Below are 576716 nucleotides of genomic sequence, written 5' to 3' on the forward strand. Positions count from 1 at the left end.
AATAAATGGAGAATACTCATTCATTGCACCCAGAAAAATGGAATTGATTTGGTTGATAATGATGATGATGATGATGATTTTTTCTTTTAATATTGTAGTTATGGAAAGGTTTTCTTGATGAATATTAGGGGATTATTTACTGTAAATTTTTTGAGAGAATTTATATGTTGCTAACATGTAACTGAAATACCCAACTCACTGAACAGGTGTCTGCAACATGTTGTGGAGAACTACCTGCTAAACACTTCAGTGCAATGAAAATTTTTGTTAAAAATGAGTTGGTCCACGATATGATTACACATGGCACCAGTAAATGAAAATAGGTTAACATATTTACTTACTTTGTCTCAAAGTCTTGTGTGACAGAAATTGAAAAGTGCCTGAAACAAGCTGTTTTAGAATGAATGTAATTTCTCCAATAAAGATTCTCAACAAATCTTACAACTGAAAATTTTTAAAAATTTGGGGTATTTGGTAACTCTTGGTTGTGAACTGAATTTATGAGTGGTGATGTGTGTTTTGACTGTAATCTTTAAGGTGTGGTGAGAGATAAAGTGAATTTTAGTTTGTTGAGAGTGTATATTTGAAGTCTTAATATTCCAAATGGAATAGATTATCAGAAAGTTATTCATTTAAAACTTCTAAGGGCAGTGCTTCCTTTCGGTCATTTTGCTCGAACCTTTTCGTTGCAGTATAGACAGAAGCAGCAAGCTTTAAAGCACATAGGCAGTTACAAGTACAGGGACCATTTTTATGCATTAATCCTGACTCAGATTCTGAAATTACAAATAATTTGCATTGTCACTCACAGAAGCTTGTTTGTCGTCTCCTCCGCTGTATGACAGGGTGATTAAGGAGCACCGGTAAGTAATTGCGCGAGGGCAGACGGTGAGACCAAGGTCAAAGATGTTATCCTACCTGTTTAGAGCAGAATTTACTGTGGTTGGAATAAAAAACGAAGATTAAAAGTAATAGTAACAAATATTCCACATTTTCAGATCCCAGTTTGATGATGTAATTTTGGTTTATACACTAACCTTTTTACTGAACCCTGTTGCCCGTTGCTACATACTTCATTTTGCTAGTTGTCTGGAGCAGTGGACTAGGTCGAGTTATTATTTTTTTTTTATTTTTACGGCCTGTGCCTCTGGAGACCACACACTAGGCTACTGCAGCTGAAGAGTCAGGAACAGGGTCTGCCTTGTATGTGGGAGCCACTCATGAAAGTCTAATGTTGTCCTGGCTCATTAACATAGCTGACAGTGGGAAATCTTTTCTTCCTGCCTTGCACCGTGCCTGTTATGCTTTGTGCTTTGTGTATTGGTTGACAGTGATAATGCGGGTCATCTGGTACAGTCATCATTTGCTCTTGTTGTTCTCGAAATGTGACAGCTTAGGTAATTTTTCTGTTTCAGCAATGCTGTCTGCTGAGACTTTGGCCTTCCTCAGAATGCGTAGGGAAGTAACCTGAAATGTACATCTTAGTGGAGGGTATATAGCTTATGATCAGACTGCAACACTGAAGTTGTTAAGGGAATACTTTTATTTTGAAGATATTTTTATAAATACAGATACATTACCTTTATGTTGAAAATGTAATGTGCTATTTCAACCACATAAACTAGGAGAAATTATGTTAACACAATTTAACCATTAATATACAAAGTTAGCAACTTTCATTCTGGCATTACATTTCCTTAATTTGAACTTAATAGTTCGATTATAATATTAACAATAATACACATTTTATTGCTCCCTCTAATAAAATAGAGTACAGTATAATTTACCAAACTTCAAGGTCCAAAATGATTGCAATACTTCACTTCTTATTCGGTATAAGACTCACTGATTAACATCAAAACTTTTTGAATGCAACTAAAATGTTCTGGTTGACTACAATCCTTTATCCTGTTCATGGGAGTCATCCTTGATTTCATCCAGGATGTAGCCTCTTAGAACTAAACTGAAAAATATTGTTATTGTTCTCATAGTGATGTTTAATGTTTCTCATAATAATTGAAACCAGTAGAATTAGTGCAATTACTACATCAAAAATGAAGAAAATTGCAGCAGTTATAAATACTTGAAGGGAGAGAGGTATTCAAGCTAAACCTTTGTGTGTGTGTGTGTGTGTGTGTGTGTGTGTGTGTGTGTGTGTGTGTGTGTGTGATGCCTATCATCATGTTTATCTCAGACATTTAAGTTGTAGAACTATGTTAATTATCTAACTGTTTACAGAGACTTTATTCATAAGGGTTTAATTTGCATAATCTCAGTTTCTGAGAGGATTCTTGTAATCAATTTTTTAGGTGATTTTTGTTATACTAGTAGTGTGGTCACAAACTTCTTTCATATCAAGAGCTAAGAGAGCTGGACTGTTCGCAAATCCACAACAACTGGGGTTTTAAGCTAATTTGGTATTTAGTTAAATTTTCCTTTTTCCCAAATTTTCATGATACGTTTTGACTGAAGGCCATGATGAAAAGCAGTTGGGATAATTTGTTGTCTTGTCTGAGTTTGGTCCTCGTTTTGAAAGAAGTTTTCTATTCTTCCTCCTGAACTTCACTTTGAAATTTGTGCTAGCTAAAGTTAGTTTGACAGTTTTTATTAATTCTGCGACACAAACAGTATGGTCCAAGGACCATAAATGGTCCAAGACCATAAATATAATTTCAGGCAGTGAGAAGAATATTATCTTTTATTCCAAAGATCGAACTGATTTTCTTTCGATAATACCAATCCACTGTTTCATACATTTACTCGAGTTCTGTTAATAGTTGCAGATTTCTACATAATTGATGCCACAGTTCCCTTAGATTTTCAGTGAATATACTCTTAATGTTCCTTGGTTGGCTGCACCTTCAGTATTTCAGATATGTTATTTGAGACTTAGGAAAAAGGGGCATAATAAATAGTGGATTAAAAACAGTTATGGCATGCTGTTTTTCATGTTTTTGTTTCGGTAACACTGGTTAAAATTTGCACTGCAAATGCAGCCCACACCTACCACAGTAGTACAATTTTATATGCCAACTAGCTCTGAAGATGATGAAGAGACTGAAGGAACATATGATGAGAGGAAAGAAATTATTCAGGTATTTAAAGAAGATGAAAATTTAATAGTGATGGGAGGCTGGAATTTAATAGCAGGAAATGGAAGAGAAGGAAAAATAGTGGGTGGATATGGACTGGGGAAAGGAATGTAAGTGGAAGCTATCTGGTAGAATTTAGCACAGAGCATAATTTAATCTTTGCGAACATTTGGTTTTAGACTCATAGAAGAAGGTTGTATATGTGGAAGAGATCTGGCAACCTCAGAACATTTCAGATTGATTATATAATGGTAAGACAGTGATTTAGGAACCAGATTTTAAATGTTAAGACATTTCCAGGGGCAGGTTTGGACTCTGACCGCAAGTTATTTGTTATGAACTGTAGATTAAAACTGAAGAAATTGGAAAAAGGTAGGAAATTGAGGAGATGGGACCTGGATAAGTTGAAAGAACCAGAGGTTGTTGAGAGTTTCAAAGGGAGCATTAGGCAATGGATGACGAGAACAGGGGAAAGGAACACAGTAAAAGATGAAGGGGTAGCTTTAAGAGATGAAATAGTGAAGCCAGCAGAGGATGAAATACGTAAAAAGACACGGCCTAGTAGAAATTCTTAGATAACACATGAGATAGTGAATTTAATTGATGAAAGGGGAAAATTTTAAAAATGCAGCAAATGAACCAGGCAGGATTTAGAAGCACATTTGACTAGGGGAAAGATAGATACAACCTACAGGAAAATTATAGGGGCCTTTGGGGAAAAGAGAAGCAGCTGTATGAATATCTAGAGCTAAGATGATAAACCAGCCCTAAGCAAATAAGGGGAAGCTGAAAGGTGGAAGGAGTATTTAGAGAGTCTATACAAGAGAGATGAACTTGAATGCAGTATTAGAAAAGTGGATGTAGATGTAGATGAAGATGTAGATGAACATGAGATGGGAGACATGACACTGCGAGAGGAATTTGACAAAGCTCTGAAAGATCTAAGTCAAAACAAGGCCCCAGGGGTAGATGATATTCTGTCATAATTACTGATTGGTTTGGAAGAGCTAGCCATGACAAAACATCTTCCATTTGGTGTGCAAGATGTACAAGACTGGCAAAATACCCTCAGACTTCAAGAAGAATGTAGTAATTGCAATTCCAAAGGAAGCAGTTCATAGGTCATGGTTACAAAATACTAACTCGAATTCTTAACAGAAGAAGAAGAAGAATGGAAAAACTGGTAGAAGCCGACCTTGGGGAAGATTGGTTTGGACTACAGAGAAATGTAGGAACATGCGAGGTAATACTAACCCTACAACTTATCTTAGAAGATTGGGTAAGAAAGACAGATCTACGTTTACAGCAATTGTAGACTTGGAGAAAGCTTTTGACAATGTCGATTGGAATAAGCTCTTTGAAATTCTGAAGGTAGAAAGGGTTAAAATACAGGGAATGAAGGGCTATTTACATCTTGCACAGAAACCAGAGAGCAGTTATAGAAGTCGAGGGGTGTAAAAGGGAAACAGTGGTTCAGAAGGGAGAGAGACAAGGTTGTAGTCTGTCCCTGATGTTATTCAGTCTGGACATTCAACAAGCGGTAAAGAAAACCAAAGAAAAATTTGGAGTAGGAATAAAGTTCAGGAAGAAGAAACAAAAACTTTAAGGTTTGCCAGTGACATTGTAATTCTGTCAGAGACAGCAAAGAACTTGGAAGAGCAGTTGAACAGATTGGACAGTGTCTTGCAAGGAGGATATGAGATGAATACCAATAAAAGCTAAACAACGATAACATAATGTAGTCAAACTAAATCAGATGATGCGAAGGGAATCAGATTAGGAAATGAGACACTTAAAGTAGTAAATGAGTTTTGCTATTTGGGCAGCAAAATAACTGGTGATAAAATATAGCATGGTAATGGGAAGAAAAGCATTTCTGAAGAAGAGACATTTGTTAACACTGAATATAGATTTAAGTATTAGGAAGTTTTTCCTCGAGCATTTGTCTGGAGTGTAGCCATGTATGGAAGTGAAACATGGGCAGTAAACAATTTAGACAATAAGAGAATAGAAGCTTTTGAAATGTGTTACGGATGAGTCAATAACATAACTGATGATGAGATACTGAATATAAGTGGGGAGACAAGAAATTTGTGGCGCAACTTGACCAAAAGAAGGGATCGATTGATGGGACACATTCTAAGACACCAAAGATCACCTGTTTAGTATTAGAGGGAAGTTTGGGGGAGGGCAGGTGGTGGGGGTAAAAGTCATAGAGAGAGACAGAGATTCAGAAGGATGTAGATTGCAGTAGCTTTTTGGAGATGAAGAGGCTCACACAGGATAGAGTAACGGTGCATCAAACCAGTCTTCGGACTGAAGATCACAACAGCAACACCATTTTCATAATTCCAATGGTCCCTCTTGTTCTCATTCTCTTTGTGCTCCACTGACAACCTATTCCTCATCTTTTTCACATTCATTCCCATGATACATGCAATGTCTTTGGCTGTCTGAGATATACAATGTGGTTATAATTAAACTTTCACTGCCTGAGTGGGCCCCACGGGAGAAGAGTGGTCGTAAGGCAATGAAACTTTGAGGAAACATTTATGAGGACATGCAGAAGAGAAATAATTAATAAACCACTGAAAAAAACATATTTTAATTCCCACATGAGAGTGTAACATTTGTTAATTACATACCAAGTTTACACTCCAGGTTATAAACGTTGATCAATGTGAGAACTATCTGCATCCACGACAGCCTGGAACCTCGCTAGTGATACCTTTTCATAATTGTTTGCACTGCTTTTTGAATGGTGGACCTCGGAATGTTTTGCTGTTGTGACACAACTGTGCGCTGCTTGAAGATCACACATTGCGTCCAGCATTTTCAGACACGGCAACAGTAACTTCTTCACTACCATGAAAAACAGTCGAAAGTTGCAAATTTTACTTTTTTTCATTCACTCAATGACTAGTTCCGGGCTGAGAACCATTTTCAAATAATTGTAACATTGTCAAAAATGGTGTTTCCAAAGACTATGTCAAAAATGTGCAATGAACAGTTACAGGCTGAACATAATTCATATGAAGTTAGTTATCCATATGGTGAATAGTTTTCTGTTCACACTGGCTCAAGTAGTGAAAGTTTAACTGTAAGCACAATGTAAGACTAATAGTTCCGTAATCCTCGATTCTTTTGCATTTGAGTTCGTTCTTACGGAGACCGTGACTTGCGGCACAATTAGCCGTCAGCCTCTCCCGTGAGTAGTTCCTAAATCGCTGGTTGATTTGAACTTCTGAATCGTGCTCTCCAACCCCGGTACTGAAAGATGACCCGTCCATATTCCTTTAATGCATTGATATGCATGAAGAGCAGCAGCACTGTTGCTGTTGTTTAGTAAAACAGCTTTATGAGTAAAACCCTGCTCCTCTTGTCCAGACCCATATTGACTGGCTGCAAGTGTAATGCACACTGATGCTTGTATTTTAACCCTACATTGCCACACCGGTACTAGTGCCTAATAGCAAGTCACAGCTCTAACACTACTAACAATGCAAATCCTGGAGAACATAGTCTGAACATAGTTCATATGCAGTTAGTTACCCACATGGTAAATAGTTTTCCATCTACAATGACTCAAGTAGTGAAAGTTTAATTGGAAGCAACCTGTAAGACCAATAGTTCTGTAATCCTTAACCCTTAACCCTTTTTGCATTTGGGTTCTTCCCTGTAGGGACCATGACTATATTAAGAAAATACTTTCACTATATTTGTCAACTGAACCTTTCAGTTGTGAGTGATTTTAGCCTCTTTACTGCATCACTTCTGCCTGTTGTTCAATATTTATGATACAATACGATACAATACTGCAGTGCCTGTGCTATTCTGATTACTGTGAAAAGTTCCTTTGGACATGCGTGCGTGTCCAAAGGAACAGGCACTGCGGTGACCACAGCTGTTACAAAACACGTCAAATGAATTTGTAATTATGAACGAGGACTGTCATCAGCTGTAGAATGGAATGATGACAGTGAAAATTTGTGCAGGATCAGAACTCAAATCCAGATTTCCCCCTTATCATGAGCAGTCCCTTTACCATTTGGCTATCTGTCCATGACTCACTGCCAGACCCATACTTCCATTTGTCATCAACCATGCATCTATGACCAGAAGTCGTACGTCCATTATGTATATTCCCGTACAGATCAGTGTTGTACTTGGAAGTCGCTCGCCTGGTATCAGCGGATAAATATGATACTGCAGTGCCTGTGTTATTCTGATTATGATGGAAAGTTCCTTAGAACATGCATGCATTGATGTGTTCCATAACAACTGTGGTTGCCACAGTGCCTGTTCCTTTGGACGTGGATTCATTCCTTCAAAAACTCAACATAAAAAAACCTCAACAGAATAAATCTCAGTTTTTAGTATACCCCAGAGTGAACAATCCATCATAGTGATATGTGGAGATCATGGAGGCTATTCAGTAGCACACCATCTGCCAATCCATTCATCAAAATTTTCATTCACTACTACTTCATGGAGGAAAGGGGGGGGGGGGAGGTGCATCTCCCTTTCATATTAACTTTTCCTCAACTGGCTGCATATTTTTAAGAAGTGGACTATTTTTCTATTTTTCAGTTCTACTTGAAGCATATGCTGGTAATTTACAGAACTGGCAGTAGCATGAAAAAACAAATAAATAAATGAATAAGGCTCTATTAGCCTACCACTGAAAAACTCTGCTCATAAGCTTGTGACAGTGTTTGGCCTACCTGAACAAGGAAAATATGCCTACAGATTCAGTCTTTCAAATGTTAAATATATCCTGCAAGTACCATGTGAAGATGGAGGTTGGATGATTCGAAAATATTCCACAAACAAATTGCGAACATCACTGTAATTATGGTCATGTTTCTATAATGTTTACAAAACGAATACTTACGGTTCTGGTGTTAACTTTCTATTCATTGTTTTTCAGATAACAACAAGTAACCTAACCGCAAACTGTTCGGGTCAACTGACTTATGGGTATGACACAGCAGTCTAGTTCACAACTGACTACTACTACACTATGCAAAACAAAGTCTAAGGACTACAACTGACTTATGACCCATATTGTATGATTTGAAAGATTTGTCCTATGGAACACTGTTCTCTTCCCTTCATGAGTCATTCAGTGCTAACAGTTATCAATCAACACCTCTAAATCTCAGAACTTTGTCGGAATGACATTACTGAATATGTTACCGGGATAAGCACAAGTTGCAAATTTTGATACCAGAAGATGCAAGCTAGTAAGAACAAGAATCTCTTGCAAACTGAACATAGTCACTATTTTTAATAAATTGGTCCACATTGCTAAGTTACCACCACTGAATATTTAAAAAGTAAAACAGCACGATTTACAGTAAGATGACCAATTTTACATTATAAAAACAATTATACAGCATTTACAGTACTGACCTTCGGTTATGTGATTGTAACTGTACTTCTTGTATTGTCAATATTATTACTGTTTATCAGTGGTAAAGCTTATTTTATTGTAAACAGTCAATAGCGAATAAAGATTGAATCTCATGCCAATGTAGGAGGCATTTGTGAAAACATTGGCAGAGTTTGTGCACTCTGGGTTTGTGGTCAGCAATATTTCCTCCAGTTTGCCGCCGGCAATGTGCTGAGACACTCTGGTGGAGGAAGTGTTTACCTTGATAAACAGGAATAGGATAGGAATTCTGAACTGAAAAACATGTGATAAGTGGAGTGAGGGAAAAATGAGAGTTGAGTAAGAAGAGTTAGTTTTTATTTCTTATAAAGTTGTGGAACTTACATAAAATAGTATGTTTTATACTAAAGCAAACCTCCTCACTAAAAATTGTGCAAAATGAATTACTTCACAGTTCTGGAGTAGATTTCTGTAAACACTTAGATAAAGTTTTAATTCCTGTTTCATATGATCAGTTTGTCATCATATCCATTTGGAATCACCAGGAGCTGAATATGAAAGATGACAAGAAGGATCTCATAATGCAATTACGGTAAGGTTTTGCCATGAAAATTAATAAATTATTATTAAAGTGTGTTGATGGTATAATCACTGCTAATCTAAGAAGTTAGACATAATATTAAGCTAAAAAAATAAATAATTAAGAAACAAGCCATCATATTCCAATAATTTAAACTGTTGACCCATCTTTTATTACATAAAATATGTTAATTTGATTTTTTACATAAACCTAAAGAAAAATAGCAGTCAAATATGCATTTTAGCAGTTTTCTTACAACTTGAATGAAACAATATTACATTTAAAGCACAAAGAACTGATGTCTGCAGTCTCTTAACATAAAATAGAACAAAAGCATTTACATTTACAAATGATAATGATTATTACATTTTTTACCTCTTATGTTACTCTTAATGTAAACACAACATTATCAATTATAATTTATGACAAGTTATAAAGCCTCTATCGTTTAGGTTGTGAGGTTTGTGGTCAGTTCATGCAGCTATCCATCAACCCCCATCATTTTCTTAACCTTTCCTGGCTCCTAGGCAGTCCCTGGTAAACAACATACTACATTGTATTTACAACCATGCCAGTACCACATGTAAACATGGATTTATGGGTTTTAAAAACTTAACTGTTCTTTCCCTGTAATTTTGTAGAACATGTTACATACTTCATGCCAAGTGTGGCACTATTTTGCCTAAGTGTCCTAGGTCAGCAATATTTCCTGCAGTTTGCCACCGTCAATGTGCTGAGACACTCTGGTGGAGGAAGTGTTTACCTTCTGGCACAGAGAGCTGAGAGAGGACTGTAAGCAGAGCCACAAGTGTTGACAATGCACGTCGGCTACTAGCAGAAGTTTGGCCATAAGTCGATGTGAGGTGTGTTTGTGTGAGGTCACCCGCATGCACGGCAGTTATGGGCTGCAAGCTGAACAGTCTTGAGGTGCTGAAACCTGTGACTAAGGAGATCAGTTGCAGTGTGCCAGTGTTGTCTGCAGGCCACACATGTGGAATAATACTATGTCTGTGATGTGTATTTAGCTAGCATATTTACTTAACATGTATTGTAATCTGCTGTTTGCTAAAACTGCTGTTGTCTGACAACTACCCACACACAGTGGGTCACTAGGCTATGTTAATAACTGATATGAGGTGGCCACCCACAGTGTATTATGGTATCTGATTGGATTCTGACGATACTGCTGGTTATTTATTTAAGCAGAAGGGCTGACTGGACCACATCTCGTTACCTTAGAAAAAATCTGAGGAAGAACCAGAAGTTGAATTTGGTTGTTTCAACACAGAGTGGTGACGCTAACCATTTGGCCATAGGGGCAGTCAATGGAATGTATCTAACAAATAAGAAGAAGAGATTGGCCTAGGCCAAATCCAACCAGTCAGTAGACTGATGACATAAAAAAAGAATAGGTGCCCATATCTGGTACTATTATTACTCACCACAATAGCGAAGTGCTTCAAGAACCCACTTCTTTGACACTGGTTGGTGTGTTGGCCTCTGATCAAATCCACCTCATGAATTAATAACACTGTCAGCCTGGATGTGATTTTTAGGTGATTTTCCAAATTCGTCTAGGTAAATATCAGGCTGGTGCCCATGTTCTGCCACAGATACACAATGCACAAACGCTTTGAAAAATTATGTTGTATATGACTGTGCAATGAACACTAGATGCAGTCAAAGAGGGTACATGGATCGCTCTGCTGGAACGGAGCTGCTGGTAGCTTGAAAATCCCTTTAAGAGTGTTGATACCATCATAATAATAGTATATATATGGGTGTTATCGGTTTTCTGTGAAATAGGCGAAGTGCCATATTGGTCCTGAGCTTCACTGGCTGGAAAAGGGGACTGAACAGGATGAAGGATCTGGTAAGATTATTCTTTGTGTATGTGGAATACAAATGTGTAAAATGGTGAAAAGAATAATGTATTGTTAACACAATGGAATACACATCACTATGTACTAGTTCATTCTTGTTGTTTGAGACCACCTCCTGTTGCATGCATTAGTTCTAATAGTTCAACATTACTGGCTGTGATGTAAACATTAACTTGGAGGCTCTGGTCACGCATTTCAGTCATTTGAACTACATGTTATTTAGTGGCAAAAAGACCCAAGGAATGCTTAGAACTGGTAGCTGGAACATTTTCTGTGCTTCATACTGGGAGGTGCACCTTACAGAAATATTCAGTTTGAACTACTATTGTTGAGCTGTTGCTTTAACAAAACCATTTTTACAGTGCATCTGAGGAATAATTACTGGGGAAAGTCTCAGGAGCTAATTGTATGAGCTGTAAAGAACAACAAGTGAGTTTATTTTGATATTGTATAATTTCTATAGAGTAAATAAAGAAAATTCCTAACTCACATGCTCAGTTTATTGTGGATTTGTGACGTGTATTGTTGCCTGCCTAGGAGATCGATGAGCATCAAGCCTGTTTCAACTTATTGAATCAGTTGCAGATCATCTTTTCTCTCTCTTTTCTTTTTTCTTTCTTTTTCATATTGTTTGTAATATAATCACATCTTAATAGGGGATACAGAATAAATTATGCCACTGTACCAGAAGGAGGCCACGTAACCTACCAGTATGGCAGAAGAATTGAAAAGAACCAAGAGGTGCCAGTGGTGGTCTGTAGCCTGCTTTTGCTTCTAAACACAATGTTGAATTTTGCCAGGCAGTGAAACTGCAGTGAGAATATTACCAATCCTTTCATGAAGTATTTTGCAATCATTAGCCATAGTCTCAATATAATTATAATAATAGCAATGAAATTCTGATACAGAAGATTGCAAGATAGAGAGAGAATGATAATCAGCAGTGACAGTTTTCAGTGACACAATTTGTGTGAACATGCCGTGGGGCTAATGGTAATGATAGGGTGGATGCTGTGAATTTTGTATACATCTCTGTGTTGCCGCAGCCCTTTAGACGACTATTGTTCTTATTGTTCTCAGTCACACAGCTTCAGTATCACTAGCAGCCCCCATGCTTTGCAGACTATGTTGCAAAATGTAAGTGCGCTAATCTCATCATACAAAGTAGAATAGCAAGTGCACCAATAGCTATTTGTCATAAACTGTCAGAATTATTTTATAAATCACTGTGAAATGAACATGAGTTGCAACACCCATATCTCCATCCCACTTCAGATCCTGACCCCACAGCTGTTAACGCAGTTGCAAACCCAGGTACTTGGAAACTACTGCATATTGTAACATTTCATTAATTTCATTATTTCATGACAGGAAAAAAGTGGCAGCAATATATAGTTTTCTGAATTTTTTTATGTTCTTTACAAACTTTCACAGTGTCAGCCAGTCACTGCCTTTAGTCTTAAGATGACCAATAGCATAGTGAAATGCTCATGTGTTTGTGTTTTAAAGATATATACAAAAAATAACATGAATCATTTAATCTACTAGACAATATGTCATTGTCCCAAAGTAATGTATCGAACAGAATGAAACACCTAGGAGCTCTGTCATTTGGGGAACAGTACATCTGCCGCACATCTCGGGCTCGCGAGGTTCACCTTGCAGAAATGCACAGCGCACCAGTGCCAGCATGCTGTCAGTATTGTTGGGCTATTGTTCTGAAGTGGCTGTTACTATGAGCTATTGTCTCAGTGGGCGAAACTCTCCACCCCACAGAGCCGAAGTCTGCATTTCATGGTGTGTGGCCATCTCGTGAAGGCACGGTGGCCATCTCGTGCTATAGGCCGGCAGCTTCGGGCGGTCGCCGGTGGCGGCGCTGGCTGCGTGGCCGGCAGCTCTTGACGAGGCGCACGTGGTAGAAGCGACGCGAGCCGTCCTGGCAGAGCAGCTCGACGCGTCTCCTGCGGGTCGCACCTTCGACACATTGCTGCCTCTCTCTTTGGGCCGGGACTGCCTGCGACTGCTGTTGCTGCTGTTTGCGGCGGCGGCCGTGGGAGGGTGCACGGTCTGCACACACCACTTCGTGTACAGGATACGGTGATGAACACAGCCCGTCAGAGATGAACCGCTTGGACCGCAATGACGGGCATGCCTCCTCGACAGCACCTGCAAACACAAAAACATATGTCTATAACTCTTGGAACCAAATAACCTGTACGAAAAACCTTCAGACTTTGAGATGAATGTAATAATTCCCATTCCAAAGAAATCAGATGCTGACAACCGTGAATATTAATGCACTGTCAGTTTTATATGTCATGAAAAATGCTGACACGAATTATTTACAGAAGAATGAAGAAACAGGTAGAAATGGGTCATGGAGAAGAATAATGGATGCTACCAGGCTCCACCACTAGTAATTTCGTTTCCCGTTCCATTCCCAAACAGGGAAAGGGAAAAACTATTGTTTGATGCCTCCTAAATGAGACCTAATTTTTTGCATCTTACGCAACATGTGCGTTGGCGGCAGTAGAATCGTTCTGCAGTTGGCCAAAATGCTAATTCTCTAAATTTGCTCAATCGTGCTCAAAAAGAACATCACTTTCCTCCATCGATTCCCATTTGAGTTCATGAAGGATCGCCATAATACCTGCGTGCTGATTGAACATACTGGCAACAAATCTAGCAGCACACTTCTGAATTGCTTTGATGCGTTCCTTCAATCTGACATAGATGGCATACCAAACACTTAAAGAGTACTCAAGAAGGTGTCGCATAGTGTTCAATACATTGTTTCCTTTATAGGTGAAGTACACCTTCGCTAAATTCTCCCACTGAACTGAAGTCGAGCATTCACCTTCCCTACTACCAATCTGGCGCACATTCCATTTCATATCGCTTTGCAATGTTACACTTAGATTCTTTCTTTCTTAGGGTCTTTGTCCTACTTTAACGCAGTGTCTGCCATGTTACTCTCGATTTGACAGTGTTAGTTGCAGAGGGTGGATTGATACTCTTCCTGCTGCCCCCCTCCCCCCTCCCCCGACGACGGAATTAGCATACCCCTGCTGTCTTTGTCTAGTGTAAGACATGGAATAGTGCGAACGGTTTCAAACGTCTGTGAGTCGTGGAACTGAGGTGGAACATGGGGACCAGCCCAGTATTCATCTAGTGGGATGTGGAAAACCCCCTAAAAACCACATCTATGCTGGCCGGCAAACTGGCCCTCGTCATTAATCTGCCGGGTAGATTCGATCTGGGGCCGGCTCGCATACCCGAGTCCAGGAAGCAGCGCATTAGCACTCTCGGCTACCCTGGCAGGTTAGTGTTACACCTAGATATTTAATCAATATGAATTGTGTCAAGCAGCACCCTGCTAATACTATATTTGAATGTTATAACACTCCGTTTCCTACTCATCCACATTAACTGACAATTTTATATTTAGTGCAAGCAGCCATTCATCACACAAACTAGAAATTTTGTCTAAGTCACTTGTGCCATCCTAAAGTTAGGCAAACAGCCGCACGTTGTCGCTCACACTGTCCATCAAATCTTTTATGTTTATAGTGAACTAGCTTAGTATTGCTTCTTTCGCGTAGACTGTATGGCCTGCACAGAGTGTTTTTCCTTTTTTTCTTTTTTTGTCTAAATTTTACGCTGTTCACAAACTGCATCAGCTTCTAAACTTTTCACGTTGATTGTGGCTATAGAAGTATGGTATTTTCCGGAGGCACTTCTGGGTTGCATTCAAAAAGTATTGATATAATCAATCAACCTCAGATAGAATAAGAAGCGAAATATTGCAGTCAGTTTCGACCTGAAAGACTGGTAAATAATGTACCCTTATTCTTATTAATTGAAACCAAAAAGAGGCATATTACTGTTAATAATATAATTGAACTATAAAGTTCCAGTTAACGAAATGTAAAGCCAATATGAAAGGACCAAAAATCGATTCTGGTCGCTGGACTACAAGGTTTTTGTTAATCATTCAGTTTGCCTTCTTGTGGTGGTATTTCCATAGAAACTCCCAGTCTCTAATGCATCTTTCTTTATATCCAACTGAGAAACGACTAGTTTGCTTTGAAACTCTTTGCAATATACCGAAATATTTCGTTAAAAATTTTGATCTCCTTTTTCATCCCCTCAGGGACTGAATATCGAAAAAGAGTGAGACACGTATTTTTTTTTTTTAATTTCTAACAGAGAAGCCAAACACAAATCTTCATAGATTAAGGTTTAAAAATGCTTTCATAATGAAAACAAAACATTTCATCCCGTATTTCACCCTGTTAAGGGCTGCATTCCCAAAAACACTGAATCACATATTATTTATTTGTAACTGAGAAATCAAACACAAATATTCAGAGATATAGCATTGAAACACTTACAGTAGTTCTTTAAGAATGATTTCGTTTTTTAAAAAATTCACCCCCATAGTCCGCAGCTCGTGGTCTCGCGGTAGCCTTCTCGTTTCCAGAGCAAGAGGTCCCGGGTTCAATTCGCGGCGGGGTCAAGGACTTTCATTTGCCTCGAGATGACTGGGTGTCGTTGTGTCGTCCTGATAATCATTCATCCCCATTACGGTCGGAGGAAGGCAATGGCAAACCACCTCCGCTAGGACCTTGCCTAGTATGGCGGTGTGGGTATCCCGCATCGTCCCCTACGCTCTGTCAAGGAGTATGGGACCTCATCATCCCCCCGTAGGGGTTAAATTTCCAAAATATGTTGAAACACGTATGTCTTTATTTCTGACAGAGGAACCAAATATCAATTTTCGTAGGTCTAGCTTCAAAGTTGCCTTAATACGGCCATATTATCAAAAAACCTGTCATCCCGTATTTCACAACCTTAGGGGTGGAATTTCGGAAAGTCCCTTCTTAAACTTAGCCGAGTGGTCTAAGGCGCTGCAGTCATGGACTGTGCGGCTGGTCCAGGCGGAGGTTCGAGTTCTCCCTCGGGCATGGGTGTGTGTGTTTGTCCTTAGGGTAATTTAGGTCAAGTAGTGTGTAAGTTTAGGGACTGATGACCTTAGCAGTTAAGTCCCATAAGATCTCACACACATTTGAACATTTTAGGCCGCTGTGCTCGAGCGGTTCTAGGTGCTTCAGTCTGGAACCGAGCGACCGCTACGGTCGCACGTTCGAATCCTGCCTCGGGTATGGATGTGTGTGGTGTCCTTAGGTTAGTTACGTATAAGTAGTTCTAAGTCTAGGTGACTGATGACCTAAGATGTTAAGCCCCATAGTGCTCAGAGCCATTTGAACCCTTCTTAAACGACGGCTGCAGTATAATATCAGTATCCTCCCCAAATTTCGAGTTAGGCGGGACATTGCCTTTTATACACAAATCAAAACAAGTTTTGTATCACCTCGGTTCCGAGAGTTCCGGAATCTGTACAGAAAACTGGAATAGAAATCAACATAAACACCATTTCCGCCTTTTTTATTGCTTATGAAACCCACACATTGCATGTTGTACCACCATACAGCGAAACCTTCGAGGTGCTGGTCCAGATTGCTGTACGCACCGGTACCTCTAATACCCAGTAGCACGTCCTCTTGCATTGATGCATGCCTGTATTCGTGATGGCATACTGTCCACAAGTTCATCAAGGCACTGTTGGTCCAGATTGTATCCCTCTACAACGGTGATTCGGCGTAGATCCCTCAGAGTTGGTGGTGGGCCACGTCGTCCATAAACAGCCCTTTTCAATCTATCACAGGCATGTTCGGTAGGGTTCATGTCTGGAGCACATGCTAGCCATTATAGTCGAGCGATGTCGTTATCCTGAAGGAAGTCATTCATAAGATGTGCACGATAGGGGCGCGAATTGTCGTTCATGAAGACGAATGCCTCGCTAATATGCTGCCGATATTGTTGCACTATCGGTCGGAGCATGGCATTCACGTATTGTACAGCCTCTACGGCACCTTCCATGACCACCAGCGGAATACATCGGTCCCACAAAATGCCACCCCAAAACACATAAGGAACATCCATCTTGCTGGACAGTGTTTAAGGCGTTCAGCCTGACCGGGTTGCCTCCAAACGCGTCTCCGACATATGCGACACTCATCGGTGAGGAGAAAGCGATGCCAGTCCTGAGCGGTCCATTCGACAAGTTGTTGGGTCCATCTGTACCGCGCTGTATGGTGTCGTGGTTGCAAAGATGGATCTCGCCATGGACGTCGGGAGTGAAGTTGCGCATCATGCAGCCTACTGCACACAGTTTGAGCCGTAACACGAAGTCCTGTGGCTGCACGAAAAGCGTTATTCAACATGGTGGCGTTGCTGACAGATTTCCTCCGTATGTAGCGGTCATCCACTGTAGTAGTAGCCTTTGGGCGGCCTGAGCGAGGCATGTCTTCGACAGTTCCTGTCTCTCTGTATCTCCTCCATGTCCGAACAACATCGCTTTGGTTCACTACGAGACGCCTGGACACTTCCCTTGTTGAGAGCCCTTCCTGGCCCAAAGTTAACAACGCGGATGCGATCGTCTAGGCATGGTTGAACTACTGACAACACGAGCCGTGTACCTCCTTCCTGGTGGAATGACTGGAACTGATCGGCTATTGGACGCCCTCCATCTAACAGGCGCTGCTCATGCATGGTTGCTTACATCTTTGGGCGGGTTTAGTGACATCTCTGAACAGTCAAAGGAACGTGTCTGTGATACAATATCCACAGCCAACGTCTATCTTCAGGAGTTCTTGGAACCAAGGTGATTCAAAACTTTTTTTGATGTGTGTATATAAATATAAGGGCAGTCCTATCATACTTCTCTGGGGAACTCCTCAAGATCCTTGCTTCTGATGAACACTCACTGTCAAGGACAACGTACTGGGTTCTGTTACTCAAAAGTCTTCGAGCAACTCACATACCATGAAAAACCAAGACGTTAGGACACATATTAGTATATAAGCTGAAGATATTCTAACCTACATTCATAGTCTTTGTAGTTTTAGAGAAAGCATTCGGCGGTGTTGACTGGAATATACTCATTGAAATTTTGAAGGCAGCACTGATAAATACGGGAAGCGAAAGGTTATTTACAATTTGTACAGAATGCACAGTGCGTTTATAAAAGTTGAAGGGGAGCAATGGCTGAGAAGGGAGTTAGACAGCGTTTGTGGCCTCTCCCCAGTGTTACTGAACCTGTACATTGAACAAGAACTGAATGAAACCACGGAGAAATTTGGTAAGGGGATCGAAGTTGCGGTTTGCGGCGACGTTGTAATTCTGTCATAGACGCCAAAGGACTTCAAAGAGCAGCTGAATTTAATGGATAGTGTCATGTAAAGCGCTTATATGAACATCAGCAAAACTAAAACAAGGATAATGGAATGTAGCCGAATTAAATCTGGTGATGCTGAAGAAATTAATCGGGAAATGAGGCAGTAAACTTAGTAGATGAGTTTTGCTATTTGGGCAACGAAATAAGTGATGATGTAAGAAGTGCAGAAAACATCAAAAGCAGAATGGAACAAGAGAAAGCTTCTGAAAAAGAGAAATTTGTTTACACTGAACGCAAATTTAAGTGCCAAGAAGTGTTTGCTAAAGATATTTACATAGATGATATACAGTTCAGACAAGAAGGGAGACTTTTAAACTGCGGTGCTACAAAAGAGAGGTGAAGGTTAAGACGAATAATCGAGTAGCTAATGAGGAGGTACTGAATCTAATTGGGAAAAGAAGTTTATGGTCAACTTGACTAAAAAAAGGTCAACTTGGGTGGTGGGTTTGGGGAGTAAAAGGACTAAACTGTTGGGTTTTCAGTCCCTTTTTCCGAGGTCACACAGGTGTCTCGGATGAAAACCATACTCAAAAAAAAAAAAAAAAAATTGGTCGACAAAATGTGGTGGGATGAAAATTGAAGGGGGAGACCAGTAAGGAGATTCTGTGAGAAATAGCCCGCAGAAGTTGTGCAGGTATGAAGAGATTTGCACAGGACTAGTTAGCAAGTAGAGCCGCATCAAACCTCTCTCCAGGCTGAAGACCACAGCAGCAACAACAAGACCAGGTTAGGACGTTCAGGCTCTTTTTTACATCTACATATGCCCTCCGTAAGCTACCTTTGGTGTGTTGTGGAGGGTACTTGGTCTACCACTTGTGGCGAAACAAGCGCTGTATCGTTTGAGAGCGAGTGTGGCGGGACTCACCCCAGTTCTCTGCTAGTAGCGCCACGTCACCATAACGCGTCTGTGCATAGCACTCAATTATTGCACCATAATTAAGAATGAAATTAAAAGGAAGTTGCTTTTTTCAAACTTTGTCAACAAATACTTTAGTGTAATAATGTTTAAACTGTCAAGTATCAGATTGATTAGTTCAATATTTTACCTACATACAACGTTTTAAGAAAAAAATAAAGGCGCTAAATAATAAAGCTAGGAAGCCAGAAATTGGTCATAATGTGCAGATGTATGTCAAAATATTTTGGTTATAAAACACTGAAGGCGCTAAATATTAGACTTAGAAATGTGAAAATTTGTATGACGCTTAAGTTCAACATAAAAATAATAAATAACTACGTGACCCCATTAAGCTAGCTCTAACAGTTTTCGAGTAATGTATTGAAAACTAAATTTGGAACAAGAATGTCCTTATTTGTAGTAGATTAAGTATCTGTTATATTAATGCTAGAAAGTTTTGGTTACAACACGTGATGAAACCTATTAAATAATACAGCTATAACAAGTTTTATGACCTTGATAATAACAACCAGATTAGATTAGATTAATAGTTCAGAGGTCATGTTCTACTGTCAGTTCCGTTATAAAAATTTTAGAAGGCAAAAATTTTAATTCAGGCGAACTACAACTTTTTATGTGGTTTTAACCAACTTACCTACATGCGTACAAAAATTACGAAGACTCTAATTTGATTCATGACATTGTTATTAAATATTGTGTGTCCGAGAAAGTGGCCGTTTAGAGACCGCTACCTTGTGCATAAGGCGGATGACAGCATCTGTTCCCTTGGCCGTCCGCTGCGCCATATATACAGCCCGAGAGGAAAAACTAGGCTTCACTTCGCACCCAGCCACCGCAAGATCAGCGTCAGTCAAACGCCGGAGTGCGCGCTGCCTCAGATGACGTCAGAGACAGGCTGTTACAAAACGCTTATTTTCAGTAATAATAGAAAGTGAACTCGCCAGGACTGTACACCGCCCTGGATCGCTTAGATTTCGCAAAAGTAACTGTTAGTGTGCCGCCTGTAATGTTAACAAATCCGCATGGCAAATGGTGACAATTATTTTCCACTTTTGTGGCGAGCATTTATTTTGATTATCGGAAGTCAGAGCGAAAGACAATTTAGTAGGAACTTACCGTAGAGGTCGCCTCTGAAATGCTCATAGTGCTGTTTAGGATAGAGACTTACTGTCAGTATGAACGTAATGATTATTACAATGTTGTGCGTGTGAAATTTCACCAAATATATGTATCGATTAGAACTCAAAAAGTAACATTTATAATCATAGCCTTGATCCCGCCGAAGAGGTAGAGAATAGAAACATTTCTTTCAGTGGGCTGGACAAGAATGTGGACTTGCAGACTGGGAACTATGGTCAGTAAGTTCTCCATCGCTTTCTGGCTGGCCACAGAAATAGTTGCCAGACTTTCGTAAAAGACGGCGAACAATATTTACAACAATTCCAAGCCGGCCGGAGTGGCCGTGCGGTTCTGGGCGCTACAGTCTGGAACCGAGCGACCGCTACGGTCGCAGGTTCGAATCCTGCCTTTGGGCATGTATGTGTGTGATGTCCTTAGGTTAGTTAGGTTTAATTAGTTCTAAGTTCTAGGCGACTGATGACCTCGGAAGTTAAGTCGCCTAGTGCTCAGAGCCATTTGAACCATTTGAACAATTCCAATTTCCTCCTACGAATAATGATTTATTAATAATTTAATCCGCCGCCCCACACACTGTCACTTTCCCCTTCTCCTGTTCCACTCGTGATGGTCCGCAGGAAAAACGATTGCTAGTAAACATCGGTTTGAGCGTCAATCTAATTCTACCTTCACGGCTTCTGCGATATATGTACACTGAGGTGACAAAAGTTATGGGATAGCGATATGCACATATACAGATGTCGGCAGTATCTTGTAGGCCTACACAAGGCGTAAAAGGGCAGTGCATTGGTGGAGCTGTCATTTGTACTCATACGGTTATGGTCACATGACGGGAGTGGTAGTTTCAGCTAGACCCACAGAGCATTCTATTTCAGAAATAATTAGCGTATTCAATATTCCGAAAACTACGGTGTGCAGAGGATACCAACTTTTAGCCATAACCTCTCCCCACGGACAGCGCAATGACCTACGGCTTTCACTTAACGATCGAGAGTGGCGGCGTTAGCGTAGAGTTGTCAGTGCTAACAGACAAGCAACAGACAAGCCGCAGAAGTCAATGTGGAACGTACACATCCGTTAAGACAGTGCGACGAAATTTGGCTTTAATGGGCTATGGCAGCAGACGATCGACGCGAGTGCCTTTGCTAACAGCACGATATCACCTGCAGCGCCTCTCCTGGATCCACGACCATATGGGTTGGACACTAGACGACTGGCAAACCGTGGCCTGGCCGCATGGAGACGAAATGAGCGTTTGGCGTCACTGGCCGGGAGGCCCCTTGCGGGGCAGGTCCGGCCGCCTTGGTGCAGGTCTTATTACATTCGACACCACATCGGGCGACCTGCGCGCCGGATGGAGATGAAATGATGATGAAGACAACACAACACCCAGTCACTGAGCGGAGAAAATCCCCGACCCAGCCGGGAATCGAATCCAGGCCCGTAGGACTGCAATCCGTCATGCTGACCACTCAGCTATCAGGGCGGACGCCTGGTTGCATGAGTGATTGAATTCGTCGCTGGCGAAGAAATTGTGCCGATTTAAATCCGTCGACGTTTGCTAAAGGTGTACAGAGGCGGTGCAATAGACTTGAGGAAAGTGAGGTGATGGATACCACGGCATTTTCAAGGTAGTGAAACGGCTGTGCATGACAAGCCACAGCCCAGTCGATCCTCACAATGAAGAGCGTCTTGATCAACTCATCCGTGCTCACCAGTGGATAACGACCAGAGAATTGTGCGCAAAGCCGAATGTCGGCTCTACTGCACCGGAACAATGCTGGAACATCTTTGTCTGTGCGAGATGTGTTCTGCAGATGTTTACAGAAGAGCAAAAGCCCATCGAATGGAAATTTGTCGGGGCCTGCTGGACCGATATGAAGTTGAAGGTGGCAGTTTTCCGAATAGCATCGTCACCGGAGATGAGACGTGGTGTCACCACTAGATGCCGGAATCCAAAAGACAGTCCACAGAACGGCTACATGCGAACCCTCAGTCAAACAAGCAATTCAAGACACAGCTGTCTGCAGGCAAAGTGATGTGCACAGTCATCTAGGATAGCCAGGGTGTGGTTCTTTTGGATGTTCTGGAGCCTGGAGAAACTGTCAGATCAGCACACTCAAGACGACACTAACTAGGCTGAAAGCTCAAATTTCCATTGTGAGGCCAGAGAAGAAGACTTACACTACTGGCCATTAAAATTGCTACACCAAGAAGAAATGCAGATGATAAACGGGTATTGATTGGACAAATATATTATACTAGAACTGATATATGATTACATATTCACGCAATTTGGGTGCATAGATCCTGAGAAATCAGTACCCAGAACAACCACCTCTGGCCGTAATAACGCCCTTGATACTCCTGGGCATTGAGTCAAACAGAGCTTGGATGGTGTGTACAGGTACAACTGCCCATGCAGCTTCAACACGATACTACAGTTCATCAAGAGTAGTGGCTGGTGTATTGTGACGAGCCAGTCGCTCGGCCACTATTGACCAGACGTTTTCAATTGGTGAGAGACCTGGAGAATGTGCCGGCCAGAGCAGCAGTCGAACATTTTCTGTAAAAAGAAAGGCCCGTAAAGGACCTGCAACATGCCGTCGTGCATTATCCTGCTGAAATGTAGGGTTTCGCACGAATCGAATGAAGGGTAGAGCCACGGGTCGTAACACATCTGAAATGTAACGTCCACTGTTCAAAGTGCCGTCACTGCGAACAAGAGGTGACCGAGACGTGTAACCAATGGCAGCTCATACCATGACGCCGGGTGATACGCCAGTATGGCGATGACGAATACACGCTTCCAATGTGCGTTCACCGCGATGTCGCCAAACACGGATGCGACCATCATGACACCGTAAACAGAACCTGGATTCATCCGAAAAAATGACGTTTTCCCATTCGTGCACCCAGGTTCGTCGTTGAGTACACTATCGCAGGCGCTCCTGTCTGTGATGCAGCGTCAAGGGTAACCGCAGCTATGGTCTCCGAGCTGATAGTCCATGCTGCTGCAAACCTCGTCGAACTGTTCGTGCAGATGGTTGTTGTCTTGCAAACGTCCCCATCTGTTGACTCAGGGATCGAGACGTGGCTGCACGATCCGTTACAGCCATGCGGATTAGATGCCTGTCATCTCGACTGCTAGTGATACGAGGCCGTTGGGATCCAGCACGGCGTTCCGTATTACCGAACCCACCGATTCCATATTCTGCTAACAGTCATTAAAATTGCTACACCACGAAGATGACGTGTTACAGACGCGAAATTTAACCGACAGGAAGAAGATGCTGTGATACGCAAATGATTAGCATTTCAGAGCATTCATACAAGGTAGGTGTCGCCACCGACGTGCTGACATGGGGAACGTTTCCAACCGATTTCTCATACACAAACAGCAGCTGACCGGCGTTGCCTGGTGAAACGTTGTTGTGATGCCTAGTGTAAGGAGGAGAAATGCGTACCATCACGTTTCCGACTTCGATAAAGGTCGGATTGTAGCCTATCGCGATTGCGGTTTATCGTATAGCGACATTGTTGCTAGCGTTGGTCGAGATCCAATGACTGTTAGCAGAATATGGAATCGATGGGTTCGGGAGGGTAATACGGAACGCCGTGCTGGATCCCAACGGCCTCGTATCACTAGCAGTAGAGACGACAGCCATCTTATCCGCATGGCTGTAACGGATCGTGCAGCCACGTCTCGATCCCTGAGGCAACAAATGGGGACGTTTGCAAGACAACAACCATCTGCACGAACAGTTCGACGAGGTTTGCAGCAGCATGGTCTGTCAGCTCGGAGACCACGGCTACGGTTACCCTTGACGCTGCATCACAGACAGGAGCGCCTGCGATGGTGTACTCAACGACGAACCTGGGTGCACGAATGGCAAAACGTCATTTTTTCGGATGAATCCAGGTTCTGTTTACAGCATCATGATGGTCGCATCCGTGTTTGGTGACATCATGATGAACGCACATTGGAAGCGTGTATTCGTCATCGCCATACTGGCGTATCACCCAGCGTGATGGTATGGGGTGCCATTGGTTACACGCCTCGGTCACCTCTTGTTCGCAGTGACGGCACTTTGAACAGTGGACGTTACATTTCAGATGTATTGCGACCCGTGGCTCTATCCTTCATTTGATCCCTGCGAAACCCTACATTTCAGCAGGATAACGCACGACCGCATGTTGCAGGTCCTGTACGGGCCTTTCTGGATAGAGAAAATGTTCGACTGCTCACCTGGCCAGCACATTCTCTAGATCTCTCACTAATTGAAAACGTCTGGTCAATGGTCGCCGAGCAACTGGTTGGTCACAATAAGCCAGTCGCTACTCTTGATGAACTGTGGTATCGTGTTGATGCTGCGTGGGCAGCTGTACCTGTACACGCCATCCAAGCTCTGTTTGACTCAATGCCCAGGCGTATCAAGGCCGTTATTAAGGCCAGAGGTGGTTGTTCTGGGTACTGATTTCTCAGGATCTATGCACCCAAATTTTGTGAAAATGTAATCACACGTCAGTTCTAGTATAATATATTTGTGCGATGAATAGCATCTTATCATCTGCATTTCTTCTTGGTGTAGCAATTTTAATGGCCAGTAGTGTATGAAGTAGGCAGATTTTAACCTCTTAGGGTTGAGCGGATACGACGACACCTCTGTGCTACGATACGAGTGCCGCATAGCGGCTTCTGCTATTACAGAGACGACGAATGCATGTGAGTGAGCTTCCCTGTCTCTTAACGGACGTGGCGAGTACTATACACTCGGTCCTCAGTTATCGGAATAACGAGAGAAGTTGTACGAATGTATGAGAGGACGGGAGCAATGTTCTGTTACATACACGAGAAAATTCGCGGTGACCTTGGAAAGCAAGTTTCGTTGTATTTATTTAAAGTTGTGCAGACGTACGTCAATTACCCTTCAATGACTGTCATTTAGCACACTATTCAAAGACAAGCATAATGTGCAACATAAGATACTCTGAAAACCTACAGCACCACATTTGCAAACAACTTGATATTAACGGAATCACTACCCTAATGGCATAAAATGCCAGTAAACAGTAATAATAATTTGTAGACAACTAATGACTACCTGCAAAAAAAAAAAAAAAAAAAAGAATTCCAACACAGCAGCTATAAGCATATATGATACGCCACCCTGTTCACAAGTTATTTTTTGATGTTATAGGCCGGCCGAAGTGGCCGTGCGGTTAAAGGCGCTGCAGTCTGGAACCGCAAGACCGCTACGGTCGCAGGTTCGAATCCTGCCACGGGCATGGATGTTTGTGATGTCCTTAGGTTAGTTAGGTTTAACTAGTTCTAAGTTCTAGGGGACTAATGACCTCAGCAGTTGAGTCCCATAGTGCTCAGAGCCATTTGAACCATTTGAACCATTTGATGTTATAATCTATGCCTAAAATTTCCAATAAAGATTTTGCTTATTTTTAGGTTTCGCATAAACCTGCGATTTCAGTCCACAGATTCCGAATTGTATCCCCATTATGATATTTTCATCCTCAGGATGCCACGAAGCCACTCCTTCTTGGACTGAAATTACCGGTTTCTCACGCTCCATATTTCGTGTGCGAGAGCGCCGGTCGATTGGAACTAAGAGACTGAACAAAACTTCACCCACTGTCGTCGGAAGTCTTTACGTTCGGCACACAAGATCGGCTATAGTGTGAGCGCGCACGTAGGGGCGTACTGGTTTGAAATAATCGGCCATCTCCGGCCGATGTCGGTCGTCGGCGGAATCCACCGATGTCGGAGCCACTGTGACCGCAGCCTTAGCGAGGTAGGGCGGCTGGCGTGCCTCTACGATACAGACAGCTTCACCGTAGGAGAGGCCAGACTCACACATTGGCCCCGAACAAAGAACCACTCGGTACTTGCAGCGGCAACTGGATGATTGACTGCGCTGGCTTCACTGTGCTGTGCTACGAACGGCTGAATTCAAGGATTTTTTTGTGTGGAGGGGGGGCGGGGGGGGATGGGGGACATCAGCCTTTTGACTGGTTTGATGAGACACGCCACCAGTTCCTCTCCTCATGACCTTTTACCCAACGTTTTGAGTTATCTGTTGGATGTGTTCTAATCTCTGTCTTCGTCTACAGTTTTTACCCTCTACGGCTCACTCTGGTACAGTGGTTCCCAACTTTTCTGACACTATTACCCGCGAGTGCAATCAGATAGAGGCGTCTTGTGACGGTCCAGGCGGCTCTCCCCCCCGTCGGAGGTTCAAGTCCTCCCTCGGGCATGGGTGTGTGTGTCGTCCTTAGCGTAAGTTAGTTTAAGTTAGATTAAATAGTGTGTAAGCTTAGGGACCGATGACATCAGGAGTTTGGTCCCATGAGACCTTACCTCAAATTTTTTTTGCAATCAAATATTGGCTAGTGCCCACCCCCCTCCCCACAACATCAACAATATTAGTACCTAACTGAACTTCAGAATGAAAAAGAATTTTCTTCGAGTGATTTTTTTTAAATAATGAAAGATAAACGATGTTTGGTTTTCCTAGATGTCTTATTGAACCCGAAAGAATGGCTCAATGCGACAATTTATACCGCTTAATTCTGGCAACGTTTTATTTATATTTATAAAAGGATGAAGTAATTCTCAGTGCATCGCGAGTGTTACCTACACCTCCTCCTCAGAAAAGGAAGGTAACTATCGACATTGATACAAAACGTGCTTCCTCTGCACCGCTCCTGTCCCTTGTGCCACCTGCTTCACTCACACTCCGCAATGCCATTTTAAAATCGACCAAGTCAAAGGATGTACACTTTAACTACTGCTTGTGTACCCCTGAAATGGTAGAAATTAGAAGAATTTTGGTTGCCTGTGCTTTGCGTCTAACTACTCCCACAGTGAAACGTAGAAGCCATTCCATAATTACTCCTGTGTTGTGACCTCAATTAGATCGTTTATTGTAGCGAAGTGAATAATGGTTCAAATGGCTCTGAGTACTATGGGACTTTACATCTGAGGTCATCAGTCCCCTAGAACTTAGAACTACTTAAACCTAACTAAACTAAGGACATCACACACACAGCCATGTCCGAGGCAGGATTCGAACCTGCGACCGTATATATACAACTCGGAGAAGGCACTTTCATGAGGTATGTAAGAATAGCGATTTTACAAAGAATGCTCTACGGCATCAGGCCCTTACCTAGCTTGCATTTATTCTGAATCTCTAGTCCAGCACAAAGTCCCAAGCGACTGGAAAAAAAAGAAGAAATACGCAGGTTACTCCAGTATACAAGAAGGGAAGAAGAACGGACCCGCAAAATGACAGAACAATATCCGTAAATTCGGTTTGCTGCAGAATCATTCAGCATATTGTCGATTTGAATACAGTTCACTTTCTTAAGACTGTGAATCATATGTCCACGAATCAGCATGGTTTTAGAATGCATCGCTCGTGCGAAACTCAGCTTGCTCTTTTCTCACTTGATATACTGAGAACTATGGATGAAGGGCAACAGGCGGATTCCATTTTCATAGATTTCCGGAAAGCATTTGACACTGTACCCCACTGCAGGCTGCTAACGACGGTACGAGAACATGGAACAAGCTCACAGATATCTGAGTGGTTCGAAGAATGTTTTAAGTAACAGTACCGAGTATTTTGTCCTCGACGGCGAGTGTTCATCAGAGACAAAGGTTTCGTCAGGAGTGCCCCAGGGAAATGTGATAGGCCCGCTGTTGTTATTATAGGCTATACATAAATGATTTGGCGGACGGGGTTGGTAGCAATCTGCGGTTGCTTGCTGATGATGCCTTGGTGTGCGGTAAGGTGTCGAAGTTGTAGGAAGATACAAGGCGACTTAGATAAAATTTCCAGTTGGTATGATCAATGGCACCTAGCCCTAAATGTGGAAAAATGCAAGTTAATGCTGATGATAGGAAGATCAGACCCGTAATGTTCGGATACAGCATTACTAGGCGTAACGTTGAGACATGAGGTGGGACGAGCATGTGAGAAATGTAGTAGGGAAGGCAAACGGTCTACTCTGGTCTACTGGGAGAATCCTGGGAAAAAGCGGTTCACCTGTAAAGGAGACCGCATACAGGACGCTGGTGCGACCAGTTCTTGAGTACTGCTCGAGTGTTCGGGATCCGTACCAGGTCGGATCGATCAAGACATCGAAGCTGTTCAAAGGCGGCTTACTAGGTTTGTTACCAGTAGGTTCGAACAACACGTAAGTGCTATGGAGATACTTCAGAACTCAAATGGGAACCCCTGGAGGGAAGGCGACGTTCTTCTCGAGAAACACTACTGCGAAAATTTAGAGAACCGGCATTTGAAGCTGACTGTAGAACGATTCTACTGCCGGCAACATACATTGCGCGTAAGGACCACAAAGATAAGATACGAAAAATTGGGTCCATACGGAGGCATATAGACAGTCGTTTTCCCCTCGCCCTATTTGGGCGTGGAACAGGGAAGGAAATGGCAGGTAATGGTACAGGGCACCCTCCGGCACGCAGCCAACGGTGGCTTGCGGAGTATCTTTGAAGATGTATATATATGATCGATTTTACTGTCACAGATGGATACAAATTGTATGTGCAGTAGGTGGACTATGTGACGAACAATAAAGATGACTTTCATACATTCGTTTCACAAGCTTTAAACTCTAGCACATTGTCTCAACCGTTAATGCTACTATTTGAAATAAAAAATGTAATTACTGCTAACTTCTGTAATCCGTACTACAGTTTTACGAGATAGTGATAATAATAATAATCTTCTGAAAACAGTTTCGAGACCCAGACATTACGAACCCGTTTTTTAGCTCTTAGAATATTTCATTTTACCCCTCAGGGGGTAATTACCTCCAGTTTGGGAACCATTGCTCTAGTTCTGTGGAAGTTGTTCTCTGATTTCTTAATACCCTGTCCCTTCCTCTTATCAGTATTCTCCACTCGCTCCTCTCTTTGCCAGTTCTGCGGGGCCTCCTCATTCGTAACATCATCAGTCCGAAACTTCCTGGCAGATTAAAACTGTGTGACCGACCGAGACTCTAACTCGGGACCTTTGCCTTTCGCGGGCAAGTGCTCTACCAACTGAGCTACCGAAGCACGACTCACGGCTGGTACTCACAGCTTTACTTCTGCCAGTACCTCGTCTCCTACCTTCCAAACTTTACAGAAGCTCTCCTGGAAGGTAGGAGACGAGGTACTGGCAGAAGTAAAGCTGTGAGTACCGGCTGTGAGTCGTGCTTCGGTAGCTCAGTTGGTAGAGCACTTCCCCGCGAAAGGCAAAGGTCTCGAGTCCAAGTCTCGGTCGGTCACACAGTTTTAATCTGCCAGGAAGTTTCATATCAGCGCACACTCCGCTGCAGAGTGAAATTCTCATTCTGGAATCATCAGTCCGCCTACTTTTTGGTATGCTTCTACAATACCACATCTCAAACACTTCGATTCTCGATAATATTCTTGTCGGGTCTGCAGCCGAATCATAACGCCATCTTGACACAATATTCCAACGGTCCAGCTGGCCGCCATCTTCAGGTGAGAGTGCTGGTACACGATGTCGCCGGAACTGACTTCTCAGCGCAAGCGGCGGCCCCTAATACAGGCCGCAGAAGGGCCAAACCGCGTGCGCGAGGAGGTGCCGTAACTGCCCTCTAGCGCAAGTAAACATACCGCGCTGCCAGTGGCGGAAACAGGCGAAATCGAGATGTCGCTGTCAAAAATTAAAAATTATTCCGACGATCGAAACACAGACCGTTGTTTTTTAATGTGTGATAACACCGGGTTCCAAGTCTTACTTAAAAGGTAACCCTTGCCTCTATTAATAAGATTATCAGATTCTTTTAAAAAACAGCCCCAATAGCGAGATGCAGGGGCAACCATTTGTGTCTCGTCATACGGCATTCTATGTCCCTCGGTGAGACAGTGCTCCGCCACTGCAGATTTCTCAGGGTGAAGCAACAGTGTGTACCGCTGGTGCTCAACACATCGGTCCTGAATGGTCCGGATTGTCTGACCAATATAAGCCTTCCCACAGTGGCAAGGGACCTTTTGCACACCGGGCTTCCTCAAACCCAAGTCATCCTTAACAGAGCCAAGAAGCGCTCTAATCTTGGCTGGCGGACGAAAAATACTTTTGATATGATATCTTTTTAGAATTCTTCCTATCTTCGAGGAAATGCTCCCAGCAAAAGGTAGAAAAGTCTCCGATTTGCAGGTATCTTCTGGTGGTTCAGGCGAAGGTCCAAACTGGAAAGTACGACGGATCTGTTTATCTGTATAACCATTCTGCTTGAACACGACCTTGAGATGGTCCAATTCTTGTGTCAAGCTATCTCCGTCTGAAATGGCATAAGCTCTTCTCGCCAACGTCCGCAGGACCCCCGTACGCTGGGACGATGGATGACCAGAGAAGTTTCGGCGAGATCGTGTACCAGCACTCTCACCTGAAGTTGGCGGCCAGTTGGCCCGCTGAAATATTGTGCCAAGATGACGTTATGATTCGGCTGCACACCCGAGAAGAATATTATCAATTATTACGCCGGGAAAGCCTCCGTAATCACACTTCGATTCTCTTCTTCTCCAGTTTTGCCACAGTCTACGATTCACGTCCACACGATTCTGTACGACGAATGTACAATTTCAGAAACTTCTCATACAAATTAAGACAGATATTTGATCCTAATAGACTTCTTTGGTAGTTTCGGATTTCGTGAAGGGAGTGTTATTGTGCTGCTACAGCTTACAGTTTTTGTCAATGTTCTAGTTGAGGCTATTCGCGTGCGATGCTTTTGTCCATAGGAAGGTAGTAACGCCAGAAGACTGTAGTGAGGCGCAGGAAGACAGGCAGTGGACTTCCAGTTGACCTTGAGCGTAAAAAAACGTAACGTACTGCACCACGGAGTTCAAATGGCTCTGAGCACTATGGGACTTAACTGCTGAGGTCATAAGTCCCCTAGAACTTAGAACTACTTAAACCTAACTAACCTAAGGACTACACGCACATCCATGTCCGAGGCAGGATTCGAACCTGCGACCGTATCGGTCGCGCGGCTCCAGACTGTAGCGCCTAGAACCGCTCGGCCACTCCGGCCGGCGCCACGGAGTCCGCAGACATTTATCGAAGAGGGGGAAAGATTCGAAAATTGTCGTTTTGGTGTAGCTGATTTGATGAGTTCGAGAACGTTTTGTGACCTACGAACTAAATCCGAAAAAATTTTGGGAAATTTGTGGTAACGTCTTATGGGACCAAACTGCTGAGGTCATCGGTCCCTAAGCCTACACAGTATGTAATCTAACTTAAACTGACTTACGCTATGGACAACACACACACACACACACACACACACACACACACACACACACACACACATGCCCGAGGGAGGACTCGAACCTCCGACAGGGGGAGCCGCAAGGACTGTAATAAGGTTGCTCAGACCGCGCGGCTACCCAGCGCTGCCCTTAATCCGACAGGAAGTACATAAGACCACTGTAGCTCAAACTTTGACAGTTGTCCATTCAGTATGTATCTCAAGATAAGTCTGCTTTCATGTGTAGAAGTTAAGCATATGTCATTAACATCTGCGAATTATTTCTTCATCATTACTGAATCCAGCGAGACAGGAAATAAAGCTCGAAAATTTTTACAGAATGTGTTTTTCTTCAAATGTCAATAACGGTTATTGAAAACAAAAAAAATCTGAAATAGGAAACAAGATCTGATCAATTGTTGAAATCCTGTCGGATATGCTGCTACGGTCGTAGGTTAGGTTCGAATCCTGCCTCGGGCATGGATGTGTGTGGTGTCCTTAGTTAGGTTTAAGTGGTTCTAAGTCTAGGGGACTGATGACCTCAGATGTAAAGTCCCATAGCACTTAGAGCCATGTGAACCATTTGAACCTGTCGGATACTAGCAAAAATAGCTGACAGAAAATTTCCGTGTTTGATATTCCTTCAAATGGAGAAAGAGGACATAAACTAAAAAAAGTAATTCTCAGTTTTGATAGCATCTATTTCCATTTGCAAAACATCATATCTGATCACACTAATGGTGTTATTTAATTGTTTGTATGACTTCTATTTATTAATGTTCACCGTCATAACAAAAGTTTGAACGCTACATTATTGGCGACAAATCACTGGAAACAGTAACTACCGTAAAATACCTAGTGCAGTGACCACACAAAAATAGTAAAAGCAGATTCCAGCCTGAGATTCATTGGCAAAATCTCAAGGAAATGAATTTCATCCACTAAAAAAGTGGCTTACAAAACACTCGTTTGACCGATTCTTGAGTACTGCTCACCATTCTGGGACCCCTACCAGGGTGCATTTATACAGGGCGATTCCGTGAAGATGTCACATGCCAATTAAGGCATAGGCCCCTCAGGTCCATCTTTAGTCCTGCACTTCTTGCATTATCATTTAAGTATTGGTTCAAGTAATGATCTCGAGTGTAACTGTTATTAGTATAAGTCTGGTACAATTTTTGCTTTCTATGATTATTAGTTTGTGCATTATTGGTAACTGCTGCCACCCACAACTTAGAGTGTCCTATGTCCACTTGTATCCTGTGTGCTATGCAAAGGGAAATATTAATGAAATTAACTTCAATACCTAACATTCAATTTTATTACATATTTCCAAATTCATGTGCCTAATTGGGCTGGCGACAGTTTATTGTTTCATTCGTACATGAATTTTACTACTTTCGTTAACCCCAAAGTTAAAGCCTGTTTAATTTTACCGTTAATTCCAATATATTCAGAATTACAGTCCTGTTCCTTTATCCATTAGTCAAACGCGCTGTCAAATTTCCAAAATCCTCTCAGAGGGTAACATTAGTTTGTGTCACAGCAGACTAGTGTTATAATTGGAGGCAAAACTGTAGCTTCTCTGATGCCAGGAAGTCGCTGGGTCCTTTTAGCGAGTGGCAAAAACATACACACATCAAAAACAGTTTTGCATTACCTCGGTTCCGAGAGTTCCGGAACCTGTCGAGAAAATTGGAATAGAGATCAACATAAACATAATTTCCGCCCTTTTTATTGCTCATGAAAAACAAACATTGCCTATTGTACCAACATACAGAGGTGTGTACATGCCGGCCGAAGTGGCCATGCGGTTCTAGGCGCTGCAGTCTGGAACCGCGAGACCGCTACGGTCGCAGGTTCGAATCCTGCCTCGGGCATGGATGTGTGTGATGTTCTTCGGTTAGTTAGGTTTAACTAGTTCTAAGTTCTAGGGGACTAATGACCTCAGAAGCTGAGTCCCATAGTGCTCAGAGCCATTTGAACATTTGAACTGCTGTACACACCTGTACCTCTAATACCCAGTAGCATGTCCTCTTGCATCGATGCATGCCTGTATTCGTCGTGGCATACTATCCACAAGTTCATCAGGGCATTGTTGGTCCAGATTGTCCCATTCCTCAACGACGATTCGATGTAGATCCCACAGAGTGGTTAATGGATCACGTCGTCCATAAACAGTACTTTTCAATCTATACCAGTCATGGTGGATAGGGTTCATGTCTGGAGAACATGCTGGCCACTCTAGTCGAGCGATGTCGTTATCCTGAAGGAAGTCATTCACAAGATGTGCACGATGGGGGTGCGAATTGTCGTCCATGAAGAATGCCTCGCCAATATGCTGCTGATATGGTTGCACTATCGATCTGAGGATAGCATTCTTATCGTAGAACCTTTACGGCGCCTTCCATGACCACCAGTGGCGTACGTCGGCCCCACATAATGCCACCCAAAACAGTAGGGAACCTCCAGCTTGCTGCAGTCGCTGGACAGTATGTCTAAGGCGTTCAGCCTGACCGGGTTGCCTCCAAACACGTCTCCGGCGATTATCTGATTGAAGGCGTACGCGACACTCATCGGTGAATAGAACGCCAATTCTGAGCGGTCCATTCGGCAAGTTGCTTAGCCCATTTGTACCACTCTGCATGGTGTTGTGGTTCCAAAGATGGACCTCGCCATGGACGTCTGGAGTGAATTTGCGCATCATGCAACCTATTGTGCACAGTTTGAGTCATAACACGACGTCCTGTGGCTGCACAAAAAGCATTATTCAACATGGTGGCGTTCCTGTCAGGGTTCCTCCGAGCCATAATCCGTAGGTAGCGGTCATCCACTGCAGTAGTAGCCCTCGGGCGGCCCGAACGAGGCATGTCAGCGAGAGTTCCTATCTCTCTGTATCTCCTCCATGTCCGAACAACATCACTTTGGTTCACTCTGAGACGCCTGGATATTTCCCTTGTTGAGAACCCTTCCTGGCACAAAGTAACGATGCGGACGCGATGGAACCGCGGTACTGACCGTCTAGACATGGTTGAACTACAGACAACACGAGCTGTGTACCTCCTTCCTGGTGGAATGACTGGAGCTGATCGGCTGTCGGACTCCCTCCGCCTGATAGGCGCTGCTCAGGCATGGTTGTTTACATCTTTGGACGGGTTTAGAGACATCTCTGAACAGTCAAAGGGAATGCGTCTGTGATACAATATCCACAGTCACGTCTATTTTCAGGAGTTCTTGGAACCAAGGTGATGCAAAACCTTTTTTGATGTGTGTATATTTCATGGGACCAACTGCCTGGAAATTGGAAATGGTCAGCTTGGAAAGATTAGATCTTTCTGTAAATAAGTGACTATGGTCCCGTCTAGATAGACGTTTTTTGCCGAAACATGGCCATGCGTACGGTGAGACTGACGCCTCCCTAGTCTAAAATCTTCTTTTTTCACGCAAGAGAGATTTTCAGTCACTGATTGCCTCCTCTCAGAATATGCAAAGAGAGGATTTCTCCCCCAGCATGGGAACCCCCGTGCTGTGTCTGCATTGGCTACCAGACCAACAGAACAGTCAAGAGGGGAGACTCAATGAGTAGAGGACAGTTCGATTGGATTGTACAATGTGCAGGCGGTCTTTTTTTTTTTTTTTTAATTCGCCTCTCGTGCCAAGACTTGGTGCAAACACGCGCTGTTGTGCCTGTGGGTCAAATTGGTTTGGCCAAAACAGCGCAAGGCTGCATCTCACACTGAACAGACCGCGTAGCTTGCAAATTTTCGTGGACTCGTCAGAACATTACAGCTGTGGCGGCATGCCACTTCTCGCGCACAGCATGCCGTTTTCTGCTGCCGCCCGAATCGAGGTGAAAGGATAAAATACTGCTGCATCGGCGTATGGTTTTTAAATGTTATTCACAGCTCCCTGTTCTCCGTGAACCATAGTTTTTGGTGTAGTTGATTCCATTTGAATAGGGTTGGGCCTCACAGTGGATCCATGTAAATAAAGTCAGAATGCGTTGTAAAAGGGATTAATTGACGAGAGAATTTGTGCAGTTTCAACCCCGATGAATGTTTTGCCAATCAAGCACCATCCCTGTTCTGACTGTAATTTTTTTGTAAGATTTGTCAGCTCATTTTAAGTATAAAAGGATTATTAAAAATTTGTCGTTTGTCTGTAAACTTCAACACGTCATTGTTCTCATTCATACTCCCTCAGCTATTCACTGTTTTTATTTTATTGTGGTGCTACAAGGATACAACAGAAATTCAAAACTAAATCAGTTAATTTGGTTATTAATTTGAGTTCTGAAAGTGACCACAGTCATAGACAACAAAAGTGTCACCAGTAAATTCACTGATTTCATATACAAAAATTAAGGGTGTAGCTCATGATCTGAAGGTTAGTGAGAAGATAAACCTTTTCTTTATGTAAAGATAATAACATTTATCATGGCTTGAACATATGATTAAAGCAAGTGACGGCTTGCACTATTATTGTATGATTATACAATTGCAGAACAGTCACTGGAAGCAGCGACAGCCATTGTATAATTGGAAATATGCATATGGAGCGACTGGAAGTCGAACAACGGCATAAAACTAATCGCAGGTAAAACCTGATGCCGGACTGAGGTTCATTGGAAGAACCCTCAAGAGTTGCACTCCACCGGAAAAGGCAGTAGCTTGCAAAACCCCCATTCGAACAATACCTGAATATTGCTCGTCAGCTGGGAACCACACCAGACGGGAGTCATTCAAGAACTAGAGAAGATCCAAAGGAAAACAGGACATTTGGCCACAGCTATTTTTAGTGGGCCCGAAAGCGTCGCGGAGATAATCAACTAACTCCGGCGGCAGACGTTACAAGAGAGGCGTCGTGCGTTACGGTGTGATTTTTGTTCAGATTCCAAGAGCATATGTTCCTAGGAGAGTCAACCAATCTATTGCTTTCTCGGAAGTATAGATCATGAAAGTAAAATAAGAAGGTGCCTAATATCGTATAGCTTCCCCGTGCGCACACAGAAGTGCCGCAACACGACGTGGCATGGACTCGACTAATGTCTGAAATAGTGCTGGAGGGAACAGACACCATGAATCATGCAGGGCTGTCCATAAATCCGTAAGAGTATGAGGGGGTGGAGATCTCTTCTGAACAACACGTTGCAAGGCATCCAAGATATGCTCAATAATGTTCATGTCTGCGGAGTTTGGCGGCCAGCGGAAGGGTTTAAACCGGAAGAGTGTTACTGGAGTCACTACGTAGCAACTCTGGACGTATGGGGTGTCGCATTGTCCTGCTGGAAAATGCACACTGACCATCAACGTTCTACCACCGCACTTTTCATCTTGCGGTCTCATGAAAACTTTAATTGTAGATATGTTATTAACTGACGTTTAATTATAACAAACTGTGTTGTGTCTAGACAAGACAGCCTAGACACAATGAGAGGAAGCCGAAAGGCACGCGCTTAAACTCACGCAGACTGGCGTGAGGTCTGAAACAGGATACGTAATGAATGCTATAAAGAAAAGTAAGTAGCTTCTGGAATACTTAACTTTAATCCATAATTGTATAACATCGCTCTTGTACAGATATAATCTCCATTTCAATATACTTGGTGATGGCGCCTTGCTAGGTCGTAGCAAATGACTTAGCTGAAGGCTATGCTAACTATCGTCTCGGCAAATGAGAGCGTGATTGTCAGTGAACCATGGCTAGCAACGTCGGCTGTACAACTGGGGCGAGTGCTAGGAAGTCTCTCTAGACCTGCCGTGTGGTGGCGCTCGGTCTGCGATCACTGACAGTGGCGACACGCGGGTCCGACTTATACTACCGGCCGATTTAAAAGCTACCACCTAGCAAGTGTGGTGTCTGGCGGTGACACCACAAACTGTACCAAGAATATTGCATTTCTTATGGATCCTCGGTCTACTGTTGCCTTGAAACGTCGTACTTCCACAACACGCAAGTTACAATAATTCTTTAACGACCTATATGACGTTCCCCGTCATTTTATCGCAACAAATCACAAAATTAACGACGGGACTTTTGAGAGATCCTTAACTTTCTGATGCTTAGAACGGGAAGATTATATACACATAGGGTTCAACTCGAAGCCAAAATGGCGTCTCGCGCTTCTGTACTGAAGAGAGACGGCACGAGTGCCATTTGATTGGTCAACGTTCAGAATATTTGTCATGCAAGATATTGCTCTACACCATAGACCGTGGGTAACATAGACTGCGCATGACTTCGTTACACTGAAACCAACATGTAAGTCATGTGACTCGGGACACGAAGCCTAGTATCGCATTACGCATTTATAGTGCACAATTTATGACATTTTTTTTTACAGATTAAATGTTGTGCTGTTGTGCTTCTAGCTAGAAGCTGAAATAAAGACCTTCACATATGCTCTCATAAGTCTTTTTTTTTTTGTATCCTACAGATTAGGTAAAGTGACGAAAATTACAGTTGTTGAGCCGTGTGGCTGGATCAGCGATATTCCCGCCGTCATCACTGCGGTGGTGTGCGCAGAGCGCGCGGTGGCGCCACATACTGGACCGATCGGTTAGCGAGGGCTAAGCTCTAGCAAGTAGCGTGGAATTTTGCTTTGGGACGCCTCGCAGTAACGTCGTATTTCCAAGTCTGGCGACCCGGGTGATGAGCCGTAGGAAATATCGCCGGCGTGGAAGCAGTCACGTTACTGGGAAGCCGTTGGAGTATCTCGCTTGCTATATGTCTCCGGGCAGCGGGATCTGCGGCGGCTGGCATCGTCGAACAAGCAAGAGGGTAAGGGCCATGCTTGTGAGGTAAATTGTGGCCGGAATCGACTACTGGTTTCCGTGCTGTTGACTTCATTTCCTTGGCCGGCAGTTGCTACTCCTACTGCGTCTGCCCTCGAAAGTGTTTAATTTCAACTTGCTTACAAGGGAACCTCCCCATCGCACCCCCCTCAGATTTAGTTATAAGTTGGCACAGTGGATAGGCCTTGAAAAACTGAACACAGATCGATCGAGAAAACAGGAAGAAATTGTGTGGAACTATGAAAAAATAAGCAAAATATACAAACTGGGTCGTTCATGTGCAATATGGCAATATTAAGGGCAGCGTGAGACTAGGAGAGCCGTGGTCCCGTGGTTAGCGTGATCAGCTGCGGATCTAGAGGTCTTTGGTTCAAATCTTCCCTCGACCGAAAATTTTAATTTTTTATTTTCAGTTTACGTGACAAACCCTTATGTTTTCATCACTTTTTTTGGAGTGATTATTACATCCACAAGAAAACCTAAATCGGGCAAGGTAGAAGAATCTTTTTACCCATTCGCCAAGTGTACTAGTTAGGTGGGACGACAACATATTCCTGTTATGTGACGCACATGCTGTCACCAGTGTCGTATAGAATATATCAGACGTGTTTTCCTGTGGAGGAATCGGTTGACCTATGACCTTGCGATCAAATGTTTTCGGTTCCCATTGGAGAGAAACGTCCTTTCGTCAACTAATCGCACGGTTTTGCGGTGCTGTCGCAAAACACAGACACTAAACTTATTACAGTGAACAGAGACGTCAATGAACGAACGGACAGATCATAACTTTGCGAAAATAAAGAAAGCAAAATTTTCAGCCGAGGGCAGATTCGAACTAAAGACCTCTCGTTCCACAGCTGTTCACGCTAACCACGGGACCACGGCGCTCCTCGGCTCACATTGCCCATAATATTGCCTATCTTAGGCATGGACGACCCAGTTTGTATATTTTGCTTATTTTTTCATAGTTCCACACAACTTCTTCCTGTTTTCTCGATTGATCTGTGTTCAGTTTTTCAAGGCCTATCCACTGTGCCAACTTATAACTAAATCTGAGGGGGGTTCGATGGGGATGTTCCCTTGTTAGTATGCAATACTCCAGTGACAGCTGTATGTGATGCGATTATTAACACTTACTAGGACCTGGAGTGCTGATACATTCTGCTCGTAGATTCTTACTGTCATTGTTTAACCGTCATTGAACACAGTTTGGCTGGTCCTTGTCTAAGTGCCACCTGGTTATTATAAGTTAAGCTGGCCAACTGATATAGATATACATGGATAAAATTGTCCCTGGATATATTCTGCCGTCAATTGCAATAACATTACTGTTACGTTTCTATCTGAAGTAACAATGTGTCTTAGAGACACGTGTCTACTTCTAAAGGATAAGTTTCATAAATTCTTACGAGTTACTAAAAAATGTGTGTGAAATCTTATGGGACTTAACTGCTAAGGTCATCAGTCCCTAAGCTTACACACTACTTAACCTAAATTATCCTAAGGACAAACACACACACCCATGCCCGAAGGAGGACTCGAACCTCCGCCGGGACCAGCCGCACTGTCCATGACTGCAGTGCCCAAGACCGCTCGGCTAATCCACACGGCGTTAAGAGTTACCGAGAGGCCAGTTGTTTCTGTGTGTTTAAATAGTTTGAAACTGATTCTATTAATGAAAATACAAGAATTCTTTCAATGACAGCATATGGATATTGTAATTCTGATTTAATCACAAATTTAAGTGTGGCGATCCATGCCGAGCCTGTATTGGAAACAGCTGAGCGAGCGGGTGTCCTCTTCTTGGCGTAGTTTGCTGAATCCCACGAAGTTGCTTGGTCACATGAAATTTTATGTTTTATATCCTACATTGTAGGGTGCCTGACGTTTAAGTAACGTGGTTGTGTGCCATGGTATCTGATTTGTTGTTGCCTGTACTGTGAATTACTTTGGTAATAACAAAGAACCTGACATTATGTACGTAAACGAATTTCCTTTCTTACAAAAGCTTACAAAAGCTTACTAAAGCGTTTCACATATTTGTTGTTGTTGTGGTCTTCAGTCCTGAGACTGGTTTGATGCAGCTCTCCATGCTACTCTATCCTGTGCAAGCTCTTTCATCTCCCAGTACCTACTGCAACCTACATCCTTCTGAATCTGCTTAGTGTATTCATTTCTTGGTCTCCCTCTACGATTTTTACCCTCCACGCTGCCCTCCAATACTAAATTGGTCATCCCTTGATGCCTCAGAACATGTCCTACCAACCGATCCCTTCTTCTGGTCAAGTTGTGCCACAAACTTCTCTTCTCCCCAATCCTATTCAATACTTCCTCATTAGTTATGTGATCTACCCATCTAATCTTCAGCATTCTTCTGTAGCACCACATTTCGAAAGCTTCTATTCTCTTCTTGTCCAAACTATTTATCGTCCATGTTTCACTTCCATACATGGCTACACTCCATACAAATACTTTCAGAATTGACTTCCTGACACTTAAATCTATACTCGATGTTAACAAATTTCTCTTCTTCAGAAACTCTTTCCTTGTCATTGCCAGTCTACATTTTATATCCTCTCTACTTTGACCATCATCAGTTATTTTGCTCCCCAAATAGCAAAACTCCTTTACTACTTTAAGTGTCTCATTTCCTAATCTAATTCCCTCAGCATCACCCGACTTAATTAGATTACATTCCATTATCCTTGTTTTGCTTTTGTTGATGTTCGTCTTATATCCTCCTTTCAAGACACTGTCCATTCCATTGAACTGCTCTTCCAAGTCCTTTGCTGTCTCTGACAGAATTACAATGTCATCGGCGAACCTCAAAGTTTTTATTTCTTCTCCATGAATTTTAATACTTACTCCAAATTTTTCTTTTGTTTCCTTTACTGCTTGCTCAATATACAGATTGAACAACATCGGGGAGAGGCTACAACCCTGTCTTACTCCCTTCCCAACCACTGCTTCCCTTTCATGTCCCTCGACTCTTATAACTGCCATCTGGTTTCTGTACAAATTGTAAATAACCTTTCGCTCCCTGTATTTTACCCCAGCCACCTTTAGAATTTGAAAGAGAGTATTCCAGTCAACATTGTCAAAAGCTTTCTCTAAGTCTACAAATGCTAGAAACGTAGGTTTGCCTTTCCTTAATCTTTCTTCTAAGATTAGTCGTAAGGTGTTTATATTCTTGTGTAATCGTTAGAAATTATTTTGTCTTCCACTCCTGTGGAAGCGGCGAAATACTAGAATTCATAGTGCAAAAATAAAAAGTATACACTGAAGAACAGTTATTCTGTCGCCTGTTAAAAGAACTGTCAATACGTTTCAACTTGACCACATGTAAGACAATAACCACTGCTTTATCAGGAATTTCGGAGAAATTAGGTTAACTGCACTACTACATATGTAAGAGTTGTACTACAGTAAGTTAAATTGTCAAAATGAATACTTGGTTTCAGCTATAAATGAGAGAAACTGCAACTATCAGCTCAACTTCGCACAGCACGTAACGACGGGAACCCGGGTTTCTGCTCAGTCACGTGACTGAGATGTTGTTTTCAAGCGTTAACACGGCACGGCAGAGGTAGCGACATGCGCGGTCTACGTTATACAGGGTGAGTCACTAACTGTTGCCACCTAGGTTAACTCCGAAAGTATGATAGTAGCTGAAATGTTTGAGAGACAAATGCTGCATGGGACAACGGGGGACATAATATGACGTTGGTTTTCTGTTGCTAGGAGGTCCAAAAAAGTGGTTCAAATGGTTCTGAGCAGTAGGGGACTTGACAGCTGAGGTCATCAGTCACTTAGAACTACCTAAACCTAACTAACTTAAGGACATCACACACATCCATGCCCGAGGCAGGATTCGAACCTGCGACCGTAGCGGTCGCACGGTTCCAGACTGAAGCGCCTAGAACCGCTCGGCCACACTGCTGCTAGGAGGGGACGCGTCATAGATATGGTCAACTTTGTTTTTTAAACGGGATGCTATAGTTTGGTACTTATTTTCTGATAGCGGCTATTGAGATGAATCCAATGAGGTGTAAGGTCTTTCAAAGGTGGCATGAACGTCCATTTACAGAAGGTGTTCGAAGTGATGACCATTGGTATCAGTGCAGTGCTGCAGTCCTCTTATCGTGGATTGAGTGGTATTCCTTATCACATCGACACTTACCGAAGCACATGCTGTGATAATTCTCTCTCGTATATCGTGCAAATAGCAAATATTCGCCGAATACGGCGTATCCATCTAACGTGCCATTGACATGTCAACACCATTCGACGGTTTCGCAATACAACACTAATAGGAACGGTAAGACCAGTGTAGTCGAGTCAAGCGAATGAGAATGATGTATTCCTCCGAAGAACAAGTCGATATGCTTCTCATTTAGGGAGAATGCCAACGAAATTCAGTGAGAGCTAGAGACTCATACGCTGAAAGATATCCTCGAAGTACTAACCGTACACGTCGTATATTTAAATAGATGATAAATTGAGAACAACTGGATCTTTAACGCATCGGAAACATATTCGGCAAAGGAAAGTTACTAACGACGAAACGGAAATTCGTACTCTGGTCTCTGTGGTTCGAGATCCTTGTTAGTTCGCGTCAAATCGCAAGGGAAACTGGAATGGGCCAGAGTAGTATTGTTCGTGTTCTGCGTCGCCATAAATATCATCCATACCATATCAGTCTCCACCAAGAATTAACTAATACGGATTGTATGCGTCGCACTGAATTCTGCCAACGGGCTCAACTTCAGATTCAGAGGGATGACACATTTATTAATTTGATTTTATTTACTGACGAGGCTGCATTCATGAACCATGGAGATGTTAATTTGCATAACATGCATTATTGGGCAACTGAAAAATCCGTGTTGGCTGGGGCAAGTTGCACACCAATAACCGTGGTCGGTGAATGTATGGTGTGGGATTCTGGAGGGCAGAAATATAGGCCCCTATTTCATCGAAGGAAATCATAATGGTAGGAAGGACACCACATTCCTCCAAGTAACATTAGGTCTGTTAATGGAAGAAATACCTTTAGGAACAAGGAACAGAATGTGAAATCAACACGATGGGTGCCCGGCACAATTTTCGCTGATGGCTAGAAATGAGTTGCGGAGACAATTCCCAAATCGTTGGATTGGACGCGGAGGAGATCTGTCGTGGCCGGCTCGTTCGCCAGACTTGACGCCTCTGGATTTTTTCTTGTTGGGATTCGTAAAAGACATTGTTTATAAAGACGTTTCAACTGCACCTGATGATATGCGAGAGAGAATTGTCAATGACTGTGCTTCGATAAGTACCGATGTGATAAGTAATACCACTCAGTCCATGATAAGATTGCAGCACTGCATTGATACCAATGGTTATCACTTCGAACACCTTCTGTAAACGGAAGTTTATGCCACCTCTGTGACAGTCGTTGACCTTCAAAGACCTTACTGTTATACATCATTGGCGTCTCGATAGCCGCTATCAGAAAATAAGTGCCAAACTATAGCATCCCGTTAAACAAACAAAAAAAAACCCTTCATATCTCTGAAGCGACCCCACCTAGCAACAAAACACTGTCATATTATGGCCCCCGTTGTCACATGCAACTTTTGTCCCACAAACGTTTTAGCTCCTATCTTACTTTCGGAGTTATTCTTGGTGGCAATAGTTAGTGAGTCACCCTGTATATGGTCTGTTCTCTGGAAAGAACCCCCCCCCCCCCCCCCCAACGTGCTTTTTCCACGATATGACGTCAGAAACTTGGCACACTCAACTTTCGAACGGACGGCCCGTGTGCCGAAGACTTAATGACAAAGCCCGTTTTACACTAGCGATTTCCTGGTCAAAATCGACTACTCGTGCCTGTGCGTAAATCAGGAATCACCCACGGCGCAAGTGTGCCTATGACGTCAATGCTGTGCAGATTGTGCCGAATGTGGAGTTCTGCATTTCTGAGCATGCTGCACGCTGCGTGCAGCGGCGTCCGCTGCCGTCGGAAGTTACAGCCTGTTCTAGAGGACCTCACCCGTATTATAGAAATGGATTTCGTATCTTCTTAATCTTCATTATGTTGTCTGCTTTGTTTTCGTGGCACACTGAAAGACAAGGTCCTGGAATTTTTTCCACTACTGTCCTGCTACAAGAGTAAGGAAATAACTGAAAGCAAATAGTATTTACGTCTTACAGAGAAAAAACCTCAACCACGCATAAATAAAACCGTATACAGATAAACGTGTTTTGCGAAAACTATTTCAACAGTGAAAAAGTCAGAATTCATTGGAAGAGAAAAGTAATTTTCGTTGTTATTTGGCACTTAGCAAAAAAACAGGAAACAACCTGTAAGGCAAAATGGCACTATTTACTGCGTTCTACGCACTGTCCGATGTGTTTCGAAGTATACATTTTTTCGAGCGAATAAATGTATATATTCTGTAATGTTTGGATGACGCTTTTCCTATTCTTTCCGTTTTCAGGAGTGCAAACAATTAACGACACGACCATTGACAAGGACTTCCACTATGAATTCTTCTTTGATCATTAATAAACTATATTGGCAGTGCTTGTTTCTACATTTTGTTACTTTGTTTCGATTTTTCCGTAAAAAAACAATAGCCCCTCATGACCTCACTTTCATCTCTCAGATGTCAAACTGCAGAGCAGACAGTTCACACAACACCGGCTAGTTTGGCGCTGACGTGTGAATGACCACTCAAAACAGACGACACTCGCTAGGGGAGGCGACTTCCTTGCGATCGCAGATTCACTTCAAACTTTGTACACCTTAGTATGCCATTAAGACATGATAATGTGCTAGTAGTAAGGTGCACTACTCTGGCAATTGAGAGAAAATCGCAAGAACAGTTTCACGTGTCTATTATGTAGCTTCAGGGGCTGTGCTCAGGTGCCGGACGTTAGAGTGCATGGTTGTGAAGTAATATAAAGCGACGGTTCGACTCTCGCTCAGACTTAATTTCTAATCTATATTTTTTTCATCACTGGTCACATTTAATGTAGTGTCACCGCCAGACACCACACTTGCTAGGTGGTGGCTTTTAAATCGGCCGCGGTCCGCTAGTATACGACGGACCCGCGTGTCGCCACTGTCAGTGATTGCAGACCGAGCGCCGCCTCACGGCAGGTCTAGAGAGACTTACTAGCACTCGCCCCAGTTGTACGGACGACTTAGCTAGCGATGAAACACTGACGAAGCCTCGTTTATTTGCAGAGAAGATAGTTAGAATAGCCTTCAGCTAAGTCAATGGCTACGACCTAGCAAGGCGCCATAGCAATTGATAGTTATCGTATGAAGCATGTCTCATCAAGAACGATGTATACAAATGATGGATTAAAGTTAAGTATTCCAGAAGCTACGTACTTTTCTTTATAGCATTCATTAAGTATCCTGTTTCAGACCTCACGCCATCCTGCGTGAGCTTATAGCGTGCATTTCGGCCTTCTCTAGCAATGTAACAAGTGGTCGACCTCCATCGCGTCGGGGTACCCGACGCGCGAAGACGCCATGTAGCAAGTGTGGTGTCTGGCGGTGACACCACATTTAATATATGCGACATTTGAGAGGTAACGTATTCAAAGAAACCACGTACATTTGCATGAAGTTTTAGTGAAGTTCACGGTATTTGGCTGCTTACTACTTCTAATTACATTTAATTATTAGAACAAACATATTTCTAACTATCGACAAGTAAACGAAGAAAAGCATAGAGTTTTACTGAAAATGTGTGCCTATCGTGTCGCAATTTGTGAAATTCCTTATACATGCAATATGATGCGGCACCCGGAACTATTTTGCACCTCGACGCTTCGAGCTGCAGACAAAAAAGGCAGACCGCATTTGGCAGTTAACCTGCGTAGCGGTGAGACGTTGCTAATGTAGCAAGAACGAATAACGTAGGTGGAAATTTTTTTTAATATCACAGAATTTAAGCCTGCACTACAAAAATGAAGGCTTGAGCGGGACTCGAACCGTCGCCCCACACGCGGTCGTCTTACGCAGCTCGAACGCTAACCACTTCTTTTTTGTTCTTTGCATTTGTTCGGGGCGGACGTCCCAGACACCCGTTGACGTTCACTGTTGATCATTTGCTCAGTTTCTATATTACAGAGGGCAGCTAACCCTCCAACCGAACACGCTGAGTCACCGTGCTGGCATCCCGCAACCACTACCACCTGACCACCACGTAGTCTAACATCCGGCGCCTACGCACAGGTACAGTGCGACAATTATTGAACTATATGAAATAAAATCGTCATAACTTCTGAACGGTTTGCGTTAGTTCGTTCAAACTGCACGGTTGGCCACGGGGGATGATGTGAATTAGTATGCACGCGCAATGGTTTGATTTACCGACGAAGCCCAGTTTGAGTCGGATGGATTCGTCAGTAAGCAAAATTGGCGGGGACTGAGAATCTGGGTTTCGCAATGGAGAAGTCTCTTCACCCTCAACGGGTGACTGTGTGGTGTGCAATGTCCAGGCACGGATTAATTGGTGCGATATTTCTTGATGGCACGGCGACTACCGAACCGTATGTGAAGGTTTTGGAAGATGTTTTCATCTCCATTGTCCAAAGTGACCATGATTTCAACAAGATGTGGTTCATGGAAGACGGGGCTTGACCCCATCGAAGCAGGAGAGTGATGTCCTGGAGAAGCACTCTGGGCATCGCATTTTGGCTCTGGGGCCCCCAAGAGGCCACTGCCATGGGCCTCGATTGGGCAGCATGTTCTCCGCATCTGAACACATGCGACTTTTTGTGTGGGGCTGTATTATCGACAACGTGTACATCAATTACGCCAAACCATTGCTGAACTGAAAGCCATTCAGATCATCGACAGCATCGATGTTCCGACGCTTCAACGGGTCATGCAGAATTTCGCCATTCGTCTGCGCCACATCATCGCCAATGATAGGCGTGTCGAACGTGTCATAACGTATATCTGAATATCTGTAGTGACGTTTACATGTTGAAGAAAGAGTGTGCACGCCGTAGTTTGTAAGTAATTTACGTTTTTTTCATGTAATTCAATATTTGTCGCCCAACACATCAGTTGTACACTATTTGAACAAAAGTATCCGGACACCTGGCTGAAAATGACTTACAAGTTCGTGGCGCCCTCCATCGGTAATGTTGGAATTCAATACGATGTTGGCCTACCGTTAGCCTTGACGATAGCTTCTACTCTCGCAGGCATACGTTCAGTGAGGTGCTGGAAGGTTTCTTGGGGAATGGCAGCCCATTCTTCACGGGGTGCTGCACTGAGGAGAGGCATCGATGTCGGTCGCTGAGGCCTGGCACGAATTCGGCGTTCCAAAAAATTCCGAAGGTATTCTATAGGATTCAGGTGAGGACTCTGTGCAGGCCAGTCTGCTACAGGGATGCTATTGTCGTGTAACCACTCCGCCACAGGCTGTGCATTATATACAGGTGCTCGATCGTGTTCAAAGATGCAATCGCCATCCCCGAATTGCTCTTCAGCAGTAGGGAGCAAGAAGGTACGTAAAACATCAATGTTGGTCTGTGCTGCGATAGTGCCACGCAAAACATCAAGGGGTGCAAGCCCCCTCCATGAAAAACACGACCACACCATAACACCACCGCCTCCGAATTTTACTGTTGGCACGACACACGCTGGCAGATGACGTTCACCGGGCATTAGCCATACCAACAACCTGCCGTCGGATCGCCACATTGTGTACCGTGATTCATCACTCCACTCAATGTTTTTCCACTGTTCAATCGTCCAATGTTTACGCTTCTTACACCGTGCGAGGCGGCGTTTGGCATTTAACGGTGCGATGTGTGGCTTATGGGCAGCCGTTCGACCATGAAATCCAAGTTTTGTCACATCCCGCCTAACTGTCATAGTAGTTGCAGTGGATCCTGATGCAGTTTGGAATACCTGTGTGATGGTCTGGATAGATGTCTGCCTATTACACATTACGATCATCTTCAACTGTGGGCCGTCTCTGTCAGACAACAGACGAGGTCGGCCTGTACGCTTTTGCGCTGTACGTGTCCCTTCATGTTTCCACTTCACTGTCATATCGGAAGCAGTGGACCTGGGGATGTTTAGGAATGTGGAAATATCGCGTACATACGTATGACACAAGTGACACCCAGTCACTTGACCACGTTCGAAGTCCGTGAGTTCCGCGGAGATTCCCATTGTACTCTCTTACGATGTCTAATGACTACTGAGATCGCTGATATGGAGTACCTGGCAGTAGGTGGGGGTGTCCGCATACTTTTGATCCAATAGTGTATAATAGACGCATGAAACTTCTGCGAAATTGCCAGAGTAATGGACCTTACTTCTTGCACATTATGTTGTTTTAATGGCCTGCTATAGATGTTTGAAGCAAATCCGTGATTCCCCGTTGTCAGTACAGGAATAAAACACCAGGGGCGCTGCTGCGGAAGCACTTGTTATGAGTAGTCAATTGAGAAAAGAAAGTCGATCGCGTGAAAGGGGCTCAAGTCAGCGTGGCAGCCTGGTCTCGCGATGCTCCTCTATGCCAGAGGCGAAGTCGGTGTCGTGAGCAGAGAGCAGCGCTCGGGGACAGGGAAGCCACAGCAGCGGCAACACGGCGAGAAAAACGGCTCAGGTTGAGCGGGGCGCGCCGCCTCTGCCGCTGCCGGCTTTCTTGTGCCGCCTGCAGCCCGGAGGCTGCAGCCATTGTCCGCGGCGGCCACATCAAAAAACGCCAACTCGCCGGACGTGACTCGCCGGACACCGCCGGCGGCCGCTCTGCTAACACCGCCTGTCGCCCGCACGACGACGTGTAAACACCCGCAAAACAGTCGGAAACTCCTGGATACCGTCGCACTGAAACGTCCCTTTCGTCCGCGGTTCGGACCACCTGTTGCGTCCCGCGAATTTACCCTTGCTACCACAGCCGGAAATCGAACTCTCTGGGTTGTCTAAGCACGCCAGACGTGCTGTTCTGGTGGCTACTGCGCGTCCAGAGACAACGTGATGCGTCTCACGTAGAGTTGTAAACCTGCCGCATGCTACCGTAACAGAGGGTAGACTGCTGTAGTTGTTCTAGCGGCTTCGGTCACTTAAGATCATAACCGCATTGCCTATACGCAAGGTGTGTTGCATACCTATCGGCCGTTACATCATTTCGATCGATTTGTTTGTATAAACGATCAGCATCTTATTATATTCCCCTAGAAACTGGAAGTGGTGAACCGTCGGCAACCTGAGTATGGCTATATATTGCTATGTAACCTTCAGAACATCTTTGTTCTACATAGTTACGCTCCTGTTACTTAAAAATAAATAATATTTGTAGCAAATTTTCGAAATTCGTTGATTTGTGCCCGCCGGAGTGGCAGAGCGGTTCTAGGCACTACAGTCTGGAACCGCGCGACAGCTACGGTCGCAGGTTCGAATCTTGCCTCGAGCGTGGATGTGTGTGATGTCCTTAGGTTAGTGAGGTTTAAGTAGTTCTAAGATCTATGGGACTGATGACCTCAGATGTTAAGTCTCACAGTGCTCAGAGCCATTTGAACCATTTCATTGATTTGTAAAGTGAAACAGAGGAATGTTGTACTAGAAATTTTAAAAAAAATACATATTTGTTATACAGGGTGTGTCGGAAAGAATAATTCGATTTGACACGCCTATATAAGAAAACAAGTGTCTGGTGCAGCTGTTAGATCGGTTTCTACTGCTACAGTGGCAGGTTATCAAGATTTAAGTGAGTTTGAACGTGGTGTTATAGTCGGTGCACGAGCGTTGGATCACAGCATCTCCGAGGTAGCGATGAAATGGGGATTTTCCTGTACGACTAATTCAAGAGTGTACCGTGAATATCAGCAATCCGGTAAAACATCAAATTTCCGACATTGCTGCGGCAAGAAAAGATCCTGTAACGACGACCGAAGATAATCGTTCAACGTGACGGAAGTACAACCCTTCTGCAAATTGCTGCAGATTTCAATGCTGGGCCATCAAGTGTCACCAAGTACGAAACATTCAACTAAACATCATCGATATGGGCTTTCGAAGACGAAGGCCCACACAAAGCTTACGTCTTGCCTGGACCCGTCAACACAGCACAGACATTGGACTGTTGATTACTGGAAACATGATCGGATGAGTCTCGTTTCAAATTGTACAGAGACAACCTCATGAATCTATGGAGCCTGCATATCAGCAGGAGACTGTTCAAGCTGGCAAGCTGGTGGAGACTCTGTAACGGTGTGAGGCGTGTGCAGGTGGAGTGATTTGGGATCCCTGATACGTCTAGATATGACTCTGACAGGTGACACGTACTTAAGCATCCTGTCTGATCATCTGCATCCATTCATGTCCATTGTGCCTTCCGACGGACTTGGGCAATTCCAGCAAGACAATGCGACACGCCACACGTCCAGAAATCGAAGTAGTGAAGAACAAAAAAAAAAGGTCTGAGCGTTTGTTCCAAGAATGACGATGGTCATAGATATTTTCCGTATAGCAATTCTTTGTAGGTGATGACACAACTTCATCCTTATCAGTTCTTCACAGTTGATAACTCGTAGCGAAGTTTTTGATGGTAAATAAAGTTGACATTCGTGAAAGTTTATCGCACAAGTGTTTGCTCCAGAAGGCAAGCAGAACAACGTCGTAATGTAATATAGTTATCAGATACGAGATTCAACTAAGTGTCGAAAGCCAATAAGGCTTCTCCCACTTCTCAGAACTAAATACGACCCCGAAAGTCGATAGACATCCCCGACGTTCAGAAGTGGGAGTGTACGCATCACAGTGACGTCATGGAGAACTGTCATCGAGGTGACTCTAGCGCCGCCTACCGAGCAGACGGCGTTTTTGTTGTGGCCAGCGGGTAGCCATTCACCACCCAAGGACTCTGGCCTTCCCCAACGGGAGGCCTGTTGGGTCTGTAGCACCACCTGTTTTACGCTTCAGCGTCAAGACTGCAGCTTTGCGCACTCCCCTTATCTATAGCACGTGTCTACATCTCTGTATAACTACAGCAAGCTTGGTAAGTAACGACCAGGACGTTTTCTAAATCTTCTAATCTGTTTAAATGTACATCTACATTGATCTCTACAAAAAGTCTACCCATTCCAGTTAGTCCTGATCAGCTTAATATCAGCTTTGTCAGTTCAGGGAAATACACTGGCAACGATGAGACAGTAACTAATAACGTCAGTGAACCAGCCTTAGTTTCCTTACTGGGTGCAGACTTAGAAAACAAGCACCACAGTACAGCGAGTTTGAATGGAAATCTGTCTCCCCTATCGATACAGTAGATGTAGTAGCAAAACTCAGCAACTCAGAAACTGAAGACTATTATAGCCTCTTCAGTGTTATTGTAAAACAAGTTATACAAATAATACGCCAACCCCTGTGCTACTTTATAAACTAGTTGTTTGAGGAAAGTGCCTTTCGTGACTGAAGTTAACTATAATTTTACCTGTGCATAAAAGGTAGTAGGGAAACACCAGAAAATTACAGATTCATTACTGTAGTCCCGATATTACCTACAAGCACTGACATGACAATGAAAAAGCAACTACTGCTACAGTCTGGAACCGCGCGACCGCTGCGGTCGCAGGTTCGAATCCTGCCTCGGGCATGGATGTGTGTGATGTCCTTAGGTTAGTTAGGTTTAAGTAGTTCCAAGCTGTAGGGAACTGATGACCTCAGAAGTTAAGTCCCATAGTGCTCAGAACCAAAAAGCAACTACATTAGTATTTTAAGCACAATCACGTCTTATGTCCAATATGGGATTCGTGAAGGTCAGGCCACGGTTAAAGCAGTGCAGGATATTGTTTTATCTGTCTTAGAGGGATTTCGACATAATGCCACAATGGCTGATCTACAAACGATTTTGAGGTAATTTCGCTTAATGTTCTTGTAAATAAACATAAACAGTATGGGACAACCGATAGATGTTGGTATTACGTCTGTGGTACAAATAAAAAGTCAGGTTTTCTGTACATCATAAGAGGAGTGCCTCGGGGATCGGTGCTCGGACCATTTTTGTTCATTGTTTATGTTAATAACTTGCCTAGCCATATTAGTTACCTCCCATAACGACAAAAATGCTTTGGAAAAATGAATAAACTTATTATGGCTAGGCATGTTGCTGATTTAAGGCAAATGAACTAAAATTAAACAGTAGCAGAACCGAGAATATAGTATTCTCTCTAAAAGATAATGGCTGCCATGTCAGAAACTCTGTCAAGTTTCTCTCACAAAACTCGACACAAAACTGAACTAGAACACGCACATACGCACACGCACACACACACGCGCACACGCACTGCTTGAGCCAGAAGAATCTTTACTTAGTAAAAAAAAGGCTATTAGATTCTTGTATTGTCTAAGAGCCAACACACCACGCAAAATGTATTTCATTGACAACAAAAAAAATCACTGTCAAAAGTCTATACGTATTTCACATCCTTATGCACACCAAGAACAATCGGGATAAACATGACACAAGATCGAACGTTCACTCTTGCTGAACTAGGAACAGAAACTCTTTGTATGTTTTCTGGACTAGGCTTACAAATATCGAAAAAAAAGACTTTCTCCACGCAAGAACGTCTCTTCTTAACAAATTACCAAGTGGAATAAGGAAGTTAAATACAAATAAGTTCAGAAAGTTTATAGAATCCAGCCTGAAAGAAACAAGCTTTCTATATTGCTTATGAATCTGTAAATAGGGAGCCGGCCGTGGTGGCAGAGCGGTTCTAGGCGCTTTAGTCTGGAACCGCGCGACCGCTACGGTCGCAGGATCGAATCCTGCTTCGGGCATGGATGTGTGTGACGTCCTTAGGTTAGTTAGGTTTAAGTAAAGTTCTAGGGGACTGATATCCTCAGATGTTAAGTCCCATAGTGCTCAGAGCCATTTGAACCATTTTTGTAAATAGCGACGTAAGTGATCTAGCAATTTAATTATAACGGATTTCTGCTCTCCTTATTACCCATTAATTTAATTTCAAACAGATTACATCCTTATTTTTCTCAAAAATGTGCGGAACAACTTTCTGTAAGTAGTGTAACCAAATTTAACCTAGCGTAGTTACAAAATTGTCCTATTTAATACTGACCAGTACAACTTGCATCTACACTCCTGGAAATTGAAATTGAACACCGTGAATTCATTGTCCCAGGAAGGGGAAACTTTATTGACACATTCCTGGGGTCAGATACATCACATGATCACACTGACAGAGCCACAGGCACATAGACACAGGCAACAGAGCATGCACAATGTCGGCACTAGTACAGTGTATATCCACCTTTCGCAGCAATGCAGGCTGCTATTCTCCCATGGAGACGATCGTAGGGATGCTGGATGTAGTCCTGTGGAACGGCTTGCCATGCCATTTCCACCTGGCGCCTCAGTTGGACCAGCGTTCATGCTGGACGTGCAGACGGCGTGAGACTACGCTTCATCCAGTCCCAAACATGCTCAATGGGGGACAGATACGGAGATCTTGCTGGCCAGGGTAGTTGACTTACACCTTCTAGAGCACGTTGGGTGGCATGGGATACATGCGGACGTGCATTGTCCTGTTGGAACAGCAAGTTCCCTTGCCGGTCTAGGAATGGTAGAACGATGGGTTCGATGACGGTTTGGATGTACCATGCACTATTCAGTGTCCCCTCGACGATCACCAGTGGTGTACGGCCAGTGTAGCAGATCGCTCCCCACACCATGATGCCGGGTGTTGGCCCTGTGTGCCTCGGTCGTATGCAGTCCTGATTGTGGCGCTCACCTGTACGGCGCCAAACACGCATACGACCATCATTGGCACCAAGGCAGAAGCGACTCTCGTCGCTGAAGACGACACGTCTCCATTCGTCCCTCCATTCACGCCTGTCGCGACACCATTGGAGGCGGGCTGCACGATGTTGGGGCGTGAGCGGAAGACGGCCTAACGGTGTGCGGGACCGTAGCCCAGCTTCATGGAGACGGTTGCGAATGGTCCTCGCCGATACCCCAGGAGCAACAGTGTCCCTAATTTGCTGGGAAGTGTCGGTGCGGTCCCCTACGGCACTGCGTAGGATCCTACGATCTTGGCGTGCATCCGTGCGTCGCTGCGGTCCGGTCCCAGGTCGACGGGCACGTGCACCTTCCGCCGACCACTGGCGACAACATCGATGTACTGTGGAGACCTCACGCCCCACGTGTTGAGCAATTCGGCGGTACGTCCACCCGGCCTCCCGCATGCCCACTATACGCCCTCGCTCAAAGTCCGTCAACTGCACATACGGTTCACGTCCACGCTGTCGCGGCATGCTACCAGTGTTAAAGACTGCGATGGATCTCCGTATGCCACGGCAAACTGGCTGACACTGACGGCGGCGGTGCACAAATGCTGCGCAGCTAGCGCCATTCGTCGGCCAACACCGCGGTTCCTGGTGTGTCCGCTGTGCCGTGCGTGTGATCATTGCTTGTACAGCCCTCTCGCAGTGTCCGGAGCAAGTATGGTGGGTCTGACACACCGGTGTCAATGTGTTCTTTTTTCCATTTCCAGGAGTGTAGTTGTGATTACGCCTCATGCAGCTTGAAAGTTAATGAATGTACGAATGAATGGATACTCCGCAAGCCACCTTACGGTATGTGGTGGAGGGTACTGCTGGTGCCACTAACTGATGCCCTGTCCCCTGTTCCATTTGCGAAGGCGCGTGGGAAGAGCGATTGGCGACGGAGCTCTGTCAGAGCTCTAATTTTCTCGTTTGGCCATTCTGCAAACAAACGTGGTAGGAATTAATACGCTTCCCGATCCTTCACCTAACGTGCGCTCTCGGAATTACAACAGTAAACTTCTCCCAGGTGTTCAAGGCCTCCATTGTAGCGTTCGGCGCTGGAGCTTGTTGGGCATCTCCGAAATGTTCAAAATGGTTCAAATGGCTCTGAGCACTATGGGACTTAACTTCTGAGGTCATCAGTCCCCTGGAACTTAGAACTACTTAAACCTAACTAAACTAAGGACATCACACACATCCATGCCCGAGGCAGGATTCGAACCTGCCACCGTAGCAATCGCGCAGTTTCAGACTGTAGCGGCTAGAACCGCTCGGCCACCCCGGCAGGCCATCTCCAAAATGTTCTCGCGCTTACTAAACGATTCTAGCACGAAAGGCGCCACTGTCGTTCTATCTGCTTTATCTCTTCTACTTAGCCAGTGAAGCTTCCAGAAACGGAGGAAACGAAAGGTTGAGAGGATATGTCACGTTATTTCAGTGACGGCAAAATCGAGTCAAATTTACGAAAAACTTGGCAGTATGAGCCCACTTATCATATGACATAACACCCACTCTGACCTGGGCTCACGCACTGATTCGATCGAGAAGGATGTCAAAAGTCGTTACATCGGCAAGAGACCTCACACCTATTGTAACGGGTCCTTGATACTCCAGAAACTGCCTCGAGGACGGAGTTGAAGCCTGAACTGGTTGCACACACGTTCTATCGTGAACAGATCTTACTGGCAACAGGAGTACTTCGAAATCATGCAGGCAGTTTTACGGCAAGTGAAAGTGAGAGAGAGGTATTGAGTGAGAGGGATTTACGTGCGTTTGATAAATCTCTTCCCTCGAAAAATTCCCTCCTCCGTGCCTCCGCTGTTACCACAGAGGACGTGACACTGATCTCATTTGTAGTGAGACTGCAGAACACGCGAGGTGTCTAGCTGCTTCCACCGCCCCGGGTGGAATGCGTCAGTTCTGAATAACTTTCACAAACCTGCAGTCTTCTATAGTAGTTGTACCCTGCACAGAAAAGAGCACGTTCGTCGTGAATCTGTTATCCTGATGCTGTAATAGATTCATAGCCAGAAACAGGTATCGTATAGATAATTCAGTTTTCAGTAAGTCTGTTTCTACGGGTTGCCACTCGCTTTTTATTAGCAGAAGACGAGAAACTGCACAATTATATTCCGCTTTATGAATCAGAAATAATTTCCATTCTTCACACTTCATGGATAATAAACAAAACAATGCACTGTGTATTTGGGTAATTACTATAAAACTGTTGTTACTTACATGTCCAAATAACCAGAGATTCCTAGTTAATTTCTTAACCGATACCGACCAAGGCAGATAACATGTTTCTCCTCTGAGATTGTCGAAACAGCTCTGATCCTACAGCCGAACCACTTCGTCAGCCATCCAACTTAAGCGCGGTCCGAAGATCTCCGAAGTGCTTCGCATGCCTTTTCGTTTATTATTCTGCTGCTAACGGAATGATAGCCGGCTATCGAGAGATGCTTTTATACGAAATAAAAGTAAACTCAAAGTTTAGTCTTTCTAATATTAGTAACACAAGTTAATCATTTTAGCGGGCAAAATCCGAAATCAGCAGCCAATCACAGAGGAGAACCACTATTTAGACGGTCTTTCTGACGATACCTGTACCGAACAAACCATCTGCCACCGGTACCTCAAACCACATTGCGTCATCTTACCCCTGCTGCCTTCTCAACTGTGATGACTGGGTGTTGTGTGATGTCCTTAGGTTAGTTAGGTTGAAGTAGTTCTAAGTTCCAGGGGACTGATGACCATAGATGTTAAGTCCCACAGTGCTCAGAGCCATTTTTTTTGCCTTCTCAGCTGCTCTAAGAAGAGCTTCTGGTAGCTGAATATGATGGCTGTGAAGCCAAAAATATTATAGTTTGTGTGGCTGTTGAAAACTGGCAGCACAGTACTGTTAGATGAGAAATAACACATGAGGGTGTAAGAGGGCGTGCTGAAAAGTAATACTTCCGAACTTTTTACGTGAATACTCTTAGGGCTGCTTAATAAAACAAACGTTTTATCAACATTCAACATCTTTATTCTTTACGTTACACGTTTACTGTTCAACATATAGTCACCATGATGACAAACACATTTCTTCCAACGAGAGACCAGTTTGTTCTGGTTTCGCAGGATAGAGCGGATCTGGTTATGGTTGTGGAGGGGGCCGTAATCAGTTACTGTCAGTTGCACAAAACACAAAAACTTTTAATTTCCTAAGAACGACTTAATTACACATTGCCTTAAAAGGATCATGTTAAAACAATACGGCTGAAGGCCTAGTTAAGAAAACTTGCTATACCTCCTGGGCTAAAGGCCCAAAACCACACCAAAAACAAGCTATAACAATTGCTTTAAAGAATACACGTGGCTGAAGGCCTTATTAAAAAAATAATTCACTTAAATGCTCGGCTGAAGGCCACACACAAGACATTGAACAACTCAGGGCTTAGGGCCTGGATAACAAGAATTTCAGATAGAGAAAATCTTTAACAAAATTAGTTTTAAACAAATCAATTTTCAAAATTTTAATTTAAGACGGCTGAAGGCCTTTTCATAAAAGCATTTCACGTTAAAGCTCGGCTGAAGGCCACACTCTGGACATTGAACAACTCAGGGCTTAAGGCCTGGATAACAAGAATTTCAGATAGAAAAAACTTTCAAAATTCAGTTCTTAAAGAAATCAATCTCCAAATTTTAAGTCAGCTGGAGGCCTTATTTTAAAATTAAAACAGACTAAATTAATAGACGGCTGAAGGCCACGTACAGTACATCAGACTAAAATGAAAGCCAACAGAACAGTGGTGCAGTGGTACTCAGAAGTGTTCCAAGGGTCGGCCTGAAGAGGTAGCTCTAATGTAAGGTGGGGTGAGACAGGCAGCCATGAGTAAGGTTAAATAATCAGATGGCGACCCGACCCAAGGACGGGTGAAGGGCCGACCAACAACGTAATCAATTCGCTTCCACGCGACCAACGGTACGACAACGGAAAATCGCTTCCCACGCCCGGGTTCCCGGGTTCGATTCCCGGCGGGGTCAGGGATTTTCTCTGCCTCGTGATGACTGGGTGTTGTGTGCTGTCCTTAGGTTAGTTAGGTTTAAGTAGTTCTAAGTTCTAGGGGACTGATGACCATAGATGTTAAGTCCCATAGTGCTCAGAGCCATTTGAACTATTTGAACAATGGAAAATATCAGCCGAGGACAAAGATAGCAGCACCACTACGTCTTCAAAATTGGCGTTTAAAAATAGCCAAGGCACAATAACCACTCTTAAGAAAAAAATATGAACGTACAACTAAAAGGCTGTCGAAATACACGCCGTGCTGGACAGCATCAACACGCCGAGGGAAATACACACTGCCGGTAACTGGGGCATTAACGGCCACAAGGCAGAAAATACCTCTGGTGCACTTCACTGATAAGTAACTACCAATTTAATAGTTAAAGACCATACCGGAAGACGGCTACAAAATTTCGCCAACACACCATACCGTTGGTGCTAGCCGGAACGGCCCAGGAAGCAACAATCGGCAATGAACGATGTCACAGCAGTTGAGGTTTCATAACAGGTTAACTGATCACTCAACTTCAGTGTCCAGTTTCGGTGGGCAACGAACTTTGTAGCTATCGCAGTTGGCGCCTCACAATCCGACCGCGCGTGCACGCGCCTTGCGCCGCGGGGAGTTCCTCGCTGCTATGTCCCAACCGACCGACTGCCACACACACCATCACATGGAAATACAGGGCTATTACAAATGATTGAAGCGATTTCATAAATTCACTGTAGCTCCATTCATTGACATATGGTCACGACACACTACAGATACGTAGAAAAACTCATAAAGTTTTGTTCGGCTGAAGCCGCACTTCAGGTTTCTGCCGCTAGAGCGCTCGAGAGCGCAGTGAGACAAAATGGCGACAGGAGCCGAGAAAGCGTATGTCGTTCTTGAAATGCACTCACATCAGTCAGTCATAACAATGCAACGACACTTCAGGACGAAGTTCAACAAAGATCCACCAACTGCTAACTCCATTCGGCGATGGTACGCGCAGTTTAAAGCATCTGGATGCCTCTGTAAGGGGAAATCAACGGGTCGGCCTGCAATGAGCGAAAAAAAGGTTGAATGCGTTCGGGCAAGTTTCACTCGTAGCCCGCGGAAGTCGACGAATAAAGCAAGCAGGGAGCTAAACGTACCACAGCCGACGGTTTGGAAAAATCTTACGGAAAAGGCTAAAGCAGAAGCCTTACCGTTTACAATTGCTACAAGCCCTGACACCCGATGACAAAGTCAAACGCTTTGAATTTTCGGCGCGGTTGCAACAGCTCGTGGAAGAGGATGCGCTCAGTGCGAAACTTGTTTTCAGTGATGAAGCGACATTTTTTCTTAATGGTGAAGTGAACAGACACAATGTGCCAATCTGGGCGGTAGAGAATCCTCACGCATTCGTGCAGCAAATTCGCAATTCACCAAAAGTTAACGTGTTTTGTGCAATCTCACAGTTTAAAGTTTACGGCCCCTTTTTCTTCTGGACATGCTGGAAAATTGGCTCATGCCACAACTGGAGACCGACAGCGCCGACTTCATCTTTCAACAGGATGGTGCTCCACCACACTTCCACCATGATGTTCGGCATTTCTTAAACAGGAGATTGGAAAACCGATGGATCGGTCGTGGTGGAGATCGTGATCAGCAATTCATGTCATGGCCTCCACGCTCTCCCGACTTAACCCCATGCGATTTATTTCTGTGGAGTTATGTGAAAGATTCAGTGTTTAAACCTCCTCTACCAAGAAACGTGCCAGAACTGCGAGCTCGCATCAACGATGCTTTCGAACTCATTGATGGGGACATGCTGCGCCGAGTGTGGGAGGAACCTGATTATCGGCTTGATGTCTGCCGAATCACTAAAGGGGCACATATCGAACATTTGTGAATGCCTAAAAAAACTTTTTGAGTTTTTGTATGTGTGTGCAAAGCATTGTGAAAATATCTCAAATAATAAAGTTATTGTAGAGCTGTGAAATCGCTTCAATCATTTGTAATAACCCTGTACAGAGGTCATACCAAAGATGGTACAGAAGTACTAGTATCGATAAACGCTGTTGCTGCCACTGACGAAGGCAAGTAAGCAACTCGTTATGGTAGTAAGAGAAATAAGACGCCACTCGATTGCGACAAAATGCCAAAGAGCAAACGGCATCAAAGCGAGCCGGCCACGGCTCACCGTTCCTGTAGAACGTTTGATTGTGTTGATGGAGACACAACCTCACCTCTGCTTGCACCGCTTCATCACTACCGAATGAAATTCTCCAAGGCGTTCTTTAAGTTTCGGAAAGGCATAAAAATCAGTTGGGACTAAGTCTGGACTATATGGAGGATGATCGACGACAGCGAATCCGAGGCGTCAGCTTGTTGCCTATGCCGCTACGCTCGTGTGTGGTGTGACATTGTTACGTTAAAGGAGAGGGTGCTCGATGTGTGGACGAAATCTTCGAATTAAAACTCGATTATGGCCTCTAGCGGCAGAGGGCTACAAATATACAGGGTGAGTCACTAACTATTGCCACTCCGAAAGTATGGCAGCAGCTGAAAAGTTTGTGGGACAAAAGTTACATGGGACAACTGGGACCATAATATGCCGTTGGGTTTTTGTTGCTAGGTGGGGTCGCTTCAGAGACATTAAGGTCAACTTTGTTTTTTGAAATGGGGTGATACAGTTTGGTACGTATTTTCTGATAGAGGCTATCGAGACGAAGCCCATGATGTGTAACAGTGAAGTTTTTGAAAGTCAACAAAGGTCACAAAGGTGGCATGGACGTCCATTTACAGAAAGTGTTCGAAGTGATAACTATGGTATCAATGCAGTGCTGCAATCTTCTTATCTTGGATTGGTTGGTTTGGTTTGGTTGTTTCGGGGAAGGAGACCAGACAGCGAAGTCATCGGTCTCATCGGATTAGGGAAGGACGGGGAAGGAAGTCGGCCGTGCCCTTTGAAAGGAACCATCCCGGCATTTGCCTGGAGCGATTTAGGGAAATCACGCAAAACCTAAATCAGGATGGCCGGACGCAGGATTGAACCGTCGTCCTCCCGAATGCGAGTCCAGTGTCTAACCACTGCGCCACCTCGCTCGGTATATCTTGGATTGAGTGGTATTCCTTATTACATCTAGGTGGTACTAGTTAGTGACTCACCCTGTATAAAGAGTAGAGATGTAGAATGTTAATAAAGTTTGTTTTATTCAAAAATCTTGACGAATTTTCACATAAAAAATTCGGAGGCATTAGTTTTCTGCATGCCCTTATATATGGAAGAGCCAGAGAAATTGGTACACCTGCCTAATGACATGTAGGGCCCTCGCTGGCACGCAATACGACGTGGCGTGGACTCGACTAACGTCTCAAATAGTGCTGGAGGGAACTGACACCATGAATCCTGCAGGGCTGTCCATAAATCCGTAAGAGTACGAGGGGGTGGAGATATCTTCTGAGCAGCACGTTGCAAGGTATCCTAGATATGCTCAATAACCTTCACGATTGGGGAGTTTGCTTGCCAGCGAAAGTGTTGCTGGAGGCTCTCTGTAACAATTCTGGGCGTGTGGGGTGTCGCGTTGTCCTGCTGGAATTGTCTAAGTCCATCGGGACGCACAATGGACATGAGTGGATGCGGGTGATCAGAAAGGATGCTTACGTACGTGTCACCCATCAGAGTCGAATCTAGACGTATCAGGGATCCCATATCACTCCAATAGTACGCGCCCCACACCATTACAGAGTCTCCACCGGCTTGAACAGTCCCCTGCTGACCCGCAGGGTCCATGGATTCATGAGGTTGTCTCCATACCCGTACGCGTCCATCCGCTTGGTACAATTTAAAACGAGAGTTCTCCGACCAGGCAACATCTTTGCAGTCATCAACAATCCAATGTCGGAGTGGACGGGCCCAGGCATGGAGTAAAACTTTATGTTGTGCAGTCATCAAGGGTTCACGACATTCGGTTTCGGAAGCCCGTATCGACGATGTTTCGTTGAACGGTTGGCACGCTGACACTTGTTGGTGGTCAAGCACTGAATTCTGCAGCAATTTGCGGAAGGGTTGCGCTTCTGTCACGTTGAACGATTCTATTCAGTCGTAGTAGGTCCCGTTCTTGCAGGATCTTTTTCCGGCCGCAACGATGTTGGAGATCTGATGTTTTACCGGATTCCTGATGCTCACGATTCAGTCGTGAACTGGTCGGACGGGAAAATCCCCACTTCACCACTACCTCGGAGATGGTGTCCCATAGCTCGTTCGCCGACTATAACAACACGCTCAAACTCATTTAAATCTTGATAACCTGCCATTGTAGCAGAAGTAACGGATCTAACGGCGGCAGACTCTTGTGTCTTTTATAGGCGTTCGCAACTTCAGCGCCGTATTCTGTCTGTTTACGTTATCTCTGTATTTGAATACGCATGGCTATACCAGTTCCTTGTCGCTTCAGTGTGTGATGTCCCTGACGTACCGTTATACTGTAAGAGTTCGCTCAGTCACTACCGGTCGTGATCGTACATGATGGCTATCCATACTGTGAGGCCCGAAGGAAAATCGCTGCGCCTCTCCAAAGAGGAATGGGACCTCTCCCCAGGTCACCGCCATAATTACAGGCGATGGTCATGAGGGGTGGTGCAGAACTGCGTCTCATCGCTGAACACAATTCGATGCCATTCGTCAGCAGTCCGTGCTTCGCATTCACGGCACCACTCGAAACGCAGCCGTTTGTGTTGTGGTGTTAACGGCAGCCTATACATTGGACTGTAATTCCCTGCTAGTCGCCGACCAGTGGTGGGGGATGACACACAGTTTTGCAGGGAGTCCATTACTTTTTCTCGGGTGGCAGGCTGAGATATGTAGCGTTTATCTGTGCTCGGTGCACAAGAGACACCTTGTGGTGGTCAGACGTGGTCGGCCGAAACTTTCACGTCTGCCCTCACGTGCCATGCCGTCCAACATCGGACCACTGCCACTTCTGAATCCCCCCCCCCCCTCTCCCCCCCCCCCCCAAACCTGAATATTGCACGTTTCGAACAGTCTTCCAAATGGATACCCGCAATGAGGCCATTTCAGAACTCTGTAACGAGCTGATAACGCTGCCTCACACACGTACCCGGCATTTCAGCCTCATTCACAGTGGTCACTCAACTTCTGACGCTGTTCACCACTAAACACGAATAAAATTAATGCACTTTTATGGGCATTCTACCTTTCACAGAGAACTGTAATTCGAACCCTGTACATATCCGACGATGGTGTGTGCCTGTATGAAATTACACACTGACATCTGACCATGTCATCCGTACATCCAATCCTAATTCTCCACGACTTTCGTATGAGAGCTCACGCCGGCTGGAACTGGCGATGAATGCTTGTGTGCGATGCATTTGTTCAAAAATCAAATGGCTCTGAGCACTATGGGACTTAATTTCTGAGGTCATCAGTCCCCTAGAACTAAGAACTACTTAAACCTAAGTAACCTAAGGACATCACACACATCCATGCCCGAGGCAGGATTCGAACCTGCGACCGTAACGGTCGCGTGGTTCCAGACTGTAGTGCCTAGAACCGCTCGGCCACTGCGGCCGGCGATGCATTTGTTATGCACGCTATTTCGGCCATATCATTCCTGACTACCAAGTGTCATGGCTACCTGCTGATAAGCTTAGAGATTATCATACCCCGTGTTTGCTGTATCGTCTTCTCAATCATTGTACTCCCTCCCGTCTTCAACCCTTACACTGTTACCTGAATAACACAACGGATATGCTCGTTCTCAACCATTTTTGAACGTGGCTGTCTTTCACCGACCGTATACAAGATTCAGTGGAGACACAGTACAGGCAACCGGTTGCAAATAGTTTAATATATTCACCTAAGTTTCGACAATTCCAATATGTCTTCATCAGAATGAAAATTTAAAAGCCGTAAAGTTACAGCGCGAGGAGGCAATAGTCAAAGTTTACAGCAGACATGCACAAGTCAAAAAATTTTAATTTTACATCTCTTCCTGATCGTGCTCACTAGTGTTTTTTTTCTTGTGTACTGTTTCGTTTGAAGCTATTCTCCAATGCCCATTTACTTGACATTGTTTATTGATGCATGTCCTAATTATTCTTTTTCTGTCTTTAGTAGTTTGTCAATTCTGCTGTATCAGTTGTTTTGAAGATAGTTTCAGCTGCGTAAGCTATTTCCGGTTGTGTAACTGTTTTATAATGTTTTAATTTTGCGTCTATGAATAGGTTTTTTGTTGTTGTATGTGTTATTGTAATGTGATTTGATTTTTTTCAGTTTTTTAAATTCTATTTTGCCATGATGGTTCGTCATTCAGACTGTATAGAACGATTTCATCCAAAATTTTAAATTGATCAATTTTGATTTCTTGTCTCGTATTGTAATTTTAATTTAATTTTATCCGTATTTCGCAGTTTCGAATGTGACTTTATTTAATAGACCGGAGGTATGAATTTAAAAAATGGAGCGACATGTGCGAAAACGATGGAGAAAAGAATGTTTGCTGGTGCTAAAACGTTAAAAACGCTTTTCTTGGATTATGTGTTAAGTTTACACTGTTCATCTTTTCCACTATTTCGCACATCTTTTCCGCGCTTGACATGCGAAATTCATAACCAAACACTAAATCTTTTTGTGACAGGAATACGCATTTCAACTCGTTCAAGAGAAAAAATAAAGCATGTTTTAAGACAAATTACACCTGATGATGAACTCACAGGGTCCGAAATGCATCGTGTTCTTAATCAAACACGAAAAATTGTGACAGAACGCGATTTTTAATTCATACCTCTATTGTAATTTTGTTTGCAAGCGGTGGGTCAGTTAGCGATATTCTGAGGCCAATTTTCTGTGCTATTCCTAGTACTGATTTAACTTCTTGACTGGTTACTTGAACTTGGTTGGCTAAGAAAGCAAGATCATCAGGAAATCCCAAGCAGTTCAGACTTACATAATTTTTCGCACTTCCAATTTTTATGTTCTTTGGGTTATCCTTGTAACGTTCTCTCGTTATATATTTCAGTGCACAGTTGAACAGTGATAATGACAGTGATAGTCACCTAGTCTTAAGCCTGTCTTTATAAGGAATGGTTCAGAAATTTCTCCTCGAAACTTCACTTTACATTTGGTGTTGGTTAGTTTAATTAGTTTTAGGTGGACTCCCATATTCCTTAAAATTTTTAATACTGACGATCTGTGTAGACTGTAGACAGTCATATGTCTCCTTAAAATCTAGAAATGTTTTGTCAGTGGTTTGTTGCGTTTCCTGTAGTAATTTTAAACTAATGATCTGCACTGCACAGCTTCTCCATGGTATGAAACCCCTGATATTCCCCTAATTCCTGTTGAATTTGGTTCTTGATTCTTCCACATAGGATCTGGGATAACATCCCTTCTGTGCAGTCTAGGAGCGAGATTTCACTGTAGTTGTCGGGATAGGTCTTATCCCTCCTCATGTATAATGGGTGTATGATGGTCATGGTACAGTGTTCAGGGACTCATCTGTTATCCAGATTTTTGTTAGAGCCATGGGTAAGGAGGTCTTGACTGTGTGACTTGAATATCTCCACATTTCAACAAAAACCTGATCCTCTGCACACGCTTTGTAATTTCTTTTTTGTTTTTTGAGGACTCAATCTACAGTCTGGAAAGTTGGGGGGGTCTGACTTGTTAAGTTTGGTCTTTATTGGGGTACTTACGACTGAATACAAATACTTAGCAGATGTTACTCACTGCCTCTTGAAAATGTCTTAAAAAATTGTCTTCATCTCAGGGTAGCACTTCTGCCCTACGTTCTCAGTTACTTGCATATATTGCAATTTCTATTTTCCACTATAGTTTTTTACGCTCTACATCGATCCTCTAGTACCACGTAAGTTGTTCCCCGATATTTTAACGGATGTCCTACCATACTATCCCTTCTCCTTGTCAGTGATTTCCACATATTCCTTTCCTCTCCGATTCTGCGCAGAACCTCCTTATTCCTTATCTTATCAGCCCACCTACTTTTCAACATTCTTCTGTAGCACCACATCTCCAACGGTTCGACTCTCTTCTGTTCCGGTTTTTGAACAGTCCATGTTTCACTACCTTACAATGCTGTACTCCAATCGTACGTTCTAAGAAATTAAGGCAAATGTCTGATACCCGTAGACTTCTCTTTGCCTTCTTTGTTTCGTCCGACATGAGTTATTTTGCTTCCAAGGAAGTAGAACTCCTTAATTTCGTCTACTTCGCGACCATCAATTTTGACGTCAACTTTATTGCTAATACGTTCTCCTACCCCTGTTACTTTCGTGTTTGTTCGGTTTACTGTTAATTGGTAGTGTGTGACTTTTAGACTGTTAACTCCATTCCTCTGGTCCTACAATTCTTCATTTTCACTGAGAATAGTAATATCATCTGCGAATCTTATTATTGATAGCCTTTCACCCTGAATTTTTGATCTCGCCCCTGTATATTTGTTTTATTTCGGCGATTGCTTCTTCAGTTTATAGACTCACCATAAGAGACGAAATATTATAACCCTGTCTTATACCCATTTTAACCCGAGCCGGCCGGAGTGGCCGTGCGGTTCTAGGCGCTTCAGTTTGGGACCGCGTGACCGCTACGGTCGCAGGTTCGAATCCTGCCTCGGGCATGGATGTGTGTGATGTCCTTAGGTTAGTTAGATTTAAGTAGTTCTAAGTTTTAGGGGACTAATGACTACAGCAATTGAGTCCCATAGTGCTCAGAGCCATTTGAACCAAAGTGAACGTCGTCTGACAAATCTTGTTTTCTTTACCATCTGTCGTTATAATCAAACAAATGAGCAGCGCCCCAGACGAAGTGGCATAGCCTATCCACATACAAAGACGCGCATTATAGGACGCCAGTGCCCTTGCGGCAGTGTTAACACCAGTTCGCGTCAGATAACCTAAGTTAAGCTAACACTCGGATGGGTGACCGTCCAAGTGTGCCGAGCGCTGTTGGCAGGCGGGATGCACTCAGCCCTTGTGAGGTCAGCTGGGGGCCTGCTTGACTGAGAAATAGCGGCTGCGGTGGCGAAAACTGACAGCGGCCGGGAGAGCTGTGTGCTGACCACATGCCCCTCCATATCCGCATCGAGTGACGTCTCTCGTGTGAGGATGACACGGCGGTCGGTCGGCACGGTTGGTCTTTCCTAGGCCTGTTCGGACGGGGAGTTTTATAATAGGGAGCGTTGAAACTACAGGAGCACTGTTTTTTCCTCGAAATCGTTACATTTTTAGTACAACGAAAAACCAATCCAAAGTTGCTAATTTTAGCTTTTTTTATTCACTCGATGACTTCGGGCCGGGGCCTATTTTCAAATCATCGTAACATAGTAAAAAATGGTACAGGGTGGCGCAGGGAAACGGGAAATTTCGAAATAATGTCAGTTCCATGATTAAATTCATAAAACTAGTAATTTATTAACGAAAGTGAGTGTGTTCAGTATGCCATTATTCAGTATGTCTTTACAATAAAAATGTCCAAAAGTGTCTCTTTACGTTTTAAAGATGACATCGGAAAGATGTGCTCCTATTCGGCGTTCACACTCTAACAGCCTGTTATGAAAACTCTGGAATGCGCGGTGTAGCAAATCTTGGGGAATGGCAGTGATTTCGTTTTCAATGTTCTCCTTCAGTTCATGGATTGTTGCAGGACGCGTACGGTACACCTTGCCTTTAAGATAACCCCACAGGAAGAAGTCGCACACACTAAGATCAGGGGATCTCACAGGCCATGCAATGTCACCGTTACGTGAAATAATGCGTCTTCCAAACAATTGACGAACTTTTGCCATCGATTGTAGAGCAGTGTGTGACGTGGCTCCGCCCTGCTGAAACCACATGTTTTCGACGTTAAGATTAAGCTCGTACAGTCTCGGTGTAAAAAATGTTTGAAGCATTACAACATATCGAGCGGATGTTACTGTCACTGCATTACCATCCTCAAGTTCAAAAAAATAAGGGTCGATAACTCCATGACATGATACAGCACACCATATTGTGACCTTGGCGCTATGTAGTGGTCGCTGGTGAAACTCACAAGGATTGTACTGTGCCCAATAACAAAAATTCTGTTTGTTCACGAATCCGTTCAGGTGGAAATCGGCTTCGTCTGATATCCATAAGTTACCAAGGAAAATCGCGTCCGCGTTGATTTTAGCCAATATCTGGCTACTAAACTCCATACGTGACGCTGGGTCTCGTTCATGTAAGTGTTGCACAATCTACAACTTATAAGGATGGAAGTCTAATTCGTGCAGTATTCTTTGTAAGCTTCGTCGCTTAATCCCTAGCGAAGATGCATGCTGTCGAACGGAGCGGCGAGGACTTCTCTCTATTACAGCTCTAGTAGCTGCAATGTCTCTGGGGTACGTCCCGTTGGAATGCCACATGGAGGTTTCTTTTTCAAGGCAGATCCTGTTTCTTCAAAAATACGCACCCACGTTGTAATCGCATGCGCAGATGGGACACGTCCATGACGTCCAAGCTGGTAATGCTGTCGAAATGTTCTCTGCGCGGCAGTCGCACTATCACGGTCTCACAGCTACTGCACGTTCCGCACCAGTCCAATTCTCCATGATTACTATATGGCAATGCGTTCACATCAATTGTGCAAAGTTTCGAACATCTGCCGGCGCTACAGTGCTGCCAACTGTAACTTTCAAAATTTCCCGTTCCCCTGCGCCACCCTGTATTTCCGATGATGTGTAAACCATGTCAAAAATGTGCAACGAAGAGTTACAGCGCCCACAGATCTGTTGAGTCAACGGATGAAGAAAAAAAGTAATATTCGCAACTTTGGACTGGTTTTTCGTTGTACTTGTTAACGGAAGTTGTCGACCCACAACTATTCCAGCATGCTGCGAGTTCGCATTAAATTTTTGTCTGGTTTTGGTCACCAGTGTATTTGATTCGTTGAGGAAACAGGAGCATTGCCCCTCTCTCCAACATGTATGAAAAGTTTCATGCGAGTGCTGCGTAAAAGCGGTACCCGGCGTGCTTTGAAATGGAACGCTCACACTTTCACGGAGCACCGCACTGCGGTCGTCGAAGAGAACAGAACGTCGATTGGAGAACAAGATCCGAGTGTTATCGATATGACGGAACTTGCTAACGAGATCACGAATTATCATGCTACCTCTTTTCCAGACCGACGGTGAAAGTAACTTGTCTCGAGGCGTCTGTATTCGCGAAGTCGGAATCGCTGACACCTTTGTTTAATGCTGCCTTTTCGGGATTGCAAAGACGGGGACTAAAACGACAGTCTAACACACTGGTCGTCAACATTTTCGCTCGAGAGGCCGCAGATGTACTGATTTTATTACTAGCTGGTTATGACCTCCGAGTAGACGAGCACACTAAGGGGGGCGAAAAGTTCGCCGCGAGCTCGAAAGTACTGATCGTTAAACGTCGGCATCATTCGGAAAACTTCATGTCGACTGTTCTGTTTCAGTCTGCAGCCATTATTAGCGAACACAAAAATACAGGGTGTACAAAAAATAATCATGTGATTTGGCACTTCTATATTTCTGAAACTATACTACACGCCATTAAAATTGCCACACCACGAAGATGACGTGCTACAGACGCGAAATTTAACCGACAGGAAGAAGATGCTGTGATATGCAAATGATTAGCTTTTCAGAGCATTCACACAAGGTTGCCGCCGGTGGCGACACCTACAACGTGCCGACATGAGGAAAGTTGCCAACCGCTTTCACATACACAAACAGCAGTTGACCGGCGTTGGCTGGTGAAACGTTGTTGTGATGCCTCGCATAAGAAGGAGAAATGCGTAACATCACGTTTCCGACTTTGATAATGGTCGGATTGTAGCTTATCGCGGTTGCAGTTTATCGTTTTGCGACATTGCTGCTCGCATTGGTCGAGATCCAATGACTGTTAGCAGAATATGGAATCGGTGGGTTGAGGAGGGTAATACGGAACGCCGTGCTGGATCCCAACGGCCTCGTATCACTAGCAGTCGAGATGACTGTAACGGATCGTGCAGCCACGTCTGGAACCCTGAGCTAGCAGATGGGTACGGTTGGAAGACAACAACCATCGGCACGAACAGTTCGACGACGTTTGCAGCAGCATGGACTAACAGCTCGGAGACCATGGCTGCGGTTACCCTTGACGCTGCATCACAGACAGGAGCGCCTGCGATGGTGTACTCAGCGACGAACCTGGGTGCACGAATGGCAAAACGTCATTTTTTCGGATGAATCCAGGTTCTGTTTACAGCATCGTGATAGTCGTATCCGTGTTTGGCGACATCGCGATGAACGCACATTGGAAGCGTGTATTTGTCATCGCCATACTGGCGTATCACCCGGTGTTACACTTCTCGGTCACCTCTTGTTCGCACTGACGGCACTTTGAACAGTGGACGTTACATTTCATATGTGTTGCGACCCGTGGCTCTACCCTTTATTCGATCTCTGCGAAACCCTACATTTCAGCAGGATAATGCACTACCGCATGTTGCAGGTTCTGTACGGGCCTTTCTGGATACAGAAAATGTTCGATTGCTGCTCTGGCCAGCACATTCTCCAGATCTCTCACCAACTGAAAACGTCTGGTCAATGGTGGCCGAGCAACTGGCTCGTCAGAATATGCCAGTCACTACTCTTGATGAACTGTGGTATCGTGTTGAAGCTGGATGGGCAGCTGTATCTGTACACGCCATCCAAGCTCTGTTTGACTCAATGCCGAGTCGTGTCAACGCCGTTCTTACGGCCAGAGGTGGTTGTTCGGGGTATTGATTTCTATGCACCCAAATTGCGGGGAACTGTAATCACATGTCAGTTCTAGTATAATATATTTGTCCAATGAATACCCGTTTATCATCTGCATTTCTTCTTGGTGTAGCAATTTTAACAGTAGTGTAATAGATACACACAATGAATTTTGTTTTTTGATGAACGGGAAACTCAAAGTTTTTTTCGTACCTTTTCATAGTTGGTCAATACGCCCCCGCTTGAGATGCACAGCACACGTCAATGCTGTATTCACGTTATTCCCACACAGCAGCGAGTATGTCTTAACAGCTTCCACAGCTGCTATTATGCGATGTCTCAGTTCATCCACTGTTGTTGGTAACGGAGGCACATAAACCGTCTTTTTTATAAACCTCCACAAGAAATTATCACATACAGTCAGGTCCGGTGGCTTTGGAGGCCAGTAATGTAAAGGCTGAATCGTTTGGTCCAGTGCGACCGATCTATCGTTCAGTAATCCAAAATGGTACAAATGGCTCTGAGCACTATGGGACTTAACATCTATGGTCATCAGTCCCCTAGAACTTAGAACTACTTAAACCTAACTAACCTAAGGACATCACACAACACCCAGCCATCACGAGGCAGAGAAAATCCCTGACCCCGCCGGGAATCGAACCCGGGAACCCGGGCGTGGGAAGCGAGAACGGTACCGCACGACCACGAGATGCGGGCTCGTTCAGTAATCCTCTTATTTTAAAAAATCCCGCACTTCCAGATGCCAGTGTGGAGGTGCCCCATCCTGTTGGTAAATGAAGTCGTTCGAATCAGCCTCCAACTGTGGGAAAAGAAATTTCTCAAGCATATCGAGATATGTGCTTCCTGTAACAGTGTTCTCGGCAAAGAAAAATGGACCCTACACCTTCTCCCGTGAAACTGTACAAAACACATTCTCACATTATGACGGTTCACCATTCCACTTACATGGAATGTTGCCTCGTCACTAAACGCTAAGCGTGGGTGAAAACTGTCATAGAAATAATTCAAAAGCCAAGATCGCTTAAATAATGTTTACTGGATGACAGGTTTCAGCACACTAAAGGTGCCATCATCGGATCTGGATGTAGCTTTACATTTAAAAACTATTTGGATACAACGATACATGAGGCAGACCAGCTGATATAAAATCATTGTGACAAAAAATAAAAAACATCTGCTCTCATGGTCATTCTATTCCATCAGACCATGAGAGCAGTTGTTTTTTATTTTTTGTGACAATGATTTTATATCAGCTGGTCTGCCTCATGTATCGTTATATCCAAATGGCTTTGAAATGTTAATCTACATTCAGATCCGATGATGGCACCTTTGGTGTGTTGAAACCGGTCATCCAGTAAACACTATTTAAGCGATCTTGGCTTCTGACTTATTTCTAAAACAGTCTTCGCCCCACAACACACTATGTGTTCACTGCAGAAAACTGTCATCCCCCATCTTGCCAAGGACGAAATTACAGAACTCTACACGTTGTTGTTTGTCACCTTCACGAAGAGCTTGCAGTAGCTGAGTTTTGTATGGTTTTGTGAGTAAACGTCGACGCAACTCTTGCCAGACGGACATCGGGGGCATGTTGAACTGTCGAGCTGCCCTGCGTACGGATTTCTGCGGACTCCTTGTGAAACTATGGCGGATGAGTTCGACGTTTGTGTCAGACACTCGGGGACGTCCCGGCGATTTGCTTTTACACAAACAACTGTTTCTCGGAAATGTTCGTGCCATCATCTAATGCTCTGTGCTGTAAGAGGATTCACGCCATACCTAGTACGAAAGTCACGCTCAACAGTTATTGCTGATCCGCGCTGCGCAAAAGGTAGAATGCAAAACGCTTTCTGTTGTCCCGACACCATTTTTACTAGCACTGAAGTGGGCGCACACTGCTATTTTGCGGGAAACTCGAGATTTTGCTCTTTCCAACACCCTGCAGGAATCCCGTCTTTTCGGTTTGCTTTGCTGTTTGCTTACAGATGACACACTGCAATACGCCCATTCCATTCGTCAACAAGTGTTTAAAGATAACTATTTGCTGATATTGAGCACTATCAAAGAATAAACCGAAACACGAGGAAACCAGTTGTGACCGACTACCTCAGTACTCTACTTGATTCTTTTTCTTCTTTTGCTTGAATCGGATAAGAGCGCGTGAGTTACGATTTCAGCGGTTAATTTCATGTAATCTGGATTGTTATCGTTTTCTTTGTTCTCCGAGATACAATGGCTTAGAAGGACGGGAGCTTAGGTTGCAGAGCGGAAGTTCTGAATTTAAAAAAAAAAGGGTTTTATTCTGTCAATAGTACAAATATACTGACTGGATGCGTCGAGCCAAAGGTCTTTCGCGAGCAAAAAATTCCGCAATTTTAAAATGTGGCAAGATAACTGCGGACTGTGGAAAGCTGAGACACAATGTTGAGCAATCCTTCCTTACATACTTTCGAATTCTAACGTAAGTGTGCTAGTCGTTATGGGTAAATTCTTCATACGTTTGTCGTCGTCATAAAAGGTGGATGTTGCTAACACTGAACACAGTGAAAAGCATGATAAGTCGAAAAATAAGGAACTCGAGACTTCATCTTCTGCCAGTTCCTTCAGTACATTAGCAACGAACAGTTAAAATCAATTGAAAAAATAGCGAGACTCCCCACGAAACGCCATTGATATACACCCACAGAAATTTTGGGAAATCGGCGCCGATGGTTGCGTGTCAAAATTTATACCATGGGAATGGATCGACATGAGGCACGCACGCCTCTAACGCCGCGGTGGCCGGCCTACTTTCCGCTCGGTCCTTGAAGTAAGCGGCCAAATTCAGTAACGTCAATTAAAATGAAGCTCGTTAAAATACTACTGTTTCTTAAGTATTAGACTGGTGCATAAGTTTGTAGCGTTTTTGTTCTGTATGTTGGTATTCCGGTTGTTATGGGTTTATTTATCGATTGTCATTTTTATTTGTCTTTCACTGTCGCTATTTCAGTTTACGTGTTGTCATATTGTCATTTGGTGAAAGTGAGTGGAGCTGTGGATACTAGAAAATGGAGTGTCAAGTGGAGAAATGGGAACATTTCCGACCTATTCTTCTGAGTTCAGTAGAGGGAAGACAGCAGCGGAGGTGGGCAGAAACATTTGCGCCGTGTGTTGGGATAATGCCAGTGGACAGAGCCCGGCAAGTAAATGGTTTCGCAAGCTGCGACATCGTCGCGAAAAAACACAGTGACCTGTATATGTAATAAGTTTCTTTAATTTACGTCTATGGTCACAACCTTTTTTGTTTAACAGGCTACCGGTTTCGGTCTCTAATGACCATCATCAGATCTGTTTCATAAAAACAAAGTCATAATGTACTGCAGCCATAGTGGCATCGTCAAATGCTAAATGCGGAATCAGTAAAACTGACAACATGGCTCGTGCATGTGATGTGATTTATATGCATTTGACGATGCTGGTGCTGATTCCGCATTTAACATTTGACGATGCCACTATGGCTGCAGTACATTAGGACTTTGTTTTTATGAAACAGACCTGATGATGGTCATTAAAGACCGAAACCGGTAATCTGTTAAACAAAAAAGATTGTGACCATAGACGTAAATTAAAGAAACTTATTAAATAAATGATTTCCTCGTTTTAAGTAGCATTGTTTTGGCATTAGTGACTCCACATTCAGGAAGACCTGATGAAGATGGTCTAAATCATTAATCCACAATGATCTTCGTCGCTGTATTCGAGAACAGTCGTATGTGTTGAACTGTAACCATTCCACCATCATGCGACATTTATATGCAGTGGGGAATGTTTAAAAATGTGCATGGGTACCGCGTGCTCCGAGCCAAAATCACAAAAATATGCGGGTGGCTACATGTGTTTCTATGCTCGCTCGTCATCAGTTGGCTCGTGAACGACGCCGGCCATTCCTTATCCTGTTGTCATTACTGGCAACGAGAAATTATGTCCTTATGCTAACAACAGGCAAAGAAAGGAATGGTTGAGCACAAACAAAGCAGTAATTCCCCGCACAAAGACTTGCGCGCATCCACAAAAGACAATGTTATGCATGCGGTGGAACTGCGACGGTGTGATGTACTACTGATTGCTTACGCGAGGAGTAACAATCACTGCTGACAATTATTGTCAACAACTGAAATGTCTTACAGACGCTGTACAAGGACAACTACCAGTAAGACTGCATGAAGTGATGTTACTCCGCGATATCGCCTGCCCGCATTCTGCTAGAGTGACAAAAAACACTATACAGGAGCTGCGTTGCGAAGTCATTCCACACCCGCCTTATTCACCTGATCTTGCGCCCTCAGATTTTCACCTTCTCCCTCCCTACCGAACAAGGAACTTCTTTTTCGGATGAAAATGCGCTCCGAACATGACTCAACGAGTTATTCGTCTAAAAACCACTTGATTTGTACAGTCGCGGAATCAATAAGTTACCCCAGCGTTGGCCGACTGCTATAAATAGGGAAGGAGAATACATAACTAATGACTAATCTCTCTGTTGCGTGTATCTGTTGTGTTTATTATAGTTACGGAAAAACGCTACGAACTTATGCACCAAACCAATACTTTTGCTTGTTGCTGGACAGGAAATCTACACTCTTAACAAGCTCTTAATAGTTGATATTTTAGGATTCGGCTGTTAGTTGCGACAGGCATATTACTATGAAATGCTGCTGAGAATCGCGGGCGGCAAGTATACCTGACTTGCAGTTTGACGAACACTGCTCTAAAGTGTACAGTCGCGATATGCATGCTCGTTTTTACAATTGAACGAAAACAGCCCTTGGACACTATTATTACTGCTAGGAGTGTTGAAACCCGGTTAATTCGTTAAAAATAGTGACCGAGGGCTGTTTTCTTTCAATTGTAACTATTCACGGTCTCTGAACGTGCAGCCATGTATAAAAATTTTGTGATGCTCGTTTTTGTTATAAACTGCGACAAATGGACAGTAAGGCTGTCTTCACACGGGAAGAGGCAGCTGACGTGGACGTCGGCGCGGTCCGGAAATACAGCCTCACGAGATACAGCGTCCACATCACACGGGACGTGCTGGTGAACGTGATTTGCGAATGCAGTATTCTGCAGCGTTCGCTGTCGACTGCATCTGCCTTACAAACCATATAGTTTATTATAAAAGCGGACGCTCGTAATGTTACTGCATTTGCTGTTGTTGTCTTCAGTCCTGAGACTGGTTTGATGCAGCTCTCCATGCTACCCTATCCTGCGCAAGCTTCTTCATCTCCCAGTACCTACTGCAACCTACATCATTCTGAATCTGCTTACTGTATTCATCTCTTGGTCTCCCTCTACGATTTTTACCCTCCACGCTGCCCTCCAATACTAAATTGGTGATCCTCTGATGCCTCAGAATACATCCTACCAACGGATCCCTTCTTCTAGTCAAGTTGTGCCACAAACTCCTCTTATCCCCAATTCTATTCAATACCTCCTCATTAGTTATGTGATCTACCCATCTAATCTTCAGAATTCTTCTGTAGCACCACATTTCCTTCTATTCTCTTCTTGTCCAAACTATTTATCGTCCATATTTCACTTCCATACATGGCTACACTCCATATAAATACTTTCGGAAACGACTTCCTTACACTTAAATCTATACTCGATGTTAACAAATTTCTCTTCTTCAGAAACGCATTCCTTGCCATTGCCAGTCTACATTTTCTATCCTCTCTACTTCGACCATCATCAGTTATTTTGCTCCCCAAGTAGCAAAACTCCTTTACTACTTTAAGTGTCTCATTTCCTAATCTAATTCCCTCAGCATCACCCGACTTAATTCGACTACATTCCATTATCCTCGTTTTGCTTATGTTGATGTTCATCTTACATTCTCCTTTCAAGACACTGTCCATTCCGTCCAACTGCTCTTCCAAGTCCTTTGCTGTCTCTGACAGAATTACAATGTCATCGGCGAACCTCAAAGTTTTTACTTCTTCTCCATGAATTTTAATACCTACTCCGAATTTTTCTTTCGTTTCCTTTACTGCTTGCTCAATATACAGACTGAATAACATCGGGGACAGGCTACAACCCTGTCTCACTCCCTTCCCAACCGCTGCCTTCCTTTCATGCCCCTCGACTCTTATAACTGCCATCTGGTTTCTGTACAAATTGTAAATAGCCTTTTGCTCCCTGTATTTTACCCCTGCCATCTTTAGAATTTGAAAGAGAATATTCCAGTCAACATTGTCGAAAGCTTTCTCTAAGTCTACAAATGCTAGAAACGTAGGTTTGCCTTTCCTTAATCTATTTTCTAAGATAAGTATTGCCTCACGTATTCCAATATTTCTGCGGAATCCAAACTGATCTTCCCCGAGGTCGGCTTCTACCAGTTTTTCCATTCGTCTGTAAAGAATTCGCGTTAGTATTTTGCAGCTGTGACTTATTAAACTGATAGTTCGGTAATTTTCACATCTGTCAACACCTGCTTTCTTTGGGATTGGAATTATTATATGCTTCTTGAAGTCTGAGCATTAGCTCTATTAAAAGCATTAGCTCTATTAAAATGCATATTTCGACCCTTCTCCATATGGTACTTACGTTGTTCTGTCTGTAGTATACAGGGTGACCCAATTATCTTTTGACCAGCCAAAATAACTGTTTGGCCAGATGCAAATTACAAAATGTTTCAAGCACATGTTCTTTAGCCGTCAGGGGGCATCAATCAGCACGATTGCCTTCGTTGTAGCTTTGTTTCGTTGTAGCTTTGTTTTGAAAAAGCTGGGTCATACAAAGACTGCGCGATAACGAATTGATTTTCTGGCTATAATTTTTCTATGAGACAATGCCTCATGCAGACATACTTTTTAATGAGCTTCAGAAGAAGATAACCGAAGCGAGCAAAGCAACGTAAGACAACCAGAACTTTGAAGCTGTAATGCAAAACATCAGAGATGATATTGATTCCATACTTAACGAGATTAGTTTCGCAAATGGCGAAACGATGCCTGGCAACTTATTTGATGTAAATCAGTTTGACAAATACATCACAGATTTTCCAGACAAATACCTTGAAATTAGGCATGTATACATTTCTGGAAAAAAGAAAGTTGGAGGCTGAGCTTCAAGTCTTCTATGCTAGGCCTGAGTCGAGAGCACTTGGTGGCGCAGTTGCATTTCTTTCGCTGATTATGGAGGATGAACTTCGCGACACATTCGAAGAGACTGTTTAAGTTCTAAACTGCGAATCACGACAGCTATCTCGACATCAGAAGCTGAGCGGTGCTTTTCAATGGTCAAGAGAATTAAAACGTTCCTAGGAAATACTATGAAAGAACAACAACTGAGGGATGCCATCCTGAGAAATGTTATTCGTGTGTAAAATTGACGAAGGGGCGACGAATCGATTTACAATATAAATCCTACCAATTATTTTGAAGCTGTCTTCCTAAAGTCATGGCGTTGCTACTTTTGGTGAGTACAATGCCTTTAGTTTTAAATGTTTGTAATTTGATAAAATTTGCTTCGCAAAATACAGATTACAAATTCGAAAAAAGGAAGGTGCTGTTGTAATAAGTGTTTATTTCTGTTTCCCTATACGTTTTGTTTGATATAATATCTTATGAAATATATGAATTATCGACAAAATTACGTAATACATTCGATGCTACCAAACAAAGTTTTTTTTTGGCACCGCCAATGGAATGCCTCAGCGGCCGCTACTGGAGTATGTATAAGAATCGGCGCACACACAGATCTGTGCTAAACGTAAAACGACAAAATATCCCTTCAGTTTGCACAGCAGAAGTTATTGCAGGCATTCGTCGAATGCACATTAGCCCAAAAGGCGCATTAAGTGGGAGGAGTTGCTAGTGGATATTGAAAAGCCTTAATTTGAAGCCATATCGTGTGACGGTTGTGCCGCAGTTACCGGAGTATGATAGCCAGAAACGTGTATATTACTGGAATTACTGCACGTGGCTTCAGAGAAACACCAATGATGGTTTATTACACCGTTTCCATTACATCATGGGTGATGAGTGAATTCACAGGAAACGAAGTACTGAGCAAGGAGAACCCAAAGGTTGTGTGTCAGCAAATACTCCATGATAACTGAAAATCAGCGCTTGGTGTGGTATAACAGGAACGCGCGTCATTGGACCGATATTTTTTGACGCTACCATCAACACGGTTGCGTATTTGGAAATTTTTGATACATTCTGGCCGGCCGGTGTGGCCGTGCGGTTCTTGGCGCTTCAGTCTGGAACCGCGTGACCGCTACGGTCGCAGGTTCGAATCCTGCCTCGAGCTTGGCTGTGTGTGATGTCCTTAGGTTAGTTAGGTTTAAGTAGTTCTAAGTTCTAGGGGACTGCTGACCTCAGATGTTAAGTCCCATAGTGCTCAGAGCCATTTGAACCATTTGGTGGCCAAAGGAAGTGTTTAAACTCAGAAAAGTGTTCCCGTAGCAACTTTGGACATGTGAGGTGTCGCATTGTCCTGCTGGAATTGCCCAAGTCCGTCGGAATGCGCAGTGAATATAATGGATGACGCTGATCAGACAGGATGCTTACGTACGTGTCACCTGCCAGAGTCGTATCTAGACGTTTCAGAGGTTTCATATCACTCCAACTGCACACGCCCCACACCATTACAGAGCCTCCACCAGCTTGAACAGTCCCCTGCTGACATGCAGGGTCCATTGATTCATGAGCTTGTTTCCATAACTGTATACATTCATCTGCTGGATACAATTTGAAACAAGGGTCATCCGACCAGGCAACACGTTTCCAGTCATCAACGGTCCAATGTCGTTGCTGACGGGCCCAGCCGAAGCGTAAAGCTTTGTGTCGTGCACTCATAAAGGGTACACGAGTGGACCTTCGGCTCCGAAAGCCCATGTCGACGATGTTTCGTTGAATGGTTCGCACGCTGACTCTTGTTGATGGCCCAGCATTGAAACCTGCAGTAATTTGCGGAAGCGTTGCACATCCGTCACGTTGAACGGTTCTCTTCAGATGTCGTTCGTCCCGTTTTTGGGGGATCTTTTTCCGGCCGCAGCGATGTCGGAGATTTGATGTTTTACCGGACTGGTGATGTTCACTCGTGAAATGATCGTACGGGAAAATCTCCATTTCAGTGCTGTGTCCCATCGCTCGTGCGCCAACTGTAACACCACGTTGAAACTCACTTAAATCTTGATAATCTGCCATTGTAGCAGCAGCAACCGATCTAACAACTGCGCCCGACACTTGTCTTATGTCGGCGTTGCCGACCGCAACGCCGTATTCTGCCTGTTTACATGTCTCTATATTTGAATAACCATGCGTATACACTTTCTTTGGGTGCAGTCTCTCAGGTCGCTAGCGTTTATTGTTACTATCTTGGTAATGCATAATGGTGGGTTAGGAGATTACATCTTTGTGCAGTTGTTCTTTCCGGAAGCTTGCGCGGTTTCCTTTGTCAGTAGCCGCTTGACTATGCGGTGGACCTACACTATTACTGCTTCTTTCTTACTTCTTTCGCACCTGGGAATTTGCGTCATGGATTCAGTAGCCAGGTCTACGTCTACTTTTCATATTACGGACCCTGACTTTGAGGACAGTGTTTTGAAATGGTTCGAAAACAGGTTAGAAAGCGATGTTGGATCAGATAGTGACTACGAAATTGAAAGTGACCGTTATACAGAATAGGAACAGTGTGAAAGTGAAGACTAATTTATTTTTCTACCTGTTAATTCCTTGAATGAAACAAGTGATCGAAGTGATGATGACAGAAGTGTGGAGACTGAATCTTTAGCTAAAGGTTCTGCCATAAATACGTTAGGTCGAAACAAATATCGTTGGTTGCCTTACAACGATGGTCAATGACATTATTTTTCCGCATGTTGGGGTGAATGCGTTTGTCTTTCACAATTCCTACAAAGACAATACTCAGGTGGAGCACTTTAATTGTTGAAGAAGCTTGTACAGTCGTTGGTGACACCACAGATAAAAAGCGAGACAACAAGTATCACATACCCCGAACCGAGCGAGGTGGCGCAGTGGTTAGTACACTGGACTCGCATTCGGGAGGACGACGATTCAGCTCGCGTTCGGCTATCCTGATATAGGTTTTCCATGATTTCCCTAAATCGCTGCAGGCAAATTCCGGGATGGTTCTTTTGAAAGGGCACGGCCGATTTCCTTCCCCATCCTCGCCTAATCCGATGAGACCGATGACCTCGCTGTTTGGTCTCCTCCCCCAAACATCCTAACCGAACATACCTCTTGTTCCTTCACCTTGTTTCGAGTACGGCCGGAAAAAGGCAAAACATGCTCCACCTGTGACCCAAAAATGGAGAGAAAGACATCTTATATTTGCTATTGTTGCAAGAAGACAATCAGACTGGAAATATGTACAAAAACATCCAGTGAGTGCAAAGAAAACCTCTGAGAAGGAAATGAAGCACCTAAAAAGTATTAGTGTAATTTTCATGTTTTAAATGTTTTGTGGGATTATTTAAGTTTCTATTATTACTAGAATAATAAACAATAAAAATGCAGAAGAAAGCAAAATTTGGAGCACAGTCTGTTTGAGTTTTCATAGCATTAACATTGTCGTGTCATATTACGTGCATTTTGTACAGTTTAAATGCTTTTTTTCGTAAAAAAAATTAACTTTAAAACTTATTTGAATACACTTTTGTGCAGTATTGATGCAGCCTTATACATAAAATGTGAACTGTTTCACTGAAATTTGCAATTTTTATGGTTATTTCAAAATAGCGGGCACTCAGACGGCACCTGGGATAGTGGGCGACAAAAGAAAAATTGCGAATCTAAGGACTAACTTCGTATTTACTTTCTTTTCCGTACTCTAAACTCTCTCTCTCTCTCACACACACACACACGCACACACTCACGCATTCAGTTTCTGTTCTCTACACTGCAAAACATCCTATTCGACCAAGAGTGGAATATTTCAAGACCATTTTGCTTTTGAACGAAATACGAAATAGTTTATTTATGTTACATAGTTCCAATTTGCGACCTCAGTGGTGTCGAGCGAGAGCTCATTGGAGGATAGGGTTGGAGGTCTGTTATGTTTTCTGATAGAAGCTGGTTCTGCCTCGGTGCCAGAGATGGCCGTGTGTTGGTTAGGAGGTCAGTTGAGGGTCTGCAACCAACTTGTCTGTGTGCCACACGGTACCTGCACGTGGAGCTCTGGTCTAGGGTGCTATTTCGTATGACAGCAGGAGCACCCTAATGGTTATTCTACGCACGCTGACTGCGAGTTTGTTCGCCAGTCTAGTGATTCAACCTGTTCTGCAATTCATGAACAGCATCCTTGGGGGTGGTTTCTAACATACCGCTGATATAACCTAAGGTGCTCTACAGAGTGTCGACGTACTCCATCACCACATGTGTCTCCAACCGAGCACGCACGGGACGTCTGCACGCTGACTGCGAGTTTGTTCGCCAGTCTAGTGATTCAACCTGTTCTGCAATTCATGAACAGCATCCTTGGGGGTGGTTTCTAACAGGATAACGCTCGACCACATACCGCTGATGTAACCTAAGGCGCTCTACAGAGTGTCGACGTACTCCATCACCACATGTGTCTCCAACCGAGCACGCACGGGACGTCTTCAGACGGCGGTATTGACCGTCCCTGTAATGACCGACCAAGTGCGACAGCCATGGAACTCCTTCCCACGAATTGACATCCAGCACCTGTACAACATCATGCATGCACGTCTGCGGGCTTGCATTCAGTTCTGGCTGTTACACTGATTATTAATGTACCAACATTTCACATTTGATATGGCTTATTTCGCTCTTTGCGAGGTTAATGACTTAAATACACTACTGGCCATTAAAATTGCTACACTACGAAGATGACGTGCTACAGACGCGAAATTTAACCGACAGGAAGAAGATGCTATGATATGCAAATGATTAGCTTTTCAGACCATTCACACAAGTTGGCGCCGGTAGCGACACCTACAACTTGCTGACATGAGGAAAATTTCCAACCGATTTCTCATACACAAACAGCAGTTGACCGGCGTTGCCTGGTGAAATGTTGTAGTGATGCCTCTTGTAAGGAGGAGAAATGCGTACCATCACGTTTCCGGCTTTGATAAAGGTCAGATTGTAGGCTATCGCGATTGCGGTTTATGGTATCGCGACATTGCTGCTAGCGTTGGTCGAGATCCAACGACTGTTAGCAAATTATGGAATCGGTGGGTTCAGGAGGGTAATACGGAACGCCGTGCTGGATCCCAACGGCCTCGTATCACTAGCAGTGGAGATGACAGGCATCTTATCCGCATGGCTGTAACGGATCGTGCAGCCACGTCTCGCTCCCTGAGTCAACAGATGGGGACGTTTGCAAGACAACAACCATCTGCAAGAACAGTTCGACGACGTTTGCAGGCCCGTATCTCGTGGTCGTGCGGTAGCGTTCTCGCTTCCCACGCCCGGGTTCCTGGGTTCGATTCCCGGCGGGGTCAGGGATTTCCTCTGCCTCGTGATGGCTGCGAGTTGTGTGATGTCCCTAGGTTAGTTAGGTTTAAGTAGTTCTAAGTTCTAGGGGACTGATGACCATAGATGTTAAGTCCCATAGTGCTCAGAGCCATTTGAACCATTTTTTGACGTTTGCAGCAGCATGGACTATCAACTCGGAGACCATGGCCGCGGTTACCCTTGACGCTGCATCACAGACAGGAGCGCCTGCGATGGTGCACTCAACGAAGAACCTGGGTGCACGAATGGCAAAACGTCATTTTTTCGGATGAATCCAGGTTCTGTTTACAGCATCATGATGGTCGCATCCGTGTTTGGCGACATCGCGGTGAACTCACATTGGAAGCGTGTGTTCGTCATCGCCATACTGGCGTATCACCCGGCGTGATGGTATGGGGTGCCATTGGTTACACGTCTCGGTCACCTCTTGTTCGCATTGACGGCACTTTGAACAGTGGACGTTTTGTTTCAGATGTGTTACGACCCGTGGCTCTACCCTTCATTCGATCCCTGCGCAACCCTACATTTCAGCAGGGTAATGCACGACCGCATGTTGCAGGTCCTGTACGGGTCTTTCTGGATACAGAAAATGTTCGACTGCTGCCCTGGCCAGCACATTCTCCAGATCTCTCACCAATTGAGAAAGTCTCGTCAATGGTGGCCGAGCAACTGGCTCGTCACAATACGCCAGCCACTACTCTTGATGAACTGTGGTATCGTGTTGAAGCTGCATGGCCAGCTGTAGCTGTACACGCCATCCAAGCTCAGTTTGACTCAATGCCCAGGCGTATCAAGGCCGTTATTACGGCCAGACGTGGTCGTTCTGGGTAGTGATTTCTCAGGATCTATGCACCCAAATTTTGTGATAATGTAATCACATGTGAGTTCTAGTATAATATATCTGTCCAAAGAATACCCGTTTATCATCTGCATTTCTTGTTGGTGTAGCAATTTTAATGGCCAGTAGTGCATGTTACGTAAGCAAATGTTTTCCCGGAATTTCGTTGCTCTATGTTTTGGCTTTGCGACTATTTTCTCCGGCACGTGGTTGTGCCAGAAGGGCAGAACTGAGACAGCCAGAGAGCGGGGCGGCGGCGGACAGCCTCGCAAAAGGCGGCAGACGGGCGCGCCCGGCGAGTCGCGCAGGCCGCCGTCCGCAGACAACAAAGGCGTCGCCACGGGCGGCACGCACCGGCGCGGCGCGGCGCGAGCCTCGGCGGGACTGGGGCAGCGGGCGCGCGTTGCGCGAGGTCAGTGCGCGCGGCGCCGCCGGCCTTGGGCGCACACGTGGCGCCCGCCGGCTCGCCCACACGCGCCCTCCTCCTGCGACGCTAACCGGCCGCGGCGGGAGCCGTGCCGGGAGCGACAGCCTGCCAGTAAGAAAAGCGGCGGGCGCGTCCCGCACGGATCTTTATTCGGACCGCGGGTTTCTTCCCCGCGTACGGCAGACCCACCGCCCTTCGGCGCGCACGCGTCGCGCCGTTCCCACGTGCCCACACACACACACGCGCTCCTCGGCTCCTGCCCTTCTGCAACACTAACCGGCTACCCTGGGAGCTGGACCGGAGGCGAAACCCTGTCAAAAAATAAAATTACCAATCGTGTCCCACAGTCACAAGTATTCGGACCGCAGTTTTCTTACCTGCAGACGGATCAGCCTGGCCCGCTCAGTTTCGTTTTTTCCTGATGACGACATCCTCCTGAATCGACGTTTCGAGTCTTCAGGATCTTGTGGTGTCCACTATTGAATGCTCACTCTACAGTGGACACCAGAACATCCTGAAGTACCGGATGATCAAAAAGTCAGTATAAATTTGAAAACTCAATAAATCACGAAATAATGTAGATAGAGAGGTACAAATTGACACACATGCTTGGAATGTCATGGGGTTTTATTAGAACCAAAAAAATACAAAAGTTCAAAAAATGTCCGACTGATCAGAATAGAAAAGCAACTGGAATCACTCAATAGAGGAAAGTCCACTGGACCTGACGGGATACCAATTCGCTTCTACACAGAGTACGCGAAAGAACTTGCCCCCCTTCTAACAGCCGTGTACCGCAACTCTCTACAGGAACGGAGGGTTCCAAATGATTGGAAAAGAGCACAGGTAGTCCCAGTCTTCAAGAAGGGTCGTCGAGCAGATGCGCAAAACTATAGACCTATATCTCTGACGTCGATCTCTTGTAGAATTTTAGAACATGTTTTTTGCTCGAGTATCATCTCGTTTTTGGAAACCCAGAATCTACTATGTAGGAATCAACATGGATTCCGGAAACAGCGATCGTGTGAGACCCAACTCGCTTTATTTGTTCATGAGACCCAGAAAATATTAGATACAGGCTCCCAGGTAGACGCTATTTTTCTTGACTTCCGGAAGGCGTTCGATACAGTTCCGCACTGTCGCCTGATAAACAAAGTAAGAGCCTACGGAATATCAGACCAGCTGTGTGGCTGGATTGAAGAGTTTTTAGCAAACAGAACACAGCATGTTGTTATCAATGGAGAGACATCTACAGACGTTAAAGTAACCTCTGGCGTGCCCCAGGGGAGTGTTATGGGACCATTACTTTTCACAATATATATAAATGACCTAGTAGATAGTGTCGGAAGTTCCATGCGGCTTTTCGCGGATGATGCTGTAGTATACAGAGAAGTTGCAGCATTAGAAAATTGTAGCGAAATCCAGGAAGATCTGCAGCGGATAGCCACTTGGTGCAGGGAGTGGCAACTGACCCTTAACATAGACAAATGTAATGTATTGCGAATACATAGAAAGAAGGATCCTTTATTGTATGATTATATGATAGCGGAACAAACACTGGTAGCAGTTACTTCTGTAAAATATCTGGGAGTATGCGTGCGGAACGATTTGAAGTGGAATGATCATATAAAATTAATTGTTGGTAAGGCGGGTACCAGGTTGAGATTCATTGGGAGAGTGCTTAGAAAATGTAGTCCATCAACAAAGGAGATGGCTTACAAAACACTCGTTCGACCTATACTTGAGTATTGCTCATCAGTGTGGGATCCGTACCAGATCGGTTTGACGGAGGAGATAGAGAAGATCCAAAGGAGAGCGGCGCGTTTCGTCACAGGGTATTTGGTAACCGTGATAGCGTTACGGAGATGTTTAATAAACTCAAGTGGCAGACTCTGCAAGAGAGGCGCTCTGCATCGCGGTGTAGCTTGCTGTCCAGGTTTCGAGAGGGTGTGTTTCTGGATGAGGTATCGAATATATTGCTTCCCCCTACTTATACCTCCCGAGGAGATCACGAATGTAAAATTAGCGAGATTAGAGCGCGCACGGAGGCTTTCAGACAGTCGTTCTTCCCGCGAACCATACGCGACTGGAACAGGAAAGGGAGGTAATGACAGTGGCACGTAAAGTGCCCTCCGCCACACACCGTTGGGAGGCTTGCAGAGTATAAATGTAGATGTAGATGTAGAAATAGCAATGATTAGCATAACAAAGTAAGACAAAGCAAAGTTGATGTTCTTTACAGGAAATGCTCAATATGTCCATCATCATTCCTCAGCAATAACTGTAGCCGAGGAATAATGTTGTGAACAGCACTGTAAAGCTTGTCCGGAGTTATGGTGAGGCATTCGCGTCAGATGTTGTCTTTCAGCATCCCTAGAGATGTCGGTCGATCACGATACACTTGCGATTTCAGGTAACCCCATAGCCAATAATCGCACGGACTGAGATCTGGGGACCTGGGAGGCCAAGCATGACGAAAGTGGCGGCTGAGCACACGATCATCACCAAACGACGCGCGCAAGAGATCTTTCACGCGTCTAGCAATACTTTTTTTTGTTCTAATAAAACCCCATGTCATTCCATGCATGTGTGTTAATTTTTACCGCTCTATCTACATTATTCCGTGGTTTATTAAGTTTTCAAATTTATACTGACTTTTTGATCACCCAGTAGTAGTCCCAGCACGGAGATTCGAATGAGTGACTGTTTATTTATTTATTTTTATTTATTGATTTATTTAACCTGGCAAGATTAGCGCCATCAGGCCCTCTCTTACATCTAACCAGACATTCTACTTATTTTACATTCATATGTTTTCGTAGGCATGTTAAACTACATTTAGTTCAAAAAGTGAAATAAACAATTACAAAGGCACACTTAGAGAAAAAATACATACATAAAGAGTTTATATTCGTAGATAAGTACTGTTATAATTAGATATTATGAAAGAGACAGATTGTAGATAGGAGTGCTAGCAGCAGGGAGTATGGAAGAGATTGATGGTGAAGGGAGGAGAAGAATAGAGACATGGTGAAAAAGGAAATATAAAGGAAAAGAAGATTTCGTGGCTAACAGAGATAGATGAACAGGAAGAAGAGAAAGGAGCAAGATAGGAGACACTAGCTTTGCTATTTGACAGAGGAGAGGATTCGTCTTGTACATTAACTTTGTGGAAAACGTTATGAGAATGATAGTAGGAAATGCTTCAGCTTCTTCTTAAAAGTATCAGGTGACTGAATTTTGCGCAAGGTAAGGGGCAGTTTGTTCAAGAGGCGGACAGAGGCAACTGAGAAGGAGTTTGCAAAAGTTTTTGTTTTGTGAGTGGGCACAATTAGGATAACAAATAAGAGTGACCTAGTGTTTCGATTATGATGACTTGACAGGTTTTTAATCTCTGAAGCAAGGTACTGGGGTGCTTGCGCGACGAGGAGTCGGTGGAGTAGACATAGAGTGTGGTAGTCACGCAGTTTCTCCGGCCGCAGCCACCCTAGCTGGGAGTATGAAGCACTAACATGATCATATCGGCGAATGTTGCAGGTGTAACGCACACAGGCATTCATGGTTAGCTCTAGCCGTCTTTTGTTTTCACTACTCGTGCCTTGTTGAACCACATCACAATAGTGGAGGTTCGGTAGAACGAGTGCTTGCACGAGCTGGCGTTTCAAGTCCTGTGGAAATATGTTCCGAAACTTTTTGAGAGCATAGAGAAAGCGGACGTCTTCTGGCACACTGCGACTGTATTCTCCGCCCAGTTGAGATGCTCATCCAAAATTACACGCAAGTTCTTAACTGTTTTCTGATATGGTATTGGATTACCGTCGAGCAAGATAGGAGGCAGTCGTTCGCGGAAATCTGAACTTATTAATTTCTGATGGGCTATTAATATTACTTGTGTCTTTTTTGCATTTAGTTTAAGCCCCAGGTTTTTCGCCCATGTCACTACTGAAGACAGATCATCATTTATCTGAGCGATTGCAGTGTTTACATCTTCAGGTCTGACGCTCAGGTAGAGCTGAAAGTCGTCGGCATAGAAATGATTTTACCTCTGGAATATTTTACTCAAGAACGTGCCATCATCATTGAAGCATACAGCAGCGCTGCACGTCCACGGGAATAATTACAGCTGTATCTCCCCTTGCTTTCAGCCGTCGACAATACCAGTACAGCAAGGCCTTCGTGGCTCACGTTACGAGACCAGAGCCGTCAATCATCCAGACTGTTGCCCCTGCGACTACTGAAAATGCTGCTGCTCTCTTCAGGAACCAAATGATAGTTTGGCCTCTCAAGAGATACCTCTCCGTTCTGGTTGCACCTACAGTACGGCTATTTGTATCACTGATACACGCAAGCCTCCCCACCAAAGCCGAGGTCCATATTGCATAGGATGGGGGGTGGGGACACAGTGATGTACCTAGAAACAAATACTTTACTGAAATATAAAAGGTGGACCATGTGGCCTATTCTACACCATATTTTAGATCTAAGTTACGATGCTATGCTGATTCTATTTATATGTTTTGACGATGCCATTATGGCCGTATCACTTTAGGACATGGTTTAAGAAAGATCTGAGGATGGTCATTACAGACTGAAACCGGTCATCGTCTAAAGAATTCATATTGTGATCAGAGACTCGAATAAAAAGCATTTTAAATATAAAAATGTTGCAATCCAGAAAATCTTGTCAATACTATATTTAACGATGTGTGTTACATTATTACTCCACTACACAGCAGTAAGTGAATGGTTCAAATGGCTCTAAGCTCTATGGGACTTAACATCTGAGGTCATCAGTCCCCTAGACTTAGAACTACTGAAACCTAACTAACCTGAGAGGACATCACACACATCCATGCCCGAGGCAGGATTCGAGCCTGCGACCGTAGCAGCACCGCTGTTTCGGACTGAAACGCCTAGAACCGCTCTGCCACAGCGGCCGGCAATCAGTATGTGAAATCATATTAAGAACAACTCGTATCAAATTAGTAGTTACAAGTAAACACCTTTTGAAACAGAAACTATTGAACACTAAGACAAGTTTCCATTATCAAGACAGATAAAAATGACGAGTCATAAAAAAAAACGCAGTTAATTTGCGAATATCACATGTTCTTTATTTTAAACATAGCTGCGTAACAGCAACGGTTCCATGTAATTAGATTAAAAACAGCCGACCCGTTGCAAAGGATAAAGTAGTCTTTACCTAGGTTTCGATAAGTTTAAACCTATCTTCTTCAGAAGTCGGCCTGAGGAAAATGAACATCGTGATTTATATGAAAGGTATACTCATAAGTCAAGATTAGAGTTTAACATATATTAAGAGAATCTTGTGTTACAGAATATGAGAAGGATTTCTTGTACTTACAGTATTATATTAACATGGAGGAATACGTCATGATGGCACTGACCATGAGTTAGAGCAGCTCTTCAACACTTTCAATGGTTTACATGAAAAAATCTCCTTCACAAAAGAACTTCAAAATGATAAACGTGAGCTTAATTTTCTAGATTTAACAATTTCTATACAAGATAATACCTTTCATTTCAATATCTTCCGCAAGGAAACATATTCAGATAATGTCATTCCTGCTGACTCAACTCATCCTAAAGCGCACAAACTGGCGTTTTTTCATTCCGCCATTCACCGAATGGTAACTACGCCTTTATCACCTGCGGATCAACAAAAGGAATTGAATGTCATCAAAACGATTGCTGTTAATAATGGATACAACCAGAATATGATCGATCAATTGATTAATAAGAAAATTTCCCAAAATTGTTCGACTTTGAGTAATAACCTCCCCACAGATACCACAGAAACCAAAAAATTTATTTCCATCCCTTTCTTGGGTAACATTTCGTATAGGATTAAACGTATTCTAAATAAAAAATATAACTGTAACGTCTCCTTTTCTACAGACAATAGTTTAAAAAGAAATCTCATACATTCAGTAGAAATTGCTAACGATTGGTTTTCTAATTCAGGTGTATACAAACTAACCTGTAATAACTGCCCCTCATATTATATTGGTCAAACAGGCAGAGCTGTTAAAACGCGATATAAAGAACATCTATTAGGTAAAAAAAGGAGCTAATGTTCACAACTCTACTTTTGCTGAACACCTCTTGATAGCCGGCCATACGCCTAAACAGTTAGAAGACACGGTTATCCTACACAGACAAGTTAAAGGACGGAGACTAGATCTGTGGGAAGAGTAATTTATTTTTAAACATCTAGTGCTCAAAGACGGTAATATACTCAACGATCAGTTGAACCTTGCCTGTAGACAATTTTTTGAAGGCTTTAAACCCGTACTATTTAATTCATAACATTAATGTTGATAACCTCAGTTGTCTATTTCCTCAGGAAGCTATAATGCATTTTTATATCTCTAAGCTCACTACCTTTTATGCAATGTGATTTACTCATGATGTATGGCTGCCACTACACTGGCCCTCATGTAATTCTCGCTTATCCTAAAACCTCGGATCCCAGTGAATATATACACTCCTGGAAATGGAAAAAAAGAACGCATTGACACCGGTGTGTCAGACCCACCATACTTGCTCCGGACACTGCGAGAGGGCTGTACAAGCAATGATCACACGCACGGCACAGCGGACACACCAGGAACCGCGGTGTTGGCCGTCGAATGGCGCTAGCTGCGCAGCATTTGTGCACCGCTGCCGTCAGTGTCAGCCAGTTTGCCGTGGCATACGGAGTTCCATCGCAGTCTTTAACACTGGTAGCATGCCGCGACAACGTGGATGTGAACCGTATGTGCAGTTGACGGACTTTGAGCGAGGGCGTATAGTGGGCATGCGGGAGGCCGGGTGGACGTACCGCCGAACTGCTCAACACGTGGGGCGTGAGGTCTCCACAGTACATCGATGTTGTCGCCAGTGGTCGGCGGAAGGTGCACGTGCCCGTCGACCTGGCACCGGACCGCAGCGACGCACGGATGCACGCCAAGACCGTAGGATCCTACGCAGTGCCGTAGGGGACCGCACCGCCACTTCCCAGCAAATTAGGGACACTGTTGCTCCTGGGGTATCGGCGAGGACCATTCGCAACCGTCTCCATGAAGCTGGGCTACGGTCCCGCACACCGTTAGGCCGTCTTCCGCTCACGCCCCAACATCGTGCAGCCCGCCTCCAGTGGTGTCGCGACAGGCGTGAATGGAGGGACGAATGGAGACGTGTCGTCTTCAGCGATGAGAGTCGCTTCTGCCTTGGTGCCAATGATGGTCGTATGCGTGTTTGGCGCCGTGCAGGTGAGCGCCACAATCAGGACTGCATACGACCGAGGCACACAGGGCCAACACCCGGCATCATGGTGTGGGGAGCGATCTCCTACACTGGCCGTACACCACTGGTGATCGTCGAGGGGACACTGAATAGTGCACGGTACATCCAAACCGTCATCGAACCCATCGTTCTACCATTCCTAGACCGGCAAGGGAACTTGCCGTTCCAACAGGACAATGCACGTCCGCATGTATCCCGTGCCACCCAACGTGCTCTAGAAGGTATAAGTCAACTACCCTGGCCAGCAAGATCTCCGGATCTGTCCCCCATTGAGCATGTTTGGGACTGGATGAAGCGTCGTCTCACGCGGTCTGCACGTCCAGCACGAACGCTGGTCCAACTGAGGCGCCAGGTGCAAATGGGATGGCAAGCCGTTCCACAGGACTACATCCAGCATCTCTACGATCGTCTCCATGGGAGAATAGCAGCCTGCATTGCTGCGAAAGGTGGATATACACTGTACTAGTGCCGACATTGTGCATGCTCTGTTGCCTGTGTCTATGTGCCTGTGGTTCTGTCAGTGTGATCATGTGATGTATCTGACCCCAGGAATGTGTCAATAAAGTTTCCCCTTCCTGCGACAATGAATTCACGGTGTTCTTATTTCAATTTCCAGGAGTGTATTAATTAGATTGTGGACCAGCTTTCATAATTTACGTTTTAAGATGCCATTACTGTTTATTCTTAAAGTTTTGACTTATATACGTTCTATGTGCTTCACTAATATGGTAATATTATTTTATTTTGGCTGTATATGCCACTGCATGTAACTCATGGCGTATGCGCCACCTACCTTTTTGAAATACGTTTCTACGTTATTGTTTCTAAGGCTCCCACATTGTCATAATGGGAATGTTAAATTGCTTTCCTTTTATTTACTGTCACTCTATCTAAGGACGCAATTAATATTTATATTTTACATGTTGCTTCAGTACTCCAATCGGCACATAGTACGCGACCTGAGCGCCACCTGCTCTGGTCGCAGCGCTACCACGCAGGCCGATTTTACTCAGTTGCTTATGCGCTCTCCAACTTCCATGTACTTAATTTTATTTATCTGACAAACCCTACTCTTAGGGCTATATGTGATTTTGACTAATGGAGCTATGGAGATGTTTGTAAAAATGGCAATGACGTATTACTCCATGTTAATATAATACTGTAAGTACGAGAAATCCTTCTCATATTCTGTAACACAAGATTCTCCTAATATATGTTAAACTCTAATCTTGACTTATGAGTATACCTTTCATATAAATGACGATGTTCATTTTCCTCAGGCCGACTTCTGAAGAAGATAGGTTTAAACTTATCGAAACCTAGGTAAAGACTACTTTATCCTTTGCAACGGGTCGGCTGTTTTTAATCTAATCACATGTTCTGTTGTAAGAAACTTCCTTTCGTTTCAATGTACAAGATGGTGCACAACGAAGTATGGTTTATTTGCCACACGTTATGTAACTAGTTTTAGAAAATGTACGCAGTTTTGTTCTACACAAAATTCTGTAACATCTTTAATATATTACACAACACTAAAATGTGAAGATCTGTCAATACTTACAAACGCTGCGTAAAATACTGCCTCATGTGTCACAACAACAAAAGCAGTGGAAATATGTTAATGTGGTGTCTGTTGTTTCTCACATTTCAGAAAGAGTAGACAGAAAAATGGTTCAAATGGTTCTGAGCACTATGGGACTTAACTTCCAAGGTCATCAGTCCCCTAGAACTTAGAACTACTAAAAGCTAACTAACCTAAGGACATCACACACATCCATGCCCGAGGCAGGTTCAAATGGTTCAAATGGCTCTGAGCACTATGGGACTTAACATCTTAGGTCATCAGTCCCCTAGAACTTAGAACTACTTAAACCTAACTAGCCTAAGGACAGCACACAACACCCAGCCATCACGAGGCAGAGAAAATCCCTGACCCCGCCGGGAATCGAACCCGGGAACCCGGGCGTGGGAAGCGAGATCGCTACCGCACGACCACGAGATGCGGGCCCCGAGGCAGGATTCGAACCTGCGACCGTAGCGGTCGCGCGGTCCCAGACTGTAGCGCCTAGAACCGCTCACCCACCTCGGCCGGCAAAGAATAGACACAACTTACGGTATATAAACAGTGCAACGACCGAAGATTCATTCGTTCATTACGGTTGCGCACCACGGCGTATCTCGTGCGGGAATCTGGAATGGCGAGTGAGGGGTTCGTGGGTAGGTGAAGCTACGCTAGTAGTGGGTAGTAGCTTGAGAATTTGGGCCCTGTAGGAAGCGTGATCGGATGGCCGAGGCGGTTACGGTGACCGTTCGCGTAAGCGGGAGATGGGGATTCGAGTACCAGTCCGGTACAAATACTCAGCTGTTACTATTGATGACTGGGTGTTGTGTGATGTCCTTAGATTAGTTAGGTTTAAGTAGTTCTAAGTTCTAGGGGACTGATGACCATAGCTGTTAAGTCCCATAGTGCTCAGAGCCATTTGAACCATTTGTTACTATTGATTCATTTTAGTGCCCAGATGCGGCTAACGTCAATGAAGACCTGTGAACAGTAGAAAACGCTGGAAACTGCTAAATAATGTCTCTTGCTCGCATTCCTTCATATGATTCTGACATTGGTCACTCGATTCGAACACCTACCAGGAAGCAGCAAGGGTATCAGGTACATTATCTAGGCACATCACTTTCCGCTGCAGTCACGTGAGGAAACATTGCGGAAACGTTTTGAGAGTGCTACTGAAAATGCCACCCGGCTTTGTCATAGAACCCAAAATGATTTAGATTCTGAAACCAACTGTGCAGTGTTACGTCATGCATTAATCCTCATGGTACTCCGAAGCCACCTAATGGTGTGAGGCGGAGGGTACTTTTTGTATCGCCGAGTCCTCCAACCCTGTTCCACTCGCGAATAGCGCGTGGGATGAATGATTGTTGGGAAGCCTCTGTATTGGCTCTAATTTCTCGAATTTTCTCCTCGTGGTCCTTACGTGATAAATATATGGGGAGAAGTAATATGTTGTCCGACTCTCTCCGGAAAGTGTTCTCTCGAACTTTCAATGGTAAATCTCTGATATACAACGCCTCTCCTGTAACATCTGCCAATGGAGTTTGTTGTACATCTCCGTAACGCTCTCGACCCGGCTAAACGATCCCGTGTCGAAACGCGCCGCTCTTCGTTGGATCTTCTTTGTCTCTTCTATCAGTCTTTCCTGGTATGGATCCAGATAGATGAAAAATACTCAAGAATAAGTCCCATAAATTTTCGATGGGATTCATGTAGGTCGGTCTGGCTGGCTTACCATCCACTCGAATTGCCCAGAACATTCTGCAAACCAATCGCAAACAAATGCGGCACAGTGATGGGACATTACCATCCTAAATAATTGTATTTTGTTTGGGAACATGAAGTCCATGAATGGCTGCAAATGGTCAAGTAGCCGAACATAACCATTTCCAACCAATAATCGGTTCAGATGGACCAGAGGACTCAGTCCATTCCATGTAAACACAGCCCACACCGTTATGGAGCCACCACTAGCTTGCAGAGTGCCTTGTTGACAACGCAGGTCCATGGCTTCGTGGGGTCTTCGCCTCACTCGAATCCTACCATCAGCTCTCATAAACTGAAATTGGGACTCAACTGACGAGGCCACGGCGTTCCAGACGTCTGGGGTCCAATCGATTTGGTCACGAGCCCAGGAGAGGTGCTGCAGGCGACGTTGTGCTCTTAGCAAAGGCACTCGTATCGATCGTCTGCTGCAATAGCTCATTAAGGTGAGATTTCGCCGTACTGTTCTAACGGATGCGATAACCATACGACCCACATTGATTTCTGGGTCATTTCACACAGGGCTGCTTGCCTGTTAGCACTGAGAAGCTGCTGTCGGTTGTTAAGTGTAGGCTGCCGACCACTGTTGTCCGTGGTGAGATAATGCCTCCGATTTGGTATTTCGGCACACACTTGACACTGTGGATCTTGTAATACTGAATTATCCATCGATTTCCGAAATGGAATGTCCCCTACTTCCAGCTCCACACTACCTTACTGCGTTCAAAGTCTGTTATTTCCCGTCGTAATCACGTCGGAAACATTCTCACATGAATCCCCTGAGTAAAAATGACAGTGCCGCCAATGTAGTACCCTCTTACACCTCCTGTATGGGATTTTAAAAAATGGTTCAAATGGCTCTGAGCACTATGGGACTTTACATCTGAGGTCATCAGTCCCCTAGAACTTAGAACTAGTTAAATCTAACTAACCTAAGGACATCACACACATCCATGCCCGAGGCAGGATTCGAACCTGCGACCGTAGCGGTCGCGCGGTTCCAGACTGTAGCGGCTAGAACCGCTCGGCCACTCAAGCCGGCCAGTCAACTGAATTTTCCCTTACAGATAACGCTCTGAAGACAGCCATATACGGTCAATTACCTGACCTCACAGTAACTACAACGTGTTTGTACGGAACTGTATTACACCAACGTAACAAGTATAAACAGAAATTCTACACCTTTGCTTGGAAAACAGATGCTCAAAAATGTTCAAGTGTGTATACAGGGTGATTCAAAAAGAATACCACAACTTTAGGAATTTAAAACTCTGCAACGACAAAAGGCAGAGCTAAGCACTATCTGTCGGCGAATTAAGGAAGCTATAAAGTTTCATTTAGTTGTACATTTGTTCGCTTGAGGCGCTGTTGACTAGGCGTCAGCGTCAGTTGATGCTAAGATGGCGACCGCTCAACAGAAAGCTTTTTGTGTTATTGAGTACGGCAGAAGTGAATCGACGACAGTTGTTCAGCGTGCATTTCGAACGAAGTATGGTGTTAAACCTCCTGATAGGTGGTGTATTAAACGTTGGTATAAACAGTTTACAGAGAATGGGTGTTTGTGCAAAGGGAAAAGTTCTGGACGGCCGAGAACGAGCGATGAAAATGTAGCACGCATCCAGCATGCATTTGTTCGCAGCCCAGGAAAATCGACTCGCAGAGCTAGCAGAGAGCTGCAAATTCCACAATCAACTGTACGGAGAGTCCTACGAAAAAGGTTAGTTATGAAACCTTATCGTCTGAAATTGGTTCAAGCACTGTCTGCAGCTGATAAGATTAAAAGAATCGATTTCTGTGATTTTATCCTTGCTCAAATGGAAACAGATGAATCTTTCGTTTCAAAGATTGTGTTTAGTGATGAAGCAACTTTCCACACTAACGGGAAAGTCAATCGTCACAATGTCTGTATATGGGGCACTGAGAATCCGCGGGAAACAACTCAGTATGAACGTGACTCGCCTGAGGTGAACGTTTTCTGTGCCATTTCAGCCAATAAAGTTTTTGGTCCCTTTTTCTTCGAAGGTGCTACTGTAACTGGACTACAGTATCTGGAGATGTTAGAGAATTGGCTGTTCCCTCAGCTCGAACAAGAAGCACAACAATTCATATTTCAGCAGGATGGAGCGCCACCACATTGGCACTTATCTGTCCGTAACTACCTGAACGTCAACTACCTGAGGCGATGGATCGGCCGCCAGGCAGCCCGTGACAGAGCACTTCATCACTGGCCTCCAAGAAGCCCTGATCTTACCCCCTGCGATTTTTTCTTATGGGGGTATGTTAAGGATATGGTGTTTCGGCCACCTCTCCCAGCCACCATTGATGATTTGAAACGAGAAATAACAGCAGCTATCCAAACTGTTACGCCTGATATGCTACAGAGAGTGTGGAACGAGTTGGAGTATCGGGTTGATATTGCTCGCGTGTCTGGAGGGGGCCATATTGAACATCTCTGAACTTGTTTTTGAGTGAAAAAAAACCTTTTTAAATACTCTTTGTAATGATGTATAACAGAAGGTTATATTATGTTTCTTTCATTAAATACACATTTTTAAAGTTGTGGTATTCTTTTTGAATCACCCTGTATATTCCTAAGGGACCAAACTGCTTAGGTCATCGGTCCCTAGACTTGCACACTACTTAAACTAAATTATCCTAAGAGCAACACACACACCCATGCCCGAGGGAGGACTCAAACCTCCGGCGGGAGTGAACAGATGCTCAACAGGTGGTGAACACGTTAGTTTTTTGTTCTCTAGCAACAGTCCTGCTGTTGTGAAATATTGCAATATCGAAATAATGCCTCTTAGTTTCAAAATCTAAGGGCATAATGATATTCAAATTACATATAGCTATTTATGACGACGTTAGGAGCATTATTACGGTATTGGATTTAATTAAGCATTAACTAGCGTTTAGGAATGCATTAGCATTAACTTGCAGAAAGATTGTAAAACTGGATTAAAAGAAATCTGCACCCCGATGTATTCTAACACGATATCTAGTATGACTGATCATGCTCCAGTAGGTCTGTACTTTATTGCTCTCAGGCTGAAGGAAAGTCAGACTGGATGTGGCTCCACTCTGCCATAAGAAGTGTGTAGAAACCAACGGCCGAGCCTTCCACACAGTGCTTTATGACGGCAGATGGTGCCAATCTGCAGTTGGCCCCAAGCTTCAGAAAACTACCGTGAGGGCGCGCGCGGCGAAACGCGCCTCTTCAAATCAGAAAATACATACTTCTAAACAATGTTTTGTGCGCAGTTCGCATAGGTTTCTCTTTCTTTTTTATACAAGTGGTAACACGGCACAGCGGCACTACCTCAAAAGCCGCCCCCGACAGACTCTGTGTTGCTCTCTTTGCTGGTAGTCCCCTATCTGGATACCTTACCCCGAAAATTTCTCGAGTTACCTTATTTGGACCTGTTTTCACACATGCTTCCACAATTTCTGTTCTTTCTTGTAGCGAAAAAGTCATTTTGCAAATAACTAAGATAAACGTCTAACTTCACTGTGACATAAACTGAAATGCTGGAAGAATAATTCTAAAAACTGATTATTGTCTAAAAGTGTTCAGAAGTCGAAATACTGCAGTCTCATTCGAAGGCAAGGAGAGCTACTTTTAACTGTGCCACTCTGTACATGAAACTGGAAAATATAACTTTTGCACTGAGTGAAATTTCATAATTTATTTTCGACACATGTTCTGCACGAGTCTGGTACAGAACACATCCTTTGTTTATTTTTAGCACCATACTGGCAACCTCACACGTAGGTTGTGTACTCTGCTTTGCAAGTAAATCAACAGTCTGACAGTGAATCATAATAACGGGAAACAAAAATCAGACAAAATCATCAGATGGTTCAAATGGCTCTAAGCACTATGGGACTCAACTGCCGTGGTCATAAGTCCCCTAGAACTTAGAACTACTTAAACCTAACTAACCTAAGGACATCACACACATCCATGCCCGAGGCAGGATACGAACGTAGCGGTCGTGCGGTTCCAGACTATAGCGCCTTTAACCGCACGGCCACTTCGGCCGGCTCAGACAAAATCACCCACACAGTGTAATGAAAGTACCAATTCAGTATATTTCTTGAATTTTACCTTCAACTGTTTGTCTTTATCATTTGGTCAAGAGTCGTGTGAAACAAGATGCCATAAAACTACTCTGTGTGTCACTGACCACTTTCGTTGATGCTTTCTATGCTCAACAGGAACACAGAAGAGCTCAAATAAGTGTTAGAAGGGCAATTATTTTATAAGTTCATGCAACCTTCTGCGTGTTGAGAGGGGGAGGGGGGGGGGCGACGACGACGACGACGGAAAGCGGAAAGAGGAGAGAGAAGCTTGTCATATACCGTGTATTTTTAATCTGTGGTATACATCTAGCTTTGAACTACCTACTTTTAACCGGAAATTGAATTTTTTTAACTTCTTACTTAGTCTTCATTGTAATGCGAGCATGTACGCAAAACGCGCAAAATAAATACGCCAAGTGCTGAGAGTAAGAAAAATTGTGCGCTAGCATGCAAGAAAGAGGAAAATACACACAAAAAGGAGAAAAACGACAAAAAAGCAGATTAGAGTTCTTTGGACACGTAAAAAAGGCACTGGTTCATGATCAATTCGTTTTGCAGTGCTATCGCAGCAAAAATGTGCTACAACAGCCTCACTCATACAATTAAGTGCCATATAATATCGAAAAATAGCAGTGGCTGATACAGATATACCGCCAAATGAATGCATCAGCTGTGACGCTGGTCACAAAGGGAGTCTACAAAGCTAAGGGTCTGGTTTATTCCATGGATCAAATAAAAATTGTTTTGATTTGAAAAACCTGTGACATCCCGAGATCACGTGACCGGGACTGGCAGTGTGTGGTGACAAAACCAAATCTGAAACTTCCTGGCAGATTAAAACTGTGTGCCCGACCGAGACTCGAACTCGGGACCTTTGCCTTTCGCGGGCAAGTGCTCTACCATCTGAGCAACCGAAGCACGACTCACGCCCGGTCCCACAGCTTTACTTCTGCCAGTAGTCTCCTACCTTCCAAACTTTACAGAAGCTCTCCTGCGAACCTTGCAGAACTATCTGCAAGGATCGCAGGAGAGCTTCTGTAAAGTTTGGAAGGTAGGAGACGAGATACTGGCAGAAGTAAAGCTGTGGGACCGGGCGTGAGTCGTGCTTCGGTAGCTCAGATGGTAGAGCACTTGCCCGCGAAAGGCAAAGGTCCCTAGTTCGAGTCTCGGTCGGGCACACAGTTTTAATCTGCCAGGAAGTTTCATATCAGCGCACACTCCGCTGCAGAGTGAAAATCTCATTCTGAAAACCAAATCTGTTCTTCGCATCCGAATGCTCACTCGTGAGATGTTTCTGCTCTCTGTAGTTACGCAGAAACTTTCTTTATCGTAACAAGCACGGAGGTAAGAAAAAGAAGGGAGTTATCATTACGTCACAGACTTGAAGCCGACGTCCGCCCAAAACATACCGTTCGCCACATTTGTACCTCCGTGCTTCACAGAGGTGATGCTTCCCCGCGATGTCACTCTGACGTGCTCGTGCTCAAGTTTCGACCGTTGGAGAAATCTGTCGACTTTTGAGGTCGTATCTCAAATACCAAATGGTGCTTTGCTTGTGTGGAGACGTAGTTGTTTCATCAAATATGCCAGCTGGCGTCGTTTACGGGTGTTCTAATCGACCAGGTCGTAATATAAAGGAATCACTTTTCATTCGCAAGTGGAACCGTTCAAGCAATATTTTCATTTGTGTACATGAATTACGGTTGCGCTGTTTATACTTCCTTTCTTTCCTGGATTTTTAATTGCCCTTCTAACCTCAAACGCTCCGACGCCGGAGCTGATTGCTGGTGGAGCATCTCAATCCTTAAACTCCTTCTACCGATAATTACTCATTGTTCACATTTCTTGCCCCTTTAAAAAGAGTCTAGCTAGAACGCCGGAGGCATTTCAGTAATCGTTCACTTTGTTGACATGCACAAGATACTACAGCGCGCGCGTCTGAGTGTGTGGTGTTGTGAAGATGGCTTTTATCGGAAACTTACGTGAACACTCTTTTCGTCGTACCTGCCTGCTGCTCGGTGTGTGAGCAGCAGCCTATCCCCTTCACGGTATTTCCCTCACGAAGTTTCTTGTAAATAATCCACTGAACTTCGACAGGAGCACTGATTTACATAATTACAATACTAGAAGAAAAGTGGCATTCATTGGGCCACATTAAGGTCGTCTGTAGCACAAACAAGGGTTCACCATGCTGCAACTGGATGTTTCCATCACTTACCGAGCGGTATGATATGCCTGACAGACAGCGAATTAAAATCTCAATTTAAACAGAAGACGTTTCTCTTTGACAACTGCTCCTATTCTGCAGAATGTCTACTATTGTAATTTGACTACCATCTGTCCGTAATTAAAAGAAAAAAAATTAATAAATGTTCAGCATGGAGGCTTATTTACAAAAAAACTGATGTGAGTATAAAATGACTCGTTTTGCATCATTACGATTTTTCGTGCATGGTACACGGAACCAACTAACTTTTGGTATATCACAGTCCATGGTATAGGCTTTCATACCTTAAAAACTTGAAACTGAAATTCAAAATTAAATGAAGCAGAGGATCGAAGTAGACGTACACTATCTGACCAAAAGTATACGGACGCCTTGCTGAAAATGACTTTCAATCAGATGCTGGAAGGTTTCTTGAGGAATGTCAGCCCATTCTCCACGGATTGCTGCACTGAGTAGAGGTATCGATGTCGGTCGGTGAGGCCTGGCACAAAGTCGGCGTTCCAAAACATCCCAAATGTGTTCTATAGGATACAAATCAGGACTCTGAGCAGGCCCGTCCATTACAGGGATGTGACTTTCGTGTAACCACTCCGCTACAGGCTGTGCATTATGAACACGTGCTCGATCGTGTTGAAAGATGCAATCGCCATCCCCGCATAGCTCTTCAAACAGTGGGAAGCAAGAAGGTGCTTAAAACAGTGTAGGCCTGTGCTGTGATAGAGCCTTACAAAACAACAAACACGACCACAACATAACACCACCGCCTCCGAATTTTACTGTTTGAACTACACACGCTGGCAGAAGACGTCCACCGGGCATTTGCCACACACACACACACACACACACACACACACACACACACACACACACACAGACACTGCCATCGGATCACCACATTGTGCACCGTGATTCGTCACTCCAAACAACGTTTTTCCACTGTTGAATCGTCCAGTGTTTACGTTCCTTGCACCAAGAGAGGCGTCGCCTGGCATTCACCGGCGTGATGTGTGGTTTATGAGCAGCCGCTAGACCATGAAAGCCAAGTTTTCTCATCTCCCGCCTCACTGTCATAGTACTTGCAGTGGATCCTGATGCAACTTCGAATTCCTGTGTGATGGTCTGGATAGATGTCTGGCTATTACACATTACGACCCTCTTCAACTGTCAGCGGTCTCTGTCAGTCAGCAGACGAGGTCGGCCCACACGCTTTTGTGTTGTACGTATTCCTTCACGTTTCCACGTCACTATCACATCGGAAACAGTGAACCTAGGGATGTTTAGAAGTGTGGAAATCCCGCGCACAGACGTATGACACCAATGACATCCAATCACCTGACCACCTTGGAAATCCGTGAGTTCCGGGGCGCCCCATTCTGCTCTCTCTCTCTCTTTTGTCATCAGTCTTCTGACTTGTTTGATGCGGCCCCGCGACGAAACGAATTCCTCTCGTGTGCTAACCTCTTCATCTCAGAGTAGCACTTGCAACCTAAGTCCTCAATTACTTGCTGGATGTATTGCAATCTCTTACTTCCTCTACAGTTTTTACCCTCTACAGCTCCATCGAGTACCATGTCCTATCACACTGTCCCCCTTATCAGTGTTTTCCACATGTTCCTATCCTCTCCGATTCTGTGCAGAACCTCCTCATTCCTTACCTTATCAGTCCACCTAATTTTAACATTCTTCTGTAGCACCACATCTCAAATGCTTTGATTATCTTCTGTTCTTGTTTTCCCACAGTCCATATTTCACTACCATACAATGCTGTACTCCAGACTTACATTCTCAGAAATTTCTTCCTCAAATTAAGGCCGATGTTTGATATTAGTAGGCTTCTCTTGCCCAGGAATGCCGTTTTTGTCATTGGCAGTCTGCTTTTGATGTCCTACTTGTCCGACATTGGTTATTTTACTGCATAGGTAGCAGAATTCCTCAACTTTATCTACTTCGTGACCATCAATCCTGATAAGTTTCTCGCTGTTCTCATATCTACTATTTCTCATTACCTTCGTCGTCCTTCGATTAACTCAGGATAGCAATGGCATCAGCGAATCGTATCATTGGTATCGTTTCACCTAGAATTTTAATTCCAATCCTGAACCTTTCTTTTATTTCCATCACTGCTTCCTCGGTATGCAGATTGAATAGTAGGGGCGAAAGACTACATCCTTGTCTTACACCCTTTTTAACACGAGCACTTCATTCTTGGTCATCCTCTCTTATTATTCCCTCTTGGCTGTTGTACATATTGTTTATAACCCGTCTTTCGCTATAGCTTACCCCTGCTTTCCCCACAATTTCGGACATCTTGCACCATGTTACACTGTCGAACGCTGTTTCCAGGTCGACAAATCCTATGAACGTGTCTTGATTTTTCTTTAGTGTTGCTTCCATTTCTAACCGCAACGTCATCTAGCGCATCCTCAATTTTCTTTCCCATTCTTCTGTATATTATTCTTGTAAGCAACTTGGACGCATGAGCTGTTAAGCTGATTGTGCGATAATTCTCGCAGTTGTCAGCTCTTGCCGTCTTCGGGATTGTGTGGATGATGCTTTTCCGAAAGTCAGATGGTATGTCATCAGACTCATACATTCTACACACCAACGTGAATAGTCGTTTTGTTGCCACTTCCCCCAATGATTTTAGAAATTCTTATGGAATGTTATCTATCCCTTCTGACTTATTTGAACTTAAGTCCTCCATAGCTGTTTTAAATTCTGCTTCTAATACTGGGTCCCTTATCTCTTCTAAATTGACTCCTGTTTCTTCTTCTATCACATAAGACAAATGTTCCCCCTCATAGAGGCTTTCAGTGTATTCTTTCCACCTATCCGATCTCTCATCTGCATTTAACAGTGGAATTCCCGTTGCACTCTTAATATTATCACCCTTGCTTTTAATGTCGCCGAAGGTTGTTTTGACTTTACTGTATGTTGAGTCTGTCCTTCCGACAATTATTTTCCATGTCTTCACATTTTTCCTGCAGCCATTTCGTCTTAGCTTCCCTGCACTTCCTGTTTGTTTCATTCACCACCGACTTGTATTTCTCTATTCCTGAGCTTCCCAGAACATTTGTGTACTTCCTCCTTTCGTCGATCAATTGAAATATTTCTACTGTTACCCATGGCTTCTTCGCAGTTACCTTCTTTGTACCTATGTTTCCCTTCCCAACTCCTGTGATGGCCCTTTCTAGAATGTACATTCCTCTTCAAATGTACTGCCTACTGAGCTATTCCTTATTGCGGTACGTATACCCTTAGAGAACTTTTACCGCCTCTCGACATTTCTTAGTACTTCCGTATCTCATTTCTTTCCTTATTGATTCTTCCTGACTAATGTCTTAAATTGCACCCTACTCTTCATCACTACTATATTGTGATCTGAGTCTATGTCTGCTGCTGGGTACCCCTTACAATCGAATATCTGATTTTGGAATCTCTGTCTGACCATGACGTAATCCAACTGAAATCTTCCCGTATCACCCAGCCTTTTCCAAGTGTACCTCATCCATTTGTGATTCTTGAACAGAGTTTTCGCTATTATTAGCTGAAACTTGTTGCAGAACTCAATTAGTCTTTCTCCTCTTTCCTTGTTCCAAGCCCATATTCTCCTGTACCTTTTCTTCTAATCCTCCCTCTACTACTGCAGTCCTGTCCTCCATGACTATTAGATTTTCATATCCCTTTACATACTGTACTACCCTTTCAGTATCCTCATACACTTTCTCTATCTGTTCATCTTCAGCTTGCGACGTCGGCATGTATACCTGAACAATCGTTGTCGGTGTTGGTTTGCTGTCTATTCTGATAAGAACAACCCTATCACTGAACCTCTGTCGGTCCATTATGGCCAGGGGATATCGGCTGGTGTGTACTTCTCAATTCAATAAATTTTACCAACAGCTGTATACTTTAGGTTATTTTATTTTATTTCGAACGCTACCAGTTCCGGCAGTTCATTCTGCTGCTGCTCATATTATTCTATACTCATCTGACCAGTAATCCTTGTCTTCTTTCCACTTCACTTCACTGACCCCTACTATATCTAGATTGCGCCTTTGCATTTACCTTTTCAGATTTTCTCGTTTCCCTACCACGTTCAAACTTATGACATTCCACACCCCGACTCCCTTGATTATTCAGTCTTTTTCTCCCCAAAGATCCGAGTGAGAGACTATCACGATGAAACTTCTTCAGTTACAGGCCACATGTGCTGTGGATACACGTTACGTGTCTTTATTGCAGTGGTTTCCATTGCCTTCTGCATCCTCATGCCGTTGATCATTGCTGATTCTTCAGCCTTTGGGGCAGTTTCCCACCCCTGAACCTCTGTCCGCTCCTCCGCCCTCTTTGACAAGGCCATTGGCAGAATGAGGGGTGACTTCTTATGCCGGAAGTCTTCGGCCACCAATGCTGATTATTAATCAAAATTTAATCAGCGGCAGGGGGGACCGAAGACTTTTTGATTATGAATCAAAGACACTACCCGTAGACCATGGGTGCATGATTCTGCTCCCTCGCACGACGTCTAATGGCGCTGACGTGGACTACCTAGCAGTAGGTGGCTGCAAAACGCACCTATGAAAAACGTATGTTTTTGGGGGTGTCCTGGTACTTTTGACCTCATAGTGTATGTTCCAAACCGCTGGGCATAAAAATGGCATTTCAGGTGCTTGTACCTGGAGTTGTGCTGGTGATAAAACAGTCGGGTCAATTGTTCTGGATAGCCCTTGGAAGAGGGACCATTTGTACACTCAACAGAACAATCGTCTTAGTGTTACTATCCTACAACAGCAAAATGGTTCAAATGGCTCTGAGCACTATTCGACTTAACTTCTGAGGTCATCAGTCGCCTAGAACTTAGAACTAATTAAACCTAACTAACCTAAGGACATCACACATCCATGCCCGAGGCAGGATTCGAACCTGCGACCGTAGCGGTCGCTTGGTTCCAGGCTGTAGCGCCTAGAACCGCACGGCCACTCCGGCCGGCCCCTACAACAGCAAATGGTAAAAGTATGACTTTACACACTTCCTCCTGCTTAGGAAAATGGAGCAAATCGGTTGGTTCCTTTAGCATTTGATGGGGTCTACGGTGGGTCTGATGGGACTTATGGAGTCGCCATTTGTTGGGGGGGCTCCTCGGAAAACAGATTTTTACTATTTTTTCGCCGTGACCAGCAGACCAAAACCCATGCGAAGATTTCAAGATGGCTATACACAGCAAACCCTGAAACGTTTACTGTACATTCCCAGTATCCCGATCTCTAACAACCTTGAAAATTTTCTTAATATCTTTATCCGTTTCCGAGATACAGAGGGTCAAATTTTCCCTAGTTGTCTGCGTAAAATACGCAAGTAAAATACCGTCTGAGGCGAAAATGCTGTTTATAAAGTGATGTATCATGGAGAAATATACTCTAAAGTTATTCCGTTATCATCTAGGAACGCCATGTGAAACATCCCCTTAGAACAATTATACATGACTGTGTTTAAACTGACACACAATATTTTTAGCGCAACGCAATCTGACTTTCAAAAATCCCTACAAAAGAATGGCGTTGACTAACATTAACCTATACGTTTCACAAATCACTTACCTCACAAAAATCTTCGTTACTCGAACTACTGCAATACAGCGAGCGCCACTACTGCCAGCTAAATAAAAGATTCAAACTACGGAAGGCACTAACTACTGATAGGCATAGTTAGCAAATGAAAGACTTTAATAGAGCACAAACAATGTATTTACCTTAATAGTGTTGAAAAATCATAATATACATAGCAGTTCATGACATCTTACAAATTTCAAAACTCCACCATTTCTCTCCCCACATCCACCACTGCTGACGGCTCACCTCCAACTGCGCAACGCTACGCGCTGTTCACATCCAGCTGCCCAACAGTACAATGGCAGACAACAATGCAAACTAGCCACAGACTGCACACAGCACAGCCAGTGATTTTCATACAGAGCGCTACGTAACGTTGCCAATAAGAAAACATAAACAGCCTACTTATACGTGTAGTACTGCAGTTTTTTTTATTTTTATTTTTTTTATTTCACGTATCCCGGCATTTGCGTGGAGCGATTTAGGGAAATCACGGAAAACCTAAATCAGGATGGCCGGACGCGGGATTGAACGTGAAGGTTTTTGCTAGGCTGCTAAAGCAAGTTTTTCCTAAGTCGTGGAGTTATTAATCTTTGTGGCTGCTTTATGGTGATACTTCTGAAGCATATTTATAGTAATATGAAACTTTCGAGTTCTTTGGCCGTGATTGTTAGAAATGGCAGAAACATGTGCAGAAATGATAAATAGTTGTATGTAGACCAATAAGGCCACCACGCCTCATTAGGAGAAAACATCCCTGATAAGAGAATAGTAAAAAATATCATTCAGGAAACTTTTCTCCAAAGAGTGGCCAGGCAACGTAACTGCTCGGTTCCGGAGCACAGGGATTTACCACTTTGGCCCCATTGTCATTCCTCCAGAATTTTTTGCTCCCAGTGGAATCACTGAGGGAGAAAACCCAGCACAGCAGGGTAATGGAGGATAGTGACTCCACAGGTGATGGTGAAAACGCTCGTGATCTGAGATGCAAGCTATGCCTGCAATGGAACCTGATGAAGCAAATCTAGCTGATGGAGTCAATCAACGAAGCCACCTCACAAGACCAATGAGAAACCGTTCCCGAAATGGAAACCTGTCATCATCTGGTGGGTGGTCCTCCATCGACATTCTAAAACTGCCCCAAAAAAAAGAGTCGCACCCGTAGAAGAAAAAGTTTGTCATATGGGGGATCAACGTAACCTGAAGTTTGTTAGAAGAGAAACCGCGGACATCGACATGAAGACAACGGCAGTCAGTGTGTCTTCGAGGAAAATTTCTCAAGCAGACCGCAATACCACAAAACTGGATGCATCAACATCTTGGTACTGTTTCACGTGCACTGAAAAGTTGGTAGAAGATACGCTGTTCAATGTGGACTATATGTTTACGAGCTTTGTACTGGGATTGACAAAAAGAGATTGTTGAGAACTATTTGCGCTCCTACCGTGAAACACTGTAGTTCAATCTTAGTCTGCCAATCTGAATTATTCTTGTCGCTTTTCTTTTCATATCTAATAAACTTTTTTGTCTGTTTATCCGGCATTACACTGTCTCCGCCCGATCTTTTGCTAGACCTGGTCTTATTGCAGTATATGGCGTGACGTTATTAGGAAACCAAAAAAGGCCATTTACTAAGTTTTGAAAATTCAGTTTAGACCATACTTGAACTGTTTTTAATGACCAGAAATTTTTTTCTTAGTAGCTCAAGAGCTATTATAAAGGCATGCGAAGTTCCAAGTTATTCGGCTGAGTAGTTTGACGACGAAAAATTGTAAAAACTTAAGGTGGCGTTATTTGGCGCTTCCACCTTTTAACTTCTTTTCAAGACCCTATCCATTTCTTTCAGCTCCTGTACCATCTCTAACGGAACTAAAGTGTCATCGGTAGACCTCAAAGCTTTTAAAATATAACCAATAAAAACTACACAGTTTTGTGTAGTTCCATTACTTATATGGATATAAAAGACTAAGCAAGCAAATCTTCAACTTACCACAGCTACAGATCAAAAACCACATGATTCACCGAAATTGACAAAGAAATAAAAAAAACCTGGAATTAAAATGGACGCAATAGATAGCAGAATACATTTTAGAGAAGCAGAATTCCAGAAAAGAAAGATTTCTGAAAGAGGAAGAAAGTGGACAAAAAAGAAAAAACAAGGAATGACACTCTCGAAGGATGAACGAAGTCTGGGAGTAACGAAAATTCAACACAAAGAAGCAAAACCGAAGTTTGTTTACAGAACCCTCCAAGAAGGGTTATTCGAATAAATAAATAAAATCCACACAATATGAGTGATGGGGAATATTTGACTGATAGCATGCTTCACGGTTGAATGCCAGTTTCGGCCGTGAGTGTATTCCGTTTGTGAATAACATCGCGTAAAGGCAGGCCCGATCTACGATATTTCCGAATCGGGGCAAAAGCTTCATAGTGGCGCCCCCCCCCCCTTCCACCCACAATAGGGCGTCGAAAATTTCTAAAAGAAGATTTTTCTAAAATGTTCATCTTCAATCGCACATCTTTCTGAAGAGTTCGGTATATAAAACATCTACGATTTAGTACATTCAGGGCACTGGAAATTAAAATGTCCTGTTGTGTCGGTTTGACATCCTACCCCCTCTTAAAAGAACCCACAATTAAACTGTGTGGGATTATTTCTAACCGGAAGAATAAGAACTCTTCAAAAAATTTGCTCCCTTTATTGCACATTAGCTAATAACATTCTCTTTTGTGTAACATAAAATTAAATAAAGGAAACATCAAACCAGTAAAGACAAGAGTAATGCAAGACGTACACTTTTCTTCAGTTCTTAAGTCTCAGCATTTTTTCTCTCAGATCTTGCTATAGGTTTACACGGCGTCACTTCCCTTTCTGCCGAAGAATCTATTACACCATAAAAGTTCTTAAAAACGTTTTGCTACATGAAAAATAAAAATGTCGTTGTCTAATACTGAAAAAACTGTTGATAAGATTATTACCAAAAAAAAAAAAAAGTTTCAAATGGCTCTGAGCACTATGGGACTTAACATCTGTGGTCATCAGTCCCCTAGAACTTAGAACTAATTAAACCTAACTAACCTAAGGACATCACACACATCCATGCCCGAGGCAGGATTCGAACCTGCGACCGTACCGGTAGCGCGGTTGCAGACTGTAGCGCCTAGAACCACACGGTCACTCTGGCCGGCATATAAATAACATAACATAATATAATTCTTGAAGTACCAATGTCAAATGCCCATTAGGCATTAGGCATGCCCATTAGGCCTACTAGGAAAAAGTTTCACATTTGATTCATACGATCCAGTGAGATCGTAAAGTGGTAGTACGAAATCCTTACGTAAATTTGAAATTTTCATATTGATTCATATTATCTGTGTGATGTGCCCGTTTCTCTTCGTTCCTCGTTCTAACAAACAATCTTGTCATCACTAATTCTGTAACTATACGTGCCATTATGAGATTTTCACTCTGCAGCGGAGTGTGCGCTGATATGAAACTTCCTGACGCATTAAAACTGTGTGCCGGACCGAGACTCGAACTTGGGACCTTTGCCTTTCGCGGGCAAGTGCTCTACCGACTGCCCTACCCAAGCACGAATCACACGCCCTCTTTACAGCTTCAATTCAGCCAGTACCTCGTCTCCTACTTTCCAAACTTCACAGAAGTCATGCTTGGGTCCGGCACACAGTTTTAATCTGTCAGGAAGTTTTATACCTGACATTGTCAAAACTTATTCACCGGTTAACTTCACTACCCCTGCCAGAATCACCAGTTTAGTTATCCAGCGTTTATTCTCCAGTTAGGCGTTATTACGTGCTCGTACAACACGTTTTCCGCGCTGTTCCGGGAATAGAACTGCAGCGACTGCTAACCGGGGACTGTACAACTGGCCATTCGTAGTGTAGCGATACGGCAGAAATTTTTCTGTCAAAATTTCATTTTCTAGGAAACACCGAGACGATTAATATGTAACCTTTATTTCCTCTATGGTAGTCTGAATCTATGGATTTCGCTAATGATTATAACAACACCTACCATTCGCACACACAACCAAACACTTAAACAACGATTGGCATTCACTCGTTCGGATTTCTTTGGTTCAGCTCGTAGCTTTTGTCTGCGGAAAAAGATTTCATTTCTAGATGTGACGGGGATTCCCCTGACAGAACCATGCACTATGCACGCATTCAAGAATCAGCATATGATTCGTTCAGAAATCACCTTGAATGTGTTCAAAAACGAACAGGGATGCGTTTCAAAACCATATGAATAATCGATAGACAAACGTGTGCCGGGTGGTAGGCGCTTTGTGAAACAAGATTTTTTTCCTCAAGAATATGAATTTGGCGGCCCCTGAAATTGCCGCCCGGGGCAGATACCTCGGTCCCCCGCCCCCCTTCCCCCCCTCGCCATAGATCAGGGCCTGCGTAAACGCACAAGGGACAAGTCCTGTGTGTGTGTGTGTGTGTGTGTGTGGCCTTCCGACGGTCAAGGACGTCTGCGGCCATCCGATGCTCGGCGGGTCCACTTTTTTTGTGTCTGGCGGCAAACCCGATTGTAGGCCGGCGAACTGAGGTCACCAACAAATGGCAGGACTTGTGAGCGCCACGGCGATACCGCACACGATTGCTTCACGTGTAACTCGGTTATCCTCGTTTCTAAGTAAATCAGCCACAATGGTCAGGTCGCTCTCACATCGTGCTTGTTAACTGTGCACCTCGTAATACGACTCAGTGGCCAAAACAAAGCTGCTCTATTTGTAAGACGCCCTAATGCCGCAGCTCGACGCGGCGCGTGAACATACAGGTGTGTGGTTGGATGTCCGGAAACAGGGGATAGGCAAAATAATGTGAACACCTGTACTTACTTGGGAATGGCTTATTGATTAGGGGTTGTACCCACATTTGCCCATAATACAGCTGCGATTCTTCTTGGAATAATGGCATATAACGATCGTGTAATCTCCAGCGGAATGTTATGCCGCTTTTCAATCAGAACCTCTTCTGACTCTTGTAGTTAAAAGGGAGGCGGAAATCTGCTCCAGTCTGCGCTCCAATACCGCCCACATGGACTGTGCTGGCCAGGGAAGACGCTGCAGTTCAGTTTCATGCTCCTCATACCACGACTGTATTGTCCAGGTTGTGTGAATGGCTGCATTATTGTCCTGAAATATGGCATCATTGTTGGGGAACAACATTTGAATCATGGGGTGCACCCAGGCCCCCCAACCGCACGAGTGGTCGACTGTGAAGAGCGGACAAATTGAATAGCTGGGCGGCGGCCATTAGAGTGGTAAACTGACGCGCGGAGTTCGGATGTTTATACATCGCTTTTGGTTATAAAATGCCTTCCCTTGAGTTAGGTCACAAACGTAATGCCTCATTTAAATACGTCACTACAATATACTTTATAATTTATGAACAAACAGCAACTAGTCACTGTTTATGAATTTATCTTACGTACTACATGGAATCTGCCGTAGCTAAAAGTTATGTACTGGACCCCTAGCATATTTCGTAGTTCATTTACGATAGATCTACGCAAAATGCGTCAAAATACTCGAAGATTTCCCCACTATATTAATAGATATTTTCTGACTATACCTTGCTTTTGATTTTATGACGAGAAGTGCGTTATATATGGCATAGTGCTTTGGCAACTCACGACCAAATTATCAAGTTTCAACCTAATCTAGACCATGAAAACACTACTGATCAGCCAACTTTCTTCAAAATGATCAGAACATATAAAATGGTATTCTGTCGGTCGGAAATCTTGCCTCCTGACAGCGTGTAACCATTTTTGTAACAGCTGTGGTTTTGAGAAAGGAAATCTGCAAATAGATGCACAGACATTATGCTAATACCGTGTTACAAAAACATTTACTAAGCAAGTGCACTGACATACGAAACAACTTATAATATTCACATATCTGTGAAATGTAATATTCGTTCCTTTCTCGAATTTATTTGTACAATTAATCGCTGCACAACTCTTCACCATTGTACTTCTTTTGATTGGAACGTACAGACAGTAGAATTACGAGTAACAAATACTGTATATACGCCCCAACAAATATACAACGTTGAATCAGGGCCTTCATAAACAACAATACTACACAACACATCAGACTACAACCACTATAATGGCGTCCAGGCGAAGGTTCAAATTATCCCGCAACTGCAGCGCCATCAGTGAGTCTAGTTATTTTTTACAAGGTCTTTGGGTGCACCTGATCACCTAAAATGTTCACATAACACGGCCTTCGAGAGTACTCATGGGACCACCTGAGTACCGTGATGTGGCTGCCCACACCATCACACTTCCATGCTTAACTGCTGGAATCAAGCAATCAGGATTGTAGGTTTCTTCTGGCGTTCTTCAGACATAAACCCAGCCCAATGCTAGAAATAACGAACACGTTGGCTCGTCGGTAGGGTGACCATACGTCCCGATTACTGGGGATTGTCCCGTTTTTTGAGGCTCAAAAATTTGTCTCGACTTTTTTTTAAAAAAACAAACAATTTGTCCCGATTTTCAAGGATTATTTTCAGTCATTTACAAAGTGGTTAAATTATTTTCTGAGTGTCGATTTTATAAACTATCAATTGAAACTGCCATTCCGTACGTTGGTACCCCCTGATAATGTACAGCTTAAGCACTATAATTGTTGCGTACTCTTATTTTCTTTGCTTTTGCTTGCCATTGTTGTCAGCACTCAGTATTAGAGATGGGCAAACTGAAACACGTAACTGTTTCGAAAGAAATGAAACAGTACAATGTAATGTTTCGATACGCTGTTTCGAAACAGTGAAACAGTTTGTGTTTTGTAACGTAATAAACCTACACATTTTATCATCTTGAATGTCTACTGTATAAGTATGTCCATATAAACACAAATGAGGTGCGAGAGCGCTAATCATGTCGCAGAAAGTTTGAAACTATCACTTAGGCGTCTTGGCAGTTTCGCATTTCCTGCAGCAAATGCGCTGCTTTCGTGTCGTGTGACTTTCATACTTTTCAATTGGCTGAGGACAGCCAAGCTGAAGACAGAAGAACCACCACGAACGGAACTGGAAGTGGGAGCAAACTGCAGAAACAACGGATATGCTACTGGGATTCCCACATTCCGTTATTATGGGTAATATACCCATCCTGCTAATTTCCATGCACACAAAGGGAATCATTGTGGATAATAGGCACAGTGACTATAGACTCACAAATAACGCCAAATAATTCGAATAAATAACAAAATATATTAAAAAAATTGTCTTTCAAGGTGTTTCGAACCGTTACTATAAATTCACCATGCTTCCCAGCCCTTCCCGTTCACCATTACACTATAAGTGATATGTCAAACAGATTGCTTGCAATTATACCTACATCAAATTTATGTATATGTCTAATAACTGTCACTCTACGCCTTTTTTTATTCAAAATGTTGTAGGTTTACTTGCGTTTCTTAATATGATTTCTGTACATGAACAGAGAAGCGTATGTTATAAAAAAAGTGTAGTTTAACTGAATGATTTTCACGTATTTATTATTTTCAATGTGACTAGTATGCGTTGTTTTATTGTTTGGTTAGTGTTTATAAAGCAGATGTTACGCCATTTCGGAATAGGACTGTCAGCTAGAAACGAAGCTGTATTTTCGGATATCTTAAGCTTCATGCTAATGCTTGTCAAAAAGATTTCGACACTCTTGAAAGTGTTTCATGAAGTGGTATGTTGTGTTTCAGTACCCGTGCCGAGCCCGAATCTCGTCCGACAAAGAGCGGAATGAAACATCACTGTTTCGATACAATTAGTCCGTTCCAAGCACAGGTGGACTGAAACAGCCTTATTCTGAAACAACGATACAGTTTCTGTGTCTGGCTCGAGATCGAATCTGGTCCGGTTATCCGAGACAGGGGCGGAGTGAAACACCACTATTTCGAAACAGTGAACCACAGCCGATCCGAAACACTGAAACAGTTCCACGTAGTATCGAAACATACAGGGTGTTTCAAAAATGACCGATATATTTGAAACGGCAATAAAAACTAAACGAGCAGCGATTGAAATACACCGTTTGTTGCAATATGCTTGGGACAACAGTACATTTTCAGGCGGACAAACTTTCGAAATTACAGTAGTTAAAATTTTCAACAACAGATGGCGCTGCAAGTGATGTGAAAGATATAGAAGACAACGCAGTCTGTGGGTGCGCCATTCTGTACGTCGTCTTTCTGCTGTAAGCGTGTGCTGTTCACAACGTGCAAGTGTGCTGTAGACAACATGGTTTATTCCTTAGAACAGAGGATTTTTCTGGTGTTGGAATTCCACCGCCTATAACACAGTGTTGTTGCAACAAGACGAAGTTTTCAACGGAGGTTTAATGTAACCAAAGGACCGAAAAGCGATACAATAAAGGATCTGTTTGAAAAATTTCAACGGACTGGGAACGTGACGGATGAACGTGCTGGAAAGGTAGGGCGACCGCGTACGGCAACCACAGAGGGCAACGCGCAGCTAGTGCAGCAGGTGATCCAACAGCGGCCTCGGGTTTCCGTTCGCCGTGTTGCAGCTGCGGTCCAAATGACGCCAACGTCCACGTATCGTCTCATGCGCCAGAGTTTACACCTCTATCCATACAAAATTCAAACGCGGCAACCCCTCAGCGCCGCTACCATTGCTGCACGAGAGACATTCGCTAACGATATAGTGCACAGGATTGATGACGGCGATATGCATGTGGGCAGCATTTGGTTTACTGACGAAGCTTATTCTTACCTGGAGGGCTTCGTCAATAAACAGAACTGGCGCATATGAGGAACCGAAAAGCCCCATGTTGCAGTCCCATCGTCCCTGCATCCTCAAAAAGTACTGGTCTGGGCCGCCATTTCTTCCAAAGGAATCATTGGCCCATTTTTCACATCCGAAACGATTACTGCATCACGCTATCTGGACATTCTTCGTGAATTTGTGGCGGTACAAACTGCCTTAGACGACACTGCGAACACCTCGTGGTTTATGCAAGATGGTGCCCGGCCACATCGCACGGCCGACGTCTTTAATTTCCTGAATGAATATTTCGATGATCGTGTGATTGCTTTGGGCTATCCGAAACATACAGGAGGCGGCGTGGATTGGCCTCCCTATTCGCCAGACATGAACCCCTGTGACTTCTTTCTGTGGGGACACTTGAAAGACCAGGTGTACCGCCAGAATCCAGAAACAATTGAACAGCTGAAGCAGTACATCTCATCTGCATGTGAAGCCATTCCGCCAGACACGTTGTCAAAGGTTTCGGGTAATTTCATTCAGAAACTACGCCATATTATTGCTACGCATGGTGGATATGTGGAAAATATCGTACTATAGAGTTTCCCAGACCGCAGCGCCATCTGTTGTTGAAAATTGTAACTACTGTAATTTCGAAAGTTTGTCTGCCTGAAAATGTACTGTTGTCCCAAGCATATTGCAACAAACGGTGTATTTCTATCGCTGCTCGTTTAGTTTTTATTGCCGTTTCAAATATACCGGTCATTTTTGAAACACGCTGTAGAAGCAGTGGCCAAGTCTACTCAGTATCAGTTTCGTGAAGTGCTAGCACGTCGTGGCGATGCCGAAACAAAAATCAAAGTTTTCGGAAGAGCTTCAGAGGAAACTTCCTTGCTTCACTGCTACAGACAATGACTGTTTAGCAAAATGTAACGTATGTAGCTGTGCTGCCGATCTCAAGCATCGTATGGAATCAGAGAAACACAGGAAGAATCTTCGATCGGCAGGTTCCTCGCAAAAAGTGACGAGATATTTTGTAACTTCAAATACACAGGAACAGAAAAACGTAGCTGCAGCAGAAGGAACGCTGTCATTCCATGTTGTTAAACACCACCAAAGCTATCGTTCTAATGACTGCAGTGTTCAACTAAACAAAAAAAAAAAAAAAAAAAAAAAAAAATCCTGATTCTAAGACTGCAAAAAATGTTTCGTGTGGAAGAACAAAGTGTGAAGCAATGATCAACAATGTTATAGCTCCGCATTCCCTCCGGCCAGGGTCGCCGATCGGTTCTAGACGCTACAGTCTGGAACCGCGCGACCGCTACGGCCGCAGGTTCGAATCCTGCCTCAGGCATGGATGTGTGTGATGTCTTTAGGTTAGTTAGGTTTGAGTAGTTCTAAGTTCTTGGGGACTGATGACCTCAGAAGTTAAGTCCCATAGTGCTCAGAGCCATTTGAACCATCCGCATTCCCAGAAACAGGTAATAGCTGCTGTAAACAGTGCAAAATACTTTTCAATATCTACTGATGCTAGCAACCATGGGCATCAGAAAATTTTTCCTGTGATAGTTCAGTATTTTTCTGTAAGTGAGCGTGGACTGCAGACGAAATTGCTTGATCTTGATGAATTGTAGAACGAAAAGTCCGAAACAATTTCCAATTATCTTTCTCATGTTATACAGGCATTCAGTATCATCTTAAAGTGTGTTGCATTTGGTGCAGACAATACTAACTGTAATTTTGAGGGTGTTAATGGAGAAAGAAGGTAATAATGTTAAAAAATACATCCCCTCAACCACTTGTTTATAGTGTAATACGGGACACTCCATGTTGGGAATAGATCAGGATCTCGTTATTTTACATAGACAGGACAAAGGCAAAAAGCTTGATCTACTAGAACAGCTGGAAATTACGATACATAGCGTGGATAATCAGAACACACTGAACAGCTAACTGGTGATACAAATAACTTTTTCAAATATTTCACTGGTTTCTTTTAGTAACTACATTTTTAGCAATTGGCAGGATACCATCATTTCATGAGGTCCTTGGAACATGTATACGTTATCTGTTTGTATAGACATCTCTGTGACTGCCTTGTTTACTTGCGCGTGAGCTCACTCGCGTTTCAGTGTCGTGTTAGGCTACGTGGTGTGTGGTATCAACGAAGACGCACGGGCGGTTGACGACGATTGAGGAGAGAGCCATGTGGTTAGATGTTGAACACCATAGGCGACACCATTTTAGAGTTTTTTGTATTTTGACGACTTTGTGGAGATGCACTTTGGAAGACACGGCTGCAACAAGGGAAGTAGCCACGATGTTTTAATTTTATTATCAATTTTATTGTGCCTGGTGCATGTTCCATTTTAGCGAGTGTTAACGGGTTCTTTTACTTTTTATTATTCTGATGATGGAAGCTTGACTTCCGAAACGCGTCAAAAAAAAAAAATTAATGTTTTACACTATAAACAAGTGGTTGAGCCGATATATTTTTTAACATTGACATTCACAAAAACGACCTCTCATCCAGTATGGATAAAATCAAAGAGGGTAATAATGTTTTCACACATCTGAAAAAAAATATGATTGCAGTGTGGAATCCACAAAACCATAACTTCTGTGTGTTCACTGAGAACATTTTTTGTAGTGATTGTTACTGTATGTCTTTCTGCATTCTATGTTATAAATGTTTCACTTCTTAATAAGTAAATTTCTGAAAACTTGAAATGTACTTCTTTCCAGTCTTTCCATTCTTCGTTTGGTTTTGTACACAAACACACACACACACACACACACACACACACACACACACACACACACACAAATATCAGTGAAGGCTATAGTTGCAGAGGAAGAAGAAATATTAGCATTAAAAGTGATATTTAACGAGAAATAAAAATTGTCCCACTTTTTGTCCAAGAAAATGTATGAAAGTCTCACTTTTGTCTGAAGAAAATATGGTCACCCTACTCGCCGGATCATATGACGTGTTTACACTAATCAGCTGTTTAGGATTTATGCTCCTGACACCATTTTTACGCTTCTTTGCGTTGATTGTCGTTTCTAATGGTTTCGGTAAAGGAGCTCGTCCGTGACTAATCGATTTATGGAGCTCTCGGCGGACGGTGTCGATACATACGGAGTCTCGAAGATGGTATTGAGCTTTGCAGTCAGTTTACCCGCCGTAGTTTTGTGTTGCTTTTACAGAATTCGTGTTACCGCACGACTATCTCTTGTCATTTAGTTTTGATTTGCACCCACTATTACGTTTATACGATGATGTCTTTCCATATTTTGTGTAGGTTGTCATGACTGTTTAAACAGTTGCTCTTGAAACATTCAGTAAGTTGGCTGTCTTGGTTACAGGTGCTCCAGCTAATGGGGCCTCCACAATCTGCGCTCTTTGGAACTTATTAGGTCTTTCATTGCACATCGACCTCGGCTTCTGAACGCAAATACGAAGTGTGCACGACTCGTAAACAACCTGAACTGATGCCTAGTCCGTAGTAAACACGCACAGTCCAGCGTGACACGTACCTTATCTGCATTGTTGACCGTTAAACACAACTATCCCATTACTACTGTTCACGTTATTTTGCCTATCCTCTGTAGCTTTAGCAAGGAATGCCGGCGGGAGAAGTTGGTACCATTTCCGTGTAGCGGGAGGCCAGGGGAACGAACGAGCATTCCCAACAATCAGTAGCTCGTCGATTAGTGTTGTGGTGACTGTTAGAAATGAGCGTTCACATTCGGGCTCCCGCCACGTGCGAAGTGTGCGCTGTAATTCGCTACCTACATGTTAAGGGCATGATCGCCGCTGCAATTCATCGCGAAATTGCTTCAGTTGGTGGAGAGGACGTAATGTCAAGTCAGCATGTGACGAAATGGGTACGGAATTTCAATTTTGGAAGGACGGAAATTCACGATGAAGATAGAAGCGGAAGGCCGTCTATTGTTATTGATGATGTGGTGCATAAAATTGGAGGCCATCTTCTCTCTGATAGCTGTTCGACCACTGACTACCTGTATGCATTATTTTCAGCCATAATGGCTATGTTTGTGTACCGTGAATGTGTGGGATAATGATTTATTTCAAGTTTCTGCTACCACTCACTTTTTATTTTGTGCTTAATCTAACATAATCCAACGCGTTTTGAACATGTTCTGTTCATCTTTAGGCGTTTATACATACATACATACACACATATAGAGAAATGTTACTTAAAAATGAACAGTCGCAAACTAGATTAATCTAGAACTCTTTGTCCATTGTTTTTTACTGTAGCTGCTGGTGTGGACTTTGGGGGAAAGGAGGGGGCAGTGTATGGTTAGAAATCGAAATCAGTGATGTCTTCTGCTGGTTTTCTTCCTTGTGGTTGACTGTGTGTATCACTGCCTGTATAGGATGCAGATAGATTTGCATCAGTTATGTGTTACGAAAATAGTGTGAAAGGCGTTTATATGACACTATTTTCGTAAGACATAACTGATGCAAATCTATCTGTATCCTATACAGGCATACACATAACTGATGCAAATCTATCTGTATCCTATAGAGGCAGTGATATACATAGTCAACCACAAGGAAAACCAGCAGAAGACATCACTGATTTCGATTTCTAGATATACACTGCCCCCCTCCTTCCCCCCAAATACCACACCAGCAGCTACAGTAGAAAACAATGGACAAAGAGTTCTAGATTAATCTAGTTTGAGACTGTTTATTTTTAAGCAACATTTCTCTGTATGTATGTATGTGTATGTATGTATGTACGTGTAAACGCCTGAAGATGAACAGAACATGTTCGAAACGCAGTGCATTATGTTAGCTTAAGCATAAAATAAAAAGTGACTTGTAGCAGAAACTTGAAATAAATAATTACCTATATGCAGTTCGTCCAAACATTTCACGAACAGTTGTTCATGAAATCTTAACTAATCGACTAAATTATCGCAAGTTGTGTGTGCGATGGGTGCCCGAGATGCTTACCGAAGAACACAAAATGTAGAGAGTCAGCACCGATCGCTAATTCTTGACCGCTTTGAGACTGAAGGCGAGGCTTTTCTCAATTCTGCAGTGACAGGAGACGAAACTTGGGTTTATCACCATACAGCAGAAAGCAAACGACAATCAACGCAGTAGCGCCGTACTCATTCTCCTTCAGCCAAAAAATTCAAAACTCAGCGAACAGCGAAGAAAATCATGGTGTCAGCGTTTTGGGACAGAAAAAGGGTTCTGCTGGCAGACCTTTTTGGAAAAAGCTGAAACAATAAACGCTGCAACATGAGACCATGAAGAAACTTCGCAGAACTATACAAAGCAAACGTCGCGGGATGTTGACAACGGGAGTCTGTCACCATCATGACAACGCGCATCCGCACACCGCTCATGCAAAGCAAGTATTCGTTTGGTGGGGATGTTTTAAGCCACCCCCGTCACAGCCCCGATCTTGCACCCAGTTACTATCATCTGCTCACAAAATTGAAAGAACACCTTCGTGGAAAACACTTGTCCAACGACGACGAAGTGAAAATGGAAGTGAAGAAGTGGCTGAAATAGGTGGCGGACAGTGTTGCCAACTCTTAAAGTGAACTCCCCACCAGTTTCAAGTGCAAAACCCCCCAGAAAACCACCATCGGAAATGCCTCTGCTCTCATAATCGCTAAAATTTCCACTAATTTTTTTTAGTTATTATGAAAGAAAACAATAAGTACATTACTAATTAGTTTCCTTTAATATGAAGTAATAAAATACAATCATTAAATGAACATACAATAAATAAATCAAGTCAAGGTCAGGAACATGCAATAAGTAAATTTAATTTAAAAGTTAATTTAATTTAATCAACAAAATTTAATTAATAAAGTTAATTTAAATTAAAGTTAATTATTTAAATGAATTCGTCTTCTTCAGATGAATCATTCTTGTCTGTATCATCATTGTCGGTTTCAGACTGATACAATTCTTTGGTACGGATTTGTTTTATAACGTTTATTGGAATTCCATATTCGTTGCAGCATTTTCCTTCCAACCTCAAACCACAGTGTATTATTAATATAGCAGTTAAAAGCTTTAACTTCATTCTATTTCTCTGCTTGTTTTTTACTACATTCGTACCGCTAAATAGTCTGTCAACACCGGCAACGGAATGAGGCAGCATTAGGAGAGTAATCGCTAATTCCTCAAATCTGGATCCCCCTTGAGCATCTTTGAAAGGCAACACTTCATTCAAAATTTTTTTGTCTCCTTCCAGTTCAACAAATAAATTTGTCGCCACTGATCATTCACTCTTGTTTTAAATTCTACACTTTTATTGAACTGAGCCATTATAACAATTGCATTTTATTTGTTGTGCTTGTTCAACATTTATTCTGGAAATTTTTTTTAATCAATGTCAAATTTTCGGTAACCTGTTTTTTATTCTTCAATCAGACTTAACATAAATGTTATGCACGGATTACGCAACATTTCTTCGTCTACGGCGTGGTAATCCGTTTTCTCTCATTTCAAGCAACTGCTTTTCAAAGTGGAGACCCAGATAGCATCTTCTATCGAAGAAATCACGAATATTTTGAATAAATATATTAACGTTATTTGCAGGTAACGTAACTTTGCTCACAAGCATATCTTATTGGATATAAAAATGAAATATATGCGCAATTAATGCCGTTCGCATACACAGCGTACAATAACTCTGCCATGTGACACCTTTTGCGCACTTTAGCTACGGAAACATGTGTTTTTAGCTCTGACCATTGCGTGATAACGAGCTTGTCTGGCATGCTTGAACTATTTTTAACGGTTTCTGTCCATCTCTGATGGTTTTGTACAGCTCCTTATAAAGACATCAACAAGAGTGAGTAAACGAATCATATGTCTCTTTAATCAAAAACTCCGAATTTCTCGGTAAAAATTCTTTTGCAGAAGCTGAAAGAGCCGGTTGCAAGGAATGGGACAAGCACCGTACTAAAATCAAGTGTGATACCTCTTCTTTCAGTTTCGTAAATACTCCGTTATTTACTCCAACCATGAAAGAGGCTTTATCTGTACCAACGCCCATTAAATTTTCAAGTCGCAAATTGAATCGTCGAAGCGTCTTCTTTACAGCAGAGACAATAGCTTCAGCATTACACGCGTGCTGTTCAGCAAGATCAAGGTTTGTAGATACTGATTTTTGCTGTAATTTACTGTAATAAACCATAATCAATCCCAAGTATTTATTGTACAACAATATCAATAGATTCATCAATTAATAAGCAAAATAGTTGATCTTTGCTATCTTGATTTAGAAGTAAGTGAAATGCGGTGCTAACACGTTTTTTATGTGATTAATTACCTCTCCCAAATGGTCGACATACACGTATATTAGTATGCATAGCTGTGGATAACGCAAGTCTTGCTTCTTCCTTTCCTTTATTCCCAATGCTCTCTGACTTAAAAGCAATTTTAGGCTGCATAGTTGCAACCTACAATAATTTACTTAGTCAAAGCACGGTTAAAGATGTAAAACCGATCAACGAATGACTAATCAATTTTAAAAAAAAGTTTCTTGCCTTTTTATGCTTCTTTGACATCCCATGAGATTTAAAATCTCCGTAGCGACTCCTTAAAACTGTACCACAAAATTTGGACTTCGCTACATGACCCGTAGTGCTTTCAATAACTTGAAGCCATTCTCTTAAATGCGAGTATTGAAGCCGAGAATCCCAAAATATTGGCGCATTTTGTGCTTTCAGCATAGTTAGACATGTATGAAGTCGTGAAATAGTACCATGCACAGAGAATCACAATTGTATAGTGCACAACACGAACGACAACAGTCGAGTTACTTTTTCTGCACATCTGACGTCACGCACCCTGCGTGAGCCAATGGTTGTTCGGAGCGACAATGAAATAAGTGAACACCCATTGTTTGAAACTGGTTGCTTCTCCCTGCACCTGCGCACCCAGCCTTCGCTCGTGAACTGAACCATAACTACGTGCTACTAAATACTGTTTATTCTATAGGGAATCCCCGCATGTAGTCTATCGAGTGTGATGGTTCTTTTAATGTCACTTGGTAATGCATCAGTGTTGTCTTTGCCGTAAAAGTTAAGTACGCCTGAAATCAAGTAAAGTAGAAATAACATATTTCGAAACATATACACAGCTTAGTGGTTGAGAGATCGCATTCTCAAAATGGTTCAAATGGCTCTGAGCACTATGGGACTTAACATCTATGGTCATCAGTCCCTTAGAACTTAGAACTACTTAAACCTAACTAACCTAAGGACAGCACACAACACCCCGCCGGGAATCGAACCCGGGAACCCGGGCGTGGGAAGCGAGAACGCTACCGCACGACCACGAGATGCGGGCTATCGCATTCTCAGTGACTGAAACTGAATTCTAGTAAACCACTATAAAATCCACCAGCCACTAGAAGCAATACTTCGCTACTAAAAGGAGGATAGAAACCACCAGTTTCAGTGGAAAATCCACTATATTGGCGACACTGGCGGCGGGAGACATCTATGACAAAGGAATCAAAAAACTCGTCCCACAGATGACAAAATGTATTGTGGTAAATAACGCAAGACCTATACTACAATGCATGTAAATTTTATTAAAATAAATTCTTTTTTGTACGTCAAAAAATTCTTGTAACCTCACTTTCCGGCGCGACCTAACCAAGCGTGGGATGATAGTCGGCGTAACATGCATGTGTGATATCGTATCTGAGATTACACAAGAATCCTGACCATCAGGTGTCTATGGTATATCTTCAACATCGCAGTGTAAACCCCTTTTACACAATCGCTCTTCTTGCCTCAGCTGAGCACTCAAGGCAAGTGAGTCCAATACTGTACTGAGTTTTACCGGTTACGAACGGTCTTCCTTTCCACGTCAGATGTGAGAGCTGTCTGCTGTGCAGTTTGGCACAGTGAAAGTGAGGTTGTGGAAGACTGTCCTTTCTTCGAAAAAATCGAAATATAGTACAAAATACAGGAACCAGCAATGACAAACTCTATTATCATTGCTTGACCAAAGGAAAATTCATAGTTGGGGTTCTTGTCAAACGCTCTCTGATAAATTCTTTACACTCCTGGGAATTCAAATAATAGGGAAACTGTCATCCAAAAATTTCAGAACATAAACATTATTTGTCCGAGAAAATATATGTTTGCAAACACATCAAAGAATATCTAAAATGCAATGAATAGCGCCTTTTTGATTTATCCTTCGCATCTTTTTTGCTAAGTGTCAAATAACAACTAAAATTATTTTTCTCGTCGAAGATTCTGACTTTTTCGCTGTTGAAATAACTTTCATTAAAACACGTTTATCTGTTTATGTTCTGATTTATGAACAGTGTAGATTTTTTCTGTGTAAAACGCAAATGGAATTTTGCATTGAGATGTTTAGTCTCTCTTCTAGGAGAGCACTAGTAGGGAAATATACCAAGACCTTGCGTAAATCTTCAGTCTGTCACGAAAACAAAGCAGACAATACAATAAAAATTAGGAAGACAAAGAAACACAAAATCCATTTCTTTAACAGGTGTGAGCTCTGTCAGAATGCGTTGGATTAATGCTTACGATTGCGAGGTAAATTAGAAAAATGACTAAAAGTGACATGGAATCACGCTACGCAACAATGTACAGTAAAACTAGATGAATGAGAACCAAAAGTCAAAATACTGTTATTCTAATTTAAACTAGTTGTTCTTGGGACCGGAAACCAGTTTAAAGAACTTATATTGTAATCAGTTTTAATTAATGAGATTTGTGAAAAAACTAAAATATTAAGCACATTACACAGATTTTTTTCACTGTGTTACAAGTGCTAGTTATGTTATCTAAGGCAAGCAACACCCTTTGTTATGGTATAATTTATTTTCAGTTATCAGTTTCATTTGTTAAACAACTACCGACCTTCGAAAAATAAGGTACCTGCTCCCTATACAACCCTTATGCCCCCTACCGGCTGCTGCTAGCTACTCACGCGTCATGTCGGTACATGCCTATGTCAGTTCCTGCTATGACTCATTAGCGACTGCATCTGCACGCGATGTCATCATTAACTCATCGCAGACAAGACAGCTATTTTTAAGTAGTATCAGGAGTGCAACACCGGTAAGTTGTTACCGGACTATATTTACGGGATTCTGTTACCACAGTTTCGTGTTCTTCCGCTTATTTTCCAGTTTCAAATTTGTATGTCCCTCGCTGATGACCCACAGTTATCTATGATCATTGATCGATCTTTAAACATCCATTGCGTTTCATGTTGCCTGGATGTGTGCCCTGCTTACACTAAGCCATTAGGCCATTACAACCTCCCAACGTTCTGCAGCGAACATGTGAGCCAAGTGAGTACTTTTCTATCTCCTTCATAGTAGGCGCTATTAGTATTTTTTTGCACTTAACGACCTCTAAATCGTATGTATGTTTTTGCAGATTAACCTCAAGATGCGATTCATTATAACGAAACCGGTTGTACCTTGATCCCATAATAAATGAGGACTAGCAGTAACAAGATGGCTCTACAATTTTTAATAAGGTTTTACCACAGAATTTTTAAAAGATCTTCTAACTCTGTAGATTACGCTGCGGTTACCCACAGAGAAAACTTATGTTTGAAATGTGCTTTGCTGCCTGTAAGGCTCGTAATGTTATTGGGCAAATCATTCCAGAATTCTCTTGTTGCATATTCAGCTCGTTTCTGACCCATTAACAGCTTTAATGAAGGGTAATAAAGGTAATTTTTTCCTCTTGTGTTGTAGGTAAAGAAATCACTGTTTCCCTCAAATTGTGATGGACTATTTATGGCGAATTTAATTGGCGAATATATGTACCGTGATGGTGCAATTAAAATGCCTGGCTCCTCGAGGAGGAACCTATATGACGACCACGGGAGAACATAACACACTTTTGTACTTTCTTTCTTTCTAAGTAATGAATTAGCTTAGAAAGTTATTCCATAAGACATCACCGTGTGGAAGTGTGCAAAACATATTACGAGGCTGAAGCGTTTCCAAAAGTAGCAGTTATAAAAGGGCAAAGTAGCTGCACTTAACTGTTTGAGAGACGCAGTAATATACCTCTACCAGAGCGAATTTTCATCAATATGCATACCCAAAAATTTGGAGCATTCTTCCCTGTTTGTTGACACCTGTTCATGTGCTACATCAATTGTTGGTATGACTATCTGTTGTACAGACTTGTATATAATGTGTTTTCTTAAAATATAGGGGAGTCCGTTATCAGCGAACCACTTAATAATTTTTCGAAAAATTATTGTTAACAAATCTCTTTTATCGCTTTCTCTCTAATGGTATTTACTATAACACTCGTATCGTCTGCAAAATTAATAGTGCCAATTCTTTTATTTAAATGTCAAGTAGGTCATTCACATACAAGGCCATTCAGCTGCTCCTACAGCTGTCCTTTTCTGCAACCCGCAATGTTACATCTGGCCTTCAGAATTTACGTCTGAGATTTTCATATACTCTCGCTCGCTACCACGAACTGTTAGTCCTACAGAAAAATGAACTGAAGATTTCCTGTAGGAAATTTAGTGTAGTCAAATTTTGTAGGGTAGCTGAATCACCCCGTATATAAAAAATAGCTACAGACCCAAAACTCAAAGCTGTGGGGCTCCCGTGTGAGTTCTCTCCACTAACTAAAATGTTTTACGTTTCCACCATTGTTCGAATTACTTATCACATTTTTTCGCGTTCCGTCTGTTAAGTATGATTCAAACCATCTGTGGGCAACTTAATTGTCTTCGTACTGAAGACAATAATCAATAATAACAAAGAATTGCACTGAGGTGACAAAAGCTATGGGATAGCAGTATGCACATTTACAGATGGCGGTAGCATCGCGTACACAAGGTAGAAAAGCGAGTGCATTGGCGGAGCCGTCATTTCTACTCAATTGATTCATGTGAAAAGGTATCCGATTTTATTATGACCGCCCGACGGTAATTAACACACTTTGAACACTGAATGGTGCTTGGATCCACACTCATGCTCATAAATGAAGGATAATTGCAGAATGTGGTGCCACACAACGTGGCACTACACAAAACTGCCACTAATAGCATAGGCACATAGGGAACACACACGACACAGATCTGTACGTCCATGGTATTGGTGATAAGTTCAGAAAACCATCCTGAAACACATGTCCTACAAAACGCCACTGCGCATGTACCCTGACATCAGTATGGGATATGATCACCATGCACACGTACACAGGCCGCACAACGGGTTGGCATACTCTGGATCAGGTGGTCGAGCAGCTGCTGGGGTATAGCCTCACATTCTTGCACCAGTGCCTGTCGGAGCCCCTGAAGTGTCCTAGGGGTTTGAAGACGCGCAGCGATTCGTCGACCGAGAGAATCCCAGACGTGCTGGATGGGGTTTAGGTCTGGAGAACAGGCAAGCCACTCCATTCGCCTGATATCGTTTGAAGGTACTCCTCCACAATGGCAGCTCGGCGGGGCCGTGCTTTATGATCCATCAGGAGGAAGGTGGGACCCACTGCGCCCCTGAAAAGGCGGACATACTGGTGCAAAATGACATCCCGATACACTTGACCTGTTACAGTTCCTCTGTCAAAGACATGCAGGAGTGTACGTGCACCACCCCACACCATCAAACCACGACCTCCATACAGATTCCTTTCAAGGGCAATAAGGGGTTGGTATGTGGTTCCTGGTTCACGCCAGATGAAAACCCGTTCAGACTATACCCGGTCTCGTCCGTGAACATAACCTGGGACCACTGTTCCAATGACCATGTACTCTGTTCTTGACACCAGGCTTTCGGGCTCTCCTGTGACCAGGGGCCAGTGGAATGCACCTTGCAAATCTCCGGGCGAATGAACCATGTCTGTTCAGTCGTCTGTAGACTGCGTGTCGGGTGACAACTGTTCCAGTGGCTGCGGTAAGATCCCGAGCAACGCTACCTGCAGTACTCCGTGGCCGTCTGCGAGCACTGATGTGAGATATCGGTCTGCTAGTGGTGTTGTGGCGTACCCAGGAGCAGATATAGATCACAATATAGTAGAGATGAAGAGTAGGCTGAAGTTCAAGACATTAGTCGGGAAGAATCAATACGCAAAGAAGTGGGATACGGAAGTACTAAGGAATGACGAGATACGTTAGAAGCTCTCAAACGCTTTAGATACAGCAATAAGGAATAGCGTAGTAGGCAGTACAGTTGAAGAGGAATGGACATCTCTAAAAAGGGCCATCACAGAAGTTGGGAAGGAAAACATAAGTACAAAGAAGGTAGCTGCGAAGAAACCATGGTTAACAGAAGAAATACTTCAGTTGATTGATGAAAGGAGGAAGTACAAACATGTTCCGGGAAAATCAGGAATACAGAAATACAAGTCGCTGAAGAATGAAATAAATAGGAAGTGCAGGGAAGCTAAGAAGAAATGGCTGCAGGAAAAATGTGAAGACATCGAAAAAGATATGATTGTCGGAAGGACAGACTCAGCATACAGGAAAGTCAAAACAACCTTTGGTGACATTAAAAGCAACGATGGTAACATTAAGAGTGCAACGGGAATTCCACTGTTAAATGCAGAGGAGAGAGCAGATAGGTGGAAAGAATACATTGAAAGCCTCTATGAGGGTGAAGATTTGTCTGATGTGATGGAAGAAGAAACAGGAGTCGATTTAAAAGAGATAGGGGATCCAGTATTAGAATTGGAATTTAAAAGAGCTTTGGAGGACTTACGGTCAAATAAGGCAGAAGGGATAGATAACATTCCATCAGAATTTTTAAAATCATTGGGGGAAGTGACAACAAAACGACTATTCACGTTGGTGTGTAGAATATATGAGTCTGGCGATATACCATCTGACTTTCGGAAAAGCATCATCCACACAACTCCGAAGACGGCAAGAGCTGACAAGTGCGGGAATTATCGCACAATCAGCTTAACAGCTCATGCATCGAAGCTGCTTACAAGAATAATATACAGAAGAATGGAAAAGAAAATTGAGAATGCGCTAGTTGACGATCAATTTGGCTTTAGGAAAAGTAAAGGGACGAGAGAGGCAATTCTGACGTTACGGCTAATAATGGAAGCAAGGCTAAAGAAAACTCAAGACACTTTCATAGGATTTGTCGACCTGGAAAAAGCGTTCGACAATATAAAATGGTGCAAGCTGTTCGAGATTCTGAAAAAAGTAGGGGTAAGCTATAGCGAGAGACGGGTCATATACAATATGTAAACCAAGAGGGAATAATAAGAGTGGACGATCAAGAACGAAGTGCTCGTATTAAGAAGGGTGTAAGACAAGGCTGTAGCCTTTCGCTCCTACTCTTCAATCTGTACATCGAGGAAGCAATGATGGAAATAAAAGAAAGGTTCAGGAGTGGAATTAAAATACAAGGTGAAATGATACGATCCGCTGATGACATTGCTATCCTGAGTGAAAGTGAAGAAGTATTAAATGATCTGCTGAACGGAATGAACAGTCTAATGAGTACACAGTATGGTTTGAGAGTAAATCGGAGAAAGACGAAGGTAATGAGAAGTAGTAGAAATGAGAACAGCGAGAAACTTAACATCAGGATTGATGGTCACGAAGTCAATGAAGTTAAGGAATTCTGCTACCTAGGCAGTAAAATAACCAATGACGGACGGAGGAAGGAGGACATCTAAATCAGACTCGCTACGGCAAAAAAGGCATTTCTGGCCAAGAGAAGTCTACTAATATCAAATACCGGCCTTAATTTGAGGAAGAAATTTCTGAGGATGTACGTCTGGAGTACAGCATTGTATGGTAGTGAAACATGGACTGTGGGAAAACCGGAACAGAAGAGAATCGAAACATTTGAGATGTGGTGCTATAGACGAATGTTGAAAATTAGGTGGACTGATAAGGTAAGGAATGAGGAGGTTCTACGCAGAATCGGAGAGGAAAGGAATATGTGGAAAACACTGATAAGGAGAAGGGACAGGATGGTAGGACATCTGCCAAGACATGAGGGAATGACTTCCATGGTACTAGAGGGAGCTTTAGAGGGCAAAAACTGTAGAGGAAGACAGAGATTGGAATACGTCAAGCAAATAATTGAGGACGTAGGTTGCAAGTGCTACTCTGAGATGAAGAGGTTAGCACAGAAAAGGAATTCGTGGCGGGCCGCATCAAACCAGTCAGTAGACTGATGACCAAAAAAAAAAAAAAAAAGTGGTGTTGTGCACTGTGGACGTCCCGTACTGTAGCGCCTGTACACGTTTCCTGTCTGCTGGAATCGTTGCCATAATCTTGAGATAACACTTTGTGGCACATGGAGGGTCCGTGCTACGACCTGCTGTGTGTTTGACCAGCCTCCAGTCGCCCTAATATTCTGCTCCTCATAGCGTCATCAATGTGTGTTCTTTGAGAGATTTTCAACACACATTCACCATTAGCACGTCTGAAAACATCTGCACACTTACTCGCTGCACCGTACTCCGACATGCACCAACACACCTCTGCGTATGTGGACTGCTGCCAGCCCCACCGTGCGGCGACCGCAGGTCAAATGCATAGCATTGTCATACCCCGAGGTGATTTAAACCCACAAACAGCCCACCAGAGCGTTGTTTCACCATGTATCAGCATTATCCTTAATTTATGAGCATGAGTGTAGATGCATGGGATATTCCATTTCGGAAAGCGTCGGGGACTTCAATATTCAGAGATCCACAGTGAGTGAGCCGAGAATACTAGACTTCACACGTTGTCTCTCACCACGGAAAGCCTTCACTTAACGACCGAGAGCAGTAGAGTTTTCGTAGGGTTCTCAGTGCCAACAGACAAGCAATACGGCTCAGACACCGCAGAAATCAATGCTGTATGTACGACGAACGGTTCCGTTGGATCAGTGTTGCGAAATCTGGCGCTAATAGGCTGTGGCACCAGCCGATCGACGTGAGTGCCTTTACCAACAGCTCGACGTCGCCCTCAGCTCGTGACCATATCGGTTGGACCATACACAACTGGAAACCGTGGCCTGGTCAGGTGAGTCCCGAATTGAGTTGGTAAGAGCCGATGTGGGGTTAGAGTGTGGCGCAGACTCCACGAAGCCACGGATCGAGTTTATCAACAAGGCACTGTGCAAGCTGGTGGTGACTACACAATGGTGTGGGCTGTGTTTACATGGAATGGACTTACACTACTGGTCATTAAAATTGCTACACCAAGAAGAAACGCAGATGATAAACTGGTATTCATTGGACAAATATATTATACTAGATCTGACATGTGATTACATTTTCACGCAATTTGGATGCATAGATCGTGAGAAATCAGTACCCAGAACAACCACCTCTGGCCGTAATAACGGCCTTGATACGCCTGGGCACTGAGTCAAACAGAGCTTGGATGGCGTGTACAGGGACAGCTGTCCATGCAGCTTCAACACGATACCACAGTTCATCAAGAATAGTGACTGGCGTATTGTGACGAGCCAGTTGCTCGGCCACCATTGGCCAGACGTTTTCAGTTGGTGAGAGTTCTGGAGAATGTGCTGGCTAGGGCAGCAGTCGAATATTTTCTGTATCCAGAAAGGCCCGTACAGAACCTTCAACATGCGGTCATGCATTATCCTGCTGAAATGTATGGTTTCGCAGGGATCGAATGAAGGGTAGAGCCACGGGTCGTAACACATCTGAAATGTAACGTCCACTGTTCAAAGTGCCGTCAATGCGAACAAAAGGTGACCGAGACGTGTAACCAGTGGCACCCCATACCATCATGCCGGGTGATACGCCAGTATGGCGATGACGAATACACGCTTCCAACGTGCGTTCACCGCGATGTCACCAAACACGGATGCGACCATCGTGATGCTGTAAACAGAACCTGGATTCATCCGCAAAAATGATGTTTTGCCATTCGTGCACCCAGGTTCTTCGTTGAGTACACCATCACAGGGACCCCTGTCTGTGATGCAGCGTCAAGGGAACCGCAGCAGTAGTCTCCGAGTTGATAGTCATGCTGCTGCAAACGTCGGCGAACTGTTCGTGGAGACGGTTGTTGTCTTGCAAACGTCCCCATCTGTTGCCTCAGGGATCGAGACGTGGCTGCACGATCCGTTACAGCCATGCGGATAAGATGCCTGTCATCTCGACTGTTAGTGATACGAGGCCGGTGGGATCCAGAACGGCGTTCCGTATAACCCTCCTGAACCCACCGATTCCATAGTCTGCTAACAGTCATTGGATCTGGACCAATGCGAGCAGCAATGTCGCGATACCATAAACCGCAATCGCGATAGGCTACAATCCGACCTTTATCAAAGTCGGAAACGTGATGGTACGCATTTCTCCTCCTTACACGAGGCATCACAACAACGTTTCACCAGGCAACGCCGGCCAACTGTTGTTTGTGTATGAGAAAGCGGTTGCAAACTTTCCTCATTTCAGCACGTTGTAGGTGTCGCCACCGGCGCCAACCTTGTGTGAATGCTCTGAAAGGCTAATCATTAGCATATCACAGCATCTTCATCCTGACGGTTAAATTTCGCGTCTGTAGCACGTCATCTTCGTGGTGTAGCAATTTTAATGGCTAGTAGTGTAGTCCTCTCGATCATTAGCCGCTTCAAGACCATTTGCATCCGTCCATGGACGTCGTGTTCTCAAACAAGGAATAAATTTTTTTGGACGACATTGCGCCATGTCAAGTCCTTCTGGAAAATTCGAGCGGGATTTTTCACGCCCGAACATCAATCCCACCGTACATTTATGGGACATAACAGCGTGGTCAGTTCGTGCACAAAATCCTGCACCGGAAACACTTGCACAATTATGGACGGCCTTAGAGGCAGCATGGCTCAATATTTCTGCAGAGGACTTCCACGCCGAGATGCTGCACTACAACGGGCGAAAGGAAGTCCGACAGGATATTAGGAGGTGTCCCATGGCTTTTGTCGCCTCACTGTGTAAGGGAACTGCTGAAGCTGATGTGTTGGTTGTACAGGGATAGAGACGGGAGCGATCTCCGTAGCAACGGTTGTAGGGACAGAAATCCGACATGACGGGGGGGGGGGGGGGGGGGGGAGTGGGAGGGCGGCAATTTTCGCAGGTCGGCTCGATCTGCGCGCACATCTCTGTGGAAATAGGATCACGGCTTTAATTAGGACGTGTGAGTGTGTGTGTGGGTCCGCCCCTCGGTCTCGGGGCGGATCTAATTACGGGGCAGTTAATCGAGTCACAGCGACGCGGCATAAAGCGGGCGACGATCCCAGATGGCGGCGCAGACACCGGCCAGCGACCACCTGCCGCCGCCCCCCTACGTGCAGGGGGAGTGAGTTCACTTCGCCCTGCGCTCCGACACATCTCGTGCAGACGGTAGACAGGCTCTCTCGTATACACGCACGGCCCGCGAGCGAACGCCGAAGCCTGCGCGGCTCCCCCCCCCCTCCTACACCCTTCTAGCAACCGCTGTGGGAATTGGCGTCAAACCGAAGTAACACTCGATGCGACATTCTCCATATTGATCCCGTGGCGTTTTCCTTTTTTATATTGTAACTTGCGGTATGCCGTCTGAATGGAATGGCGCGTTGAAGATTTGTCCCAAACACGTCACCCTTGGTACGAATTCTTATAATTAAACGTCAATCAATGACGCGTTATGTAGTCTCCCCCTCCTTCCTAATTCCATCTATTATCCACAATAGTTTTTTGTGAAGATTTGAGAGGAGCAAAGATTACAAGAAACTTTCTAGTTTATTTAAATATTCATGTAGAGTTAGCTCCAGTTCTACTTGTCTGCCGGCCAGAGTGGCCGAGCGGTTCTAGGCGCTTCAGTCTGGAACCGCGCGACCGCTACGGTCGCAGGTTCGAATCCTGTCTCAGGCATGGATGTGTGTGATGTCTTAGGTTAGTTAGGTTTAAGTAGTTCTAAGTTCTAGGGGACTGATGACCTCAGACGTTGAGTCCCGTAATGCTCAGAGCCATTTTTCTACTTGTCTAGAGGTCTGATTCTTGAAGTTGAAATGTCACATTTTAGATCCTCAGGGTTGGATTGATCTAAATAAATTAGAAGATTGTTGTTGCAGAATTTTTGTTTTTATAGAAATATTCTTTTTCACATCTTAGTATATCATACAGTCTTATGATTTTTCACAATAACGAAGCCGAAATTACATTGTTCGCACAAAATACAAAAAATGCGTCCGATCACATCGGAAATAAACATGGTAACCAGTACAGTATCGCGTAATTAATAATAGAAATTTTAAATGTGCCAATAGTTCGTAATTTCAAATGTTTTTTAAAAAACAATTTTAACTGTACGTTCAGAACTAGTACTGATCGATTCTAACATCGAGACTAAAACATATTATAAAGTAACTCAGTTTCAGAAAGTTTAGCTTGAAATATAACAAACTGTGTATAAAATTATATTAAAGTTTTCAGTAAAGCAACTGAGATAATACTGACCTGTCCAAACTACTGATGAGGAAAAGTAATGCTAGAGGAGGCTGTCCCATTAGTTGGCAGTGAAAGTCTTCAGGACGTCTTAACGTCAGAATGAAGGGAAATATTTACTATTAAAAACAGTCTTGATCACGATTTATATTTATTAAGGTGACCGGTTTCGACCACTACTGTGGTCATCTTCAGACCTACAAGTAGTATACAAAGTTTTAATTAGAGGGCTACATACATCAAAGAAAATACATAAAGTTATAAAGCTATAAAACCATGAATCACCATTGAGTAGGAACATCTTTCAACTGGAGAATCACTACTGGAGAAACCAGTGCACGTCTTACTATGTACAGGGTGTCACCTAACGTTACCGCTGGATATGTTTCGTAAACCACATCAAATACTGACGAACCGATTCCACAGACCGAACGTGAGGAGAGGGGCTAGTGTAATTGTTTAATACAAACCATACAAAAATGCACGGAAATATGTTTTCTAACACAAACCTACGTTTTTTTTAAATGGAACCACGTTAGTTTTGCTAGCACATCTGAACATATAAATAAATACGTAATCAGTGCCGTTTGTTGCATTGTAAAATGTTAATTACATCCGGAGATATTGTAACCTAAAGTTGACGCTTCAGTACCACTCCTCCGCTGTTCGATCGTGTGTATCGGAGAGCACCGAATTACGTAGGGATCCAAAGGGAACGGTGATGGACCTTAGGTACAGAAGAGACTGGAACAGCACATTACGTCCACATGCTAACACATTTTTATTGGCATTTTTCACTGACACACATGTACATTACCATAGGACGTGGAGAACGCATAAATTGGCCAGCCCGTTCTCCTGATCTTACACCTCTGAACTTCTTTCTGTGGGGTACGTTAAAGGAGAATGTGTACCGTGATGTGCCTACAACCCCAGAGGATATGAAACAACGTATTGTGGCAGCCTGCGGCGACATTACACCAGATGTACTGCGGCGTGTACGACATTCATTACGCCAGAGATTGCAATTGTGTGCAGCAAATGATGGCCACCACATTGAACATCTATTGGGCTGACATGTCGGGACACACTCTATTCCACTCCGTAATTGAAAACGGAAACCACATGTGTACGTGTACCTCACCCCTCATGGTAATGTACATGTGCGTCAGTGAAAAAGACCAATAAAAAGGTGTTAGCATGTGGACGTAATGTGCTGTTCCAGTCTGTTCTGTACCTAAGGTCCATCACCGTTCCCTTTGGATCCCTACGTAATTCGGTGCTCTCCGATACACACGATCGAACAGCGGAGCAGAGGTACTCAAGCGTCAACTTTAGGTTACAATATCTCCGGATGTAATTAACATTTTACAGTGCAACAAACGGCACTGATTACGTATTTGTTTATATGTTCAGATGTGCTAACAAAACTAACGGAGTTCCATTTAAAAAAACGTAGGTTTGTGTTTAAAAACATACTTCCGTGCATTTTTTAATGGTTTGTATTAACCAATTACACTAGCCCCTCTCCTTACGTTCGGTCTGTGGAATCGATTCGTCAGTATTTGATGTGGTTTACGAAATATATCCAGCGCTAATGTTAGGTGACTCATCCTGTATAATGGAGGCTCTGCCCACTTCTGACGGTATGACGTCATTACTAACCAATGAGTTATAAGTCGAATAACAATGTAAAATTTCTTCGTTAAAAGAACATTGTCAAGAAATAAAAATAAACACACACTAAACTTAGCTTATTAAACAGCTATTGTCAATCAAAAAGCGTTAAAAATATTTAAATATGTAAGATAAATGAACTTCGGTTTGGCAGTACATGGGTTGCCCTCTCAAGGCCTGTTAGTGAACCTTTTGGAACCACTGGTTGCCATGGTAAAGTTGACGCCGTTCCAAAGATGAGGCAGCAAGCTTTATTCCACTGAAGTTGTTGTAAAGTCGATAGGCAAACTAGTGGTTGCCATGGTGAGGACAAACGCCAGTGCAAAGGTGTAGCAGCAGTCTTCTTTCTAACGAAGTTGTTGCAAAAGTGGAATGGGGAAGACTGTCACGTCAGACGATTTATTATTGTGCAGCAACATGTCTTTATTGAAACGATTTTCAGTGAGTAGGCTGCAGTAATCTTTAGCTGACATGTATACTACATGCTGCACAAATACGATATGAAGTAGTTGTCAATATTTATGAAAGATTGTCTATGAAGTTCATATGTAGAGAGCATTTATTATTATTATTTTTTAATTACATGTGACAATTTTTAAAAGGCATTGGTATTCCTTAAGTTGTATGCCAGTCTTATAAACAAATAAAAATAATAAAAAAATGGAAGGAATTTAAAATTATAATACTATCAGCCGTAAAAAAAAGGATGTGAATTAGCAATTTGCAGTCTAAAAGCATAAGCAAACATTCTAAACAGAATGTCACACGTTGCTGTCCAAAGAAATCTCCGCCGTGAATTTCAATGGGAGCCACCGGACATTAAGAAGGTTAAGGCTCGATACGACAAGTTCCTAGCCACTGGCAGTCTAAATAGCTTCTGAAAGCAAACGCACGTCTGAGTGTTGCTTCAGATTGGGCGACAGGGTTCGGGAAGAAGGTAAACACGTAGGTTGGAACTTAATCAGTGGCAACACTGCTGTGGAGAAACTATGCAATGGAATCTACTATTGTCGCAGGGATAAACAGTCATTTGTGAGCGAGTGGTCTAACGTAACAGCGTCAGGAACAACGGAGTTGGATCAAGAGTGAATGTGCCAGAGGTCGTACAGCACGACAGTGTCATCAAGGTCTTCAAGAGGCGTGCGGGGAATCGGCATTGCCGTACAGAACAGTGGTACGCGCCTTCAACAAAGTCGGCAAACTGTGGCAGATATGCATCGGGCAGGTCGACCTAGCGTCTCTGAAGAAGAAGTGCATGCTGTTGCCGCGTTAGTGGACAGTGATCGACGCCATACGATTCGTGAGCTCGCCCACAAAACCGGATTAGCGCATCGACTGTGCTTCGCCTCCTGAAGGAACGCCTGGGCATGCGATAAATTGCATCACAATGGGCTCCGCATCACTTGACGAAAATGCAGGAATGGATGCGTTACGACGCTGCTCAGACGCACTTGGAACGATATGACTGCGAAGGAGAGGCTTTCTTACGCCGTATCGTAACACTGGATGAGACATGGGCCACATCGTTCGAGCCAAAACTGAAACGCCAATCCAACGAATGGCTTCTTTATGGGTCACCGCGAAAGTCGAAAGTGCGTTAGTCCCAGTACGGTGAAAATTATGGTGATTCTCGTGTACGACTGTAATGGTGTTATCCTAAAGTTCCTCCACGGCAGACCGTCAATGCACAGAATTATTGTTCGTTTTTGGAGCGTCACCTGCGACCAGCTTTGCGAAAGAAGCGGCGACACTTTCTGTGCAACCCACCCATCATTTTGCACAACAATGCACGGGCGCGTACAGCGCAAGCTGTGGCTGCTCTGTTCTGTCGATGGGACTGGGAAGTACTGTACCATCCACCATACTCTCCTGACATAAGTCCTTGTGACTTTGACTTGATTCCGAAGATGAAGGAATCTCTTCATGGCATTCGTTTCAGAACTGTTCGAGATTCTACAGCCAGTAGACCACTCCATTCGCAGCAGCAACAGAACAGGGTCTGCTAACGGAATACTACGCGCCTTCCACATCGCTGGCAACGGGTTCTACACAACGCTTACTACTTTGAATTACAGTAACAGGAGCAAATGTGTATCTCTTTTGTACCGATAGTGAATAAATATTTGCCACTATTTAAGTTCCAACCCTCTTCATAGGCTGGCCGATGTGAGATGGAGTCTGGCCCTGACTATGCTGTTAAAATTCCGTTATTACAAAGGGCAAAGGTCGCAATAATGAAATGACAAACTATAATTTTTTTAGCGGCGTCTGACTTTATTCAGGAAACAGCATCAACACCTGATATACTTGCACTAGAGGAATTACGTAGAGAGGTGACCAACTAGCACTGCTCCGTCAACTTAAAATGGTTCTGTCAGTACTAACTGAGTCTACTCACACGAAAAGACAGGCGCAAGTGACTGCACTAGACCTCTGGAAGTGTCCTGTTTTCGAGTTTTATTTAGTTTTGCCCTTCGTCCCCATAGTCCACGACATGGCATTTTGTCAAAGGACATCTCATTAGCTCTAATTGTGTACTACTCTTCAGAGGCTATGTGGAGAGAGGGAGGCATCTGTCTTTGAATCACGTCTTAGGCCAGCTATACGCCCTTCGTGACATACAGGTGACCCTTCCAAAGACTCTCTTCCTCTCTCTTCCCCTCGTTCCTCGTCTGCAATTATCACTCTTGTCTTTGCAGCTTACCGTGTTATCGCGATATGGGACCATGGGTATCCTAGCGCCTCTGGTCAGTGTTTTCCTCTGATGCGTTTAGGAGCCTCTGACTTTATATGGAGTCGCCCTCCGAGCTCTAGCTGTTGTCACACATAAGCGACCAGTATCTCTTGCCTCGCAGCGTACCCTGTTATGTTTCGAACTAACAAGACTTGGCCGTTTCCTCATAGGTACCACATCATCAACGTCAGTTCATCGAGCACCATGGAAGGTTAACATTTCTCGCTCAACAGATCACAAGTTGCTGCAGAAATGACTTCGATTGCACTCTTACGAAGTTTAAACTGTGCAAGCACTGAAGCAAAAAGACTTGTAGCTTCGCCACGAATTTGATATCTGGATGCTGGGAAAGTTCAGGTAAAATGCTATCTGCCTTGGAAATGTCGTTTTCTCTAATGAAGCGAGTTTCCACGTATGTAGGAATGTTAATCGACACAACATTCACTTCTGGAGTTAGGAAAAACACACCACAGTATTCAGAAAGTCGTCAGAGACAGTTAGAAGATGAATGTGTGATGTGTGCTGATAAATGATGGCACATTTGGACCATTTTTCTCAACTGAGCAAACAAGAACAGTTTATCAAGACATGCTTGGGCACTTTGCTGCACTGAGCTTCTTCCCCTTCAGCCAAATGTGATCTTCCAAGCAGGACAGTGCACAACTGCACTGAAATTTACATGTTCGTGACTCATTGGACTGAATATTTCCACAAAAGTGGTCATTGCGATCTACAGGTATAAACCATTTGGATTTGTTCCTGTGGAGGTACGTGATAAACACTGTGTATGCCTCATCTGTAAGTAACCTTGGCAATTTTCACTGAATAATCACGGATGAAATTGCATCCGTCATCTCAGGCATGCCTGTGTGCACGTAAGTCGAAATAGAATATCGCTTATGTTGTACCGAGGCTTCACGCCTGCTGTGCCAGCAACCATCATCACATCAGTGCTTCGAACATGCCTAACAGGCAGGGGACAGTTTGCGAAGACAGACCACCACGCTCCGACAGTCCACCAGACGGTGACTCAAGCACCTTTAGAGGTCACAGTAGACACGGACCTATTCTCTCTCGCAAGACACACAGTCGAAAGTAGACCATGTGCCTAGCGGTTAATGGTATTTAGGGCAGTGCTCGGGACAGACCTGACCAGATTGAGTGAATTTTTCTGGGGCAGGCGCCGATTCCACAAGGATTCCATCTATCAGCATTCCGAGGGCCGCCTCCACGATGTCGCCAGACGTGAAGTCTGACTTCACAACTGCAGAAACTGCTATCTGTGGACTGAGAGTGTTTTTGACTTCCTCATCAAAGATGATGGGGACTCTGACATCATGAAGACTTGTGGAATTATTTATTCCTGTATGACTTTCACATGGCTACACACCACAAGACAGTTTTGCTCCCCACTGGACTTTAATCATTCAACTATATATGAAGGTAGTATCTGTTCCCGAAAGAACAGATACCATTGATGACCGTGCAGCTTCTATAGAATGAAATGATAATTAAATCGGCACCCTCGCAGCAAACAGGCGTTAATCTACATCATTGAGGACGAGTAGAAACTATGTGCCCCTACTGAGACGCGAACCCGGGATCTCCTGCTTACATGGCAGACGCTCTATCCACCTGAGCCACCGAGGGCACAGAGGATAGCGCGCCTGCAGGGACTTATCCTTTGCACGCTCCCCGTGAGACCCACATTCCCAACATGTCCACACCATTACATTCGTAGTGCTTCTTGATGCAATAATTTACCAACACCCATATGTATTGTAGAAATTTATTTTATGAACTTCTTATGTGCTACCAGTTTCGGCATTACATTGATGACATCTTCCGGTCCCTGTACAATCAGTAGAACAAATGTACTATTATAAAAACTACAGAACATACGTTAGCAATTGACAGGTATCCTGTTGACTATGTAAGTGGCTCAAAAAGACATATTGTATGTCACTAAAACTATATGTAACATTAGGGCAAATATGCTTCTGCCTATGCCATGCTGTTGTTAATAGTTTTCACTATTTTACTCGAATATATCATGATAGATGAACATACGTATACGCTATTATTCAGAAATCCGTACCACACCGTTCACCGCGATGTCGCCAAACACGGATGCGACCATCATGATGCTGTAGACAGAACCGGGATTCATCCGAAAAAATGACGTTTTGCCGTTCGTGCACCCAGGTTCGTCGTTGAGCACACCATCGCAGGCGCTCCTGTCTGTGATGCAGAGTCAAGGGTAAACGCAGCCATGGTCTCCAAGCTGATAGTCCATGCTGCAGCAAACGTCGTCGAACTGTTCGTGCAGAAGGTTGTTGCCTTGAAAACGTCCCTATCTGTTGACTCAGGGATCGAGACGTGGCTGTACGATCCGTTACAGCCAATCGGATAAGATACCTGTTGTACATCTACATCTACATCTACACTGATACTCCGCAAGCCACCCAACGGTGTGTGGCGGAGGGCACTTTACGTGCCACTGTCATTACCTCCCTTTCCTGTTCCAGTCGCGTATGGTTCGCGGGAAGAACGACTGTCTGAAAGCCTCCGTGCGCGCTCTAATCTCTCTAATTTTACATTCGTGATCTCCTCGGGAAGTATAAGTAGGGGGAAGCAATATATTCGATACCTCATCCAGAAACGCACCCTCTCGAAACCTGGCGAGCAAGCTACACCGCGATGCAGAGCGCCTCTCTTGCAGAGTCTGCCACTTGAGTTTATTAAACATCTCCGTAACGCTATCACGGTTACCAAATAACCCAGTGACGAAACGCGCCGCTCTTCTTTGGATCTTCTCTATCTCCTCCGTCAACCCGACCTGGTACGGATCCCACACTGATGAGCAATACTCAAGTATAGGTCGAACGAGTGTTTTGTAAGCCACCTCCTTTGTTGATGGACTACATTTTCTAAGGACTCTCCCAATGAATCTCAACCTGGTACCCGCCTTACCAACAATTAGTTTTATATGATCATTCCACTTCAAATCGTTCCGTACGCATACTCCCAGATATTTTACAGAAGTAACTGCTACCAGTGTTTGTTCCGCTATCATATAATCATACAATAAAGGATCCTTCTTTCTATGTATTCGCAATACATTACATTTGTCTATGTTAAGGGTCAGTTGCCACTCCCTGCACCAAGTGCCTATCCGCTGCAGATCTTCCTGTATTTCGCTACAATTTTCTAATGCAGCAACTTCTCTGTATACTACAGCATCATCCGCGAAAAGCCGCATAGAACTTCCGACACTATCTACTAAGTCATTTATATATATTGTGAAAAGCAATGGTCCCATAACACTCCCCTGTGGCAGGCCAGAGGTTACTTTAACGTCTGTAGACGTCTCTCCATTGATAACAACATGCTGTGTTCTGTTTGCTAAAAACTCTTCAATCCAGCCACACAGCTGGTCTGATATTCCGTAGGCTCTTACTTTGTTTATCAGGCGACAGTGCGGAACTGTATCGAACGCCTTCCGGAAGTCAAGAAAAATAGCATCTACCTGGGAGCCTGTATCTAATATTTTCTGGGTCTCATGAACAAATAAGGCGAGTTGGGTCTCACACGATCGCTGTTTCCGGAATCCATGTTGATTCCTACATAGTAGATTCTGGGTTTCCAGAAATGACATGATACGCGACTGCTAGTGATACGAGGCCGTTGGGATCCAGCACGGCGTTCCGTATTACCCTCCTGAACCCACCGACTACGTATTCTACTAACAGTCATTGGATCTCGACCAACGTGAGCAGCAATGTCGCGATACGATAAACCGCAATTGCAATAGGCCACAATCCGACCTTTATCAAATTCGGAAACGTGATGGTACGCATTTGTCCTCCTTACACGAGGCATCACAACAACGTTTCACCAGGCAACGCCGGTCAACTGCTGTTTGTGTATGAGAAATCGGTTGGAAAATTTCCTCATGTCAGCACGTTGTAGGTGTCGCCACATGCGCCAACCTTGTGCGAATGCTCTGCATTTTCTTCCTGTCGGTTAAATTTCGCGTCTGTAGCACGTCATCTTCGCGGTGCAGCAAGTTTAATGGCCAGTAGTATATTTTATGAACTTAGACTTAGTTACGGTCTAACATGCCTTTTGCTGGCAGAAGTACTTTTCTTCAGTTTCAAGAAGCGAATTATTTTATGTTTTATTTCAATCAGACTAGGCATGATATTTATCTTTGATAAATAAACGCTCGTTCAGTAATTGCTACCTAGGTATCTTTTGTGCATTCGTCGGCAGATATATCAAAAAAATGTTGAAATGTGTGTGAAATCTTATGGGAACTAACTGCTAAGGTCATCAGTCCCTAAGCTTCCACACTACTTAACCTAAATTATCCTAAGGACCAACACACACACCCATGCCCGAGGGAGGACTCGAACCTCCGCCGGGACCAGCCGCACAGTCCAGGACTGCAGCGCCCTAGACCGTTCGGTTAATGGCCCGCGTCGGCGGACGTATCAGTCTAGGCTTTTTAGGAAAGGAGCTCATACTGAAGAGATTAATTTTTTGTTCAGTACTTTTAAAGTTACTTTACGTAACGCTACAGACGGCAAGTATCAATCCCTTATGATTTTTTTATTTGCAGTTGCAAGTCAGGGAGGTTTCAGGTGGGCACACCGTATTTCGAGATCTTTACAGAGAACGCTTCGTATGAGGCACAGGACAAAGAAAGGATCGAACACGCCAACCGATAGTACTTCAGTCAGCGTTTTGAATCTCTCAGTCGGCCAAGGCATTTCAAACTCCAGCTGCACAGGACACTGATCCAAGTCGTAGAGCTGTATGGATGCCAAACTTGGAGTGAGAGATAAAATGCTCTGTTCGTTCACGAAAGTCGGAAAAAGGTAGACACCGGAGTCAAGGTGAGACGCGGTGAACCGCCTGGAAACTGAATTTTGATACATAAATGGCCTTAACTTTTTGTGTTACATAATTATCCTCCAGTTCATTATTTAAAAATAAAGTGTATATATAGCAAACTGGAAACTGTCATTGCTTGGTTCAAGTTTTATTCGAAAATCTGTAACATGAAAGACAGGCATGTTGCAGCAAAAATAAAATATCACCGATTTATCATACAGCGGCAGAAAATGCAATTTCTTCAAAAAAGATGAATTAAAAAAACACAAAACAAAAACATATCATTGCTTGAATATTTCGTCGATCTTATATAAAACATATTTCTTTTATTGCTAAACAACAATCGCACTTATGAATTACATGAAACTTGTGCCATCGATCATGATGATGAACATTCAGTTGACTACAAAATAACAACAATAATTGTATACATTTTTTGTGTTTGCTCATGCAACCTGTTCTTGCATCAGAAGTAACTGTCTTGGTTATATAAAAGCGCAGAAATTACGCGAGTAGCTAGTTCTGTTTACTTCTAAAATGCAATTTAAATTTTGTAAGAATATAAAATACACAGTGGATTAACAATGAACGATGTGCTGTTCTAGTCACGTGCAAGACAAACAAACAAACAGAAAACAGTTCCTCTCTCAGATATTCATTTATGTTTCTTTCCCTACTAATGCTATCAATGCTACCGGCTGTCCTACCAGTTACTCGGTCATTTATCTAGTGTACTAAAGCTACCGAACAGTAGTTTTGGTAGAGGGCAACTCTGAGTGTTTCCATATTTTTGCCCAAATCTCGTACAGGTTAGTGTGGTGACGCTTGGGAAGTGACTTATTTATTGTGGGGTGTGGTTACGGTTGCCATAACTTCTGCCTGACAGACCAGGTCATTTCCTTTAACCTAACTAAAAATGAACGTAATTTGGGAAGCAGAAATCAGGGCAGTTCTCTTAAGCTTAAAAAGGCGAATTAACTAGTGGAAATATTTTCTCGCTTTTCTGATCCCTACCGTCTGTAGCTACAACAAAGTGACAGACTTTCGAAAGAGCGTCACATGTTTGTTTCACAATATCGTGTGAATACGGATTCCACAATTACTGTTGATTTTGTTCTGTCCAACGTCACATTTTTACTGTTTCGGAATCATTAAAAAGTCTGGAACTTAGCATAGAAGAGCAGTCCACTAATTTCAAAGCTATATGATGTTTAACTGTATGACAGGACTCTTCTAATTTCTCTGCGGTAATTAATATTCACTGTTTAAATGAATTTGAAACAACATTACTCTCCATTTTTAAGTGGACGTACTTCACGCTGCCGGTCGTTGTGGCCGAGCGGTTCTAGGCGCTTCAGTCTGGAATCGCGCGACCGCAACGGTCGCAGGTTCGAATCCTGCCTCGGGCATGGATGTGTGTGGCATCCTTAGGTTAGTTAGGTTTAAGTGGTTCTAAGTTCTAGGGGACTGATGACCTCAGATGTTAAGTCCCACAGTGCTCAGAGTAATTTTCGTACTTCACGCTAGCTAAATGAGCCTTAAAACCAGATGATTCACAGAGGTCCAGTGTAAGCTGTAATTATCGTATGTCAGTGAAACTTGGTAGATATGCTAATGTGATAATACGGAACCTGAAACTTACTGGCAGATTAAAACTGTGTGCCGGACGAGACTCCCGAGTTCGAGTCTCGGTCCGGCACACAGTTTTAATCTGCCAGTAAGTTTCATATCAGCGCACACTCCGCTGCAGAGTGAAAATCTCATTCTGGAATGCGGAACCTATTTATACTGGGAAAAATTAGTTCTAATTTTGGCCCCCAGATGCAAATCTGACGCTGTGAATGCAAGAAGGACGTATAGAAATGTTTCCTTATATACCGGGTTAGGAACCCGATGTGGGTAGAAAAGGTGAAACAATTTGGGAAGGCATGACATTGATTTATTATTAACTGCCACTTACACCATTTGTCCAATATGAGCACCGGAGACTTTCGAGATGCTGTACAACGCCAGGATTGCATCTGGTAGCCAAAATTGGAAGTATCATTTTTTTTCCAGCGTAAGTTAGTTTCGCTTTAACGCCATTGGCATATTTTCCAAGTTTCACTGCCGTTCTATAATTACAACCCAAACTGGACCTCTACGAGTAACTGCACTTCAACTGCAACTGCCCGATATTTGCTCTTTCCCCAAGTGGAATGGAGACATAACACAAATTACATATTGAAGATCATTCTCACCTCTCCCTGGTGTTATAAAGAATCATTTTTCTGAATATTTTTCGTGGAATGAACACTTCCTTTTGGCATTCTGAGTTCACTTTAAACAAAGGAACACTTTAATGACAAATTGACCGCAACATGATTCAGACAAACAGGAAACCACGTTCGTGCAAAGCTTAAACTGAAGTGAGATAAGGGGCAATAATGGAAACTCAGTAGCGTTACTGTGCAATAATACTCCTTAGCCCTTTGGTACCCAATTTCATTTCGAAAACATTAATGTCTGGTTATTTTAATAAATGTACGTGGGTCAGATAGCGATAAGTTTGGCTTTAGGAAAGGTAAAGGCACCAGAGAGGCAATTCTGACGTTGCGGTTGATAATGGAAGCAAGACTGAAGTAAAATCAAGACACGTTCATAGGATTTGTCTACCTGGAAAAAGCGTCCGACAATGTAAAATGTTGCAAGATGTTCGAAATTCTGAGAAAAATTGGGGTAAGCTACAATATGTACAACAACCAAGAGGGAATAATAAGAGTGGACGACCAAGAACGAAGTGCTGGGATAAAAAAGAGTGTAGGACATGGATGTAGTCTTTCGGTTGTACTGTTCAAGCTATACATCGAAGAGGCAATGACGGAAATAAAAGGAATATTCAGGAGTGGAATTAAAATTCAAGGTGAAAGGATATCAATGATAGGATTCGCTGATGACATTACTATCTTGATTGAAAGTGAAGAATAATTACACGACCTGCTGAATGGAATGAACGGTCTAATAAGTGCAGAATATGAACTGAGAGCATATAGAAAAAGGAGAAGGTAATGAGAAGTAGCAGAGATGAGAACAGCGAGAAACTTAACATCACGATTGATGTTCACGAAGTAGGTAAAGTTAAGGAATTTTGCTACCTTGGCAGTAAAGTAACCAGTGACGGAGGAGGAAGGAGGACATCAAAAGCAGACTGCCAATGGCAAAAAGGGTATTCCTGGCCAAGAGAAGCCTACTAATATCAAATATCGGCCTTGAGGAAGAAATTTCTGAGAATGTACGAGTACAGAATGGTATGGTAGTGAAAAATGGACTGTGGGAAAACAGGAACAGAAGAGAATCGAAGCATTTGAGATGTGGTGCTACAGACGAATGTTGAAAATTAGGTGATGAAGTAAGTGATGAGGAGGTTCTCCGCAGAACCGGAGAGGAAAGTAATACGTGGAAAACACTGATAAGGAGAAGGGACAGGATGATAGGACATCTACTAGACATGAGGGAATGACTTCCGTGGTACTAGAGGGAGCTGTAGAGGGCAAAAACTGAAGAGGAAGTCAGACATAGGAATACATCCAGCAAGTAATTGAGGACTTAGGTTGCAAGTGTTACTCTGAGAAGACGAGGTTGGCACAGGAGAGGAATTCGTGGCGGGCCGCATGAAAGCAGTCAGAAGACTGATGCCTAAAAACGTCACTCCAAGTTTGTAGCTCACTTTACTCGTGGACTTCGTCAACTCGTGGTCGCAATTCGTCGACACCATGTGACCGGGAACGAGAGAGGGCAGCCCGCTTTGCTCTTTTGGTCACTGAGATGCCTATCTGCGGGTGCGAACTAATTCGATGCCACAATATGGCGACGAGGGTTAACAATGAAACTTGAGGACAGTACGCCCTACAGGTGCACTCAGTGTTTAGCTTAATAGCTGTAGATGCAGGCAGGAATTTGGAGCAAAAATAGATATGTGAGAATGTACCTCAGAAATCCGAAATCCCGGACAAACTGCCATTCCAAAAGTATTTCTTTAATATGAAACCGGGAACATCTGGGAACCCTTGACGCACCAGTAGAAGAATTTTTGCCACTGCGTGATAGGTCTGATGGTTATAACTGAAACAGCCGGTTTTTCGGTTATATCTCTTTTTACGCCAGTTTAAACTATAAAAAACCGCAGAAAATAACCTGTTTCTGAAATAACAGATTTTCGGTTTTTTGTTTGTTTTTTTTTTCGTAATAAGCATAGAAATCGTTTAAGACTGAAAAATTTTGACTATCTCAGTTCCAAGATATTTAGAATTAAAATATTAAATTAAATAAGCAATCGAAGGAATACTTAGTCTGTACACTGTTCGCTGCTATTCTCGAAAAGCGGTAAATGGTTGCCTACTAGAAAAAAATCACCAGTACTCTTGTAATGATTCTAATTTTTTTGAAACTCAGCTGAAAAATCAGTGTTTGAGCATTACGAAAAGTCATTGCTGAAATGAAATGCCGTGTGGCTAGGGCCTGCCGTCGGGTAGACCGGTCGCCTGGTGCAGGTCTTTTTAGCGGACGCCTCTTCGGCGACCTGCGTGTCGATGAGAATGAAGTGATGACGACGACAGCACGACACCCAATGGCAAATATGAAATGAGTCGGACAGCAATGTAAAGAGTTTTATTTATGTTTCATTTTATGTAATTCCTATGTCAGTTTGAAGTGTTTTACGTAGTTCGTATAGAGGGCGCCATACAACCAATCGATGTGTTCTCCACACAGCTTACCTTCTTTATAAAATCGAACGCAAAGAACTGTGACTGACCCCCGAACAACAGGGACTTACACGCAGTGAGAATAGAAAATAGTGGTATGTAATATACAAGCCATGTAAGTTATGCCATTAGTTGTAACATTATATTATATCATGTGACTATGTACTTCTTGTATTTTTAGCATTGAGAATGGCCAGCTACTAGCCGAAATCTGGAGTTGCATAGTTAAAGCTATAAAGGGCCGACTAGTTTCTGCACGCTATAATTTATAACGACTGAAAGCTTTACGCCTCGCCTGGGTCCGTCACGCCGACAATGGACTGTTGATGTCTGGAAACATTTTGCCTGATCGAATGAGCCTCGTTTCAAATTATATTGAGCGGATGGACGTGTACGGGTATGGACACAACCTCATGAATCCGTGGATCCTGGATGTCAGGAGGGGACTGTTCAAGCTGGTGGAAGCTCTGTAGTGGTGTGGGGCGTGTGCGGTTGGAGTGATGTGGGACCCCAGATACGTCTAGATACGACTCTTGACACGTATGTAAACATCCTGTCTGATCACCTGCATCCATTCGCGTCTATTGTGCATTCCGACGGACTTTGGCAAGTCATCAGGATAATTCGACATTCCACACGTCCAGAATTGCTACAGACTGGCTCCAGGAACACTCTTCTGAGTTCAAGCAGTTTCACTGGCCACCAAAATAACCAGACATGAACATTATTGCGCATATCTGGGATGCCTAGCAACTTGCTGTTCAGAAGAGCTCCATCCCCTCGTACTCTTACAGATTTCTGGGCAGCCCTGCAGCATTCATGGCGTCAATTCCCGCTGACAGTAATTCAGCCGAGTCGATGGTTCATCGTGTTGGGGCACTTACACGTGCTCGCGGGTCCCTAGACGGTATTAGGCAGGTGTACCACTTTTTTGGCTGTTCAGTGTGAAATACCGGTATCGGTTTTAACCGGTCGGTTTTTCGCGCGGAGGCAGCTCCACGTGGCTGCCGGAATTCTCGACCGTGGTGGGCCACGGAGGCCAGCAGTGGAGAGGTGGTGTGATAAGCGTCTATTCGCAGGCCGCTCCCTGGCTGTGATTGGCGCGCGGGAAGTGCACCCTTGAAAGTGTATATGTGGACGCCTGAGGGCCGGCGGCCGGCAGCCACTGGCAGTAGTGGGCCGCTTCCTGTGTGTGCAGCTGCGCTCTCCGCTCCGGTCCATCATCTGCCGCGGCGCGCAATCTGGCCGCTAAGTGGTCGCCGTGGAAGCTTGCCAGAACGCGCGGCAGCCGCTGTGGCAGCCTAGGCCAGTCCGCGCTCTGCGAACCACTGTCAGTGTGCGTCGCAGAGGGTAGCTCACAGTCATGTACCATTCGTCATCGTAATACCGTGAAACTAAATACACTATGTGATCAAAAGTGTCCGGACACCTGGCTGAAACTGACTTAAAAGTTAGTGGTGCCCTCTATCGGTAATGCTGGAATTCATTGTGGTGTTGGCCCACCCTTAACCTTGATGACAGCTTACACTCTCGCAGGCGTAATCAGGTGCTGGAAGGTTTCTTGGGGAATGGTAGCCCATTGTTCACGGAGTGTTGCACTGAGGAGAGGTATCGATGTCTGTCGGTGGGGTCTGGCACGAAGTCGGCGTTCGAAAACATCCCAAAGGTGTTCTACAGGACTCAGGTCAGGTCTCTGTGCACGCCAGTCCATTACAGGGATGTTATTGTCGTGTAACCATACCGACACAGGCAGTGAATTATGAACAGGTGCTTCATCGTCTTGAAAGATGCAATCGCCATTCGCGAATATTTCGTCAACAGTGGAAAGCAAGAAGGTGCTTAAAACATGAATGCAGGCCTGTTCTGTGATAGTGCCACGCAAAACAACAAGGCTTGCAAGCCCTCTCCATGAAAAACACGACCACACCATAACACCACCGCCTCCGAATTTTACTGTTGGCACTACACACGCTGGCAGATGACGTTCACCGGGCATTCGCCATACCCACACCCTGCCATCGGATTGCCACGTTGTGTACCGTGATTCGTCACTCCACACAACGATTTTCCACTGTTCAATCGTCCAATGTTAACGCTCCTTACACCACGCGAGGCGCCGTTTGGCATTTACCGGCGTGATGTGTGGCTTATGAGCAACCGCTCGACCATGAAATCCACGATTTCTCACCTCCCGCCTAACTGTTATAGTACTTGCATTGGATCCTGATGCAGTTTGGAATTCCTGTGCGTTAGTCTGGATAGATGTCTTCTATCACACAACCCTCTTCAACTACCGGCTGTCTCTGTCAGTCAACAGACGAGGTCGGTTTGTACGCTTTTGTGCTGTACGTGTCCTTTCACGTTTCCACTTCACTATCACATCGGAAAGAGTGGACCTGGTTATGTTTAGGAGTGAGGAAATCTCGCTTACAGACGTATGAAACTCGAGCAGAAGGCGGAGCGAGAGTCACGTGACAGGCCACGCGACTTTCAGCCTTATTGCATTCGTTTTATTGTTTCACCAGTACTAGTCCGGTTTTTTTCTAGCCACACTTCGTACATCAAAAATTGCTACAGACTGGCTGCAGGAAAACTGTTGTGAGTTTAAACACTTCCGCTGGGCACTAAACTCCGCAGACGTGAAAATTATTGAGCGTATCTTGGATGCCTTGCAACGTGCTCTTCAGAAGAGATATCCACCCCCTCGTACTCTGAGGGTTCATGCACAGCCCTACAGGATTCATGGTGTGAATTCCCTGCAGCAGTACTTCAGACGTTTGTCAAGTCCATGCCACGTCGTGTTGCGGCACTTCTACATACCCGTGGGGGGGCGTACACAATATTAGGCAGGTGTACCAGTTTCTTCGGCTCTTCAGTGCATATACACTGCACAACAAAATTAATCCATCACCTTTTCGGAATCTCGTTATTGTCTCCCTTTGCGATGTCTAAGTTTTAAATATTGCTGAAAGGTGCTACAGCCTTCCTTTGTAAAAATGCAAAAGCGTGGCACCCTGTGTCGTCATCCTCGGGCTCGGCGACACTACAAAGAGCACGGTGTTGACAAGTGGAAAAAAAAGAAAGCCACTGCTCAGAAATCCATACGAGCTAAGCGGTAGGTTAATGATGTCCCATTAGCACTAAAATTCGCCAAAATTTTGCTCAACGCCACCGTGGACGATGGGAAGGTCGTCACACCCATTCTCACCCACATTTCACCCCTTCTTTTGACGTCGCTGCGATAGACGGCAGAGACGAGACATCCAGTGTCGAAACTACGCGGTTTTCGTAAAGGTGACCGAGGAAAACATTTTCGACAGACCGCCGCTCAGACATGAAACGGCCTCAGGGATTGGCATGAAGGCCGTCAATGAAACTATCCCCTTTTTCCTTGGCACGTTATCAAGCATGTCGCGGTCGAATATGACAGTTTTTTCTTGACAAATTTGGCCACTGGTGCCACCACCTGGGGGTTTCAAATTTTGTCTAGGACATTACAAGACTACAACTAATTGAAGGTTATCCCACATCTTTGGAGCGTAGAATGGCAGCAATTTTTGTGGAACCACTATGGACAGTTCAAAACCATTGCACGAAATTTGAACGTAAATCGAAGCAGTAGAGCGATTTTATGGTTTTTCATCCCTCCTTTTTCGCGACCTTTTGTAGCCTGATCACGGGAAAGTTGGGCTTTGTCACATTTGTGTTTACAGTGCCAAAGTGTCCTAAGATCGCCCCGCTCTGCGACACCTTCGGTGCCACACGCGCTCCTTCCTTGAGCACATTGAAGATTTACCTATCAGAAACTTCGACAGCAATCCAGCCTGGCGGCTGCTGTAGCGTCTGAGGTTTAGGCAACTCCTTCCACATCCATAGGTGGCGCTTGCCTACCTTCAGGATCAAGAGCAACTGGGAGATTGAACGTGTCTAAGTTTCTGACAGGTAAATTTTTAATGTGGTCAAGAAAGGCGAATGGGTGGCACCGAAGATTTCGAAACTTCCTGGCAGATTAAAACTGTGTGCCGGACCGAGACTCGAACTCGGGACCTTTGCCTTTCACGGCAAGTGCTCTACCATCTGAGCTACCCAAGCACGACTCACGCCCCGTCCTCACAGCTTTACTTCTGCCAGTAACTCGTCTCCTACTTTCGAAACTTTACAGAAGCTCTCCTGCGAACCTTGCAGAACCCGAGTTCGAGTCTCGGCCGGGCACACAGCTTTAATCTGCCAGGAAGTTTCATATCAGCGCACACTCCGCTGCTGAGTGAAAATCTAATTCTGGAAAGCTGTGGCTAAGCCATGTCTCCGCAATATCCTCTCTTTCAGGAGTGTTAGTTCTGGAAGGTTCGCAGGAGAGCTTCTGTAAAGTTTGGAAAGTAGGAGACGAGGTACTGGCAGAAGTAAAGCTGTGAGGACGGGGCGTGAGTCACGCTTGGCTAGCTCATATGGTAGAGCACTTGCCTGCGAAAGGCAAAGGTCAGTGCACACTGCGCTGCAGAGTGAAAATCTCATTCTGCAACCGAGGATTTTACCGAACTGGGTGAACTTAAACGGACATTTTGCCATTTTATTCGCGCTTGTGTCAATTCCGAACTTTCCCGTGATCACAAGAGGGCGCGGAAAAGGCGGGATGATTAAACCACAAAATCACTTTATTGCTTCGGATGACATTCGAATTTCGCCGAATGGTTTTGAACAGTGTTTCCACCCTATGTGGGACAGCAAAAACTGGTGTAATGCTGCTGTCCAAAGGGGTAAGACTACGTACAGTGGTGCTGCAGCCCCACTGTGTCTTTAGAGTAGAGCTGAAACGCTCAGGTGGCAGCAGTTGTCCAGTTCGCCAAGAACCCCGTCCTGTTGCTCACTGTAGTGCGACTGTTGCGTTCGACCGCGAACCGTGTGGGAATCCAAGGGTCAAGGGAAAGTACGAGGCCTTTCCGCTTCGTTTCGGTGCAGCCTTGTGTTTGAAAATTTTTTCCTCAGCCACTTGATACGAAAACCGCATGATTTCGACGCCGAGATCTGACCTCCATCACGGAGGCGTTAAAAGAAGAGGCAGAATGTGGGTAAGAGGGTGGTTGATGACTTCCCTATCGTTTAAAACGTCCATGGCGCCGTTGGGCAGAACTGAGGTGAAATTTGGTGCCAATGTGACATCATTAACCCACCGTACACGTCACATGACCTGAGATGTGGACTTTCTTCCGCAGGTGTCGACACCTTGCAGTTTGAAGCGCCACCGCGCTTGAGGACGGCATAGCAAGCGCCACGCTTTTGCGCTATTTATTTCAAACTTATTCCTCTAATTTTGTTGTGCAATGTAGCTATTGCTGAAATCAGGGTATTTCTTTTTCTTTGGTCATGATCAGCAGCTTAAACCCACAATTCAATAGAGTGCAGGTGTAATCATTGCTAGGAATGTACGAGAATTCTGAAATGAATAAAAGGCCCCTCCCTTTGCGGACGACTGAAAGACCACCCAGGAGATGACGTCCGTGCCAGAGCTCTCTACAGATCAGCAGCACACGCGGGAAGCACGTGGAGGTGGCTGAGCATTCGCAGAACCCGTCCCTGGCCACAAAGCGCCGCCTCGGCCGGACAATTTCTCCGATTACCGGCGCGATTTCTTCTGCCCGGTCGAGGCGCCGCGCGCCGTCTGGTTGCTCCTGTTTTCCTGCCGCCTGGCCGCTGCTGTGTCCTTTGTCCTTTGTCCTTCCTGCGGCTGCGCATGCGTTGCGCCTGCACAGCGCTCGGACCGCGTGCCAGGTGCCCGGTTCCACACTTTGCAGCTGCAGATTTCGCTAAGGTGTCTGCTTTTATTACGACTTTCATTATACTGATTAAACGCAGTCTTCAGCTGCAGTAATAATACAGGGTTTGCATAAAGTCTTTCCACGAACGCTATTATTACTAAGGAACGCTGCTAGATACAGCTGTGTAACAGTCCACCTATCCGCCGATTCACTCTACACCGTTACGTCAAGTCTACGTCAGGGTATATTCGCACCTGATGTTACGTCGCAGCAACTTCAGGGCATATTCACACTGGACTTCACGTCACCACGGTTTTTGGTGTGCAACTTGCCGCAGCCAACATGGATTTTCAGTTGCCCAATAATGCATGTTATTCAAATTAACATTCCCATGGTTCGTGGATGTAGCCTCGTCAGTGAATAAAATCAAATTAATAAATGTGCCATCCCTCCGAATCTGAAATTGAGGCCATCGGCAGAATTCAGTGCGACGCATACTATCCGTTGAAAGGTCTCTGTTGGATTCCTTTCATGTTAATTTCTTAAATCTGTTGTCATTTACGGCATACATTCCACTTCTAAATTTACTGTGGTGTTTCTGACTCTATCTGGGAGGAGACTGAGCAGTGGAACGTGTTACTTTTACACATAATCAAGAACGATGTGTCACACTACTACACTTTAAAACACAGTTTATATGTAATTCATGTCACACAGTCTCATACGGAACCTACGTCCGCTTTGTTGTATGTACTGTATATGATAAGATACTGTCATCCCCCTTCCCTTCTGGGTGAAAGGATGAATGAGCAAATGTATTTCTATTTGCATGCTTGATGGTAGCAGACAAGCCTGTCTGCTAGAGAACAGTAGGACCAACGTCGGAACAGGTAGCTACGCTTTCTAAAAGCAAAGAGGTTTCTATTCTTGGTATGGTCCTGTCTGTCCCTTGTGATGTTGGTATAGGAAGCTGCCTCTTTGGCCACTTCCGTTTTGTATCTGTGAAGCACCCTCGGTAGGGGCCCACGGACAGTCGGTCCGCGGCGAGCGCCTGAAGTGGTGAGATCTCTGGCTAAGCGCGTCTCTGCTAAGTCCGTAGGCCAATGGATTTCTTAAGTTCAGCCTAACTAAAAATTTAACCACCTTTATTTCAGGTTTAGATCTAAAATATCTTATGTTATCTTAAATTGCAATGCAGTGTAATTCGAGTGTGAAGTTCAGAATATCTTCCAGTAGTTGCTTTGTCACTACTTTGTGAGTAAAGTGGATCCATGTGTTGATGATCCGTAACTCTAGCTAAGATCATCAACCTTAAATGCGAATGTGCGTGAGATTATAATGTCTCGTCTTGACAATATTTTTCAATATAGCAACTTTTCCTTATGTTCAACCCACGTGAGGTGTACTTTGTGAGACCAGTACCACGTGCTTATACAATTGTTTGACCCATCACGTTAATAGTAAGACAATAGTAACCAGTTCAAGGTTTTTCTTTTGTAAATTGCGTTTCGATGTAATTTATTTTAATTATCAAAATTATTGTGGAGTTACTCATTGCGTAAACCAAGTTGACCACGTGAAGCATGTGGTGTAATCATCAAAGTAGCCCTCAGCTATTCTTTTCGAGAAGATTTCACAGACAATTAGTATGAATTTAGTATACCAGTGTGTGGTAATTTCATGATGGACAGGATTGCGCTACGACCGTAACTTCTTTGGGTGAAATTGAATCGGTTTCTTGCGGTAAATTTCCTCTTGCATATGTTTCAACGTTCTTCATGTGTTATTTTATGAATGCAGTGTTGCATGCAGTCTCCCAATCTTGGCTCCATATTTGATGTGTTCCGTAAGATTACAAACTTACATTTTCACAATCCTAAATAAGGCACCAGTTTAGTTATGAATCAAGTTTAATATGCTGAAATTTTAACGGTACAATGAGCAATGTTAAAATAAATGTCTAAATATAAACTGATTTATTTCTTTATATTTAAATTCTATTTTGTTGTCGTAAGATGACTATTAAAAGATTATAATTAATGTTAGTCTGGTTGGCAATTTGGTAAACTAGACTGGATACCTGGTGAAACAGCTGCTTAGTAATGCAAGGATAACTTCCCCAGACAGCTCACAGCTTTTAACCCGCTTTTATTATCTTGAAGATCAGCACTGCTTTCAGAACAACTTAATGCATCAACATTACACCGTAACAGTTGATTCTTGATGGAGGCTGATATGGTAAGGATGATATTTATGGCGATGCAGAACACGAACAACACTACGCTGGCTCATGCCAGATTCCCTTGCGATTTGACGCGAACTAACACAAGGGTCTCGAACCACAGAGGCAAGAGTACGAATTTCCGTTTCGTCGTTAGTAACTTTCCTTTGCCGAATATGTTTCCGATGCGTTAAAGATCCAGTTGTTCTTAATTTATCAAAAACATATTTAACTGTACGACGTGTAGGGTGAGTACGTTGAGGATACCTTCCAGCGTATAAGTCGCTAGCACTCTCTGAATTTCTTTGGCATACTCCGTAAATGAGAAGCATATCGACTTGTTCTTCGAAGGAATACACCATTCACATTCGCTTGATTCGACGATACTAGTTTTACCGTTCCTGTTAATGTTGTATTGGGAAACCGTCGAATGGTGTTTACATGTCAATGACACGTTAGATGGATACGCTGTATTCGGCGAATATTTACTACGAGTATTTGCACGATGTACGAGAGAGAATTGTCAGAGCGTGTGCATTGAAAAGTGCCGATTTGATAAGGAATACCACTCAGTCCATGATGAGGACATTGCCGCACTGCATTGATAATGGACATCACTTCGTACACGTTCTGTAAATGGACGTTCATGTCACCTTCGTTGACCTTCAAAGACCTTACTGTTACGCAGCATTGGATCGTCTCGATAGCCGCTATCAGAAAATAAGTACCAAGCTATATCATCAAAAATGTTCAAATGTGTGTGAAATCTTATGGGACTTAACTGCTAAGGTCATCAGTCCCTAAGCTTACACACTACTTAGTCTAAATTATCCTAGGGACAAACACACACACACACACACACACCCATACCCAAGGGAGGGTTCGAACCTCCGCTGGGACCAGCCGCACAGTCCATGACTATATCATCCCATTTAAAAAACAAAGTCGACCTTCATATCTCTGACGCGACCCCACCTAGCAACAGAAAACCAACGTCATGTAATGGCCCCAGTTGCCCCATGCATCACTTGTCCCACAAACTTTTCAGCTACTATCGGAGTTATTCTAGGTGGTAATAGTTAGTGACTCAGCCTGAATAGACATGAAGAGTAGAGATGTAGAATGTCAGTGAAGTTTTTTTTATCCAAATCACATAAAAAATTCGGAGGCATCAGTTTTCTGCACGCCCTTAGATACTGAAGAGCCGGAGGAACTTGTACACCTGCCTAATATCGTGTAGGCCCCCCACGGGTACGCAGAAGTGCCGCAATACGACGTGGCATGGACTCGACTAATATCTCAGTAGTGCTGGAGGGAACTAACACCGTGAAACCTACAGGACTCTCCAGAAATCCGTAAGAGTAAAAGGGGGTGCAGCTCTCTTCTGAGCAGTACGGTCCCAGACTAGTGTAGTTAGATTTTTGTTTTATCAGTATGAGCTAATAGGGGCAGTAAAACACGAAGAATGGCCAGTACTGCAGTAGCAACTGAGCAGCAGTGCTGCGCGGCGGTTGCAGTGCTGTGCTGTCGGTGCTGCAGTACTGGCCATTCTCCGTGTTTTATTGCCCCTGTTACCTCATACCGATAAAACAAAAATCGCACTACACTAATGTGGGCCCGCTCTGTCGAATGAGGACGTAACAGTCCGCTTTAAAAATTGTTTTGTTTGTAAAGGGAAACAATCCGACGCTTTTCTACGGCACTGGGCGATGTACGAAGGAATGGTGGGCAGTATTTGTTTGGGATGATTGCAGCTACACACTGCAACGAACTAAATTGCAGATAACTGCGCAAATAACTTGATGATCGTAACAGTTGTAAGGTGATTACAATTTCGCACCTTACAAGAACTCATCCACATACTTCGCCGTGATCTACAAACGCAATTGGGTAACATGTGCTAGGTTGTACATCATATACAGGGTGTTCCTAAAATGACCGGTATATTTGAAACGGTAATAAAAACTAAACGAGCAGCGATAGAAATACACCGTTTGTTGCAATATGCTTGGAACAACAGTACATTTTCAGGCAGACAAACTTTCGAAATTACAGTAGTTACAATTGTCAACAACAGATGGCGCTGCGGTCTGGGAAACTCTATAGTACGATATTTTCCACATATCCACCATGCGTAGCAATAGTATGGCGTAGTCTCTGAATGAAATTACCCGAAACCTTTGCCAACTTGTCTGGCGGAATGGCTTCACATGCAGATGAGATGTACTGCTTCAGCTGTTCAATTGTTTCTGGATTCTGGCGGTACACCTGGTCTTTCAAGTGTCCCCACAGAAAGAAGTCACAGGGGTTCATGTCTGGCGAATAGGGAGGCCAATCCACGCCGCCTCCTGTATGTTTCGGATAGCCCAAAGCAATCACACGATCATCGAAATATTCATTCAGGAAATTAAAGACGTCGGCCGTGCGATGTGGCCGGGCACCATCTTGCATAAACCACGAGGTGTTCGCAGTGTCGTCTAAGGCAGTTTGTACCGCCACAAATTCACGAAGAATGTCCAGATAGCGTGATGCAGTAATCGTTTCGGATCTGAAAAATGGGCCAATGATTCCTTTGGAAGAAATGGCGGCCCAGACCAGTACTTTTTGAGGATGCAGGGACGATGGGACTGCAACATGGGGCTTTTCGGTTCCCCATATGCACCAGTTCTGTTTATTGACGAAGCCGTCCAGGTAAAAATAAGCTTCGTCAGTAAACCAAATGCTGCCCACATGCATATCGCCGTCATCAATCCTGTGCACTATATCGTTAGCGAATGTCTCTCGTGCAGCAATGGTAGCGGCGCTGAGGGGTTGCCGCGTTTGAATTTTGTACGGATAGAGGTGTAAACTCTGGCGCATGAGACGATACGTGGACGTTGGCGTCATTTGGACCGCAGCTGCAATACGGCGAACGGAAACCCGGGGCCGCTGTTGGATTACCTGCTGCACTAGCTGCGCGTTGCCCTCTGTGGTTGCCGTACGCGGTCGCCCTACCTTTCCAGCACGTTCATCCGTCACGTTCCCAGTCCGTTGAAATTTTTCAAACAGATCCTTTATTGTATCGCTTTTCGGTCCTTTGGTTACATTAAACCTCCGTTGAAAACTTCGTCTTGTTGCAACAACACTGTGTTCTAGGCGGTGGAATTCCAACACCAGAAAAATCCTCTGTTCTAAGGAATAAACCATGTTGTCTACAGCACACGTGCACGTTGTGAACAGCACACGCTTACAGCAGAAAGACGACGTACAGAATGGCGCACCCACAGACTGCGTTGTCTTCTATATCGTTCACATCACTTGCAGCGCCATCTGTTGTTGAAAATTGTAACTACTGTAATTTCGAAAGTTTGTCTGCTTGAAAATGTACTGTTGTCCCAAGCATATTGCAACAAACGGTGTATTTCTATCGCTGCTTGTTTAGTTTTTATTGCCGTTTCAAATATACCGGTCATTTTTGAAACACCCTGTATATGGATATATAAAGTTGACTGGCATTGTCACGTACGTCCTGTAAATAATTGTTAACGATTATTGCATGAAAGGTGACGGAGTGTCTTTATTATAAAAGCGACGTAATGAATGATTGCCTATACTGGTAGAGGTTGGAACGCCAGTGGAGTTGAAACGGCAGGCAGAACTCAAGCTCTGGGTGGAAGGCCTGCACAGGTGTTGGTTCTGCTTAAACACAGGAAGTAGCTAGACGGACGTCGTGGCACCTGAGCTCTGGTGCACAATGGGGTGACGGCTGGCCGCTGTTGTAGTAGGGGCCGGAAGGATAACCGGGTAATACTTCCCAACGCCGAAAATCTTCGACGCAGGTGACAGGAACGAAGAAGGGGCACCTCAGAAACCACGCAGGTTGGGTAATTTCCAAGGATTTTTATTGAGAAACGTTCCATTGTTCGAGTATAGGTTTCTCTTCGCAAACTTTCCGCGCTGGACCACTAAAGACTAAAATGTGGTTGGTCGGCGTTCGGAAGAATCCGTAGAGAGGGAGAATATCCCGTGGTTTCGGGAATATGATTCGTTTTCGGAATTACGATGGTGGGGAGCCGAGCCTTGCTGGGAGGCCAGCGGTGGAGAGAAGAGGTCTTCCGTTGTGAGCGCCCGTGTGTGACGGTCGCTCGATATCAGCTTTGGTTGGAACAGACGGACTTGCTGTCTTTGCTCCCAGCAGAGTTAGAACAGTTACGCACTGTACTGTTGCAAACCTATACGATTCTGGACTTCACCTCGGGGTTGGAAGTAGTCGTTGACCAGTAATTGAGATCACTTCCTCTGCCTATACTTACACTGAGACGTCATTGTGGCTGGGAGTTTGAGTATCTCGTCTCCAGAACACAGAGAGGAGAAGACAGTATTAGAGTATATTAGTCAGAGGACCGCATTCTACCACCCTAGTGTTTATTTGTGGCTGGAGTTCTTCCATCGTCGCAGACCAGTACGAGAACCATCACTTCGACTCACCGGACGCAGTACATACGGTGATATTGCAAATTGCTTCGGCTCATTAGGGCTATAAAAGCTAAACAGCTGCGATCACGTTAGTTTATTTTCACTGAGGTTCCACACCACCGCAGATCATCTTTGCAAGTAGTGTCTTCTAGTGTTTGGTGCGTAGATGATGTCAGATATTTGAGCCCACAGTCATAATAAGGGGCAGAGTTGGGCAGTTGATTAGTTATTTTACTTAGTAAATGTAAGTTTGTAATATAAAGTTCTTTTTAATCTACAAGAAATATATAAGCAGGAACAACGTTTATCGTTTAGTAGGGTTAGTTGCCTTCATCATTCATTTATGTCTAGATTGTAATTATAGAATTAAGAGATCCTAAGATCTGCTTCAGGGGGTAGTCAGACAGGGCCAAATCTTCATTTTAGCGTTTATTATTTTCCGTTGCGCACAGTCATTTTACACCCACCTGGAGTTGCATCTTGGACTGTTTATAAGTTAGCTGGGGGCAGTAAAATATAAAAAATGTGATCAGTAGGTGTGCAACACAAGATGAAACCGGAATAAAGCCCATAAATTTACGTGTTAGAAAGTCTGCGCAGTAGCGAAATGTGGACGATAAACCGTTCAGACAAGAAGAGAAAGGAAGCTGTGTAATCTCCCCACTACACTCTTTCGGCAATGGAGAGATCATCATGACACTTCTTCAATTACAGGCCATATGTCCTGTGGATACACGTTACGTGTCTTTAATGCAGTGGTTTCCATTGCCTTCTGCATCCTCATGTCGTTGATCATTGCTGATTCTTCCGACTTTAGGGGCAATTTCCCACCCCTAGGACAAGAGAGTGCCCTGATCCTCTATCCGCTCCTCCGCCCTTTTTGACAAGGCCGTTGGCAGAATGAGGCTGACTTCTTATGCCGGAAGTCTTCGGCCGCCAATGCTGATTATTTATCAACATTTAGGCAGTGGCAGGATCGAACCCGGGACCGAAGACGTTTTGATTATGAATCAAAGACGCTACCCCTTTTTTTTGATCGTTGTGTTTGGTCGTTGCGGATGTCGCAAGACATCCTGTTAAAGTTCGGTGGTTGATCCTTCCACTTAGTTTTTTTATTACACCCCTAGACCACGGTATAGCATCTACGTATTACCAAAAATTATGTCCCCAATTTAAACTCGTATGCTAACCTTTCACTAAACATAACCTAATTTGAACTGAACTGTAACTGATCTGAATGCAACTTGTCTTTATGTTAAATGCGCAACTGAAGTAAAACGATTACCTGGCCTTAATCGAAATTTCCACTTACCTCGCATCTTCACAACATTGTTGCAGATTTTTCGAAAGCACAACAGTAAATAGCAAGTAGTGCGCGGCTAAGCTAGATTCCTATTTCTAAATACATACTTTTCTGAATACATACTTTTGCATGTGGTAATATGACAAAGAGTAGGATAGGCAGAGTAGCTATTCCTATGAAATAAGATGGTTCAAATGGCTCTGAGCACTATGGGACTTAACTTATGTGGTCATCAGTCCCCTAGAACGTAGAACTACTTAAACCTAACTAACCTAAGGACATCACACACATCCATGCCCGAGGCAGGATTCGAACCTGCGACCGTAGCAGTCCCGCGGTTCCGGACTGCGCGCCGAGAACCACTAGACCACCGCGGCCGGCTATGAAATAAGATTCTAAAATAGCGATTTCAGAATGAGGTACGCATACGAACGACAGAGTAAATCTCCGCGTGATCTTCACACAAAACATAGGTCTTAATAATGACTTAAAGAGGGTGCAATGTTAACAGAAAATTTCTATGAAAATCAAACAGATCAGTTAATATGTTAATGCGTGACTCATGGAAGTGGGGTGGTCTTTCTCTGTTCTGACCAAGTTAACTAGCTGACAATAATCATTTCTACCTGCAAAGTGCTGCTGTCATAGCTCAAACTATTTCTCTTAAAAAATAATGACAATATTCAAAATTTATATTCCTTTCACCTTTCAATGTGACTCATCCGTGCTGTTCTTTCTCCATCTAACAGATACGATCACAAATCCGCACAACACTACCAAATTCGTCCATCACTTACCACGCTTCAACTAAAAATGTATCAGACTGCGCAGATGCGAAGGCTGTGCCATGACAAGACCAAAGATTGTTTAACAGTAACGTAACTTGCCCTCTTTCTGACGTGCCCATCGATGAGATGCAAAAACTAAATGACATGACCACCTTACCGCTTTTAAAATGTAGGGCTGTGAGGAATGCTGAAAGTCATAGGGGTTCACTCGAGTGGCAAATGAGGAGGTACCATATCAGGGAGGAAAGAGATTTATCGCATAACGTGATTTGAAGGGACGAGGAGTGTTAGGGTGCGGGGTGGGGCAATTGAAGAGAGCTACCAAGGCTTCACTGATGGACTGGCGTGGATGCTGCAGGAAACAATCGTAGGACTGAAGTCAACAACAACAACAACGACAACGACGACGACGACGACGACGAGATAGCTCTTGACGTAAGACTCATGGCGAACAGAAATAAAATACAAAATGCTGAGAGCCAGTAAAGAAGTAGTGACGCACAACTGGCAAGGATGGTTGCCTCAGGGGCGCAGCGTCCGGGTGGGCAGGAAGAAAAAGAAAAGAGTTTTGCGCTACTATAAAGATAATTGGCAGGAATGAAATACGACGAACGAGGACGACCCAGATGCGCCTGAATATTATGACGCATGTGTGAGGAGGGGAAGGAAGGGGTGGGGTGGGGAGGGGGAGGAGGAGACTACGTAAGACGGGGGGGAGGGGGGTGGGAGGCAGCGCATTTACTCTGCTGGACTGTAGGATCTGAGCGATCGGTTCTTATTAAAATTTAAAAAAAAAAGTGTAACGGCAGTTGAAAAAGAAACAAACATATGAATCGAACCAGTTGGGAGCTGGAGCGCTAGCGGCACGCGGCCGTGTGTTTTCGGCAGCTGCCGTCGGGATCAGCCGGTATTCGCAATTGACATGGCAGCGCGAAAAGTAAATGGAAAAAAAAGTCCCTGCGAAAAGAAATAAAAATAGAAATGGAGGGGTAGCAAAAAATAGGTGATAATATTCGAGGAACCAGTTTTGCCGAAAATTAATATCCTGCCCCGTTGGGAAGTGCACAGCAGTCCTGGACAGGTGTTGGCCGGAGTCCGCTCGCGACTGTGACCAAGCGGAGCTCTTTTTGTTTTGTTTTGTATTCTGCACTGCGGTCGGCCCGGGCAGACGTGTGTCGCCTCGTGCATCGTGCACCATGAGGTGCGATTCGAGCAGAAATTTTGGCCTGACGGCTGAAATCTGAAAATCGACGTAAGGTAAATCAAAGTGCAATTACACCACTCGAATATCCCTGTGTAAGAAGGAGGTAAAACGTTTAAAGGACAGCTGACAATCTTTCGTATGCTTAACTACTTGTCCAGAAATCCCCCTCCTTTTTTCTACATCTACATCTACACACATACTCCGCAATCCACCATACGGTGCGTGTAGGAGGGTACATCGTACCACAACTAGCATCTTCTCTCCCTGTTCCACTCCCAAACAGAACGAGGGAAAAATGACTGACTATATGCCTCTGTACGAGCCCTAATCTCTCTTACTTTATCTTTGTGGTCTTTCCGCGAAATGTAAGTTGGCGGCAGTAAAATTGTACTACAATCAGCCTCAAATGTTGGTTCTCTAAATTTCATCAGTAACGATTCACGAAAAGAACGCCTCCTTTCTTCCAGAGACTCCCACCCGAGTTCCTGAAGCATTTCCGTAATACTCGCGTGATTATCAAACCTACCAGTAACGAACCTAGCAGCCCGCCTCTGAATTGCTTCTATGTCCTCCCTCAATCCGACCTGATAGGGATCCCAAACGCTCGAGCAGTACTCAAGAATACGTCGTATTATTGTTTTATAAGCGGTCTCCTTTGCAGATGAACTACATCTTCCCAAAATTCTACCAATGAACCGAAGACGACTATCCGCCTTCCCCACAACTGCCATTACATGCTTGTCCCACTTCATATCGCTCCGCAATGTTACGCCCAAATATTTAATCGACGTGACTGTGTCAAGCGCTACACTACTAATGGAGTATTCAAACATTACAGGATTCTTTTTCGTTTTTAAACTTAGAGCTGATGTGTCCATTTGCATGATTCAGCGATCTAATTACGCTGTTCCGTACTGGAGCAACCCACCGAGTTGGTGCGGTTTATGAAAGGTTGCTTCTCCCTAGTAGGAGAGCAAGAAAAACTATTGTACACTGGTGAATAAAAGTTAAGGATGGAAGTGCACCGAAGCGCCAGAGAAACTGGTATAGGCATGCGTATTCAAATACAGAGATATTTAAACAGGCAGAATACGGCGCTGCGGTCGGCAACGCCTGTAGAAGACAGGTGTATGGCGCAGTTGTTAGATGGGTTACTGCTGCTACGATGGCAGGTTATCAACATTCAAGTGAGTTTGAACGTGGTGTTATATGTTATAAAGAATCCGCCTCGATTTGCAATCGATGCGGATTATAATCTTTGTGATGACTTAATTATAATTATTGTCTTCGAATGGAAGTGTCATTTCGGCTCGTCTCCGTGAGTATTTCTTTCAGCTTCCTACTACACTGTAGTGCAACGGGTCTTTCTATACAGAAGAGCCAGAGAATATGGTACGTCTGCCTAATATCGTGTAGGGCCCCCGCGAGCACGCAGAGGTCCCGCAACACAACGTGTTACGGACTCGACTAATGTCTGAAGTAGTGTTGGAGGGAACTGACACTATGAATCCTGCAGGACTGTCCATAAACACGTAAGAGTAGGATGGGTTGGAGATCTCTTCTGATCAGCACGTTGCAAGGCATTCCAGATATGCTCAATAATGTTTGTCTCGGGAGCTTAGTGGCCAGTTAAAATGTTTAAACTCAGAAGAGTATTTTTTTGTTTTTAAAATTCAGTCTTAATCACACCATGTATGTTATAAGAACATAGGTGACTGGTTTCGGTCAGACTCATGGCATCCTTCGAAGATGGTGGGTGGAGCACTCTTCTCAGTTGCTGTGATGTCACCTATGTTCTTGTAGTATACATGGTGCGGTTAAGACTGAATTTTAAAAACAAAAAAAAAATTTTAAAAATTTTATTCACTGTTCCAAGAATGTTTATTAAAATTGTCCAGAAGAGTATTCCTGGAGCCACTGTGTAGCAACTATGGACGTGTGGGCTGTCGCACCGTCCTGTTAGAATTACCCAAGTGCTTCGGAATGCAGAACGAACATCAATGGATGCAGGTGATCAGACTGGATGCTTACGTACGTGTCACCTGACAGAGTCGTATTTAGACGTATTAGGGGTCCTGTATTACTCCAACTGCACACGACCCACACAATTACAGAGCCTCCATCAGCTTGAACAGTCACCTGCTGACATGCAGGGTCCACGGATTCATGAGGTTGTCTACATACCTGTAAACGTCCATCCGCTCGATTAAAGTTGAAACGAGATTCGTACGACTAAGCAACATGTTTCCAGTCATCAACAGTCCAATGTCGGTGATGACGGGCTCTGGCGAGGCGTAAAGCTTTGTGTCGTGCAATCATCAAGGGTACACGACTGTGCCTTCGGCTCCAAAAGCCCATATCGATGATGGTTCGCACCCTGGCATTTGTTGAAGGACCAGCATTGAAATCTGCAGCAATTTGCGGAAGGGTTGCAGTTCTGTTTCTTTGAACGATTCTCTTAAGTCGTCGTTGGTCCCGTTCTGGCAGGATCTTCCTCCTGTCGGAGATACGATGTTTTATCGGATTCCTGATATTCATGGGACACTCCTGTAATGGTCGTACGGGAAATTCGCCACTTCATCGCTACCTTAGAGATGTTGTGTCCCACATCGTTTATGCGCCGACTAAAACACCATATTCAGATTCACTTAGATCTTGATAACCCGCCATTGTACCAGCAGTAACCGATCTAACAACTGCGCCACACACTTGATGTCCTGTATAGGCGTTGCGGACCGCTGAGCACGCATGCCTACCAGTTTCTTTGGCGCTTTAGTGTATTTGTGGTCAAGTTGCAATCAGCTGTGTTACTTGGTGTAAGTTACTTTCGTCCTAAGTTTTACACTCCAGTGTGTTAATGATTTTTATGTACGCAACTGAATAAAAGCAATAGTTGTTGGTCTGTTGTCCGGAAGATCGGAACACAGCCATACGCAAGGGGCGATGAGGCGCCTGCAACTCAGGCAGCACCGAGTTAAGGCGACGCTAGCGTCCAGAGGTTGAGCCACATGGCAAGATCTCATACACTCGCCTATCGCCACTCAAATAGCTTCAAAGTGAACAGCAATTTGTTTATTGTGGTTATAAGCCGACACACGGCTACGTCACTAAGCGCACAGTACCTCAAGACAGCTTCAGGGCCACGTCTACAGTTGCCATCGAGATAAGCCAAATTGGACGTCCTACAAGGGATCGCAGTTACCGTTCACTGGATTCAAGACTAGAGTTAAAGACAGATCACTGTTAGTGAACATAGAACTGTTGCCACGCACCTAATTTACACCACAGTTAAGTATCACACAGTTTCTATTAATAATCTTTAATAATTTGTGTGTCTGTTACTTTCGCTGTAATGTTGCCTAACCTTATTAGGCCCTGTGACGAAACTGCTCAGTTACTGCATGCAATCTAGCCCCTCATAACGGCAACTAATTTCGGTGGTAGGAAGTTCTCTTCTTACCTCATATGTACATTTGACACCAATGTAATTTGTGAATACAACATACATAAAAACATGTACTAGTATAGTCTTTGGTCGCGCGACCAATTGTGTCGATGTCATAAAAATATAAATGTGTGTAACAACAAAGCTTCTGCTATCAAATTATTCTAAACGAGCTGAGTACCTGGCAATGGCCAGTAATGTACTTATTACAATTCCATTAGTTCATTTCCTCCTTCCTCCTCCTTTCTGCCTACTTCCTCCTCCTCCATCTAACACCCTCTGTCCATCACCTCCTCGAATGTCCACCTCCTCCTCTCCTTTTTATCTCCAGTGCGCTTTCTCTGTCCATCTCCTCCTCTACACATCTCTGTTCATCTACTACTTCAGAATAAGCAGGTCTGCTTATGGGGCCTTGTGGACCTGATATTGAGGATGATTGGTTGGTTGGTTGGTTGGTTTGGGGAAGGAGACCAGACAGCGTGGTCATCAGTCTCATCGGATTAGGGAAGGATGGGGAAGGAAGTTGGCCGTGCCCTTTCAGAGGAACCATTCCGGCATTTGCCTGGAGTGATTTAGGGAAATCATGGAAAACCTAAATCAGGATGGCCGGACGCGGGATTGAACCGTCGTCCTTCCGAATGCGAGTCCAGTGTGATATTGAGGATGACGGGCATAGTGTGCATTAAGAGCGGAAAATAGTAGCGGGGCGGAAATGTGGTAAGAATGCGGTCGACAGGTTGAGCAGTAATAAATAGTAGATTACGTGGCAGGAATTGGTGGATTGTTCAGAAGTAGAACTGGTGGTCTACGTATTGTGCCTTGTGGAAGTGCTTATCAAAGATGAACGGCATAATATACGTGCTGAGAAAACAAGAAGCTGTGATGGGAAGACTGCATCACTGCAGGAGAAGGACGAGTAAAAAATGATAGGAGGTTGTGATCAATTGTGGACAACCGGTACCAGCAGTTTGCATATGGAATCTTGCAGAAGTACATAAGGAAGATATTATACACGTCTATGTGTAGAGAGGAAGCAAGTAGCAGTATGCAGGTTGAGTATTAAAAATGATAGGTGTGGCAAGAATTGGACTGTTTTCAAGTAGATTCAGTGGTTTGGATTTGTGGAGGCTCATGAACTATATAGCGAGGAATTTGGGCGTAGAGAGGAAACATACAGCATTGATGAAAAGGGAGTACAACAATGATGCCAACAGGTTGTCTAGTGAGAAATTGGGAGTATTGGGTATGAAGTGATGGACTACGAGAACCAAAACTAGCAGTCTGGACATGTGGGTTGGGTTGTTTTGGGGGAGGAGACCAGACAGTGAGGTCATCGGTCTCACCGAATTAGGGAAGGATGGGGAAGGAAGTCGGCCATGCCATTTGAAAGGAACCATCCCGGCATTTGCCTGGAGCGATTTAGGGAAATCACGGAAAATCTAAATCAGGATGGCCGGACGCAGGATTGAACCGTCGTCCTCCAGAATGCGAGTCCAGTGTGCTAATCTGGACATGTGGCGTCAGAGAATTACAGATCGAGGGTGTTGGATACAAAATGCAGGGAAAGAGGAAATAGGTAGCAGCACCAGGAAGGCAATACCAATGGCCCATAAAAATGGTATCAAGAGTTGCAGCAAGTGGTGGGCTGTTTAGAAGCATCACCTGCTGCCTGCATGTGGAGTTTTGCAGGAGTTTGTACTGAGAATGTTGTGAATATAGCGCGAATAGAGCCGAAACAGTCGACAAGTTGATTTCTAAAAAATGGTAACATGTGTGGCAAGAAGTGGTGGACTGTTCAGAACTGGCAGTATGCAGATTGTGGAATTGTTTATTAAGTACATAGGAGATAGTGTACATTGGGGAGGAGCAGTGATGGGAAAACTATATCAATGCGGGAGTAAAACTGAGGAGTGAAAAATGATAGCAGGTGGTGGTCGACTGTGCAGTAGTTGTACTAGCAGTCTGGATATGGAACCTCCAGAAGTCATATTAAGGATGTTGGGAATGTATATGTGTACAGAGGAAACAAGCAGCACTAATGGGAATGCAGTATCAATAATGTCAACAGATTAAGAAGTGGAAAAGTGTAGCATGTATGGAACAAACTTGTGAAACTGTTCAGAAGTGGAACTTGCAGCTCATGTACGGAGACTTGTGGAAGTGGATACTGAGGATGTTTGGAACACAGTGTGAGTTGACAGGAAAGTAATAGCGGTAGTATGAATACTGTCAAGAAGTTGAGTAACAAGAAATGGTAGCGGCACGGAGAGGTGGACTATTTTGATGTGGAACAGTGGTCCGCATATGGATCCTTGCGGAAGTGTATATTGAGGATGTCGGTTATGGTGTGCGTGCAGAGAGGGAACAAATAGCGATGATAGGTAGATGGTATGAACGTCGTCCACTGGTTGAGGAGCAAAAAAGTGACAGAATGGCGCGATCTGTGTGGCTATAGAGAAGGGAACTAGTGGTTCATGGATCCTTGCGGAAGTTTATACTGGGGATTTCGGACGTAGTGTGCATGTAGAGTGGACACAAACAGCGGTGATGGGAATGCTGCGCTGTAAAAAATGGCAGCACTTGTGGCAGGAGCTGTTGGACTGAGCAGAAGCGGAACCAGCGGTCCGCGTACTGAGCCTTGCGGAACTGCAGCTCGCCGGCCACCTGGCCGCTCCCACGGGAGGCGCATTTTGCGGGCTGCGTTTTTTTTTCACTTCCAGCGGCCGCTCGTAACACCTCCGCCCCTCTCCCCTCCCTCCCTCCCTCCCCCCTGGCCCAGAGAACCGGAGCGGGCTCGCGGGCGCGTATTAATTTTAAGTGTTCCCGGAATCTGTCTTTGTGTGCGTCCGCCGCCGCCGGCCGCGGGGACCGGCGCTCCTCGGCGGAAAAAAGTCTGCCGGCTATCGACCCCGCGCGGTCGATTACGGTCGCGATAAACTCGAACCCATTCTCAACGCTGCCGTTCTCTAACGAGTATTGTGACGCGCGACAACGCACATCCCGCTGCTTCCGATGGATTTGGAGGAGGCTGGGAAAGCTGCTCTACCCGGAAAAGCGAAGACGTGCTGCTTGAAGCGTAAAGTCGATTCGGACTTGAGGGACAGAACGGGACGCCAAACACACCACAGTGCATTTTATTTAAAATGGCGGCATTCAGGCAGGCCATAAACGCAATGGGACAGGATGTCGACGTCAAGGCTTCAAGGAACGACATTTTTCAGTATGACGTTGGTGGGGTACAGACCCACTAATGAAAGCAAAATATCAGTACTTGTGAATAGAGTCATATGAAAATTATCGTACCCATAGAAATATTGACAACCACATTACTGGCCATTAAATTGCTTCACCAAGAAGAAATGCAGATGATAAACGGGTATCCATTGGACAAATATATTATACTAGAACTGACATGTGATTACATTTTCACGCAATTTTGGGTGAATACAATCTGAGAAAACAGTACCCAGAACAACCACCCCTGGCCGTAATAACGGCCTTGATACGCCTGGGCATTGAGTCAAACAGAGCTTCGATGGCGTATTCAGATACAGCTGCCCATGCAGCTTCAATACGGTACCACAGTTCATCAAGAGTAGTGTCTGGCGTATTGTGACTAGCCAGTTGCTCGGCCACCATTGACCAGACGTTTACAATTGGTGAGAGATCTGGAGAATGTGCAGGCCAGGGCAGCAGTCGAACATTTTCTGTATCCAGAAAGGCCCACGCAGGACCTGCAACATGCAGTCGTGCATTATCCTGCTGAAATGTAGGATTTCGCAGGGATCGAATGGAGAGTAGAGCCACGGGTCGTAACACATCTGGAATGTAACGTCCACTGTTCAAAGTGCCGTCAATGCGAACAATAGGTGGCCGAGACGTGTAACCAATGGCACCCCATACCATCACGCCGGGTGATACGCCAGTATGGGAATGACGAATACACGCCTCCAATGTGCGTTCATCGTGATGTCGCCAAACACGGATGCGACCATCATGATGCTGTAAACAGAACCTGGATTTATCCGAAAAAATGACGTTTTGCAATTCGTGCACCCAGGTTCGTCGTTGAGTACACCGACGCAGGCGCTCCTGTCTGTGATGCAGCGTCAAGGATAACCGCAGCCGTGATCTCCGAGCTGATAGTCCATGCTGCTGCAAACGTCGTCGATCTGTTCGTGCAGACGGTTGTTGTCTTGCCAACGTCCCCATCTGTTGACTCAGGGATCTAGACGTGGCTGCACGCGAGCGGCAATGTCGCGATACGATAAACCGCAATCGCGATAGGCTACAATCCGACCTTTATCAAAGTCTGAAACGTGATGGTACGCATTTCTCCTCCTTACACGAGGCATCACAACAACGTTTCACCAGGCAACGCCGGTCAACTGCTGTTTGTCTATGAGAAATCGGTTGGAGAGTTTCCTCATGTCAGCACGTTGTAGATGTCACCACCGGCGCAAACCTTGTTTGAATGCTCTGAAAAGCTAATCATTTGCATATCACAGCATCTTGTTCCTGTCGGTTAAATTTCGCGTCTGTAGTACGTCATCTTCGTAGCGTAGCAATTTTAATGGCCAGTGGTGTATATAATTACTGATCAATATTAAAACATAAAATGCTGTCGTACTCTGCTCGTTGACAAATATGGACTGACGTTAACGGTTTCTTCTTCTTCATGTGCCGTCTCCTCTAAAAAGGTTGGCTGTCATCATGGCAATTTCTGATCTTGATTTGGCTGATCTAAGGAGTTCTGACGTTGAACAGTTGTACCAATTTTTTAAATTGTCAATCCAGGATGTCCGTCTTCTACCCCTCGTTCTCTTCCCACAAATTTTCCCTTCTAGTATTATTTGCAATATTTTGTAATTTACTCCCCTAATAACATGGCCTAAATATTGTAGCTTCCTTACTTTAATAATTTTAATTAATTCTTTTTCCTTTCCCATTCTTCTTAGGACATCTTGATTAGTAATCCTCGACACCCAACTAATTCTAAGTATTCTTCTATATGCCCACATTTCAAAAGCTTCTAAACTGTTCATGTCCTTCTTTTTCAATGTCCACGCTTCCATTCCGTATAATAATTTTGAGAATACATAGCATCTTAGCAACCTCATTTTTGTGTTTAAACAAATGTCTCTCGAACAGAATGCATTTTTCATCTTATTAAAGATACTTCTGGCCTGTCCTATTCTCGATTTAATTTCTTCTGAGCTTTCAATCTCCTCATTTACAATTGTTCCGAGATATTTAAATTTACGTACTTGATCGACTCTTTCCCTATTGATTGTAAGATTTTCTTGTTGGTGTGTTTTAGATATCACCATGAACTTAGTCACGCTTACGTTAAGAGTCAAGCCAAATTCTTCACTTTTTTCTGCGACTTTGTCAAGAAGTAATTGTAGATCTTTGAGGTTTCCAGCTAGTAGTGCAGTGTCATCAGCAAACCTAACATTGTTAATGTTTAGCCCATTCACTTTAATGCCAGCTATTTCATCTGATAGAGCTGCCTGGATTATATCTTCTGAATACATATTAAACAATAAGGGTGAGAGAACGCAACCTTGTCTCACACCCCTCTTTATTTCTATATCATTCGATAACTCATTTTCTACCTTCACGGTTGCGGTTTGATTGTAGTAGAGGTTATATATAATGCGGATGTCTTTCTTATCAAGTGTTTTCTTTTCTAACAATTCTATGAGATGATCATGACGAACTTTGTCAAATGCTTTATTATAATCCAGGAAGCACACATATAGTGGCTGGTTAACCTCCATACATCGTTGCGCTAATATGTTAAAAGCAAACAATGCTTCTCTTGTACCGAGGGAACTTCTAAAACCGAATTGTGTTTCACTTATACCTTCTTCTACTTTTTTGTATATTCGTTGGTGTATAACTTTTAGAAATATCTTTAACAAAGTCAAATTGAAAAGTTAGAAACTGTGTAAACGGCTTGAGACAGCGTAACTGGTGGTGCACAAGTTACCCACACTATGTAAGTCTGCAGGCTTTCGTGGCCGTTGTCTCTAAAGTGTTCTAGCAATAGTGGATGTTGTGGACTGACAAGACAGCCAGTCCACAGTGACGGGTAACCGAAAGGCACGCGCTTAAACTCACGCAGGCTGGCGTGAGGTCTGAAACAGGATACGTAATGAATGCTATAAAGAAAAGTACGTAGCTGCTGGAATACTTAACTTTAATCCACAATTGGTGAACATTGGTCTTGTTACTGTACATGCTTCATTAGATACATAGCAAAGGATAAATGGCGCCTTGCTAGGTCGTAGCAATTGACTTAGCTGTAGGCTATGCTAACTATCGTCTCGGCAATTGAGAGCGTAATTCTCAGTGAACCTTTCCTAGCAACGTCGGCTGTACAACTGGGGCGAGTGCCAGTACGTCTCTCTAGACCTGCCGTGTGGTGGCGCTCGGTCTGCTATCACTGACAGTGGCGACACGCGGGTCCGTCGTATACTAATGGACCGCGGCCGATTTAAAAGGCTACCACCTAGCAAGTGTGGTGTCTGGCGGTGACACCACAGTGGACACCGTAACATCCTTAAGATGATCCCAGCAGAGGGGTCGAAACGTCGATTATTTTAGAAGGCAGTATGACGCTGCCTGACAACCCAAAAGATTTTAACTTCACCCACACTATATTCATCCCGTATTTCAGAACAAGACTACTTAACGACTTCCAATAAACGTCAGATTTAAGTTGTTTCTTATTAATCTATATAAAAAAGCGCTGTAGCGACGTAGGTGGCACTGAGACACAATTTAATATAAGACACATGGGGCAGCAAAGATCGGAAAATACCTTAAAATAGCTCGTCAAATGTTGTACATGTTACGTCACATCCTAAACACAGACGGTATTTTCGGGCGCGTGCGTGTAATAATGACTGAGTGATGAAGTACTTGCACTCAAGCAAACTGTACAAATTTTGAACACCTTTTGCAAATGTTGTCCGTTGTAACTCTAGAAAAAAACCTATTGCCCATGCTGTAACGAACCACAAGCTTTTTTTGTTTTGTGTTTCTTTCGTTTTGTTCCTTTTTTTGTTTACAGGAATTATTCACAAAACGTAGGCCATTTACTGGTAGCGACGCAATTGGGAAACCTGTATTCATTTACTTGGGACGCAGTACAGTAGGCTTTTGTTGCACAGTACTTTGCAATAAACCAGCAGAGACGGGGGACCAGTGAATAAAATAACACCTCAATGTACAAATACAAGTCTCTCACGCAAAGAAAAAGAAAAAAAAATCCATACGCATACGCAAGACTAGACCTCAGAGCTCTAGGCACTAATGTCGCACACGTAGGTTCCGGAAGCCACACTGACAATACTTCATTATGTAAACTGAAGATGTAGGCGGAGAAAGAAAAGAAACGGGAGGAAACTAATGACATCAGCTGTATCGGGGGCTCTATACGGAATCAGCGGCGACGAGAGAAAATGTGAGCCCTACCGGGTTTCGAACCCACAGTCTCTCGCTCACTATGGCATTGCGTTAAGCAGTGCGCCACCCGGGCACAGTGTTCATCGCAAATGCGCGGACTACCTCAACCCACTCCCTGACCCACTCACGTTCCCACGTGGCTCCACCTATCCGTAGTCCATGTCATTTATGCTTGCTAATTTTAGATCCTCAGTGGAATTGTGAAAGTAAAAGTGCATCCACAATGAAGGTTGTGGATTCATTGCTCGTAGAGACGAGTCAGCTATAGGAATGCTCGATTTCTGCTCTTTGGGAATGGCCAAAAGAACAGACACCACACATTCATATAAGTGAATGCTTGACTTAGGTTGGGATGATCAGATGTGACAGATCAATAACCTCAACCGGCAGATGGTGACGTCACATGTTCAACATTTCTCATCCACTTTTCGCGTACTATCCGATGTTTGCAACTCCTTATGTCTCATATTAAATCTCTTGCTTCTGCATAACCTACGTCGCTTCGGAAGGTTTTTAAATGTTACTAAGAATATAATTCTAAACCTTTTGCGTCTTCAACCATGAAGGTTCTAAACATACACTGAAGCGCCAAAGAAACTGGTAAAGCCATGGGTATTGAAATACACAGATATATAAACAGGCAGAACACGGCGCTGCGGTCGGCAACGCCTATGTAGTACAAGAGGTGTCTGACGCAGTTGTTGGATCGCTTACTGCTGCTTCAATGGCAGGATATCAAGATTTAAGTGAGTTTGAACGTGGTGTTATAGCCGGCGCAAAAGCGATGGGACACAGCATCTACGAGGTAGTTATGAAGCGAGGATGCGAGGTGCCAGGGCAAGCAGTGTATTTAACACTAAATTCTTCTAGAATCTACATATGTAAATGATGCTCTAAGCCCCCCCTATTCTAACTCCGACTTTTGCTGTTGCACATGGATTAAAAAATATACGCGAACTGACTGTAATCAACCCTGCAAGTGGAGTAGAAAAGAGTTTGGCACCTGCAATAATTTAATTTGATAAATAAGTTAAATAAAGGAAGGGTTCATCAAGTAGTGAGAAATGATGGGTTGCTCTACCGATTAACAGAATGAAAGTTCTGTCCAAAATAACAATATGATTTATTAACACTAAACACAAAATAATAAACAAAAACACATGAAACATTTATAATACATCAAATTGGCTCAAATTGGATACTCAAACAAACGCTGTGAAAGTGAAGTTGTCCCTGAACTAGATTGTGAGGTTTATGACGAAGTGGTATGTGGAGCCAATTCCTTGCCACTCAAATCTTAAGAGAGACACACAGCTAACCCAACATTAATTGCTGCTACTCAAGACAGAACAAAGTTAGAAAAAGACGAACAGGCGCGCTCTGCTGAGCTCTGATTATCACCTAGGAAAATCCCTGTCTGCCGGTGCTGCGGACATACATTACCAAACTGTCTTCTTAACTGCCAGAACACGATCTGGCGTACCGGAGGCGATGGCTGGTTGCTTCGACGTCCTCGACCGAAAGGCGAGAGCCGACTACCTAGAGCACCCGTACAGGCCGAACACACAACATTCCCGCCCCCGCGACAGTGGCTGTGGTTAAACGTTCCAATCAGCAACTCGAAAACCGGCGGAAAATTCCACTCCATTGCCGGAGCACTACCATTCCACCAATGGAGATTCTTGGCGCCAATTTCTGCGCTGATTTTGCTACGTCACGGAGCTATGCCCTGAGCAAGCCAATCACAGTTACTATTTTGCAGAAAGCGCGGGAATTTTCCCGCCACAACTGCCTGGGTACACAAGTCATTCCCACGCCTCGCTGGTAGCCCGCCAGAAAGTGTTTTCACAAAGTTTCTGCGAAGTAACGGAACCCCCTTAGCCCAGCCGCTACTTCAGGCCCCTCCGGGCGTGTCTTTTGACAATGTCGGCGTCTGGAAAGCATTCACTCGACTCCCTCACACTCGTCGGCTTAGCCCTCTCGAGATCTGCAGAGCCCACCTGTCACCGGACCACCTGGGTGACGAGAGACGCTTCGTGGGAAGTCCGCGTGTGAAGGAATAGCAACTTTTCATCGCATGCAATTAGAGACGAAAATCGTAAGATAGAAATATGAGAGGGGGCTCATGCCACCTCTCAAGGATTTTCCTGTAAGACCATTTCAGGGGTGTAACGTCAATATCAGGAGACCAGCAAAACATCAGATCTCCGACTTCGCTGCAGCTGGAAAAAGATACTGCGAGAACTGGGCCAACGATGACTGAAGAGAATCGTTCAGTGTTACAGAAGGGCAACGCTTCCGCTGGGCCATCAACAAGTGTCAACGCTGGAACCGGTCAATGAAACACCATCCATCTGGACTTTTGGAGCCGAAGGCCCACTCGTGTACCCTTGACGACTGCACCACACAAAGCTTTACGCCTGGGCCCGTCAACACCGACATTGGACTGTCGATGACTGGAAATATGTTGCCTTGTCGGACGAGTCTCGTTTCAAATTGTATTGAGCGGATGGACTTGTACAGGTATGGAGACAACCTCATGAATCTACGGACCTTGCATGTCAGCAGGTGACTGTTCAAGCTGGTGGAGGCTCTGTAATGGTGTGGGACATGTGTAGTTGGTGTGATATGGGACCCCTGATACGTCTAGATACGACTCTGACAGATAACACGTACGTAAGCGTCCTGTCTGATCACCTGCATCCATTCATGTCCACTGGGCATCCCGACGGACTTGGGAAATTGCAGCAGGACAGTGCGACACCCCACACGTCCAGAATTGCTACAGAGTGGCTCTTGGAACACTATTCTGAGTTTAAACACTTTTGCTGGACACCAACCTCCCCAGATACGAACATTATTGAGCATATATTGAATGCCTTGCAACATTTTGTTCAGATGAGATCTCTGCCCTCACATACTCTTACAGATCCGTAGTCAGCCCTGCCGGATAGATGGTGTCAATTCCCTCCAGCACTACGTCAGACGTTAGTCGAGTCCATGCCACGTCATGTTGCGACGCTTCTGCATGCTCATGTGGGCCCTACACGTTATTAGGCAGGTGTACCAGTTTCTTTGGCTCTTCAGTGTGTATGCGTCGAATACACGGTGCACTGATTTCACCACCGCCTATGTTCGGCGTCAACGAGCAATAACCACTCACAGATGGCAGGTGGTAGGTGATTATACCGTGCATGGAAAAATGGCGCCATCCAAAAAGGGCTAGGAATCGAGTGTACCAGAGGCAGGGGTGAACGATGGTTGTGGAGAGGTGTACTGGCAAACGGACGTACAGCTGTTGAGCAACTGACGGCTCAAATGAACCAAAGGGCTACCAACCGTGTCTCCTCATAGAACGTTGCTGCATATGGGCCTTAGCAGCAGGTACCTGGTTCATGTAACCTTGCTGACTGATGCCGAGTGCTGCTCATGGGTGGCAATGGCTGGAATTTGCACCACTTTACGTCGTGGACTTCCGTGGGTGACGATAGGTGGCCTTTTCAGATATATGTAAATGTCCTGTGACTAGGGCCTCCCGTCGGCTAGACCTTTGGCGACTTGCACGTCGATGGGGCTGAAATGATGATGATCAGAACAACACAACGCCCAGCCTGTGAGCGGAGAAAATCTCCTACCCAACCGGGAATCGAACCCGGGTCCTTAGGATCGACAGCCTGTCGCGCTGACCACTCAGCTACCGGGGGCGGACGCCTTTTCAGAGTAATCACGTTCTATGTTCCATCAGACAGTTGGCCATTGGCGTGTATGGCGTCAAGCGTCCCTGGGTGATGTCATCCTGGAAGGCACGGCGGATCAGCACAAGTATGCACTGACCTCGAGACCGTATCCATCCCTTCTGACAGGTGGTCACAATGTGACTGGACAGCTTATTAAACACATTAACTCATTTGTAAAGTAATCAAACGTTTGAAGCCGTTTTATGCGCGGGAGTTTGATACTTAAAAAAAATTGGTTTATAAAAACAAATACGCAACCCTTAAGAAAAGATGAAACCACGGTCCCAGCTGCGGGGCTTGAAAACGAACACCAACTACCCTAATTCCTACACTTCCCACTGCATGAAGCATCGAACTGGTCTTCTGCTACAGGCCTGATTCGACCTCCGTTGGCAACCACAGTGGAGTAGACGAGGCGGCTGATTCATTAAGGGTGTGAGGGCGTGGCACAACTACAGACTCGATTAAATGTGAGTCGCTGTTGTCCTTTCCGGAGGTGTTTGTGTCTGCGGGACAATGCTCAGTAAGTCACTCCTCCAACGCCACCTAACCTATATTTTTCAGGGTGAATAACCTAAAACTTACACCGTAAATATTGCGAAAATGGAAAATGCCACTGGTGTACGGTTTTCACGAAATGGATTGACAGTTATGGGTTCCTCTTGTTGGCCAGTAAGCAGCTTGCAATAATAATTAGAAAGTGTACGTTTGTGCAAACATGCACTTTTTAAAATGGGAAAATTCCTATTAACAGACTAAAAGCAGGGTATATTAGAATGTCAGTGGCTTTTTTTGCAGGATTATAGTGAGTTGTTTACAAAATATCGAATATTGAAAAGTTTACACACTGACACTTGTTTGCGCCATTTAATCTGTGTATTTGCTAGGCATGATGTTGTTATGTTTACTTACAGTGTGCTTGATGTCCCTTGAGTGCAACGCGATTCTCTAATCAGTTAGCGAGTGAAAGTCCAAGCAGTTGGCCGTGAGTGGATGACGGGATTTACCATTACAGAAAAAGCCGACATGTTCATGATGTATGGAGAGAGTGGCAAGAATGCAGTTAGTTCTTGTACAGTGTATGTGGCCAGATATCCCAATAGACAACAACCATCTCGGCAATCATTTACCAACCTCTTCACCAAATTACATGAAAGTGGTAGAGTAGCACCTAGACAGCGTAACAGAAGGAAACACGTGCCGATAGAAGAGGACGAAATTAATGTTTTTGTTGCCGTTGCAGTTGATCCCCACATTAGCTCGCACACAATCGTACGAGGAACTGGCATGAATCAGGCAAGTGTCCTACGCATTTTCCATCGACATAAGTTCCATCCCTGTCACGTCTCTTTCTATCAAGAACTGCGTGGAAACGGTAAGAACCGTGTTAAGTTCTTTACATGGACATTAAGACAGGATACTTCAAGTGTATGATGTATCTAGCTTATTGATGAAGCCACATTTACTAATCATGATCAGGCAACCCGCCGAAATATGCAGTATTGGTCTGTTGACAGTCCTCGTTGGCTTCATAATGTGGAACATCAGAGTCCATGGAGTGTAAACGTGTGGTGTGGGATAGTGAACCGTTTTTAATGACCAAACACTGAATGCGCGCAAGTATCGCAGCCTCCTAACAGACCATCCTTCACGGACGCTAGAAGACGTTTCTGTGCATGACTAGATCTGCACCAGACAGGGAAGCATATTCTGCTGCTGAATAACAAAGAGCTACAGCGGAAGTTCTTAAGATGAGAGGATGCCCGATTATTTCCGGAGCATGTTGTTCCTTGCGGATACCTTTCGTTTGGTGTTCAAGCAATGTATTCTGTGGGCATGTGCTCGACCAAGAGCTACTCCAAGATATTTGGGAGTGAAGCAGTGTTCTAATTGCTTACCTTCCCAGAACACCTGGAATTTCCTTTGTGAAATAAATAATAAATATTGCAGTATTGCGTGGACTTTCATTCATAATGTTCCAAATATTCTACCAAAAACCGACGGAACAGGCAATGAAGGTAATTTTTCATTTATTTGATTAATTCTGAGGTTATATCAATGTGCAACGCTAATTACCGACGCCAATTATTTTTTTCCTTTACTTGTGCTGTAAAACATTGCATCTTGCCAAATTTCATGCTTCTGCGTCAATGGGACGTATTTTGCAGGTTTTGATGAGTGAATTTGCGAGTATCAAAGAATATGACGTAAATGACCATACCTTTTGATTTAGAACCTTAAATTCTTTTGCACCGTCAAGGGATCGTAGATCTTAGTGTGTGACGTAAGTTTCAATTTCATGCCTGTATCCTTTCTTGAGAAAAAGGGTCTTAAAAGACGGGCAGATAGAGAAACTGATAATAAATGATAAAAAAATTGTTTTTCTTGTGCTACAACTGCAAATTAACAATTTTAGGACTTTTTCATTTGCCGACGGGAGTGGCTACAGTCTGGAACCGCGCGACCGCTACGGTCACAGACTCGAATCCTGCCTCGGGCATGGATGTGTGTGATGTCCTTAGGTTAGTTAGGTTTAAGTAGTTCTAAGTTCTAGGGGACTGATGACCTCAGATGTTAAGTCCCGTAGTGCTCAGAGCCATTTGAACCATTTGAACTTTCCCATTTGCTTCTGCTTTGTAACGTTGCTTCTCGCCAAATTTAATGAGTCTATGCCAATGGGAAGTACCCTTTAGGTTTTGATGAGCGAATTTGCGGGCGTCAAAACATGTGACACAAATGACTTAGAAGCTTAAAGTTTTTACAATGTCAAGGGATCGTCGACGTTAGTACATGACCAAAATTTTAACCTGATACGTCACCCTTTTTCCGAGAAAAAGGGGTCTTCACAGACAGACAAACGAACAAGGGTGATCCTGTATGGATTCCGTTTGTATCGATTGAGGTGCAGAAACGTAAAAAGGCAAAGAAGTACCATGCTCTTCACAGAGAGAACACTGCTCGGAATACTAGATGCCGAACGAAGAGATAACAGGATATTTCCTCGAGCATAGGAAAAAAGAAACCTACCATCTTACGCTGATCATTTATTGCTTTCAGTGATTACGACGTTACCGCAGGTCACGTAACTTTATTATACGAGCGGGAAATTAAGGATTTAGCCGATGAAATGGCGGCGGGGACCGTCATTTCGCGGAATGGTAGCGAGAAAAGTGGCCGGCAGCGTAATGGCGCGATAGGACAGATTACTGCAATTATTCGACGCCACGGAGCGGCCTGTTAGCGCGGCGACATCAAGAGCGGCCGCGCGCCCGCCGTATGACGTGCGAGCAGGTAGCAGGTAGTAGCAGGTGGAGGGCAAGCAGCCGGCGATAGCGGGCCTCAAGTTTGTGGAGTCTGCGCAGGGCTAGGCTGGAAGTGAAAATGTGCGAGCTCCAAGTAGTAAAACGCATAGAAAAAAAGATTTCTGTCGCCGGTCGGATGAAGCTCGAACTACTCGTGTTGCCGAAGGATTCCGGGCAGCGTCTGGCGCAGTACAAAGAGAACACAACGGTGCTCCGAGGCTCGTGGAGGCGAACCCCTACGGCTCCAGTCAAATGATGCTTTGCCCGTAGCAAAACTGCGAATTTGCTTTCCTCGAAAATTCTTTATGTTTTTTCGGGATGCTACATGCGAATTTCATGTTTGCTACCTTCAAAGATGTCGGTTTCACAACGAAAAATGCAACAAAAATACCGCTCGCTTTTGGGCATCTCTCTGGTATTTCGAACACTAGGCGTTTTCGAAAATGACCACTATACGTAAAATAAAGGTAGACATAATTTCCTACAAAAGGGACTAGGCGGGCTTGATTTTTCTGGACAGCGGTATCAGAGCGAGGGGACGCAGAAAAACAGCAATTTTTTGGTTCCTCTGCGAAAATGTCAAATACGTCAATGCCCACCCTCTACAACTCTAAACATACACATATTATCAACAGAAATCCCAACACCACGTGAAAGTGCACTTAATTTCATAATAGAAAGGTCTACACATTCAGTTTTCTCATAAGGGAGAGGAGGAACAACGCTAAAATTTCGAAAAATGCCTTCCCAACCCCACAGCAAAATGACACCTACTACTTGTCTATCAACATCAACAAAAGCAAAACGAGGATAACGGAATGTAGTCACATTAAGTCGGGTGATGCTGAGGGAATTAGATTAGGGAATGAGACACTTAAAGTAGTAAAGGAGTTTTGCTATTTGGGGAGCAAAAGAACTGATAATGGTCGAAGTAGAGAGGATATAAAATGTAGACTGGCAAGGATAGCGTTTCTGAAGAAGAGAAATTTGTTAACATCGAGTATAGATTTAAGTGTCAGGAAGCCGTTTCTGAAAGTATTTGTATGGAGTATAGCCATGTATGGAAGTGAAATATGAACGATAAATACACTCCTGGAAATTGAAATAAGAACACCGTGAATTCATTGTCCCAGGAAGGGGAAACTTTATTGATACATTCCTGGGGTCGGATACATCACATGATCACACTGACAGAACCGCAGGCACATAGACACAGGCAACAGAGCATGCACAATGTCGGCACTAGTACAGTGTATATCCACCTTTCGCAGCAATGCAGGCTGCTATTCTCCCATGGAGACGATCGTAGAGATGCTGGATGTAGTTCTGTGGAACGGCTTGCCATGCCATTTCCACCTGGCGCCTCAGTTGGACCAGCGTTCGTGCTGGACGTGCAGACCGCGTGAGACGACGCTTCATCCAGTCCCAAACATGCTCAATGGGGGACAGATCCGGAGATCTTGCTGGCCAGGGTAGTTGACTTACACCTTCTAGAGCACGTTGGGTGGCACGGGATACATGCGGACGTGCATTGTCCTGTTGGAACAGCAAGTTCCCTTGCCGGTCTAGGAATGGTAGAACGATGGGTTCGATGACGGTTTGGATGTACCGTGCACTATTCAGTGTCCCCTCGACGATCACCAGTTGTGTACGGCCAGTGTAGGAGATCGCTCCCCACACCATGATGCCGGGTGTTGGCCCTGTGTGCCTCGGTCGTATGCAGTCCTGATTGTGGCGCTCACCTGCACGGCGCCAAACACGCATACGACCATCATTGGCACCAAGGCAGAAGCGACTCTCATCGCTGAAGACGACACGTCTCCATTCGTCCCTCCATTCACGCCTGTCGCGACACCACTGGAGGCGGGCTGCACGATGTTGGGGCGTGAGCGGAAGACGGCCTAACGGTGTGCGGGACCGTAGCCCAGCTTCATGGAGACGGTTTCGAATGGTCCTCGCCGATACCCCAGGAGCAACAGTGTCCCTAATTTGCTGGGAAGTGGCGGTGCGGTCCCCTACGGCACTGCGTCGGATCCTACGGCCTTGGCGTGCATCCGTGCGTCGCTGCGGTCCGGTCCCAGGTCGACGGGCACGTGCACCTTCCGCCGACCACTGGCGACAACATCGATGTACTGTGGAGACCTCACGCCCCACGTGTTGAGCAATTCGGCGGTACGTCCACCCGGCCTCCCGCATGCCCACTATACGCCCTCGCTCAAAGTCCGTCAACTGCACATACGGTTCACGTCCACGCTGTCGCGGCATGCTACCAGTGTTAAAGACTGCGATGGAGCTCCGTATGCCACGGCAAACTGGCTGACACTGACGGCGGCGGTGCACAAATGCTGCGCAGCTAACGCCATTCGACGGCCAACACCGCGGTTCCTGGTGTGTCCGCTGTGCCGTGCGTGTGATCATTGCTTGTACAGCCCTCTCGCAGTGTCCGGAGCAAGTATTCTGGGTCTGACACACCGGTGTCAATGTGTTCTTTTTTCCATTTCCAGGAGTGTAGTTTGGACAAGAAGAGAATAGAAGCTTTCGAAATGTGATGCTACAGAAGAATGTTGAAGATTAGGTGGGTAGATCACATAACTAATGAGGAGGTATTGAATAGGATTGGGGAGAAGAGAAGTTTGTGGCACAACTTGACTAGAAGAAGGGATCGGTTGATAGGACATGTTCTGAAGCATCAAGGGATCACAAACTTAGCATTGGAGGGCAGCGTGGAGGCTAAAAATCGTAGAGGCAGACCAAGAGATGAATACACTAAGCAGATTCAGAAGGATGTAGGTTGCAGTAGGTACTGGGAGATGAAGGAGCTTGCACAGGATAGAGTAGCATGGAGAGCTGCATCAAACCAGTCTCAGGACCGAAGACCACAACAACAACATTCCAGTCTAATAATGTGACGACGACCTCCTAGAAGGCAGCAGACATGAAATTCTGGTTCAGCACCGCAAAATACATGTTAGAGCATTGAGGAAAAAGCTTCTGGAATTTAGTTACGGAAACGTCTGTTCCGAACACCAATTGACTGGACTATCTGCGGGGACATTTTTATTTTCAATTTTTCCGTTATGTACAATGCAAATAAACCGAAATTAATTTCAGTACGAATAATAACAGCTGAGGTGATTTCTCTTAACCATCACATGTTTATTACTTAGAACGTTCAGTGTTCCTGAACAGTTTCCACTTTTATCATTTCATGTATTTACAGTGTTTTTTTTCCCAGTGACTCCGTGAACTTCGCTGAATGTAATTTAAGCGACTGCTGTCGGTTCAACTACATATGTTTGAGATGATGGCAAAGGAAATGTAATACCCAAGTTTTTTGTATCACCAAATCGTCTCAGAGTTTTAATAAAATCGTTTTAGGTATTAGATTGAATGATTATAAAACACTGAAACAGCTTTATCACTGACATTTGAAACATTTATGCAACAGTCCTCTTCAGAGCTTCTCTGCGGTTGCCTCAACACTGCTGTCATCGGAAACGAGCTTGTAAGATTTGTCCATTATCATCACAAAGCAGTTCGATGCCCTGAAGTGGATAGCTGCAAAAGTGGTTGAAATTTCAGTAACATTGTTGTAGTAGTGTTTTATAATGATTTGGTCTGACACTCAGAACGATTTTATTCAGAACTAGCGAACTCAGCAATGCTTTGCAATTGTTAAATATGTATGAAGCATATACATCCTAATCTGATTCTCCCATCGCTCTATCCCTCTTTTCCTCCCCCCTACTTTGTTCCTCTCCTCCTATTCCCCACTGTCTCTATCCATTACCGTCCTCCCACTTCCTGTACATCTCTTACCCCACATTATGTCTGTTAATCTCCTCCTGCCTTATCTCTGTATCTGTATCCTTCTCTTCCTTTTTTATAGCCATTTTCTTCCCCCCTTCTCTGTCCATCTCCTCCTCCCTACTCTCTCTAACCTTATTTATTGTTATTGCAAATGGAACCTTGATTGGGAATAGAAGTCAAAATGAATAGGTTAACTGCTTGGAATCATTAATCCTCAGGATATGAGAGAGAAATTTCCAGTTGCCATATGTTTGAGGACAGAAGGTTTAAAGACGGTATTTCACATAGTTTTAATCTTCGAACAGGTAGGATTATAAAGTTAGCCATTAACACAACTTTCCCGTTTTCTGTTAAGGATAATTGCAAAAAGGAAAACAAATCCGCACGTTTTCACAGCACAGCTTAGTACGTTCTTTCTTGCAGCCAGTTTAAAACCAAGTGTTCACTGTATGAAATGTCTATACCCTCAGTGAGAAATCCTTGTAAGTTTTGCCTCCTAAGGCTGTTTCCACTATTTGTCAGTCTCATTAACTCAGCGAACATGTGGTTGGCCTACGCTGCTGTCAAAATGAACTAACTTTGAAACTTCCTGGCAGATTAAATCTGTGTACCGGACCGAGACTCGAACCCGGGACCTGGTATTCTGGAAACATCGCCCAGGTTGTGGCTAAGCCATGTCTCTGCAATATCCTTTCTTTCGGGAGTGGTAGTTTGCAAGGTTTGCAGGAGAGCTTCTGTAAAGTTTGGAAGGTAGGAGACGGGACACTGGCCGAAGTAAAGCTGTGGGGACGGTGTGTGAGTCGTGTTTGGGTAGGTCAGACGGTAGAGCACTTGCCCGTGGAGGGCAAAGGACCCGAGTTCGAGTCTCGGTCCGGCACACAGTTTCAATCTGCCAGGAAGTTTCATATCAGAACACACTCTGCTGCAGAGTGAAAATCTCATTCTGAACTAACTTTCTTTTTCTATTATGAAAACATGTGAAATAAGAACTCTCAAACAGGCTGTCATATTTCTTTCATTGAGATGGTCATACAAAAATACTACCCAAATTACTGACGTTTCCAGTGGATTTTCCAAAAGTTTTCTTTCCAACTAACTTTGTCCTGAAAATTACGAAAGGACAACAGAAAATCAGCCAAACTGATCGAGCCAGTCTCAAGGATGATCTTTCATACAAGCGGCAATTAATTTTTTTATGTAGGTAGCTTAGGCTGTCAAAGCTTACAAACTTAAATCTAACAGTATTCGAACTGATCGTTTATGTGTTGGGACTGGTCATTGCCAGTGAGAATGCATTCTTCACACACCAGGAGCAGACCGACATCGACTTGTCGAAATTTCTCTCATCCACGAATTACATAATTTACCATCAATCACTGTGGAGGCTGTTGTTTATGCCGTGCCTGGCTATTACAGGTGCTCTGCAGTTTTTTTTATTACGCTGCTGTCGTCGAAAACGAGCACGTCGGACTGTTCGTGCTTCATCGTACTATGGTGCACGTTCAGCAGCGGAGAGCTTTAATACCCGTGCTGCAATTGCCTGCGGGCGCTATTGGTCGGCTCGCAGCCAATTGGCGTGGAGCTACCCTGCCTGGCCCACCAGGGGCCGCCGCGTGGCAGCCTGTAATTTGCCAGTTGCCGCCTGCACGCGATAATTGCCGTCGTATGTCGGCGCCGGGGCCGCCGCCCTGCATCCGGCAAGTGCCCACGAAATGCACTCTTCTGCGGCACAGTCCGCTTTGTGGTGCAGTCGAAAATGTTTTAGGTTTACCGTATACCCGGGATTAGTCCAGACAGAAACAGTTTCTCGGTGCTGTTCAGTGTAATACCCGCAGTTGCAAAGATGTCTGGGGTTTGAGAATATTATGACTATATTTTTTTGTCCTATATGCTCGACATCACATTTTAAACATCCTCTTAAGCCTGATCTATACAACGTTTTCTCATCAGTCCTACATGATCATGCCAGACTTTTCGAATAAAACATTACATGCAGACAGTAATTTCTCAATCTTGAATGAAGTGAATGAAGTCTGACAGAGTTGCACAAGTCCAATGCCTTGTATACATAAAATACTGGACTAACTCTGTGCATGTAGATGCATGTCTGTCTTATCACTTAAACTTAGCTCTGCTGCCAGTCTACTCTCGATGATGCTAGAGTCATCCTGTCATTTTAGTGAATGTACATCTACATCTACATCTACATTTATACTCCGCAAGCCACCCAACGGTGCGTGGCGGAGGGCACTTTACATGCCACTGTCATTACCTCCCTTTTCTGTTCCAGTCGCATATGATTTGCGGGAAGAACGACTGTCTGAAAGCCTCCGTGCGCGCTCGAATCTCTCTAATTTTACATTCGTGATCTCCTCGGGAGGTATAAGTAGGGGGAAGCAATATATTCGATACCTCATCCAGAAACGCACCCTCTCGAAACCTGGCGAGCAAGCTACACCGCGATGCAGAGCGCCTCTCTTGCAGAGTCTGCCACTTGAGTTTGCTAAACACCTCCATAACGCTATCACGGTTACCAAATAACTCTGTGACGAAACGCGCCGCTCTTCTTTGGATCTTCTCTATCTCCTCCGTCAACCCGATCTGGTACGGATCCCACACTGTTGAGCAATACTCAAGTATAGGTCGAACGAGTGTTTTGTAAGCCACCTCCTTTATTGATGGACTACATTTTCTAAGGACTCTCCCAATGAATCTCAACCTGGTACCCGCCTTACCAACAATTAATTTTATATGATCATTCCACTTCAAATCGTTCCGCACGCATACTCCCAGATATTTTACAGAAGTAACTGCTACCAGTGTTTGTTCTGCTATCATATAATCATACAATAAAGGATCCTTCTTTCTATGTATTCGCAATACATTACATTTGTCTATGTTAAGGGTCAGTTGCCACTCCCTGCACCAAGTGCCTATCCGCTGCAGATCTTCCTGCATTTCGCTGCAATTTTCTAATGCTGCAACTTCTCTGTATACTACAGCATCATCCGCGAAAAGCCGCATGGAACTTCCGACACTATCTACTAGGTCATTTATATATATTGTGAAAAGCAATGGTCCCATAACACTCCCCTGTGGCACGCCAGAGGCTACTTTAACGTCTGTAGACGTCTCTCCATTGAGAACAACATCCTGTGTTCTGTTTGCTAAAAACTCTTCAATCCAGCCACACAGCTGGTCTGATATTCCGTAGGCTCTTACTTTGTTTATCAGGCGACAGTGCGGAACTGTATCGAACGCCTTCCGGGAGTCAAGGAAAATAGCATCTACCTGGGAGCCTGTATCTAATATTTTCTGGGTCTCATGAACAAATAAAGCGAGTTGGGTATCACACGATCGCTGTTTCCGGAATCCATGTTGATTCTTACAGAGTAGATTCTGGGTTTCCAAAAACGACACGATACTCGAGCAAAAAACATGTTCTAAAATTCTACAACAGATCGACGTCAGAGATATAGGTCTATAGTTTTGCGCATCTGCTCGACGACCCTTCTTGAAGACTGCTACTACCTGTGCTCTTTTCCAATCATTTGGAACCTTCCCTTCCTCTAGAGACTTGCGGTACACGGCTGTCAGAAGGGGGGCGAAAGAAACTGGCAGACCTGCAACACTGGACTCAAGAATTTTTCATAGAGTTCATAGACCTGTACCAAAGCTCTCCTTGAAATCTATGGATTACAGAAACTAAAGAGAGTGTGGCAGTAAAAGCTTCCATGAGATCTGAACCTGGGACAGAACAAATTTGTAAACCTTCTTTGTGATGTTATGATTTACTTTCCTTGCTGGATGTCAAAGATCATGGTTAGATATAGAAGATTCTGAAAACGAGTTAAGTACTAAAAATAACTTAGTTTTCTTGGGCAACAACTGTTATGTACTCCGAGGTGACAGGAGTCATGGGGTCTGCAGCTGGTGGTCTCGCGGTCGCTTTCTCTCTTCCCGAGCAGGGGTCCCAGGGTCGATTCCCAGCGGGGTCAGGGATTTTCACCTGCCTTGAGATGACTGAGTGTTTGTGTTGTCTTCATCATTTCATCATCATTCGTGAAAGTGGTGAGATTGGACTGAGCAAAGGTTGAAAATTTGTACGAGCACTGATAACCACGCAGTTGAGCCCCCCACAAACCAAACATCATCATCATCATCATAAGTCATGGGATACCTCCTAATATTGTCGGACCTCCTTTTGCCTGGTGTAGTCAAGCAGCTCAATGAGGCATAGACTCAACAAGTCGTTGGAGGTAGCATGCAGAAATATTTTGCCATGCTGCCTCTATAGCTGTCCATAATCAGAAAACTGTTGCCAGGATTTTGTGTGTGAACTGATATCTCCATTGTGACCCATAAATCTTCGATAGGGTATATGTCACGCAATATGGATGGCCAAATCATTTGGTCAAATTGTCCAGAATGTTTGTTGCCTGCTGGCATACCTCATTAAAGCAAAATTTTGCCGTTCTGTCCTAAGAAATACGTTCGTCATACGTCCCACATTGATTTTTGCACGCAGTGTTGCTTGTCTGCTAGCACTGACAACTCCACGCAAACGCCGCTGTTCTGTTGTCGTTAATCGAAGGCCGTCAGCCACTGTGCTGTCTGTGATGAAAGGTAATGCCCAAAATTTGGTATTCTCAGCACGCACTTGACATTGTGCATCTCTGAATACTGAATTCCCTAACGATTTTCGAGATGTATTGTCCCATGTCGCTAGCTCCTACTACCATTCCGCATGTATTCCCGGCGTTGGAAACCTTTTCACACGAATCACCTTAGTAAAAATCAGAGCTTCGGCAATGCACTGCCCTTTTATACCGTTGTGTACGCGATACTACCGGCATCTGTTTATGTGCATAATCGTCAAAAAAATGGTTGAAATGTCTCTGAGCATTATGGGACTTTTCTGAGGTCATCAGTCCCCTAGAACTTAGAACTACGTAAACCTAACTAACCTAAGGACATCACACACATCCATGCCTGAGGCAGGATTCGAAACTGCGACCGTAGCGGTCGCTCGGTTCCAGACTGTAGTAGCCCCTAGAACCGCTCAGCCACTCCGGATGGCCATAATGGTCATCCCAGTGTGTATAGAACAAGCGTTGTCTGGTAGATAATGAGAGTGTAGAATTTACCAGTTTCATTATAAGCCAATGCATATGGCTCCTTTAGCCGTCCCTGTATGAGCCACGCGTCTTTCTGCGGTGGGCGCTCCCGCAGCACGGAAGCAGAGCCAAACACCGCTGCTCCACTGGGCAGAACGCTACCTAGCCTGAACGTCCCTGTCCTTACGCAAGACTGCTGGCGAGCCGGGTAATTGGAGAAGCAGACGAGCGTGTTTATCGCCGTGTCCTGCCCAGTCTTGTCCAAAGCTCGCACTCGAGACTGCAGGGATAATTTCATTGCGGAAATTGGCGTTAACGCTAACAGCCAATCAGCACCGGCTGCCGCCGGGTAATGAAAGGGAAGCCGCAAACTGCTGTCTGCCCGCCCCGGGCTGTTTGCGCGCGGCGCGGCTGCGGTTAACCGTGCGCCGCCGACAACAGCAGCAACAACAACAACAACAACAACAACGGCGGCGGCCGCGGCGGTGGCGGCAGCGGAGATGGCGGTGCCGATAACTGGCGTTCCGCTAGACCGCCCACCGCCAAACATAGATGTACCCTGCACTACGGGTGGGAAAAACCGACATGTTAAAATTTTCAGTGACAGCCCATTTTCTCAGTCTTCTTTACTCAGCACATGTCGTTTTTACAACGCTTTATCCCTTTGGTACAGATTCAGGAATAATCATAAATATACTGATCATCCAGAAACCCGCGAGGTTAGCCGAGAGCGCTAATGCGCTGCTTCCTGGACGCGGGTAGGCGCGTCAGCCCCGGATCGAATCCGTCCGGCGGGTTAACGACGTGGGCCGGTTTGTCAGCCAGCCTGGATGTGGTTTTTAGGCGGTTTTCCACATCCCGCTAGGTGAATACTGGGCTGGTCCCCATACCCCGCCTCAGTTACACGACACACAGACATTTGTAGCACTTCCGCACTATTTCATGGTTTACACTAGACACAGACAGCTGGGGTACTCTGATTCTGTCCTGGGGGGGGGGGGGGGGGGGGGGTATAGGGTGGCGGCAGGAAGGGCATCCAGCCACCCCTTTCAATTAAACTTGCCAATTCCGTTGTAACCACGTCGGCCCTTCGGCCATTGCGGGACAAATGCGCAAGTGAAAGAAAGAAAGAAACTGATAATCCAGAACATTAGTCAGTATGTCCACTTTTGGCATGGGTAACAGCAGCGATGCGTAGTAGCATGCATGCAATGAGGCCTTGGTTGGTCACTTTAGGGAGCTGGTACCACATTTGCACACACAGAAATCATCTAATTCCCGTAAATTCCGGGGAGATATGCGACGATCTCTAATTCAGACACATCCCTGCAATGTTCTATGGGTTCACATCAAGCGAGTTGGGGCGCCAGTACATCAGTTGGAACTCGCCACTGTGTTCCTTGTGCCATGGCGCATTATCTTGTTGAAAAGTGCCGCTACTGACTGGGAACATGATCGTCGTGAAGGGGTGTACGCAGTCTGCAACCAATGTGCAATACTCCTTGGCCATCATGATGCTTTGCACGATCTTCAATGGACCTGTGGACGCCCTCATGCTGTTGCCCGGAGCATAACGGCGCTGCCACAAGCTTGCCCTTGTGCCGCAGTACAGGTGCCAAGGAACTGTTCCCCTGGAAGAAGATTCGCGTCCCGGGATTAGCCGAGCGGTCTAAGGCGCTGTAGTCATAGACTGTGCGGCTGGTCCCGGCGGAGGTTCGAGTCCTCCCTCGGACATGGGTGTGTGTGTTTGTCCTTATGATAATTTAGTTTAAGTAGTGTGTAAGCTTAGGGACTGATGAACTTAGCAGTGAAGTCCCATAAGATTTTACACACATTTGAACATTTTTTTGATTCACGTCCTCCCATTGTCATTATGACGAAAGTAGTGGGATTCATCAGACAATGCAACTCTGTGCCACTGTGCCGAAGTCTGGTGCCCATTTCAGCCGCAGCTGTAGACGTCGTGGTGTTAACATTGTCACATGGGTGCGTTGTCGGCTGCGGAGGCCCATGTTTCGGAGTCTTCGGTGCACTGTGTATTCAGACACTCCTGTACTCTGCCCAGCATTGAAGTCTGATGTCAGCTCCGCCACGCCGACCGCTGTGGCCGAGCGGTTCTAGGCGCTCCAGTCCGGAATCGCGCTGCTGCTACGTTCGCAGGTTCGAATTCTGCCTCGGGCATGGATGTGTGTCATAGTCGTGCAGTTTTCGAAATGCGCCTTCCGAGCCTCCGGACAATCACAATACAGATAGGTTACGCGCCTTCCCCATTCTACACACGGGCAACACCACTGATATATGCAACCTTCGTGTATCTGACTAGTAGTCATTCCTCTCCAGGTTAGTTCATTATTTGAAGATGAATTTGTGACGTAATTGTTACTGGTAAATGAATTTCTTGAAAGAGCATTTTTTTATTGATAAAAAACCAATCGTATTCAAATTCCCATTAAAAATGTAAAGATAATATTCGAAAACAACACACGTTTTTCATTTGTTATCTGTCTTATAAAATAATGAAAGTTGTGGCAATAGTAATAAATTTGAAACTTAATAATTTTTGCAAAGCTTGTAATAAAAATAGAAAATAACTGATGTAATGAGTAGAAGAAGAGAAATTTGTTAACATCGAGTATAGATTTAAATGTCAGGAAGTCGTTTCTAAAAGTATTTGCATGGAGTGTGGCCACGTATGGAAGTGAAACGTGGACGACAAATAGTTTGCACAAGAAGAGAATAGAAGCTTTCGAAATGTGGTGCTACAGAATAATGCTGAAGATTAGATGAGTAGGTCACATAACTCATGAGGAGGTATTGAATAGAATTAGGGAGAAGAGAAATTTGTGGCACACCTTGACCATGAGAAGGGATCGGTTGGTAGGACATGTTCTGAGGCATCAAGGGCTCACCAATTTAGTATTGGAGGGCAGCGTGTAGGTTAAAAATCGTAGAGGGAGACCAAGAGATGAATACACCAAGCAGATTCAGAAGGATGTAGGTTGCAGTAGGTATTGGGAGATGAAGAAGCTTACACAAGATAGAGTAGCATGGAGAGCTGCATCCAACCAGTCTCTGGACTGAAGACAACAACAACAACAACAATGACTATGTGTAAAAAGTATGCTTTTATCTTCTTGTAGTCCCTGGAAACACACAAACGTGAAAAATAGACTTCTCCTGCCTCAGTTTTCACCCTTTAGTAATGATTGTTCGTATGACATTTGGGCAGAGATTTAAAAAATTCATTAGGGAAATACTGATGAATTTTTTGTAGTGTTCAACCTCTCATTAGTTTTCGAGAAAAGCAGTGAACAGTGGAGGACTAAATTTTGTTTCATTTACCTATTTTATTTGATATCTTCAGTCTGTGTGTCTTGAAACGTATAATATGAAAGTGTGATGGAATCTTAGAATCTTTCCATCTTTCTGTGATGTCAATGTTTATTGCTGAATCGGTTACTTCAGAAACACGTTTCTTCGGTTTTAGCACTCACTTTAACCTAGTGATGGATGAAAAACGGTGTGGACTTCCGTAACTCACTTGCCACTGTAAGAGCCATCAGAGTGAAATTTTCACTCTGCAGCGGAGTGAGCGCTGATTTTGAAACTTCCTGGCAGATTAAAACTGTGTGCCGGACCGAGACTCGAACTCGGAATCTTTGCCTTTCGCGGGTAAGTGCTCTACCAACTGAGCTACTCAAGCACGACTCACGACCCGTCTTCACAATTTTACTTCCGCCAGTTTCGCAGGAGAACTCCTGTGAAGTTTGGAAGGTAGAAGACGAGGTACTGGCGGAAGTTGGTAGAGCACTTGCCCGCGAAAGGCAAAGATCCTGAGTTCGAGTCTCGGCCCGGCACACAGTTATAATCCGTCAGGAAGTTTCAAGAGCCATCAGTTTGAAAACTGGGCAGGTTAGACTGTATGGTGTAATCTGCTCCCTTTCGGGAAACAAGGTAACCGTGAGGGCGGAAGTGGACTTCCCAGGTCCTTTGCGCACGCAGGTAAGCTGATCGGCTGTTGTAAGCGGCCAGCAGACGTATGTCTCATCCAGCTGCAGCACTTGTTAGAGATTACTGAATAGTAGCTGTAAGGTAGTATGGAGTAAGTCAAAAAAGCTGTCTTCGGTCCAATTACTGTGAGTGGAAACAAGGGGGGAACAGTGGGTCTTCTCGCACTATACGCTCAAAACTTAAATGTACTAACGCAGGACCAGAGGTCTGCAGGTGAGCTGCACACAACCAGTACAACCGATAACAAGTTGGTTTACTCACGTTGATTTCATGCGGGAGATCTGTGGTGATTACTTATGAGAAGAAGAACTTCTTAGCCTACCAGGGTGCCACAAGACGATATTTTGGTGAATGTACATTTTAATTTTAATTTGGACGTACCAACGCATGGCTCATTTTGTTTTATGTACCTGAAAACTCTGTGGAAAGATTTTGTGTGTACATGACGCTACATGTTTGTGGCAACCTTTATGAAGATTTGAAGATGGTAAGCCGGCCAGAGTAGCCGAGCGGTTCTAGGCGCTACAGTCTGGACCGCGCGACCGCTACGGTCGCAGGTTCGGATCCTGCCTCGGGCGTGGATGTGTGTGATGTCCTTAGGCTAGGTTCCAGGGGACTGATGACCTCAGATGTTAAGTCCCATAGTGCTCAGAGCCATTTGAACCACTTTTATTGAAGATGGTAGCTTAGTTTTACCGAAACCAGTCATCTATAGTGAAGATTTTTAAGACGATCTCGGCTAAGAAGTTCTTCTCCTCCGAAGAAAACCGGTTGTTTCAGCGATAACATGAATCGTTATCGTACACCTCAGTGGTGCGGGCGGCCATCACAGTGCCACCGACGTCGGTCGATTCCGCCGACGACCGACATCGCAGGAAGACGGCCGACCTTCTCAAATCAGTGCACCACTGCGTTGAAACTTACCTGCCTTGTGTCGGTGCTTGAAATGCTGGGGCTCGATAATGAAGGCTTCAAACTGGCTACTACGCTACACTTACGTACTCAACACTAATACTCCTATAACCTGAGCTGGACTGTCCGTCGTTGTCTTCCCCAAAGTATACGATATTCATATTTGCTCACGATATGACACACGACGAGAGTGGAGATTTCTGGTTAAACGTATCACAGAATTCGTCGTAAATATCGGTGACCGCTTAGCTGTGAATTGCACCGACTGTCGCGAAAATGGTTTTCGCATGTTTAGATTTTCACTAAGGGACGCCGAACGAAGGAAAAGATAAGGCACAAGTTGGCACAGAGGAAACTGAAAACTAGGAACTGGTTCTCAATTGTGTACTGTAAACATACGTTAATAAGATTAGTTATAAGCATGAAGTTAGATATAGTGGGAATTAGTGAAGTTCGGTGGCAGGAGGAACAAGACTTTTGGTCAGGTGATTACAGGGTTATAAATACAAAATCAAATAGGGGTAATGCAGGAGTAGGTTTAATAATGAATAAAAAAATAGGAGTGCGGGTTAGCTACTACAAACAGCATAGTGAACGCATTATTGTGGCCAAGATAGACACAAAGCCCATGCCTGCTACAGTAGTACAAGTTTATATGCCAACTAGCTCTGCAGATGATGAAGAAATTGATGAAATGTATGACGAGATAAAAGAAATTATTCAGGTAGTGAAGGGAGACGAAAATTTAATAGTCATGGGTGACTGGAATTCGTCAGTAGGAAAAGGGAGAGAAGGAAACATAGTAGGTGAATATGGATTGGGGGGAAGAAATTAAAGAGGAAGCCGCCTTGTAGAATTTTGCACAGAGCATAACTTAATCATAGCTAACACTTGGTTCAAGAATCATGAAAGAAGGTTGTATACCTGGAAGAATCCTGGAAATACTAAAAGGTATCAGATAGATTACATAATGGTAAGACAGAGATTTAGGAACCAGGTTTTAAATTGTAAGACATTTCCAGGGGCAGATGTGGATTCTGACCACAATCTATTGGTTATGAACTGCAGATTGAAACTGAAGAAACTGCAAAAAGGCGGGAATTTAAGGAGATGGGACCTGGATAAACTGAAAGAACCAGAGGTTGTACAGAGTTTCAGGGAGAGCATAAGGGAACAATTGACAGGAATGGGGGAAAGAAATACAGTAGAAGAAGAATGGGTAGCTCTAAGGGATGAAGTAGTGAAGGCAGCAGAGGATCAAGTAGGTAAAAAGACGAGGGCTAATAGAAATCCTTGGGTAACAGAAGAAATATTGAATTTAATTGATGAAAGGAGAAAATATAAAAATGCAGTAAATGAAGCAGGCAAAAAGGAATACAAACGTCTCAAAAATGAGATCGACAGGAAGTGCAAAATGGCTAAGCAGGGATGGCTAGAGGACAAATGTAAGGATGTAGAGGCTTGTCTCACTAGGGGTAAGATAGATACTGCCTACAGGAAAATTAAAGAGACCTTTGGAGAGAAGAGAACCACTTGTATGAATATCAAGAGCTCAGATGGCAACCCAGTTCTAAGCAAAGAAGGGAAGGCAGAAAGGTGGAAGGAGTATATAGAAGGTTTATACAAGGGCGATGTACTTGAGGACAATATTATGGAAATGGAAGAGGATGTAGATGAAGATGAAATGGGAGATAAGATACTGCGTGAAGAGTTTGACAGAGCACTGAAAGACCTGAGTCGAAACAAGGCCCCGGGAGTAGACAACATTCCATTAGAACTACTGATGGCCTTGGGAGAGCCAGTCATGACAAAACTCTACCATCTGGTGAGCAAGATGTATGAGACAGGCGAAATATCCACAGACTTCAAGAAGAATGTAATAATTCCAATCCCAAAGAAAGCAGGTGTTGACAGATGTGGAAATTACCGAACTATCAGTTTAATAAGTCACAGCTGCAAAATACTAACGCGAATTCTTTACAGACGAATGGAAAAACTGGTAGAAGTGGACCTTGGGGAAGATCAGTTTGGATTCCGTAGAAATGTTGGAACACGTGAGGCAATACTAACCTTACGACTTATCTTAGAAGAAAGATTAAGAAAAGGCAAACCTACGTTTCTAGCATTTGTAGACTTAGAGAAAGCTTTTGACCACGTTAACTGGAATACTCTCTTTCGAATTCTGAAGTTGGCAGGGGTAAAATACAGGGAGCGGAAGGATATTTACAATTTGTACAGAAACCAGATGGCAGTTATAAGAGTCGAGGGGCATGAAAGGGAAGCAGTGGTTGGGAAAGGAGTGAGACAGGGTTGTAGCCTCTCCCCGATGTTATTCAATCTGTATATTGAGCAGGCAGTAAAGGAAACAAAAGAAAAGTTCGGAGTAGGTCTTAAAATTCATGGAGAAGAAGTAAAAACTTTGAGGTTCGCCGATGACATTGTAATTCTGTCAGAGACAGCAAAGGACTTGGAAGAGCAGTTGAACGGAATGGACAGTGTCTTGAAAGGAGGATATAAGATGAACATCAACAAAAGCAAAACGAGGATAATGAAATGTAGTCAAATTAAATCGGGTGATGCTGAGGGGATTAGATTAGGAAATGAGACACTTAAAGTAGTAAAGGAGTTTTGCTATTTAGGGAGTAAAATAACTGATGATGGTCGAAGTAGAGAGGATATAAAATGTAGACTGGCAATGGCAAGAAAATCGTTTCTGAAGAAGAGAAATTTGTTAACATCGAGTATAGATTTAAGTGTCAGGAAGTCGTTTCTGAAAGTATTTGTATGGAGTGTAGCCATGTATGGAAGTGAAAAATGGACGATAACCAGTTTGGACAAGAAGAGAATAGAAGCTTTCGAAATGTGGTGCTACAGAAGAATGCTGAAGATAAGGTGGGTAGATCACGTAACTAATGAGGAGGTATTGAATAGGATTGGGGAGAAGAGAAGTTTGTGGCACAACTTGACTAGAAGAAGGGATCGGTTGGTAGGACATGTTTTGAGGCATCAAGGGATCACAAATTTAGCATTGGAGGGCAGCGTGGAGGGTAAAAATCGTAGAGGGAGACCAAGAGATCAATACACTAAGCAGATTCAGAAGGATGTAGGTTGCAGTAGGTACTGCATCAAACCAGTCTCAGGACTGAAGACCACACAACAACAACATAAGCATGAAGCCAACTGCATACAATTGCGTTCCTTCCCAAGCCGAAAACTGTACTGAAGCTATTCGTCTTAAAATTTTTCTAGTTCTGAAATATTTTCGCAATTGGTAAGGGAGAGAAGAATATTTGTTATGTACTGAAACCTCTTGACCATAAAAATACACTACTGCCCATCAATATTGCTACACCAAGAAGAAATGCAGATGATAAACGGGTATTCATTGGACAAATATATTATACTAGAACTGACATGTGATTACATTTTCACGCAATTTGGGTGCATAGATTCTGAGAAATCATACCCAGAACAACCACCTCTGGCTGTAATAACGGCCTTGATACGCCTGGGCATTGAGTCAAACAGAGCTTGGATGGCGTGTACAGGTACAGCTGCCCATGCAGCTTCAACACGATACCACGGTTCATCAAGAGTAGTAACTGGCGTATTGTGACGAGCCAGTTGCTCGGCCCCCATTGAACAGACATTTTCAGTTGGTGAGAGATCTGGAGAATGTGCTGGCCAGGGCAGCAGTCGAACATTTTCTGTGTCCAGAAAGGCCCGTACGGGACTTTAGTTAAACACGTCATTGTAAGATAGTGCAGGACTGAACTCCACTCACCTAAAAATGTAAAATAACTGGCGATACCCGAAGCACCTATAAAACCTTTGTAGGTTACACGCTCGTGGACGGCTGCATTAAGGAGATCTTTCACTGGACGAGCGACGTGAGGTGTTGCTTCATCTGGCGTGAAAACAGTGGTTTCCGCAGAGCTGCTCTCTTCGAAAGCAGGAATCGCATGCTATACAAGGAGGTCTCGCTGCAACGAGAAACGGAGCGACAGTAGAAGCGCGTGTAATCCACACCACATAGTTGTATACGCCTGGTGCAATGGCTCTTCGCCCATAGCATGTGGTTTAACAGTACTACAGATTCGGCAGTTTTGAATGTTCACTGAACCCCGTAATGTAAACTGTGCCTCGTCACCCCAAAGAATTTTGCCTGGCCACATGTCATCAACTTCGATTCGTGCCAGAAACCGAAGAGCGAATTCAGAAGATCATGGGGTTGCAGTTTCTGCACCGTCTGGTTATCGTATGTATATCAGTATAATATAGACGGCAAATTTTCTGTTCTATTGTCCATGTGATGGTCAATTCTCGTGACACTGGGCCAGCACTAGCACTATCCAGAACAGTGCAGAATGCTCAGTTACAGAAACAGCAACCTCTTAAGTAACTTCCACCGAGACTGAAAGCCTTCCTATTCCGGATAAAACACCAAGCTCACCCGTGGTTTCAGATTTCTTTATCATCTTCTTTAAACCATTGAATGATATCGGGCCTGTCCTTAGACAGAAAGAAAGAAAGAAAGAAAGAGAAAGAAAGCAGTTTCACTACCAGCGCATGTATCTCTTCTCAATAGCCATACCGGTCACGCACGTTAACTCTCTGTCAAATGGCAGCGTGGATGTCATTCCGTTGTATAAACGGTCTACAGCGCCAGACTTGCACCTGGTGGTCAAAATTGGAACTAATTTATTTCCAGCGTAAATTGGTTCCGCGTTAACGCATTAGCATATCTACAAGTTTCGCTGCCATACTATAATTGCAGCCCACGCTGACCCTCCACAAATAATTTCAACTATAATCGCCCGCTTGACGTTCCTGTGTTGAGCAAAGCTCCTATAAAGTAAGCAGAATCGTCCTCCATGATTTTCCCCAACTCTGAGAATTCAGCAACGTTTACCTTATGGCTGTTTAACCTAATCGTGCAACTTTATACAATATTTCTCATAAAATATTTGTTATTGCATGTATGAAGAATAGCGAACAGTAATGGCTGTGTACAGATATATTTAGAACACGCTTTCCATATAACAGAAAACTGAAATGTAATGTTACGCCCCTACTAACATGTAGGCTCGGAACTTGCGTGGTAGTTTGTAAATATCGAATGTAATCTGTTGAGAGGTCGCTGCCAATATGTTCAAATGTGGGTGTCGCGCACTAACAACCTGTGCTTGTTCAATAGTTTTTGCCCGTGCATGGGCACTTGCAAAAATGGTGTTCATTTTTTAATCATAAGTGCATGGTTCGCAGGAGAGCTTCTGTAAAGTTTGGAAGGTGGGAGACGAGGTACTGTCAGAAGTAAAGCTGTGAGTACCGGGCGTGAGTCGTGCTTCGGTGGCTCAGTTGGTAGAGCACTTGCCCGCGAAAGGCAAAGGTCCCGAGTTCGAGTCTCGGTCGGGCACACAGTTTCAATCTGCCCGGAAGTTTCATATCAGCGCACACTCCGCTGCAGAGTGAAAATCTCATTCTGGAAACATCCCCCAGGCTGTGGCTAAGCCATGTCTCCGCAATATCCTTTCTTTCAGGAGTGCTAGTTCTGCAAGGTTCGCAGGAGAGCTTCTGTAAAGTTTGGAAGGTGGGAGACGAGGTATTGGCAGAAGTAAAGCTGTGAGTACCGGGCGTTAGTCGTGCTTCGGTGGCTCAGTTGGTAGAGCACTTGCCCGCGAAAGGCAAAGGTCCCGAGTTCGAGTCTCGGTCGGCCACATAGTTTTAATCTGCCAGGAAGTTTCATAAGTATATGCTTTAAGAAATGCGGCTGTTTTGACAGACGTTGTGGGGAAAAGTATAGTTGAATGTTACAGTGAAACCAATTTTTACTACCAGTTTAACTGTCATGTAACCTGTATTCATTTTATGTAGGCCTACTTCATGATAGCTTTGTTGCCTGTTGAATTGTGCTAGAAACTTTATTCTTTGAAGGTTATGTCACTTATGCAGGTTCCCCCGCAATGACCAAATCTCCATAAAAAATCTGGATTATCACTCGTCCTAACGAACCTATATACGAAATGGGATTAAGTATTAGTCAACTTGTGTATGTACACTGCTGGCCATTAAGATGACGTGCTACAGACGCGAAATTTAACCGACGGGAAGAAGATACTGTAATACGCAAACGATTAGCTTTTCAGAGCCTTCACACATGGTTGGCTCCGGTGGCGACACCTACAACATACTGACATGAGGAAAGTTTCCAACCGATTCCTCATACACGAACAGCATTTGACCGGTGTTGCCTGGTGAAACGTTGTTGTGATGCCTCGTGTAAGGAGGAGAAATGCGTACCATCACGTTTCCGACTTTGATAAAGGTCTGATTGTAGCCTACCGCAATTGCGGTTTACGTATCAAAACGGCCTCGTATCAGTAGCAGTCGAGATGACAGGCATCTTATCCGCATGGCTGTAATGGATCGTGCAGCCACGTCTCGATCCCTGAGACAACAACCATCTGCACGAACAGTTCGAAGACATTTGCAGCAGCATGGACTATCAGCTCGGAGACCGTGGCTGCGGTTACCCTTGACGCTGCATCACAGACAGGAGAGCCAGCGATGGTGTACTCAACGATGAACCGGGGTGCATGAATGACAAAACGTCATTTTTTCGGATGAATCGAGGTTCTGATTACAGCATCATGACGGTCGCATCTGTGTTTAGCGACATTGCGGTGAACGCACATTGGAAGCGTGTATTCGTCATCGCCATACTGGCGTATCACCCGGCGCGATGGTATGGGGTGCCATCGGTACACGTCTCGGTCACCTCTTGTTCGCATTGACGGCAAATTTGAACAGTAGACGTTACATTTCAGTTGTGTTACGACCCATGGCTCTACCCTTCATTCGATCCCTGCGAAACCCTACATTTCAGCAAGATAATGCACGACCGCATGTTGCAGTCATGTGGCTGTCGTAACGAATGGTTTGGCATAGCTTAGTGGATGATTTGAGAGTGAGCTTGGGCTCGAAACTAGTCACCAACAAAGAAAATTAATATTGCAACTTCGATGATTTTTTGCTATTTGTTGTGTATTTTGTAGCTATCTTACAGACCAAACAAAACATATCTACTACTTTTAGCGTCTCATTTCCTAATCTAATCCCCTCAGCGTCGCCTGTTTAATTCAGCTACATTCCGTTAGTCTTGTTTCACTCTTATCGATATTCATCTTGTATCTTCCTCTGAAGACACTCTTCATTCCTTCAAACTAACACTCTTCATTCCTTCAAACTACTCTTCCATGTTCTTTGCTGTCTCTGACAGAATTATGTCATCGGCTAACCGCAAACCTTTTATTTCTTGATGCCCATATATTTGTGGAAATACAGTGCACTACATCTTCGGAGGAATGATCAGTAGTTAAGGAGATGACATGAACTATAAGCCAAAGCAAAAATGTCCAGTATTTAAACATGGACTCTAGACTTTGCTTTTCAGTTAGCGGAGTTACTAAATACAGTTTTCCGTAATTCCTTCACGAAAGAAGACAAAGTAAATATTCCACAATTCGAAACCAGAACACCTGATAGCATGAGTGACATAAAAGTAGATATCTTAGGTGTTATGAAACAACTTAGATCACTTAAGAAAGGTAAGTCTTCCGGTGCAGATGGTATACCAATCAGGTTCCTCTGAGTATGCAGACACAATATCGCCTTTCTTAGAAATCATATACAACCGCTTAGTTGATGAAATGTCTGCTCCTAAGAACTGGAACATAGCACAGGTCACATCAATATTCAAGAAAGGAAACAGGAGTAACCCACTGAATTACAGACCCATATCACTAACCTCTCTAACATTATGAATCACCTTGAAGAAAATGACTTACTGATACACGACCAACACGGATTCAGAAAATATCGTTCTTGTGCAACTCAGCTACCTCTTTATTCCCATGAAGTAATGAGTGCTATCGACAAGGGATCTCAGACCGATTCCACATTCCCAGATTTCCAGAAGGCTTTTGATACCGTTCCTCACAAGCGACTATCAATCAAATTGCCGGCATATGGAGTATCGTCTCAGTTGTGTGACTATATTCGTGATTTCCTCTCAGAGAGGTCACAGTTCGTAGTGATTCACGGTAAAGCATCGACTAGAACAGAAGTGATATCTGGCGTTCCGCAAGGTAGTGTCATAGGCCCTCTGCTGTTTCTGATTTATATAAATCTAGGTGATGATCGGAACCCCCCCCCCCCCAGATTGTTTGCAGATGACGCTGCGATTTACCGTCTAGTAAAATCATCAGACGATCAATTCCAATTATAAAATGATCTAGAGAGAATTTCTGTATGGTGCGAAAAGTGGCAATTAGCACTTAACAAAGAAAAGCGCGCGGTCAGCCACATGGGTATTAAAAGAAATCCGATAAATTTTGGGTACACGATAAATCTCACAAATCTAAGGGCTGTCAATTCGACTAAATACCTTGGAATTACAATTACGAGCAACTTAAATTGTAAAGACTACATAGATAATATTCTGGGGAAGGCGAAACAAAGACTGTGCTTTGTTGACAGAACACCTAGCCACTAAAGAGACAGCCTACATTACACTTGTCCGTCCTCTGCTGGCATACTGCTGTACGGTGTGGGATCCTTACCAGATAGGATTAACGGAGGACATCGAAAAAGTGCAAAGAAGGGCAGTTCGTTTCGTGTTATCGCGCAATAGGTGTGCGTGTGTCACTGATACATACGTGCGTTGGGGTGGCAGTCACTGAAGCAAAGGCGGTTTTCTTTGCGGCGAGATCTATTTACGAAATTTCAATCACCAACTCTCTCTTCCCAATGAGAAAATATTTTGTTGACACCCACCTACGTAGGGAGAAATGATCATCATAATAAAATAAGAGAAATCAGAGAACAAACGGAAAGATTTAGGTGTTCCTTTCCCCACGCGCTACTCGAGAGTGGGATGGTAGAGAAGTAGTATCAAAATGGTTCGATGAACCCTCTGCCAGGCACTTAAGTGTGAATTGCAGAGTAATCATGTAGATGTCGATGTAGATCATATTTTTGCAGCAGGTAGATAAGAAAAAATCGTCAAGTAAACATGGGCTCTGTATTCATACATTAGGGACTACGGGCACTCGTTCGGAAGAATAGATGTGTTTCAGAGCATCGAAGATCGCATGCTCATAGTTCATAAGATATGCATTTCAGAGCCCACGTTTACTAGACTTTTTTGCTATGAATTATCGTTCTCGTCACATCCTGGGACACCGAGTTTAAGTTTTCTACACTTATCTATTTACTTAGACGTCGTCGTGGGACTAGGGTCTCCCGTCGGGTAGACAGTTCGCTGGGTGAAGGTCTTTCGAGTTGACGCCACTTTGGCGACCTGCACGTCGATGGGGATGAAATGATGATGATTAGGACAACACCGAGTCTCTGAATGGAGAAAATCTCCGACCCAGCTGGGAATCGAACCCGGGCCCTTAGAACTGACATTCTCTCACGCTGACCAGTTAGCTACCGCGGGCGGACTATTTACTTAGATGATCTGCGTCAATAGGGCCCAGGGCAATGGGGGACATGTGTCAAAAGTCCTTTACGCTACGTACTGTAAGCTGACTTGCAGAGTGTGGATGTACGAGGGACGTTCATTAAGTACTGCAACACTTTTTTTTTCTGAAAGCAAGTTGGTTTCATTCAGGTTCCAATACAGCATATTATAACACATTCTTTTGGACACAATACCCCATTTTCAACATAATCTTCGTTCATGCGACGACCTAACGCCACCCTAGGGGGGTGGTCTGTATGTCTGCATGCTACTCTACTGGTCGATGTGGGAGCTAACGTCTTGCTGCAGCAATAACTTCCCCATCATCCACGCACAGCTTCGCTTTGAGTGCATCCTTCATTGGGCCAACCACAAGGATGGTGCGAGATCTGGGCTGTTGGCTGGATGAGGCAAAGCAGTTCATTTAAGCTCCTCTCGGGTTCGCAGACATGTGTGAGGCCTTGCATCGTCATGGAGGATTGCTGTTTTATTTCCAGTTCAAAGTGATGAACCCATGTTTCAGCGCATTTGTCTATGTTCGACAAAACATTCTCACAGTCGACAATGCCACACGGGCTGTCCTGTGCTCTTTATGGTCTTCTGTTAGGTATCAATGAACCCAGTGGACACGACATTTGAGTATTCCACTGGCGGACGAGTGTGTCGGCACTACCACCAGTGACGTCCAGTCGAGAAGCGAGGTGTTCGATTGTGATCCGTCGATCACCTCGGATGGGAGTGTCCGCACACTCCAACATTGCAGGAATCACAGTTAGTCGAGGCTGACCGGCACGGGGAAGATCGGAGAGGCTTGCACAACCTTGTTGCGGTCGCCATGGTTTTTACCACTGCCAAGTCTTTGCAGACATTCTGCAAGCGCCTGTGAATATCTGCGATGCTCTGGTTTTCCTCGAAAAGAAACTCAGTGACAGCTCTCTGCGTCGAATGCACCTCCGTCAGAGACGCCATTCTGAAAGCTATGTACAGCGCCGCCACCTATCCAAACTTCATGAAATTACACTGAGAAGGCAGAACACTGTGACCGCCTACCTAATAACCGGTATGTCCGTCTATGGTACGGATAGTACACTGCTGGCCACCGTAAATGCAACACCCTGAAGGAAGCATCCGAATCAAGTGAAATTTACACCATGGGTTTGCAGCGATGAGATATGCAACTGATTAGAATTTCAGCGCAGACGCACATCACGCGCGCCTGTGGCGCCAACTCATAGCGCCATTTAAGGCTTGGCGATTTCGACGAGTGTACGTTCGGCACGTGTGTTTACCTTGTGGTTGTTTCACAAGACGATCAGTTATGCCTCGTAGACAACAGCGAACATCGTTTGATCAAGTATCCGAGTTCGACAGAGGAAGGATAGTGGCTTACCGAGATTGTGGATTATCATACAGAGAAATCGCTAGTCGTGTTGGACGAAACCAATCAACTGTAATGCGGATATGTCACCGTTGGATACAGGAGGGTACGACGGACCGACGTCGTCGATCGCATTCACCTTGGTGCACCACTGCACGTGCTGATAGGCAAATTGTGCGCATGGCAGTGACGGATCGCTCAGTGACATCCCGAACCATAGCACAGCACATTGCGTTTGTAACGCATCATCCAGTGTCTGCGCGTACCATTCGACGCCGTTTACAGCAGAGTGGTCTGTCCGCAAGACGTCCATTGCGTCGTCTACCATTGACGCAGAACCACAGACGTCTCCGTCGTCAATGGTGTGATGACAGACGGATGTGGACGGCAGAATGGAATGACGTTGTCTTTACTGACGAGGCACGCTTCTGTCTGCAGCACCACGATGGTCGGATTCGAGTGTGGAGACACCGCGGAGAGAGGATGCTGGACAGCTGCATTATGCACCGCCACACTGGTCTTGCACCGGGTATTATGGTATGGGGCAGTATTGGATATTACTCTCGCACGCCTCTAGTACGCATTGCCGGTACTTTAAATAGCCGGCGCTACATATTCGAGGTGCTGGAGCCAGTTGTCCTTCCTTACCTTCAGGGCTCGGCCACAGCCATATTTCAACAGGATAATGCGCGACCACACGTGGCACGCATTGTCCAAAGGTTCTTCGTCAATAACCAGATTGAATTGCTTCCCTGGCCGGCTCGCTCTCCGGATCTTTCGCCGATAGAAAACATGTGGTCCATGGTTGCTCAACGAGTGACCCAGATTACATCCCCAGCTGCCACACCAGATGATCTTTGGCAACGTGTGGAAGCTGCTTGGGCTGCTGTACTCCAGGAACACATCCAACGTCTCTTTGACTCAATGCCGAGACGTGTGGCAGCGGTGATCTCCAACAATGGCGGCTACTCTGGCTACTGATTCTGGCAGGAACCACGTGTCACAGACGTCTGTAAACGTAATCATTTGATACTTGGTCAACATGTTATCTACAAAATAAATTTTGTTGTGCTACCTCTTGTCTTTCTTGGTGTTGCATTTACGGTGGCCAGCAGTGTAGCAGCGACACGTCATGGCATGGATACAATGGGGTCTTTGTAGGTCGCTGGAGGCAGTTGCTACCATATCTCCACACACAAGCCACGCTATTCCCACAAATTTCGGGGAAGGGAGCGATGAGCACGTTCCGTCGCATCCCAGACGTATTCGATCGACTTGAGATCTGGTGAGTTGGCGGGCCAGTACATCAATTAGAACTCGCTGCTGAGTTCCTCGAACCACTCTGCCACAGTCCTGGCCTTGTGACATGGCGCATTTTGTTGCTGTAAAATAACAGTGCTGTCGGGAAACTTGATGATCCCATACGTGGTCTGCAAGCAGTGTACGACACTCCTTGGCCATCATAGTGCCTTGCACGAGTTCCATTGGACACACGGATGTCCACAAGGGTGTTCGCCAAATCGTAATGGAGCCGCCGCCAGCTTGTCTCCGTCCGCAGAACAGGTGGAAAGAAGCTGTTCCCCCCGGAAGACGACGGATTCGAGCACTCCCGTCGGCATGAAGAAGAAGGGAGCAGGATTTGTGCAGCGCTCTTCCAGTCCGCCAGCGTCCAGTGCCGGTGGTCTCTTGCCCATTTCAATTATGGTTGCCGATGTGGTGTTAATATCGGCACGTGCACGGATCGTAGGCTGCAGAGGCTCCTCGTTACGAGAGTCCAGTCCATTGTGTGTTCAAAGACCCTTGCACTCCGCCCAGTATTAAAATCTGATCATACTTCAGCCGCTGTTCGCTGCCTGTCCTGTTTTGCCAGTCTGCCCAGTTGTAAGTAGGCTGTTTAGGTTTTCATGTTGGTATCGTCACGTAGGGCTCTGTATGAAAATCACTGACTGTGCTGTGTGCAGTCTGTGCCTGGTTGGCATTGTTGAAATTTCTGCTATTGTAGTGTTGGGCACTTGGATGTGAACAGCGCGCAGCGTTGCGCAGTTCGAGGTGAGCCGCCAGCAGTGGTGGATGTGGGGAACGAGATGGCGGAGTTTTGAGAGCGGATGATCTGGACGTGTGTCCATCAGAAAGAGTAAATTTGTAAGACTGGATGTCATGAACTGATATATATACAGAGTGTTACAAAAAGGTACGGCCAAACTTTCAGGAAACATTCCTCGTACACAAATAAAGAAAAGATGTTATGTGGACATGTGTCCAGAAACGCTTAATTTCCATGTTAGAGCTCATTTTAGTTTCTTCAGTATGTACTGTACTTCCTCGATTCACCGCCAGTTGGAGCACGTTATCATGATTTCATACGGGATGATCTACCTGTGCTGTGCTGCTGGAATATGTGCCTTTACAAGTGCGACACAACATGTGGTTCATGCACGATGGAGCTCCTGCAAATTTCAGTCGAAGTGTTCGTCCGCTTCTCAACAAAAGATTCGGTGACCGATGGATTGGTAGAGGCGGACCAATTCCATGGCCTCCACGCTCTCCTGACCTCAACCCTCTTGACTTTCATTTATGGGGGCATTTGAAAGCTCTTGTCTACGCAACCCCGGTACCAAATGTAGAGACTCTTCGTGCTCGTATTGTGGACGGCTGTGATACAATACGCCATTCTCCAGGGCTGCATCAGCACATCAGGGATTCTATGCGACGGAGGGTGGAAGCTTGTATCCTCGCTAATGGAGGACATTGTGAACATTTCCTGTAAGAAAGTGTTTGAAGTCACGCTAGTACGTTCTGTTGCTGTGTGTTTCCATTCCATGATTAATGTGATTTGAAGAAAAGTAATAAAATGAGCTCTAACATGGAAAGTAAGCGTTTCCGGATACACGTCCACATAACATATTTTCTTTCCTTGTGTGTGAGGAATGTTTCCTGAAAGTTTGGCCGTACCTTTTTGTAACACCCTGTATATTATGACTTTTGAACACTAGTAAGGTAAATACATTGTTTGTTCTCTATCAAACTCTTTCATTTGCTAACTATGCCTATCAGTAGTTAGTGGCTTCAGTAGTTAGAATCTTTCATTTAGCTGGCAGTATTGGCGCTCGCTGTATTGCAGTAGTTCGAGTAACGAAGATGTTTGTTAGGTAAGTGATTCATGAAAGCTATAGGTTATTAATAGTCAGGGCCATTCTTTTGTAGGGATTATTGAAAGTTAGATTGAGTTGCGCTAAAAATATTGTGTGTCAGTTTAGTGTTGATCAGAATAAGTAAAGAGAGAAATGACTTGAGTACGTTCAGTTCTGCTCAGCTGTTTATAAAATCAAATAACGTAAGAGGTTTATCAGCACGGTAATTCACTAATTTTTCTAAGGGGATGTTACATATGTCGATCCTTAGCCAAGGATACCTCACTGGTATCTTCTGATTTTTTTCCTTGTAGTTTGTGTAATTGGGGTAGCTATTGTTTATTGAGCACGTAGTTGTAGAGAGAATCTCTTTTGTAGTTGTAGTTTTTCATTGTTGTAGAGTAAAACAATTGTGGCATGCATGTAGATTTGCACAAAGTATTTCGCAGCTGCGCTTGCAATTAACTAGATATTATTTTCAGTGCCATGTTAATGTGTTTTCTTATTTTACTCTTCAAATTGTGCTTGTCTGTGTCATCGAGAAAATCTTCGTTACTCGAACTCCTGCAATACAGCGAGCGCCACTAGTGCCAGCTAAATAAAAGATTCTAACAACTGAAGGCACTAACTACTGATAGACATTGTTAGCAAATGAAAGATTTTGATGGAGAACAAACAATGTATTTACCTTAATAGTTTTCAAAAGTCATAATATATATATCAGTCCATGATATCCAATATTACAAATTTACTCTCTCTGACGGACACACGTCCAGATCGTCCGCTCTGAAAATTCTGCCATCTCTCTCCCCACATCCACCACTGCTGGTGGGGCTCACCTCCAACTGCGCTTCGCTACGCGCTGTTCACATCCAACTGCCCAACACTACAATAGCGAATATTCCAACAATGCCAACCAGCCACAGACTGCACACAGCACAGCCAGTGATTTTCATACAGAGCGCTACGTGACGTTACCAACATGAAAACCTAAACAGCCTACTTACACAGTTTATGACGTCCGACAGCTGAGAGGTAGCCGCCCAACCCCATGACGTCAGGACTTGGTTTCACCACTAGTTGAAGACACTACAGCACTCTTTGAACATCCAACAAGTCGAGCAATTTCCGAAATGCTCGTGCCGAGCATCCGGGCCGTCACAATGTGCCCTCGGTCAGACTCAAAACGCGCGCCTTCCCCATTCTACTCACGGACAGCACTTTCACTGGTACTACATGCGCCGTACACGAGTCTGACCAGCAGTCACTCCTCGCCAGGTGAGGCTGCTGTCGCCTGGACGGGTTTATATCGATACTAGGTGGGTTGTCGCAATGTTCCGGCTCAGCAGTGTACAGGGGCTGAAGCGTGATTATTCCACAAGCCAATTCCGAATTTTTTCAACCGAAACTGGCCGAGACAAAAAGATACTACTTACCCCTCGTACATGCGTAAGTAGGGAATGATTTACGGAACGTCTTGCAGGCTGGTAGTGTGTTGGAGAGACGGTGCAGGTTTTCATGGCCACGACTGCGCTCGAAAGCATCTGGGAGTCCAGGGCCGTGGGAAGGTTGTAGCTGGACGGTGAAGCGCGTCGCGGACGAGGAAAAGCAGCGAGCGAAAGAGGTAGAGAGAGAGAAAGAGAGAGAGAGAGAGAGAGAGAGCAGGGGAGGAGTGGTGGGAGGAGGAGGGGGAGACTGGAGATCAAACACCTGTTTGCACGGCGGCGGCGGCGGCGGCGGCGGCTGTGTGAGCAGAAAAAACTGCTTTGGCCGCAAATTGCGTTTTGACACAGGTGGCCGCGGCCGGGCGCCTGTTGTTGGCCTAACGGGCCGTCCGGCGGACGGCGACACAGCGCAGCCCAGCTCAGCGCAGCGCAGCAAGAAGTGCTCCGCCGGTCATCGCGCCCTTCCCTTCCCTGCTCTCGGCACTCGGAGCGGCCGCCGGCAGCTGTGTAGCACGGCGCAGAGCTGTGAAACTATCGTAGGCTACCGTGGAGTACCGTAAGCGAGTGAACACTACCGTAGTTTCAGATCGTACTCGCGTTAGGGATGGCGGTTATTTCTGAGAAAACAGCTTTTCTGTTACATCGGTTTTTTCCACATCTACATCCATACTCCGCAAGTCACCTGACGATGTGTACTTTATTTGTGAAAATACATTGTACAATCTCCAATAAATTTAACATATTCACAAGTACCTTTACCTTTAATCCATATAAATACAGTATCATTAACAGATATTTTACGTCTACTACGTGTATACAGGGAAAAGGGTGAGGGTGACATATATGTTGATTTGCCGAAGTCTTTATTTGCATTTTCTGTCACATGATATGTTCGATAGGGTATGACGTCACGATCGACGAAGCTTTCCAGTCCTGATACATTTGGAACGCCTGTACCACTACGTACAATAGCGACTGTTAACCATCCGTTGCCATGGGTAAAGGAATCATTGATGTCGATGCTGAAGTTCAGTCTGCAATCACAGAAGACTGCGGGTCCATCCAATAGAGAATGTGCAGCGACAGATTTGATGGTATTCTTTTTCTTGTCGGCAGCAGATGTAGTCATTTCGACGTCTTCAATTGTTTTATATATTGTCTGTCTTGCACGACGACGGTATCTTCGGTAAGGCAGACAATATATAAAACAATTGAAGACGTCGAAATGACTACATCTGCTGCCGACAAGAAAAAGAATACTATCAAATCTGTCGCTGCACATTCTCTATTGGATGGACCCGCAGTCTTCTGTGGTTGCAGACTGAACTTCAGCATCGACACCAATGATTCCTTTACCCATGGCAACGGATGGTTAACAGTCGCTATTGTACGTAGTGGTACAGGCGTTCCAAATGTATCAGGACTGGAAAGCTTCGTCGATCGTGACGTCATACCCTATCGAACATATCATGTGACAGAAAATGCAAATAAAGACTTCGGCAAATCAACATATATGTCACCCTCACCCTTTTACCTGTATACACGTAGTAGACGTAAAATATCTGTTAATGAAACTGTACCTTGAGTACCTCTATCGGCTCTCCCTTCTATTCCAGTCTCGTATTGTTCGTGGAAAGAACGACTGTCGGTATGCTTCTGTGTGGGCTCTAATCTCTCTGATTTTATCCTCATGGTCTCTTCGCGAGATATACGTAGGAGGGAGCAATATACTGCTTGACTCATCGGTGAAGGTGTGTTCTCGAAACTTCAACAAAAGCCCGTACCGAGCTACTGAGCGTCTCTTCTGCAGAGTCTTCCACTGGAGTTTATCTATCATCTCCGTAACGCTTTCGCGCTTACTAAATGATCCTGTAACGAAGCGCGCTGCTCTCCATTGGATCTTCTCTATCTCTTCTATCAACCCTATCTGGTATGGATCCCACACTGCTGAGCAGTATTCAAGCAGTGGGCGAACAAGCGTACTGTAACCTGCTTGCCCGCATCTCGTGGTCGTGCGGTAGCGTTCTCGCTTCCCACGCCCGGGTTCGATTCCCGGCGGGGTCAGGGATTTTCTCTGCCTCGTGATGCCTGGGTGTTGTGCGATGTCCTTAGGTTAGTTAGGTTTAAGTAGTTCTAAGTTCTAGGGGACTGATGACCATAGATGTTAAGTCCCATAGTGCTCAGAGCCATTTGACCCATTTGTAACCTGCTTCCTTTGTTTTCGGATTGCATTTCCTTAGGATTCTTCCAGTGAATCTCAGTCTGGCTTCTGCTTTACCGACGATCATCTTTATATGATCATTCCATTTTAAATCACTCCTAATGCCTACTCCTAGATAATTTATGGAAGTAACTGTTTCCAGTTGCTGACCTGCTATATTGTAGCTAAATGATAAGGGATCTTTCTTTCTATGTATTCGCAGCACATCACACTTGTCTACATTGAGATTCAATTGCCATTCCCTGTACCATGCAGATTCTCCTGCATTTTAGTACAAGTTTCCATTGTTACAACCTCCCGATACACCACAGCATCATCTGCAAAAAGCCTCAGTGAACTTCCGATGTCATCCACAAGGTCATTTATGTATATTGTGAATAGCAACGGTCCGACGACATTCCCCTGCGGGTTTGAACCGTCGTTCTCCCGAATGCGACTCCATTGTCCTAACCACTGCGCAACCTCACTCGGTTCATGTGTGTTAGATGCTCGTTTCTCTCACCAATGTTATGAAAACTGATGGCTTTTCCTATTTCCTATAATAACGCAGTATTTCGAACCAATGCAAATTTTGTGGATTAAAAATTATTCCCTTTTAAAAATGGAGTACTTAAAAACGAATAATTTTAGCACTGCTCGTATGCCTAATTGCTATTTCCGTTTTTTTTACTCGGTTATTAGTACACGATAAAAAGTACCTCTTATAAACAGGACCAAACAAATGCCGAAAAACATTGGTTATTCAGAAGTAAAATACCGGTATCGATTTTAACCGATCGGTTTTCCCCTATCTATCCTGCGTTAACTCTACACTAGGTGCGTTGCATAACTATTAGGGTTACCTCACAATCATCGGTGTCTTTACACAAGCGACCTGTGTCTTACTAGACTCCCCTAGAAACAGAAAGTGCTGAACCGCCTAGAATCTGAGTGAGGATATGCAAAGGGCCGCATAGTCTACGGAACATTTTTGTTCTGCATGGTTATCCTCATGCCTGTTACTTAGGAATTAACACTGTTTATGGAAAAACTCAAATTGTCAATGTTTAATTCAGGTGTTAATCGAAGACTGTTGATTTGTAACGTGAAAAAGTGGGATGAAGTAGTAAAAAAAAAAAAAAAAAAAAAAAAAAAAAAAAAAAAAAAAAAAAAACAGATTTATCATATACTGCTATCAAGTAACTGTATAGCAGAAAAAGTACGGTTAGTTATACGGCTATTTATACAGGGTGAACGTTAATACACCACTGGCCATTAAAATTGCTACACCACGAAGATGACGTGCTACAGACGCGAAATTTAACCGACAGGAAGAAAATGCTGTGATATGAAAATGATCAGCTTTTCAGATCATTCACACAAGGTTGGCGCCGGTGGCGACACCTACAACGTGCTGACATGAGGAAAGTTTACAACCGATTTCTCATACACAAACAGCAGTTGGCCGGCGTTGCCTGGTGAAACGTTGTTGTAATGCCTCGTGTAAGGAGGAGAAATTCGTACCATCACGTTTCCGACTTTGATGAAGGTCGGATTGTAGCCTGTCGCGATTGCGGTTTATCGTATCGCGACATTGCTGCTCACGTTGGTCGAGATCCAATGACTGTTAACTTAATATGGAGTCGGTGGGTTCAGGAGGGTAATACGGAACGCCGTGCTGGTCCCAACGGTCTCGTATCACTAGCAGTCGAGATGACAGGCATCTTATCAGCATGGCTGTAACGGATCGTACAGCCACGTCTCCATCCCTGAGTCAACAGATAGGGACGTTTTCAAGGCAACAACCATCCGCACGAACAGTTCGACGACGTTTGCAGCAGCATGGACTATCAGCTTGGAGACCGTGGCTGCGGTTACCCTTGACGCTGCATCACAGACAGGAGCGCCTCCGATGGTGTACTTAACGACGAACCTGGGTGTACGAATGGCAAAATGTCATTTTTTCGGATGAATCCCGGTTCTGTTTACAGCATCATGATGGTCGCATCCGTGTTTGGCGACATCGCGGTGAACGCACGGGTTGACTGGTCTCTACAGAGAGCATAAGTTAAAAGCATTTCAGATTCATGACAGGACTTTACAGAAACCAGTAGCCAAACGGCCGCTTTGCCCGTTATCTTCTCTACCAATGGATGTACCTACAAAATATAGTTATCATTGAACGATACATAGTGAAGGAGACACGACGTCATTGAGATGCGTGAAAAGCTAGCGTCAGCTTAAAATGGAGCGCAAATTGCTAAAACTACAGGGTGTATCAAAAAGGATCATACGAGTTGAAACAAATCTTAACTATTATGTTACACTACTGGCCATTAAAATTGCTATACCAAGAACAAATGCAGATGATAAACTGGTATTCCTTGAACAAATATATTATACTAGAACTGACATGTGATTACATTTCCACGCAATTTGGGTGCATAGATCCTGAGAAATCAGTACCCAGAATAACCACTTCTGGCCGTAATAACGGCCTTGATACGCCTGGACATTGAGTCAAACAGAGCTTGGATGGCGTGTACAGGGACAGCTGCCCATGCAGCTTCAACACGATACCACAGTTCATCAAGAGTAGTGACTGGCGTATTGTGACGAGCCAGTTGCTCGGCCACCATTGACTAGACGTTTTCAATTGGTGAGAGGTCTGGAGAATATCTGGCCAGGGCAGCAATCGAACATTTTCTTTATCCAGAAAGGCCCGTACAGGATCTGCAACATGCGATCGTACGTTATCCTGCTGAAATGTAGGGTTTCGCAGGGATCGAGTGAAGGGTAGAGCCACAGATCGTAACACATCTGAAATGTCACGTCCACTGTTCAAAGTGCCGTCAATGCGAACAAGAGGTGACAGAGACGTGTAACCAATGGCACCCCATACCATCAGGCCGGGTGATACGCCAGTATGACGATGACGAATACACGCTTCCAATGTGCGTTCACCGCGATGTCACCAAACACGGATGCGACCATCATGATGCTGTAAACAGAACCTGGATTCATCGGAAAAAATGACGCTTTGCCATTCGTGCACCCAGGTTCGTCCTTGAGTACATCATCGCAGCCGCTCCTGTCTGTGATGCAGTCTCAAGGGCAACCGCAGCCATGGTCTCCGAGCTGATAGTCCATACTGCTGCAAACGTCGTCGAACTGTTCGTGCAGATGGTTGTTGTCTTGCAAACGTCCCCATCTGTTGACTCAGGGATCGAGACGTGGCTGCACGATCCGTTACAGCCATGTGGATAAAATTCCTGTCATCTCGACTGCTAGTGATACGAGGCCGTTGAGACCCAGCAAGGCGTCCGTATTACCATCCTGAACACACCGATTCCGTATTCTGCTAACAGTCATTGGATCTCGACCAACGCTAGCAGCAATGTGGCGATACGATAAACCGCAATCGCGATACGCTACAATACGACCTTTATCAAAGTCGGAAAATCGATGGTACGCATTTCTCCTCCTTACAGGAGGCATCACAACAACGTTTCACCAGGCAACGCCGGTCAACTGCTGTTTGTGTATGAGAAATCTGGTGGAAACTTTCCTCATGTCAGCACGTTGTAGGTGTCGCCACCGGCGCCAACCTTGTGTGAATGATCTGAAAAGCTAATCATTTGCATATCACTGTCGGCTACATTTCGCGTCTGTAGCACGTCATCTTCGTGGTGTAACAATTTTAATGGCCAGTAGTGTAGGACTAAAAAACTGTGATCATGTATGTTTTATTTCTACTGAGGCTGCACATAACTGTACGTCATCTTGAAAGTAGTGTCTTCTAGTAACCGGCCGTTGTCACCGTGCGGTTCGAGACGCCTCAGTACGGAACCACGCGGCTGCTACGATCGCAGGTTCGAGGCCTGCCTCGGGCATGGATTTGTGTGATGTCCTGAGGTTAGGTTTAAGTAGTTCTAAGTCTAGGGGACTGAAGATGTCAGATATTAAGTCCCATAGTGCTCAGAGCCATTTGAACCATTTGTATTGAGGTGTTTGGTACGTAGATGATATCAGTCATCTCGTGTCATTTATATTAGATCGTGTTATTTATATTAGATCGCGTAGCCATAAAAAGGGTTAGATTTGAGCAATTGTTCGGTAATATTAGTTAGGGAACATAAAACATCTGTAATATAAGGGGGTTTTTAATCTACAATAAATGTACAAGCATAAACAACTTTTATCATTTAGTAGTTACTAGTTCCCTTAATCATTCATTTATGTTTAGGTTGTAATTTATATGTTAAACAGCAAGAAAGAGGATATAATATCACTGTTAGCAGATCGTAAGATCTACTTTAGGGGATAGTCAAACAAATCTTGATTTTCGCGTTTAGTAGTTCCCGTTGCGCACATTCATTTTACACCCGCCTGGAGTAACGTCTCGGATCTGTTACCTAAAAATAAACAGTAGTTATGGCAAAATTGAAATTGCCATTGCCTACTTCAGGTTTTGTTCGAAAATTGTTTATTTATAATATGAAACACATGGATGTTGTTGTAAAAATAAAGAAAATATAAGCTTTCCATATAGCGCTAGAAGACGCAATTTCCTCAGAAACACGATAAAATTAACAAAAAAAAAAAAAAAAAAAAAAAAAAAAAAAAAAAAAAAAAAAAAAAAGGAAAATGAACATATCAAACATAGCTTCAATACTTCGGCGGTCTGATATAAAACATATTTCTGTTATAAAAAAACTACCGGCCGCGGTGGCCGTGCGGTTCTAGGCGCTACAGTCTGGAGCCGAGCGATCGCTACGGTCGCAGGTTCGAATCCTGCCTCGGGCATGGATGTGTGTGATGTCCTTAGGTTAGTTAGGTTTAAGTAGTTCTAAGTTCTAGGGGACTTATGACCACAGCTGTTAAGTCCCATAGTGCTCAGAGCCATCTGATCAGCCATCTGTTATAAAATACACATCGTACTAACAATGAACAACGTGCCGTTGTAATTATGTGCAAAATAAACAACCAAACAAACAAAAAAGAGAAGTCATCGGCTCAGATTTTCTCTCGTTTCAGTTTCTTTGTCTCATGTTTCTACCAATAATACCGGTAATCCTACCATTTACTATGTCATTTATGCAGTGTATCACTACAACCGAACAGTAGTTTTGGTAGAGCGCAACTGTAACCCCGGCGGAAGTGCCCGATTCCAGTGGCGGCTCGTGCAAAATTTTATCAGTGTGCTACAATATTACGAAAAATTCATGTTTTACTATTTCGTCATGACGGGCGCAATTTAACATCGTTGCGATACTAGCTTCACTTAGTCCACTGCGATCAAGTATGTTGCTTACATCTTTATGACTTCGAGTGTTTTTTTTAATTAATGCATTAATATGTCAGGAAATGAGACGCTTAAAGTAGTAAATGAGTTTTGCTATTTGGAAGGCAAGAGAACTGATGATGGTCGAAGTAGAGAGGATATAAAATGTAGCCTGGCAATGGTAAGGAAAGCGTATCTGAAGAAGAGAAATTTGTTAGTATGAAGTATAGATTTAAGTGTCAGGAAGCTTTTCTGTAAGTGTATATATATGGAGTGTAGCCATGTCTGGGAGTGAAACTAGTTTAGACAGGAAGAGAATAGAAGCTTTCGAAATGTGGTGCTACAGAAGAATGCTGAACATTAGATGGGTAGATCACATAACTAATCAGGAGGTATTGAATAGAATTGGGGAGAAGAGGAGTTCGTGGCACAACTTGACAAGAAGAAGGGACCGGTTGGTAGGACATGACCTGAGACATCAAGGGATCACCAATTTAGCATTGGAGGGCAGCGTGGAGGGTAAAAATCATAGAGGGAGACAAAGAGATGAACACACTAAACAGATTCAGATGTAGGTTGCAGTAGGTACTGGGAGATGAAGAAGCTTGCACAGGATAGAGTAGCATGCAGAGCTGCATCAAACCAGTCTCTGGACTGAAGACCACAACAAGAACAATGTCACAGATAAACTATAAGACAAAAAGAATTGGTCGCCATGAAGGAACAATACGAATAAGACGGAAATAGGTGGATGGGATGTGCGTGGGCAGACAAACAAATTAATCCAATTTCAGAAAAAACTGGATGATTTATTCAAGAGCAAGAGCCTCACAACTTGAGGAAGTCAACAACGCGTTTATCCGCCTGTGGCCCTTACGGAAGCAGTTATTTTGGCTTGACATTGATTGACGGATGTGTTGGATGTCTCCCTGGGGGATATACTGACAAATTATACTGAGGTGATACTACAGACATGGGATACTTCCTGATATTGTGTTGGACCTCCTTTTGCCCGGTGTAGTGCAGCGGATCGATGTTGCATGGATACGACATGTCGTTGGAAGTCCCCTGCAGAAATACTGACTAACGCTACCTCTATAGCCGTCCGTAACTACGAAAGTGTTCCTGGTGCAGGATGTTGTGCACGAACTGACCGGTCGATTATGTCCCATAAATGTCCGATGACATTCATTTCGGGCGATCTGGTGGCCAAATCATTCGCTCGAATTGTCCAGACAGTTCTTCAAACCAACTACGAACAACTGTGGCTCACTGACATGGCGCTTTGTCATCCATAAATATTTTATCGTGGTTAGGAAAAGTGCAGTCCATGAAAGGCTGTAAATGGTCTCCAAGTAGCCGACAATAACCATCTACAACCAATGGTCGGTTCACTTGGACCAGAAGACCCAGTGTATTCCATGTAAATGCAGCCCGCACCATTATCGAACCACCACCAGCTTGCACAGTTCCTTATTGACAACTTTGGTTCAAGGCTTCATGAGGTCTACGCTACACTCGAATCCTACCATCAGCAATTACCAATTGAAATCTAGCCTCATCTCTTCAGGACAGCTGTCTAGCGTCCAACCAACATGGTCACAGGCCCAGGAGAGGCCCTGCAAGCGATGATGTGCTGCTAGCAAAGGCACAAGGTTTGGTCATCTGCTGTCACAGCCCATTAAAGCCAGATTTCATCGTCCTAACGGATACGTTCGTCGCAACTCCTACACTGATTTCTACGGTTATTTCACGGAGTACTGTTGTCTTTTAGCACTGTCATTGAAAGGGTACAGTACCGCCCGACATTGAAAATAGGTACGAAATACTTCATTATTTTTGTCAGAACAACACATTTTTTTTGTAAAATAACTCAATTTCAATTAATATAGCGAAGCCGGATACCAGTGTGGGAAAGAATGACAATTTATTTATTTAATTGATCACATGTGCACTCCCACAAAGTAAATCCCTACATCCAGTTTGGTGAGATCTGTGAAATGAATGAATGTATGGTCGTCTGCTAACCACAGATAGTGAATGTGAATATATGATCATCTTTGAGTCGATCCTTTGGCCACCTTTGGTGGGACCAAAGAGATGAAATTTACCAGAGCTTTGAGCGCCTGAAATGTGGCTGACCAATACGATAGCAAGGTGCTTCCCACACCTCGACAGAGATGGGAGAGGACCCAGAGAATGGCCATGTTTCGGCACTCTGCCGCTGGATCTTGTGCTGTTAAGACCTGTTTTATTTGTGCTCCGTAATGACGAAAGAGTGGAGACATGGCATGCATGTGGAATATTTAAGAGTAGTTTGAAATAATAATAGCTCTATTTCAGGAACTTTTGTGGGGAGAATTAAATGTCAGGCAGGTAATATTAATGGGATTGTAGTAATCTTCGGAAGTGACCAACGGTCACAATGAAACCACGTGTAGCAATAAGTTGAAATACTTCCGTGTGCTTAAGTTAAGCTGAATTACTAGTGTGTGTACAATAAGTTGAAATATTTAAGAAATAGCGTGTGTACCATAAGTTGAAATATTTATGAAATGGCGTGTGCAGGACTTGAAATTAGAGACGAGTACTTCCACGTGGTGAGTACTGTGTGAGTCTCAAACTGTGTATGAGACAAAAGATAAAGAGAAGTACTCGTCCATGGTATCAGTTGAGGACTCGCGTGTGTGATGAATACGTTCTTAATATTACTTTGCGTGATATGATTCCGTGTGACGCTAGATTCAAACTCTGAGAGAGAATCAAGGTGAGTCGGCTGACTATCCAGCAACGCCACTTGGCTTGCATTGCACAGGAAGACGTGCAAATATCTCCCGAGTGCATAGTAGGAAAGTGGAATTATGAAGTGGGGCAGTGTCGTGTGAAACTGGGATAAATATTAATTGAAGTGGGAAAGCTGAAAGTGATAATGTTGTGACTATTCTCTGTGTAGTATTTCATGTTGTAGTGTGGTGGATGTCATGTGATTTGGGTATGTGTGGTTTGCATGGGAGAGTAGCGAGGTAGTTTCAAAAGATTAGTGGGTTATGCTTGTTCCTTCGGTACCGCTCGGTCTGGAGGAAAGTTTCGTGATGATGATTGTGAGAGTCGAAGTGTGAGGTATAATAAAAGATCCACCATCCTATCCAGAAAGTGCACTGTAGCGTTAAAAATAATTACGAGACCATAATATAGAGATTCACCATTGTAAAGCCAGGCCCACTGGGCGAAATTTCTCATGTGTTATTGTTGTAGGTTGTAGAATTTGTGTGTTTAGGTTAGAGAATTTATCGGAATAAATAAGATAGTGAAAAGAAAAAGATTGGTGGACTTTTACTTCGAATTGTATGTTGTCATAATGTCCCGAATTTATAATGTGTGCGGTGGCCACGTGTTGACAAAAGCCATTAAATAAAAGACAAAAAGAAAATGTGGTATTGCCAGTGTGTAGTGTACAGTCAGAGTTCTGTAAATTACTGATAGTCAGATGCGTGTTTCCGTTGCGTATTAATCATATAGGAGGATAACTTGTAACTTAAGTGTGAGTACTAGAGTTCATGTTACTCGATAAGTAAGAATGAATCCACTCGCTTGGCAGATCACTCATCTTGCAGGCCTGACTGCTTGATGCCACAGTATGAGCAAGGCATGTGGGTGCCTCTCATCATCTCTATGCAAACCCCACGGCTCTCGGTCGTTAAGCGAATGTTGTCCGCCACTCCATTGCCTTTGGTGAGAGGTAATGCTGAAATTTGGTATTGTCTGCCCTCTTTTGACAATGTGGATCTCGAGATATTGAATTTACTAATTTCCTATATGGAATATTCCATACGTCTAGCTTCAACCACCATTCCGCGTTCGAAGTCTGTTACTTCACGTCGTGCGGCCATAATCACATCGGAAACCTTTTCACACGAATCATCTGACAAGGGAACCTCCCCATCGCACCCCCCTCAGATTTAGTTATAAGTTGGCACAGTGGATAGGCCTTGAAAAACTGAACACAAATCAATTGAGAAAACAGGAAGAAGTTGTATGGAACTGAAAAAATAAGCAAAATATACAAACTGAGTAGTTCAGGGGAAGATAGGCAACATCAAGGACACTAGGACCGCAGGAGCGCCGTGGTCTCGTGGTAACGTGAGTAGCTGCGGAACGAAAGGTCCTTGGTTCAAATCTTCCATCGAGTGAAAACTTAAATTTATTATTTTCAGTTTATGTGACAAACTCTTATGTTTTCATCACTTTTTTGGGAGTGATTATCACATCCACAAGAAAACCTAAATCGGGCAAGGTAGAAGAATCTTTTTACCCATTCGCCAAGTGTACAAGTTAGGTGGGTCGACAACATATTCCTGTCATGTGACGCACATACCGTCACCAGTGTCGTATAGAATATATCAGATGTGTTTTCCTGTGGAGGAATCGGTTGACCTATGACCTTGCGATCAAATGTTTTCGGTTCCGATTGGAGAGGCGCGTCCTTTCGTCTACTAATCGCACGGTTTTGCGATGCGATCGCAAAACACAGACACTAAACTTATTACAGAGAACAGAGACGTCAATGAACGAACGGACAGATAATAACTATGCAAAAATAAAGAAAGTAAAATTTTCACTTGTTGGAAGACTTGAACCAAGGACCTCTCCTTCTGCAGCTGCTCACGCTACCACCTCCTTGATGTTGCCTATGTTGACCATGGACTACTCAGTTTGTATATTTTGCTTATTTTTTCACAGTTCCACACAACTTCTTCCTGTTTTCTCAATTGATCTGTGTTCAGTTTATCAAGGCCTATCCACTGTGCCAAGTAATAACTAAATCTGAGGGGGGTGCGATGGGGAGGTTGCCTTGTGAGTACAAACGACAGCATCGCCAATGCACTGCCCTTTCGTACCTTGTGTACGCGATGAACCATGGACCGTGCCAATGGTGGGGTGGCTTGCGTGCCTCAGCGGTACATACAGACGTACCTCAGGTGCAACCACAACGAAGGGGAAATGTTGAGAGGCCAGACAAACGTATCGTTTTTGAAGAGGGACAGCAGCCTTTTCAGTAGTTTCAGAGGCAACAGTCGGAATGACTAACTGATGTTACCATGTGGTATCAACTAAAGCAGCCTTGCTGTCCTGGTACCGCGCCCGCCTGAAAGCAAGGGGAAACTGCAACCGTAATTTTTCCCGAGGGCATGCAGGTCTGCTGTATGGAGGAATGATGATGGCGTACTCTTGAGTAAAATATTCCGGACGTTAAGTAGGCGCCCTATTCGGATCTGCGGATGGGAACTAATCAGAGAATGTAGTCCTTATAAGAAACAAAACCGTCGTTCTACGGATTGGGATGTGGAATGTTGGATCTCTTAATTGAGCAGCTAAGTTTGAAAATTAAAAAATGGAAATGCATTGGTTGAATTTTGATGCAGTAGGAATTAGTGAAATTCGGTGGCAAGGGGAACAGGACTTGTGGTCATGTGAATACACAGTTATAAATACAAAATCAAATAGGGGTAATAAAGGAGTAGGAATAATAATGAATAAAAACAACAGGAACGCGGGTAAAGTACTGTGAACAGTATAGTGAACGTGTTATTGTAGCCAAGATACAAACGAAGCTCATGCCTACCACGGCACTACGTGTTTATGTGTCAGCTAGCTCCGCAGATGATGACGAGATTGAAAAAAATGTATGACGAGAGGAAATAAATTATTCAGATAGTTAAGGGAGCCGAAAATTTGTCTGGTATTCGATACTAGGAAAAGGAAGATAAGGAAAAATAGTAGCCGGCCGGAGTGGCCGAGCGGTTCTAGGCGCCACAGTTTGGAACCGTGCGACCGCTCCGGTCTCAGGTTCGAATCCTGCCTCGGGCATGGATGTGTGTGATGTCCTTGGGTTAGTTAGGTTTAAGTAGTTCTAAGTTCGCTCAGAGCCATTTGAACAATTTTTAAAAAAATGGTAGCTGAATATGGATTGAGGAAAAGAATGAAGGAGGAAGCCGCCTGGTTGGTTTCTTGCACAGAATACAATTTAATCATCGCTGAAATTTGGTTGAAGAATGATAAAAGAAGGTGGTACACGTGAAGAGACTGGGAGACACTGGGAGATGTCAGATTGACTATACGTATAATGGTTAGACAGAGATTTAGGAACCAGGCTTGCGATAATAAGACATTTCCAGGGGCAGATGTGGACTCTGACCACAACCTAATGGTTCTGAATTGCAGATTAAAACTTGAGAAACTGGAAAAAAACGTAGAAAATTAAGGAATTAAGACCTAGGTAAGTTGATAGAACCAGAGGCTATTTAGAGTTTCAGAGGAGCATTAGGCAACATTTGATTAGAACAGGGGACAGGAATACAGCAGAAAAAGAATGGGTAGTTTCGAGAGATGAAATTGTGAAGGAAGCAGAGGATCAAGTAAGTAAAAAGACGAGGGTTAGTAGAAATCCTTGCGTAACACAAGGGGAGGAACTTAATTGATGAAAGGAGAAAATAAAAAATGCAGCAAATGAAATAGGTGAAAAGGAACACAAACTTTCCAAAAATGAGACTAACAGGAAGTAAAAAATGGCTAAGCAGCAATGGCTATATGACCAGAGTAAGGATTTAGAAGTATATTTCACTAGGAGAAAGATAGATGGCGCCTACAAGAAAACTGAAAAGGCTATTGGGGGAAATAGAAGCAGCTGTATCAGCTAAGCAAAGAAGGAGTATACAGTACGCCTGTACAAGGTAGGTGAATTGAAAGCTGTATTATAGAAAGAGGATGTAAATGAAGATGGTATGGGAGATATGTTACTGCGAAAAGAGTTTGACAGACCTGAGAAAGATCTTAGTCGAAACAAGGCCCCGGTCGTAGACGATATATCGTCAGAACTACTGACAGGCTTGGGAGAGCGAGCCACGACAAAACTCTGCCATTCGGTATGCAAGATGTGTGAGACAGGCGGAGTACACTCAGACTTAAAGACGAATGTAGTAATTCCAATTCCAAAGAAAGCATTTGCTGACAGGTGTGAAAATTAGCGAACTACTGCTGGAAGCAGACCTCGAGTAGATCAGTTTGTATTCGAGAGAAAAATAGGAACACGCTTGACAATACTGACCCTACGACTTGTCATGGGAGATAGGTTAAGAAAAAACAAACTTAAGTTTATAGAATTTGTAGACTTAGTGTGTGGTGTCATCGCCAGACACCACACTTGCTAGGTGGTAGCCTTTAAATCGGCCGCGGTCCGTTAGTATACGTCGGACCCGCGTGTCGCCACTATCAGTGATTGCAGACCCAGCGCCGCCACACGGCAGGTCTAGAGAGACTTCCTAGCACTCGCCCCAGTTGTACAGCCGACTTTGCTAGCGATGGTTCACTGACAAAATACGCTCTCATTTGCCGAGACGATAGTTAGCATAGCCTTCAGCTACGTCATTTGCTACGACCTAGAAGGTGCCATTACCAGTTACTATTGATGCTGTAAAACATGTACCGTCAAGAGCGATGTTCACCATTTATAGATTAAAGTTAAGTATTCCACAGCTACTTCCTTTTTTGCTAGTCTAATTTCCTTGACCTGTTCCAGACCTCCCGCCAGCATGCGTGAGCTAAAACGCGTGCCTTTCGGCTTCCTCTCAAACCCGGGTTGGCTCTCTTGCCAATCCACAACATAGAGAAAGATTTTGACAATGTTAACTAGAATTCTCTATTTGAAATTCTGGAGGTAGCAGGGGTAAAATACAGGTAGCAAATGACTATTTACAACTTGTACACAAAGAAACCTCAGGTATAAGATTGGGCTGGGTTGTTTTGGGGAAGGAGACCAGACAGCGAGGTCATCGGTCTCATCGGAGTAGGGAAGGACGGAGAAGGAAGTCAGCCGTGCCCTTTGAAAGGAACCATCCCGGCATTTGCCTGGAGCGATTTAGGGAAATCACGGAAAACCTAAATCAGGATGGCCGGACGCGGGATTGAACCGTCGTCCTCCCGAATGCGAGTCCAGTGTTTAACCACTGCGCCACCTCACTCGGTTCAGGTATAAGAGTTGAGGGGCATGAAAGGAAAGCAATGGTTGAGAAGAGACTGAGACACGGTTGTAGCCTATCCGCAATGTTATTCAATCTGTACACTGAACAGGCAGTAGAGGAAACAAAAGAAAAATTTGGAGGAGGAATTGATGTTCAGGGAGAAGAAATAAAAATTTTGAGGTTAGCCAATAACATTGTAATTCTGTCAGAGACTGCAAAGGACTTTGAAGAGCAGTTGAAGGGAATGGACAGTGTCCAAAACCTCGACAAAAGCAAAACGATAACGGAACGTAGTTGAACTAAATGAGGTGGTGCTAAGGGAATTAGATTAAGAAAGGAGACACTTAGAGTAGCAGACTGAGCAGAAAAATAACTAATGATGGCGGAAGTAGAGAGAATATAAAATTCAGACTGGCAATGGTAAAAAATGGTTCAAATGGCTCTGAGCACTATGGGACTTAACATCGGAGGTCACCAGTCCCCTAGAACTTAGAACTACTTAAACCTAACTAACCTAAAGACATTACACACAACCATGCCAGAGGCAGGATACGAACCTGCGGCCGTAGCAGTCGTGCGGTTCCGGACTGACACGCCTATAACCGCTCGGCCACCGCGGCCGGCGACAATGTTAAGAAAAGCACTTCAGTGTTAGGAAGTCTTTTCTGTTTGTCTGAGCCGGCCGCAGTGGCCGAGCGGTTCTAGGCGCTTCGGTCTGGAACCGCGCGACCGCTACGGTCGCAGGTTCGATTCCTGCTTCGGGCATGGATGTGTGTGATGTCCTTAGGTTAGTTAGGTTTAAGTAGTTCTAAGTCCTAGGGGACTGATGACCTCCGATGTTAAGTCCCATAGTGCTCAGAGCTATTTGAACCATTTTTGTTTGTCTGGATCGTGGCCTTGTACAGCAGTGAAGCGCGGATGACAAGCAGTTCAGACAAAAAGAGAACATAAGCTTTCGAAATGTGTTGCTACAGAAGAATATTTAAGACTAGAAGTGTCAGCCACATAACCATTGAGGGGAGGCCAGAAATTTGTCGTTCAACTTGACCAAAACAAGGGATCGGTTGATAGAACACATTCGGAGACACTAAGGGTTCACCAGTTTAGTATTGGAGGGATGTGTGGGGGCAAAATCGTAGAGGGAGAGCAAGAGATGAATACAGTAAGCAGACTCAGAAGGCGATAGGTTGCGGTAGCTTTTCGGAGAGGCTTGCACAGGATAGAGTAGCATGGAGAGCTGCACGAAATCAGTCTACGCACTGAAGACCACACCAGCAACGTACGTGCATACTGCTGTCCCAGACTTTTGTCAGTGTATGTTCAATTGGCTCATCAGATCGTCATTTCCCGAGCTCGTTAACGGGCTTTGCCCATTATGGTTCAAATGGCTCTGAGCACTATGGGACTTAACTTCTGAGGTCATCAGTCCCCTAGAAGTTAGAACTACTTAAACTAACCTAAGGACATCACACACACCCATGCCCGAGGCAGGATTCGAACCTGCGACCGTAGCGGTCGCGCGGTTCCAGACTGTAGCGCCTAGAACCGCTCGGTCACAACGGCCGGCCTGCCCATTATGTTTCAAACGTTGTCTATAGGGAAGAGATGCGGCGGCCTTGCTGACCATGGTATGTACGGTAAACACAAGACAAGCCGTAGAAAGTTTCACCGCTTGCGGGCAGGCATTATCTTGCTGGAATGTAAGTCCAGGTTGACTTGTCATAAAGGGCAATTAAATGGGGCTAGAAAGTCGACGACTTGCCGATGTAATGTACAGGTGCCGCAGATGACAACCAGGGCCTAGAAATATCACCCTGGAGCATCAGTCCTGGTTGTCGGGCCGTACTGCTGGCGACACTCAGGTTGGTATCCAGGGCGTTGGTTCGTTGGTTTGGGGGAGGGGACCAAACAGCTAGTTTATTGGTCCCATCGGGTTAGGGGAGGATGGGGAAGGAGATCGGCCGTGCCCTTTCAAAGGAACCATTCCACAGAAAACCTAAATCAGGATGGCCAGCCGCGGGTTTGGACCGTCGTTCTCCCGAGTCCAGCGTGCTAACCACTGCGCCACCTCGCTCAGTATACCCAGGGCGTCTCTAGACATGTTTTCGCTGGTCATCAGGGCTCAGTTCGAAGCGGGCTTCATCAGTGAAGACACTTCGACGCCAGTCAGTGGGATTCCAGGTCGAATGCGCCCGACGCCACTGCAGAAAGAGGTCAATGGAAGCGAACGCTAGGGGCGCCGTGGGCTCAGCCCTGTTTCTGTAACCCGCCTATCAATGGTAGTCACCGAATCACCAGTTGTACGTCGGATCGATGACAGAAATGAACCCGGGGCCCCTCTGACGATTGTTCGGCCCTCACTTTCTGTCGCCTTGTTGACGCTGTGTTCTGTCAACATTGTCGAAGCGTGGCATCGCTCCTGTTCAAATGCCGAAAGATACGCCGATTACTCGAACCTGCCTCATGTAGACCAACTACACGTTCTCTCTCAAATGCTGACATCTGCATACATTGTTCACGCGTCTGCGAGGCCTTTTTACTGTCCAACTGAGTACACGGAATGAAATTTGTGAAAACTTTATGGCCTAGTATCGACATGTCTCCTGATAACACATGTTCATACATCGGCCGCTCAAGTTTAAGACTTTGCGATTTCCGTCGATACACGCCTGAATACCAGTTTGTGACAGTTTGCATAATTCCTTCGAGGCGCATGTTCTTGTTTTGTTTTAGGGTGTATTTCCCATCTGCACGCCATGCATGACTGTTCCCAAATAACAAAACACGGAAAGCAAAGAAGTTTATCGCAAACATCACACCGGCAGATCCAACTCTTTTCATACGACTTTATACCGAATTTCCTCGTATACTCACATACACGTGTAGTAATCATAATTGAAAATATAAGTTTTACTTATACAAATTGATCCGGCCGCTGTGGTCTAGCGGTTCTAGGCGCGTCAGTCCAGAACCACGCGGCTGCTACGGTCGCAGGTTCGAATCCTTCCTCGGGCATGGATGTGTGTGATGTGTCATTAGGTTAGCTAGGTTTACGTAATTCTAAGGCACTGATGACCTCAGATGTTAAGTCCCATAGTGCTTAGAGCCATTTGAACCTTTTTGAACTTATACAAATTGAACTGTTTAAATACACACTGATGGAAGAAAAATTGCTACACCTAAAAATAATGACTGCGGCATAATGAAATTTTGGAAATACATTTTTCTAGGTAAGATATTTAACTGAATAAGCCTGGAAAGTCACAGGTTAACGTAAGCGCGAGATAAGCCATTGGAAATGTGAAATGCTGGTACACCAATAAAATGGTGTAATTGACATAATGCTGAATGCAAGCATACAAAGGTGCATAGATTGTGTCGTACATGTGCCGGATGTCAGTTTATGGGATGGAGGAGTTCGATGCCTGTTGCAGTTGGTCGTTCAGCTCTGGTTCAGGATGACGCTAGAGGTGTCATCCGATCACGTCCCATATGTGCTCGATTGGAGACAGATCTGGTGGTCGAGCAGATCAAGGCAACAAGTCGAGCTCTGGAGAGCGTGTTGGGTTACAGCAGCGGTATGTGGACGAGCTTTATCCCTTTGGAAAAAAACCCTGCAATGCTGTTTATAAGAGGCAGATTGACGAACAAATTTAGTCAGGGTGCGTGGGACAACAGAGAGAGTGCTCCTGCTGCCATATAAAATCGCACACCAGACCATAACTCCAGCTATAGGTCCAGTGTGTCTAGCCCACAAACATTCTGAAAATTTGCACAGGTCACACCAATACCCAAGAAAGGTAGTAAAAGTAATCGACTAAATTACAGGCCGATATCATTAACGTCGATATGCAGCAGCATTTGGGAACATATATGGTGTTCGAACATTACGAATAACCTCGAAGAGAACGGTCTATCGACACACAGTGCACACGGATTTAGAAACATAACTAGCTCTTTACTCACTTGAAGAGTTGAGAGCTATTGACAAGGGATTTCAAATTGATTCCGAATTTCTAGATTTCCAGAAGGCTTTAGACACTGTTCCACACAAGCGGCTCGTAGTGAAATTGGGTGCTTATAGACTATCGTGTCACTTATGTGACTGGATTCCTGATTTCCTGTCAGAGAGATCACAGTTCGTAGTAATTGACGGAAAGTCATGAAGTAAAATAGATGTGATTTCCGGCGTTTCCCAAGGTAGCGTTACAGGCTCTTGCTGTTTCTTTTCTACATAAACGATTTAGGAGACACTCTGAGCAGTCGTCTTAGGTTTTTTGCAGATGACGCTCTCGTTTATCGACTAGTAAAGTCATCAGAAGATCAAAACAACTATTTAGAAAAGACATCTGCATGGTGAAAAAAAAATTGGCAATTGATCCTAAATAATTAAAAGTGAGAGATCATCCTCCTGCAGGAGAACTTCTGTTACGTTTGGAAACGAGGTACTGGCAGAAGTAAAGCTGTGAGGACGGAGCGTAAGTCGTGCTTGGGTAGCTCAGATGGTAGTGCACTTGCCCGCGAAAGGCAAAGGTCCCGAGTTCGAGTCTCAGTCCGGCACACAGTTTAATCTGCCAGGAAGTTTCATATCAGCGCACACTCCCTGCGGAGTGAAAATCTCATTCTGGAAGCATAATGCTGATACATGGTGAAACAACGCTCTGGTGGGCGGTTTGCGGGTTTAAATCACCTCGGGGTATGACCATGCGGTGCATTTGACCTGCGGTCGTCGCACGGTGGCGCTGGCAGCAGTCCACATACGCAAAGGTGTGTTGGTGCATGTCAGAGTACGGTGCAGCGAGTAACTGTGCAGACGTTTTCAGACGTGCTAATGGTGAGTGTGTGTTGAAAATGGCTCAAAGAACACATATTGATGACGTTATGAGGTGTAGAATAATAGGGCGACTGGAGGCTGGACAAATACAGCAGGTCGTACCACTGGGCCTCCATGTGCCACAAGATTCCAGCAGACAGGAAACGTGTCCAGGCGCTATAGTACGTGCAGTCCACATTGAAAAACACCACAAGAAGATCGATATCTCACCATCAGTGCCCACAGACGGCCACGGAGTACTGCAGGTAGCCTTGCTCGGGACCTTACCGCAACCACTGGAACAGTTGTCTCCAGACACACAGTCTATAGACAACTGAACAGACACGGTTTATTCGCCTGGAGACCTGCAAAGTGCATTCCACTGACCCCTGAACACAGGAGAGCCCGAAAGCCTGGTGTCAAGAGCACAGTACATGGTCATTGGAACAGTGGTCCGAGGTTATGTTCACGGACGAGTCCAGGTATAGTCTGAACAGTGATTCTCGTCGGGTTTTCATCTGGCGTGAACCAAGAACCAGATACAAACCCCTTAATGTCCTTGAAAGGTACCTGTATCGAGGTCGTGGTAAGTTGTGGGATTATGATTGGTGCACGTACACCTCTGCATGTCTTTGGCAGAGGAACTGTAACAGGTCAGGTGTATCGGGACGTCATTTTGCACCAGTATGTCCGCCTTTTCAGGGGCAGTGGGTCCCACCTTCCTCCTGATGAATGATAACGCACGGCCCCACCGAGCTGCCATTGTGGAGGAGTACCTTGAAACGATATCAGCTGAATGGAGTGGCCTGCCTGTTCTCCAGACCTAAACCCCATCGAGCACGTCTGGGATGCTCTCGGTCGACGTATCGCTGCGCGTCTTCAAACCCCTAGGACACTTCAGGAGCTCCGACAGGCACTGGTGCAAGAATGGGAGGCTATACCCCAGCAGCTGCTCGACCACCTGATCCAGAGTATGCCAACCCGTTGTGGGGCCTGTGTACGTGTGAATGGTGATAATATCCCATATTGATGTCGGAGTACATGCGCAGGAAACAGCAGCGTTTTGTAGCACATGTGTTTCGGGACGGTTTTCTCAAATTTTCACCAATACCGCGGACTCACAGATCTGTGTCGTGTGTGTCCCCTATGTGCCTATGCTATTAACGCCAGTTTTGTGTAGTGCCACATTGTGTGGCTCCACGTTCTGTAATTATCCTTAATTTATGAGCATGAGTGTATTTGAGATAAATACAATGATTTTGTGACATAATACGTGACTTCTATTTATCAAAGTCGCAGTCATAACGGAAATGGGGTGCACTGTGTAGTTCACGCTGCGAACTGTCGCTGGAGCGCGCTGTGGTCGTTTACACCGCAATGAGGCACACGTACCACGTGCACGATCGTCCTGAGCATTCGTGATCAAGTCAGCAGCTTGCACGCTGAATGCCAGGGACCGGGAAAGTGTGCAAACAGAGGAGACACGAAAGCGGAGTTATTCTAGCGACGAGATGAACTGCAAATGGGAAAATCCACTGACACCAGCGACTTTCACAAAGGGGAGATTGCTGTGGCCTGGCGCCTGGGAATGAGCACCTCGGAAATGATCAAAGCTCATTCGCTGTTCTTCTGCTACTGTCTTGAGGATATCTGGAAAGTGATAGGATGGCGAAACTACGAGTAGGCGACAAGATGTTCGACGTTCCCACCTAATCGCAGAATGTGGATGGCTGGTTCAAATGGCTCTGAGCACTATGGGACTCAACTGCTGAGGTCATTAGTCCCCTAGAACTTAGAACTAGTTAAACCTAACTAACCTAAGGACATCACACACATCCATGCCCGAGGCAGGATTCGAACCTGCGACCGTAGCGGTCTCGCGGTTCCAGACTGCAGCGCCAGAACCGCGCGGCCACTTCGGCCGGCGCAGAATGTGGAGATCAGAAGCTTGCACGTACTGTAAAGTAGGATAAGTGGCGGTCTGTAGCAGGTGTGAAGGCAGAGTACAACGCAGACACAATTGTTTTGGAGGAGATCGTTCAATGCGCACTGCTGAACACGGCATTCCGCGACCGACGACCCTGTTTTCATGCTGACCAAACGACATCGTCGATTGAGACTGCAGTGGGCATAGTGTCATTGAGATTGGACTTTGTCCAATCGGGAGATGGTAGTGGCCGTGTCCACATACCCCATCATACGTGCGAATGGTTCCTCTATACATTCAACATGCCACCAATGCAGGCTGGTGGAGGCAGTGCTATACTACGGGGGATATTCACTGGGGCATCCACAGGATCTGTGTCAGTAATCGAAGGCACTATGACAGCTGTTTACTATGTTAACATTAATGTGGATGACTGTCAATGTCACAAGGCCAGAATCATCCTGCAGTGAGATGAAGATCGCGATAGCGAACTCGAGTTGGATGACCTGGCCATCAAACTCATCTGATGTGAACAGAATGGAACACATCTTGGATGCTATTACGTGCCAGCTCTGCAACTAGAAACAACCGGCTGGTACTCTACAGCAATTGTATGACCTGTGCATAGACGTTCCGTGCAGCGTGCCACAGGAACCTACTAAGGACTTGTCGAATCCATGCCATGCAGAATTGCTGCAATATTTTGTTCCAAACGTGGACCAACACATTATTAAGAAGATAGTCGCAATGTTTTGGCCATGCAGTGTATGATATTTTTAGACGCAAGGAGGTAGAGTGGATCTCTGGCTCTGACAAAAAAACTGAAATTAAAGAAAGGAGCGTTTCCATGCTTCAAATCAAAGTGTGTAGTGTTCGATGCACAGTTGATCTTGTGGTTTCTCCTGTCACTTACCACTCCTTTCACACACAGCAATGATTCGTGAACGTCAAAAATACCAAAAGGGCAAAGTCAGTTCAAAAGTCTCTACAAGACAAGGCAGAGTCAACAAGACAATGTCTAGTGAAGCATTGCAGTGCTGAAGCCAACCTTTCGGATGACAGCTGCTTTACTTTTTATGTCCAAATGAATGTCAGGTATATGTAAGTTGCTTTAAAAAGTGAAGAAGAAAAATATTTTTCTTCCCCTGCATGAAAATGACGATTAGAGGTCACTCCAAGTTGAAACTAAGCAGTCTTGTTACTTTAAATGCATGTGCAACATCCAAACTTTTCCATGTCCTTGTTACAGTTTCATCTGATTACCTGTCTGTTATAGATTGTAAGCACAGTGTATGTGTGTATGTCCAGGGTCTCCTCCCAAACCCCTGCATCGATTTCAACCAAATTTGGAGCAGAAACAGCACGCCTCACGAATACCAGCAATGTGGGGTTTATAATCTCCTCACTCCAACAGGGGTAAAACTGTAGTCTTTACATTCCTTCACATACAGGCTGCATGACAGGCGTGTTGTGTTGAAACAGTATCGGCCTGCCAAATCGAACTGTTCTGTAAGGCACCTACATGGCAGGGGCAAAAGACGAAGACATAATTTCCCTTGCCCCAACATGTAGGCTGCCCACCATGACAGGTGCGTTGTGTTGGAGTAGTATCGGTCTGAATCATCGAACTGCTTTGCATGGCGGCCTGCGAGTCAGCGGCATGGCAGGAAGAGGTATGTTAAGTATATGTGTTTATAAATTATAGAGTGCAGCAATCGGTCGTCCTTATTAGATTTTATTATGTAAATCCAGATTTCGGCTAGTAGCTAGCCATTCTCAATGCGCTATTTTTTATTCTCATTGTATGTAAGTCCCTGTTGTTCGGGGGTCAGTCACAGCTCTTTGAGAATTCATGCAAAAAAATGGTTCAAATGGCTCTGAGCACTATGGGACTCAACATCTTAGGTCATAAGTCCCCTAGAACTTAGAACTACTTAAACCTAACTAACCTAAGGACATCACACACTCCCATGCCCGAGGCAGGATTCGAACCTGCGACCGTAGCGGTCCCGCGGTTCCGGACTGCAGCGCCAGAACCGCACGGCCACTGCGGCCGGTGTAGTGGGACGAAATTAAGCGTCATCCACCCACCAAAGTTAGCCCAGTTTGCAGGTGACTATAAGTTTAATTTAGTTTTGTTTATGGGTTTTCTTATTATTTGTAATAGATGTGAATTATTTAAAAGTTTTGTATTTTTTTATGTGTTTCATGTACGGAGAGGGCGGCGCAACGAACGGGGACAGCATCTTCGTTGCCGCGTCCAGAGAGGAAATTGCTGGCCGCTATACGTCGCGGGTCGACAGCCAAGGAGCAACAGAAGATCCTGGAACCGAGTTGTTGCGTCGTGCTTCTAAAAATTAAAAATGAATTTTTATACTCTTTTTGTACAACAATGACGTCACATAGAGCTTAATCTTATTGAAAAGTCAGTCACTAACTCTCAACGCTCAAGTTCACATCTGTATGTGTATGAAGCTAATAAAATAGTGTACGCTACTAAAGTTGAAACACGTGTCTTGAAGATTTATTTATGAAGAATTATGTGAACGGATTAATAATATATTTGACAAGATTAGGGATTCTTACGGCGTTCACAGAAACTTTGAATCTCAAAAGTTTATTTAATGTGTGATTCTGATATCGATTAGATCAAGATAACGTGTGTCAATATAATTTCTGAGGAGAAACAAACGAAATTTAAATTCGAAAAAGTTACAAAAACCAATTGGCCCAAGTGATGTAATTCTTTGCACACGACTCAACTGATGTTTTACAGTTTCGTTCAAGAACCATTCTACGACAATTTAAAAGAATATGAATCATTTTTGAAGTGGGTTGTAACTGACGTAGGTGACGAAGTCTGCACATGGTCATACATATATCAAACGAAAAACTAATACGTCGTTACACTACACCGGCCGGACTTACATGCATTGAGAATAAAAAATAGCGCATTGAGAATGGCTAGCTGCTAGCCGAAATCTGGATTTGCATGATAAAATCTTAAAAGGACGACTGATTGCTGCACTCTATTATTTATAAGTCACATACAGTCGCTGAGTGCATCCACTTTCCGAATGGAAGGTAACCTGATGGGTTCAATATACGTGTCAAATGCAGTGTCGAGTGAAGCTGCGAGGCAAAAGCCAGTATATTTTTAAAAGTCATTGCATGTACCTCATTTTAGTATTCACTTCTAATACTGCTTTGATGCAACTCTCCATGCTACTCTATCCTGCACAGCTCTGTTCATCTCAGAGTAACTACTGCAACTTCCAGTCATTCGAACCCGATTACTGTAATGAACCAGTGCAACGTTGCACTGCTGCAAATACCCTCAGGACGGATTTCATGACAAATTTATATTTGATGTTAACAAATCTCTTTCTCAGGAATACTTTGCTTGCTATTGCCAGTCTGAATTTGATATCATCTCCACTTTGACAAATATATTGCTGTCCAAATAGCAAAACTCATCTGATGCAAAACTCAGTTCCTAATCTTATTCTGTTAGCATCACGTGATTAATATCGACTACATTCCAGTCGCATGGGGGAAGATTAGGACCTTGTGGAGGATGCCTAAGGATTTCCCAACGAAACTACTGCAGGGCCGGTCCACATATTACTAAGATTGTTTCGACTAACACGCAGAAGTTTCGCTGGAAAGCCCTTAGACAACCTCCACACAGTCCCAATCTCTCCCAGTGCGATTTCGATAAGTTTGAAGCTCTGAAGTAATTCATTATTGGCCGTCAATTTCCTTCAGACGTAGAGATGCACGCCTTCCTACAAATATGGTTCCATACGCAACTCCATACATTTTTCCGTGATGGCACTGACTGTCTTATCTTACAGTGGGACAAATGTGTTAACAGTTATGGTGATTGCTTTGAAATACGTGTAACATGTAGTATACGCCCGTGGGTGATGCCACAGGCAAAAAGTACCCTGTTCAACACGAGGCCAGTTTTATACACAATTTAACACGCGGGGCGTTGAGGAAGTAATGGGACACGTTTTTTCCCATCCAATTTCGTTTGAAAAAGTGTGTAATTTTTTGTGAGATATCGTAGAATATTGCTGCTTGAGCCCTTACACACTGAAGAGCCAAAGAAACTGGTAGACCTGCTTAATATCGTGTAAGGCTCCAGCGACCACGTGTCGCAACGCGACGTGGCAGGGTCTCGACTAATGTCTTGTGTAGTGCTGGAGCGAATTGACACCATGAATCCTGCAAGGTTGTCGATAAATCCGTAACACTACTACGGGATAGAGATCTCTTCCGAGCAAGACGTTGCAAGGCATCCCAGGTATGCTCAGTAATGTTCAAGTCTGAGAGTTTGGTGGTCAGTGGAAGTCTTTAAACTCAGAAGAGCGTTCCTGGAGCCACTCTGTAGCAATTCTGGGCGTGTGGGGTGTCGCATTGTCGTGGTGGAATTGCCCAAGTCCGTCGGAACGTACAATGCACATGAATGGATGCAGGTGATCACACAGGATGCGTACGTACGTGTCACCTGTTAGTCGCATCTAGACGTATCAGAGATCCCACATCACTCCAACTGCACACACCCCACACCACTACAGGGCCTTCACCAGCTTGTACAGTCCCATGCTGACATGCAGGGTCCATGGATTCATAAGGTTGTCTCTGTTGTGGCGTAGCAAGACAGCCACGCCACGGAAGTAGCCGAAAGGCACGCGCTAAGCTAAAGCAGGATGGCGTGAGGTCTGAAACAGGATACGTAATGAATGCTATAAAGAAAAGTACGTAGCTTCTGGAATACTTAACTTTAATCCATCCTTTTGGTACATCTGGAGATTGTGGTGATACAAGTGAGACTCTTTAGATACATGCAATGTTACTAATGGCGCCTTGCTAGGTCGTAGCCATTGACTTAGCTGAAGGCTATTCTAACTATCTGCTCTGCAAATGAGCGAGGCTTCGTCAGTGTAGTCGCTAGCAAAGTCGTCCGTACAACTGGGGCGAGTGCTAGTCCGTATCTCGAGACCTGCCTTGTGGTGGCGCTCGGTCTGCGATCACACAGTGGCGACACGCGGGTCCGACATGTACTAATGGACCGCGGCCGATTTAAAACCACCACCTAGCAAGTGTGGTGTCTGGCGGTGACACCACAGTCTCCATACCTGTACGCGGTCATGCCTCCATACAATTCGAAACGACACTCGTCCGATGAGGCAACACGTTTCCAGTCTTCAGCAGTCCAATGTCGATGTTGACGGGCCCAGGCGAGGCGTAAAGCTTTGTGTCGTGCAGTCATTAATGGTACACGAGTGGGCCTTCTGCTCCGTAAGCCATGTCGATGATGTTTCGTTCACTGGTTTTCACGCTGACACTTGTTGACGGCTAAGCATTAAAATGTGCGGCGATTTGCGGAAGCGTTGCACTTTTGTCACGTTAAGCGATTCTCTTCAGTCGTCATTAGTCCTGTTCTTGCAGGATCTTCTTCTGGGCGTAGCGATGTCCGAGATTTGCTGTTTTACCGGGTGCTATTCATTGCACACTCGTGAAATGGTCGTACGGGAAAATCCCCACTTCATCGCTGCCTCGGCGATGCTGTGTCCCTTCGCTCGTGCGCCGACTATAACACCACGTTAAAGCTCACTTAAACCTTGATCACCTGCCATTGTAGCAGCAGTAACCGAACTAACAACTGTGCCAGACACGTGTCGTCTTATATAGGCGTAACCGACCGCAGCGCCGTATCCTGCCTGCTTACATACCTCTGTATTTGAATACGCATGCCTATACCTGTTTCTTTGTCGCTTCACTGTAGTTTCACGAAGTTCCGATAGGTGGCATATGTAACGGAGGAGTGTCACAAGCAGAGTGCTGTCATTGAGTTTCTGTTGCCAGAAAACTAGAATATCACTGATATTCATGGGAGCTTGCAGAATGTGTACAGAAACGGTGAACAAAAGCACGGTGAGTCGTATGGCGAGGCGTCTGTCATTGTCGCAACAGGGTCGCGCAAACCTGCCCAATCTCCCGCGTGGCGGCCGGGCGCGCACGGCTGTGACTCCTGCAACGTTGGAATGTGCCAAAACTCTCATTCGAGGTGACTGACAGATCGCAATCGAACACCGCATTGCACAGATGGACGTCTCTGTTGGTAGTGCTGAGACTACAAAGACCATAAAGAATAACAGACTGTTCCATGGGAAGCACTATGTGGATGATGTCGGGTTCATTGATGCATAAAGTCGTTGGCTCCGACGTAGACCAACGAAGTGGTAGAATGCCCTCTCAGAATGGTGGCGTAATGCTGTAGCATTGAACGGAGAGCATGTTGAAACATACTATTTCGTAGACAAAAGAGTGGGGAATAATATGTTGAATGCAATCCCGAATGAATCATACCTGCCTTCTGAAAAAAATGTGTTGTATTATTCATTGTACACCCCTAGTTGGAAGAGCAGTTGAACGGAATGGATGGTGTCTTGAAGGGAGGATATAAGATGAACATCAACAAAAGCAAAACGAGGATAATGGAATGTAGTCGAATTAAGTCGGGTGATGTTGAGGGTATTAGATTAGGAAATGAGACACTTAAAGTAGAAAAGCAGTTTTGCTATTTGGGGAGCAAAATAACTGATGATGGTCGTAGTAGAGAGGATATAAAATGTAGACTGGCAATGGCAAGGAAAGCGTTTCTGAAGAAGAGAAATTTGTTAACATCGAGTATAGATTTAAGTGTCAGGAAGTCATTTCTGAAAGTATTTGTATGGAGTGTAGCCATGTATGGAAGTGAAACATGGACGGTAAATAGTTTGGACAAGAAGAGAATAGAAGCTTTCGAAATGTGGTGCTACAGGAGAATGCTGAAGATTAGATGGGTAGATCACATAACTAATGAGGAAGTATTGAATAGCATTGGGGAGAAGAGAAGTTTGTGGCACAACTTGACCAGAAGAAGGGATCGGTTGGTAGGACATGTTGTGAGGCATCAAGGGATCACCAATTTAGTATTGGAGGGCATCGTGGAGGGCAAAAATCGTAGGGGGAGACCAAGAGATGAATACAATAAGCAGATTCAGAAGGATGTAGGTTGCGGTAGGTACTGGGAGATGAAGAAGCTTGCACAGGATAGAGTAGCATGGAGAGCTGCATCAAACCAGTCTCAGGACTGAAGACCACAACAACAACAACACCCCTAGTATAGCGAGTATGGAAGTTTTATCTCCATACACTACACGGACAGCAGCAGATTCTCAACATTTTTCTTCTCTGTAATTCTAATCCCTTTAAAGCTCACACAGATATAATAATTTCCGAATTTTTTTGCTAGTGTATGTATGAATAGCTTTTCACGAAATCAAAAGTGGCACACAGCAGCACCACCCTATCTGAACTCTCGTCGCTCCCTAGCTACCTGGATTAGGCCGGAGTCTGCGAGTGGTATGTGTGGTTTCGAACATACGGTCCGTGACTGGCGCCACCATATACTGGGTGAGCAAAAAGTCAGTATAAATTTGAAGACTTAATAAACCACGGAATAATGTAGATAGAGAGATAAAAATTGACACACATGCTTGGAATGACATGGGGTTTTATTAGAACCGCCCCATATTGCTAGACGCGTGAACGGTCTCTTGCGCGCATCGTTTGGTGACGATTGTGTGCTCAGCCGTCACTTTCGTCATGCTCGGTCTCCCAGGTCCCCAGGCCTCAGTCTGTGCGATTATTGGCTTTGTGGTTACCTGAAGTCGCAAGTGTATCGTGATCGATCGACATCTCTAGGGATGCTGAAAGACAACATCCGAAGCCAATGCCTCACCATAACTCCGGACATGCTTTACAGTGCTGTTCACAACATTATTCCTCGACTACAGCTATTGTTGAGGAATGATGGTGGACATATTGAGCATTTCCTGTAAAGAACATCATCTTTGCTTTTTCTTACTTTGTTATGCTAATTATTGCTATTCTGATCAGATGAAGTTCCATCTGTCGGACATTTTTTGAACGTTTGTATTTTTTTTGGTTCTAATAAAATCCCATGTCATTCCAAGCATGTGTGTCAATTTTTACCTCTCTATCTACATTATTCCGTGATTTATTGTTTTCAAATTTATACTGACTTCTTGATCACCCAGTATATGCTGGCTCCAGTCACGGACCGTATGTTCGAAACCACACATACCACTCGCAGACTCCGGCCTAATCCAGGTAGCTAGGGAGCGACACCTCAAAGTGTGAACAGTTGTGGCAACACAAACATGCAGGAAAAACGTAAAACTGGTTCGTCCACAAATGCTACCAGGATTCATTGGAAAGAAGCGTTGCTAGCGTCGGCCAGTGTCCAGCCACGACTTGGTTCCCACCTTTTTCACTTGGTCAGTGGTCTTCCGATACTGGAGCTGTATCAGTGGGATCAGGTGGATGGTTGCCACAATGTAGAATGTTGGTGCCTTGTTCCCTACCTCTCCCCGCCGCTGCAGACAAGGACGCCGTCTCGTTGCCGAGTGCCGTCGTCGGCTGCGTCGTCAGCGACAGAGTGGTCGCAGCGACCAGGAGGGTCGCCAGATGAAGCATGCTGCCCCTTTCTGCTGAATCTGAAAGACGTGAAAAGTCACCTGTGGCGGCAGGCAGTACTGTTTTGCATCTCTATTCACAAATATGTATTGGCGCTGCGTCCAGATCGTACCACTCAAGCAAAAGATAGGCAGGGGAACACTGGCGGAAGGTAGGAGAAGGTCGGGCAGCTGACAACATACATGTAAATATAGGTTCTCACTTTACGATTTTTGAGAGCGGACGTGGTTTAAGATGGAAAAAAATATTTCAGTTCATATGGTTCAAATGACTCTGACAAGGGAACCTCCCCATCGCACCCCCCTCAGATTTAGTTGTAAGTCGGCACAGGGATGTTGTTGTGGTCTTCAGTCCTGAGACTGGTTTGATGCAGCTCTCCATGCTACTCTATCCTGTGCAAGCTTTTTCATCTCCCAGTACCTACTGCAACCTACATCCTTCTGAATCTGCTTAGTGTATTCATCTCTTGGTCTCCCTCTACGATTTTTACCCTCCACGCTGCCCTCCAATACTAAATTGGTGATCCCTTGATGCCTCAGAACATGTCCTACCAACCGATCCCTTCTTCTGGTCAAGTTGTGCCACAAACTTCTCTTCTCCCCAATCCTATTCAATACTTCCTCATTAGTTATGTGATCTACCCATCTAATCTTCAGCATTCTTCTGTAGCACCACATTTCGAAAGCTTCTATTCTCTTCTTGTCCAAACTAGTTATCGTTCATGTTTCACTTCCATACATGGCTACACTCCATACGAATACTTTCAGAAGTGACTTCCTGACACTTAAATCAATACTGGATGTTAACAAATTTCTCTTCTTCAGAAACGCTTTCCTTGCCATTGCCAGCCTACATTTTATATCCTCTCTACTTCGACCATCATCAGTTATTTTGCTCCCCAAATAGCAAAACTCCTTTACTACTTTAAGTGCCTCACTTCCTAATCTAATTCCCTCAGCATCACCCGATTTAATTTGACTACATTCCATTATCCTTGTTTTGCTTTTGTTGATGTTCATCTTATATCCTCCTTTGAAGACACTGTCCATTCCATTCAACTGCTCTTCCAAGTCCTTTGCAGTCTCTGACAGAATTACAACGTCATCAGCGAACCTCAAAGTTTTTATTTCTTCTCCATGAATTTTAATACCTACTCCGAATTTTTCTTTTGTTTCCTTTACTGCTTGCTCAATATACAGATTGAACAACATCGGTGAGAGGCTACAACCCTGTCTTACTCCCTTCCCAACCACTGCTTCCCTTTCATGTCCCTCGACTCTTATAACTGCCATCTGGTTTCTGTACAAATTGTAAATAGCCTTTCGCTCCCTGTATTTTACCCCTGCCACCTTTAGAATTTGAAAGAGAGTATTCCAGTCAACATTGTCAAAAGCTTTCTCTAAGTCTACAAATGCTAGAAACGTAGGTTTGCCTTTCCTTAATCTTTCTTCTAAGATAAGTCGTAAGGTCAGTATTGCCTCACGTGTTCCAGTGTTTCTACGGAATCCAAACTGATCTTCCCCGAGGTTGGCTTCTACTAGTTTTTCCATTCGTCTGTAAAGAATTCGTGTTAGTATTTTGCAGCTGTGACTTATTAAGCTGATAGTTCGGTAATTTTCACATCTGTCAACACCTGCTTTCTTTGGGATTGGAATTATTATATTCTTCTTGAAGTCTGAGGGTATTTCGCCTGTTTCATACATCTTAGTCACCAGATGGTAGAGTTTTGTCAGGACTGGCTCTCCCACGGCCGTCAGTAGTTCCAATGGAATATTGTCTACTCCGGGGGCCTTGTTTCGACTCAGGTCTTTCAGTGCTCTGTCAAACTCTTCACGCAGTATCGTATCTCCCATTTCATCTTCATCTACATCCTCTTCCATTTCCATAATATTGTCCTCAAGTACATCGCCCTTGTATAGACCCTCTATATACTCCTTCCACCTTTCTGCTTTCCCTTCTTTGCTTAGAACTGGGTTTCCATCTGAGCTCTTGATATTCATACAAGTCGTTCTCTTATCTCCAAAGGTCTCTTTAATTTTCCTGTAGGCGGTATCTGTCTTACCCCTAGTGAGATAGGCCTCTACATCCTTACATTTGTCCCCTAGCCATCCCTGCTTAGCCATTTTGCACTTCCTGTCGATCTCATTTTTGAGACGTTTGTATTCCTTTTTGCCTGTTTCACTTACTGCATTTTTATATTTTCTCCTTTCATCAATTAAATTCAATATTTCTTCTGTTACCCAAGGATTTCTACTAGCCCTCATCTTTTTACCTACTTGATCCTCTGCTGCCTTCACTACTTCATCCCTCAAAGCTAACCATTCTTCTTCTACTGTATTTATTTCCCCCATTCCTGTCAATTGCTCCCTTATGCTCTCCCTGAATCTCTGTACAACCTCTGGTTCTTTTAGTTTATCCAGGTCCCATCTCCTTAAATTCCCACCTTTTTGCAGTTTCTTCAGTTTTAATCTACAGGTCATAACCAATAGATTGTGGTCAGAGTCCACATCTGCCCCTGGAAATGTCTTACAATTTAAAACCTGGTTCCTAAATCTCTGTCTTACCATTATATAATCTATCTGATACCTTTTAGTATCTCCAGGGTTCATCCATGTATACAACCTTCTTTCATGATTCTTGAACCAAGTGTTAGCTATGATTAAGTTATGCTCTGTGCAAAATTCTACCAGGCGGCTTCCTCTTTCATTTCTGTCCCCCAATCCATATTCACCTACTATGTTTCCTTCTCTCCCTTTTCATACACTCGAATTCCAGTCACCCATGACTATTAAATTTTCGTCTCCCTTCACAATCTGAATAATTTCTTTTATTTCATCATACATTTCTTCAATTTCTTCGTCATCTGCAGAGCTAGTTGGCATATAAACTTGTACTACTGTAGTAGGTGTGGGCTTCGTATCTATCTTGGCCACAATAATGCGTTCACTATGCTGTTTGTAGTAGCTTACCCGCATTCCTATTTTCCTATTCATTATTAAACCTACTCCTGCATTACCCCTATTTGATTTTGTGTTTATAACCCTGTAGTCACCTGACCAGAAGTCTTGTTCCTCCTGCCACCGAACTTCACTAATTCCCACTATATCTAACTTCAACCTATCCATTTCCCTTTTTGAATTTTCTAACCTACCTGCCCGATTAAGGGATCTGACATTCCACGCTCCGATCCGTAGAACGCCAGTTTTGTTTCTCCTGATAACGACATCCTCTTGAGTAGTCCCCGCCCGGAGATCCGAATGGGGGACTATTTTACCTCCGGAATATTTTACCCAAGAGGGCGCCATCATCATGTAATCATACAGTAAAGCTGCATGCCCTCGGGAAAAATTACGGCTGTAGTTTCCCCTTGCTTTCAGCCGTTCGCAGTACCAGCACAGCAAGGCCGTTTTGGTTATTGTTACAAGGCCAGATCAGTCAATCATCCAGACTGTTGCCCTTGCAACTACTGAAAAGGCTGCTGCCCCTCTTCAGGAACCACACGTTTGTCTGGCCTCTCAACAGATACCCCTCCGTTGTGGTTGCACCTACGGTACGGCTATCTGTATCGCTGAGGCACGCAAGCCTCCCCACCAACGGCAAGGTCCATGGTTCATGGGGGGGGGGGGGGGGGGGGGCACAGGGATAGGTCTTGAAAAACTGAACACAGATCAATCGAGAAAACAGGAATAAGTTGTGTGGAACAATGAAAAAATAAGCAAAATATACAAACTGAGTAGTCCATGAGCAAGGTAGGCAGCATCAAGGAGAGTGTCAGCTTACGAGCGCCGTGGTCCCGTGGTTAGCGTGAGCAGCTTCGGAACGAGAGGTCCTTGGTTCAAATCTTCTCTCGAGTGAAAAGTTTAATTTTTTATTTTCAGATAATTATCAAAGTTCAGTCACTCACACATAATCAACTTCGCTCTCCAAAATTCCAGGACATGTTCAGATTTGCTTGGACATATACAGGATTTGACGGTCTACGCACGGAAACATTTGAAAACGTAAAAAACAGATGTTTTGACAGAGCACAGGGAAAACTGTGCGACTGTGAAACTGTTGCATTCATTTGTTGCAGTTTATGTGACAAACTCTTATGTTTTCAACATTTTTTTGGGAGTGATTATCACATCCACAAGAAAACCTAAATCGGGCAAGGTAGAAGAATCTTTTTACCCATTCGCCAAGTGTACAAGTTAGTTGGGTCGACAACATATTCCTGTTATGTGACGCACATGCCGTCACCAGTGTCGTATAGAATATATCAGACGTGTTTTCCTGTGGAGGAATCGATTGACCTATGACCTTGCGATCAAATGTTTTCGGTTCCCACTGGAGAGGCACGTCCTTTCGTCTACTAATCGCACGGTTTTGCGGCGCGGTCGCAAAACACAGACACTAAACTTATTACAGTGAACAGAGACGTCAATGAATGAACGGACAGATCGTAACTTTGCGAAAATAAAGAAAGTAAAATTTTCACTCGAGGAAGGACTTGACCAAGGATCTCTCGTTCCGCAGTTGCTCACTCTAACCACGGGACCACGGCGCTCATCAGCTAAATTGTCCTTGATGTTGCCTATCATGCACATGGACTACTCAGTTTGTATAATTTGCTTATTTTTTCGGAGTTCAACACAACTTCTTCCTGTTTTCTCGATTGATCTGTGTTCAGTTTTTCAAGGCCTATCCATTGTGTCAATGTATAACTAAATTTGAGGGGGGTTCGATGGGGAGGTTCCCTTGTGAGCACCATGGGACTTAACTGCTGAGGTCATCAGTCCCCCTAGAACTTAGAACTACTTAAACCTAACTAACCTAAGGACATCATACACATCCATGCCCGAGGCAAGATTCGAACCTGCGACCGTAGCGGTCGCGCGGTTCCAGACTGTAGCGCCTAGAAGCGCTCGGCCACCCCGGCCGGCAATATTTAAGTGAATTATTTTTCATTTAAGGATTTTGATGAGGGAGTCTACTCGGGTTATCAGCCGAGCCATGGCCCGTTTTTACGGCAACGTTGACGAGTTTCCTACTCCCGATCTTCAGGCGAAGTGTCGGGTTCAAGTCCAGTCAGTATCTTTATAGACGTTGCACCGCAGGCTCTCCTGCCTCGTCTGCAACGACTGGGCCAATCGTACGCCTCCGGAAGGGGTGCCTGCATTAGCAGAGTACAGCCTCAACGAAGATAATATATGTTTGATTTTGAACAGACAGAGGTTCATGATGATCGTTTCAACCAGGACTTGGTCATTATAGAGGCAGTGGAGATACGTCTCAATGATGTCAATTAGGACTCGATCATCAGAGAGGCCAGTGGATATGCGTGTCCATGGCGATCATGTCAACCATACATCGTTTTTCAATTCGGTATGCGTGGGCTGCAGCGCTAGCAAGAATGTGAATGCGGCGAAGGCAGCGGATGGAATAGACGGGCAGTACCAGGACTCGATGCGAGGATCCTCCAACACGCCAGGAGTCCGCCCCCACCACTGTCCGCGAGATCCTTCCGGAGGCGCTCGATTGGCCCAACTGTTGCAGACGAGGGAGAAGAGACTCTTGTCCAGCGTCTATAAAATTACAAGTCGGACATGAACGCGACACTTGGCCTATAGAAAACTTGGCGAGTAGGAAACTTGTCGAAACGTTGCCGCCTCGGCTGATAATCCGAGAAGACTGTAAGCTGGCTATAATTTCGCACCTTACAACCACTCATCCACATACTTTGCCGTGATCTACAAACACAATTAGGTATCATGTGATAGGTTGTACATCGTATATAAAGGAGACTGACATTGTCACGTACACCTAAGTAATTATTAACGCTTATTGCATGAAAGGTGACGGAGTGTCTTTATTATAAAAACGGTGTAATGAATGATTGCCTATACTACACTCCTGGAAATGGAAAAAAGGACACATTGACACCGGTGTGTCAGACCCACCATACTTGCTCCGGACACTGCGAGAGGGCTGTACAAGCAATGATCACACGCACGGCACAGCGGACACACCAGGAACCGCGGTGTTGGCCGTCGAATGGCGCTAGCTGCGCAGCATTTGTGCACCGCCGCCGTCAGTGTCAGCCAGTTTGCCGTGGCATACGGAGCTCCATTGCAGTCATTACACTGGTAGCATGCCGCGACAGCGTGGACGTGAACCGTATGTGCAGTTGACGGACTTTGAGCGAGGGCGTATAGTGGGCATGCGGGAGGCCGGGTGGACGTACCGCCGAATTGCTCAACACGTGGGGCGTACATCGATGTTGTCGCCAGTGGTCGGCGGAAGGTGCACGTGCCCGTCGACCTGGGGCCGGACCGCAGCGACGCACGGATGCACGCCAAGACCGTAGGATCCTACGCAGTGCCGTAGGGGACCTCACCGCCACTTCCCAGCAAATTAGGGACACTGTTGCTCCTGGGGTATCGGCGAGGACCATTCGCAACCGTCTCCATGAAGCTGGGCTACGGTCCCGCACACCGTTAGGCCGTCTTCCGCTCACGCCCCAACATTGTGCAGCCCGCCTCCAGTGGTGTCGCGACAGGCGTGAATGGAGGGACGAATGGAGACGTGTCGTCTTCAGCGATGAGAGTCGCTTCTGCCATGGTGCCAATGATGGTCGTATGCGTGTTTGGCGCCGTGCAGGTGAGCGCCACAATCAGGACTGCATACGACCGAGGCACACAGGGCCAACACCCGGCATCATGGTGTGGGGAGCGATCTCCTACACTGGCCGTACACCACTGATGATCGTCGAGGGGACACTGAATAGTGCACGGTACATCCAAACCGTCATCGAACCCATCGTTCTACCATTCCTAGACCGGCAAGGGAACTTGCTGTTCCAACAGGACAATGCACGTCCGCATGTATCCCGTGCCACCCAACGTGCTCTAGAAGGTGTAAGTCAACTACCCTGGCCAGCAAGATCTCCGGATCTGTCCCCCATTGAGCATGTTTGGGACTGGATGAAGCGTCGTCTCACGCGGTCTGCACGTCCAGCACGAACGCTGGTCCAACTGAGGCGCCAGGTGGAAATGGCATGGCAAGCCGTTCCACAGGACTACATCCAGCATCTCTACGATCGTCTCCATGGGAGAATAGCAGCCTGCATTGCTGCAAAAGGTGGATATACACTGTACTAGTGCCGACATTGTGCATGCTCTGTTGCCTGTGCCTATGTGCCTGTGGTTCTGTCAGTGTGATCATGTGATGTATCTGACCCCAGGAATGTGTCAATAAAGTTTCTCCTTCCTGGGACAATGAATTCACGGTGTTCTTATTTCAATTTCCAGGAGTGTAGTTTAGGTTGGAATGCCAGTGGAAATGAACGGCTGGCGGAACTGAAGCCCTGCGTGGAAGCCCCACACAGGTGTGTTGGTCCTGCTTAAACACAGGAAATAACAAGACGGACGTCGTAGCACCTAAGCGCTGGAGCACAATAGAGTCGCGGCAGGCCAGTCTTCTAGCCGAACCGGAAGGATTACACTTCGGAAACGCTGAAAATCTTGGACGCAGGTGAGAGGAACGAAGAAGCGGCACTTCGGAAACCAGACAGGCTGGGTTATTTCCAAGGATTTTTACTCAGAAGCGTACCATTGTACTAGTATAGGTTTTTCCTCGCAGACTTTCCACGCTGGATGACAAAAGGCTAAAATATGGCTGGTCGGCGACCGGAAGAATCTGTAGAGAGGGAGAATATTCTGTGGTTTCGGGAATATGATTCGTTTTCGGAATTACGATGGTGGGAAGTCAGCGCTGCAGAGACGCGGTCTTCCGTTTTGAGCTGCTGTGTGTGATGGTCACTCAGTATCAGCTTCTTGTTGGTGCAGAGGGACTTGCTGTCCTTGATCTCACGAGATTTTATAGTTGAACGGTTAGGCACTGTACTGTTGTGAACTTATACGATTCTGGACTTCGCCTCTGGGTTGGAAGTCGTCGTTGAGTACGCAGCCTTCAGTGATTGAGAGCACTTATTCTGCCTATACTTACTTTGAGACGTTATCTGAACTCCGTCCTTGTGGCTAGGAGTTCGCGTTTCGCGCCTGTAGAACACAGAGAGGAGAAGACAGTATTATAGTAGGCAGAGGACCGCCTTCAGCCGTTCTACTCTTTGAAAGAGTTTATTTTGTGGCTGGAGTTCTTCCATCGTCGCAGACGTGTACGAGAACCATTACTCCGACAACCCGACGCAGTACACACAGTGATATTACTAATTGCTTTGGCTTATTCGGGGCTATAAGGCTAAACAGCTGTGATCACGTAGGATTTATTTCCACTGACGTTGCACTCTATTGTAGATCATCTTTAAAAGTAGTGTCTTCTTGTGTTTGGTACATAGATGTTGCCACACATTTCGCGTTAGTTATATTAAATCGCGCAGTCATAATAAAAGGGCAAAGTTATTCAATGGATCAGTAATTTTAGTTAGGAAATATAATAAAGATTGTTTTTAATGTACAAGAAATGTATAAGCAGCAACAACGTTTCTCATTTAGTATAATTAGTTCCCTTAATCATTCATTTCTGTTTAGGTTGGCATTTATATGTTAAAGAGCATTAAGAGATCCTAAGATCTTCAGGGGGGAGTCAGACAGAGCAAATCTTCATTTTAGCGTTTATTATTTTACGTTGCGCACAGTAGCATCATGGAAGACTTCATCGTATTTCGGCGAGAAACCTGGACGCGACCATCAGAGAGGAATTCCCACACTTAAAATTTTTGTTGATCCTTGAGTACATTAAAATAGCAACATTTTCTTTACCAATGAATACCAAATAGGAATATGAAGTATATTAGCTGTGGGTAATTCAAGTGTCCAATTTTTATTGGTTGTAGTGACATAGCTGTTTAACATGATAGGTTTTCATTTGGCATACTGGAACTCCAGTTGAAATGGTTTCTTTGTTGACTGTCGTTTTTAGTTTGAAGTTCAGCTTGTGATGTCCTGCTTGAGATTGCATAACTGAATTCCTCAACTGTGATTTTAAGTGTAGTTTTTAATTCAATTTTCCTGTATCGTTTAAGCATGATTCGTATGTTTACAGAAGCGGATTATGCTGATACGGTATCTGTGTACGCGTTTCTTAATGGACACGCTACTGCCGCATGTAGAGAGTATGGTAGAGCTTTTCGTAACTGTAGAATACAAGATTCAAGAGTCTTTTCACTAATCCATGTGAGACAGGTACAATGTCCAGCAGTCACATCTCATCTGAATGTGCAAATGAGCAGAGAGTGGATGAAGTAAACATAACTCAGTTGGTAGAACGCAGTCCTTCATAAAGCACATGGAGAATTTCTACACACGACGGTGTTTCACATACAATAATATGGACGAAATTATGTATGCCCAGCCTTTATCCTTATCATTTATAGCGGATTCGACATCTTCGAGAAGGAGATGAAGGTAAACGGTTGGATTTTTTATCATTGGGTAATTGCAAATCACTGAATAATTCGATTCATCCAGTTTAACGATGAAGCTACTGTCACTCATTATGGTGCTGTGGTATCGTCCAGAGATCATGGCGCAATGCCAGAATCAGCAAAGCACATCGATACCACAGATGTTAGCAATGTCTCACTGCAGTCCGCAAAAAGATATGGGCGACGCAGAGGAAGACACACCCTCTCTCTCTCTGTTTGCTAAAAACTCTTCAATCCAGCCACACAGCTGGTCTGATATTCCGTAGGCTCTTACTTTGTGTATCAGGCGACAGTGCGGAACTGTATCGAACGCCTTCCGGAAGTCAAGGAAAATAGCATCTACCTGGGAGCCTGTATCTAATATTTTCTGCGTCTCATGAACAAATAAAGCGAGTTGGGTCTCGCACGATCGCTGTTTCCGGAATCAATGTTATTCCTACAGAGTGAATTCTGGGTTTCCAGAAATGACATGATACGTGAGCAAAAAACATGTTCTAAAATTCTACAAAAGATCGATGTCAGAGATGTAGGCCTATAGTTTTGCGCATCTGCTCGACGACCCTTCTTGGAAACCGGAACTACCTGTGCTCTTTTCCAATCCTTTGGAACCTTCCCTTTCTCTAGAGACTTGCGGTACACGGCTGTGTGGCTGGACTGAAGAGTTTTTAGCAAACAGAACACAGCATTTTGTTCTCAACGGAGAGATGTCTACAGACGTTAAAGTAGCCTCTGGCGTGCCACAGGGGAGTGTTATGGGACCACTGCTTTTCGCAATATATATAAATGTCCTAGTAGATAGTGTCGGAAGTTCCATTCGGCTTTTCGCGGATGATGCTGTAGTATACAGAGAAGTTGCAGAAGTAGAAAATTGCAGCGAAATGCAGGAATATCTGCAGCGGATAGGCACTTGGTGAAGGGAGTGGCAACTACACTTAACATAGACAAATGTAATGTATTGCGGATATATAGAAAGAAGGATCCTTTATTGTATGATAGCGGAACAAACACTGGTAGCAGTTACTTCTGTAAAATATCTGGGAGTATGCATACGGAACGATTTGAAGTGGAATGATCATCTAAAATTAATTGCTGGTAAGGCGGGTGCCAGGTTGAGATTCATTGGGAGAGTCCTTAGAAAATGTAGTCCATCAACGAAGGAGGTGGCTTACAAAACACTCGTTCGACCTATACTTGAGTATTGCTCATCAGTGTGGGATCCGTACCAGGTCGGGTTGACAGAGGAGACAGAGAAGATCCAAAGAAGAGCGGCGCGTTTCGTTACAGGATTATTTGGTAAGCGTGATAGCGTTACGGAGATGTTTAGCAAATTCAAGTGGCAGACTCTGCAAGAGAGGCGCTCTGCATCGCGGTGTAGCTTGCTGTGCAGGTTTCGAGAGGGTGCGTTTCTGGATGATGTATCGAATATATTGCTTCCCCCTACTTATACCTCCCGAGGAGATCACGGATGTAAAATTAGAGAGATTCGAGCGCGCACGGAGGCTTTCCGGCAGTCGTTCTTCCCCCGAACCATACGCGACTGGAACAGGAAAGGGAGGTAATGACAGTGGCACGTGAAGTGCCCTCCGCCACACACCGTTGGGTGGCTTACGGAGTATAAATGTAGATGTAGATGTAGATGAAGAGAAGACACCCTGCCCGAAGAGGCCTCAGAAGGCCCAACAGTACCGAACGACCTCTGTGTCGTTCTCAACTGACAGGCATCACTGGATGCAGATATGGTGGGGCACGTGGTCAGCACACTGTTCTCCTTGCCGTTGTCAGTTTTCGTGACCAGAGCCGCTACTTCTCACTCAAGTAGCTCCTCAGTTGGTCTCACAGGGGCTTAGTGCACCCTGCTTGCCAACAGTGCTCGGCAGACCCGGACAGTCACCCATTCAAGTCGAGGCCAATCCTGGCAGTACTTAACTTCGGCGATCTGACGAGAACCGGTGTTACCACTGCGGCAAGGCCGTTCGCGTACTTCAGGAGAAGAGTTTGTTAATTAGTGCATCGAGTGATGCTTCAATAGTTGATGACAGTTGTGAATTATCAAACACTCCAGGGTCAAAGTAATGTATCAAGAAATCTTTTTATCCATTGATGTAACAAACAAATAATATTTCATATGTTGTAGCTCCAATGAGCCAGCTAACAGAGTAATCTGAGAATCCACAGTTAAGACTGGACGATTGTATTTTCGTCTGATCAAAATGGGTATCAATAACTGTAGTAACTCACATTGGCGGTCCAATGAAAACCCGCCTACCTTCGTGGAGAGACACTTTCTAGAACGCTTCTGTGTAAATGTGTCGTACGATCTGGCAGACATTCGTTCATAGAGCCTGCTTCGTCTTACAGTGCCTTTTCTGTCTACATTTGCTTGAAAACGAATTTCCAGCTTCATCGTGAGAGGTTCTTTTGGCTAGAAGCATAGGTATGTTCTTATAGCGCGATGGAGCTTCTGCACATTCTAGTTGCCGGGTGACTCATCAACTAAATATAACTGTCAGAAGTGGCCACATTTCTTGGCCACCAACATTTCCGGACCTTGCCCGCTTCAGATTTTTGCCTCTGGGGGATAGTTGAAAGACCAAGTTTACAAAGAAAAAGTAGAAGCAAGAGACGAATTGATTATTTGGATTTTAAACAATGCTGCCCTCATAGAAAACGCCAAGACGACCTCCGAAGAGCTGTACACGTTGTTATCAAGAGAATTCGAAAGTGCACTGAAGTCGCAGGAGAAATTTATGTAAATCAGCTGTCATCTGAATCATTTACCTTTGCTTAACAACTCCTGTGGGTATTTTTAAGGTTAAATTTCGTCAGCTGTATGACAGCAAATGCGTAAACTGTAACTTTGTGAACCATGTACTACTGTTCGTCAAGGATTCGTCTGAATCATTCCGAAATGGATGTGTAAAATAGTGGAAGCACAATAAGCGATTTAAGACTGCAGAGAGGTGGTGTGCACCTAGGTCCAGCGACGCCCTCTTTTGTGTGTCCAGGCAGGTCAGAGCCGGCAGACGAAGTGGAAAAGCGCAAGCAAGTGTAGGTATGCCTCGTTGCTGTCAAAGGGTGCTACATTAGCATGTGAGTGATTTAGAATAGAGCAGAATGATTGATCTCTGTGAGAGTTGGCTATACTCTCTTAGGATTTAAAGGTTGGCTACAGCGCGCATACGCAAGCTCTGGAATCTAAGATATTGTTGTCGCGCCTCGCAGAGCACGGATTAACTAGTGGCAGTTTTGAAGCCAGTGTAGGAGCCCACCTGCTGTGGTGCGCACGTGTGTTGGGCGACGGGGTCCTCGCCGAGCTGCCGTACTGCTGTGTCCGCCAGCAGCGACACAGGATTTGGTATGTAGTTGATATTTTTTATAATTTGCAGCGCGCTTATTAATTTAAAGAAAAGGGTTTGTGTATATGCGTAGCAGCAGACGGTAATTTTGATGATGATAGGAGTTGAATTCTTAAGGGAAACCATTGTTAGATTAAGTATTGATTTTTGTCATTGATTTCTTTTGCAATTGTCAGGAAATTGTTTCGCTATGTATTCAGTTGAGAAGTATTTCAGTCTGTATCAAGAGTTTGATTAATTTGTAATATTGCTTTAATGCCACTGGAGGCAGATTTACAAACGAAGCGATTGTTCAAAGAGCTTCCAGCGTTTTGTTAATTGAATGAGAAAGAATCGCTTTCAGAATAGTTTTTTATTTGGATTATCATTTATCGAGTTTAAATTTGACCAAACCCTTTCTCTTGAATTATATGTAGTTGTAGTAAGCAGCAGGCAGCCGCAGCAACAGCAGGAGGCGCCATACCGAACATGCATTGCACTCAGCATGAATAATAGGTTTTTTTTATGTTTTTGTTAAATAATGGAATGCAGCAGATCAAGCAGTGGCAGCAGAAAGATCAAGTAAGTTATTTGTTGCGCACAGAACCAATAAAAAAATAAAGTTTTGGCGATCTCTGTAATAGTAAAGTTAACAAGAGTACAAGCACGTGATTTTCAGTAGAAAACACGAGATAAGAAGATAGAGCTCGCAACTTTCATCTGGGAAACGGGTTTTTCGTACCACAACATTGTGCCTCATACAGTTATCCAGGGAACGCTGCAACGATAGTGATAAGTGTGTAGAACCAGTGGGTAGGAGCAGGTCGTACATGTCGACTGTCGAACTCGTGCAGTCGTGCACACTGAACAGTACAGATGATGTAACGTGCAACCATAGCCATCGTATTGCGATTGTTATTTGTAGCCAACCACATTTACATCGCCATCTATTAGTGAAATTTTCGTTATTTTTCTGTTCAATGATGTTTCGCCCTGCGTAGTAATATGTTGTTCAAATCTGACGTCATTCTCTCTAGAAACTGGAACATTAATTGTGGACACCCCGTTTAATAAGAGATGAGGCCGGAATATTTCACGTCCCCGTCGGCAGTGTTAAATCTCCAGTTTAGTAGAGTCGCAGAAAATGACTGCTGGAACTCAGCGAGAATTCTGTAAGGAATAAGAAGTTTGTTCCGCATTTCTAAAAGGGGGGGGGGGGGCAAGAACCTCCTCGCCCTCCTCCCTCCCTCCCCCGCCCCCCGACGCTCCCCACCACACCCACCCTCTCAGGGATTGAGGACGTTATTTCAGAAATTACACAGTCGTGTCAAGTTTGTAAACAATTTGGTAGTAGGAGCCCACTCATCGGTACGACTTTGCTCCTCCTCTGACCTGCTGGATGGATCTACATCTACATCTACATATACATAGCCGCGCGGGATTAGCCGAGCGGTCTCAGGCGCTACAGTCATGGGCTGTACGGCTGGTCCCGGAGGAGGTTCGAGTCCTCCCTGCCGGCATGGGTGTGTGTGTTTGTCCTTAAGATAATTTAGGTTAAGTAGCGTGTAAGCTTAGGGACTGATGACCTTAGCAGTTAAGTCCCATAAGATTTCACACACACACACACACACACACACACACACACACACATACACATACACACTCCGCAATCCACCATACGGTGCGTGGCGGAGGGTACCTCGTACCACAACTAGCATCTTCTCTCCCTCTTCCATTCCCAAACAGAACGAGGGAAAAATGACTGCCTATATGCCTCTGTACGAACCCTAATCTCTCTTATCTTATCTTTGTGGTCTTTCCGCGAAATGTAAGTTGCCGGCAGTAAAATTGTACTGCAGTCAGCCTCAAATGCTGGTTCTCTAAATTTCCTCAGCAGCGATTCACGGAAAGAACGCCTCCTTTCCTCCAGAGACTCCCACCCGAGTTCCTGAAGCATTTCCGTAATACTCGCGTGATGATCAGACCTACCAGTAACACATCTAGCAGCCCGCCTCTGAATTTCTTCTATGTCCCCCCTCAATCCGACCTGATAGGGATCCCAAACGCTCAAGCAGTACTCAAGAATACGTCGTATTAGTGTTTTATAAGCGGTCTACTTCACAGATGAACCACATCTCTCCAAAACTCTACCAATGAACCGAAGACGACTATCCGCCTTCCCCACAACTGCCATTACATGCTTGTCCCACTTCATATCGCTCTGCAATGTTACGCCCAAATATTTAATCGACGTGACTGTCTCAAGCGCTACACTACTAATGGAGAATTCAAACATTACAGGATTCTTTTTCCTATTAATCTGCATTAATTTACATTTATCTATATCTAGAGTTAGCTGCCATTCTTTACACCAATCACAAATCCTGTCCAAGTCATCTTGTATCCTCCTACAGTCACTCAACGACGACACCTTCCCGTACACCACAGAATCATCAGCAAACAGCCGCACATTGCTATCCACCCTATCCAAAAGATCATTTATGTAGATAGAAAACAACAGCGGACCTACCACACTTCCCTGGGGCACTCCAGATGATACCCTCACCTCCGATGAACACTCGTCATCGAGGACAACGTACTGCGTTCTGTTACTTAAGATGCACTGAACCGGTTGATAAGGTTGTCGTAAAGCCATTGTATCCCGTCCTGAGCCAAGCATCACTGTTCTAATTGGTCGTTTATATACAGATACTGTCACAAGAACAGATCTGATGTTCGAGTTGGACCCGCACATATTTCATTGGGGGCAGATCTGGGGCTACTGCTATATTGGCGAGACGTGGTCTTGCTCGCCATGGGAGTACCTGAACGTCAGGATGACAGTTTGTAGCGACAGGTGCCTGTGTCGACAGGTGCTTGTGTCGCGTTGAAAAATGGCGCCACGATACTGTCGTGAGATTGAGTATCACATGAGGACGTAGGACGTACTTGATGTACTGTTGTGCCATCGGAGTTCCCTCTACCATCACTGGTCATGATCTGAAATCGTACCCAGTCATGATCTGAAATCGTACCCAAAGTCTCCTCACACCATGACGTCAAAAATAACACCACTGTGCCTCTCCTAAACATTGGATGCATGGAGCCTCTCTCTAGGTCGCCGTCATACTGGTTGACGATGATCATGCAGGGTAGTGCCGAATCCTGATACGTCTCTAGACACAATGCGACTCCTTCATCAGTAGATCATGCTTCACACCGACAGCGCCACTCCACACGCAGCCGTTTGCGATGGGGTGTTAACAGCAGCCTACACACTGGACGGTTATTCCGTTGTCTGGCTGCAGTTACTCTGCGACCTATGGCACGAGACGAACACAGAATGTTATCGGATGACAAGCACAGATGTGCCTCCGTGTTCAACACAGCGATCCTCCATTGTGGTAATCCCACGTTCTCAACTGGAACCTTGAAGAGGAGTGTGCCTTTCATCACATTGCCATGCGATCCATCATCAGCCCACTGTCAGATCCAAATACACCACAAATATTGCAGCGTTCGACAGTCTGACCCTTTCAAACTGTGCCATATGCTGATAACGCTGTCTCACACGAGTACGTGGCATCGTTGTTCTTCACAGGCGTTAGTGAACAATCTGATCATCTACCAGACCTGGTAACAACACGAGCGACACTAATGCACTCTAGAGAATGTCAAATCAAACACCTATCAGCTGTCTAAATTTCCAAATTGTTATTTTATTGGTCTACCATCTTCAGGCCCCCTGACCGATGTGTAGGAAAATTCCCATCTCTGGTCCAGTCAAAACAGGACCCAGCATTTGAAGACTGTAGATTTCTATTTGAGGCAGCTATAACTTCAGGTGGCAGGTGATCACTGTCTCAAGTAGAAATCTACAGACACCAGTTTTTGAAAGCTGACCCCAATTTTGACTGGACTAAAGGTGGGAATCTTTCTACACGCAGGTCAGCGGCCTGAATATGGCATAATATAGCGCCAAAACTGGTAGCCCAATAAAATAGCAACCTGAAAATTTAGACGGCTGAAAGGCGTTTGACTTGCATTCTGTACTGAACAACTGTGGTCTCACAACCATCTGTGAAAAGATGGACATACAGACACCTATCACACTCTTGTGGCCACTCTGCCTGTCATACGGACTTGCAACTCTAATTGTTTACATTCCCAACAATGGTGTATGTACGTGTACGAACTTATGCTGACTTCCAGCCGTATCCTCTGGGAACTTAACTTTGTTCAGAAAATGGCTCTGAGCACTATGGGACTTAACTGCTGAGGTCATCAGTGCCCTAGAACTTAGAACTAATTAAACCTACCTAACCTAAGCGCATCACACACATCCATGCCCGAGGCAGGATTCGAACCTGCGACCGTAGCAGTCGCGCGGTTCCAGACTGTAGCGCCTAGAACCGCTCGGCCATCCGGGACGGCTACTTCACTTTGTCTTTGTCGGGCAAAGTATGTACCATTAAGACAGACAACAAAATTTCCACGATATCGATGCGATCTCCGCTCGCTTCTTGTTCTCGAGGGGCAGCACATTCTCTGGAAGAGAGCAGGCGACTCTTCATGCACCTCGCGCACCAGTGAAGTCCCGCGCCGAGGTCTATCTGGGAGAACCTGTCCCGAGCCGTAAATCTCCTGCCCCTGGTGGATAACAGACTGCTGGCGCGCTGTGGACAGGGGTGGGCGTGGAGGGGACTGCAACCGGCTGATGGATGGCGCATTTCGCTGCCGATTCAATGCAATCTGGCGCTCGGATCGGACCATCTGTGCCCCCGGCGCATCCGGGAGAGGCCGCGGTTCGAGGAACGTCCGGTTTCACAGCCAAACGCCTCTAGGCCGCACTTCTCCCACGATCCTAGCCCAGCTCGGCGAACATAGGAAGCGGCTTTTCGTAAAGACCTGGTTGTTGTGCGTTTGAACGATTTATGTCCCTATTGTTCACAGACAGCTACGAAAGCTATTATGATAAAAGAGACGTACATTCGTCAGCTACATCATCACGATCAGTCCCACAGTAGTATATTGGATCGATTTTGGAATGTAGGGATTTTGAGTGGCACGGATGCTAAAAGGCATTGGTAGATTTCCAGAGCTACAGAGTTTGGACAAAAATAAGGAAACACTGCGAAAAATGCATTCTTGAAGATAAACTGAGATGCTAGCCGAGCCAACAACAACAAAAAAAAAAAAAAAAAAAAAAAAAAAAAAAAAAAAAAAGGTCTAAGCACTATGGGACTTAACATCTGAGGTCATCAGTCCCCTAGAACTTAGAACTACTTAAACCTAACTAACCTAAGGACATCACACACATTCATGCCCGAGGCAGGATTCGAACCTGCGACCGTAGCAGTCGCGCGGTTCCGGACTGAAGCGCCTAGAACCGTTCGGCCACCATGGCCGGCCCGAGCCAACAGGTGGCGCTGTTGTACTTGAGCACGGAAGGCACCTGTGCAGATCCATCAACACCCTGCGTGTGTCAGCCGCGGTCAGAACAGTATTGTGTGTAATTGTGAGCGCATTGTGTCGGAGCTTAGTGACTTCGAACGTGACCAGATAACTCTTGGTGCTCGTCCGATGGATGTCGTCGTAACTGCCGTCTGCTTCACGTCTGCTGTGCAGCGAGCTACGTTAATTTAACTATTAACTGTATTTTTCTTACTTGTCACTTCTTCTTCCGCGTGTTTTTGCTTTTAGGAAGCTTTAATTGTCGAGTGCTAGTAATAGTGTTCCATAGATTTCGTGTTTGTTTTGAATAGAGTCAGAGAGAGTCCCTTTAGTCAGCCATAGTGCCAGTAGTGCTAGTGTTTGTTTTCAATACAGTCGAAAGACAGGTAGTGCTATTTTCATTGTTTTCTACAAGAAGTGGCTAGTAACCACAGTTTAGTCAACTATCAGCCGCCTTTAGTGAATTAGCAGTCCAGTTAAAAGTTGATTAACTCTCTACAGTAAATTGATTCCTTAGGATGGATAGGATCTGTGACTGCTGTGTACGGACGCAGGAGGAGCTGGCCACTGTTTGCGAACAGCTGAGCGTGTTGATGGCCACGGTCAGCCGTCTTCAGGTTGCTGCCTCGGAGTGTAGCGGCAGTGCGGAGTCTGGTGCGTCGCATGGTACACCCCAGGTGTTACATGCTTCACCCCCTGTCCCTGCTGTCGAGACATCTTCACGGGACACCGGGCGCCGTTGGGCCACCCTCTCCCCAAAGGGAGTGGCGGGTTCAGCGGCGTTCGCGGCGCACGAGGCGGAGGGTAAATGTGGAGGCTGGCCGTGTGGCATCGCCCGCTCTGCTTGTGAGTGGACATGTGGCTGCTCCTTCAGCAAGGTCCGAGCAGGCACACGGGGGGAGGGGTTTATTAGTTATTGGGAGGTCCAACGTTAGGCGGGTGATGGAGCCCCTTAGGGAAATAGCGGAAAGGTCGGGGAAGAAGGCCAGTGTTCACTCTGTCTGCTTGCCGGGGGGTCTCATCCGAGACGTGGAGGAGGTCCTGCCGGCGGCGATAGAGAGCACTGGGTGCACCCGACTGCAAATTGTTGCTCGTGTCGGCACCAATGACTCCTGCCGTCTGGGTTCAGAGGTCATCCTCAGTTCGTACAGGCGGTTGGCGAAGTTGGTGAAGGCGGAAAGCCTCGCTCGCGGGGTGGAATCAGAGCTAACTATTTGTAGTATCGTTCCCAGAACCGATCGCGGTCCTCTGGTTTGGAGCCGAGTGGAAGGCTTAAACCAGAGGCTCAGACGATTCTGTGGAGATCTGGGGTGCAAATTTCTCGACCTCCGCTATCGGGTGGAGAAATGTAGGGTCCCCTTGAATAGGTCAGGCGTGCACTACACGCCGGAAGCGGCTACAAGGGTAGCGGAGTACGTGTGGAGTGCACATGGGGGTTTTTTGGGTTAGAGAATTCCCTCCCTAGGCCCTACAAGACGCCTCCTGAGACGCAGCAAGGTAGGAGCAGTCAAAATGCAACAGGGAATAACAATGTTAATGTGCTAATAGTAAACTGCAGGAGCGTCTATAGAAAAGTCCCAGAACTGCTCTCATTAATAAACGGTCACAACGCCCATATAGTACTAGGGACAGAAAGTTGGCTGAAACTAGACGTAAACAGTAATGAAATGAAATCCTAAACTCAGATTGGAATGTATACCGCAGAGACAGGCTGGACAGTGAAGGGGGAGGCGTGTTTATAGCGATAAGAAGTGCAATAGTATCGAAGGAAATTGACGGAGATCCGAAATGTGAAATGATTTGGGTGAAGGTCACGGTTAAAGCAGACCCAGGCATGGTAATTGGATGTCTCTATAGGCCCCCTGGCTCAGCAGCTGTTGTGGCTGAGCACCTGAAGGATAATTTGGAAAATATTTCGAGTAGATTTCCCCACCATGTTATAGTTCTGGGTGGAGATTTTAATTTGCCGGATATAGACTGGGAGACTCAAACGTTCATAACGGGTGGCAGGGACAAAGAATCCAGTGAAATTTCTTAAGTGCTTTATCTGCAAACTACCTTGAGCAGTTAAACAGAGAACCGACTAGTGGCGATAACATATTAGACCTTCTGGTGACAAACAGACCCGAACTGTTTGAAACAGTAACCGCAGAACAGGGAATCAGCGATCATAAAGGGGTTACGGCATCGATGATTTCAGCCGTAAATAGAAATATAAAAAAAGGTAGGAAGATTTTTCTGTTTAGCAAAAATGACAAAAAGCAGATTACAGAGTACCTGACGGCTCATCACAAAAGTTTTGTCTCAAATACAGATAGTGTTGAAGATCAGTGGACAAAGTTCAAAACCATCGTACAATATGCGTTAGATGAGTATGTGCCAAGCAAGATCGTAAGAGATGGAAAAGAGCCAGCGTGGTACAATAACCGAGTTAGAAAACTGGTGCGGAAGCAAAGGGAACTTCACAGCAAACATAAACATAGCCAAAGCCTTGCAGACAAACGAAAATTACGCGAAGCGAAATGTAGTGTAAGGAGGGCTATGCGAGAGGCGTTCAATGAATTCGAAAGTAAAGTTCTATGTACTGATTTGGCAGACAATCCTAAGAAATTTTGGTCTTATGTCAAAGCGGTAGGTGGATCAAAACAAAATGTCCAGACACTCAGTGACCAAAATGGTACTGAAACAGAGGATGACAGACTAAAGGCCGAAGTACTAAATGTCTTTCTCCAAAGCTGTTTCACAAAGGAAGACTGCACTGTAGTTCCTTCTCTAGATTGTCGTACAGATGACAAAATGGTAGATATCGAAATAGACGACAGAGGGATAGAGAAACAATTAAAATCGCTCAAAAGAGGAAAGGCCACTGGACCTGATGGGACACCAGTTTGATTTTACACAGAGTACGCGAAGGAACTTGCCCCCCTTCTTGCAGCGGTGTACCGTAGGTCTCTAGAAGAGCGTAGCGTTCCAAAGGATTGGAAAAGGGCACAGGTCATCCCCGTTTTCAAGAAGGGACGTCGAACAGAACTATAGACCTATGTCTCTAACGTCGATCAGTTGTAGAATTTTGGACACACGTATTATGTTCGAGTATAATGACTTTTCTGGAGACTAGAAATCTACTCTGTAGGAATCAGCATGGATTTCGAAAAAGACGGTCGTGTGAAACTCAGCTCGCGCTATTCGTCCACGAGACTCAGAGGGCCATAGACACGGGTTCACAGGTAGATGCCGTGTTTCTTGACTTCCGCAAGGCGTTCGATACAGTTCCCCACAGTCGTTTAATGAACAAAGTAAGAGCATATGGACTATCAGACCAATTGTGTGATTGGATTGAAGAGTTCCTAGATAGCAGAACGCAGCATGTCATTATCAATGGAGAGAAGTCTTCCGAAGTAAGAGTGATTTCAGGTGTGCCACAGGGGAGTGTCACAGGACCGTTGCTATTCACAATATACATAAATGACCTTGTGGACGACATCGGAAGTTCACTGAGGCTTTTTACAGATGATGCTGTGGTGTATCGAGAGGTTGTAACAATGGAAAATTGTACTGAAATGCAGGAGAATCTGCAACGAATTGACGCATGGTGCAGGGAATGGCAATTGAATCTCAATGTAGACAAGTGTAATGTGCTGCGAATACATAGAAAGATAGATCCCTTATCATTTAGCTACAAAATAGCAGGTCAGCAACTGGAAGCAGTTAATTCCATAAATTATCTGGGAGTACGCATTAGGAGTGATTTAAAATGGAATGATCATGTAAAGTTGATCGTCGGTAAAGCAGATGCCAGACTGAGATTCATTGGAAGAATCCTAAGGAAATGCAATCCGAAAACAAAGGAAGTAGGTTACAGTACGCTTGTTCGCCCACTGCTTGAATACTGCTCAGCAGTGTGGGATCCGTACCAGATAGGGTTGATAGAAGAGATAGAGAAGATCGAACGGAGAGCAGCGCGCTTCGTTACAGGATCATTTAGTAATCGCGAAAGCGTTACGGAGATGATAGATAAACTCCAGTGGAAGACTCTGCAGGAGAGACGCTCAGTAGCTCGGTACGGGCTTTTGTTAAAGTTTCGAGAACATACCTTCACCGAAGAGTCAAGCAGTATATTGCTCCCTCCTACGTATATCTCGCGAAGAGACCATGTGGATAAGATAAGAGAGATTAGAGCCCACACAGAATCATACCTACAATCCTTCTTTCCACGAACAATACGAGACTGGAATAGAAGGGAGGACCGATAGAGGTACTCAGGGTACCCTCCGCCACACACCGTCAGGTGGTTTGCGGAGTATGGATGTAGATGAAGATGTAGATTCCGTAACCAGTTCGACACTGTTTGCTGTTTCAAAAGGCATCTTATCGAAAATTTATAGCGCATACGAGGCAAGCGAAGAAACACCATCCGCTAAGTCACGAAGCGGACGAAAGCACGTGTTGCGTAATGAAAAATAAGATGACGAAAGCTGCAAACGTCACTGCAGAACTGAATGCCGCGCTCGCGAATTTTGTCAGCGCCGAAGCAACCCGAATGGAGCTGCAGAAGCTACGAACTGCGGGGCGGGCTGGGGTTCTAAAACCGCTCATCAGGCATGCAAACACCCGTAAGAGGATAACTGAGAGCCACGGAATCTCGACTATGGAGCAATGGAAGAATGTCCGCTGGGTCGGATGTTTGTTCCACATTGTTTGAACTTCTACAACGACAACAACAATTCAAACGTTCTCGAAAGTCTTGGAACTCCCGGGACCGATATCTTGCCAATATCGGTATTGACAGCAGGCAATAATGCTCGACATTATAGATTCCCGGGTTGTATGAACTGTCTATATACATAATTCAGTTTGTACGGAAGCCTGAGAAGGCGAGTCAATTTTTTGTATCCTGTTTTCGAATAGACAACAGATGTTCGAAACTAGCATACAACATTTTTAGAAGGTTTTTCATCTGATCGAAGTTCTCCGATTTTATTTCATTCAGTACCATTCCTTGATAGCTTAAATATGTTCGCCTCTGTATCAATTTCTCCATCCAAACATTTCGTTTTTCTTAATTTGCTTTTCTTCAGTATAATAATGCAACTGCGGTGGTGGCTGCCCTGTTTTCTTAACCAAAACACTGTAACCTCTCACTTGGGTATCTCATGACGCAAAACCAGCGGAAACACTTCTGCAAGCACTTGCAGCAAGTTTCTGAGATTAACCCTCGATCGCATATACTTTTTTGTTCGAAAGCAGTTACAGTGCTATCTGGGTGTAGGGTTTGACAAGAAAAAAAAATCTATGCAACAAGTTTAACATACAAATGTTGTTTTGTTCAATATTTTACGTCTGTCACCAGATAACAACAAGCAGCAAATATTTATTAAATATTAAAATTACTTTACAGAGCCATGGAAACGATCTGTTGGATCATTAAGCACCATTTTACATACACTACGTGATCAAAAGTATCCGGACACCTGGCTGAAAATGACTTAAAAGTTCTGGTCGAGCGGTTTAGGCGCTTCAGTCCGGAACCGCGCGGCTGCTACGGTCGCAGGTTCAAATCTGCCTCGGGCATGTATGTGTGTGATGTCCTTAGGTTAGTTAGGTTTAAGTAGTTCTAAGTCTAGGGGACTGATGACCTCAGATGTTAAGTCCCATAGTGCTTAGAGCCATTTGACCCAATTTTTACTTACAAGTTCGTGGCGCCCTCCATCGGTAATGCTAGAATTCAATGCGGTGTTGGTCGACCCTTAGCCTTGATGACAGCTTCCACTCTCGCAGGCATACATTGTCAGGTGCTGGAAGGTTTCTTGGCGAATGGCAGCCCATTCTTCAAGGAGTGCTCCACTCAGGAAAGGTATCGACATCTGTCGGTGAGGTCTGGCACGAAGTCGGCGTTCCACAACATCCCAAAGGTATTCTATAGGATTCAGGTCAGGACTCTGTGCGGGCCAGTCCATGACAGAGATGTTATTGTCGTGGAACCGCCACAGGTGCCCGATCGTGTTGAAAGATCCCCGAATTACTCTTCAACAGTGGGAAGCAAGAAGGTGCTTAAAACGTCAACGTAGGCCTGTGCTGTGATAGTGCCACGCAAATCAACAACGGGTGCAAGCCACCTCCACGAAAAACATGACCACACAAGGCACCACCGCCTCCGAATTTTACTGTTGGCACTACACACGCTGGCAGATGACGTTCACCGGGCATTCGCCATACCCACACACTGCCATCGGATCGCCACATTGTGTACCGTGATTCGTCACTGCACACAACGTTTTTTCACTGTTCACTCGTCCAATGTCTACGCTCCTTACACCAAGCGAGGCGTCGTTTGGCATTTACCGGCGTGATGTGTGGCTTATGAGCAGCCGCTCGACCATGAAATCCAAGTTTTTTCACCTGCCGCCTCACTGTCACAGCACTTGCAGTCGATCCCGTTGTAGTTTGTGAGCCGTGGTAAAATTTGCCGTTTTGAAGAGCGCGCCGCAGCGCGTTGTGTGAAGCAGTCGCCCTCCGTTTATGGCGGTGGCGCCGCTGTGGCAATCGCAGCTTTGGTGTCTCCCTCTGGTGGAAAAGGGGAAAGGTTGCCTGTTCACATGCATTTAAGGGGTGCGATAAGCTCGCCAGGTGGTCTGTCTGAGTCAGTCAGTCGGAGGCAGTTGGTCAGCCAGGGCAGTCTGTCACTCAGGGCAAGTTTGGTCAGCCAAGTTAGACTGGGTCTGTCTGTAGTCCGCACTGGTGAGGCGGTTAGTGTCTGTCGGTCATCCGGAGTGTTAGTAAGTGTTAGGCCGCCAGTCTGCTCGAGTTTGCTCAGGCTATGGGCATTGGCGGTTGGATCGATCGGTTGGTCGGTCGCGCACTGAGACACGAGATGACTTGTCCGCCTGGAGCGTCGGCGCATGTGTGGTCGCCACGTGAGTCCAGTGGGCCGCGCCTTATAGCGAGGGGTAGTGGCTTCGCGGTCGACACGGGAGCAACAGGAGTCAACCCACGACATCGGTCTGGTCGCGGCGAGCGGCGACGCCGTGAGACGGGAGATCGGCGCGCCTTCCTGCGTCCGTAGAAACGGCTGGCAGCGGACGGTTCGGGAGAGCGTTTTGGGGGTGCTGCGCCAGGTCTTCGCCAGGCATCGCAGTTATTAGAAGTTAAGTGATTGGTGATATGTTGTTTTATTTACTTGTTAAATTCTACTTGTTTCTTGGTCAGTCTCTCGTCCCCAGCTTGCTCGTCTGTCTCTCGTCCGCATTTGTTAGGCAGTTAGAGTGTGTCTGTCTGTCTGTCTGTCGGTCTGCCGTACGTCAATAGCTGCCTCTGTCATGTTTGTCGGATTCGGTGTTAACTAATTTATTGCTTAAAGGCCGAATTCTTGAAATATGTTTTTATCTTGCCTATCATCTTGCGAGGTGGTATATGTGTAATGTGGAGCATGTTCTACATTTAATGTGTCTGCATTTTATGGGTTTTATTTAAATAGTCATTTTAGGTTATAAGGTTGCCACCCTTCCACCGTAAGACTCCTAAAAAAAATTGCATTTTCGGTGGCAAATAATTTGAGTGCTGTACCATTTCCATTCCACTTACGGGGTGCATAGTTTACGTATTTGTTTGAATTGTTAAAAATTTTCTGGTGTGGTGCAGATTTGCACGAGTGTACTCTTTCAAAGGTTGTTGTGAGCGGTCATGACTACGGCCGTGTTAAAAGGGAGCAGGCAAGCTTCTCAGCCCGAATGCTCATACTGTTAATATTGTTCTATCTGCCCCTAAATAAAATTGTAACTTGATATTTCGAGGGTGCTTTTCTGCTTATAATTTTAAATCTGTTTTTGAAAAGACTTTTAGGAATAAAATGTACATTTGTTAAATGTAATTTCATTTTCCATCAGTTACTTCCTGGCAACTACTTCCACGCTCACCTAGTGTGATTAAATGTGTTAATGTTCTTGATGAATCGCTAGTAAATAAAGTAAATTCTTTAAGAAGGGATTTTGAAAGTAAACTCACGGTTCAGTTTGGAATTCCTGTGTGATGGTCTGGATAGATGTCTCCCTATTACACATTACGGCCCTCTTCAACTGTTGGCGGTCTCTGTCAGCCAACAGACGAGGTCGGCCTGTACGCTTTTTTGCTGTACGTGTCCCTTCACTTTTCCACTTCACTATCACATCGGATCACCTAGGGATATTTAGGAGTGTGGAAATCTCGCGTACAGACGTATGACCCAAGTGGCACCCAGTCACCTGACCTCATTCGAAGTCCGTGAGTTCCGCGGAGCGCCCCAGTCTGCTCTGTCACGATATCCAATGACTACTGAGGCCGCTGATATGGAGTACCTGGCAGTAGGTGGCAGCACAATGCACCTATATGAAAACACCTATGTTTTTGGGGATGTCAGGATACTTTTGAAGACATAGTGTTTCTTAAAAATCTAAGCGGCAAGAATTATTCACTCTGCATTCGCATGTGTTTACGTACCCTCGACGTTCAATAAAAATTGTCAATTTGTTACCATTTCTGCTAAGATGATAACGCTAAACTCAGTCTGGCCCGATGCAGCTAAAGTGTGTGTGTTGCCAGATGGCAACATCATGCTTAACGAGTGGTTACGTTAAGATTACACATAAATTTACGATTTGTTAACAAATGCGAGCGCCGTGCGGTATCTGGTTAACTTGCCGAGGCGACTTGCGGAAATAGACTTGCGGAAGCTTTTGTTCCAATGTGAACACACGAGCAAGTGGTTGCAAATGTTGCTATACTTGCAAGTGAACGCACGCCGTAGCCACAGTTTAACGTAACTGTCACAACTCTCCGTCTTGTTTTTGTTGACCATTGAGATAGTAGCACGGCAAGCGGCCAGAGAGTTATCCATCTGAATAGGATAGCGGATGAGTGTTCAACTCTACATGCGAGCCAACTTAAAATGAACACGTTCCATAACAAAACGATTTTTTACGGTATGTGAATGTACAGTTGCACTTCCGTTTTCATAATGCTAATCTAGTACTTTTATCTCAAATATTACGTCTTAACTTACGTCATGAGAAGTATTCCATGTACACTCCTGGAAATTGAAATAAGAACACCGTGAATTTATTGTCCCAGGAAGGGGAAACTTTATTGACACATTCCTGGGGTCAGATACATCACATGATCACACTGACAGAACCACAGGCACATAGGCACAGGCAACAGAGCATGCACAATGTCGGCACTAGTACAGTGTATATCCACCTTTCGCAGCAATGCAGGCTGCTATTCTCCCATGGAGACGATCGTAGATATGCTGGATGTAGTCCTGTGGAACGGCTTGCCATGCCATTTCCACCTGGCACCTCAGTTGGACCAGCGTTCGTGCTGGACGTGGAGACCGCGTGAGACGACGCTTCATCCAGTCCCAAACATGCTCAATGGGGGACAGATCCGGAGATCTTGCTGGCCAGGGTAGTTGACTTACACCTTCTAGAGCACGTTGGGTGGCACGGGATACATGCGGACGTGCATTGTCCTGTTGGAACAGCAAGTTCCCTTGCCGGTCTAGGAATGGTAGAACGATGGGTTCGATGACGGTTTGGATGTACCGTGCACTATTCAGTGTCCCCTCGACGATCACCAGTGGTGTACGGCCAGTGTAGGATATCGCTCCCCACACCATGATGCCGGGTGTTGGCCCTGTGTGCCTCGGTCGTATGCAGTCCTGATTGTGGCGCTCACCTGCACGGCGCCAAACACGCATACGACCATCATTGGCACCAAGGCAGAAGCGACTCTCATCGCTGAAGACGACACGTCTCCATTCGTCCCTCCATTCACGCCTGTCGCGACACCACTGGAGGCGGGCTGCACGATGTTGGGGCGTGAGCGGAAGACGGTCTAACGGTGTGCGGGACCGTAGCCCAGCTTCATGGAGACGGTTGCGAATGGTCCTCGCCGATACCCCAGGAGCAACAGTGTCCCTAATTTGCTGGGAAGTGGCGGTGCGGTCCCATACGGCACTGCGTAGGATCCTACGGTCTTGGCGTGCATCCGTGCGTCGCTGCGGTCCGGTCCCAGGTCGACGGGCACGTGCACCTTCCGCCGACCACTGGCGACAACATCGATGTACTGTGGAGACCTCACGCCCCACGTGTTGAGCAATTCGGCGGTACGTCCACCCGGCCTCCCGCATGCCCACTATACGCCCTCGCTCAAAGTCCGTCAACTGCACATACGGTTCACGTCCACGCTGTCGCGGCATGCTACCAGTGTTAAAGACTGCGATGGAGCTCCGTATGCCACGGCAAACTGGCAGACACTGACGGCGGCGGTGCACAAATGCTGCGCAGCTAGCGCCATTCGACGGCCAACACCGCGGTTCCTGGTGTGTCCGCTGTGCCGTGCGTGTGGTCATTGCTTGTACAGCCCTCTCGCAGTGTCCGGAGCAAGTATGGTGGGTCTGACACACCGGTGTCAATGTGTTCTTTTTTCCATTTCCAGGAGTGTATATACACTTTGTTGCAGACCTGAAGATAACAGCAAAGTCAGTCGAAACCGGTTTTAAATAAAAAAATTTTATGCAATATTGGCTTTCGAAAGTTTTTAGCAAATTGGCAATAAGTAAAAAATTACATCACATTTGTCTTCCATTACTTTCCTAAGGACCCGCGGAGGTATGAAACGGAAGACAGTTTATTTAAGATTCTCTTTTAACATGCTTACATTTACTAAAGGATATAGTTTTCTTTTAACAACACAAAATTTCCAGTAAACACCACGAGACTTGACCTTTTGCAGTAATATGCCTTATATGAGGCGCTGAGAGCGAAAGTGGTGTACCTCAATTTTTCCCACTTCTGAGTAGCGAAAGGTTTTGCGTTTCGTTTAATGTAAATTCATGCTTTACAATAATTCATGGTTTATTTGATTAAGTATACAGTCAAATATAATAATTACGTTTACGAGACGCCTTTTAATTCCTTTTAATTACTTGTACCTTAGATTCGTTTTTGTAGTCCCTAAAAGTAGGAGTATCACCTTTCCTCTCAAAAATTTACTCAGAGTGAAAGGTAAGGTGGTATAAGTTAAGAATTGTATCACTCTCCTTATAAACGTTTCGGTGAAATGGAATACCTAAAGAGGAATACGCTGCTCTTTAATCTCCATAATTGCAATTTTTTTATAAAACGTAATGCGAGTCTGCACTTATTGCTCCCATTACGCAATTTTCTCTCAAAAATAGAGTTAAAGTAATTGCGTTATTGTTGTTAATTACTAGAATACTACTTGCTGAGACTATCTAATAGTTCGTCAGTGTGTTCATCTTCTTCATATTCTTTCTAAATATCGAAATTTCTTGTAATGTAATTCTTGTCAGGCTGATACTTCAATAGGCTTTATAATGGTGCATGTATGTTTACTCGATTTCACGGTTCACGTCATCTTCCTCTGCCAAAGTGTAAACATATCCAGGTACAGATTCCTGAGCCGAACTTGCAGTTGTCAATACGCTGAAGAAAGCGTGGTGCACCGGAGGGGTGTTCGGGAGAAGCGCCATTATGTCTTTCCTTTTTGCCTGTGTGACAGGACGGGATGAATTTTCCGGTTTATGTATTTAATGTGAGACATCACTGCTTGATTCGTGTAGGCTTTTACCTAGACTTCAACGTGGAGTGCAAATTTCCATTAAAAGACAATTCCTGCTTTAATAACATCTGTATATCACAAATCTAAAAAATAACTAGGTTAATACTAACACTGTTACAATGCCTTTTTTCTGGATACCCTCCATTTAGAGGCTGTTGCACGCAGCGAATGTTATTTTTACTTGTAAATAATAGACTTCAGCTATCAGTCTTCCGCCGGCCGAAGTAGCCGTGCGGTTAAAGGCGCTGCAGTCTGGAACCGCAGGACCGCTACGGTCGCAGGTTCGAATCCTGCCTCGGGCATGGATGTTTGTGACGTCCTTAGGTTAGTTAGGTTTAACTAGTTCTAAGTTCTAGGGGACTAATGACCTCGGCAGTTGAGTCCCATAGTGCTCAGAGCCATTTGAACCATTTTTTTTATCAGTCTTCCTTTTTTGAGTTTAGACCATAAATAAACAGGAAAAACAACACGAAAGAGAAAGACCACTATTTCCGCAAACAAAGTTCACCCTGGTGTGAGGGGTAGAATGCATTTGGAGCTCTCAAGTGGCCTCGGTGGGAGTTACCGTTATAGAACTTCTCCACAACAAATTTCCGTGTATTGTGAATAAACAGAATGGCATAACTTAAAACTAAAATATTTTCGCTTAGGCCACTTTGCTTCTCAGCATCTCATATTTACCCCTCCAACGCGAAATTTTGTTCTCTACAATTCCAACTAGATAGCTGAACGTGGAACGTAAGAAACTTGTATCGAATGTGTGACGTAGAATTTTATATATATAAATTTTCTGTTCCTACAGTGTCACGTCTTTGTGTCACACACATTTTTATTTTTGAAGAGGATCACTTAAGAATATTTCCATGGGTTCGCCCCTCACATTTCTGCCTCATACCACAAAATTGTCGTCTGATGTAGTACAAACTGAAAAAATAAATTCCTTTTAATGCACAGTTTCGTATATGATTTTTATTCAAAACCTTACACCTGTGTCACAGAACAAATCCTGCATCGAGAATACTTTACACAAGATTAAGGGAAGAAATGCTTCCGATAATTATTACAGTATTTAAAGAACATCAAAATATGAACAGGCTGAAATGAACAAACAGTACATGAGACTATGTTAATCGATTAAATTGTAAAAAGCCAAGGAGCATATTATTAGCAAAATGAGAAATATGCAAAAGTGAATTGCCAAAATGAGTAGTTCTCAATTGGGAATAAATCAAAACACTCAGAATGGCTGAAAGAGAGCACAATAACATGAGCCATAACCGAATAAGAGCTAAGCAACTATGCAAATAAGAGAAGAGGCAAAAATGAGATGCCAACAAAATGAGAGCTGGCCGAACTCCGTCGGCACTTACATACGGCTGCTCTCGTGGCGGCACCTCGTGGCCCGTACGCAACACGCGCGCCTGCTATCGCAGTGCATTCTTAGCGCTCGCGGCGGCGTCTAGCGGCCCGTACGCAAGTTGTGCGATTGCTGTCGCAGGTCGACTCTTAATCTATGATGTTACAACTCTAACACATTATATAACGTAAAAAATAACCACAGCACCTGTACCGGAAGTGAAGACTACACAGACGTGATAACAACCCGTTAAATGCAGTAAAACTATTTTCCAACGTAAAAGAAACCAATTCCACAATGTCATTATCTTTTAAAGCAAAAATAGTCACATTTTAAAAAATATTCGGGCAATCTAAAGTCGAGTGAAGTGAAGTGCAAGAATCGGCAATCAGTAGGCTCTACACAAATACTTTCACGTGTCAAGGAAAATGCCTATCATAGTAACAGACAGCAAATGAAATATATGCTTCTGATGCATGAAATCTGTTTTTATATTCCCTCTCTGTCAGCGGAGTAAGCTGAAATTATGCACATATTTGGAAGTATTTCTGCATGAAGAAATTGCAGCTTATGTCATTGAATCACTGCGATTCAGCATTTTTTACTTCTATTTCACGATAATTCATGTACGAAACGGTTAGTACACTGAAGAGCCAAAGAATTCGTACACCTGCCTAATATCGTGTACGGTCCCCACCAACACGCGGAAGTGCCACAAACGACATGGCGTGGACTCGACTAACGTCTGAATTAGTGCTGGAGGGAACTAGCACCATCAATCCTGCAAGGCTGTCCATAAATGCGTAAGATTACGATGGGGTGGAGATATCTTCTGATCAGTACGTTGCAAGGCATCCCAGTTGTTGTTCTTGTTATTGTTGTGGTCTTCAGTCCTGAGACTGGTTTGATGCAAATCTCCATGCTACTCTATCCTGTGCAAGCTTCTTCATCTCCCAGTACTTACTGCAGCCTACAGCCTTCTGAATCTGTTTGGTGTATTCATCTCTTGGTCTCCCTCTACGATTTTTACCCTCCACCCTGCCCTCCAGTACTAAATTGGTAATCCTCTGATGCCTCAGAACATGTTCTACCAACATTTGTTAACAAATTTATCTTCTTCAGAAGCGCTTTCCTTGCCATTGCCAGTCTACATTTTATATCCTCTCTACTTCGACCATCATCAGTTATTTTGCTCCCCATGTAGCAAAACTCCTTTACTGCTTTAAGTGTCTCATTTCCTAATCTAATTCCGTCATCATCACCCGACTTAATTCGACTACATTCCATTATCCTCGTTTTGCTTCTGTTGATGTTCATCTTATGCCCTCTTTTCAAGACACTGTCCATTCAGTTCAACTGCTCTTCCAAGTCCTTTGCTGTCTCTGACAGAATTACAATGTTATCGGCAAACCTCAAAGTTTTTATTTCTTCTCCATGGATTTTAATACCTACTCCGAACTTTTCTTTTGTTCCCTTTACTGCTTGCTCAATATAGAGATTGAATAGCATCGGGGAGAGGCTACAACCCTGTCTCACTCCCTTCCCAACCACTGCTTCCATTTTGTCAAAAGCTTTCTCTAAGTCTACAAGTGCTAGAAACGTTGGTTTGCCTTTCCTTAGTCGTTATTCTAAGATAGGTCGTAGGGTCAGTATTGCCCCACGTGTTCCAACATTTCTACGGAATCCAAACTGATCATCCCCGAGGTCGGCTCCTACCAGTTTTTCCATTCGTCTGTAAAGAATTCGCGTTAGTGTTTTGCAGCTGTGACTTATTAAACTGATAGTTCGGTAATTTTCGCATCTGTTAACACCTGCTTTCTTTGGGATTGGAATTATTATATTCTTCTTGAAGTCTGAGGGTATTTCGCCTGTCTCATACATGTTGCTCACCAGATGGTAGCGTTTTGTCAGGACTGGCTCTCCCAGGGCTGTCAGTAGTTCTAATGGAATGTTGTCTACTCCCGGGGCCTTGTTTCGGCTCAGGTCTTTCAGTGCTCTGTCAAACTCTTCACGCTGTATCATGTCTCCCATTTCATCTTCATCTACATCCTCTTCCATTTCCCTAATATTGTCCTCTAGAACATCGCCACTGTAGGCCCTTCCACCTTTCTGCTTTCCCTCCTTTGCTTAGAACTGGGTTTCCATCTGAGCTGTTGATATTCATACAAGCGGTTCTCTTTTCTCCAAAGGTCTCTTTAATTTTCCTGTAGACAGTATCTATCTGACCCCTCGTGAGATAAGCCTCTAAATCCTTACATTTGTCCTCAAGCCATCCCTGCTTAGCCATTTTGCACTTCCTGTCGATCTCATTTTTGAGAAATTTGTATTCCTTTTTGTCCTGCTTCATTTACTGTATTTTTATATTTTCTCCTTTCATCAATTAAATTCAGTATCTCTTCTGTTACCCAAGGATTCCTACTAGCCCTCGTCTTTTTACCTATTCGATCCTCTGCTGCCTTCACTATTTCATCCCTCAAAGCTACCCATTCTTCTTCTACTGTATTTCTTTCCCCCATTCCTGTCAATTGTTCCCTTATGCTCTCCCTGAAACTGTGTACAACCTCTGGTTCTTTCAGTTTATCCAGGTCCCATCTCCTTAAATTCCCACCTTTTTGCAGTTTCTTCAGTTTTAATCTACAGTTCATAACCAATAAATGTCTTACAATTTAAAACCTGGTTCCTAAATCTCTGTTTTACCATTATATAATCTATCTGATACCTTTTAGTATCCCCAGGGTTCTTCCATGTATACAACCTTCTTTCATGATTCTTGAACCAAGTATTAGCTATGATTAAGTTATGCTGTGTGCAAAATTCTACCAGGCGTCTTCCTCTCTCATTTCTTAACCGCAATCCATATTCACCTACTACGTTTCCTTCTCTTCCTTTTCCTACTGTCGAATTCCAGTCACCCATGACTATTAAATTTTCGTCTCCTTTCACTATCTGAATTATTTCTTTTATCTCATCATACATTTCATCAATTTCTTCGTCATCTGCAGAGCTAGTTGGCATATAAACTTGTACTACTGTAGTAGGCGTGGGCTTCGTGTCTATCTTGGCCTCAATAATGCTGTTTGTGGTAGCTTAACCGCACTCCTATTTTCCTATTCATTGTTAAAGCTACTCCTGCTTTACCCCTATTTGATTTTGTGTTTATAACCATGTATTCACCTGACCAAAAGTCTTGTTCCTCCTGCCACCGAACTTCACAAATTCTCACTATATCTAATTTTAACCTATCCATTTCCCTTTTTAAATTTTCTAACCTACCTGCCCGGTTAAGGGACCTGACATTCCACGCCCCGAACCGTAGAACGCCAGTTTTCTTTCTCCAGTTACGCTTAACAATGTTCATGTCTGCAGGGCTTGGTGGCCAGTGGAAGTGTTTAAACTCAAAAGACTGTTCATAGAGCCACTCTCGCAATTCTGGACATATGGGACGTCGCATTGTCCTGCTGGAATTGCCAAGTCCGTCGGAATGCACAATGGACATGAGTTAATGCAGGTCGTCGTGTGGCTAGGGCCTCCCGTAGGGTAGTCCGGTCGCCTGGTGCAAGAGATCAGACAGGATGCTTAGCTACGTGTAACCTGTCAGAGTCGTATCCAGACGCATCACAGGTCGCATATTACTCCAACTGCACACTCCCCACACCGTTAGAAGGCCACCGCCAGCTTCAACAGTGCCCCGCTGACATGCAGACTGTTAATTCGTGAGGTTGTCTGCACACCCGTACACGTCCATCTGCTCGATACATTTGGAAACGAGACTCGTACGACCAGGCAACACATTTCCAGTCATCAACAATTGAATGTCGATGTTGACGGGCCCAGGCGAGGAGTAAAGCTTCGTGTCGCGCAATCATCAAGGGTACACGAGTGGGCCTTCAGCTCCAAAACCCCATATCAATGATGTTTCGTTGAATGGTTCGCATGCTGAAACTTGCTGATGGGCCAGCATTGAAATCTACAGCAATTTGCGGAAGTGTTGCACTTCTGTCACGTTGAACGATCCTCTTCAGTCGTCGTTGGTCCCTTTCTTGTAGGATCTTTTTCCGGCAGCAGATTTAACGTTTTACCGGATTCCTGATATTCACGATACACTCGTGAAATCGTCGTACGGGAAAATGCCCACTTCATCGCTTGCTCGGAGATGTGGTGTCCCGTCGCTCGTGTGCCAAGTACAACACCACGTTCAAACTCACTTACATCTTGATAACCTATCGTTGTAGCAGCAGTAACGGATCTAACAAGTGCGCCAGACACTTGTTGTCTTATATAGTCACTGCCGACTGCAGCGCCGCATTCTGCCTGTTCACATACCTCTGTATATGAGTACGCATGGCAAACCAACTTCTTTGGCGCTTGAGTGTATTTCGTCAATGAACCAGGAAAATAACTACAGCAAAGGATAGGTTAGTCGCCATTGGTGGCGGCGTGTTTATTGCAGTAAGAAATTCGATTCCAGCAATAGGACCGTTGCTGTTCACAATAAATAAATAAATAAATAAATAAATATATATATATATATATATGTATACAGGGTGAGTCACCTAACATTACCGCTGGATATATTTCGTAAACCATATCAAATACTGACGAATCGATTCCACAGACCGAACGTGAGGAGAGGGGCTATGTAATTGGTTAATACAAACCATAAAAAAATGCACGGAAGTATGTTTTTTAACACAAACCTACGTTTTCTCAAATGGAATCCCGTTAGTTTTGTTAGCACATCTGAACATATAAACAAATGCGTAATCAGTGCCGTTTGTTGCATTGTAAAATGTTAATTACATCCGGAGATATTGTAACCTTAAGTTGACGCTTGAGTACCACTCCTCCGCTGTTCGATCGTGTGTATCGGAGAGCACCGAATTACGTAGGGATCCAAAGGGAACGGTCATGGACCTTAGGTACAGAAGAGACTGGAACAGCACATTACGTCCACATGCTAACACCTTTCTATTGGTCTTTTTCACTGACGCACTTGTACATTACCACGAAGGGTGAGGTACACGTACACACGTGGTTTCCGTTTTCAATTACGGAGTGGAATAGAGTGTGTCCCGACATGTCAGGCCAATAGATTTTCAATGTGGTGGCCATCATTTGCTGCACACAATTGTAATCTCTGGCGCAATGAATGTCGTACACGCCGCAGTACATCTGGTGTAATGTTGCCGCAGGCTGCCACAATACGTTGTTTCATATCCTCTGGGGTTGTAGGCACATCACGGTACACATTCTCCTTTAACGTACCCCACTGAAAGAAGTCCAGAGGTGTAAGATCAGGAGAACGGGCTGGCCAATTTATGCGTCCTCCACGTCCTATGAAACATTCTGTCAAGGGTCAGCCTAGTGTTAATTGCGGAATGTGCAGGTGCACCATCATGCTGTACCACATACGTCGACGCGTTTCCAGTGGGACATTTTCGAGCAACGTTGGCAGATCATTCTGTAGAAACGCAATGTATGTTGCGGCTGTTTGGGCCCCTGCAATGAAGTGAGGACCAATGAGGTGGTCGCCAATGATTCCGCACCATACATTTACAGTCCACGGTCGCTGTCGCTCTACCTGTCTGAGCCAGCGAGGATTGTCCACGAACCAGTAATGCATGTTCCGTAGATTCACTGCCCTGTGGTTTGTGAAACCCGCTTCATCGGTAAACAGGTAGAACTGCAACGCATTCTCTGTTAATGCCCATTGACAGAATTGCACTCGATGATTAAAGTCATCACCATGTAATTGCTGATGTAGCGACACATGAAACGGGTGAAAGCGGTGACGATGCAGTATGCGCATGACACTACTTTGACTCAGTCCACCGGCTCTCGCAATGTCCCGTGTACTCATGTGTGGGTTCATGGCAACAGCAGCTAACACACCTACTGCACCCGCTTCTCCTGTGAAGGGCCTGTTACGGACCCGTTTGCGTGCTACGACCATACCTGTTGCATACAGTTGGCGGTAGATGTTTTGCAATGTGCGGCACTTTGGATGCTCTCTGTCCGGGTACCGTTCTGCATACACCCTGCAGGCTTCAGCTGCATTTCGTCGACACTCGCCATAGATGAGTATCATCTCCGCCTTTTCAGAGTTCGAATACACCATGGTCACAGTTCCTACAACACTACACTATCACAGACGTCTGGTACCACGGTGTACTACAGTTGGTCTGCGTGCGGAGACGAATGCAGAATAAGAATAGCAGCAAGCGCTACATGCGGACACTGCGACAGCTAGACCAAACCACAACAGTGCACTACTGCCACACTCGTAAACACGGTCGTCATCGTAAACATGACCCTGCAGATGCTGCTCGCCGACCGTGGCCCGTGTTTGTCACAACACGCAACTGAACGTCGGAGGTTTCAAGCGTCAACTTTAGGTTACAATATCTTCCGATGTAATTAACATTTTACAATGCAACAAACGGCACTGATTACATATTTGTTCATATGTTCAGATGTGCTAACAAAACTAACGGGGTTCCATTTAAAAAAAGCGTAGGTTTGTGATAAAAAGCATACTTCCGTGCATTTTTGTATGGTTTGTATTAACCAATTACACTAGCCCCTCTCCTCACGTTTGGTCTGTGGAATCGGTTCGTCAGTATTTGATGTGGTTTACGAAATATATCCAGCGGTAACGTTAGATGACTCACCCTGTATATATGATCTAGCAGAAAGCATCGGATGCTCTTTAAGACTATTCGCAGATTATGGAGTTGCATCGCCAGAAGATAATAAGAATTTACAGAACGACCTGCAGAGAATTGATGAATGCTGTATACTCTGGCAGTTGACCCTGAACGTAAATAAATGTAGCACATTGCGCATACATAGGAAAAGAAATCCATTACTGTGAAGCTACACTACTGATAACAAACAGCTGGAGACAGCGTCTGCCGTAAAATATCAACTATCCAGAGCGACCTTAAGTGGAATGACCATTTAAAACAGATAGTGGGAAAAGCAGACACCAGACTCATATTCATCGAAAGAATCTTAAGGAAATGTAACCCACCCACGAAAGAAATGGCTTATAAGGCTCTTGTTCGCCCTATTCTTGAGTATTGTTCATCTATCTGGGATCCGTATCTGGATTGGATTGGATGGAATTGTTTGGGGGAAGAGACCAAACAGCGAGCTCATCGGTCTCATCAAATTAGGGAAGGACGGCGAAGGAAGTCGGCCGTGGCCTTTCAAAGGAACCGTCCCGGCATTTGCCTGGAGCGATTTAGGGAAATCACGGAAAACCCAAATCAGGATGGCCGGACGCGGGATTGAACCGTCGTCCTGTCGAATGCGAGTCCAGTGTGCTAACTACTGCGCCGCCTCGCTCGGTGATCCGTGTCTGGTAGGACTGATATAGGATATAGACAAGATCCAACGAAGAGCGGTGCGTTTCGTCACGGCATCGTTCAGCTGGCGAGAAAGCGCTATGGAGATGCTCAACAGACGTTACAAGAGAGGCGATGTGCATCACGGAGAGATTTACTATTGAAATGTCGGGACAGCACTTTTCAGGAGGAGTCAGACAACATATTACTTCCCCCCCCCCCCCCCCCCCACATACATCTCTCGTATTGACCACGAGGAGAAAATTGGAGAAATTAGAGCCAATACAGAGGCTTACCGACAATCATTCTTCCCACGCACTATTCACGAGTGGAACAGGGTTGGAGGGATCAGATAGTGGTACCGATAGTACCCTCCGCCACACACCATTAGGTGGCTTGCGGAGTATGATGTAGATGTAGAAACATTTTCCTTATGTGGCCGACTACTTTCTTACAGCTCGGAGCGCTAGTTTCGCTCCAGCCGTGAAACGGTAACTACTTTCACAGCAAAGTGTGTAGCGACAGTCTGCGTTAGACCGTGCCTTAGCGCTAGCGTAACAGTGGCCCCTCGATTACTGAATGTATGCAACCCTCAACATTCAACTCTTCTTCGCTCAGTCTGTGATTACTACAGAGGTGGTGGCGGCTTCGAGAGGGCGAGAGTAGAGCCGTGCTGCATCTCGCGGAGACTGCCGCTCGTGTTTTCTGGCTGCGTGTGTGTGTGTGTGTTTCCCAGACGCGCCGGCCATAAATACAGCGGCAGACGGCAGCCGGCGGACGGCAGAGCATCTCGAGCCGCCAAGGCCGCCCACGCAGAAGCGACCTGCCCGACTGCGTGCACGCACTCTTACGCACGGCCCGCAAACCGGATCCCGCGGCACGCATACGCGTCTGCGCACGCACCGGCCGCCCTTGCCGCAGGTCAGGAACTGGCTCCGCCGCCTCGAGAGCATCCACACGTGTCAGCTCTGCGCTTCGCCCTTCCCCTGCTCGTCTACCTATCCTGTCTCAAGGTTTGCCAGAACATTTCTAAACAAAGGTGGACTTCTTTTTCCAGAAATTTTGCTCTTCTGCACTGAAAAAGTGTAGACAGCGGTGGAAAAGTCGGGAACGTGTAAATATGTTGCCTTATACAAAATATATTCCATATTTTTACAGGCAGCGTGGACCAAAACAAGACAAAAATGCCCAGTAAGCATGAACTCTAAAGTGCAGACCTTAAGAGCTATGGTTGCCTCTTCATTTTCGCTACTGTGAGACATACCTCTCGTACTGCAAGCTCTTTGCTATTACGAACGACTTATAGCGAGAAGAAATCAAATGAGGACACATTATTCTGTTACTGTGAAATAGAAGAGCATCTAATATAACCTGCGTGTGGTTAGCACACTGGTCTCGCATTCGGGACAGCGGTTCAGATCCGCGTCCGACCATACTTATTTGGGTTTTCTGTTATTTCCCTATATCGCTTAAGGCAAATGCCGGGATGGTTCCTTTAAAAGGGCACGGCCGATTTCCTTCTCCACTCTTCCCTGTCCGAGCTTGTGCTCCGTCTCTAATGACCTCATTATCGACGGGACGTAAACACTAAACTACTCCTCCTCCTCCTCCTCCTCCTCCACCAATATAACCTGCTTCCTATTACATACCACCTGCACTTGTGTCCCATCGCTAAGGGACTTGCTCGATACTGTGTTGACTAATAGTAAGGCATGTTTGGGTCTGACGTTTACATCTACACTCCGCAAGCGGTGGCCGGTGGAGAGTGCTTTGTACCACTTTCATTCCTCTCCGCCTCCTCTTCCAGTTGAATTGTTTAGGGGAAGAAAGGTTGCCACTAAGCCTCCGTGTAAGCTCGAATCTCTCTAATTTTACCTCCACGGTGTTTTGGCTGCACGCAGAACACAACGTTAAGAGCTTTTTTACAAATGTGCCAAAAGGATTCTTTCGCGTAAACAGTATGTTGACGCCCCTGCCTATTATACGTGTAGCACAACAAGACAAATTTTTCAACCACGAAAACAAGGAATTCCAGTAGAACTTGTAGGAATCATCGAAACTGGCGCACTAGGCCGAGTACACACCGTACTTTTGAACAACGCCGAAAGTTTCTGTTTCCCGATGGTGCTACACGAAATACGGCCATTACCAAGTTCCATCGTCAGGCTGTTGACGATTACCCATGCCAGACGTACAGAGAAACATGCCACAGCTTAGGACTACTGGAAAACGACAACCACTGGGAATTAACTCTACAGGAAGCCTCACTCACAGTCGCAGTTGAACAAATGAGACACTTCTTCGCCATAATTACAACATGTAACACACCGAATCCAAGAAAGCTACGGGACTCCGTTAAAGAGAGTATGAGTGATGACATACTGTACCAAATCCGACAACTTCACCCTAACTGACCGTCGAATTTAACGAATCTTCAAAGAAACACTCGTTCGCCTAGAAGATAAATGTTTACCAATAGACAGCGAGACCTTAGTACAACTTGAGATGCAAGCACTACGAAAAGGTGCTATCAGTGTGCTAAACTTCGAAATTACAAAGGAAAAAAGCTACAACATCAACGACCTGCTTCAAAACATTGCTCACCAGACACCACTCCTCAATGACAGTTACAAGGAAATTTACGACGGCATCATGGGCCGGATCGACAACACTGGCCGAATTATTTACTTGGACGCACCATGCGGTACCGGGAGAACGTTTCTAATAAATCTATTGCTGGAGGAAATAATCGGACATGTCCGAAAGAACAGATACCATCTTCATATAGCTAAGGCTAACCGGCCATTGACGTCCTTCTTCCGTGCGGATGCACACGCATAGCCCGAACTCTTACCGGACTCAGTAAGATTGTCTGCCGCGAGTAATGAGTGCAATGGGCAGGGGCACTACGAAGGTAGTGTGTGGACATTAAGTTGGGAATGTGGGTCTCATGGTGAGCGTGCAAGGGACAGATCCCTGCTGTCGCACTATCCTCTGTGTCCTCGGTGGCTCAGATGGATAGGGCGTCTGTCATGTAAGCAGGAGGCCCAGGGTCCGAGTCCCGGTCGGGGCACACATTTTCAAGTGTCCCCGTTGATGTGTATCAACGCCTGTTGACAGCTTAATGTCTTGATTTAATTATCGTTTCACTCTTATGCAAGGAGGACGAACTGCCCATTCCGAGCTACAGTTACCGTTGAATGCCCGCATCTCGTGGTCGTGCGGTAGCGTTCTCGCTTCCCACGCCCGGGTTCCCGGGTTCGATTCCCGGCGGGGTCAGGGATTTTCTCTGCCTCGTGATGGCTGGGTGTTGTGTGCTGTCCTTAGGTTAGTTAGGTTTAAGTAGTTCTAAGTTCTAGGGGACTGATGACCATAGATATTAAGTCCCATAGTGCTCAGAGCCATTTGAGCCATTTTAGTTACCGTTGAATATAGCCGAAGAACAATTCTCGGTGGGTAACATATCAAGAGCACCTGGACGTGGTGAACTTCTAAAGCAAGCTAAAATTATCTTCTGGGACGAATGCAAAACGCAACATAAAAAAATCACTCGAAGCCTTGGACAGAAGATTGCAAGACTTGCGAGGAAACTCTGAAGTGATGGGAGGAGCTCCACTCATACTCTCAGGAGATTTGAGACTCTCGCTTTTAGTAAACGCCAAGTCAACACCAGCAGACGAGATCAATGCATTGTTAAGAAAAAATCACGTCTCTGGCCACCCACACAAATACTGCGGCTAACAATAAATATGAGAGTTGAACTATCGAAAGACGAAATAACAGCACATTTCGCTCAACAACTTTTATAAATAGGCGAAGGCACATATCCAATTGACCACACGACCGGCCTCATTAAAATCAACAGTGATTTCTGCAACATACTCACAGCTGAAAACGAACTCATCGACCAAATTTATGCAGACATTGTTCACAGCTATAGCAATCCGAACTGGCTGTTTGAAAGGGCAATGTTGGCACCTAAAAATAAACGTGTCGACAGTATCAACTTAAGCATTCAAAAGAAAATTCCCGGTGAAGAGAGAATGTACAAATCTATCGCTAAAGGTTAAAGAAAGTATAAACTTCGCTACAGAATTTCTGAACTCTTTGCAGTTAGCAAGAATGCCATTACACTGCCTTCGACTTAAAAATGGATCTCCTATAATACTACTGAGAAATTTCAATTAACCTAGACTATGTAATGGAAGAAACATGATCGTCTAACAGCTATTGAATGACATTATCGAAGCCGAACTTATGACGGAAAAGTACAAAGGACACACAATTTTTATTCTCAGACAACCACTGATCTCTACTGAACTGCCATTCCAATTTAAAAGACTGCAGTTTCCAATGAAATTAGCCTAACGTTTTACAGTTAACAAATCGCAAGGCAAACTTTCAAACACAGCGGCATCAACCTCAAAGACTCGTGCTTCTCTCAGCATAAACTGTACATAGCTTTCTCTAGAGTAGGACATTCGAAAAAAATTGTTCATATATACCCCGGATAAGAAAATGAAAAATGTTGTTTAAACAAGTTTATAAGTAGTTAGAATATGAGACTTCCTGGCAGATAAAAACTGTGTGCCGGACCGAGACTCGAACTCGGGACCTTTGCCTTTCGCGGGCAAGTGCTCTACTATCTGAGCTACCCAGGCACGACTGACGCCCCATCCTCACAGCTTTACTTCTGCCAGTACCTCGTCTCCTACCTTCCAAACTTAACAGAAGCTCTCCTGAGAACCTTGCAGAACTAGCACTCTTGAAAGAAGTTTGGAAGGTAGGATACGAGGTACTGGCAGAAGTAAAGCTATGAGGACGAGAGGTGAGTCGTCCTTGGGTAGCTCAGTTGGTGCCGGCACGGTAGCTCAGCGTGTTCGGTCAGAGGGTTTAGCTACCCTCTGTAACAAGAAAAACTGAGTGAACGAATCAATGATCAACCTGAACAGGCGTCATCGGACGTCCGCTACGAACAAATTCAACGAGCAATCTAGAACAAAATGAGATAAAAAAAACGGTTGGTAGAGCATTTGCCCGCGATAGGCATACGTCCCGAGTTCGAGTCTCGGTCCGGCACACAGTTTTAATCTACCAGGAAGTTTCATATCAGCGCACACTCCGCTGCAGAGTGAAAATCTCATTCTAGTTAGAATATGTTTTCAATAAAAAATTTTTACCTCTTATGCGTTAAAGTTTATCCCTTTATTTCAACTGCCACATACTCTTATATCAGTTCGCTGAGCGAAGCCGGTACCCCGCTTGTAAGTAATAAGTTAAAACGTTATGCCTGATGCTGCAGTTTTACTGCCTCAACAGCGAAAATGTAGTAAGGGATAAATTTTTTCATTACATAGTTTTTTGAGAGTTGTCAGGGAAAAAAGTATCGTAAGGGTTTGAAATTACATGTAAAAATTGCTGCAAGTCACGAAATACTCTTTCTCACCGAGCGAGGTGGCCCAGTGGTTAGACACTGGACTCGCATTCGGGAGGACGACGGTTCAATCCCGCGTCCGGCCATCTTGATTTAGGTTTTCCGTGATTTTCCTAAATCACTCCAGGCAAATGCCGGGATGGTTCCTCTGAAAGGGCACGGCCGACTTCCTTCCCTAAACCGATGAGACCGATGACCACGCTGTCTGGTCTCCTTCCCCAAACAACCAACCAACCAACTCTCATTCTCAAGTATTGAGCGACGAAAGCCTGGACATCTACGCGCTGTGTGCTGTACTACTTTTCACACCCACCCTCACCTCCTGATTCTTAGCCTCACAGCGTCTCCTTCCAGAGAGCAAACGTTCAGGAGGAGAAGCGGAACATACATACATGCTTTTTCATAACATGGATGGATGTATTCCACCTGACCACCTCAAACATTCTGTATATCGTTATTAAATGAAGCTGTTAGCCCCTCAGTAATTTTCTGCAAACATATGTTCAGCCTCCCGAGGCGAAATGAGATGCGGTTTGAATAAATAAGCAGTGAACCTGACACGCAAGCCACCGAAGTGGCGTCAGATTCCACGCGAGGTGTTTTTACCTGTGGAACAGCCTCGGCTGTCGTGTTCGCTTAGGGAGGTGTGGGCCACACGCTGTTCGACAAACGGGAGCAGCAGCGAAAAGTCTCCAGATTGCACCGAGATGTGTAGCTGCTACTGGTCAAAACGGCCAATCCTAACTGGAAATTTTGGTAGCGGCGTAGCAAACCTCATTCCTGAGCTAACGGATATACATGTCAAAAGAGTAAAAAGGAAAGTTAGGTTTAAACATAGCGAGATGGGCTAACCCCATTTGCTGCAGTACTGCTAGTATAAATTCTCTTACCGTGTTCCGCCCTCGGTAATAAAAGGTGCGTCCAGAAAGTAACATGAGTTTTTGTAATTTCCCGTGTTGTGTAAGTTCGATTCGCGCTCCATTTGTTTCGTTATTGTGTTTGTAAACATAACAGCGATACTGACAGCCGTACCGTAGGTGCAACCACAAGGGAGGGGTATGTGCTGAGAGGCCACACAAACGTGTGGTTCCTGAAGAGGGCAGCACCCTTTTCAGTAGTCGCAGAGGCAACTGTCTGGATGATTGAGTGAACTGGCCTTGTAACATCAACCAAAACAGCATTGCTGTGCTGGTACTATGAACGGCTGAAAGCAAGTTGAAACTACAGCCGTAATTTTTCCCGACGGCACGCAGCTTTACTGTATGGACAAACGATGATGGCAACCTATTGAGTAAAACATTCCGGGGGTAAAATACCCCCCATTCGGGTCTTCGTGGGTGGACTAGTCAGGAACACGTCGTTATAAGGAGAAACGAACCTAGTGTTCTACGATCGGAGCGTGGAATGTCAGAGCCCTTAATTGGGCAGGTAGCTTGGAAAATTTAAGGGTAGCCGGAACGATGAAAATGACAAAATTAACGTTATTTTGGTTTTTTCCACTATAAAATTATTTGGACTTTTCTGAATAAAACAAATCAAGTTTCGCCCTTCTAAGTGAATTCTAAGTGTGTTTTTTTATCGCTGCAAAGTTAACGCGTCGCGTAAACGGTTGTAGCGGCTTGGTGTCTCACATCTGACTGCGCCGCTCGCTGGCTGAATTTGACAGTGCTTTGTTTTCCAACGTTGTATGGCTTAATCTCTGTGACAAGTGACTGTTCAGATCGGTGAATATAAACGCTATATCGTGTGTGTTGACTTGTGGAGTTTGCTTTGTGTTATTTAGCTGTTCAATTTTGCGTATTTGACGAATTTTGCTCGTACCTGTTTTACGTATTTCGTTTGTGGATATCAATATGCCCCGTTTGAGGAAAGGCACAATGAGTGGAAGAAGAAATCTTTTGTTGTTTTGAAGGGAGATGCTGCTATGACTGCTTCACCGACTACTGCAAATGAATGTGACAGCAAAGAAATATTTGAAAACTATGAAAGTGACAGTAATGATGTGAATGAAATAATTAACATTTCCTTGCTCTCTAATGTTTTGAAACACAACGTATTATGCCAAGTTTGCAAAGAAAGAGGACTGGAATTTAAGATTACTTCACACATTGGTTTAACATGTAAAGTGTTATTGAAGTGTAACAAACGTGCTGCAGAAGTTTCGTTTTCTAATTCTAACAATATTCCTCGTAGTGGTAATAGTGGAAAGAAGATGTATGATATAAATGTTAGGCTAGTGTATGGCTTGCGTTGCACTGGCAACGGCAATGCTGCAGGGACAATGTTATGTGGAATTATGAACGTGCCAAAACCACCAACCAAGTTTGGATTTTATAATGAATTGGTGGGATCTTCGGCTGAAGATATTGCTCAAGCAAGAATGAAGAAAGTAGTTGAAGAAGCTGTGACACATAATGGGAATTGTAGAGATTTAACTACTGCTTTAGATGGATCATGGCAACGTAGAGGTCATAAATCTCTAAATGGAGTTATGACAGCTACCAGTGGAGACAGTTGCAAAGTAATTGATGTTGCCATTCTCTCAAAACATTGTAGATATAAGGGCAATACCAAGGACGAACATAGTGAAAGTTGTGAAGCAAATTTTCACGGCACGAGTGGAGTGATGGAAGTAGAGAGAGAGAAAGCAATTTTTTCCGGATCACAGGAGTGGTATAATGTACGATACACTAACTATCTAGGAGATGGTGATTCTAAGGGATATAAATCTGCAGAGACACTCAAACCTTATGGTAATGAAATTCACATTATAAAACAGGAGTGCATTGGACATGTGCAGAAGCGCATGGGGGCTCGCTTGCCCAAACTAAAGCAGACATTAGGATCCCAGAAGCCTAGTGATGGTAAGACCCTTGGAGGAAGAGGAAGATTGACAGATGAAGAAATTGATAGATTGCAGAGGTAATACGGGTGTGCAGTTAGTCAAAATACAAGAAGCATTGAGCATATGAGGAGAGCAGTATGTGCGATATTTTTTTTATTCTGCATCAACAAATGAGCAGCCACAACCTGCACTATGCCCCACAGTTGAAGACTCATGGTGTAAGTACCAATCAGGAAAGGAATATGCCCATAAAAAGAGTTTGTAATCAAGCCCATATTCAGAGATGTATCACAGCCAAGTTTATTGGAAAAGTGTTTACATGGGAAAACACAAAATCCAAATGAAAGTGTAAATAATTTAATTTGGATTAGGATTCCCAAAACAGTGTTTGTACAGATAAAAACATTGCATTTTTGAGTGTATGATGCAGTGGCAACGTACAATGAAGGAAACGTGATCAAATGTGATGTGCTGAAACGTTTAGGTTTCCAACCAGGACACACCATTTCCACAATGCGCCTAATTGATGAAGAAAGACTAAGAGATTCAGGAAGAAGAGGCAAAAGCCTACAACATGCAGCAAAGGGGAAGAAAAGACCAGCGAAAAGGAAACTAACACTGAAAAAAGAAGAGGATGCTGATAATCCATCTTATGGGGCAGGCATGTATTAAAAAACTTTGGAAGCCATTTCCCGTAAATTAAAAATTTTCATCTTTGAAGAACATTTTATCAAAAACTGCTAACAGTATATCAATGAAATTCATACACAATATTGTTTACTTCTTTTCCTTCATTTTTATAAGAATTATAAAAAATACTGTATAATTCAAGAGTAATAGAAGCAAAAGTGCAAAATTTTAGAGATAAAAATAAGCATCTGTTTAAAATAATTGTAAAACAAAAACCAATAAATATTTTTTAACATGAGATTATAACTTAGTAGAGAAATATTCACTGAACATGTAGTCGAAATTTCAGAGCAATATGTTTAATGGATTTAGAAAAAATGTTCCTTCTATTTGCTAAAATTAACATGGAGGAGATGGATCGTTCCGGCTCCCATTAAAAAGGGAAATGGATAGGTTAAATTTAGATGTAGTGGGAATTAGTGAATTCCGATGTCAGAAAGAACAGAGATTCTGGTAAGGTGAATACAGGGTTATAAATACAAAACCAAATAGGGGTAATGCAGGAGTAGGTTTAATAATGATTAAAGAAATAGAAACTAATACTGACAGCATATTGAACGCATTATTGTAGACAAAGAGACACGAAGCAGACGCCCTACTACAGTAGTACAAATTTATACACCAACTAGCTACGCAGCTTATGAAGAGATCGAAGAAATGTGTAGGGGATAAAAGAAATCATTTAGGTAGTTAAGGGAGTCGAAAATTTATGGAATGCGATGGTAGGAAAAGGAAGAAAACAAATAGTAGTAGTTAAATATGGACTGAGGGCAAGGAATGACAGGGGAAGCCGCCTGGTGGAATTTTGCACAGAGCATAACTTAATCATAGCTAACACTTGGTTTGAGAATCATGACTGGCGGTTGTATACATGGAAGAGGCCTGGAGACACTGGAAGGTCTCAGATAGTTTATATAATTGTAAGACAGCGATTTAGGAACCAGATTTTAGATTGGAAGATATTTCCAGGGCCAGACGTGGGCTCTGACCACACTTTATTGATTATGAGCTGTAGATTGAAACTGAAGAAACTGCAAAAAAGTTCGGAATTTAAGGACATGGAACATGGATAATTTGAAAGAGCCAGAGGTTGTAGATAGTTTGAGAGGGAGTATTAGGGAACGATTAACAAGAAGAGGGGAAAGCAATACAGTAGAAGGAGAATGGGTAAATTTGCGAGATGAAATAGTGGTGGCAGGGTAGGATCAAATAAGTAGAGAGACGAGGGTTAGCAGAAATCCTTTTGTGACACAAGAGATACTGAATTCAATTGATGAAAGGAGAAAATATAAAAATGCAGTAAACGAAGCAGACAAAAAGGAACACAGTCTCAAAAATGAGATCGACAGGAAGTGCAAAATGGCTAAGCAGGGATGGCTAAAGGACAAATGTAAGGATGTAGAGGCATATCTCACTAGGGGTAAGATAGACACTGCCTACAGGAAAATTAAAGATACCTTTGGAGAAAAGAGAACCACTTGTATGAATATCAAGAGCTCAGATGCAAACCCAGTTATAAACAAAGAAGGGAAACCAGAAAAGTGGAGGGAGTATACAGATGGTCTATACAAGGTCGATGTACTTGAGGGCCATATTATGGAAATGGGAGAGGACGTAGCTGAAAACGAAATGGGAGATATGATACTGCGTGAAGAGTTTGACAGAGCACTGAAAGACCTAAGTCAAAACAAAGCCCCCAGAGTAGATAAAATTCCTTTACAACTACTGATAGCCTTGGGAGAGCCAGCCATGATAAAACTCTTCCATCTTAGAAAGAATATAATACCAACTCCACAAACAAAGCAGGTGGTGACAAGTGCGAAAATTACCGAACTACCAGTTTAATAAGTCACGGTTGCAAAATACTGACACGAATTCTTTATAGACGAATGGAAAAACTGGTAGAAGCCGACATGGAGAAGGTCAGTTTGGATTCAGTAGAAATGTAGGAACACGCGAGGCGATACAGACGCTACGATTTATGTCAGGAGATAGCTTAAGGAAAGGCAAACCTACGTTTATAGCATATGTAGACTTAGCTTTTGACAATGTTGACTGGTATACTGTATTTCAAATTCTGAAGGTGGCAGGGGTCAAATACAGGGAGCGAATGGTTATTCACAGTTTTTACAGAAAACAGATTGCCGCTGTGAGTCGTGGGGCACGAAACGGAAGCAGTGGTTGAAATGGGAGTGGGACATGGTTGTAGCCTATCCCTGAGGTCATTCAGTCTGTATACTGAGCAAGCAGTAAAGGAAACAAAAGAAAAATTTGGAGTAGGTATTAAAATCCAAGTAGACGAAATAAAAATCTTCAGGTTTGCCGGTGATACTGTAATTCTGTCAGAGACATCAAAGGATTTCGAAGAACAGTTTAACGGAATGGACAGTACCTTGAGGATAGAAGATGAACTTCAGCTAAAGCAAAACGAGAACAATGGACTGTAGTCGAGTTAAATCAGGCGATGCTGAGGGAATTGGATTGGGAAACTAATGAGGAGGTACTGAATACTGGGGAGAAGAGGAATTTGTGCCACAACTTTACAAGAATAAGGGTTCGGTTGGAATATGATGTTCTGAGACTTCAAGCGATTCAATTTAGTATTGGAGGGCAGCGTGGAGGGTAAAAATCGTAGAGGGAGACCAAAAGATGAATACACTAAGAAGATTCAGAAGGATGTAGGTTGCAGTACGTACTGGGAGTTGAAGCAGCTTGCACAGTATAGAGTAACATGGAGAGCTGCATGAAGCCAGTCCCAGAACTGAAGACACAACAACAACAACAACAACAACAACAACAGATCCTGAGAAATCAGTACCCAGAACAACCACCTCTGGCCGTGATAACGGCCTTGATACGCCTGGCGCCTGGGCATTGAGTCAAACAGAGCTTGGATGGCGTGTACAGGTACAGCTGCCCATCCAGCTTAAACACGATACCACGGTTCATCAAGAGTAGTGACTGGCGTATTGTGACGACCCAGTTGCTCTGCCACCATTGAACAGACATTTTCAGTTGGTCAGAGATCTGGAGAATGTGCTGGTCAGGGCAGCAGTCGAACATTTTCTGTATCCAGAAAGGCCCGTACAGGACCTGCAACATGCGGTCGTGCATTATCCTGCTGAAATGTAGGGTTTCACAGGGATCGAATGAAGGGTAGAGCCACGGGTCCTAACACATCTGAAATGTAACGACCACTGTCAAAGTGCCGTCAATGCGAACAAGAGGCGACCGAGACGTGTAACCAATGGCACCCATACCAACAGGCCGGGTGATACGCCAGTATGGCGATCACGAAAACTAGCTTCCAATTTGCGTTCACCGCGATGTCGCCAAATACGGATGCGACCATTTCGATGCTTTAAACAGAACCTGGATTCATCCGAAAAAATGACGTTTTGCCATTCGTGCACCCAGGTTCGTCGTTGAGTACACCATCGCAGGCGCTCCTGTCTGTGATGCAGCGTCAATGGTAACCGCAGTCATTGTCTTCGAGCTGATAGTCCATGCTGCTGCAAACGTCGTCGAACTGTTTGTGCAGATAGTTGTTGTCCTGCAAACCTCCCCATCTGTTGACTCAGGGATCGAGACATGGCTGCACGATCCGTTACAGCCATGCGGATAAGATGTCTGTCATCTCGACTGCTATTGATACGAAGCCGTTGGGATACAGCACGGCGTTCCGTATTACCCTCCTGAACCCGCCGATTCCGTATTCTGCTAACAGTCATTGGATCTCGACCAACGCGAGCAGCAATGTCGCGATACGATAAACCGCAATTGCGATAGGCTACAATCCGTCCTTTATCAAAGACGGAAACGTGATGGTACGCATTTATCCTCCTTACACGAGGCATCACAACAACGTTTCACCAGGCAACGCCGCTCAACTGCTGATTGTGGATGAGAAATCGGTTGGTATCTTTCGTCATGTCAGCACGGTGTAGGTGTTGCCACCGGCGCCAACCTTGTGTGAATGCTCTGAAAAGCTAATCATTTGCATATCACAGCATCTTCTTCCTGTCGGTCTAATTTCACGTCTGTAGCACGTCATCTTCGTGATGTAGCAATTTTAATGGCCATTCGTGTATGTGCTTCCTGTGAGAGTGTTCTCGGCAAAGAAAAATGGACCATACACCTTTCCCCGTGAAACTGCACAAAACACATTAAATTTTTTGTGGAATATTCATATAGTTGTTCCGTCCACCATATTATCACCTTATGACGGTTCACCTTTTCATTTAAATGGAATATTGCCTCGTCAGTAAACACTAACCGTGGAAGAAAACTGTTATCCTCCATCTTACCAAGAACGAAATTACAGAACTCCACACGTTGTTGTTTGTCAACTTTACCAAGAGTTTGCACTAGCTGAACTTTGTATGGTTTTATGTGCAAACGTCGACGCAACATACGCCTGACGGACATTGGAGCCATGTTGAGGTGTCGAGCTGCACGGCGAACGGATTCTGCGGACTCCTTGTCAAACTATAGCCCATGCGTTCGACGTCTGTCAGACACTCGGGGACGGCCCGACGATTTGTCATTACACAAACAACCAGTTTCTCGGAATTGTTCACGTCATCGTGTAATGCTCTGTGCTGTAGGAGGATCCACACCATACCTGGTACAAAAGTCACGCTGAACGGTTATACTGACCCGCACTGCGCAAAACAGAACACAAAACGCTGTCTGTTGTCCCGACACCATTTTTACTAGACGCTGAAGAGAGCGTACACTGCTGCTACCTCTGCGGGAACCATGTAAGACTCGAGAGTTTGCTCGTTCCTACAGTACGCTGTTCATGCACATCTCAAATAACGTGATAGTTACTATTTATTTTTAAATCGTATGATTCTTTTGATACACCCTGTAGTTTGGGCATTTTGCGCCCCATTGTAAGCAATCGCTAGCTTTTCACGCATCTCCGTGACGTATCTCCTTAACTGTGTGTCGTTCAATGATAGCTATATTTTGTAGGTATATCCATTGCTATAGGAGATAACGGGCATAGCGACCATTTGGCTCCTGGTTTCTGTAAGGTGCTGGGATGACTCGGGAAATGCTTTTAACTTATGTTCCCTGTAGAGCCCAGTCAACCCATGAAGTCTAACCTCTTACCCGAGCCGCTTCTCAGAGTTAAAATCATTTTTGTGGATCTTAATTATCCTGATGTAACGTAAGTGCTTAATTTGTCTATTCATTATTAATGTAATTTGTTTTTAATGTAATTATGTTCAAAGTGTCTTTCCTTTACACCAAAATCCTACTTTAGTTATTGACTTTGCGGTCATACTATTAGAACGTATTACAGCTTTCTTGTAATGTCGTGAATGCGGGTAAAGTAGCCGCTTGGCTTCTGGCCACTTTGTATAGCGGGAAAACGTAAAAGCAGAGGTCGAAGGAAGAGCTCGTAGCAGGTCTTTATAACAGTCATCTACAAGTGGCGAATAAAGAAAGAGAAGAAAAAGAAAACAACAAGAAGATACAACGGAAAGCAGCCGAAGAAAAGAAAGGCAGTGAAAAGGAGAGTGGGAAGAGCACGAAACCCGGCCTAAGAAGATCTCTTTTTTGACGACAGTGATAAGGACATATGGTGCATGTACCGCGATGAAAAAATTTCAAATTCGATGCTCCTCTGGCATTGAATTTAATGTAGTGGCACTTGTCCCTCCGCTGCACAACAAGAACACAAATCGACTATTATTTCTGAAAAGCGTGAATAATTTAATACGAATGATGTTTCATAATGAAATATATTTACTTTTTTGTTAAGAGTTTATTACCTTTTGTTTATGAGAGTATAATTAATTGGCCACTTTGCCCGCTTACGTCGGGTAAAGTGGACGTTTTGCCAATTCGTGAAACCTGAATTGTTTGAAGCACTTAATTTGGTAGTAAGGTAAATATCTATTCGATATTATACTTCAGAAGTTGCAAATTATTATTTATTTCTACGCCTTTCCATCAGCTGTTACACAGCTTAAGAAATAGGAATACTTTAGCCCAGCCGCTTTGGCCGGCTTTCCGCTGTATGTAGCTATTGTCTCAATGATCTGTTCCGAACTGAATCGGTAGTGAAGAAGTAGTAAATCAAAAAGTAATGCATGATGATCGAGAACTGTGCAAATTAAAATAACTGATGAACTTACGTTCCTTTCATCATTCTGTGGAGGTGTCAGCAAGAAAAAGTTTCGTAAAGGTTTAAAAAACATTTAACATTTACTAGAAATCGCTAAGTGCTCTCATTATGAAACACTGGATGGATAGAGTCTGGGCAACTTGCGATCCATTTTAAATAAACGCAAGTTTTGTACGAATGGATGCTTACGCGGCGATATCCGTTGATAAAACATTCTCGGGTTACAAGTGGTTTACTGCCTACCAGCTTCCGGCAGAGATATCCGCTGCCATTGTCAAGTGGATGACAATGACAATGGCAGCGGAGATCTCTGCCGAAAGTTGGTCGTCAGTAAACCACTTGACGCAGCTTGAAATCCGAGAATGTTTTATTATACGCAAGTTTTTTCTGCCATCTCAACGGTAATGCTGTTATACCTCCAGAAACGTGTATCGTACATGCATTGGTATATGTGCATACTGTATGCAAAATGTGTTGCGGTTAGAGTAATGTATCCGAATTTTTTATGTGAAAAATCTTAAGTGTTTTTAAAATAAAACAAACGTTATTAAGATTCTACATCTTGATTCTTCATGCCTACATATTTACACTAAAGAGAAAAAGAAACAGGTATACCTACCAAATGTCGTGTAGGGGGTCTCGCGAGCACGCAGAAGTGCCTCAACACGACGTGGCATGGACTCGACTAATGTCTGAAGTAGTGCTGGAGGGAGTTGACACCATGAATCCTGCAGGGCTGTCCATAAATCCGTAAGAGTCTGTTGTAAGGTATCCCACATATTCTCAGTAACGTTCATGTCTGGGGAGATTGGTGGTCAGGGGGAGTGTTTAAACTCAGAAGTGTGTTGCTGGAGCCACTCTGTATCAATTATGGACGTGTGAGGTGTCGCATTGTCCTGTTGGAATTGCCCAAATCCACCGAAATGCACAACGGACATGAATGGATGCAGGTGGTCAGACAGGATGCTTACGTGTCACCTGTCACACTCGTACCTAGACGTATCACGTGTTACATATGACTCCAACTGCACACGCCCCACACCATTGCAGAGTTTCCACGAGCTTGAACAGTCCCCTGCTGACATGTAGGGTCCATGGATTCATGAGGTTGTCTCTCTATACCTGCACACATCCATCCGCTCGACACAATTAGAAACGAGACTCGTCTGACCAGGCAACATGTCTCCATTCAGCAACAGCCGAATGTTGGTGTTGACGAGCCCAGGCGAGGCGTAAAGCTTTGTGTTGTGCAGTCATCAAGAGTACACGAGTGGCCATCGGTTCCCAAAGCCCTTATCGATTATGTTTCGTTGAATGGTTCGCAAGCTGACGCGTGTTGATGTCCCAGCATTGAAATCTGCAGCAATTTGCGGAAGGGTTGCACTTCTGTCACACTGAACGATTCTCTTCAGTTGTCGTGGGTCCCGTTCTGGGCAGATACTTGTTGTCTTACATAGGCGTTGCCGACCGCAGCTCCGTTTTCTCCCTGTTTACATATCTCTCTATCTGAATACGAATGCCTATATTAGTTTCTTTGGCGCAGCAGTGTATGTTATGGATGGCATCAGGTGAAATTTCTCACCAGGCCCATATACTTGCAGGAGACACTTTTTTCTAGATATTTGTCCGTGCTCACTTTTCGCTAAGAACAGAAAAGAGCGAATTGACTCTAGGGACTGGCCAACACATCTGTGCAAAGCTCCATTGGAGTTTTCTCTGTAGCTTCCATTTCGCGCCCAATCAGGCCTTGCTTTCCGAATAGCCCTCGTACTTGTCTTATTGCACTAAACCTTTAGCAGGAAGATTATGACAGCATTTTGAATTATTAAATTTGATCAATGATTGTAGGAAGCTTTAAAAGTCCAACTTTTTGTTGCCGCAACATGGAACTGCGACGGTTCACCATAAACCACGAACCTGGTTCGTTATATAGTAGTCAGGGCGCTGTGCTTCAAAAGCTAAAGAAAATCGAACAGGTCCAGTCCCTAAGGTTCTCGTTTCATAACAGGTGAATCAGTTTCGTCCTCTCGAGTGCGACTTCCAATGACTCACCGCCTCGCTCTGTGGTACATAAAGATGTAACGGCTACTCGAAGATAATGGATACAGCATGAAGTGAAGGCAGAGACATACGACGTAGAAAGGAATGCTGTTATTATTACTGCACAACCTGCAACTAAAAAAAATACAAAGAGTTTACTTTAAGGGCGACTGTGCGCCGACGCCCCGTTAAATATGGCCAATAAGTTGTGGCAGACCACAAATCTGGAACAATCTGGAAAACGGCTTCTTGATTACTGCGGGAAACAAATCTAAAGGCGCCTAATGAGAGAGCGAAGCCGACGGACTGCTTTACGACCGTGAGCAGCGAACAGCTGCAGTAATTGCTGCCAGCCGAGCCACCGCATCGCGTGTAGTAAGCTGGGGAGTCCCCGAACAGGTGTGCTCTGCTAACAGGCACTGCTTTCCGTGAGAAACGCCAGCCGCATCCCGCCCTCACACACACACACACACAGAGAGAGAGAGAGAGAGAGAGAGAGAGAGAGAGAGGGGCGTCCCTCCCGAGCACATGCAATTTCCTACACTGTGCATCCCAGGTAGATGTCGTATTGTGGTCTGCATTTAAGGGGCCCTCACACGCTGAATATACCGGGTGATCAAAAAGTCAGTATAAATTGGAAACTTAATAAACCAAGGAATAATGTCGATAGGGAGGTAAAAATTGACACACATGCTTGAAATGACATGGGGTTTTATTAGATAAAAAAAAAACCTAGTTCACATAATGTCCGACAGATGGCGCTGGACACCAAACCGTCAGTGACTGCGCATGACGTGTATAAAAAGAGCTGTAATGAGAGAGAGAGAATCAGATGTGCCAGCAGTCGCATCATGTTGACGTTACCTGAAACGGCGCTTTTAGTGAAGCTGTATTGTCAGACTGGGGAATGTGCTAGTTCAGCGTTACGATACTATCGGCATATGAAGGGGATTCGAACGGGTAAAGGTCCGTTGACAAATGCAGCTGTGGCGAGAATGATTTCGAAGTACGAAGCCACGGGTTGTTTACACGATTGACCCCGTAGTGGCCGACCGAGCACAAGGCGTAATGCTGATGAGACAGTTCAGGAAGAAATGGAGGCTGTAGCGGGTTCGTCTATGCACAGGGAAATCAGCACTCGTGCAGTCGCACGTCGCACTGGCATTCCATACACTACTGTTTGGCTGGCACTGAGGCGTACCCTCCGATGCTGTCAGTACAAAATCCATCGGCATAATGAACTGTTACCTGGCTATTTAGGGAAGCGGAGGGCATTTGCGGTGTGGGCGTTTCAAAAGATGGCGGAAGATGACGATTGGTACAGTAACGTGTTGTGGACCGATGAAGCTCATTTCACGCTCTGAGGGTCTGTCAACGCCCACAAATGGAGAATTTGGGCTACCGAAAATCCTAGAAGTGTCGTGGAAACTCCATTGCACGACGAGAAAGTCACGGTATGGGTTGGATTTACCACATCTACCGTTATCGGGCCTTTTTTCTTCGAGGAAATGCGTGATTCTGGTTTTGTAACTGCTACCGTGACGGGTGAGAGGTACACCGATATGTTACAGAATCGCATCATCCCCAACCTGGCTGATAAACACCTGCTGGAACGTACGATGTTTATGCAGGATGGCGTTCCACCCCATGTTGCTAGACGCGTAAAAGATCTCTTGCGCGCGTAGGTTGGTGATGGTCGTGTGTTCAGAGGACACTTTCGTCATGCTTGCCCTCCTATGTCCTCAAACCTCAGTCCTTGCGATTATTGGCTTTGTGGTTACCTGAAGGGATGCTGAAAGACAACATCCGACGCCAATGCCTCACCATAACTCCGGACATGCTTTAGTGCTGTTCACAACATTATTCCTCGACTACAGCAATTCTTGAGGAATGATGGTGGACATATTGAGCTTTTCCTGTACTTTGTTATGCTAATTATTGCTATTCTGATCAGATGAAGCGCCATCTGTCGGACATTTTTTGAACTTTTGTATTTTTTTGGTTCTAATAAAACCCCATGTCATTCGAAGCATGTGTCTCAATTTGTACCTCTCTATCTACATTATTCCGTGATTTATTCAGTTTTCAAATTTATACTGAGTTTTTGATCACCCGGTATATTGCGCAGTAACACGCTGAGATGAAACAAGTGCTGTGATACCTTCTAACATCGTGTCGCATCTTATTTTACCCGGCGTAATGGACTGGACAAGTCCTTGAAAGTCCTCTACAGATACCCTGACCCATGCTGCCTCTATAGCCGCAAGTAATTGCAAAAGTGTGTCCGGTACAGGATTTGTGCACGAACCGACCTCTATTATTACCCATAAATGTTCGACAGTATTCAATCGAATTATCCAGAATGCTATTGTGGGGCAATGACATGGCGCATTATCATCCATAAAAATTCAACCATTGTTTGGGAACATGAAAAAAATTGGTTCAAATGGCTCTGAGCACTATGGGACCGAACATCTATGGTCATCAGTCCCCTAGAACTTAGAAATACTTAAACCTAACTAACCTAAGGACATCACACAACACCCAGTCATCACAAGGCAGAGAAAATCTCTGACCCCGCCGGGAATCGAACCCGGGAACCCGGCCGCGGGAAGCGAGAACGCTACCGCACGACCACGAGATGCGGACAAGAGAACATGAAGTTCATGAAGGCTGCAAGTGGTCTCCAAGTAGCTGAACATAAACATTTTCCAGTCAGTGGTCGGTTCAGCTGGACCAGAGGACGCAGTCCATTTCATGTAAACACACTTCACGCCGTTAAGGAGCCACCAGCGTGCAATCAATGTGCCTCGATCACTACTTGGGCCCATGGCTTCGTGGGGTCTGTGCCACACTCGAACCCTACCATCAGCTCTTACCAACTGAAATCGGACTCATCTCGTCAGGCCACAGTTTTCCAGTTGTCTAGGGTCCAACACATACTGTTACGAGCTGAGGAGAAGCACTGAAGGCGATGTCGTGCTGTTAACAAAAGCATTCGCATCGGCCTGTGCTGCCATAGCCCATTAACACCAAATATCACCACACTGCCCTAACACCCGCAAGGGTAGCCGAGAGCGCAAACGCCCTGCTTCCTGGACTGGGGTTGGCGCGCCGGCCCCAGATCGAATCAACCCGGTGGACTAACGACGAGGGCCGGTGTCCAGGCCAGACTGGATGTGGTTTTTAGGCGGTTTTCCCCATCCCACTAGGTGAATATTGGGCTAGTCCCCACGTGCCGCCTCAGTTACACGACTCGCAGACATTTGAACCACATTCGCAATCTTCCATGGATTACACTAGATGCAGACAGGGTACACACATTCCGTACCGGTGGGAGGGGGGTACAGGGTGGCGATAGGAAGGGCATCTGGCCACCCCTTAAAATTAACACGCCAAATCCGGTTAACCATTACAGCAGACCCCACCTGTCAACTTTTTTTGTTCAGTGAGAAAAATTTACGTGAGCAACAGCAAGAATGCAGTGGGAATGTATTCACATCTGTTGGACGAATGTTATGAAAACAAACACTCCAAACCGACATTTCACGTAAGTTACATGCAACGAAAATCTGTAGCGCAACCATCTGTGTGTGACGTGCTTATAATTATGTATTATTTATATTTTAAGACAATTAATCTATAAATACACACCACATGTGATAAGGAAAGCGTGTAAGCCGTGTGAAGATGAATCACAACGATTAGAAACCGGTAACGGTACCCTTTGAATAAAGGAACTGAAAGTAAATTTGTGGTTGGCTGCTGTCCCAACACTATCAACATTTGTCATCATAACATAGTCGAAAACGGCATTTCTGAAAAGATAAAAAATGTGCAATGAACATTTACATTGCACCGAATGAATAAAAACTAAAAATTCGCAACTTGAATTGGTTTTTCGTTCTGCTCGTTGTACTTTGTCTGTGTTTTGCGTGAAAATGCGAGAGCAAGAACGGCACAATATTACTGCGCAATATTTATGCCCGTGACGCGTCAGTTAGAATTCTGCCTTCGTTACGAACATGTCGGCGCTCGGCGATGTGGAATTCGTATGTGTTGCGACTGAGTTGCTTGCCTCGTAAAACGAAAGCAGAAATTATGCAGAACGGAAGAAATAAGTTTGAAAAGCATTTCAGTGGACCAGGTGTTCATTCACTGCAGCACGGATCCGTAAACCACGAGAACTATTTACTGTGAAATTTATCGTGCGCATGTGCTGTTTTCAATGTATTCCTCTGTTATAAAAACTATTGCAAACGAGAAAGAAATTAATAACTGGTTCCTAATTGTAAATATGAATGATCTTATGCCTGCAGTGTGACGACTGTTGCAATGAAAAAAGTGTATGCGTGCTCACTGGACAACGACGCTGATCTTATTTTCCAGTTCTGAAAACTGCTACGAGTAAAATAAACATCTTTGCTTTCTTCACTTTCCTCTGCTATTTGTTGTGACCGTAGAAAATTTTAATTGTTATTCTTGCTTTTGTGACCATAATATGAGTCCAGGCTCCATAGACAAACAGCCAGGTGACATTAAGAAATAGTCCACCAGGACGTAGGGACAAGATAAGCGGCGGAGGCTGCCAAGTATGGCTTATTGATCAAATAACTTAGTGTTTGACTTCCTGCCAGAGGAAGCAGCATGAATCAAACTTGCGCAATGGAAGACGCAAACACCAGGGCGATAATACAGCAAGAGAGAGTGTCAGTCACGCGCGGAAAAGACTCGTGTGGAACCAAATTGAGTTGTGTGCAGCTAGAAACGAAAGTGTCGTGTGGAACCAGAGGCATTCTTGTGCAATCTGATCACTTGGAAATGAAAGGGTCGTGTGAAACAAATTAACTCGTGTGCACCCAAGTACATGAGAAACGAAATAAAAGGCCAAGCAACGGAATAGCTAGAAGCAGAGATTCAGATGCAGATTCAGAGCCAGTGCCGGCAGTTTGGAGATTCCGTAGCGACATGCCAGCAGGGCCGAGTAGGCCCGTAGCAGCCGATACAGCTGATAAAGACTTCAGCTACTAGAAGACGGTGATAGATTCTAGTGGACACTCAGGAACTGCAGGTCAAGTAGGATTCTTAGAGTTTCATTGGAATAGTGTTGAACAGAGGCTGTCAGTCTTTGTCTCACTTAGAGAGATTTCAGTGCTAACCAAGAACAAGTGATTGCTTTGTACGGTTTTCTTATATGTACCGGAAATTAACTTTGAAGTAATAAAGTCCGAATAAATAGACTGAATCTTACTAAGGGGTTTAGCCGGCCGCGGTGGTCTCGCGGTTCTAGGCGCGCAGTCCGGAACCGTGCGACTGCTACGGTCGCAGGTTCGAATCCTGCCTCGGGCATGGATGTGTGTGATGTCCTTAGGTTAGTTAGGTTTAAGTAGTTCTAAGTTCTAGGGGACTGATGACCTCAGAAGTTAAGTCCCATAGTGCTCAGAGCCACTAAGGGGTTTATGGTCCAACACCTCACATATGTATATGTGAGAATAAACTTCATAGAAACTAACCAATCTTTTCTGCCTATTGCAATTCTGAAACCTATTTTCAGGAAACTTATTTGCTTCAAACCAAGGAGATTCTCTCCGCTCATCTCTGATACAAAGGTTGACAGCAATTTATAACTAACCCATTCTCGTTAACGCCCAGATTGCGCTACGCAGTTCACACTTATTTCATTCCGGTATAGTGAGGCTGTGCCGCTATGCGACATATTGTGGACAACAAGGTAGCTGGCGAGCTCTCAAAAGCCAAGAATTTCGAATGAAACGATAATTTTACTGGTACCAGTCACTGTTTATTTACATCCACATCGCGTCCCTCCATCGCCAGTGGAGTTACACATATGTCACTACGACATTGGTGTATTGTCTTACGACTTCGGGAGAAACTGTGTCTCGAGACACGTTTTCACTGGTCATCGGGGCTCACTGCGAAGTCGGTCTCATCAATGAAGACAGTTCTACTCCAGTCTATGAGATTATGGCTTGAAGACCTGTCTGGAGACGCTGTGAACAGCGGTGGAATGCTAACCTGAGTGTCACCCGCCATACGACCCGACAACCAAAAGTCATGATCTGAGGTGCCATGTCTTTCCACAGCAGAACCCCTTTAGTTACCATCCACGGCACCCTTGCAGCACAGCAGTATGTACACTACTGGCCATTAAAATTCCTACACCAAGAAGAAATGCAGATGATAAACGGGTATTCATTGGACAAGTATATTATACTACAGCTCACATGTGATTACATTTTCACGCCATTTGGGTACATAGATCCTGAGAAATCAGTACCCAGAACAACCACCTCTGGCCATAATAAAGGCCTTGATACGCCTGGACATTGAATCAAACAGAACCTGGATGACGTGTACAGGTACAGCTGCCCATGCGCCTTCACCACGATATAACAGTTCATCAAGAGTAGTGACTGGCGTATTGTGACGAGCCAGTTGCTCGGCCACCATTGACCAGACGTTTTCAATTGGTGAGAGATCTGGAGAATGTGCTGGCCAGGGCAGCAGTCGAACATTTTCTGTATCCAGAAAAGTCCGTTCAGGACCTGCATTATCCTGCTGAAACGAACGGTTTCTCAGGGATTGAATGAAGGTTAGAGCCGCGGGCCGTAACACATGTAAAATGTAAAGTCCACTATTCAAAGCGCCGTCAATGCGAACAAGAGGTGACAGAGACGTGTAACCAATGGCACCCCATACCATCGCGCGGGGTGACACGCCAGTGTGGCGATGACGAATACACGTTTCCATTGTGCATTCACCGCGATGTTGCCAAACTCGGATGCGACCATCATGATACCGTAAATAGTACCTGGATTCATCCGAAAAAATGACGTTTTGCCATTCATGCACCCAGGTTCGTCGTTGAGTACACCATCGCAGGCGCTCCTGTCTGTGATGCAGCGTCAAGTGTAACCGCAGCCATGGTCTCCGAGCTGATAGTCCATGCTGCTGCAAACGTCGTCGAACTGTTCGTGCAGATGGTTGTTGTCTTGCAAACGTCCCCATTTTTTGACTCAGGGATTGAGCCTTGGCTGCACGATCCGTTACAGCCATGCGGATAAAATGCCTGTCATCTTGACTACCAGTGATGCGAGGACGTTGGGATCCAGAATGGCGTTCCGTATTAACCTCCTGAACCCACCGATTCTGCTAACAGTAATTCATCTCGACCAACGCGAGCGGGAATGTCGCGATACGATAAACCGCAATCGCGATATGCTACAATCCGACCTTTATCAAAGTGGGAAACGTGATGGTACACATTTCTCCTCCTTACACGAGGTATCACGACAACGTTTCACCAGGCAACGCCGGTCAACTGATGTTTATGTATGAGAAATCGGTTGGAAACTTTGCTCATGTCAGCACGTTGTAGGTGTCGCCACCGGCGCCAACCTTGTGTGAATGATCTGAAAAGCTAATCATTTGCATACCACAGCATCTTCTTCGTGTAAGTTAAATTTCGCGTCTGTAGCACGTCATCTTCGTGGTGTAGCAATTTTAATGGCCAGTAGTGTAGAGTAATAGTACACGGGCGGCGACGCAGGTGCTGGCTCTGGCGTGCAGATGGCGAACATTGTCCAGTGCGACCTGTTCACGCAGTTCCGTAAGAGTTGTCGTTTGACTACTCTCGTGAGCCACTTCTCTTCCTATTATATCGGACAGGTACTCGACTGGAGACAAGTCCGGACATCTTGTCGGCCGGGGAAACCGCTACGCGTCTTGTAGAAAACGTCGAGTTTCACGTGCAGTGTGTGGGCGAACATTAGCCTGTTGGAACAACACATCGTCTTCCTATTTCAAGAACAGCAAAAGAACGGACAAAAACAACATTGTCCACGTACTGAGTGCAAGTTAGCGTCCCCTCAGAACCATCAAAGGCGACCAAGAGTTTTGGCTTATTGCACCCTGGACTATAACGGCCATCGTGTCTCGGACGAATGCACCCTACGACACAGCGCTCAGCAGGTCAACGTGGTAGGCGCAAACGACCATCGCTTCCAAGTGATCCTCTGACGGCACGAGTCAAACTGTACACAACGATGCTGTGACGCGAGTGGAAGGCGGTCTAGATGTGTGGGTGCCCGTAGTCCCAGTGCTGATAACCTGTTCGCAGCAGTTCTTGTTGACACGTCTGGGCTCACAAGCCCTATTTTCTGTGCTGGAAATGGAAATGTCGTGTGGCTAGGGCCTCCCGTCGGGTAGACCGTTCGCCTGGTGCAGGTCTTTCGATTTGACACCACTTCAGCGACCTGCGCGTCGATGGGGATGAAATGATGATGATGATTAGGACAACACAACACCCAGTCCCTGAGCGGAGAAAATTTCCGACCCAGCCGGGAATCGAACCCGGGCCCTTAGGATTGACAGTCTGACACGCTGACCACTCAGCTACCAGGGCGGACTTGTGTGCTTTAGTAGCTGCAGTATCTGCGACTGGTGCCCTTGGCGGGCATCTGTGCTACGTGGACGTCCACAACCTCGTCTACGGGTGCGAGAGTGTTCACGTAACGAGTGATACCAGCATAGATGCACAACTGACGCAAGACGTGCAAGTTGTGTGGCAATTCTCCGAAAGGACAATCCCATGATTCGGCAGATCAGAATTTGACACTTTTCAAACTCGCTCTTTTCGCTGTAGGACAAGTGCGTCTCTGTGCCATGTTTGCCTGCTTGCTTCACACGTTTGCATCACATTGAGCCTTCTGGCTGTCAGCATTCCTTATTAAAAGCAAACAATCCTCTTGGAAGAACATTCGCAACTGAGCATTATACCAGAGGTTGAAAATACCGCTTCAGTTGTAAATTACTTTATTTTCACATAACCGTTTTCCCATCCGCAGGTATCGTACTGGAAATAGCAAAAGGCGGGAGATAAGTTTCACACGCTGAAACGCACATAAAAAACTGAAAACAAATTTTTTCTAAAAAAGGTTTAAGAACTTTTAAAAATATTTCAAATCCGCCGGTCGGGATAGGTGATCTGAAACCTATGTCAAAGCGCAAGTGGCACCAGGCAGAACTACGGACGACTACCTGGGTAGGGAATAATACACTCCTGGAAATTGAAATAAGAACACCGTGAATTCATTGTCCCAGGAAGGGGAAACTTTATTGACACATTCCTGGGGTCAGATACATCACATGATCACACTGACAGAACCACAGGCACATAGACACAGGCAACAGAGCATGCGCAATATCGGCACTAGTACAGTGTATATCCACCTTTCGCAGCAATGCAGGCTGCTATTCTCCCATGGAGACGATCGTAGAGATGCTGGATGTAGTCCTGTGGAACGGTTTGCCATGCCATTTCCACCTGGCGCCTCAGTTGGACCAGCGTTCGTGCAGGACGTGCAGGCCGCGTGAGACGACGCTTCATCCAGTCCCAAACATGCTCAATGGGGGACAGATCCGGAGATCTTGCTGGCCAGGGTAGTTGACTTACACCTTCTAGAGCACGTTGGGTGGCACGGGATACATGCGGACGTGCATTGTCCTGTTGGAACAGCAAGTTCCCTTGCCGGTCTAGGAATGGTAGAACGATGGGTTCGATGACGGTTTGGATGTACCGTGCACTATTCAGTGTCCCCTCGACGATCACCAGTGGTGTACGGCCAGTGTAGGAGATCGCTCCCCACACTATGATGCCGGGTGTTGGCCCTGTGTGCCTCGGTCGTATGCAGTCCTGATTGTGGCGCTCACCTGCACGGCGCCAAACACGCATACGACCATCATTGGCACCAAGGCAGAAGCGACTCTCATCGCTGAAGACGACACAATTCCATTCGTCCCTCCATTCACGCCTGTCGCTACACCACTGGAGGCGGGCTGCACGATGTTGGGGCGTGAGCGGAAGACGGCCTAACGGTGTGCGGGACCATAGCCCAGCTTCATGGAGACGGTTGCGAATGGTCCTCGCCGATACTCCAGGACCAACAGTGTCCCTAATTTGCTGGGAAGTGGCGGTGCGCTCCCCTACGGCACTGCGTAGGATCCTACGGTCTTGGCGTGCATCCGTGCATCGCTGCGGTCCGGTCCCAGGTCGACGGGCACGTGCACCTTCCGCCGACCACTGGCGACAACATCGATGTACTGTGGAGACCTCACGCCCCACGTGTTGAGCAATTCGGCGGTACGTCCACCCGGCCTCCCGCATGCCTACTATACGCCCTCTCTCAAAGTCCGTCAACTGCACATACGGTTCACGTCCACGCTGTCGCGGGATGCTACCAGTGTTAAAGACTGCGATGGAGCTCCGTATGCCACGGCAAACTGGCTGACACTGACGGCGGCGGTGCACAAATGCTGCGCAGGTAGCGCAATTCGACGGCCAACACCGCGGTTCCTGGTGTGTCCGCTGTGCCGTGCATGTGATCATTGCTTGTACAGCCCTCTCGCAGTGTCCGGAGCAAGTATGGTGGGTCTGACACACCGGTGTCAATGTGTTCTTTTTTCCATTTCCAGGAGTGTAGATATATTCCCTACCCAGGCAGTCATCCGTACATATATATATATATATATATATATATATATATATATATATATATATATATATATATATATACACACACACACAAAAGATATCACGATGCTGTGGTCCCCGAGCGCCGCGTGTACCAGGCGCGGCGTGCTGCTTATGAGCGCAGAACAGGGAGTAGCGAATGCGAACGACGAGGTAAATTGGTAAACCAGAGTGGAGAGTGGTAAAAGTGCTGCCATCTATTGACGGACGGAGAGAAGAACGCGGGGCCACAAGCCCGGCCGTTCAGAATTTGAGTTTAGTGGTTTAGATTTAAAATGAAGAAAATACAAAAAAAAGTTACATAAAAAATACACGATGTAAGTTAAAAGTGCATTATGCGTAGTAAAGGAGTGTATTGAACAGGTCGGTCCAGAATTGTGGAAAAACTGAGTGGAAGGTGCGATGTAAAATTATTGCATAAATCGTAAAGCGCAATGAAACTTTCCTTTTACATGAGTGGCAAACAAGTTTTAAATTTAGTGGGGATATATAATTGGCAACGTGGAACAACGCTCCACAGTCATCTGTTGAACGAACATGCATATGTGCCACTTCTATTTACAAGCTCTTGTTACTGATCAACAAGCAAAGTAGCGAAACCTTACAGGCTACGCGCGGCCGCTACGTTCGCTTATTCGAATCCTGCCTCGGGCATGGATGCGTGTGATGTCCTTAGGTTAGTTAGGTTTAAGTAGTTCTAAGTTCTAGGGGAGGGATGACCCTAGAAGTTAAGCCATTTGAACCATTTCTTACATTATATACTGTCAGAAAGTAGTATGACAATTAATAGCTAGCAGCAATAGCATTAAAAGGACACATCAAAAGTGGGGTCAACTTAAAACTGCTAACCAACAGTCGACTGCTTACATTAGATGAAGTGGAATGATCATATAAAATTAATTGTTGGTAAGGCGGGTGCCAGGTTGAGATTCATTGTGAGAGTCCTTAGAAAATGTAGTCCATCAACAAAGGAGGTGGCTTTCAAAACACTCGTTCGACCTATACTTGAGTATTGCTCATCAGTGTGGGATCCGTATCAGGTCGGGTTGACGGAGGAGACAGGGAAGATCCAAAGAACAGCGGCGCGTTTCGTTATAGGGTTATTTGGTAAGCGTGATAGCGTTACGGAGATGTTTAGCAAACTCAAGTGGCAGACTCTGCAAGAGAGGCGCTCTGCGTCGCGGTGTAGCTTCCTGTCTAGATTTCGAGAGGTTGTGTTTCTGGATGAGGTATCGAATATATTGCTTCCCCCTACTTATACCTCCCGAGGAGATCACGAATGTAAAATTAGAGAGATTCGAGCGCGCACGGAGGTTTTTCAGACAGTCGTTCTTCCCGCGAACCATACGCGACTGGAAGATGAAAGGGAGCTAATGACAGTGGCAGGTAAAGTGCCCTCCGCCACACACTGTTGGGTGGCTTGCGAAGTATAAATGTAGATGTAGATAAGACCTGAGACAAACTTTACATCATGAAAGACAGGTAAATTTTAATTAGTGAGGGCACAGATACTGCCACAGTACTATAATGCGTCATAGTCATAGGATAAAATGAAAACATGCAACTTCTATTAAGAGAGGACAATTTTACAGCTATGTAAAATGAACTGGGTGGATCTTGCGGACCTCCCTATAGGAAACAGGCTTATGCCATACATTCGTTAAGCCTATTGAAGGTCACAAAAAAACACTGACCCGATAAAAAATAGTGTACATGAATGGCGTACAGTAATCAGAGACCTGTGCCTTATTAAAAGGTAGACACTGATGGCACTCTGGTAGATGTGACACTATCTGTTGGCGGATGATGTTGAAATCATTATCGGTACTTTTACTATAGCCACGGTTTTGAGAGAAGTTAATGGTCTTATAAATTCCATCCGTTTTATTTGACCATAAATGGCATATATATTTCGCACTACACTATTTCGGATACAAAATTTCTCATAACATTTTATTATTTATTAAATAAAGAACTATTACAGTATTTCGAAAGAAAACACGAGATGATATCGAAGTCAAATTAGACTAAAGTACGCTGATAAAAAAGAAATCTCAAGACCAACAAATAATTAATGTCAAGCAATGAGAGTTCGGGAAAGCATTTGTCCGGGTAACACATGTAAGTGACTAACACTAAGAGATCACAAGTTAATGTAAGCGTGAGATGACCCATTGTAAATATGAAACGCCGGTGCTGTGTAATCGCAAGATTGTTGAATGAAAGCATGCAAACGTGCAAGCATTATGTCGTACAGGTGCCAGACGTCAATTTGTCTGTTGCACTTGGTCGGTCAGTACAGGGACGGCTAGTGATGGTTGTGGATGTCACTGGAGTTTTCTGATGATGTCCCATACGTGCCCGATTGGAGACAGATATGGTGAATGAGAAGGGAAAAGCTACATGTCGACAGATTGTAGAGCACGTTGGGTTACAACAGCGATGTGTGCGCGAGTGTCATGCTGTTGGAAAAAACTTCCTTGAATGCTGTTCATGAACACAGGTTGAATCATCAGACCGATGTGCAAATTTGCAATAAGGACACGTGGGATAACCACGAGAGTGCTCCCGCTGTCATACAAAATCGCATCCCCGGCCGTAAGTCGAGGAGTAGCTGCAGTGTTTCTAGCATGAAGACAGGCTTGTTGTAGGTCCTCAGCTGGTCACCGTCTCACCGAGACACGGCCGTCGCTGGCACCGAGGCACAACCAGTTTTCTTCATCCAATGCCCTCTCGCTTCACACCACTGAAGTCGCAAATGGTGGTGGTTTGGGGTGAGTGGAATGAACGATGGCGTCTGGCTCGGAGCTGTCCTTGAAGTAACCGATGATGATGGTTGGTTTGTGAGGAGCTCAACTGCGTCGTTATCAGCACCCGTACAAATTCCCAACCACTGTCCAGTCTAATCTCCCCACTTTCGTGAATGACGATGAAATGATGAGGACAACACAAACACCCAGTCATATCGAGACAGGTGAAAATCCCTGCCCCCGCCGGGAATCGAACCCGGGACCCCGTGCTCGGGAAGCGGGAACGCGTTCGCGAGACCACGAGCTACGCACGAAGTAACCGATGATGATGGTTGGTTTGTGGGCGTACCAATTCCCAACCACTGCTCAGTCCAATCTCGCCACTTTCACGAATGATGATGAAATGATGAGGACAACACAAACACCCAGTCATATCGAGACAGGTGAAAGTCCCTGCCCCCGCCGGGAATCGAAACCGCGACCCCGTGCTCGGGAAGAGGGAACGCGACCGCGAGACCACGAGCTGCGGACGAAGTAACCGATTTTCATCAGTTCGTTCCGTCAGCCACAGTGGTGCCAACTGCTACTCAAGTTGCTACGGCGGACGTCGTAAGACGCGCGACGATCGTCTTCCGTCTCGGAAATGCCACGTGACTGTCCAGACTCCGGTCTTCTCGCGGCCGTACATTCTTGTGAACAGTCATGTAAAGTGGCTACATGCCTGCCAAGTCTTTAAGCAATATTGCAGGCGCAAAATCCAGCTTCTCGTAGGCCTGTTAGACGGTCTTGTTCAAACTCAATGATGTGGTGATAACGGCGTTTCTGTCGCCTTAGAGGCATTCTTGGCTAACATCAACTCACTAGATCCAATCACGAAGGTAACTAACGCTCACTACCCTTTTCCTTTATTTTTTTTGGGGGGGGGGGGGAGGGGATTTAGTCTTCCAGGTTCGATGCGGTCCACCACCAATTCCTCTCCTGTGCCAACCTCTTCATCTCAGACTAGCACTTGGAACCTACATCCTCAATTATTTGCTGGATGTATTCCAGTCTCTTCCTCCACAGTTTTTGCCCTCTACAGCTCCCTCTGGTACCATGGAAGCCATGCCCCACTGGCAGCTAATGTCTCAAATCCGTTTGTGTCTCGATAGTGCCTGCACATCTTAGCCTCCTGGTGTATGTCACTAGCGTTAGATGTGTCACAGTAAATATCTGCTGGATCTTGTGTCACGTGTGTTTTATTTGAAATGTTTTACGACTAAGTCTTACAGCATTGTGCTACTACCTTCAATTATGCGTTTTAACTGTTGATATTTGTGGTTGACATGAACATTGTACTAGACAAGAGCCAACTTATGGCTGTATTTACCGTTGTTGCGAATATGTGGGGTTTACGAGAGAATATGCTTTTCTATAAAAATTTACTAATTTTTGTTCGACGGATGTAGTTTCACCTTTGTATAACATTTGTAACTATTTGTTAATAATTTTTCAGTAGTTCCATTCTTCTCCTGAAGAAGACAAACCTACATTTTTCGAAACCACGGTAAAGGATTAGTAAATCTTTAATTCTGCAACGGCTTGGTTATTATTTTCAATCCTATACAGTTTCTACGATCAAAGTAGCTGAAGCGCAGTTATGTTTACAATTTTAAAATATTTTGAAAATGTGAATGAGTTTCTCCAGTGATGTTCGACAAACGAGGGCCTTCACTTCAAACCCTAGGCAAAAAGTAGTCAAGAGTTACAAATTAATTTACAAAATGAGTATTAAGATTTTTTCTCTTTATGTCGTAAAATATAAAACTGTTTTTTTTAACACTGCTGTTTCTCGTACTGTGTACCTGTACATTTACATAGCTATATGACTAACTGTAGAATAGAAGCTTTCGAAATGTGGTGCTACAGAGGAATGTTGAAGATTAGAGGGGTGGACCACATAACTAATGAGAAAGTATTGAATAGAATTGGCGAGAAGAGAAATTTGTGGCGCAACTTGACTAGAAGAAGGTATCGGTTGGCAGGACATGTTCTGAGGCATCAAGGGATCACAAATTTAGTATTGGAGGGGAGCGCGGAGGGTAAAAGTCGTAGAGGGAGGCCAAGAGATGAATACACTAAGCCGATTCAGAAGGATGTAGGTTGCAGTAGGTACTGGGAGATGAAGAAGCTTGCACAGGATAGAGTACCATGGAGAGCTGCATCAAACCAGTCTCTGGACTGAAGACCACTACAACAACAACAATGACTAAGTGAAGAAATACAGTTAACCGCCATCAAACTTCGTAATAATAACATTGAAACTGAAATAGGGAGCAGCAGTTTTAGCAGATGTTGGTGCAGATATAGATGACAAAATTCGTGGAGTAGCCAGATACAGAAATACAGATGGCAATAGTATCACGTACACAAGGTATAAAAGGGCAATGCGTTGGTGGAGCTGTCATTTGTAATCAGGTGACTCACGAGAAAAGATTTCCGAGTTGATTATGGCCGCCCGACCGGAATTAACGGACATTAAACTCGGAATGGTACTTGAACCTAGAGGCATGGGAGATCCCATTTTTGAAATCGTTAGGGAATTTAGTGTTCTGAGGTCCATAGTGTGCCGAGAACACAAAATTTCAGGCACTGCCTCTTACAACGGACAGCGCAGTGTCCGACGGCCTTGACTTAATGAAGAGAGCAGAGCGTTCGCATACAGTTTTCAGTGCTGACAGACAAACAACAGTGCGTCAAAGAACCGCACAAATCAATGTGAAACCCGACAGACATATCCGTCAGGGCAGTGCGGCGAAATTTTGCGCTAATGGGCTGTGGCAGCAGGCACCCACCAGGGTAGCCGAGAACGCTAACGCGCTGCTTCCTGGACTCGGGTAGGCGCGCCGGCCCCGGCGGATTAACGACGAGGGCCGATGTGCCGGCCAACCTGGATGTGGTTTTTAGGCGGTTTTCCACATCCCGCTAGGTGAATACCGGGCTGGTCCCCATGTTCCGCCTCAGTTACACGGCTCGCAGACATCTGAACACATTCGCACTATTCCATGGATTATACTCGACGCAGACAACTGGGGTACACTAATTCCGTCCCGGGGGGTATGTGGTGGCGGCAGGAAGGGCATCCGGCCACCCCTTAAACATTAACACGCCAAATCCGATTAGGATGGCTGACCCTGCGTAACTGCAGAACAAGGCTCAAGCGATAGAAGGGCTGTAGCAGCAGGCGCTTCTGCTAACAGCACGACGCCGCGTGCCGCGCCTCGATTGGGCTCGTGACCATGTCGATTAGACCCTAGACTGTTGGAAAATGCGTAGCCTGCGCACATGAGTCCCGATTTCAGTTGGTAAGAGGCGATGGTAGGCTTCGAGTGAATCACAGACCCCACGAAAACATGGAGCCCAGTTTTCAACAAGGCACTTTGCAAGCTGGTGGTGACTCCATAATGGTGTGGGCTGTGTTTACATGGAATGGGCAGGGTGCTCCGTTCCAGCTGAACCGATCAGTGATTAGAAATGGTTATGTTCGCCTGCTTGGAGACCATTTTCAGCCATTCATTGATTCATGTTCCCAAACAACGAAGTAATTTTTATGTACGGCAGTGCACCTTTTACCGGGCCAGAATTGATCGCTGTTTGAAGAACATTGCGGACAATTGGATGGAATGATTTGGCCACTCCTATCACCCGGTATGAATCCCATGGAACATTTAGGGGACATAATCGAGAGATTCGTTCTAAACGATGTCAAAGCCTAAGGAGGGCTATGCGTGAAGTGTCCAGTGAATTCGAAAGTAAAATTCTATGTACCGACTTGACAGAAAATCCTAGGAAGCTCTGGTCTTACGTTAAATCAGTAAGTGGACCGACACAGCATATACAGACACTCTGGGATGATAATGGCATTGAAACAGAGGATGACTCGCGTAAAGCTGAAATACTAAACACCTTTTTCCAAAGCTGTTTCACAGAGGATGACCGCACTGCAGGTCCTTCTCTAAAACCTCACACGAACGAAAAAATGGCTGACATTGAAATAAGTGTCCAAGGAATAGCGAAGCAACTGAAATCACTCAACACAGGAAAGTCCACTGGACCTGACGAGATACCACTTCGATTCTCCACAGAGTACGCCAAAGAACTTGCCGCCCTTCTAACAGCCGTGTACCGGAAGTCTCTAGAGGAACGGAAGGTTCCAAATGATTGGAAGAGAGCACAGGTAGTTCCAGTTTTCAAAACGGGTCGTCGAGCAGATGCGCAAAACTATAGGCCTATGTGTCTGACATCTATCTGTTGTAGAATTTTAGAACATGTTTTTTGTGTCATTTCTGCAAACCCAGAATCTACTCTGTAGGAATCAACATGGATTCCGGAAGCAGCGATCGCGTGAAACCCAACTCGCTTTATTTGTTCATGACACCCAGATAATATTAGATACAGGTTCCCAGGTAGATGCTATTTTCCTTGACTTCCGGAAAGCGTTCGATATAGTTCCGCACTGTCGCCTGATAAACAAAGTAAGAGCCTACGGAATATCAGACCAGCTGTGTGGCTGGACTGAAGAGTTTTTAGCAGAACACAGCATGTTGTTCTCAATGGAGAGACGTCTACAGACACTAAAGTAATCTCTGGCGTGCCCCAGGGGAGTGTCACGGGACCATTGCTTTTCACCTAGTAGATAGTGTCTGAAGTTCCATGCGGCTTTCCGCGGATGATGTTGTAGTATACAGAGAAGTTCCAGCATTAGAAAATTGCAGCGAAATGCAGGAAAATCTGCAGCGGGTAGGCACTTGGTGCAGGGAGTGGCAACTGACCCTTAACATAGACAAATGTAACGTATTGCGAATACATAGAAAGAAGGATCCTTTATTGTATGATTATATGATAGCGGAAGAAACACTGGTAGCAGTTACTCCTGTAAAATATCTGCGAGTATGCGTGCGGAACGATTTGAAGTGGAATGATCATATAAAATTACTTGTTGGTAAGGCGGGTACCAGGTTGAGATTCATTGGGAGAGTCCTTAGAAAATGTAGTCCATCAACAAAGGAGGTGGCTTGCAAAACACTCGTTCCGTACCAGATCGGGTTGACGGGGGAGATAGAGAAGATCCAAAGAAGAGCGGCGCGTTTCGTCACAGGGTTATTTGGTAACCGTGATAGCGTTACGGAGATGTTTAACAAACTCAATTGGCAGACCCTGGAAGAGAGGCGCTCTGCATCGCGGTGTAGCTTGCTGTTCAGGTTTCGAGAGGGTGCGTTTCTGGATGAGGTATCGAATATATTGCTTCCCCCTACTTATTCCTCCCGAGGAGATCACGAATGTACAATTAGAGAGTTTCGAGCGCTCACGGAGGCTTTCAGACAGTCGTTCTTCCCGCTAACCATACGCGAGTGGAACAGGAAAGGGAGGTAATGACAGTGGCACGTAAAGTGCCCTCCGCCACACACCGTAGAGTGGCTTGCGGAGTATAAATGTAGATGTAGATGTAGATGTGAGAGAGGGAGAGAGAGAGAGAGAGAGAGAGAGAGAGAGAGAGAGAGAGAGAGAGAGTTTTTCTTCGCCTACCAAAAGCACGTGACTGAACGAAAAATATAGAAGAAGAAAAAAAGACTAAGACCTAGAAGAAAAATGTGGGTGTCACAGCGCGCTTTAGGCGGAAAATTGCTCATGTTTTATTGGCACATCTCGGAAATAATTCAAACGTGTGAACACTCAGTCATTAATTACCGTCCGACACGGTGAGTCCGAGCAATCACCGGAGAATTTTTCTCTCTGTGGGCGCGGCGTCCCGCTGATGTGATTTAGGCGGTAATGTGTGTAAGTAAACGGCACATGCGTATAAATATGCAGATTGCTTGAATTACGCACCTCCGACCGCCGGCGAATCTACTCCGCGCGTATAACTCATGCATATTGCAAGTCTCGGCCGCTAACTACCTTAGCACCACGTGTTACGTTGCACGGCAGCAATTTTTTTCCGCCTGCCGATACAGTTCGTTAGCTTTTTTTTTCGCTGCCACTGCTTCTTACGGCCGTGCATCATGCCTGTAATTTGCAGAGTCGCTGATCGGATTCGATGTCATATATCAGTACGGCGGTACGCAAATATATTTTTAAAAAATCCTGGCCTGGTTTGCAGAAAAAAAGGAAAGTTATCCTTAAACTGGAAAGGATGTTATAAGGGATACATATTTTTGTACTGTCTTCATTCACTTTTTTAACCGGTTTGCATCTGTGTACTGGTTTGGACGAAATGATTTGAACACCTGTGAAGAGAGACAAAATCTTTCGTATTAATAAGCTGCTGGCAGTGCCAGCAATTTCAGTCGAACGCAGTATACACATGACTTCCTCTTCTTTGGTATATGTGTCTTACGACAGACCAGTTGTTAGAATGGAACGATGTGTTACTAGCAGACAACACATGGTAGGTAAGGTTGTAATAAATGTGAAAGCATGTTCCTAAGTACATCGTCATCATCATCATCATCATCATCATCATCATTCACCTAGAACAGATATTCTGTTGAAATTTAAGAATGTTCCAGTCGAGAACATTTTATCGCTATTGTGTTTAAACGTATATGTGTTACATTATTAATCAACGACGCATCAGTAAGCAGTAAGCGAAACCAAATCAAAAGTATCATCAAACACCAGCTACAAGTTAAACATATTTTAAAATTAAACTTATTGGGAACTAACACAAATATCGATTTTCCAGACACAATTTGCAAATGTCCCACGTGCCACGGTAAAGAGCCCCCTTCCACTTCAGGGTACAAGGTGGTGCATAACCGATCAAGTATGGCTTAACCATCCAGACGCTACGTAAAATATAGAGAATTTTACTCGCCATAAACCTCTGTAATTACACTACTGGCCATCAAAATTGCTACACAAAGAAGAAATGCAGATGATAAACGGGTATTCATTGGAGAAATACATTATACTAGAACTGACATGTGATTACATTTTCACGCAGTTTGGGTGCATAGATCCTGAGTAATCAGTACGCAGAACAACCACCTCTGGCCGTAACAACGGCCTTGATACGCCTGGGCAGTGAGTCAAACAGAGCTTGGATGGCGTGTACAGGAACAGCTGCCCATGCAGCTTCAACACGATAGCACAGTTCATCAAGGGTAGTGACTGGCGTATTGTGACGAACCAGTTGCTCGGCCACCATTGACCAGACGTTTTCAATTGGTGAGAGATCTGGAGAATGTGCTGGCCAGGGCAGCAGTCGAACATTTTCTGTATCCAGAAAGGCCCGTTCAGGACCTGCAACATGCGGTCGTGCATTATCCTGCTGAAATGTAGGGTTTCGCAGGGATACAATGAAGGGTAGAGCCACGGGTCGTAACACATCTGAAATGTGACGTCCACTGTTCAAAGCGCCGTCAATGCGAACAAGAGGTGACCGAGACGTGTAACCAATGGCACCCCATACCATCACGCCGTGTGATACGCCAGTATGGCGATGACGAACACACGCTTCCAATGTACGTTCACCGCGATTTCACCAAACACGGATGCGACCATCATGATGCTGTAAACAGAACATGGATTCACCAAAAATATGACGTTTTGCCATTCGTGCACCCAGTTTCGTCGTTGACTACACCATCGCAGGCGCTTCTGTGATGCAGCGTCAAGGGTAACCGCAGCCATGGTCTACGAGCTGATAGTCCATGCTGCTGCAAACGTCGTCGAACTGTTCGTGCAGATGGTTGTTGTCTTGCAAATGTCCCATCTGTTGACTCAGGGATCGAGACGTGGCTGCACGATCCGTTACAGCCATGCGGATAAGATGCCTGTTATCTCGACTGCTAGTGATACGACACCGTTGGGATCCAGCACGGCGTTCCGTATTACCGTCCTGCACCCACAGATTCTATATTCTGCTGATAGTCATTGGATCTCGACCAACGCGAGCAGCAATGTCGCGATGCGATAAACCGCAATCGCGATAGGCTAGGATCCGACCTTTATCAAAGTCGGAAACGTGATGGTACGCATTTCTCCTCCTCACACGAGGCATCACAACAATGTTTCACCAGGCAATGCCGGTCAACTGCTGTTTGTGTATGAGAAATCGGTTGGAAACATTGCTCATGTCAGCACGTTGTAGGTGTCGCCTCCGGCGCCAACCTTGTGTGGATGCTCTGAAAAGCTAATAATTTGCATATCACAGCACCTTCTTCCTGTCGGTTAAATTTCACGTCTGTAGCACGTCATCTTCGTGGTGTAGCAATTTTAATGGCCAGTAGTGTAACAATATCCTCGAAACAGCTTTAACGTATTAGTATCTGTGTAGTCGGCGTTGCATTTGTACCTATTTATTCCAGTATTCTATTAGTCAATCTCCTTCTCCCCCTTTCCCTTTCTATCCATCTTCCCCTCTCCCTTTTCTGCATATCTGTCCCCCCCCCCCCCCCAAGGTAATCTCCTCCTCCCCTTCTACCTCTCCCACTACTGGAAGCCCATCTTCCCCTTCTCCCTCCCTCTGTCCATCTCGTCCTCCCCCCTAACTATGTCCATCTCCTTTCTCTTTATTTCCTCCTACCCCCTCTCTCTTCACGTTATCACGTTACCCCATTAGAACGTTGGTGTTCCTACCCCCCCCCCCCCCCCCCCCAGTATTTCTTTCCATATACACACATCAAAAAGAGTTTTGCATTACCGCAGTTCCCGGAACTCCTGAAGATAGACGTTGACTGTGGATATTGTATCATCAACACAGTCCCTTTGACTGTTCAGATATGTCACTAAATCCGCCCAAAGATGTAAACAACCACGCATGAGCAGCGCCTATTAGACGGAGGAGGTCCGATAGCCTATCGGTTCCAGTCATTCCAACAGGAAGGAGCTACACGCCTCGTGTTGTCTGTAGTTCAACCATGCCTAGACGGTCAATACCGCGGTTCGATCGCGTCCGCATTGTTACTTTGTGCCGGAAGGGCTCTCAACAAGGGAAGTGTCTAGGCGTCTCGGAGTGAACCAAAGCTATGTTGTTCGGACATGGAGGAGATACAGAGAGACAGGAACTGTCGATGGCATGCCTCGATCAGGACGCCCACGGGCTACTACTGCAGTGGATGACCGCTACCTACGGATTATGGCTCGGTGGAACACTGACAGCAACGCCACCATGTTGAATAATGCTTTTCGTGCAGCCACAGGACATTGTGTTACGACTCAAGCTGTGTGCATATTCATTGAAGACATAAAGTCATTAAATGAGCCCGCAATCATTTTTTGGCGCTTCATTTTTACAAGTCCATCTTGATCACACAAATTTATACACTTTATTACCGGTTTCGGCTACTTGATTCAAATGGCTCTGAGCACTATGGGACTTACCTTCTGAGGTCATCAGTACACTAGAACTTAGAACTACTTAAATCTAACCAACCTAAGTGTGGTGTCACCGCCAGACACCACACTTGCTAGGTGGTAGCCTTTAAATCGGCCGCGGTCCGTTAGTATACGTCGGACCCGCGTGTCGCCACTGTCAGTGATCGCAGACCGAACGCCACCACACGGCAGGTCTAGAGAGACGTACTGGCACTCGCCCTAGTTGTACAGCCGACGTTCATAGCAATGGTTCACTGACAAATACGCTCTCATTTGCCGAGACGATAGTTAGCATAGCCTTCAGCTACATTTGCGACGACCTAGCAAGGCGCCGTATTCAATTGATAATTGATACTATGAAGCATGTACCGTAACGAGAGATGTTCTACAATTGTGGATTAAAGTTAAGTATTATATCAACTACGTACTTTATTTGCTACTATTAATTCCTTTAACTGTTCCAGACCTCGCGCCAATCTGCGTGAGCTTAACGCGTGCCTTTCGGCTTCCTCTCATTGTGACTTGGCTGTCTTGTTAAGTCACAACACTAAGGACATAACACACATCCATGCCTGAGGCAGGATTCGAACCTGCGACCGTAGCGGTCGCGCAGTTCCAGATTGTGGCACCTAGAACCGCTCGGCCACTCCGGCCGGCGGTTTCGGCTACTGCCATCTTCAGATCTGTTACAAAAATAAGTGTTGTGCAAGTGACAGGTTCAATTACCTAACGCTAAATCTATCAAGTCCTAGTGGTACATAAAATATAAAGTAAATTACAAAATATGTAAGGTGGCTATAATTTCGCACCTTACAAGAACTCATCCACATACTTTGCCGTGATCTACAGACACAATTAGGTATCATGTGAAAGGTTGTACATCGTATATATGGATACATAAAGGTGACTGGCATTGTCACGTACGTCTTGTAAATAATTGTTAACGCCTATTGCATGGAAGGTGGAGGAGTGTCTTTATTATAAAAACGGCGTAATGAATGATTGCCTATACTGGTAGAGGTTGGAATGCCAGTGGAGTTGAAACGGCAGGCAGAACTCAAGCTCTGGGTGGAGGGCCCGCACAGGTGTTGGTTCTGCTCAAACACAGGAAGTAGCAAGACGGACGTCGTGGCACCTGAGCTCTGGAGCACAATAGGGTGACGGCCGGCCGATACTGTAGTAGGGGCCGGAAGGATAACCGGGTAATACTTCCCAACGCCGAAAATCTTCGACGCAGGTGATAGGAACGAAGAAGGGGCACCTCAGAAACCACGCAGGTTGGGTTATTTCCAAGGATTTTTACTGAGAAGCGTACCATTGTTCGAGTATAGGTTTCTCTTCGCAAACTTTCCGCGCTGGACCACCAAAGACTAAAATGTGGTTGGTCGGCGTTCGGAAGAATCCGTAGAGAGGGAGAATATCCCGTGGTTTCGGGAATATGATTCGTTTTCGGAATTACGATGGTGGGGAGCCGAGCCTTGCTGGGAGGCCAGCGGTGGAGAGAAGAGGTCTTCCGTTGTGAGCGCCCGTGTGTGACGGTCGCTCGATATCAGCTTTGGTTGGAACAGACGGACTTGCTGTCTTTGCTCCCAGCAGAGTTAGACCAGTTAGGCACTGTACTGTTGCAAACCTATACGATTCTGGACTTCACCTCGGGGTTGGAAGTCGTCGTTGACCAGTAATTGAGATCACTTCCTCTGCCTATACTTACATTGAGACGTCATTGTGGCTGGGAGTTTGAGTATCTCGTCTCCAGAACACAGAGAGGAGAAGACAGTATTAGAGTATATTAGTCAGAGGACCGCACTCTGCCACCCTAGTGTTTATTTGTGGCTGGAGTTCTTCCATCGTCACAGTCGAGCACGAGAACCATCACTTCGACGCACCGGACGCAGTACATACGGTGATATTGCAAATTGCTTCGGCTCATTAGGGCTATAAAAGCTAAACAGCTGAGATCACGTTAGTTTATTTTCACTGAGGTTGCACACCACCGCAGATCATCTTTGCAAGTAGTGTCTTCTAGTGTCTGGTACGTAGATGATGTCAGATATTTGAGCCCACAGTCATAATAAGGGGCAGAGTTGGGCAGTTGATTAGTAATTTTACTTAGGAAATGTAAACTTTGTAATATAAAGTTCTTTTTAATCTACAATAAATATATAAGCAGGAACAACGTTTATCGTTTAGTAGGGTTAGTTGCCTTCATCATTCATTTATGTTTAGATTGTAATTTATAGAATTAAGAGATCCTAAGATCTGCTTCAGGGGGTCGTCAGACGGGGCCAAATCTTTATTTTAGCGTTTTTATTTTCCGTTGCGCACAGTCATTTTACACCCACCTCGAGTAGCATCTTGGAAATGTTCACAGCCACGTATAGCAGCCATACATACGATTAAAATATTCTGATGTAAATCATCGTCAAGTTAAACATGTGAGTACATGGTACGTGCAGGTTGCGGAGCTCTCGGAACCGAGGCGATGCAAAACTTTTTTTATGTTTGTAGTAAATACTATGTGTGACAAGTTTGGCTGAAATCGATCCCGGGGCTTAGGGGGAGCTTTCTCCCCGCGGCTCTGTCCGCGTACACGCGTCACATATATTTTACATATCTGACAAATATTTGCACGCATAATCTGTATCTAAAGCGAGTTTCGTCCTGCCCTTTCGTTTTCACGCAACTCAGTATTTATGACGTCATATCTACTGATACAAATTTGCACGTACATTCAGTGCTACATGTGAATACTGCCTGTAAAATACGTCACGAATGCAGTTGGTATTAGAGAAGTAAAACATTAAAACGTCATGAATGATACGACAGTTACTGAATGAACAACGCAAATGTGGTAAGCGATAAACTTTCCTTCTTTCATCATTTTGTTGGAGTTGTCAACGAGCAAAAGATTTGTAAAGCTTAGTAATTGTGTGTGAAGTTTGTTGAAAGTGACTAAGCACTCTCATTGTCAAACAATGGATGAATGAAACAATGGTATTTGCGCGTCATGGGCTACACTTCTTTTTCAACCCCCCCTCGAACCATACTCTTGATGGATGTGTAGTTTTTACCCTCCCGAGAGATTCTTTCCAGACAGCAAGTAATATGTGTACCAAGATTAGTTGCAGTCGGTAGATTGGTATATAATATATATTGATATAGCTGTTTAATTTGTATATGTACTGCACAAAACACAGACTCATGTCTCACAACAACAAAAACGCTAAAAATACAGGAACTGCTTGTGGTGGTTTGTATCAAACATGTCTTCAAGTAATTCTAGAAACAGTCCATAGCTATGAACAGAACCAGGAAACATCGTGTGTTCCTAGGCACACCATCGTCTACGTGCAGTGCCGTCCCCTGTATCATTGTTGACGAAGAGCAATCTATAGGTGTAAAAGTAACTTTTGGCGTACTCCAGGCGAGTGTTACAGGACCATTGGTGTTCACTATCTATATGGTGTGCAGAAAAAGTAGTCCATTTTTTCTGAGGTTGTAGAGCTCAAAACAAGAAAAAATGACCTGTGAAGACGAGCTCCAAAATGCGGACCTTAAGTGCTATGAGCTCTTATTCGCCAGCCCACTATTACATAATATCTGCACTTGTGAGCCGTAGCTAAAGGAGACGCTCAGTGTGGTGTCCACTCACATTGCACCATGCTGTTGTCTGAGGTCTTAGGGTAACACACACTCCCTGATAAACTCCAATCTAGTCACGCATGCGCCGACAGGCATTGTGGACCCGTTTCCGTCATGTTTGTACATCAATGGGGCACACGCAAAAGATGTGAAATGTCCGCACAGCCAAAAATCCGAGAGATCGGGGGATCGAACTGGCCAACGTGCTGGACATCCCCAAACGATCAATTGCCGATTAAATAGCTGCGGAGGAAAAGGGCTGGTTGGTGTTCCATCATTCACGAGCCACATCTTCAACCATTGCTGGAATGGAACCTCCTGTAGCGGGGTAGAAACTGACGATACCTTGCACCAGTCAACCTTTGTGGTAGAATGTACCTCATATTAATCTGTCGCTAACAATTCCTGTCCAGCCATTATCTGAAAATCGGCGCTGGCGCATCACTTCTTCAACTGCGTGTGGATTTCCATCAGCCCATACACGTTTTTTATGAAAACTGACGAACCAGTGTCTCGTGAAACTAGCCTTTTCGGTGAACACGCCCTTGCAACATTCATTGGCAGAGCTGCTTTCTGGCGGGCTGATTTGGACAAGCTGTATATGGGTACGGCAACTCTTCATGCAGGATTGCCCAAACTATAGAATGACTAACTTCAATAGATATATTCGATGGGCACTAGGTCCAGGACCTCGTTCCAGCAGTTGCAATACTCCCTTCTCCATGAACACGTGCGCCACATCGTTGGATCTACAGAGCTAGTGGCTGGATGGTAGCCCACTACCTGGATTCTTTTTGTCATACCGAACACGGACTCAAACCTGTATGCCGTATCCGTGGACGATAATAGGGAAATGTGTCTTGATTGGTTTGCTGCATTCTGTAGGTTTTTCATAATGACAAAAGGTTTGAAGCAGAAGACATATGTTTCGCAACTCTTAAGGTACGCATGTTTACTTGACATTTTTTCTCGTTTTGGTTCTTACTAAAGCCAACGGCCTTGCTGCAATGGTAACGCCGCTTCCCATCAGATCACCTAAGTTAAGTGCTGTCGAGCTTGGGAAACACTTGGATGGGTGTCCATCCGGTCTGCCGATCACAGTTGGTAAGCTGGGTGCGCTCAGCCACTGTGAGGCGAATTGAGGAGCTGCTTGACTGAAGTAGCACCTCCAGTTACGAAAACTGACAATGGGTGGCAGAGCGTGTGGCGACTCTCACCCTTCCACATCCGCATCCAGTGACGCCCCAAGGCGGAGGATGACACGGCGGTCGGTCAGTACCGTTAGGGTCAGTAGTTTTTTGTTCATACTAAAATCTCAAGCAGAACCTCGAGCAGAAACTTTAATTTTAAATTGAAAGAAGGATACTGAAGAAATTAAAAAGAAAGTAAGAAAGATTATTAGCAAAATGTTAGCTCCCGAAATTACTGATTGAGAGACTTATAGGCTGAGAAGTACAGGGTGTTTATAAATGAATATCGGGGTTTTAACGCTTTAGAATATTTATTTCATTAAACTTACAGTTATAAATGATATGTCAAATGAAAGAGAAACAGTTTTACCAAGAACCTTATAAATGTTCAATGTGAGCGCCATTTGTCAGACGGCACCCATCAAGTCTATAATCGAAGCGCTGGATAGGCCGCAAGGGGCCCAATGACAGGGCTTGCTTTGCATGGCCTCCACGTTCACCCGACCTAACGCCATGCAATGTTTTCCTTTGTGGTTTCATCAATGGTCGTGTGTACGTGCCTCCGGCATCAGCTGACCTCCCTGAATTAAGAAACCGGATTAAAGCAGCTGTTGCTACAATCACTGAAGACACACTTATCAACGTTTGGGAAGAACTCGGCTTTAGACTTGATGGGTGCCGTGTGACAAACGGTGCTCACATTGAACATTTATAAGCTTCTTGGTAAAACTGTTTGAGTCGCTGTTTCATTTGACTTATCATTTATAACTGTAAGTTTAATGTAATAAATATTATAAAGCGTTAAAACCCCGATATTCATTTATAAACACCCAGTATTAAGGAAATAGAAGAATATACAGACATACATAGTGACACGAGAAAATGAAGACTTAAATTTTATGGGCACATTAAAAGAATGGCATCCACTAGGTTGGCAAAACAAATTATGTAGTAGAATTCTACGAAAACAGACGTAAGGTCAAAACTGAGCCGATTAAATGGATCACTGCGATTAAGGAGGGTCTGAAGTAGCCGGTATAACTCAGGCAGACTTTACAGATAGAAAAACATTCAGGCAAAAGATATTTGCTTGCAAAGTTGGTCAGAGGGAAATTAGAAAACGGACTGGAACACCATGGTCTGAAGAAAGAAAGGGACTTCATTCAGAAAGGATGAAACAAATTTGGACACAAAGGAAGGCCAACCATCAATAGCGACGTTGATAGATTGCACCTCACGCGGAATGTTATATAAATGACCTACTGGAAAATGTCAGAAATTTGATTAGGCTTTTTGCAGACATTGTTTTTATATACGCAGCGTGTCCCAGTACAGTTAGGACTGCGGCTATGAAAAATGCGTCATAGATTATGGTCGCAAAATTAATGTATTTGTTCCAAATAGTCTCCCCCGAGTCAAATACACAACTAAAATCGTCTTAGAAGTATTTTTTAAACAGGCACTATAGTCCTTTTTTGGTATTTAATTTAGGAGTGCAGTACAATTTTTTGTGTCCTTCATTGTCAACTTCAGTTCATGGAGCAACCAGAAGGTGGCTGGGGCCAAATACGGCGAATACGGCAGGTGATCTAGGACTGTGATCTCGCCCACAAACGATGGAGGACAGAGAAAACTTTACGTCAGCTCCGTGCTCCATCGTCACGTGCTGCTACATTCGGGCCAGGATGCCTGCTGCCGTCAGTTTCTGCAGGGTTGTTTTTCAAACTTCAAAGATCGTAATGATGCAATTCGCCACGAGATAGCGTTGCACTTTAGAATTTCACATAAGCAGTCCTACCGGAGCTGGGACACACTGTCTACGGATTCCACACGATGCAGAATAATACTGATCGAAAATCAACGAGGGTGGGCTTGTCTCTTACATTTTTTCTCGCAAGTGCTACCATGCTGCTTAAAAACTGTGGTGGTATGCACGAAGAAACCCAGAATCTACTCTGTAGGAATCAACATGGATTCCGGAAACAGCGATCGCGTGAGACCCAACTCGCTTTATTTGTTCATGAGACCCAGAAAATATTAGATACAGGCTCCCAGGTAGATGCCATTTTCCTTGACTTCCGGAAGGCGTTCGATACAGCTCCGCACTGTCGCCTGATAAACAAAGTAAGAGCCTACGGAATATCAGACCAGCTGTGTGGCTGGATTGAAGAGTTTTTAGCAAACAGAACACAGCATGTTGTTCTCAATGGAGAGACGTCCACAGACGTTACGGTAACCTCTGGCGTGCCACAGGGGTGTGTTATGGGACCACTGCTTTTCACAATATATATAAATGACCTAGTAGATAGTGTCGGAAGTTCCATACGGCTTTTCGCTGATGCTGCTGTAGTAAACAGAGAAGTTGCAGCATTAGAAAATTGTAGCGAAATGCAGGAAGATCTGCAGCGGATAGGCACTTGGTGCAGGGAGTGGCAGCCGACCCTTAACATAGAGAAATGTAATGTACTGCGAATACATAGAAAGAAGGACCCTTTATTGTATGATTATATGATAGCGGAACAAACACTGGTAGCCGTTACTTCTGTAAAATATCTGGGAGTATGCGTACGGAACGATTTGAAGTGGAATGATCATATAAAATTTATTGTTGGTAAGTCGGGTGCCAGGTTGAGACTCATTGGAGGAGTCCTTAGAAAATGTAGTCCATCAACAAAGGAGGCGGCTTACAAAACACTCGTTCGACCTATACTTCAGTATCGCTCATCAGCGTCGTTGACGGGGCCCTCCTGTGCGGCCCTCTTGCCCGCGGCGATGGACAGCAGACGACTGAGCGGACCGCGGCACAACACCAAAGTGGCGGGAACCACGGAAGCAGACCGTAGAAGAAAACAAGTTCACACCAGCACCATAGATATATAAATCGCCCTATGCCTTTTAGATCGTTAAAAATGATAATTTTGCTGTTTTTTAATCCTGACAAGTACAGATTTTAGCTTTGACATCTACATATTTTAATTAAATATTTTTAATTTAAAAAAGATCTACTGAATACAGTATGTGCAAATGGAATGTAACAAAGTACCAGACGCCACCTGTCGGTAATAATGTTATAATTAATATAAATGACGTGCACTCTGCCAACCAATTTTATGTGACGAAGCATGTGAAAGTTGCTGAATTGGACGGGTTACTCCTGTAACTTAAATATCAGGTACGTTCTGGTACATTTGATGTTGATTAGATAGGATGAAAAAGATTTGCTTTCGTGAAATAGTAAATTAGTATAATTATTTTTACAGATCTGAAGATGGCCCTGAATGAACCGAAACCGGACATATGAATAATAAAAAAAATTTGCAATCAAGACGGATTTAAAGTAACAATATTTTATAAAATTTTAGTCTTCAGTTACTTATTTTAAAGATTATTTGTGTTAATATTCCCTGTAAAAGTAACTTTTCAGGGGATTTTCGTTAATCTCAGTCTTTCTTCCTGTGTTATTGACTCGAATGGTCTATTGTTCGTGAGTGCGCTTACGTCGTTCGTCTAAGTCTCACGCCTCAGTAGTGTGTTTACATTTTGCGGCGTGCACTGCAGCTGTAGCGGTTACAAAGCTAAGTACTGACAAACTTATTTGTGTACTATTATAGAGTTTTTAAATTTAATAGTTTTCAGTGGTGTTTCGTGTCGTTTGTGGTGAAATAACGATTTAATAAACGAACGCTCGCTGCGTTTCTTAGAGTTTTCTGTGCGTTTATGTCGTTTAGTAAATTTCATGCTTTAGTTTTCAGCTGACATTTCTTATTGTTTCTAGTGGAATATTTCCGTAAAATTTCCATTCAGTGTTTTAACTTCGTTTAGTGTTCCAGTGGCCGTTTGAATTTTTTGGTTTTAGCTAATAATGTTGTGAAGTTTTGTTGGTATTGGTATTAGCTGTGGTGTAGTAGTATTAATACAAGTTGCTTTCTTAGTAGGTAGAGGATTTCGAGACCATTATTGTTAGTTCTATAAATAGTTCTACTGGCGTAACTGAACTTTGATAACGTAGACGTAGCCGCGCTGGATTAGCCGAGCGGTCTAAGGCCCTGCAGTCATGCACTGTGCGGCTGATCCCGGCGGAGGTTCGAGTCCTCCCTCGGGCATGGGTGTGTGTGTTTGTCCTTAGATTAATTTAGGTTAAGTAGTGTGTAAACTTAGGGACTGATGACCTTAGCAGTTAAGTCCCATAAGATTTCAGACACATTTGAACGTAGACGTATAGTTTTTCTCAGTAACTGTAAAATTTTACCATGAGTGAGAAGTGTGGGCTCTGTCGTAGGTTTGTGAGTAGTGGGTTACGGTGTGGGATTTGTTCAAAGTATTTTCATTGGGGGGAATGCAGTGGGGAAGATATTGGTCATATTAATGAGATCCTCTCCTGGGAATGCAGAATCTGTAATAGAAATAAGTTGATAGAGGAGCAGGAGCGTAAAACTGTGCCCTTCAGGTGCAGAGTTAAAACGTGCCAAGGAGGAACTAGATAGATTGAGGAGGGTGAAGGGTGGTGGAGAATGGGAACTGGCAAGTGGCAAGAAAGCAGCTAGGAAGAGGAGGTATTCAGGGAGTTTTACTTTGCGAATATGCAATAGATTTGACCATTTGTCAGAGTGTAGAGGAGCCTCGTGTTTCTGTAGATGTAGACAGGTGACTTACAGCATAGGGGAGTTATGTAGGAATTTTATGAAGAAGGATCAGGTAGTGATAGTAGGTGGAGCAGGGAACAGTCTTGATAGGGACTGGGAGTAGATGTAGGTGGTGACCTAGTAAAGATAGCTACTCAAACTGGTGGCACTAATGTACATTTCGTGCGACTGTTTCAGCGTCGTGATCGGCCTCACTTTAATGCGGCTGTTAGGCGCTTTAACGTGGGACTGGGGAGGGCGCTGATGGCAGAGGGCATGGGTCACATCTCAGTGGTACCAGTTGGGTCTATCAGTAGATCGGGTTTCATTAGGCATGGCCTGCACACCAATAGGTATGGGAAGGGGAGGCTGGCTAAGCTTATAGGTGACAGTGTAGTGGGTGGTGGTGGGGTAACTCGTGGAAAAATTATTGTAGTAGTTGGTGTTAGGGCTGCACCTTTTATAGATTGAAGTCAGCTAATAGGTATACCTGCTTAAAGAAAGTCCCTCTAAGGGCTCACCTTCTGAGGATTTAATGTTTCCAAGTAGAGAAAGAATTACCATATTTCATCAAAATATAAGAGGTATTAGAGATAAAGTTAGTGAACTGCTTGTAGAGGTTGACTCTGAAGTTATTGGTATATGAGAGCACCACTTAAATAATTTGACAATTCAGAGGCTTCCTTTACCAGGATACAGATTAGGTGGTTGTTTCTGAAGGAGTTCCTTGTGGGGTTTGGGAGTGGCTATGTATGTAAAAAGCAGTATTCCATTTGAGTCCATAGATGTATCATGATACTGCACTGAACATATATTTGAGTGTGGTACAGGGGCATGCATCTGTACTCGGGCTCGTTCGCTACCTATTTTTCACATGGATCATCTGCAAAGGGTGTTCGTAGTGAACGGTTGCATTTGCGCCCCTAATACTGAGTCATATATGGGCTAGCTTTTGAACAGCAGTGAATTGAATACACAATTGTCCACACCACAACCTTGCGCAAAATGAGGTGCACTATACATATTCAGACTGAAACTCATTTATTAATAAAAAAAAAAAAGCTTCTAAGTTAGTGGCCATGCAATTAAAGTTCACAAATCCGATCTGTATAAATAATAATCGGTTTATTGTCTCACACCTGCACACTTTCTCGTTGTTCCTTCACAGTTTATTCACATACACTGGCGTCCATGCTTACACTTGCGGCATTTTGCCGCTCGCAACGACCAAAGACCTCCTTTTCCAGCTCATATCTCCAGTCCTGAGTCGGGTCACGTGACACTACATTAATCAAAATAATTCCTAAACATGCCCACAATTCATTTACAATTTTTATAAGATTTAAATACTTAAACATTATATAATTTTACACACATTTATCGCCACATAATTTTATAATTCGTTGCAATTAAAAAAAAACATTATGCAACGGATTACGACGCTCACCAAAACACAAAACAAGTATTTTTATGTCCATTTTGCATTACACTAATTTCACTCTGCATTTAATACATAATTTTATTCTTAAGCACGGAAAGTTCAACCCAGAACTAATTTATGACATGCTATCAGATTACATAATTAGGAATAACTCCACGTTTTGGCACAGCTTCACCTCTCTCGCTTCATTTAATGACATCTTTGCACGAAATACGAGACATACAAATACTTGTCTGGCACTACAAAGATCGAAACTGAATGATGTCTTCTTAATAAAATAACGACTTACTTTGCAGTTGTTCTAAACATCTTTATAACTTGATTCTACTATGAAACGTTTTGACTGAAGTACACCAGCCCAACATTATTTCTGCTGCTGTGCTTTAAAGTTAAATTATGAACTACTTGAAAGAGCTCCATATTATCCCCTGTTACCTTACAGGCAGTTGAATTTAGTGAAAATAAACTTCTAATTGTTGTTGTTTATAGGTCGCCTAACTCCGACTTTAGAGCATTTCTGCTCAAGCTAGAGAGGGTTCTTGATTCACTTGGTAGGAAGTACCAGAAATTAGTTATATGTGGTGACTTCAATATTAATTTTGTGTATGAAGGTGCAAGGAAAAGGATGTTGGTAGGTCTCCTAAATTCATACGATCTGCTGCATACTATGCAAGGAAACAGTAGCACAGCCGTAGACAGTATTTTTATTCATTCTTCATTACTAGATGGACATTCTGTTGGTAAAAGCGTGAATGGCCTTTCAGACCATGATGGACCAATTTTTACACAAATAGGCTTTTGTACTGAAACGAGTGTCTTATTTAATTACAAACTATGTAGAAAAGTTAATCCAACAGCAATAGAGAGTTTTTTAAACCTTGTCAAGGAACAAGAGTGGCAGGATGTTTATAGTGCCGATAACATAGATGATAAACACAATGCTTTCCTTAACGCATTTCTCATGCTCTTTGACAGCTGCTTTCGATTAGAATGTTCTAAACGGGGTACTAGCAGTAATAGGCAGCCCAGGTAGCTGACTAGTGAGATAAGGATATCCTGTAGAACAAAGCGGGAATTATATCAAAATGTTAGAAGCAGTTACAATCAAGCTACAGTAGCACACTACAAACAATAGTGTAAGGCGCTTAAAAATGTTATTAGGAAGGCAAAGAGAATGTGGTATGCAAATAGAATAGATAATTCATAGGATAAAATTAAAATCATATGGTCAGCTGTGAAGGAACTGTCTGGTCAACAGCACAAGGTCGACGATACAAAGTCAGTTCGAAGTCAAAATATTTCTGTTACTGATAAATCAGGTATATGTACAGTATTTAACAATCATTTTCTGAGCATTGCTGGTGAATTAAATGAAAATTTAGTTTCTACAGGAAATCATATATCTTTCTTGGCAAATGACTTTCCGAGATTGATATCTGAAATACTTCTCTGTGGTGCAGACGAGGGGGAATTTGAGTCAATAATTAAATCACTGAAGACTAAGGACTCTCATGGCTATGATGGAGAGTCTAGCAGAATATTGAAATACTGTGCTGCACATGTTAGCCCTGTATTTAGCCATATTTGTAATTTTTCCTTTAGGAATGGTCAGTTTCCTGAGCGGTTAAAGTACTCAGTAGTAAAGCCGTTTTATAAAAATGGGGAAAGGGATAATGTAGATAATTTTAGACCTATTTCTATGCCATCAGAGTTTGCAAAAGTTATTGAAAAGGCTGTGTATGTACGGATAATTGATCATTTCATATGAAACGATTTGCTATCAAATGTACAGTTCGTCTTTAGATGTCGTTTAACAACTGAAAATGCTATATTCTCTTTTCTCTGTGAGGTGGTGGATGGGCTAAACAAAAGGTTTCGAACGCTTGGCATATTTTTTGATTTAACTAAGGCATTTGATTGTGTGGATCACAAAATACACTCCTGGAAATGGAAAAAAGAACACATTGACACTGGTGTGTCAGACCCACCATACTTGCTCCGGACACTGCGAGAGGGCTGTACAAGCAATGATCACACGCACGGCACGGCGGACACACCAGGAACCGCGGTGTTGGCCGTCGAATGGAGCTAGCTGCGCAGCATTTGTGCACCGCCGCCATCAGTGTCAGCCAGTTTGCCGTGGCATACGGAGCTCCATCGCAGTCTTTAACACTGGTAGCATGCCGCGACAGCGTGGACGTGAACCGTATGTGCAGTTGACGGACTTTGAGCGAGGGCGTATAGTGGGCATGCGGGAGGCCGGGTGGACGTACCGCCGAATTGCTCAACACGTGGGGCGTGAGGTCTCCACAGTACATCGATGTTGTCGCCAGTGGTCGGCGGAAGGTGCACGTGCCCGTCGACCTGGGACCGGACCGCAGCGACGCACGGATGCACGCCAAGACCGTAGGATCCTACGCAGTGCCGTAGGGGACCGCACCGCCACTTCCCAGCAAATTAGGGACACTGTTGCTCCTGGGGTATCGGCGAGGACCATTCGCAACCGTCTCCATGAAGCTGGGCTACGGTCCCGCACACCGTTAGGCCGTCTTCTGCTCACGCCCCAACATCGTGCAGCCCGCCTCCAGTGGTGTCGCGACAGGCGTGAATGGAGGGACGAATGGAGACGTGTCGTCTTCAGCGATGAGAGTCGCTTCTGCCTTGGTGCCAATGATGGTCGTATGAGTGTTTGGCGCCGTGCAGGTGAGCGCCACAATCAGGACTGCATGCGACCGAGGCACACAGGGCCAACACCCGGCATCATGGTGTGGGGAGCGATCTCCTACACTGGCCGTACACCACTGGTGATCGTCGAGGGGACACTGAATAGTGCACGGTACATCCAAACCGTCATCGAACCCATCGTTCTACCATTCCTAGACCGGCAAGGGAACTTGCTGTTCCAACAGGACAATGCACGTCCGCATGTATCCCGTGCCACCCAACGTGCTCTAGAAGATGTAAGTCAACTACCCTGGCCAGCAAGATCTCCGGATCTGTCCCCCATTGAGCATGTTTGGGACTGGATGAAGCGTCGTCTCACGCGGTCTGCACGTCCTGCACGAACGCTGGTCCAACTGAGGCGCCAGGTGGAAATGGCATGGCAAGCCGTTCCACAGGACTACATCCAGCATCTCTACGATCGTCTCCATGGGAGAATAGCAGCCTGCATTGCTGCGAAAGGTGGATATACACTGTACTAGTGCCGACATTGTGCATGCTCTGTTGCCTGTGTCTATGTGCCTGTTGTTCTGTCAGTCTGATCATGTGATGTATCTGACCCCAAGAATGTGTCAATAAAGTTTCCCCTTCCTGGGACAATGAATTCACGGTGTTCTTATTTCAATTTCCAGGAGTGTATTATTCCAGAAGTTGGACCATTACGGAATACAGGGAGCAGCTCACAATTGTTCACCTATTACTTTAGTAACAGGCAGGAAAAGGTCATTATTCACAATGTTGATAACAGCTGTGGGGTACTGTCAAGTGGGGTGTGCCCCAGGGATCAGTGTTGGGGCCGCTCCTGTTCCTTATTTGTATAAATGATATGCCTTCTAGTATTATGGGTAACTCTAAAATGTTTCCGTTTGCTGATGATACTAGCTTGGTAGTAAAGGATGTTGTGTGCAACATTGGCTCGATTTCCAACAGTGCAATACATGACCTAAGTTCATGGCTTGTAGAAAATAAACTAACGCTAAATCACAGAAAGACTCAGTTTTTACAGTTTCTAACACACAATTCAACAAAACCTGACATTTTAATTTCACAGAACGGGCATATGATTAGTGAAACCGAACAGTTCAAGTTTCTAGGTGTTCAGATAGATAGTAATCTGTCGTGGAATGCCCACGTTCAGGATCTTGTTCAAAGACTACCATTTTTACTATTCGAACGGTATCTGAAGTGAGTGATCGCTCGACACGAAAATTAGTCTACTTTGCTTATTTTCATTCGCTATTGTCGTATGGTATTATATTTTGGGGTAACTCTTCCCATTCTAAAAGGATATTTTTGGCCCAGAAACGGGCGGTTCGCACAGTAAGTGGTGTAAGTTCACGAACCTCTTGTCGACCCCTGTTCACGAGTCTGTGTATTTTGACACTGGTCTCTCAATATATATATATATATATATATATACAGTATCTGACAATCATTTTCTGAGCATTGCTGGTGAATGTCTTGTTAACAATATTAGCTTATTCCCAAGAATAAGCAGCTTTACTCGGTTAATACTCGTGAGAAATCAAACCTGCATTTGGATCGGACTTCCTTAGCTGTTCTGGAAAAACGTGTGCAGTATACTGCTGCATCCATTTTCAGTAAGCTACCACTCGAATTCAAAAATCTTAACAGTAATCCACGCGCTTTCAAATCGAAACAGAAGAGTTTCCTCATGGGTCACTCCTTCTATTCTGTCGAGGAGTTCCTTGAAGAATGAAGCTGATTCTTATTGTATTGTTGACTGCGTTTGCTTAAACTTATGAAGTGACTTTTTTCGGGTTCATAAACATTTATTTTTATCTGTTATTACTTTTATGTTGTAATTTCATGTACTGACGCGTTCCATGACCTCGGAGAATTGCTCCTCAATTTGGTCCTACGAAACTTGACATGTAAATAAATAAATAAATAAATTAAGGAGGTATCCCATGACTTTTGTCACCTAACTGTAAAATGTAGACTGACAAATTTGGTAAGGTCGAATACAAGTAAGTGTTATGAAGTCTTTTGTGAAGGTGTTTGTCTGTAGTGGAGACTTTTTCCGAAGTGAAATGTGGATGATAAACATTTCAGAGAAGAAGAGATTATAAACTTTTGAAATGTACTGCTGCAGAAGAGTACTGAAGAGTAGACGGATAGATCAGGTAACAAATGAGGAGGCCCTATATGGAATTGGGGGAACAAATTTCTGGGAAAAGTTGACTAAAAGAAGGGAATGGTTGATAAGGCACCTCCTGATTAATTAAGGAGTGGTCAGTTTGGTAATGGAGGGAGACCTAAATAACATTATGCTGAACAGGTTCAAATGGATGTAGGCGGTTCTGCAGAAATGAGGAGTCTTGCTCAAGATGGATAAGTGTGGAGAGCTATGTGCAACAAGTCTTCGGCTGAAGAGTACAACCACAACAACAACAACAACGAACTGATAGCTTGTCTGATGTGTCGGTAACAGGGGTAGCCAATGAAGACAATGCCACATCTACAGAAAGGTGACATATTAATTGAGATATGCATACCTTTGAAATGCTGTATGTCCTTCTGTGATGCTGATTTACACACAGTAACGATAATGTTCTTGATACGAATAGTCTTCCATCAGCTAGATCACTGACACGTAGTAATGCTACGAGAACAACACAGCAAGTGCCGTCACCCATTTCCCGACAACTTCGCTCAGTGGAAGAAGAGCCAAAATAAAAGAAAAAAGTGTCTCTGCTTATCAGTATATATTTTATGTTTCTGAGAAAACGAAGTTCAAAGTTTTTGAGGTACTGTATGTGGCTTTTAGCGAGTAACTATTTCAACCGAAGCGGTTACACAGTGGTTAGGGTTGCCACTTCACACTTTTGCACTACGTGTTCGAAACACGATTACTAATTCTTTTTCTTTTTCGTTTATCTGCCCATGACCGTAGAATATCATTATACAAATGTATTCCAATGTATACTGGAACAGCATTGCCCTTACTCCTCTGCAAATTGTATGTCTGGTGAGCGAATTAAAAACAAACAATAAATGAATGGAATAATTATTTGACGTTGTTTTCGGTGAAATTCCTGTGGTGTATCAACTGCAAGCGCCAGTTTTCGGAAAAATGATTCATTATGCTTGATTTGCCGTGAAACTATTACGAACGTGTGAAATGTTTAGAAAAGTTAACGACATTTCATTCCCCCAGTGATATTCATACGAAGAAATACCGCTGTGGCAAACCTGCCTTCTCGTAATATTGACAGTGTTAGGAATTTCAGAGTTTCACAGTTCATCCAAGGGAATGCACCAGAAAGTTCCTGAAGAATAAACATAAGAACAAAATCTGAGAATGAAAAATTGATATAAGAATAAAATATGAGAATTTAAAGAGATTGAAGGATTGAAGGAAGACAACGAAACAATTCAGAGCCGGGCTGCTAGATCTGTTACTGGGAGGTTCGAACAACACGTGAGTGTTACAGAGATGCTTCGGGAATTCAAATAGGAATTCCTGGAGAGAAGGCGGCGTTTTTTTTTTCTTTTTTATCTCTGAGAAAAACTATTGGGAAAATTTCGAGAACCGGAATTTGAAGTTGAATACCGAACGATTCTACGGTCGCCAACGTACATCGCGCGTAAGGACCACGAAGATGAGATACAAGAAATTACGGCTCATACGGACGCATACAACAGTCGTGTGTGCCTCGCTATATTTGTGAGTGGAACAGGAATGGAATTAACAAGTAGTGATAAAGCGTATCCTCCGCCTGGCAGTGTATGTTTGTAGATGCAGATGTAGATTGTCTATTGTGGGCATGTCATTTGGATTTTTGTAAGTTACTGATGTGTACATCAGAGAGAGAGGAGGTTACGTGACTGTTAAACATCTTTGGTCTTGTTGTGGCACAGTCTTTGCCTCTGTGTAGTCTGATACATTCTTAGTTGAAGTGTGGTAGGTGACGGGCATATTCAGCAGTGCTGTGTTGTGATTGTATGTTGGATGAAGAAAGATTTATTGCAAAGGACTACGTCTTCAGGCCACTAGTGGCCTAACGGGACCATCCGACCGCCGTGTCATCCTCAGGGGAGGATGCTGGTAGGAGGGGCGTAAGGTGAGCACAGCGCTCTCCCGGTCGTTATGATGGTATTCTTGACCGAAGCCGCTACTATTCGGTCGAGTAGCTACTCAATTGGCATCACGAGCCTCAGTGCACCCCGAAAAATGGCAACAGCGCATGGCGGCCTGGATGGTCACCCATCCAAGTGCCGACCACGCCCAACAGCGCTTAACTTCGGTGATCTCACGGGAACCGGTGTATCCACTGTGGCAATTGCACAGAACAGCAACGACGAATATAATTTCTGAATTGCAACGCGAAAAGAATACAAATTTTGAATAAAATTTTTTAACAGAAAGAGTTTGAGGTAAGACTGCCGCCGCACTGCGCCCCTAGTTTATCGGAATGATTTTTCCTTTAATTTACGTCTATGGTCACAAACATTTTGTTAACAGAGTACGGGTTTCGGTCTATAATGACCATCATCAGATCGGTTTACAAGAACAAAGTGCTAATGTACTGCAGCCATAGTGGCATCGTCAAATGTTAAATGCCACTATGGCTGCAGTACATGAGGACTTTGTTCTTGTAAACCGATGTGATGATGGTAATTATAGACCGAATCCTGTAATCTGTTAACAAAGAGTTTGTGACCACCGACGGAAATTAAAGGAAACTTACTGTATATACGGCTCCCTGTTTTATTCGCAATTTCGCAGCTTGTGGAATGAGTATTGTCAACTATTTAACTTGCTCAGAGCCGAGAGAAAGACAACCCTACATCCCTGGGTCATGCATTAAAATATCAACTGATTAAGCTGTTTGTTTTTTATAGAAATTCTCTGTTTATATTGTACCTTTTTAAATCATTTTTCACTTTGTTAAGTACAGTATTGTGATGTGTGAAGATCACTCGAAGTTCTACTGCGTCGTTTTGAATATATAGACCATTCTAAAATCGTTGTCTTGGAATGTCATTTCATAGGAATAGTCACTATCCCCACCCTACTGTTTAAAGTAGGTTTATTATTACGCAGTACCACATTGCACTATATGGGATGCAACAGTTTGGAAATTTTATTTAAAAGTAGAAATCTAGCTTAGGCGATGTCGCTCCCTGTTTACTGTTGTTTCTTCGAGAAATCTGCAAAAATGTTGTCAGGAAGCGAGGTAAATGGAAATTTTGATTAGGGCCAAATAATTTACGTCTGTTGCGCGTTTAGTATAAAGACAAGTTGTATTGAAACCAGTTGCAGTTCAGTTAAAATTAGCTTCTGTTTAGTTAAAGGTTAACATAAAATTTTAAGTTGGATAACAGTTTGCGGGTACATAGGTTTGGTAATACGTAGACTTTTTAAAGAGTGGGTGGTAAATTTTGGCTAAATTTCATATAGGAACATACATTGGGGCGATGGGTCTACAATTATAGCCCTTCAAAATACGATACACAGATATATAATAAACATATGTAACTATGAAACTCAGTTGCAATTTTATAATTAGCGTGACACCCTTGTATCCCTTAAACTGATAATGAACATTCATATAGTTAACTACCACGGACACAGATAAATAAGTGAAAAACTTAAAACAAAAAAATAATCTGGGTTCGAGCACGGGACGCAAAAATTTGACGCAGAAAGGCAGAAAGGCTATTCATTATGCCACCAGTTGCGTCGGGCTTATCCCGCGCTAAAAGGCATGTAAATTACGTCCAAAACTTTGCCTGTCGTTTTACTCCGAAATGGTCGAATATCTGCAGATAATCAGGGAAACGTGTTCTACTCTTCTGGCTCCTCTTTTACGGAGCGAAATTTCAGGTAAATCGGGTTACGCCACTTGCCGTCTGGCGCGAAACTGTTGGTGCAGCTGTTTAAAAGGGCCCGCGCGGCCAATCAGAGTCGCAGGCAGTGAGGGTATACGAAATCAGCGTCCCCTGGTGATGTGTATGCTTGGCGTCACCCACCAGAGAACGAGCGATGGAAGAGGAAGCTTGCAGGTGGCAGACTTAAAGGGGTCAGTAGCCGTGTGCGGCGTGCCAGGTGTCGTCCGTGAAGGCACCGTCGAAGACTCATTGTCATGTGCAAGTAAATGATTCTTAGTGGGAGTTTGGGTGGCGAGATAAAAAGCACACTTTCATATAAATTTTAAATTTCTTTCACGAAAACATATCGCGATTATATTTTGCATTTCCTTACTGTTCTTTCCGAAGAATCTGTCCTAATTGCATGTTCATCTGTCGATTCAGTTTTTAAGATTTACGTCTAACAGACATTGCTTGAGACCAAAAATTGCTGGGTAGCAATGTATCTGCAAGTCCAAAGGTAATGCATCAAGCATATACATTGAAGAGCCAAAGAAACTGGTACACTTGTCTAATATCGTGTAGGACCCCCACGAGCAAGCAGAACTGCCGCAACACGACGTGCCATGGACTCGACCATTGTCTGAAGTCGTGTTGGAGAGAACTGACACCATGAATCGTTCAGGGCTGTCCATTAATCCGTAAGAGAACGAGTGGATGGAGATCTCTTCTGAACAGCACGTTGCAAGGCATCCTATATATGCTCAATAATGCTCGTGTCTGGGGATTTTGGTGGCCAGCGGAAGAATTTAAACTGATAAGAGTGTTCCTAGAGCCATTCTCTAGCAATTATAGACGTGTGGGATGTCGTCCTGCTGGAACTCCCAAGTCCGTCGGAATGCTCAATGAACATGAATGGATGCAGGTGATCAGACAGGATGGTTAAAACGTGTAACCTGTCACAGTCGTATCTAGACGAAGCAGAGGTTCCATATCACTCCAACTGCATACGCCCCAGACCTTTACAGAGCCTCCATACAGGTTCCGTGAATCTACGAGATTATCTCCATACCTGTACACGTCCATCCGCTCGATACAGTTCGAAACGAGACTCGCCCGACCAGCCACGAATGGGTCTTCGGCTCCGAAATCCCATATCGATAATGTTCCGTTGAATGGTTCACACACTGACACTTGTTGATGGACCAGCATTGAAATCTGCAGCAATTTGCGGAAGGGTTGCATTTCTGTCACGTTGAACGATTCTATTTAGTCGTCGTTGGTCGCGTTCTTCCAGGATCTTTTTCCAGCTGCAGCGATGTCTGAGATTTGATGTTTTACCGGATTCCTGATTTTTCACGGTACACTCGTGAAACGATCGCACGGGAAAATCCTCACTTCATCGCGACCTCGGAGATTCTGAGTCCCATCGCTCATGCACCGCCTATAGCACCATGTTAAGACTCACTTAAATCTTGATAACCTGCCATTGTAGCACCAGTAACCGATCTAACATCTGCGTCAGACACTTGTCTTATATAACCGTTACAGACATCAGCGCCTTATTATGCCTGTTTAAATATTTCTGTATTTGATTACGCATGCCTAGAGCTGTTTCTGTGGCGCTTCAGTGAATTTACACATATAGGAAAGATCATTTAACTTTGAGAAGGGCTCAGTGGACAGTGGCGAAGAGATGTCGTGCAATATCCTTTATGAGGTTCAGGTCATAAAATGATGTAGACTGGTATCAATTGTTTATTTACCGTTTCACTTTAGCTCACATTTACTTTCATATAATCCAAAATATAATATTAAAAAAAAAGAATTGCAGTTTTTATCACGGTTCGTCTCCATTACACGTATCCAAATAGCTTCTCTAGATGGAAACTTATTGCCACGTTAGCCGGCCGCTGTGGCCGAGCGGTTCTACGCGCTTCAGTCCGGAACCGCGCTGCTGCTACGGTCGCAGGTTCGAATCCTGCCTCGGGCATGGATGTGTGTGATGTCCTTAGGTTAGTTGGGTTTAAGTAGTTCTAAGTCTAGGGGACTGATGACCTCAGATGTTAAGTCCCATAGTGCTCAGAGCCATCCGAACCATTTTTTTATGCCACGTTAAAAACAGTGTATGCAAGTCCGAAAAAGAGTATGAACGAGTCTAAACCAGAGTAACCTGCGCTGATAGGAATTGGTGTAAAATAAACCTAATATAAGACAAGTACTTCTTTCCAGATGGTACCTAAAGCCAAAACAATATTAATATAACTTATGTTTTTTAAATCAAAAGATGATTGATGTAGAGTAATGAAATTTCGTGAATAAATTCATCCAGGTAACATATATCAGTAATTAACATTGCAAGATCACAGGTTAATGTAAGCGCGAGATAAGCCATTGCAAATATGAAATGCTGGTACATTAATAAGATGTGTAACCGCCAGAATGTGATATGCAAGCATGCAAACGTGCATGAACTGTGTCGTACAGGTGGCAGATGTCAATTTGTGGAATGGAGTTCCATGCGTATTGCAGCTGGTCGGTCAATATAGGGATGCTGGAACTGTTGTCCGATGATTTCCAATATACGAGGTGCGGCTAGGAAAAAACCGGACTGATGCTGGAAAAAACATTTATTTACAATTAGTTACAATTTCATGTTATCTCCTTCAATGTACTCTCCTCCTCGGTCTCTACACCGCTCCATACGAATTTTCCACTGTTCATAGTAATGCTGCAGGTCATTTTCGGTAAGTCCATACATTACTTCCGTCGCTTTTTCTTTTACTGCTTCAACAGTCTCAAATCTAGTTCCTTTCAAAGCTGACTTGACTTTAGGGAAAAGAAAAAAGTCACAGGGGGCCAAATCAGGTGAGTAGGGTGGATGATCTAAGATGGGAATGTTGTGTTTTGCCAAAAACGTCTTCACTGACAACGCACTGTGAGCTGGGGCATTGTCTTGGTGAAGGATCCATGACTTTTTTCTCCACAAATCGTTCCGTTTTCTCCGTACTCGCTCACGTAGGGTAGCCAGGACGCTAATGTAGTAATGCTGATTCACTGTTTGTCCCTCTGGTACCCAATCAATGTGCACAATCCCTTTGATGTCAAAAAAAAAAAAACAATCATCATTGCCTTGAATTTCGATTTTGACATTCGTGCTTTTTTTTGTCCTGGAGAACCAGGAGTTTTCCAATGCATCGATTGGCGTTTAGTTTCGGGATCGTAAGTAAAAAACCACGATTCATCGCAAGTAATAACATTTTGTAAGAAGGTAGGATCACTTTCAATGTTTTCCAGGATGTCAGAACAAATCATTCTTCGGCGTTCCTTCTGTTCAATTGTGAGACACTTTGGAACCATTTTTGAACACACTTTGTTCATGTTGAAACTTTCATGAAGAATCTGCCTAACACTTTCCTTGTCAACTCCTGCTAACTCAGACACTGCTCTGATTGTGAAACGGCGATCTTGTCGAACAAGTTTACCGATTTTTTCAATGTTTGCATCAGTTTTTGCTGACAATGGTCTGCCAGTGCGAGTGTCATCACTGGTGTCTTCGCGGCCATCTTTAAATCGTTTAAACCACTCAAACACTTGTGTTCGCGATAAACAATCATCGCCGTACACTTGTTGTAACATTACAAACGTTTCACTTGCAGATTTTCCTAGTTTGAAACGAAATTTGATGTTAACACGCTGTTCTTTCTGTACACTCAACATTTTCCGACGCACAGACAAAACGTCAACTACTTAAAACAGACGCCACGGACAGACTGAGTGCAGGAGGCAGATGAAACTCGAGCAGTAGGCGGAGCGAGAGTCACGTGACAGGCCACGCGACTTTCAGCCTTATTGCATTCGTTTTATTGTTTCACCAGTACTAGTCCGGTTTTTTTCTAGCCACACCTCGTATGCTCGATTGGAGACAGATCCAGTGATCGAGAAGACCAATGCAACATGCCGACACTTTGTAGAGCATGTTGGATTATGAAAGCGCCATGCGGGCGAGCATTATCCTGTTGGAAAACTCCCCCTGGAATGCAGTTCGCGAATCGCAGGACAACAGGTCGAATCTCCGAACTGACACATAAATTTAAAGTAATGGTGCATGCGCTTACCACTAGAGTGCTTCTGCTGTCATACGAAATCACAACCCAGACCATAAGCCGAAGAGTGGGTCCAGTGTCTCGACCACGCAGGCAGGTTGGTTGCAGGTTCTCAACTGGGCTCCTTATAACCAACACAAGACGATCACTGACACCGAGGCAGAACTAACTTTCATAAGAAAACACAATTGCACCTAGCCCTCAAACGAGGTCTCGCCTTACACCACAATCGTCGGAGGCGTGTTTGGAGGCAACCCGGTCAGGCTGAACGCCTTAGGCACACGGTCTAGCGATTGCGGCAAGGTGCAGGTTACCTGTTGTTTTGGGGTGGCGTTATGTGGGGCCGACGTACGCCGCTGGTGGTCATGGAAGGCGCCGTAACGGCTGTACGATACGTGAATGCGATCCTTCGACCGATAGTGCAACCATATCGGCAGCATATTGGCGAGGCATTCGTGTTCATGAACGACAATTCGCGTCCCAATCGTGCACATCTTGTGAATGACTTCCTTCAGGATAACGACATCGCTCGACTAGAGTGACCAGCAAGCTCTCCAGACATGAACCCTATTGAACATGCCCACGATGGATTGAAAGGGCTGTTGATGGACGATGTGGCCCACCAACCACTCTGAGGGATCTACGCCGAATCACCATTGAAGAGTGAGACCACTGGACCAACAGTGCCTTGATGAACTTGTTGATAGTATGCCATGAAGAACACAGGTATACAAGACATGCTACTGGGTACTAGAGGTACCAGTGTGTACCACCTCTGAGGGTCTCGCTGCATGGTGGTACAAACTGCAATGTGTGGTATTCATGAGCAATAAAAAGGGCGGAAATGATGTTTAGGTTGATCTCTGTTCTAATTTTCTGTACAGGTTCCGGAACTCTCGGAAGCGAGGTGATGCAAATCTTTTTTTTTTTTTCTTTATTGTGATTTCATGCCCCTGCCCCATATGGGCAGGGGAGGGCTGTCAGCAGCACAATCCGCCGCTCTTCAGCCGAGTGACATGACAACCAAAACAAGAATAAAATAATACATACAGAAGGAGGTAGAAAAGGGGAACATAAAACAGTGTAAGGGGAGAAAATGGAGGTAAAAATACACTGACATGTAGAAGTTCATTGGGGACAGTTAAAAAAGTCACCAGAAAGTTAAAAAACATAGTTGGCGATTCTTAAAACACAGAGAAGACACTGGATGCGCATGCACAGGTTAAAAGTTGGCCACAGTATTAAAAACACTCCGAAACAACACACTTAAAACCCACTTGGAGCACACACGACGAAGAATAAAACTACCAGGCGGGACCTGCCGAGGGAAAGGTCGGAGAGGATGGAAAAGGAGGGGAGAGCATGGGGCAGCTGGGGAAGCGGCGGGATGAAGCGAGGAGGGGCAACCGTGGGTTCACGAAGAGGCAGGAGACACATGGGGCGGGAGAGGAAAAGGGAAGACAGGGCAGGAGGGAGCGCAGAGACACTGAAAGAAGGCACAAGAGATGGACGGGGAGTAGGAGGGGAAATCCGCTCAGAAGGAGGGAGGGGGAGGAGAGGGAGCCCTGAGGAGGAGGCAGGAAGAGGGGGTTAGAGTTGGTAGGAAGGGTAGATGTCACGGCGAAGCTCGTCATCCGGGAGTGGTAGACGGTGGAAGTTGTGTTGGGAAAGGAGATGGAAGGTGTGGAGATGTAGAGAGGGAGGGACACAACGGTAAAGGCGCGGCAACTGGTTGGGAGTGGAGAGGAAGGGAGACACCAGGGGGTGAGGGGGATCAAGGCGGCGGACAATATATAATGTGCGGATGTGTTCAAGGAAAAGGAGAAGGTGGGGGAAGGGGATGAGGTCATAGAGGATGCACGTGGGGGACGGAAGGCGGATGCGGAAGGCGAGGCGGAGTGCATGGCGTTCGAGGATTTGGAGGGCTTTATAGAACCTGGGAGGGGCGGAAATCCAAGCGATGCTGGCATAACAAAGGATGGGGCAGATCATGGTGCAAATCATTTTTTGATGTGTGTATTTTAAGAGCCCATGTTCAAAACTATGTTGGAGAACATTTTTCATATTTTTTCATTATTCTTTGTACAACATAAACACATGTTAAGATCACTTTAAAACTGAAGAAAGATATTGATTGAATTCTGCATAATTTAAGGAGAATGAGTTGCCGCTGCTTAGACCAGGCCTGGCCAAACAGCGCTGTGGCCGCGCTTCTGCCTGGCGCTGCGTGCGCCACGGCGAGTGGGGGACGCTGCTAGAGCGTACCAGTCACCTTGACACAGTTTTCCAACAACACCAATTGTGTTAATTGAGTTTTACTTCCTGATCTAGGAACACCATTGCGTCCACGCACTTGTTCAAAAAAAGAAAAACTGTGGAAGTCACATCTTTCAATGGGGAGTGGGAGTTTCTTTTTAAAACCCATGCAGAGTGCACTTGGCACTATTGTGCGCTAGAAAAACACTCACTGGAACATCGTTACAACTCGTCACTATCTGTAATGGCCGCTATCCCTGCCCCACTCCTCGCCCTGCAATCCATCCTAAGCTTGTCGATGATTACTCCCGTGTCGACTGGGGTGCCTACTGGGACTCCATTCACATCCAGGTCGAAGGCCACAACCTTATCCTCCAATCTCCTGATGACATCTCCCGCACTGCTGCCTTCCTGCACCAGAACTTGTCTGACGCCGTCGCCGCCCACATCCCTACTCACCACCCAGCTCTGCCCCCACAGGCCGTCCTTCTCCTTCGTGAATCCCGCCGCCTCTACCGCTCTTTTCTCCGCACTCGTGACCGGGACACACTCACCCACCACCGGCAATTACAATGACACATCCGCAACCTACTTACTGCGAAGTAACGCCGCGCATGGCGACAGACATGTACACAACTCAACACCACGCTCCCAATAAACTCTTCCAAGTATTGGTCTGCTTTCCACCGCCTTACTGGGAACCGCCCCACCCCCTAGTACCCTCCCCTCCTTGATGACCGTCCATTTCCTGACAACCTCATTAAGGCCAACCACTTTGCCTCCCACCTATCTGATGTTTTTCCCATCCCTGAAGATCCCCAATTTGATTATTCCATCTTCCATGATTTCATCGACCGTACAGATACCTCTGTTCCTCCCCTTTCTCCGAGCTTCCAGTACATGGGCCACACACCACCTTCTGAACTTAACACTCCCATCACTACACAGGACATCAGCCTCACACTCTGCACTAAACCCAACACTGCTCCCAGCCACGACCGCGTTACCTACCGCCACCTCAAACACTGCTCTCCCTCCTTTCATACAGTCCTTGCCACCCTCTACAACGTAATCTTTGTGACCGGCTTCTACCCCGACCTGTGGAAAACCTCTCGTATCCTTATGTTCGCCAAATCCAACAAGCCTCCATCTGAAGCCTCTACCTATATGTCTCACCTTGGTGGTCAGCAAGCTCTTGGAATCCATTCTTACCCGGCACATTCATCACCACCTCCACTATAACCACCTCCTCCCCAACACCCAATGTGGCTTTCGACTTTCCTTCTCTGCCATGACCAACTCCTACACATCACTCATCTCCTCTCCCTCCAGCTTAACTCCCGTCACTCCGCCATTTTTGTTTCCCTCAACCACGAAAAGGCCTACAACCGTGTGTGGCATCCCCATCTCCTGTTTAAACTCCAGACCTATGCCCTTCCTGTCAACTACATCCATCTGATTGCCTCCTTCCTCTCCTGCCACCTCTCCTACGTTACCATCCATAGCGCCGATTCCTGCACCTTCTACCCCTCTGCAGGTGTGCCCCAGGGCTCTGTCCTCTCTCCTTACCTCCTGTACATGGCAGATATGCCTCAACCCCCTCCTCCAGTACACCTCCTGCAGTATGCCGATGACACCGCATTCCTTGCCCTCACTCCTACCCTGCAATAGTCCCACGCCTTCTCCAGAATCACCTTGACCTTTTTGCTGCATGGTGTAAGCAGTAACTCCTGAAAATCAATCCTTCCAAGACACAGGCAATCATCATAGGTCTTACCACTCGCTCCTTTTAGCTCCTTGATTTCTCCCTTACCATCTGCGCCTGTCCTGTCCGCCTCTCCCCCACCCTCACCTACCTTGGCCTCACCATTGACCATCACCTCACCTGGATCCCTCATCTCCACTTGATCCAATCCAAAGCCCACAACCACCTCAAACTCCTCTCTGGCTGGACATGGGAGTTCAACCCCGCTAACATCCTCCACTCCTACAAATCCTTAATTTGTCCCATCCTCTGTTATGCCAGTCCCACCTGCCACCTGCATATCCGCCCCCCCCCCTCCAAATTCTATAAGTCCCTCCAGATCCTCAAGCACCATGCACTCCGCCTCGCCTTCCATACACACCTCCGTTCCCCCACACGGATCCTCTACAACCTCATTCCTTTCCCCCCATCTGCTCCTATTCCTCGAACATATCTGCATACTCTACATCTCCCACTGCCTTGTTCCTCTCCTCTCTAACCCCATCCCTCTGCTGTGCCTTCACTGTTGTCCCCCCTCCTACCCTCCAACTCTACACCCTTCATCTCCTTTCCCAAGGTGGTTTCTGTCAGCTCCCCCTCCTGGATGATGCCCTCTCTCCCTCCTATCAACTCTGATCCTCACCTCCCCCTCCTTTCCTCTGTCCTTTTACTGGGCCCCCTCTCCCCCCCTTCCATCCCATTTTTACCCTGGCCTATTCTCTCTCTGCCTCCCTTCTCTCCACCGAGCCCTTTTACGTTTCCCTCCTCTGCCTTTCCATATTCCCTCTCACGTCTGCCCTCCCCCTGCCCCCCTTATGAGTCCTCTCTCTCCTTTGGTCCCTCGTTTTTCCCTCTCCTCCCCTATCCCCGCCCCGATCTGTCCAGGTCCCCCCCCCCCTCTCCCCCAAATGCCCTTGGCTGTGGTGTGTCATCTTCGTGCTGACTTTTTAGTGCAGTGTTTCCAGTAATTGTTAAGTGTTTTGCGTCTTTTCTGAAGAGTTGCGAACGGACATAATGCTGTTGCTGGGTGTGGTTTTTATCTCTCTTGCGAACAGAAACCAGACTATCGGCGTGTTTTTTAATTGTCTGTCTACTATTTTACCTATCTGCTTTCAGTGTATTTTATTAGCATCCCCCACTCTTTGTTTTATATTTTAACTTTCCACAATTTTCCGCCGTTTTACAATTTACATCATCGTTTTATCACCTGCTTTTATTGTTTCTTATCTTTATATATTCTGTAGGTCGAAGAGCAGCGTACTAAGCTTCTGCCAGCCCGCCCCTTTGGGGGAAATGAAATTCAATAAAGGAAAAGAAAAGAAAAAAAAATCGTTATAACAGCAGGTAGAGAGACAATGTGATTAGCGAAGCAGGCCGAAATGGCCGTGCGGTTCAAGGCGCTGCAGTCTGGAACCGCGAGACCGCTACAGTCGCAGGTTCGAGTCCTGCCTCGGGCATGGATGTGTGTGATGTCCTTAGGTTCGTTATGTTTAAGTAGTTCTAAGTTATAGGGGACTAATGACCTTAGAAGTTAAGTCCCATAGTGCTCAGAGCCATTTTTTTGATTAGCGAAGAAACTGAGTTAAGGGTCTGCACGGTTTTTGAAACTGATCTTTATTCAAATTTTTATGTTTACAAATTGCAACATCTAAACTTTTCACGGCAATTAAGGCCACAGAAGCATCGACTGTTCGGAATGTTATTCTGACCAATAAGCGATTTTGGTACCTGGAGTCCAAGATTTTTGGTATCATGTCTTTTACTTTCTTGTGGTGATATTTTCATAGAAACTTTCATCCCCTGTCACAGAGTCCATCTAACGGAGAAGTGAAAATTTTTTAATATAACGAAATATTTTCATAATAATTTTTAGCCCCTATTTAACCTCCTAAGGGGCTGAATTTTAAAAAAGTGGAACACGTATTTTTTAAATTTCTAACAGTGAAGCCAAAACAAATTTCTTTACGTTTAGCTATGAAATGTTTTCATAATGAATTACTTTCATAAAACTGTTCACCCCTATTTTACACCCTTAGGGGGCTGAATTTCCGAGAACACTGGAAGAAGTATATTTTTATTTCCAACTGGGAAGTCAAATATCAGTTTTCATAGATTTAGCTTTAAAACTGTTTTCTCAATGAAACATTTTCATAAAATATTTCATACTATATTTCACCCACTTGGGGACTGAGTTTGCAAAAACAGTGATTTTTGAATTTTTTGTTTTTAACAGAGAAGCCTACAAATTTCATTGAGTTAGATCTAAAAATGATTCCATACTGAAGTATTTTCGTAAAACATTTCATTCCATATTTCAGTCCCTTAAGAGTTGAATTTCCAAAAACACTTAAATACATGGTTTTATTTGTAACTGGGAAGACAAATACCAATTTACAACGATGTAGCTTTAAAATAATTTAATAATTCTTCAGTAACGATATATTTTGAAAAATCTTTCAGCTACTGTTTCATTCCAATAGAGTTTAAATTTCCAAAAATGCTGGAACACATTTCTTCATTTCTGACCGAGAAACTAAATACCAATTTTTGTAGATCTAGCTTCAAAATTGCCTTAATGGCGACATACTTTTGAAAAATACTTTATGCCCTTTGGAGTGGAATTTCGAAAAATCCTACCTTTAACGAGACCGGCAGTTTAAGATCGACATCCTCTCCAGCTTCCATGTTTCTTTCCCTTATCTATTTCGGCTGGGCATGATGAGTCAGTCCGGACTTTCCATTTCTGATCACAGATTGGCCATTCCTGAACGGAATTTTTACGTATCTGTCAAGGTTTAATCGGGAGTCGGGTTTTCAACTGATACTTTGGCGCAATCTCGCTCAAAGCGGGGTACTCGGCAACCCTGGCAGGCATTACTTCCCAGCACGTCCTCATATTAAGCTTATATTACAGACTGGCTGGAGGCGAAGATCCGAAAAGTGTACGAAGGTACAACACTCTCCCTTACTTAAAACGTGATGACTGGGTGTTGTGTGATGTCCTTAGGGTAGTTAGGTTTAAGTAGTTCTAAGTTCTAGGGGACTGATGACCATAGATGTTAAGTCCCATAGTGCTCAGAGCCATTTGAACCTTACTTAAAACGTATTTACATTCTATAGAACTGAATAAACGTGCATAATAACTCTTCGCATAATAGGCGGACCCGAACGCCCATACTTTTGTCTGCAAACACGGTTGTTGCTCGAGCTTTTAGCCAGTACAGGCTTTTGGCGTGTCGTTTTCGCCTGCATATCGACTGATGTTGGTTTGTACACTCCTCTACACTGTTCGGGTGACTCTCGGATGAAATGCTGCTGTTTATTTGGCTTCGATGTGGTCCGTTGTAAGCTACAGCATTAATGTAGTGTAGAGCCACCAGAGGTACTGCTACATAGGTCGGTACTTCATAGACTGTAGTCGTTGTGTGCAGTTTGCTGGCGTACTCAAACATGAATACGCGGATATGCACCTCCTTTACGGCGCAGCAGAAGGCAATGCACTAGCAGCAAGACGACGGTATATAGAAATGTTCCCATACAGAAGAGTACCAAACTATACGGCTTTCACAGCTGTGGATAGGTGTTTAAATCAATATGGAATTTGGCCGAGCGGTTATAGGCGCTACAGTCTGGAACCGCGCGACCGCAACGGTCGCAGGTTCGAATCCTGCCTCAGGCATGGATGTGTGTGATGTCCTTAGGTTAGTTAGGTTTAAGGAGTTTTAAGTTCTAGGGGACTGATGACCTCAGAAGCTAAGTCCCATAGTGCTCAGAGCCAGCCAATATGGCATTCATGGTGCGATACGGTTAGGTCGGCCTCAACTGGACGCAGTTGGTGTTGAGGAGATACTGGAAATAGTAGATAAAGATCCGACTATAAGTTCTCATTAAACTGTATGGTGTCGGCTTCGTTGACAGTAAGTCCACCCATGTCATTTGCAGAAGGTGAAACGTCCCCTTAGAAAAATTATAAATTACTGTTCTGGTAAACTTCTACATTATTTGATACAGAGACAGCTGAGTAAAACTGAACGTACTCAGACATTTCTCTCTTTCAGTATTTTAAACATAGCTGCGCAACAGCAACGGTTCCACGTAATAGGATTAAAAACAGCCGACCAGTTGCAAAGGATAAAGTAATCTTTACCTAGGTTTCGATAGATTTAAATCTATCTTCTTCAGAAGAACCCTATTCTCAGGGCTATATTTTATTTGGACTAATGGAGCTATGCAGATGTTTGTAAAAACGACAATGACATATCACTCCATGTTAATGTAATACTGCCGCCTTCTGAAGAAGATAGATTTAAATCTATCGAAACCTTGGTAAAGATTACTTTATCCTTTGCAACTGGTCGGCTGTTTTTAATCCTATTTCTCACTTTACTTATTCTGATCATCAATAAACTGACACACAATATTTTTAGCGCAACGCAATCCGACTTTCAATAACCTCTACAAAAAAATGGCCCTGACTAACAATAACCTGTACCTTTCATGAATCACTCACCTCACAAAGATCTTCGTTACTCGAACTACTGCAATACAGCGAGCGCCAATACTGCCAGCTAAGTAAAAGATTCTAACTACGGAAGCCACTAACCTACTGATAGGCATAGTTAGTTAGCAAATGAAAGATTTTGATAGAGAATAATATATTTACCTTAATAATGTTCAAAAGTCATATATATATATATATATATATATACTCCTGGAAATTGAGATAAGAACACCGTGAATTCATTGTCCCAGGAAGGGGAAACTTTATTGACACATTCCTGGGGTCAGATACATCACATGATCGCACTGACAGAACCACAGGCACATAGACACAGGCAACAGAGCATGCACAATGTCGGCACTAGTACAGTGTATATCCACCTTTCGCAGCAATGCAGGTTGCTATTCTCCCATGGAGACGATCGTAGAGTTGCTGGATGTAGTCCTGTGGAACGGCTTGCCATGCCATTTCCACCTGGCGCCTCAGTTGGACCAGCGTTCGTGCTGGACGTGCAGACCGCGTGAGACGACGCTTCATCCAGTCCCAAACATGCTCAATGGGGGACAGATCCGGAGATCTTGCTGGCCAGGGTAGTTGACTTACACCTTCTAGAGCACGTTGGGTGGCACGGGATACATGAGGACGTGCATTGTCCTGTTGGAACAGCAAGTTCCCTTGCCGGTCTAGGAATGGTAGAACGATGGGTTCGATGACGGTTTGGATGTACCGTGCACTATTCAGTATCCCCTCGACGATCAGCAGTGGTGTACGGCCAGTGTAGGAGATCGCTCCCCACACCATGATGCCGGATGTTGGCCCTGTGTGCCTCGGTCGTATGCAGTCCTGATTGTGGCGCTCACCTGCACGGCGCCAAACACGCATACGACCATCATTGGCACCAAGGCAGAAGCGACTCTCATCGCTGAAGACGACACGTCTCCATTCGTCCCTCCATTCACGCCTGTCGCGACACCACTGGAGGCGGGCTGCACGATGTTGGGGCGTGAGCAGAAGACGGCCTAACGGTGTGCGGGACCGTAGCCCAGCTTCATGGAGACGGTTGCGAATGGTCCTCGCCGATACCCCAGGAGCAACAGTGTCCCTAATTTGCTGGGAAGTGGCGGTGCGGTCCCCTACGGCACTGCGTAGGATCCTACGGTCTTGGCGTGCATCCGTGCGTCGCTGCGGTCCGGTCCCAGGTCGACGGGCACGTGCACCTTCCGCCGACCACTGGCGACAACATCGATGTACTGTGGAGACCTCACGCCCCACGTGTTGAGCAATTCGGCGGTACGTCCACCCGGCCTCCCGCATGCCCACTATACGCCCTCGCTCAAAGTCCGTTTTCCACGGCAAACTGGCTGACACTGACGGCGGCGGTGCACAAATGCTGCGCAGCTAGCGCCATTCGACGGCCAACACCGCGGTTCCTGGTGTGTCCGCTGTGCCGTGCGTGTGATCATTGCTTGTACAGCCCTCTCGCAGTGTCCGGAGCAAGTATGGTGGGTCTGACACACCGGTGTGAATGTGTTCTTTTTTCCATTTCCAGGAGTATATATATATATATATATATATATATATATATATATATATATATAAAATCAGTTCATGATATCCAGTCTTACAAATTTCCTCCTTCTGACGGACACACGTCGATATCGTGGCATCTCTCTCCCCACATCCACCACTGCTGGCGGCTCACCTCCAACTGTACAACGCTACGCGCTGTTCACATCCAACTGTCCAACACTACACAAACGAATATTCCAACAATGAGGCCAACCAGCCACAGACTGCACACAGCACAGTCAGTAATTTTCATATAGAGCGCTACGTGGCGTTACCAACATAAAAACCTAAACAGCCTACTTACAAAGGTATAGGGGCTAACACATGTAGACTTCCCTAGACGTGGCAGTCTCCGTCCGTGGTTACACGATCGCCATGCTGCTAATCCACTGTTCGGTCTTTGGGTACTGTTTACAGATGTGAGCGTCTTTACCCGTGCGGGTATCGTGAACATCATAACATGCACGCGCAGGCCTAGAAGAATCCTCGACTAACTACTGTACAAGGATATCAACATGGAGTGAACATTTCGACAATCCTTTTCTCGGATCGTATGTTACACTACAGTGCCTGGCTGATAGTGCCTCGACGGTGTTTGAATTGTGTAGTCTACTTCACGATGTCCCACTCGCTACACGAACCAACTTATGGTTTATGCACGACTGTGAGTTCCGCACATTTCAGTCGGGAGGCAAGAGAGTATCTCAGTATTACTTATCCCGATACGTGGATAGGCCTTAAAGGACTAGTTGCTTGGTCTGTCAGATCTTCTGGGGCTGTATCAGGCAGCTGGTGGATGGTGCTGCAACTGACAACTGCAGCAGCGAATTGAAAATGGCTGCGCAGCTGTGCAGAATGAGATGAACGGAGGCTGAAACATTTCGAGAGCGGTAAGACGTCGATCATGTCACTGTCTTCGTTACATGGGCGTCATTTTAAACATGTCCTGGGGTAAAAGCACAGTACGTGGCTGAGATGAATTTCGGTTCCCTTCGAGTCGTTGCTTTCTGAGAAGAACTAATTTTGTGTCGTTTGTGCTGCACACGTGAGCCCCGCGGTGCTGCATAGCTCTGAAATAAAGCAGCTTCAGACAAAACTTCATTTAACATTTTACGCTTATTTTGATGCATACATTACACCCACGGAGTGTGTACAGTTGCTTTTCAACCACCCTGTATAGGTAACATTGTAAATAATACACTACTGGCCATTAAATATGCTACACCAAGAAGAAATGCAGATGATAAACGGGTATTCATTGGACAAATATATTATACTAGAACTGACATGTGATTACATTTTCACGCAATTTGGGTGCATAGATCCTGAGAAATAAGTACCCAGAACAACCACCTCTGGCCGCAATAACGGCTTTGATACGACTGGGCATTGAGTCAAACAGAGCTTGGATGGCGTGTACAGGTACAGCTGCCCATGCAGCTTCAACACGATACCACAGTTCATCAAGGGTAGTGACTGGCGTATTGTGACGAGCCAGTTGCTCGGCCACCATTGACCAAACGTTTCCAGTTGGTGGGAGAACTGGAGAGTGTGCTGGCCAGGGCAGCAGTCGAACATTTTCTTATCCAGAGAGGTCCGTACAGGACCTGCAACATGCGGTCGTGCATTATCCTGCTGAAATGTAGGGTTTCGCAGGGATCGAACGAACGGTAGAGCCACGGGTCGTAACACATCTGAAATGTAACGTCCACTGTTCAAAGTGCCGTCAATGCGAACAAGAGGGGACCGAGACGTGTAACCAATGGGACCCCATACCATCACGCCGGGTGACGAATACACACTTCCAATGTGCGTTCACCGCTATGTCGCCAAACACGGATGTGACCATCATGATGCTGTAAACAGAACCTGGATTCATCCGAAAAAATTACGTTTTGCCATTCGAGCACCCAGGTTCGTCGTTGAGTACACCATCGCAGGCGCTCCTGTCTGTGATGCAGCATCAAGGGTAACCGCAGCCACGGTCTCCGAGCTGATAGGTCATTCTGCTGCAAACGTCATCGAACTGTTCGTGCAGATGGTTGTTGTCTTGCAAACGTCCCCATCTGTTGACTCAGGGATCGAGACGTGGCTACACGACCCGTTACAGCCATGCGGATAAGATGCCTGTCATCTCGACTGCTAGTGATACGAGGCCTTTGGGATCCAGCACGGCGTTCCGTATTACCCTCCTGCACCCACTGATTCCATATTCTGCTTACAAGTCATTGGATCTCGACCAACGCGAGCAGCAATGTCGCGATACGATAAACCGCAATCGCGATAGGCTACAATCCGGCCTTTATCAAAGTCGGAAACGTGCGCATTCCTCCTCCTTACACGAGGTGCCACAACAACGCCGGACAAGTGCCGTTTGTGTATGAGAAATCGGTTGGAAACTTTCCTCATATCAGCACGTTGTAGGTGTCGCCACCGGCTCCAACCTTGTGTGAAAGTTCTGAAAAGCTAATGATTTTCTTATCACAGCATTCTCTTACTGTCGGTTAAATTTGGCGTGTGGAGCACGTCATGTTCGTGGTGTAGCAATTTTAATGGCCAGTAGTGTATCTCTTTTCAGCCTCATTCTGCCAACGGCCTTGTCAAAGAGGGCGGAGGAGCGGATAGAGGATCAGGGCACTCTCTTGTCCTAGGGGTGGGAAATTGCCCCTAAAGGCGGAAGAATCAGCAATGATCAACGACATGAGGATGCAGAAGGCAATGGAAACCACTGCATTAAAGACACGTAACGTGTATCCACAGGACATGTGGCCCGTAATTGAAGAAGTGTCATGATGATCTCTCCATTGGCAAAAGATTCCGGAATAGTCCCCCATTCGGATCTCCGGGAGGGGACTGCCAAGGGGGAGGTTACCATGAGAAAAAGATTGAATAATCAACGAAAGGATAACGTTCTACGAGTCGGGGCGTGGAATGTCGGAAGCTTGAACGTGGTAGGGAAACTAGAAAATCCGAAAAGGGAAATGCAAAGGCTCAATCTAGATATAGTAGGGGTCAGTGAAGTGAAGTGGACGGAAGACAAGGATTTCTGGTCAGATGAGTATCGGGTAATATCAACAGCAGCAGAAAATGGTATAACAGGTGTAGGATTCGTTTATGAATAGGAAGGTGGGGCAGAGGGTGTGTTACTGTGAAAAGTTCAGTGACCGGGTTGTTCTAATCAGAATCGACAGCAGACCAACACCGACAACGATAGTTCAGGTATAGATGCCGACGTCGCAAGCTGAAGATGAACAGATAGAGAAAGTGTATGAGGATATTAAAAGGGTAATGCAGTATGTAAAGGGGGCAGTTGTAGGGGAAGGCGTAGAAGAAAAGGTTACAGGAGAATATGGGCTTGGGACAAGGAATGAAAGAGGAAAAAGACTAATTGAGTTCTGTAACAAATTTCAGCTAATAATAGCGAATACCCTGTTCAAGAATCACAAGAGGAGGAGGTATACTTGGAAAAGGCCGGGAGATACGGGAGGATTTCAATTAGATTACATCATGGTCAGACAGAGATTCCGAAATCAGATACTGGATTGTAAGGCGTACCCAGGAGGAGATATAGACTCAAATCACAATATAGTAGTGATGAAGAGTAGTCTGAAGTTCAAGACATTAGTCAGGAAGAATCAATACGCAAAGAAGTGGGATACGGAAGTACTAAGGAATGACGAGATACGTTTGAAGTTCTCTAACGCTATAGATACAGCAATAAGGAATAGCGCAGTAGGCAGTACAGTTGCAGAGGAATGGACATCTCTAAAACGGGGCCATCACAGAAGTTGGGAAGGCAAACATAGGTACAAAGAAGGTAGCTGCGAAGAAACCATGGGTAACAGAAGAAATACTTCAGTTGATTGATGAAAGGAGGAAGTACAAACATGTTCCGGGAAAATCAGGAATACAGAAATACAAGTCGCTGAAGAATGAAATAAATAGGAAGTGCAGGGAAGCTAAGACGAAATGGCTGCAGGAAAAATGTGAAGACATCGAAAAAGATATGATTGTCGGAAGGACAGACTCAGCATACAGGAAAGTCAAAACAACTTTTGGTGACATTAAAAGCAACGGTGGTAACATTAAGACTGCAACGGGAATTCCACTGTTAAATGCAGAGGAGAGAGCAGATAGGTGGAAAGTATACAGTGAAAGTCTCTATGAGGGTGAAGATTTGTCTGATGTGATAGAAGAAGAAACAGGGGTCAATTTAGAAGAGATAGAGGATCCAGTATTAGAATCGGAATTTAAAAGTCCTTTGGAGGGCTTACGGTCAAATAAGGCAGAAGGGATAGATAACATTCCATCAGATTTTCTAAAATCATTGGGGGAAGTGGCAACAAGACGACTATTCACGTTGGTGTGTAGAATATATGAGTCTGGCGATATACCATCTGACTTTCGGAAAAGCATCATCCACACAATTCCGAAGACGGCAAGAGCTGACAAGTGCGAGAATTATCGCACAATCAGCTTAACAGCTCATGCATTGAAGCTGCTTACAAGAATAATATACAGAAGAATGGAAAAGAAAATTGAGAATGCGCTAGGTGACGATCAGTTTGGCTTTAGGAAAAGTAAAGGGACGAGAGAGGCAATTCTGACGTTACGGCTAATAATGGAAGCAAGGCTAAAGAAAAATCAAGACACTTTCATAGGATTTGTCGACCTGGAAAAAGCGTTCGACAATATAAAATGGTGCAAGCTGTTCGAGATTCTGAAAAAAGTAGGGGTAAGCTATAGGGAGAGACGGGTCATATAAAATATGTACAACAGCCAAGAGGGAATAATAAGAGTGGACGATCAAGAAGGAAGTGCTCGTATTAAGAAGGGTGTAAGACAAGGCTGTAGCCTTTCGCCCCTACTCTTCAATCTGTACATCGAGGAAGCAATGATGGAAATAAAAGAAAGGTTCAGGAGTGGAATTAAAATACAAGGTGAAAGGATATCAATGACACGATTCGCTGATGACATTGCTATCCTGAGTGTGAAGAAGAATTGAATGATCTGCTGAACGGAATGAACAGTCTAATGAGTACACAGTATGGTTTGAGAGTAAATCGGACAAAGACGAAGGTAATGAGAAGTAGTAGAAATGATAAGAGCGAGAAACTTAACATCAGGATTGATGGTCACGAAGTCAATGAAGTTAAGGAATTTCTCTACCTAGGCAGTACATCTACATCTACATCTACATCTACATCTACATTGATACTCCGCAAGCCACCCAACGGTATGTGGCGGAGGGCACTTTACGTGCCACTGTCATTACCTCCCTTTCCTGTTCCAGTCGCGTATGGTTCGCGGGAAGAACGACTGTCTGAAAGCCTCCGTGCGCGCTCTAATCTCTCTACTTTTACATTCGTGATCTCCTCGGGAAGTATAAGTAGGGGGAAGCAATATATTCGATACCTCATCCAGAAACGCACCCTCTCGAAACCTGGCGAGCAAGCTACACCGCGATGCAGAGCGCCTCTCTTGCAGAGTCTGCCACTTGAGTTTATTAATAAAAATTAATAAAAAAAATTAATAAAAAATTAATAAAAATTAATAAAAATTAAAATAAACAATGACGGACGAAGCAAGGAGGACATCAAAAGCAGACTCGCTATGGCAAAAAAAGGCATTTCTGGCCAAGAGAAGTCTACTAATATCAAATACCGGCCTTAATTTGAGGAAGAAATTTCTGAGGATGTACGTCTGGAGTACAGCATTGTATGGTAGTGAAACATGGACTGTGGGAAAACCGGAACAGAAGAGAATCGAAGCATTTGACGATTGTTGAAAATTAGGTGGACTGATAAGGTAAGGAATGAGGAGGTTCTACGCAGAATCGGAGAGGAAAGGAATATGTGGACAACACTGATAAGGAGAAGGGACAGGACGATAGGACATCTGCTAAGACATGAGGGAATGACTTCCATGGTACTAGAGGGAGCTGTAGAGGGCAAAAACTGTAGAGGAAGACAGAGATTGGAATACGTCAAGCAAATAATTGAGGACGTAGGTTGCAAGTGCTACTCTGAGATGAAGAGGTTAGCACAGGAAAGGAATTCGTGGCGGGCCGCATCAAACCTGTCAGTAGACTGATGACCAAAAAAAAAAAAAAAAAACTGTATCTCTTATTAATGGATTTGTTACACACAACGATAACATACTGCCACAACAACGAAAAAAACTATGCTGTTATGTCAAGAGAAAATTATATTAGCCATCTCGCTGAATATATGTCATGTCTATCACTGAAGGAACATGGAATATACGTACAACACACAATATAGACCTCTGCTATCACACAATCTAGACGTCAGCCTCTGATAACATAGACGTGGTATTTCACTTGCTACCGGTTATCATTTTGTTGTAGCGATGCGAAAACCGACCGGTTAAAACCTATACCGCTATTTTAATTGTTAACAACCGTTATTTTTCGATATTTGTCTGGTCTGTGTTACAACAGGATTTTTTATTTTTTATTAACACTCCAGCAAAAAACCGAAATGTCAATTAGCTATGGCAGCACTGCTAAAATTTTCCGTTTTTAAACAAAATTTTTGACATTCGTGGCGTTGCAGTGCAGCAACTCTAGTCTGGAAATATTTTTATAGACTTACAAAATGGTTCAAATGGCTCTGAGCACTATGGGACTCAACTGCTGTGGTCATAAGTCCCCTAGAACTTAGAACTACTTAAACCTAACTAACCTAAGGACAGCACACAACACCCAGCCATCACGAGGCAGAGAAAATCCACGACCCCGCCGGGAATCGAACCCGGGAACCCGGGCGTGGGAAGCGAGAACGCTACCGCACGACCACGAGATGCGGGCATAGACTTACACAGCAATTGATTATGATTCGTCATTTGCTTTAAAAGAGTGAAGATTTGCCGACCATTTCTATGAAATAGAAAAAAAGCAGGGAAACTACCACAATAATAATAAATTAAAAGCTTAGCAATTCAGTGTGTACAATAAAAACAGCATGTAGCTGATTTGCTGCCCGTGCCTTACATAATACGCCTTTATCTGTTCATAGCCCTTAAAAATGGACAAAGTAAAACGAAAAATGGAATCCTTCAACCTAAGTTTCACCTTTTAGCACTGACTATTTGTAATACCCTAATACTGCTATGGTCCCCGCATACGATATGACTTGAGCAGCGTTTAAAACAATTAGAATCAGTATGAATGCTTGTATATATATATATATATATATATATATATATATATATATATATATACTCAAGCACTTATTTTTCGAGAAGAGCAGCGAACAATTGAAGACTAAGTTTACTTTTGTTCGCGTATTCAATTTAATACTTTGAACCTATGTATCTTGAAACTGAGTGAGTCAAAATTTTTCAGCCATTGTTCGATTTCTATGTTTAGTATGCAAAATATTAGGAATAGAAAACAGGAAAACGGTTATTTCAGAAACCGATTATTTTGAGCCGTTTTAGCAGCCGATGTATCAAAAAACCGGCTGTTTCAGCGACAACCACAATCCTTATTTTGTGCCCATCTACCTGAGTGCTGCGGTACAAGGTTTAGTCATGACGTTTTGATACTCGACTTAGAGAAACGATGATGATAATGATGGCTTGCTGGATACATTGGTTGCAGAAGTCTGCATTTTGGCTGGTCATGATAGGTTCACGTCGAAAATTAGTCGTCGTCATTCTGGAATGCTTTCCACTGAATGGTTTCTCCAGCTAAGGGAAGAGGCAAAAGCAATGGGTACCGTTCCGGACGATACGGTGGTTGAAGCAAACTTTGATAACCTAAAGAAGCAGAATATTTGACTCTGTACTGTGGAAATGGGCAGGCAGTAGTGGAGCAATAACACTCCTCGGACAACTTTCCACAATCCTCGTCGTGAAACCTTCAAAATGGTTCAAATGGCTCTGAGCACCATGGGACTTAACTGCTGAGGTCATCAGTCCCCTAGAACTTAGAACTACTTAAACCTAACTAAACTAAGGACATCACATATATCCATGCCCGAGGCAGGATTCGAACCTGCGACCGTAGCGGTCGCGCCGTTCGAGACTGTAGCGTCTAGAACCGCTCGGCCACTCAGGCTGGCGTGAAAGCTTCCAGGACGTCGCCATTTACATCTCTACTCCGTGTAAGTGATGCTCATGATGCATTATGTTTCACAGTGCTGGATGTACTCTCATATGGTCAGAGATTTGAACACATAATGCATCCAGTAACATTCTCGAATGTGATTGTTTCCATGCTCCACGAATTAGAGAATGTGGAAGCAAAATGTTGCGGTTGTGTGCTGCTGCGTTGTTTGGTAATCTAAAGAAGCAGACTATTTAACTGTGTAGTGTGAGAATGGGCAGGCGGTAGTGGAGAAAAAACAACCCTCGAATGGGAGTAAAGGTGTTGCGGTTGGGTGTTGCTGCATAAACATTTGGTTTTTGGAAGTTAATGTCCAGTGGCGTATCACGCTGTCAGAGTCCCAGAATTGAGTTTCCGCTAATATCGGTTTTTTTACACTCCAGCTTAACCAGAGTGTGAAATCTGCTTCTGAAATAACCGATTTTCGGTTTTTTATACTTGTTCTTTCCTGTAATAAACGTAGATGTAGAACTAAGACTGAACAATACTGACTCCGTGAGTTTCGACATACGTAGAATCAAAATATCAAATAGGCAAATGGATGAAAACTTAGTCCGTCCACCGTTAGCTGCTTTTCTCGAAAGGTGGTAAGTAGTTCACTATTACAGAAATCACCAGTATTCTCATACTGATCGAAATTTTTTGAAACTCTGCTAAAAATTCATATCGTACTCTGGGATCATACCATTATCTGAGAACTACAAACTGTCAGTGCTAAAGGGTGAACACTGACGGTGACGAACTCTAGCTGTCATGTTAATTTGCCCTTTTCAAAAGCTGTGAGCAGTAAAGGCATATTATATAGACACAGGTAGCAGATCGGCTATTTTAATTGTGTACTATGAATGAATTACTGCTGAGTTTTTAATTCATTACTGTTACCGTAATTTCCTTCCTCTTAAGCATTTCGTAGAAACGGGCAGTCGCATGTTTAATCTTTGTAATATCCACGACTATATTTTATTCAGAATAATATTGTGTGTGGAATGTGAATGAACATTAAACGTATTCTCGTGATATTAATAAAAAGGACTTCATCGTTAATAAAATAATAAATAATTGTCAGTGACATAATTTAATATTTTGTAAAAAAAATATATCTCAGACAATACCCTCGGAAAAAGATAATGAAAAGCTCTATCTTTTGTTATCTATGATTCTTGTAGAGAAATCCTTCTTCTTGTTCGAACTGTTGTACTGATGGGATGTGATTGATGACTCGTAACACAGAGATCTGTAAAAAACTGTATTATGTTGCTAATTTAATGTTTGAAAAACAGAGTTTATGTGTCACTGAAATGAATCTTTTTTGGTTGGTGTTTTATTTCGCTGTAATAATAGTTACGTATGTTAATTTTTATGCTCAGATACAAAAGAGCGCAGCCATTAGCGCTATTGATCTACTGCGCAGTTTATTGGTAAATGCTGTATAATAAGCGATTAACATTGAGAAATATTTTCAAATGTTAATGCATATAGTGAAGGTACAAAAAGATTTAATATATATTATTTGTCAGTAGTAAAACAGGGTCGGAAGTGGAATCAATAAGTGATTGTCTTATGTTAGCCGCCATCTTCGTAAAATATTGCAGCGGCAGTTTTAAATTGATTTTCTATACAAACAAATGTTGTTGATCATAATTGCGGTAATAATTGTGTATTGGTGGCCCAGAATCCACTCTGAGGTAATAAATTCCAGTTGGACTGTGAATATAGTGAACTTCTATGAATGCAAACAGCTTCTTATGTGGTATAAATTCTTATTTGCTGATGTATGAAGCCTGGTTATTTCGTACCAACTTTTACGAAATACTTTGACAGGAAAAAAACACGTTAGTGTTGTGTGTGTGTGGTATTGTGTGACAAAACCGTTCATTTTCCTTAAAGAAAAGTGTTGCCACCTCGAATAACAGCAGCGCTAAATTGGATAAACGATCTGTAACTAGTAAAGAGACTGTGATGCAACAGCACTGAAAATTGCTAAAAATCATTATTCTTGTTTAGTTCAGTTTACTTACACAGTTAGCTTGTTTTCTGGTTATATATATGATTACGTTTGTGCATGAACATAGTGCCATTTACACTGATTGACAGACAACATTGCTACACGTTCCCAGGCAGAGATTTCTTTAACAAATTGACGATCACTAGCCGGGGAAAATCATTGATTAAATAAAACCTCTTGTCATATTAATAGTAAGTAACTAGTTTTATTGCAATCTTGCTGAAATTTTTCAACACGCGATCCAACCATACACGCCACATCTTTTAAGGCAACTGTAGTATAGTACTTCATTGCTGCATCACTTCGTAAAAATATTTCCGGACTAGGGTTGGTGCCATTCTGCAGTACAGGAGCAGCGAGAACCGGTGGGGACTGGTCTCGCACACTGCATGTACACGCGTACCTCAAGCCATGAAACATGAAATCAGGAGCATTAATGTCTCAGCAATGCTGGACCATTTCTTTTGCCATATGTTTGCTGCTCTTCCGTATTGTTACTGAAATAGCACCGATCGCTTTTCCCCATTTTCTACGATAACCGGTCTTTTTTTTTTACCCTAGTTTACCAGTGGCGTCCAGTGCTTTTCGGAGAAATGCTCGGCTTTCTACTTTTGTGCACAATAGCTGCTACGCAGCCTTCCTCCTCCTTGCACTGCTGGGTTGTAAAGAGGTCACGAATGGGGGACTTGCGCCACAGGAGATCCTATCTGTGTCAGTCTACGACGCTCTGGAAGCCCATTGCGGCATTACAAAAGGCCCGCGAGCCACTGACCTGCGCGTCTGCTGGCTTGTGCAAAAGCGGCTCAGAGAGCGCGGGCCTAAGTCAGACCGGGTGCTTCTGCAGCGTTCCATATCTGCTTTCAGCGTCCTTTCATTTACATACAGAGTGCTTGGAAATTCCCGTTACAAATTACTAGGACTTGCAGAGTAGAGTGAGTACACAATGTTTTGAGTAGGAACTTAGGTCCGGGAACGTACCGCCTTCGTGCTGCAGCCATTTTTGAAACATGTCTGCTAGGTAGGTATGCAACAAGGTAATCTTGGTAGGGGTGCTTACGTCGGATCGGCTGATGTCTTTTAACGACTATCCTCACCCTCTCACCTGGTTCGAGCTAGGGCTGTTGATCTTTTTAAAAATATTGAGAGTCCGACGTATCGATATTTCGAAAGAGTATTGTTATCGGCTCTCGATATATCGAGAGAAAGTATCAACACATCGACGGAAAAAAATTGACGTACCGGTCCATAAAAATATTGGCTTCACGTTGTAAATATACTGCCGGTTTTAGAGCTGTATATTTAAGTAATGATTTTTTAAAATATTGGTTTGGCCTACTGAGGACCACATGACATAACTTACAATATTCTTTCTTTTCTCCTTTCTTTCTTTCCAGTAATTTTTCATTCTTTCCGTAAGTTTTCTCATCTTTCTTCTGTCTACATTGCACCTGTCTTTTTCTTTGTTTTTTCCTGTAAGCCCCTAAAAGTTTTTGCTTTTGCTCTGAACCTTTCTCTTTCTCCTATTTCTTCCTCGATTATTTCCATTTCCCACAGGTCTGCATTAGCTTCGTTTATCCACGTCACAGAATGCAACTTTTCTGTTCCTTATCGTGACTGATATTCTGTATATTTTTCCATAAACTTCTTTATTACTTGTTAATTTCAGTTTTCCATATTTTGGTCCCAAGGTTTTCCTGATTAGTTTCCTTTCCTTCTTTTCTGTTTCGCCTGACTGTTTGGTAGTATTTAACGAAAGGCATTCTGATGCATAGAGGCATTCTGGTTTAATTACAGTACTGTAATGTCGAAGTTTAGCATTTATGGAAATAGATTTCTTGTTACAGAGGTTTTTTGTTAGTTGAAGAGCCACCTTCATTTTCCTTGCCCTTGCTAGGTTAGCTTGTTTGTCTAAAGCATTTGGTTGTATTATTTCATCTAGATATTTAAATTTTGTAGCCTTTCTTATTCTGCCATAATCAGTTTGCATCTATTTCGGTCCCTCCTTCACATCTGTCACGTACTTTTTTTTTTTTTCAAAAGAAGTATGTAGACCTGCTTTTGAATCTGCCTCTATCTGCACTGCTGTATCTACTATAGATTCAGCAAAGATGACAAGATCATCTGCAAAAGCCAGACAATCAAAACTCAGATTATCCCCTTTTCTCCCAATTGTGTTACTGATTTGTTATTAGATATCCGGTACATCAACAGACTATTATCCTTCCTATTCCCCTTAGAGCAAGGATTGATAGGAAAACGATGCACGTTCACGCTTGGCAATAACCACTTTGCTAACAAAGGTACCTGCAAGTAAGTGGTACAATGAAAGGTGCTGGTTTCGTCCGTCGCTCGGTTTCGTCACATATTGTCCGGAACACTTCATGTCGATTCCCTGTTTTCTCATTCCTGCCAACACCAGCGACCTCGCAGTTATGACGTCAATTTTGAGTGCTGAAGCTAAGCGTTGCAGTTTCAGTTGGTAGCGCCAAGCGACGGCTCCGTCAGCATTTCACCTCACACGTCTCCGCCCACTCCAAACACCAGTCTAGTTAGTTTGATTTTTGTTCATCAGTTTCAGCACCCGCTTTTGAAGAATGCCGATGGAAGAAAGAGGCTACACCAGTTGCGTTACAAATTGTTTTTGACGCAGTTGCTGTTTCTTCACATCGAATGTCTTGTTATTCGATTCACACCATCACCTTCCAGTGTAACTGGACTTCGTCTTTGTGCCATCTATATTTGCTTCACACAGTCAAAGAGAAAGGCTGGACGTGATGAAAGCTAAAAAAGTAGTGACTCCTTCAGACAGTGATAATAAAATTAAATTATACTATTATTTCGAAAGAACAACTTCAAATATTTGTCGGAAATTGCGAAAAAAGTATAATATAAAATTAAAATATCGGCACTAGATGTTGGCATTTAGGCATCGATATATCACCGATATATTTCGATATTTATTGGTAAAACTATCGAAATATCGATGTATCAATATTTCACCAGTAGCCCTATTAGTTATGCAACACGGTAACCATGGTGGGGCTGGCTTACGTCGTATCAGTTGTCTTTTGACGACCATCCTACCTCTCTCACCTGGTCCGAGCCTCATTGACATGTCAGTGAGTGACAGAGCAACATCGTTGAGTACGCGTATGCAGAGTACACCGACAAGAGCATTCTGTATGGCGAAGCTCACGATGACGGAAGAGCTGGTCGTCACCTTTATCAAGATCGTTATGCACCACGTCCGACTCCATCGGATACCCTCTTCGCCACAATTCCGCAGCACCTTCGAGAAAAGAGTACCATCACCTCATCTGTCGTGACTGCGGTGCTCCAGGGAGACACCGAACACACGAATTGGAAGAGGCCGTACTGTATTATGCTGAAGAGAACCGGTCAAGAGGTACACGAGCAACTGCATGTGTTTCTTTGGTTATTAATGAGTAGAACTGTAAAACAAGTGAAGTTACGGGTTGTGAAAGTGGTCGCGTTACCGACATGTTTTCATATGGTTGTAGGACGAAAAAGGTACGTTTCTGGAAAGGGGTTCCTATACAAAATATTATCTACTCACTCCCCACCGCAAGTTTGTTAAAGCAATTCTCAAACACCTGTATAAGGCGTGCATATCAGAATAAAACAGTGCAAGAAGACTAACGTGACATTAGTCACTAACTGACAATCGCATTAGCGAGCGTCGCGGAAATAGGCACATCAAGGTCATTGCTTCATCTTACAGCATTGCCAGATTGTGCTAATTTCAAATTCCGAAAACCAATTTGCTTGTCCATTGCTGATATTATAGAACCCGTGACTTAACTGAATGTAAATACATAAAACTGCAATCTGTCACTTTTTTGAGTATTCATTTAGGGTCAGCGGAAGCGTCCGATTCCGCCTGTCTGCTTTGACCCATGACGTAAGGGTGTTGTGTTGTGTGACGTCATTACGGCGCGCAGTTTAAGAGCTAGTTGTGTTTGTAGATGTCGTCTTGTTGTGTTTGATGGCGCCCTCTGTAAGTGTGTGTTTGGGATGGCCGACCTACTTTGCAGCGCCGAAATTTGTTGGTGGTAAGTAATTGTTTTTTTGGGCCAATTTTTCTCGAGTTGTAATGTTTCGTGTTTTTATTGTGTATCGAATGTTTTAATTTACTTAGGGATGTTTGACCTGTGAATTTTTGAGGTGTTGTGGTTTTGGTTCTGTTTTTCGTAGTTGTAGGTGTTGGTTTTTTCGTATCAATAGTTATGGTTGACCTATATAGGTCAAGGGCAATGGCCTCGCCGGAGTGGATACACCGGTTCCCGTGAGATCACCGAAGTTAAGCGCTGTCGGGCGTGGCTGGCACTTGGATGGGTGACCATCACGCCGCAATGTGCTGTTGCCATTTTTCGGGGCGCACTCAGCCTCGTGATGCCAATTTAGGAGCTACTCGACCGAATAGTAGCGGCTTCGGCCAAGAATACCATCATAACGACTGGGAGAGCGGTGTACTGGCCACACGCCCCTCCTATCCGCATCCTCAACTGAGTATGACACGGCAGTCGGATGGTCCCGATGGTCCACTTGTGGCCAGAAGACGGAGTGCTTTATATAGGTCAAGGGAAATGACCGATTACAATTTTCGTACAGTTTTATATGCAGGTACTGGTGTTTTGGTATCGTCGGCTGTAGTCAAGGCAATTGTCTGACTCCAATTTCCGTAGTTTTTGCTGTAAGCGTTGGTGTTTTGGTATCGTCAGCTACGGTTGACCGTTACACGTCTAGGGAAGTGTCCGATTCTTGTAGATTTTGTAATTATTTTTTTGTTCGTCGTTTTGGGATCGTGGTGTGTCTTTTTTGCCGGTATGTTTAGCTTGCCCCCTCCCTAAAACCTAAGTTTCCCGCGGTTGTCTCTCTTTTTGTGGTAGATGTTATTGTCTTATTTATACATATTTTCGTCTTTTTTGGCGTGCGTATGTAGTGACATCATATGCGCTATATTGGATACCCTTAGAATAGCCATTTCCGCCATTTTGCTGACGTCATGGGTTAAAGCGGACGGGTGGAGTCTGACACTTCCGTAACCCCTTTATTTACTATTCCACGAACCGGATTTAGAACCTTTTCAGGTTCATCTTAGGATTGTTTTCTAGAAGTTACATCACTGTTTCCAGCATACTGCTGGGTGCTGTCTTACAACTGTATGGGCGGCTTTATTCGTTAGTGTCCATCTGTCTGCTTCCATTTTTATGGCCAGTTGGTAGGTCACTTAACACACTTTTACAAAATCTTGATTCTGGATACTGGCAAAGTTTCGCTGTCACAGTGTAAATGAATACAAATTGTGTAAAAGTGTGTGAAATGACATACCAACTGGCCATCAAAATGGAAGCAGACAGATGGACACTAACGAAAAAAGCCGCCCATGCTGTCGCACTTAAGCACCCAGCATTAGGCTAGAAATAGTGATGTAGCGTCCAGAAAACCGTCTAAAGATGAACTTGAAAAGGTTCGAAAACCGATTCGTGGGATAATAAATGAATATTCAAGAAAGAGACTCGTTGCAGTTTTATGTGTCTACAACAAAATATTGAATATATATATATTTTTTATAAAATTAGTCTAAAACAATCGAGGTCGTAAGGTTATTTTATTTAAAATGACCCATTCCGGGAAGAGATGGGCAACATATTACTACCGCCCACATATATCTCGCGTAATGATCACAACGAAAAGATCCGAGAAATTAGAGCAAATACGGAGACTTACAAGCAGTCGTTCTTTCCACGCACAATTCGTGAATGGAACAGGGAAGGGGGGATCAGATAGTGGTACAATAAGTACCCTCCGCCACACACCGTAAGGTGGCTCGCGGAGTATAGATGTAGATGTAGATCTTAGCTCATCTTCAGAAAAGCACTGCGAAGGGTAGAAATCGAGCTAGTTACATAAAGAATTCAGTGACTTAAAATAAAGTAACTGACATCGAAGACTCCTTACCCATCAGCTGAAGTAGACGTCTAGAACAGTCAGAGCTCAGTCGCTGAAACTGCAGATGTTGGCTGGGCAGCATTGCACTATACTGTATAGATCTGGTGAGGGCGTGTTTGTGCTATATGACGTAAACATCAGCCAATGCAGAACGATTTATGTGAAGTGCGTATCATTTGAAGATACAATTTACCTAAAAGCGAATAATTATAAAAAAGTAGTGCCTACATGACGGAACAGATTGCTAAAAATAGTGTAATCAGATTACTTAAAAATTATTTCTCTTATTTCTTGTAGTAGCATCTGGTGGAAATAATTTACTTAAGCAGTATAATATACCCATAGCATCGATAGAATGTGTGTATAGAATAAACAAATGGCTTTATGTAAAATAATCATCTATGGTAATTATACGGTAATTACACTGTGTTCTGAATATTGCAAAATTTAGTAGAAAATTTGTGCACTCTTCTGACCTGAACTTGCTATCTACGGACGCCGTTGCCATGGAGACATCTTAGCAAGACGACCAGCAAATATCGACGATGTATATCATAGACGCCATGTGTTACCATAACGACTGAGGTCGGTCGCAGCTGACTTTGACGTCACACACCACAAGCAATCCCTCACCAGATGTATATAGCGCAATGCTACACAGCCAACAGCAGCTGTTTCAGCGACTGAGATCTACTGGCTGTTCTGGACATCGTCAACTTCAGCTAATGGGTAAGGAGTCTTCGATTTTAGTAAGTGTCAATTACTTTATTTTAAGTCACTGAATTCTTTATGTAACTAGCATGATTTCTATCTTTCAAAGTGCTATTCTGATGACGGCCTAAGACTAGGCCGAAACCGGTCATTTTAAATAAAATGCTCATTGATATCTGAACTGATATTTGGAGGATCCACACCATACATAGTACGAAAGTCACGCTGTACAGTTATATTGACCCGCACTGCGCAAAACGAGAACACAAAACGCTTTCTGTTGTCCCGACACCATTTTTACTAGAACTGAAGTTGGTGCACACTGCTGCTACCTAGCGGGAACCATTGAAAACTCTGAAGTTTGCTCTTTCCGAGAGTACGTTGTTCACGCACATATCTCAAATAACGTAATAGTTATGTTTTTAAAATCGGATGATTCTTTTTGATACACCATGTATATAGATGCATGTGACACATATTTTCTTGTGAAAACATAAAAGTATTTCGCGGTAACGTACCGCAACAGATGTGATACTGTTCCGCCTGTCTAATGAATAATGGTTGATAGTTTTTTTTTTGGGGGGGGGGGCGGGGGTATGGTCTAAACAGCGAGGTCATCGGTCCCATCGGATTAGGGAAGGATGGGGAAGGAAGTCGGCCGTGCCCTTTCAAAGGAACCATGCTGGAATTTTCCTGAACCAATTTAGGCAAATTGCGGAAAGCCTAAATCAGGGAGGCCGGACACCGATTTGAACCGTCGTCCTCCCGAATGCGAACCCAGTGTGCTAACCACTGGCACTCCTCGCTCGGTTAACGAATAATAGCTTCGCTGATGAATTTGCGCTCTGTTGGGCCTCGTAGGAACTTCCAGCGAGAAAATTGTTAAGAACACTATGAAATTAATTTTGCTAACATATTTGATATCATTATTGTATCGTGTCGCGTATGTACACAATTTATATGCGAGAGACTCGGTGCGCGGCGGAGCACGAGTGCTTCTGGCCCACCGCGAGGTTTTTTGATTCCACAGCTCGCCTTAAAACGATCGAGAATACACAATTTCAGGCGTTATCTTTCACTACTGACAACGCAATGGCCGACGGCCTTCACTAAATAACCGAAAGCAGCTGCGTTTGCATAGAGTTGTCAGTGCTATGAGACAAGCAACACTGCGTAAACTAACTTCAGAAATCGATGTGGGACGTACAACTAACGTATCCATTAGAACAGTGAGGCGAAATTTGGTGTTAATAGGATATAGCAGTACACGACCGACGCGTGTGCCTTTGCTACCAGCACGATATCGCCTGCATCTGCTCTCCTGGGCTCGTGACCATATCGGTTGGAACCTAGTCGACTGGTGAACCGTGGTCTGGTCAGATGAGACCCGATTTCAGTTGGCAAGAGCTGATGGCAGGGTTGGAGCGTGACACAGACTCAACGAAGCCATGGACCCAAGTTATCAACATTGTACTGTGCAAACGAGAGTGGCTCCATAATGGTGTGGGCTGTGTTTACATGGAATGGACAGCGTCCTCTGCTTCAACTGAACCGATCATTTACTGGAAATGGCTATGTTGGGCTACTTGGATAACATTGGCAGCGATTCAAGAACTTCATGTCCCCAAACAACAACGGAAGGGCACAATATTGTTCGCTATTGGATTGAAGGATATTCCGGATAATTCGAGCGAATGATGTGGCCATAGATCGCCCGACATGAATCCCCTCGAACATTCATGGGACATAATCGAGAAGTCAGTGTACAAAGTCCTGCATCAGCAACTATTTTTCAATTATGGACGACTATAGAGGCCGCCTGGCTCAATATTCTGTTTGGGAGCCCATGCCCCGTCCAGTTGTCCCTCTACGCCCGACAAAAGGAGGTCCGATATGATATTAGGACTTTTGTTGCCTCACTGTACAATAGTGCAACAGAAACTGATGACATCGATGTCAAATTGACGTCAAGACCACCTAATGTACACAGCAATTCATAGTTCTATAAACGGTGAAAATACCTGTTTAAAAATTTGAAATATTGTAACAAACTACGTGATTTTCATATGTATAAGTAACTTCAAGATGGCAGTCAGGCCGATATAAGACTATGGTAATAAACTATACAATCAAAGAAAACAGTACCAGTGGTCTCGTAACATAATACACTGAAGCGCCAAAGAAATTGGTGTAGACATGCGTATTCAAATACAGAGATATGTAAACAGGCAGAATACGGCGCTGCGGTCGGCAACGCTGACATAAAGCGACAAGTGTGCGGCTCAGTTGTCAGATCGGTGGCTGCTGCTACAGTGGCAGGTTGTCAAGATTTGAGTGAGTTTAAACGTCGACGGCGCATGAGAGATGGAACACAGCATCTCCGAGGTAGCGATGAAGTGGGGATTTTCTCGTACGACCATTTCACGAGCGTACCGTGAATATCAGGAATCCGGTAAAACATCAAATCTCCTACATCGCTGTTGCCGGAAAAAGATCCTGCAAGAACGGGACCAACGACGACTGAAGAGAATCGTTCAGCGTGACTGAAATGCAACCCTTCCGCAAATCGCTGCAGATTTCATTGCTGGGCCGTCAACAAGTGTCAGCTTGCGAACCATTCAACGGATCATCATCAATATGGGCTTTCGCAGCCGAAGGCCCACTCGTGTACCCTCGATGACTGCACGATATAAAGCTTTACGTCTCGGCTTCGCCCGTAAACACCGACATTGGACTGTTGATGACTGGAAACATGTTGCCTGGTCGGACGAGTCTCGTTTCAAGTTGTATCGAGGTATGGAGACAACCTGTGCAACCTGGTGCAGGCTCTGTAAAGGTGTGGGGCGTGTGCAGTTGGCGTGATATGGGACCTCTGATACGTCTAGATACGACTCTGACAGGTGACACATACGTAAGCATCCCGTCTTATCACCTGCATCCATTATGCATTCCGACTGACTTGGGTTATTGCAGCAGTACAATGCGATACCCCAAACGTCCATAATTGCTACAGAGTGATCCCAGGAACACTACTCTGATTTTAAACACTCCCCAAACATGAACGATATTGAGCAAGTCTGGGATGCTCTGTGACGTGCTGTTCAGAAGAGATCTCCACCTCCTCGTAATCATACGGATTTATGGACAGCTCTGTAGGATTTATGGTGTCAGTTCCCTCCAGCACCAGTTCAGACCATAGTCGAGTCCATGCCACGTCGTGTTGCGGCACGTCTGCGTGCTGTCGGGGGAGCCCTACACGATATTACGCCCATGTACGAGTTCCTTTGGCTCTCAAGTATATAACAAGTACTCCAGAAGGGGCCTACAAGAAGTGAAGCAGCCAGTCAGCTGGTCGAGATGTTGCCTTCAGTATAATGACGTCGTGCACCGACTTTATCACCCACTGTTAGAGGCAGACCCTGGGGCAACTGGTTTCGCGACTGGTGGCCAGTCCGTCTTGTTTGGGCTCCCCACGCGTCTGGGCCGCATGAGCAATGTCCACGTTGATTTAGGTGGCAGCGCTCGTTAACTGACGATACGGCGAGACAGGGTGGTGGGAAGTAAGATGGGGGGGGGGGGGGGGAGGGGCATTCTGGTCAGTCAGGGAGCAATAAAGTACCGCGATTATGAAAACGGGACGCGAGCTTGGAAACTCTCGCTGCAGACAGGCTCCCAAGGACACGTCTGCTCTCCACGTCCCACCTCACCGTGTCAAGCACACACATAACTTATCTTTCCGAACTTTTTAGCATTACGTACCTCTTTCGGTGCAAGCGGAACGCCTATACATTCGCATTGTTGTCCGTCTGTCTGTCCGATTGTTAAGACCTGTTTTTCTCAGGAACGAGTACAGATAACAATTTGTAACTTCTGTCACTCTCTAAAGGTCTGTAGTCCCTTGGTAGTACAAAAATCTTAATGTCATATATATATATATATATATATATATATATATATATATATATATATATATATATATACACTACTGGCCATTAAAATTGCTGCACCACGAAGATGACGTGCTACAGACGCGAAATTTAACCGACAGGAAGAAGATGCTGTGATATGCAAATTATTAGCTTTTCAGAGCATTCACACAAGGATGGCGCCGGTGGCGACACCTACAACGTGCTGACATGAGGAAAGTTTCCAACCGATTTCTTATATACAGCAATTGACCGGCGTTGCCTGGTGAAACCATGACGTTTCCGACTTTGATAAAGGTCGGATTGAAGCCTATCGCGATTGCGGTTCATCGTATCGCGACATTGCTGCTCGCGTTGGTCGAGATCCAATGACTGTTAGCATAATATGGAATAGGTACGTTCAGGAGGGTATTACGGAACGCCGTGCTGGATCCCAACGGTCTCGTATCACTAGCAGTCGAGATGACAGGCATCTTATCCGCATGGCTGTAACGGATCGTGCAGCCACGTCTCGATCCCTGAGGCAACAGATGGGGACGTTTGCAAGACAACAACCATGAGCAAGAACAGTTCAACGACGTTTGCAGCAGTTTGAACTATCAGCTCGGAGACCACGACTGCGGTTACACGTGACGCTGCATCACAGTCAGGAGCGCCCGCGATGGTGTACTCCACGACAAACCTGGGTGCACGAATGGCAAAACGTCATTTTTTGGGTGAATCCAGGATCTGTTTACAGCATTAGGATGGTCACATCCGTGTTTGGCGACATCGCGGTGAACGCACATTGGAAGCGTGTGTTCGTCATCGCCATACTGGCGTATCACCCGGCGTGATGTTATGGAGTGCCATTGGTTATACATCTCAGTCACTTCTTGTTCGCATTGACGGCACTTTAAACAGTGGACGTTACATTTCAGATGTGTTACGGCCCGTGGCTCTACCCTTCATTCGATCCCTGCGGAACCCTACATTTCAGCAGGATAATGCACGACTGCGTGTTGCAGGTCCTGTACGGGCGTTTCTGGATACAGAAAATGTTCGACTGCTGTCCTGGCCAGCACATTCTCCAGGTGTCTCACCAACTGAAAACGTCTGGTCAATGGTGGCTGAGCAACTGGCTCGTCACAATACGCCAGTCACTACTCTTGATAAACTGTGGTATCGTGTTGAAGCTGCATGGGCAGCTATACCTGTACGCGCCATCCAAGCTCTGTTCGACTCAATGCCCAGGCGTATCGCCGGCCGAAGTGGCCGTGCGGTTAAAGGCGCTGCAGTCTGGAACCGCGAGACCGCTACGGTCGCAGGTTCGAATCCTGCCTCGGGCATGGATGTTTGTGATGTCCTTAGGTTAGTTAGGTTTAACTAGTTCTAAGTTCTAGGGGACTAATGACCTCAGCAGTTGAGTCCCATAGTGCTCAGAGCCAACCCAGGCGTATCACGGCCGTTATTACGGCTAGAAGTGGTTGTTCTGGGTACTGATTTCTCAGGATATATGGACCCAAATTGCTTGAAAATGTAATACATGTCAGTTCTAGTATAATGTATTTGTCCAATGAGTACCCGTTTACCATCTGCATTTCTTCTTGGTGTAGCAATTTTAATGGCTAGTACTGTATATATATATTCATACACAGGGTGGAAATTTTAAGTTGAGAAATCAGAATAACTTGAAAAATGACATTCACACGAAAAAAGTGTAGAATCCAAAGTTGATTATTTTCGAGGGGGACATCTGCTGGTGCTAAGTTAGCCCGCCACCCTAGCCCCATGGGGTTGGGGGCGGTAGGCATCTTTAAAATTTCAAATAGGAACCCCATTCTTTTTTGCAGAATCTGATTCTACATAAAAAGCTCCGTACATTTTGTCTTAAGCATTTGTTATGATTGTTGATAGTTGGCGCTGTAATTCAAGAAAATCGATGTTCTCATTTTTGCGTGGAAAATGGTTACGAATAAAAAAAATACTTATTTAGTTCGTAAATTTTGATTCGCTAGAACTAAAACTCTCCCTCTCTCTCCATAGTGTGGGGTTTGAGAAAGAGGAATTAGAGTTTTACAAATGTTGACCCAAATATTAATTTTTTCCGCAGATTCGGATAAGTTTTGTTTGTTTCGTGGTCAACATTTGTAAAACTCTAAGACTTTGTATTCTACACGTTTTTTCGTGTGAAGCTTATTTTTCGAGCTATTCTGGTTTGTCAAATTAAAATTTATGGTTCAAGGATGTTAAGAAAAAATTATACATTCATCACTCTGGAAAATCTACACTTCGCATTTGTGCAAAACTGTGTGAAACTTACCATATCCACTCATACGTGACACCTTGCACTTGTGCAAACTGTGTGAAATTTACACAGTTAATGAACATTTGTTAAGTATAAAAACACAGCTTTAAGCACCAAATGGACATCGGTTATGATAGAATTAATGGTACTATCGAAAGTGGATGGATGGATCGTGTCCTTAGATACTATGGAACGAGAGGAAACAGTTATTTATTTATTTACACGTCAAGTTCCGTAGGGCCAAACTGAGGAGCAAATCTCCTAGGTCATGGATCGTGTCAGTACATGAAATTACATCTTAAAAGTAAGAATAACAGATAAAAATAAATGTTTATGAACCCAAAAAAAGTTAGTCCATAATTTTAAGTAAACGCAATGAACAACACAAGAAGAATCAGCTTAATTTTTCAAGGAACTCTTCGACAGAATAGAGGAAGTGACCAATGAGGAAGCTCTTCAGCTTCGATTTGAAAGCGGGTGGATTACTGCTAAGATTTTTGAATTCGAATGGTAGCTTATTGAAAATGGATGCAGCAGTATACTGCACACCTTTCTGCACAAGAGTTAACGAAGTCCGATCCATATGCAGGTTTGATTTCTGATGAGTATTAACTGAGTGAAAGCTGCTTGTTTTTGGGAATAAGCTAATATTGTTAACAAGAAATGACAGAAAGGAATATATATATTGAAAGGCCAATGTCAGAACACCTAGACTCGTGAACAGGGGTCTTGAATGAAATGTTCGCTATGAAACGGACTGTGTGCTGATATGAAACTTCCGGACAGAATTAAAACGGCGAAAATAGTGAGGACGGATCGTGATTGGATAGCTCAGCTGGTAGAACTGCGAAAGTCAAAGGTCATGAGTTCGACTCTCGGTCTGGCACAGTTTTAGTCTGCCAGGAATTTTCTGTTTTTTTTTTCTTAATTTACATCCAAGTTTACTTTGCACTTTTCACGTACGTCAAAGGCGTAACCTTATCAGTTAGCGAGCTTGCACGATGTTCTCTTCTCATACCACACTGGACACTAATTAAAGGGATCTCATCTTACGTCCTTTGGAAGTAACGATGATCGCTTATATTTAAGCCTGTTGATCTCGATTGGACCTCTGCCACCTAGTCTACCTTGCTTTTCTTGCTCCAGGACCAATCCGGCAAAGAGTTTCAGCAAGTTGAGTTTTAGCTTCCTCCTGTTTATTGGCACGTCTGCTGTTCTGTTTTCAGTGAGTACTGTTCTGCAGACTCCACGAATTTATTACAGTTATACCAATCAGCTGGAAAATGAAACGTAAAAAGCTAAGTTTCTATCTAATCTTTATATGACATATGCCATTACTGTTATCTAATGAATCTACATTTTCCATAAATAAGTTGTAAACAGAAATAGCAGTAGGACTTTCTAGTATTCTTCGTATATTTTACACACTTCTTCAGTTCAGATTTTATCATGTCGCCAATAAAAGTAGACAGAACAGATGTGTTTATTAGAATTCCCAGTAGGTCTTCCTTTAGCTCCTTTTCATTCTGCAGTTTAGAGTTTGGTATCCTATTCCTTTAGATCCTTCCTACACACTAAGTCCCTAGCTTCCATAGGTATACAACTAACTCTATAGAAGTGTAGTACCAATCAAAATAGACCTTTTAGTACTGGTCCCTGGAAATTTCCCACACGAGGCGAATGAAAATATTTCCAGATGCTCCAGTAAATGCCTCATTATGAAATGAAGCACTTTTTTTCTCTCCGAATGCTTCGATTTTTCTTCATCTGGGTGTTGTTCAGAAGCTTGTAGTACCGATGTATCAGCAACTATTTCATCGTCATCCTCCTCCACAAATTTATTTGAGTTATGTGTAGTCCCTCTATCAGTCTCATACTCGCTATCACTGTCTGCAGATATCAGATTATTTACAGCTGTAGGGCGATCTTCTTCGGAGTCGACAAAATTTAAGCCATCTACACTCTCAGACGGACATTGTTCTTAAGTCATCACTTCACGTCGTCCATTTCCAGAATAGGAGAATGACTCCATTACAACGCTCTAGCTCGTACGAGAAAAAGAAAGCAGAATGAAGGAAAGCAAAAATAAAAGCTGAACTGAACAGTGCTCTCCAAAGGTTGTAAAAGCACTATATTTTTTCTTTTTTTTTACGTTCGCGTGTTTTTGCTTGCAGTTGTCAGCAATCACCATCAGAAGACAAGTGACGTGTGCCGGACTGACAGTGCTACACGGAGCAACACACGTTGCCCTGTCAAGAGGTCAGTAGCGCACCCTAGTGCCTTCTTTTCAGTTAGCTTCATCAAGCAACATTGCCCAGCTTCAAGGCTTAACTTCAAGGACAACGATGGAAAGATGGTTGAAACTTTGCTTTGCAAGTCTGAGAAGCAGCGCAGTGAAGAGTTAAGCTTCTACGTCAATGCAGTCAAAACATACGGACACGTTTTGATACCCGAAAATTCAATCATCAAATGAATAGAGGGTACTTACTGATTGATTAATTGAGAGAGTATGGGACAAAACGGTGAGCTCATCAGTCTCGCGATTCCAAAGTGGGTTACATAAAAAACAGGGTCTGCTATAAGTTGACGGATCCAATCAGAGGAGTCAAATTATAAAAAAATGAAACACGCACAGTAAAGGCATAAAAGGTGAGACCAAATCTAAAAACTTGAAAAAAAAAGGGGGGGCAGTGGATTCCTTCCGCGAGGGGCGGAAAGAAGTGCCCAAACTGCAGTAGACTCCATGATTGTTCAGAGTTTATTACTATGAGCAGTAGCGCTCCACATGGCATTCCACTGTTGGTAAAAGAGAGATTGAACGTAGACCCGCATATCCGCAGCTGGAATCGTGAAATGAAATGGGAGGTAAGTATCTGCTTCTCTTGCCAAACGGTCAGCCAGTTTAGTCCTTGGGTTCCCACATGACGCGGGATCCAGAGAAAGACGACTAAACAGGCGCCACGCTCAAGGTCAGAGAGAGGGTCATGGATGGCAGAGACCAAGGAGTGACGAGAGTAGCATCGATCGATAGCCTGAAGACTGCCCATGGAACAAATTAAAACACTGTGGAGGGAGGCCTGAGGATCAAAAAGGATGGCCTGTAAATGGCTAGAAGCTCTGCTGTAAGCACACTACATGGTACTGGCAAGAAATGGTGCTCGAAGCCGGTAGGAGACGTCAAAGCGTGTCCCACGTTATCAGTAGTCTTAGAACCATCAGTGTAAAAGTTGGTGGAACCCTGGAACTCTGCAAGGATGGCATATACAAGACGCCGGTAAACCAAGGGAGCAACAGAGGCCTTAGGACCCTGTAAGAGATCGGTCCTAACCCGTGGTATAGACACCGTCCAAGGAGGGAGGGGGGGGGGGGATGGGAGGAAAGACACGGGGCGCAGTCGAGTGCAGATGGAGAGCCCGGCAGGTACTTATGACACCGACGGTTAACCAACTGCAAGATGCTGTCGCCGTCGGGGAAGGTCATACAGCATGAAGGGGTGGAGCTGGTCCGCATCAGGTATCACTGACGGACGACATCGAAGGAGTTCAAAAGAGGGCAGCTCCTTTTGTACTGTCATGAAATAAGGGATAGGGCGCCACGCATATGATACACGAATTAAGGTGGCAGTCATTACAACTAAGGCGTTTTTCACTGCTGCAGTATCTTCTCATGAACTTTCAACTTGGTCCCCCGATTATGAAAATATTCTGTAGGTGGACACCTACGTAGGGAGAAATGACCATTGTTATAAAGTAAGACATATCACAGCTCACACATACACATTTATTTGCACGTTTGTCCCGCGCGCCGTTCGAGAGTGGAACGGTAGGAAAACAATTTCAAGGTGGTTCGATGAACCTTCTGCCTGGAACTTAACTGTAAATTGCAGAGTTATCATGCAGACGGATAATTTTACAGCAGAGTACAGCACAGAATTTTTTTTTTCTCGTAAGCTGTTTTTTTTATGGAAAACCCGTACAGAGTTGTAAAAAAGATTAAGGCTATGTCTGTCTGGATCTTTGTAAGAGTATCGTGTAAAAGTTTCAAGTAAACCGTTGAAGAACATATAGAAATTTTTGGTGACAACGTTTCCTCTTTACAAAAAAATGGCTCTGAGCACTATGGGACTCAACTGCTGAGGTCATTAGTCCCCTAGAACTTAGAACTAGTTAAACCTAACTAACCTAAGGAGATCACACACATCCATGCCCTAGGCAGGATTCGAACCTGCGACCGTAGCTGTCTCGCGGTTCCAGACTGCAGCGCCAGAACCGCGCGGCCACTTCGGCCGGCTCCTCTTTACATATTAGACATATATTTATGTACTACAAATATGTATAAAATACTGTACAGGGTGTATCAAAAAGAATCATCCGATTTGGCACGTTTTTATTTCTGAAACTATTAAACATATACAATGAACTTCGTTTTTTAATGAACAAGAAACTAAAAATTTTTTCATACCTTTTCATAGATGTTTAGTATGATCCCCTTGAGATTCACAGCATACGTCGATACGGTGTTCAGATTGTTCCCACACTGCAGCAATCGTGTCTTGAGTTACAGCTTCCACAGCTGCTGTTATGCGATCTCTCAGTTCATTCATTGTTGTTGTAACAGAGGCACATAAACAGAGTCGTTTATAAATCCCCACGAGAAATAATTACATACACTCTGTAAGTAGGCTGTATAGGTTTTTTAATTGGTAACGCCACGTAGCGCTCTGTATGAAAGTCACTGGCTGTGCTGTGTGCAGTCTGTGGCTGGTTTGCATTGTTGTTGGCTGTTGTAGTGTTGGGCAGCTGGATGCTAACAGTGCGTAGTGTTGCGCAGTTGGAGGTGAGCTTCCAGCAGTGGTGGATGTGGGGAAGTGAGATGGCGGATTTTTGAGAGCGGATGATCTGGACGTGTGTCCATGAGAAACAGTACATTTGTAAGAATGGATGTCATGAACTGCTATATATATTATGACTTTTGAACACTATTAAGGCAAATACATTGTTTGTTCTCTATCAAAATCTTTCATTTGCTAACTATGCCTATCAGTAGTTAGTGCCTTCAGTAGTTTGAATCTTTTATTTAGCAGGCAGTAGTGGCGGTCGCTGTATTGCAGTAGTTCGAGTAACGAAGATTTTTGTGAGGTAAGTGATTTGTGGAAGGTATAGGTTAATGTTAGTCAGGGCCATTCTTTTGTAGGGATTATTGACAGTCAGATTGCGTTGCGCTAAAAAATATTGTGTGTCAGTTTAGTGTCGATCAGAATAGGTAAACAGCGAAATGTCTGAGCACGTTCAGTTTTGCTCAGCTGTTTGAAAATCAAATAATGTAAGAGATTTATCAGCACAGTAATTCAATAATTTTTCGAAGGGTACGTTTCAACTCAGGTCCGTTGACCTAGGAGGCCACTAATGTAAGGCTGAATCATTTGGTCCAGTGCGACCGATCCATCATTCAATAATCCTTTGATTTAAAAATTCCCGCACTTCCAGAGGCCAGTGTGGCGGTGCCCCATAATGTTGGTAAATGAAGTCGTTCGAATCAGTCTCCAACCGTGGGAAAAGAAAGTTCTCAAGCATATCGAGGTATGTGCTTCCTATAACAGTGTTCTCGGCGAAGAAAAATGGACCCTACACCTTTTCCTTTGAAACTACACAAAACACATTAAATTTTGGTGCGTCCCTCTCATGTTGTACAACTTAATGTGGTTGTACGTAGCTCATATTCTCACAGTATGACGGTTCACCCTTCCATTTAAATGGAATATTGTATCGTCACTAAACCCTAAGCGTCATCCATCTTGCCAAGAACGAAATTCCAGAACTGCACACGCTGTTGTTTGTCACCTTCACGAAGAGCTTGCAGTAGCTGAGTTTTGTATGGTTTTGTGAGTAAACGTTGACGCAACTCTTGCCAGACGGACATCGGGGGCATGTTGAACTTTCGAGCTGCCCTGCGTACGGATTTCTGCAAACTCCTTGGGAAAATATGGCGGATGCGTTCGGCGTCTGTGTCAGACACTCGGGGACGTCCCGACGAACTGCCTTTACACAAACAACCTATTCCTTGGAATTGTTCATGCCATCGTTCAATGCTCTGTGCTGTAGGAGAATCCACGCCATATCTGGTACGAAAGTCACGCTGAACAGTTATTCCTGATTTGAACTGTGCAAGACGTAAAACACAAAACACTTTGTGTCGTCCCGACACCATTTTTACTAGAACTGAAGTTGGTGGACACTGCTGTTACCTAGCGGGAACCATGTAAAACTCGAGAGTTTGCTCTTTCCAACAGTACGTAGTTCACTCACATATCTCAAATAACATAATAGTTAAGGTTTTTTTTTGAATCGGCTGATTGCTTTTGATGCACCCTCTGTATGGCCAATGTCGATACTAACGTTCATTAGAGTATCGTGTGAATATCTGAAGGAAACCGGTTAAGTACATTTCCAATTTTTGGTAACAAGTATATAACAAAAAGTTTTGCATCACCTCGATTACTAGAGTAACAAAGCGGACGCGATCGAGCCGCGGTATTGACCGTCTAGGCATGGTTGAACTACACACAACACGAGCCGTGTACCTCCTTCCTGGTGGAATGACTGGAACTGATCGGCTGTGAGAACCCCTCCGTTTGATTGGCGCTGCTCATGAATGGTTGCTTCCATCTTTGGGCGGGCTTAGTGACGTATCTGAACAGTCAAAGGGTCTGTGTCTCTGATATAACATCCACAGTCAACTTCTATCATCAGGACTTCTGGGAACCGGGATGATGCAAAACATATATATATTTGTGTGTGTGTGTGTTCATTTTGTCTCAAGGAATTACTTGGAGGCGCTAGAGTCTTGGTTTACAGAAATGTGCTGGATACTAAGTGTACTGGTAAAATAACGAGTGAGGTTGTCTGCAAAGACGATGAAGAAAGGAAAATATGGGGGAAAAATTAGTCAAAGAGTGGGTAGGATGATAGGAGACGAGTGCTAACATCAGAGAACAGTTTCCATGGTTCGAAAGGAAGCCGTAGTGAGTGAAAATTGTAGCGTAAGAGAACTGTGAGAATGTACAGAACAGGTAACTGAGGAAGATTAGTGTAACTGCTACTCAAAGCTAAGCATGGCAGCTCCTATTTAGCCAACTCGAAGAATAAAAACATAAAAGCAGTAATAAAAAGGTTAGTTTATGGGTATATTATTCTGTTTATTTTTGAATGGTAGGTCATGATAGAATGTGTCACAATGAATTTTGGAAAGAGAAACTACAGTAAATCTAGCCGTGGTCTGAACCAAATACATTTTATGGAAATAAATACAGCTGTAATGTACTTTAGCTACATAACAGTATTGGAAAAGGAATCCCTTGTGATTTTGTTATAAAAGTAAATGATATTAGAGTAATAAATCTATCATCACTAATGAACTCTCGGAGAGAGCTGAATTGCCTGTCGTATAAACTAAGCTGGGAGCAACATAGGAATCTCACAGCCAACGGTTTGCAAAAAACTGTTTGGTACATTGAACTGGGTTTCGACACCTCTAAGGATGTCTTCATCAGAATGAAATTTTGAGAAACCGTAAAACTACATTGCTAGAAAGCAGTGGTCAGAATTAAGAACAGATATGCGGAAATCAAAAAAATAAAATAAAACACGTTCCAGCCTTTGGAACAACTGGGAGTCTCAACAAATTTATCTTTACAATATGTTTGAAAATGAAAACGGCTATATTTTATCGTGTGCAAATGTACGTCTAATATGTTGACAAGGGATTTTTCGGAAGTGAGTGGAGCAAAACGTCGTGAAAGACTGTTTGTAGAAAATAATCTCTGCCATATATCTGGAGATGATTTTCGACACAAGGATGATTGCTCGGATGTGCTGTCATCGAGTAAGTACCAAACATACAATCTCACGATTTTTTAAAATTCACAAGTAAACATGGCAGTAGAAGTTCAGAGGGAAGTATTTCGGGTTTAGCTATAATTTTTGTGTAATCCTTCCCGTTTCCTGCCCTTTAGGTTTACAAATATCCGCACAGCTGTAGCTCCAACTGTGGCGAGATGTCAAGTAGCATTCCAGCTGTGAAATGCCGCGTGTTGGATGTTAATACACTCCTGGAAATGGAAAAAAGAACACATTGACACCGGTGTGTCAGACCCACCATACTTGCTCCGGACACTGCGAGAGGGCTGTACAAGCAATGATCACACGCACGGCACAGCGGACACACCAGGAACCGCGGTGTTGGCCGTCGAATGGCGCTAGCTGCGCAGCATTTGTGCACCGCCGCCGTCAGTGTCAGCCAGTTTGCCGTGGCATACGGAGCTCCATCGCAGTCTTTAACACTGGTAGCATGCCGCGACAGCGTGGACGTGAACCGTATGTGCAGTTGACGGACTTTGAGCGAGGGCGGATAGTGGGCATGCGGGAGGCCGGGTGGACGTACCGCCGAATTGCTCAACACGTGGGGCGTGAGGTCTCCACAGTACATCGATGTTGTCGCCAGTGGTCGGCGGAAGGTGCACGTGCCCGTCGACCTGGGACCGGACCGCAGCGACGCACGGATGCACGCCAAGACCGTAGGATCCTACGCAGTGCCGTAGGGGACCGCACCGCCACTTCCCAGCAAATTAGGGACACTGTTGCTCCTGGGGTATCGGCGAGGACCATTCGCAACCGTCTCCATGAAGCTGGGCTACGGTCCCGCACACCGTTAGGCCGTCTTCCGCTCACGCCCCAACATCGTGCAGCCCGCCTCCAGTGGTGTCGCGACAGGCGTGAATGGAGGGACGAATGGAGACGTGTCGTCTTCAGCGATGAGAGTCGCTTCTGCCTTGGTGCCAATGATGGTCGTATGCGTGTTTGGCGCCGTGCAGGTGAGCGCCACAATCAGGACTGCATACGACTGAGGCACACAGGGCCAACACCCGGCATCATGGTGTGGGGAGCGATCTCCTACACTGGCCGTACACCACTGGTGATCGTCGAGGGGACACTGAATAGTGCACGGTACATCCAAACCGTCATCGAACCCATCGTTCTACCATTCCTAGACCGGCAAGGGAACTTGCTGTTCCAACAGGACAATGCACGTCCGCATGTATTCCGTGCCACCCAACGTGCTCTAGAAGGTGTAAGTCAACTACCCTGGCCAGCAAGATCTCCGGATCTGTCCCCCATTGAGCATGTTTGGGACTGGATGAAGCGTCGTCTCACGCGGTCTGCACGTCCAGCACGAACGCTAGTCCAATTGAGGCGCCAGGTGGAAATGACATGGCAAGCCGTTCTACAGGACTACATCCAGCATCTCTACGATCGTCTCCATGGGAGAATAGCAGCCTGCATTGCTGCGAAAGGTGGATATACACTGTACTAGTGCCGACATTGTGCATGCTCTGTTGCCTGTGTCTATGTGCCTGTGGTTCTGTGAGTGTGATCATGTGATGTATCTGACCCCAGGAATGTGTCAATAAAGTTTCCCCTTCCTGGGACAATGAATTCACGGTGTTCTTATTTCAATTTCCAGGAGTGTAGATACTGGCAGTGAGGTATCGACTTCCTCTAACAGCAGCCTATGCCACGATGTTGCCGACCTCTGGTGTCAAGAAGTCACAGCATCTCCGTTACCTTATTCAGACATACCGTTTTAATTTTTTTTATCATGCACCGCCAGTCCTGTTGTGTGCTCTCTCTCTCTTGCATTCTTGCACATTAACTGTAAAAATATCATGGCAGCTTCATAAGCGTGTGTCATAGGGATTCAAAACCATGAATTTATGTACCTACACAATGTGACCAAAAGTATCCGGACACCCCCAAAGCATATGTTTTTCATATCAAGTGCATTGTGCTGCCACTTACTGCCAGGTTCTACATATCAGCGACCTCAGTAGTCATTAGACATCTTGAGAGAGCAGAATGGGGCGCTCCGCGGAACTGACGGAGTTTGAACGTGGTAAGGTGATTGGGTGTCACTGGTGTCATACGTCTGTACGCGAAATTTCCTCACTCCAAAACATCCCTAGCTGCACTATTTCCTATGTGATAGTGAAGTGGAAACGTGAAGGGACACGGACAGCAAGAAACCGTATAGGTCGACCTCGTCTGTTGACTGACAGAGACCACCGACATTTGAAGAGGGTCGTAGTGTGTAATAGGCAGACATATATCCAGACCATCACACAGGAATTCCAAACTGCATCAAGATCCACTGCAAGTACAATGACAGTTAGGCGGGAGGTGAGAAAACTTGGATTTCATGTTCGAGCAGCTGCTCATAAGCCACACATCACGCCGTTAAATGTCAAACGAAGCCTCGCTTGGTGCAAGGAGCGTAAACATTGGACGATTGGAGTGGAAAAAAGTTGTGTGGAGTGACGAATCACGGTACACAATGTGGCGATCCGATGGCAGGGTGTGGCGATGGCGAGCGCACGGTGAATGTCACCTACTGGCGCGTGTAGTGCCAGCAGTAAAATTCGGAGACGGTGGTGTTATGGTGTTGTCGCGTTTTTCATGGAGGGGCTTGCACCCCTTGTTTTTTTTTTTTACGTGGCACTGTCACAGCACAGGCCTATATTGATGTTTTAAGCACCTTCTTGCTCCCCTCTGTTGAAGAGCAATTCGGGGATGGCGATTGCATCTTTCAACACGATCGAGCACCTGTTCATAGTGCACGGCCTGTGGCGGAGTGGTTACACGACAATAACATCCCTGTAATGGACTGGCCTGCACAGAGTCCTGACCTGTCCTACAGAACACCTTCGTGGCAGGCCTCACCGATAGACATCGATACCTCTCCTCGGTGCAGCATTGCTTGAAGAATGGGCTGCCATTCCCCAAGACAACTTCCAGCAACTGGTTGAACTCATGCCTGCGAGAGCGGAAGCTGTGATCAGCGTTACCGATAGCGGGCGCCTCGAACTTATAAGTGATTTTCAGCCATGTGTCCGGATACTTTTGATCACATAGTTAACCTCCACAGAGTGCACTTATTAGTTGAAGCATCTGGTACCGCTTCGCCGTCTCCCAACCAATCTTTCACCTTCCTATCTATATCTATCTATCTATATATATATATATATAAACTAGATAAAAGAGCTGTGATGTCATTTCCCAATGAGGAACTATACTTTTTGCACAGGGGCAGGAGCATGCACAGGAACTATGGCTTAAGTTTAAAAGAACAGTTGACCATACGTTTGTAGATACACTGATGGTAAAAAAGGAAAAGACCGCAGCACCAAGGTAGAGTGGCACCACATAGCGGATAGTTGGTATGCCTTTTTTTACACCTGAAAGATGATGGCTATTCAAATTTCGCGGCAGTCGCTTAGCACTGAAGATGCAGATCAGTATTTGCTTTAAACATACGCTGTAACGGTGTAAGCGTTAGTTACCTTTGAGATTGGTGAGTTAATGTTAATTAGCAATGCCTTTAAAGCACCACTGATTATGAACAAGGTCATGTAGTAGGGTTACGAGGAACCGCATGTTCCTTCTGCGATGTTGCAGAAAGACTTGGCAGAAATGTAGCCACTGTACATGATTGCTGGCAGTGGTGGTTCCGAGAATGTATGGTCTCGAGAAGACCGGTTTTGGACGGCCACATGGCACTACTGAGAACGAAGACCACCGTGTTCGGCGTATGGGTCTACAGCGTCGTACTGCATCTGCGGCAGCAATTTGAGCAGCAGTGGGCACCAAAGTGACACAACGAACTGTTACATATCTGTTACTTCAAGGCCAGCATGCGTTCCGATTACTCTGAACCACAGGCATTTGCGACACTAGTGGCGTGGAGCGAGACCTGATTGGAGGAATGGGTGGAGGTCTGTTTTATTTTGTGAAGAACGCTGGTTCTGCCTCGGTGCCAGTGATGGCCTTGCGTTGGTTAGGCAGTGGGCAGTTGAGGGCCTGCAGCCAACCTGTCTGAGTCGACACACAGTGGACCCACACCTGGAATTGTGGTCTGAGGTGCGATTTCGTATGACAGCAGGCTGACTGCCGGTACTCGTACAACATAATACATGCACGTTTGCATCCTTGCATTCAACATTCCAGTGGTTACACGGCTTGTTAATGTACCAGCATTTGCAATCACTTATCTCGCGCTTACATTAACCTGTGAAGTTAATCACTTAAATATGGCACATAGACAAATATATTCCCCAGGATTCGTTACTCTACATTATATTTATTTTTATTTTTTATTTTTTTTTTTTTTTTGTTTTTGGCCGTCAGTGTATTTACCGAGCAGAACAGTTCGTAATGACTAGGTCCACGCGAGGCATTCACTGTAAGGAGACTTTACATAAAAAGGGATTCAACTTACACTACTGCCCTTTAAAATTGCTACACCAAGAAGAAATGCAGATGATAAACGGGTATTCATTGGACAAATATATTATACTAGAACTGACATGTGATTACATTTTCATGCAATTTGGCAGCACAGATACTGAGAAATCAGTACCCAGAACGACCACCTCTGGCCGTAATAACGGTACTGATACGCCTGGGCATTGAGTCTGAGATTGGATGACGTGTACAGGTACAGCTGCCCATGCAGCTTCAACACGATACCACAGTTCATCAAGAATAGTGACTGGCGTATTGTGACGAAGCAGTTGCTCTGCCACCATTGACCAGACGTTTTCCATTGGTGAGCGATCTGGAGAATGTGCTGGCCAGGGCAGCGGCCGACGTTTCCTGTATCCAGCAAGGCCCCTACAGGACCTGCAACATGCGTTCGTGCATTATCCTGCCGAAATGCAGGGTTCCGCAGGGATCGAATGAGGGGTAGCGCCACGTGTCGTAACACATCTGAAATGTAACGTCCACTGTTCAAAGGGCCGTCAGTGCGAACAAGAGGTGACCGAGACGTGTAACCAATGCCACCTCATACCATCACGCCAAGTGATACGCCAGTATGGCGATGACGAATACACGCTTCCAATGTGCGTTACCCCGATGTCGCCAAACACGGATGCGACCACCATGATGCTGTAAACAGAACCTGGATTCATACGAAAAAATGACGTTTTGCCATTCGTGAACCCAGGTTCGTCGTTGAGTGCACCATCGCAGGCGCTCCTGTCTGTGATGCAGCACCAAGGGTAACCTCTGCCATGGTCTCCGACCTGATAGTCCATGCTGCTGCAAACGTCGTCGAACTGTTAGTGCAGATGGTTGTTGTCTTGCAAGCGTCCCCATCTGTTGACTCAGGGATCGAGACGTGGCTGCACGATCCGTTACAGCCATGTCACCTCGACTGTTAGCGGTACGAGGCCGTTGGGATCCAGCACGGCGTTCCGTATTAACCTCCTGAACTAATCGATTCCATATTCTGCTAACGGTCATTGGATCTCGACCAACGCGAGCAGCAATGTCGCGATACAATAAACCCAATCGCGATACGCTACAATCCGACCTTTATCAAAGTTGGAAACGTGATGGTACGCATTTGTCCTCCTTACACGAGGCATCACAACAACGTTTCACCATGCAACGCCGGTCAACTGCTGTTCGTGTATGACAAATCGGTTGGAAATTTTCACTCCGCCATTTTTGTTTCCCTCGACCACGAAAAGACCTACTAGCGTGTCTGGCATCCCTGTCTCCTGTTTAAACTCCAGACCTATGCCCTTCCTGTCAACTACATCCATCTGATTGCCTCCTTCCTCTCCTGCCGCCCCTCCTACGTTACCATCCATAGCGCCGATTCCCGCACCTTCTACCCCTCTGCAGGTGTGCACCAGGGCTCTGTCCTCTCTCCTCTCTCCTTACCTCCTGTACGTGGCAGATACGCCCCAACCCCCTCCTCCAGTACACCTCCTGCAGTATACCGATGACACCGCATTCCTTGCCCTCACTCCTACCTTGCAATAGTCCCACGCCTTATCCAGAATCACCTTGACCTTTTTGCTGCATGGTGTAAGCAGTAACTCCTGAAAATCAATCCTTCCAAGACACAAGAAATCATCTTAGGTCATACCATACGCTCCTTTTAGCTCCTTGATTTCTCCCTTACCATCTGCGCCCATCGTGTCCGCCTCTCCCCCACCCTCACCTACCTTGGCCTCACCATTGACCATCACCTCACTTGGATCCCTCATCTCCACTTCATCCAATCCAAAGCCCACAACCACCTCTGACTCCTCAAACTCCTCTCTGGTTGGACATGGGGGTTCAACCCACCTAACATCCTCCACTCCTACAAATCCTTAATCTGTCCCATCTTCTGTTAAGCCAGTCCCACCTGCCACCCGCATATCTGCCCCCCACCCCCTCAAATTCTATAAGCCCTCCAGATCCTCGAGCGCCATGCACTCCGCCTCGCCTTCCATATACACCTCCTGTCCCCCACACGGATCCTCTACGACCTGATTCCTTTCCCCCCATTTGCTACTATTCCTCGAACATATCTGCATACTCTACATCTCCCACTGCTTTGTTCCTCTCCTCTCCAACCCCATCCCTCTGCTGTGCCTTCACTGTTGTGTCCCCCCTACCCTCCAACTCTACACCGTTCATCTCCTTTCCCAAGGTGGCTTCTGTCAGCTCCCCCTCCTGGATGATGCCCTCTCTCCCTCCTATCAACTCTGATCCACACCTCCCCCTCCTTTCCTCGGTCCTTTTCCTGGGCCCCCACTCCCCCCTTCCCACCCGTTTTTACCCTGGCCTATTCTCTCTCTGCCTCCCTTCTCTCCACCGAGTCCTTTTACGTTTCCCTCCTCTGCCTTTCCATATTCCCTCTCGCATCTGCCCTGCCCCTCCCCCCTTATGAGTCCTCTCCCTCCTTTGGTCCCCCCCCTTTCGTTTTTCCCTCTCCTCCCCTATCCCCCCCCCCAATCTGTCTAGGTCCCCCCCCCCCCCCCAAATGCCCTTGGCTGCGGTGTGTCATCTTCGAGCTGACTTTTTAGTGCAGTGTTTCCAGTGATTGTTAAGTGTTTTGCGTCTTTTCTGAAGAGTTGCGAACGGACATCATGCTGTTGCTGGGTGTGGTTTTTATCTCTCTTGCGAACAGAAACCAGACTGTCGCCGTGTTTTTTAATTGTCTGTCTACTATTTTACCTATCTGCTTTCAGTGTATTTTATTAGCATCCCCCACCCTTTGTTTTATGTTTTAACTTTCCACAATTTTCCGCCGTTTTACAATTTACATCATCGTTTTATCACCTGCTTTTATTGTTTCTTATCTTCATATGTTTTAAAAATTCTGTAGGTCGAAGAGCAGCGTACTAAGCTTCTGCCAGTCCCCCCCTTCGGGGGAAATGAAATTCAATAAAGGAAAAGAAAATAAAAAAAAATAGTTACAACAGCAGGTAGAGAGACGATGTGATTAGCGAAGCAGGCCGAAATGGCCGTACGGTTCAAGGCGCTGCAGTCTGGAACCGTTAGACCGCTACGGTCGCAGGTTCGAGTCCTGCCTCGGGCATGGATGTGTGTGATGTCCTTAGGTTAGTTATGTTTAACTAGTTCTAAGTTCTAGGGGACTAATGACCTTAGAAGTTAAGTCCCATAGTGCTCAGAGCCATTTTTTTGATTAGCGAAGAAACTGAGTTAAGGGTCTGCACGGTTTTTGAAAATGATCTTTATTCAAATTTTTATGCTTACAAATTGCAACATCTAAACTTTTCACGGTAATTGAGGCCACAGATGCATCGACTTTTCGGAATGTACTTCTGACCAATAAGCGATTTTGGTACCTGGAGTCAAAGATTTTTGGTAATCATGTCTTTTGCTTTCTTGTGGTGATATTTTCATAGAAACTTTCATCCCCTGTCACAGAGTCCATCTAACGGAGAAGTGAAAATTTTTTAATATAACGAAATATTTTCATAATAATTTTTAGCCCCTATTTAACCTCCTAAGGGGCTGAAGTTTAAAAAAGTGGAACACGTAATTTTTAAATTTCTAACAGTGAAGCCAAAACAAATTTCTTTACGTTTAACTATGAAATGTTTTCATAATGAATTACTTTCATAAAACTGTTCACCCCTATTTCACACCCTTAGGGGGCTAAATTTCCGAGAACACTGAAAGAAGTATATTTTTATTTCCAACTGGGAAGTCAAATATCAGTTTTCATAGATTTAGCTTTAAAACTGTTTTCTCAATGAAACATTTTCATAAAATATTTCATTCCATATTTCACCCACTTGGGGGCTGAGTTTGCAAAAACAGTGATTTTTGAATTTTTTGTTTTTAACAGAGAAGCCTACAAATTTCATGGAGTTAGATTTAAAAATGATTCCATACTGAAGTATTTTCGTAAAACATTTCATTCCATATTTCAGTCCCTTAAGGGTTTAATTTCCAAAAACACTGAAATACATGGTTTTATTTGTAACTGGGAAGACAAATACCAATTTACAACTATGTAGCTTTAAAATAATTTAATAATTCTTCAGTAACGATATATTCTGAAAAATCTTTCAGCCACTGTTTCATTCCAATAGAGATTAAATTTCCAAAAATGCTGGAACACATTTCTTCATTACTGACCGAGAAACTAAATACCAATTTTTGTAAATCTAGCTTCAAAATTGCCTTAATGGCGACATACTTTTGAAAAATACTTTATGCCCTTTGGAGTAGAATTTCGAAAAAGCCTACCTTAAACGAGACCTGCAGATTAAGATCCACATCCTCTCCCCCTTCCATGTTTCTTTCCCTTATCTATTTCGGCTGGACATGATGAGTCAGTCTGGACTTTCCATTTATAATCACAGATCGGCCATTTCTGAACGGGATTTTTACGTATCTGTCAAGGTTTAATCGGGAGTCGGGTTTTCAACTGATACTTTGGCGCAATATCGTTTAAAGCGGGGTACTCGGCAACCCTTGGAGGCATTACTTCCTAGCACATCCTCGCATTAAGCTTATATTACAGACTGGCTGGAGGCGAAGATCCGAAAAGTGTACGAAGGTACAACACTCTCCCTTACTTAAAACGTGATGACTGGGTGTTGTGTGATGTCCTTAGGGTAGTTAGGTTTAAGTAGTTCTAAGTTCTAGGGGACTGATGACCTCAGAAGCTAAGTCCCATAGTGCTCAGAGCCAGCCAATATGGCATTCATGGTGCGATACGTTTAGGTCGGCCTCTAACTGGACAGAGTTGGTGTTGAGGAGATCCTGGAAATAGTAGATGAAGATCCGACTATAAGTTCTCATTAAACTGTACGGTGTCGGCTTCGTTGACAGTAATTCCACCCATGTCATCTGCAGAAGGTGAAACGTCCCCTTAGAAAAATTATAAATTACTGTGCTGGTAAACTTCTACGTTATTTGATACAGAGGCAGCTGAGTAAAACTGAACGTACTCAGACATTTCTCTCTTTACTTATTCTGATCATCAATAAACTGACACACAATATTTTTAGCGCAAAGCAATCTGACTTTCAATAATCCCTACAAAAAAATGGCCCTGACTGACAATAAGCTGTACCTCTCATGAATCACTCACCTTCGTTACTCGAACTACTGCAATAAAGCGAGCGCCAATACTGCCAGCTAAGTAAAAGATTCTAACTACGGAAGCCACTAACTACTGATAGGCATAGTTAGTCAGCAAATGAAAGATTTTGATTGAGAACAATGTATTTACCTTAATAATGTCATATATATATATATATATATATATATATATATATATATATATATATATATATATATACTCAGTTCATGATATCCAAATTTCCTCCTTCTGACGGACACACGTCGATATCGTGGCATCTCTCTCCCCACATCCACCACTGCTGGCGGCTCACCTCCAACTGTACAACGCTACGCGCTGTTCACATCCAACTGTCCAACACTACACAAACGAATATTCCAACAATGAGTCCGACCAGCCACAGACTGCACAGCACAGTCAGTGACTTTCATACAGAGCGCTACGTGGCGTTACCAACATAAAAACCTTAACAGCCTACTTACAAAGGTATAGGGGCTAACACATGTAGACTTCCCTAGACGTGGCAGTCTCCGTCCGTGGTTACACGATCGCCATGCTGCTAATCCACTGTTCGGTCTTTGGGTACTGTTTACAGATGTGAGCGTCTTTACCCGTGCGGGTATCGTGAACATCATAACACGCACGCGCAGGCCTAGAAGAATCCTCGACTAACTACTGTACAAGGATATCAACATGGAGTGAACATTTCGACAATCCTTTTCTCGGATCGTATGTTACACTACAGTGCCTGGCTGATAGTGCCTCGACGGTGTTTGAATTGTTTAGTCTACTTCACGATGTCCCACTCGCTACACGAACCAACTTACGGTTTATGCACGACTGTGAGTTCCGCACATTTCAGTCGGGAGGCAAGAGAGTATCTCGGTATTGCTTATCCCCATACGTGGATAGGCCTTAAAGGACCAGTTGCTTGGTCTGGCAGATCTTCTGGGGCTGCATCAGGCAGCTGGTGGATGGTGCTGCAACTGACAACTGCAGCAGCGAATTGAAAATGGCTGCGTGGCTGTGCAGAATGAGATGAACGGAGGCTGAAACATTTCGAGAGCGGTAAGACGTCGATCACGTCACTGTCTTCGTTACATGGACATCATTTTAAATATGTTCTGGAGTAAAAGGACAGTACGTGGCTGAGATGAATTTCGGTTCCCAGCCAGTCGTTGCTTTCTGAGAAGAACTAATTTTATGTTGTTTGTGCTGCACTCGTGAGCCCCATGGTGCTGCATAGCTCTGAAATAAAGCAGCTTCAGACAAAACTTCATTTAACATTTTACTCTTATTTTGATGTGTACAATACACCCACGAAGTGTGTACAGTTGCTTTTCAACCACCCTGTATAGCGGAAATGAAGGTAACATTGTAAATAATACACTACTGGCCATTAAAATTGCTACACCAAGAAATGCAGATGATAAACGGGTATTCATTGGACAAATATACTGGAACTGATATGTGATTACATTTTCACGCAGTTTGAGTGCATAGATCCTGAGAAATCAGTACCCAGAACAACCACCTCTGGCCGTAATAACGGCCTTCTCTGGGCATTGAGCCAAGCAGAGCTTGGATGGCATGTGCAGGTACAGCTGCCCATGCAGTTTCAACACGATACTACAGTTCTATAAAGAATAGTGACTGGAGTATTGTGACGAGCCAGTTGATAGGCAACCATTGACCAGACTTTTCAATTGGTGAGAGATCTGGAGAATGTGCTGGCCAGGGCGGCAGTCGAACATTTTCTGTATCCAGAAAGGCCCGTACAGGACCTGCAACATGCGGTCGTACATTATCCTGCTGAAATGTAGGGTTTTGGAGGGATCGAATGAAGGGTAGAGCCACGGGTCGTAACATGTCTGAAATGTAACGTCCACTGTTCAAAGTGCCGTCAATGTGAACAAGAGGTGACCGAGACGTGTAACCAATGGCACCCCATACCATCACGCCAGGTGATACGCCTGTATGGCGATGACGAATACACACTTCCAATGTGCGTTCACCGCGATGTCGCCAAACATGGTTGCGACCATCCCGATGCTGTAAACAGAACCTGGATTGATCCGAAAAAGAGTCGTTTTGCCATTCGTGCACCCAGGTTCGTCGTTGAGTACACCATCGCAGGCGCTCCTCTCTGTCATCCAGCGTCAAGGGTAACCGCAGCCATGGTCTCCGAGCTGATAGTCCATCTTGCTGCAAACGTCGTCGAACTGTTCGTGCTGATGGTTGTTGTCTTGCAAACGTACCCGTCTGTTGACTCATGGATCGAACGTGGCTGCACGATCCGTTACAGCCATGTGGATAAGATGCCTGCTGGTGATACGAAGCCGTTGGGATCCAGCACGGCGTTCCGTATTACCCTCCTGGACCCACCGATTCCATATTCTGCTGACAGTCGTTGGTCCTCGACCAACGCGAGCAGGAATGTCGCGATACGATAAACCGCAATCGCGATAGGCTACAATCCGACCTTTATCATAGTCGGAAACGTGATGGTACGCATTTGTCCTCCTTACACGAGGCATCACAACAATGTTTCACCAGGCAACGCCGGTCAACTGCTGTTGTGTATGGGAAATCGGTTAGAAACTTTCCTCATGTCAGCACGTTGTAGGTGTCGCCACCGGCGCCAGCCTTTTGTGAATGCTCTGAAAAGCTAATGTTTTGCATATCACAGCATCTTCTTCCTGTCGGCTAAACTTCGCGTCTGTAGCACGTCATCTACGTGGTGTAGCAAATTTAATAGCCAGTAGTGTATCTCTTATTAATGGATTGATTACACATAACGATAACATACTGCCACAAGAATAAAACAAAATATGTAGTTATGTCAAGAGTAAATTATATTAGCCATCTCGCTGAGTATAAGGAATTTTACGTACATATGTATAAAACGAGTTATGTACAAAATTACAATAACTATGTATCATGTCTGTCACTGAAGCAACGTGGAATATACGTACAAGACACAATCCAGACCTCTGCTATGACACAATCTACATGTCAGCCACTGATAACCTACACGTGGTATTTCACTTGCCACCGGTTATCATTTTGTTATAGGGATGCAAAAACCGACCGGTAAAAACAGATACCGCTATTTTAATTGTTAACAACCGTTATTTTTCGATATTTGTTTGGTCTGTGTTTTAACAGGATTTTTTATGTTTTACTAACACTCCAGCAAAAAACCGAAATATCAATTAGCTGTAGCAGCTGTGCTAAAATTTTCTGTTTTTAAATTAACTTTTTGACATTCGTGGCGTTGCATTGCAGCAACTCTAGTTTGGAAATATTTTTACAAAGTTACACGGCATTGGCGTATGATTCTTCACTGGCTTAAACAGAGTGAAAATTTACCGGCCATTTCTACGAAATAGAAGAAAAGGAGGGAAACTACAGTAACATTAATAAATTAAAAGCTTAACAATTCAATGTGTAGAATCAAAACAGCATGTAGCTGATGTGCCTGCTGTGCATTACATAATACGCCTTTATCTATCCATAGCCCTTAAAAATGGACAAATTAATACGAAAAATAGAATCCTTCAACCCAAGTTTTCACCCTTTAGCACTGACTATTTGTAATACCCAAATAGTGCTATGATCCCCGAATACGATATGACTTGAGCAGCGTTTAAAAGAATTAGAATCAGTATGAATGCTTGTGGCCGGTCACGGTGGCCGAGCGGCTCTAGGCGCTACAGTCTGGAACCGCGCGACCGCTGCGGTCGCAGGTTCGAATCCTGCCTCGGGCATGGATGTGTGTGATGCCCTTAGGTTTAAGTAGTTCTAAGTTCTAGGGGACTGATGACCTGAGAAGTTAAGTCCCATTGTGCTCAGAGCCATTTGAACCATTTTATTAAATAAAAAAATTTGTTTGCTTGTGATTTTTTTTTTTTTTAATATTCAAGCACTTATTTTTCGAGAAGAGCAGCGAACAGTGGTAGACTAAGTTTAGTTTTACTCGCCTATTCAATTTAATACTTTGAACCTATGTGTCTTGAAACTGAGTGAGTCAAAAATTTTCAGCCTTTGTTCGATTTCTATGTTTAGTATGCGAAATATTAGGAATAGCAAACAGGAAAACGGTTATTTCAGAAACAGATTATTTTTGAGCAGTTTTAGCAGCCAGGTTAACCTGGTGTGGAAACAAACCGATGTATCCAAAAACCGGCTGTTTCGGCGACAACCACCATCCTTATTTTGTGCCCATCTACCTGCCAGATGTATACTGAGTGCTGCGCTACAAGGTTTAGTCATGAAGTTTTAATACTCATCTTAGAGAAACGATGATGATGGCTTGCCGGATACATTGGTTCCAGAAGTCTGCATATTGGCTGGTCAGGATAGGTTCACGTCGAAAACTAGTCGTCGTCATTCTGGAATGCTTTCTACTGAATGGTTTCTCCAGCACAAGGGAAGAGGCAAAAGCAATGGGTACCGTTCCGGATGATACGGTGGTTGAAGCAAACTTTGATAAGCTAAAGAAGCAGAATATTTGACTGTGTAGTGTGAGGGCAGGCTGTAGTGGAGAAAAAACACCCCTCGAATGGAAGTAAAAATGTTACGGTTGGGTGTTGCTGCATAAACATTTGGTTTTTGGAAGTCAGTGTCCAGTGGTGTATCACGCTGTCAGAGTCCCAGAATAGAGTTTCTGCTTATATCGCTTTTTTTCCAATCCAGTTTAACCAGAGTATTAAATGTGCTCAAAATAACCGGCTTCTGAAATAACCGATTTTCAGTTTTTTATGCCTGTTCTTTCCTGTAATAAACGTAGAACAAAGACTGAACAATACCGACTCCCTGAGTTTCGACGTACATAGAATCAAAGTATTAAATAGGCAAATGGATGAAAACTTAGTCCGTCCCCCGTTAGCTGCTTTGCTCGAAAGGTGGTAAGTAGGTAACTACTACAGAAATCACCAGTACTCTCATACTGATTCTAATTTTTTGAAACTCTGCTCAAAATTCATGTCGTAATCTGGGATCATACAACTCTTTGAGAATTACAAATTGTCAGTGCTAAAGGGTGAACACTGAAGATGACGAACTCTGTCTTGTTAATTTGCCCTTTTCAAAAGCTATGAGCAGTAAAGGCATATTATGTAGATACAGAGAGCAGATTGGCTATTTTCTGTTATTATTGTGCACTATGAATGAATTGCTGTTAAGTTTTTAATTCATTACCGTTACCGTAATTTCCTTCCTCTTAGCATTTCGTAGAAACGGGCAGTCACATGTTTAATCTTTGTAATATCCACGGCTATATTTTATTCAGAATAATATTGACGATAGCATTGTGTGTGGAATGTGAATGAACATTAATCGTATTCTCGTGATGTTAATAAAAAAGTCTTCATCGTTAATAAAACAATAAATAATTATTTGCAATGGCATAATTTAATATTTTGTAAAAAATTATATATCAGACAATATCCTTGGAAAAAGATAATTAAAATCTCAGTCTTTTGTTTTCTATGATTCTTCTAGAAAAATCCTTCTTCTTTTTCGAACTGTTATACCCATGGGATGTGATTGATGTCTCATAACACAGATCTGTAAAAAATTGTATTATGTTGCTAATTAAATATTTGAAAGAAACAGAGTTTGCGTCTTTGAAATGAATCTTTTTGTTTGGATTTTTATTTCATTGCAATACTCGTTTTATATAAATGTTAAGTTTTATGGTCAGCTTCAAAAGAGCGCAGCCATTAGCGCTAATGATCTACTGCGCAGTTTATTGGTAAATGCTGTATAATAAGCGATTAACAGTGAGAAATATTTTCAAATGTTAATGCATATAGAGAAGGTACAAAAAGATTTAATATATATTATTTGTCAGTAGTAAAACAGGGTCGAAAGCCGAATCGATAAGTGATTGTCTTATGTTAGCCGTCATCTTAGTGAAATCAAGACCACCTACAATAAATCAGACCTTAAGGCAGATATCGATAGTTGACAATATGGCGGCAATCGTGGGGGAAACAAACCAGCGTGCTTGTGTTTCCATAACGCGTGTGTGTAACATTGTATACGTGACGTTCAAGAGAAGCGAAAGCATTTATTACTAGCTGTTATTTATGCTATATGCTGTGAATGTCATCAAAAGAGCTACGCTAGTATTTATTTTCTAGATTCTGTAGTAAGTTCGGCATAATTTAAAGTGTAAACTGTTCTTGCGATGGGTCTTAGCTGTTTTGTACCAGGATGTAAATCCAATTACGGCAAAACATACCTCAACATTTAAGTTTCCCAACGAAACAGCATTGAGGAACAAATGGATTAAACTAATTCATAGGGATAATTTTGAAGTGAACGATAAAGCGGTGGTATGCATTAAGCATTTTGAACCTAATTTTGTGGTTAGGGAAGACATTTTTCCTGTGGAAAGTAGTGAACCAATACGTGTGCCACGAAAAATACCAAAACTAACAAATGATGCATTTTCAACCACCTTTCTTAATCAACCTTCTTATCACACAGTACCAGTTCCTAAGCATAGGAAGAATCCTGAAGATCGTGTTTAACAGCTACTGGAACATGATGAATGTAGTTTCAGTAAGTGGTGCGAAAATGACAATATAACTGACTTTCAGCATTTTAAAAGCGAAGTGCAGAAAAGGAATGTTTGTCCATTTACAATTTTAGTAAAGGATGACTACGTATCTTTCATTAAATTAACGGATGATTCAGTCAGTGATGTGCCATTAGTTTCAGTGTCTTCAAGATATCAAGTTCCTTGGAAGTAAAAGTGTTTCACAAAAATGTGTGTTTGCCTACGGAAACCTTGAAATGGATACTACAGTCTGGGGAGGAAGGGAACTTGAAATGTGACAAGTGGACGAAATTTGATAATCTGGTGAGTCACCTAAATGGTTTCACAGATAACTCTACTGGCACCATTGACAAGATTATAATTTTAGTCAATGTTCTCAAACAAGCACTAAAAGCTGGTAGTGATTTTGACGCTGAAAATAGCACCTAAAATAGAATTTGTTTTGGAGCAATTACCACTCGCAATAACAAAGCAAAGTAGATATTCTCCTGAGCTTTTGATATGGGCAGCAACCATTTGCTATTCATTTCCTGGTGCCTACCATCACTTGAGAAAAACAAATGTGTTAACATTACCTCATCCTGTCTATTTAAGGCAGTTTCTATGCAAAATGGGTCCAAATAAACCTTGTAGTGGTCCATCACAGGTAGCTTTTTTTGAGGGAAAAAATAAATTTCTTCAGAGAAGTGACAAGGTAATTTCAGTGATGTTAGATGAAGTTTATGTTAATTCAAAATTCCCTTATAAGGCAGGAAAGATACTTGGTGTTGCTGAGAATACTTCAGATACTACAACAGCAGGTACAATGCAGGTTTTCATGGCATCATCTTTACATTCTGATTATAAAGAAGTGATAGCTCTCTTTCCTGTAAAAAATGTTAATTCTGATACTCTACTGAAAATGACAATTGATGTACTAAAGTTAATGCATGAGCTTCAGTATGATGTTATATGTGTGGTAACAGATAACCATAGCACAAATAGAAAAATGTATCAGCATATGTGTGGTGGCACTTTACAGCCGTGTATTACAAATCCAGTCGCTCAATCCAAATTTCTCTTTCTTCTGTTTGATAATGTGCACTTGCTTAAGTGTATCAGAAATAACTGGTTGAATGAAAAAATGAATCGTTCATAATGCCAAATATTGAGGATACATTTGCTTTCATCAGTACCTTTCTACACAGTGATGAAGGGAATGCTGCATGTGAATATACTGTCAGTGAAGGAAAGTTTTCGGATTTGAAGAACCTGTTTCATTCTGAGAAAAATAAACCGTTGAAACTTGCCCAAAAGCTAGTGAGAAAGGCAGTGTATCCATCTTCTATTGAGAGACAGAATGTTACCTTTACTCTCAGTGTTTTTTATTCTAAAAATGTGGCAGCACTAGAAATTTTGAAAAGTCAGGGGATTGTGATTTCTGATGGCACTATTCAGTTTTTGAAATTAATCATTAAATGGTGGACAGTTTCTAATGTACAGAATCCCATGAAAGGCAAATACACATCAGATGATAATTCTAGCCCAATCACTGGACCTACTGACTCCAAACTTGTGTTTCTTGAAAATTTGAAAACATTTCTTGATATGTGGCATGCATTGCCTACTCATGGAAAATTAACCAATGAAACATATACGGCTTTCTCTCACACACTTGCAGCAACAGTTCAGTTATGCAGATACATTTTTAACGCTTACAACTGGTCCTATATTCTTACAGCAAAATTACAAACTGATGCTTTGGAAGCAAGATTTGGAGCTTATAGAAGGCTAAGTGGCTGCACATACAATGTTTCAGTTGAGCAAATCTTGGAATCTGAGAGGAAACTGAAAGTAATAAGTCTACTAAAGTTCAGATCTACTAAACATGGTGAATTTACATTAAATGATTTTACAGCAAAAGTAAATTACAGCATAAAACACCAAACGTATGAAAATTTAGATAAATTAGAACCTGCTCTAGAGAAACTAGCAAACATTCCCATGATGGATGCAGACTTGAAAGCCTTGGTTTGCATTGCTAGCTACACCAGCAAAACAGTGCTTGAGAAGCTGCAAAAGGGTGTAAAATGTTCAGGCTGTGATGAAATGTTGTAGACACTGGATGAAATTTTGTTGCAGTGTGAAACCAAAGAACTCCTTTCCTATTTCAACCAGCTGAATCGTGGGGGATTGAAGTGTCCTTCTTCTATAATGATTTCCTTGTGTTGTAATATATATAAACTTTTTTAAGCTCTGATTAGCAGCACATATGAACCAGAATTCCTAAAACGTGAAAATCAGAGAGATGCAGTACTTGCCTTAGGAACTGAATTGTGTGAAAATGCCGTTAGTAAGCTCAGTGATGTGTGCAAATGTGGCATTCCTTTAAAGACAATAATCAAGAAAAGTATTAAAGTGCTTTCAAATATTTTAATTAATAATTACACAAAACTGTTGAATGAAAAGTGTGTTTCAAAGGAAATTGCTCGAACACTAGTCAAACAAAAAAGAGGAACTGATGAAGACATTGCAGCAAAAATAACAAAACGCAAACTGGCCAAGCTGACCAGCAAATAAATCCAACAGGTACTCAAAATCAAACATTTCTAACATATTACGTAATGACAGTGACTATAATTAACTGCATATTGTTTAATACAATTTTGAGCTTTAGTTACGCGCTTCATTTATTATTGCTATGTAGCTTCTATTGTGCAAATGGCTCTGAGCACTATGGGACTTAACATCTATGGTCATCAGTCCCCTAGAACTTAGAACTACTTAAACCTAACTAACCTAAGGACAGCACACAACACCCAGTCATCACGAGGCAGAGACAATCCCCGACCCCACCGGGAATCGAACCCGGGAACCCGGGCGTGGGAAGCGAGAACGCTACCGTACGACCACGAGCTGCGGACATTGTGCAAATTATTATTAGTGTCCAAATATGCCATTTACATGTGTTTTGTAGAAGTTTTTTTGGATTTGATTTTGAGTTGCATCTCTTAATTTTACTTCGTCATAGTTCTTATTCCGTAATTTGTGGCTTTAGTAACAACTTTTTACTCAAGTTTGAAGATAGAAAAATACATAACAATACATTTCTTACGCATTTTAGAATCTACTTTCCATTTATGAAGTTTGTAAATTATTCGTTTTAGGGTAGCGCTGAAATACTTGGCCTGAGACGGCCATCATCTTGGTTTCTGTGTTGTGGTCTGATGTATTGTAGGTCGTCTTGGTGAAATATTGCAGCGACAGTTTTAAATTGATTTTCTATACAAACAAATATTGTTGATCATAACTGCGATAATAATTGTGTATTGGTGATCCAGAACCCAACTGAGGTAATAAATTCCAGTTAGACTGTTTATATAGTGAACTTCTATGAATGCAAACAGCTTCTTACGTGATATTAATTCTTATTTACTGATGTAAGAAGACTGGTTACTTCGTAACAACTTTTATGGAATACTTTTACAGGAAAAAATACATTATTGTTGCGTGCGTGTGGTATTGTGTGACAAAACTGTTCATTTTGTTTAAAGAAAAGTATTGCCACCTCGAATAACAGTAGTGCTAAATTCGATAAACGATCGTGTAACTAGTAAAGAGACTATGATAAAACAGCACTGAAAATTACTAAAAATCATTACTATTGTTTAGTTCAGTTTACCTATACATTTTGCTTGTTTGCTGGTTATATATGATTACTTTTTTGCATGAACTTAGTGCCATTTACACTGATTGACAGACAACATTGCTACACGTTCCCAGGTGGAGATATCTTTAACAAATTAACGATCGTTGCGCGGGATTAGCCGAACGGTCTCAAGCGCTGCACTCATGGACGGTACGGCTGTTTCCGGCGGAGGTTCGAGGCCTCCCTCGGGCATGGGTGTGTGTGTGTGTGTGTGTGTGTGTGTGTGTGTGTGTGTTGTTTGTCCATAGGATAATTTAGGTTAAGTAGTGTGTAAGCTTAGGGACTGACGACCTTAGCAGTCAAGTCCCATAAGATTTCACACAATTCAGGACCGAATTAACGATCATTAGCCGGGGAAAATCAGTGATTAAATAAAACCTCATGTTAAATTAATAGTAAGTAACTAGTTTTATTGTAACCTTGCTTAAATTTTACAACACGCAGTCAAACCATACAAGCCACATCTTTTAAGGCAACTGAAGTATAGTACTTCATTGCTGCATCGCTTCGTAAAAATATTTCCGGACTAGGCTTGGTGTCATTCTGCAGTACAATGGAAGCCCTGCTAAGACAGCGAGAACCGGTGGGCACTGGTCTCGCACACTGCATGTACACGCGTACATTAAACCACGAAACGTGAAATCGAGGACATTAATGTCTCAGCAATGCTGCACCATTTCTTTTGCCATATGTTTGCTACTCTTCCGCATTGTTACTGAAATAGCACCGATCGCTTTTCTACACTACTGGTCATTAAAATTGCTACACCACGAAGATGACGTGCTAAAGGCGCCCAATTAAAACGACAGGAAGAAGATGCTGTGATATGCAAATGATTAGCTTGTCAGAGCACTCACACAAGGTTGGCGCCGGTGGCGACACCTACAGCGTGTTGACATGAGGAAAGTTACCAACCGATTTCTCATACACAAATAGCAGTTGACCGGCGTTGCCTGGTGAAACGTTGTCGTGATGCCTCGTGTAAGGAGGAGAAATGCCTACCATCACGTTTCCAACTTTGATAAAGGTCGGATTGTAGCCTATCGCGATTGCGGTTTATCGTATCGCGACATTGCTGATCGCGTTGGTCGAGATCTAATGACTGTTAGCAGAATATGGAATCGGTGGGTGCAGGCCGGTAATACGGAACGCCGTGCTGGATCCTACCGGCCTCGTATCACCAGCAGTCGAGATGACAGGCATCTTATCCGCATGGCTGTACGGATCGTGTAGCCACGTTCGATCGCTGAGCCAACAAATGGGGACGTTTGCAACACAACAACCATCTGCACGAACAGTTCGACGAAGTTTGCAGCAGCTCGGGCTATCAGCTCGGAGACCATGGCTGCGCTAACCGTTAACGCTGGATCACAGACAGCAGCACCTGCGATGGTGTACTCAACGACGAAACTGGGTGCACGAATGGCAAAACGTCATTTTTTCGGATGAATCCAGGTTCTGTTTACAGCATCATGATGGTTGTATCCGTGTTTGGCGACATCGCGGTGAACGCACATTGGAAGCGTGTATTCGTCATCGCCATACTGGCGTATCACCCGGCTTGATGGTATTGGGTGGGTGCCATTGGTTAGACGTCTCGGTCATCTCTTGTTCGCATTGACGGCACTTTGAACAGTGGACGTTACATCTCAGACATGTTACGACCCGTGGCTCTACCCTTCATTCGATCCCCGCAAAACCCTACATTTCAGCAGGCTAATGCACGACCGCATGCTGCAGGTCCTGTACGGGGCTTTCTGGATACAGAAAATGTTCAATTGCTGCCTTGGCCAGCACATTCTCCAGATATCTCACCAATTGAAAACGTCTGGTCAATGGTGGCCGAGCAACTGGCTCGTCACAATACGCCAGTCACTATTCTTGATGAATTGTGGTATCGTGTTGAAGCTGCATGGGCAGTTTTACCTGTACACGCAATCCAAGCTCTGTTTGACTCAATACCCTGGCGTATGAAGGCCGTTATTACGGCCAGAGGTGGTTGTTCTGGGTACTGATTTCTCAGGAACTATGCACACAAATTGCGTGAAAATGTAATCACGTGTCAGTTCTGGTATAATGTATGTGTCCAATGAATACCCGTTTATCATCTGCATTGTGGTCCAGCGCTTTCCGGAGAAAATCACGGTTTTCGACTTTAGTGCACAACAGTGCCTTCTGCTACGTAGCCTTCCTCCTCCTTGCACTGCTGGGTTGTAATGAGGTCACGAATGGGAGTCTTGCGCCACAGGAGATCCTATCTGTGTCAGTCTACGATGCTCTGGAAGCCCATTGCGGCATTACAAAAGGCCCGCGAGCCACTGACCTGCGCGTCTGCTGGCTTGTGCTTCTGCAAAAGCGGCTCAGAGAGTCCTGCATCAGCAACTATTTTTCAATTATGGACGACTATAGGGGCCGCCTGGCTCAATATTCTGTTTGGGAGCCCATGCCACGGCCAGCTGTCCCTCTATGCCCGACAAAAGGAGGTCCGTTATGATATTAGGACTTTTGTTGCCTCACTGTACAATAGTGCAACAGAAACTGATGACATCGATGTAAAATTGACGTCAAGACCACCTAATGTACATAGCAATTCATAGTTCTATAAACGGTTAAAATACCTGTTTAAAAATTTGAAATATTGTAACAAACTACGTGATTTTCATATGTATAAGTAACTTCAGGATGGCAGTCAGGCCGATATAAGACTATGATATTAAACTATACAATCAAAGAAAACAGTACCAGTGGTCTCGTAACATAATACACTGAAGCGCCAAAGAAATTGGTGTAGGCATGCGTATTCAAATACAGAGATATGTAAACAGGCAGAATACGGCGCTGCGGTCGGCAACGCCTACATAAAGCGACAAGTGTGCGGCTCAGTTGTCAGATCGGTGGCTGCTGCTACAGTTGGCAGGTTGTCAAGATTTGAGTGAGTTTAAACGTGGTGTTATGGACGGCGCATGAGAGATGGAACACAGCATCTCCGAGGTAGCGATGAAGTTGGGATTTTCTCGTACGACCATTTCACGAGCGTACCGTGAATATCAGGAATCCGGTAAAACATCAAATCTCCTACATCGCTGTTGCCGGAAAAAGATCCTGCAAGAACGGGACCAACGACGACTGAAGAGAATCGTTCAGCATGACTGAAATGCAACCCTTCCGCAAATCGCTGCAGATTTCATTGCTGGGCCATCAACAAGTGTCAGCTTGCGAACCATTCAACGGATCATCATCAATATGGGCTTTCGCAGCCGAAGGCCCACTCGTGTACCCTCGATGACTGCACGATATAAAGCTTTACGTCTCGGCTTCGCCCGTAAACACCGACATTGGACTGTTGATGACTGGAAACATGTTGCCTGGTCGGACGAGTCTCGTTTCAAGTTGTATCGAAGTATGGTGACAACCTGTGCAAGCTGGTGCAGGCTCTGTAAAGGTGTGGGGCGTGTGCAGTTGGAGTGATATGGGACCTCTGATACGTCTAGATACGACTCTGACAGGTGACACGTACGTAAGCATCCCGTCTGATCACCTGCATCCATTATGCATTCCGACTTGGGTTATTGCAGCAGTACAATGCGACACCCCAAACGTCCATAATTGCTACAGAGTGATCCCAGGAACACTCCTCTGATTTTAAACACTCCCCAAACATGAACGATATTGAGCAAGTCTGGGATGCTCTGCGACGTGTTGTTCAGAAGAGATCTCCACCTCCTCGTAATCATACGGATTTATGGACATCCTTGTAGGATTTATGGTGTCAGTTACCTCCAGCACCAGTTCAGACCATAGTTGAGTCCATGCCAGGTCGTGTTGCGGCACGTCTGCGTGCTGTCGGGGGGGCCCTACACGATATTATGCCCACGTACGAGTTCCTTTGGCTCTCAAGTATATAACAAGTACTCCAGAAGGGGCCTACAAGAAGTGAAGCAGCCAGTCAGCTGGTCAAGATGTTGCCTTCAGTATAATGGCGTCGTGCACCGACTTTATCACCCACTGTCAGAGGCAGACCCTGGGGCAACTGGTTTCGCGACTGGCGGCCAGTCCGTCTTCTTTGGGCTCCCCACGCGTCTGGGCTGCATAAGCGATATCCACGTTGATCTAGGTGGCAGCGCTCGTTAAGTGACGACACGGCGAGACAGGGTGGTGGGAAGTAGGATGGAGGGGGGGGGGGCATTCTGGTCAGGCAGGCGGCAATAAAGTGCCGCGATTATGAAAACGGGACGCGAGCTTGGAAACTCTCGCTGCAGACAGGATCCCAAGGACACGTCTGCTCTCCACGTCTCACCTCACCTTGTCAAGCACACACACAGCTTATCTTTCCAAACTTTATAGCATTACATACCTCTTACGGTGCAAGCGGAACGCCTATACATTCGCATTGTTGTCCGTCTGTCTGTCCGATTGTTAAGACCTGTTTTTCTCAGGAACGAGTACAGATAATTTGAAACTTCTGTCACTGTAGTCCCTTGGCAGTACAAAAAAACTTAATGTGATTATATATATATATATATATATATATATATATATATATATATATATATATATATATATATATATACACTACTGGCCATTAAAATTGCTACACCACGAAGATGACGTGCTACAGACGCGAAATTTAACCGACAGGAAGAAGATGCTGTGATATGCAAATAATTAGCTTTTCAGAGCATTCCTACAAGGATGGCGCCGGTGGCGACACCTAAAACGTGCTGACATGAGGAAACTTTCCAACCGATTTCTTATATACAGCAATTGACCGGCGTTGCCTGGTGAAACGTTTTGCGTACCATCACGATTCCGACTTTGATAAAGGTCGGATTGAAGCCTATCGTGATTGCGGTTTATCGTATCGCGACATTGCTGCTCGCGTTGGTCGAGATCCAATGACTGTTAGCAGAATATGGAATAGGTATGTTCAGGAGGGTATTACGGAATGCCGTGCTGGATCCCAACGGCCTCGTATCACTAGCAGTCGAGGTGACAGGCATCTTATCCGCGTGGCTGTAACGGATCGTGCAGCCACGTCTCGATCCCTGAGGCAACAGATGGGGACGTTTGCAAGACAACAACCATGAGCACGAACAGTTCAACGACGTTTGCAGCAGTTTGAACTATCAGCTCGGAGACCACGACTGCGGTTACACTTGACGCTGCATCACAGTCAGGAGCGCCCGCGATGGTGTACTCCACGAGAAACCTGGGTGCACGAATGGCAAAACGTCATTTTTTGGATGAATCCAGGTTCTGTTTACAGCATTAGGATGGTCACATCCGTGTTTGGCGACATCGCGGTGAACGCACATTGGAAGCGTGTATTCGTCATCGCCACACTGGTGTATCACTCGGCGTTATGGTATGGAGTGCCATTGGTTACACGTCTCAGTCACCTCTTGTTCGCATTGACGGCACTTTAAACAGTGGACGTTACATTTCAGATGTGTTACGGCCCGTGGCTCTACCTTTCATTCGATCCCTGCGAAACCCTACATTTCAGCAGCATAATGCACGACCGCGTGTTGCAGGTCCTGTACGGGCCTTTCTGGATACAGAAAATGTTCGACTGCTGCCCTGGCCAGCACATTCTCCAGATGTCTCACCAACTGAAAACGTCTGGTCAATGGTGGCCGAGCAACTGGCTCGTCACAATACGCCAGTCACTACTCTTGATGAACTGTGGTATCGTGTTGAAGCTGCATGGGCAACTATACCTGTACACGCCATCCAAGCTCTGTTCGACTCAATGCCAAGGCGTATCAAGGCCGTTATTACGGCCTGAGGTGGTTGTTCTGGGTACTGATTTCTCAGGATATATGGACCCAAATTGCGTGAAAATGTAATCACATGTCAGTTCTAGTATATTGTATTTGTCCAATGAATACCCGTTTAACATCTGCATTTCTTCTTGGTGTAGCAATTTTAATGGCTAGTAGTGTGTGTAAATACACTCCTGGAAATTGAAATAAGAACACCGTGAATTCATTGTCCCAGGAAGGGGAAACTTTATTGACACATTCCTGGGGTCAGATACATCACATGATCACACTGACAGAACAACAGGCACATAGACACAGGCAACAGAGCATGCACAATGTCGGCACTAGTACAGTGTATATCCACCTTTCGCAGCAATGCAGGCTGCTATTCTCCCATGGAGACGATCGTAGAGATGCTGGATGTAGTCCTGTGGAACGGCTTGCCATGCCATTTCCACCTGGCGCCTCAGTTGGACCAGCGTTCGTGCTGGACGTGCAGACCGCGTGAGACGACGCTTCATCCAGTCCCAAACATGCTCAATGGGGGACAGATCCGGAGATCTTGCTGGCCAGGGTAGTTCACTTACACCTTCTAGAGCACGTTGGGTGGCACGGGATACATGCGGACGTGCATTGTCCTGTTGGAACAGCAAGTTCCCTTGTCGGTCTAGGAATGGTAGAACGATGGGTTCGATGACGGTTTGGATGTACCGTGCACTATTCAGTGTCCCCTCGACGATCACCAGTGGTGTACGGCCAGTGTAGGAGATCGCTCCCCACACCATGATGCCGGGTGTTGGCCCTGTGTGCCTCGGTCGTATGCAGTCCTGATTGTGGCGCTCACCTGCACGGCGCCAAACACGCATACGACCATCATTGGCACCAAGGCAGAAGCGACTCTCATCGCTGAAGACGACACGTCTCCATTCGTCCCTTCATTCACGCCTGTCGCGACACCACTGGAGGCGGGCTGCACGATGTTAGGGCGTGAGCGGAAGACGGCCTAACAGTGTGCGAGACCGTAGCCCAGCTTCATGGAGACGGTTGCGAATGGTCCTCGCCGATACCCCAGGAGCAACAGTGTCCCTAATTTGCTGGGAAGTGGCGGTGCGGTCCCCTACGGCACTGCGTAGGATCCTACGGTCTTGGCGTGCATCCGTGCGTCGCTGCGGTCCGGTCCCAGGTCGACGGGCACGTGCACCTTCCGCCGACCACTGGCGACAACATCGATGTACTGTGGAGACCTCACGCCCCACGTGTTGAGCAATTCGGCGGTACGTCCACCCGGCCTCCCGCATGCCCACTATACGCCCTCGCTCAAAGTCCGTCAACTGCACATACGGTTCACGTCCACGCTGTCGCGGCATGCTACCAGTGTTAAAGACTGCGATGGAGCTCCGTATGCCGCGGCAAACTGGCTGACACTGACGGCGGCGGTGCACAAATGCTGCGCAGCTAGCGCCATTCGACGGCCAACACCGCGGTTCCTGGTGTGTCCGCTGTGCCGTGCGTGTGATCATTGCTTGTACAGCCCTCTCGCAGTGTCCGGAACAAGTATGGTAGGTCTGACACAACGGTGTCAATGTGTTCTTTTTTCCATTTCCAGGAGTGTATATATATATATATATATATATATATAGGGTGGAAATTTTAAGTTGAGAAGCCAGAATAACTCGAAAAATGAGGTTCACACGAAAAAAGTGTAGATTCCAAAGCTGATTGTTTTCGAGGGGGACATCTGCTGGTGCTAAGTTAGCCCGCCACCCTAGCCCCATGGGATTGCGGTGGGAGGCATCTTTAAAATTTCAAATAGGAACCCCCATTCTTTATTGCAGAATCAGATTCTACATAAAAAACTGCGTACATTTTGTCTTAAGCATTTGTTATGATTGTTGGTAGTTGGCGCTGTAATTCAAGAAAATCCATGTTCTCATTTTTGCGAGGAAAATGGTTACGAATAAAAAAAAATACTTATTTAGTTCGTAAATTTTGATTCGCTAGAACTAAAACTCTCCCTCTCTCCCCATAGGGTGTGGTTTGAGAGAGAGGAATTAGAGTTTTACAAATGTTGACCCAAATATTAATTTTTTCCGCAGATTCGGATAAGTTTTGTTTGTTTCGTGGTCAACATTTGTAAAACTCGAAAACTTTGTATTCTACACATTTTTTCGTGTGAAGCTTATTTTTCGAGCTATTCTGGTTTGTCAACTTAAAATTTACACCCTATATATACATATATATTGCCACGCAGCGTTCAAGGATGTTAAGAAAAAATTATACATTCCTCACTCTGGAATATCTACACTTCGCATTTATGCAAAACTGTGTGAAACTTACCATATCCATTCATACGTGACACCTTGCACTTGTGCAAACCGTGTGAAATTTACACCGTTAATGAACATTTGTTAAATATAAAAACACAGCTTTAAACACCAAATGGACATCGGTTATGATAGAATTAATGGTACTATCGAAAGTGGATGGATGGATCGTGTCCTTAGATACTATGGAACGCGAGGAAACAGTTATTTATTTATTTACACGTCAAGTTCCGTAGGGCCAAACTGAGGAGCAAATCACCTAGGTCATGGATCGTGTCAGTACATGAAATTACATCTTAAAAGTAATAATAACAGATAAAAATAAATGTTTATGAACCCGAAAAAAGTCAGTCCATAATTTTAAGTAAACGCAATGAACAACACAAGAAGAATCAGCTTAATTTTTCAAGGAACTCTTCGACAGAATAGAGGAAGTGACCAATGAGGAAGCTCTTCAGCTTCGATTTGAAAGCGGGTGGATTACTGCTAAGATTTTTGAATTCGAATGGTAGCCTATTGAAAATGGATGCAGCAGTATACTGCACACCTTTCTGCACAAGAATTAACGAAGTCTGATCCATATGCAGGTTTGAGTTCTGATGAGTATTAACTGAGTGAAAGCTGCTTGTTCTTGGGAATAAGCTAATATTGTTAACAAGAAATGACAGTAAGGAATATATATATTGAAAGGCCAATGTCAGAACACCTAGACTCGTGAACAGGGGTCTTGAATGAAATGTTCGCTATGCAACGGACTGTGTGCTGATATGAAACTTCCGGACAGAATTAAAACGGCGAAAATAGTGAGGACGGATCGTGCTTGGATAGCTCAGCTGGTAGAACTGCGAAAGGCAAAGGTCATGAGTTCGAGTCTCGGTCTGGCACAGTTGTAGTCTGCCAGGAATTTTCTGTTGTTTTTTTTTTCTTTATTTACATCCAAGTTTACTTTGCACTTTTCACGTACGTCAAAGGCGTAACCTTATCAGTTAGCGAGCTTGCACGTTGTTCTCATACCACACTGGCCACTGTTTAAAGGGATCTCATCTTAACGTCCTTTGCAAGTAACGATGATAGCTTATATTTAAGCCTGTTGATCTCGACTGGATCTCTGCTAGCTAGGCTACCTTGCTTTTCCTGCTCCAGTACCAATCCGGCAAAGAGTTTGAGCAAGTTGAGTTCTAGCTTCCTCCTGTTTATTGGCATGTCTGCTGTTCTGTTTTCAGTGAGTACTGTTCTGTAGACACCACGAATTTATTACCGTTATACCATTCAGGTGGATAAAGAATCGTAAAAAGCTAGTTTCCATCTAATCTTTATACGACATATGCCATTATTGCTATCTAATGAATCTACATTTTCCATAAATGAGTTGTAAAGAGAAACAGCAGTATGACATTCTACTATTCTTCGTATTTTTGACACACTTCTTCATTTCAGATTTTATTACGTCGCCGATAAAAGAAGACAGAACATGTTGTCTTTGTCAACGGCAGAAATGGGATTATTAGAACTCCCAGTATGTTTTTCATTAGCTCCTTTTCATTCTGCAATTTAGAGTTCGGTATTCTATTCCTTTGGATCCTTCCTATACACTGAATCCCTAGCTTCCATAGATGTACAACCAGATCTATAGAAGTGTAATACCAATCAAAATAGACCTTTTAGTTCCGGTCCCTGGAAATTTCCCATGCGAGGAGAATGACAATATTTCCAGATGCTCCAATATCTGCCTCATTATTAAATTAAGCACTTTTTTTCTCCGAATGCTTCGATTTTTCTTTATCTGGGTGTTTTTCAGAAGCTTGTAGTACCGGTATATCAGCAACAATTTCATCATCCTCCTCCTCCAAAAAACTGAGTTGTGTAGTCCCTCTAACAGTCTCAGACTCGCTATCACTGTCTGCAGATTCCAGATCATTTACAGCTGTGGGGCGATCTTCATCGGAGTCAACAAAATTTAAGCCATTTACACTCTCAGACGGACATCGTTTCTTAAGTCATCACTTCACGTCGTCCATTTCCAGAATAGGAGAATGACTCCATTACAACGCTCTAACTCGTACGAGAAAAAGAGAGCAGAATGAAGGAAAGCAAAAATAAAAGCTGAACTGAACAGTGCTCTCCAAAGGTTGTAGAAGCACTATATTTTTTTCTTTTTTTTACATTCGCGTGTTTTTGCTTGCAGTTACCAGCAATCACCATCAGAAGACAAGTGATGTGTGCCAGACTGACACTGCTACACGGAGTAACACACGTTGCCCTTTCAAGAGGTCAGTAGCGCATTCTAATGGCAGTTTCTTTTCAGTTACTTTCATTAAGCAACATTGCCCAGTTGCAAGGCAGTTTCCAGGGTTAACTTCAAGGACAACGATGGAAAGATGGTTGGAACTTTGCTTTGCAAGTCTGAAAAGCAGCGCAGTGAAGAGTTAAGCTTCTACGTCAATGCAATCAAAACATACGGACATGTTTTGATACTCGCAAATTCATTCATCAAATGAAAAGAGGGTACTTACTGCTTGATTGACTGATTAATTGAGAGAGTATGGGACCAAACGGCGAGGCCATCAGTCCCGCGATTCCAAAGTGGGTTACATAAGAAAGAGGGTCTGCTATAAGTGGACGAATTCAGTCAGAGGAGTCAAATTGTAAAAGAATGAGCATGAAACACGCACAGTAAAAGCATAAAAGGTGAGAACAAATCTAAAATCTGGAAAAAGGGGGTGGGGCGGTCATGGGGTCACAGAGCGTGAAGACTGCAAAAGGAGTCCCAACCACAACCAACCCGCCCCTGCTCCAATACTAAAGTAGAACCTTATGTAAAGAAATAAAAACTACTTTCACGAAGGAAACCGAGGACCAGGTCAACCATCCGTGGATCATCCGCTAATAATAAATTTAAAGAAGCAGGAAGACAATACTTAGCACAAAGGGTCGAAAGAAGGGGACATGCCATCAATATTTGCGATATCGTCGGTCTGGCACCACAACCACACTGCGGGGGTGGGTCGTTACGTAGGAGGAAACAATGGGTGAGCCGTTTATGTAAAATGCGTAACCGGCATAAAAGAGTGGACTCCTTCCGAGAGGGGCGGAAACAAATGCCCCAAACTGCAGTAGTCTCCTTGATTGTGCGGAGTTTATTACTATGAGCATTAGCGCTCCTGGCGGCATTCCACTGTTGGGGACAGAGAGATTTGACGTTGATCCACATATCCGCAGCTGAAATCGTGAAAGGAAATGGGAGGTAAGTATTGCTTCTCTTGCCAAACGGTCAGCCAGTTCAGTCCTTGGATTCCCACATGACTTGGGATCCAGAGAAAGACGACTGAACATTCGGCCCGCTCAAGGGCAGAGAGAAGGTCATGGATGGCAGAGACCAAGGGATGATGAGAGTCGCATCAATCGATAGCCTGAAGGGTGCTAATGGAACAAATTAAAACACTATGAAAGGAGGCCTGAGAAACAAAAAGGAGGGCCCTGTAAATGGCTAGAAGCTCTGCTGTAAACACACTACATGATCCTGGCAACAAATGGTGCTCGAAGCCGGTAGGAGACGTCAAAGCGTGTCCCACGTTATCAGTAGTCTTAGAACCATCAGTGTAAAAGATGGTGGAACCCTGGAACTCTGCAAGGATGGCATATACAAGACGCCGGTAAACCATAGGAGCTACAGAGACCTTAGGACCCAGTAAGCGATCGGTCCTAACCCGTGGTATAGACACCGTCCAAGGGAGGGGGGGGGGCTGGGGGGATGGGAGGAAAGACACTAGACGCAGTTGAGTGCAGATGGAGAGCCCGGCAGGTACTTATGACACCGACAGTTAACCAACTGCAAGATGCTGTCGCCGTCGGGGAAGGTCATACAGCATGAAGGGGTGGAGCTGGTGCGCATCAGGTAGCACTGACGGACGACATCGAAGAAGTTCAAAAGAGGGCAGCTCCTTTTGTACTGTCATGAAATAAGGGATAGGGCGCCACGGGTATGATACACGAATTAAGGTGGCAGTCACTACAACTAAGCAGTTTTTCACTGCTGCAGTATCTTCTCATGAACTTTCAACTTGGTCCCCCGATTATGAAAATATTCTGTAGGCGGACACCTACGTAGGGAGAAATGACCATTGTTATAAAGTACGACATATCACAGCTCACACATACACATTTATTTGCACGTTTCTCCCGGTACGGTAGGAAAACAATTTCAAGGTGGTTCGACGAACCTTCTGCCTGGAACTTAACTGTAAATTGCAGATTTTTCATGTAGACTGATATTTTTACAGCAGAGCCCAGCACAGAATATTTTTTTCTCGCAAGCTGTTTTTTTATGGAAAACCATACAGAGTTGTCAAAAAAAGATTAAGGCTATGTCTGTCTGGATCTTTGTAAGGGTATCATGTAAAAGTTTCAAGCAAACCGTTGAAGAACATATAGAGATTTTTGGTGACAACGTTTCCTCTTTACATATTAGACATATATTTATATACTACAAATATGTATAAAATACTGTACAGGGTGTATCAAAAAGAATCATCCGATTTGGCACGTTTTTATTTCTGAAACTAATAAACATATACAATGAACTTCGTTTTTTAATGAACAAGAAACTAAAAATTTTTTCATACCTTTTCATAGATGTTTAGTATGATCCCCTTGAGATTCACAGCATACGTCGATACGGTGTTCAGATTGTTCCCACACTGCAGAAATCATGTCTCGAGTTACAGCTTCCACAGCTGCTGTTATGCGAAGTCTCAGTTCATTCATTGTTGTTGTAACGGAGGCACATAAACAGAGTCGTTTATAAATCCCCACAATAAATAATTACATACACTCTGTAAGTAGGCTGTATAGGTTTTTTAATTGGTAACGCCACGTAGCGCTCTGTATGAAAGTCACTGGCCGTGCTGTGTGCAGTCTGTGGCTGGTTTGCATTGTTGTTGGCTGTTGTAGTGTTGGGCAGCTGGATGCTAACAGCGCGTAGTGTTGCGCAGTTGGAGGTGAGCCACCAGCAGTGGTGGATGTGGGGAAGTGAGATGGCGGATTTTTGAGACCGGATGATCTGGACGTGTGTCCATCAGAAACAGTACATTTGTAAGAATGGATGTCATGAACTGCTATATATATTATGACTTTTGAACACTATTAAGGTAAATACATTGTTTGTTCTGTATCAAAATCTTTCATTTGCTAACTATGCCATTCTTTTGTAGGGATTATTGAAAGTCAGAATGCGTTGCGCTAAAAAATATTGTGTGTCAGTTTAGTGTCGATCAGAATAGGTAAAGAGCGAAATGTCTGAGCACGTTCAGTTTTGCTTAGCTGTTTGAGAATCAAATAATGCCGGCCGCGGTGGTCTAGCGGTTCCAGGCGCTCAGTCCGGAACCGCGCGACTGCTACGGTCGCAGGTTCGAATCCTGCCTCGGGCATGGATGTGTGTGATGTCCTTAGGTTAGTTAGGTTTAAGTAGTTCTAAGTTCTAAGGGACTGATGACCGCAGATGTTAAGTCCCATAGTGCTCAGAGCCATTTGAACCATTTGAACCAAAATCAAATAATGTAAGAGATTTATCAGCACAGTAATTCAATAATTTTTCGAAGGGGACGTTTCAACTCAGGTCCGTTGACCTAGGAGGCCACTAATGTAAGGCTGAATCATTTGGTCCAGTGCGACCGACCCATCATTCAGTAATCCTTTGAATTAAAAATTCGCGCACTTCCAGAGGCCAGTGTGGCGGTGCCCCATAATGTTGGTAAATGAAGTCGTTCGAATCAGTCTCCAACCGTGGGAAAAGAAAGTTCTCAAGCATATCGAGGTATGTGCTTCCTATAACAGTGTTCTCGGCGAAGAAAAATGGACCCTACACCTTTTCCTGTGAAACTACACAAAACACATTAAATTTTGGAGCGTCCCTCTCATGTTGTACAACTTAATGTGGTTGTACATAGCCCATATTCTCACATTATGACGGTTCACCCTTCCATTTAAATGGAATATTGTCTCGTCACTAAACCCTAAGCGTCATCCATCTTGCCAAGAACGAAATTAGAGAACTGCACACGTTGTTGTTTGTCACCTTCACGAAGAGTCTGCAGTAGCTGAATTTTGTATGGTTTCATGAGTAAACGATGATGCAACACACGCCAGACGGACATCGGGACATGGTGTGCTGTCGAGCTGCGAGCTGCACGGCGAACGGATTTCTGCAAACTCCTTGGGAAGATATGGCGGATGCATTCGGCGTCTGTGTCAGACACTCGGGGACGGCCCGACGAATTGCCTTTACACAAATAACCTATTCCTTGGAATTGATAATGCCCATGTCCAACGCTCTTTGCCGTAGGAGAATCCACACCATATCTGGTACGAAAGTTACGCTGAACAGTTATTCCTGATTTGAACTGTGCAAGACGTAAAACACACAACACTTTCTGTCGTCCCTACACCATTTTTACTAGAACTGAAGTTGGTGGACACTGCTGCTACCTAACGGAACCATGTAAAACTCGAGAGTTTGCTCTTTCCAACAGTACGTAGTTGACTCACATATCTCAAATAACATAATAGTTAAGGTTTTTTTTTGAATCGACTGATTGCTTTTGATGCACCCTCTGTATAGCCAATGTCAATACTAACGTTCATTAGAGTATCGTGTGAATATCTGAAGGAAACCGGTTAAGTACAGTTCCAATTTTTGGTAACAAATATAACAAAAAGTTTTGCATCACCTCGATTACTAGAGTAACAAAGCGGGGGCGATCGAACCGCGGTATTGACCGTCTAGGCATGGTTGAACTACAGACAACACGAGTCGTGTACCTCCTTCCTGGTGGAATGGCTGGAACTGATCGGCTGTGAGAACCCCTCCGTTTGATTGGCGCTGCTCATGCATGGTTGCTTACATCTTTGGGTGGGCTTAGTGACATATCTGAACAGTCAAAGGGTCTGTGTCTCTGATATAACATCCACATTCAACTTCTATCATCAGGACTTCTGGGAACCGGGATGATGCAAAACATTTTTTGATATATATATATATATATATATATATATATATATATATATATATATATATATATGTGTGTGTGTGTGTGTGTGTGTTCATTTTGTCTCAAAGAATTACTTGGAAGCGCTAGAAAAATGGTTCAAATGGCTCTGAGCACTGTGGGACTTGACATCTATGGTCATAAGTCCCCTAGAACTTAGAACTACTTAAACCTAACTAACCTAAAGACATCACACAACACCCAGTCGTCACGAGGGAAGCGCTAGAGTCTTGGTTTACAGAAATGTGCTGGATACTAAGTGTACTGGTAAAATGAAGAGTGAGGTTCTCTGCAGAGACGATGAAGAAAGGAAAATATGGGGAAAAAATTAGTCAAATAATGGGTAGGATGATAGGAGACGAGTGCAGACATCAGAGAACAGTATCCATGGCTCGAAAGGAAGCCGTAGCGAGTGAAAATTGTAGCGTAAGACAACTGTAAGAATGTACAGAACAGGTAACTGAGGAAGATAACTGTAACTGCTACTCAAAGAAAAGCATGGCAGCTCACATTCAGCCAACTGGAAGAGTAAAAACATAAAAGCAGTTCTAAAATGTTAGTTTTTTGGATATATTTTTCTGTTTATTTTTGAATCGTAGGTCATGACAGAATGTGTCACAATGAATTTTGGAAAGAGAAACTACAACTAGCCGTGGTCTGAACCAAATACATTTTATGGAAATAAATACCGCTGTAATGTACTTTAGGTGCATAACAGTATTGGCAAAGGAATCCCTTATAATCGTTACCGATTGCATGTGATTTTGTTATACAAGTAAATGATATTAGAGTAATAAATATATCATCACTAATGAACTATCGGAGTGAGCTGAATTGCCTACTGTATAAACTAAGCTGGGAGCAGCATAGGAATCTCACAGCCAACTGTTTGCAAATAACCGTTTGCAAATAACTATTTGGTACAATGAGCTAGGTTTCGACACCTCTAATTATGTCTTCAACAGGTTGAAATTTTGAGAATCCATAAAATTACATTGCTAGAAAGCAGTGGTCAGAATTAAGAACAGATATGCGGAAATCAAAAAATAAAATAAAACGCTTTCCAGCCTTTGGCACATGTGCCTAGCTAGGAACAATTGTAAGTCTCAACAAATTTACCTTTACAATATGTTTGAAAAAAAAACTGCTATATTTTATGGTGTGTAACTGTACGTTTAAGATGTCGACAAGGAATTTTTCGCAAGTGAGTGGAGCAAAACGTAGTGAAAGACTGTTGGTAGAAAATAATCTCTGCCACATCCCGGAAGATGATTTCCGACACAAGGATGATTGCTTGGATGTGCTGTGATCGAGTAAGTACCAAACATAAAATCTCAGGATTTTTTAAAATTCACCAGTAAACATGGCAGTAGAAGTTCAGAGGGAAGTATTTCGGGTTTAGCTATAATTTTCGTGTAATCCTTCCCGTTTCCTGCCCTTTAGGTTTACAAATATCCGCACAACTGTACCTCCAGCTGTGGCGAGATGTCAAGTAGCATTCCAGCTGTGAAATGCCACATGTTGGATGTTAATAGATACTGGCAGTGAGGTATCGGATTCCTCTACTAGCAGCCTATGCCACGATGTTGCTGACCTCTGGTGTCCAGAAGTCACAGCATCTCCGTTACCTTATTCACTCTCGACATACAGTTTTAATTTTATCATCTTGCACCGCCAGTCCTGTTGTGTGCTCTCTCTCTCTCGCATTCTTGCACATTAATTGTAAAAATATCATGGCAGCTTCATAAGCGTGTGTCACTTATAGGGACTCAAAACTATGAATTTATGTACTTACACTATGTGACCAAAAGTATCCGGACACCCCCAAAACATACGTTTTTGATATTAGGTGCATTGTGCTGCCACTTACTGCCAGGTATTCCATATCTGCGACCTCAGTAGTCATTATACACTCCTGGAAATTGAAATAAGAACACCGTGAATTCATTGTCCCAGGAAGGGGAAACTTTGACACATTCCTGGGGTCAGATACACCACATGATCACACTGACAGAACCACAGGCACATAGACACAGGCAACAGAGCATGCACAATGTCGGCACTAGTACAGTGTATATCCACCTTTCGCAGCAATGCAGGCTGCTATTCTCCCATGGAGACGATCGTAGAGATGCTGGATGTAGTCCTGTGGAACGGCTTGCCATGCCATTTCCACCTGGCGCCTCAGTTGGACCAGCGTTCGTGCTGGACGTGCAGACCGCGTGAGACGACGCTTCATCCAGTCCCAAACATGCTCAATGGGGGACAGATCCGGAGATCTTGCTGGCCAGGGTAGTTGACTTACACCTTCTAGAGCACGTTGGGTGGCACGGGATACATGCGGACGTGCACTGTCCTGTTGGAACAGCAAGTTCCCTTGCCGGTCTAGGAATGGTAGAACGATGGGTTCGATGACGGTTTGGATGTACCGCGCACTATTCAGTGTCCCCTCGACGATCACCAGTGGTGTACGGCCAGTGTAGGAGATCGCTCCCCACACCATGATGCCGGGTGTTGGCCCTGTGTGCCTCGGTCGTATGCAGTCCTGATTGTGGCGCTCACCTGCACGGCGCCAAACACGCATACGACCATCATTGGCACCAAGGCAGAAGCGACTCTCATCGCTGAAGACGACACGTCTCCATTCATCCCTCCATTCACGCCTGTCGCGACACCGGGCTGCACGATGTTGGGGCGTGAGCGGAAGACGGCCTAACGGTGTGCGGGACCGTAGCCCAGCTTCATGGAGACGGTTGCGAATGGTCCTCGCCGATACCCCAGGAGCAACAGTGTCCCTAATTTGCTGGGAAGTGGCGGTGCGGTCCCCTACGGCACTGCGTAGGATCCTACGGTCTTGGCGTGCATCCGTGCGTCGCTGCGGTCCGGTCCCAGGTCGACGGGCACGTGCACCTTCCGCCGACCACTGGCGACAACATCGATGTACTGTGGAGACCTCACGCCCCACGTGTTGAGCAATTCGGCGGTACGTCCACCCGGCCTCCCGCATGCCCACTATACGCCCTCGCTCAAAGTCCGTCAACTGCACATACGGTTCACGTCCACGCTGTCGCGGCATGCTACCAGTGTTAAAGACTGCGATGGAGCTCCGTATGCCACGGCAAACTGGCTGACACTGACGGCGGCGGTGCACAAATGCTGCGCAGCTAGCGCCATTCGACGGCCAACACCGCGGTTCCTGGTGTGTCCGCTGTGCCGTGCGTGTGATCATTGCTTGTACAGCCCTCTCGCAGTGTCCGGAGCAAGTATGGTGGGTCTGACACACCGGTGTCAATGTGTTCTTTTTTCCATTTCCAGGAGTGTACATCGTGAGAGAGCAGAATGGGGCGCTCCGCGGAACACACGGACTTCGAACATGGTAAGGTGAATGGGTGTCACTTGTGTCATACGTCTGTACGCGAGATTTACTCACTCATAAACTTCCCTAGGTGCACTATTTCCGATGTGATAGTGAAGTCTAAACGTGAAGGGACACGTACAGCACAAAAAAAGTATGGGTCGACCTCGTCTGTTGACTGACAGAGACCACCGACAGTTGAAGAGGGTCGTAATGTGTAATAGGCAGACATCTATCCAGACCATCACACAGGAATTCCAAACTCCATCAGGATCCATTGGAAGTACTATGACAGTAAGGCAGGAGGTGAGAAAACTGGAATTCACGGTCGAGCGGCTGCTCTTAAGGCACACATCATGCTAGTAAATGCCAAACGACGCCTCGCTTGGTGTAAGGAGCGTAAACATTGGACGATTGGAGTGGAAAAACGTTGTGTGCAGTGACGAATCACGGTACACACTGTGGCGATCCGATGGCAGTGTGTGGCTATGGTGAATGCCCGGTGAACGTCATCTGCCAGCGCGTGTAGGGCCAACAGTAAAATTCGGAGGCGGTGTTGTTATGATCTGGTCGCGTTTTTCATGGAGGGGCTTGCACCCCTTGTTATTTTGCATGCCACTGTCACAGCACAGGCCTACATTGATTATTGAAGGACCTTCTTACTTCCCACTGGTGAAGAGCAATCCGGGGATGGCAGCTGCATCTTTCAACACGATGGAGCACCTGTTCGTAATGCACGGCCTGTGGCGGAATGGTTACACGACAATAACATCCCTGTAATGGACTGTCCTGCACCGAGTCCTGACCTGAATCCTACAGAACACCTTTGGGATGTTCTGGAACGCCGACTTCGTGGCAGGCCTCACCGACAGACTTCGATACCTCTCCTCAGTGCAGCATTCCTTGAAGAATGGGCTGGCATTCCCCAACAAACCTTCCAGCACCTGATTGGCCGTATGCCTGCGAGAGCAGAAGCTGTCATCAAGGCTAAGGATGGCCAGCATTAGCGATACCGGGCGCCACAAACTTGTAAGTCATTTCCAGCCAGGTGTCCGGATACTTTTGATCACATAGTGTACCTCCACAGAGTGCACTTATTAGTTGAAGCATTTGGTACCGCTTCGCCGTCTCCCAACCAATTTGTCACCTTTCTATCTACATATATGTTTAGTAAACTAGATAAAAGAGCTGTGGTGTCATTTCTCAACGAGGACCTATACTTTTTGCACAGGGCAGGGGCATGTACAGGAACTATGGCTTAAGTTTAAAAGAACAGTTACCCATACGTTTGTAGATACACTGATGGAAAAAAAGGAAGAGACCGCAGCACCAAGGAGGACTAGTGCCACATACCGGAAAGTTGGTAGGCCTGTTTCTACACCTGAAAGATGATGGCTATTCAGATTTCGCGGCAGTCGCTTAGCACTGCAGATCAGTATTTGCTATAAACACGCGCTGTAACGGTCGTAAGCTTTAGTTACCTTTGAGATTGGTGAGTCAATGTTACTCAACAATGCCTTTAAGGCCACTGAATATGAACAAGGTCATGTCGTAGGGTTATGAGGAACCGGATGCTCCTTCTGCGATGCGATGTTGCAATAAAAATTGGCAGAAATGTAGCCACTGTACAGTGGTGATCACCAGAATGTACCGTCTCGAGAAGACCAGACTCTGGAGGGCCACGAGGCACTACTGAGAAGAGAGACCACCGTGTTCGGCGTGTGGGTCTGCAGCGTCGTACTGCATCTGCGGCAGCAATTTGAGCAGCAGTGGGCACCAAAGTGACACAACGAACTGTTACAAATCTGTTACTTCAAGGCCAGCATGCGTTCCACTTACTCCGGACCACAGCCATTTGCGACTCCAGTGGTGTGGAGCGAGGCCTCATTGGAGGAATGGGTGGAGGTCTGTTTTATTTTGTGAAGAAAGCTGGTTCTGCCTCCGTGGCAGTGATGGCCGTGCATTGGTTAGGCAGTGGCCAGTTGAGGGCCTGCAACCACCTGTCTGAGTGGTACACACAGTGGACCCACACCTGGAATTGTGGTCTGAGGTGCGATTTCGTACGACAACAGGCTGACAACAGGTACCCGTACAACATAATACATGCACGTTTGCATCCTTGCATTCAACATTCCAGTGGTTACACGGCATGTTAATGTACCAGCATTTGCAAAGGCTTATCTCGCGCTTACATTAACCTGTGAAGTTAATCACTTAAATATTGCACATAGACAAATATATTCCCCACGATTCGTTACTCTACATCACTTTTTTTCCGTCAGTGTATGTACCGAGCAGAACAGTTCGTAATGACTAGGTCCATGCAAGGTATTCAGTCACTGTAAGGAGACTTTTGAAAAAACGGAATCAACTTACACTACTGGCCATTAAAATTGCTACACCAAGATGTAGATGTAGACGATACACGGGTATTCAATGGACAAATATATTACACTACAACTGACATGTGATTACATTTTCACGCAATTTTGGGTGCGTAGATCCTGAGAAATCAGTACCCAGAACAACCACCTCTGGCCGTAATAACGGCCTTGATACGCCTGGGCATTGAGTCAAACAGAGCTCGGATGGCGTGTTCAGGTACAGCTGCCCACGCAGCTTCAACACGATACCACAGTTCATCAAGAGTAGTGAGTGGCGTATTGTGACGAGCCAGTTGCTCTGCCACCATTGACCAGACGTTTTCCATTGGTGAGCGATCTGGAGAATGTGCTGGCCAGTGCAGCGGCCGACGTTTTCTGTATCCAGAAAGGCCCGTACAGGACGTGCAACACGCGGTCGTGCATTATCCTGCTCAAATGTAGGGTTCTGCAGGGATCGAATGCAGGGTAGAGCTACGGGTCGTAGGACATCTTAAATGTAACGTCCACTGTTCAAAGTGCCGTCAATGCGAACAAGAGGTGACCGAGACGTGTAACCAATGGCACCCCATATCATCACGCCGGGTGATACGCCAGTATGGTGATGATGAATACACGCTTCCTATGTGCGTTCACCGCGATGTCGCCAAACACGGATGCGACCGCTGTGATGCTGTAAACAGGACCTGGATTCATCCGAAAAAATGACGTTTCCGTTCGTGCACCCAGGTTCGTCGTTGACTACACCATCGCAGGCGCTCCTGTCTGTGATGCAGCATCAAGGGTAACCATGGTCTCCGAGCTGATAGTCCATGCTGCTGAAAACGTCGTCGAAATGTTCGTGCAGATGGTTGTTGTTCAAAAATGGCTCTGAGCACTATGCGACTTAACTTCTGAGGTCATCAGTCGCCTAGAACTTAGAACTAATTAAACCTAACTAACCTAAGAACATCACACACATCCATGCCCGAGGCAGGATTCGAACCTGCGACCGTAGCGGTCACGCGGTTCCAGACTGAAGCGCCTTTAACCGCACGGCCACACCGGCCGGCGATGGTTGTTGTCTTGCAAAGGTCCCCATCTGCTGACTCAGGGATCGAGACGTGGCTACACGATTCGTTACAGCCATGCGGATAGATGCCTGTCATCTCGACTGCTAGTCGTTGGGATCCAGCACGGCGTTCCGTATTACCCTCCTGAACCCACCGATTCCATATTCTGCTAACGATCATTTGATCTCGACCAACGCGAGCAGCAATGTCGCGATACGATAAACCACAATCGCGATAGTCTACAATCCGACCTTTATCAAAGTCGGAAACGTGATGGTACGCATTTCTCCTCCTTCCACGAGGAATCACAACAACGTTTCACCAGGCAAGGCCGGTCAACTGCTGTTTGTGTATGAGAAATCGGTTGAAAACTTTCCTCATGTCAGCACGTTGTAGGTGTCGCCACCGGTGCCAACCTAGTGTGAATGCTCCGGAAAGTTAATCATTTGCATATCACAGCATCTTCTTTCTGCCGGTTAAATTTCGCGTCTGTAGCACGCCATCTTCATGGTGTAGCAATTTTAATGGCCAGTCGTGTATTCTTTCTCGCGACCAATTTCGATTGATAAAATTCGGTATTTACTATTCGAAATCGCCGAATATTCCTGTTTCAGTACCTGTAGTTTAATTAAGTTCTAATAGGGGGCCTTCATAGTGGCGTCTGTAATTTAGGTGCGGTCCATGCATAGAGCTGTCATGGAGTTGCTCTTGGCGGAAAACCAGAGCATCGCAGGTGTCCATAGGCGCTTGCAGAATGTGTACAGAGACCTGGCAGTTAACAAATGCACGGCGAGGCGTCTGCCATCATCGCAACAGGGTCGCGCAAATCTGTCCCATCCCCCGCGTGGTGGTCGGGCGCACACAGCTGCGACTCCTGCAACGTTGGAACGTGCGGACACTCTCATTAGAGGTGATCGGCGGATTACAGTCAAACGCCTCGCCGCACAACTGGACATCTCTGTTGGCAGTGCACCGGTCGGGATATTCGATGTGTGCCTGCTGCGTCCCTCAGCGCCTAACAGAAAATTTCCGTTTATTTGGTGCAATGAAGGATGCACTCTGCGGGAAGCAGTACGTTAATGATGGAGAGTTTAATGATACAGCAAGTCGTTGGCTCCGACGTCGATCAGTAAAATAGCGTAGTGGCGTCGCACTGAACGCACATTATGTTGAAAAATAGTGTTTTGTAGCCAAGAAAGTGTGGAGTAATATGGTGTATAGAATACTGGATAAAACCAAGCTGCTTTCAGAAAAAAAAATAACGTGTTGCATCACTTATTGAACACCCGTCGTAGAAAGACGCATTTTTCAAAAATCCTCAACTTGCTGATGCTTTGAAACAGCTCATTCTCGTACCACGTACTCCACAGAAAACACTAATTATGGAATTTAACTCCATACAATATGGCGACTCCTATGTTCCGTTTATGACGTAAAAAAGACGTCGCGTTTCATTGGCCACGTTCCCTTCCCCGTCGCATCTACATCTACATCTACATGGATACTCTGCAAATCACATTTAAGTGCGTGGCAGAGGGTTCATCGAACCACCTTCACAAGTCTCTATTTTTCCACCTCGTATAGCGCGCGGAAAGAATGAACACCTATATCTTTCCGTATGAGCTCTGTTTTCCCTTATTTTATCTTGGTGATCGTTTCTCCCTATGTAGGTCGGTGTCAACAAAATATTTTCGCATGCGGAGGAGGAAGTTGGTGATTGGAATTTCGTGAGAAGATTTCATCGCAACGAAAAACGCGTTTCTTTTAATGATTTCCAGCCCAAATCCTGCATCATTTCTGTGACACTCTCTCCCATGTTTCGCGATAATACAAAACGTGCTGCCTTTCTTTGAACTTTTTCGGTGCACTCCGTCAGTCCTATCTGGTAAGGATTCCACGCCGCTCAGCAGTATTCTAAAAGAGGACGGACAAGCGTAGTGTAGTCAGTCTCCTTACTAGGTCTGTTACATTTTCTAAGTGTCCTGCCAATAAAACGCAGCCTTTGGTTAGCCTTCCCCATAACATTTTCTATGTGTTCTTTCCAATTTAAGTTGTTTGTAATTGTAATACCTAGGTATTTCGTTGAATTTACGGGTTTTAGATTAGACTGATTTATCGTGAAACCGAAGTTGAACGAGTTCCTTTCCGCACTCATGTGGATGACCTCACACTTTTAGTTATTTAGGGTCAACTGCCACTTTTCGCACCACTCAGATATTTTTTCTAAACCGTTTTGCAGTTTGTTTAGATCTTCTGATGACTTTATTAGTCGATAAACGACAGCGTCATCTGCAAACAACAGAATACGGTTGCTCAGATTATCTCCCAAATAGTTTATATAGGTAAGGAACAGCAAAGGGCCTATAACACTACCTTGGGGAACGCCTGAAATCACTTCTGTTTTACTCGATGACTTTCCTGTCAATTGCTACGAACTGTGACCTCTCTGACAGGAAATCGCTAATCCAGTCACATAACTGAGACGATTTTCCGTAAGCACGCAATTTCACTACGAGCCGCTTGTGTGGCACAGTGTCAATAGCCTTCCGGAAATCCAGGAATACGGAATCGATATGAAATCCCTTGTCAATAGGCAAAACTGTGACATGCCAAATTCTTCATTTCACGTTCCCCAGTGTAGCTCCACCAGCTGCTCCGCAACGTGCGTTTTCACATGCCGTAAGAGGACGTTTCAGGCGTGAAGAACGCTTCACGCTAATTGGAGGTCCGTTGCCAATGTCTTCATGCTGCTGTAGTTTCAGCGGGCAGAAGTACACTTACCGCTGAATACAATGTGTACGGTTCTTGCAGCTCTCCTGCCCAGAGGGTTTTGGCAGCCGCTAGGAGCCCGCGCACGTGTTGGACAATGCGACAGCCGGTTGGCCGAAAACCAGCGACTCGCGATTTATCACCGCAAGACTTTCTCCAGTTGCGTGGTCCCCGGGTTTCCAGGAGACTGTGCCGTCCGTTGTGGCTCCACTCCAGATATTCAGAGCGCGTAATAGCGTTCCTCAAGACCATCGGAGAAAATATGCTTCTCGTCCCTCGTGACTGACTTCTGCAACGATAGCACAACGGTTTCGGTAGTGGTTGTTGCTAAATCGCTACATGGCTCCTCACGCGCACGAAGGTACCGATTGCTACCGCCAGAGGATCTCAAGCTGAATCGATATTTATAGATTTCAGACTTCCAGGACGCTTTTGACACTGGCTCCCAGAAGCGGCATCTAATCGAATTGATTGCCTGTGGAATAGTGTCTCAGTTGTGTGAGTGGATTCCTGATTTCCTGTCAGAAGGTCGCATTTCGTAGCAAATGACTGAGAGTCATTTAGTTATTATTATTTTCGTCTCAGAAACATACATAAAAAACAGTTTATACAATTGTTGACAGATCAACACGGTTTATATAAACTTTGACCAAGCAAAGCATTTTTCGTTTATCAAAACTAGACATGATTGTCTTAATGGGATTGCCGCGATCGTTCTTTAAATAAAAGTATGGCATTTCAGTCTTGATCGCTATTTTTTATTTTCAATGACCGGTTTCAGGCTAGCTGCCCATCTTCAGATCATAAATTGCAGTTACAGAGTAACTTGTCAGTACAGAACTATCGGTTCGCTGGAGATGATGTGGGTAGAATACTTGCCGATGTAAAATCCTCCACACACTGTTATGACTCAGGACAAGTTTTTAGGTAGCAATAGCAATCCTCCTTGTTGAAGTACTCTGACGTTCGTGTACAGAGCGTAACAGCCTTTACTCTACATCGGGTGTTATGGATCTGAGTCGCCTTTCTTGTACATTCTGTGAGACTCTCCCGGTTTCTCTAAGGCACTGATATAACTGGCTAAATGTACGCCCGTTGGGCTACCTGTGGAGAGGAAAAGTTTCTTCATGCAATAGTGGAGCCTCAAGGGCACTGCCGTTCGCTTTGCCATAGATGAACTGCATGTCAGCGTATTCTTCATTGGTGTAACCTATGTCCATGGTGCCTTTACGTTCGTAACTGATTGTGAGACCGGTACGCCACAGTGCACGGAGGGGGAAAGGGAAGTAGTTGCGCAGGCGGACAGAGTTACTATCGAAAAGTCGGGCCAGCACTTTTCAGGAGGAGAAAATTCGAGAAATTAGATCCAATACAGAGGCTTACCGACAACCATTCTTTTCACGCACTATTCGCGAGTGGATCAGGCCTCGAGGGATCAGATAGTGGTACCGAAAGTATCCTGCGTCACACACCAGTAGTTGACTTCCGGAGTATGATGTAGATGAAACACCCTTTATATTAGACCGTCACAACAAGCAGGTTTCTCGCTTTCACAGTCATTGGCTTCCCAGGGTGAGCCGTGGGCTTCGCAGACAAGTCATTCCGCCCAGGTGTTCCAAACCCCTTGAGCCCCTTATCGACAGAGATGGGCGTATAGGAGGCGTCAGACGAGATGCCGGGGACTGTGATTTTGCTGGGGACGCTGTAGGAGGGGTAAACACGAGGCCGGCTTGATCGCTCCGGACCACTGGCTCTCTGTGATCAGTATGGCCGGTGCAGAGGCGCTGCGCAGTTTGTAAGCTGCATGGTGACGCAGCCTGCCTGATCCCAGATGCGCTTTCCGTTCGTGCGGCCGCGCGGTGCGTATTCCGGGCACGCAGGTCGCTTATGAATCACGCGCGTGCCGAGTTCCGTGCGTGCCGCATGGCGGCCGCTGTTCCGGGAACTGCTTATGTAAACCGCGGGCGCGACCCTGCGGTCGCAAGCGCCACGGAACCCCTGGTCTCCTGCGCATCCTTCTGTGTACGAGATTCCCACGAAAGGCAGGTTTCGGAGGACAGTCTTCTGGCTGGCAAGAAATCACGTGTGGGGTTCCCCAAGGCTCAGTCCCTCATGTCCGCTGTTGTTTCTCATGCAATGTAATGTACAAGACCTTCCATCCAATATACAACAAACAGAGTTAGGGGGACGTTCAGTAAGTAATGCGACACATTTCTTTTCTCTGCCAATTGCGATTGAAAAAAATGTGAAACTTGTTGTGGGACATGGTGGAATACTCCTGCTTCAGTCCCTAACGTTTCATGATGTTCTGGTACGCAGTAGCGTTACATTTCTTTCTTTCTTGGGCCTTTGTTCCGCGTCAGGCGGGGTCGGCCGTGCTACTATTGACTGGGCAGTGTGAGTTGCAGAGGGTGGCCGGATGCCCTTCCTGCCACCACCCCAAACCCCCCCCCCCCCCCCCCCCCCCCACAGGACGGAATTAGTATAACCCAGCTGTCAGCGTCTAATTTAAGCCGTGGCACTGTGCAAACGCTTTCAAATTTCTGCGAGTCGTGTAACTGAGGCAGAACGTGGGGACCAGCCCAGTATTCACGTAGTGGAAAACCGCCTAAAAACCACATCCAGGCTTGCCGGCATACTGGCGCTCGTCGTTAATCCGCTGGGCGGATTCGATCCGGAGGCCGGCGCGCCTACCCGAGTCCAGGAAGCAGCGCGTTACTGCTCTCAGCTACCCCGGCTGGTCAGGCAGTAGCGCTGTATGTAGCTTTCGGAATGGGGTCTGTAACGAAGGTGGGTTCCATGCAGAGAGCTGTCATTGAGTTTCTTTTGGCGGAAAACCAAAACATCGCACATATTTATACAGGACGTCTACGGGGATCTGACAGTGAACAAAAGCACGGTGAGTCGTTGGGCGAGGCATCTGTCATCATCGTAACAATGTCGCGCAAATCAGTCCGATCTCCCATGTGCCGGCCGCTCCTGCATTGTTCGAAAGAGCTGACACTTTCATTCGGCATCATTAACAGATCACAAACAAACAGCTCGCTGATTAACTGGACATCTCTGTTGGTAGGGCTGACGTACATATCCACCAGTTGCAGAACTCAGAGATATGTGCCCGCCGGATACCTCGCCGCCTAACAGAAGACCATAAGGAGCAACGAAGCACCATCTGTGCGGAACTGCTTGTGTGTTGCAAGGCTGATCGTGACAATTTTTTCTCAAACTTTGTCACAGACAATGGATCATCCGTTCATCACTTCGAACCGGAAACGAAATAGCAATCCGTGGAGGGGTGCTACACACCCTGTTCTAGGAAGGAAAAGTTCAAAGTCGCACCCTCAGCCAGTGAAGTCATGGCGATGGTCTTACGGGACTCTGAAGTTATTCTGTTTGATGCCCTCCCTGACGGTGCAACGATAAACTCTGAAGTGTATTGTGCTAGTTTCGAGGGACTGAAGAAACTACGCTACCGGCCATTAAAATTGCTACACCACGAAGATGACGTTCTACGGACGCGAAATTTAACCGACAGGAAGAAGATGCTGTGATATGCAAATGATTAGCTTTTCAGAGCATTCTCACAAGGTTGGCGCCTGTGGCGACACCTACAACGTGCTGACATGACCAAAGTTTCCAACCGATTTCTCATACACAAACGGCAGTTGACCGGCGTTACCTGGTGAAACGTTGTTGTGATGCCTCGTATAAGGAGGAGAAATGCGTACCATCACGTTTCCGACTTTGATAAAGGTCGGATTATAGCCTATCGCGATTGCGGTTTATCGTATCGCGACATTGCTGATCGCGTTGGTCGAGATCTAATGACTGTTAGCAGAATATGGAATCGGTGGGTTCAGGAGGGTAATACGGAACGCCGTGCTGGATCCCAACGGCCTCGTTTCACTAGCAGTCGAGATGACAGGCATCTTATCCGACCGGCTGTAACGCATCGTGCAGCCACGTCTCGATCCCTGAGCCAACAGATGGGGACGTTTGCAAGACAACAACCATCTGCACGAACAGTTTCACGACGTTTGCAGCAGCATGGACTATCAGCTCAGAGGCCGTGGTTGCAGTTACCCTTGAAGTTGCATCACAGACAGGAGCGCCTGCGATGGTGTACTCAACGACGAACCTGGGTGCAGGAATGGCAAAACGTAATTTTTTCGGACGAATCCAGGTTCTGTTTACAGCATCATGACGGTCGCATCCGTGTTTGGCGACACAGCGGTGAACGCACATAGGAAGCCTGTATTCGTCATCGGCATACTGGCGTATCACCCGGCGTGATAGTATGGGGTGCCATTGGTTACACGCCTTGGTCACCTCTTGTTCGCATTGACGGCACTTTGAACAGTGGACGTTACATTTCAGAAGTGTTACGACCCGTGTCTCTACCCTTCATTCGATCCCTGCGAAATCCTACATTTCAGCAGGATGATGCACGACCGCATGTTGCAGGTCCTGTACGGGCCTTTCTGGATACAGAAAATGTTCGACTGCTGCCCTGGCCAGCACATTCTCCAGATCACTCACCAATTGAAAACGTCTGGTCAATGGTGGCCGAGCAACTGGCTCGTCACAATACGCCAGTCACTACTCTTGATGAACTGTTTGACTCAATGCCCAGGCGTATCAAGGCCGTTATTATGGCCAGAGGTGGTTATCCTGGGTACTGATTTCTAAGGATCTATGGACCCAAATTGCGTGAAAATGTAATCACATGTCATTTCTAGTATAATATATTTTTTCAATGAACACCCGTTTATCATCTGCATTTCTTCTTGGTGTAGCAATTTTAATGGCCAGTAGTGTATTTCAGCGTGTTCGTCGCCAGGAACATCAGTAAGTTACCATGTTCTGTATATTATCATTCTACATCTACATCGATACTCTTCAAGCCACCGTATGGTCGTATCGCCACTAGTCATTCCCTTTCCTGTTTCATTCGCAAATCGAGGGAAAAAAGACTGCATATATACTTCCGTATGAGCCCTCATTTCTCGTATCTTACCTTCGTTGTCCTTACGAGCAATGTTTGTTAGGACAGTAGAATCGTTCGACACTCATCTTCAAATTCCAGTTCTCTTAATTTTCGCAATAGTATTTCTGGAAAAGATCGCCGCCTTCCATGTAGGGGTTCCCATTTGAGTTCCCAAAGCATCTCCGCAACACTTACGATTTGTTCAAACTTACCGGTAACAAATGTAACAGCCCGCCGCTGAATTACTTCGATGTCTTCCTTCAATCCGATCTGGTACGGACGCCAAACACTCCTGCAGTGATCGAGAACAGCCTGTAATGGCGCACGGTGTCAAACGCCTTCCGGAAATCAAGAAATATGTGCTTCAGTAATATCATGCAGAACAACGTTGTGTAGAATTCCTCTTCAACAAAGTCTTCATTGCTCAAAAACGTGCTCTAACAATAAAATGTGGCACCCGCGATCTTTTTTAGCCATCTGTGTAGAAGTTAGACATTCTGTCTACTGCTTCACAGTGTATTTATGCCCTTATTATGTTAGCTGTAAATAATACACTGCGGTTAGAAAGGAACAATGATGTATATACACTCCTGGAAATGGAAAAAAGAACACATTGACACCGGTGTGTCAGACCCACCATACTTGCTCCGGACACTGCGAGAGGGCTGTACAAGCAATGATCACACGCACGGCACAGCGGACACACCAGGAACCGCGGTGTTGGCCGTCGAATGGCGCTAGCTGCGCAGCATTTGTGCACCGCCGCCGTCAGTGTCAGCCAGTTTGCCGTGGCATACGGAGCTCCATCGCAGTCTTTAACACTGGTAGCATGCCGCGACAGCGTGGACGTGAACCGTATGTGCAGTTGACGGACTTTGAGCGAGGGCGTATAGTGGGCATGCGGGAGGCCGGGCGGACGTACCGCCGAATTGCTCAACACGTGGGGCGTGAGGTCTCCACAGTACATCGATGTTGTCGCCAGTAGTCGGCGGAAGGTGCACGTGCCCGACGACCTGGGACCGGACCGCAGCGACGCACGGATGCACGCCAAGACCGTAGGACCCTACGCAGTGCCGTAGGGGACCGCACCGCCACTTCCCAGCAAATTAGGGACACTGTTGCTCCTGGGGTATCGGCGAGGACCATTCGCAACCGTCTCCATGAAGCTGGGCTACGGTCCCGCACACCGTTAGGCCGTCTTCCGCTCACGCCCCAACATCGTGCAGCCCGCCTCCAGTGGTGTCGCGACAGGCGTGAATGGAGGGACGAATGGAGACGTGTCGTCTTCAGCGATGAGAGTCGCTTCTGCCTTGGTGCCAATGATGGTCGTATGCGTGTTTGGCGCCGTGCAGGTGAGCGCCACAATCAGGACTGCATACGACCGAGGCACACAGCGCCAACACCCGGCATCATGGTGTGGGGAGCGATCTCCTACACTGGCCGTACACCACTGGTGATCGTCGAGGGGACACTGAATAGTGCACGCTACATCCAAACCGTCATCGAACCCATCGTTCTACCATTCCTAGACCGGCAAGGGAACTTGCTGTTCCAACAGGACAATGCGCGTCCGCATGTATCCCCTGCCACCCAACGTGCTCTAGAAGGTGTAAGTCAACTACCCTGGCCAGCAAGATCTCCGGATCTGTCCCCCATTGAGCATGTTTGGGACTGGATGAAGCGTCGTCTCACGCGGTCTGCACGTCCAGCACGAACGCTGGTCCAACTAAGGCGCCAGGTGGATATGGCATGGCAAGCCGTTCCACAGGACTACATCCAGCATCTCTACGATCGTCTCCATGGGAGAATAGCAGCCTGCATTGCTGCGAAAGGTGGATATACACTGTACTAGTGCCGACATTGTGCATGCTCTGTTGCCTGTGTCTATGTGCCTGTGGTTCTGTCAGTGTGATCATGTGATGTATCTGACCCCAGAAATGTGTCAATAAAGTTTCCCCTTCCTGGGACAATGAATTCACGGTGTTCTTATTTCAATTTCCAGGAGTGTATAATTATATTGCAAGACGGAAAAATGACAGTCTTTGCTCCACAATAAATTCCTCCTTACCACAAAAGGGGCGCACAATGATGCAACAGAAATTTTGATCACTTACCCAGTGACATAAAATATCTGACAGCAAGAAAAGTTTGGAAAAAAAAAAAAACGAGAAAGTTGCTCCTTGACTACACCTCCTGTTGCGCAGAAAATTTATTTTCGTAATGTGTAAAAGGTGTTGGGAGAAAATTCATTAGTCGTATCTGTACATTTAAAAAAAGCCTTCTTTACAGATTAATTTGTTGTCTCAGTGTAAAAATGACTCGTTCAATATCATTACGATTATCTGCATGGGAGATGAAACTAACCAACTAACTGAGCCGACATTCGGATGGATTCGCGCTACATGGTTCTGCGTAAAACAAGCGTTATTCACTGTTATACTGACTGTAAACTGCACACCATCAACTACATCTATATCTACGTTCTACATCTAAATCTACATCTACATGAGTACTTTGCAGTTCACACTTAAGTGTGTGGCAGAGGATTTATCGAACCACTTCCACACAATTTCTCTACCGTTCCACTCTCGAACAGCTCGCTGGAGAAGCGATCACTTAAATCGTATCGTGCTAGTTCTAATCTCCCTTATTTTACTGGAATGTTCATTTCTCCCTCTGTAGCTGGGCGTCAACAAAACGTCTTCGCATTCGGAGAAGAGCGTTGATTTCTCCCTCTGTAGATAGGGCGTGAACAAAATGTTCTCGCATTCGGAGAAGAGCGTTGGAGAGTGAAATTTCGTGAAAAACACCCATGTTTTAATGACTGCCACCCCAACTCTCGTATCATATCCGTGACACTGTCTCTCTTATTTTGCCATAATACTAAACGAGCTGTCCTTCCATCAATCCTATCTGGTACGGACCAGAGACAGCACAGCGGTAGTCCAGGAAAGAAGGAACTAGCGAAGTGTAGGCAGTCTCTTAACTTAACTTGTTGCGTACTGTGCTCTGCCAATAAAACGTAGTTTTTGGTTCGCCTTCCCCACAGCATTACCCGAGTCATCGTTCCAATTTAAATTATTCGTAACTGTGATCAAGCTTCGCGTCACTTATCGTGTGACTGAAATGTAGCTGATTCCTCTCAGTACGCCTGTGGGTGACCTCAAATGTTTTCATTATTTACAGTTTATTGCCAGATTTCTCACCACACAGGTATCTTCTCTATATCATTTTGCAATTGGTTTTGATCATCTGATGACTTTACAAGACGGTAAATGACAGCATCATTTGCAAACAATCTGGAAGGTCAGCTCAGATTGTCTCCTGAATAATTTACAAAGATTAAGAACAGCAGAGGACATATAACACTTCTGCCCTATTCGATGACTTTTCATGAATTAGTACGAACTGTGAGGTTTCTGACAGGAAATAACGAATATAGTCACACAAGTGAAGCGATACGAACGCAGTTCGATTACAAGTTGCTCTTGAGGAACGGTGACTTCTGGAAATCTAGAAATTTGTGATCCCCTGTCTATAGACGTCATTACTTCGTGTGAATAAAGAGCTAATTGTTAAAATTCACGGAGAAATCTTAATTTATTTTGCATAATTCGCTACTGGTTCGGTCTGTGACCATTATTAAGCCGGTATAAACGACAGGAAAATTGTACCATAATTTCAACGCAAGTAATTTGCCATTTTGATCTCACCACGGTACTTAAAAAAGTTTCATAATAATAATTATGTACGATAATTTTTTATTGCGAGAAATTTTTTAAGCGCTGTGGTAGGCTTAAAAGAGCAAATTACTTTTGTTCAAATTATGGTAGAACTTTCCTGCCGTAAGTTCGATAATTGTCATTGACCGAAACCAGTGGCGAATTGTGCAAAATAAATGACAGCTGAAGGTGCAACCTTGACTTTTAACAATTATTTGGCGGCTGAACAGCACCACCTGAAAACAAATATAATGAGCTAGTTGTTTTGCGAAAAATCGATATTTTCTGAATCCGTGCTGACTGTGTGTCAATAGATATTTTCTACGAGGTAATTCATAATGTTCAAACACAATGTATTTTCCAAAATCCTACCGCAAATCGACTTGTGGTATGACTCTGTCGATCAGTGGATTACTCCTACTTCCTTTCTTGAGTGTTGGTGTGACTTGTGCAAATTTCCATTATTTAGGTACGGATCTTTCAATGAGTGAGCAGTTCTATATAATTGCTAAGTATGGAGCCATTATAGCGACATACTCTGAAAGGAATTTCATTGATAGACAATCTGGAAAACATGCCTTCATTAAGCGATTCGAGGTTCTTCGCTACAGCGAGGATATCTGTTTCTTAGGTAACGAATCAACTCATGATGGACAGATCAAGGAGGATATAAAAGGCGGACTGGCACTGGCAAAAAGGGCATTCGTGTCCAAAAGTAGTAGTATCAAACATAACTTTTAATTTGAGAGGGAACTTTCTGAGAATGTACGTTTGGAGCAGAGCACTGTATGGTAGTGAAACATGGACTGTGGGGAAAACCGGAACAGAGGGGAATCGAAGCGTTTGAGAAGTGGTGCTATACGACGATGTGAAAATTAGATGGATCAAAGGTACGGGATCAAGAAGTTCCCCGGAGAAGGAGGGAACACTCAGAAGATCAAGGAACAATATTGTTATTATTATTCTTCTTCTCTCGTCAGAGACATATATAAAACGCTGTTTATACAATTATTGACAGATCAATACGACTTATATAATCTTTGACTAAAATTTGGCAACTTGTAGTGCATTTTTCGTTGCCTGGTGGAGGTCATCTTCTGTGCAGGTGGATCGACACAGTCGGCAGTGAGGCATATGTTGAAGAGTCTGTTCTTTCCGCAGTCACATTGGGTTTTGTTTCCCCATTTTGTCAGGTTAGCCCGTGATCTGCCCACTCCTGACTTCATCCTATTCAAGGGCATCCAGACTGGCAAATTCAAATCGTGACCAGGGGCTAAAGCTTCTGAAAGTCTTTTCCAACCAGGAAGGTGGGATGTCTCATCACTCCATAGTTGGAGCTTGGCTGTTTCATCAGCGGTTGTTAGCCTCTCCTTTGTTCTGGGGGAAACTTGACCTTAGTCGATGTGGGAAGGGTTGTTTAAGCGTGGGATACGTTTTTCTCTGCTCCAGTTTCGTTGTTTCCCTGTTTACTGCTACTTACCTTTGAACAGGAGGTGGCGCAATTTCTGCAGGGTGGTAGAGCCATTCGACTGGAGCTAATTTCAAGCACCCTCTTATAATTCTGCATGGGTCGCTTGTGTTGGGCTTGTATCAAACGGGAAAGGCATGCTCTGCAGTGGAGTAGCATAACGCCACTGCAGAAGTTCGGATGGTTTCAGATTGACTGCCCCACTGTGATCCGGCCAGTTTACTCAGTAGGTTGTTTCTAGTGGAGACTTTTGACTTGAAATTCAAAGGTATTCTGGAGTGTCACAGTGTTCCAATTCAACCCCTGACCATTGCGGGTGGTTTCCATATTTCTCCGATGGAAAGCACACGCAGGGACTGTATGATAGGTTATGTGTTATTTAAGAGGTCAGGGAGGAGGGGGGGGGGGGGGGAGGGGAGGGGAGGGGAGGGGGGGAGGGGGGGTGCGGGAGGAGGAAGAAGAGCCTTCCGCGAGGGAGGATTAGGCGCTGTTCGCCACTCTGTTTGTTTCAAGGCTGATAACCGCGACGATCGAAGCTGTTCTCGCCTGTGACACCGCTGCATGCATACAAATGGTTTAATCCGGAAGACCACCGGATACATCAGGTTATTTGTAGTTGGAAACGCGTCCCCGCAGTTCTACACGTGTTGTGAAGGCTGGATACTCCCTTACATCTTGAAACATCGAGAGTTGCTTCTAGATTGACCTTGAGCGCTGCAACCAGCGTCTAAGTGGTTACAGAACAGTTTTGTTCTCTTCTCATATCCGGTACGCGCACAAACTGCTTTATTCCTGCACCATGAATACGAGGGGCTGTCAAACGATGTTAACGGTTGTTGTTGTTGTTGTGGTCTTCAGTCCTGAGACTGGTTTGATGGAGCTCTCCATGCTACTCTATCCTGTGCAAGCTTCTTCATCTCCCAGTATCTACCGCAACCTACATCCTTCCTGAATCTGCTTAGTGTATTCATCTCTTGGTCTCCCTCTACGATTTTTACCCTCCACGCTGCCCTCCGATGCTAAATTTGTGATCCCTTGATGCCTCAAAACATGTCCTACCAACCGATCCCTTCTTCTAGTCAAGTTGTGCCACAAACTTCTCTTCTCCCCAATCCTATTCAATACCTCCTCATTAGTTACGTGATCTCCCACCTTATCTTCAGCATTCTTCTGTAGCACCACATTTCGAAAGCTTCTATTCTCTTCTTGTCCGTACTAGTTATCGTCCACGTTTCACTTCCATACATGGCTACACTCCATACAAATACTTTCAGAAACGACTTCCTGACACTTAAATTTATACTCGATGTTAACAAATTTCTCTTCTTCAGAAACGATTTCCTTCCCATTGCCAGTCTACATTTTATATCCTCTCTACTTCGACCATCATCAGTTATTTTACTCCCTAAATAGCAAAACTCCTTTACTACTTTAAGTGTCTCATTTCCTAATCTAATTCCCTCAGCATCACCCGATTTAATTTGACTACATTCCATTATCCTCGTTTTGCTTTTGTTGATGTTCATCTTATATCCTCCTTTCAAGACACTGTCCATTCCATTCAACTGCTCTTCCAAGTCTTTTGCTGTCTCTGACAGAATTACAATGCCATCGGCGAACCTCAAAGTTTTTACTTCTTCTCCATGAATTTTAATGCCTACTCCGAATTTTTCTTTTGTTTCCTTTACTGCTTGCTCAATATACAGATTGAATAACATCGGGGGGAGGCTACAACCCTGTCTCACTCCTTTCCCAACCACTGCTTCCATTTCATGCCCCTCGACTCTTACAACTGCCATCTGGTGTCTGTACAAATTGTAAATAGCCTTTCGCTACCTGTATTTTACCCCTGCCACCTTCAGAATTTGAAAGAGAGTATTCCAGTTAACATTGTCAAAAGCTTTCTCTAAGTCTACAAATGCTAGAAACGTAGGTTTGCCTTTTCTTAATCTTTCTTCTAACGGTAACCTTAAAATAAAATTTCCCTCGTCAATAAACTTATTTGTTTCGAGGTGTATTTCTGCAGTCTTTGAACACTTCGAAGTCCCTGCACAATAGTATCTTCGCACACCGCTAGAGGCAGGCACGGATACGAGGTTCTGTTCTCGAGGAAGGGGGCGGGGGGTGGGGTGTGATCACAGTTTGCGACCCACCCCTCCCAAATACAGGTTTGGTTAATAAGATGGTACCTCTCATATCGAACTACATAATTTTAAATTATGTCGTAGACTAGAGATTGAGATACGACTTAGCATGTCAGGGAGAAAGAAGGTAGCTCCTCGGATGAAGGTCTTTTCGGTCACCCTCAATAGCGAGAAGCAAATTTCAATAATGGTTTCATATGGATCCCCCGAGCTGTTTAACTACCCATCGACTGGATGAGAAATTTGTGTGCACAGGGTCTGTAAAGGAAACAGTGTACTTTCAAGAAGTATTCGAATGGGAGGTAAGATCATAAATGCTCAAGGCACAATGATTAGTGTTACGGCGTAAGGTGAAGCGCTTGCACGCCAGTCGGCAACGGTAGAGAAGAGATGGCTGTGAGAAGGAGTCAGTCAGTCGCAAGCTGACCGGAGCTCCCTCCAGGATGACAACGCGACAGCGGCGGCCCATATATGGAGAGGACGTAAGCACCGCGACCCACTGGTGACGGTCCAGTTGAATAGTAACTTGTATAGCAGCGTCAACGCCTGTCACTTCGCTTGTACTTTTTATGTAGCACAGACTAGGAATTGTCTATACTGAAGAAATTTGCTTATTTGGTATGTCACCCTTTGCTTGCGACACAAACGTGTAATTGCAAAAGTTAAAAAAGCACTCCGTCTTCAGGCCACGAGTGGCCTACCGAGACCATCCGACCGCCGTGTCATCCTCAGGGGAGGATGCGGACAGGAGGGGCGTGGGGTCAGCACACCGCTCTCCCGGTCGTAAGATGGTATTCTTGACCGAAGCCGCTACTATTCGGTCGAGTAGCTCCTCCATTGGCAACACGAGGCTGGGTGCACCCCGAAAAATGGCAACAGCGCTTGGCCGCTGGACGGTCACCCATCCAAGTGCCGGCCACGTCCAACAGCGCTTAACTTCGGTGATCTCACGGGAACCGGTGTAGTCACTGAGGCAAGGCCGTTGCCAGTTGCAAAAGTTAAGTATTGTAAATTTCTTTTTGTCATAAAACTCATTAATACGATTTACTTGAATGTTTGTCTAGCGGACTGAGTATGAAGGCTTCATAGACGCCACAATTAGGAGCCCAGGAACCTCAAATACGACATTAGCATTGGACTCCGAAACAGCGCGGACAAGTGCCGTTAAGAATTCTCCATCACGAACTGGAAATGAAGCCCGGATGGTGCAGGCCCTATCTGATGCTCACAAAACTGCTCGCGCACGAGCTTCAGAAGTACTATTAGAAATTACGCGCGTACAGGGTGTTACGAAAAGGTACCGCCAAACTTTCAGGAAACATTCCTCAAGAAAGAAAATTTGTTATGTGGACATGTGTCCGGAAACGCTTACTTTCCATGTTAGAGATCATTTTATTACTTCTCTTCAAATCACATTAGTCATGGAATGCAAACACACAGCAACAGAACGTACCAGCGTGACTTCAAACACTTTCTTACAGGAAATGTTCAAAATGTCCTCCGTTAGCGAGGATACATGTATCCACCCTCCGTCGCATGGAATCTCTGATGCGCTGATGCAGCCCTGGAGAATGGCGTATTGTATCACAGCCGTCCACAATACGAGCACGAAGGGTCTCTACATTTGGTACCGGGGTTGCGTAGACAAGAGCTTTCAAATGCCCCCATAAATGAAAGTCAAGAGGGTTGAGGTCAGGAGAGCGTGGAGGCCATGGAATTGGTCCGCCTCTACCAATCCATCGGTCACCGAATCTGTTGTTGAGAAGCGTACGAACACTTCGACTGAAATGTGCAGGAGCTCCATCGTGCATGTACGCATGTTGATTGCGAAAATTTACAATTTGATCACGTTGGAATGAAGCCTCATTCGTAAAGAGAACATTTGCACTGAAATGAGGATTGACACATTGTTGGATGAACCATTCGCAGAAGTGTACCCGTGGAGGCCAATCAGCTGCCGATAGTGCCTGCACACGCTGTACATGGTACGGAAACAACTGGTTCTCCCGTAGCACTCTCCATACAGTGACGTGGTCAACGTTACCTTGTACAGCAGCAACTTCTCTGACGCTGACATTAGGGTTATCGTCAACTGTACGAAGAATTCCCTCGTCCATTGCAGGAGACCTCGTCGTTCTAGGTCTTCCACAGTCCCGAGTCATAGGCTGGAATGTTTCGTGCTACCTAAGACGCCGATCAATTGCTTCGGACGTCTTCCTGTCGGGACACCTTCGTTCTGGATATCTGTCTCGACACAAACGTACCGCGCCACGGCTATTACCCCGTGCTAATCCATACATCAAATGGGCATCTCCGCATTTCTAAACATTGCACTGACTGCAAAACCACGTTCGTGATTAACACTAACCTGTTGATGCTACGTACTGATGTGCTTGATGCTAATACTGTAGAGCAATGAGTCTCATGCCCGGCCGTAGTGGCCATGCGGTTCTAGGAGCTGCAGTCTGGAACCGCGAGACCGCTACGGTCGCAGGTTCGAATCCTGCCTCGGGCATGGATGTGTGTGGTGTCCTTAGGTTAGTTAGGTTTAACTAGTTCTAAGTTCTAGGGGACTAATGACCTCAGAAGTTGAGTCCCATAGTGCTCAGAGCCATTTTTGAATGAGTCTCATGTCAACACAAGCACCGAAGTCAAAAATACCTCCCTTCAATTGGGCCAACTAGCGGTAAATCGAGGAAGTACAGTACATACTGACGAAACTAAAATGAGCTCTAACATGGAAATTAAGCTTTTCCGGACACATGTCCACATAACATCTTTTCTTTATTTGTGTGTGAGGAATGTTTCCTGAAAGTTTGGCCGTACCTTTTTGTAACACCCTGTATATCCTATTGTGTTCTTTATCCCGGATGAAGCCACAATTCATGACAGCGGCAAGGTAAATAAGCACAACTGTGTCACCTGGATTACAGAAAATTCCCATGAAGTAAGGGAGCACACTCGACCCTCTCCCAGAGTTAACGCATGGAGTGGCATTTCCAAGGTTCGAGTATTTGGTCCATATTTTTTTTAATGGTCAAACTGTAACGGTTGCTTCTTACCTAGTGACGTTGCAGAATTTTGTAGTTGAATCAAGAACAGCTGCCAACCTGAATAACTTAGAAGCAGATGTCCTCTGAGTAGTGAAGCAACTTTTGTCACTTAATAAATGCAAATTTCCGTCCCAGATTGTATACCAGTTAGGTTCCTTTCAGAGTATGCTGATGCAATAGCTCGATACGTAACAATCATTTACGACCGCTCGCTCGACGAAAGATATGTACCAAAAACTGGAAAGTTGCAAAGGTCACACCAGTATTCAAGAAAGGCAACAAGAATAATCCACTAAATTACAAGTACATATCATTAATGTCTATACGCAGCAGGATTCCGGAAAATAAGTTGTGTTCGAACATTATGCATTACCCCTAGCAGTCTATTAACGCAGTTGACAGGTATTTAGAAAAGGTCGTTCTTGTGAAACTGGCTCTTTACTCACCCGAGTGCTATAGACAAGGGATTTCAACTTGATTCCGTATTTCTAGATTTCCAGAAGGCTTTTGACTCTGTACCTCACAAGCGGCGTTTAATCAGATTGCGTGGTTATAGAATATCGTCGCAGTTATGCGACTGGATTCATGATTTCCTGTCACAGAGGTAACAAAACGAAATTTTTACTCTGCAGTGGAGTTTGCACTGCTATGAAACTTCATGGCAGATTGAAAGTGTTCTCAGAGGTTCGCAGGAGAGCTTCTGTGAAACTTGGAACCTAGGAAACGAGGTACTGGCGGAAGTAGAACTGTGAGGAGGGGCCGTGAGTCGTGCTTGGGTAGTTCAGCAGGCAGAGCACTTGCCCGCAAAAGGCAAAGATCCCGAGTTCGAATCTCGGTTCGGCACACAGTTTTAATCTGCTAGGAGATTTAAGAGAGGTCGCAGTTAATAGTAATTGACAGAAAGTCATTGAGTAAAATACACTCCTGGAAATTGAAATAAGAACACCGTGAATTCATTGTCCCAGGAAGGGGAAACTTTATTAACACATTCCTGGGGTCAGATACATCACATGATCACACTGACAGAACCACAGGCACATAGACACAGGCAACAGAGCATGCACAATGTCGGCACTAGTACAGTGTATATCCACCTTTCGCAGCAATGCAGGCTGCTATTCTCCCATGGAGACGATCGTAGAGATGCTGGATGTAGTCCTGTGGAACGGCTTGCCATGCCATTTCCACCTGGCGCCTCAGTTGGACCAGCGTTCGTGCTGGACGTGCAGACCGCGTGAGACGACGCTTCATCCAGTCCCAAACATGCTCAATGGGCGACAGATCCGGAGATCTTGCTGGCCAGGGTAGTTGACTTACACCTTCTAGAACACGTTGGGTGGCACGGGATACATGCGGACGTGCATTGTCCTGTTGGAACAGCAAGTTCCCTTGCCGGTCTAGGAATGGTAGAACGATGGGTTCGATGACGGTTTGGATGTACCGTGCACTATTCAGTGTCCCCTCGACGATCACCAGTGGTGTACGGCCAGTGTAGGAGATCGCTCCCCACACCATGATGCCGGGTGTTGGCCCTGTGTGCCTCGGTCGTATGCAGTCCTGATTGTGGCGCTCACCTGCACGGCGCCAAACACGCATACGACCATCATTGGCACCAAGGCAGAAGTGACTCTCATCGCTGAAGACGACACGTCTCCATTCGTCCCTCCATTCACGCCTGTCGCGACACCACTGGAGGCGGGCTGCACGATGTTGGGGCGTGAGCGGAAGACGGCCTAACGGTGTGCGGGACCGTAGCCCAGCTTCATGGAGACGGTTGCGAATGGTCCTCGCCGATATCCCAGGAGCAACAGTGTCCCTAATTTGCTGGGAAGTGGCGGTGCGGTCCCCTACGGCACTGCGTAGGATCCTACGGTCTTGGCGTGCATCCGTGCGTCGCTGCGGTCCGGTCCCAGGTCGACGGGCACGTGCACCTTCCGCCGACCACTGGCGACAACATCGATGTACTGTGGAGAGCTCACGCCCCACATGTTGAGCAATTCGGCGGTACGTCCACCCGGCCTCCCGCATGCCCACTATACGCCCTCGCTCAAAGTCCGTCAACTGCACATACGGTTCACGTCCACGGTGTCGCGGCATGCTACCAGTGTTAAAGACTGCGATGGAGCTCCGTATGCCACGGCAAACTGGCTGACACTGACGGCGGCGGTGCACAAATGCTGCGCAGCTAGCGCCATTCGACGGCCAACACCGCGGTTCCTGGTGTGTCCGCTGTGCCGTGCGTGTGATCATTGCTTGTACAGCCCTCTCGCAGTGTCCGGAGCAAGTATGGTGGGTCTGACACACCGGTGTCAATGTGTTCTTTTTTCCATTTCCAGGAGTGTAGAAGTGATTTCTGGCGTTCCCAAAGGTAGTGTTATACGATTTGGGAGACAATCACAATCTGAGCAGCCATCTTATGTTGTTTGCAGATGACGATGTCGTTTACCGTCTAGTAAAATCATGAGAAGAGCAAAACAATTTGGGAAATATATTTGTGTGGAGTGAAAATTGACAGTTGGCCCTAAATAATAAAAAGTGTGAGGTCATCCACATGAGTGCTACAAGGAATCCCTTAAACTTCGATTGCACGATAAATCAATCAAAGCTGAAGGCTGAAAATTCAGCTGGATACCTAGAAATTACATTTGCGAACAACTTAAATTGAGAAGAACACACAGAAAATGTTGTGGGTAGGGCGAACCGAAAACTGCATTTTGTTGGCAGAACACTTAGAAGATGCAACAGATCTATTAAAGAGACTGCCTATACCACGCTTGTCCGTCCTCTTGTGGAGTAATGCTGTGCGGTGTGGGATCCTTACCACGCAGGATTAACGGAGTACAACGAGAAAGTTCAAAGAAGACCAGCACGGTATGTATTATGGAGGAATGGTGGAGAGAGTGTCATGAACATGATGCAGGAGTTGGGATGGACATCATTACAACAAACTCGTTTCTCGTTGCGGCGGAACCTTCTCACAATATTTCAACCACAAACTTTCTACGCAAAATGCGAAAATATGTTTTTGATACCGACTTACATAGGGAGAAACGATCATCATAATGAAATAAGGGAAGTCGGAGCTCTCACAGGAAGATATAGGTGTTCTTTTTTTCCACGCGCTGCTCGACATCGGAATAATAGAGAATCACTGTGAGGGTGGTTCGATGAACCCTGTGTCAGGCACTTACGTGATTTGTAGATTATCGATGTTGATGTAAATATAGATAAACTTCCCTTCCGTATCGTAACATCAGGTAACCACCAGCAAGGTGATGCACCACTATATTATTCCTTAGAGGTTAGACATTATTTGGATGAAACTGGTATGATAGGAGCTATGAAGGAGTATTAAGGTACCGGGCTAACATTAATTCAGACATCCTTTAAAAAAATTCTTAACAAGCAATTGTTAATCAACAGTTATTTCAAAACGACTTTCGGCAGTTCATTATGCCACTTCAGGCCTCGTATGCACCTCTCAAAAATAATCGATACTGGGATACTGAGGCCATATATTTCTGCATGTCGTGAATTCGTAGCTCAAGTGCTTCCTTCCAAGGTGCGAGCATATGGAACATAATGTTCATTAGGTTGCCCTCCATGGGGTGGGTGCACGCAACGACTGTGGTTATATTGGGTTAGATAGAGCAGCAATCAGTCGTAGAATTAAGTTGCTTTAATATGACATTTATAGTCACAACGCAGGTCAGATTTCGACCTGTGTCAGGTCATTATCAATGCAGTGCGGAATTGTAGCAGTTGTTCGTGCTTAAGTGAATGCTTACACAGTTCAACCATGGTTATAATTTGGTAATATTCACACCTGTCAACACCTGCTTCCTTTTGAACAGGAATTATTATAGTCTTCTTGAAGACTGATGTATTTCCCCTGTTTCATACAGCTTGCTCACCAGATGCAAGAGTTTTATCATGGCTGGCTCTCCCATGGCTAACAGTAGTTCTGACGGAATGTCGTTTAACGTTCCATGGTTTCCCAAAGCGCAGCAGCAGCTTGTTTTAGTAATACTATCAATTGTATTTTTTGTGATGCATTATATTTGTCTCTTCCCTCCTAAACTGATGATGAAAGAAAGAAACATTAGGTGATGACAGTACATACATTATCAGTTTCAATACGCTTTGTGTATTTAAATGCTGTTGCAAAGTGAAAATTACATTTTCTGATGCTTTTTAGAATATTGTTACGTCATAGATGAGGTAAGGTAATTATTTCGAGCCTTGCAGCGGTTTTTCGTGTACTTAACCCCAACAAAATCGCAGCTAACCGATGCAAACATCACACTTTTACCCCATAGATGTCGAAAATAATTTAATTTATTGGTCTGGTACGTCTTAAGCCAAGTTCATATATCGAACTTTGAATGGTTTTACAGACACCTGTTGGTAACAGAGAGGTCGACTCGTGGTCACTTTTTAACAGTGGAACACATCTATTGCTAATATTGGTACCATGACATTAGCGCGGGTCTAGTACAGGTTACGATATTAAATGAAGGCAGTCTCAGTTTCACTGTTGGTGACAGCAGCTGGCACGTGAAACATGTTTTTCTTTATTTCGCGTTTTTAGGCTTCTTGGAACAGTATTTAAGATAAAACTCCTGTTCGACAATTCTGTATCCCTAATTCGTTGTTTATATTTTTTAAGCAAACGTTGACTTTTAATTGTTAATAGGGAACGATTTGAATTTAACGTCACGTCGATAGCGCGATCGTTAGAGATGGAGCACAAGCTCGGATTCCGAAAAGATGTTCAGATACAGTATTGTCCTGCTTGACATAGTCAAGTCGTTTAATTAGATGGGCATAATGTTGCGAAGCGATATGAAATGGAACGAGCATGTGACATCTGCGGTAGGGAAGGCGAATACCCAACTTCGGGTTTATTCGGAGAATTTTAGGGAAGAGCGGTTCACCTGTAAAGGAGACCCAATGTAGGACGCTGGTGCGACCTATTCTTGAATACTGCTCGAGAGTGTGGGATCTGTACCAGGTCGGATTGAAGGAAGACACTGAAGAAATTCAGAAGCGGGCTGCTATATTTGTTACCGGTAGGTTCGAACAACACGAAAGTGTTACAGAGATGCTTCGGGAACTCAAATAGAATCCCTGGAGATGAGACGACGTTCTATTCGAGCAAGTCTATTGAGAAAATTCAGAGAACCAGTATTTGAAGCCAAACGAGTCTACTGACGCCAACATACAGTGCGCGGGAGGACCACGAAGACAAGGTTCGAGAAAGTAGGGCTCATGCGGAGCCATATGCACAGTCGTTTTCCCCCTTACTATTTGCGAGTGCAACAGGAAAGGAAATGACTAGTGGTGGTACAGGGTACCCTCTGCCAAGCATCATACGGTGGTTCGGGAACTCAAATAGAATCCCTGGAGATGAGACGACGTTCTATTCGAGCAAGTCTATTGAGAAAATTCAGAGAACCAGTATTTGAAGCCAAACGAGTCTACTGACGCCAACATACAGTGCGCGGGAGGACCACGAAGACAAGGTTCGAGAAAGTAGGGCTCATGCGGAGCCATATGCACAGTCGTTTTCCCCCTTACTATTTGCGAGTGCAACAGGAAAGGAAATGACTAGTGGTGGTACTGGGTACCCTCTGCCAAGCATCATACGGTGGTTTGCGGAGTATCGGCATCATTGTCATATAGTCCAGCGACTTGTGTAAATGGTACAAAACGCTAACACCTGTAGGGCAGAAGATGCTACATTTACACCAAGTTAACGCCGGTGGTATTGTTCTATCTACGAAATCTCTGTGAAGTTGTCTTTCAACAAGATAACGCAAGACCGCATGTTACCGGTGCTGTTCTGACCTGGATACACATCAGATGCGTTGGTTCTTAATTACACTTGATATTTGTCGAATACAGAACAATCTACCACGACCGGAAAACTATGGTTTGATGTATTTTTTTGCGTAGGATTCGAATATACAATAAATGGAGGATTCCCATTTTGAAATACAAAATTGACGCCGACCACCCACGTTGGGATGTGGCCGGTTGCAACACAGAAAGATGTCCGCTTTACTAATATTAACTTTTAACCTAGAATATTTCTCTCGCACGATGCGTCATTTTCGAGATATTCAGCTGCTTCAAGTTAAAACAAACACCCGTTATATATCACTGTGGTTGATGGGCCGTGTCATCGAAAATTTTCCGCCACTGGTTACTTGGAGAGTAGATGCAAATAAATTCTGTTCAAATGTGCAAATGTGTGTGAAATCTTATGGGACTTACCTGCTAAGGTCATCAGTCCCTAAGCTTACACACTACTTAACCTAAATTATCCTAAGACAAGCACACACACCCATATCCGAGGAACGGCTCAACCTCCGCCGGGACAAGCCGCACAGTGCGTGGCTGCAGCGCCTAAGACCGCTCGGCTAATCCCGCGCGCAAATACACTACTGGCCATTAAAATTGCTACACCTCGAAGATGACGTGCTACAGACGCGAAATTTAACCGACAGGAAGAAGATGCTGTGATATACAAATGATTAGCGTTTCAGAGCATTCACATCAGGTTGGCGCCGGTGGCGATACCTACAACGTGCTGACATGAGGAAAGTTTCCAACCGATTTCTCATACACAATCAGCAGTTGACCGGCGTTGCCCGGTGAAACGATGTTGTGATGCCTCCTGTAAGGAGGAGAAATGCGTACCATTACGTTTCCAACATTGATAAAGGTCGGATTGTAGCCTATCGCGATTGCGATTTATCGTATCGAGACATTGCTGCTCGCGTTGGTCGAGATCCAATGACTGTTAGCAGAATATGGAATCGGTAGGTTCAGGAGGGTAATGCGGAACGCCGTGCTGGATCCCAACGGCCTCGTATCACTAGCAGTCGAGATGACAGGCATCTTATCCGCATGGCTGTAACGGATCGTGCAGCCACGTCTCGATCCCTGAGTCAACAGATGGGGACGTTTGCAAGACAACAACCATCTGCACTAGCAGTTCGACGACATTTGCAGCAGCATGCACTATCAGCTCGGAGACCATGGCTGCGGTTACCCTTGATGCTGCATCACAGACAGGAGCGCCTGCGATGGTGTACTGAACGACGAACCTCGGTGCACGAATGGCAAAACGTCATTTTTCGGTTGAATCCAAGTTCCCTTTACAGGATCATGATGGTCGCATCCGTGTTTGGCGACATCGCGGTGAACGAACATTGGAAGCGTGTATTCGTCATCGCCATACTGGCGTATCACCCTGTGTCATCGTATGGGGTGCCATTGGTTACATGTCTCGGTCACCTCATGTTCGCACTGACGGCACTTTGAACAGTGGACGCTACATTTCAGATGTGTTACGACCCGTGGCTCTACCCTTCATTCGATCCCTGCGAAACCCTACATCTCAGCAGGACAATGCACGACCGCATGTTGCAGGTCCTGTACGGGGCTTTCTGGATACAGAAAATGTTCGACTGCTGCCCTGGCCAGCACATTCTCCAAATCTCTCACCAATTGAAAACGTCTGGTCAATGGTTTCCGAGCAAGTGGCTCGTCACAATACGCCAGTCACTACTCTTGATGAACTGTGGTATCGTGTTGAAGCTGCTTGGGCAGTTGTACCTGTACACGCCATCCAAGCTCTGTTTGACTCAATGCCCAGGCGTATCAAGGCCGTTATTACGGCCGGAGGTGGTTGTTCTGGGTACTGATTTCTCAGGATCTATGCACCCAAATTGCGTGAAAACGTAATCACATGTCAGTTCTAGTGTAATAATTTTGTCCAATGAATACCCGTTTATCATCTGCATTTCTCCTTGGTGTAGCAATTTTAACGGCCAGTAGTGTAAATTTTGTAATACTAATAGAGTCCGTAAATGATTCAATACTGATATGTGATGCTTTAAAAATCCATTTTATTACATGTTCTTCAGGACGGGCTTGGCGGAGGCGGAAGGATCAATCTTCATATCCAGACGAAAATAACCATTGCCGGACCCCATCGGCACTGAATCGCGAGTCGTCTGCCGTCGAAGACATTCTGGAGCAACTCGCCAGACGCTGCGCTAACAACGAAGACAGAAGAATAAAATGTGCTAAGAACTGCAAGAGTATGTATGAAAGCCGTTCAGTTTATGTTCATGTTGACCTACGCTTAGATGAAAAATGTTCAGGAATTAGATTAATGTTTTAGATGTGGCAATCTCGTGACCGTATAAAAGAGTATGTCATAGATATTTAAAATGTGTGAAAATTTTCCTGAATGATCATGATTACTCAGTGATTTAGGATGTACTGAAGTTACCAACTCCGAAATGAAGTTCGAAACGTAACGCGAAATAACCGAGTCTCGATAACAGCACCTCTGAAATTGGGAAAGCACGCTAAGGAATTGTGTGTGATCTTATTTTTCAGATTCTGACCAAAAATTTTTGGAGGTAATTTTCCAAAACACCAAAAGGTTTTCTGTTGCTTTTGAAGTAAGTGAACTTTCCTTAATCAAGGGGATAAGTATTCAAGTGACAGTTGAAATCTGGCCTCGCAGGACAGAGCGAATCTGGTTGTGGAAAGGGGCCAAGGTCAATTACTGTTAGTTATACAAGAACACACAGAACTTTTATTCCTCAAACCAATGCACAGATTTCTCTTCAAAACAACAAAGATCAATTCACGGCTGAGGGCCCAAGCAACTTCTCCAGAATAAGTTTAAATGGTTGCTTTTAAAACACCAGGATTTTGAGTAACGGCTGAAGGCCTTAAGTGAAATTAGAATATCTTCTCGGGTAAAGGCCGAAATAATATTTCATATCAGCTAAGGAAATTCTTTAAAAACCAAGCATTTACAAATCCCGGCTGTAGGTCATATTAAGGAAAATTCGAGTTAATTCTTCTGCTGGAAACCCAATTAAACAAATTTTCTTTACATAATAAAAGAGAGACTTTAAAGATACGCCTTTACAGCCTACAACAGAAAAACATCTTAAGAAAACTTGAAGTATCTTGTCGGCTGAAGGCCCAAGCAATTACTTAAGAATAATTAAAGGCAACCTTAAGATATACATTTACAGAACACGGCTGAAGGCCGTTTCAAGAATTCAAAATAATTAGAGAGAAACCTTATAGACAATGATTTACATATTAAAGCCACAGATTCTGAAACAAACGCGGCTGAAGGCCTAAATTAGCAAGAAGAATTTTAAATGAAACACGGCGGAAGGCCTAATCTTAAAGTCGTTATGAAGTTCGGCTGAAGGCCATATACTAAACATAAAACAGAAAATATTAATACATGGCTGAAGGCCTGGCACAGTACCTGCGACCAAATAAAATGACAATAACAAACAACAAACAGTGGTGACAGAAGTGTTCCAAGGGTCGGCCTGTGGAGGAAACTCTAACCACAGTTCAGACGAGACAGACAGCCAAGTGTAACACTAAACAATTGGTTGTAGCACGCTCTACGGATGGCTGATGAACCAACCAGCCGCCTAATCAAATCCCTTCCACCCGACCAACAGCACGACAACCAAAAGTACCAGCGAAGATGAGGTTCGCAGCAGGATTATGTCTTAAAAATTGCCCTATAAACACAGTCAAGGTACAAAAAACACTCAAAGAGAAAAGGAGAACAACACCAAGCTGTCGAACTACATGCCGTGCCGGACAGCACAACACAATGAGGAAAACACACTGCCACCAAACAACGCTAAAGACAAGGGTAGGTAACCGGAACGTTAAAGGCCACAAGGCAAAAGATACCGCTGGTGCACTTCACTAATAAATTATAATCATTTCAAAGGTTAAACACCATACAGGGAGAGTCCAACACACCATCACCTTGCTGCTTGCGGGGACAGCCCAGGTTGCAACAACCAGCAATCAATGAAGAGATGTAATAACGGTTGAGATTTGATGACGGGTTCACTGATTACTCATCTCCAGTATGCAGGTGTGGTGGGCGACCAACTCAGCAGTTCTCACAGCTAGTGCCACACAACTCCGATCACACACGCACGCCGCCAGCGGCCCCGGCCTGATTATACGACGCAGATACTTCCTCGCTGCTCCGCCAACTGCCACACATACCATGACACGGAAATACGCCACTGACCATTAAAATTGCTACACCAAGAAGAAATGCAGAAGATAAACGAGTATTCATGGGACAAATATATTATGCTAGAGCTAACATGTGATTACATTTTCACGCAATTGGGGCGCATAGAACCTGAGAAATCAGTGCCCAGAACAACCACCTCTGGCCGTAATAACGGCCTTGATACGCCTGGGCATTGAGTCAAACAGAGCTTGGATGGCGTGTACAGGTACAGCTGCCCATGCAGCTTCAACACGATACCACAGTTCATCCAGAGTAGTGACTGGCGTATTGTGACGAGTCAGTCGCTCGGCCACCATTGACCAGACGTGAGAGATCTGGAGAATGTGCTGTGCCAGGGCAGCAGTCGAACATTTTCTGCATCCAGAAAGGCCCGTATAGGACCTGCAACATGCGGTCGTGCATTATCCTGCTGAAATATAGTGTTTTGCAGGAATCGAATGAAGGATAGAGCCACGGATCATAACACATCTGAAATGTAATGTCCACTGTTCAAAGTGCCGTCAATGCGAACAAGAGGTGACCGAGACGTGTAACCAATGGCACCCCATACCTTCACGCCGGGTGATACGCCAGTATGACGATGACGAATACACGCTTCCAATGTGCGTTCGCCGAGATGTCGCCAAACACGGATGCGACCATCATGATGCTGTAAACAGAGCCTGGATTCATCCGAAAAAATGACGTTTTGCTATTCGTGCACCCGGGTTGATCGTTGAGTACACCATCGCAGGCGCTCCTGTCTGTGATGCAGCGTCAAAGGTAACCGCAACCATGATCTCCGAGCTGATAGTCTATGCTGCTGCAAACGTCGGCCGGCCGCGGTGGCAGAGCGGTTCTACGCGCTTCAGACCGGAACAGCGCTGCTCCTACGGCCGCAGATTCGAATCCTGCCTCGGGCATGTCGTCTCCTATCATCCTACCCATTATTTGACTAATTTTTTCCTCATATTTTCCTTTCTTCATCGTCTCTGCAGAGAACCTCACTCTTCATTTTACCAGTACAATTAGTATCCAGCACATTTCTGTAAACCAAGACTATAGCGCTTCCCTCGTGATGACTGGGTGTTGTGTGATGTCCTTAGGTTAGTTAGGTTTAAGTAGTTCTAAGTCTAGGGGACTGATGACCTCAGATGTTAAATCCCATAGTGCTTAGAGCCATCTCCAAACGTCGTCGAACTGTTCGTGCAGATGGTTATTGTCTTACAAACGTCCCCATCTGTTGACTCAGGGATCGAGACGTGGCTGCACGATCCGTTACAGCCATGCGGATAAGATGCCTGTCATCTCGACTGCTAGTGATACGAGGCCGTTGGGATCCAGCACGGCGTTCCGTATTACCCTCCTGAACCCATCGATTACATCTTCTCCTTACAGTCATTGGATCTCGACCAACGGGAGCAGCAATGTCGCGATACGATAAACCGCAATCGCGATAGGCTACAATCCGACCTTTACCAAAGTCGGAAACGTGATGGTACGCATTTCTCCTCCTTACACGAGGCATCACAACAGCGTTTCACCAGGCAACGCCTTTCAACTGCTGTTTGTGTATGAGAAATCGGTTGGAAGCTTTCCTGATGTCACCACGTTGTAGGTGTTGCTACCGGCACCAACCTTGTGTGAATGCTCTGAAAAGATAATCATTTGCATATCACAGCATCTTCTTCCTGTCAGTTAAATTTATCGTCTGTAGCATGTCATTTTCGTGGTATAGAAATTTTAATGGCCAGTAGTGTACATATACCGTGCTTGCGTTTGACAAGCAGACGGGTTTTTATCGATAGTTGGTCGTTGGTCACGTCGTTCTGGCTTATGAGCATTTATGGAGTTTGTGAAGTAGTTAGACAACAGTCCTGCCTTTAAATGTGGCCGGCCGGTGTGGCCGTGCGGTTGTAGGCGCTTCAATCTGGAACCGCGTGACCGCTACGGTCGCAGGTTCGAATCCTGCCTCGGGCATGGATGTGTGTGATGTCCTTAGGTTAGTTAGGTTTAAGTAGTTCTAAGTTCTAGGGGACTGATGACCACAGATGTTAAGTCCCATAATGCTGAGAGCCATTTGAACCATTTTTCTTTAAATGTGGAAAAGGTAAATGGTTGGTTCAAATGGCTCTGAGCACTATGAGACTTAACATCTGACGTCATCAGTCCCCTAGAACTTAGAACTACTTAAACCTAACTAATCTAAGGATATCAGACACATCCATGCCCGAGGCAGGATTCTAACCTGCGACCGTAGCGGTCACGCGGTTCCAGATTGAAGCGCCTAGAACCGCTCGCCCACACTGGCCGGCAAAAGGTAAATAACTTGCAGAAATGTTTGATACGGCACTGAATTCAGTATGTGTCAAAATTTTATTTCCGCTTAACGCTGTTCGTTCCCGACGTTCCCACTAGGTGGCAGCACGAATGAGTTATTCCAAAAGTCATCATGGCGTCGTATAATGGAGCAGAGTAGGGACAGTGTTTTTTATGGTTTCATGACTCAAATCCACTACAACAGTTAAGACAATTGGGCACTAAATATCGCATGGCACTACCTGAAAGACGTATTGTTGTTAACTGGCACAATTGTTTCACCGAAACTGGCTGTGTATCACATAGGACGCCGGCTAAGGTTGGGCTAGCAAGAGTCGACCGTTACTGGCAGTCGTTCCTGGACATTCTTGAACGTTACCTAATGCCTCAGTTACATTAGGAATTGGGCACAGATTTTATTTTACAGTAGGATGGCGCACGACCTATTTATCAGCGGAACAAACACTGGTAGCAGTTACTTCTGTAAAATATCTGGGAGTATGCGTACGGAACGATTTGAAGTGGAAGGATCATAAAAAATTAATTGTTGGTAAGGCGGGTGCCAAGTTGAGATTCATTGGGAGAGTCCTTAGAAAATGTAGTCCATCAACAAAGGAGGTGGCTTACAAAACACTCGTTCTACCTATACTTGAGTATTGCTCATCAGTGTGGGATCCGTGCCAGGTCGGGTTGACAGAGTAGATAAAGAATATCCAAAGAAGAGCGACACGTTTCGTCACAAGGTTATTTGGTAAGCGTGTTAGCGTTACGGAGATGTTTAGCAAACTCAAGTGGCAGACTCTGCAAGAGAGGCGCTCTGAATCGCGGTGTAGCTTGCTGTACAAGTTTCGAGAGGGTGCGTTTCTGGATGAGGTATAGAATATATTGCTTCCCCGTACTTATACCTGCCGAGGAGATCACGAATTTAAAATTAGAGAGATTCGAGCGCGCACGGAGGATTTCCGGCAGTCGTTCTTCCCGCGAACCATACGCGACTGGAACAGGAAAGGGAGGTAATGACAGTGGCACGTAAAGTGCCCTCCGCCACACACCGTTGGGTGGCTTGCGGAGTATAAATGTAGATGTAGATCATCGTGAAATTGTCGCGTATCTCGCAGGAAAGTGCCGACTTGGACCGAATGTGGTGGAACGATATCCTGGCCGCCATGATCACCTGATTTAACGCCAATTGACTTCTGCGTATGGTGTTACATTAAAAAAAATGTTCAGACGTGTGTGAATTTCTAAGGGACCAAACTGCTGATGTCATTGGTCCCTAGACTTATACACTACTTAAATTAACTTACGTTAAGAACAACACACACACCCGTGCCCGAGCGAGGACTCGAACCTGCGGCGGGAGGGGTGCCGTAATCCGTGACATGACGTCTCAAACGTATAGAGTGTTTGTTCCTCTGCTTCTCGGAAGCAACGTATAATACAAGCAATTGTCACCATACATTAAGACTCTCTTCATAGAACTTGACAGGAAACTGAATACAGGTGGGACATTTGTTGTGTTAACAAAAGATAGCCGCAGTATTCAGTGCTGTATCAAACATTTCTGTAACTTATTTACCCTTTTCACAATTAAATCTTACTTCTTTTATAAGTAATTTATGAACAACCTACAAACAAATATCACTTTTTTTTAATGACACATGTACCTTCTTTCCAGCGAAATGAAAACTAGACGGACAGTTAGTGGACTTGGTTTCACTGCTTTCAACTTTATACCTTCTGGAATATTAGCTGTTTAAATAACGGAAACGCTGTCACAGTTTCTGCGGTAATGCTGTAATGCGGGTTGCCTGCCCTGTCCTGAAGCCTGTTGTCGGGCAATCCTCGCTCTGCGCATTACGGCGGGAACTGTGGCGCCGTTGCTATCCTTTGGTGTCTGTATGTACATTTTTACTCTTGATCAGAGAGAGTTCACTCTTTGCGTGATTCACTGTTACAGCGAATAAACTCGCATACAGAATGTTGCATTAAAATATTGAAGAGGGATCCATTTATGGAAAACATTAAGAAATGCTGTTTTAAAGGGTGTTACTGAATGGTATACAACAGTTTTTGCCATAAATCATAGATGGAATCAGAAAAAAAACGCAAATTGTCACATCAGTCTTCTCGGCCAAGCTATTTTGCCACACGGCACGTCGAACAAATCTTTGGCAGCGAAAAACATCGGATTTATGTTTCATTGCGTATTTTTTATCGGGTGGCTACGTGTTCCTCTCGATTTAAGTGGAACAAATGCGCGGAAAGAGATTTTCGTGGGGCTAAATAGCTGCCGAATTGTACAAAAATCTTGTTTTTGGTCATCAATATCAAAGTGACAAAAATGTTTTCGTAACTGGCTCGAGCGGGTGCATGGGTATAAAAGTTTAAAGGTGAATATTTTCAGAAACTATTAAAAGATTTCTACAGAGGAATGTTTTTCGTTGAATATTAACGTGAACTGCAGTGCGATCTAAATATCGATCACAAAATAAACATATATGTAAATAGGAGTTCCACTGCATTCGTCCAATCAGCCTCCTGAAGGATGCACCACGGCTACTGCAGGCAACAAAAGAAGACGCTTTGATGATGATTTTTGGTTTGTGGGGCGCTCAACAGCGCTGTTATGTGCGCCCGTACAAATTCCCAGTCTTTACAGGGGACAACACAGACACTCCCCGGGCGGAGAAAAATCTCCACCCCAACCGGGAATCGATCCCGGGACTCAGCTTTTGTTCGCTTTTGTTCGTCGCAACTGCTCGGGGCGGACGTCGTAGGTCACCCTTTTACGTTGTTGTTGATCGATTAACTCAGTTTTTTTATTACAGTGGGCAGCTGACCCAACAGGCTACCGTGCCGGCGCCACTAGACCACTAGCTGCGAATAGGGGAAACCATTCACTCTGGTACAGGCCTCTTGGCGTCTGTAGCCTTGCGAACTTCATCATTTGGAAAACGAATTTCCATGGTTGAACAGTATTGTGCTAGCTGTTTGTCTGCTCATGTTGTAGACGCATTTCGTGGTGCCGAAGAAGCGAACAACGAAATTAATTGCAGATCAGCAGGAGACAAGGAGAAGGATCGGGAGGCCGGCCATTTTGACGCCCGCTAAACTGGCTGCGATGTGATGTGATGCTGGGCGTTCCCCTCACTGCCCAGCACACTATGATGTTCTTCTTTACAATGGTAAGATGACCCAGCGGATAGCCCGTCAATAACTGAACAGAGGTCAAGCATGAAAACAGGAAGAATGTGTACAGAACTGTAAAAAAAAAAAAAAAAGCAAAATAGAAACAGTGAACGGTAGAAGAACAAGAAGTGCAATAAAGAGCAGCTTACAACATGAAGGGCGTCGAGTTGGGACAGTAAATTTTCGACATCTCTACCACGGCCAGTAACAATGGTGCTACCCCACAAGGGGTTATGGGCGTTAAAATCTCTCAAAAGTAGTAAAAGTTTAGGGAGTTGATCAATCAGTGCAGCCAATACGTTCAGGGGTACCGCACCATCTGGAGGGAGATATACATTGCAGCTCTTCCCTGCATCGTCCATATCCTGACAGCCACAGCTTGAAGGGGAGTTTGAAGGGGCACAGGTTCACTACGTACCGAGTTCAGGACATAAAAGCAAACTCCACCTGACACTCTATTATATTCGCTACGGTTTTTGTAATATCCCCTGTAGCCGCGAGATGAGGGGTGCGCATTGCCGGGAACCAGGTTTCCTGGAGGGCAATGCAGAAAGCAGTTGCCGTAGCTCAGCCAGGTGGTGGTAAAAACCGCCACAATTCCAGTGGAGGATGACGTGATCGTGAGACTGGGAATGAGTGAAATACTCAATGATGCAGTTTACGCCTCAGGGTCACCTGCTGCCACCGACTTATTTCCTGAACAGACTATATCCGTTGTGTCTGAGGGTCTGGCGAGATCTAGGTCCTCGGCTGATGCCAGAATCTTCACCTCATCCACAGATGCAGAGCTTGTGGGCAGCAGTGATGTGGGTGCCACTGCAATTCCCTTGATCTTGGGGGTCTTCTTCCTGGATTTCTCTCACTGATCCTTAGGTTACTCTGGCTGGGAGGGCTTCACTGATTCAGTCTCCGGGACTGAGGATGATCGTGAAGCCCTATGACCAGCGGCTTTTGGGGTCTTCAGTCACTGGCGGGTGTCATCTTTCCACTAGCAGAAACCTGGGAAGGTTCTCCTGCTGAGAAGTTGAGACTGGTGTGCCCAATGGTTGGGGGGACAGTGCTCCTCAGGTAGGTGGTGTGGGAGCAACAGGGAGGGAAGTTCACCCCCCCCCCCACCATCAAGGGGGCAGGTGTAGTCTTCCGGCTCTGAGAGCCGACTGGAGCTCATAGAACTAATGGGGCTACAACTGTTCTCGTATTAAATGATTTTCCTTTCTCGCTGTAAAAGCCTGCAATCTGGTGAGCAAGGGGAATGATGCTCTCCACAGTTGAAGCAGATGAGAAGCGGCGCACGTGGAGAATTGGGATGGGATGGACGTCCACAGTCTCGACATTGCATGCTGGAAGTACAGGGGGAAGACATATGGCCGAACCTCCAGCACAAAGCTTGCCAGGCAAAATGATCTCCTCATCGCTCTAAGTTGGCGTGCAGCTCGTCGTCAGACATTAAAAGAAGGTCCCTGTGGAATATAATACCGTCGACCATATTCAAGCTCTTATGAGGCGTGATGGTAACAGAAACATCCCACAGCTTGTCACAAGCGAGTAATGCCCATGACTGGGCAGAGGATGTCGTTTTTATCAAGACTGACCTGACCGCAAGCACTCCACGTCCCCAAACTTGTCCTCTAAATGCTAAACAAAAAAGAGGCTTCATCGAGACAAAGGAGATACCATCAGCTTTAGTACATACAAGGAACTGGGGCGAATAAGGTTCACTGCCATACATGGCGTAGCCAGGGAGGAGAACGATTTAGGACCATACTTCCTTGCATTGTACTGAGACTTGGAACACTTAAAGACTGCTGGCATCTGATCACCAGCAAGTGATGATATGGTACACTTCATTGCGTGTCATCCACCCTGATGCCATCCACTCTGACCAGGGGCTCTCCCCACAGGCGCCACCCAGCCACAGCAAAGGCTACCTGGCAGGATGGCCATTGCCAGGAGTCCTGATGCCCCAGTGTGACGGGCATCTACTCCTTGGCATACCTGGGGGGTTAACGGCGCAGGCATCAGCAGAGCGATCCCTATGTAGACAAGGGGCTACAACCAACAGGGTACATGGCAGCCCCACCACAACGGACTGGCTACCGTGCTGGATATGAGGTGCAAAGAATTCCATGGTCATCGTTGGCGCAGAAAACGACACTACGTAGTGGGTGCAGGAAAACGCACCCAGGAAGGTGTCCTCGCTCAAGAGATGGAGGGTGAGCAGGACTGCAATTCCACGACGAGAAAGTGGGCTAAAGATCTCAATGCATGATAGCCACGATGCACCATTAAGGTGTCCTTCCCCAAATGGCTCGCTCTTCGGGAAAATTTTGAATAATGGAGGTCAAACCCTGCAGGGGACCATTACATACAGGCCTATTCTAACCCATAGGCTCGATGATGGGGGGAATGAGCAGGCATTGAAGTTGCACCAACCTTTTTAGTTATCCAATGGTCTGCAGTGACGCCCTGATCAGAGAGGTAAGTTTGGATTCCTCCCTTGGTCAGATCAACGAGCAGATTAACGCCACACGAGGAATTAAGCTTTCGTAGGGCCTCAGCACGACAGGATAGCCATGTAGGAGTTGCTGGGCTTGAAAATTATATTTGGTCTCCAAAAGCAAAGTTCCATTACGTAAACGAGAGCAGGATTTCACAGGGCCTGCAACTGCATCAACACCTTTCTGGATAATAAGCCGATTAACAGTAGCAAAGGACTGACCTCCTTCTATACATGATATCACGAGGAACAGAGGTGCAGTTGGGAGATTCTTTGAATCTATAGCTTAATTCCGATTACGTTTAGAAGACGTAGATTGAGATAGTGATGGCTCATTGCCAGCGCCTCTAATGGCGCGCTCTTTGCAACTGGGGGTCCTCCCCTCAGGGGGGTTCACCCACCTTAGGTGACTGTTGACACCTCCCCAATACCTGATAGAGGGACCAATTGGCAATTTGGGAATGTAACAGCCCATCCCTGGGCCTGACCTGTACCAGTGGGTACTTGCGAACCCTACCTGTCAATCCAGGACTGGGAATTACGCATTACCCAGTCCCCAGTCGCTTGTGAAGTGCGTGGACCGGCCTTCAGAAGTGAACAGGGAGAAAGAAGAAACAAAGAGAAATCTCAAACGCGGAAGCGGAGTAAGGGTAGGAGATGGAGAACGAAGAAATAATAAAAAATAAAAAAAAAACATTGGGTGACTGTTGTGATGTTAGGTCACTAAAACTTCAGAACACTTTCACAAAAACATCCCAGACATGTTCCCCAAGGGAGGGGAAAAAGAACAGCTCGGAAAGGGAATAGGTGATACAATGTCTGTGGCCCTGTGGTAACCAGGCACGAACTTACCAAAGAGTGGCGAGGCTTCAGGGAAGATATCTGATTTCTGAACTGTGTGTTCCGTATTACTAGCTGAAATTACAGATCTCAGTCTTTCTCCTCTCTCATTTCTAGTACCAAGCCCATAGTTTCCTGTTGCCCTTTCTTCAACTCCTTTCTCAACAACACATTCCAATCACCCATGACTATTAGATTTTCATCTCGCTTGAGGTACTGAATTACGCGTTCGATATCCTCATACACTTTTTCTGACTCTTCACCTTAGGCTTGCAACATCGGCTTGTCTAACTCAAATATCGCTATCGGTGTTGGTTTGATGTCGATGACGAGATCCGCCCTGTCCTTGAACTGTTCACATTAACTCTCTCTCTCTGCCCTACCTTCCTATTCATAACGAATCCTACTACCGTTTTACCATTTTCTGCTGCTGTTGATATTACCCTGTACTCATCTAGCCAGGAACCTTTGTATTCTGTCCATTTCACTTCACTGCCCCCCGCCCCCCCTCCACCCCACTATTTCTAGACTGAGCCTTTGAATTTCCCTTTTCAGATTTAATAGCTTCGTTACGGCGTTAAGACTTTTGACATTCAATGCCCCGACTCGCGGAACATTATCTTGTCGTTGCTTAGTCAATCTTTTTCTCACGGTCATCCTTCCCTTGACAGTTCACTCGTGGAGATCCGAATGGGTGACTATTCTGGAATCTCTCGCCAATGGAGAGATCATCATTACACTTTTCAAATGCAGGCGTCGTGTCCTGTGGATACACAAAATGTGTGTTTAATGCGGTGGTTTCTATCGCCTTCTGCATCCTCATGCCATTGATCATTGCTCATTCTTCCGCCTTTAGGGGCAGTTTCCGACCCAAAGGGCAAGAGAATGCCCTAAACCTCCGTCCGCTCCTCCGCCCTTTTTGACAAGGCCGTTGGCAGGATGAGGGTTGACATCTTAAATGGCTCTGAGCACTATGGGACTTAACATCTGAGGTCATCAGTCCCCTAGAACTTAGAACTACTTAAACATAACTAACCTAAGGACATCACACACATCCATGCCCGAGGCAGGATTCGAACCTGCGACCGTAGCAGCCACGCGGTTTCGGACTGCGCGCCTAGAACCGCTCGGCTGTCGAGGCCGGCGGTTGACAGCTTATGTCGGAAGTCGTCGGCCCCCGCTGTTGATGACGTTTATTCAAAATTTAAGCGGTGGTGGGGAGGGGGGGGGGGGGTTCAAATCCTGGACCAAGAGCGTTTTGATTACTTATCAAAATCGCTATCCCTAGAGCACGGCTATTTTTAAAATATACGACAGATTCCCCATATGTATTTTTCTTCATGTTGAATATTTTCGGTTCTGGCAAAATTTGTGTAAGGAAGAGTAACGTACATACACTACTGGCCATTAAAATTGCTAGACCAAGAAGAAATGCAGATGATAAACGGGTATTCATTGGATAAATTATTATGTATTATATTAGAACTGACATGTGATTACATTTTCACGCAGTTTGGGTGCATAGATCCTGAGATATCAGTACCCAGAACAGCCACCTCTGGCCGTAATAACGGCCCTGATACGCCTGGGCATTGAGTCAAACAGAGCTTGGATGGCGTGTACAGGTACAGCTGCCCATGCAGCTTCAACACGATACCACAGTTCATCAAGAATAGTGACTGGCGCATTGTGACGAGCCAGTTGCTCGGCCATCATTGACCAGACGTTTTCAATTGGTGAGACATCTGGAGAATGTGCTGGCCAGGGCAGCAGTCTAACATTTTCTGTATCCAGAAAGGCCCGTACAGGACCTGCAACATGCGGAGGTGCATTATCCTGCTGAAATGTAGGGTTTCGCAGGGATCGAATGAAGGGTAGGGCCACTGATCGTAACACATCTGAAATGTAACGTCCACTGTCCAAAGTGCCGTCAATGCGAACAAAAGGTGACCGAGACGTGTCACCACGTGACGGGTGATACGCCTGTATGGCGATGACGAATACACGCTTCCAATGTGCGTTCACCGCGATGTCGCCAAACACGGATGCGACCATCATGATGCTGTGAACAGAACCTGGATTCATCCGAAAAAATGACGTTTTGCCATTCGCACACCTAGGTTCGTCGTTGAGTACACCATTGCAGGCGCTCCCGTCTGTGATGCAGCGTCAAGTGTAGACGCAGCCATGGTCTCCGAGCTGATAGTCCATGCTGCTGCAAACGTCGTCGAACTGTTCGTGCAGATGGTTGCTGTCTTGCAAACGTCCCCATCTGTTGATTCAGCGATCGAGACGCGGCTGCACGATCCGTTACAGCCATGCAGATAAGATGCATGTCATCTCGACTGCTAGTGATACGAGGCCGTTGGGATCCAGCACGGCGTTCCGTATTACCCTCCTGAACACACCGATTCCATATTCTGCTAACAGTCATTGGAGCTCGACCAACGCGGGCAGCAATGTCGCGATACGATAAACCGCAATTGCGATAAGCTACAATCCGACCTTTATCGAAGTCCGAAACGTGATGGTACGCATTTCTCCTCCTTACACGAGGCATTACAACAACGTTTAACCAGGCAACGCCGGTCAACTGCTGTTTGTGTATGTCAGCACGTTGTAGGTGTCGCCACTGGCGCCAACCTTGTGCGAATGCTCTGAAAAGCTAATCATTTGCATATCACAGCATCTTCATCCTGTCGGTTAAATTTCGCGTCTGTAGCACGTCATCTTCGTAGTGTAGCAATTTTAATGGCCAGTAGTGTAGTTCGAAAGCCAACAGACCGATCGCGTAACGTGTCTCGTTGTTTTTGAGCATTTCATTTCAATTAAAATATGTATATTTTATTTCGAAGTGCGAAATCGTGTCGGTACCACTTTTTGATAGGGGAATTAAGCCAATACTTCTCATGGTCAACCCGCATATCGAACAACAGCAATTCTGCAAGGCCCACAACCTGATACCTACTGCAATACCCACAACGTGATACCTCCTGCACCCAGCAAGAGTATTGATTTTTCAGAAGTTAAATCAACCCCCAAACAGCTTATTTAGCTATTAAATGGTGAGATTTACATCTTGCCATAGCTTTTGTGGCGTGTTCTTTGAATGGCACACCTTTACTTACGCACTTTTTTTTTTATCATTGAGCAGTTTTAATTACCTCCACCAGATAGATTTGCTACTTACTGCCAGACAGAGGATGGATTACAATGCTCAGAAGCCGACGAGGAAGTTAAAATGTCTTGCATATCACGTTCGTAGCCTGCAGGAATCGGCGGCACCTGATACAGAGCAGCGTCTAGTGTACACTATGTGGATTCGGCCAGCTGTTGACATCCGTGGTATAGCAGAAATGGAACGGGTTTGCTTCAGTGATGCGGTGTGGTTTTTTCTTTCGTGGATACGTGTTTAGTCAAAACATGAGAATTTGATCTGCTGAAAATCCGCGTGTGGTTCGTGAGTAGACGTTGCGCTGTCACAAAATTGGAGTCTCTGTGGCGGGCTCTCTTTTCTTTGAAACTACAGAGGACAGTGGTTTTTATGTGGACATTACTTGTTTATTATTTATGTTTCTATTAATTTGCTGCCATTTACAAATAACCTGTCACCTTATTACTAAGATAGGTCTTACTTTCACAAAACGAAATTGTACATGTAAAAAATGTATTTCTATTAGGGCTTAATAATATTGCAACTTTAAATATTTATAGACTTAAGAGTAATTAAGAAACGGAACTCTTAAAATTTAAGATGGATAGATACAAGATAATAACCGTTTGTGTAATAAACAATGTTTTGTAAAATCGAAATATAAATCAGTAGTAAACTTTTGGGAAGAATCAAAACAGAAGACTGGAAAGATGACATCGTACCTACATAGTTAGTTTCACTTCCCGAAGCAGCAGCACGTTGGAACTTGCCATATATCTAATAAAACAATTCATTTCGTAAGCGAAATTCTTTGGCGTTGGGATCATCGGCACAGTCTTGTCGCCCAACGTTCTCACAATTTAACATCTCCAGCCTCTGGGCCTACCTTCAAGGAAGGCAAAAACACTCTCAGGTGTTAGCAGAAGGCAAATGATTAAGTTTAAAATAAGGTGACCATATTACTGGGAGTCGAAGCTCAGACCAATTTTATAACAGCTCACTGCAGTTGACAGTGCTCTGTAATTGTTTCACATTCTTAAAATTTACGACGAAATGAATAGCAACAGAAAACTCGCCTTCACATTTCTCGCAACGGACATTTTAGTCTGTTCACCTCTCTAGATTATGAATGGATGCCAGTTTTAAAAATAAGTAATAACGTATTAGATTTTGACTGATTACATGTTGTTTGTTGTTGTGGTCTTCAGTCCTGAGACTGGTTTGATGCAGCTCTCCATGCTACTCTATCCTGTGCAAGCTTCTTCATCTCCCAGTACCTACTGCAACCTACATCCTTCTGAATCTGCTTAGTGTATTCATCTCTTGGTCTCCCCCTACGATTTTTACCCTCCACGCTGCCCTCCAATACTAAATTGGTGATCCCTTGATGCCTCAGAACATGTCCTACCAACCGATCCCTTCTTCTGGTCAAGTTGTGCCACAAACTCCTCTTCTCCCCAATCCTATTCAGTACCTCCTCATTAGTTATGTGATCTACCCATCTAATCTTCAGCATTCTTCTGTAGCACCACATTTCGAAAGCTTCTATTCTCTTCTTGTCCAAACTATTTATCGTCCATGTTTCACTTCCATACATGGCTACACTCCATACAAATACTTTCAGAAATGACTTCCTGACAAATCTATACTCGATGTTAACAAATTTCTCTTCTTCAGAAACGCTTTCCTTGCCATTGCCAGTCTACATTTTATATCCTCTCTACTTCGACCATCATCAGTTATTTTGCTCCCCAAATAGCAAAACTCCTTTACTACTTTAAGTGTCTCATTTCCTAATCTAATACCCTCAACATCACTCGACTTAATTCGACTACATTCCATTATCCTCGTTTTGCTTTTGTTGATGTTCATCTTATATCCTCCCTTCAAGACACCATCCATTCCGTTCTACTGCTCTTCTATGTCCTTTGCTGTCTCTGACAGAATTACAATGTCATCGGCGAACCTCAATGTTTTTATTTCTTCTCCATGGATTTTAATACCTACTCCGAATTTTTCTTTTGTTTCCTTTACTGCTTGCTCAATATACAGATTGAACAACATCGGGGAGAGGCTACAACCCTGTCTTACTCCCTTCCCAACCACTGCTTCCCTTTCATGTCCCTCGACTTTTATAACTGCCATCTGGTTTCTGTACAAATTGTAAATAGCCTTTCGCTCCCTGTATTTTACCCCTGCCACCTTTAGAATTTGAAAGAGAGTATTCCAGTTAACATTGTCAAAAGCTTTCTCTAAGTCTACAAATGCTAGAAACGTAGGTTTGCCTTTCCTTAATCTTTCTTCTAAGATAAGTCGTAAGGTCAGTATTGCCTCACGTGTTCCAGTATTTCTACGGAATCCAAACTGATCTTCCCCGAGGTCGGCTTCTACTAGTTTTTCCATTCGTCTGTGAAGAATTCGCGTTAGTATTTTGCAGCCGTGGCTTATTAAACTGATAGTTCGGTAATTTTCACATGATTACATGTGATTTAATTAAAAACATTTATATCACATTGTTTATGACATGGTGCTTTAAATTCCGAATTGAAAATGCAGTACCGTTTGGTCATTGAGGAGTTGGTTACAGTCTACAGAAAGTGAACAGAGAACGCCAACTAGATACACACGGATGTATTAGGGTTACCTTTAAGTAAATCCAGCTCAGTAGTGCCACCTTCATCGCAATTATTATTGAAGATCTCGAACTTGAACGCTTAAGCAGCGTGGACGCATTTCTTAACACTGGACATCATTTTATTTTATATTAGGAATACGATATTGAAATAGATAGTTTTACAATTCTAGAAAAATAAACAGTAGTATGTTGAAACGTCATATACCGACAATTTGATTTGATTTCAAAAAACCAGAACATTTAGTCGTCCCACCGGAACCCAGTGAGGACAAGGGGACTGGACTCCAAAATTCGGAACTGTCCAGGTCAAATTGGGACGTTTGGTCTCTTTGAATAAAGTTAGTTTTCGTGAACTGTACCACAAACTTCAATGCACTTTCGGAATTCTCTTTACAACACCACGGCTAGCTCTTTGGCGGTCATCGTGGTGGTCTTTTATGAGGACAGCACTGTTCGCAATTCGAACGATGACTTTGTCTTTTGTGTTCCCTTTTTCTTCGCAGACTTGGCCTTTTGACCACCTAGGCAATCAAAAATAAAAGGCGTTAGATCCGGGGACATCGGCGCCTAAGAAACATGACCTTTTCCGCAGGTCCAACTTGTTGGAACGTTAAGTTCACGTGATGTGTCATCTGATGACAACAACATGCAGTGGACCGTCATGATAGAAAAACACATCCGTCCTCGTAGCCAAAGAAACCTCTTCCAATAATGGTGGGGGCTCGTTTTCGATATAGTCTCAGTAACGGGCCCCTATACGGGGACGCTGTAACAAAACAATCCCAGTCAACTGATAGTCTGTCGTGCCACACCATACATTTAGAGAGCAGAGTTCTTCAAAATATGTCTCCACAAAGAGAAGGGGGTTTTCGTCGTAATACCGATGTGAGTTACGAGTGTCACTGAAACTAAACGGACACTGTTTGCTGATGATACAAGTATCATTATTAATCCAGTACGAGAAACTCCAATAGAAAATGATAGAAACAATGTCTCTGGAAAAGGTATTAATTGCTTTTCTGCGAATGGGTTTGCTCTGTACTTTGGAAAAACACAGTAAATACAATTTTCTGCTGCAAGGAGTACAGTTACTTCGAGAAATATAACACATCAATAGAAGTCAGTAGCCAGAGTAGAGCATAATATGTTTTTGGGTGTACATATAGGTGAGAATCTTAATGGGAAAATTCATGTTTTGGATCTCCTAAAGCGACTAGGTTCAGCAACTTTTGCAATCAGAACAATTGTCAATTTTAACGATATAGAAATTAGTAAGCTAAGATACTTTGCATACTTTCACTCTCTGATGTCATACGGAATGATATTTTGGAGTAACTCAACACTTTGGCAAAAGTATTCACTGCTCAAAGTAAAGTGATTAGAATAATGTGCGAGGCTCATAGTATCACATCCTGTGGGCATCCTACGGTATACTGATTATTTTTACTTTTGGATCTTCCAACTGCAAACTGAATGAAACACAATTTTCGTGTCATACGGGTTTCGCCTTTATTCTCTGCAAGGCATCTACGGTAATATGACCCGCAACTGAGGGAGAGAGGACTACAAAAGTTGTAGGCATCTGTTTATAATGTTAGGAATTCTTACAACAACCTCACACTACATTTACTAATTAATAAAATTTGTTCTCAATAACATGGACCAGTTTAAAAACAAGAGTGACATTCATGATAATTATACCAGAAGAGAGACAGACTTACACTACTCTCCATTTAACCTATCTTTGGCACGGAAAGGGGTAAAATATGCTGCTGTAAAACTTTTCGATAAATTACCATACGAAGCAAAATGTCTGACAGACAGAAGTAATAGTTTCAAAAATAATTTGGAATCATATCTAGATGACTACTACTGCACCATACATTTTTTTATGGGACCAAACTGCTGAGGTCATCGGTCCCTAGTCTTACACACTACTTAATCTAACTTACGCTGAGAACAACACACACACCCATGCCCAAAGGAGGACTCGAACCTTAGGCGGGAGGGGCTCTCAAACCGCGCGGCCATTCCGCGCGGCTATACCATAGATGAATTCTTGAATCTGAATCAATAAATCAACAGGTACAACATATGCATTTTGTGCCATTTAAGAGAATGGGGTAGGCAATAAAAATTTAAGAAAATCCTTGATTCATGTGTGCATTTCTTATGCACTTGACACGTTCCACATCTTAATGGTTACCGTCAGATTGATCAATGGTACATATAACTAATTAACTAACTATACCGGCATGAATACAAGTGGCTCCGTCAGTAAAGAGTATTAATGGGCTTACTCGGTGGTTTGCAATAGCCAACGAGAAAATTCAGATCGTCTACGTTCATGTTTTTATCGAAGATATAAGAATACAGGCCATGCATACCTAATGTCTGCCATTTTCCCCTCATGTGAAGAATGGAGAAATTGTGCGTGTGACTGCTGTAGGACTGCATCACGGCAACTGAATAATGTCTTCTATCTCATTTACACTCTATTAATTTGAACGTTCGGATTAAATATTGGCGAGTGGGTCCTGCACCAGTATCATGCAGCTTTGCGAAAACACAAGTAAACGCTCACGAATCTGGTACTCCCTCGGTTAGGAAGTCGTCTACTGTATTCTGTACAAGTAGCAACAGCGTTTTTATGTAAGAAATAAATTAGAAAACCTCATACAAATACCTAATCGGGGTAGTAAGCATTTATGAACACCTGCGGAATGTTTAAACGATATAGCAGAATTGACGAACACTTCACACTCATAGTCACAGTCGGAAAATTCAGTGCTGTAAACTCAAGCACAACTTCAGAAGGTGAACTTCAGAACAAAAGTGACAGTCGTTAAATAAACGCGTAGCAACTGGTTTACCGATACACGAAAGAAAACTTACACCCGTAACAGACTGTTTCTTTGCAACGAATGAAGACTGAGTGCATTTACGTTCATAGCTTCATACGGATTAATTTATACTTACCCCTCGAAAATACAGGCTGTTTCAAAATGAATATACGGGTTTTAAGGTTTTGTAGCATTTATTACGTTCAACTTACAATTATAAACAATACGTCACATAAAAGAGCAACTCTTACACTTTCTCCTACAAGTCTTCAGTTTGAGCACCATTCGTCACACATCGAGTCGATAGGCGAATACTTCCAGACCTTGCTCATGGATTAATTTTGCAAAAACGTTATTTTCTTAAGTCAGGTAGATCAAGTGGTAGCGAAAGCACATACCACGTTCGGTTATGAACCCCCACAGATAAAAATCTCATGGCGTCAGATCCTCCGTGAACTTGGAGGTCATGTAACTCAAGCTCTGTCAACTTCAGGCCAGTCCAGCGATCGGGTACAACGTCGGTTAATCAATCGCGTACTAATTATGCCAGTGAACCGGATCACCAAATTGCTGCCAAATTAAGTTATGTTGTTCAGCTTCTTCCAATTGAGGAGAAATGCATAGTTGTAGTGCATGAAGATAAGAAACACTAGTACAGCTGCTTCACCGAAAAAGAAAGATCCATAAACCTTCAGCCGGGATATGGCACAAAAAACACTGATTTTGGGTGAGTCTCGTTGCAGCTGTACCATCTCGTGGGGATTTGTATCCCCAGATGCGCATTATTATACGTATTCACATTTCCGCGTAGGTGAAACGTCGATTCATCACTGAAGACGACATGACCCAGAAAATCTTCATCTTCAAGCAGCAACAAATCTTCTGCAAAGTTGACACGTAAACCGTATTCTGTAGACTTTAGAGCTTGTAACAACTGCAAACGATAAGACCATAGTTGTAAATGTCTCCTTAAAGGCCTCCACACAGACGTCGTGGCTACCCTGCCGAACTGATTTCTTGAGGCTATGCGTGAAAGATACTCGTTCAACACGTTCTTCATTCACTCTTTGTCGCTCAACACACTTTCCTTTGCACACTGGTATATAGAAACAAATCTGTCCGCATCTCGTGGTCGTGCGGTAGCGTTCTCGCTTCCCACGCCCGGGTTCCCGGGTTCGATTCCCGGCGGGGTCAGGGATTTTCTCTGCCTCGTGATGACTGGGTGTTGTGTGCTGTCCTTAGGTTAGTTAGGTTTAAGTAGTTCTAAGTCCTAGGGGACTGATGACCTCAGATGTTAAGTCCCATAGTGCTCAGAGCCATTTGAACCATTTTTTATAGAAACAAATCGGTTTGAGTTACACTTTTATTTCATGAATTATTTATAACTGTAAGTTGAACGTAAAAAATGCTACAAACTGTTAAAGCCCGTATATTGATTTTGAAACGCCCGGTATTTACTATTTCCCCTCAAGTAGATATCACTCATCGACAAGAAAAGTGAGCAAAGTCAAGAAAGGGCAATTTTTAGTTGTTGACCCAAAAAAACCGCGTCTGAAGTACGCCAACTTGCACGAAAAGCGTCGCGACTCAACCTCTCAATTTGTCCACTTCAGGGCAGATATGTCACTTTTGCTGCAGGCTATCTCTCTGCGTCACTGCAGTGTCTCCTCAGCGATGGTGCTGGTGGGTGTCCACGACACGCGTCACTCGTGAAGGGCGGCGCCTTCTGAGTTGTGAAACGTTTCGTGTATAAGGTAAGTCGAATGTACGTGTTAATATAATTGATTATTACAATATCAGTATTTATGCAGTGTCTGTACCTCAAATTACAATGTCCTTCATACGTGCTCGCATGTCTGAAGGAACAGAGACAGTTTTCACGATTACAGATGTTGTAAATGTTACAAAATTTCGTGCACTGCAGTGCACAAAAAAAAAAAAAAAAAAAAAAACCACTTCTGCTTTAAAGGAAGTCCACATTAAATCCCTTTTCTCCGCGAAAGGCATTGTTGCATTATACAGGGTTTTCGGAAATTCTCGTTACAGTCTTCTAGGACTTGTAGAGGGGGTCTGAGTAGATAATATTTTGTATAGGAACTCATGCCCGGAAACGTACCGTTCTGTGCGGCGGTTTCAATTCAGATGCGTAACTCGTCCACTTCCGTTTGAGAAATTGAATTAGGCGTGACGCAGTACAGTTGTTAAGCGTTAACACTTAAACACCTCGTGTGTACATTACTACAGAATAAAAAAGAGCCGAATACACTGCACTTACAGAGCAGTACTGATGCGTTACAACGGCGGGTCGACGTCGCGACCACCAACGTCGTTACAGACAGAGCACCTACGCAGCATGTTCTGGTCCAGGACAAGAAACGCTGAGACTTTTCTCTTTTCCTCAGCAGACGTGGACGCGTTACACACCTGAACTGACACCGTCGCAGAACGCAAAGTTTTCAAACATGAGTTAATACTCAAAATATTATGCGCTCACTCCGCTCTAAAAGTTCTAGAAGTTTATAAGGTTAATTTCCGTCACCCTGCGTATCCGTCTTTATGCTTCTATGTTTTCGTAAGTTGTGTTCCTTAAATTGCACCTAATTGACGTTTCTTATTAAATTTTATTAATCTTCGTGAATTACAATTTTGCGTTTCTCTTATACAACAATTTCAACTTATTTTAATTTTTCATTTTAACGTAAGTACTAATGTTGGCTCATGGAGGTTCGAATGCCGTCTTATATAAGAGTAACTAAAAAAATAACCTATGTATTTTGTTGGATGGAACAGTGGCAGACGTATTACGCGAGGGCTCGCCACAAAAACAAGACAGTAATCAGAAAATCAAGAAAAGTGAGAGCTCAAAGAATTAATAATTTTAATGAATAGTTATTTCCTGTTAGCTGATTAAAGTTTATTGGTCTTTCGTTCTGTACGCTTATTTCGGCATTACTGCCATTTTGTAGTATAACTTGCAATCATTACATGTAGTCAATGTCAATTGAGTGGTATTTTAGATGGATTATGTGCAGAGGTATACTTAAGTTGTTCATAACGTATGTAAAACTTCGTCTGTGTCTATTCGCTATTTTCTTGCTGTCATTTCATGAGCGTACACGGAAAATACGTACTTGTTCGTGGTATCTAAGACGCCATCTAACTGACAACATCTCGGTGGCAAAAGATTCTAACCCAGGAAGCGATGCGTTCTCACAGCGGACAATTGCGAGAGTAAACCACACACTGCCAGCTACTCCACTTGCAACATCGAGTGGAAAATTAACTCGACATCCACGAAAAAAAATGGTCCATTAAGAATAACAGATTGTGCAGTGCCATTTGTTCCAAGTTTATTTTCCAAACTAATTATATGTTTGTAAACTGGCACGCGGTGGCGGCGATGAGGATAGACACGTCGACGAGGCATAGTGCTTCACTGCTGTTGCTGTATACCCGCTCTTGTAGGAAAGTGTCTAATGGTGATAAAATACATGTATGGGTGAAGGGACTTTGTGTACTTGCTGAAAATGTAACTGTAACTGGTGATATTACTTCGCAGGTTGTACTAGAAAATGGGAATAATGCCGACATAAGCTTATAGCACGAAATAAAAATGACACTTTAAGCAGCTAACAGGAAACAACTATTTATTAAAATGTCATACTGTGACCTCCATTACGCTGCAGGCCGTACAATTCGGAAATTAATAATTAATAATTACCTGAAAAAAGCTCATATTCGACGAGAACAGAACTACATGTGCATATTACAATGTATAGATTACAGCGGTACTTACTGGCAAAGTTACGCACTTGAAATTTCTAGAACACCTGTACTACTCATCACGCTGCAGGCCGTGCAATTCGGAAATTACTGACAATTTATTTATTTATTTATTTATTGTTCCGTGGGACCAAATTAAGGAGAAGTCTGCATGGTCATAGAACGAGTCAATACATGAAATAATAACACGATAGTAGAAACTGATAAAATGAAATATAAGTAACATATTCAGGCGACAATTCGTAAGTTTAAATAAAGAGAATCAACAATGTAACACTGGAATTTGCTTAATTTTTCAGCTCTTCCATGAGCTCCTCGACGAATAGAAGGAGTGAGCCATGAGGAAACTCTTCAGTTTAGACTTAAAAGTGTTTGAGCTACTGCTAAGATTTTTGAGTTCTTGTGGTAGCTTATGGAAAATGGATGCAGCAGAATACTGCACTCCTTTCTGCACAAGATTCAAGGAAGTGCGTCCCACATGCAGATTTGATTTCTGCCTAGTATTAACTGAGTGAAAGCTGCTAACTCTTGGGAATAAGCTAATATTGCTAACGACAAACGACATTAAAGAAAATATATACTGTGAGGGCAATGTCAGAATAATAATTACCTGAAAACAGCTCACATTCTACGAGAACAGAACTGCGTGTCCATATTACTGATGTATAGATTTCAGCGGTACTTACTGGCAAAGTTACGTACTTTAAATTTCCATAACACCTATACTATTCCAGTATAAGTTTTAAGGACTTATTTATGTCGATTTATTTCAAGTCGTGGCACTGTACTTAACGGGGTGCGATATATTTGCTTGCTTTTCACTGGCGGCGACTTTTCAGTCGCTTTGTTGTACGCGAGTGTGTTGCGGGTTGCGTGTTTGCCGGTGGCAGGTGCAGTAGTTAGTCAGGGTGCGTGTGCGCGCTGCCCTACCTGGTATGATGCTCCGGCGGCGCCGCTGCTGCTGCTGCTGCCGCTGTGTGGTGTTGACGCCTCGGAGGTTGGGCGGCGACTGAGCGCTGAGCGCTGCCCCAGCGGACTCCACGGTCGGCCGCTACTGTCCGGCCGCCGAGCAGGCAAACGCAACACACGCTCCGACGTACCCTCGCCGCCGGCACACCGCTGCCCACCCACCCACTCACCAACCCACACGCACAGTTTGCTTTCCTTGAGACACTGTAGGGTTCTAACAGAACTCATTATCACTAAACGCTCGTTGTCTAATGAACAACACGGCACAATATTCCAGTATAGGGGGGACAGTTCTTTAACGATCCATCGGTTAAATCGGTCAAATGGGAAAACTACAGTTGTTAGTGGTGGGTGTTGTGTTGGCAGAAGAGCCAACACCGTGTTACTAGTGGAGTCCGAAATGCACGCGTTTTAGCTCACGCAGGCTGGCGTGAGGAGGGAAGAACTATACTGACGTGAGGTCTGAAACACGACAAGGAATTAGAATTCAGAAATCGGGCGTAATTAGTTTGATGTTGTTGATGTTGTTGTTGTGGTCTTCAGTCCTGAGACTGGTTTGAAGCAGCTCTCCATGCTACTCTATCCTGTGCAAGCTTCTTCATCTCCCAGTACCTACTGCAACCTACATCCTTCTGAATCTGCTTAGTGTATTCATCTCTTGGTCTCCCTCTACGATTTTTACCCTCCACGCTGCCCTCCAATACTAAATTGTTGATCTCTTGATGCCTCAGAACATGACCTACCAACCGATCCCTTCTTCTAGTCAAGTTGTGCCAGAAACTTCTCTTCTCCCCAATCCTATTCAGTACCTCCTCATTAGTTATGTGATCTACCCATCTAAACTTCAGCATTCTTCTGTAGCACCACATTTCAAATGCTTCTATTCTCTTCTTGTCCAAACTATTTATCGTCCATGTTTCACTGCCATACATGGCTACACTCCATACAAATACTTTCAGAAATGACTTCGTGACACTTAAATCTATGCTCGATATTAACAAATTTCTCTTCTTCAGAAACGTTTTCCTTGCCATTGCCAGTCTACATTTTATATCCTCTCTACTTCGACCATCATTAGTTATTTTGCTCCCCAAATATCAAAACTCCTTTACTACTTTAAGTGTCTCATTTCCTAATCTAATTCCCTCAGCATCACCCGACTTAATTCGACTACATTCCATTATCCTCGTTTTGCTTTTGTTGGTGTTCATCTTATATCCTCCTTTCAAGACACTATCCATTCCGTTCAACTGCTCTTCCAAGTCCTTTGCTGTCCCTGACATTACAATGTCATCGGCGAACCTCAAAGTTTTTATTTCTTCTCCATGGATTTTAATACCCACTCCGAGCTTTTCTTTTGTTTCCTTCACTGCTTGCTCAATATACAGATTGAACAACATCGGGGAGAGGTTAAAACCCTGTCTCACTCCCTTCCCAACCACTGTTTCCCTTTGATGTTCCTCAACTCTTATAACTGCCATCTGGTTTCTGTACAAATTATAAATAGATTTCGCTCCCTGTATTTTACCCTGCCACCTTCAGAATTTGAAAGAGAGTATTCCAGTCAACATTGTCAAAAGCTTTCTCTAAGTCTACAAATGCTAGAAACGTAGGTTTGCCTTTCCTTAATTTAGCTTCTAAGATAAGTCGTAGGGTCAGTATTGCCTCACGTGTTCCAATATTTATACGGAATCCAAACTGATATTCCCCGAGGTCGGCTTCTGCTAGTTTTTCCATTCGTCTGTAAAGAATTCGTGTTAGTATTTTGCAGCCGTGACTTTAATCCATTAATGATGAACGTCGCTCTTGACGGTACATGAGTCACAATATTATCTGTTCAGATATAGTAATTACAGTAACTGAATATGGCGCCTTGCTATGTCGTAGCAAACGACGTAGCTGAAGGCTACGCTAAACTGTCGTCTCTGCCAATGAGAGCGTATGTAGACAGTGAACCATCGCTAGCAAAGTCGGCTGTACAACTGGGGCGAGTGCTAGGGAGTCTCTAAACTAGACCTGCCGTGTGGCGGCGCTCGGTCTGCAATCACTGATAGGAGCGACACGTGGGTCCGACGTATACTAACGGACCGCGGCCGATTTAAAGGCTACCACCTCGCAGGTGTGGTGTCTGGCGGTGACACCACAGTGGGCGTGACAAGATGTCCTGTGAAACAGTACAAAATGCTTTCGCTGATAGTTCGTAATCACACTCATGATGGTAATACATTTACATCTACATGGATACTCTGCAAATAACATTGAAGTGCCTGGCAGAGGGTTCATCGAACCACCTTCACAATTCTCTCTTTCCGTACGAGCTCTGATTTCCCTTATTTTATCTTGGTGATCGTTCCTCCCTATGTAAGTCGGTATCAACAAAGTATTTTCGAATTCGGAGGAGAAAGATGGTGATTGAAATTTCGTGAGAAGATTCCGTTGCAACGAAAAGCGCCTTTCTTTTAATGATTTCCATCCCAAATCCTTTATCATTTCTGTGACACTCCCACCCATATTTCGCGATAATACAAAACGTGCTGCCTTTCTTTGAGCTTTTTCGATGTACTCCGTCAGTCCTACCTGGTACGGATCCCACACTGCGCAGCAGTATTCTAAAAGAGGACGGACAAGCGTAGCGTAGGCAGTCTCCTTAGTAGGTGTGTAACATTTTCTCTAAGTCTCCTGCCAATAAAACGCAGTCTTTGGTTTGCCTTCCCCACAACATTTTCTATGTGTTCCTTCCAATTTGAGTTGTTCGTAATTGTAATACCTAGGTATTTAGTTGAATTTACGGCTTTTAGATTAGACTGATTTATTGTGTAACCGAAGTTTAACGAGTTCCTTTTAGCACTCATGAGGATGACCTCACACTTTTCGTTATTTAAGGTCAACTGCCACTTTTCGCACCATTCCGATGTATCTTCTAAATCGTTTTGCAGTTTGTTTTGAAGTTCTGATGAGTTTATTAGTCGATAAACGACATCGTCATCTGCAAACAACCGAAGACGGCTGCTCAGATTGTCTCCCAAATCGTTTATATACATAAGGAACAGCAAAGGTTCAAAAATGGTTCAAATGGTTGTGAGCACTATCGGACTTATCTTCTGAGGTCATCAGGCCCTTAGAACTTAGAACTACTTAAACCTAACTAACCTAAGGACATCTCTCACATCCACGTCCGAGGCAGGATACGAACCTGCGACCGCAGCGGTCGCGCGATCCCACCCCGGCCGGCGAACAACAAAGGGCCTATAACACTACCTTGGGGAACGCCTGAAATCACTTCTGTTTTACTCGATGACTTTCCGTCAATTACTACGAACTGTGACCTCTCTGACAGTAAATCACAGATCCAGTCACATAACTGCGACGATATTCCATAACCACGCAGTTTTACTACGAGCCGTTTGTGGTACAGTGTCAAAAAGGAAATACAGGGTTATCAGAAAGAACCATCCGATTTGGCACGTCTATATTTCTGAAACTAATAAACATATACAGGATGTTTGAAAATTCGTCTAAATTAATTCATAGTACCTACAGAGGTGATTATGGTGTCAATTTGTAGGGAAATACATCAAGTTTTGTTCTGCGCAGTTCGCTAGGGCGGAATCGCACCGTAAGGAGCCGTAGCTGCAGTTGCGTTAAAGACGGCTGCGCTTACTGGACCCGAGCGTGCTAGCTGTTGGGGGTTGGGTTGACTTAAATAATGACCAAAAAATCCGACTCGATTGCACAAATTACCTGGTGTTTACCTAGGTTTCAGTCCGGCCCCGGTAGCTGAGTGGTCAGCGTGACGGAATGTCAATCCTAAGGGCCCGGGTTCGATTCCCGGCTGGGTCGGAGATTTTCTCCGCTCAGGGACTGGGTGTTGTGTTGTCCTAATCATCATCATTTCATCCCCATCGACGCGCAGGTCGCCGAAGTGACGTCAACTCGAAAGACCTGCACCAGTCTGCGTTCGGCAGGGCAGCAGTGCGCACCGCGCTCGGCCGTCCACGCCGCTGCGCGCGCGGAGTGTTTTGTTTACTTCTTCGCCACAGCGCTTCTCAGTCGAACAAGCTGTAATGGCCAACTCTTACAGGAAGAACACTCTTAAGTTCACCTTCTCAAACGAATACGCACGACCCAAAGCACTGGCCGTCGAACGCTTCCTACGCGAAGACGTGAAGATCCCGCGTGACGAACTCATCGGCATACACCTATCGATCATTAGCAGCGTCGTTTATGTTAAGATGACTTCCGACGCTGCCTGCAACGAGATCATTCAAAGGACGCGACATGGACTAAAATTTCGGCACTCCGACGGAAACGTCGGGCCTGTGGATGTCGACCATGCAGGACTTGGCCTTCGGACGATCCGTGTATTCGAACTGCCTTTCGAGGTGACTGAAGATGCAATCATCGCGGCGCTAAGTCCGTTCGGAAAAGTCCAGAGCCACGTAGCCGAGACATGGGCACAGTTTACGACGTATCCGGTGCTTAATGGTGTGAGACAAGTCCGAATCGATCTCAAACGGCACGTTCCATCGTACATTTCTATCGGCGGCTGCCGTGCGGTGGTCATTTACGACGGACAACCTCGAACATGTTCCGGTTGTGGCCAAGAAGGCCACGTCCGTAATGAATGCCTGCAACGCCGCATCACACAACTAAGGCCCGACGATACGAACACCGACAGAACCGTGACCACCCTTCCAGTCACCTATGCGGCGACACTGCACGTCCAGCCCTCACAAGGCGCCGTTCACGAGCGTCTCTCTGGTCCGATACACCCGGAGGCGTCCCAGCACCTTGACACCGGCGATGCCGCCCGTGAACATGTCCAACAGCCGGACACACCCACGCTAGAAGATCACAAGGATACCAATGAGAGTGTTCTGGAGAATGAAGACCGCATCATAGCACCCGCGGCTTTTGTACCGGAACGACGTGAATCTCTTCCTTCCTCAGACACCGAAACTCATTGCCGAAAGCAGAAGTCGCCCAAACGACGAAAAAAACGCCGCAAGACATCAGACTCGACCATTGAGCCCCCTCCGCAGGACGAAGAGATGCCACATCACTCCGACGGAGAACACGATAACACCTTCTCCTCTGCCACGGAGACACGTCATCCACAAGACGGTGAACTCTCCAACGGAGATCGTGCGCAAGCCCCGCGCCCAGAAGCCATGGAACATAGCACGCCTGTTGTCACCGACGCCATTGAGCCGACTCGGCCAGCGCTGCCACCTCTCGCCGATGTCAAACCTGTCGGACACCTTTCATGGGCGGATGACACGGATTTCCCACCTCCATCTGATGCAGAAATGAGATCTGTTTCTCCGTTAGACCAAAACTAAAATGGGGGAAGTTTCTACGGCGAATCCTGCGACTTCTATGGACTTCCAGCATCCACAACAACAATCTTCACCAGCTACGACCCTATCAACAGCACGGATCTCCCATCAGGCGTACCGAATCGCTACTATCAATACTAATAATATCGGCTCCCATGCTAAACTTCAACTGCTCCGTGACACGCTAAGAGCAGCGGACATCGACATCGCCCTATTACAAGAACTGAGGACAGCGACTTGGACTGGGTGTTATGGATATGAGACGTACGCCGCCCCTGCAGCTATGGAACACACAGGCGCAGCCATCCTCCTCCGAGAAGGAATTGCAGTTTCCGATGTCGCGTACCTCCCAACAGCGCGAGGGGTGGCCATAACAGTTGAAGGACTCAAAATCATAAATCTCTACGCCCCATCGGGCACTGATAAACGGAGGGATCGCTCCCAGTTCTACGCAGAAGATATCACGCCTTTATTCCTCGGTCGATACGATCATCTCATCGTAGGTGGAGATTTCAACTGTGTTCTCGAGCGCACAGACCAACACCCTCATTTCACCACATGTCCCGAACTTCGCTTCCTCGTCCGCCGCCTTCGTCTCCTCGACACTTGGCGAGTGATACACAGCGACCGCCCGGGGTATACACACATCACGAGCCACTCCGCCAGCCGACTTGATAGAATATACATCTCTAACGCTCTAAAATCAGTTCTCCTCGACGCGGAACGTTGGCCGTCTGCCTTTTCGGATCATGACATCTATATCTGTACCATGAACCTACGTCGACAATCTATATGGCGCAGTGCAGGACCCTGGAAACTCAATGTAGCGCTACTGCGGGACCCTGAATGTCGACAACAGGTCACCGACACTTGGCACACCTGTGTTCAACGCATTATGCGTTACGAGACCACACTGCAGTGGTGGTTGCTGTGCGCCAAACCGGCCATCCGACGCACATTGACACACTATGGCAGAGCAAAAGCCAGGTGGAATCACCATACAACTGATTTCTACTATAGCGCTCTACGTGAACTCATGGATCATCCTCCATCCCCGGATCGCCTCAAAGAAGCTCAACGCATCAAGGCAAAGATTCTATCCTTGACCAGATGCCGTCTAGAGGGAGCCATTGTACGAGCCCGCAGCCAAGACAGGATTAATGGTGAAGAACCTTCTATGCATCATATTGTTCAAAATATTCGTCGACGCCGACAGGCTTTAATGACAACTTTAGACTTACCTGATGGACGACGGCTGACTTCGCAAGCTACCATTGCGGATGCATTCACAACGCACTATAGACTTTTCTATCAAGAAGTACCTGCCGGTGCAGAGGCCATTGCTGAGGTTGCCCATGAGACACTTGGTACTCTAAACACAGCAGCTGCAACCCTCCTGACTGCTGAAGTGACCACCGACGACGTCCAAGGCGCTGTGGCCAAGGGGTCTCTGAATCGATCTCCCGGCCCGGATGGTTTACCTCTCGAATTTTACAGAACCTTCCAAGATTTGATGATGCCACGATGGAGGGACATGTACTGGGAACTTTTGTCCGGCGCGGCGAACCCGCCACCAATGTTCATGGAAGGCTTACTTGTACCAGTCCCGAAACCCGCAGGAGGAACACGACTCGACAGTTATCGGCCGATCACGTTACTCAATTCGGACTTCAAGATTTTCACACGCCTTCTGGCAGTGCGACTCAAACATGTATTACGGGACATTGTCTCTCACGAACAAACATCCTTAGGCGGCGATCGTAATATACAGACGGCCCTCAGTGAATATCGAGATGTGATCGCTGTGGCAACACACTCGCGACTGCCAGGCGCTTTAATCTCCATCGACTTCAAACAAGCGTTTGACCGCGTCAATCATGCATTCCTCAACGCAGTGATGGACCGAATGGCAATTCCCCCGACGTTCACGCAAGTGATTATGCGGCTCCTTCGTGGAGCAACGTCCAGACTTCTCGTCAACGGCAGACTTACAGAACCTATACGGATTGAACGCTCAGTACGGCAGGGTTGCCCTTTGTCGACGGCACTTTATGCCATTGCGATGGAACCACTCATTTGCGGATTACGGCGACGTTTGACAGGTATTCCACTCCGGGATCATATGTTCCGCTGCCGAGCTTACGCGGACGACTTGGCCCTCGTCGTACGTTCAGCGGCTGAAGTACAAGCTGCGATGCAGTGGATTACCCGTTACAGTGCAGGGGCAGGGAGCGCTATGAACGTGGCAAAATCATGCGCCATGAAGATCGGCCGCGGCCTTCCCGCAGACAGCGTAGTTCCATTTCAACTGGTAGACACCATTCGTTGTCTCGGATTGGTGTACACGCGAGACATTCGCCGCACCTCGGCGATCAATTTTCGTGCGCTGCTGCAACGCATCCGGGCCAACATACAAAATCACATACTACGTCCGCTGAATATGTGCCAGAGAGTCACCTTCGTCAATACCCATCTGGCAGCTCGGATACCCCATATAGCGCAGATTCTGCCCATCACTGCGACAATGGCGGCCAGGTTACAGGCGGCATTCGGCTATTTCATTTGTTCTGGACACATCTTCAAAGTCCAGTATGAAGCTCTCACCTTACCGAAGCGGGACGGTGGCCTCGGTCTGGTTAATGTGAGAGCCAGGACAACGGCACTTTACACCAATACTATGCTCCGGTTATGGAACAGCCAAAATGCTAGTTTTACTGGAATGTTGACCACCGAGCTCGCGCCTGTTTCGAGACGCCCACCGACGTCTTTGGCACACATCCCACCTCCGATGTCACATATCGGCCGTTTCTTTTTGGAGTACAGCTACATATGCACCGAGCTCCCCAGGACCAGGAAGACGACCACCCGCGACATCTACCGCCTTCTCCGAAAGTCTCCACCCCGCAACCCCGTCGAAACACGTCACCCCCAGGTTTCATGGCCTACAGTTTGGAAAACGATCCACCAACCATATCACACCACTGACACCACCTCTATGTGGTACCTTCTCGTCAACGGCAAGTATACTACAAGACAGAAACTGCATCGCATCGCACTGGTGGACTCACCCCTGTGCCTCAAGTGCAATGTCGAAGATACAGATTTACATCGTTTTGAGTGTGGGCCAGCAGCAGCTGTCTGGACCCTCGTACAGAAGATTGTGGCTTTCTACCTCCGAGTACCACCACATCACGTTTCTCCCACTATGATGATATATCCCGACACGACCTACTTTCCATCGGCTAAGTGGCACGCCATCACATGGATCAGTGGCATGGCTGTCGACTACCTCTTCCGAGACGACATCGTCGATCCGGCGGACTTTTGGACACGCCTCCAAGTGTATCACCACACCCTTCGCCGGCATCGACACTATAGGGCCACTTTCGCGAACTATTTACAGAGCATTTTCACCAACCCGCCTCAAAGCTGGAATCTCAACGAACCGTGCCAGCCAAGGCTGGACGATCCCACGTTCCCCTTCAATGGTCAATGATAGAATGCATTTTGTTCTGCTAGCGCGCCAAAGTGGAGCATGGCGCGGGAAGTATTCCTATTTTATTTTAGTTCTCTTTTTTCCTCCTCTTCTAATGTTTTTTTTCTCCTTACACATGTTTATCCCTTTCACACATAGCTCTCTATCTGCAGCCTATTTGTTTTCTTTCTCTTCTGCTCCAAAAATAAATAAATAAATAAATAAATAAATAAATAAATAAAAATAAAAAAATAAAGAAATGCTGCTGATGGTGAGACTGTACACTCATTTACGTTACCAAAAAACATACAAATACAAATGAAGACCGTTGCGGAAATATAGCTACCTTTTATGTTTTACGTTTTCAAAGGATATTGTGTTATTTATGAAGAACGTCGTCTTTTATTTTCATACCCAAGAGGTTTTTATTTGTTTTCTTAAAAACAATTAGTAGAGCACATAAAAAAAAAAAAGTTGGTAGAGCACTTGCTCGCGAAAGGCAAAGGTCCCAAGTTCGAGTCACGGTCCGGACATTTAAAAAAAAAAAAAAAAAAAAAAAAAAAAAAAAAAAAAAAAAAAAAAAAAGTGGTCAGCGTGACGGAATGTCAATCCTAAGGGCCCGGGTTCGATTCCCGGCTGGGTCGGAGATTTTCTCCGCTCAGGGACTGGGTGTTGTGTTGTCCCAATCATCATCATTTCATCCCCATCGACGCGCAGGTCGCCGAAGTGACGTCAACTCGAAAGACCTGCACCAGGCGAACGGTCTACCCGACGGGAGGCCCTAGCCACACGACATTTCATTTCATTTCACCTAGGTTTCTGCGTAGATAACCACGCGTTATTCAGAACAAATTTTATATTTGTTCTGAAGAAGGCGTGGTTATCGACGCTGAAACCTAGGTAAACACCAGGTAGTTTGTGCAATCGAGGCGGATTTTTCATAATTATTTCGATACTTACGATTGCTGACGCGCTGCAATGCTGAAAGTTCTTGGTTTGATTTGGTGGATGAGATCAAACAGTGAGGTCATCGGTCACATTGGTTTAGGGAAGGATGGGAAAGGAAGTCGGCCGTGCCCTTTCAAAGGAACCTTACCATCATTTGCCTGACACAATTTAGGGAAATCGCGGTGCCGCCCGCTGTGGCCGAGCTGCTCTAGGCGCTTCAGTCCGGAACCACGCGGCTGCTACGGTCGTCGCAGGTTCGTATCCTGCCTTGGGCATGGATGTGTGTAATGTCCTTAGGTTAGTTAGGTTTACGTAGTTTTAAGTCCAGGGGACTGATGACCTCTGCTGTTAAGTCCCATAGTGCTTTGAGCCATTTGAACCATTTTGAAATCGCGGAAAAATCAGAATGGCCGGACGCGGGATTGAACCGTCGTCTTAACGAATGCGAGTCCAGTGTGCTAACCACTGCGCCACCTCGGTGTGCTAGCTGTGTTTTTTGGTTTGAAGACTCGAAGTAGGCGACAACAGTTCAGCGTAATTTCCGTACCAAGAACGCTAAAGATCCTCCTAGTAGGCTTACATTTAGTGAAATGCATAAATTTTTGGTAGAGACAGACCGCTCGATAAGACATGGGAAATCATCAGGTCGTCCAGGCCCATCTCACGACGTCGTTGAGCGAGTGAGACAACGGTTTGTCAACAGCCCTACGAAACCGACCGGACATGCATCTCGCGAACGGCAAATCCCGCATACGACTGTTTGGCGTGTGTTGAGAAACCGTTTGCATTTGAAACCGTACAGATTGACGATCGTACAAGCAATAAAAGACACTGATAAGATTGCTCGCAAGAACTTCTGTGCGGGTGTGTTAAATCGACTACACGAGGATGAACATTTCTTGGACAAAATCATTTTTTCTGACGTCGACTTTTCGCTTAAGTGGCAAGGTTAACACACACAACTGTAGGATTTGGGGCAGTGAAAATCCACATCAAACATTGCAACGTCTTCGTGATAGCCCTAAACTGAACGTTTTTTGTGCATTGAGCAAGAACAACGTGTAAGGCGCCTTTTTTTTCCGTGACAGAACTATCAACGGGATAATGTACCAGGATATGTTACAACAATTTTTGACACCACAGATCGATGAGGACGAGCAAGAACGCAATGTTTACTTTATGCACCAGCACACTACTTGGCTGACAGCCGCGATTTTCACAGTGACCGCTTTCCAGGTAAATGGATTGGTCGTGATGCGCCAATTGTATAGCCCCCACGACACCACACCAGACAACACTAAATTTTTTGTTATGGGGATTCATCAAGCATATCGTACCTCCTGTGCCGGCATCTCTGTCTGAACTTAGAGCAAGAATTTACGCCGCCACTGATCAAGTTACACCTGCAATGCTGCAGCGAGTTTGGGAAGAAATTGACTTCCGATGGGATGTGTGCAGGATAACCAGCGGGAGCCACATACAACATCTTTAGTTTAAGGTATGAAAACTTTGTGTGTTTCCCTACAAAATAACACTAAACCCAGCTCTATACTTTCTTTCAGTGAATGTATACAAATTTTTAAAGTTGTAATGTCCTTTTTGAAGCACCCTGTACAATGAATTTTGTTTTTTCATGAATGGGGGACTCAAAGCTTTTTCATACGTTTTCATAGGTGTTCAGTATGCCCCCTTTGAGATGCACGGCATATGACAATGCGCTATTCAGATTGTTCCCACACTGCAGCGAGCATGTCTTGAGTTACAGCTTCCACAGCTGTTGTTATGCGATGTGTCAATTTATTCATTGTTGTTAGTAACAGAGACACATAAACAGCGTCTTTTATAAACCCCCGGAAGAAATAATCATATACAGTCAGATCCGGTGAAATTGGAGGCCAGTAATGTAAGGATGAATATTTTGGTCCAGTGCGACCGATCCATTGTTCAGTAATCATTTGATTTAAAAATTCCCGCACTTTCATATGCCAGTGTGGCGGTGCCCCATCCTGTTGGTAAATGAAGTCGTTCGAATCAGTCTCCAACTGTGGGAAAAGAAAGTTCTCAAACATATCGAGATATGTACTTCCTGTAAAAGTGTTCTTGGCAAAGAGAAATGGGCCATACACCTTTTCCCGTGAAATTTCACAAAACACATTAAATTTTGAAGTTGTACAACTTCATGTCCTTGTTTCATACCCCATATTCTCACATTATGACGCCTCATCTCGTCACTAAACACTAAGGGTGGAAGGAAACTGTTGTCCTCCATCTTGCTAAGAACGAAATTACAGAACTCCACAAGTTTTTGTTGTCACCATCACGAGCAGCTTGCAGTAGCCGAAGTTTGTATGGTTTCATATGTAAACGTCGACGCAACACACATCAGACGGACATTGGGGGCATTTTGAGCTGCACGGCGAATGGATTTCTGCGGACTCCTTGTGAAACTATGGCGGATGCTTTCGACGTGTCTGTGTCACATACTCAGGGACGTGCCGGCGATTTGCCTTTACACAAACAGCCTGTTTCTCGGAATTGTTCATGCCAACGTCTAATGCTCTGAGTTGCAGAAATTTCCACACCGTACCTAGTACAGTCTGCCCCGATAGCTGAGTGGTGCCGGCACGGTAGCTCAACGTGTTCGGTCAGAGGGTTGCTTGCCCTCTGTAACAAAAAAACTGAGTAAAGGAATCAACGATCAATTTGAACGGATGTCTTGTAACGTCCACCTAGACCAAACGCAACGAACTATATCGAATAAAATGAAAAAAAAAAAAAAATCGTCAGCGTGGCGGACTGCCGTCCTACGGGCCTGGGTTCGATTCCCAGCTGGGTCGAGTATTCTTCGCTCCGGGACTGGGTGTCGTGTTATCTTCATCATCCTTTAATCCCCATCCGGCGCGCCGGTGCCCAATGTGGCGTCGAATGTAATAAGACCTGCAACAAGGCGGCCGGACCTGCCCCGTAAGGGGCCCCCGGCCAATGACGCCAAACGCTCGTTTCCATTTTTACCCAGTACAGAAGTCACGATGAACACTTGTTACTGATTCGCACTGCTCAAAACGTCGAACACAAAACGCTTTATGTTGTCCCGAGACAATTTTTACTAAAACTGAAGAGGGTGCACACTGCTGCTACCTAGCGGGAACCATGAAAAACTCGAGTTTCCTCTTTCCAACACTACGTTCTTCACGCACATATCTCAAATAACGTAATAGTGAAATCAGATGATTCTTTTTGATACATGCTGTACACTAATTTCGCTCATCATATTCGATGTAAAAAAAGTATCGATAATTCTGTAGTCAAAAGATATGAAAATAAATTTTGTAACTGATAACCTTATATACATAATGTAATCCAAAAACATTGCAACACCTCTCACTGCGTTCAAAGTCCTCGCGAAACCATAGGGTCACAATATCTTCGTTCATGTTTTGTAAACAAAGAATGTGTGTGATGATTTGAGTGTGTGACATTGTGTATAATGGATGAGGCACAATACCTGTAAGCAGACAAACAGTAATATAATTTCTATCATTTGCATTTAAAAACACTCCAGGAGGAACTTGAAACTTTCAGCTCAGGACAGGAGCATGTGGAGGATACTATGGATCAAGTTTAAAAGAATAGTTGACCATGCACTGCGTAGAGATGTACCCAGCAGAACACTTCATAACGTGAGGAACCCCTCGTAGTTTCTGGCAGCGTAAAAAACCTTCTGAAGAAACAGAACCTAATGTATAGACTATGTGAAACAATGGGTAAGGCAATAGATACAGAGATGCCCAATGAAACGTATTTGGCTGTCAGGAGAGGAATACGTGAAACCTTCAATGTCCACCGCAGTAGAATATCGTCAATGATCGTACAAAAAACCCAAAGAAATTTTGGTTGTATGTAGAGGCCGATAGTGACACCAAAGATATTGTCTAGGCACTCCCGAATGAAACAGGAACTGAAACTGAATGTAGGAAAGAAAAAGCTGAAATGCTTAACTCCTTTTCCAAATGTTCTTTTACAAAGTAAAACCCAGGAGAATTGGTCCAATTATATCCTCGTACCACTGAAAAGATAAGTGAAGTAACTGTACTGGTGTCCGAGCGGTTCTAGGTGCTACAGTCTGGAACCGCGTGACAGCTACGGTGGCAGGTTCGAATCCCGCCTCGGGCATGGGTGTGTGTGATGTCCTTAGGTTAGCTAGGTTTAAGTAGTTCTAAGTTCTAGGGGACTGATGTCCTCAGAAGTTAAGTCCTATAGTGCTCAGAGCCATTTGAACATTTTTTTTTTTTTGTACTGGTGTCCAAAATGAAAGACACAAACCGAAATTTTACAAGGTTGCGTTTATTTTACCACAAAACAGCATAAACAGGTAGTACTAAAGTAGAAACAATGTAAAAAATACAGAACGCCAACAACTGCAATGTGCATAAGGGTAGATAAAAATTTTCTTGGTTTGTTCCAACTTAATGGATTTTCACACACATTCCAACGACTAGATGGGGTGTGACCGCCTCTGGCAGCGAGCAGGCCACGCCATGCATGCAATATCTTATGTTTCCAAGAGAACATCGACCACCCGTGCTCTATGACGTCGAGCGTTATCGTCCGCTAATACGTCATCTGGGCGGACAGAACCTCGCAAAATCCGCAAATGAGGTCCCAGAATCTCGTCACGATAACTGACAGCCGTTACACCTCGCCAATTCACCCGTACAATTTCATGACGAGGGGTGCGATTGGTAAACATAATCCCTGCCCACACCGTTAGGGGTTCTAATCAATGTCGGTCTCTTTCCACAATGTCTTGGTCCCGAAATCGAGTTACACGTTCGCTATAGATGCGAATCCATCGAGAATCACTCTCCACACTAAATCGGTACACATCTGTGAAAATAAGTTGGCGCACTGTTCGACCACTCAGGTGGCATGTTGATGACTCCACTCTAGACGGTCCCTTCTGTGAAGACGCGTCAGAGGTACACTTACAGCAAGTCTCCGGCAATATAGGCCGCTCTGGCGAAGCCTTCTGTACACCGTTTGCCTCGATACAAGGCGTCCAGTGGGTGCTGCGAGTTCTATGAAAGTTGCCTTCCAGTAGTACGGCTGCACCGCCGTGCCCTTACAGCCAAATAACGGATCTCTCTTTCTGATGTTACACGTGGTCGGCCCCAGTTTGTAGGGACGGGAGGGGGGGAGAGAAGGTGGTGGTGTGGGGTACTTTTTAATATTTTGGAAGATTAGTTGCAGGCCCTCAACTGGCATCGTCCTAACCAACACACGGCCGTCACTGGCACCGAGGCACAACCAGCTCTTCTCAAATCTTAGAGACTGGACGTAGTTACTTGATGCTTGTCAAGAATACCTTTAAGGCGATTAATACGACATTATCAACACACCACTGTTTCATCGAGGTTGTGTAATAGGACCGTGAGAAGCTGGATGTTCCTTCTGCGATACCACAGTGGTCCCGAAAATGTACAACTGCAAGATCGGGATCCGGACGGCCAATGTCACTGCCGAGAGGGAAGAAATCGTGTTCGGCGTACGCTCTGGCTCATCGAACTGCACCTGCATCGGCAATGTGAGCAGCAGTCGGCACCACAGTGAAACAACGAACTGCTACAGATCGGTTATTTCGCCGACAGTTCCGAGCCAGCTGCCCGGTAGCGTTCCACTGACCCCGAGCCACCGCCATTTGAGAGTTCAGTGGTGTCCAGCTAGAGCTCATTGGATGGCAGGGTGAAAGTCTGTTTTGTTTTTTGAGGAAAGCTGGTTCTGTCTCAGTTCCAGCGACAGCCGTGTATTGGTTAGAGGGCCAGTTGGGGACACGCAACCTATCTGTCTGTGTATTAGACACGCTGGACTTCCCCCTGGAGTTATCGTTCGTGGTGCGATTACGTCTGATAGCAGGAGCACTCTCGTGGTCATCCCATGCACCCTGACTGCAAATTTGTGCGTCGCTCTGGTGATTCGACCTGTTGTGCTGTCATTCGTGAACATTATTGCATGCAGTGCTTTTAAACAGATTAACCCTTGCCCACATATTGCTGTTGCAACCCAATATGCTCTACAGAGTGTCGCCATGCTGCCTTGGCCTGCTCGATCACCAGATCTGTCACGAATCGAGCACGTAGAGGATATCATCGGATGGCAACTCCAGCGTCATCCACAAACAGCATTAACAGTCACTGTATTGACCGAACAGGTGCAACAGGCATGGAACTTCATCCCACTAACGGACATATCATTCAACATTCTGGCAGTTACACTGGTTACCGATGTCCCAGAATTTCAGATTTGCAATGGCAATCACAAAGAAAGCAGGTGTTGACAGATGTGAAAATTACCGAACTATCAGTTTAATAAGTCACGGCTGCAAAATACTAACACGAATTCTTTACAGACGAATGGAAAAACTAATAGAAGCCGACCTCGGGGAAGATCAGTTTGGATTCCGTAGAAATATTGGAACACGTGAGGCAATACTGACGCTACGATTTATCTTAGAAGCTAGATTAAGGAAAGGCAAACCTACGTTTCTAGCATTTTTAGACTTAGAGAAAGCTTTTGACACTGTTGACTGGAATACTCTCTTTCAAATTCTAAAGGTGGCAGGGGTAAAATACAGGGAGCGAAAGGCTATTTACAATTTGTACAGAAACCAGGTGGCAGTTATAAGAGTCGAGGGACATGAAAGGGAAGCAGTGGTTGCGAAGGGAGTGAGACAGGGTTGTAGCCTCTCCCCGATGTTATTCAATCTGTATATTGAGCAAGCAGTGAAGGAAACAAAAGAAAAATTCGGAGTAGGTATTAAAATCCAGGGAGAAGAAATAAAAACTTTGAGGTTTGCCGATGACATTGTAATTCTGTCAGAGACAGCAAAGGACCATTCAACGCAACATCATGGATATGGGCTTTCGGAGCCAAAGGCCCACATCTGTACCCTTAATGACTACACGTCGGAAAGCATTACGCCTCGCCTGGGATCGTCAACACCGACATTGAACTGTTGATGACTGGAAACATGCTGCCTGATCCGGCGAGTCTCGTTTCAAATTGTATCGAGTGGATGGACGTGTACGGGTGTGGATACAACCCCATTAATCCCTGGACCCTGTATGTCAGCAGGGGGCTGTTCAAAATCGTGGAGGCTCTGTAACGGTGTAGGGTGTGTACAGTTTTAGTGATATGGGACCCCTGCCACGCCTATATACGACTCTGACAGTGACACGTATGTAAGTATCCTGTCTGATCACCTGCATCCATTCATGTCCATTGTGACTTCCGACGGACTTGGGCAATTTCAGGAGGACAATGCGACACCACAAAAGTACACAATTGCTACGAAGTGGCTCCAGGAACACTCTTCATCTACATCTACATTGATACTCCGCAAGCCACCCAACGGTGTGTGGCGGAGGGCACTTTACGCGCCACTGTCATTACCTCCCTTTCCTGTTAGAGTCGCGTATGGTTCGCGGGAAGAGCGACTGTCTGAAAGCCTCCGTGCGCGCTCTAATCTCTCTAATTTTACATTCGTGATCTCCTCGGGAGGTATAAGTAGGGGGAAGCAATATATTCGATACCTCATCCAGAAACGCACCCTCTCGAAACCTGGCGAGCAAGCTACACCGCGATGCAGAGCGCCTCTCTTGCAGAGTCTGCCACTTGAGTTTATTAAACATCTCCGTAACGCTATCACGGTTACCAAATAACCCTGTGACGAAACGCGCCGCTCTTCTTTGGATCTTCTCTATCTCCTCCGTCAGACCGATCTGGTACGGATCCCACACTGATGAGCAATACTCAAGTATAGGTCGAACGAGTGTTTTGTAAGCCACCTCCTTTGTTGATGGACTACATTTTCTAAGCACTCTCCCAATGAATCTCAACCTGGTACCCGCCTTACCAACAGTTAATTTTATATGATCATTCCACTTCAAATGGTTCCGTACGCATACTCCCAGATATTTTACAGAAGTAACTGCTACCAGTGTTTGTTCCGCTATCATATAATCATACAATAAAGGATCCTTCTTTCTATGTATTCGCAATACATTACATTTGTCTATGTTAAGGGTCAGTTGCCACTCCCTGCACCAAGTGCCTATCCGCTGCAGATCTTCCTGCATTTCGCTACAATTTTCTAATGCTGCAGCATCATCCGCGAAAAGCCGCATGGAACTTCCGACACAATCTGAGTTTAAACACTTCCGCTGGCCACCAACCCCTCCAGACCAATGCAGAGACTTACCCACAGTCTTTCTTCCCACGCGCTATTCGCAAGTGGAACACGCCACACACAGTTAGATGGCTTAGAGTGTATGGGTAGGTGAGCCGTGTTGCGAATCGGCCTGTCACGCCAGGTTTCCGTGTGCGCTTATCTTTAGCTATAGGGCGTGACTCTGAGGTCTCTAGCCGAGGAGGCAGCAGGTGCCCCGCCGGATATCTCGTGGGGCGTGGGGAGCGCCTGGGAGTTGGGTTGGCGGTTATGCTTTCCACAGCGGCTGTCTAGGCCGCGTTCCGTCTTAGCCAGTGGTGGTCCCGGAAGAGGGGCCTTTTCCGCTGCCGGCCTAAGGACTGGCCCTGGAAACCACCGTCTGTGCAGAGTTCTACGCTACGTGTGGCCACGGTATCGCAGGCTGCATATTTGCGACTCTCTTGTTACATGCCAACCTTGTATAGGGCAGTAAAGCGGGTACAAAGTACAACAGCGAAGATATCTCGCTGCATTACAGCAATGTCGACCAAAATTAAAACATTTCAGCATCGAGACTTGGGTCATTGCAGAACGCAACATCAGCATTTCTGGCGAGCCAGGCGGGAGACTTCAGCAGAATGTGGTGGGTCAAAGCAGCCAAACAAGGTCACGTCACCTTCGCTGTGTGAAGAAAGAAAGGTTAAGGCGAATGCAACAGACGGTACCAAAAGCTTTTACGAACCAGTTGTGTACTACACTGAAGAGGCAAAGAAACTGGTGCACTTGCCTAATGTTGTGTAGGGGCGCCCCCAAGCACGCAGAAGTGCGGCACCACGAATTGGCATGAAGTCGACTACTTCTGAACAACACGTTGCAAGGCACCCCTGATATGCTCAATAATGTTCATGTCTGGGGAGTTTAGTGGACATCGGAAGTGTTTAAACTCAGAAGAGTGTTCCTAGAGCCACTGTGTAACAATTCTGGTTCGTGGGGTTTCGCAATGTCCTGCTGTAATTGACTAAGTCCTTCGGAATTCACAATGGACATGAATGGATGCAGGTGATCAGACAGGATGCTTACGCACGTGTCACCTGTCAGAGTCGTATGTAGACGTATCAGGGGTCCCGTACCATTCCAACTGCATACGCCCCATGCTATTACAGAGCCTTCATCAGCTTGAACAGTCCCCTGCTCATATGTAGTGTCCCTGGATTCATGAGGTTGTCTCCATACCCGTACACGTCCATCCCCTAGACAGAATTTGAAACGAGACTCGCCCGACCAGGCAACATGTTTCCAGTCATCAACAGTTCAATGTCGGTGTTGACGGGGCCAGGCGAAGCGTAAAGCTTGTGTCGTGCTGTCATCAAGGGTACACGAGTGGGCCTTTGACTCCGAGAGCCCATATCGATGATATTTCGTTAAATGGTTAGCTCGCTGACACTTGTTGATGGCCCAGCATTGAAGTCTGCAGCAATATGAGGTGAACGATTCTCTCCAGTGGTCGTTGGTCTCGTTCTTGCAGGATCTCTTTCCGGGCGCAGCGCTGTCGGAGATTTGATGTTTTACCGGATATCTGATATTCACAGTACACTCGTGAAATGGTCGTACGGGAAAATCCCCATTTTATCGCTACCTCGGGGATGCTGTGTCCCATCGTCAAGGCGCCGACTATAACACGACGTTTGAATTCACTTAAATCTTGATGACCTACCACTGTAGCAGCAGTAACCGATCTAACAAGTGCTTCACACACTTATTGCCTTATATAGTCGTTACCGTATACAGCACCGTATTCTGCCTGTTTATATATCTCTATATTTCAATACGCTTGCCGTTTCTTTCGCGCTTGAGTGTATAACAAACTGCTTTAGCAGGGACGGCAGGAGAGAAACCTCTATACATTGGTAATAGCAAGACCTATGCGGCCATGATGAATGACGTCGGGCGAGCATTAGCAACATTAGCCACTACTTCGCTCCATAAATATCCCAGCAGTTTAGCTCGTAAGGCAGTCGGCCAGACGGGTCGATGGCGTACGTGACGTTCAGACTCGATTCTCTGATTGAAGCGAAGTGACGTCTGTGACAAGTCTGTTATAGATTTTGTGCACTCTACGGACAGCAACAGTCGCTACTGGGAGAGATGGCTGCCTCGCCGCAATCGCCAATCGTAAACACCCAGTCTGCCTCTGTCTCAGACGGGAGGGCGTGGAGACCTTTCTGTCCCACCAAGATCAGGATACCAGCGTTCCCGACTTTCCGGCGGGCTGAATAGGACCTACCTGGCTGGCAGTCCAATATCGTCTACGCGGCAGCCGTCATCGTGGCACGACGGATGACGAGGAAGGGTGGTGAGGAGAAGCGGACAGAGGCAATACACGCGCCGCCATCACACACTGCCCCGGCGTCAAAGTACAGCCGGAGCCAGAGCAGCAGCTTGTGGGAGCTGCCTCGAGCGGGCCGAAGGCCGCTTACGACGCTATAGCTCAGCGGGCATTGGCAGTTGATGCCGACCACAAGACGCTGCTTGCATTTTTATGGAGATAAATAACTAATTCTGAATCTTCCTTCACTGTGCCTACCGGAGGCCAGATCACTACCATCCGTGCGAGGAAAACTGCTAAGGAGCGAACTGGGGACTGGGGGAGCACTTCCTACCACAGAACCAACTGTGGTTACGCCCTCACAGTTGTCGCCTACTGCACGCCACTGACACCTGGTGAGGAGCTTTGAAGTTGCTGCTCGCATTTAGCAGCGCGGTTGTAACTGCAATTACGGCGCGTTACACCAGCCGAGTGTCTTGTGAGGTGCGCCGACTTCGGTAATCCTCGTTAACTGGGCGGACCTCTGGTGTTCAGCCTCTCGTGGTAAAACTTCCTTCTGGTTACATGCTTGCTGTTTACTGCGTTGGTCCTTTGGTGAGACTGTAAGAGGTATGTGCTGCCTGCGATATGTAAGCTATAAGAGAATCTGAGACCAAAGAGCAGTGTTGACTGCAGTTCGAACTGTGTAGTAGTAGCAGTAAGTTGTTGCTCGCGAGCAGTCGCCTGTCTGCGCTTGTCAGTCCTGTCTGGTGTATCATGTTGGCTGGGCCGGTCGCGGTGCAGCGATGCCGGAGCCTGAGTATTATTGTATAAGGTAAAAAGCAGCCTCGCGCATACCCAGTAATACTATGTAAACTCACATGTAAATCTTTTAAAAATGTCCTAATAATAATCTTTGTCTAATTTCTAACAAGCATTCATTTCAATTTAAAGAATTTAATTTTTTTTAATGCATGATCATTCTGATTGTTGCAAAGGAAAAATCATTTGCTTCCTTTCATAAATAACGAATGTATAGGCCAGCATTGCACAGAGCTGTGCCGGAAAAGAGCTATTGTAACAGCAGATAGTTGCCGACTTTATCGATGTGAGAATTTTTTGCTTTTTATTCAGAATGATCTTACAGGGCCATGACGCAGCACTGCTGTCGTCCAAATTTGACCAGGTTACCGAATTTATTTTTTACTACGAGGTTTAGGAATTTTTCTGTTTCGAGCTTACATTACATGGGAAACAAATTTTGTGGGTACATTAAATGGGTACCAATTTTGTTCAGAGGTTACACAAAAAAAAGACTCATATTATTATTATTATTAATTAGGTTTTTTTTGTGAGGTTACACAAAAATTAGAATCATTAACCAAATAATATTTAAGTTATTTCGTATGGGGAGGCTACAAGTGGATAAGGACAGGAGATCTTACAGTCAGTAAATTTTGCCGTTGTGAACGGAGTAAAATTTTGGCGTGACTTTTAACGCTCCACCTTGCCGCCATCCTTATGGAGTTGACAGAGCTTGGGCTCCGTGACTATTAATGGGATTGTTTATTTAAGATCGGCAGGGCGTGTGGTGTCACCGCCAGACACCACACTTGCTAGGTGGTAGTTTTAAATCGGCCGCGGTCCTTTGGTACATGTCGGACCCGCGTGTCGCCACTGTGTGATCGCAGACCGAGCGCCACCACAAGGCAGGTCTCGAGATACGGACTAGCACTCGCCCCAGTTGTACGGACGACGTAGCTGGCGATGCACACTGACGAAGCCTCGCTCATTTGCAGAGCAGATAGTTAGAATAGCCTTCAGCTAAGTCAATGGCTACGACCTAGCAAGGCGCCATTATTAACATTGCATGTATCTAAAAAGTCTCACTTGTATCGCCACAATCTCCAGATGTACCAAAGGGGTGGATTAAAGTTAAGTATTCCAGAAGCTACGTACATTTCTTTATAGCATTCATTACGTATCCTGTTTCAGACCTCACGCCATCCTGCTTTAGCTTAGCGCGTGCCTTTCGGCTTCCTCTCATTGTGTCTAGGCTGTATTGTCTAGACACAACAGGGCGGATCTAGCAACCAAAAATTTTCTATATCTTATAAATGAATCAAAATTGTATTCACTTATCGGAGCTCTCTTTTATATAGCCTGGTACCTGCAATTTTCTACTTATCATTTCTTATGTTGTAAAACAGAGTGGCATGGAAGAAAGGGGCGCAGCTAATACTGTTCTAAAACTAATTACCAGACTGAGATTCACCTGTTTGTTGGCAGGCAATATTACCAGTGTTAATTGTGTGTTTGTAATAATAGTCTTGTGTGTGTTTTAGAACCACTTAATTTGGGCTTCTTGGTCGCGTTGTTATGGAGTGTGACGGATTCGAGTCCCCGGTGCGAACCGCTTGCGATACCAGAAGAGCCTTCAGAATATCTGGAAAAAGTTTCGCCTTCAAATTTCTTATTACAGTTGTCGTATACCCATTTTCTGAAAACATTCTTCAAATTCATTTAAATGTCACCGGATGAGCCAAGTTAAGATACAGTTGGGTGTTGCTGTGAGTTTTTGTACGTTATTTCACTCACTGCTAAAAGCTTTTAAGACTTGTTTGATTTTATTTAAGGCCTATACCGTTAAGATTATGTACTTTAACTCTCAAATACTCATTGGTATAAAAAGTACTTGACAAATTTCATCAAACGTAAATCTTTGCCTGGCAGTGACCTCAATTTAGAAATTTTTTTAAGTGTGCTGATTTCTATTAAATCTTGTAATCTTAATAAATTGTAATTCAAATGTGCATTAACGAATGATGTTCAGTTCCCATCCGCCCAAGCCTTTCTTGTCCTACCTATTAGAGGCGTGTTGAGGCTTATCAACCCCCACTTCATTTTTAGAACACAACCTAAGACCAGCTGAGAGACAGAAGTGATGACACTTTCTGCAGGACCTGACCATCATTTTACAGGACAATGCTCAAGCACGTGCAGTGCAAGCTGTTACTGATTTGTTTGACTGACAGGTCTGCTAAGTGCTATACCACCTACTGCACTCGCCTGACTTAAGCCCTCGTGAGTTCAACTCGATTTCTAAACTGAAGGAAACACTTCACGGTATTCGCTTCAGACCTGCTACAAATACGTCTAGTCCAGTCAAATTGCAGATATACTTTGCAAAAGGTGGGGTAAAAGATTTTATTTTTTTAACTCGTTCATATTGTTGGAAAGGTTAGAAAACCAAGTTTTGCCAAAAAAATTTCTCTTGGGAAAACTTTCTGCAGTCAAAAAACTTCGAAAATTTCGGACTTTTTTCAGTTTTTTCAAAATATCTCAGTTTCATTTGCTCCTATCGCTTTAACGTCTATTTTCTTTTTTAAAGAGCACAAAATTCTCTACAAATTTGATTGTTACCATTCTTTACTATTCCCAGTATCTAAGGCGCTACAGCGCGTCAAAAAAATACCAATTTTTCAAATTTTGAGCATAGTGGCAAGATACCTTATTTTTGAACACTGTTTTTTCAGTTTCTGTTTGTGTAGTATAAATACATTATACATCATGCTATATGTTGGAATTTACCACCTCACTTTCAGGTATTCAATTTCTGTGTATGCAACATGAGGATTGCTGGGCATCCAACTATTGTGATTCTTAAATCACTACCTGAAGTTCACTATGGGCCACCTCAGCCCTGGTATTTGTAAAACTATAAATATAAAAATACATCATTAAGACACACACACACACACACACACACACACACACACACACACAAAATAAATGGTCTCAGGAAATTGAACTATTATTAGTGCAATAGGCAACCTAATCAGGTAGGTAATTATTCTTGTGTATAAAGGCCACACAGTTGACATTAAAAATAAGTAGCTTTATTACAATTAAAATGCATTGTCAGTACTAAAAAATGTTGACAGTTCTGGGTGTGTAATACTTGTAATATCGCACTTTATCGCACTTGAGACAGGTATGAGCATCACTTCCAACGTTTTGATAGGCCAGGTTCCTCAATGTCACCGGAAATACCTTGAGTTACGGATTCAGGGTCTGTACATAGAGTTGATCCCAGATTGACCTCTTCTTTAAACAGCGAGTCAGCGTCAGCAAGTTCGTTGATTTCGTCAGCGGTTTCCTCAACATCCTCCATAACATCTTCTTCACTGTCTTCATATAAAAATTTTGTCACGTTTTCACAGTTGACCCCAATACATTTCTTGCAAATTGAAGAACATTTCAAACCCGCTTTTCTGCAGGAGCACGCTCCGCCACAGTTCAGCTTGCATGAGCATGAAACAATGTGAAGAAGTTCTTCAGGTGCTGGATCTTGGCCCATTATAACGAATATTGGACCGTGGTCACTGTGATTCCAGCCCCATTTCTCTGGAGGTTTCCAGTTTCCCATCCAACTTTGGACTTGTTGGTAACTCCGCAACGAATGATGTTGTGCAGCGTCTTGTGTAGGTGGCAACCGTGCAAGATTCAGTTTGCTTTTTGTGGCAGACTTGGCGAATAGCTGGTACCGCAAATGGTCTAGTGTGTGGAAACTGCTGACACCTCCACTATACAATGCGATAGTAACCTGTTCTCCTGCTGTTATTATTTCTTCACGGGTAGTATGTGGTTTATTGAACGTGCAAAGCGCTGAGGTTAGGTGTTCATTTTTCGCAACAATATTGCAGCACTTAATTTTTCCTTGACCAAAAAAGGCGGATGTTGCATCACATCCGCTAAAGGTGTGAGTGAACAGAATATATTCACTGTCAACCTAGTAAGATGCAGTGGAAAACCACTTGTCTTCTGCATTTCCTCTTTCTGGCTTTAAGAAATATAAGTTTTCAATGCCTTGCCCCAAACCGGTCATGAGCATAAGCAGGTCAACATCTTCTCCTACAATGACAACACTTCCAAAATCTTTGGTTCTTGAAATGGCAGATGTTACAATCATAACGTCAGCATCTTCTTTTGCCTGGCTTTGAAGCTGTTTCAGCTATCACCACATCGTCTCCATATTTCTGGAAAAGGGGAGCCTTGACAGTTCGAATATCAGGACGAGGTGATGTGGGTATTTGCTCTACCAGATCGTCCATAGAAAACTGACATTCTTCCGTATTGGTTTCCAGGTAGGCAAATATAGCCTCCATGCCTTTATTTACTTGTGTTGCAGGTTGGTAACCTCGATTCTGTCCAGTAGCTGAAACACGGTGAAAGAACTTTCTGTAGCAAAATCTGTGGTATCACCCATCTGCAGCAACCAAATCATTTACATTTTGAATCCGCTCTGTCACTTGTTGACCAAATTCATCACCACGTCGTTTAGCCTATTCTAATACTGTCGATTGCACTTCCAATTTCATTACTTTGTAAACAAAATTTCGTTTGGCATATGGCAATCTTAACTGCTTGGTTAAAAAGTCATCAGAATTCCCTTTTGCAAATAAGAAGCATTTCTCTTTGAAATTGAACTGACCTTTTCCTGCGACCGACGTAGCACGCCTGTTGGTTCCTGAGGATGTCGAAGGCTAGCTGCTATCACTCTCTCATTAATGTACTTCTTGTAGCATGCTTCATGCACCATCACTTCACTGAGCGTTTAAAAAAAACGGGTCTGAGCAGACTCCCCGCGTTTAGCACTACAATCGATAAGTGTGCTCAGTCCTTTCTTTTTCACAAATGGTTCAAATGGCTCTGAGCACTATGAGACTCAACATCTATGGTCATCAGTCCCCTAGAACTTAGAACTACTTAAACCTAACTAACCTAAGGACGTCACACATCCATGCCTGAGGCAGGATTCGAACCTGCAACCGTAGCGGTCACGCGGTTCCAGACTGAAGCACCTAGAACCGCACGGCCACACCGGCCGGCTTCTTTTTCACATTGCGTCCACCACTCACCACAGTTTTTTCGCAAATGAAACACAAATTCATGTCAGACATACTCATTTTTAGCACCACAACATATACTGAATGGAAGCGACTCCAAACTGTAGGACCCTTATTGTTGTGTGCTAATAGCTGTCAGCGCGCTGTGAACAATCACCAGAGATAATCGTCTTCCGCCCGCCAAAGAATAAATACGCTTTTGTCCGCTAAAGAACAATTCCTACACACTTTTTTTAATAACTGATCATTAACGTCAATCAACTGTAGAAAATGTACAGCACCCGCTTGCAATCGTATTACATATTGTAACATAAATAAACTTCAAGCAATCCGACGTGAATGTGTCCGTAGTTACTGAATATGATGCTGTTTGTCCTGGCCCTGCAGCAGAGTGAGATGGTAAATTCCAATGAATAACAGATGAGTAATATGTTTATATTACACGAATAGAAACTGAAATAACAGTGTTCAAAAATTAGGTAATTTGCCACTTTGCTCGAAATTTGAAAAATTGGTATTTTTTGATGCGTTGTAGTGCCTTAGATACTGGGAATAGAAAAAATGGTAAGAATCAAATTTGTAGAGAATTTTGTGCTCTTTAAAAAAGAAAATAGACGTTAAAGCTGTACACAGAATCTGGCTAAACTGCAACTACCATTAAAAGAATCCAGGCCCTTGAACCAAAGTAAATGGAAGCATAACACACAGACAACTCACATACTCTGTCTACCAGACGAGACAAGGAGTAGGAAAAGGAAGACAGGAATATTGAATTGTACACAGAAATATAGCATGGTACACAGAAATACACAGCGAGGAGCCAAAGAAACTGGTACACCTGCCTAATATCTTGCAGGGGCTCCGCGAGCACGCAGACGTGCCGCAGCATGACGTGGCCTGGACTCGACTAATGTCTGAAGTAGTGCTGGAAGGAATTGACGTCATGAATCCTGCAGAGCTGTCCATTAAATCTGTAAGAGTGCGAAGGGGTGGAGATCTCTTCTGAATAGCACGTTGCAAGGCATCCCAGATATGCTCAATAATGTTCATGTCTGGGGACTTTGGCCACCAGTGAAAGTGTTTAAATTCAGAAGAGTCTTCCTGGAGACACACTGTGGTAATTATAGACGTATGTGGTGTCGCATTGTCCTGCTGGAACTGCCCAAGTCCATAGGAATGTACAATAGACGTGAATGCATGCAGGTGATCAGACAGTATGCTTACGTACTGTCACCTGTCAGAGTAGTATCTAGAGGTATGAGGGGACCCTTATCACTCCAACTGCAAACGCACCACACAGTTGCAGATCCTCCACCAGCTTGAACAGTCCCCTGCTGACATGCAGGGTCCAATGACTGATGAGGTTGTCTCCATACCCGTACACGTCCATCCGCTAGATATAATTTTAAATGAGACTTGTCCGACCTGGAAACATGTTTCCAGTCATCAACAGTCCAACGTCACTGTTGACGGACCCAGGCGAAGCATGAAGCTTTGTGTTGCGCAGTCATCAAAATTACACGAGTGGGCCTTCGGCTCCGAAAGCCCATATCGACGATGTTTCGTTGAATGATTCGGACGCTGACACTAATTGATGGCTCAGCATTGAAATCTGCAGCAGTCTGCGGAAGGGTTGCACTTGACACGTTGAACGGTTCTCTGTAGTAGTCGTTGGTCCCGTTCTTGCAAGATCTTTTCCCAGCCGCAGCGATGTTGGAGATTTGATGTTTTAGCGGATTCCTCATGTTGACGGTACACTCGTGAAATGGTCGTACGGGAGAATCCCTACTTCATCGTTATTTCGGAGATGCTGTGTCCCATCGCTTGTGCGTTTTGTATAACATCATTGCAGCAGCAGTAACCGATCTAATAGCTGCGCCAGAAACTTTTTATCTTATATAGGCGTTTGCCGACCGCAGCGCCGCGTTCTGCCTGTTTACATATCTCTGTATTTGAACACGCAGGCCTATACCAGCTTCTTTGGCGCTTCATTGTAGCATGGATACGTAATAAACATGGTTATACCAGTACGTATACACTAAATATACCTATAGATGTGAGAAGCGCAAAAGATGTGTTAAGCAATGGCAATATATGAATATTAAAGTGCCGCTGTGGTTGTTTCATGAAACACTCTGCCGTTCATTCTTCTCCACAGAATCAAAAACACAGATGCACTGAGAAATACACTGAGGTGACAAAATGCATGGAGTATCTGGTATATCGCGTCGGACCTACTTTCGCTCGGCGTAGTGTAGCAAGGGCTCAACAGCAGCTTTTTTTTTTGGTCATCAGTCTACTGACTGGTTTCACGTGGCCCGCCACGAATTCCTTTCCTGTGCTAACCTCTTCATCTCAGAGTAGCACTTGCAACCTACGTCCTCAATTATTTGCTTGACGTATTCCAATCTCTGTCTTCCTCTACAGTTTTTGCCCTCTACAGCTCCCTCTAGTACCATGGAACTCATTTCCTCATGTCTTAGCAGATGTCCTATCATCCTGTCCCTTCTCCTTATCAGTGTTTTCCACATAATCCTTTCCTCTCCGATTCTGCGTAGAACCTCCTCATTCCTTACCTTATCAGTCCACCTAATTTTCAACATTCGTCTATAGCACCACATCTCAAATGCTTCGATTCTCTTCTATTCCGGTTTTCCACAGTCCATGTTTCGCTACCATACAATGCTGTACTCCAGACGTACATCCTCAGAAATTTCTTCCTCAAATTAAGGCCGGTATTTGATATTAGTAGACTTCTCTCGGCCAGAAATGCCTTTTTTGCCATAGCGAGTCTGCTTTTGATGTCCTTCTTGCTCCGACCGTCATTGGTTATTTTACTGCCTAGGTAGCACAATTTCTTAACTTCATTGACTTCGTGACCATCAATCCTGATGTTAAGTTTCTCGCTCTTCTCATTTCTACTACTTCTCATTACCTTCGTCTTTCTCCGATTTACTCTCAAACCATACTGTGTACTCATTAGACTGTTCATTCCGTTCATCAGATCATTTAATTCTTCTTCACTTTCACTCAGGATAGCAATGTCATCAGCGAATCGTATCATTGATATCCTCTCACTTTGTATTTTAATTCCACTCCTGAACCTTTCTTTTATTTCCGTCATTGCTTCCTCGATGTTCAGATTGAAGAGTAGGGGCGAAAGTCTGCAGCCTTGTCTTACACCCTTCTTAATACGAGCACTTCGTTCTTGATCGTCCACTCTTATTATTCCCTCTTAGCTGTTGTACATATTGTATATGACCGTCTCTCCCTATAGCTTACCCCTACCTTTTTCAGAATCTCGAACAGCTTGCACCATTTTATATTGTCGAACGCTTTTTCCAGGTCGACAAATCCTATGAAAGTGTCTTGATTTTTCTTTAGCCTTGCTTCCATTATTAGCCGTAACGTTAGAATTGCCTCTCTCGTCCCTTTACTTTTCCTAAAGCCAAACTGATCGTCACCTAGCGCATTCTCAATTTTCTTTTCCATTCTTCTGTATATTATTCTTGTAAGCAGCTTCGATGCATGAGCGGTTAAGCTGATTGTGCGATAATTCTCGCACTTGTCAGCTCTTGCCATCTTCGGAATTGTGTGGATGATGCTTTTCCGAAAGTCAGATGGTATATCGCCAGACTCATATATTCTACACACCAACGTGAATAGTCGTCTTGTTGCCACTTCCCCCAATGATTTTAGAAATTCTGATGGAATGTTATCTATCCCTTCTGCCTTATTTGACCGTAAGTCCTCGAAAGCTCTTTTAAATTCCGATTCTAATACTGGATCCCCTATCTCTTCTAAATCGACTCCTGTTTCTTCTTCTATCACATCAGACAAGTCTTCACCCTCATAGAGGCTTTCAATGTATTCTTTCCACCTATCTGCTCTCTCCTCTGCATTTAACAGTGGAATTCCCGTTGCACTCTTAATGTTACCACCGTTGCTTCTAATGTCACCAAAGGTTGTTTTGACTTTCCTGTATGCTGAGTCTGTCCTTCCGACAATCATATCTTTTTCGATGTCTTCACATTTTTCTTGCAGCCATTTCGTCTTAGCTTCCCTGCACTTCCTATTTATTTCATTCCTCAGCGACTTGTATTTCTGTATTCCTAATTTTCCCGGAATATGTTTGTACTTCCTCCTTTCATCAATCAACTGAAGTATTTCTTCTGTTACCCATGGTTTCTTCGCAGCTACCTTCTTTGTACCTATGTATTCCTTCCTAACTTCTGTGATGGCCCTTTTTAGAGATGTCCATTTCTCTTCAACTGTACTGCCTACTGCGCTATTCCTTATTGCTGTATCTATAGCGTTAGAGAACTTCAAACGTATCTCGTCATTCCTTAGTACTTCCGTATCCCACTTCTTTGCGTATTGATTCTTCCTGACTAATGTCTTGAACTTCAGACTACTCTTCATCACTACTATATTGTGATCTGAGTCTGTATCTGCTCCTGGGTACGCCTTACAATCCAGTATCTGATTTCGGAATCTCTGTCTGACCATGATGTAATCTAATTGAAATCTTCCCGTATCTCTCCGCCTTTTCCAAGTATACCTCCTCCTCTTGTGATTCTTGAACAGGGTATTAGCTATTACTGGCTGAAACTTGTTACAGAACTCAATTAGTCTTTCTCCTCTTTCATTCCTTGTCCCAAGCCCATATTCTCCTGTAACCTTTTCTTCTACGCCTTCCCCTACAACTGCATTCCAGTCGCCCATGACTACTAGATTTTCGTCCCCCTTTACAAACTGCATTACCCTTTCAATATCCTCATACACTTTCTCTATCTGTTCATCTTCAGCTTGCGACGTCTTCATGTATACCTGAACTATCGTTGTCGGTGTTGGTCTGCTGTCGATTCTGATTAGAACAACCCGGTCACTGAACTGTTCACAGTAACACACCCTCTGCCCTACCTTCCTATTCATAATGAATCCTACACCTGTTATACCATTTTCTGCTGCTGTTGATATTACCCGATACTCATCTGACCAGAAATCCTTGTCTTCCTTCCACTTCACTTCACTGACCCCTACTATATCTAGATTGAGCCTTTGCATTTCCCTTTTCAGATTTTCTAGTTTCCCTACCACGTTCAAGCTTCTGACATTCCACGCCCAGACTCGTAGAACGTTATCCTTTCGTAGATTATTCAATCTTTTTCTCATGGTAACCTCCCCCTTGGCAGTCCCCTCCCGGAGATCCGAATGGGGGACTATTCCGGAATCTTTTGCCAATGGAGAGATCATCATGACACTTCTTCAATTACAGGCCACATGTCCTGTGGATACACGTTACGTGTCTTTAATGCAGTGGTTTCCATTGCCTTCTGCATCCTCATGTCGTTGATCATTGCTGATTCTTCCGCCTTTAGGGGCAATTATAGTTCCCTGCAAACATACTGCGCCGTGTTGCTTTTATATATGTCCACAATTACGACAGTGTTGCCGGTGTCTGACTTTGTACTCGAACTGCCGTCTCAATTATGTATCGTAAATATTAGATGGGATCATGTCGAGCAATCTAGCTAGATGGCCAAACCTATCTCTCTATTGTCCAGGATGTTCTTCAAACCAATCGCGAACAATTCTGGCCCAGTGACGGAGCGCATTGTCATCCATAACAATTCCATCAATAATAAGTTTCCTTTAACTTACGTCTATGGTTTTTGTTAAAAGATTACCGGTTTCGGTCTTTAATGCCCATCATCAGATCTTTTTCATAAAAACGAAGTCCTAATTTTATGAAACAGATCTGATGTTGGTCATTAAAGACCGAAACCGATAATCTGCTAACAAAAAGTTTGTGACCATAGACGTAAATTAAAGGAAACTTATTACATGTATGGGTCACTGTTCTCTCGCGACAGTGTCGCAGCCTGTGAAATTCCATCAATGGTAGGAAACGTGAAGTCCATGAATGGCAGCAAATGGTCTCCAAGTAGCCGAACGTAGCAATTTCCAGCCAGTGATCGGTTCCATTGGACCACAGGACCTAGTCCAGTCCATGTAAACATAACCCCTACCATTCAGAGCGACGACCAGCTTGCACAGTGCCTCGTTGACAACTTGGCTCTATGGCCAAACTCGAATCCTACCATCAGCTCTTACCTACTGAAATTGGGAATATCTTACCAAGACACGGGTTTCCTGTAGTCTAGGGTCCAGCTGACATCGTCAAGAGGTCAGGAGAGGCGCTGTAGGCGTCGGCTGTCGTTACTCATTAACGCCAGATTTCGCCGCACTGTCTTAACGAATACGCCCGTCGTACGTCGCACTTTGATTTTTGCGGTTATTTCACACAGTCTTGCTTGTCTGATAGCAGTGAAAACTGTTCACAGACACCGCAGCTCCCTGTCGTTAAGAGAACTGCCTTGCAGTAGTCAAAGGTAACGCCTGAAATATGGTATTCTCGACACATCCTTGACACCGTGGGTCTCAGAATATCGAATTCGCCAACGATTTACGAAATTGGATGCCCCATGGTCTAGCTCCAGCTACCATTCCGCATTCAAAGTGTGCTAATTACGGTCGTGAGACCACAATCGTGTTGGAAGCCTTTTGACGTGAACACATGTGTACAAACGACAGCTCCGCTAATGCACTGCCCTTTTGTGTACACGATACTATCTCCATATTATATGAGGACTTGTTGCCTCAGTGTAGAGGTGGTAAGTGTAGAGGTATGGAAAATCAGAAGTCAGCCCAGTAGAACCACCGGAACGGGACACACAGAAACGTTTCATTATCTATTTTTTTTTCAATTCTCTAACCTACCCGCCTGAAAGCGGGATCTGACAATCCACTTTCCGAAGCTTAGAATGCCAGTTTTGTTTGTCCTGATTACAACATCGTGTAGGTCCCAAAAATGGTTCAAATGGCTCTGAGCACTATGGGACTTAACATCTGAGGCCATCAGTCCCCTAGAACTTAGAACTACTTAAACCTAACTAACCCAAGGACATCACACACATCCATGCCCGAGGCAGGATTCGAACCTGCGACCGTAGTGGTCGCGCGGCTCCAGACTGAAGCGCCTAGAACCGCTCGGCCACACCGACCGGCGTGTAGATCCCACCTGGAGACCAGAATGGAGGACTATTTTACCTCCAGAATATTTTACCCAGTGGGATGCCATCATCACTAAGCCGTACAATAGAGCTGCATGCCCTTGGGAAATACAGTGTTTGTAATTTGCCCTTATTTTCAATCGTTCGAATTACTAGCACGGGAGGGTCATGCTGGATAGTGTCAAAGGTCAGATCAAGCCAATCTTGAAAACGTTTGGTCCTGCAACAACTGAAACTGCCGCTGCCCTTCTTCAAGAATTACACGTTTCTATGGCCTCTCAACATATACCCCTCTATAGTGATTGCAGCTACAGTACCGCTATCTGTATTGTATAGGCACGAAAGCCTCCACACCTCTTCGAATTGCATGGATCGTGGGGCTGGTGAAAGTTTGGAAGAATAAAACTGACAAAATGACAAGTTATGGAAACTAAACTCAGGCGCCAAAGAAACTGGTATAGGCATGCGTATTCTAATACAGAGATATGTAGACAGGCGGAATATGGCGCTGTGGTCGGCAGCGCCTAGTTAAGACAAGTGTCTGGCACAGTTGTTAGATTGGTAACTGCTACTACAGTGGCAGCTTATCAAAGTGAGTTTGAACGTGGTGCTACAGTCCGCGCACGAGTGATGGGACACAGCATCTCCGTGGTAGCAATGACGTGGGGATTTTCCCCAACGACCATTTCACGAGTCTATCGTGAAAATTGGCAATCCGGTAAAACTTCAAATCTCCGACACGCGGCGGCCGGAAAAAGATCCTGCAACAACGGGACCAACAACGGCTTAAGACGATCGTTCAACATGACAGAAGTGCAACCTACCCGCAAATTGCTGCAGATTTCAGTGCTGGGCCATCAACAAGTGCGAGCGTCCGAATCATTCAACGAAACATCAGATATGATCTTTCGGTGCCGAAGGCCCACTCGTCTACTCTTGATGACTGCACAACACAAAGCTTTACGCCTCGCCTGGGCCCATCAACACCAACATTGGGCTGTCTATGACTGGAAAAGTATTGCCTGGTCGGACGACTATCGTTTCAGATTGTATCGAGTAGATGGACGTGTACGAGTGTGGAGACAACCTCATGAGTCCACAGACACTAAATGTCAGCAGGGGACTGTTCAAGCTGATGGAGGAGTGTAATGCTCTAGGGCGTGTGCAGTTGGAGTGATATGGGACCCGTTATACGTCTAGATACGACTCTGACAGATGAAACGTCCGTAAGCATCCTGACTGGTCACCTGCATCCATTCATGTCCACTGTGCAATCCGAGCCACTTGGGGAAATTCCAGCAGAACAACGCGACACCTCACACGTGCAGAACTGCTACAGAGTGGCTCCAGGAATACTCTTCAGAGATTAAACACTTCCGCTGCCCACCAAAGCACCAGACATGAACATAATTGAGCATATCTGGGATGCCTTGCGACTTACTGTTCAGAACAGATCTCCACCCCGTCATACTTTCACTGATTTATGGACAACCATGCAGGATAGATGGTGTCAGTTCCCTCCAGCACTGTTTCAGACGTTGGTCAAGTCCATGCCACGTCGTGTTGCGACACATTCTACACCTACATCTACATCCATACTCCGCAAGCCACCTGACGGCGTATGGCGGAGGGTACCTTGAGTACCTCTATCGGTTCTCTCTTCCATTCCAGTGTCTTATTGTTCGTGGATAGACTCTGTGTGGGCTCTAGTCTCTCTGATTTTATCCTCATGGTCTCTTCGCGATATATACGTAGGAGGGAGGAATATACTACTTGACTTCTCGGTGAAGGTATGTTCTGGAAACTTCAACTAAAGCCCGTACCGAGCTACTGAGCGTCTCTCTTGCAGAGTCTTCCACTGGATTTTATCTATCATCTCTCTAAGGCTTTCGCAATTACTAAATGATCCTGTAACGAAGCGCGCTGCTCTCCGTTGGATCTTCTCTATCTCTTCTACCAACGCTATCTGGTACGGATCCCACACCGGTGAGCAGTATTCAAGCAGTGGGCGAACACGTGTACTGTAGCCTACTTCCTTTGTTTCCGGACTGCATTTCCTTAGAATTCTTCCACTGAATCTCAGTCTGGCATCAACTTTATATGATCATTTCATTTTAAATCACTCCTAATGCCTACTCCCAGATAATTTATGGAATTAACTGTTTCCAGTTACTGACCTGCTATATTGTAGCTAAATGATAAAGGATCTTTCTTTCTGTGTATTCGCAGCACATTACACTTGTCTACATTGAGATTCAGTTGCCATTCCCAGCACCATGCGTCAATTCGTTGCAGATCCTCCTGGTTCAAATGGCTCTGAGCACTATGGGACTTAACATCTGTGGTCATCAGTCCCCTAGAACTTAGAACTACTTAAACCTAACTAACCTAAGGACATCACACACATCCATGCCCGAGGCAGGATTCGAACCTGCGACCGTAGCAGTCGCGCGGTTCCGGACTGAGCGCCTAGAACCGCGAGACCACCGCGGCCGGCAGCAGATCCTCCTGCATTTCAGAAAAATTTTCCATTGTTACAATCTCTCGATATACTACAGCATCATTCGCAAGAAGCCTCAGTGAACTTCCGATGTTATCCACAGCAGCGGTCCTACGACACTTTTGCGTGCTTTCTGGGACCCTACACGATATTACGCAGGTGTAACAGTTTCTTTGACTCTTCAGTATAGTTTAAGCGAAGAACTCTGTTTTGATAAATATCCTAAAAGATAGCGGGAAAGGATGCATTTGGAGATACAATTGTGTCGTGTTTCCGGGGTCTCCCGCAACGCCGCCAAACCTCAACGCGGCATCACTATGCGGGTCATCGCCTGTGCTCTGCAGGCGCACTGGCCGAAGTGAGACGAATTTCGCGTGACGTGCAGGAAGCAAGCTAGTTGAGAGGGCGCGCGCGCAAGAACAGTTGGGGCCGCAACATCTACGGGCCTTTGTCTGCATCCGCCGCGCCATTTTCCGCGGCCAATCCGAGCAGACATCGCTAAACCAATAGCTATCTAATAGTCACCCGCCACGCGGGTATAACTACCCTCGCCCTGCGAGCTGCGGGCACTTCCGTCCCCGCCAGCAGAAGAAGACGTTCGCCAGCAGCACCACGCCACCGTCGGGACTCGACGTCGCCCTCGCCACCCGGGACCTCCGCCCATTACGACCCGCTGCTCCTACCGTGGACTCTGATGCTGGAACTCCTTGTACTGTGCGTGAGATGGGACGCTTAATTTTCTGCCTAGTGTTGATTTTTAGAAGCTAGCCTGTTTTGTTTGTAAGAGCACTTTCAGAAGACAGTCTCTGGCAGAGATTTACTTGCGTTGTTTTCCAAGAATCTTAAGTTGTCAAAGAAGTCATTCCCTTATTTTCAAGAAAGACTTTCCTTATTTGTTTTGAATTGCTAACGGCTCGCGGAGTTGGTACGTCTGAACATAATCTATTGTGTCAATAAATTAAGCCGCGCGGGTTTAGCCGAGCGGTCTTAGGAGCTGCAGTCATGGACTGTGCGGATGGTCCCTGCGGAGGTTCGAGTCCTCCCTCGGGCATGGGTCTGTGTTTATTTTTTATTTATTTATTTATTTATTGTTCCGTGGGACCACATTAAGGAGAAGTCTCCTTGGTCATGGAACGAGTCAATACATGAAATTATAACACGATTGTAGAAACAGATAAAATGAAATGTAAGGAACATATTCAGGTGACACGTCGTTAGTTTAAATAAAAAAAATCAAGAATGTAGCACTGGAATTTGCTTAATTTTTTAGCTCTTCCAGGAGCTCCTCGACAGAGTAGAGGGAGTGAGCCATGAGGAAACTCTTCAGTTTAGACTTAAAAGCGTTTGGGCTACTGCTAAGATTTTTGAGTTCTTGTGGTAGCTTATTGAAAATGGATGCAGCAGAATACTGCACTCCTTTCTGCGCAAGAGTCAAGGAAGTGCATTCCACATGCAGATTTGATTTCTGCCTAGTATTAACTGAGTGAAAGCTGCTAACTCTTGGGAATAATCTAATATTGCTAACAGCAGACGACATTAAAGTAAATATATACTGTGAGGGCAATGTCAGAATTCCCAGACTATTGAATAGGGATCGACAAGAGGTTCTCGAACTTACACCACACATAGCTCGAACAGCCCGTTTTTGAGCCAAAAATACCCTTTTTGAATCAGAAGACTTATCCCAAAAAATAATACCATATGACATATGCGAAGTAGACTACTTTTCGTGTTAAAATGTCATTTATTTTAGATACTGTTCTAATGGTAAATAAAGCGGCATTTAGTTTCTGAACAAGATCCTGAACATGGGCTTTCTACAACAGCTTACTATCTATCCGTACGCCTAGGAACTTGAACTGTTCCGTCTCGCTTATAACATGCCCATTCTGTCTGATTAAAATATCAGTTCTTGTTGAATTGTGAGTTAGAAACTGTAAAAACTGAGTCTTACTGTGATTTAGCATCAAATTATTTTCCACAAGCCACGAACTTATTTCATGAACTACATTATTTGATAATGTTTCAATATTACACACAAGATCCTTCACTACCAAGCTGGTGTCATCAGCAAACAGAAATATTTTTGAATCACCTGTAATACTAGAAGGCATATCATTTATATAAATAAGAAACAGCAGTGGCCCCAGCACCGATCCTTGGGGAACGCCCCATTTAACAGTGCCCCATTGGGACTGAACATCATTGCCACTCTCAATATTGCGGAGAATTACCTTCTGCTTTCTGTTCTCAAAGTAAGAGGTGAACCAATTGTAAGCTACTCCCCTCACTCCATAATGGTCCAACTTCTGCAGTAGTATGTTGTGGTCAACACAGTCAAAAGCCTTCGTTAAATCAAAGAAAACACCTAACGTTCGCAACCTTTTATTTAATCCGTCCAAAACCTCACAGAGAAAAGAGACTATAGCATTTTCAGTTGTTAAGCCATTTCTAAAACCAAACTGTACATTTGACAGCAAATTATGTGAATTTAAATGCTGCAGTAACCTTGTATATACAACCCTCTCGATAACTTTAGCAAACACCGATGGCATAGAAATAGGTCTATAATTATCAACATTATCCCTGTCTCCCTTTTTATAAAGTGGCTTCACTACCGAGTACTTTAATCGGTCAGGAAACCGACCACTCCTAAAAGAAAAGTTACAGATATGGCTAAGTACTGGGCTAACATACATGGAACAATACTTCAGTATTCTGCTAGATACCCCGTCATATCCATAAGAGTTATTGGTCTTTAGTGATTTAATTATTAACTCAATCTCCCTCTTGTCAGTATCATGGAGGAGCATTTCAGGTAAAAGTCTCGGAACACTTTTTTCTACGAGCGCTATATGATTCCCTGTTGGGACTAGGTTTCTATTTAGTTCACCTGCTATATTCAGGAAGTGATTATTAAATACTGTACATATATGCGACTTATCAGTAACACAGACATTCCCACTACGCACTGATTCTATATCCTCGACCTGTCTCTGCAGACCAGCCACTTCCTTTACGACTGACCATATGGTTTTAATTTTATCCTGAGACTTAGCTATTCTATCTGCATACCACACACTTTTTGCCTTCCTAATAACTTTTTTAAGCACCTTACAATACTGTTTGTAATGGGCTACTGCAGTTAGATTGTGACTGTTTCTAACGTTTTGACATAATTGCCACTTCGTTCTACAAGATATTCTTATACCTTTAGTCAGCCACCCAGGCTGCCTGTTTGTGCTAGTACCCTGTTTTGAACGTTCTAACGGAAAACAACTTTCAAAGAGCACGAGAAAAGTCTTGAGGAAAGCATTATATTTATCGTCTACTGTATCAGCACTATAAACATCTTGCCACTCTTGTTCCTTGATAAGGTTTACAAAAGTCTCTACAGCAACTGGATCATTTTTCCTAAAAAGTTTGTTTGTCCTTACGATAATTTAGGTTAAGTAGTGTGTACGCTTAGGGACTGATGACCTTAGCAGTTAAGTCCCATAAGATTTCACACATATTTGAACATTTTTTTTCAATAAATTGATTTTTGAGTATAATGAACTCACTTCATATGAAAGTGCTCCAAGCTGGGACGCTTCAAATTGTCTTCTACGTGTAACTATGTAGAGGAAGATAGCACAAGGTCCTCTTTCCTGTTCTGGTATCGTGTCGTTATTTATGGGTTATCACTTACTACTTCTTTATTACTTTGTTTTGTCTTAATATGGTTGAAGTGACTCTGAGTACTGTGGGACTTAACATCTGAGGTCATCAGCCCCTAGTACTGAGAACTACTTAAACCTAACCTAAAGGCACCACACACATCCATTCCCGAGGCAGGATTCGAACCTGCGATCGTAGCGGTCGCGCGGTTCCAGACTGAAGCGCCTAGAACCGCTCGGCCACAACGGCCGGCTTTTTGTCTTAATAGAAATATCTACATTCACAACCACATCTACATCTGTACACTACGAGCCAGCTTACGGTGTGTGGCGGAGTGTACTTTTTGTACCAGTTCACTCCCCTCTTTTCCTGCCTTGGGTAGCCGCGCGGTCTGGGGCGCCTTGCCAAGGTTCGCGCGGCTCCCCTCCATCGGAGGTTCGAGTTCTCCCTCTGGCATGGGTGTGTGTGTATTCTCCTTACCATAAGATAGTTTAAATTAGATGAAGTACTGTGTATGCGTAAGGACCGATGACCTTAGCAGTTTGGTCCCATAGGAACTTACCACCACCATCTTTTTTCTGTTCCGATTGCGAATGATTCGCAAAAGTACGATTACTGGTTAGTCTCTGTGTGAGGTCGAATCTCTGTAACTTTACTATCAAGGTCTCTACGCGAGACCGTCGTAGAAGGTAGCAAGATATTGGCTGACCCTTTTAGAAATGTATTCTCTTTGAATTTAACAGTAAATGATATCGTGATGCAGATCGCCTCTCTCGCAGCTTCTGCCACTGGAGCTAGCTGAGCATCTCCGTAACGAAACATATTGCTCTCCTTTCGACGTTCACTGCTTCCCCTTTCAATCCTGTCTGGTATGGATCTCAGACTGACGAGCGATATGATTTTTGCAATGGCTCTCGGTCTGGCATCGGTGTTAGCTACGATTAATTTTTAGTGGTCGTTCCACTTCCGATCACGCCGTATGTATACTCCTAGTTACCTTATGGATATCGCCTCAAGTGATTATTTTACTGTCATTGAATTATACAACAATATATCTTTCAGCATCCTTACGTACAGTACTTTGTGTTTGCGTATGTTGAGGATCAATTGCCATTCCCCGCACTAAGTGTCGATCTTCTGCAAGTCTTCCTGCACTTCACTACAGTTTTCCAGCACTGTGACTTCTCTGTATCCAACAGCATCAACGAAAAGCCTCATGAAACTTCCCTTCGTTATCCACTAAGTCATCTAATTTACATGCAGGGTGTCCAATAAATGTTCTGACAAACATCGAGGAGTTGTAGAGGGTGTCATGAGGAACAAATCAAGGGTAGAAACCTGTGTCCGGAAACGTCATCCAGGGACGCTACAGAGCATCGATGTTATAGGCCTCAGCACCTGCCGGTAGGCCTCCTCTTCATCAGCAAAGGTGACTTTTTACGCTGACGGACCATAGGCGCAATGTCTAGCAATGTTATCTGCTGTTTAGTGAACCCCCCTGGTTGGAACGTCTCGCAATGCTATTTTTTATTCAGTGATCCAGACTGATTGTCTCAGTCACCAGCAGAGAAGATGCTGCATAGACAGGCGTTTTCTCCTATGAATTGCGATGCTCTGTTACCTTAGTTACCTGTTACCTTGTCACAGGGTTCCATCTGCAGTTTCTTTTGCTGCTGGTACCTTTTAAAACCTCCAATTTTTTTCGCAATACAGCATAAAAATAAACTGCTGATTGATAACTCTCTATGAAACTGTCACCAACAAAGTCTACAGAGTATCACAGTTCATAGGAGACCAGCAGGTGGCTTCAGCTTGTCCACTAACAACCTTGGCAATCAGTCGCTATTACTGAATACCAAACAACATTGCGAGACGCTCCACCCGCAGTCTGTCAGCGTGCAAAGTCACATTTGCTGCCGAAGTGATAGCCTATTGGCAGGCGCCAGCGCCTATAAATTCGGCACTCTGCAGTGCCATTGGACGATGTATTCAGACACGTCACTCGAAGTCTGTCGCAACACTTCTGGGAAACACTGTGTATTGAGAAACGTCCTCTAACACTCCATTTGGGTATGCCTGTAGTTATTTCAGATCAGAAGACTTCCCTCCTTTCAGAATGATATGTTTGTTCCGTTTGCTAGAAACCCTTTAATCCATTCACAGAGCGTGTTTGATATTGCGTGTGTTCGTATTTTGTGAATTAGGAGGGATTTCAGAATTGTATAGAATGCCATTCTGAAGTCAAGAAACACAGCATCTACCTGGGAGTCTATACCTGTTGCTTTCTGGATCTCGTGGACTAACAGAGCAATCTGGGTTTCGCACAATCGTTGTTTGCGGAACCCATGTTGATTATTACAGGGGAAGTTTTCGGGCTCCAGAAAAGTCAGAATAGGCGAGCACGAAACATATTTCAGAATTCAACAGACTGACATCAGAGATATAGGCCTATAGTTTTGCAGGTCTGTTCGATGACCCTTCTTGAAAGCGGGTCGGGAATAGTTGTGTTTGATAACATTGAAGCACAATGAACGGAAAATTCGGTTATTTATTGTTAAAAGAACTAATTCACTAGACTCATCACCCACGAGTACGCTGCGAACTTGTACACTGGAATTTTGTATTTAATCACTGTAAACAAATGAATTTACAATAGACTCTCGACCGTCTGGCCTGATGCAGCAGAAGGTCAAGCCGCATAACAAAACAAAATATTGACCGGAGTTCAAATTGTCTCTTCCGTCCCCAGCCGTATCATTAAAAATATCCTATTTTATACCAAAACCCAGTTATATTAACATACACGGACTTCTTATGTAATACACGCCAATTATATGTGTTTGTTCTGGACATAATGCATCCTTCAAAAATTATTACATGAAACGTAAAAGGATCTGTTTTACTGCTGGCATAGATATGCACTTTAAATTAAATCATGCATTGTGAAGTATGGATTTATTGTTACTAGAGCCCGGATTTTATGTAATATCAAAATATAGGTGTGTGTGTGTGTGTAGCCAAAATTGGTGAAATATGTACAGAAATACGTGACGAAGCAATTATATGTCAGTTCTAAATTTCTTTTTTTTGCTAGGGAATATAAGTTCACTGGTAGGCTAGTCAAATATCTATCTGAATCAGTTCACGTTCGCTGCGAGATACTGAAGCATGTCTCCTATTCAAGCATTTGAGTCACACTGGACAGGATGCACAGTTAATTGTGATGAACTTTTCCAAATGTCCTGTTGCTATGTTTACAAAAACAGTCATTTCGTTTTTGTAAACAGAGAAAGATCACTCAACTTCGCACGGTGTATATTTATACAGAGAGATTGTTCAAAAATGGTTCAAATGGCTCTGAGCACTATGCGACTTAACATCTGTGGTCATCAGTCCCCTAGAACACACACACACACACACACACACACACACACACACACACACATACACCCATACCCGAGGGAGCACTCGAACCCCCGGCGGGAGGGGCCGCGCAATCCGTAACATAGCTCCTCAAACCGCGCGGCAACTCCGCGCGGCTCTCCGTAACACTTGCGTGTAGTTCTAAGCTACTGGTAACAAATCTAGCAGCCCGCCTCTGTATTGCTTCGATGTCTTCCTTCAATCCGACGTGGTAAGTATCCCAAACACTCGATCAGTACTCAAGAACTGGTCGCACCAGCGTCCTAAATGCAGTCTCCTTTACAGGTAAACCACTCTCTACTAAAATTCGCAAAATAAACCGAAGTCGACCCTTCGCCTTCCCTACCACAGTTTTCATATGCTCCTGTTTATCATCGCTTTGCAGAGTTAGCCGAGATATTTAAACGGCTTGACTGTGTCAAGCAGGTCACTAGTAATACTGCATCCGAACATCACAGGTTTGATTTTCCTACTCATCCGCATTAACTTACGTTTTTCCACATTTAGGGCTAGCTACCATTCACCACACCAACTGGAAATTTTGTCTAAGTCGTCTTGTATCTTCCTACAGTCACTCAACTTCGACACCTCACTGTAGACCACCGCATCTTCAGCAAACAATCAAAGATTGCTGCCCATCCTGCACGACAGGGACCCTTCAAAAAAACTGTCTACGTTGCTGGTATCAGCGTATTTATTTTCGGGAATTGATGTCTGTCTCTTACAGTCGCATGAATGTGTGATCCGTAAATGTAGCGTGCACTATGTTAGGGTAAAATAAATTAAGCGATTTCCCCGCTTTCAACATGTATGGAGCTGCACCTGTGTAATCAATAACACCCTATCTTCTTTTAGACCTCTGACCATAGGACTTTAAATCATCATTAATGAATTCAGCAGCTGTTGAACTATGTGTTGCCTCCAAAAGATTACAATAAATGAAATACTGTTTAGATGCACTCTCAGACTCCAACGTATCCACAGTTAGAATAGCTACGAAACGGCGTATAGCATCAGTCGTCTCATCAGCAGAAATACAGAGTGATTATAAGTAAAGTTAAACTTTCAAACAGCTGTAGAAATAACAACACTGATCAGAATGGCCTCAAACTGCAACGGAATATTATCGGAGAAGGGGGAAAACGTATGACAGAAGAAAAATAAATAGTTACACAATGTGGCAATAGATGGTGCTGTAGCATCATGCTTTAATAGTGGTCGACTACAAATGACAAAATGTGGTGTGAGTACTGTAAGACCTTCGGTACACACACCATCAGATTATTTGACTTGTCGCTCTAACGAAGTAGGCGAGTCTCAGCAATATGTCTCGTGGTCTTATCGTGGCGTGTTTATCTTCTACCATTAGGTTAGACGATAGAAATGCCACTTGTAAGCTTAGAGCAGCAGGTTGACGGTGACCAACTTTAAACAGAACTTGATTAATTTTCACGCACATTTATTAAAATAATAACAAGCACAAAAATTACTTAACTTAGTTCTGGATGCTATTTACAATTGACAATCTGAAGTTCCTTTGGTATTGGTACGTTAATCTTATTCTCACATATCTCTCTGATACTTGACAAAAGTGTCTATACATTTATCTTCATGGCTATGTACAGGAATATGGTAATCTTATTAGGTGCAGACTGAAACTTGACTATAGACTGGTACAGACAAATGTAGAACTGGTACAGACTAATGCAGACTGTTGCAGACAAATGCACGCTGACTAATCGGAGGTCTGTACACTCGTTATTGTGGTGTCACCGCCAGACACCACACTTGCTAGGTGGTAGTTTTAAATCGGCCGCGGTCCATTAGTACATATCGGACCCGCGTGTCGCCACTGTGTGATCGTAGACCGAGCGCCACCACAAGGCAGGTCTCGAGATACGGACTAGCACTCGCCCCAGTTGTACGGACGATGTAGCTAGCGACTGTACTGACGAAGCCTCGCTCCTTTGCCGAGCCGATAGTTAGTATAGCCTTCAGGAGTCAATGGCTACGACCTAGCAAGGCGCCATTAGTGACATTACATGTATCTAAAAAGTCTCACTTGTATCGCCACAATCTCCAGATGTACCAAAAGGATGGATTAAAGTTAAGTATTCCAGAAGCTACGTTCTTTTCTTTATAGCATTCATTACGTATCCTGTTTCAGACCTCACGCCATCCTGCTTTGGCTTAGCGCGTGCCTTTCGGCTTCCTCTCATTGTGTCTAGGCTGTCTTGTCTAGACACAACAGTTATAATACCTCGTGCGTTCATGTATCACTGCGTGAGTGTGATCCGCGAGGAGAAAAGGTTCTACATTAGCAGCAATCTCATTGGCTGTGTTACATATTAATACGCGGATCGGCGGAAGCAGAATTTGGTCCGTCTCTAAGGCAGCGCCACCTCGTAGTACGGAGATGGACGAGTGCTGCGCCTGCGCTGTTGTGCTTAGCGGGGCGCGCTCTAGTGGGAAAGTTGTGGACGCGCTGACTACGCAGAACTATGTACACAACACAAATGAATCATACAACAATGCTTAAGGTGTACCTTTGACGTTAAACAAACTGTACTACTCAGTGTACATGGGTCTACAGGTGTGATACTGTCAGTTACGTAAGCCCGTCCACCACGGCAAGGTCATGTTACATCGGATAGGGAAAAATCGGTTCTTAATTGTCCTGAGGTCAAAAACCGCATAAAAAGCTTCAGTCAGAGTCAAATCACATTATTAATTTCCGTGTGGCTGGCGCAAAACATTTTTAATATGCTGTCCACCGTTTTTTGCAACAAGTTGAAACAGCATGTTCCACAACTGATAGAGGTGTTTCCGGTGTCACGTTCAGAATGTGTTGCGAAATGCGTGCCTTCAATGCAGCTAAGTTTGCAATCGGAATGAACACATCTTTCAGATAGTCCCACAGCCAGAAGACAGACGGATTAAGATTAGGTGATTGGGACTGCCAGGCTGTAGTGAAATTAGAAATTGGTGGTAAGATCTTATGGGACCACACTGCTGAACTCATCGGTCTCTAAGCTTACACACTACTTAATCTGACTTAAACTGACTTACGCTAAGGACAACACACACACCGATATCCGGGGGGGGGGGGGGGGTGGGGGGTGGACTCGCACCTCAAACGGGGAGAGCCACGCGGACTGTGACAAGGCGCCCTAGACTGAGCGGCTACCACGAGGCGCAGGCTGTAGGGCAATGGTGGCTGACAATCCTAGCGTTTCCAAAATGGTGCTTCAGCAGGCGCTCAACTGGATTTGCAATGTGCGGAGGTGCGCCATCTGGCATAAAAATGATCCCATCCACTCATCACTTGGATAGCTGGGATGACATGGTTGTGCAAAAGACACTCATGGCGCTTACCAGTGACTGTACAGGTAACAGGACCGGAAAAAAATAGGCCCTATGATAAATGATGCTGTAAACCCGCACCACACAGTGACCTTTTGAGGATGAAATGGTACTGGTTGATTTGTGTGTGAATTTTCCGTTGCCCAACTTCGGCAATTCTTTGTGTTGACATATCCTGTCAGTTGGAAGTGGGCTACGTCTGACCACAAAATCTTCCACGGCCAGTCATTGTCCAGTTCCATGTGAGCAAGAAATTCTAATGCAGAGGTCTCTCTTGATGATGGCAGATCAGCTCGTTCTCATGGGTAATTTTGAATGGATAGCAAAGAAGGATGTTCCGTAGGATTTTACGAAGCTTCCTCCACTAATCGCCTCCCCCTGAATTGCTGTGGCCACTGCATCCACTGACGTCGAAATAATTCGTTTCCTCCTTCTACCAGCTTGCACACCAAAATAACCCGTCTTTTCGAATTCCCGAATCATTTTCTCCGGACCCACGGCAGTCATCGGACCAACGCCTTTATTCTAGGGTTTCGGTGTCCGGAACTTCTACAGAGCGACGTGTGCACAGTCATCATTCTTGTAATACAGCTTTACAAGCAGAGAGCGATCCTGCAGTGAGACGGTCATGGCGAATGTCGGAGACGCTAAAGGAGGAAAAGCCGTGTACCCGGCCTGTTTATACCAACTTCAATGGGTCGTGCGCATGACAGATGTTTTGATTTACGTATTCTGACACATACAGCTTCATCTATTCATCAATTTTCACACTTTTTTCTTACGCCAAAAGTTTTCCCCTTCTCCGATAATATTCTGTTGCAAGTTAACGTCGTTCTTACCAGCGTTTTGAAAGTTTAACTTTAATTATAATCACCCTGTACATGCAGGTGGTTTGCTAACGTCAGCCTTGATATGGAAGCATAGCAAGACTCTAGGTAATGCTGCGGCTGCACTATTTCTGTAAGAAATGCTTAAATTCAGGTCTATGTAGTTTGTTCCAAGGTATGTTCCTCGAAACCAATGCAAAACACGATTCTTTTTAAAATTCGCTATTACATGATATCGGCTGTCCCTGCAACGGTGTAAGTAGAACCTGTTTCTTTGATGAATTTTTTTGTTTATTACTAATATGTAGATTGCTTCATAAATGTTCAGTTTCAAACCGCATATCCGACATGTTTAACACAAGTTTGGTAGATGACCATTTCAGAGTCAGTTTCAATAGAAACCGAGGTTTTCAGCTTTGATGATAACGAGAACACAACCGGTGCCATGGTTAACATAAATATAACTGTGTGTTACATACTGTGAAACATTTATAAAGAGTCATTGTTGTCCGCATCGAACCTGTGCAGTTTAGTTTTAAGGTGAACGGTACTGACAATAGTATGTGAAACACAATAACAAAATTTAATTTTTTTCCTTTCTTGCTGTATAACGATAATGTATGAAATCGACAAAAATGTACAATAATTCTTCAATAATATTAAAGTAACTAAAATTATGTAGTGTAATATATGTATTCTGCCTCAAAATATGTAAAAATATATAATTTAAAATTTCGAAATAAGGATTCTTACAGTGTACTTCGCCGACATTTTAGTTTTTCATTTAACTACACATATAGGAGCCAAATATGTAATTACACGAAATTCGGACTCTAAGCCAGGACTAACAAAAAACATTAAACTTACACGTTTGAAATTTTTAAAAAGTTTTCAATAGGTGGTCCTCTGTCTCCTTTAGCCCTCCTCCTTGATTCAGTATCGCTCCACCTACGCAAAGAAATCATATCAGCTGGCGTTGCTTTCTCCTGCTCACTAACATATTGCAGCGGTGTCTCAGTTTTGAACCCTTCCGGATGTGGGGTGAGATTTCTGATGTCATCCTACACTGAAGAGCCAAACAAACCGGTACACCTGCCTAATATGGTGTATGGACCGCGCGAGCACACAGAAGTGCCGCAACACGATGTGGCATGGGCTGGACAAATGTCTGAAATAGTGATGAAGGGAACTTACGCCATGAATCCTACAGGGCTGTCCATAAATAGGTAAGAGTACGAGGGGGTGGAGATCTCTTCTGAACAGCACGTTGCAAGGCATCCCAGATATGCTCAGTAATGTTCATGTCTGGGGAGTTTGGTGGCTAGCGGAAGTGTTTAAACTCAGAAGTGGTCCTGGAGCCACCCTGTAGCAATTCTGGACGTGTGGTGTGGGGAACTGTCGTACTGGAATGGCCCAAATCCGTCGGAATGTACAATGGACATAAATGGCTGCAGGTGATCAGACAGGATGCTTACGTACGTGTCACCTGTCAGACACGTATTTAGACGTATCAGAGACCCCTATATCAGTTCAACTGGACGCGCTCCACACCTTTACAGAGCCTCCACCAGCTTGAACGGTTCCCTGCTGACATGCAGGGTCCATGGATTCATGATGTTGTCTCCATTCCCGTACACGTCCATCCGATCGCTACAATTTGAAACGAGACTCGTTCGAGGCCGGCCGCGGTGGTGTAGCGGTTCTAGGCGCTCAGTCCGGAACCGCGCGACTGCTACGGTCGCAGGTTCGAATCCTGCCTCGGGCATGGATGTGTGTGTTGTTCTTAGGTTAGTTAGGTTTAAGTAGTTCTAAGTTCTAGGGGACTGATGACCACAGATGTTAAGTCTCATAGTGCTCAGAGCCATTTGAACCATTTGAACTCGTTCGACCCGATAACATGTTTCCAGTCACCAACAGTCCAATATCGGCATGGGAGGCGTAAAGCTTTGTGTCGTGCAGTCATCAAGGGTACACGAGTGGACCTTTGGCTGCGAAAACCCATATCGATGATGTTTCGTCGAATGGTTCGCACGCTGATACTTGTTGATGGTCCAGCATTGAAGTCTGCAGCAATTTGCGTAAAGATTTAACTTCTGTCACGTTGAACGATTCTCTCAGTCGTCGTTGGTCCCGTTCTTGCAGCATCTTTTTCCAGGCGCAGCGATGTCGCAGATTTGATGTTTTATCGGATTCCTGATATTCACGGTACACTCGTGAAATTGACGTACGGGAAAATTCCCACTACTTCCCTACCTCGGAGTTTCTATGTGCCGTAGCTAGTCGGCCAACTATGATACCACGTTCAAACTCGCTTCAGTATTGATAGCCTGCCATTGTAGCAGCAGTAACCGATCTAACAACTGCACCAGACACTTGTAGTCGTGTCTAGGAGTTGCCCACCGCAGCGCCATATTCTATTTAAATATCTCTTTATCTAAATACGCATTCCTACACCAGTATCTTTGGCGCTTCAGTGTAATTGTGATCAAGCTAGAAGCACGAAAGACCTACAAAACATTTGAAAGGCCATACAACATAGTAGGCGGCACCCAGTTGAAAAACCTTTCCAGAAGTACAGTAGGTACAATAAATTAAACCTCATTTCATCTTGGAGAAGTGTTATTATGGTACTAATTAAGTACACAGAATAGTACGGAGGCCGGTTAGTCACGAGTCAATAGTCGAGAGTGTACTGTACTTTTATTCTACAGGCGGTGTTTGGATTTTACGCGTTTCTGTCTCTAGCACGAGTCTCATAAAAGCGCTACCGATCGCTTCCCACGAATACTCTACATAATATGTCGACACTATTCCAACGCCAACCAACGGCGATGTTCGCACAAAAGCTAGGCCCAGCTTGAGCGAACCGCAGTCGTTTAGCACTCATCTCGTTTCTACTTAACACGCTGCATCGACAACGAAAAAGAGCTGTGTATTGACTTTCGTGATCGTAGGTTCAGAACACATGAGGCGTAGATGACGTTCAAAAAGGTAACATAAACCTCAGTTAGAGAGAAGTGGAGGTTGCAATTTTTCTTTATTGCGAGATAACTGAACCTCGAAGTTACGTTGTTTATACACTATTGGCCATTAAAATTGCTACACCACGAAGATGTGCTATAGACGAGAAATTTAACCGATAGGAAGAAGATGCTGTGATATGCAAATGATTAGCTTTTCAGAGCATTCACAAGGTTGGTGCCGGTGGCGACACCTACAATGTGCTGACATGAGGAAAGTTTGCAACCGATTTTTCATACACAAACAGCAGTTGGCCGCGTTGCCTGGTTAAACGTTGTTGTGCTGCCTCGTATAAGGAGGAGAAATGCGTACCATCACGTTTCCGACTTTGATAACGGTTGGATTGTAGCCTGTCGCGATTTTGGTTTATCGTATCGCGACATTGCTGCTCGCGTTGGTCGAGATCCAATGACTGTTAGCAGAATATGGAATCGGTGCGTTCAGGAGGGTAATACGGAACGCCGTGCTGGATCCCAACGGCCTCGTATCACTAGCAGTCAAGATGACAGGCATCTTATCCGCATGGCTGTAACGCATCGTGCAGCCACGTCTCGATCCCTGAGTTAACAGATGGGGATGTTTGCAATATAACGACCATCTGCACGAACAGTTCGACGACGTTTGCAGCAGCATAGAGTATCAGCTCGGAGACGATGGTTGCGGTTACCCTTGGCGCTGCGTCACAGACACGAGCGCCTGCGATGGTGTACTCAACGACGAAGCAGGGTGCAAGAATGGCAAAACGTCATTTTTTCGGATTAATCCAAGTTCTGTTTACAGCATCATGATGGTCGCATGCGTGTTAGGCGACATCGCGGAGAACGCACATTGGAAGCGTGTATTCGTCATCGCCATACTGGCGTATCACCCGGCTTGATGGTATGGGGTGCCATTGGTTACACGTCTCGGTCACTTCTTGTTCGCATTGACGGCACTTTGAACAGTGGACGTTACATTTCAGATGCGTTACGACGCGTGGCTCTACCCTTCATTCGATCCCTGCGGAACCCTACATTTCAGCAGGATAACGCACGAACGCGTTGCAGGTCCTGTACGGGCCTTTCTGGATGCAGAAAATGTTCGACTACTGCCCTGCCCTACACATTCTCCAGATCTCTCGCCAATTGAAAACGTCTGGTCAATGGTGGCTGAGCAACTGGCTCGTCACAATTCGCCAGTCACTACTCTTGATGAACTGTGGTATCGTGTTGAAGGTGCATGGGCAGCTATACCTGTACACGCCATCCTAGCTCTGTTTGGCTCAATGGCCAAGTGTATAAAGGCCGTTATTACGGCGAGAGGTGGTTGTTCTGGGTACTGATTCTCAGGATCTATGCACCCAAATTGCGTGAAAATGTAATCACATGTCAGTTCTAGTATAATATATTTGACCTAAGAATACCTGTTTATGATCTGCATTTCTTTTTGGTGTAGCAATTTTAATTGCCAATAGTGTAATAATATTGTAATAAATCGTATCAACAGCGATACCGTATCAGAATGATGACATGTGTCCACGAAGTCTCGTGTGGTGTTACCTGTGCAAAAGAGAGCCACATCGAACGCTAACCGAAGCCGATAGCAAGTCCTACCGTTGCCAATATTGTCTGTGACGGACGTCATTTTTGCAAGAAGTCTTGCGAAATGGGTGTTACCCAAGCTTACCGGTTGGTTGGTTGTTTTGGGGAAGGAGACCAGACAGCGTGGTCATCGGTCTCATCGGATTAGGGAAGGATGGGGAGGGAAGTCGGCCGTGCCCTTTCAGAGGAACCATCCCGGCATTTGCCTGATTTAGGGAAATCACGGATGGCCGGACGCGGGATCGAACCGTCGTCCTAACGAATGCGAGTCCAGTGTCAAGATTACCGTATCTATTGTCTTGAGCCAGAGAATTTTGCTACTTCCATTGGCTTGGAGGTCGATACTGATTAGCAATGGTACTAAAGAATAACTTAAGCAACGTATAAACATCATGTCCAATGGGTTGATCCTCTCTTGAAACTAAAGGAAAACACGAAGATAGAACAAAAAGATCAGCCTTGATTCATTTGTTAGATACCAACAGAAAATATTGCTAGTCAACGGAAGAAACCGAAGATGGAAATGAATGAGAAGGAAGGACCATATTCGGAACTTTAAGAATGGGCGAGTTCTCGTGATCGTCTACTGACGTATCACCCGGTTAGGAGCCCGCGCTGCCGTTATATCAGTCGCTGACATAATACAGTTATTCATAGCCCCAATTTCGCCTTTAATCCCCGTTCCCGGGAACTCGTTCCGTGGAAAGCCGGGAGCATAGCTTCTCGTTCGGCTGACTCGCAAATTGGAGGACGTTTGTTTATTGATTCGAAAACAGGCGGGGAATTCGGTTTCAAAGACCTTTCGTTTTCGTCGGGCCTGCCTCCCATTTCTCGCTACGGGCGTCCTTCGAGAGGCAACCAAATCTCCCAGCTTTGTGAGTTCTTTGATGTGTTGACAACGTCTGACTAATGTTGGAAACGAATGCCTTCCTTCTTGCTCACTGTCTTCAAGTTGATTTCACAACCAACGCTTCTTCATTTTCGACTCATTTAATAATGTTACTATTACAGTATTCTGTAAGCGGATAAACTCATACGCCGTAATGTAAGACAATACAGCTTTAATACACCTTTATTGAGATCAAACATTGCAGAACTTTCTCTGTATATCCATCTTCTCGAGATCGTTTCCGGACTCTGCTGTTCGGTACAGGATGTCAAATCAAACACTTTTCAACCATCTAGTTTCCAAACTGTCACTACTGGTCATTAAAATTGCTACTCCAAGAAGAAATGCAGATGATAAACAGGTATTCATTGGACAAATATATTATGCTAGAACTGATATGTGATTACATTTTCACGCAATTTGGGTGCATAGATCCTGAGAAATCAGTACCCAGAACAACCACCCCTGGCCGTAATAACGGCCTTGATACGCCTGGGAATTGAGTCAAACAGGACGGATGGCGTGTTCAGGTACAGCTGCCTATGCAGCTTCAAAACGATACCACAGTTCATCAAGAGTAGTGACTGGAGTATTGTGACGAGCCAGTTGTTCGGCCACCATTGACCAGACTTTCTCAATTAGGGAGAGATCTGGAGAATGTGCTGGCCAGGGCAACAGTCGAACATTTTCTGTATCCAGAACGACCCGTGCAGGACCTGCAACATGCGGTCGTGCATTATCCTGCTGAAATGTAGGGTTTCGCAGGGATCGAATGAAGGATAAAGCCACGGGTCGTAACACATCTGAAATGTATCGTCCACTGTTCAAAGTGCCGTCAATGCGAACAAGAGGTGACCGAGACGTGTAACCAATGGCACCCCATACCATCACGCCGGGTGGTACGCCAGTATGGCGATGACGAATATACGCTTCCAATGTGCGTTCACCACTGTGTTTCCAAACACGGATGCGACCATAATGATGCTGCAAACAGAACCTGGATTCATCCGAAAAAATGACGTTTTGCGATTCGTGCACCCAGGTTCGTCGTTGATTCAAAAATGGTTCAAATGGCTCTGAGCACTATGGGACTCAACTGCTGAGGTCATTAGTCCCCTAGAACGTAGAACTAGTTAAACCAAACTAACCTAAGGACATCACAAACATCCATGAACGAGGCAGGATTCGATCCTGCGACCGTAGCGGGTTCGTCGTTGAGTACACTATCCGTCTGTGATGCAGCGTCAAGGGTAACCGCAGCCATGGTCTCCGAGCTGATAGTCCATGCTGCTGCGAACGTCGTATAACTGTTCGTGCAGATGGTTGCCGTCTTGCAAACGTCCCCATCTGTTGACTCAGGAATCGAGACGTGGCTGCACGATCCGTTACAGCCATGCGGATAGGATGCCTGTCATCTCGACTGCAAGTGATACGAGGCCGTTGGGATCCAGCACGGCGTTCCGTATTATCCTCCTGAACCCACCGATTCCATATTCTGCTAACAGTCATTGGATCTCGACCAACGCGAGCAGCAATGTCGGGATACGATAAACCGCAATCGCGATAGGCTACAATCCGACCTTTATCAAAGTGGGAAACGTGATGGTACGCATTTCTCCTCCTTACACGAGGCATCACAACAACCTTTCACCAGGCAACGCCGGTCAACTGCTGTTTGTGTATGAGAAATCGGTTGGAAACTTTCGTCATGTCAGTACGTAGTAGGTGTTGCCACCGGCGCCAATCTTGTGTGAATGCTCTGAGAAGTTAATCATTTGCATATCACAGCATCTTTTTCCTGTCGGTTAAATTTCGCGTCTGTAGCACGTCATCTTTGTGGTGTAGTAATTTTAGTGGCCAGTAGTGTTGCCTAGAACCGTAGTGCCTAGGACCGCTCGGCCACTCCGGCCGGCTTGCGATGGTGTACTCGACGACGAACCTGGGTGCACGAATAGCAAAACGTCATTTTTTCGGATGAATCCAGGTTCTGTTGACAGCATCATGTTGGTCACATCCGTGTTTGGCGACATCGCGGTGAACGCACGTTGCAAGCGTGTATTCGTCATCGCCATACTGGCGTATCACCCGGCGTGATGGTGTGGGGTGCCATTGGTTACACGTCTCGGTCAGCTCTTGTTCGCATTGACGGCACTTTGAACAGTGGACGTTACATTTCAGATGTCCTACGACCCGTAGCTCTACCCTTCATTCGATCCCTGCGAAACCCTACATTTCAGCAGGATAATGCACGACCGCATGTTGTAGCTCCTGTACGGGACTTTCTGGATACAGAAAATGTTCGACTGCTGCCCTGGCCAGCACATTATCCAGATCTCTCACCAAATGAAAACGTCTGGTCAATGGTCAACCGAGCAACTGGCTCGTCACAATACGCCAGTCAGTATTTTTGATGAACTGTGGTATCGTGTTGAAGCTGCATGGGCAGCTGTACCTATACACAGCATTCGAGCTCTGTTTGACTCAACGCCCAGGCGTATCAAGGCCGTTGTTACGGCCAGAGGTGGTTGTTCTGGGTACTGATTTCTCAGGATCTATGCCCCAAAATGGAATCACATGTCAGTTCTAGTATAATATATTTGAGCAATGAATACCCGTTTATCATCTACATTTGTTCTTGGTGTGGCAATTTTAATGGCTAGTAGTGTAAAAAGGACCTTGTGGTTTCTTCCGTGGCCCAACGGCGCTCTCGCAGTCTTGTCCGAGTGCTGGAGTCCGCGGTCCCCAGCACAGGCTCCGAGTAGTCGCTGGTTCGCTGTCTTACACCAGCCTCTCCCCCTCACAGCCGCCCTCACTTCGAGATGTCACCGTCCTCAGCTGCTTTGGAGTTTTCCGCTCTTTCTGGTGCAACGGAAACACGCCAGCCCTGCCACCAACTTGCGAACAGGGCGGAACTTTAAATGTGCCACGTGCAGCTATATCACGACACGCACTAGACAGATTTTTATATCCTTCTGGGCCTGTAGTATAGCACACGGAGGTGACAGAATTCATGAGATACCTCCGAATATGGCAACCGGAGGTCTCACCAAATTGTTGGAAGTTCCTGCAGAAATAGTGAGCAATGCTGCACGTATAGCTGTCCATAATTGAGACGGTGTTGTCGATACAGGATGCTGTGCACGAACGTGGGCTGGAATCGATTCTCCGACAGGCATTTGCCTTGGAAGGAAGGAGTTCTTGCGTGCGTCGGTAGTCCGCAGGCGTTTACTGGGTAAATGCTGTTTTGTTTGTGGATCAGTCCAACTGCGACCGGCGGCGCTTGCAGGCCTTGCAGAACACGAGGAGAAACGGAAAAAGAGCACGTGTTTCGACGGGAATTTCTTGCAAAATTTAGTTCGGAGATTAGCGTGACATCCGATTTGTCAAACAATACACCCTCGTGGACACCTGCACATGCTGCGGCTGCCTCTCAGGCTCTCGCTGGTGCGCCCCAAATTCCAGGCAACCTGCACAGGCGGCGTTCTGTGCACTCCACTCATGCTTCGCCATCGAACGATTTTCAACAGCGTAATTACGTGTGATGGGTGTTTCATGACGGTACACGTTGCACGATTGGAATAAAAGAAGCGATTGATTTAGTTACTTCTGTACGAGACCTGCATTCTTCCCAAACAGCAGAGAATGATGGGCAAGAGAGGTCCAACCACTCCAAACTGATTCTTTTAATAAATAAACAATATACCCTCTGCTATGTAATTGAATTTCCTGTCATGGGAGCCTTCCTCACCACCACAGCGCCGCCAATCTCCAGGTAGGGGAGGGGGCGAGAGAGGGAGGGTGGAGGGGACTTAGCAGAGGAGAAGGGGTTAATTAATTGATCAATTTAATTAAGAAGTCAATCAAATTGATAGGAAATGATAATTAAATAGACACCCTTAGCTGCCGACGGGTATTGTTGATATATATCAATGGGGACAGCGGAAAATGTGTGCCCCGACCAGGATTCTAACCTGGTATCTCCTGCGATTGGTTTAGTTACTTCTTTACAAAGTTCAAATGGTTCAAAGGGCTCTGAGCACTATGGGACTTAACTTCTGAGGTCATCAGTCACCTAGAACTTAGAACTACTTAAACCTAACTAACCTAAGGACAGCACACAACACCCAGTCATCACGAGGCAGAGAAAATCCCTGACCCCGTCGGGAATCGAACCCGGGAACCCGGGCGCGGGAAGCGAGAACGCTACCGCACGACCACGAGCTGCGGACTTATTTACAAGACCTGAATCTTGCGAAACAGCAGAGATCCCGGTTTCGAGTCCCGGTCAGGGCACACATTTTCAGCAGTCCCAGTTGACGTACATCAGCAACACCTCTTGGTACCTAAGGGTTTCGATTTAATTATCATTTCATTCTAGAGAAGCTGCACAGTTATCAGTGGTATCCCTTCTTTTGGGAACAGATACCATCTACAGAAACTGATAAGGTTTAGAGAAGGCTATTCGAATAACTCAGGCCTGAAAGTGAACCTGCATCAGTGAGAGGGATTGGGGGGTTGCAGGTTTGCTGAGGGGCTGGGGGGGGGGGGGGTATGGATGGGGAACAATAGGTTAAAGACCAGTCCATCAAAAGGTAGGATACTTGTCCCTCAGGTAGGCAACCCATACTAAAAAGAACGTCCTGGTGCCCCCCTTGCCCTCGCGATCATGTACCATAAATACAAGGTGGGATACATGTCGGGTGGGTTAGGTGGCCAGATCATTTGCTCAAATTATCCAGAATGTTCATCTGTCGGCCACTGTGTAGTCCGTGATGAGAGGTAATGCGTGAAATTTGGTATTCTTGGCACACTCTTGACACTATGGATCTCGGAATATTGGATTTCCGAAATGGAATCCCCCATGTGTCTAGCGCCAGCTACCATTCCGCGTGGAAGTCTCTTAAGGGGGGTAGGACGTCAAACGGGCCGACTTGGAGCAGGAGAGGCATCACAGGACATATTAATTTCCACTGTCTATACTTTTACAAATAAATTGGTAAAACTTTGTCAGCACCACCAGGAAGGATTCAGGATTCACACTCATTGCAGGGGAAGATCGAAAACATAACAAAATATATTTTTTTTTTTTTACGTGTGAAATTTCATCATTCTTTCACTTACTAATGGCTGCATTTGTTGCTATAGGTACACTTTTCTTCATAAGTTAGAGATATTCTTCGATGAATTTTGCTCAGCATACAAACCATACTTACAGGTGTATGGAACTCTAGAATTAATTTATGAAAAAACGAATAAGCTGTTATATTTTAAACTTAATGTTTAGAAAAAACACAAATTTTCTAAAACTTCCTGGCAGATTAAAACTGCGTGCCCGACCGAGACTCGAACTCGGGACCTTTGCCTTTCGCGGGCAAGTGCTCTACCAACTGAGCTACCGAAGCACGACTCACGCCCGGTCTCACAGCTTTACTTCTGCCAGTATCTCGTCTCCTACCTTCCAAACTTTACAGAAGCTCTCCTGCGAACCTAGCAGAACTAGCACTCCTGAAAGAAAGGATACTGCGGAGACATGGCTTAGCCACAGCCTGGGGGATGTTTCCAGAATGGTAGAGCACTTGCCCGCGAGGGCAAAGGTCCCGAGTTCGGTGTCTCGGTCGGGCACACAGTTTTAATCTGCCAGAAAGTTTCATATCAGCGCACACTCCGCTGCAGAGTGAAAATCTCATTCTGGGGACAAATTTTCTAGTTAATTACCTCAATTTTTACCACAGTTTTTAATAGATTTGAAAAATTCTAAAGTTTCATACACCTTTGAGTATGGTTTGTATGCTGTGCAAAATTCATCGAAGAATCTCTCTAACTTATGAAGAAAAGTGTACCTACAGCAACAAATACAGCCGATAGTAAGTGGAAAAATGATGAAATTTCACACGTAAAAAAATTTATTTTGTTATGTTTTCAAACTTCCACTGCTGTGAGTGTAAATCTGAATCCTTCCTGGTCTTGCTGACAAAGTCTTATGAATTTATTTGTAAAAGTATAGACAGTGGAACTTAAAATGTCCTGCGATGCCTCTCCTGCTCCAAGTCGGCCCGTTTGACTTCCTACCCCCCCTTAAGTCCAGTCCCGAGGCCATAACCGCGTCGGAGACCTCTTCACATCAATCGCCAGAGTTCAAATCGCAGCTCTGCCAGTGCACTGTCCTTTTATACCTTGTGCACTCGATATACTGCCATCTGTATATGTTCATATCGCTTTCCCCTTAGTTATGTCAACTCAGTGCATAAATCTTTTAGGGGTATTGTATAATTACAATTACAATAAGTAGGTTTATTTTGTTGCTTTCATCTTCAGAATAGGTATATATTTGCGCAGCTGCCATCATCAAGTTATCTATAAGTAAATGATACATAATTTTACTTCGTCATTTCCAATACCCTAAAGAGACAGATAAAGTGGTACATCCGCCTAATATCGTGTCGGGTCCCCGCGAGCACGCAGATGTGCCGCAACACGACGTGGCATGGACTCGATTAATGTCTGAAGCAGTGCTGGAGGGAATTGACACCATGAATCCTGCAAGGCTGTTCGTAAATTCGTAACAGTAAGAGGGGGTAGAGATCTCTTATGAACAGTCGTTGCAAGGCATCTGTGATATGCTCAATTATGTTCACGTCTGGGGAGTTTGGTGGCCAGTGGAAGTCTTTAAACTCAGAAGAGCCACTCTGTAGCAATTCTGGACGTGTGGAGTGCCACACTGTTCTGCTGCAATTGCCTTAGTCCATCGGAATGCACAGTGGATATTGTTGTATGCAGGTAATCTGACAGGATGTTTACGTACGTTTCACCACACTACCGAAATGGTCGTACGGGAAAATCCCCATTCCTATCATTACCTCGGAGATGCTGTGTTCCATTGCTCGTGTACCGTCTATAACACCACATTCAGTCTCACTTAAATCGTGATAACCTGCCACTGAAGAATCAGTAACCGATGTGACAACTGCGCCAGTCTCTTTTTGTCTTATATAGGCGTTGCCTGTGATGTCACCGCCAGACACCACACTTGCTAGGTGGTAGCCTTTAAATCGGCCGCGGTCCATTAGTATACGCCGGACCCGCGTGTCGCCACTGTCAGTAATTGCAGACCGAGCGCCACCACACGGCAGGTCTAGAGAGACGTCCTGGCACTCGCCCCAGTTGTACAGCCGACGTTCATAGCAATGGTTCACTGACAAATACGCTTTCATTTGCCGAGACGATAGTTAGGATAGCCTTCAGCTACAATTGCTACGACCTAGCAAGGCGCCGTATTCAATTGATATTGAGATTCTATTAATGTATCATCAAGAGCGATGTTCTACAAATGTGGATTAAAGTTAAGTATTCCAGAAGCTACGTACTTTTCTTTATAGCATTCATTACGTATCCTGTTTCAGACCTCACGCCAGCCTGCGTGAGTTTAAGCGCGTGCCTTTCGGCTTCCTCTCATTGTGTCTAGGCTGTCTTGTCTAGACACAACATTGCCGACAGCAGTGCCGTTTTCTGCCTGTTTACATATCATTGTATTTGAATAAGCACGCCTATACCAGTTTCTTTCGCGCTTCAGTATAGGTAATTATTAAATGGATTTCATTATTATATATTTTTATATACTTCTGACGGTTTTCACATCCATACGATGTCAACGGGTCTGTCACAGTATATTTGCTTGTTAATTACGTTTCTTTGCTGTTGGAGTAAAAATAGTTGGTTATCACCTTGTCTGATTCAATACTTTATGCAGTTGTCAGACTGTATTCTTTATATGAGTATCTTCGGGGGCACACATTTGACAGGTAACCTAGCGATATTGTATAATTACAGGCAGTTCTGATTATCGATGCTGTTATGCAGTTGCTGATTTTTGCTGCTGTTATACTTTTTCTTTTTCTCTGTATTATACTTTTATATTTTTGTTTTTTATAAATGTATGTCTTTTTTTAACTTTTAGTATTATTTACGAATTACGTTTGTCCTGTTTTCTTAGTTCTTTTACTTCTCATTTGCATGTCCCTTTCACATGGCTGGATGCTGTCACTGAAATCTATTTTCGTAAACGAATTTCAGTATGACTGTGTTTAGTTTCGTGGATTCGTTTGTCATCAGTTATGAATGAATTGAGCATATCTTTCTTGTTATTTTTTGTGCTGTACAGTGTTTGTCATTTTCGTAGATCACCTTTCTGTGTGGTTGTTGAGAGGCTTTTCAGAGATGTTGTATGGTTAAAGTACTTTTGCCTCATATATCTTATTGTGAATCTAGTTGTAGGGTGATGTAATCTCTGGTTGTCTCGTATTATTTGATTTCATGTCTCTATTCGTTGTCCTGGTGGATAATTTTTACAATATTTTCTAGATATTGTTTGTGTTTGCGGTCAATTTGCTCAGTAATTTTTTTTTCGCATATTTAAGTGTATTCTTATAGATAGTCTGATCATCACAATTCAGCCAAAATAGCCATGTGTAAAAATAACAGCAAGCAAAGTTAACAGCGAAATGGAATTATAATTCTGTTGTGATACTTCAGTAATTCAAAGGTTATATTTTAAGTTGTTTTTCATTTTTTCCGAACCCTTAGGGAGGGACCTTTTGTTGCTCAAACGAAACTCATTTCACATGGCTATATTTTACATTCGTAATTTGTTTCATTCGCTCACATCCCACTACCACACAGCGCACTTTACGCAGCCATAGTTATATAGAACTGACTCTGGACACCTTTTCGTTCTTTGCCTTCAAGTTTTCCCTGTATTTTTCTGGACATATATTGAAATCTATTAAGTTCCTTTCTCATTTTGCCATTGTCATTAAAATATAGGTCAAGGTACATAAAAGTGGAAACTCGGATGGCTATGATCAGTTCGGATTGGATATTTCCCTCACCAAGCAGTAATTGTCATTAGTAGAAATTACGGTCTGATTATATCCAGGGAAAAATTGACATTTAATATGTACGAGGTGCATTCAAGTTCTAAGGCCTCCGATTTTTTTTCTAATTAACTACTCACCCGAAATCGATGACACTGGCGTTAGTTCTCGACGTAATGGCCTCCAGGCGTACACATTTTTCACAACGCTGACGCCAGGATTCCATGGCAGCGGCGAAGGCTTCTTTAGGAGTCTGTTTTGACCACTGGAAAATCGCTGAGGCAATAGCAGCACAGCTGGTGAATGTGCGGCCACGGAGAGTGTCTTTCATTGTTGGAAAAAGCCAAAAGTCACTAGGAGCCAGGTCAGGTGAGTAGGGAGCATGAGGAATCACTTCAAAGTTGTTATAACGAAGAAACTGTTGCGTTACGTTAGCTCGATGTGCGGGTGTGTTGTCTTGGTAAAACAGCACATGCGCAGCCCTTCCCGGACGTTTTTGTTGCAGTGCAGGAAGGAATTTGCTCTTCAAAACATTTTCATAGGATGCACCTGTTACCGTAGTGCCCTTTGGAACGCAATGGGTAAGGATTACGCCCTCGCTGTCCCAGAACATGGACACCATCATTTTTTCAGCACTGGCGGTTACCCGAAATTTTTTTGGTGGCGGTGAATCTGTGTGCTTCCATTGAGCTGACTGGCGCTTTGTTTCTGGATTGAAGAATGGCATCCACGTCTCATCCATTGTCACAACCGACGAAAAGAAAGTCCCACTCATGCTGTCGTTGCGTGTCAACATTGCTTGGCAAGATGCCACACAGGCAGCCATGTGGTCGTCCGTCAGCATTCATGGCACCCACCTGGATGACACTTTTCGCATTTTCAGGTCGTCATGCAGGATTGTGTGCACAGAACCCACAGAAATGCCAACTCTGGAGGCGATCTGTTCAACAGTCATTCGGCAATCCCCCAAAACAATTCTCTCCACTTTCTCGATCATGTCGTCAGACCGGCTTGTGCGAGCCCAAGGGTGTTTCGGTTTGTTGTCACACGATGTTCTCCCTTCATTAAACTGTTGCACCCACGAACGCACTTTCGACACATCCATAACTCCATCAGCACATGTCTCCTTCAACTGTCGATGAATTTCAATTGGTTTCACACCACGCAAATTCAGAAAACGAATGATTGCACGCTGTTCAAGTAAGGAAAACGTCGCCATTTTAAGTATTTAAAACAGTTCTCATTCTTGCCGCTGGCGGTAAAATTCCATCTGTCGCACGGTGCTGCCATCTCTGGGACGTATTGACAATGAACGCGGCCTCATTTTAAAACAATGCGCATGTTTCTATCTCTTTCCAGTCCGGAGAAAAAAAAATCGGTGGCCTTAGAACTTGAATGCACCTCGTACAATGATCTTTGAAATTAATCTTCATTTTATTGCAGAATAAATTGACCATCTGCGAATAGGATCTCGGTTGTATACCCTGATCAGCCAGAACAATAATTAACAGCCGGTATGTCTACCTAAGGCACGGATAACAGCGGCAGCACGTCATGGCATGGAAGCAATGAGGCCCCGGTAGGTCGCTGGAGGGAGTGGACATCACGTCTGCCCACACAAGTCACCTAATTCCAGTAACTTCCGGGGAGAGCTGCACTGAGCTCTGACGCCACGTTCAATCACATCCCAAATGTGTTAGATCGGCTTCAGATATGGCGAGTTGGGGGGGGGGGGACGACGACGACGACGACGACAGCACATCAATTGGAACTCGCCAATGTGTTTCTCGAACCACTACACCACCACAGTCCTGGCCTTGTTGTGAGGTGCCGGGGCTAGCAGTGTATTTAACACTAAATTCTTCTAGAATCTACATATGTAAATGATGCTCTAAGCCCCCCCCCCCCCCCCCCCCCCCTATTCTAACTCGGACTTTTGCTGTTGCACAAGGATTAAAAAAAAATACGCGAACTGACTCTAATCAACCCTGCCAGTCGAGTAGAAGAGAGTTTGGCACCTGCAATAATTTAATTTGATAAATAAGTTAAATAAACGGTTTCATTAACAGTGTGAGGAATGATAGGGTTGCTCTACCGATTAACAGAATGAAAGTTCTGTCCAAAATAACAATATGATTTATTAAGACTAAACACATAATAATAAACAGAAACACATGAAACATTTACAATACATCAAATTGGCTCAAATTGGATACTCAAACAAACGCTGTGAATGTGAAGTTGTCCCTAAACTAGATTGTGAGGATTATGATGAAGTGGTATGTGGAGCCAATTCCTTGCAACTCAAATCTTAAGAGAAAACACATAGCCAACCCAACATTAATTGCTGCTACCCAAGACAGAACAAAGTTAGAAAAAGACGAACAGGCGCGCTCTGCTGAGCACTGATTATCACCTAGGAAAGTCCCTGTCTGCCGGTGCTGCGGACATACCTTACCAATCTGTCTTCTTAACTGCAAGAACACGATTTGGCGTACCGGAGGCGATGGCTGGTTGCTTCGACGTCCTCGACCGAAAGGCGAGAGCCGACTACCTAGAGCACCCGTACAGGCTGAACACACAACATTCCCACCCCCACGACAGTGGCCGTGGTTAAACGTTCCAATCAGCAACTCGAAAACCGGCGGAAAATTCCACTCTATTGCCGGAGCACTACCATTCCACCAATGAAGATTCTTGGCGCCAATTTCTGCGCTGATTTTGCTACGTCACGGAGCTATATCCTGAGCAAGCCAATCACAGTTACTATTTTGCAGAAAGCGCGGGAATTTTCCCGCCACAACTGCCTGGGTACACAAGTCATTCCCACGCCTCGCTGGTAGCCCGCCAGAAAGTGTTTTCGCTAAGTTTCTGCGGAGTAACGGAACCTCTAGCCCAGCCGCTACTTCAGACCCCTCCGGGCGTGTCTTTTGACAATGTCGGCGTCTGCAAAGCATTCATTCGACTTCCTCACACCCGTCGGCTTAACCCTTTCCAGATCAACAGAGCCCGCCTGTCACCGGACCACCCGGGTGACGAGAGACGCTGCGTGGGAAGTCCGCGTGTGAAGGAATAGCGACTTTTCACTGCATGCAATTAGAGAGGAAAATCGTAAGATAGAAATATGAGAGGGGTCCCATGCCACCTCTCATTGTGACATCGCTCATTACCTTATTGTAAAACGCCACTGCAGTCCTGATCATCATGAAGGGCTGTACGTGGTCTGCAACCTGTGTACGATACTCCTTGGCATCATCGTGTCTTGTACGAGCTGTACTTGACCCATTGATGCCCACGTGAATGTCCCCCTGTGCATAATGGAGCCGTCGCCAGCTTGTCTCCATTCCGCAGTGCAGGCGTCAAGGAGTTATTCCCCCTGGAAGACGACGGATTCGCTCTCTCCCATCGGCATGAAGTTGAATGTACCGGGATTTGTCAGACCACGCAACGCTCTGCCACTGCGCCATCGCCAGTACCAATGTCTCGTTCCAGTTTCAGCTGTAGTTACCAATGTCACACATGAGTAGGCTATCGCCTGCGGAGACACATCGTTAGCAATGTTGGCCGCACTGCGTGTTCAGGCACACTCGTATTCCACCTAGAATTAAAGTCTGATGTTAGGTCCGCCACAGTTCACCACCTGTCCTGTTTTACCAGTCTGCCCAGCCTGCGACGTCCGACATCTTGTAAGTAGCGTGAATAAAAGGACGCTATGTGCAAGAAGCATGAAGCGCCCTTTGAATGTATCCTGATAGCTAAAAGACCCACGCGCACTTTGAATAAGAAAATGCTATTTGACACTGAAATCAATATAAAAGATAGGGTCGCCACCAACTCTAGCCACACAACAAAGAAGAGGTAGCACTGAGTCGGAAAATTACTTAATTTATTAATGAGAAAAACTCACAAAAGAACATTCATTGTAAAGTCATTGATAAAGAATGGGATGTAGTTATTAATATGATCCAGACATTCTTCCCGTGAATCAAATAGTGAGTAAAGTAAATAGGTCGTGAACACCATGCGTAAGTGCAGCCTGCAGCAAGATTCGTGAAAACACGATCTATTCCAGAGAATTTGTTTCAGATAAAAAAAAAGGGACACTAATCACTACACCTGTGCACATGGAAGCGCTATAGGTGGGCCAACAAGGAAAACTACAAGGTAAATGGCGAAGGTAACGGCGACGTAACATCGGTACACAAGATAAGATTGAAGGCAAAATTATTTATTCCTTAAAACATTGATGTAGTGCATCTATAGACTGCTGTTAATGCTAACTATGTACAATTGCTTGTGAAATATTATACGTTTCATAACAGACTCGCGTGCCCACTCGGTCCGCGGAGACAACTTCTGTGGACCGTGGCCAAATTTTAATCACATGAGACAAAGAAAATCCACAAATACACAAAAATTACCAAGATCCGGAAAAGATTAGAAGCATACACACACAGTCGTAGGCACATAAACATTCACACTGAACCGAGGACACTTCAACATATGCAACTCCTTTGTGCTCCGTTCCTCTCACGGATCAAAGTCAAGACTGCATTGGGAATCAAACTGAAAGTCTACAAAAGCCTTGCATTCCCTGCTGCAACCCAGCAAGTAAATCTTTATAAGACGAAATTCGAGACCAAAAGCTAAAAGCTCCCCTCTCTATGTGACAACGCGCCACGCGGTCAGTCCAACTCACCCTTCTTCGACTGGAGCACAGCTGTGTACGCTTCCCGTACCGGCGGCAGACTGCCTCCCGCTTCTCCAGCCTCTTCCACGCTCCGCGTGGACCGGAAAACCCCAGGATGCGATATCCGCCACCAACCTAACGCAGGTGGATTTCTCCCAAGTAGCGGAAACCTCTTTGCCGACTTGACCACTACGAGAGTTGGCAATGAAAGGTGGCTACAGGACCCTTTCAGTCTGTAATGAGGGGTGGCCGCCCATCCCCATGACGTCTGGACGTTGTTTCACCTCGGTTTCACCGCGTACTGAAGACACTCACCACAGCATTCCTCGAACACGCGACAAGTTGGGCAGTTTCCGAAATGGTCGTGCTGAGCGTCTGGGTCATCACATCTGCCCTCGGTCAAACTCAGATAGATCGCGCGCCGTTCCCATATTCCACACCGACAGTACGCTCACTAACACTGCATGCACCGTGCGTGTGTCTGACTAGCAGTCATTCCTCGCCAGGTGACGCTGCTATCTCCTGGACAGGTTTGTATAGATAGTAGGTCGGTGGTCGTAATGTTCTGGCTGGTCAGTATATGACATTCTGGGGTTAATATTTTGACTACTTCATTCACGCATATGCTGAAGAGTATTGTTGAGAAGCTACAACCTTGCCGCGTGATAAGTGTAATTAAAATTTCATCCGTCAGTTTACATCCGAGATGTGCAATTTTGTCCCTCTAATATGCACCGCCTCACAACAAAGTGAAGTACTTAGAAGATGGTTGGACGTCCGTGTCAGTTCCTACACGTATGCAAACCATTGACAGTTATGTAAGTGATTAGAATTGCAGGTCTCTGAAATGCCTGGGCTAGCAGGACAGAGCGGATTAGATTGTGGAAAGGGGCCAAAATAAGTTGCTGTCAGTTGCACTCCCCATACCATCTTCATTTATCAACACACACAATATTACAACAAGGATGCAAAACACTCAAAACTTTAATCGACCTTCCTTGATTAACTTTAGATCAGCTGAAGGCCACACTCAAAATCGAAGACACAAGGCCTAGGCGAGAAATTGGAGTTCAAGGTTCTTCTGGAGGTTTCACTCAAAAATATTTTCTGAATCTTCAATCTAAACAGGCTGAAGGCCTTAGCAATTTAATTGTAATGGGACTTTGCTGGAGGCCGCATACTAAGCAATAAGAAGAGTTACAATCAAAAGGCAGAAGGCCTTATCTTAAAACATTTCATGCAAAATTCGGCTGAAGGCCCCTTACAAAAGCATAATAATCTTATGCCTTAAGGGTAAGACAAGAACATTAATTTAAGAGATATTAAAACTCGGCTGAAGGCCGCACATCAGCAAATAATTTAACAGCTTAAGACCTAGAAGAGGACTTTCAATTTTAAAAGGCAGAAGGCCGTATCTTAAAACATTTCATACAAAATTCGGCTGAAGGCCCCTATAAAGAATAACAATCTCATGCCTTAACGGCAAGACAAGTACATTAATTTAAGAGATATTGATACTCGGCTGAAGGCCACACATCAACCATATAACTAAAACTCAAACAGGAAAATTACTATGTAACACTCAAGGAACGGCGCTCAGAAGTTTCCACGGGTCAGCCTGAGATTGTAACACTAACGCCCGTTTAGGTGAGACAGGCAGCCTGTCCAACGACTTCTTAACCAGAAGGCAGCCCAACTGACAGACAGCCGACCGACCAATCAACAAAATCATTTCCGCTCCACGCAAGCAGCAAAACGACCACAAGATTTCAATACAACGACACACAGAATATTGGCGCCCACAACGACTTACAACACTTCAATTGTCGAACTACACGCCGCGCTGGACAGCAACAACGCGAAAATCACGTCAACGACCAGGGCAGGTAACCGGAACGTCAACGGTCACAAGGCAGAAGATACCTCTGGTCAAGTTCAATAACAGGGAATAAATTAAGGTAAACTCCACAGAAAGACGGATAGAATCTTAGCCGACTTGAATACACACACGTTGTTGCTCTCGGGAATGTCCCTAAAGCGACAACCAGGGTCAAACGAAGAAATGTAAACAGTTGAGGCTCGGCAGTAGGTTAAGTGAGCTCTCAGCTTTCACGTCCAGGATCGGTGGGTGACGAACTTCGTAGCACTCGCAAGCAGCATCTCACACTCCAACCGCGTGTGCACACCGCCAGCGGCCCCAGCCAGAGTACACGCAACATAGACTTCCTTGCTGCTCCACGCCAACCGACCGACTGGTCAGACACCGCCCAGCTGGAAACTGTATCTGCCACACCAAAGATAGTTCAGCAGTACTAGTATCGATACACACTGCTGCTGCCACTCACAAAGAGGGCAGAAACATAATCGCAATAACTGCAGGACAAATAAAACCAAAGGACTGCAACCAAGGTTTAACCCAAGACAAGCATGACTCGATCCAGCCACGGCTCAGTGTCTGTGAGAGATAGAACAACTATCAGCGTAGTTCCTGTTTAGCGTTATTACCATTCCTGGTAGGGTATACAAGGAGAGTGAATTAAGTAAGATATTGGGTGATCACTGTGGAGAACATAGAGGTGCCTCATACTCGTGTGAGATAGCATTATCAGAATCTCACAGAGTTTGAAGTGGGCCTCATATTTGGCCTCAAGTTGGCAGGCTGGTCGAATCGTGTAACAGCCAGATTCTTGCAGCATTTGGATGTGAGAGTGGCCGGATGTTGGGCTGCTTCGGAACGTCAGGACCTCTAGCCTTGGGATCTTATCCAACGCACATGCAGTTTGGTTTGACTCCGCATAATGGCATCTGCCACCAGTGAAGTTTTCCGTCGACCACGTCTGTTCAGCGAACAGGAGAGGGTCGCTGGAATTTGCATCAAGCACATCGCAACTCTCTCACATATGCGGTTGCCATCGAGAACCAAATAATGGACCCCTCTGTAACATTCTTATATAGCGCACCTTTGGATGGAGAGTATCAGTAGCCGGGAAAGAAGATTAGAGTCTCATGCGTAGGCTGCCGTGAACATCAAAACAAAAACGGTTACTCAGTCATTTACTTCATCTGATGTCTACCACAGCCGTATATTTCTCGAAGAACGTTGTAATGGTTCCACCTGGGCTGTTTAAACGTTGTTATTTATATTATTTAATTTTGCACAATTGGCAAATTTGGCCTCATATAAAATTCTCGACTACTGTGAAACATTCAAGATCTAGTCTCATTAACGTGACCATCGTCCATGTTCGACGCTAACGCGCAATAACCACTCACAGACTGTTGCTAGTAGCACTAGCAGTGGAAGGGATGTAAACCGTGTCGGGGGAAACAGTGAAGTCATTGTCACAATGTAGGAATGGAGAGATTTATCTGACGTCGAAAAGGGAATGATCATTAGTTTCCGGGCCGAGGGTGGAAGAATTTCCGAAAGGGCTTCATTTTTAACAACACGCGTGCCTCCGGTTAAAAACGACTCCATCCAAAATCATCACCCGGGCAGCTGTGGTGCATCACGAACCCTAGATGACATGGGTGAAAGAAGGCTGCGAAGATGTGTACGGGCGAATAGATTGCAACTGGCCAGCCGGTGTGGCCGAACGGTTCTAGGCCCTTCAGTCTGGAACCACGAGACCGCTACGGTCGCAGGTTCGAATCCTGCCTCAGGCATGGATGTGTGTGATGTCCTTAGGTTAGTTAGGTTCAAGTAGTTCTAAGTTCTAGGGGACTGAAGACCTCAGATATTAAGTCCCATAGTGCTCAGAGCCATTTGAACCATTTTTGAGATGCGCAACTGTTGAGAAACCAACAGCCCAGATGAACCAACAGGCTACCAGCAATGTCTCCTCAACGACCGGCAGCAGACACCTGGTGCATGCTGCCACGCTGAATGTTGTACATCGGCGACGAAAGCTGGAATTTGCACGCCAAAACCGCAACTAGCGTCCGCTCAATGGCGGCAGCTGGCCTTTTCAGATGAATCACGTTTTATGCTCCATCAGACAGATGGCCGTTGGTGGATACGGCGTGAAACGTCTAAATCAAACACTCTGCAACCGTCGTCGGATGGGTCGACGCTGGAGGAATTCCGCGGGTGATTTCCACATTCTAGAAGGCATAATGGATCAACACAAGTACGCATCTAGCTTTTGGAACCTTCCACCTTCAGTTTGGTTTTACTCGGCATAATGGCATTTGCTACCACAACAATGCAACGTGTCACACAGCTCGCAGAGAGGGTGTGGCGCTCAAAGAGCACCAGGACTAGTTCAATGTACTCCCTGTCCACCAAACGCCCGAAGTTTAAACCCAGTCGAGAATCTGTGGGACCACCTCTATCAGACTGTATGTGGCGCGGATCGTCAGCCGACAAATATTGCGCAGCTGGCCACGGCGCAGGAGTCGTCTTGGCTCCACATCTTTGTCTGTACCTTACAGCGCCAGAAGTACATCGGACAAACAGTGCGCACTATGGAACAACGCAGGAAAGAACATGAGAGGTATTATCGCCTACGCTATCCAGAGAAATGTGCGTTAGCTGAGCATGCACATTAGAAAACGGTCACCACATAAAATTTGACGATACCTCTGTCGTGGCTCGCACTAACGGCTTCTGGGACAGTTTAATAAAGGAAGCTATTGAAATAAAAATTACCGCAAACACCCTAAATAAAGAAGGTGGCTAGCAGCTCAGCGCTGCGTGGGATCCAGTGATCGCGCGGTTGAAGAGGGCACATCTAACGCCGACTCAAAACATGCCCATATATGGCAATGTCACGGGCACCAGTGACGTCACAGCCGGCAGGTAGCGTATGTAAGGGCGCACCAACAGCCCACTGGCAGTCATAACACTTACAAGGGAACCTCCCCATCGCACCCCCCTCAGATTTAGTTATAAGTTGGCACAGTGGATAGGCCTTGAAAAACTGAACACAGATCAATCGAGAAAGCAGGAAGACGTTGTGTGGAACTATGAAAAAAAAAAATAAGCAAAATATACAAACTGGGTAGTCCATGCGCAAGGTGAGAGATTAGAAGCGCCGTGGTCCCGTGGTTATTTGAGCAGCTGCGGAACGAGAGATCCTTGGTTCAAGTCTTACCTGGAGTGAAAAGTTTACTTTCTTTATTTTCGCAAAATTATGATCTGTCCGTTCGTTCATTGACGTCTCTGTACACTGTAATAAGTTTAGTGTCTGTGTTTTGCGACCGCACCGCAAAACCGTGCGATTGTTATTGAAGTTTTGCTGGATTCATATTGCCCACGGAATACATCTCACGTATTTAATGCTCTCTCGTCCAAAGTAGCGAACAGTCTACTGCCAGCCAGGGAGCCTCGTTAGCAGGAATACTCTCCCGTGCGCTGTAGTCGACTCACGTCGTGTGTTTCGATGTTTGTTTAGGTGTGGCGTCCCCATACAACGGCGCAGTTCAAGAAATGGTTCAAATGGCTGTGAGCACTATGGGACTTAACATCTATGGTCATCAGTCCCCTAGAACTTAGAACTACTTAAACCTAACTAACCTAAGGACAGCACACAACACCCAGCCATCACGAGGCAGAGAAAATCCCTGACCCCGCACGACCACGAGATGCGGGCACGGCGCAGTTACCTCGCATCGGACGGACGGACGGACAGATAATAAATTGTCTGAAAATAAAAAATTAAACTTTTTAGTCCACGGAAGACTTGAACCAAGGACCTCTCGTTCCATAGTTGCTCACGATAACCACGGGACCATGGCGCTCCTCAGTTGACGCTATCCTTGATGTTGCCTACCTTGCGCATGGACTACTCAGTTTGTATATTTTGCTTATTTTTTTTATAGTTCTACACAACTTCTTCCTGTTTTCTCGATTGATCTGTGTTCAGTTTTTCAAGGCCTACCCACTGCGCCAACTTATAACTAAATCTGAGGGGGGTGCGATGGGGAGGTTCCCTTGTTAGCAATGGCCAAGGAGTGATTGGCCGAAAGCTCGTGTAGTTTTAAACAATTGAAGCAGTTGTAAACCCGAGAACATTTTATTCAATTTTATCGCCGCGAGACTGTGCATTCATACATCACTTAAATCGTGATACTGTGCCATTGTAGGAGCAACTGCGCCAGATACTTACTGTCTTATATAGGCGTTGCCGACCGCAGCACCGTATTCTGCCTCTTTATACATTTCTGCATTTGAATACGTTTGCCTATACCAGTTTCTTTGGCGCTTCAGTGGAAATTACGCAGAAAGTGTGCGCCGCATTCGCGGCGCTAGGGCTGCCTTTACGACCCCGCAGCGGACCCGAACCTCTCGCTGGGGCACAGTGAACCGCGGGGGCCGGTGCGACGCAGCGTCCCGGTGAGCGGAACCCCTTACGCGGACCCCCCGCCGAGCGCAAAGTGTTTACGGCGGGCTCCGCCGTGTTTACCTGCAGCGCCGCACTCGCCGTAAACGGCCGGCCCCGAATAGACGCCGGAGACTAAACGACGGCGCCGACGTCCGCGAGGCCCTGCCTGACTCAGCAGCGCGCTGCTGGTGCTCGGCAGACGGACACCGGCAGGTCTGACGGCAGCACCGGCCGAACGAGTGGGCTCAATAGGCGCCTCGCAACAGTCCTGTCGGCGAAGGAAAATCAGCGGGAAGAGTATTGTTCGCCCAGTTTTTTTGATCAAAAAGCCCAACTTGCAACCAGCAGAATCTCTGGTGAAATCCATGCCAAGAAGAATTCAAGCGAGTATAAAGAGGAAAGGAGGCCCTACTAAGTACTAACAACATTTTATGTTCAAAGTGTGATTTTCAGTACTGTAGACGAATACTTATTTTGCGTCTTACATTGCCTATCTCTACTTCTGAATACTTAACCATGTTTATTTACACAGAAATCTGTGTTTCTTTATCGTATTCTCATTTTCACTGAGCAATAAAGACGCCCTTGTCCCTGCTTTATTTCAGTCTACCGCTTTTCCACCCTTTATACACCCTTAAACATACAATCATGTATTACACGAAAACTTTCTGGAGTATCAGTATATACCACAGATGTATGGCATTAAAGATAAAAGTGGCAATACGTTGCTGGAAAGATCCAAAGGTGTGGAAGTTTGGATGGAATATTTTCAGGGGCTTCTAAATGTTGAAGACAGAATCGTTCAACTACTGACCAGATATTCTACTGAAAGAAGCCATATCCAAATATTGGGAGTGTAACAAAACAATGGCATTACTGAAACTTTCTGGCAGATTAAAACTGTATGCCGGACCGAGACTCTAACTCCAGAACTTTGCCTTTCGCGGGAAAGTGCTCTACCAACTGAGCTGCCCAAGGACGATTCAATACCCGTCCTCACAGCTTCAATTCTGCAGTGCCTCGTCTCCTACCTTGCAAACTTCACAAAAGCTATCCTGCGAACCTTGCAGAACTAGCACTCCTGGAAGAAAGGATATTGCGGAGAGATGGCTCAGCCACAGTCTGGGGGATATTTCCAGAATGAGATTTTCACTCTGCAGCGGAGTGTTGGCGGATATGAAACTTCCTGGCAGATTAAAACTGTGTGCCGGACCGAGTCCCTGCCGTGAAGTTTCATATCAGCTCACAATCCGCTGCAGAGTGAAATCTCGTTCTGAAATGGCAATACTATTTGTTGATTTTAAGAAAGCCTATGATAGCATATCCAGAGACATGTTGCAGGAGAAAATGCATGGATTCGGAATACCCAAGAAGGTAATAAATCTTGTGAAAGTGATACTGAAAGGCTCGAAATGGTGGTCAAAATGGATGGAGAGTATTCCAAGGCGTTTTACGTAAAAGCAGGAGTCAGGCAAGGAGATGGAATATCACCCCTCATGTTCAACATTGTAATACAGAAAGCGCTGGACGCAGCAAGTGAAGCAGAAGTGGGTATTAAAATAGGAACAAAAATAAATGTACTGGTCTTTGTAGGTGACCTTAAAATACTGTCAAAAAGGCTCTTTCAAAAAGCACAGGAAGCTAGATTAGAAGTAAATAATGAGAAAACAGAATTCATGAGGGTAGAAAGAAATTATAGAACAAAAAGAGAGAAAATCTGCTGAGCGATGACCACGTGTTTGAAGAAGTAGATGAATTTAAATATGTGTGGCTAGAAGTAAACAATAAAAACAATGAGAAGCAAGAGATAGAGGTGAGTGTCAAAGCTGCATCCAGAGCATCATACACACTCAACAAAATACTGTAATCTAAAATGTTTTCAAGAGGAACCAAAGTAAGGATATATAAAACCATGATCAGATCAGTTTTTCTATGTCAGAAATATGGAGAGTAGATAAATACGATGAAGATGAAGTTTTTGAAAATAAAATCTTGCAAGAGATATTTGGACCAATCTATGAGGGAGGAGGACGCCGAAGAAGAAAGAACAGGGAGCTATACAATGAAGTAAGTGTAGTTGCGGAAGCCGAGACAAGAAGACTAAGATGGGCCGGCCATCTCTCTAGATGGTAGTAGGGATCCTTACTGAGAGAAATCTCAGAGCATAATTCGGAAGGAGGAAGATCTTTAGGCAGGCCGAAAATGAGGTGGGGAGACTAGGTTGTCAAGGATCTCCAGGTTCTGGGAGCAAGGAAAGAAGATGCCGAAGACAGAATATTCGGAAGAGGCTATTTGACGAGGCCAAAAACCGACTACAGTTTGTAGGACCAGGAGAGTAAGTGTAAGTAACTTTGTGAAGGAAACATATTTAAGTGATTAACATTGCAAGATCATAGATGAAGCAAGATACACCACTGCAAATGTGAGATGCTGGTACATCAATAACCAGTGGAGCCGCCAAAATGCTGAATGCAAACATGCGTGCATTGTGTGGTACGGGTACCAGATGTCAGTTGGTGGGGTGGAGTTCGATGCCTGTTGCACTTGGTTGGTCAGTGCAGAGACACAGTACAAGTAAAGGGAAAAAACCTTCTCTCTTTTTTCTTATCCGCTAATCGTCTTGTCTTTCAGTGTTTGAGACACTTTTTCTCAAGGAGAGTTTGGCGTATAACGTTTAAATTTATGTCACATACTAAGGTCGGTGGTCCCTTAACACTGAACAAGTTTTATGCTTCTAAGTCAAAGTAATCAAAAGTTTGGGCCATTTATGTCACATGTATCAGTATTGGAAAACGCGCACCATCTACACTTTAGAGTACTTCTCTTGACCTAGAATCATGGCACCTGGGAAGAAGTAACGTTTCACCGTGCAAACAAAGGAAAACAACAGAAAATTGTTAATTCGTAATTACAGAACACAGAAATATACTTTTTCTCCCATTTTTTCATCCGTTAGTCGTTTTGTATTTCCGTCTTTTACCCCTTTTGTCTCAGCGACTATACGACGTATCATGTTGAAATTTATGTCGCATACTAAGATTGATGATCCCTGGGCAGTGTACAAGTTTTATGGAGTCCACAGGGACAAGAGTGTATGTATTGAACTGAGGACCTAGAAACGACGGAGAGGCTTCGTCCCCGCCGTAGCCCTCAGTGGCTCACAACCCCACAACAGGCTGCAGCAGTCCACCCACCCCACCGCCGCCCCACACCGAACCCAGGGTTATTGTGCGGTTCGGCCCCCACTGGACCCCCTCGGGAAGGTCTCATACCAGCACGTGAAACCCAAGATGTTTGCTTAGTAGAGTAATTATGGTGTACGCGTACGTGGAGACAGTGTTTGCGCAGCAATCACCGACATACCGTAACCGAGGCGGTATAAGGGGAACCAGCCCGCATTCGCCGAGGCGGCAATGACAGAATCGACGCGCTCGCCCTACGACCTTTCTCAAACGATTTTAAAGAAACTACTGAGTAAAAAAATTTCTTTCTTGCTTTACTTATAGCTTTGTAGTGTCAGCTTCATGACGATGTGCCTGTCATTTCATTAATGGTCATAGTTATTGTGATATTAGTGTGGAAGTAAGACACTGCGCGAAGTGGAAAAAGTTTGGAGTGTAAAATAGAGATCGCTACGATTTTGCGTGTGTTGCACATTACGTAGTATGTTGCTATGAATGAAATTTATGTACCATATTGAATTTTATTTTTAGATTTGGGCGTATGTCTGTTACTAATCTCGAGAACACTGATCTGAAACAGCAGACTCATTTGCGATCACGCGCGCCAGTTGATACAGCCAGTGTGTAATATCCACTACTTTCCTCACAAGTGAGATTTTGGTAAATGATAGCACACAAAGAGCCGCGCGGGATTGGCCGAGCGGTCTTAGGCGCTGCAGTCATGGACTGTGGGGCTGGTCCCGGCAGAGGTTCGAGTCCTCCCGCGGGCATGGGTGTGTGTGTTTGTCCATAGGATAATTTAGGTTAAGTCGTGTGTAAGTTTAGTGACTGATGACCATAGCAGTTAAGTCCCATAAGATTATCACACACAAAAAATAGCACACAAAGAGGAAAGTATTTTGATGAATGGTTATTATGCATAACTTCATCATCTACCTTGCTATTCCACCAGCCACAGACTTTTTCGATGAAATAATGGAATTTTTAAAGGCCATCGATAGCTAGTGAAACGTGAAACGCTATAGCTTGTGGAACAACGTAAGTGAAGAATTCTTTTTAGGTTCTAACCAAAGAAGACGTGACAGAACTTTTTAAATGGTCTCCATGAAAGTATGGGCGTGAATGGGTCCCAGTTAATATTTACAAAAAATGTGTGTGTAGGCTTCTGTTTAGAACGGCATTTCCCCTACAGTGCCTGCCCACAGCACCCACCAGTACCGCTCTCACATTCGTGCCCTGTCATCTGCGCATCTGCTGGCCATGGTATTCTGCGTGCACTTAGAGATGTGCATCACTCATTTTACCATACATTGATTTTTTTGTTTTTTATAAATGCTTTTCCGAGTTAATTAACTTAGTGACAGCTTGATCTTTATTTATACTGTTTAAAGCGGCAAATCCTTGCTAGCAGTTTTGAGTTACATGTGAGCCGTGTATCGACTCGTGCTACACCCTGTGTTTAGATTGCATTGGTTTTCCTTTTCTTCCCCTGACATGTTGGTTTAATATGTTGTCTATCTGCTGCTTGGTTGTCTCTTACCTCAGCTATCGATATCTGTGTTTTTGCTTCCGGGAAACTGCTATGGAAGAAGTGAGATCTTTGACCGGTTGTAACTTCGTGTGGTGGTGTGGAAGTAGGGGGTTGTGCGGGGAGAGTGGTGGACACGGGAGGGCAGTGTGGCTCTCCAGCGCGAAGCAGGCGTGGTCGGTTGTACCGACTCGCCACGTGATGTGTGTCGGTTGTGCGTAACGAGCGGGTCGAGTTGACGAAAGAGCTCCCCGCGTGTTGGTTGTATACAGAATCGCCCCACGAGTAGTTGCTGTTCATTTCGCCTTAGTGGGACGTTAACAAGCTTCTTTAAATCCTCCGTTTCAACACAGGAGTTTAAAAAGAAGACATCTAACGTGAAGTTGCAGAGAAGACGTGAACTCCGATGACAGAGCGTGTTGTCGCGTGACCGTGGCGTGTTGGGTACGCTGGCGACGCGTGCGCGGTCGGATGTGTGGATCCTTGCCATCGGAGGTCGTGTACTGCCTGTTCGAGAATAATTGCAAGTTAAGTTAGTGGAAGGTTTAATCATTAAGTAATGATTTTGTGTAACCAGCGTCTCTTCTGCCTTGTGGCCTCCGGCGACCTGGTTTCCTGTCCCTGGCACCAGACAGTGATCTTTCCTCCTCCTCTCGTAACTGCCCGATGGGAGGTGTAGTTTTGCAAGTTTAATTGTTTCGCTATTTTGTCGTGTGTTATGAGTAAATTCATGCTTCTTATTGGTTGATCTTGTGGTTGGTCATTCAGGACTGTGTGGTGTAATGTTTCCTTGCACGAGGTTAGCTGTAATTCTGTCAGCAAGTTAAGCCATCTTGTAACAAGTTTTCGCTGGCTAAAAGTCGGTGCAGTGACCAGCCTGAGAGTGGCAATTGTGTTTATGGGCGTATTTAAATTGTGCAGTATTCTGCCTAGCCTGAGCATCCCTGAGTGGGTGATTTGTGGCCGCCTTACACGGGTCCGTCATATCTGTTATGTTCTAATGATATTCGACGACACTTTTGTTTAAATTTTTTTTAAACCTTACAAGTTTGTAAATTCCTTTTATTGCCATTAATCGTGTGTTTGCTGAGACCTGTTTAATTTTTTAATGGCGGTGTTGGTAGCATCACTACCTCACCGTACTTTGACGTGTCCTGAGAGGGAGTGGAAGGACTGCGTTGGTGCGCGTCAGAGAACTTTCTTGGCATGAGGTCTCGGTGGTGTGGGCCGCCAACTCTTCACTGCTCCGTTGTAGAGAAGGCTGCAAGGTGAGCTAGAGTACGGAACTCGGATAGGATCTTAGGGAAGCTTTCATATATGAACACTCGATGTATAGAACGATTATACTGGAAGTACCCCTGGCACTTGTGAATTAAATAAGATTCTATATACAGTCTCCAATGATTGTCTATCTGGCTATGCAGTTGCCATCCCTAACTTCCCAAACCTAAGTCCTAATACAGCAGAGTCGAGCGCACCAGACTAAGTGTCAGCTGTGTCGATTCAGCCTAAGTCCCTACTTGTTGCTGTGCTCAATACTCTCCTGCAACTCTTGCAGCATCCCGACGCAGACTGACGTGGACCGGCTTCCTAAGTACCTCACTCCATCACTGTCTTTCGATCTAGCGGCTATCCGCTTTTATAGGGGTTAGTGCACCCGGCACCACTTGTTCTAGAAGGTTCTAGAAGGTTCTAGCACCCCGAACTTAGAGCCCTGAGTAGGCTAGTCACGCGGCAGCATGTGATGCCTACGTGATGAACTAGCCATTCTCCACTGTTTGCTGTGTCCACGGGTTGCCACTAACTGTGTTTGAGCCTCGTGATACTGCATACTCCGCTCTTGTTAGTCGAGTACACATTACACATTACACATGAGATAGTCTGGTCACGTCCGCCTCGCTTGATCTGTAGCAATAATTTTCCAGCCTACAGCCTACATGATTTTAATTCTATCTTCTACTATTCGCGACAACTTTATTAACAAAGTTCTGTATTTACTTCAGTAGCCTGTTTACTAATGTTCTTTAAATTTTTTTAAATGGTTGTATTGCTATAAATTACTTTGATTGGCGTTAGCGGCGTGTTTTAAAAAGTTGTTTATTGCCGTACTGCTAGCTTCTGTAAGATACGAATAAAACATTCGCGAAAATTTCAACTCGACAGTAAACTACTAGAAATTTGGCCCCGTTTCCCAACTTCTGGTGTGGCTTGTAGTAACCGTAACCACTGTGTGTGTCAACAGGCTACCTCCTGGGTTTGGAAAATTGATGACCACCAGTGCAGGTATATCATGTGTAGCAGTATGAAACCAGAATTTGGTTGCAGTAGTTACAGGTCTGTATTTTGAAACTGACAAACATTATTTTATTCAAAATAATCTCCATTGCTACTTTACATTTCTCACACTTCTCCGGCAGGCTATGAATGCCACGCCAAAAAAAACAGTTCTTCTTTTGAAGCGATTCAGTCAGGGAACCATTTTCCTGCAATTTCATACGAATTGAAGCGTTTTTCAGCGAGAGCATGTGACAGTGATGCAAACAGATGATAATTGGATGGAGCCAGGTCTGGAGAATAAGTTCAAAAATGTGTGTGAAATCTTATGGGACTTATCTGCTAAGGTCATCAGTCTCTAAGCTTACACATTACTTAACCTAAATTATCCTATAGACAAACACACACACCCATGCCCAAGGAAGGACTCGAACGTCCGCCGGGAGAATAAGTCGCATGCCCTAGTATTTCCCAAATGAACGCCTCGATCCTTTTCCTGACTCATTTTGCTGTGTGTGATGGGGCGTTATCATGGAGCAATGGACTTCGTGTTGCCTTTTTCCATATTCCGGTCATTTTTCACGTAATACATGACACCCTTCTGATCCCATCATAGAGCTCTTTCTTCTTTCCAAAGAGATTTGGTCTTGCAGTGGATGTCGATGGTTTGCCTGGATTCACGCACAATTTACGACGCTTAGGATTCTCAAAATATATCCATTTTTATCACGTGTCACCATTCGATGGAGAAACGACTTTCTTTTGTATCTGGTAGCAGCATTTCACAAGTGCTTTTTCGATTTTCTTGCTGTCTTTCATTCAATTCATGCATAACCCATTTTCCAACTTTCTGCATCTTTCTCATGGCTTTCAACCGAAGAGAAGCGGCTTTCAGCGTCGCAATCAATTGGTCCGCTAGTTTGAATATCATCGTTGTTGCTTTGTAACTTCAAGAGCCAGCTCGTCGGCCTGCGACGGAACAGCAGAGAAAGTTGTGAGACGACGTCAGGCTTAGGACGACACCACGACAAGTGCGGCGCCCATACGAAGAGAATATAAGCGCCGCTCCAGCCTGCCTCGGCCGCACTAGAAGAGCCGCACTATAAAGACGACGCGTGATCCAAACGATTCAGCCGTGATTTGTGATATTTATCAACTGCTTGCGTGGAAATTATATATATCGAAGGACATTGATTATTTGCATGTCGCCAGTTGCTTGCCACACCTTTTTGGAAGAAGGCAAATTGTCATATTAACTTACTGTAATAAACTCCATTAATAAGATTTGCTTGATTTGTCGTCCAGCTATCCGAGCAAACAGCTTTCTATGCACCCTATATTAGACGATTTGGCAGGATGCCACAATCTTCATCCAAGAAAGCCTGCAATCCGTTGTCTTCGAACTTTTCAGTGGTTTCCCACGCTCATCGTTTCTCACGTCAAAAGATCAACATTTAAATATCTTGAACCACTCGAAACATCGTGTTTTCTCAAGAGCAGGTTCGCCGAAGGCTTCGACAAGCATTCCATGCGATCTGCAGCAGTTTTCTTCGAATGATAACAGAAAACCAATGCTATCCGCACATCGTACTTCGTAGGCAAAAAACTCGACATGTTGACGTGTTTGAGAAAGATACTGATGTGTGGAACTTGGGTCACTGTCTGTTGACATTCATCGTCAGCCATTACAGGAAGCAGATGGCGCTGCGGACACGGTCTCACGGGCCCTACACTAAAGCTCTGTGTAATGGAAAGTATGGCCATCCTATTTCCCTGCATTTGCAGCCGTCCGCAGTTCAGGATTGGCTGAAACCGCATCACGTGACAGTAGCAGCCACTGTGGGCCCAATTGTTACGTGTGAAGCACAGAAGTCTGTATTTTCGAAGTTTTAAGTAGAATAACGCCTCAGTGCTGTGGCAAAAAGGAAAGAAAACTGTACAGAATTCCTGCCGAAGGAAGAGATGCAACAATAAATCTCTTTGTTTCATTTTTACATTTCTGTTACTTAGTTTCCAATCCATTCGAACAGCAAAAAAAGGCAGAAGAGCTAATAGGATGGTTTAAGGGTAATTTAATTACAAAATAGAAATCTTAGAGATAAAACTGCCACTGTCAGCGCGAAACGGAAAATAGTGAGTGGTACCGTACAAAGTTATCATGATTGGTAAAACATTTGACCTGACTGACTGTATGGTATGGTTTAAACTTATATTTGGGATGCTCACAATAATAAATTGTACTTTGTTCCACACAATATAATATACAAAAAGAAAAAAATTGCACTACGCACGTACCGAACTTACGACCTTTCATTCAGTAATCATCAATGTTACCAGGACACTGTTTTAGCTGTTGTATCATACCCGCTAATCTACATTGTATTAACAGAAATACTGTTCCCTACAGCCTACTTTTGATCGTAAGCGTAGTTTTATTCGAAGACATTTTAAAAATATTGTATTCTCTTGTACTTTCGTAGTAACTTTCCTGGTGTCATAGAACAATTTGCAGACATAATTTTATGGGATAGATCTGACAAAAATGTAAAGCATGCGTAATCACATAGGCACGTTTATCAGTTCTATTTACTAAGGTACCGCGCATCTATATTTGAATCCAAGCTTTATTTCGTACAACGAAAGAGACATTAGGCGAATTTTCGCAGTACCGAGTAGCAGGAACAAAAAGTAAGTCGATATAGAGCTTTAAATTAGCGATGGATTTTTTCTTGCACTTGCTAACTAATATTGGTTGCCTTTTGTCCTGCTGACTATTGTATAGGACCAATGTATCGGTAATTACGAAAACAAGTGTTCAGATCAGATACTGCAACAAGAACTGCGAAACATGCTTTCACTGTTAATAAAGGAAAGCAGGGAAAAAAATGTGTTTCATGCTCGCCACAGCAAATGATTTTCGACTTATTTAGCTTAAATTTGTTGAGATTTATTGTTGCTAAATATTCGACAAGTTCCGTTTGAAGCCTCTGATCAGTTTTAGCAATCTATTAGAGTGTCGAGTGCACTTCTTTAATATGCACGGCTAAATATGCTGCAGAAGTCAATGTACACTGCTGGCCACCGTAAATGCAACACCAAGAAAGACAAGAGGTAGCACAACAAAATTTATTTTGTAGATAACATGTTGACCAAGTATCAAATGATTACGTTTACAGACGTCTGTGAAATGTGGTTCCTGCCAGAATCAGTAGCCAGAGTAGCCGCCATTGTTGGAGATCACTGCTGCCACACGTCTCGGCATTGAGTCAAAAAGACGTTGGATGTGTTCCTGGGGTACAGCAGCCCAAGCAGCTTCCACACGTTGCCAAAGATCATCTGGTGTGGCAGCTGGGGATGTAATCTGGGTCACTCGTTGAGCAACCATGGACCACATGTTTTCTATCGGCGAAAGATCCGGAGAGCGAGCCGGCCAGGGAAGCACTTCAATCTGGTTATTGACGAAGAACCTTTGGACAATGCGTGCCACGTGTGGTCGCGCATTATCCTGTTGAAATATGGCTGTGGCCGAGCCCTGAAGGTAAGGAAGGACAACTGGCTCCAGCACCTCGGATATGTAGCGCCGGCTATTTAAAGTACCGGCAATGCGTACTAGAGGCGTGCGAGAGTAATATCCAATACCGCCCCATACCATAATACCCGGTGCAAGACCAGTGTGGCGGTGCATAATGCAGCTGTCCAGCATCCTCTCTCCACGGTGTCTCCACACTCGAATCCGACCATCGTGGTGCTGCAGACAGAAGCGTGATTCGTCAGTAAAGACAACGTCATTCCATTCTGCCGTCCACATCCGTCTGTCATCACACCATTGGCGACGGAGACGTCTGTGGTTCTGCGTCAATGGTAGACGAAGCAATGGACGTCTTGCGGACAGACCATTCTCTGTAAACGGCGTCGAATGGTACGCGCAGACACTGGATGATGCGTTACAGACGCACTGTGCTGTGCTATGGTTCGGGATGTTTCTGAGCGATCCGTCACTGCCATGCGCACAATTTGCCTACCAGCACGTGCAGTGGTGCACCGTGGTGAATGCGATCGACCACGTCGGTCCGTCGTACCCTCCTGCATCCAACGGTCACATATCCGCATTACAGTTGTTTGGTTTCTTCCAACACGACTAGCGATTTCTCTGTATGATAATCCACAATCTCGGTAAGCCACTATCCTTCCTCTGTCGAACTCGGATACTTGATCAAAAGATGTTCGCTGTTGTCTACGAGGCATAACTGATCGTCTTGTGAAACAACCACAAGGTAAACACACGTGCCGAACGTACACTCGTCGAAATCGCCAAGCCTTAAATGGCGCTATGAGGTGGCGCCACAGGCGCGCGTGATGTGCGTCTGCGCTGAAACTCTAATCAGTTGCATATCTCATCGCTGCAAACCCATGGTGTAAATTTCACTTGATTCGGATGCTTCCTTCAGGGTGTTGCATTTACGGTGGCCAGCAGTGTATTACCAGCGGCGCAGTGGACCCAAAATGGCGGCCATTGGAAGGTTGGCCGTACTTTCCCTATACACAGTTACTAAACACAGCCTTCCGAAATGCCTTCACAAACGAAGACGAAGTAAATATTTCAGAATTCGAATCGAGAACAGCTGCCAACATGAGTAACGTAGAAGTAAATATCCTCGGAGTAGTGAAGCAACTCAAATCACTTAATAAAAGCTAGTCTTCCGGTCCCGACTGTTTACTAATTAGGTTCCTTTCCGAGTATGCTGATGCATTAGCTCCATACTTAACAATCATATACAACCGTTCGCTCGACGAAATATCCGTATCCAAAGACTGGAAAGTTGCACAGGTCATACCAATATTCATGAAAGGTAGTAGGAGTAATCCACTAAATTACAGGCCCATATCGTTAACGTCGATATGCAGCAGGATTTTAGAACATATATTGTGTTCGAACATTATGAATTACCTCGAAGGAAACGATCTATTGACACAAAGTCAACATGGGTTTACAAAACATCGTTCCTGTGAAACACAACTAGCTCTTTATTCACACGAAGTGCTGAGTGCTATTGACAAGGGATTTCAGATCGATTCCGTATTCCTGGATTTCCGGAAGGCTTTTGACACTGTACCACACAAGCGGCTCGTAGTGAAATTGCGTGCTTGTGGAATATCGTCTCAGTTATGTGACTGGATTTGAGATTTCCTGTCAGAGAGGTCACAGTGCGTAGTAACTGACGGAAAGTCATCGAGTACAACAGAAGTGATTTCAGGCGTTCCCCAAGGTAGTGTTATAGGCCCTTTGCTGTTCCTTATCTGGGAGAAAATCTGAGCAGCCGTCTTCGGTTGTATGCAGATGACGCTGTCGTTTATCGACTAATAAAGTCATCAGGAGATCAAAAAAACTGCAAAACGATTTAGAAAAAATATCTGAATGGTGCGAAAAGTGGCACTTGATCCAAAATAACGAAAAGTGTGAGATCATCCACATGAGTGCTAAAACGAACTCGTTAAACTTCGGTTACACGGTAAATGAGTCTAATCTAAAAGCTGTAAAATCAACTAAATACCTAGGTATTACAATTACGAACAACTTAAATTGGAAAGAACGCATAGAAAATGTTGTGGGAAGGCTAACCAAAGGTTGCGTTTTATTGGCAGGACACTTAGAAAATGTAACAGACCTACTAAGGAGACTGCCGACACTACGCTTGTCCGTCCAGAATACTGCTGCGCAGTGTGGGATCCTTACCAGATAGAACTGACGCAGTACATCGAAAAAGTTCAAAGAATGGCAGGACGTTTTGTATTATCGCGAAATATGGGAGAGAGTGTCACAGAAATGATACAGGATTTTGGCTGGAAATCATTAAAAGAAAGGCGTTTTTCGTTGCGACGGAATCTTCTCACGAAATTCCAATCACCAACTTTGTCCTCCGAATGCGAAAATATTTTGTTGACACCGACCTACATAGGACGGAACGATCACCACGATAAAATAAGGAAAATCAGAGACCGTTCGGAAAGATATAGGTGTTCATTCTTTCCGCGCGCTATACGTGATTTGTTGTGTTGGCATAAGAGCCAACACCGTGTTACGAATGGAGGCCGAAATGCACGCGTTTTAGCTCAGGCAGGCTGGCATGAGGAGGGAAGAACTATACTGACGTGAGGTCTGGAACATGACAAGGAATTAGAATTCAGAAAGCGGACGTAGCTAGTTTGATACTCAACTTTAATCCATTAATGATGAACGTCGCTCTTGACGGTACATGATTCGCAATATTATCTGTTCAGAATATATTCTGAAGAATATGGCGCCTTGCTAGGTCGTAGCAAATGACATAGCTGAAGACTATGCTAAACTGTCGTCTCTGCAAATGAGAGCGTATGTAGACAGTGAACCATCGCTAGCAAAGTCGGCTGTACAACTGGGGCGAGTGCTAGGGAGTCTCTCTAGCCCAGACCTGCCGTGTGGCAGCGCTCGGTCTGCAATCACTGAAAGTGGCGACACGCGGGTCTGACGTATACTAATGGACCGCGGTCGATTTAAAGGCTACCACCTAGCAAGTGTGGTGTCTAGCGGTGACACCACAAGATTGGAATAATAGAGAATTGTGAAGGTGGTACGATGAACCCCCTGCCAGGCACCTAAATGTGATTTGCAGAGTATCTTTATTGATGTAGAGCTGTACCCTACACTGCCGGCTAGCACCAACTGTAGTGAAATTCCGGTTTCATACTTCTACACCCGGTATGCACCAGCTGCCGAGACACGTCAGTAACCAGGCGAATAGGTCGCATGCTGGAAACATTGGCGCACAGTACGGCAAGTGTGACAACAAAGGGAACGCGGCAGAGCAACAGCTTGGCACTAGATATGGGTAGTTCGCGAACGAACGGGTGCAATGGAACGGTTCACCAAGATGAAGGAAAGGACCGAGGAACGAATTCCAAGGAACGATCGGTTCATAGTTCGCTTCGGTCGCGGCGGTCTACTTATAGTTCCCGGGAACGAGGAACGATCGGTTCATAGTTCACTAGTTCACTTCGGTCGCGGCGGTCACTTCGGCAGTTCTCGTTCCAGCCTCGGTCGCGTGCTCGTCTCAGTCTCAGCCTCCCTCGGCCTCACCTGTCGTTCTTCGCATGACCACCAGTCTCAGTTTCACTGCCGACTGCTCCTAGTTAGTTCAGTATCCAGTTGTTCGTTTCGTTCACTGCGCTCGCCTATTTTACATGTATTCCAAACTGTTCTAGCGTCCACGACCATTAATCAAAAAGTAAATTATAGTTACGTAAATTACATAAAAATTACGTTGTATCTAATAGGTACGTCTTTTCAGGTAACAAAGGGTATATCAACTCACTTCATTATATCGATGAACAGCAGAAAACATACTTATATCAAGGCAAGTTTTTTTTGTTATTCATATATTTTTTGGTTTCATCGGTTTGATTTAGCAACTAACTTTCAATAATTTGCTTAATTTTTAGTATAAGAAAATTCATATAAAACGATTTTCATCTATCTTTCTTATACAAAATATTACATTTAGAAAGGCTCTAATTATTTTTAAGTTTGGTTGTTTCCTACTTGCATTACCTGCTAGTTTGGTTTATATGAAAAAAAAGTGGGTTGTGGGTCATTTTGGCTCAGTAGGAAAAGCGATGCCTCTCAATTTGAAAAGACGTAGATTGCCATAAAATCGTATTTACTTATTATCTCAAAAACATTTGTTCAGAAGGAGCTTTCAAACCAAAAACTTTATTACTGCGAACTTAATTGTTATTATTATTGCTGAATTAACTTTAATAATGAAACATAAAAACCTAATTTTTACTAAGCGTGTGACGCAAGTATGAGAAAACCACACTTTATTTTATGCTTCCATAATGTCTCTACTTCACCTACGAATTCAGAGACAACGTGAAGTATGTATAGGGTGTAAACGATTATTGTTTACAACGTAGCATAGCTATGTAGTGGAAGTCGAAACGAAGAATTTTATACAAGACACTTTTGGTCTATTAAGTTGGGAAACAGCCACCAACAGGTTTACAGGACTACATGAACTATAGCCTATGCGCGTCGCGTGAGATTTTCATGTTCTCTTCTCCAGCTCTCTACACACCGTCATCGTTTGTTTCGCAGTTGTTGCATGCATCAGCTTGTTACTTCTTCACTGCCTAATTATTACATGTTTGTCTGTTTGTTGTATCTGCTCGTAACGGGCAACACATCGCCCGTAATTGGCGATCAGTCTGTACTCGGGGCCGGTTTTCCGCGCGCCACCCTATATTATTCCCCTGCGATCAGCCACACAACGCTAAACGAGAGGTTGTAAGTTTGTTACTTTAATTTTTGCTGTGTAAGCGGTACTGATGGACAATAAATGCGGGTTAAAAGCTGTGAGCTGTTTGGGGAAGTTAACCGTGCATTACTGCGCAACTGTTTCACCAGGTATCTAGTCTAGGTTTACCAAATTCCCAAACAGACTGACATTAATTATAATCTTTTAATAGTCATACGACAACCGGTGATATATATATATATATATATATATATATATATATATATATATATATATAAGAGAATTTAAATAAAAAGAAATAAATCAGTTTATATTTGGAAATTTATTTTAAGACTGATCATTGAAATATCAGCATATTAAATTTGATTCATAAATAAACTGGTGCCTTATTTAGGCTTGTGAAAATGTGAGATTGCAATCTTACGGAACACATCAAATATGGAGGCAAGATCGGGAGACTGCATACAACACTTCATTCATAAAACAACACACAAAGAACGTTGAAACGTATGCAAGAGAAAGTTAACCACTACCAACAGATTCAAATTTTCACCCAAAGAAGATACGTTCGTAGCACAATCCTGTCCATCATGTAATTACCACACACTGGTATACTAAATTCATATTAATTCTTTGTGAAATCTTTGCGAAAAGAATAGCTGAGGGCTACTTTGATGATTACACCACTTGCTTCACGTGGTCAACTTGGTTTACACAAAGAGTGTAACTCCACAATAATTTTGATAATTAAAATAAATTAGATCGAAAAGCAATTTACAAAAGAAAAACCTCGAACTGGTTACTAACGTCTTACTGTTAACCTGACGGGTCAAACAGTTATATAAGCACATGGTACTGGTCCCGCAAAGTACACCGCACGTGGGTTGAACATAAAGCAAAGTTGCTATGTTGAAAAATATTGTCAAGACGAGACGTTATAATCACACAAGAATTCACATTTAAGATTGATCTTAGTTAGAGTTACTGATCAACACGTGGTTCCACTTTACTCATAAAGTAGTGACAAAGCAACTACCGGAAAATAATCTGAACTTCACACGAGAATTACACTGCGCTGCAATTTAAGATAACATTAGACAGTTTAGAGCTAAACCTGAAATAAAGGTGATTAAATTTTCAGTTAGGCTGAACTTAAGAAATCCATTGTCCTACGGACTTAGCAGACACGCGCTTAGCCGGAGATCTTACCACTTCAGACACTCGCCACGGACAGACTGCCCTCCGCTCCTACCGAGCGTGCTTCCTGAGGGTGGCTCCCAGATACAAACGGAAGTGGCCAGAGGGGCAGCTTCCTATACCAACATGACAACGGACGGCCAGGACCATGCTAAGAATGGAAACCTCTCTGCCTTTAGAAAGCGTAGCTACCTGTTCCGACGTTGGTCCTACTGTTCTCTAGCAGACAGGCTTGTCTGCTACCCTCAAGCATGCAACTAGAAACACATTGGCTCATTCATCCTCTCACACAGAAGGGAAGGGGGATGACAGTATCTTATCATATACAGTATATAAAAGAAAGCAGATGTAGGTTCCGTATGAGACTGTATGACACAAATTACATATAAACTGTGTTTTAAAGTGTAGTAGTGTGACAGATCGTTCTTGTTTATGTGTAAAAGTAACACGTCACACTACTCGGTCTCCTCCCAGATAGTCAGAAACGCCACAGTAAATTTAGAAGAGGAGTTGATGCCGTAAATGACAACAGATTTAAGAAATTAGACATGAAAGGAATCCAACAGAGACCTTTCAAGGTTCTGTAGAATCACAGAAATTACTTCTAAAAGTGTGTAAGAATTCTGTAATGAATAAAAACTCTATACTCCAGGAGGGAGACAAGTGCCCCCCCTTGGTGCCCTCCATCCTTCAGTCACCTACACTACTAGTTTTCAGTTTTCCATAAGAACCATATACCAAGCACAAATAAACGGTGAACGAGTAAAAATGAACGGTTGCCAAAAAAAGAACGATCAGCAGTGAACTAGTTCCCAAGGATGAACGAGTTTGCCCATCTCTAGTCGGCACGACGCGGGCGGGCCCGCGTGTCCGTGGCAACGCTGGGCGCTCGATCACAGTCGAGCCGGCGATGGGGGCAGCCCGTGGAAAGTGCGTCCCTGTGCGTCGCTGTGCGTCGGGGCGCGTATGACGGATGACGCCGGAGCAATCTCTCCAGTGGAGCCGCCGCTGGAGCGTGGAGCGGCTGGAGTGCGGCGCGCTGATCAAGACGGATGGCGGACACGCGGCGGCGTGGCGCCTGCGCCGGCCAGCCCACAGGTAATCTGATCAGAGTGACAGGCGCCGCGGTGGAGCGCTGGCTCGTGAAATCGTCCGGAGTGCTCTGCATTTTTGGAGTCGCCCCTCGCCATCTTGCCATCTTTTCAGTGGTTCACCTCGTGGAAGTGAAGGGCAGCCCACATGAAGAGGGCGTTGACTTCCGACGAATGACGCCTCAGTAGACCGGAGAGCCATCAGATGTACATTCAGCAGTAAACACTATTCTGTAAACAGCCTAAATCAGCATCTACACTACTGGCCATTAAAATTGCTATACCAAGAAGAAATGCAGATGATAAACGGGTATTCATTGGACAAATATATTATACTAGAACTGACATGTGATTACATTTTCACGCAATTTGGATGCATGGATCCTGAGAAATCAGTACCCAGAACAACCAACTCTGGCCGTAATAACGGCCTTGATACGCCCGGGCATTGACTCAAACAGAGCTTGGATGGCGTGTACAGGTACAGCTGCCCATGCAGCTTCAGCACGATACCACAGTTCATCAAGTGTAGTGACTGGCGTATTGTGACGAGCCAGTTGCTCGGCCACCATTGACCAGACGTTTTCAGTTGGTGAGAAATCTGGAGAATGTGCTGGCCAGGGCAGCAGTCGAACACTTTCTGTATCCAGAGGGGCCCGTACAGAACCTGGAACATGCGGTCGTGCATTATCCTGCTGAAATGTAGGGTTTCGCAGGGATCGAATGAAGGATAGATCCACGGGTCGTAACACATCTGAAATGTAACGTCCACTGTTCAAAGTGCCGTCAATGCGAACAAGAGGTGACCGAGACGTGTAACCAATGTCACCCCATACCATCACGACGGTAATACGCCAGTATGGCGATGACGAATACACGCTTCCAATGTGCGCTCAACGCGATGTCGCCAAACACGGATGCGACCATCATGATGCTGTAAACAGAACTTGGATTCATCCGAAAAAATTACGTTTTGCCATTCGTGCACCCAGGTTCGTCGTTGAGTACACCATCGCAGGCGCTCCTGTCTGTGATGCAGCGTCAAGAGTAACGGCAGCTACGGTCTCTGAGATGATACTCCATGCTGCTGCAAACGCCGTCGAACTGTTCGTGCAGATGGTTGTTGTCTTGCAAACGTCCCCATGTGTTGACTCAGGGATCGAGACGTGGCTGCACGATACGTTACAGTCATGCAGATAAGATGCCTGTCATCTCAACTGCTAGTGATACGAGGCCGTTGGGATCCAGCACGGCGTTCCGTATTACCCTCCTGAATCCACCGATTCCATATTCTGCTAACAGTCATTGGATCTCGATCAACGCGAGCAGCAATGTCGTGATACGATAAACCGCAATCGCAATACGCTACAATAAAGTCGGAAACGTGATGGTACGCATTTGTCGTCCTAACACGAGGCATCACAACAACGTTTCACCTGGCAACGCCGATCAAATGCCGTTTGGGTATGAGAAATCGGTTGCGAACTTTCCTCATGTCAGCACGTTGTAGGTGTCACCACCTGCGCCAACCTCGTGTGAATGCTCTAAAAATCTAATCATTTGCATATCACTGCATCTGCTTTCTGTCCATTAAGTTTTGCGTCTGTAGCACGTCATCGTCGTGGTGTAGCAATTTTAATGGCCAGTAGTGTATATCTACATCTATATACTCCGCAAGCCACCGTGCAGTGCATGACGGAGAGTAGCCTGTGCTTCGACTAACCATCTCCTTCCGTGTTCCACTCGCACACAGAGAAAGAACGTCTTCTACATGCCTCTGTACGAGCTCTCATTTTTCTTATCTTATCTTTGTGGGCCTTACGCAAAATGTACATCCATGCTCACGGAAACCACCGTTAACAAATGTTGAGAGGTTCCAAGCCCTCTTTTGCATGTCTCCTGTCATTTTCATAAATTTTATTAATGTTCTATGTCATTGCACGGTAGTTGTTGTTGTTGTGGTCTTCAGTCCTGAGACTGGTTTGATGCAGCTCTCCGTGCTACTCTATCCTGTGCAAGCTTCTTCATCTCCCAGTACCTACTGCAACCTACATCCTTCTGAATCTGCTTAGTGTATTCATCTCTTGGTCTCCCTCTGCGATTTTTACCCTCCACGCTGCCCTCCAATGCTAAATTTGTGATCCCTTGATGCCTCAAAACATGTCCTACTAACCGATCCCTTCTTCTAGTCAAGTTGTGCCACAAACTTCTCTTCTCCCCAATCCTATTCAATACCTCCTCATTAGTTACGTGATCTACCCACCTTATCTTCAGCATTCTTCTGTAGCACCACATTTCGAAAGCTTCTATTCTCTTCTTGTCCAAACTAGTTATCGTCCATGTTTCACTTCCATACATGGCTACACTCCATACAAATACTTTCAGAAAATACTTCCTGACACTTAAATCTGTACTCGACGTTAACAAATTTCTCTTCTTCAGAAACGCTTTCCTTGCCATTGCCAGTCTACATTTTATATCCTCTCTACTTCGACCATCATCAGTTATTTTACTCCCTAAATAGCAAAACTCCTTTACTACTTTAAGTGTCTCATTTCCTAATCTAATTCCCTCAGCATCACCCGATTTAATTTGAATACATTCCATTATCCTCGTTTTGCTTTTGTTGATGTTCATCTTATATCCTCCTTTCAAGACACTGTCCATTCCGTTCAACTGCTCTTCCAAGTCCTTTGCTGTCTCTGACAGAATTACAAGGTCATCGGCGAACCTCAAAGTTTTTACTTCTTCTCCATGAATTTTAATACCTACTCCGAATTTTTCTTTTGTTTCCTTTACTGCTTGCTCAATATACAGATTGAATAACATCGGGGAGAGGCTACAACCCTGTCTCACTCCTTTCCCAACCACTGCTTCCCTTTCATGCCCCTCGACTCGTATAACTGCCATCTGGTTTCTGTACAAATTGTAAATAGCCTTTCGCTCCCTGTATTTTACCCCTGCCACCTTCAGAATTTGAAAGAGAGTATTCCAGTTAACGTTGTCAAAAGCTTTCTCTAAGTCTACAAATGCTAGAAACGCAGGTTTGCCTTTTCTTAATCTTTCTTCTAAGATAAGTCGTAAGGTTAGTATTGCCTCACGTGTTCCACGGTAGTAACAGACCGAATAAGGTTGTTGTAATGAGAGTATTTGTACTGAGAACCGAAAAAAATACTTTTCACTTGCCCTGGGTGGCCTGTGCGACTCGAGCATCGGAGGAAGCGGCACACTGCGTTTCCGGTTATGGGCTGCACTTCCCTGAATTCTGTGGCGTTCGTACAATAGGCTTAAGCGCCTGGCAGAACGACTGACGTCGGTCGAGTTTCGCCTATTGTATGCAGGGCGAAACGACCTGCGAGACGTCTGAGTGTAGCCGCAGTTTATGTGTTTACCGTTCTAGCGCGTCCAGAACGAAGATTCCTGGCGCCGACCGATGCATTGTCCTCTTGATTCTGAGAATACTTGTGGACTGTGTCCTGCTGTGTGCGACTGTCTGGCGCCGGATGGCCGGTGGTCTAGGAAGGTTGTTTTCGTAGTTGGTCAAATGGTAAGTTCAGTTCCTCAGCTGAATAGCAGAGGCATGAATGGTCAACTTAAACTGAGGCTAGTTGACGTCATAAAGCCCTGTTCTAAATTAGAGGAAACGGTCGCTATTGGCGCAAATGGTGTTCCGAGACACTGTGGGAAATTTTGGAATCAGCACTGAATGCTGATTCGTGGTCTTCGAGGAGAGTAGGGAGTTCAGAAATGGTGGCTTTGCTCTTGCATCACATCACAGAGTGGAATACGGGATCTGTTCTTCGTCGGAGTCGGACAGTCTTGCGACTTGGTCGCTCTTTTTCGGAATAACTTCGAATTCTCGGACAGCCTTCGCGGCCAGGGGCTGACACAGAGTTGCTGCACGGCAGAAGTTGGCGGCTACATCATCAGCGCGCTGCCTACCGACAACGTGCTGTAGATTTCGGTACTGGTACAGTATTTTGCGGCCCCGGCATTGTAGGACCGTATCAATTTTATACTGAATCCCTCAGCAGCACGCGCGCTCGTTTTGCTACAAGTTGACCTTGCTTGTTCCTCCATGTGATCCCATTTGAGCTCTCTCTACTAATTGTGATACTGTAGTCGGGAGATTAATATTCGATTCACTAGGACCTCCAGTCGTTATCGTCAATCTATTGCAACACAGAGAGTAGGAGCACCTTGTTCTCGAGCCAACTCTTATTCTAATAATATTTCAGCATAACCTATCCTTTAACTTACTGTGTGTGTAGACAATCATGTGCATTTATGTCCTGATGTATTATAAATCTCATTGTAATATTTAATCCCCATATCATTTCGTAGATATAGGCAGAATCAAATTTGCTGTTGTTTATTATGATAATGTTCTCTTTCTTTAGTAGATTACAATTTTTATTAAATTATTGTGAGTGTGCACTCCTTATTTTACCAACCAGCAGGGTCCACCATCATTTCCTTCCGTTACCGTTGTGCTCGTAATTAATTAGCTGGTAGACAAGGAGGGGGTCGAGTGTATGTCTCGTTCTCATGCAAGATTCGTCTGAATTAAAGAGGTACAAACTCTTCTCCGCCCCGGAACCTCTCAATGTAGCAGCCATCTCTCAATTACTTCGACGTCTTCTTTTAATCCGACCTGCTGGGTGTCCCAAACACTCGAACACTACTCAAGACTCGGCAGGAAAAAAAAAAAAAAAAAAAAAAATGTGTGTGATTTCCTAAGGGACCAAACTGCTTAGGTCATCGGTCCCTAGACTTACACACTACTTAAACTAACTTATACTACGAACAACACACACACCCGTGCCCGAGAGAGGACTTACGAACAACACACACACCCGTGCCCGAGAGAGGACTCGAACCTCCGGCAGGAGGTGGCGCGTAGTCCGTGACATGACGCCTCAAACCACGCGGCCACTACGCGCACCTACTGAGATAAAACATCAAAACTCCGACATCGCTTCGGGCGGAAAAACATCCTGCAAGAACGGGAGTAACGACGACTGAAGTGTCACTGTGCGAACCAGTGAACGAAACAGCATCGATATGGGCTTTCAGAGACCCAATAGTGTACCCTTGACGACTGCATGACACAAAGCCTTATGCCTCCCCTGGGCCCACCAACACCGACATTAGACTACTGATGACTGGATACATGTTGCCTGGTCGGACGAGTCTTGTTTAAAATTGCATCGAGTGGATGGACGTCTACGGGTATGGAGACAACTTCATGAATCCATGGACCCTGCATATTAACACGGGAATGCTCAAGTTGGTGGACGCTCTGTAATGGTGTGGCGCGCGTGCAATTACAGTGATATGGGACCCGTCACACGTCTAGATACGAATCTGATAGGTGACACGTACGTAAGCATCCTGTCTGGTCACCTGCATCCATTCGTGTCCATTGTGCATTCCGTCTGACATGGGCAATTCCAGCAGAACAATGTGACACTGTACGCGTCCAGAACTGTTAAAGAGTGGCTCCAGGAACACTCTTCTGAGTTTAAACACTTACGCTGGCCACCAAACTCCCCAGACATGAGCATTATTGAGCCATACCTGGGATGCCTTGCAACGTGCTGATCAGAAGAGATCGCCAGCCCCTCGTAGTCTTACAGATTTATGGACAGCCCTGCAGGATTCATGGTGTCAGTTCCCTCCAGCACTACTTCAGACACTAATCGAGTCCATGCCACGTTCTGTTGCGGCACTTCTGCGTGCTCACGGGGGCCCTACACGATATTAGGCTGGTGTACCAATTTGTTTGGCTTGTCAGTGTATAAAGCGTGTTCAGCTGAAAATACCAAATGTCAAAACAACCAAAACGGTTGAAATTTGCATATGCCGATTTTGGATAACACAGTGATCCATCTAGGGACATGAATGTAATGTCCGGTGTGTTTTTGCACCATTACCTCCACTTGAAAAAGTTCAGAGTTTTGCCCTCAGCAGAAAAAGTGATGCCCACCGTCTTTTTCAATGTCCGAGGTTCGATACTCATCGAATTCCTCGAGCACTGAAAAACGATTAACCCTTTTGTGGTTGATGGGATATACATGACCCACTAAAGAAATATTAGTTTTTGGGTGTTGGAACGTCTATATCTCACGTCTGCCTAGTTCTAGCATGCAGCGAGATGTTTTCCGTGCTTGGAGAAAAATACGATGGAGTATGGAGAGGATATATAGATGACTGTGACCGATCAGATGGGGAGACGGGTGTTTATAGTCAGTTGCACGACAATCAAATCAAATTACGATCTTCTGCATTCGAAGAATATCTGAAGTAACTAACTGTTTTTTTTATCCATCATAGACACATACCCAAAAAAACTTCATCTAATGTAAAAACGTTGGTATTTGTTGAGTCAAAATTATCTTCAAATGTTACGTTGAAAACTCGTGCGCGATATTTCATGCTTTTCATTGTGAGGAGAATAAATGTGTTTTGGTACTGATGTGCTGTTCGTTTTTCCATAATCGCCATCATGATAAAATCAGTCTAAAACTAATTATTTAACTCTGGGAATCCTAGGTGCACATAAAACGTGGATGTAGTTAGGTTCAAGGGGTCACCCGCGTCCCACTTTTGAAAATCGGCCAGGTTAATTTTTTTGTGTAATAGTGTATTATTTATAGCAAAGGAAAACAGATTTCGACCTTTTAATTTTCAAATATGTGATAATAAATTTTAACCACGAAAGGATTAACAGTGACGTGTACCGTGAGACACTGGGTAGCCTACCCAAGTCCATAGAAAGGAGACGGTCTAAGCTGCTCTCGGAGGGCGCGCTAACGATCGTCCACACTTCTTCAAGTCCGCACAAAGTGTTTGTTTTGTTTTGGGGCACGAATAAAAGTAAAGTCATTCGCACCCAGGTCAGAACAGTTAAACACAAAGACTTAAAAGGAGTTAAAAGTGACTACACGTTAAGCGCAATCGACGGAAGGAAAGACTGCTAAAAACAGGGACTTTCTCTTTGGACAAAGCTCTATAAAATACGCCATAGAGATAACGGAGGTCCTGAACTAAAGATTAAATGTCCTTCGCCATATTGCTACGACGGATAAAAAATAAAACGCGGTCGCAAGCCTGCGCATCGTTCGCTAAAACGGCCGATAGATAAGTCAGACGGAAAACACAAGCGAGAACGTAAGTGGTTAAAAGAAGCGCATCCAGTCAGGAAATGCCGAATCGTCAAAGGTTGATTGCAATGGGCACAAAGTGGTGGGGGGAACAAGTGTCGATGTGATGGCCAAGTTCAGGTGGGATCACATTGAGCATCACCCCTGCGATGCGTGCATGTCACCCTGCGACTTCCGTTTGTTTGGTCCGCTAAAAGAAAACATCTCAGAGGGAAGCCCTTCAACTACGACGGTGAACTGAAGGTCACAGTGGAGGACTAGTTCTTGTCACAGCCACACGAATTCTGGGGACAAGAATTCCATCGGCTCGTGGAACAGTGGTACAGATGTGCCCAGGCCTTTGGTGGTTCCTTTTCGCCCGTCGTCATCTGCGCGTTATCTTTTGAACCGAGGATGCAAAGCCTTTGCTTCCTCATCATTTTCCGAATTTCATTGTCAAACCACGGTGCGTCTTTTCCGTCCTCAGTATACTTACTAGGCACTTTGTTCTACAGACCACGATTTACAGTCTGTTTAAACTTTGCCCATAATTCCTCTACGTCCATCTTTTCGAATTAAGTGATGACAATTCACTGTCTAAGTAGTATTTAAGGTCTGTTCAGGAGTGGTGTCACATTGGTGAACTAGAACGTTATGGTCACTGTCCGCAACAAGATTCAACGTCGTGCGCTGGTGCTAGGGGCACGTTACATGGTAAGGAAAATGCGTAAGCGGAGGAAACACGAATGGAATCCGAACTAGTAATACTGATATTGGCTGCAAATGGAGGAACAAAGGGCAGCAGATTTATGGCCTGGTGCATGGGAATTTGCATCTCGGAAAGTGCGAAACCCATTGGCCGTCTGTGTGTTGTAGGGGTGAAGGACGACAACGCGACAAGATGTTGGACGTCGTAGTCTTATCACAGAATGTGGAGGCCAGTGGCTTTCCTGCTATGTAAAGTAGGATAGACGGTGACCTCACGTAGATACACTATGCGATCAAAAGTATCCGGACACCCCCAAAAACATTCGTGTTTCATATTAGGTACATTGTGCA

At 44.6% G+C, this 576716-nt stretch overlaps 1 protein-coding gene, 1 non-coding gene and 1 pseudogene across 2 annotated transcripts; all 3 read right to left on the reverse strand.

Annotated features, from left to right (window-relative positions):
* Positions 1-8822: 8822 nt before the first annotated feature.
* LOC126428185 (sclerostin domain-containing protein 1-like) lies at positions 8823-478607 on the reverse strand. Its single transcript, XM_050090098.1, has 3 exons — positions 478504-478607; positions 243301-243432; positions 8823-13116 (listed from the first exon to the last, which is right to left on the reverse strand). Exons 2-3 carry the CDS (start codon positions 243410-243412, stop codon positions 12788-12790), a joined length of 441 nt encoding a protein of 146 aa, XP_049946055.1. The 5' UTR covers positions 243413-243432; positions 478504-478607; the 3' UTR covers positions 8823-12787.
* Positions 444026-444142, reverse strand: LOC126428565 (5S ribosomal RNA; annotated as a pseudogene).
* A 57778-nt stretch (positions 478608-536385) lies between the features above and the next one.
* Positions 536386-536462, reverse strand: Trnas-cga (transfer RNA serine (anticodon CGA)). The gene has a single exon. It is a non-coding gene; the product is annotated as a tRNA-Ser (tRNA).
* Between the last annotated feature and the right edge of the window lie 40254 nt (positions 536463-576716).

This window comes from Schistocerca serialis, chromosome 12, assembly GCF_023864345.2.
Source record: "Schistocerca serialis cubense isolate TAMUIC-IGC-003099 chromosome 12, iqSchSeri2.2, whole genome shotgun sequence".
NCBI classification, from domain to species: domain Eukaryota; kingdom Metazoa; phylum Arthropoda; class Insecta; order Orthoptera; family Acrididae; genus Schistocerca; species Schistocerca serialis.

Coding starts and splice junctions, on each gene's coding strand:
- LOC126428185 (XM_050090098.1), bottom strand. CDS start 243,412: ATGCTTCATCTGGCGACCCTCCTGGTCGCTGCGACCACTCTGTCGCTG. Junction 13,117..243,300: donor GTCTGCAGCGGCGGGGAGAG/GTAGGGAACAAG, acceptor TTGTGTTTGCAG/GTGCTGTCGAGGAGGCATGC.